The 567,081-nt window shown below is 50.7% G+C and overlaps 8 protein-coding genes, 4 long non-coding RNA genes, 2 other non-coding genes and 1 pseudogene across 53 annotated transcripts; 6 read left to right on the top strand and 9 right to left on the bottom strand.

Annotated features, from left to right (window-relative positions):
- Positions 1-1,847: 1,847 nt before the first annotated feature.
- LOC105491065 (phosphatidylethanolamine N-methyltransferase) lies at positions 1,848-88,620 on the top strand. Of its 5 annotated transcripts, XM_071082426.1 has the most exons (8): positions 1,848-2,038; positions 16,909-17,016; positions 71,409-71,524; positions 81,481-81,626; positions 84,561-84,672; positions 86,435-86,441; positions 87,016-87,039; positions 87,890-87,961. In XM_071082426.1, exons 1-8 carry the CDS (start codon positions 1,943-1,945, stop codon positions 87,959-87,961), a joined length of 681 nt encoding a protein of 226 aa, XP_070938527.1. In that variant the 5' UTR covers positions 1,848-1,942. The 5 variants fall into 5 exon arrangements, with proteins under 5 accessions (XP_070938527.1, XP_011755501.2, XP_011755503.2 ...); XM_011757199.3 differs by lacking the exons at positions 86,435-86,441; positions 87,016-87,039 and adding an exon at positions 88,336-88,620 and having other exon boundaries at positions 1,852-2,038; positions 87,890-87,964; XM_011757201.3 differs by lacking the exons at positions 86,435-86,441; positions 87,016-87,039 and adding an exon at positions 88,336-88,620 and having other exon boundaries at positions 1,883-2,038; positions 16,913-17,016; positions 87,890-87,964.
- Positions 15,190-15,296, bottom strand: LOC112428252 (U6 spliceosomal RNA). Its single transcript, XR_003020239.2, has one exon. It is a non-coding gene; the product is annotated as a U6 spliceosomal RNA (small nuclear RNA).
- An 8,858-nt stretch (positions 88,621-97,478) lies between the features above and the next one.
- LOC105491066 (ras related dexamethasone induced 1) lies at positions 97,479-99,427 on the top strand. Its single transcript, XM_011757204.2, has 2 exons — positions 97,479-97,980; positions 98,192-99,427. Exons 1-2 carry the CDS (start codon positions 97,695-97,697, stop codon positions 98,743-98,745), a joined length of 840 nt encoding a protein of 279 aa, XP_011755506.1. The 5' UTR covers positions 97,479-97,694; the 3' UTR covers positions 98,746-99,427.
- Positions 99,428-100,640: 1,213 nt separating this feature from the next.
- Positions 100,641-115,932, bottom strand: LOC105491067 (mediator complex subunit 9). The gene is made up of 2 exons (XM_011757205.2): positions 115,654-115,932; positions 100,641-102,602 (listed from the first exon to the last, which is right to left on the bottom strand). Exons 1-2 carry the CDS (start codon positions 115,875-115,877, stop codon positions 102,386-102,388), a joined length of 441 nt encoding a protein of 146 aa, XP_011755507.1. The 5' UTR covers positions 115,878-115,932; the 3' UTR covers positions 100,641-102,385.
- A 34,575-nt stretch (positions 115,933-150,507) lies between these two features.
- On the bottom strand, positions 150,508-151,995 carry LOC139359318 (uncharacterized). Its single transcript, XR_011615249.1, has 3 exons — positions 151,742-151,995; positions 151,104-151,206; positions 150,508-150,964 (listed from the first exon to the last, which is right to left on the bottom strand). It is a non-coding gene; the product is annotated as an uncharacterized lncRNA (long non-coding RNA).
- A 16,798-nt stretch (positions 151,996-168,793) lies between these two features.
- On the bottom strand, positions 168,794-170,066 carry LOC105491068 (E3 ubiquitin-protein ligase LNX pseudogene; annotated as a pseudogene).
- Positions 170,067-246,245: 76,179 nt separating this feature from the next.
- On the bottom strand, positions 246,246-309,747 carry LOC105491071 (5',3'-nucleotidase, mitochondrial). 19 transcript variants are annotated; one of them, XM_071082421.1, is made up of 10 exons: positions 309,610-309,747; positions 304,599-304,698; positions 299,771-299,921; positions 284,047-284,160; positions 281,879-281,979; positions 269,083-269,143; positions 259,401-259,493; positions 248,904-249,018; positions 248,546-248,586; positions 246,246-247,097 (listed from the first exon to the last, which is right to left on the bottom strand). In XM_071082421.1, exons 5-10 carry the CDS (start codon positions 281,893-281,895, stop codon positions 246,795-246,797), a joined length of 630 nt encoding a protein of 209 aa, XP_070938522.1. In that variant the 5' UTR covers positions 281,896-281,979; positions 284,047-284,160; positions 299,771-299,921; positions 304,599-304,698; positions 309,610-309,747; the 3' UTR covers positions 246,246-246,794. The 19 variants fall into 19 exon arrangements, 18 of the variants coding, with proteins under 18 accessions (XP_070938522.1, XP_070938521.1, XP_070938524.1 ...); XM_071082420.1 differs by lacking the exon at positions 304,599-304,698 and having other exon boundaries at positions 309,610-309,745; XM_071082423.1 differs by lacking the exons at positions 284,047-284,160; positions 304,599-304,698 and having other exon boundaries at positions 309,610-309,745.
- A 300-nt stretch (positions 309,748-310,047) lies between these two features.
- On the top strand, positions 310,048-348,165 carry LOC105491069 (COP9 signalosome subunit 3). 3 transcript variants are annotated; one of them, XM_071082411.1, is made up of 12 exons: positions 310,048-310,176; positions 315,687-315,816; positions 323,491-323,603; positions 323,692-323,741; positions 327,127-327,219; positions 330,555-330,734; positions 333,417-333,557; positions 335,321-335,494; positions 340,386-340,472; positions 345,977-346,090; positions 347,438-347,518; positions 347,849-348,165. In XM_071082411.1, exons 1-12 carry the CDS (start codon positions 310,122-310,124, stop codon positions 347,900-347,902), a joined length of 1,272 nt encoding a protein of 423 aa, XP_070938512.1. In that variant the 5' UTR covers positions 310,048-310,121; the 3' UTR covers positions 347,903-348,165. The 3 variants fall into 3 exon arrangements, with proteins under 3 accessions (XP_070938512.1, XP_070938514.1, XP_070938513.1); XM_071082412.1 differs by lacking the exon at positions 310,048-310,176 and adding an exon at positions 323,098-323,195 and having other exon boundaries at positions 315,703-315,816; XM_071082413.1 differs by lacking the exon at positions 310,048-310,176 and having other exon boundaries at positions 315,681-315,816; positions 327,059-327,219.
- A 137-nt stretch (positions 348,166-348,302) lies between these two features.
- Positions 348,303-357,758, bottom strand: LOC139359456 (uncharacterized). Its single transcript, XR_011615434.1, has 3 exons — positions 357,672-357,758; positions 355,346-355,435; positions 348,303-348,494 (listed from the first exon to the last, which is right to left on the bottom strand). It is a non-coding gene; the product is annotated as an uncharacterized lncRNA (long non-coding RNA).
- A 339-nt stretch (positions 357,759-358,097) lies between these two features.
- Positions 358,098-392,277, top strand: LOC105491074 (folliculin). 11 transcript variants are annotated; one of them, XR_011615431.1, is made up of 15 exons: positions 358,319-358,547; positions 362,290-362,403; positions 363,254-363,344; positions 366,865-367,137; positions 368,728-368,874; positions 371,205-371,426; positions 372,687-372,847; positions 373,729-373,820; positions 376,062-376,252; positions 379,078-379,191; positions 379,746-379,869; positions 380,954-381,085; positions 381,180-381,285; positions 382,441-382,753; positions 392,157-392,277. XR_011615431.1 is itself a non-coding variant. In XM_011757213.3 (15 exons), the coding sequence occupies exons 5-15, from the start codon at positions 366,889-366,891 to the stop codon at positions 382,640-382,642; spliced, it is 1,740 nt and encodes a 579-aa protein (XP_011755515.2). In that variant the 5' UTR covers positions 358,319-358,547; positions 358,813-359,014; positions 362,290-362,403; positions 363,254-363,344; positions 366,865-366,888; the 3' UTR covers positions 382,643-384,224. The 11 variants fall into 11 exon arrangements, 9 of the variants coding, with proteins under 9 accessions (XP_011755516.2, XP_011755521.2, XP_011755513.2 ...); XR_011615430.1 differs by lacking the exon at positions 392,157-392,277 and adding an exon at positions 388,394-388,559; XM_011757213.3 differs by lacking the exon at positions 392,157-392,277 and adding an exon at positions 358,813-359,014 and having other exon boundaries at positions 382,441-384,224.
- On the bottom strand, positions 386,194-388,169 carry LOC139359455 (uncharacterized). Its single transcript, XR_011615432.1, has 3 exons — positions 388,104-388,169; positions 387,780-387,890; positions 386,194-386,308 (listed from the first exon to the last, which is right to left on the bottom strand). It is a non-coding gene; the product is annotated as an uncharacterized lncRNA (long non-coding RNA).
- LOC105491073 (phospholipase D family member 6) lies at positions 388,983-392,699 on the top strand. The gene is made up of 2 exons (XM_011757210.3): positions 388,983-389,479; positions 392,157-392,699. The coding sequence occupies exons 1-2, from the start codon at positions 389,053-389,055 to the stop codon at positions 392,402-392,404; spliced, it is 675 nt and encodes a 224-aa protein (XP_011755512.1). The 5' UTR covers positions 388,983-389,052; the 3' UTR covers positions 392,405-392,699.
- A 7,037-nt stretch (positions 392,700-399,736) lies between these two features.
- Positions 399,737-551,852, bottom strand: MPRI (myosin phosphatase Rho interacting protein). 6 transcript variants are annotated; one of them, XM_011757223.3, is made up of 25 exons: positions 551,335-551,565; positions 518,000-518,077; positions 515,651-515,716; positions 465,931-466,082; positions 461,058-461,142; positions 456,428-456,671; positions 454,813-454,972; positions 450,164-450,302; positions 449,256-449,369; positions 446,867-446,923; positions 445,574-445,642; positions 442,477-442,566; positions 438,047-438,156; positions 433,826-434,396; positions 431,485-431,601; positions 424,927-428,733; positions 420,398-420,545; positions 419,452-419,569; positions 418,180-418,339; positions 416,825-416,944; positions 415,728-415,814; positions 414,827-414,989; positions 412,285-412,370; positions 411,706-411,768; positions 399,737-407,522 (listed from the first exon to the last, which is right to left on the bottom strand). In XM_011757223.3, the coding sequence occupies exons 1-24, from the start codon at positions 551,455-551,457 to the stop codon at positions 411,736-411,738; spliced, it is 6,897 nt and encodes a 2,298-aa protein (XP_011755525.2). In that variant the 5' UTR covers positions 551,458-551,565; the 3' UTR covers positions 399,737-407,522; positions 411,706-411,735. The 6 variants fall into 6 exon arrangements, with proteins under 6 accessions (XP_011755525.2, XP_070938509.1, XP_011755529.2 ...); XM_071082408.1 differs by lacking the exon at positions 411,706-411,768 and having other exon boundaries at positions 454,459-454,972; positions 551,335-551,852; XM_011757227.3 differs by lacking the exon at positions 424,927-428,733 and having other exon boundaries at positions 551,335-551,852.
- Positions 422,359-422,465, bottom strand: LOC112428248 (U6 spliceosomal RNA). Its single transcript, XR_003020235.1, has one exon. It is a non-coding gene; the product is annotated as a U6 spliceosomal RNA (small nuclear RNA).
- Positions 551,853-552,001: 149 nt separating the features above from the next.
- On the top strand, positions 552,002-558,859 carry LOC105491077 (uncharacterized). The gene is made up of 3 exons (XR_011615429.1): positions 552,002-552,024; positions 552,392-552,519; positions 555,296-558,859. It is a non-coding gene; the product is annotated as an uncharacterized lncRNA (long non-coding RNA).
- The last annotated feature ends 8,222 nt before the right edge of the window (positions 558,860-567,081 follow it).

Here is a 567,081-nt window from a genome sequence, read left to right as displayed (position 1 = left end):
AACAGGAGTGACCAGTTAGGTCAGAAGACTGGAGCATCAGTGAAGTGGATGTGTGGTAGGTGGAGGGAAAAGGCTTGCTAAGAAGCCCTGCCGCTGCCAGGGGCTTCTCAGAAATGGCTCTGCCTCTAGCAGCTCTGCCTGGACACTGAGCAGGGAAAGGCTTCTGACACTCATTAGTAATAGTGGTAAGTCAGAGAACCAGCTCCGAACCTGTATCCCCAGCCCTGCCGGGGGCCGGTGCTTACTGAGCACTTCCCACAGGCCAGTTCCTGGGTGATGAGTTTTACCAACATGTATTTCCCTTTTACTTTGAGGAAAATGAAGATGGGCTCAGTCACAGAGCTAGTGCATGCTCCAAAGCCAGTCTTTCCGTCTCCTTGGTTGGCCTGCCCCATCCTAGCGATGTTGTGAAGATTGGGACTACCTATAAAGCAGCACCCAGTGGCTGCTCAGTAAATGTTCAATACTGGTAGGTGCTGTGGGCCAAGATGGAGAGAAATGGGCCACCTGGAGCAGGAAGCAGCTGACTGCAGAAGTCCTGCCTGAGTCCCCAGCAGGCCGGGTGACTGAGCAAATCTTAGAACCTCTCAGTCTATTTCCCCATATTACATAACACCTGGCTACAAAAGGGTTTCTTTTTTCTTTTTCTTTTTTTTTTGAGACGGAGTCTCGCTCTGTCGCCCAGGCTGGCATGCAATGGCGCCATCTCCGCTCACTGCAACCTCCGCCTCCTGGGTTCAAGCGATTCTCCTGCCTCAGCCTCCTGAGTAGCTGGGATTACAGGTGCGCGCCACCACACCCGGCTAATTTTTGTATTTTTAGTAGAGACGGGGTTTCACCGTGTTAGTAAGGCTGTTCTCCAACTCCCGACCTCAGGTGATCCGCCCACCTCGGCCTCCCAAAGGGTTGGGATTACAGGCGTGAGCCACCACACCCAGCCTACAAAAGGGGTTCTTTTGGGACCCAATCATCTAAACTCTTCCCTTCAATTTGCCCCCCTCCATCACTACTCCACAGCTCACCGGTCTTTTCTCTGTTCTTTAGGTACCCGTCCTGTCTCCAGGCCTTTGTACATACCACTCGTCTTCCCTTGTTTGCCCTGCCCTCACACTTGGCACGTCTGGCACCTCCCCTGCACATTCTAAGCATCCTTCCCTACCATTTGATCCACCCCGTTTTTTCCATCACAGTAGTCATCCAAATTATAACTCTTTATTCACGTTTTGTCTTTTATCTCAGTCAGGAGGCAGCGAGGGTGGGGGGCTCTGTGTTGTTCCCTCCAGTACCCTCAGCGCACAGACTTGTTCAGAAAATACTCGAGGGTTAATGAGAGAATGAATGAAAGAAAAAATGAGTGGAAGAGGGGTCTTTGGCAGAGCTAAAGAGCCTGGGCGCCGTGGGGGCGGGAAGCTCCAGGCAGTGCTCGTTCCGCACCGCCCCCAGAGTAAAGTGAATTTCACAAGGGGGCGAGGGGCCCTGGGAGTGTGTTACCCAGGCCAAGTTCAACTCCGCAGGGGGCTGGGCGGGAAACTACTTATAGCTACGACCCGCGGCCCCCGGCCTCTAGCCCCATCGCCGCCAGCCAAGGGCAGGGACGCCAGGTCAGTTGGAGGGTCCGGTGCAGCAGCCGGCGACCAAAGGCACCGATCGGGAGGCCGGATGCAAGGGGATTCTGCCACTTGGCTGCCTCGGAACCGGCAGGTTCTGCCGCGAAAGACACTGGGACTTGTAGTTCTCATCTCCTCTAGACGCCGTCGCGAGCTCTCAGATAAAGCGGCGCTTCGCGGTGACGGGGAACTACATTTCCCAGAAGGCCGGGATATGTTGCGGTCACCAGGAAAGCGCCCCGGCTGGCGGCACTTACTCGGCGCTATAGGGCCGGTTCCGGGGGCGCGTGCCTGCACCGGGGGGCCTGCGTGGTTCCTCCTGAGGCGGCCCCCGGATGAAGAGATCTGGGGACCCGGGAGCCAAGCCTACGAGTAGCTCGGTGGCGGGCCCTGACTGCTGCGGAGGCCTCGGCAATATTGATTTTAGGCAGGTACTGACGGCACCGGACCGCCGCGGAAACGGGGAGAGGGATCTGGAAGGCCCGAGGGGCGTGAAAGCGTGCGGCGAGGGGGCGGGACCGCCAGTTCCCAGGCAATGGAGGCGTGGCGTGGCAGGGGCGGGGCGCTGCGTGCGGGGGCGCTGCGTGCGGGAGCGCTGGCTGTTGTCTCTGTGTGTGCGTGTGCGCGCGCGTGTAAACCTCAGATTGCGTGTGTCAGAGAGGGGGGCGTTCCTGAGCTCGTCTGGTTGTGTGCCCGTGTGTGGCCCTGAGATTGTGTGAGTCTCAGAGGTTGTGCGTGTTAGTCTTTGGACTTGTGTGTGTCACACTGAAATTATGTGGTGCTCTGAGAGTGTGCGGGAGAGTGAGTGTGAGTGTGTATGACCGAGGCTGTGTGTGACTGAGTGACTGAGCGTGGGCGAGGATGAAGGAGACCCATTATATGTTTGGGAGTGTGTGGTGTGGCCCCTGCTCCCGTCCATCCCCCAGGGTCAGGAGGCCAGCTTTTGCCCAGAGGCAGGAGAGTGGTGGGGATCCTGCATCTCTCCCCGCCGGCCCTGAGCAGGCTGCAGACCACCGTCCAACCCATTCGGGGCCAGGATGGGTGCGACCGGCCCCAAAAGCTGGGGACCTGGCCTGCCTGCTGAGGCTGCCCTCTACAGAGTCCTAGGCCGGAGAGCGCCTGTCCTGGCATCTCCCCAGGCTACCAATTCCAATGGATTCCAGTTTCCAACCTCTCCTGCACTCTCCCTTCAATCAAAGCCTCCTCTTAGATACTCCATTTTCCTTTTTCTTTTTTTTTTTTTTTTTTCTGAGACGGAGTCTTGCTCTGTCGCCCAGGCTGGGGTGCAGTGGCCGGATCTCAGCTCACTGCAAGCTCCGCCTCCCGGGTTTAGACCATTCTCCTGCCTCAGCCTCCCGAGTAGCTAGAACTACAGGCGCCCGCCACCTCGCCCGGCTAGTTTTTTGTATTTTTTAGTAGAGACGGGGTTTCACCGCGTTAGCCAGGATGGTCTCGATCTCCTGACCTCGTGATCCGCCCGTCTCGGCCTCCCAAAGTGCTGGGATTACAGGCTTGAGCCACCGCGCCCGGCCTCCATTTTCCTTTTTCATCACCCACTCTTCATGAAGCCTGTAAGGCACATCTCTTCTCCAAGCAGCTTCTAATCCAGTTCCTTCACTCCCTTCATTCCTTACTCACATGTGCATTTATTCACTCACTGATCCAGCCAGTATGATTCAGGGCCTGCTGAGGGCCTCCTGTCACTCAGAAGGTTAAGGGCACTTCTCTCACTGAGCTTTCATTCTAGGGAGGGAGACTGTAGGCCTGGAAAGCCAGAGAGTCCTCTGAAGGAGCTAACACCAGTTAGTGTTTTGAAGAGTGAATAGCTGATGGGGAGGTGGGATTGAAATCCCAAGAGAGCCTGTTGCCCTATCTGTGAGGGAGGGACCTGGGATCTGAGAGCCAAAGGGTCAGTCAGTGGGGCAAGATGCCCCAGTAGAGGGAGGCAGGTGCGAAGCCCTCAGGAGGCGCAGGAGCAGATGGGCGGCTGGCCCTGAGGGAGCGCAGGACCGTTGGCCAGATTGGTGCTCAGCAGAGGAGAGGAAGAAGACTATTACTTTAGTAAACTGTTCATTGAATTACAACATGCAGTCAGATGACTGATGGGTCCTACCCCTACAACTCCTGCATTTTCACCAGGTAAACCTATATCTGATAATCCTCAGATCAAGATGGGAGGTCATGATCACCTCCAGGGGCTGCCCTCAGAAGCCACCGAGTAGAAGGGTGGGTGAGGGAGCCGTGTAGAAGGGGGGCAGAATGCAAGAGGGCAGTGTCCTGTTGCAGACCCAGCTAGGGGCTGCCCCAGGGCCTGCCAGTGGGTAGGGGAGACTAACTGGGTGTGTGAGGGATGGGCTTTTCTGCTCTTTTCCTTTCTCCCTGGGGCTGTGTAGCTGGAGAGAGCTGGGGCTGGGGTTCGGGTCAGGGTGACCCTCGTTGACTAACATTCTGTTTTTCTTCTGCTGTCCTTGTTGGTGCAGTTAAGCTTCCTGTTGCCAAGGGATTTTTCTTAAAAAAAGAAGGAAAGAAAGAAACACACAACATACAACATTACGTATTTGCTTATGTGGTAGCTCTCCTCCCTCCTCAATCGAAATCTCTGGTTTTAAAATATGTCAGTCCCTGGCCTGAGAGAGTTGCAAGGTTTTTCTTCACCCCGTGGGTGTCTGAGCTGCAGGATCTCAGGTGCTAACCCTGTGCTGTCCAGTAGAAACATCATGTGCCACATGCATAATTTGAACCTTTCTAGTAGCCACGTTAAATTAGTAAGAAGAAATGGAAAATAGCAAAGAAATAGAAAAAATGATTTTAACAATATATTTTCTTGTTACCAAAATATATATCAAAATTATTTCATCCCGTGGTACTCCAAGCTTGTGGCACCGCCTGTGACCGGTGGCTGCCATGTCATAACAAACAGTGCTGCTCTGGGTACCATGCCCTCCACCAGCTCTTTTCTGGGCCTGCTTCAGCAGGTACAGAATCTTGCATTTGTTTTTAATTAAAAAAAAAAAAAAAATCAGCCGTTGGGGCCGGGCATGGTGGCTCACACCTATAATCCCAGCACTTTGGGAGGCCGAGGCGGGCGGATCACCTGAGGTCGGGAGTTTGAGACCAGCCTGACCAACATGGAGAAATCCCGTCTCTACTAAAAATACAAAAACTTAGCCGGGCATGGTGGCGCACACCTGTAATCCCAGCTCCTCAGGAGGCTGAGGCAGGAGAATCACTTGAACCCGGTAGGTGGAGGTTGCGGTGAGCCGAGATCACGCCATTGCGCTCCAGCCAGGCCAACAAGAGCAAAACTGTCTCAAAACAAAAACAAACAAACCAAAAAATCAGCCGTTGGACTGAGGAGTTAGGGTGAGGAGTGTGCCCGCTGCAGCCTCATTGACTGAGGCCCTTTTGCTCCTTGTTGCCCTCCCTGCCAGGGGAGTCTGGAGCCTTGCTCCTCAGCTGGGCAGCTGCCTGAAGGCAGTGGGGTGGCAGGTGGACGAGAGCACGGTCTGCGTCTTGCTGTCCACAGGCAGGGGCACCTCCAGGATTCAGAAGATGGCTCCAGTAGGGCCTAGGGGTGCGGGCATCGAGGCTGGCAGAGCACACTAAGGTCCTCAGAGCAAGGGCACATGCCCAGGTCTCAGGTCCCTTTTCCATAGAGAATCACCTGCTTACCAGAGCGGGTGAGTGATGATGTCTCCAGCTTGGTGTTGGTGTCAAGAAGAATGGGGACAGTAAGGGGGTTATGGTGAAGACCAGAATGAGATGAGGAGTGTAGAGAAGCCTTAGGAAGTGTCGAGTGCAGCCCACCTGAGGGTAGTCTTCAAGAAGGCGAAGCCCTTGTATTCAGAAGGCTCAGAGACCTGGGGCTGGGGACACAGGTCACTGTGTGTAGTATGGGCACCTGAGCAGGGCGCTGGAGGCAAAACCCTGATGCCTTTCAGAGAAAGATGTTTGCCTCTATACAAAATGGTTTCTAAAACTTTTTTGATTGTATTACTTTAGTTGAAATAAACATTAGGCCGTTATAGTAGATGAGTTAGTCTGTAGTGTTTTCAAGGCCATACATTTTGTCTTCAGTAATTTTGGCATCAGCCAAGACAGAGCAGGGTTGAGGCTTTCCATGGCAGCTCATCAAAACCTTGGGCAAATGACAGAAATGCTTGGAGCTTGTTTCCCCTGCCTCTGTTGAGATGATACTGTTTTTCCTCATTGAGCTGTAAATATTAATTACATTGATGTTTTGAATGTTGAACCAGCTCTGGATTCCTGGGGTGATCCCTGGCTGGTCCTGATGTATTATCATTATCCTTTGTATATATTGCTGGATTTGATTTGCTCTAATTTTTGGGGGGATTTTCTTTCTTTGTCTGGTTTTATTTGATTGATTTATTTTAAGACAGAGTCTCGCTCTGTCGCTCAGGCGTGTGTTCAGGAGTGCAGTGGCGTGATATCAGCTAACTGCAACCTCTGCCTCCCGAGTTCAAGCAATTCCCCAACCTCAGCCTCCGGAGTAGCTGGGTTTATAGGTGCACCCACCACCATGCTCGGTTTCTTTTTTTTTTTTTTTTTTGTATTTTTAGTAGCAACAGGGTTTCACCATGTTGGCCAGGCTGGTCTCGAACTCCTGACCTTAAGTGATCCACCCGCCTTGGCCTCTCAAAATGCTGGGATTACAGGCGGTGAGCCACCGCACCGGCCTGGTTTTAGTGTTAGGGTAATACAGTGAGTTGGGAAGTGTTGCCTCCCTCTTTCATATTCTGGAAGAGATTGTGTGGAATTGGAATTATTTTTTTCCTTAAATATTTGGTAGAATTCATCCAGGGAAACCATCTGGGCTCAAGGTTTTCTTTTTTTAGGTTTTTAAGCCATGAATTCAATTCCTTTAAAAGATAAAGGATTATTTCTTGAATGAATTTTGGCAGTTGTGTCTTGCAAGAATCAGTTCATTTCATCTAAGTTACTTAATTTGTGTTATTCATAGTATTCCCTTATTATCACTTTAATGTTTGTGAGGTCAGTAGAGAAGTCCCCTCTTTTATTTCTGATATTAATGTTTTGTGTCTTTTCTCTTTTTTTCTTGGTCAGCCTGGCTGGAGGTTTCTCAATTTTATCAGGAAAAAAATTTTCGCCAAAGAACCAACTTTGGGTGTGATTTTTGTTTTCTCTATTGTCTTCCTGTTTTCAATTTGATTGATTTTTGCTTATCTTTAATTTTTTTGTCCTGCCTCCTTTGGGTTTAACTTATTCCTCTTTCTCCAGTTTCCCTCCCTCCCTCCCTCCCTTCCTTCCTTCCTTGTCAGAGTCTCCCTCTGCTTCCCAGGCTGGAGTGCCGTGGTGCAATCTTGGCTCACTGTTCAACCTCCATCTCCTGGGTTCAAGCGATTCTCCTGTCTCAGCCTCCCGGGTAGCTGGGATTACAGGCACCCTCCACCATGCCTGGTTAATTTTTGTATATTTGGTAGAGACGGGGTTTCACCATGTTGGCCGGGCTGGTCTTGAACTCCTGACCTCAAGTAATCTGCCTGCTTCGGCCTCACAAAGTGCTGGGATTACAGGTGTGAGCCACCACGCCCAGCCACTCTTTCTCTAATTTCTTAAGGGCAAAGCTTATATTCCTGACCTGGGACTTTTCTTCCTTCCTAATAGAAGCCCTGCCTTAGCCGCATCCCACAGGGTCTCATGTGTTCTATTCTCATTTTCATTCAGTTCAAAATGTTTCTAGATTTCCCAAGACTTCCCATTTGGCCCTCGCGTGCATTGTTTCCACGATCGCTTTCTGTGACTGATTTCGAGTTTAATTCTGTGGTGGTTTGGGAGCGTACTGTGTATGCTTTCTATTCATTTAAATTTAAGGTTTGTTTGATGGCCCGGAGTGTGATCTGCCTTGGTGGCACCAAGGAGACTGCAGGCTTTTCCCAAGGCTGCCGTGTGCTGTGGTCAGGTCCAGCCACTGGATGGCGCTGCTCAGGTCAGCTGTGTCCTCACCGATGTCCACCTGCGTCTTTCTCTCTCTCTCTCTCTCTCTCTCTCTTTTCTCTTTCTCTCTCTCTCTGTCTCTTTCTTTCTTTCTTTTCCTCATTAGACTTTTTTAATGGGTCTCAAAATTCTGTGACAAATTTTTGGTCGTTTCCATTCAAAAGTACTGATTTTAAAAACTAAAAAGTTGGCTGGGCACGGTGACTCATGCCTGTAATCCCAGCACTTTGGGAGGCCGAGACGGGCGGATCACGAGGTCGGGAGATCCAGACCATCCTGGCTAACATGGTGAAACCCCATCTCTACTAAAAATACAAAACATTAGCCTGCCTGGTGGCCGGTGCCTGTAGTCCCAGCTACTCCGAAGGCTAAGGCAGGAGAATGGCGTGAACCCGGGAGGCGGAGCTTGCAGTGAGCCGAGATTGTGCCACTGCACTCCAGCCTGGGTGACAAAGCGAGAGACTCCAGACTCCGTCTCAAAAAACAAAACAAAACAAAAAAACTAGTAAGTTAAAACTGCCACAGGCAAAAAAGAAAACCAAAGTGGTCTACAAACGGTGAAACCCCGTCTCTACTAAAAAATACAAAAAACTAGCCGGGCGAGGTGGCGGGCGCCTGTGGTCCCAGCTACTCCGGAGGCTGAGGCAGGAGAATGGCGTAAACCCGGGAGGCGGAGCTTGCAGTGAGCTGAGATCCGGCCACTGCACTCCAGCCTGGGCGACAGAGCCAGACTCAGTCTCAAAAAAAAAAAAAAAAAAAAAAAAAAGTGGTCTACAAAACATTCTCCTTTCCTTCTGAAGGTTTTACGATGCATTGTTATCATTAACCAATCTTTTACTACTAAATTTAAATGGCCAATTGAAACAAACATTTCTGAGACCTTCTTCCACCACTGATTAAGACTGGGGTGCAAGTATTAGGGATAATATTCATTTAGCTTTCTGAGCTTTCTGGGCAGACTTGGTGACCTTGCCAGCTCCAGCAGCCTTCTTGTCCACTGCTTTGATTCTGTCAGTCACTGAGAGGACTGTGTAGGGCCCTAACAAGAACTGTGGATTTGTCTTTTCCACCCTTTAGTTCTGTCCGCTTTTGCTTCATACCTCACCTCACTTCTTTTTGTTGTTGTTTTTGTTTGTTTTTGAGATGGAGTCTCACCCTGTCGCCCAGGCTGGAGTGCAGTGGTGTGACCTCGGCTCACTGCACCCTCTGCCTCCCGGGTTCGTGTGAGTCTCCTGCCTCAGCCTCCAGAGTAGCTGGGATTACAGGTGCCCGCCACCACGTCTGGCTAATTTTTGTATGTTTGGTGGAGATGGGGTTTCACCATGTTGGCCAGGCTGGTCCTGAACTCCTGACCTCAGGTGATCCACCCACCTTGGCCTCCCAAAGTGCTGGGATTCCAGGCGTGAGCTGCCACACCCGGCCGCTCACCTCAGTTCTTAATCTGAAGAGTGGGCACGCCTCGCAGGGTTGTCACCAGCACTCAGTGACACAGTTGTCACAGCCAGCGTCTATCTAGCTGTGGCCCCCGCCAGGTGCTGCACTGAGTGCTGTCCTTGCACTTTCTCGTTTAATCCTCCTGGCGTCCCATGGCACCTCTACCATTCCCACCTCACAGGCTAGGAAGCAGCACTCAGTAAGGGGAGATGGCTGCCTGCCGTGGCATGGGTGTCCCTGTCTCATCAGCAGTCTGTTCTGCCTCCTGCATGTCCCTTGCCAGAGCTTGGCAGCTGGTTCACTTCGGAGTGAAGGTTGGCTGGCTTATGGTTACTATTGTCTTCAAAGTACAATGTGTATTAATACAGAGACACAGTAGCACCTAGGAGGTTCTGTCCTGGGCCGTGAAGGTGAAAGTAAAGAAAAGGGGGATGACCGGGCTTGGTGTCTCACACTTGTAGTTTCAGTACTTTGGGAGGAGGCCGAGGCAGGAGAATCACTTGCCCCAGGAGTTCCAGACCAAACTGGGCAATGTGGTAAGACTCCGTGTCTACAAAATTAAAAAAATTAGCCAGGTGTGGTGGCGTGCACCTGTAGTCCCAGCTACTCGGGAGGCTGAGGCAGTAGGATTGCTTGAGCCCAGGTGTTTGAGGCTGCAGTGAGCTATGATCAGGCCCCTGCACTTCAGCCTGGGAGACAGTGAGACCCTGTCTCCTAATAATATAATAATAATAATAATAATAATAATGAAAGAAAAAAGAAAATGGGGGTGAAGCCCACAACCAGCAGAGGAGTGAAAAGAGGCAGCCCAGCGTGGAGGAGAGCAGGGCCTTGAGAAGCACAGTCTTACCCGCGAGCCCCACGCCCACCTAGGCTGGAGCTTGTGAGCCGTCAGTGCCTTTTGAGTTTGGCGCCGGTCACACTTGTTAAATGAAGAATGAATGACATTTCACCCTCTTGAAAGGAGTTATGGATCTGGGGACCTGGAGCAGCTACCATCCATTTCCTTTTACTGTGGGATCTAGAGACCACAGTCGCACTGTGACGTTCTAACTTCCGCCCCTCCTGCCATGAGATGGTCTTTGCTGCCCAGGGCTTGCCTGACCTCAGATTCCAGCATCGGGGTCAGTGTTCCCTCTCTGGCTATTCCTTTAGGATTTGTGTCTTCCCAGGAGGGTCCCTTCAGAGAGTGAGAGGTGAGAGGGACCTGTATTAGTTGACTTTAAGCAGACAGAGTAGAGGGGCCACCAGCCTCGGCCCTGAGTGCGCCCTGTACTTTTACATCCGGTCTCGCTTCTGTACAGAAGGTAACCTCAGGTGGCCTGTCTCATCACCCGCATTCCACTCAAGAGAAACCTGGGCTTAGATTGGTCATGGAGGCTTGCCGTGGTCGCGGCGGGTGGTGAAGCTCCCAGCTCAGACAGTGGCTGCCAAAGGCCAGAGTCCTCTGAGCCAGGTGGCCTCCTATGTGGAAAAACAGGGTCAGGGGGCTGGCTTAAAGTGAAATGGCTTCCCCTTTCCTACCAGAGAATAAACTTTTCCTTTTTTTTTTTTTTTGAGATGAAGTTTCGCTCTTGTTGCCCAGGCTAGAGTGCAGTGGTGTGATCTCGGTTCACTGCAACCTCTGCTTCCTGGGTTCAAGCGATTCTCCTGCTTCAGCCTCCCTAGTAGCTGGGATTATAGGCGCCTGCCACCGTGTCTGGCTATTTTTGTATTTTTAGTAGAGACGGAGTTTCACCTTGTTGGCCAGGCTGGTCTCGAACTCCTGACCTTCAGGTGATCTGCCTGCTTCGGCCTCCCAAAGTGCTGGGATTATAGGCGTGAGCCACCAGGCACAGCCAGATAATAAACTTCTCTGTCTCTCTTTTTTTTTTTTTTTTTGAGATGCAGTCTCGCTCTGTTGTCCAGGCTGGAGTGCAGTGGCACTATCTTGGCTTACTGCAACCTCTGCCTCCTGGGTTCAAGTGATTTTTCTGCCTCAGCCTCCCCAGTAGCTGGAACTACAGTTGCGTGTGCTAATTTTTGTATTTTTAGTAGAAACGGGGTTTCACCATATTGACCAGGCTGGTCTTGGACTCCTGGCCTTGTGATCCACCTGCCTCGGCCTCCCAAAGTGCTGGGATTACAGGCGTGAGCCACTGGGCCCGGGCCAGAGAATAAACTTCTTAGAGGAAAAAGGCTCTGGCACACTCATCCTTATGTCTTTGTGCCAGGCACAGGGCTCTAACCCAAAGTTGCCCCAAATAAACATTACCTGAGTCAGCTTATGGTGCCAGGGCATGAGGGCAGCTCTGGGGGCAGTGGGGGCTGCAGCGCTGCAGGCAGATTCTGCAGGGGTGATGGATCCTAGAAGGACCCCATCCCCTCTCCTGCAGCCCCCACCTATTCCCCTGCCCTTTGTTGTGTGTGGTGTGTGGCCTGGGATCGATGTGACTTTGCCCGTCCGGGCCTGCTGTTTGCCCATGTGTCACAATGTGATATGTTGACCCAGTGCAGATCATTCCCTGACCACAGAGCGCTGCTCCTGAGAACCCTGCAGCCCTCAATGGAGTGAATTGCCGTAAGCCTCTTCCTCACCCACGCTTTGGGGTGTTAACAGCCGAGGCCATTCGTCGGTGACCCGTGGGACCCGAGCTATTCCTGCAGCTCAGCGAACCTCCTGGCCGTGGTGGGTAGCTCCTCTCCTTTAGTCAGATTCCAAGGCCTCTGCAACCTGGAGCCTTGGAGGGGGTTCCATTGGAATTACTGGGTAGCAGAAAGCCGGGACCTCCGCTGTATGAAGGAAGTTGAGGCTGGGAGTGGATGGGAGACCTTCCTTTGGTCACAGGTGTGCAGGGGAGGCCATCAAGGGAGTCTCTGACACCCACAGGCAGAGCCTGGATGTGGGACCCAGGACTCTCCTACTCTGCTCACGTCTGATGATCTGGATGTGGTTCTTTTTTGCCAACCCAGTTTCAGGAGGGAGGTCCACCCTCCTGAGGGGGGTTTTGGAAATGACAGCTATCAGAAAGGGGCCTTCATGTCTCTGAGTGGGGATCCGGGAGCTGGGAGGGGCTTCCCTCTGCTGCCTAGAATTCCACTCTGAACCATTAGTCATTCTTTCCAGCGAAGCAGGCGTTCCTCCGGGCAACACAAATCCTCCTCAAGGTGACTGAAGTGACCGGATGCACACCGCCACCCTCCTGAGACAGGCTGACCTGAGGCCACTGGGATCTGGCTACGGGAGGGAGAGGGGGGAGGGGGTGGACATGTTCCAGCTTTGACCAGTTCAGCCCTAATTGGGAGACTCAGGTGGATGTCAGCTGCTGCTGGGTTCCCTCAGTGTTAGTTGCTTAATCGTTCAGTGCCTCAGTTTCCCTCCTTCATCTTGGCTCCCACAAAAGGTGAAAAAAGCATATTTCTTGCTCACTTTCCCAGTCTCCTTGGGTTTCAAGACCCAGAAGCACTCACTTTTACCCCTGTCCTTTTTCATGGGGCTTTCTGTCCGGTAGGGCTGGCCTTGCTCAGGTTGGCTCTGCTCCTCACTGTCTGGGGTCTGGAGGCTTTGCTCTTTTATCTGCCGAGTAGGCTAACAACAGGGCTTTACTTTTAGGGTGGTTGAGAGGATGGCCAGAGACAGGTGTGCGCTCACTGCCAGGTCCTGTGTTTTCTTAGACCCCCTAGAGTGAGGACCTCCTTAGTGGAGCTCAGCATTTGGTGACTAACATTGAGTTGAATTCCTTATGAGAGGCAGCATTTCGCCCAGGGCCCAGTGGGGAAGCAGTAGGGAGATCATTTACACTCGGGAAGATGCACCTCTCTTAGGTGTAGAGTTGAAGAGGTGCCAGTGATATGGAAAGTGTTTTTCCTGGCCCTGGAAAATGCCCTGTGTCCCTTCCTGGCCCCAGGCTCAGTGTGCCTAGGCCTTTCCTGCTTTCCCCTTTCCCCTAGCTGAGCGAGGCTCTGCTCTGTGACTCACACTCTGCCCTTTCTCCTCTTTGGCTTGGCTAACAGCGTGCTGGTCCATAGGTAAGGGTCCATGGGGAGGGCTCTGGGGGAAGTCCAAAGCCAGGAGTCCACTGAGGTCCTTTGCTGTGCCCTGGGGAGCAACCGGCAAAGCCAGGGTTGGGGGAGGGCGTGTATTAGGTGGTTGTGTAAGAGGCGGAATAACAGATGGGCCACGGGAGCATTGGTAATGGGAATGAGACAAGGGAGGGGTGGGGCGAGGCCAGGTTTTGGCTGGGGGCTGAATGGGGAATGGGGAGCGGGTGGGATGGGTGAAAACTGGCCGCTGGCACACTCATAGGGTCTGCCGTGCACATGCAGGGAGATAACCCACCCTCGGTGCACTTCATAAGTGCCAGGCATGACCAAAGCCAGGACTCTGCCCTGAGCCAGCTTTCCACCCTCCCCCACCAGGCTGTCAAGGGACAGGGCCTTGGAATCGGATGTGTTTTTTTTTTTTCTTTTGAGACAGAGTCTTGTTCTGTCACCCAGGCTGGAGTGCAGTGGTATGATCTTGGCTCAACTGCAACATCTGCCTCCTGGGTTCAAGCCATTCTTCTGCCTCAGCCTCCTGAGTAGCTGGGACTACAGGCGTGCGCCACCATACCTGGCTAATTTTTGTATTTTTAGTAGAGATGGGGTTTCACCACATTGGCCAGGCTGGTCTCAAACTCCTGACCTTGTGATCTGCCTGCCTGGCCTCCCAAAGTGCTGGGATGGACTGGAGGTGCTTAATAGATGTTATCATCAAACTGAAGATAAGGCCAGGCCTCAGGTTAAGTCCCAGGTTCTAGAAGCTTTGGGACTGCACCAGAGACCTTCCCTCCCCTCCCTTTGCCTCCCTTCAGGGTAGGGCAGCCTGCTCTGAGCCTCGTCCAGTTGTCCTTCATGAGTGGCCAGTGCCTGCTCTGGGGAGTGTGGGGCTTGGCTCACAGCCCCAGGCGTTTGGAGGCACCTGCTGGAGTGCCAGGCCTTGTTGGCTGCAGGTGCTGGGCAGGCACTGCGTGGTGCCCAGAGGCTGTGGCCACAGCTAGGCAAGTGGTGCTTCCCTGGTTCCTTCTTCCCGCCATTTGTGGAGTGGCTTTTCTTAGTCATTCGCTTATTGATGCCCATGCCTGCTGCCGTGGCCACTCACCCACTCAACTGTTCTCTCCAGATTCCAGTAGCAGTGCACCTTTGGTCCCATGTTGGCTACATTCATCCCTCAAGAGGGGTCTGCATTGGAGCATTTTGTTTGTTTGTTTTGAGATGAAGAGTTGCTCTGTCACCAAGTGGAGTGCAGTGGCGCATCTTGGCTCACTGCAACCTCCAGCTCAGTGCAACCCCTACCTCCCGGGTTCAAGTGATTCTTCTGCCTCAGCCTCCCGAGTAGCTAGGATTACAGGTGTGCACCACCACGCCTGGCTAATTTTTTAATTTTTAGTAGAGAGGGGGTTTCACTATGTTGGCCAGGCTGGTCTTGAACTCCTGACCTCAGGTGATCCACCCACCTCGGCCTCTCCAAGTTCTGGGATTATAGGCGTGAGCCATTGCGCCTGGCTTAGAGCGTTTAATATCTGCTTAGCTCTGCCCTTGGCCCTGTAGTGAGATGAATGTTTGCACCTCAGGGATACAGGCTGATCAGGTGGAGAGGCCACACATGGGAAGGATGGCAGGCCATAGCAGAAGATGGCTTTGTACTGATAGACGTCTGAGGGACATCCCATGGTCACACCCTGCAAGTGGCCTGGTAGCAGGCAGAGTTATGTCAGGAGACTGTCGTTTGGTTAAGCAAGGATTGGAGTGGAGGCTGTGCTTGCCCCCCAGGGCTGGCTGACCCTGGGCAGAAGCACCATCTCCTCCTCCCCACCCCTTCCCCAAAATGTGGGAGATCAAAGTGTTCTTTGAAGGAATTTACTGTATTTCCAAATGCAATAGAACAAAACACACCATTATGGGAAAGATCACAGCTGTGATGGACTTTATACTTTTTAAAAAAATTTTTTGTTTTTAATTTTTTTAAAAGATTTTTATTATTATACTTTAAGTTCTGGGGTACATGTGCAGAAGGTGGAGGTTTGTTACATATGTATACACATGCCATGGTAGTTTGCTGCACCCATCAACCCATCATCTACATTAGGTATTTCTCCTAATGCTATCCCTCCCCTAGCCCCCCACCCTCGACAGGCCCTGGTGTGATGTTCCCCTCCTTGTGGAATGCTTCATGAATTTGTGTGTCATCCTTGTGCAGGGGCCATACTAATCTTCTCTGTATCGTTCCAATTTTAGTATGTGTGCTGCTGAAGCAAGCACAACTTTACACTTATTTTATAATTTAGTATTTAAAAAAATTTTGAGTTGCATGTGGAGAGACACCATAATATTTTTCAGTGCATTTTAGAAACAGTTTTTTATTTTAATTAATTAATTAATTTATTTATTTATTTTGAGACCAGGTCTTGCTCTGTCGCCCAGGCTGGAGTGCACTGGCACCATCTCAGCCCACTGCAAGCTCCACCTCGCGAGTTCACGCCATTCTCCTGCCTCAGCCTCCGGAGTAGCTGGGGCTGCAGGCGCCCGCCACCACGCCTGGGTAATTTTTTGTATTTTTAGTAGAGACGGGGTTTCACCGTGTTAACCAGGATGGTCTCGGTCTCCTGACCTCGTGATCCACCCGCCTTGGCCTCCCAAAGTGCAGGGATTACAGGCGTGAGCCACCACGCCCGGCCTATTTATTTTTTAATTAACTAATTATTTTTTTTTTGAGACAGCGTTGCCCAGGTTGGAGTGCAAGTGGCCCGATCACAGCTCACTGCAGCCTCAAACCCCTGGGCTCAAGTGATCCTCTTGTCTTGGCCTCCCAAGTAATTGGAACTACGCCCAGCTAGTTTTTACATTTTCGTAGAGGCAGGGTCTCACGATGTTGCCTAGACTGGTCTCAAACTCCTGGCCTCAAGTGTTCTCCCACCTTGGCCTCCCAAAGTGAGCCCAGGAGTTCAAGGTTGCAGTGAGCTATGAACGTGCCACTGCACTCCAGCCTGGGCGACAGAGGGAGACTCTGTCTCTAAAAAAAAAAAAAAAAAAAAAAAAAAAAAAAAAAAAAAAAAAAAATTAAAACTGAATATTTGGTAGTATATTTTGTGTTATTTTCTAGAAATTTCTGTCTAGGCACTGAATCGTGCAGCCTGCTCTACTACTTAACGGTGTGTTTGAGAACGTTTCACAGTGCTGTGTGTAGACCTAGTGCTTTTAACTGCTGTAGTTTAGCTGCTGTAGGAATGGGCCATGGGTTTTTTCATTTCTTTGGTCGCTGGACACCTCAGCTGTTTGTCATTGTTCCTGATATTTTCATGCAAGCTGATGGGGAGGGGGCAGTGTCCATGTGTATGCGAGTGGGGTGGCTGGGGTGTGGGTGCACACTTTTTCAGTTCACCTTGCGCCAAGATTTCGTGTGCACTCAAGATTGTCCCCTGTCAAGTGTGGGTGAGGAGAGGCGCACCCCTATTGTTTTAATTTGCTTTTACCTGATTCCTAGTGAGGTTGAGCATCTCTTCACATTTATTTCAGCTGCTTGGGTTTTCTCTGGGGCCTCTGAGAACCCTTATCCCGGAGGGTCTCCGTCCGTCACACCAGGGTTGGTGTCACCTCCCTTCAGGGCACCAGGCACCCCTCTTCAGAGGTGCTGATTTCCTCATCTGGTGTCCAGGCACACTTCTGTGGCCGCCCTCCCAGGGCATGACACAGCTCATTAGGTTTCAGATTTTTATCTTCCCTTTTATGAGACTACACTATAGTAACCTTTGCTGGACTTGGATGTTCCCAGGCCTCCCGGCGTGTTCCCAGAGGGTAACTTTGTCTCCGACTCCTGGGGGCTCACAGGCCCTGCTGTGTCTGAGCGGTGCTGATGCTGGCTCTGTCCCTGCAGGCAGACCTCTGCGTTATGACCTGGCTGCTGGGCTACGTGGACCCCCTGGATCCCAGCTTTGTGGCTGCCGTCCTCACCATCGCCTTCAATCCGCTCTACTGGAATGTGGTAAGTGATATGCCTGACACTGTCCAGACGGGAGTATCCCATTGCTGGCTGAGCCCCACATGCAGGGGATTGCGGCGGTTGCTGCTGGCTGGCCAGACAGACAGACAGACAGACAGCTCTGCTCTTCCCTCCCGTGTCTGTCACTGGGTGGTGTGGAGTACTAGGCGCTTCCTGCCCTCTCGCCTTGGGGGTCCAGCAGCCATTGGGCTGCCCAGGCTGGTGTCAGGATGGTCCAGGACTGCAGGGGTGGCCCTCCTAGCCTCACAAGAGCCTGCAGGAGAACGCTGCCCCACGGTGGGGCTGCCTTTGGTCACATGTGCCCGGCAATCTGGTGGCCTTCTCATGCATGAAGTGGGTTGTCCGGGAAGTAGGGGCTCTCTTCCCTGTCTGCCATGTCACACGGTAAAGCCACTTGCTTGTGAATCCCCCACCCCTCATGTGTTCCATAAACATGGTTATTTTTCCCACATGAGGCTTCCTGCAAAACGGCCTGCACATTCAGGACCCAGGCGAGCTGGGTAGCAGGAGCAAGCCGACATGAGTTGAAAACAAGCAGCCAGCGTGGCACCAGCTCCTGATGGGTGCCAGGGGATGTTTGGGTGCCTGGGCACCAGCACCGAGGGGTGGGTGGACTGCGTGGGAAGTGGGCTCTGGGCCCTTTCAGGAAAGTGTGGGAGGGGAGGGCCGTCAGCTCCTTCTTCAGCCTTTCTGAGATGACCCCCCCCACTCCCCCCAGACTGTGGGGTGAAGCTCTTGGCGTTCCTGGCCTGCTCTCCCAAGGCTGTCTCTGGGGGGTGCTTCTGGGCTGCTTCCCAGGGATCCTGCTGGGGGAGTGGGTGGTCCCGGGGCTCAGCGGGGGTTGGGCTTGCTGATGCAGAGCCCTGAGCACCCTGTGATCACCCCGGAGGCTAATCTGCAGAGTAAGGCCAAGATCAGCGTCAGCAGCACATTGTTCCAGACAGTTTTCATTTAAGGTGAGCCCTTGATCCCAGGGCAGAACAGGACATGTTTTTCATTTAGTTTATGACTTGAGATTTTTCTCCATCTGGTGAGAGAAGTGGGTGGGGGCCAGCCTGCTCATGTCAAAGACAGTACATTCCAAAGAATGCCCTGTCCCTGCTATCCTGAACATGCCGGACACGCTCCGAGGATGGATGCCCTGGCGGCCCACAGAGGAGGGGCTTCAAGGGGAGGTTCAGAGGTAGGACAGACTGGCGAGCTTGGTGCAGCCAAACACAGGCCTCCTGGACACCCCTTTCTTCTCAAAAGCCTTGGCTGGGCTGGGGAGCACCTGTACTCTGAGCCACACCGTCCCTAGCTGGCCCCAACCTCCTGACATGGGCCCCTGTAGCCAGGACTGCAGCTGCGGTGCCTGGCCGTCCTGGCATTCCCGCCCACTGCCTGGCCTGCATGCTTCCCCTCTCCTTTCACCTTTGCACGCACCCAGCATGCCAGAGATACGAGGTGGTGAAGAGTGAAGAGGGTGTTTGGAGGCTGAAAAATGGTCCTGCAAAGACATCCACATCCTGTGAAGGTCTCTTATATGGTGCACACACAAGGGTCTTTGCAGACGTGATGAAGTCAAGGAGCTTGAGCTGGGGAGATGGCCCTGAGTTACCCAGGTGGGCCCTAAGTGTCATTGTGTGTGTCCTTTTAACAATGGGGTGGCACAGGGACATTGACTCACAGGAGTGTCTTGTCACCATGAAGGCAGAGGCTGGAGTGACCAAGTCACTAGCCAAGGCAGGCCAGGCCCACCAGAAGCTGGAAGAAGCAAAAAACGGAGTCTGCCCCAGAGCCTCTGGTGGAAGCACAGCCCAGCCGACACCTTGATTTTGGCCCAGTGGTAACTGATTGGGGATTGCTGTTGTTTTCAGCTGTAAGTTGGTGGTCGTTTGTTACAGCAGCCACAGGAAGCGAGGCCGGGGTATTTAAAAAGCCAAAGACTCCTGCTGGAAGATGTCGTGGGCCTAAGCCTTGGGTTGTTGGGTGTGTCGTGCTCTTTCCTGTCTACATTGCTTCTCCACAGCTGGAGGAGGTCCCTGCCCTCCGGCTTCCTGCAGGCCTGACATTGACCCGCAGTCATTAAGGTACACGTGGGTCTCCCAGCACTGGGGGCTTGGCTGGCCAAATGCATAGCGGGTCCTGAGGACGCTTTTATTTATGCACAAGGCCCCTCAGGTCACTTCCTGCTGGCCCAGCCAACAGTGTGTTTTTGTGCAGTTCGTTGTGAAGGTTCGCAGTGGCTCATGAATGGCAGAGTGGTTAAGATACAGTAAGATTTGGCTGGGTGCGGTGGCTCACGCCTGTAATCCCAGCACTTTGGGAGGCTGAAGTGGGTGGATCACCTGAGGTCAGGAGTTTGAGACCAGCCTGGCCAACCTGGTGAAACCCCGTCTCTACTAAAAATACAAAAATGTAGCTGGATGTGGTGGGGCATGCCTGTATTCCCAGCTACTCGGGAGGCTGAGTGAGGCATGAGAATTGCTTGAACCCAGGAGGCGGAGGTTGCAGTGAGCCGAGATTGTGCCTCTACACTCCAACCTGGGTGACAAAGGGAGACTTTGTCTCAAAAAAAAAAAAAAAAAAAAAAAAAGATGCAGTAAGATTTGGAAGACAGCATGTGTCTGTGTGTTTGGCATACGGTTTTTTGTTTTTTCTTTTTTTGGTCATAAACTTTTGATTAGCCTCATTTTGAGAAAGTTTTTCACTGGAACAGTTTGTGGTCATTAGTGGGAGAGAGAGCGAGCTCTGCAAAGTGGTTTCTGAAGGAGAAAAGTTACAGAAACAAGTTACGGAAACATGTTGCGGTTCAGTGGGCTGCTGCCGGGGAGAATATCCGGACGGCATCTGGAGTGGGATGACGAGGCCCAGCTCCTGGATGCCAGAAGCCCGATGGGCAGATCAGTTGAGTCAAGGAGTTCGAGACCATCCTGAGGAACATGGCAAAACCCTGCCTTTACAAAAAATACAAAAATTAGCCGTGTGTGGTGGTGTGCACCTGTAGTCCCAGCTACTGGGTCGGCTGAGGTAGCAGAATCACTTTAACCTGGGAGGTTGAGGCTTCAGTGAGCTGTGATCACACTACTGCACTCCGGCCTGGGTGACAGAGTGAGACCCTGTCTTAAAAAACAAAAACAAAAACAGGCCAGCGGGCCACAACCAGGGAAGCACTTAAATAACTTAATAGTTATCAATGCAGTTGTCCCTGGGTATCCACAGGGGATTGGTTCCAGTTCCCCATGGATACCAAAATCGTCAGATGCTCAGGTCTCTGATGGAAAACAATGTTGTATTCGAGTGTAACCTCTGGCCACCCTCCCATATACTGTACATCATCTCTAGATTACTTATACCTAATACAGGGTACATGCTAGGTAGTTATACTGTATTTTTTTGTTATTAATTTTTGTTTTTATTTTTTTCTGAATCTTTCTTTCTCTTTCTTTTCTTTTCTTTTCTTTTCTTTTCTTTTCTTTTCTTTCTTTCTTTCTTTCTTTCTTTCTTTCCTTCCTTCCTCCCTCCCTCCCTCCCTCCCTCCCTCCCTCCCTCCCTTCCTTCCTTCTTTCTTTCTTTCTGTTTTTTCCTTTTTTTTTTTTGAGATGGCGTCTCACTCCGTCGCCCAGGCTGGAGTGCAGAGGTGTTATCTTGGCTTACTGCAACCTCTGCCTCTCGGGTTCAAGCGCCTCAGCCTCCCAAGTAGCTGGGATTACAGGCGCCCACCACCACGCCCAGCTAATTTTTTTGTATTTTTAGTAGAGATGGTGTTTCACCATCTTGGCCAGGCTGGTCTTAAACTCCTGACCTCGTGATCCACCTGACTTGGCCTCCCAAAGAACTGGGATTATAGGCGTGAGCCACTGCGCCCAGCATTTTTTTTTTATTTTATTTTATTTCTTTTTTTTTTTTTTGAGACAGAGTCTCGCTCTGTTGCCCAGGCTGGAGTGCAGTGGCATGATCTCAGCTTACTGCAACCTCGACCTCCCAGGTTCAAGTGATTCTCCTGCCTCAGCCTCCTGAGTAGCTGGGATTACAGGCACATACCACTGTGCCTGACTAATTTTTATATTTTTAGTACAGATAGGGTTTCACCATGTTGACTAGGCTGGTCTCGAACTCCTGACCTCAGGTGATCTGCCTGTGTTGGCCTCCCAAAGTGCTGGGATTACAGGTGTGCGCCACTGCGCCTGGCCCCTGAATATTTTTATCCTCAGTTGCTGCAGAGGGCTGGCTGGTGGTGGTAGGACTCATGCTCAGGTGTTATGCCCAGTGCATTTCATGCAGTATTTCAATGAATCTTCACAGCAAATGCTGTTAATATCCCCTTTGGAGACTGAAGCTTGAAGAGGTTCATTCATACATTCTTCAAATGTTTATTGAGCATCTACTATGTGCTGGGCGCCATCCCAGCCCCTGGCCCTCACGCAGCGGCTTCAGTGGTGAATGAATGTATAGCACTGCCAGTGACACAGCAGGCAAGGGGAGGGACAGATGGGGGTGGTGGTCAGGGAAGGCCTCTCTGATGGGTGTCCTTTGACCAGAAACCTGATTCTCATGCAGGAGGGCCCTCAGGTGTCTGGGGAAGAGCATTCTAGTCAGGAAAACACAAGTGCAAAAGTCCTGGGGCACTCTGAGTGTCCTCAGAGGTTTTAAGGAACAACTGCTGCTGGAGCCAGGCAGGAGGAGAATGGAGGAGCAGGACAGAGAGGTGACTGGGGACGGTAGTGCAGGCCTTGCGAGCCATGGGGAGACATTCCACGGACTCTGAGCTGGAAGCCATTGCAGAGGTGGCATGATCTGAGTCAGGGTTTCAAGGCCACTGCACCAAGGACAGACGAAAAGAGGTGAAAGTGGAGCTGAGAGGCCAGTAGGCCCAGATGGCAGCTTGACCATGCTGGGACTGGCGGACGTGGGAGGAGTGGTCAGGGAGAGCCGAGAGAGGTGGCTTGGCCAGCCCATGGTTGGTCCTGAGTGACCCGTGGGAAGCAAGGCCGTTGGGTGCCCTGGGGCAACCGTGGGAGGAGAGGCTTGTGGAGGAAGAGCTCGGTTTTGCCTGTGTCAGACACGGATGTCCTTGGGCTCCAGACTGTGTGTGAAGGCCAGGCATGGTGGCTCACGCCTGTAATCCCAGCACTTTGGGAGGTCAAGGCAGGTGGATCGCTTGAGCCCAGGAGTTCAAAACCAGCCCGGGCAACATGGTTAAATGTTATCTCTGTAAAAATACACAATTCAGCCAGGTGTGGTGGTGACCACCAGCTACTCAGAAGGCTGAGCTGGGAGGGCCACTTGAGCCCTGGGGTCGAGGCTGCCATGAGTTGTGCTCAAGCCACTGAACTCCAGTTTGGGTGGCAGAGTGAGACCCTGTCTCAAAACAAAACAAAACAAAACAAAACGAAACAGACTGTGTGTGAGTCTGGACTCCTGGGGAGCTGGGGGCACTGGAGAGGGGCCTTGGCCCCAGGCCCACTGTGTGCCTTTTTGGGCTGTGGCTCTAGGGAGTGTTTTCCCAGTGTTGGGCTGGGGTGCTGCCCGCTCCTGCTCATCAGCACCCACCCCGTCCCTCCCCTCTTCCCTTCCAGGCTTCCTAGGTGAGCCACCTGCTCCCACCCCTCCCTCCATGTGGCCAGCTGGCATCTCCTCCACTCTGTTGGAACATTTCTTCCCAAGGCCTCCTCCTCCTCTTCCTTGTTCAGACCAAGGGAGGCTTTCCTGGCCTTCTCTTTCTGGGGGAATTCACACTGCGGACCCTCACTCTTCCTGATACTGGCCTTCCTGTGTGCCACAATGCTTTTCTGGCTTTCTTCCTGCTGTTTTTTGTGAATTGGGCTTCCTCCGCCTGATGTTCATTTGTTCAGCGAATAGTCACTGAGAACCCGCCATGCACCAGGCACTGTGTGCGTCCTCAGAGAGTGAATGAGCTCTGTCCTTCCAGAGCACAGATACGTTTGTAATGAATGCTGTGATAAGGCCTCAGGAAACAAAGATCGAGATGCTGCAGAGGGACTGATAGTCTTTTCCCTCTGTCGTCTGGGTCTCAGTCTGTGGCCCGGACTCCTCAGGGCTCCAGGACCTTGGGTCCAGGCACTGTGGCCCTGCCTAGGAGTCTCCAGTCTCCAAAGGGAGCACTTGCCAGGACCTCCCCGATGTTCTGTTCTTTCTCTATCGCTCCAGATGCCAGGGCAGTGGTCCAAGGACCAGCATGGACTCCCTCTTCTCATCTGCCCCCGGGTCTGTACCCTTGCAGACTCCACCTGGCTTCACGCCCCCGCCCCTGCCAGATCACCAGCAGCAGCTGCTTGCAGCCAGTCTCCCCACTGCTTCTCTCTAGCCACCCCTGAGAGCCATGCTCAGAGGTCTCCAGGTCTTCCAGGACGTGGAACTTTTCCCCTGACCCGGGAGGCCATTCTGGCAGGCGTCCTCCCCCCTGCATCCTCAGTCATCCCAGGTCTTGGGCCTTCCTAGGTGATCTGGCCTCTCTTGTGCAAGGCTGCCCACAGACCTTTGCTACCACAGCCTGGAGTGGTCCTTGTCAGGTGTCCCTTTCCAGGTGACCTTGCCCTCTCTGACTCAGGGTTGCTGACATTTGGGGCCATCCCGGGCACTATAGGTGTCCAGCAATGTCCCCGGCCTCTGCCCACTAGATGTCAGTAGTACCCCAAGTCCAGGCTATCTGAACAGTTTCCAGACATTGCCTGATGTCCCTTGAGGGGCATGGCTGCCTGGGCGGTCTGAGTGCCCACCTCTCAGCACAGCCTGCCATACCCACTGTCACTGTTTGTCCCTCACTGTCCTCTTAGAGCATCCCAGGAGCGTTCTAAGAGAGTCGAAGTGGAGCCTGCTCTGCTCCTGCATCACCAGCCCTTGCATGTGCAGTGCTCTGGGTGGCAGCTGCTGCCTGACCTTCTGCATCAGGGAGGGCAGGGCACCTGTTGTAGTTCAGTGCCTGTGCCCAGCACCATGCCTGACAGAAATGGATGTGCAGGCAGTGTTTATTGGCTTCGTGAGCATGGACTGCCCATTGACTGGTTTTCTGCGGTGGCACCTGGTGGATAAGGCAAGGCTCCATTGTGCCAGGTTCTATGCACACCCCGACTTTGTGAAATAAAGCACCGCAGGGAGGTAAAGCGCAGCAGTCATTTGTAGCAGGCTCAGCGATTCCTGGCATCCCAGTGAAGATAAGATAGGCAGCCTGTGCCACTCCAGCTCCTGGAGTCCCCCTGCCTTGCCCTGCCCTGCCCTGCCATGCCCTGTGTCATCCCGAGGGAGCCAGCACGGGAGGCACAGCAGCCGCCTTGAGCACTGTTATTTACAAGAGCGAAGTGTGCACATGCTTTGGTATTGTAACTTTATTGAACACCAGTTGCATGTAACCAACATCAGAGCTGCTGGAGACACAGCAAGTTGGGACCCTACTTCCCACCTAAAAGGATTTCTAGGCAGAGTTGCCTGTGTCTGACTTCCCTTCGTCACTGGGACCCCGTGAACCTGAAGGGGAGCTGTAAGGAGTCCTTCCAGGACGGCAGATGCACACAGAGTCACGCCGGTTTCCTCCAGCCTTGGGAGGGTGCTTCCTGGTGCCTTTGTTTGTTCCCTTCCAAGCCCTGCGTGGCCACCCTGCTTTCTGCTCTCCCTGGGTGCCCGGCTCTCATGTGCAGGTCTTTGCTTGGGGACACCCAGCTCCGTCCTCAAGGTCAGTGTGCAGCCCCTCCCCTCCGAGGCCCCTCTCTCCACAGTGCACCGTGCCCAAGACCTCTCGCTCTGAGGGTGGGGTTTCCATCGGGCCAGGGGCAGCGTGTGCTCCAGGGAGGGAAGGCATTTGACAGGTCAGCTGCAGACAGGCGTTCCAACACTCACTGCCAACCAGACCAAAGCCCCGGCCCTTGGCCCTGCGGAGGATACCTATAGACGGGCAGCAGGCCTTATGTCTGTATCAGGAAGCTGACCTGTCCCTCTGGCCGGGAACTTTTCCTGCTTTTAGCCTGAGAGTCCCTTTCCCTGGAACCCAAGCCAGTCCTGGGCAGACCAGGACAGCTGGCCACTCTAGTCTGGAGAGTTAGTTTGGGAAGAGGCAGCTTTTCCTTTCTGGGAGGTGAGAGTCCGCTTGCTGCGCTGGGCCACTGGCTGGGCCTGGGGTTTCCAGGGCCTGGATGTGTAACCTGCTTGCTGGTACTGGCAGCAGCTGCACCCCACGGTGGCCAGACGGTAGGTGGCACTGTGGGCAAGGTGAGGTGTGCTTCTCCTGGCTCCTGTGAGGAGGAGGTGACAGCCAGGACGAGGAGGAAAAGGTATGGGTGCTCCTGCCTCACCTCAGTCACCTCCTCACCTGCAGCTCCCTCACCTGCCTACCAACCCTTAGTGTGCGTTTACTGCTGCTGCTGCCTCAGTTTCCATTTTCAGATCCCCAGCCAGCGGTCTGTGGCTCATTTCTGAGTGTCCCAAGGGATCCCTCCAGGTTCCGGGAAAGCCAGCCTTGTAGGTGCTGTGGGATCAGCCCAGGCCCCGTGTCCTTGTCACTCATATCCCCTCCCTGGGCATCAGTTTTCTTGGTCTATAAAGTGAGGACACTCAGCTGAGGCCCCATCCAGCTCTGAAATGCTGCAGTCCCCTCGCTTTACCAAGTCCTGGGTCTGGGGCAGCTCTGTGCCGGGACGGGACCCTGCCCTCCTGGGCTGGCGCTTGGTTAGCAAGGTTAGATTGGACATTAGATGTGATGTAGGAAAATCAGCATTTGGTTAATAAGGAAGCTCACAACTTATTAACCAAGGAGTTACAGGAGAGCATAACCGGGTAACGCGTGGGGAGACAGGGTCGTGGCAACTGGAGGAGGTGACAGTGGGCCATAGGCAGGGCAGTAGTTGGCCTACGTGGGCTTTTGGAGGAGTCACAGGGGCAAGGTGCGCAGGAGTCGAGGAGGCCAAGGAAAGGGATATGAGGGTAGACAGAAGGTGGACTACAGGTGGGCCTGGGGCTTGTGACGGAGGACGCCAAATGCTTACCTGCAATCTGGACTGTCTGCACAAGGATGGTGGTGTGTGTGTGTGTGTGTGTGTGTGTGTCGGAAGTTAGGATGGGGGCATGAGCCAAATTGTCTGAGACCCTTGCTTCCATCTGGCTCAGAAATCTGGCTCCCAGGGCATGGCCGCATATCCAATGGGCTCCAAGCCAGTGTTTCTGGACCAGAAAGCATCGTCGTCTGCCAGGGCCTCTTGCACTTGCGGGAAGGCTGAGCTGAGCTGGGCTTACTGGTGAAGCCTGTGGCACAAGAAGGGTTTTTCTTTGAGCAGAGCCAGCTGGCTCATCAGGCCTGACTGAGACCTTGGCTTTAGGAGCACAGGGCTCTTGTCTCTTCAGACCAGTGTCACCTAAGATACCATGGCCCTCCCAGCTCTCCCCCGCTCCTGTCTGGGCTGTGCTCACAGCTGGACTCCTGCAGAACAAGTGGCGGGTCTAGCTTCAGCTCCATGGCTGGGGACAGTCAGTTCCTTGTCCCCAGCACCCACGCTCACTCCCCTGCCCCCTTGATGTTTGGTCTCAAGTGCAAGCCGTTCCATGGCACATGAGTGTGGGATCTTTCAGAACTAGGCAGTGGACGTGGACTTTTAGCTGGAAACAGCCCTGCTGCCCCTGGGGCACCGCCTGCCTCTGAATGGCAGCTGAGCCGGGCAGCAGCATTGCTCTGTGGGCTGCTGGCACCGGCCTGGTGGGGAGCCTCTGCCATCAGGCTAGGGCTAACTTTAGAATTGTGGTGCCCGAGCAACGTGGTGACAAAGTGTACGACAAGGTGTCTCGAACTGGGTCAGTTCAGTCTGTGCCAGGATGACTGGGAGTGACATGGACAGGAACAAAAGGGAGGGGAGAGGGAGCGCACTCGCGCCTGGAGCCTGGCAGGCAGGATCCCCACTGAGCCGAGCTCTTCCACTGAGCCGGACCATCCCTCCCTGCAGGTTCCTCACACTCCTGAGATGGCTGGATGGGGCCCAAGCGTGCCTCCCCTGGATGATTTATTTTTGGTTCTGGCATTTACAGCATGATGAAGGCTATTGGACACCGCTAGTGTGAGCAGAATCACCCTAACCTAAAGGCAGCGTGCGGCCCTGGGTGGTGAGGTTTGGTGTAGGCATCTCTCGGGATCCTTCCCACAGTGGGGAGAGGAAGCAGGGGACCCAGGTGGCCTTAGTTACTTTCCCTTTTCTTAGGCATTCCCAGTAGGTTGGGCCTCCTACTCCCACCTTTCTGTAGACCCGGCCGTGGCCTTCAGGCTAAGCATGGCTGAAGAGGTTCATTCGCGACCTGCCCCCTGTGCCCAGTTGGGTGCCTCTCCTGAGACTTATCTCCCAGAGCTCGGGCCACCAGAGCCACCACTGTTCTGCAGACGCGTTCTTCTCCGTACTTTGGTGCCTTTGCACTTCCTTCCTCCTCCTCGCCGGCTTTCCCGCCTTCACCTGGTTGCCTTGGCTCCTCCAGTCTGGCTTCCCTGAGCCCTGGCTCTGTGCAGACATGGCTGGGCCCTCCTGCCTGTGCCTTCCCGAGCCCTGCGGCAGTGCTGAGCCCTAGCCCTGGGAACTGAGGTTGAAAGTGTGTTTTGCTTCCTGCCTAGACTGAGAACTCTTGGAAACTAGGGGTAGGGTCTGAGGCACCTGTGGGTGTCCCAGGCCTGGCCTGGCACTGTGAGGCATGGATGGTGAAGGGTGCCCTCTTTCCTGGAGGAGGAACCCTGAGGTGGCCCCAGGAAGCCATGCAACCAGGCACACTCATCCCCAACTCTGCTGGGATCACGTAGGACCCGCTTGGCTGTTCCCCACTTTCTCATGCCTTCTTTCTTTCCCTGTATAAAGGGTAGTAACTGCCTGCTAGACCCCATGCCTGCACTGTCAGGAACTGAGATGCAGCCCAGCGGGGCTGTGTTATTTGCTTTACCCATTCCTGGGTCTCCTTTGGAGGCTGAATGAAATTCCATGGACAATTTCCAAGGCATGAGTTTTTGTGTCATTTCACTGCTAACCTACTCGGTGACCCAAAACAAGACCCTTCCCTTGGGTCTGGAGGAGCAGCCTCTGCCCCACTTTGCTCAGAGGTGCAACAAGGCCTTCAGGGAGGGAATGGGTGTAAAAGGGTTTGGGCTCCAAGGAGAAGCAGCTGTGGGAGCTGCTTGGCTGCTCCGTCTCCAGAAGAGCTCTTGCATGAGTGGAAACACCCAGGCCTGCCTCTTCCAGCCACTGCTCCCGGCTTTAGGCCAAGCACTTTCACTTGGCCCCAGAAACTCCTGCCCAGACAATTCTCATGTCCTAGGGATACATCTTGGAGAGTACTTCTGTAGCTGGCGGCCCCTTTCTCTCCAGAAGTGTGGAGTCAGCCTGGGAGGGACAGCTTGAGACTCAGGAGCTGATGGATATGGTCATTCTTGGCCAATGCCAGAGGGCCACACAGCGGCAGCTGGTGTTGGGCTCTCCGGTGTCATGGATGCTGCTGCCTAGAGGCAGCCCTGTTCCTGCCACCTTGTGCCAACTCCCTGCCCTCCCCATTCCCTGCCAGGCGTGGCACAGTGAGATTCAGGTGGGCTCAGATGGGAGATGGTAAGTGCTAGGCTGCCCACTGGGCCTCCCGGTTCGGAAGATGCTGGGCTGAGAACACTGAGCTTCCGTTCTAGGGGTTTCCCTTGTTTGTGTTACTGCTGGACCTTGAGATGATTTCATCATTTTATTCGAAAAAGGGGACACTGGCCTGACGCAGAGGTATGGTCTCCTGCAGGTGCTGGTGGCTGGCCAGCCTGGGCTGGCTGTGGGCACCCTTTGCTTACAGGCAGGGTGTGCCCTGGGAAGTGGGCAGAGATCTCAAGAGAGGCTGAAATGGGAGCAGAGTAGCCTGACTCAAAGGTCCTGGGGGAAAGGAGATGGAGAATCTGGTTGCCTGATGAGAAGTGGCCAACTAGGAGGGTCCTGAGGATGGACACAGAGGGTGGGAGGTGGAGACTGCAAAGATCCCCCAGCCACAGTTTTTTTTTTTTGAGACGGAGTCTCGCTCTGTCGCCCAGGCTGGAGTGCAGTGGCGCGATCTTGGCTCACTGCAAGCTCTGCCTCCCGGGTTCACGCCATTCTCCTGCCTCAGCCTCCTGAGTAGCTGGGACTACAGGCGCCCGCCACCATGCCTGGCTAATTTTTTGTATTTTTAGTAGAGATGGGGTTTCACCGTGGTCTCGATCTCCCAGCCTCCCAAAGTGCTGGGATTACAGGCGTAAGCCACCGCACCCGGCCCAGCCACAGTTTTCAAAACCAGGTGCTGTTTCGCAAGGCACTGGCTGAGCTCTGGAGGCAGGCGCGGGGCTCTGCAGGTGTGTAGGAGGTTCCAGGCAGCCGCTGGGCTCACCCTCCTGGGAAGACATTTGTCCCACCATCCCATGCTGAAAATGACCTGAGGCAGGGACCCCACCCTGTGTGTGCAGTGCAGGAGTATGTTCCTGGAGGCCTTGCTCCCAAGGCCCTCCCTGCCCAGAGCACCCCTCCCAGGCTGAGTCCCACCTGTCCAGCTGACGTCACAGTCTCTTGCGAGAATTGGCATGGGCAGTGGGTGTGAGCCCCTTTGGTGAGGACAGCATTAGCAGCTGCTAGGCACTGTCCCCCTTGGGCAGCTGTGGGAGCAGAGGGAAGAGAGATTGGGGGTACCCGCCTTCCCAGGTAGAGTGGGCTGCCCATGGGACTTAGCTGGAGTTTCCCAGGAGACTGAGGTTTGGGGGTTGCTGTGAGCTGGCCGGATGTTGCTGAAGTGCCTCTGCCCTCACTGGCCTCTGTGCCCTTGTGTGTAATTCTGTTCTGTACCACCCGGCTGTGTGAACTTGGCAAGTTCTGGTCCCCTCTCCTGCTTGTAGTTTCCTGGGCTAAAATCAAAGGAGCTAAATTATTTTCCAAGGTCCTTTCCATTCTGGATCCTCTGTCATTCCAAGGGAGATGGGGAAGAGGGCTTGGAAACAGCCAGATTCAGGGATGAAGATTCCACTGGGGGCAGAGGGAAGGCAGCATGAACCCCCTGCCCAAGCCCCATACTCCATCCCTGTCCCTCACTCCCTGCCAGGAGCAGAATGTGGGCAGGTGAGAGTCCCGGAGCGGGAAGAGCCATGGGTGGGGAGTAACTGTAGGGCCAGTGCCACCACCGCTGCCCGAGGACCTGGTGTTTGATGCCGCATCCTCCTGGTGGCATCCATGGCTCTGCTCCTTCCCCCTGACCCACCCATGCCTCCGTCCTGGGGCCGGTGGGATTGCTCTCAAAACCACCTTAGCCAAGAGGGCTCCTTCCCAAGACTCAGGAGGTAGAACATAGGGGACAGCCAGGCCTCAAGGGGCTGGGCAGGGGCTCTAGAAGATTAAAGCTGCTGAGGTCACAGCCCCGCCCTGTGAGGGTCTCACAGGCCCTGTGCTGGAGAACCCCCTCTTCCAGCAGCCAGTGCCATCCTGGGGAGGCGGGCAGACAGTCCCTGCTCCTGGATGAGGTGGGTGGGGCTGTGCGGGGAGGGGGCCCGGACAGAACCCCGCCCAGGCCAGCCAGCCAACCTGCCCGCTGCCCCCTGGCTGGGATGCTGGAGCTGGGTACCCTCGTGGCCTCAAACCTGGTCGTGTGCATTCTTAGAAAGGTGTTTGGTCTCTCCTCTAAGATGAGCATAGCGTCCCTTCCTTGGGGTTGGCTGAAGAGCTTGGTGTGGGAGAGCCAGGCTCCAGGCACACAGCGGCCCCAGCACACCTGTCGCTTTGCCTGCCACCCCCCTACAGCAGCAGCATGGTTGTAATAAAGCAATAAAGCCAGCATGGATGGGCGATGTTGCCATTGCTATTAATGATTTTTGCTAATGAAGTTTTTAGTTGCCTTTCTGGCCTTCCCCCATCTCAGGCCCAAACTGTCCCTTCTTCCTAAGGGGCACCCTCTGCTTCCTGCTGCAGAATCCTGGGGCTTCCCCCTTCACATTTCCGTGTAGCTGAGAGATGGCACCTCCCTGTGAGGTGGGGTGGAGGGGAGCCCCTGCAGATGCGGTTCTTGGAGGGGCTGAGGGGTCAGAGGCCAGGTTTGGCCCCACCAACAGCTGGCACCAATAACAACACCCATGTAGACCAGGTGTCTGCCCAGAAGCCCCATGTGCCTGAGGTCAGGAAGCCTCCCTGGGAGGTGGAGGTGCTGTTAATGAGCAGCCAGTGGGAACCCCCAATGTGCTCCTCTCCGAGGGCCTCAGGGGCTCTGAGTCTGCTGGCTCCTCAGGCTGAGGCCTCCTGCCCCCTAGCGCCCACCCTCCAACTCTCCCCTGCAGCTTTCTGAGACAGATCTTGGAGCCTCGGCCAGGCTGTCCTAGTCACTAGTCTCCAAGGCAGGGGTCAAAGTCACCAGCAGCCACTTGAGGCCTCCTTCCCGTTCAATTGAGAGGCGTGGAAAAGGGCGCGTCTGCGAGGAAAGGGTGGCTGCATGCAGGTTCCTTGTCAGGTGGGTGGGGACCTGGGACACACCTGACATCAGAGAAGCCACATAGGGCAGGGGGAGGGGAAACGGCCTCCTCTGGGTGGGGGTCTGGTGGGACCTGGGGGCATTTCTCTCTCCTTTTTTTTTTTTTCTTGAGACAGAGTCTTGCTTTGTCACCCAGGCTGGAGTGCAGTGGTGCGATCTCCACTCACTACAACCTCCGCCTCCCAGGTTCAAGAAATTCTCCCACCTCAGCCTCCCAAGTAGCTGGGACTACAGGTGTGCACCACCACGCCCGGTTAATTTTTGTATTTTTAGTAGAGACAAGGTTTTGCCATGTTGGCCAGGCTGGTCTCAAACTCCTGACCTCAGGTGATCTGCCTGCCTTGCCCTCCCAAAGTGCTGGGATTACAGGTGTGAACCACCGCCCCCGGCCAGGGGCATTTGTCTGCTTGAAGGCACATGTTCTCCAATAGCCTTTGAGGGTGGGATCAAGGGATTGCAGCTGTCTTGAGGGTGGGGACAGCCCATGGTGAGGGACAGTACTCTCCACAGCGGGAGCTCAGTGCTGACTGTGCCTCTACTGTGACTGTCACGGTGGTCAGCCTCATTGTCATCAGCAGCAGTCCTGCCACTGTCGTGGCTGCCGCTGCAGTGAGCTCGGTGCCTGAGACACAATACATGGATTGAGCGGATCTGATCTGCCTTAAGTGGCAGCCCCTGGTGTTACAGAAGCAGCAGCTGAGGGCCCAAAAAGTCACTTGACTTGTCAGGGCCTCGGCCGTGTGTGCAGAGCTGGTCCCGCCCTGTGCTTCATGCCCCCTGTGCCCCTCACTGCCTGGTGCATGGATGCATCATGGCGGGAAAGTGGAAAAACAGCCCCAAGCCGCAGCACAGCCGGCTCCAATGGGCCGGAATGCCGGCCCCTCTGGCAGGAAGAGGCCCTCCGAGCACCTCTCATGGATCTGGCCTAGATCCGGCCCTGAGGCCCCTCCCGCTGGAGCCTGGGGTGCCCTCACGTGCTCTGCGCCAACTTCATGACAGCCCAGCTTCCCGGCTGCTGTGTGCCCTGCCTGTGTCAATATTATGACTGGACTTCCTGTGGGACAGGCCGCACGTGGGGCGTCCGCGTGAGGTAGCCACGTGGAAGTGGTACCCTCGTGTCCTTGAGCCCACTGGAGTCTGTCCCCCTTGCTGTCCTCGGGAGCCGGGCGTGGTTGTGCCCCCCTCATCTCTCTGGGCCTCTCAGCACACAGGTCTGTCCTGCCTTTGATAGCAAGACGGACCTGGGCAAGGTTCCTGGCTTCTCCGAGCCTTGGTGTTCTCGTCTGTGACCCGCGCACAGCTGCCTGGCTGACTGTTGCAAGGGCCGGGAGGATCAGGGCTGCGGTGGTGCCTGGAACCGGCTCAGCATCAGTGACCCTGGTCTGTTCCCTCTTCCCACCTCCAGCCTTACTGTCCACTTCCCCCTCAGGCAGCCACCCCAGGGCATTGGTTGTGGAACTGCTCTGTGAGTTTTGTCCTTGATACTTTTCCAGGCTTCTTCAGGGTGGGCGCAGGCAGGGACTCTGGAGGACTTAGCACCCAGCTTGCAGCCTCAGCACCTGGGTTCCAGGTGTGGCCGGCCATTCACTGTGCTAAGCTTTGTGCCTTGGCGTTCTTAACTGTGAAAGAGGGTTCCCCGTAGGTTCTACCTCCTGGGTCGTGTGAGGACGAGTGACACACTCTGTGTGCAGCACAGGGGGCCAGGCAGAGTTGAAGCCTGATAAGTGTGAGCTGGGAGTGGCTGTTGTCCTCCAGGCCCTGCCCCACGGCGCCCAGTAAATGTTTGATGACTGTGGTATGCGTGGGTCCTGCCCATCATGTGAGACTCCCTGGAACCTGGGGCAAATAGGATTTGAGTGTGGGGTCTGGAGGAAGGGAGGAGAGAGGGGACAGGAAGGCGCAGCCGGGGTCCTTGCTGTCTTCAGTCACACTGCACACACTGCTGACTCCTAGACGTGTATCAGGCCAGGCCCAGGGTTCAGGGCTCTCAGGGCCCAGCGGATGGTTGGTTAAAGACAGTCTTGGGAAGGACAAGCAGGCAGCTCTGGCAGTGTGTAGGTGAGGGTGGGGTGAGGTGGAGGTGGGGAGGAGTGTCGAGGGGAGGCTGGACACCCTGCCCCTGTGGCTAGGGCGGCAGGGAGTCTGTGTGGACATGCAGCTGGTGTGGACAGGAAGGGTGGCTTGGTTGGGGCCTGTCACCCAGTCACCATGCTGCTCCTTGGCTAGGCAGAGCTTTTCCTCAAGGGCCAGTTTGGTTAAAAGGTGATGATATCTGCACAGATGCAGCTCCAAATTCCACCATCCCCAGGGGCCCATGCCCCTGTTCCCAGTTCTCTAACCCCTCCCTGGGGCCGGTGTGGTGAAGAGAGCACAGCTTCGAGGCCCCAGGTAGCCCCTGTTGCTCCTTAGCTATGTGGCTTTGGGCAGGTTACCTGCCTGCCCTTACCTCCATGTCCTTTTCAGATAACCTCTGCTGTGGCATTTGGTGATGAAATGAGACCACGTGTGCCAAGAGCTGGTCCAGGACCTGGCCCCAGCTGGCGAGTGGTGAGGATGGGACGGCCCCTTGGTGTCTGCTCCTGCCTCCCAGGCAGGTAGCTCAGCCTGGCCCAGGGCACGTCTCTCCTGCACCCGGGCACGTTCCTGCCTCTGGTGTCCCCGAGGGCGGGACCCAGAGCCTTCCTGTCACACCTGGCACACTGGAGGGCTGCCTGTCTGCCTTCACCCGATGCCTGCCCTGACCATGTGATGGTCAAGGATGCAGAGCACACAGCACATGGGATGCTGTGCAAAGGACGTGCCTCAGCCAGGTCACCGGGGAACTTTCTGGCCAGGTCAGGCTGTAGCTTTGCTGTGACTGTCTTAGAGGCTGGGTCTTGGCAGACCTGGTGGAGGCCTCAGGTGGGGTAGAGTAGCCGGCGGGCCTCAGAGGCTTTGGCCACCTCTGACTCCCCAGCACTCAGGTGGGGCCCACTCAGGTCAGGAAGAGCACTGGGCCTCTCGCAGCTGTGCAGTGGGGCTCCAGCCCCAGTCACACCACTGATTGGCCTGGGGTGGCTGTTTCACTTCTCTGAGCCACAGGTTCCCCACTCAGAAACTGGGAGAGGGTGGGGATGCACAGTGGGCCTTTTCTGTCCCCACACTTCTGCTGCCATCCTGTTCTCGGGCTCCCCTCTGTGCCCAGGGTTTCCTGGGAATCCTGGCCAAGACTCACCAATAACCACAAATGCCCACCCAATCCAGAGGCCACAATTCCTCCATCCCCACTTGGATGCCCCTTACCAGCCAGAACTGGCCTTCATCTGGCCCCACCAGCCTTTGGCACCTCTGAGGACTCACAGGCTCATTTCAAGGAGCTCAGTGCTGGACTCTGCCCCTGACAGAGATGACTCCTGTCCCTCTCCACACGTGCCCAGGCTCTGGCTGGCCCCCTTCACAGCAGGCTCCCTTCCCCGGCAGGCCTCTGAGGGCAGGCACCCGCCTTAAACAGGCTGCCTGGCTTCCAGTCCTGTTGTGCCTGCCTCGAGCAGGTCAGCCTCTATAAGCCTCAGTTTCCTCTTCTGTGAAATGGGTACAGTGGTGTTGATCTCATTGGCAAGGCTTGCATGGAAAGTCCTAACATAGTGTTCCCTCAGACCCCACTGCCTCCAGACCTCCCCAGGGTCCCTTCTTCTGAAGTCCTATGCCTTGAAGCCAGGCGTGGAGAAAGGGCTGGGGCCAGCCTCACCGGCACACTTGCTAGCTGTGCAGCCCGGGTGGGTCATACTGGGCCTCTGGGACTCAGTTTCCCTGTCTGTAAAAATGGGGAGAGTAAGAAGCTGTGACGGTGTGAAGTGAGCAGATACAAGGTCTGATTTGGGTTTTATGAAGATTTCTGCAGCTATGGCAGGGATGCGGAGAGAAGAACAGGGTTGGGATGGGATGCATTTTGGAAATGGTGAAGGACTTGCTGATGGAAACCTTTCCTGTCAGACTTGCTAAGAATGGTTTCATGTTTCTCTTAGGGCCCTGGCTGGGTGGGCTGACCTTGGAGTGGTGCTTCCTGCTGGGTGTTGGGGGCAGGCTCTGGGAGGGGTGGTGGCTGGAAGGGACCCTGTTATAGTGCACATGGAGCATCTGAGGCCTAGGAGGGCTCAGAAATCACTACAAACCCATTGCCAAGCCAGGCTCCAGTCCACTCTGCTGCCCTTTCTTCTTCTTCTTTTTTATTTTTCCCTGAGACTGGGTCTCACTCTGCCTGGGCAGGAGTGCAGTAGCACCATCTCTGCTCACTGCAACCTCTGCCTCCTGGGCTCAGGCGATCCTCCCACCTCAGCCTGAGTAGCTGGGACTACAGCCACGCGTCACCATGCCTGGCTAATTTTTTTTTTTTTTTTTTTGAGATAGATTTTCACTCTTGTTGCCCAGGCTGGAGTGCAATGGCATGATCTCAACTCACTGCAACCTCCGCCTCCCAGGTTCAAGCAATTCTCCTGCCTCAGCCTCCCAAGTAGCTGGGATTACAGGCATGTGCCACCGCACCCGGCTAATTTTTTTTTATTTTTAGTAGAGACGGGGTTTCACTATGTTGGCCAGGCTGGTTTTGAACTCCTACCTCAGTTGTCCCACCTGCCTTGGCCTCCCAAAGTCCTGGGATTACAGGCATGAACCACCGCGCCCAGCCCTAATTTTTTAATGTGTGTCTGTGTGTGTGTGTGTGTCTGTGTGTGTGTGTGTGTGTGTGTGTGTGTGTGTGTGTGTATGGAGACGGGGGTCTCGCCATGTTGCCCAAGCTGTTCTCAAACTCCTGGACGCCAGCAATTCTGCCACCTCACCCTCCCAAAGTGCTGGGACTGTAGGCATGCACTCCCGTTCCCAGCCTCCAATGCCCTTTCTTTCCGTGCCTCCAGCTGGCTCCTCTGACTGTCCTGCAGCAGGAAGCCACTGCAGGTGCCAAGCTCTTGGGGTTCTGGTATCTAGCCCAGCCAGCCAAGCATGGTTCTGTCCCTAGCCAGTCCCTGGCCCTCCCTGGCCATTCACTTAGCGATGCCATTTCCTCCTAGTAAACCCTGGGGAGGGCAAGGCCGGCTTGAAGCTCAGCTTGGCATCCATGGGCCGGAGGAGGCAGTACTTTCCCTCGGGAACACCTGCCAGTCCCGGTCACCTGACTCTACACGGAATTGGGAGAGTGGCCTGTCATTGTCACCAGTCCCTGCAATGTCCCCCTCCACTCCTTGGTGCTGGCTTGGGCCCACCCCGTTTCAGTCCTGCTGAGCTTTGCCTCAGTTCTTTATTCATTGAGCAAACATCTCCTGGGCATTTGCCCCATGGAAAGTACTGTTCTGGGAGCGGTGGGCTTTTGGAGATGAGCAGGAAATTGACTCCAGAGGCTGCAGGGACCTGCTCAGGCACCCTTGTTACCGCCTGGGTCCCAGAGCGAGCCAGGAGCCTCCGAGGCAGCAGGGGCTTCTCAACCACGCCCCTGACTCTCCTTCTCCAAGACTTTCTGTGTGCACCAGCATCTTCCATTTTGTGCTTCCCATCTGCTTACCATGTGTAATTTTGTCAGCACATCACGTCCCTTTCACGATCAAGCAAGGGACAAAGAAACAAAGGCCAGTGGAGCCCAGTACAGGGTGGCCAGAGGTGTTGGCTCCATGTAGGTCTGCTGCTCTGGTGTGTCTCTGCGTGAGGGTCAGGCCGGGGAGGTGGCGGCGAGAATCAGCCAGGCGGGAAAGACGAACAGGCTGCGTAGAGGCCAGGAGCCGGTGCGTGGGTGGTGGTGGTTGGGGGTATTGCTGAGTGCAGAGGCTCTGGGGGAAAAGCCAGGGGTTAAGGGACACCAGGCAGGCACCCGATCTGGGACTGAATCCTCTGGCAGGAACCTAGAAGCAACTCAGCAAGGTGAGGGAGATTTGAGGCATCAGAAGCAAATTATGTCTCTCTCAGAGCCCCCGCGGATCTGCCAAGACTGAGGGCTTCTCTGTCTCTTTTCGGCATCCTGTGCTTGGCTGAAGATGAGAACCTTGCTTTCCTGCTGAGAGGCAGTGGGCCGCAGCACTGCGGGAGCCACGGCGTCTGCAGACGCATTTGATTCCCCCATTAATAGCAAAGCTCCCACTCCAAGGATCTTCAGCAGACAAACGGCGTTTTAACCTTCCTCTCAGTCCCAGTTGCTTGGAGTGGCTCATGTGGCCTCTCTGAAGGAGGGAGGAGGCTCCAGACAGCCCCATGCATGTTCAGAGGCAAGGGGAATTTGCAGGAAGGGCCAGGCGCAGTGACTGACACCTGTAATCCCAGCACTTTGGGAGGCCGGGGCAGGTGGATCAACTGAGGTCAGGAGTTTGAGACCAGCCTGGCCAACATGGAGAAACCCCATCTCTACTAAAAATACAAAAAACAGCTGAGTGTGGTGGCATGCACCTGTAATCCCAGCTGCTCGGGAGGCTGAGGCAGGGGAACCTCTTGAACCCAGGAAGGGGGGGGGTGCAGTGAGCCAAGATCACGCCATTGCACTCCAGCTTGGGTGACAGAGCGAGACTCCATCTCAAAAAAAAAAAAGAGAGAGAGAGAGAGATCAGGAAGGAAGGCTCTCACTCAGAAGGCTCTGGCCTTGGCTGAGTGTCCAGTTTGCTGGGCACCAGGGCCAGGCTCTTCTCTCTTGGGCAGTGAGACTCCCAATGACAGCTGCCTCGCAGGGCTTCTCTGAGAGTCAGAAGACCTGTTCCTGAGTTTTAGGGATGCTCAGTTGAGCAGGACCTGGCCCTGTTCTCTGGAGCTCATGGTCTGGGGGACGCCCCCTCACCTGCCTCTGGACTCTCTGGCATCCATCCAGCCGCTTCAGTGCGACGTGTGGCTGCTGTGAGTGTCCTTACTCAGGAGTGGCTGTGTTCCGCTCATCAGGGAGGCCTGGTGCCCAGCACAGTGCACAACACTTCAAGGCTTCAGAGCACGTTTCCTTAAAGCCACATCATCTATGAAAGGAGTGGAGCATTTAAGCCTGCTGGCTCTTCCCAGGCAGAGAGACACCTGGAGGAGAAGCCCGGGGACCCACGTGTTCCCCTCCTTCTATGGGAGCCACTCTGCCTGCCCCACCCAGATGCCCATATTCAGAGGACGGGAGGCAGAAAAACACAGGTGGCTTCCGCCAAAGAGGGTGAGCATTTGCTTCTGTGTGATCCGAAGGCAGAGCAGGGGCTGGCTGAGCCCTGGGATCATCATGACGGACTTTAGTGGTCTGGGTGGATGGGCCGTGGTCAGAGCCAATGTGACCAAATTGGCCTTCAGGGGAGCCCAGAGCACCTTCTGAGCAGAACCCAAGCCCCAGCATAGGTCCTGGAGGGACCCAAGGAAAGGGGAGGTTCAGACTCACTCAGGTGTGAAAGCTGTCACCGCCCCGGCAGGGACACGGCAACCCCACCCTCTTCTGTGATGCAGGCCTAGAGGTGGCAGTTCTGGAAAGCTCCCCCTCACTTGCAGGGGAAACTGTTGAGGTGGAGGGCACTTGCCCAGGGTAGCACACTGTGACAGGTGGGAGCCGAGGCTCGGGAGGTAGGCTGGGCTGAGCCGGGACAGGTGCTGGTGAGCATCTCCTCCGCTTCCGCGTGCTCTGGCTGTAGCAGAATGTGTCCCACTGCTGTCTCCAGCCAGCTCCGGCACTTCCCTAATTGGGCCTCATCCCTCCATGTCGCCCTTCTTCCTGGGGGTGGGTACAGTGCTCTGCAGAGTCCACTGCTTCCCAGCTGGGTGACGTGGACAAGCCACGTCCTCACTCTGGGCTCCAGTTTCCTCCTCTGCTAAATGGGCATAGTGGGAGTACCTGCTTGTAGGGTCGTTGTGAGAATCCAGTGGGTTGGTTCCTATGCAGGGTTTAGAGCTGTGCCCATTCGTGCTCATGCACGTGTGTGTGGTTACTCTGGTGCCCATCCCCATCCCCAGTGGAGGCCGTGCATGGCCTTGAATGAGTAGATATGTGCTCCCTTTCACTTCAGTGCTGTGGGAACTTTTAAACAGTCTGCTGGCCGGGTGCGATGGCTCGTGCCTGTAATCCCAGCACTTTGGGAGGCCGAGGTGGGTGGGTCACCTGAAGTCAGGAGTTTGAGATCAGCCTGACCAACATGGTCAGGGCGAGACACTCTGTCTCAAAAAATTAAAATAAAAATAACAAAAATTTTAAAAACCTGCTGAATTCACTCTGGCCATCACTGGTGAAACCTTGTGGGAAAAGGGCTCCATTGGCTCAGCCTGTGCAGCTCACAGCTCATGTTTGCTGGCTTAAAAGCAGCCAGAGCTGGGAGGCAAGCCGCCCATCCTGCTGGCCACGCACTCTGCCTTCCGGAACACGTTCCTGCACCGCTGGCCCGGCACGGAGGGCCATGTTCATGCCTCCGGGGCCACGACAGCTCTCTCTAGAGTAGGACATGGGAGGGGGGGCTGTGAACATCTAGGGTAGCATCTTCTCTTCATGGATTGTCAGGAACTGCACCCTTGTTTACTGAGGAACAGAGGCCAGCCTCCTGCTGGCTTGTGGCTGAGTGGGGGGCCGGGTCTCTAACTCTGTCTTTTTGTACTGAAAACCAAACACCTTCTCCGCACAAGGTATGTCTGTGAGAGAAACAGACCAGAGGACAGAACGGAGCGGGTGCTGAAAGGGTTGCTGTTGGCTGCAGGATCCTGGCTACCAGGTCCTGAGCCTGGCCTCTGCTGGCCTCCCCAGTCAGCCAGTTCCTGCTCACGGGCCAGGTCTCAGGTCCAGTGCCTCCTCCCGGAGAAGCCTCCGGACCCTCCAGCCCAGAGGAGCCCCCACCCCACCCCTGGCTGAGTGTGCTCTGGGCGGGAGGTTTGAGATTGCTGGGCAGTGGGGAGGGAGGGTGAGTGCCTCCCCCAAGTGCGGCTCCTCTCCTGTGGTGGCAGGGACATGGCAGCTTTCAGGACAGGCAGAGGACATAGTGGGGAACAGAGGAGAGATGTCCAGAGAAGTTTCTAGATTTGGCTCAGCTTTCCACATAGGGTACAGAGCTGGAAGGGACCGTCTGGCCACATCTGACTGCCAGGTGCTAGCGGGGAGAACCTGCTGAAGGTGCTGGATGTGGCTCTTCTGGGAGGAGGCCAGGCATGGGATCTGAGCTGAGCAGGGGGTGCTGGGTCAGCTTAGTGCCGGCCGTTGGGGGGACACAGGCCCATCATGGGCCTGGGAGCTGCCGTGGGCTTAAAATGTGTAGAATTGGGAGGATCCAGAGTGAGGGGCTGGAGCACAATTTCATGTGAGGGGTCATTCTGGGACAGTGGCACCACCAGCAGACCCGGGTGGCCGCTGGTAAGGGCCTGTGTGTGTGGTCGCCTGTGCTCTTTCCATCTCTTGTCGGATCCTCACAGCCTCCGCAGGAGACAGGGATAGTTACAGGGAGGACACAGAAAGTCCAAGGTGTGCAGGCGCCCTGCATCCCTGCGGCCAAGTTCCAGGCGGACACTGCCCTGAGCCAGGATGGCGATGTGGGGCGCCTTCCCCACCCAGCTGCCAGGTCACCCCTCCTGGAGGGTGGGGTGGGGCCCTGACACCTTGTTCTTTGTCCCTGCCCCAAACTTTGTGGCCTGGATAGAGGGAAGCAGTGACATTAACTTCTTCCTGGCCATGGGTACAGGTCCCTGAGGACACCGCGTGTGGGGACAGCAAAGCCTTCCTAATCCCCCAGCCAGCCAGGCACCTTCACACCTAAATGGAAACCTGTGTGCTGGTTTCCATGAAGAAAAGGTTGCGACTGGAGTTTCTGGGAGGCCAGTGAGGGACTGGGACTCCACAGAGGAGAGTGGACCCACGGGGAGCCGGGCCGCCCTCCAGCCAAGGCTTCTGGCCTGGGGGAAAGGGGGCAAGGGATGAGGGACGCAGGGAGCAGCGTGTTCAAAAAAGGTTGTTCCCTGAGTGCAGATTTGACACCTCTTCACTGTCAGCGCTGAGACACGCCCCTGCCCTGGGGAGCTCGGAAAGTCAGGTGCAAGATCCAGTGGCCTAATTTTAGATCTTGGGTCTCCATGTCAAAACGACAGCAGGGTAATTAAAAAAGAAAATGACAGCATGGCCTTGCCCCCTTGTTAATTATGGATCAAGCACATTTCCATGAGAGGGGCATCTCCCCGCAGGGCTGCCATGGCCGCCTTTCTGCAGCCTGCAGGTCGGTCTCCGTGGCACCCACATCCCTCAACCAGGAATGGCGGTGGACTTCCCACCACCCTGAGGGGGCTTGGGGTGCACCACGGGGGAGGAACAGTGTCTCACCCACAGAGGTGTCTCCTCACGGGGCTCAGCACAGGGTCAGGGAATGGGAGGGACGGAGGTGGCCGTTTTGGGCAAGGCCCTTATGAGACATGAGAATCCCAAATGGCAGATGAAATACCCATTTACCCAGGACCCTCTGGGAGGAACCCATTTTGCATGAGAGAATTCTTCAGTATTCAGTGAAGCTTTTTTTTTTTTTTTTTGAGACAGAGTCTCCCTCTGTCGCCCAGGCTGGAGTGCAGTGGTGAGATCTCGGCTCACTGCCACCTCTGCCTCCTGGGTTCAAGCAATTCTCCTGCCTCAGCCTCCCTAGTAGCTGGGATTACGGGTATGCGCTACCATGCCCAGCTAATTTTTGTATTTTTTGTAGAGACAACCTCCACCTCCCAGGTTCAAGTGATTCTCCTGCCTCAGCCTCCCAAGTAGCTGGGATTACAGGCACGCACCACCGTGCCTGATTAATTTTTGTATTTTTAGTAGAGACGGGATTTTGCCATGTTGGCCAGGCTGGTCTCGAACCCCTGACCTAGGTGATCTGCCCGCCTTGGCCTCCCAAAGTGCTAGGATTACAGGCGTGAGCCACCACGCTTGGCCTTCAGTGGAACTTTCAATGCCCGAAGTTTTTTTTGTTTCGTCTTTTTTAAAAGTTAACTGTCTCAGTCTCAGGTAGGTTCCCTGCCCTCCTCCATCCAACCATGTCATGGTGACGAGGGGTCGCCGGCCAGCAGCTCACCAGAGCTGGGACACACGGCCCTTGTGCGCTGCCCTGGTGGCCGAGGGTGCTACACTTTTTCAGGACTCTCCTTGTTCAGTGTTTCTGGCCCCTCCTTCCAGTGTCACATTGCTGCTCATGGTGCCTGGTGCCTGTCCCTTGCCCCTCCTGTTTTGCTGCTGCTTATCTGCTGTTTGGGACACCCTGTGACAGGCCAGTTGGAATCCTACATAGAGTGACAGCATCTCAGCCCCAGACAGGCCTGATCGCTCCCACACCAGCTTGTGTTCGCATCGGGACCTGGGCTGGGCTGCTGTGGAGGCCTGCAAGCCCGCACCAGCTTCTCCGCCCTGCTGGGCCTCAGAGGCACCCATCAGCTCCAGCTCACCACTGTGTGTGGCCCTCTGCCCCTTGCCTCCGGGACAGACTTAGTCTGCAGTTATTATGTTCAAAATGTTAAAACTTTAAGCAGTTAACACTGATGCGTGATGAAAATTCCAAAAGCACAAAAAGGCGGACAGTGACAATGTCCCCCCTTGAATCCCTTTCCCCTGCACCCCTTTCCGGTGTCTTGGGTCCCTTCCTGAGCAGTTCTCTGCAGCCGTCTGCATGGCGTTTAACATCGTTTCCTTCATCAACAGTCGAGGATTACAGTCCCATAATAACAACAGTAATTAACGTTTATTAGCATTTCCCAGGTGCTGACCTTTGCACCTGTTCTCCCACTGATGGCCATTTGGTTTATTTCCAACTTTTCCTACTACGCACAGTGCTAAATTAAACCACCTGATACCACCAGTCTGCACACGTGGGCAGGTACATGCAAGGTCTGCCTGGAATAGTGTTCTTTCGTTACAACGTTGATGATAAGAAGCTGATTCCCTGCTGCAGCCACTGTCTGTGTGGAGTTTGTGTGCTCTCACGACTCCGTGGGGTTTCTCTGTGTACTCTGCTTTCTTTCACATCTCAGCGATGTGCACATTCAGTGAACTGGCACATCTAAGTGGTCACAGTCCGAGCAGGTGTGGGTGCGAGCACGTCCTGTGATGAAACGGCGTCCCGTCCAGGCTTTGTGCCCTGGGAGAGGCTCCAGCCACCTGCGACCTTGAACTAGAGTAAGCGAGCTGGAAAATGAATGAATGAATACGAGTAATTGTCAACTAAAAATTCGTGACGTCTACAACAATCACACAGATGCACGACAATAAATGATGGAATCCGAATGCACTCTGAGCCCACCACTTCTGTTCTTGTTTGGTTTTGAACTGTGTGGTGGTAGGAGATGCTGTGGCGTGCCCTTGATAGCTGCAGGGAGTCGGGGGAAGGGGGGTCCTGAAGCAGACCGTTCAGGTGTGGCTTGTGCCCACGCCCCTTGACCCCCAAGTGCCACAGGGGACTCTAAGTTCCATCCCAGCTGTGCATCTGCAAAGCTCAAATGGACTCCTGTTTGAAATTCGACCTGATCGGTGTCACAGAAAAGCTGTGAAGATTGTCCCCAGAGAAACTGAGCGGCAGCAGCCCCTGGAACACGCAGAGATTGTGCTGTTCTGTCCTATCCCTCCCTTTGGGTGACAGAGAACCACGAACGTCCCTGTCCTCAGAGGGTCACAGGACGCATTCCGGAGGGGGTTGGTGGGGAGCACAGTTAGCACAGAATGTCGTATTTTGAATCCAGGCTGTACCGGCGAGGAGAGAGAGTCCCTGTGCCCAGCCCTGCTGATCCCCCCTCCCCGCTATCAGGGAGGAACTGTTTTCAGGGACAGTCGCACCACCCTGCGAAGGAGGATCCATTTCCGTCAGCGTCCTGCCTTTCGTGCTCCTCCGTGCTGTTGGGCACTGTGTGCTCCCTCCCTGCGCCCAAGCTGCCCACCCCCCATCAGCATGGCCTCTGGAAGCTGTGGACTCTTAGGGACTGAGTGTGTGTGCAGGTACAGCGTGGCCCAGACGAGGACGTGCCTCCCGTCTGCTGAGCTGGAAAGCTGTGGAAGCCCCAGACCCACCTGGGAAAGCACTGCTTTTGCCCAGGAGGATGGACAGATTGTCACAGCTATGGTTATCATAAGTGGCCTGTGGCTTCGTGAGGTACTAGCCTCAGGGAGCTGAGTGGAGACACGCAGACCTGCCCTGTGCTGTCTTTGCAACTTCCCTGAAAATCTAAAAGTGTTCTAAAATAAAAGGTAAAAAATGCCACGGTTGGCTGGGCGCAGTGGCTCATGCCTGTAATCCCAGCATTTTGTGAGGCTGAGTGAGGCAGGTGGATCGCTTGAGCCCAGGAGTTTGAGAGCAGCCTGGGCAGCATAGCAAGACCCCATCTCTATAAAAAAAAATAAAAGTCTTGCCTGTAATCCCAGCAGTTTGGGAGGCTGAGGTGGGTGGATCACGAGGTCAGGAGTTTGAGACCAGGTTGGCCAATATGGTGAAACCCCATCTCTACTAAAAATACAAAAATTAGTCTGGCGTGGTAGCACATGCCTGTAGTCCCAGCTACTCAGGAGGCTGAGGCAGAAGAATAGCTTGAACCTGGGAGGCGGAGGTTACAGTGAGCCAAGATTGTGCCACTGCACTCCAGCCTAGGCGACAGAGTGAGACTCCGTCTCAAAAATAAAAAAATAAATAAATACATATATATATATATATATATATATATATATATATTTTAAAAGGGCATGGTGGCACATGCCTGTAGTCCCAACTACTTGGAAACCTGAGGTGGGAGGATCACCTGAGCCCAGGGAGGTCAAGGCTGCAGTGAGCTGTGATTGTGCCACTGTACTCCAATCTGGGTGACCTTGTCTCAAAAAAAAAAAAAAAGAAAAGAAAAAATTCCATGGCTGCTTGTCGCTGCAGAGGGTTGGTCTCACAGCCTGGTCAGGGTCCTGCTGAGGAGATGTGACCTGGTCACTGTGCCTTCCGGACACACACCACATAGTGTGGACACACGCCACCCTCTACACACTGCCCAGATAGGCTCTACCTCCTGTGCTTCAAGACCTGTACTTGGCCAGGTGCTGTGACTCACACCTGTAATCCCAGCACTTTGGGAGGCCGAGGCGGGTGGGTCACCTGAGGTCAGGAGTTCGAGACCAGCCTTAACATGGAGAAACTCCGTCTCTACTAAAAATACAAAATTAGCCAGGTGTGGTGGCATGTGCCTGTAATCCCAGCTACTTGGGAGTCTGAGGCAGGAGAATTGGTTGAACCTGGGAGGCGGAGGTTGCCGTGAGCCGAGATCTCACCATTGCACTCCAGCCTGGGCAACAAGAGTGAAACTCCGTCTCAAAAAAAACCCAAAAAAACCTGTACTCACCATGAAGCCTTCTCAGACTCTGGTATGAATTTAGCCACAGACTTGATGTTCTGATGCCTCGAGGAGCTTCTGGGTCCCTCAAGGGCCCAGGGGACAGGATCTCCAGTGCAGCCTAGAGCTTTGGAATCCCTTTCCCTCCCTGAGACCTACCCCCCCTCCCCGCCTCCTGAAGACCCCTGGGAGCCCAGGGACCATTCTAGAATGGCATGTTGTATACACGCTGTCCGTCCCCACTGGATGGTCAGCCCTCAGGGGCAGCACAGCTTGGCCCAGCCTACCCAGCCCAGGGCATTCAAGCTTTGGCCTCATCTAGAGCCAGGCCGGACTCCAGCAGTGCTGTGTGCAGCTTGGCCAGCTTTGGAGCTCCTGTCTGTGGACTGCCACCATGACGATAACTACCTCAAAGTGTTCTTGAGGACCAAAGGAAGTCGTTCCCTCCCGTCGAGGGAGACTGGAGCCTAATGGGTATCCCGGGCGGTGGGGGGAGGTTCATCTACAGCATCCTGCTGCTGTGCGTGCAGCAGAGTGGCTGCCGTCAGATTTCTTTGGGGTGGCCTGCGCGCTGGCTCTGATTCGACGACGCTCTCTGTGTTTCCTGATTTTCTTCTTGCTCTTAGCTCCTTCCTTCTGGCTTCTCCATCTTCACATATCCCACAGAATTCAGTTGTGATTTAGATTTTCCCTGCCCCTCACTAGCGTGTTCTGGCTTCTGTCATGCAGACACCTTACCCTTAAATATCAAGTCCGAGATAAACCTGCTTTCAGTTCGCGGGCGCTTGGAGGTCCTGGGGGTTCTGTCCTTGAGCATGAGGAAGGAGATGCGCAGGGCAGGGCCCTGTGGCTGTGCCCCAGACAGGAGGAGGAGGACGAGGAGGAGGAGGAGGAGGGGAGGAGGAGAAACAGGAGGCAGGCAGAGGAGGAAGAGGAGGAAGAGGAGGGAGGCTTTCCAGACACACAGGCAGGGCTGGGGGAGCTATGCAGGAGACAAGCGAGGCTGAACTTGGAACTTTCGCATGCAATGCTTCTCTGCCTGGAAGGCCCTTCTTTCTGTGTTCTGTGTGGTGTCTCCTTTTCGTCCTGCATGCTGCAGTGTGAAGATCACCCGCCCTGACCGCCCTCACTGCAGGTTATTCTTTCTCCCAGCACCCTGTTCTCTGGCAAGCGCATCTCTGGCATCATCGCACAGAGTCCTTGCAGCACAGACAGGAGGCCCCCTTGGGCAGAGGCCTTGAACGCCTGGCCTGCTCGCCCTAGTGCCCCAGGGCCTGGCACTTGGAAGCCCTCCATAGCTACCTGAAGAACAGATCTGCGTGTGGAGAGGGGTCAGGAGCTCTGTACTTTGGGAGGACTGTGGCTGGCATTTGCTTGCAGTTGGGGTTGGGTCTGTTTGCAAATATTTCTCTCTGCCTCAGCAGGTGTGAAATAGCACCTTGGAGCTCCTTGCCTGTTCAATTACTTCCAATTGAATTAATTATCCTGCAGTAACAGCGGAGCTGCTAATAGGGAACATTGGGTGCCCCCCAGGATGAACATGTGGCTGGAGAGCACACTTGGAGCTGGAGAGCGGTGGGCAGCCCAGCTCTTCGGGGGCACAGGCCCCCTGGAGCTCTTTGGCAGATGGGCAGCTTCATCCTGCAGTCACCAGTGCGTGCAGAGGTTCAACCACGGCCACCTCTTTCTTTTCTGTCCTTTAAACGGAGAGGGTCAGCACGTAGCAAATGAACCAACTCCGCTTTGACTGCAGCTGTGAAGATAATGAGGCAGCCTTGGTTGTCATCTAAACTCAGCAATGGTCGGGAGCTAATTGGGATTTCGTGGCCTGCTTCCAAATTGCAAGCCCTGTTGGGCTACCAATGCCCCACCTTGTCCCAGCCTCTCTTTGGCCATAGGCTGGGCCAGCCCCAGGGTGGACAGGGAGGCTCCCCAGGGTTGGACAAAGGCAGGTGCTTGTGGGCAGAGGCCTGGGGGCTGGATCGGTAGCAGGTGGCCAGGCCACTCTTCCTAGCCCAGCTGATGCCATACCGTTATCTTGTAATTTTCTTCCCGGGGCCTTATCAGACTTATTAGCAAATGTCAGAAACAATAAGAGTCACTTAAACCTGATCATGCCCACTGCACCCCCTACCAGCCTGGCATCAATTTGAAGCCCGCTTCTGAAAATGTGGTGGAGAAAGCCCTGCTGCTCCTGGGAGGGGCCCAGGCCATTTGACTCTGCCTGGTGGGTTCAGGGCTGCCTGGCTAGCCACCAAGACACGGGAGAGCAAAGCCCGGCCAAACCTGGGGGCAGTGGCATCCAGCAGGCATCAGGCCACGCTGTGGCCCACACATGCCCTTCTCCACAGGTGCCATCATCTCCTTTCTTCTCCCGTTAGTGATGGCTTCATTGGCCTCAGGTGACACCGCCCTCTAGCCCAGGCCACTGGATCCAGCCAGAGCGTCTGTGTATAGCCTCAGGGAGGTGTGGGGAGGCTCGGCCCCACCTGGCAAGTTTATAGGCTGCTTGAGGACATAAGAAGAGGCTGCAGGGCTCAGCAGATGCTGTGCTGGGAGCGAGCCCAGGCGAGGTGGCCCAGGGACAGAAGATGGAAGGAGGTCGGTTGTGGCCTCCTTCCAGAAGAAAAGAGAGATTTTAGCAGGAAGAGATAGGCCAGGAAAGGAATTAGTTTTTCAGGCACAGGGGTACTTTTTTTAAATTGACAAATTTTAAGCATACAGAAAAGTAGAGAGGACAAACCTCTGAGCACCAGCACTTAGATTCCAGAACATCATGCCTTGGTAGCTGACGTCACGAACGCCGTGACCTGTCCCCCGCACTCCATCATAGCATCTCTAAAACGGAGGACATTTCCTACCTCAGCACAACTTCATTATCACAAAAGAGAACATTTTGAGCAAAAGTTTAGAAGCAAGCAAGAGAAGGGTTTGTTCTGGAATGGAATGAATGAATGAGTCATGGGCTGGACCCAGCCCCGCAGAAAGAGTGGAGGAGGCCGTCTCCGCTGGAGGAGTTGAAGCCAAGACTCAGCACGCAGGACAAGGAGCCCAGCCTGGCGGCATGGGCTGTGGCTTCTCTAGTAGGCCCGTGGGAATGGCCCTGGGGCTGGGACCTGTGGCGATGGCGGCCACGAGAGGAGGATCTTCAGCATGGCCTGACAGCACCTGTAATGTAGGCAGGCAGTGGGCTCCTCCAGGTGGCAGGAACAGTGTGAGGAGCATGGAATGTGCTGGAGACCATGGGGCATGTGCCCTCTGGGCGCATCCTGGACAGACCTGGGTGAGAGGTGGGCTGGGATGCCGGGATGGTGAGGGGCTTTAAGGTGTGTTTGTCCTTTATCCTTACACAGGTGACCTGCATGGGCGGGTGGGGTCCCTCAGAATGCTCTAGAACAATACAACTGAGGTCGCGGCTGTCCTGCTCAACAAGCCATGATTCCTAGACTGCCCTAAGAGGTCAGGTTTTAAATAGGGTGTGGCCTGGCAAGGACACTGAGGGACATGAAGCCAGACAGCTCCTTGGTGGCCAACTGCACAGGAGGCTGAATGGCCCTTTGAAACCAGAAGTGCCTTGTCCAAGTTAATGTGGGCCCGGGCCCACCTTGGACTCCCTGTGGAGAGAACGGCTCGCCTGTTCGCCTCCTTTCTCCTTCCTTCCAAAATAACATGTCCAGGTCCCTTGGTGAGAATGCTATAGCTGGGCTCAGTCTCAGGACTGGAGTTTGGTGGCCAAAATGCCCTCATTTCTGCCCCCTGTTTCACACGTGGATGATGGTCCTGGTTCAGCAGGGAAGATGCTCTTGGACCCGTGTCTGCTGGTGGGAAGTGGAGGAAGCCGCCCTGTTCTGCCTCCATTTTGAAATGTCTTTTCTGTTCGGAGGACTAAAGGAAGCCAGAGCTGGTTCAGATGTTCATGAGCACCTGTGCCAGCCTGTCACATTTGAGGACACCAAGGCTGTGGTCTGTGCAGTGAATCGGAGCGGGGGGGGACTTCATGGTTAGAAACACAAGCTGGAGGCCGGATGCAGTGGCTCATGCCTGTAATCCCTGCACTTTGGGATGCCTGATGTCAGGAGTTCAAGACCAGCCTGGCCAACATGGTGAAACCCCGTTGCTACTGAAAATACAAAAATTAGCTGGGTGTGGTAGTACACACCTGTAATCCCAGCTACTCAGGAGGCTGAGGCAGGAGAATCACTTGAACCTGGGAGGCGGAGGTTGCAGTGAGCCGAGATCGTGCCACTGCACCCCAGCTGGGACAACGAGCAAAATTCCATCTTAAAAAAAAAAAAAAAAGGCACAAGCTGGATTTTGCCCTTTGTCGTGAGAGCATTTCATGCCTTCATGAAAGTCACTGCTTTGCTTCAGGCAGAGGGCCCAGGGTCCAGGAGGCGTGTGCTGTCTTCCGTGGCCCCTTCAAAGGGCAGCCACCTTCCCAGTGCCGCAGGAGCTCCTGGCCTGGGGCCACACGCTTGGAAGGGCCACTGAATGTGGTGAAGGGCTGGGTCCTCGTACTGAGCCCGTTGAGACTTCTGCAGGATTCACTTCTGCGTGCATGAGGAAGGTGGACTAGGGAAAGGGGGCTCAGGAGAGCCCCCATGGTCGCATTTGGGAAGAACGCCCTGGCAGTGGACCGTCAGTGGTCACATGCACGTGTGAGGCCCTCAGGACTCTGTAGGACACGATGTGGCTTCTCCACAGTCCTGGGGATCGGGAGCAGATGCAGAATGTGGCCGAGTGGCCCGGGCAGGGCCTGAGAGTCTGCATGCTGACGTGCTTCCTGGTGGTGCTGCTGGTCTGGGAACCACACTGGGTTTAAGTAACTGATTTAGGGGATGCGAGGAGGCCAGGCTCTGGGGGAAGGCAGCTGGAGAGGAGAAGAATGATGCCCCCATGCCCCTTCCAGCCTCAGGGTACTCCAGATGCGGCAGTGTGCAGGAACGGCAGCTTCACTGCCCATCCCCTGGGGTGGTCCCTGCAGCCTTGGGTCCTGTTCCCCCAACGGTGGCCGAACGGTGCAAAGGAGGGGGCGGCCTGGTCCCTGTAGGCTGCCCTCAGCCTGGATTTGCTCATCTGTGAGATGGGATCACACGTATAATCCTGGCTACCTCACAGAGCCCAGGTGAGGATCTCATGGACTTGTGCATGTGGCAAAGCCCCGAAACAGAGATTCTAGAAACACCAGGATTGTGGTCACTGTCATTACTAGAGAGCGCAACCCACTCCCCTGTTTTTCCTCCATGAAAGACAATCCCACCAAAACACAAAGGCCCTGCCCTCAATCTGTTTGTGTCCTTGGCATGGTTGAGCCTGCTCTCCCCATGGCCTGAGAGGAAAGCGTTAGCCAGGAGGGTAGTTGGAGGTGGGAGGTAATCCTGGGAGACTGTGGTGAGCTGAGGGCATGGAGAAGGCTCATCTGGGGTGACCTGAGCAAGCACCTTCTATCCCAAGCCAGTCTCCAGAGGCCACCCAGGCCCCTGTTTCTTGATTAACTGAGCGGGAGCTCAATCAGGCAAAACAGGTTGCTTGGCACCGTGCTTGCCTTAAAGAAGAACAAGGTGGGCCTTGGAATCCCAGCACTTTGCGAGGCTGAGGTGGGTGGATCACATGAGGTCAGGAGTTTGAGACCAGCCTGGCCAACATGGTGAAACCCCGTCTCTACTAAAAATACAAAAATTAGCCAGGCGTGGTGGCAAGCACCTGTAATCCCAGCTACTCGGGAGGCTGAGGCAGGAGAATTGCTTGAAGCCGATAGGCGGAGGTTGCAGCGAGCAGAGATCACGCCACTGCACTCCAGCCTGAGTAACACAGCAAGACTCCATCTCAAAAAAAAAAAAAAAAAAAAAAGAAGAAGAAGAAAGAGGAAGGTGGGCTGTGCCCTTCTGGCTCAGCACTGATATTCAGGGGCCAGTGCCGGGCAGGTGGGCCCTGGGTGTTGGGCTCACGTGTCTGTGGCCTGTCATTTTAGCCTTGGGGCCGGGGGCAGCAGCCGTTTCTCTCTGGGCAACGGGCTCATGAGGAAGCCTTTCTGTCTTGGAAGCCCAGGCCACCGCTGTGCTGGCTGGAGACGCCCAGGGCAGGCCCCGGTCGCTGAGGAGCCTTCTTGGGCAGGTTGCTTCATCTCTGAAGCTCAGAATCCTTTCCTGGAGCACAGATATCAAAATATTTACCTCCCAGAAGCCTCGACAAACCTGTGCTCACCACTGCTTCAGGCCCTGCAGCAGCCCCAGGTCTGGGCAGATGTTTCAAGCTCAGTGAGTGGCCTCTGGCCCGCTGGAGCTGGGCCCAGGGAGGCGCCTTGGGATGAGGCCTGCCGTGTCCAAGCCTGCCCACGCCCCACTGCTGCTGCGGCCGGTGGTCCTGGGGCTGCCTGCCAGCCTTCTCTCCTGGGAGCTAAGTGGGGACAGGTGCTGTGGGCCATGCTCCACGATGCTCCCTGCTTCCTGTTTGGTATGCAGCCTGGGTTTTAAGAATGTGTGGAGCTGAAGGAGTTGAAAGATGTGGGGCTCGGGATCAGGTGGTTCGGCTGACTCGGGGACCTTTGAGGCGCCACCACACCTGTGCATGTGTGAGGGGGGAACATCTTCCTTGCAGGGCTCTGGGAGGACAGGGGTGCTTCTGTAATGCCTAGCCTTGGGCCTGGCGCCTACCTCATATGGGTGCTCTATACAGCAGCAGGCCAAGCACAACTCCGCTAACGTCAGCAACAATCCTGTCGGTTGGAATAAACATGCAGATGCATCTGTGACCCCAGAATCCCAGCGGTGGCTCTGTCCCCATCTCAGCCAAGCACTCAGCGGCCAGGGTGCCTGGACTCAGCACGGGGCTGGCACCGAAACTGGCAGTGACTGCTGTCCGTGCCCACAGAAAGCGAGAAGAGAATAGACAAATACCAGGCAGTGGAGACACTCCCTGCCCACTGCAGATTTATAATCAGTGAACATTTATTGAGTACCTGTTGTATGCATTGCGGTGCTCACAGGGGAGCACTAGGGACACCATTCATTTGCTAGTGATGAGTGGGCAGTATGCCTGGTGCCATCCAAGGCGGGGGAGCAAGGGGGTTGCTGCAGAAGAGGGTGAGAAGGAGGCTGCATGCTGTGCGACCCTGAGCCTGCCTGGAGGAGTGGGCTGCGCTGTGGGGACCCTGTTGGAGAGGGGCAGCGTGGGGAGGGGCAGAGCCCGCCTGGGGCCTCTCATCCTGCAGCTGCCTGGATGTTGGGCTCCTTCTGACAGTGTCCTCAAGTAGACGTGGGTTCTGGGGGTCTGGCTGGTGGAGGCCAACCGGTGCTCCTGATTCTCTGGCTCCTCTCCTTGCACAGTGGCTGCTGCCACCTGCCTAAGGAGTCTTCCTGGGGCTCAGTTCCCCTGACCCCCTGACACAATGCCAGAACCCATGCTGGCCGGCCACCCTCCCTTCTGTGTGCCGTGCTCAGTCCGAAGTTGGTGCCTTCGCCTCTGGACAGAGCAGGCGCAGAGGAGGCACTGGGATAGAGCGCGGAGTCCACCTGGAACAGCCCCTTTCTCGCCCCGGCCATTGCCCCATGTTGGGGGTCTTCTCTCGGGAGAGGGAGGTTGGGGCTGGGATTGGAAGGCCCCTCTGCAACTCTCCTTCCTTCGTCCATGAGCCCTCCAGGCCCTACCCTCCATCCTGCACGCCTGCCCCATCCCCACCCACGGCCAGGGCTGGCTGCTGTCCATTTTGGCCCCTTCCCTTGGGGCATTGCTTCCAGGCTCAACTCAGCTTCTGTCTTTTTTTTTTTTTTTTTTGAGACGGAGTCTTGCTCTGCCGCCCAGGCTGGAGTGCAATGGCCGGATCTCAGCTCACTGCAAGCTCCGCCTCCCAGGTTCACGCCATTCTCCTGCCTCAGCCTCCCAAGTAGCTGGGACTACAGGCGCCCGCCACCACGCCCGGCTAGTTTTTTGTATTTTTTAGTAGAGACGGGGTTTCACCGTGTTAGCCAGGATGGTCTCGATCTCCTGACCTCGTGATCCGCCCGTCTCGGCCTCCCAAAGTTCTGGGATTACAGGCTTGAGCCACCGCGCCCGGCCAGCTTCTGTCTTTTGCAGAAAGTGTCTCTGTCCTTCCAGGCCCCCAGCCTTTGTTCCTTGTCCCCCCCTGTCCCTGCACTCCTGTGGTGGGCCCTCCTGCTCCCGAGCCTCCTGCCTGGAGGCTATGAGCTCCCTGCCACCTGCCTGGTCGGTCTTTCTTGCACCAGCCTCCCAGGACTCCTCCTGCCCACACTCCTGAGAGATTCAGGCGACAGTGCATGGGTGGGGCACAGTGGCTGTGGCAGACAGAGGGTGGTGATACAGGGGTGGAGTCCCACAGGCCGGATGCCTCGACACTTCTCAGCTGTGGGGCTGTGCCCGGGGCTCTGTGCCCCTCAATGAGGGCAATGGTTCCCCTGCACAGTGACCTTGTGAGCTGATTCAGGCCCCATGATTGTGCTTAGCTGACAGCACAGTGGCCCTCAGATGAATGAAAATACACGGTTACACAAAACCTGTTTACAGTAGCAAAATCCCACGAGCAGTCCCTCAGCTGGGGCAGGGACACACGGACTGTGGCACGTCTACACCAAAGAATCCTGCACAACCACAAAAAAGAACAAGCTGGGGATACATGTGACACCCTGGGCGCATTGCAGAGGCATCACGCCGAGTGCAGGATGCCACAGCCCGCGCAATTCCATTTCTGTGACACTGGAAGAGGGAAACCGGATGGAACATAGGCCAGGAGTGTCTGGGGTGGGACAGGGAAGGGCCCAGCTCTGGGCTGGAGCCTGGAGCCGGCTGGAAGTGCTCTGTGTCCTGATGTGGTGGTGGTATGCATTTGTCAAGACTCATACATCTGGTTGGAGCACAGTGGCTCACAGCTGTAACCCCAGCATTTTGGGAGGCCGAGGCAGGAGGATTGCTTAAGGCCAAGAGTTCGAGACCAGCCTGGGCAACATAGCGAGACCCCATCTTTACTAAAATCAAACAACAACAACAAAACTCATAGACCTGTACGTTAAAAAGGGTACATTTTACTCTATGTGTTACCTTCACAAATCTGACCTAAAAATTATTTTTAAAGTCCCACCTTCTAAAATAAACTAATCTTTAAAAAACAAAAACAAAACAAATAGCTGGCTGACAGTGGGTGCTACTACTAGCACATGGGCGTTGATGGTGATAATGTCTCTCGCCCATAAAAGGCCAGCTTGGAAACCTGAGCCCCAGCTGCTTATCAGCCTGTGTAGCCAGACAACCATTCTGCCACTCACCAAATATTTTCAAATTTCCTTTCCGAGGCAGGCTGAAGTCCAGGTAAATATTGACCCAAGAAGGCGGACCACGCTTTGTGCTATATTTGGTTAATAGTTGGAGTCACTCCTAAGCTACTTTTTCAGTTGCTTTGTACAGGTGGGTTTGTTTTACGTAGAAAGAAAAGACACTTTAAAAAGCTGTGCATAAATCAGACATCATAAATGCAGTAGAAAGCCTCCCCGTTTAAATGACTCAGCGAATCTTCTGAGGAAACAACTGCCTCTTCCCCTTTAGTGTATTTATTCATTTTTTTTTTTTTCTTTTTTTGGAGACAGAGTCTTGTTCTGCCACCCAGGCTGGAGTGCGGTGGTGTAATCGAAGTCTCCCTGCAGACTCGCATTCCTGGGCTCAAGTGATCCTCCTGCCTCAGTCTCTCAAGTAGCTGGGATTCCAGGCATGTGCCACCATGCCCAGAGAATTTTTCAATTTTTTGTAGTGATAGGGTCTCACTTTGTTGCCCAGCCTGAGGTAAATTTTTAAATATATATTTTATTTAAGTGAGGGCTGTGACAGCAATGACACAGTACTGCCTCTGTCCTGGCCTGGGGCTCTCTGTGCCTCTGGTGGCCATCGTCTTTGGAGAAGCCACTCAGCGTGTATTGATGGGGTGACCTCTCTGCCTCCCTGTCCGGCTGGGCTCAGGTACCCAGCTCTTTAGCACCCTCCCTCTACCATTGTGGGGCCTGCGGGTCACTGAGGGCTGGGAGGGCTGGGACCCAGGCCCCTGACTGGCCCTGTATTGCAGCGTCAGGGAGACCACCTCAGACAGCAAGGATGGGCGTGCCATGGGTCCCGGCAGCAGCTGTCCCTTCCTGAGGAGGGCGTTTGCCAGCTGGCCACTCCCTGGTGCTTTCTGCCTTGATCTTCCCTGGAGGTGGCAGGTTGGATGTGAGGGCGAGGTCCCACCCAAGTCACAACTGTGTGACTGTCTTCCAAGTCAACAAACATTCTCCGAGCCTCCTGGAAAGCTGAGTGGCAGGAAGGGAAGACACCTGCCTTCTACGCCATGCTGGGCCCTGCAGCAGGCACTGTCCGTGTCTCAAATCCCCCTCCCCGGGAAATCCAGGCACAGGTCACACTACTGGAAGGCTTGTCTGCCTCTCCCAGCCTCGGGGCCAGAGCTTCCAGGAGCAAAGAGTGGTCTGGGGCTTTCCTTTTCTTCCTCCCACTCTGTCTTATCTCCTCTTGCTTTCTCCCAGAAGACAAGTATTAGGGATGGAAGAGGTGGCCATGTGGCAGAGCATGACTGATCAGCGGCTGAGTGGCACACACACAGAGGATTCCGTCTGAGGCCTGGGCCAGCGTGGGGAAGGCTCCTGCAGGCTGCTGGGCATGGGGCTGGCTCAGGGTCCTGGGCTGGGCTGGGCTGGGCTTGAGGGAGCACAGGTGTGTTGGGCTGGAGCTGGCCTCTGCTGTTGCTGAACCACAGTCACCCGTGGAGGGCGGGGCTTGGGGACCTGCAGGGACAGCATCTGCCCTCTAGTCGGTGGGGGGTTCTTAGCAGCAAGGCAAGGGGAAGATAAAAGGGGCTAGGCCCAGGAGCAGGTGGGGCGTCCTCACAGGAGCAAGGCAAGATCCGAGGAGCTCTGGGCTCCCACCTCTGAGCTGGACTCTGAGCATGCCGGCTCCCTCCTTCCTTCCAGGGCAACACCAGCCCAACATTCAGGACAGAGCCATCTGCGTAAGCAGGGCTCAGAGACCCTCAGACAGATCTGGAAAAGGAGCAAAATGTATTGTCATCGTCCAGCCTGAAATCTCCACTGGGACCTGTCAGCGGAGCACGTGGCAGACACCCTGTCCCTCCCATGCCCCCCTGGCCTGTAAGGACAGCTGAGGCCGTCTTACCTGCCGAGGGAGACCGCACGCTCCCTGACTTCCTGGGCTGGGTGCTGGCACTGGTGAAGGGTTTCGGGCTGTGGGCCTCTTGCCTTCCACTCAGACTGGTCCAGGCCCGACAGCACCATGAACAAGAGCCACCCTGAGTAGGGGCTGATACTGCCAGGCCAGCCTCGTCCCACTCCCGGCCATACCGGGTCCCACGGGGCCGATGGACCATTTCAGTGGCTACAGGGAGCAAGGAGCATGAGTTGCACCTGGTGGGCGGGCAGGTGTGGCAGGCCCTCATGAGAGGAACACCACTGACTTTCCCACTGGGTAAGGGAGGGACAGCTCCGTGCCATTTCCCTCTGCTCAAACCCACAGGAGCCAGCCAGGGCGTGGACACTCCCATGAGGTCACCTTTGCTGGTCTCTTCCTTGCCGGGCTGCTGAGTTCTTGACGGAGGTGACAAGCGTCCCTGGGGCTCCCTTGTCCAGGAGGAAGGTTGGGGGCTGCCTGGTTCTGCTTCGGACCCAGAGGCAGACAGAGGAGGCCTTTGAACTTGGCCTGAGCTTGTTGGATGAAGCCAAGGACAGAGGCTAGGGTGCGAGTGAGGGGAGACGGTCCTGTGAACTCAGATTGGCACAGATCCCCCCCGTCAGAGTTGGGAGGCCCTAGAATGTTCAGGAACAGCATGTGGCAGAGGTCATAACTGAAGCCAGACCTGAGTTACAATCCATTTACTCACTGTGTGTCCTTGGCAAGTCCTGTAAGGGAGGCACACTATCGGACGTCACCCATGGGGCTGGCATGCGGATTGAATAGGATACATGGCTGCACTCACCCCAGCGCCTGGCACACAGGAAGCCCTATGCCAGTGTCGGCTGACGTCACTGTGCCATGGGTGTCATCAGAGCCTGCATGCCACAGTTAGTTCAGTGGCACAGGGCCTGCATGCCACAGTTAAGGAGATTGCAGTCCCTTGGGGAGACAGTGGCAGAATTAGGGAGCCATTGCCAGACACTGGAACAAGTCCCCCATAGAACCCAAGGGAGGGCAGGACCATCCCCTGCTCACCGATGGGGACTGTCACCCTTAGGGAAGTTGGGGACCTGCCTGAGCTCACACAGCTGGGAAACAGTGAAGCCTGGATTTGCCTTCTAACTTTTTATTTTCAAATATATGCAACATACACTAAACTAGAACCGTTTAATGACCCCTGCACCACCGTACCTAATACCCAGCTTCAAGAATTCTCTCACAATATGTCATTCTTGTTCCATCTCCACCTCTTCCCCTTCACTCCTGTCTGCTTCCTTTCACTAGAGTGTTTTAAAGCAAATCCAGACGTCGGATTTCATCAGTACATATCTCACATACATATGAAATGCAGACTGTATCTCTAACAAGTAAGGACTTTTTTTTCTTTTTTTTTTGAGACGGAGTCTTGCTCTGCCGCCCAGGCTGGAGTGCAGTGGCCGGATCTCAGCTCACTGCAAGCTCCGCCTCCCGGGTTCACGCCATTCTCCTGCCTCAGCCTCCGGAGTAGCTGGGACTACAGGCGCCCGCCACCGCGCCCGGCTAGTTTTTTGTATTTTTTAGTAGAGACGGGGTTTCACCGTGTTAGCCAGGATGGTCTCGATCTCCTGACCTCGTGATCCGCCCATCTCGGCCTCCCACAGTGCTGGGATTACAGGCTTGAGCCACCGCGCCCGGCCAAAGGACTTTTTTTTCATGAGATGGACTCTCGCTCTGTCACCCAGGCTGGAGTGCAGTGGCACGATCTCAGCTCACTGCAACCTTTTCTCCTGGGTTCAAGTGATTCTCCTGCCTCAGCCTCCTGAGTAGCTGGGACTACAGGTGCACGCCACTATACCCGGCCAATTTTTTTTTAGTAGAAACGGGGTTTCACCATGTTGGCCAGGATGGTCTCGATCTCCCAACCTTGTGATCCATCTGCCTCGGCCTCCCAAAGTGCTGGAATTATAGGTATGAGCCACCATACCCGGCCACTAGTAAGAACTTTTAATAATATAATACATTAAACATTCAGCAAAATTAATAATTTCATTTTAAAATAGACTTACAGGCCAGGCGTGGTGGTTCAGCCTGTAATCCCAGCACTTTGGGAAGCCAAGACTAGTGAATCACCTGAGGTCAGGAGTTTGAGACCAGCCTGGTCAACATGGTGAAACCCTGTCTCTACTAAAAATACAAAAATTAGCTGGGCATAGTGGCGCACTCCTGTAATCCCAGCTACCCAGGAGGCTGAGACAGGAGAATCGCTTGAACCCGGGAGGCAGAGGTTGCAGTGAGCTGAGACTGCACCACACACTCCAGCCTGGATGACAGAGCGAGACTCCATCTCAAAATATAAAATAAAATAAAATAAAATAAAAATAAAATAAAATAGCCTCATAGAGGAATAACCAACTTACAACAAAGTGCACCTACATGAAGCATACAATTTGAGTTGTCTTTTTTTAGAGATGGGGTCTTGCTGTGTTGCGCAGGCTGGAGTGCATTCGTGCTGCAGCGTCGAACTCCAGGGCTCAAGCGATCTTCCCACCTCAGCTTCCAGAGTAGCTGGGACTACAGGCATGTGCCACTGCACTGGCTAATGTTTTTATTTTTGTAGAGATAGGGGTCTCACCATCTGGCCAAGTCTTGTCTCAAACTCCTGGGTTCAAGCAGTCCTCCTGCTTGGCCTCGCAAAGTCCCAACTGCTGGGATTACAGGCGAGAGCCGCTGTGCCCCGCCTACAATTTGAGTTTTGGCATGTTTCTCTAGCCAGGAGGCATGTGCTCGGGTAAGACTGTGAACAAATCTATTCCCACCTTTGAGATTCCCCCCGGCCCCTCTTGCGCCTTCTGACCCAGGCTGCTGCTGATCTGCTTTCTGTCACTGGACGTTAGTTTGCATTTTCAGGAATTTTATGAAAATGGAATCATACAGTATACCCTATGTTTGTCTGGCTTCTGTCACTCAGCATAGTTACTTTGTGGGTGATGGATGCTCTTTCAGGGACTGGTAGTCCTTTTTAGTGCTGAGTAGTGTTCCATTGTATCCATTCACCATGGTTTGTTTACTCATTCACTGGTTGATGGACATTTGGGTTGTCTCCAGGTTTTGATTATTACAAGTAAAGCTACTGTAAACATCCATGTTGAAGTCTGCCTGGATAGCTGATTTCATCTTTCTTAAGTAAATACTAGTAGTGGAATGGCTGGGTCATGTGGTGGTAGGTGTGTGCGTAATGCTTCAAGAGACTGCCAAACCGCACTGGCCACGGTGGCTCATGTCTGTAATCCCTTGGGAGGCCGAAGCAAGTGGATCACCTGAGGTCAGGAGTTCAAGACCAGCCTAGCCAACATGGTGAAACCCCCGTCTCTACTGAAAATACAAAAATTAGACGGGTGTGATGGCATGCGCCTATAATCCCAGCTACTTGGGAGGCTGAGGCAGGAGAATTGCTAGAACCTGGGAGGCTGTGAGCCGAGATCACACCACTGCACTCCAGCTTGGGCAACAGAGCAAGACTCTATCACGAAAAAAAAAAGAGAGACACTGCCAAACTGCCTTTGGAAGTGATTGTGTCATTCTCCATTCTGACCAGCAAGGAGTGAGCATTCCGGTTCTTCTGCTTCTCTCCAACCCTTTTTACTTTTAGCCATTTTGTAAGAATTCTTTATCTATTCTAGATACAATCCTTTATCAGATAAATAATTTACAAATATGTTCACCTATTCTGTGGGTTGTCTTTGTATTTTCATGATAGAATCCTTTGAAGTAGAAAAGTCTAAATATTTGATAAAGCCAATTTATGTTTCTTTTGTTGCTTGTGCTTTTGGTGTCGCGTCAGAGAAACCATTGCTAAATCCAAGATCATGAAGAGTTACACCTATGTTTTCTTCTAAGAGTTTTATACTTTTAGCTCTTACATTTAGGTCTTCGATCCATTGTGACTTAGTTTTTGTATATGATGAGAGGCTGAGAGTCCACCTTCATTCTTTTGCATGTGAATATCCTGTTGTCCTGGTGCTATTTGCTGAAAAGACTATTCTTTCCACATACATTTGTTTTGGCAGCCTTGTTGGAAATCACTTGCCATGTCTGTAGAAGTTTATTTCTGGGCTCTCTATGCTATTCCATTGGTCTATGTCTATCCCTATGTCAGTGCCACACTGTCTTGATTACTGTTGCATTGTGGTAAGTTTGAAATCAGGAAAAGTGAGTCCTCCAACTTTGTTTTGTTTTGTTTTGTTTTGTTTTTTGAGACAGAGCCTGGCTCTGCTGCCCGGGCTGGGGTATAGTGGCGTGATCTCGGCTCACTGCAACCTCCGCCTCTCAAGTTCAAGCAATTCTTCTGCCTCAGCCTTATGAGTAGCTGGGATTACAGGTGCCTGCCACCACACCCGGCTAAGTTTTGTATTTTCAGTAGAGATGGGTTTCGCCATGTTGACCAGGCTGGTTTTGAACTCCTGATCTCAGGTGATCTGCCTGCCTTGGCCTCCAAAGTGCTGGGATTATGGGAATGAGCCATGGAGCCTGGCGTTTTTTTTTTTTTTAAGATTGTTTTGGATATTTCGTGACCCTTGAATATCTATGTGGATGTTAGAATCAGCTTGTCAGTTTTACAAAGAAGCCAGCTGAGATTCTGACTGTGATTGCATTGAATCTCTAGATCAGTTTGGAGAGTATTACCATCTTAACCAGTACAATCCATGAACATGGGATGTCTGTCCATTTATTTAGATCTTTTGTTTCTTTGAACAATGTTTCATTTTCAGAGAGTAAGTTTTGTACTTTTGTTATATTTATTCTTAAGTATTTTACTCCTTTGAACGCTGTAGTAAATGGAATTGTTTTCTTGATTCCTACTTTCAGAATTTTTATTGCAAGTATATAGGAATACAATCATATCTTGTAGCCTTGCTAAACTCATTTATTAGCTTGAATTTTTTTTAGTGGATTCCTTAGGATTTTTCATGTATGAGATTATGTTATCTGTGGATAGAGTTGTTTTACTTATTTTTTTTCAATCTGCATGCCTTTATTTCATTTTCTTGCCCAATTGCCCTGGCTAAAACCTCTAGTACAAAGTTGAATTGCAGTGGTAAGAGTGAATGTCCTTTCACTGTCTTGTTGCTGAGTTTAGGGGGAAGACATCCAGTCTTTCACCATTAAGTATGACGTTAGCTCTGGATTTTTCTGCCCATTGAAAAAAATTGAACTTTTTGTTTTCTTATTATCAAGTTTAAAGAGTTCTGTATATATTTTTGATATAAGTCCCTCAAGAAGTACATGCTTTGCCAGTATTTTCTGCCAGTCTGTGGCTGATCCTTTCATTCTATCAAGAATGTCTTTTGAAGAGAAGTTTAAAAAGTTTGATGAATTTCAAGTTATCACGTTTTCTTTTATGAATCATGCTTTTCATATTTTGCCTAAGAAATCATCATATAATCCAAGATCATAAAGATTCTCTCTAGTCTATTTTCTTCTAAACATTTTAGAAGGCTTTATATATTTAGATTGATATATTTATATATAGATTTAGGTTTATATTTCTATTTATAGTCCATCTTGAATTCATTTTTATATTTTTTCTGAGTTATGGATTGAAGTTCACTTTTTTTTTTGGCATATGATAGCCAATTGTTCCAGTGGCATCTGTGGAAATGTCCTTTCTCCACTGAACTGCGTTAGCACTTTGTCAGACATCTCAAAATCTGGTTGTGTTAGTTCCACTTTGTCCTTTTATTTCAAAGTATTCTAAGTTTTTTGTATTTTCATATCCATCTATTTGTGGTTTCCATCTGATTTTTGACATAGACAATTATTGTTGTCTCTGAATAAAGACAATCCTAACGAGACGGACTGAGATCCTGTCTTATAAAAAAGATTAAAAAAACAATTTCACCCGTAATGCGTTAGTGTCCTAGCAACCTCAGCATGTCCGCCTTTAGCCAGCTGGGGAGCTTCAAGTGTTTCTTAGTGTTCTTCTGGCGTTTCCACCTTGTCTTTCATAGCTTTCAGTCTCAGGTTCAACATCTTCTGTTCCCAGAGTAGATTGGAATTGGCCTTTAAACAAGGAGCGCTGGTTATTTTTAGTGGAAAATGATATTTGGAGACCACAATTTGAATGCTAGGGTGCTCACTGTTCCAGGCCTCTCTAGGAAAAATGAATTTTGTTTTATTTTTTTTGAGATGGAGTCTCGGTCTGTCACCCAGGCTGGAGTATAGTGGCGCGATCTTGGCTCACTGCAAGCTCCGCCTCCCGGGTTCAAGCAATTCTCTTACCTCAGCCTCCCAAGTAGCTGGGACTACAGGTGCCCACCACCACGCCCGGCTAATTTTTTGTAATGGAAAAATGAATTTGCTAGAAATAGAAATAAATCATGAGTTCATACCAATATTTCCATTTCAGAAGTTTTTGTTCAACCTTTTATTTTTTTTATTTTTTTTTTGAGACTGAGTCTGGCTCTGTTGCCCAGGCTGGAGTACAGTGGCCGGATCTCAGCTCACTGCAAGCTCCACCTCCCGGGTTTACGCCATTCTCCTGCCTCAGCCTCCAGAGTAGCTGGGACCACAGGCGCTCGCCACTTCGCCCGGCTAGTTTTTTGTATTTTTTTAGTAGAGATGGGGTTTCACCGTGTTAGCCAGGATGGTCTCGATCTCCTGACCTCGTGATCCGCCCGTCTCGGCCTCCCAAAGTGCTGGGATTACAGGCTTGAGCCACCGTGCCCGGCCTGTTCAACCTTTTAATTTCATTTTTGTACCACTTTTCTCTTATAGGAAGCTTGGATCCTAAATACAGTAACATAATTAATGTGTATATAGCCAAAATAATAATATCTGTATTCTTAAATATTTTATGACCAACAATAGCTTTACTCGATGCAATCTAGAGTCTTTCTGGGTTCTTTTGTCCTCAGGTTGTGCAGCAGGAGGGAGGATTACTCAAAATACTATGTTTCAAAATCACTTGAAACTTCTTATCTGTGTTTTTACCAGGTTCATTGATTGAGTTTTTGGATTTCTAGTAGTTCCTTTGTTCTTACTCTTTTTATTTTTTTTGGAGATGGAGTCTCTCTGTCACCCAGGCTGGAGTGCAATGGTGCCATCTCAGCTCACTGCAACCTCTGCCTCCCAGGTTCAAGGGATTCTTCCACCTCAGCTTCCCAAGTAGCTGGGATTACAGGCACCTGCCATCATGTCCGGCTAATTTTTGTATGTTTGTAGAGACAGGGTTTCACCATGTTGGTCAAGCTGGTCTTGAACTCCTGACCTCAGGTGATCTGCCTGCCTTGGCTTCCCAAAGTGCTGGGATTACAGGTGTGAGCCACCGCGCCCACACTGTTCTTACTCTTAATTATGCAAAACATTTACATGGTTCCATAGTCAATAAAGGACATTTGTAAATGTCTGGCATGTCTCCTCCCTCACCTGTAGGTAATCATTTTGATCAGTTTTGGGTTTGTCCTTCCCGTTTCTTTTTGAAAATGTAAGCAAGTGCTGTGTGTGTATCTCCCCGCAGCCCCTCTTCATTTTCTTATACAACAGGTTGGGTGCACCTTCTTCTGCACCTGCTTTTTTACTTAATAAATATATCCTGGAGCTCACACCATAGCAATAGATAGAAATCTTCCTCCTTCCTTTCTCCAAGGAGCCCTTCTCCAGCGTGGGGCTGTAGCGCAGTTCATTCAGCCCCTCCCCCTGCCAGTGGACACTGGGGTGGGTTCCATCTTTATAGGATGCTATAGGTAGAGCTGGAGCTAGAATTTAAACTCAGAGCCCATGTTCCTATTGCTGTTTTTCCTGCGCTATGCGGACCGTCCTAATGGAGGAGCCGGGGAGCAAAGCGGAGTGAAGAGGTTGAACGTGAGCACTGAGGCTGGGGGAGGCGAGCGTCCCCCACGGTGCCATGGCCCCTCCAGTGTGAAACTGGATCATGCCGCTTTGCTGGGGCCTCAGGTGCAGGTTGTCTGGAAGTGGGCAGCTGGTGCTGGGACCTGCTCTCTGGCACTGCAGTGAAAAGTGCACCCACCGCAGGGCGAGAGCTTGGGTGTACCTTGGACAGGGATTGATTCACTGGACTAGCTGGTGGAGCGGGCAGGTCTGTTGACCCGTTGGGCTCGCCAACATTGTCCAACAGACAATGACTGTTGGAGACCTTGGGCAGGCGGTGTCACGTGGAAGGGCAGTTGAGCCACGTGCTGTGGGACGCTTTGGATGCTGCCCTGAGCTGCCGCTGGTCCTGTGTCCTGGAGAGGCCCTGGCCCAGGTTCAGTGGCACTGGCCAGATTGGGGCAGATCTGAAAGGAGCCAGGGCTGTGCACACCTGGCAGGGCAGGTGGAGCTGGGTGTTGGGAAGGGCAGGTGTGATCCAGGTCATGGGGCTGGCTGGGCCTAGCACGTGCAGAGCAGAGAGGGCTGACATGGTGCAACCTGGGAGAGCTGCCTGTTCATACACACACTTGCTCACTGGCCCAGGGCCTGCCTAGCTGGCAGCTCTTGGAAGCACCAGCTCCTCCCCAGCATCCATTACCAATGCGAAGCACTAGCCCTTTGCTTGGGGCATTCTAGATCCCCAGGTGCCCAGGCTGGGAGCCCTGGGCCAGCTGGTGGGGGTCGTGGCTGTGGAATCCAGATGTGACCTACCACTGCAGCTGGGTGTTAGGCGGATTTAGCCAGGGAAGGACGAGGTGGGAGAGAAGGAGCTTCTGAGAGTCAGTCAAGGGCTGGCCGCAGAGGGAGAGAGAGGCCTGGCAGCTGGCGAGCCCATGTGGCACAGTTCTGTCTGCCTGTCCTCTCCTTAGGGACACTGCTTCACAACAGACTTTCCTCATCAGCTTTGCTGGGGCCCATCAGGCCAATAGCTCGGTCTTATGCCTTTTGACTCTCACCCTTTTGCACACTCCAAAACAAAACAAACAGCAGCACGGCCATGCCCCCACACGCCGTGCTGTAGACATCGCTCCAGGCATTTCATGGGCAGGAATTCGCTTAATCCGCACAGCAACTCTGTGACGCAGTAGAGAGTATTATTAGCTCCATTTTACAGATCAGGAAACAGGCAGAGAGAGGGGAAATAACCTGCCAAAACTGCAAGTAGAGGAGCCGGTGTTTGAGCCCAGAACCCGGCACTGGGAACCGTCAGCTGCCCTGCTGGGCACTGGGGTGGACACTCGCCCATCAGTCCTTCAATGAGTGTGAAGGAGCCATGTCTCACTTCAAAGTGGGATTTAAAAAATCTACAGGCCAGGAGCTGTGGCTCACGCCTGTAATCCCAGCACTTTGGGAGGCAGAGGCAGGCGGCTCACGAAGTCAGGAGATCGAGACCATCCTGGCTAACATGGCGAAACCCCACCTGTACCAAAAATACAAACAAAAATTAGCCAGGCATGGTGGCGGGCGCCTGTAGTCCCAATTACTCAGGAGGCTGAGACAAGACACTGGCGTGAACCTAGGAGGCAAAGCTTGCAGTGAGCTGAGTTTGCGCTACTGCATTCTAGCCTGGGTGACAGAGCAAGACTCCATCTCAGAAACAAAAACAAAACCAGAAAAAACTCTACCCTCGCTGAGCATGGTGGCTCATGCCTGTAATCCCAGCACTTTGAGAGGCCGAGGCGGGCGGATCGCCTGAGGTCGGGAGTTTGAGACCAGCCTGACCAACATGGAGAAAACCCGTCTCTACTAAAGATACAAAATTAGCCGGGCATGGTGGCGCATGCCTGTAATCCCAGCTACTTGGGAGGCTGAGGCAGGAGAATCGCTTGAACCCGGTAGGTGGAGGTTGTAGTGAGCCGAGATCGCACTCCAGCCTGGGCAACGAGAACAAAACTCCATCTGAAAACAAAAACAAAAATAAAAAAACTCTGCTTTCTGCGGCCTCACTTCAAGGATGCGTAGGAAATTTGAGGCCAATGGGAAGTTTCTAGAAAAGGGTCTTGTCCCAGAAGGGGGTCCTGCTTCTTGGGCCCTCACTGCATAGCTGGACTGGTGCAGGCCCTGCAGGCTGGGAGGCTGTGCTCATTGCCAAGATTTGGGAAGCCTTGGCTTTTATGTGAAAAACGCTGAGTGTTTAATTGTTGATCCAAATATTTTAAACATGCTATGAGTTTCAGCAGGATACATCTAGTCTGCCAGTTACAACCTCTGAGTCCAAGGACACCAAGAATAGTGCCCTGGAAAGGGCAGGGAAGAAGCATGGTCCTGGCCTGGAGACGGAGGCCGGAGCTGCCACCTCAGGCCAGACAGGCACCACGGGCATGTGCATGGGCAGAGGTGGTTCCCATCTGAGTGGGACCCAGAAGGAAATCAGACCCAGTCCCTGCTCTGAGCCATGAATAGGGGGAGAGACGGGCACTCTCACATGCCCTGGGCCACATGCCAGGGCCGGGAGTCTTTCATCCCTCACCTGCTCTGCCCCTCCCACCACGCTGGCTCGGGGATCAGGGTGGGGGGTACTGTCCATCCCGTTTTTCGTACTTTGCAGGTAACTCAGTTGAGGTAGCGGACAGCTGAGTGATTTGCCTATGAAGTGCTGTCGGCTTTGGCGAACGTCAAGGCCAGGATGGTGTCCCTGGGTCTCGACCCCATCCCTGTTTTCCTCCCACTCCACTTGCCTTGGACCTGTCTCTTCTGCCCTAGGGTAGAGGCTGTGGGTGAGATTTGCAAAAAAAGAAAAGGAGCCGGCATTTAGGGAGGAGACCGGTGTGTTCCAGAGCTCAGCTGGGGACTCCTTGCCCGGGTGTGGGAGGGGCTGGGCTACTGAATGGAGCAAACACATACCCAGGGCCTGGTTGCATTAGGGTTCCAGGTCAACAGCACAGACTGTTTTAGGATTAAAAGCAGTCCCATGGGACAGCTTGCCCCAAAACATGGTTTGCTTGTTTGTTTGTTTGTTGTTTGATACGGAGTCTCGCTCTGTCGCCCAGGCTGGAATGCAGTGGCGCGATCTCGGTTCACTGCAATCTCCGCCTCCAGGGTTCAAGTGGTTCTTCTGCCTCAGCCTCCCGAGTAGCTGAGACTACAGGTGCCTGCCACTGCACCCAGCTAATTTTTGTATTTTTAGTAGAGACGGGGTTTCACCACGTTGGCCCGGCTGGTCTCAAACTCCTGACCTCATGATCCTCCCGCCTCGGCCTCCCAAAGTGCTGGGATTAACAGACGTGAGCCACTGCGCCCAGCCAGTTTATTGTTTATCTGAAGCTTACATTTACCTGGAGGGTCCTGGCAGCCCCGGGGAGAGGGAATTTGAGCCAGGGGCGTGAAGTGTTGGGCAAATGAATCCCCACTCTAGGATTCTGGAAACGTAGAAGACAGGCAAAAACCAGGAGCAGTGATAGCAGAGCGCCGGGCCACACTGCTGCCCACTAAGGGCTCACATGCATGGCCCTGGGAGGCGATTGCGTCCTGCACCCGCCTATTGTTGGATGAAATGAGCAGCTGGGCTCCCAGAGAGGGCACGGTGGTGCTGCCAGGCAGGGAAGGAAGTTCTGGGAGTCCTGCTGGCTGCTGGTTTATCAATCGCCTCGGAATAATAGCCCCATCGAATACCAGCCCGCCGGGAGGCAAGGCGTGGTTTCCTCTTTTTCTTTTCCACATGGGTTAGTCTTGCTTGATGCTTTTCTGTTGTCGTTAGATTGTTCTGAAAGCTCATTTAGCATTGGCCCTTTCCGAGGCTATGGGACAGGTGTGGCCTGGCTCTGTTGGGGGAGGGGTGCTGTATGGGAGGCCGAGGATGGCAGAGAGAGCCCTTGAAGGGAAGGTTTTTGTTGTTTGTGCTTTTGTTTTTTGTGATGGAGTCTTGCTCTGTTGCCAGGCTGGAGTGCAGCGGCGCCATCTCGGCTCACTGCAAGCTCCACCTCCCGGGTTCAAGCGATTCTTCTGCTTCAGCCACCCGAGTAGCTGGAACTATAGATGCATGCCACCATGCCCGGCTAATTTTTGTATTTTTAGTAGAGACGGGGTTTCACCGTATTAGCCAGGATGGTCTGGATCTCTTGACCTCGTGACCCACCTGCCTTGGCTTCCCAAAGTGCTGGGATTACAGGCGTGAGCACCACGCCCGGCCGGAAAGGTATTTCTTTATCGTTAGGGAAATGCAGACCAAAGCCACCTGATACCCACTCGGATGGCTACAAAAATTTTTTTTTTCTTTTCTTTTTTTTTTTGAGACAGGGTCTTGCTCTGTCTTCAGGCTGGGGTACAGTGGTGTGCCATCTTGGCTTACTGCAGCCTCGACTCAGGCAATCTTCCGGCTAATTTAATTTTTTTTTTTTTTTGGAGAGACAGGGTCTCACTATGTCTCCCAGGCTGGTCTTGAGCTCCTGAGCTCACGCAATCCTCCTACCTCAGCCTCCCAAAGTGCTGGGATTATAGGTGTGAGCCACCATGCTCAGTGTCCTCCCTGCCGCCGAAGGCTATAATTTTTAAAAACGGAAAATAACTGGTGTTGGGGAGGATGTGGAGAAACTAGAATCTTCATGCGTTGCTGGTGGGGCTGGAAAATGGGGCAGCCACTGTGGCAAACAGTTTCGTAGCTCTTCAATAAATAGATTTACCATGTGACCCAGCAATTCCACTCCTAGGTGTACACCTGAGAGCAAGAAAACACACATCCACAAAACACTTGGGCACGATTGTTCCTAGCAAGTGCCTGAATGTTGCTTGGCTTTAGCTTTGGTCACTGTGAACAATGCTGCTAACGCAAAACCCAAGTGTCCATCAGCTGCTGAACTGGTGGACAAAATCTTTATATACTGGAGTTGTATTCAACCGTAAGAGGGAATGAAGTACATTTATGCGCTGTGGCACGGACGAACCTTGAGAACATTACATAAAGTCAGAGCAGCCAGACACAAAAGACCGTGTAGCGTGTGATTCAGTTTATATGAAACGTCCAGAATAGGCGAATCCATAGAGACAGAAATCGGTGAGTGGTTGCCAGGGGCCGACAGAGGGGGGCTGAGGAGGGACTGCTGATGGGGTCGGGGTTTTTACTTGGGGTGATGAAATGTTCTGGACTTGAACCGTGGTGATGGTTGCACAGCTAAAAACCACTTTGAGTTTTATCTCAAAATTGAAACAAAACAAAACAAAGCAGGCTGTGGTCCTAGGCCCCGCAGCGCTCTCTGCAGGCTGCTTCTCTTCTGCCTCCACCCCCGACCCACACATTCCCAGCAAAGTCACCGCAGCCCCCTCCTCACCCCTGCAGCACGCATTCCTTCCTCCTTTTGAGCTTCCCACAGAGTCAGCAGCGGCCACCTGCTGAGACCTGGCCTAGGGCCTGCTTACCTTCTGGGAGAATTGGCTGCAGTGCCAACAGCTGGTTGAGGGGAAGGCCCCGGAGCTACCTCCTTCACCTCTCCTTCCTGTAAACTTTGGCGTGCCCCCCACCCCACCATCCGCTGCTCCCTGGCCTGCCACTGCCAAGGAGCTCTGAGGACAGGGGCCAGGGCTGGCCGGAGGACTCACTAGGAAGCCACCTCCTGGGAGTCAGCGGCCTTGACGAAATCATTGCTAATCACTCTCCCACTGCAACTGCGGGGAAAGGCAGGTCCACTTGGGAAGTGGAGCAGGCAGCAGTCATCGCTGGGGCTGGGGTGGAGATAGGTGGCTGGGAGCAGGCCCCTAAGGCTCTTTCTGTGCACACACAGGTGCCTGTTCTGGGCCCACAGGCAACTTGCTCACGTACCTAGAGCCCAGCGCCTGACTCCAGGCTGCAATGTTTGTCTTCTTGCATCCTCCTTGCCCCCTCCGCTTCTCTCCGTTCCTTCCTCAGAGTGCTGGGCCAGGCCCAGGGGATGACCAGCTCAGGACTGTGGAAACAGCAGAGAGGCAGGAAGAGCTCCCTTCTCTCCACTGTTGGTGGCTAGATGTTGAGATTCCAGATGTGATTGGTTTGAAAAAAATAAAGTAAAAGGATTCTGAGGCTACAAGTCACTGTTTGAAAGTCTGTGCCTTGGGAAGAGCACTTGGGCAGAGGGAGGAGGCTGAGGGCTTTGCTTCGCTTTGCTTTGCGCCTGTGATGGACGCTTGGTGAGGCCCGCAGCGGGAATGTGGGCCTGTGCTCTGAAGGCCGCGTGCTCCTGCAGCCCTGGGCTCCTCTGGTAGTTCCGCTGGGGCCCTTTTAGAGTCTGTGGGAGGCACTCAGCAGCTCCCAGCTAGGGCCTGAGGTCAGACCCCGTGTGTCTGCCCAGGGACAGTCTTCTCAGCCAGACGTCTCTTTCTGCCTCTTGGTGGGCTCATGGCTGTGTCTGGTTGAAGGGTTGTTTCCAGAAGGACCTTGTTGTCGGTCCAGATGAACGGAACAAGTATGAAAATCCCTGTGGAACTGGCTCTAGGGCAGATAATGGGTGGCTGGGCTGCATGTGGTTGTTGCTCCTGTGTAATTATTCTTCTTCAAAAATAGGGGCTTTGGAGACTGGGAAACAGAGAGAGGCATGTTCACCCCCACCCTGGAGTCTCCCCAGCAAACATCTCGCTCTTGTTCTCTGCCCATGGTTTAGGTTGCACGATGGGAACACAAGACCCGCAAGCTGAGCAGGGCCTTCGGGTCCCCCTACCTGGCCTGCTACTCCCTGAGCGTCACCATCCTGCTCTTGAACTTCCTGCGCTCACACTGGTAAGCACAGCCCCCTCACTGGGGAGCCACAACCCCTGGGCTAGCAGGAGGGCTGCTACTGGTGGTACTTCGTCCCTCACCATGCGGGAGCCTTGTGTCTGAGCACGCAGGGGTCAGCTCTCAGAGCCACCTGCCACAGTGAGCCACCCTACCCTTCCCAGTCGTTTAGACTCTGGCCAGCAGAGGAGCCCCAGTGACCTCAGGAATGGGGGTATGTGAATGGGGGACAGGGGACAATGCCTGGGTGGTCCCAAGGTCACATCCCAGCCTCTGCCATGCAGCCAATGCTGTTTTAGGAGGCTCCTCCAGGAAGCGCCCAGTCAGAAGGTAGATGCCAGGTTGGGAGCCCTCAGGGGTCAGGCCTGACCGTCTCATCAGTTTAGGCTTGAACCAGCATCAGAAAGCTGCTTTGAGGCCAGGTGCGATGGCTCACACCTGTAATCCTAGCACTTTGGGAGGCCAAGGTGGGTGGATCACCTGAGGTCAGGAGTTCAACACCACGCTGGCCAACATGGTGAAACTTGGTCTCTACTAAAAATACAAAAATTAGCCGGGCATGGTGGTGCACGCCTGTAGTCCCAGCTACTTGGGAGGCTGAGGCAGGAGAATTGCTTGAACCTGAGAGGCGGAGGTTGCAGTGAGCCGAGATTGCACCACTGCACTCCAGCCTGGACGACAGAGTGAGACTCTGTCTCAAATTTTTTTAAAAAAAGAAAGCTTCTTTGCCCATCTCTGGACTTGGGACAGGCCCCTTCCTGCTGTCAAATGAAAAGGTCAGAGAAGAGGAACTGGAACTAGGTGATGAGGCCCAGCCCAGCCCACTGCACTTGGAAGTGAATTTGTCTGCCCAGACACCAGGCTAGACAAGGCCCACCTGCGTGGACTGTGATGGCCGCAGGTGACCTGGGGATGCAGGCTGTGCAAGGCAAGCTGCCCCATCTCTGGGCCCTGGTCTCACCTCCCACAGTACCCTGAGAATCGTTGCACACGGCAGCTCATGGACTAAACATGGACCAAGTGGTGCTTCAAAAAATGAGAAACTGTCTGCACCAGAGAGAATCCCCATTTTTGACTTGTCGAGACAGACCAGAAGCTCTGTGTGTGCCTGGCCACACCCCACATGGAGCACTCACTGGGGCCGAGGCACAGCTGCCCCTTTGGATGGGGTGCGTGCGGCCTGGCTCTCCCCATGGCCCCATCTTCCTCGGACCAGCCTGGCCTGCAGGCACTGGGTGCGCACAGGAAGGGGCCTGCAGATGCTCCATGCCGGCACGTGCGGAGCCGGGGCAGGCCTGGCTGGTGGTCAGGCCCCTCGCACACTCACCGAGGGTGGCCCAGGCCTTCCCCCTCTGTGGCCAGGTGCCCTTGCTGCCTTCCCATCCTTGTTGTGGGCTTGGCCACAGGAATGTGGCTGAGCAGTGTGGTCAGGGTCCTACTGAGGTCAGCCTTCTGCGCTGAACCCCTGGCTCCTGGCCTTTGCTTCTTGGCCCTTTGGGCCGGGGCTGCCGGTCGTCTCTAGGCCTGGGTGGGTATCCCAGGGTCTTGGTCCTCAGAGGGGTGGGTCCCCTGGCACCTGCCCTGGGTTGAATGATGTGAAGAGGCTTTCCCAGAGAGGGCTTTTCACCCCTCAGAGGGCAAGGGGTTTGGTCCAAGGCACTGCCTCGGGGCCTCGGGGTCTGCCTGCGTGCTCACAAGCGCCTAGGCTATCCGGCCCCAGGAACATTTTCACATTCGTAGCCTCTGGGTAGAGAAGAGTCCCATTGTGCAGATGGAGGAAGTGAGGCTTGTTAAGAAGCAATGGTTTGCCTGAGGTTTTACAGCTCAGGGAGCGCTGACCAGCATCTGAGAACAGATCAGCAGTGACTTAGGGAGAAAAGATTCCATCCATGTAGGCCAGAGGAACCTGGCAGGCACTGGCACCACCCAGGCTGGGTTATGGGAGTGGGACATCAGGGTACGGGAGATGGGTCCCTTTCCTACCCCTGCTGCCTCTTGGGCCACCGGCAGAGTATCCCTCCTTACCCGGGGTGGGGCCCTGGCTTCATCGGCAGGACAGGCGGGGGTCTGTGCCTTCCAGCCCCCAGACACCCACACTCCCAGTGGCCAGGAGGGAGTGGGCTAGTGCTGGCCGACTGAACACTTGGAGCTCGGAGCCCCCTACAGGAGCGGCAAGGCTGAGGACGGGTAGAGGGCTGCAGAGGGTTGAGACTCAGCCCAGGGCTGGCAGGCTGAGCTGTTCCACCACCCCTGTTCCCCAGAGCATGCTGGGACCACCATCAGGGCTGGCACAAAGCAGGAGGAGTGGGCTGGAGCCCACAGCGCTCACAGCTCCAGGGGCAGCTAGGCCAGGCCAGGTGACTGCCCAGAAACACCAGCCAGTGCTACAAGGCAGCTGCCTCGATCGAGCCCCTCCTGCCGACCCTGCCCCTGGGAGCTGCTCTGAGTCTGCTGACTTCTGACTTCCTGCCCAATCCCATCTTGTGCTAGAAACCCCAGAGGCGGCCGGGTGCGGTGGCTCAAGCCTGTAATCCCAGCACTTTGGGAGGCCGAGACGGGCGGATCACGAGGTCAGGAGATCAAGACCATCCCGGCTAACACGGTGAAACCCCGTCTCTACTAAAAAAAAAATACAAAAAACTAGCCGGGTGAGGTGGCGGGTGCCTGTAGTCCCAGCCACTCCAGAGGCTGAGGCAAGAGAATGGCGTAAACCCGGGAGGCGGAGCTTGCAGTGAGCTGAGATCCGGCCACTGCACTCCAGCCTGGGTGACAGAGCAAGACTCCGTCTCAAAAAAAAAAAAAAAAAAAGAAACCCCAGAGGCTTCCTTGAGCGCTCCCCATCACCTCCCTGCTGGTGCAGCAGCACAGCCTGTGATCTACCTGACCCTGGAGGTCCGCCCCCGTCATCCACCCCTTTTCAAGGCAGAGAGTACAGGGCCCTGGCAGGGGTCAGCCTTCCTCCTCCAGGCCCCAGCCTAGTGCTGCATGTACCTAGGAGACCAGGGGGACAGGCCCACTCACAGCCCAACTCCAGGCGTATAGACGGCAGCAAAGCACTGTCTGGTTTGTTCTTGGATCCCAGGCCCTGGGAGTCCTCCTGGGGTAGCTGGAGGAAGTCAGCTTCTTACAGATGGTGGCTCCCAGCTTTCCCTCCTCTCCAGACCTCTCATATCAGTGTTGGCCTCGCCTGGCGTCTGCCTGGCCAACAGGGCCGTGACTTTCGGTTGGACTAGCCACTCCTGGATTTTGGGGAGGAGAGAAAGGATGTCCCAGGCTGCTGCAGGACTGCTTTTCTCCTCTCACCTTTTGGGTTGAAAGGCAGAGGCGTGCCATGGTCCTTACTCTCTCCCCCACTGTCCTTCCCCTCCAGGCCCCTGCCTACACCCTGTCCTGCCGTGCCCCTGCTGCACGCACTGCTGACCCATCCTTCCTGCCCACACCTGCCAGTGAGGCACGCAGGTGGTAGGTGCTGGGGCTGGACCGGGCTCTGGGGCCAGGCTCTGACAGGACCCTCAGGACCAGCTCCTGCACCCCCACACCCCCACACCCTTTCCCATGCATGCATCGCTTCAGTGGCTGCCTAGAGATGGGTATTCTTTTTTGTGCAGTAGAATAGACATAACATAAAATTAGCCGCTTGAACCATTTTAAGCTTTACAGTTCAGTGACATTTAGCAGCTTCCCGATGTCGTGCAGTCCTTCCTCCTGACTAGTTTTGGAGCTTTTTCTTTACCCTATACACCTGGAGCAGTCACCTCCCGCCCCCCAGCTCCTGGCAGCACTCATCTGCTTTCTGTCCTCATGGGTGTGCCTGTTCTGGGCCTTTGGGGTGTGGCATCCTTTCTCCATGGGAGATGGCAAGCTTCGTGGGTCCAGGCTGTGCTCGAAAGCCTCTGTACCCAGCAGAAGTCGGGTGGTGGGCGGAGAACACAGGCATGTGCTTGAGCCAAGCCTGGATCATGGCCGGTGGGTCTGAGAGGCCACCAGCAGCTGACCTGCCAGCAGGTCCCAGGGGAGAGCAGGCCACTGTGTTAGCAGGTCCGCACCAGCGGTGCATCCAGAGGTGGTCAGGGGAGGCCTGGGGCAGGATGAGCCACTGCGATCTGGAAGCAGATGTGCTCCATGCAGTCCCGAGGGGGCCATTAGCACAGACCTGTTTGCTCTGGTTGTGGACTGTGGATGGGGAGGAAGGCTGATGGACTCCAGGGCACTTGTTGAAGTTCCTTGCCTGAGCTGCCTGCTGCACAGCTGAACTTGGCCAGCCTTGGCTGGAGCGCTACCCTCTGATGAGCCACAGGGCTGGTCTCGAGAAAGCCCATGGGGGCGGGCGAGGAGTGGATGGCCAGGCAGGGCCCGACTGGGCTTCACAGGACTGGGCTGCAGCCCTTCCTCCCCCCTGGCGGTGGGAGGAGACAGCCAAGCTTGTTAGAGCATCAACGAGCTCCTGGTGTCGTTCACCAGTCACAGGACGGAACTGTATTCCAGTGTACATCAGAATTGCCTGGAGTCTCCCAGGGCTCCCTCTGGGTCTTCTGAGGGGAGAAGCTCCTGTGTGCTCTGGTGTGGCGGGCACAGCCGGGCTGGGAAGCTGCATCCTGGCCTCAGAGTGTGGCTGTCAATCAGGAATCTTCCTCGACCTGGAGGTGCTCCCAGGCTGGGCAAGGAGGCAACTGGAGGGGCAGGGTGATCTCTGGAAGGTGGTCTGGGTGGGTGGGGTGCAGGCAGAGCCCTGGCTGAAGAAGTGTGGTGACCAAGGCCTGGAGGAGTGAGCTGGCTCTTCAGATGGCTGGGTGGGGCCCGTGAGTCCCGGGAGAGGGCGGCCCCCACTCAGGCTGGGCAGCAGGGGCAGGGCAGGTGGGGACACACCTCAGCATTCTGTATACTAGAGGCCATGGGGCAGGCGCAACCCTGTGGGACACCAGAGTCACCCTAGAGCCCCTCTCCCCCAGGGAAGTCTATTTTCAAAAACTCCCTGATGATTCTGAGGCCAGGCCCTTGGGGACTATGGCCCTGGAGGAGGCTGGCACACGTGGCCCTCTGTCCCAGTGACCACATGTCCTGGTCACTGCTGCATGCATCCCAGTGCCTGGCTAGACCTGCTCCAGGATGTGGTCAGGACAGGCCAGGGGTCTAGTGGGTGCATGAAGGAGGGAGGGCATGGAGCCGACGGGACAGTTTGCTTCCGATGGAGTGATGGAGGGCTGGGCGTGTGCAGCGTTCCACGGCAGAAAAGAGCGACTCCTGCCATCTTGGCAGAACAGGCCAGAATTTTTAAAGAGTGTGCACTGGGAAGCCAAGTGTATTAGTTTCCTTTTGCTGTGTAGCAAATTCCCACAAACTTAGCGGCTTAAACCACACAAACATACTATGTGACAGTTTCTGTGGCCAGGAGGCTGGATGGGGGGCGGGGTCTTTGCTCGGGGATTCCCCAGGCTGGAATCAAGGTGCCTGCTGGGTGTGAGCTCACCCGAGGCGGGGTCCTCCACGCTTTCGGGTTGCTGGCAGGACTCGGGTCCTTGAGGCCCAGCTCCTGGTGGCCTCCCCGCAGCACAGAAGGCAGCTCTGCGGCTTTGGCTTTGGGTCTCTCTGGCTTCTAGACCCTTTCGGAAAGGCCTACCCAGGGTCACCTCCCTTTTGATTAACTCAAGGCCAACTGATCAGGACCTGAATTCTATTTGTGAAATCCCTTCACCAGAGTGATTCCCTCAGGGCAGGTGCCTGGAGTAGCCATTGGGCGGGATCCATGCAGGCAGCTGGAGAGTAAGGGGTGGGAGGGGCACTTAGGACAGGGAACCTGGGCACAAGGGGCCCCAGCTGCTGGGAAGGAAGGAGGGAAAGGGGCTGCAGTTCAGCAAGAGTGGGGCCCAGGCCCTGGTAGACCAGACCAGGCCAGCACCTGAGGGGCTGCAGCTGGGAAGGAGGGAAGAGGCACCCTCCCCATCCCCAAAGCACACGCCACCAGGAAGTCTGGAAGGAGAATGGGTGTCAGCCCAGGATTCCTGGGTGCTAGGGGTGCTGGGATACTGCTGTCTGTTGTCCTTGGCCTGCCCGTGAGGCTTGAGCCTGTCCCACTGTTTACAGGTCGTGAGGAGGCAGGAGAGCCGTCCTGCCCCTCCTGCTTTCTACCATCTGTTTCCGTGTTGGTAAAACAAGACAGACTCTCTCTCAGCTATTGATGGGTTTTGGAAACACTTTGGAAAGGTGACGTGTTATTCAAATGCTCAGAATTAGTGCAACGTCAAAGCCCGGAATTCAAGCCCCTTGATGGTTTCGGGGGTTGCATATTAGATGAACATTTTTTTTTTTTGTTTTAGTAGTTACATGCTTATTTTAATATGTCTTGGAAAAGAAATGAGCCCATCAGAGGACTCATTTCATGGCTAGCGTCGTGTAGCTGAGACGGAGTGGAAAGAGCGAGTCACTCCAAGCCTGGGTGAAGGATGTGGAATACACGGCACTCAGGCCACACGTGGATGTGGATGACGTTGCAGAGACACCCCAGGATGATCAAAGTCAGAGAAGTGTTTCTGGTCGGCTGCAGACAGAAACGGGACAGGCCTGTCCTGGGTGGGGCCATGTGCCTGTGGCCTGGTGTGTAGCCCAGGACTCCCAGCTAGGGGCAGGGTGGGGATACTGAGGGCAGCGATGCCCCCTCCCCACCTCCACCCCAGGGTTTCCGGGATTTTATGGGAGCAGAGTGCAGACAGCCTCAAATCACATTAATGACTGAAGGTTCCATCCAGGTCTTAAAAATAGAACCCAAGGCAAATGAATGCATCTCCGTTCCCCACCCCCAGTGCGGAAAACTTCCAAGGGAAATTGCGTCCTATTACCTCATTCTGTTAGGGAGCTTGTGGTCACAGAGCTACTCATCCATCCACTAATTTTCCCTGTGGAATGGACGGACTGTGCTTTCCTGGCTTAATGGAGGAGCTAGAACACTGTCGATTGCCTAATCGGGGCCGTGAGATTCCAGTAAACCTGGAATCTAGAATCAGAGTGTATTTGACTGGGTAAGGGGCCACTTGGTGAGAACGCCAGGGAGGAGCTCAGCCCAGTTCCTCTGCTGACTCTGAGCAAACGACCCACAGAGCACTGTGCCAGGAGCCAGCCCAGGCTGTCATCTCAGAGAAAGGAAAGGAAAGGCCCCAGGACTGGGGCCATAGGCGGGGGAGCAGCTGGAGGACTGGGGGTCAGGTCTGGGGCAGATCTGGGGCCTCTTCCACCCGCTCCCTGGTCCCAGATCTGCCTTCATCAGGAATCTGCTTCCAGACAGATCTGATTTTCCTACTGAGCCACGCCCCCAGGGAAGCTGGGCCCTGAACACGCTGGGCTTTGGGCTGGGCCGCACCAGAGGGAGGAAGTTCGCTTTCATCTGCTGCCTGCTTGTGTGATGCAGATGAATTCTGGCAGAGGAACCCTGAGCATGGGGTGTGGACCCAGGCCCTGGCTCGGGTCTCCGCAGGAAGGGGTAAGAGCGACAGGGTCTCCCTCCAGAGTGACCCTCCCGCGTCCTCAGGCCTGGCCTCCTCGCCCTCCCCCTATTGCAGCACGGGATGGGTCTCCCTGGTTCTGCATTTTCCACAGCAGGCAGAGTGCATTCCAAACCCTGCCGGGCCGAGGCCTGCACCTGGCGGGCTCCTTCAAGCCTTCCCTGCTCCATGCCCTGCCCCAGACTCTAAGGCACAGCTCCCTGCTGTTTCCGCTTTCTGGAATGCTCTCCTCTGTTCACCCCTCCCCACCCCCGTCTGTTTTCTAGTCCCCACTGCAGTGGCAGCCAAGGAGCCAGATGCTTGCAGGGGAGCCATGCTCCTGAGCAGGGCCGGCACCCTTCCTTTCCCTCCCACTCCACCATCTGCAGGCAGGAGAGTGGAGGGTGCCAGGCAGGGGAGAAGGTGTGCCTGGATCGTGGCACCACACTGGGTGTGCGTGTGGCCACCTTACTCCATGGCAGCCCGTGACCCTGAGCCAATCCCAGAGGCTCGGCCTGGAGCTGCAGAGTGACCCTGAGCCCCGGGCAGCAGCAGGATCAGGGCAGGGCACTGGTGGGTGGAGAGCTGAGGGTGTGGGCAGCATGACCGGCAGTGGGTTTGCCCTGACCCCCGAATGCCGCTGTTTGACAGGTCGATGTGCCCACCTCTGCCACCGGGTCCTGGTGGCTTTGTCCACAGGCCCTTTTCCCTTTTGCCCTGGCTCCTTCTCTGCTCTGGGGGATGGGAGGAGGAGGAAGGAGCAGCTGCTGCTTCTCTCCAGTCGATGAATAGGCACTAAATGTCCGTTCTGTGGCCCGGGCCAAGTGCCGGGGGGACATGCAGGGAAGGAGGAGCAGCTTCTGTTCCCCAGGAGCTTCCAGTCCAGCTGGAGGAAGGAGTTCCAGGGAGGCATAAAGATATGCCTGTATGTCCTCAGCTCAGCATAAGGAGGGTCACAGCAATCTGAATTCACCAATGAATGGAATGGGTGGATGAAGATGGGGGCTTCAATCTGCTTGAAAGAGCCTGGCAAAGACACCTCATGGTGGATGGATGGATGGTTGTGTGGGCAGACAGAGGCTACATTGATGGATGGAGGGATGGATAGATGGACAGATGGATGGATGTGTGGGTGCACAGAGGATAGATTGATGGAGGAAGGATGGGTGGGTGGGTGGGTGGATGGTGAGCTGGCCCTGCTGGGAGATGCCATCCAGACTGAGTGTAAAAGGCGCTGCCCTGCGTGAGGCAGCAGATCTCCATGTCTCTTCTGTGTTGTGATTATTGCGAGCATGGGAAGTGCATGTTTGGTCACACATATCTGTGCTCCCACACACAGCCTTTCCTGTGAGTGTGCCTCTCATCCAGCACCCAGGGCCCCCTTCCCACCAGCGCCCGCTCCCCTGTGGTGAGGCCCGGGTGCATCAGCACATACCTAGCCCCTGTGTCCTCCCTGCACCAGGCCCTCAGTCCTCTGGAGCCAACTGGAGAACCTGAGCCTCTAGACCCACTGCTATCATAGTCACCCCCTTTTGGTCATGCCACTTCCTTTTTTTTTTTCTCTCTCTTTTCTTTTGAGACTGAATCTCGCTCTATTGGCCAGGCTGGAGTGCAGTGGTATGCAAACTCTGCCTCCCAGATTCAAGCGATTCTTGTGCCCCAGCCTCCCGAGTAGCTGGGATTCCAGGTGCCTACCACCACGCCCAGCTAATTTTTGTATTTTTGGTAGAGACAGGGTTTCACCATATTGGCCAGGCTAGTCTTGAACTCCTGACCTCAGGTGATCCACAGGTCTCGGCCTCCCAAAGTGCTGGAATTACAGGCATGAGCCACCGCACCCAGCCCCCACTACCTTTTAACAAGGCCTTCAGTGGTTTGGCCCCAGAGGGAGCCTGGTGGGGGAATTCAGGTGTGGAGGAGGACATAAAGGGCCCCCAAAGTGCCTTTAAATGCAAGTCAAGCCACCCAGGATGTGGCCAGACCTGCAGGGACTGTGGAAGTGGAGTCCCCAGCACAGAGCATGCCCCAGGCCTCAGGGCACTGAGTCTGTTGGGGAATGGGACACCTGGGCCTGCCCTGCAACCTGGCACCTGCGTCTTTTCTGAGCCTCACTTTTCTCCATAGTATGAGTTGCTCATTGGACAGGATGAGAGTTTGCAAGCTGGTGGCCTTTGGGCTGAATCCAGCCTGCTCACCTGCAGCGTCTAAAGTGCTTTTCATGAATTGTCTATTTCTGGAAATTAGGACACTTCACATATGAGTCAGGACCTCTGGCTTCTCTTGAAAAAATTTAAATATCTGGCAGGCCTGGGCCCCTCCCTGTTGCTGTCACCCCCTCTCCCGGGTGGACCGGACCCCACCTGCTGCCTGCCTGACCTGGCAGCCCTGGGCTGGCTGCTCTCTGAGGTTCCCTGGGGAGAGGGCGAGAAGGTGAGGATGGCCTCCTTCTGGGCCATGACATCCTCCCTCTCCGTCCCCTGCCCGCAGCTTCACGCAGGCCATGCTGAGCCAGCCCAAGATGGAGAGCCTGGATACCCCCGCGGCCTACAGCCTGGGCCTTGCGCTCCTGGGACTGGGCGTCGTGCTCGTGCTCTCCAGCTTCTTTGCACTGGGGTTCACTGGAACCTTCCTAGGTAAGACCCTGAGGGCTGGGGTGACCCTGAGCAGGCCCACTGGAGCCCTAGGGAGCAGCAAGGCCAGGTGGCTGCGGTCCTGCCGTCTATGACATCAGTGGGAGTGCTGGGGCCCTGCTCCATCAGGGCGTCTTCCCTTCAGGCCTGGCTTGTCCATGGTAGAACAGGAGGCTGGGCTCCAACAGCAACTCTTACCCCAGGGTGCTGAGCAGCTGCCTTCGTGGGGAGTGAAGACAGCTCCCGGCTGCTTCTCTCCAGCTAACGAAGATGCGCTCAACACCCGTTCTGGGACTCCCTGAGTCCAGCGCCACACCAGCTCCCTCTTGCAGAAGGCTCTCAGGCCCTATTGCACAGAAGCCCGAGGTGGTGGTGAGTCAGCCACCTCCCCGGCAGCTCCCGGCATGCGTGGCTCTCAGGCCGGGCAGGCTTGTGGTTGGTGCTGTGTTTGGCCGCAGGCAGGGCTGGCGTCGGTCTGGGGAGAGATGAGGGGTGGAGGCACCTTATCCCTTCTCCATTCCCCTCTGCCTGTGGCTGAGGTGCTTTCAGGCTGTGAGCCCAGTGCTGGCCTGGCCAGACGCCCACCAATGACCCTCATGATGGCAGCAACTTCCAGCTCCTTGCAAGCTGGGAAAGAAAAGCAGCCATGGGAAAGGCAGTAGGGATGGGGGTGGGAGAGGAGATGGGGGCAGCGGTGGGGGACAAGAGGGGGCCTTCGAAACCTGGAAGGAGAGAAGAAGGCAGCCCCTGTCCAAGGGGAGCCCCTCCCAGTGAGCAGGGAGTTGGCCCAGCGGGGTGTTGCCCACTCTCCGTCATGGGTGGGAAGACCCACGTCTTCCTCCCCGCCAGCCATGGCCAGTGCAGGAGCTTGGCAGGTCACTCGGCTTCAGTGGCCTCAGTGGCCTCCTGGGACCAACAGTGTCCTGAGGAGCTCCCGGGCCCGCCTGCCACCCCCATCCTTAGATGCTGGCTGCAGCTTCTTGGGCCCAGCCCCCAGGGCACCGTGGGCTGTCACAGGGCACTCCAAGTTCTCAAGGAGCCTGTGCTCGGCCGCAGGGGACATCCGAGGGAGGAAGGGGCATCTGTGGGTGCAGCATTCTGGATCGCCCATGACCAGGCCTCTCTGGGACTGTCAGGGGCACCCACAGGTGGTTCACTGCTTCCTGCGCAGGCAGGAGCTGTAGGGAGTTTGGTCTAGGAAGGGGGGCAGCAGCCAGGAGCGTCTGCATGTGCCTGGTGGGGGCAGGTGTGGGCAGGTAGAAAGAGGAAAAGGCCTTGGTGCAAGGAGAGGGAGATTGAGGGCAGAGTGGTGGGCGGCTGGAGGCGGGGGAGCAGCTGGACTGGCCGCACAGGTGCTGTCGGTCGGGACAGGGCTGGAGGGTGAGCCGAGGCCTTGAAGGCCATGCAAGGGGTTGAAGCTCCATCCCCAGAGAGGTGGGAGCCACAGAGGGGGTCCCCGCAAGGAAGAGGTTGGACTGATGGAGCCAGGATCAGCTGTGGGGCTCAGGAGCTGTGGAGGGCCCTTCCAGGATGTGGGGGTGGTGAGAGCCACACGGGAGGGGCTCTGGGCTGTGCAGTCAGGTCCTGTGGGAGACCAGCGGCAGGGGCCCTCCAGCGGTTAGGGTGTGGGTGGATCTGGACAGGGAGGGCTGCAGGCAGCGTAGGGAGAGCCAGGATGGTGGGTGGAGCCCCTCGGCAGTGGAAGAACAAGCTGGGGGGCCCTGAACAGTCAGAGGGAGGGAAGGAGCCCACAAACACCAGTGGCCACAGACTCCTGGCGGCGCTGCCAGCAGACATGGCCTAGAAACGCCGAGGGCCAGCAGCGCGGGATGTAGACAAAGGTGGCCACTTCCCCCTGTGACTCAGCCCGAATTGGGTTTCTGTGCCATCTACCCACACCCTGCTGCCCCGCTTCCTGCTTCCTGGGAAGAAAGAACTTCCCAGTGGTCCTGGGCCCTGCCCCGTGTCCCCAGACGGTGACGCAGCTCCTGGACCCCTCCTGCCTATGCTGCCCATTGTCAGGCAGCTGCCCTACTTTCCACCTCGGATGAAGCTCCATTGTCCTCCTGGAGGAGACACAAATTAGGAGTTTCTGGGGACAGAAGGCTGGGAGGAACAAAGCCGCACCCTTTATGGAGCGGTTACTCTGTGTCCAGTGGGACCATCCTCTGTAGGCCTGGGACAGATCCTGTGACTATGACACCGGCCGCTGCTTATGGCTCAGAGCAGTCCTGCCGGGGGATGCCTTGTGGCCATGCGACTGACGGGTGCATGGCTGGCCTGTCTGGAACAGGCTGTCCAGTAGTCACCCTCTCTCCACTGGGTCTAGCTCCTCTGGGCAGCTGGGTGGGAAAACAATAATACCAGGGCTGACCTCCCAGAGCGACAGGAGGCGTGCCGTGGCCAGGCCCTGGTGCCAGGGCCATGCAGCCGGGGGCGTGGAGCAGAGCAGCCCTTAGCAACCAGCTGAGGCCCCCAGAGGGAGAGGAACTCACTAGAGTGAGGCAGAGCGGGAGGTAGGTCAGGAAGAGGAAGGGTCTGCATAAAGAGGCGCCATGAGCAGAGGGAGAAGGGCCTGAGGAGGAACTGAGCTCTCTGTACAGAGAGCAGGGAAAGGCATCGCAGGGGAGGGAACAGCGTGTGCGAGCCTGGAAGAAGAGGAAGGCCAGCGTGGCTGGGTCAGAGTGCACAAGAAAAGGAGCAGTGGGGCAGGGGCGGTGCTCAGCACCTCAGTCCTTGGGCCCCACGCCCTCTGCTGTCTGTGTGCCTGGTGGGTCCCTCTGACTCTGTCCATTGTTGAACCCCGTGGAGCCTCCTGGAGTGCAGGGCCCTGTCTCACCTGCAGGTCCCGCCACAGCCCGCTCTGGGGCCTTCCTCCGTGATGGTGTGGCCAGGGCTGATGAACAGCCGAGGGACCCTGCCTTGCCTCATCCACAGGTGATTACTTCGGGATCCTCAAGGAGGCGAGAGTGACCATGTTCCCCTTCAACATCCTGGACAACCCCATGTACTGGGGAAGCACAGCCAACTACCTGGGCTGGGCCATCATGTGAGTACCAGGCTTGCTGCCCCTCTGCCCCGCTGGCCACCTCCCGGGGAGGAGCTGGTGCAGCTCAGGACGCGGGGGCCAGGGCCCCTGGAGAAAGAGGAAGAATGTGTCATTTGCGGGGGCCTAGGGCGCCCTGGTTCTCCCTTTCTCAGAAGCATCTTATCTATAGTAACAGAAAGCACATCCCAGAACAGGGTGGCCAGCTTCTCCAAGAGGGCTGGAGTGTGGAGGTTCAAAGGCCGCAGGCAGGTCACAGCCGCTCAGCCCTGGTCCTGCCGCGCAAAACAGCTGCGGACGCAGGAAAACGGATGCGCGTGTTCGGCGCCAGCACAGCTCCACTTACAGACATTGAAGCCTAAATTTCAGATCATTTTCACGTGTCATGAAACATTCTTTTGATCCTTTTGCTTTTAACTATTTAAAAATTTAACAGGTGTTCTTGGCCCGTAGGCTGTAGTTTGCAGACCCCTGTGCCGGGACATCAGGGCTGGGACCACCCGAGCCATCTTCCCTGCAGGAGGGGGCAGCCAGAGCCACCAGGGCCCACCTCACCCGCAGCTGACAGAACTGCCTGTGCCCCCATAGCCTCTGCCCATGTGGCAGGCACCCCTTCCCACAGAGGGGACCCCGTGCCATGAGGGAAGCCTGGAAGTGCTGTCGGCCTCAGCCAGGTACAGGCACTGACAAGGTGTGGGGACGTGCTCCCGCAGGGGGGTCAGAGGGCCTGCAGTCAAGGATGGCACAGTGGGAGCTGCCCTGGGCTTCACACCCATCCCCCACCCTGGCAGTTCTAGTTTAGCCATTTTCTTGCATAGAAGGGTTTTTTTGGCAGACACTGTTCCACTGCTTTTGTTTAACGCTTGAAAACCACTGGCCTAGAATTTACAGGTTCTCCCCAGGACCTGAGGGGCCAAAGGATCCCAAAGGAGTGAATTGTAAATGGTGAATGTCAAGAGCAAGGTGTTGCCTCCTGGCTCCCCGCCCTCAGCGGCTGGGACGGTAGCAGCTGGGGTTGGAGAGAGCAGAAGCTAGAAGAGGGGCTGTGGGTCTGGCTGGGACCCACCCCGCGTCCAGGCCAGGCAGTCCCCAGGGTCACCTCCCACCTGCCTTCTAGCCTGGGCCCTCTGCCCGGACTCAGACAGTGTGATCCTGAGGCCCAGACTATGTGCCCCCAGGCTCACCCGCCCATGGAGCACCCCCACTGGGTCCACAGGGTGAGCCCAGACTCAATTGCCTCTACCCAGGTCGTCCCTGCAGGCTTAGGGTTCCCAACACACCTGGCCCCCTGTCTCCTCCGTGTGCACACACACATGCACGTATGCACACACATGCACGTATGCACACACCCATGCACGTATGCACACACATGCACGTATGCACACACACATGCACGTATGCACACACACATGCACGTATGCACACACATGCACGTATGCACTTACACGCTGTTCCCTCGCCTAGAACCCTCCCACTTATGCCCCTTGTCGGTCCTTCCAAACCCAACGTGAGGTGTCCCCTCCTGCAAGAATCCCTCCCTGACACCCCCACCTTCGGTGCCTCCCCAGTGGCTTAGTGTCCCCAGCAGTGCCTTGTGCCCTGGAGTGAGAGTCACCCTTGGGCTCGGGACACACAAGCCGCCTCCAGAGGACATCAGCCACGCGGTGTGCTGGGAGATGGCATCAATGGTCCAGGAGCTCATTAGAGATGAGCCATTACCTGGCCAGACGCTGACACAGCAGGGACCCCCGCAGGCCTCCCACAGCCCATCTGTCTCTCACCTGCCAGGGCCCCAGAGATGGGCCTTCCAGGTGTCTGAGCTCCCTGGCATGTAGGACCCCGGCAGGCCATGTGGCAGTGAGCCCGATGCCAGAGCACAGATGGCAGACGTGGTGGCCTGACTGTGAGGGACAGGTGGGCCTCCTGCTTCATGTTGTGCAAGCGGGGGCTCCTGTCCCCCTCAGGTGCCCACAATGGGGTCGCTGCTGGATGCCAGCCCTGGGGATGAAGCCTGGGCTTGGATCTTTGCTGTCCTTAAACTGCCCTGCCCCCTGCAGCTCCCAGACAGGCAGACCAGTGTGAGGTCCAGGGGTGGAAGGCAGTGGGCAGGGCAGAGGGTCCCCGCAGGGGCCACAGGTGCCCTCCAGCCCTCACCTTGATCCAGCCCTACCTGGGGTTCTTGTGATGGTTTGTCTGGGGAGGGGGCAACTTGGCACAGAGGCAGCCAAGGAGGGTGCAGCCCCTGGCCCAGGCCTGCCCATGCGCCCTCTGTGCCTGCCAGGCAACTCCTTTCCTCCCTCTTTCCCTCCCTCTCTCTCTCCCTCCCTCCCTCCTCCCCGGCAGCAGCCTGCGGGAGCTGTGGGATCAGAGGTAACTATAGAAATAGATTGGGGGACAGCTTGACGGCAGCTATTTCTGGAAACCTGAGGCAGCTGCGCCCAGGCTCCTCGGTGCCGTCACTGACGAGCTGCCGCTGCTCACTGGTGTGGCGGGGTCAGGAGCTGGTCACCAGCAGAGAGCTCCTGGCGATGCTCCATCCAGCCTTGGGCCTGCTGCACACTCTGCCTTGGGCCTCCCATCCTCTGGGCCGGGGCAAGCAGGGGGTTCCTGGGCATGGGGCTGCTGTCCCACCACCTGGGAGAGCCCAAGCTGGGCTCGATGTTGAGGGCTGGGTGGGGCAGCAGCTCCTAAGCCCCCTTCCCCACAGCCAGATCCTCCCAGGGCGTGGCTATGGGGCTGCACCTGTGGCTGGGGGCTGGGGGCTCAGGGTGGACCAAACTGGCTTTGGGGAACCCTGGACCCATTTCTAGAAAACAGCCTTTGTTCCTCAGAGCATGGTTTCTGGGGGACAGTGGAGCACTTTGCCCCGGAACCTCCTCCTATGCGGGACGAACAGCCCTAGCCACTGGGACTCTTCTGCCTGGGGCTGCGTCTCTAGCTCTGGGCTGGGGGCTAGAGACCCGGAAAGAGTGAGCAGGCCCCACCCGGAGGGAACCCAGCCAGGACAGACAGGCAGACGATGATGATAAATGGATCAGGACCGAGAACATGGGGACCCCACTCAGGAAGGGGCAGTGCTGCCTGGGCTTGGTCGGCCCAAGTGGCCCTAGCGTCAGCCGGAAGACGCGGGTCACAGCAGGAAGGGCCAGCCTGGGCAGGAGGGCAGTGGCCCTGAGAGACCCTGGCTCCAGCCAGGCCTAACCTGCCTCTCTCCCTGCAGGCACGCCAGCCCCACGGGCCTGCTCCTGACAGTGCTGGTGGCCCTCACCTACATGGTGGCCCTCCTGTATGAAGAGTGAGTAGCGGCTGCGGCGGGTGGGGGCGTGGCTGCCCGGCTGGCCCTGTCTCTCCTTCTAGAACCTTTCTTTGTGGCCAGGGCAGGCTCAGGACAGGCTGCCATCAGCCAGGCCCACTCCAGGGCTCCCAGGTCAGAGCGGCCACAGCAGCTTACAGTGCGGCCTGCAGGACCCAGCAGGCAGCCGGCCCCTCTCCCCTCCCCCCTGCTCTCTGAAGGCTCCAAGTCAGTGCCACCCCAGCGGCGCTGGCGGATGAAGGGGATCCTGGTCCCACTGGGACACCCTCAGGCTGGTGGAGGCGGGGCTCTGGTGTGGGCAGTGGGTCACCCCCAGGACCTGCTGACTGAAGCCTCTCCCCGCTGCCCGGCAGGCCCTTCACCGCTGAGATCTACCGGCAGAAAGCCTCCGGGCCCCACAAGAGGAGCTGATTGAGCTGCAACAGCTTTGCTGAAGGCCTGGCCGGCCTCCTGGCCTGCCCCAAGTGCCAGGCCCTGCGCAGGGTGAGAATGGTGCCTGCCGCTCAGGGCTCGCCCCCGGCGTGGGCTGCTCCAGTGCCTTGGAACCTGCTGCCTTGGGGACCCTGGACATGCCGACATGTGGCCATTGAGCTCCAACTCACACATTCCCATTCACCAATAAAGGCACCCTGACCCCAGCATCTACTCCAGCCTCTGTCTGTCTGCGTGGAGAAGGAGCAGGCCTCGGGCATGAGCATCAGGTCCAATAGCTCCCGGGCCAGGCTGGCCCCAGCCTTTCTCTCTCTGACATCTCAGAGCTGGGAGGCGGGCACCTCTCTCCAGGCCTCCAAAGGAGGTACTTAAGCGGCATCAGGGGCTCACCTGGCCATGGCCATGGTTTCACCCCCAGGAGACTTGGTGTCTTGTGTCACCTGCTCCCACGCTCCCCCCCAGCACACCCAAGACAGCCCCTCTCTGCCTCTTGCCTTGGAGGATCCAGCCCCATGTCCGTCGGCGTGAGGGTGGAGAGGTGTGGTCACGTTGTCCTTGGCCACCCCAGTCTAGCTGGGCAGATGACACTGTCATTCCTAAATGAATGGCCTTGCGCTGACCAGCATCTGGACGCACGCTGGGCGCCCTCTGTGTCTGTATGGGGCGGAGGTGGGCCCTGCAAGGGTAAGCCTCATCTGGGGGAAGCAGGACACAGCGACCAGGAGTGTAGGCTCAGGCATTGCCACTGGGGCTCCCGAGGTGGGCAGAGAGGACACCCTTCCCCCCTCGTCCTGGCACCCATGCCGCCACTTCCTGTTTTCATCCCAGTTCTGCTGCTGGTGGCAGGGTCACCCCTCAGTCCCCAGGACACCAGGCCCCCTGACTGGGGCAGGTCGGGGACTTCTAAGCTTGGTGGGCTTTGGGGTGATTCTCCTGGGGGTGCCAGAGGCCCTCAGTCCTTCGGCTTTGGTCAACATTATCCCTCAGGGTCTGTGAGCCCCGAAGGCCAGTCAGGGGCTCCCGGAGGCCGTGTGGGGATCAGGGTTCTGCAGGGAGAGGCCTCCACCTGTTCCAGCCCCTCTCCCCTTCCACCTGTGACCTCAGGCTGATCACTGCCCTCCTCCAGCTCCAGGGGTCCTCAGTCAAGCTCAGGGACAATGACCGAGGGCCAGCTTTCCCTTGACATTACTTTCACTCAGGGCTGCAAGGCCATGGCCTGAATGGACATTTACAAAGCGCCCTCAGTCCAGGATCTTCCTGCTCACACCGCCAAGATGGGCTCCCGGGCTGCATTCCTGAGCCCTCTAGGCAAGGCTGGCCTTCTCCTGGGAGGGCTGGAGGTGGGTGCAAGAAGACTCACCCCCCAGCACAGGAGTCCCCAGGCCAGAGCTGTCAGAAGCCACAGAGCTTGTGAGGAGTGAACCTGACCCTTTTATCACACAGCCTCTTGGCCCCCAGGGCACCACGGTGGAGGCAGGGCTGCCAGCCCTGAACTCCTCTTGCCCCAGCCCCAGCCCCCTCGCCCCTGGCCCTAGGCAGATTCCCCAACTTCCCACTCTGCATATGGAGGTACAGAGGATGATGGTGCCAGGGCTGCTGGGCAAGGCTGACCCTCACCTGTGTCTTCACAATCCCAGGTGTCCAGTTGACCAGGCCCCGCAGCCCAGGCAGGCGGCCCTCAGGGTCTGGGCCACAGAGCCCCTCCATCCCTCAACTGTGCCGGTTCCTTCTCTCTCTGGGCCTCCTTCCCTGTCTCCCCAGCCAGGATGCTCAGCCTGGGATCCGGGCCACGGACGGGAGGTGCCAGAAAGGCTCTGCTGAGCATTGTTCATGTTCCTGGGCAGTTCCCTGCTCCCCACCTCCACTCCCCGTCAGTCCCAGCCCCCGCTGGGGGCTTTATTTTTAGGTACCACTTACTCAGCACCCAGCTGTGTGTGCAGCCGGAGGAAGCCTGGTTCCCTGGCAACCGGCCTGGCTCAGCCCGGTGGGCCCCTCCCCTCAGGGATCCCACCTCCTGCCCACTCCCCACTCACCCCTGAGCTTCACCCTCACACCACCACCCCCCTGCCAAATGTAAATGTGGTCAGGACACCCCCTCAACCCCCGTTGCCCTCGGAAGTAAGTCTTGGCCCATTACCCCTGGGGCCCAGGACTTATTCTCTCCCTGTCCCACCGGGCCTGTCCCACCGTGGCCTCCTTCCCTCCGTCTGGGCTCCTGCGATGACTTCAGGTCTCAGATCACCTCCGCTTATCCCTGTGTCTACCCTCGCCATTCCCTCCACCTGGACACCCCTCCCCTTACACTCATCCATCCGTCCGTCCGTCCGTCCGTCCGTCCGTCCATCCAACAATATTGAGTTAGTCCTTCTATGACGCGGGCAGAGGACTCACTCGGCTATGAGCATGGTTTTCATGCCCTGCCCTCAGGGGCACGCCACGCCTTGGGACAAGCCACTGCAGGATGGGGACAGGGCGGGATGTTTTCATCTCATCGCTGCCGTAATCAGTCTGCGTCCTCAGGTTCCGCGGAATCCTTCTCGCTGGTGAGGTGAGTTTTGAAGTCAGATCTGGGCATGGGCAGGTGTCAGGAGGTGAGGCAGTGGGGTGGGCGAGGAGCCTTCCCACCCGAGGGAACAGCATATGCCGCGGCTGCGGTGGGCCGACCCAGGAGAGGGTCCAGGGCCCCCAAGTCTCCCTTGCAACAGGCAGGCCTGGTGAGGGGCTCAGTTTCCAAGGAACAAACGGAGTATTGCAGAAAAGTGACAGGTTCCCCCTGGCTGCAGGGTGGAAACAGGGTCTGCTACTGTGAGGAGGCCCCCAGGGTGGGAGGCGCGTACACTTGTTCTGGGCAGTGGTGATGGTGCTGGGCCCTGGACAGAGGTGTGAGGTGGGAAGAGGGGACGTGAGAGATGTGTAAGGGGGAGAATGTCCAGGATTTGGGGATGAATGAGGGAACAAAGGGGTGTAGCCCCCATGGTGGGCGGGTCCAGGCGAGCTGGGAGAGATCCTGAGTCCCTCTGCAACAGGCAGGTGGCTGCCGGGTGCCCGGAGAGGGTTGGGCTGGAACCAGTACCTGTTCATCAGGGGGCGAGATCCACAATTCTCAACCCGGCGTGCACAGTTCTGCCACCTGGCCAGCTTCATGGTTTCATTTCTATTATAATTTTAACATCTTTACTGAGATATAATTCACAAGCCATACATACAAGTCTGAGTTTTTGTTTATCCACAGACTTGTGCAGGCATCACCACAATCATTAAAACATTTTTGTCACTCCCCAGAGAGACCCCAGTACCCCTGAGCTGTCACCCCCAACTCCTCTCCAGCACTAATCACCACCAAGTCGCTCTCTGTCCCTATGGATTTGCCTCTCCCGGACACTTCCTATGAAGGAATCACGGTATTCGTCCATTGGTGTGCGGCTTCTCTCACTTGGCACTGTGTTTTTGAGGTTCAGCTGCGTAGTGCCATGTCTCAGCACTGTTCATTTTAACGGCTGAACAACGTTCCACTGTGTGGATGGACACACTGTGTTTATCTATCAGGCAACGGACACTTGGGTTGCCCCCACCTTCGGGCTGTTGTGAAGAATGTGGCTGTAAACACTTGTGGACAGTTTTTGTGTAGACACGCTTTCATTGCTTTTGGGCAAATGAAATTTGCCCAAATTTCATTGCTCTGGGCAAATTCCTCGGTGTGGAATTGTTAGGTCACATGGTAACTCGCATGTTGGACACATTGAGGAACTTCTACCCTGTTTTTCACAGCACCTGTATCTTCTTACATGCCCACCTTGATAACTTTTTATTTTTTTTATTTATTTATATTTGAGATGGCATTTCGCTCTTGTTGCCCAGGCTGGAGTGCAGGGGCGTAATCTCAGCTCACTGCAACCTCCACCTCCCAGGTTCAAGCGACTCTCTTGCCTCAGGCTCTTGAGTAGCTGGGATTAACAGGTGTATGCCACCACGCCCGGCTAATTTTTTGTATTTTTGGTAGAGATGGGATTTCACCATGCTGGTCAGGAACAGCTCTCGAACTCCTGACCTCAGGTGATCTGACCGCCTCGGCCTCCCAAAGTGATGGGATTACAGGCGTGAGCCACCGCAGGGGCTCAGCCAGGCAGGGGCTTAGCGAGGTGGGGGCACGAGGGAGCCTTTCAGAACTGGAGGTGCCCTGTGCTTGGATGCGGTGCTGTCACAGGTGTGCACATAGGGGAACCTTCAAGCTGTAACCTTTCCATCTGCACACGCTACTATAGCCAAGTCATATCAAGTTGGACCATATAAAGTTGCCAATACTGCATGTGACCATTTCTAACTTAGAAAAGCAGTATTATTCGGCCGGGCGCGGGGGCTCACGCATGTAATCCTGGCACTTTGGGAGACCGAGGCAGGCAGATCACGAGGTCAAGAGATGGAGACCATCCTGGTCAGCATGGGGAAACCCCATCTCTACTGAAAATACAAAAAACTAGCTGGGCGTGGTGGTGGGTGCCTGTAGTCCCAGCTACTCGGGAGGCTGAGGAAGGAGAATCACTTGAACCCGGGAGGCGGAGGTTGCAGTGAGCCGAGGTCACGCTACTGCACTCCAGCCTGGTGACAGAGTGAGATTCCATCTCAAAAAAAAAGAAAAAGAAAAAAGAAAAAAAAAAGGAATATTATTCTATGATTCAGACTAGTATCCTAAAAACTTAAGAGAAAATGGAGCAGTGTGAATAGTATGAACCAGAAAATGATCAGTGACAACCATCACATGGGAAATTTTGAAAGGGACACAGGCAGTGTGACCTGTGTTCACCATGGTGGTCAACTGGGCCTCGCTAAGGAGGTGGCATTTGAGCCAAGACCCAACTGCAAGAGGAAGCAGGAGGGAGGAAGAGCCTCCAGGCATCGGGAGTGGCAATGCAAAGTAAAAACAAGGTCCCAGTGCCCCCAAAGCAGCAGCTCTGAAGGACTGAGCTACCGAGGGTGCCAACCCTGGGCACCTGGTCCCTCGAGGGTCAGGCCAAGGGGTTGAGCCTCTGGGCACCCGTGTGTTCGCAGGAAGCTGGGCCTGGACTATCATGTTGTTCTGAACCCCAGGTCACCAGGGCCAGCAGGGTCAGCCACTCCTGGAGGCAGAGTCACTCTTGTGGGGTGATCCAAGGGTTGTCAGAAAGTGTGGGCATGCCTCTCTGCCACCTGGCCACACGCCTGACATTCTGCCTTATTTTTAAAAATGTTTTTAAATTTATTTTTTGAGACGGAGTCCACTGTGTCACCCAGGCTGGGGTGCAGTGGTGCGATCTTGGCTCACTGCAACCTCCGTCTCGTGGGTTCAAGTGATTCTCCTGCTTCAGCCTCCAGAGTAGCCAAGAGTGCTGGTGCACGCCACCACGCCTGGCTAATTTTTGTATTTTTAGTAGAGACAGGGTTTCACCAGGTTGGTTAGGCTGGTCTCGAACTCCTGACCTCATGTGATCTGCCCACCTTGTCCTCCCAATGTGCTGGGATTACAGGCATGAGCCACCATGCCCAGCCTGACGTTTCACCTTCTTTCGGCCTCTGAGGGGCTCCTGTAGGCTGGCAAGGGCCAGGCTGTGGGAACATGCTGTGCTGGGGTTGAGGGGCAGAGAGAGGGGTTCACTTCTTCAAATTCCACTCGCAATACTTGAGCCCACGGCGGGGGAGGAAAGGCACGGCCTGGGGACGCTGCACACACTGACCCTGCAGCCCTTTATGTGTAAAATGGCCATGATAGTCATGCCTGCCCTGTGTATAAAGCAGGTACTGAGGCAGTGCCTCCTTCCCTTGTCACCCGTGGAGCTCCTCAAGGTTTTCTCTTTGTTTTCTAGAATCCAGAATCCGTCTCAGGGCTTGAGGGGCATGAGAGCATCCGGTCTGACCACATCCAGTGCTTCGGTCCTGCTGCTGCTTGCACAGGTGCTCACTCCCTCCGCCAACACCTCTGCACACACAGTCTTTGAGGCTGATGGATGGCCTGAGCCAGGCAGCAAAGCTCCGTGCATCCTGATCCTTGGTTCCTGGGGCAGAGCCGGGAGCCTTGGGCTGAGCTGGCTTCTGCTGGAAGGGTCTGCTCTACCGGGAACAGAGCTCATCACTGATGAAGAATCTACCAAGGTTATGATCTCAGCTTGATGAGGGGAGCCTGTCAGAGGGAAGGCAAAGCCAGCTCTGTTTGCCCCTTTCTCCTCTTCAGGGGGTGGCGTGCACCAGAGTCACACAGGAGAGGAGCACGCCTCAGAGCCGCCTCTGCAAGGAGCTGGTAGAGATGGGCTCTGGCCGCACAGGCCAGCACAGCAGTGCCCGGGCCCGAGGGTGCTCTGGGTTCCTGACACCTGAAGTGCCCACTTCTGGCCTCCGTGTGTACTCTGTCTCAGGACACCACCACAGGCAAAGCTCTGATGGGGTGCCCAGCATTCTCCTCCGGCCCAGCTCTCAAGAACCTTCTAATTGCTCTTTGCCCTCAGACCAGGCTGTGTGGCTGGCATTTCCTGCCTGGGGCCGGTGCTGGGGGGGGGTACAGCTGCCCACCCCCAGACCAGCCCTGACATTTAGTCAAATATTTTAAACAGTTCCCCTCCCCTCTGAGCAGGAAACTCGCTGCACTGCAGGTAAATACTATTTACAGACAGGCTCATAGCCTCACACACGCCGTTTGTTGTCTCATTCTCCAGACACGCAGAAAACAGAAGCATTTATTGCCTACAGCATAGGACTGTGATGGACCTGGACATCAAATGCTGTGAGGGCTGGCAGGGCCTGGTGGCCAGAGTGCTGGGAAGCCCAGTACACATGTTCCCTCTATATGGGGCTCCGGGATCCAAGGGGCGGATGGTTCTGTGAGTTGCGAGTTGTTCCTGCTTGTCTTCCATCCCCCGGCCCTCCCCAGTCACTCTGATTAGCCAGCTCGGGCAGGGCCTTGTATAAAGTCACACAGGCAAACCCCAGAAGGAAAAAGGGCACCTGCGTGTACAAGGAGCTGGGTGGCAGAGGCTGTGCCAGGCTAAGGCTTCCTTCATGCAGTTGGGAGTCTGGCCATGTGGGGACATCAGGAGATGCCATCCCACAGAATTGGTGGCTAGGCTGTCCTGGGTGTGGCCAAGAGAGGCCCTGGTTCCAGCGCTCCTTTCATTCTGGTCCTTTCTGAAATGGTTTGGATTTTTAAAAAACCATGAGCATTTATTACTTTTGCAATAAAAAGAAAGAGATGCCCTTTTAAAAGAAAAGAGGAGGGTAGAAACAAGGAAGTCGGCTTGCTGCTTGAAAGAGTAAAGTCCTAGAGGCCACCTCCTCGACAGGAGGTGTAGGCGCGCTGGGGCATTCAGAATGCGAATGGCAGGTGGGCCTGGGTCTTCACAACTCAGCATCCGTAGGGCAGACAGCCATGCACAGATGGTACCAGGAGTCACTATTTCTGAGGACCCAGGCTGGGTCAGTGCCTGCCAGTGTCATGTTCCTGATTTAAGGGGCCAGCCTGGACACTGACCAGGGGAGAACTGGGTTGTGATCCTTGACCCCCTCCACTCATATCAAATGGACCCTCTTGGGACTAGAGCCCCAGAACGCAATGGCTGTGTGGGGTCCACCTTCACTATAGCCCTGGCCATCAGTCATCCCAAGTTAGAGCCTGGCTGCCCATGCAGTGCCACTGTGGAGGCACAGGAAGGCGGTGCTCAGTCTGAAGGTGGTTCAAGTCCGTACCTTGACTGAGTGCCCCCATGCAACCCCCACCCACCTGACAGCTGGGCCGGTGGTGCCAGCTAATGGCTCCCTAGGTTTCTCCTAAATCAGACATGGCCAAAGCAAAACACTGAGCACAGAGCTTGCCTGCTTGGAGCAGTGACTTCCTCAAGAGCTCAGGGCTGAGGAGCTGGCTCCAGACAGCTTGTTGCCAGTGTTCAACAACATGACCCCACTCCTGGTTACTGATCAACCCGGTGTGCTCTTGAGAGTACTCCCACCAGGCCTCTGGGTCAATACTACTGCTATTGTTGCTATTGTTATTGCCAGGCCCCGCCCTCCTAAAGCATTTGCATGTTTTCATCCTTAATCATAGAACCAGAATCACTATCTTCCAGAAGAGAAAACTGAGGCCCAGGAGAAGGCAAGAGGTTATGCTGTGCTCCCAGGGCCTTCCTGGGCTCGCTGCGGCTTTGAGCTCCAGCTCTCTCAGCTAGACAATGAGAACGGCGGCCCACGCGCCGCACAGTAAAGGCCCAAAATGCTATGATGGAGGGTGTGGGCCACCGGCTGCAGAGCCCTCCATGCCACAGAGCATGTCCGGCTGGGAGAAAGGAGCAGGCTGAGGCCTGCAGCAGAGCGCGGGGTTGGGGACCGCTTCTGCTGGGCCCCAGCCTGGCTACCTGAGGCCCCTGCCCCATTCCTGCCGCTCGCCACCTGCCTGCCCCTAGCCTCTGTTCCAGCTCTGCGCGCCGCGCCCGCAGCCTCCCCAGCCGTCGGCCGGGCTCTCTGCTGCCCTCTAGCGGCCCGAGCGCACGGTGCCGAGCTCCGCGCCTGAGGCCCCGAAACCCCGCGTCCGCCCGGCGGTCTCCTCACGGGAACAAAAGCCAGGCTGGGGACCGCAGCGGGAGGGGGCTGGGGCTGGGGCTGTGCTCTGAGGACTGCAATATACAGTCTGTGCAAGCACCCAGCAAACGCTGCTGCGCTTACTGGGTTACTTACTAGATGACTATTCTCTGGGGAAACGGAACCAAAGAAAGTAAGTGTACGCGCGCGGGAGATGCAGGAAGGGGGGTCCTTGCCCGAAGTCGCAGAGGGACAGGGGCACCGCCGGGACCAGAACCCCGACGCCCTGCGGCCGCCAAGCAAGCGGCAGTGGAGGAGTCCGAGTGCCTCCAGCCTCAGCCCGACCCTGGACTGTTTCCCCCAAGTCTCCGCGCCCAGAGGGCAGGAGCCGGGCAGCGGGCGACGAGGTCGCCGGGGCTGGGAGCGGGTGCGGGGGAGGCGGGCCCCGCGGGACGTGACGCACCGAGCTGGGAGGGCTGGGGCGGGGCGGCGACGCAGGCTGCGTATAAGGGCGGCGGGCGGGCGCCAAAGCCAGAGCAAGCTGCCTTTGCCCAGAGCTTGGGAGAGCCCGAGCCGAGCCGAGCTCAGCTTAGCCTAAGCCCAGCCCAAGTGGAAGCGGAGCCCCAAGCCCGAGCCGCGCCCAGCCCGAGCAGAGCCCTCCGGCCCCTCACCCACGCTCCACCCCAGCGACCCCCGGCGGCTCTCAGTCCTCTCTGCCCCGTGCCTGCCCTCGCGGCCCCTCTGCCCAATGAAACTGGCCGCGATGATCAAGAAGATGTGCCCGAGCGACTCGGAGCTGAGTATCCCCGCCAAGAACTGCTATCGCATGGTCATCCTCGGCTCGTCCAAGGTGGGCAAGACGGCCATCGTGTCGCGCTTCCTCACCGGCCGCTTCGAGGACGCCTACACACCAACTATCGAGGACTTCCACCGCAAGTTCTACTCCATCCGCGGTGAGGTGTACCAGCTCGACATCCTCGACACATCCGGCAACCACCCGTTCCCCGCCATGCGGCGCCTCTCCATCCTCACAGGTGAGCCGGGGGCCGGGCAGGCACGGGAGGGAAGGGCGGGCAACCCTCGGCCAGGGCACCCCGTGAGCGCCGGTCCCGCTGCCGCGCGCCAAGTAGTGCGCTTCGCGCTTAGAGAGGCTAGCGCGCCCCGCGCAGCCTCAAAGTCAGCCCGACTTGTCCCCCGGGCGGCCACCCTCACCTTCTCCTTTTCTGCCCTCTGTGCCCCCTCTAGGAGACGTTTTCATCCTGGTGTTCAGCCTGGACAACCGCGACTCCTTTGAGGAGGTGCAGCGGCTCAGGCAGCAGATCCTCGACACCAAGTCTTGCCTCAAGAACAAAACTAAGGAGAACGTGGACGTGCCCCTGGTCATCTGCGGCAACAAGGGTGACCGGGACTTCTACCGCGAGGTGGACCAGCGCGAGATCGAGCAGCTGGTGGGCGACGACCCCCAGCGCTGCGCCTACTTCGAGATCTCGGCCAAGAAGAACAGCAGCCTGGACCAGATGTTCCGCGCGCTCTTCGCCATGGCCAAGCTGCCGAGCGAGATGAGCCCGGACCTGCACCGCAAGGTCTCGGTGCAGTACTGCGACGTGCTGCACAAGAAGGCGCTACGGAACAAGAAGCTGCTGCGGGCCGGCAGCGGCGGCGGCGACCCGGGCGACGCCTTCGGCATCGTGGCACCCTTCGCGCGCCGGCCCAGCGTACACAGCGACCTCATGTACATCCGCGAGAAGGCCAGCGCCGGCAGCCAGGCCAAGGACAAGGAGCGCTGCGTCATCAGCTAGGAGCCCCGCCGCGCCAGCGACACAACCTAAGGAGGACCTTTTTGTTTAAAAGTCAAATCCAACGGCCCGGCACGCCCCGTGCGCCCCGGGCCGCGAGCGCGCGGACTGGCGTCTCCCCTCCCCGCGATTCGCCCCCAGCACTGGGGAGGCGCCACTGAATCAAGAAGGGACGGTCATCTGCTCCGGAAGGAAAGAGAACTGGCCAAGACTAGGACTATTCCCCCACCCCCGTTCCCCCATTGGCGCCAGCCACCCCCACAACTTGGGGGGCGAGGGCCCAGCTGAGGGTGGATTTGTCTTCTCAAAGACCTAAGAGTGAGCGCAGGGTGGGGGGGATGTGAAGTTATCCAGCCTCTGTTAGGCTTCAAGAAACCGTCCTGCCCGCTTGCGGGTCAGGACCCAGGGGCATTATCTTGTCTGTGAATCCGGGTTGCTGTGACAGCCGGCAGAGCCTCTGCCCTCCCGAAACTAAGGGGGGCGTGGGTCAAATCATAGCCAGTGACTCGTTTACATGTGAGTGAAACTGCACCAAGGAACACAAAACAAAACTTGCACTTTAACGGTAGTTCCGGTGTCAACAAGGACACGAACAAACCTTACCCAGGTGTTTATACTGTGTGTGTGTGAGGTCTTTATTGCTGTTGTTTTTTAAATATACAATAAAATAATTTAAAATGGAAAACCGGTTTTTCTTTGCTTTTAGAGATGGCTGGAGTGGGGAAGGGCGCGGAGAAGGAAGGGGCTGGGCTCTGACTTAGGTGGAACTAGAACTTCCCCAGAACTGGAAAATAACCCTGGCCTTCTGAAAGCAGCTTGGGCTGCCAGAAAAGCCCCCGATGCCTGGGGCATCTATGCAGGGGATGGTTCCCTAGAAAACCAGGAGGAATATAAAGGATTTCAGGGTTCCCCCTGGAGATGAACTCTTTCTAGCCATCCATCCGCTTAATTTTCTTTGGGTTCGATGACAAAAGGCCTCATTTTCTGAAAGAATGTTTTGAATTCTTCAGTGTAAACGCCACTGGAACTGTGCCTAGCCATTTTGTCACCAGACTCAGTGTGGGCCCAGGCAAACTTTCAGACTGTTGGAGGCATCACTCAGGCCCTGGGGAAAGAGCCTGAGACCCATCTGGAAGCAGGCCCATCCTGGTGCCCACCCCCACCCCCTCACTCCAGGGTGCCACCCTGTCTGGAGACAGGGAACTCCTTGGCCTCCGCTCCCCGCTAGCTCCAGGCAGTGCTCATGGCCAGGTGTGGAGCCCCATGCCCCGCTCAGCCTTGCTGTCTCCCTCTCATGGCTAAGGCACCCTGGAGCACCACTCTCTTTGCCACTAGTACTGTAAACCTGTGGTGGGCGACACCTGCCAAGCCTCAAATTCTTCACCCCAGGAAGAGCGAACACCCCTGGCATGGGCTCGCTATGGGGATTAAGTGCGATGTTTGAAAAGTACTTAGCACAAATGCTGGCCACCCAGTAATCCAAATAATTGGTGGCTTTGAGAGGGTGCTCAGCCCTGTGAGAGACACTCAAAATCGTCTGAGAAGGATTTCAACCCTGCTCCAGTGAGGGTGGCTCCTCCTCCAGTCACAAAAAGGCACCCCCCACCCCGCCACGCCCCACCAGAAAAAAAAAAAAAAAAAAAGGCAACCACGGATGGCCCAGGGGCCCGTGACAGGCACTGGCAGGGATGACACGCCAGGCAAACTGCCCTTGAGGCCAGGCAGGAGAGGAGTTCCTGTTCCACACTGGTTCAGCAGGTGTGTGTCCTGGGGCGGAGGGAGGTGATAAGCAGAGGTGTGGTTCTGTGTCTGAACAGACAGAAACATTTTTCTCTCAACTCCCTGAGAGCCATCCCACTATGAATTTCTCAGTCCAAAAAGCATGATGTCCTGAGACAGCAGAGCGTAAGTCCTTTTAATTATGCATTTGAAAAATGTTACAAGTCAAAAAAGGAACACAAGGCAAGCTCCGGCTCCCTCCGCCCCTACGAGGAGCCCTTGTCCATTTCAGCCTTGCACTCAGAAAGACCCTGGGGGTCTTGTATTTTCCACGTGCTTCATGTTTCATGGTATCTGTCAGAGCCTTAAAACTGGCCCACCCACTACTGTGAAATTTCAAGGAAATAACTGATTCAGTTAAATAACAGTCCCAAGGTAGAACTGGTCTCACAGGTGACCACTCGCTTAAATCCAGAGCCTGCTTTTCTGCCCAAAGCCACTGAAATCTGATCTCCTCCTTCACACAGCCCCAGGTCCCCAATATGCCACCCACCTTCTGACACGTGGCTACAGGTCTACACTAATGGAAGCTCTGCTAAAAACATCTCCACCCAATCCTCCTGCCAACGAGGTCAGTTGGCGGGCATCTGTTAAGCCCCTAAACCGGTCAGCGCAGGTTATGTGCCCATTCCTAGACCCAAACAATACTCCAGGACTTCACACCTCCTCCTCGAGAGGAAAGGGAGAGAACTGCTCTTACCTCAGTCTGACAGGCAAGGGAGAGCACACAAACAAAACGTCCCATCTGGAAGAAATCAGGGAAGCTGGGGAAATGAGGGCTGTTCACAAACTTTTAGGAACTCAGACTTGGCTGTGTAACTTTCAGACCTAGCTCATGGTCGGGACCACCTGAACTGGCCCCCAGGGCTGCCGCTCTCTGAACACAAGGTGCATAGTGAGCCCCTCTGCAGTGTAGTACACGTTGCTGCCACAAGTGCAAAGGCCAGAAGGAAAAGATCTTTTAACCAGAGCAATGGGAATCTGAAATGCCAGAAGGGGGAAGGTCTGTTCGCCTGAAGACCTCTTCGAGCCTGTGTGGAAAGGATGGCCCCTTGTCAACCCTGGGGAAGCACATCTGAAGCGTTCTGTCCACTCTTGGGCACTGACTGAGGGTGATGAGCGAGGAAGGGAGCAAGAGGTGACCGCGAGGAGAGCCTAGGAGGCAGGGAACCTGGAGGAGGCAGGGAACCTGGAGGAGGCAGGGAACCTGGAGCAAGGGGCTGCCTGGCAGGGCTCTGGGCTGACACCCCCACAGCTATAGTTCCATTCACTGGCTCAAACATAAAAGGAACCAAACTGTTTGGGAAAAAGGCCACCCTCTGGCCTTTCAAAACATTATCTCACAGTTCTACGCCATATGAGCGCAGGCTTAATTCATCCAGTGAATTCTATGCAAATGTTTCAAGAAGCTGCTTTAACGGGAACAATGTGTACCTGGTACACACTGATCCTATGGGGGTGGGAGGAGAGGGAGGGAAGGAAGCAAAGAGGAACTGCCTCCCTTCCTACTGTGCTCTTCAGATCTGTCAGTGGAGCCCGGCGCAGCAGATGGCCCCCTCCCCAGCGGCAGGGGAGAGCCCTCCACCCCCTCCGCTGCCTCCAGGAGCATTCTGACTTCCACCAGCAGGCACTCCAGTTATTATGCATCTAGACATATGGATCTACACGAAGAAACCCAGCGCAGCCAAGCTCGGTGCTGGCTCCCGCACAGGCGACGCACATGCAGCAGCACAGGAGCCCCGCCCCTGCACCTTGAGGTTCTGAGCTGGGGTCCACAGGAACCACGCCCCAAGGAGACTTTGGGGATGGTAGTGGGGAGACAGGCCATTGGCTTCCCCCTGTTTCTCAGGAAGTCGGCCTCACTCTACTCCTTGGGGATTTCGAACATGCAGAGGCTCTTGTACTTTTGCAGAAGCTCGTTCTTGGTCCTGACTTGCTCCCGGAGGCTCTGCAGCTGCTGCTGCTGCTGCTCAGGGCTCAGGTGGATGCCGGGCATGGTGCTGATGAGCTTGCGCATCTCCTGGAACTTGGTTTTGAGGGCGTTCAGGTCCTGGTGGACCTCCGGGCTGTCCTTGTCCATGCTGTGGGGGAAGAACAGCTGTTAGCATTCGCAGCTTGATACATGTCTTGGCTTTCCCGTCCTGCACCCCCCAGAGCTCGCTGTCATTCCTGCGATAGCTTTTAGAACACTTCATTTTATGTGTCTAGCCTCTGACTAGGCTGTCCACCCCCAGAGGAAGGGACGGGTTCTCTTTTAGGCAGCCAGCAAAGAGCTCCCAGGCCTAGAACACTTGCAGATCACACACAGACACTCTTGATCTTCTGTCAAGTCAACTGTCACTCTGTGAGGTCAAGGACCATGTCTGTCTGGTCACAGGTGTCTCCCTACCCTCGGCCCAGTGTGTGGCACACTGCAGGCACTCAAGAAATGTCTGTGGAAAGAATGAATGCTTGGCAAATAAGCTCATGAACATGTTGGCTCAATTAACAAACCAATACCAATATCAGGTGACAAATGCCAAACAAAACTTGCTAAAATATGACATTTTGTCTAATTGGAGCCATTTCTAGGCCAATCAGGAGGCTTCACCAGCTAGCAAGAGCTAATTTTAGCTGAGGTTTTGATGCTGGCTTGAACCTCTTAACATAAAGACTAATTTCCACAGAGCTGTTCATAAATTTTAAATTAGTTAAAATGGAACTGATTTAAATGTCTCAGCAGACACAGGCTCTCTTCTGCCATGGTGATGGACACTCCCTGCCTTTGATTCAAGTTCACTTTCAAGGCAGACCGTTCGTTCTATCTCACAGCTATTAGCTGCACAGAGATCCTACTTAATGAAAAACGAGGCAAGAACAATCTCCCTTAAGATAAAAAAAACAGCCTGGCAGTTGCTCTTATACATTTGTTTGTTTGTTTTTCGAGACAGAGTCTCACTCTGTTGCCCAGACTGGAGGGCAGTGGCGCGATCTCGGCTCACTGCAACCTCCACCTCCCGGGTCCCGGATCAAGCAATTCTCCTGCCTCAGCTTCCTGAGTAGCTGGGATTACAGGCACGTGCCAACACGCCCCGCTAATTTTTGTATTTTTAGTAGAGATGGGGTTTCACCATGTTGGCCAGGCTGGTCTCGAACTCCTGACCTCAGGTGATCCACCTGCCTTGGCCTCCCAAAGTGTTGGGATTATAGGCATGAGCCACCGCACCCAACTTCCTATACATTTTTTAAAAGTTAGTAAGTGGATGAGCTTTTGAAAACAAGTGGTTGAGACCAAAACTAAAAGGCAATTCAGTAAGCTGTTCTGAAAGTAAGCCATTGAGGCATAAGAGGGAAAAACTGTCAATGATCATTAATTTTTTAAATAAATGTTCATCTGTAGCGGGAAATTTCAACCCAGATGGTGCTAATTCATGTTTACTATTCATCATTTCTCTGCTTACGCAGGCAAAATATCCATCTTTCCTGGCGATCCATCAGTTACATCTCACACCTTGCAAATCAGATGGCCACCATGGCCAGCTCAGTATTTACCAACAGCTCTAAACTCAGAGGGAGGGTACGGAGAATCAATCACTTCTTCCAGGAAATGAGAGGCCAGCCAAACATCTCTTGTCATTTGATGCCCTCAACTGAGAGACACCATTAACAGTATACCTTATCTCAGATTCTAGAGAGGATGAACTGGTATTCATGAGAACTAAAAACCCTTTGGAAGGAAGCAAATAGGGAACTTCTTTTATTTTAATTCTTTGAAGTCTCAGCTCTGATCCACAAACGTGGACAGAAACCATCTGGACTTCTGAAATCCTTCTACTTGGATGGCATGTGTGTTAACATACTGTTACGAATTTAAGTCCCAAGGAAGTTTTAAAATTAAAATATAGTTTTTTAAAAAACCGACTCACATCACATGAGTCTGAAACAACATGGTAAAACAAACAAAAAAGTACTTAAAATAGAAATGTGGATGACAGGTAATTCCATTCTTGAAGCAAACATAACCTGACCCAGAAGAAAATTTAGTTCTGAAAGTTGAAAGTGGGTCACATTTAAGATGCTCATCTCTGAAAACCCCCAAATCGCAAGGGTTGCCTGTTCTTTCAGGAAAGGAGACAGTCTTCAGACAATAAAAAAGGAGCTGTAAAACAAGCCACCTGGAGCGCAGCTGAGCCAAAAGGGGCCGTGCAGCCCACAGGGGGGCACCTCTGCAAGCCCAACTGCCCTAGTTGGTGGAGGGAAATAGCACAGAACTCCTGGCGTGAATAAAACATGCTATACAGAAGTGGGCACCTGCTAAGCCAGGATGACTGTGAAATATTCAAGCCAAAAGAAAAGGGACAGGCCCAAATACTGAGTGAATAAAAGCAGAAAGCTCTAAGTGGGCCTGCCTTTGTGTTCAAGGATAGTCATCGACCAACTATAGAAGGAATGAAAAAAGCCAGTAGGTCAAGGAGGATGAACATCGTACAAACAAGGCAAGGTCAGAGCACTTTGGTCCCACCTACTGTGGTTTCTTCTTTTTTTGAGACAGAGTTTCACTCTTGTTGCCCAGGCTGGAGTGCAATGGTGCGATCTTGGCTCACTGCAACCTCCGCCTCCTGGGTTCAAGCGATTCTCCTGCCTCGGCCTCCTGAGTAGCTGGGACTACAGGTATGCACCACCACACCCCACTAATTTTGTATTTTTAGTAGAGACGGGGTTTCTCCATGTTGGTCAGGCTGGTCTCGAATTCCCGACCTCAGGTGATCCACCCACCTCGACCTCCCACAGTGCTGGGATTACAGGTGTGAGCCAATGCGCCCGCCCCCTACTACGGTTTTTTAAAAGAGTAGAGAAAAATACTACCGCTAGGGGTGATCCTCTGAGCACCCTTCCCACGGATAACAGACAGTTGTATCTGTGTCACCAGACTCACGGGCAACATCCTAGGGTTTAGGTGGGTGTGTCTGAGAATCATGCCCGGATTTTCTTTGTTGTTCTTCTTTTTAGTATGGATGCTTTAGTACAGATGCAAACTGGCCAATAACCGTGTTAGAACCACAGACACGGACTTCCTCCCAAACCTGACAGTCATTTCTTTTGACCTCTTGGTGGCATCTGACTCACGTTTCCCATTTCTTCTTCCTCACAACTTCCATGCACTGTGCCTCATGCTCCACTCTGTCCTAGCTGCCTTGCCCTCAGACTAGCCCTTACCAGTCCACTCCTCTGGCCACAGGCTCTCCTCACACCGTACTAACTCCTGTGGCTTTCATTTTTCTAAGATCATTTTTTAAAAAATGACAGTAATAGGTTACTTGAGGGAAAAAATTCAAAAATGACAGCCACCCAAGGCTTAGAAAAGGGAAATCTCATTAACCCCTTGTTCCAGAGATAACCTCTGTTAACACGTGGTGTCCACTGTTTCAGATGGCTTTGAAATCTACAATAGCATACAAAACACACAAACTTTTCTTATTTGACAGAAATGTGACCATCCATGGTTCTCATTCTTGCTTTTTCTAGTTAACAATGCACCTCAGATGTCCTTCCACGCTAACATGTATACAATCAGACAGCTAAATCACCCTGGCTATTCACGGGTGGTTGTACTGTTTGTAATGTACTAGAATGACAGTGAACATCTTGTACTTATACCCTTATGTACTTGTGCAACTATTTTGGTGAGATCATTTCCTATAAGTAGGGATTCTGGGTCAAAGGTTATATATATTTAAATTTTTGACAGACATTACCAAAATGTCCTCCAAAAAAAAAAAACTGTACTGATGCAGATTCTCTGTAGCCACAGAGGGCGCACTTCTCCCTCCCGCCCTGGATGATACTGTCTACTACTTACCTATCAACTGTGTTTCTCTGCTCCAGTTCTGCCAAGACCTATGAGGCCCTCCAGAGAGGAAGGCCTTGAACTTATACCCTTGCTTTCATCTGCTCACAGCATTACATGTAAAAAATATTCTTTTTAGCAAAGAGCAACAAAAAGTTCTGTTGCTAAACGGAGTATGAAAAATCACTGCTCTACAAAATGCCCACAACGTGTACATCCACTCCTGAGCCCTGGACACCGGGAGCACTCCCCAGCCAGCCCTCCTTCCTGCACTTCAGTTTCTTCCCCACAGTTACCAAGGCGTTCCTGCCTGGAGTCTGGGAGACGGCAAATGTCCAGCATAGACTTGCTGTCAGCAGGGGATGAGGGGAGGGCGCAGTCCCACCTACACACTCTACTGGCCGAGCTAGGAGCCTGGCCTCCCAGACCCCCAGACTTGCACCTGTGTGCCCCCTTCTCCCAGCCTCCAGCCTGCCAGCTCCATCTCCTCTAGACCAGCCACCTTCCATTGCCACTGCCTTCCTGTGGATCCAGGTCCTCTCCTCTTCTGAACCACTTCTGCCCCACCCACCTTTAGAAATCCAAGTCAGGCCGGGCGCGGGGGCTCAAGCCTATAATCCTAGCACTTTGGGAGGCCGAGACGGGCGGATCACGAGGTCAGGAGAACAAGACCATCCTGGCTAACAAGGTGAAACCCCGTCTCTACTAAAAAAAATACAAAAAACTAGCTGGGCGAGGTGGCGGGCGCCTGTAGTCCCGGCTGCTTAGGAGGCTGAGGTAGGAGAATGGCGTAAACCCAGGAGGCAGAACTTGCAGTGAGCCAAGATCTGGCCACTGCACTCCAGCCTGGGCGACAGAGCAAGACTCCGTCTCAAAAAAAAAAAAAAGAAAGAAATCCAAGTCTGAGCACGTCACTATGCTGCCTAAAAATCCCAGATGGCGGCCGGGTGTGGTGGCTCACGCCTGTAATCCTAGCACTTTGGGAGGCTTAAGTGAGTAGATCACTTGAGACCAGGAGTTCGAGACTAGCCTGGCCAACATGGCGAAACCCCATCTCTACTAAAAATACAAATAAAAATTTTTTTTGTATGTTTACAAAGGCATGGTAGCGTGTGCCTGTAGACAGAGACGGAACCCCGTCTCTACTAAAAATACAATTTTTTTTTACAAAGGCATGGTGGTGTGTGCCTGCAGTCCCAGCTACTTGGGAGTCTGAGGCACAAAAATCAAGTGATTCCAGTGAACCTGGGAGCCAGAGGTTGCAGTGAGCCACGACATGCCACTGCACTCCAGCCTGGGCGACAGAGTGAGACTCCATTTCAAAAACGATGGCCTCCTACCCACACACAACACCTTTCAGGCAAATTCAAACTGTGAAGGAGGCCCCCCAGTGCCACCACAATCGCCTCTAGCCTTCCCAGGCAAAGCTTCCCACTCTTCCCAGAACCCATGTAAATGCTTGCCTGGCATTTCTCACGCCCACTAAGGAAGTGCTCACTCGCAAAGGCCTGCCTTTGTGGGGCTTGCCTTCTGGTGGGGCCCACTTTCTGGTTATAATTCATACTGAGTGGATGGAAATGACATGGCAGAGGAGTGAAGAGGCTTTTAGGCAGACTGGAAACACCTCGCCCAAGCAGTCTATGAACACCCTCTATCTGTTGCCGCTCATCCTGCTCCCCGGGGTGTGGCTGAGGGAGAAGAAAGTGAACGGCAGAGGCCTTCAGTAACTGTGTGACTATCCCTGGGAAGCCAGTGTGGGCACTTAGTGGGGGCTGCTTCCTACACAACCCGGGAACAGGTCTCAGCTGGCATGGAAGGCCGGGCAGATTAAAACAGACACTTGAGTGGGCAGAAGACAGTCAATAACACCCTGTTCCCATGAAAGAGGTCTGGCTGGGGCTCTGAGGTCTTGCTGACCTGCTGAAGCGGCCAGGCCAAGCTAGAGGCGCCGGGACAGCGTGCTCATCACTGGAGCCCTGTCTGTGGTGGCAAGGACGGCTCCCCTCTACCTACCTAGCAGCCTCAGACCTTGTAAAGAATTTTAAAAAATTGAATTTAAAAAATGTTTTTAAAGTACCCACATCGACAGATTACTCTTACAAAGGGAGCCAAAACCATCATGCAAGGCAGCAACAACTGTAATTCAGAAGGCCTAGGCTGGGCTACTTCGTTCCAAACTCAGATTCGATTTATTAAGTTTGAAGGAAAAAATAATTTTCCCCAATCTAACAGAGCCCATTTCATTACTCCTTTATGATATATTTTTAAAATGTAGGATCCATATATATCAAGAAAGTCTCAAAGTTGGGATTTATAATATTTCTTATAGGCAAGAAAATGTGATTTCTTTTCCCTTCCCTCATTCTTTTTTTTTTTTTTGAGACAGAGTCTTGCTCTGTCGCCAGGCTGGAGTGCAATGGTACAATCATGGCTCACTGCAATCTCCGCTTCCTGGGTTCAAGCGATTCTCCTGACTCAGCCTCCCTAGTAGCTGGGACTACAGGCGCCCGCCACCACACCCAGCTAATTTTTGTATTTTTAGTAGAGACGGGCTTTCACCATGTTGGCCAGGATGGTCTCGATCTCCTGACCTCGTGATCCACCCGCCTCGGCCTCCCAAAGTGCTGGGATTACAGGAGTGAGCCACCACGGCCGGCCTCCCTTTCCTCATTCTTTAAAAATAACATAAATGTGTAGTTTAAGTTTTCATTCAACTGCGGGAAAGACACTAGAAGAGATGAAAGTGCTATGGGTTCCAACTCCAAGCAGGGCTGTCCCAGCCAGAGCACTCCCAGAACCAGGCGGGTCCCTGAGGTACAGGAGAGGCTCTGGTTCACAGGGCTCTGTGCAGCATTTCCATGGGCACTTCTAGTGGAGGGGCTGGAGGGTCTGCCAGCCTGGAGGACTCCACCCACCCAACAGCACCTGCAGCAAGAGGACCCTCTGTGGGCCTTGTGTTGGGTTATCCGGGCAGGCAACCTGAAGATGGTCTGCAGAGATCCCTGAGTGAAGGGCTAAGTTTGGGTTCAATTTGGGAAGAACGGAGAACAGAGAACAATTAACCAAATAATATTCACAGGATAAAATGAGCATAAAGGCAAAGATACTAATTAAATACTGATTACAATATCCAAAAGCAAGGCTGAACGACCTGGCCAATGAGTGGTATCAACAGGCTTGGAAGTAAAGAAGCAGATTAAAGACGAAATGTTCCAGTAACCAAAAGCATCATGATCTTAGGCAGGCTGCTAGAAAACTCCACGGGAAAGGAAGGGCCAGGGAAATACTGACAAGAAAGAGGAAGGGCAGAAAATTAACCTTAAAAGATAATTAAATGTACCATGAAGATTTAAGAACTAAAACAGTTTGGTGCTGGAGAAGGAGAGAATGTCCAGAAGTAGATCAGAAAACATATGGGAATTCAGTGCATGGTAAAGGTGGCACGGCAAGCAGGGAAAATAACAAATATTCAAAAACAGCAGTGGGAAGATGTGGCTAACTGGGGCCCCCTTACTCTTCCCACCAAAATAAATTCCAGGAGCCTCAAAGAATTAAAAGTAAAAAATGGAACCATGAAAGTTCTAGAAAAAAGGGATCAACACCTATAATTTTAGAGTAGGAAAGCCTTTCTAAGTAGGACCAAAACTCAGAAGCCATAAGGGAAAGGCTTAACAAATCTGACTACAAGAAATTCTATGCATCTGAATGAAAAACAAATACAAAAACCATGACTATGAACAAAGTAAAAAAATAAAAGCAACAACCCTGGGGGAAGTATTTACAGTACATTTAACAGACATTATTTCCTTTCTGTACATAAAAGAATCTGACAGAGAAATGAGCAGTTTATAGGGAAAAATACAAGCGACATATAAAATCGCCTATGAAGGGATGCTTTACCTAACATAATGAGAAATCAATATATCATTTCTGACCTATGAGATCTGCCAAAGTTAAAAGTTTAATGGTGATGGCAGGTGATGGGGAAAGACACAAACCCTGTCGGTGGAAGCATAGATCAGGGCATTCTTTCTGAATTTGCTCACAGTGACCCAAACGGTAAATTCACATATCCCATTGCTAGAAATTTACCCCCACAGAGACTACCAAGAGTTCACCAAGATAGCATGGGCAAAGATGCTTGCTGCAGTGCTGATTCCAAAAGCAAAATGCAGAAACGACAGTGTCCTTGAGCAAGAAACTGTTTACATAAACGACAGCACATTCAGAAAGTGGAATATTATGCAGCTTTGCAAGGGAGCTGGGAGGAGTGAAGGGAGAGGCCCTCTTTCCATTTCATATCCACGGGTACTCGCAGAATCCATCTACAACTTTAATTTTTGTTTAATGCTTTCTGGGTGGCAGACTTATAGGCCATTTTAGGTTAACTGAAGCAGTCTAGTCTACAAGGACTGAATTTTGGAAAATAGCTAAAAAGATGTAGTGCTCTAAATTTAGCATAACTATCACAATAAAAAATGTGCTCCAGCAATTCTACTGCTGGGATTTGTCTGATCATAACTTACTCCTACACAAAGATGCTAACCCTAGCACTGCTGGTCATAGCAAGAATAAGAAAACCACCTAGAAGCCCATCAACAGAAAACCAGTTACATCAGTCATGTTGCATCCACAAGACGCAATATTCTGCAGCTGCCTTAATGAGGTAGATCTTTATGTGCAGTATGGAAAGGTGGCCAAAATAGACTAATCAGTGAAAAAAGTCAAGTACATATACATGTTTGAAATTCCATTCATATGTAATTCCCAGAAGGAACTTAGGAAAGTATTAATAGCAGTTACTACAGGTGAGGGGACTTGGGGGAAGGAACCCTTTTTCCATTTTCCATTTCTCTGTACTTCTAAACTTGCAGTTGTTACTTTTATTAAATAACTTTTCAAAAATTCTGAATTACTTATGAGAACAAGAAAGGCTAAATTCACTACTTCAGGTTTTACCTCCTTACTCATCCCCTGTGCAAGAAGTAAAAAAATAACAAAAGGGCCGGGCGCGGTGGCTCAAGCCTGTAATCCCAGCACTTTGGGAGGCCGAGACGGGCGGATCACGAGGTCAGGAGATCGAGACCATCCTGGCGAACACAGTGAAACCCCGTCTCTACTAAAAAATACAAAAAAACTAGCCAGGCGAGGTGGCGGGCGCCTGTAGTCCCAGCTACTCGGGAGGCTGAGGCAGGAGAATGGCGTAGACCCGGGAGGCGGAGCTTGCAGTGAGCTGAGATCCGGCCACTGCACTCCAGCCTGGGCGACAGAGCCAGACTCCGTCTCCAAAAAAAATAAATAAATAAATAAATAAAAATAACAAAAGGATCACTGGGGAAGTTATAGGAAAGGAAGGGACCCAGGGCCAGAGAGCACCACCTGGGTGGACTGGACACGATCCTAGCCCTCATCTCCGCCCACCACGACTGTGTCTTGACTGGCTTCCAGCCTGACAGTTGCACTAGCTCCCCATCCCTCAGAAGACCCCTGCACTGTTTCCTGGCTCTTCCCTCCTCCCCAGTCCCCTCTTCCTGCCTTGGATGTATGCTCAGCACCACCAAGCTAGAAGCTGACTCCCATGAGTAGATGCTATTTCTTGGCTTTGTGTCCTTACATGTTTTTCCTATACCACCCTTCCTCCTGCCTCCCTTTCCTAATTGAAGACTCATGTTGGCATCAATCTCACCAAGCCTTCTGACTCCCCCAGGCTTCACGTGGTCTCCTCTCCCTTCCTCCTCTGCCCTTATTCCTCCCTCATTAGCCTATAAACTCAACACGCCTATACTGAAGGTTTTCAGGTTGGATCCTAGCCTCTTCTCATATTTACAGCTGCAGAACCACTCCATTCCTTTGCAGCTACTGTTCCCTCCAAGTGGCTTTTTCTGCTCTTCTGTCTTGTCTTTCTCTTTTTTCCTCTCTTTCTCTCTTTCTTTCTTCTTTGAGACAGAGTCTATGTCACCCAGGCTGAAATGTAGCAGTGTGATCATGGCTCACTGTAGCCTCAGCTCCCTGGGTTCAAGCTATCCTCCCATCTCAGCGTCCCCAAGTGCTGGGCTTGCAGACAAACATGAGGCACCGCACCTGACCCGTGTCTTTCTTACCAGGGGGTTTCTTCCTATGCTTAGTGGCCTTGGCCATCCACTCATATGTTTAAGAATAAAACATTAAAAGGCTTAGTGGAAGCTCTGCAAATGAGTGATGCTTGTTCATTTTCTCAGAATTAATTGACTAGGCTTTTTTTTTTTTTTTCCAATGTCTTTTCTCTTAATTGGTCACACACGATAGAGAGGGCACTTCCACTCTCTTTGGCTGCCAATCTAGAAGCCAGGTGGGGGAAGGCTCGGGTGGGGTCTCTCTTCAGACTGCGAACTTTCTCTTAATCCCTCTTTTCAGTTATGATTCCCCCTACCTACCCCTGCAGTGTGCCTGTTGTCCCCCAGTCCAGGTACTCTCTGGCTTATTTGTTCCTAAGAATAAATCTTGGGAGAGTAACCTTTTAACCACCCATCAATTTAGAAGAAGGGTAGTCACCTGGCCGCTTGGAGGGGATGGGAGGTGGGACGGGACTGCTTCTTAAACAGACTTCAAGTAATCATCCTGTTCTTAGACCCACCTTCACCCCTATTTCCAGGGGGTCCTTGCACTAGAGTTCCTGAGATCTGGGGGTAGGCCATGTTTAACAAGCCAGCTGCTTAGGAGTTGGTAGATGAATTAGCACTGGTCATTCACTTTGTAGCGATCATCTCCTGTCCTATTCTTTTCGGTTTTATGCTTTTTATTTTTGAGATAGGGTCTCGTTCTGTCACCCTTGCTAAAGTACAGTGGCATGATCTGGGTTCAAGTGATCCTCCCACTTCAGCCTTCCAAGTAGCCAGGACTGCAGGCACACACCACGCCTGGCTAATTTTTTTTTTTTTGTATTTTTTGTAGGGATGGGGTTTTGCCATGTTGCCCAGGCTGGTCTTGAACTCCCAGGCTCAAGCGACCAGCTCACCTCAGCCTCCTAAAGTGTTGGGATTACAGGCATGAGCCACTGCGTCTGAAGGTTTTATGTATTTTTTTTTTTAAGTCCCTTCTGTGTCCCTTTAGACGAAACAGAGACAAGCACATGTGATCAACCCACTAGGTTTCACAGGTACGCTCTTGAGTACATCTCCCAACAATCCTATGACATAAGCATTCCCATTTCATAAGAGAAAAACAGGCTCAGAGAAGCTAAGCTACTTGCCCAGGTCACCCAGTCAGCACATTATAGAGCTATTACATAATCTAAACCTCTCTTTTGAGGTCCACTATGGACATATTAGAGATAAGAAGATTATGGCCTAGAAAGGTCAGACATTTATATCAATATTAGAAGGCATGAAAATGTCAGTATACAGATTTGAACTCAGGACTGTCTAACTTCAAAGCCTCTTCTCTGTAGTGTAACTTACTACTACATCTTTAAGGCCAGCCCAATCCAGCTGCTTTACCAGGGCTCAAGAATATACTCTTGGGGGGTTCAAGAGCTGTCTTTGTGAATGTGTACATTTTGTGTTTTCCTTTTTCCACATTTTTCTTAAAACCAGTAAACTGGGGTTAATCTGGCTAAACCCTTTATAATCTGGCACTGCCCTGGGATTATAGGGGCTCCATATGTATTTCTGTCTGTGATCATTATCACAGGCTCACAAAAACTCAACAGGCTGTCTTATCCCAGAAACATTTTTTAAAATTTATTTATTTATTTATTTTTGAGACAGAGTCTTGCTCTTGTTGCCCAGGCTGGAGTGCAACGGCATGATCTCGGCTCAATACAACCTCCACCTCCCAGGTTCAAGTGATTCTCCTGCCTCAGCCTCCCGATTAGCTGGGATTACGGGCACCCACCACCACACATGGCTAATTTTTGTTTTTAGTAAGAGACAGGGTTTCACCATGTTGGCCAGGCTGGTCTCAAACTCCTGACCTCGTGATCCGCCTGCCTTGGCCTCCCAAAGTGCTTGGATTACAGGCATGAGACACCACGCCCGGCCCTTATAAACAGTAAACACCAAGTGAAGCCAAATGAAGCCAGGGTCTAATGTGAGAACAAAGCCTTTGTAGTTATTTGAAAAGTGGCAGAAGAGCATTAGGTCATCCCACAGCGAGTGAATCTAGTTTGCTTAAACTCAAAAGTGGGTGGGCCACTAACGGTCAAGACCTTCACGTTGTAACAATTCCGTTTCAGTAAAACAGTGAAGAGCACATTCATGTTCACCTGAATGTTACTGGATTCGTAATTTTCTTTTAATTTACTTTGTGGTCTTTAATGGCTGAATAAGAGTTATAAGCCTAAGGGTTTACACCTACTATCACGTGGATATAGAGTGAAGTAACATAATGAAAATAATTTACAGCCTAGGCAACACGACTAAATTCCATCTCTACAAAAAGTACAAAAATTCGCTGGGTGCTGAGGCTCATGCCTATGGTTCCGGTTACTTGGGAGGCTGAGGTGGGAGGATGGCTTGAGGCCTGGAGGTTGAGGCTGCAGTGAGACGAGATCACGCCACTGTACTCCAGTCCGGGTGACAGAGCGAGACCCTGTCTCAAAAAAAATAATAATTTAGGCAAACACGGGGATCAGTAAGACTTTCGTGCTTTTGTTTTTGGTTTTTCCTTTACAGAGTCACTTTGAAAACTCAGGCTACCCTAAAGGCTGGCCAAAAGGATGACAATTATTTCCTTTGGTATTGTTAGAACAAAGTCAGTACAGGTGGGTCTAATCATCTCAGGCAACTTCTGTGTTTTTGCTTAGTCTAATATTTCCCATTGCCACCGCTCCCCTCTCAATCTTTTTGAATTATGGGTTATTCCCAATCATGTCTTTTTTTCCTTCTATGCCCCTTTTACTGTGTCCATCCCATAGCACTTGGCAGTGTCCCACACAGGGAAGATGATGCTTATCTGTTGAGTCTGTTGAAATAAGGAACTAAAGTGAGTATTACTAACATTAAAGGTGAGAAAACTGAGGCTTAAAGAGATTTAATTTGCTCAAGATCGATGGGATGCACGTTTGAGCCGCTGGACAAGAGTCTGTATGTAGTCTCTAAGCTGGCTTCATTCTTAAGGATATCGCACCTCTCGGGGCTCAAATCGTTTGCTTAACTCATGGAATGTCTCTGTGGTCTTGGGAAAGGCCTCTTCCCGCTCTGGGTCTGAGTTTCCCCATCTGCGAAACGGGGGCGTGCCCTAGAGCGCCAAGGCCTCTTGAAGCTCTGAAACGGCTGAGACGAGAAGCTGGAGGGAGTATGGGGCCTGGTCCTCTCCTAGGTTCTTACCATTTGATGATGCTGTGAACCAAAGGTAAAAAGGAGTAGTTCTCTTCCTCCCTCGCGCGGGCAGGTGACTGAGGCCGTGGCGCCGGCGACTGCTGCGGCTGAGGCGCAGGGACAGGTGGCGGCTGAGGGGGCGGCAGCGGCTTGGTGTCAGGCAGCGGCTGGTCGGACGTTGGCGGCAATGCATCCTCCGCCTGTCGCCCGGCTGCCACCCCAGCAGAGGCCATGGCTCCGGGGTTAGGTTAACCCAGAGGTCGGGTCGCCGACAGCGTCGCGAACTCTATACGTCACCACCGCGCGCCCTGCAGGGGCGCAGTGTGGAGGAAGGCTCTGAGCATGCGCACTGGGCACTCGGCTGGCAACGGGGCGGAGGCGGGGTGGGGAGACTGTTGCTAGGCGACGGGCCGTGGGTGGGTCTGGGGTGCCTGGTTTTGGGTTGAGTCAAGACCCAAAATTATTTAAATATTATTAAATAGTGAGAAATAGGGGATTTATTTCAGAAATAACAATTTTTTTTTTTTTTGAGACGGAGTTTCGCTCTTGTTGCCCAGGCTGGAGTGCAGTGGCGTGATCTCGGCTCAACGCAACCTCCGCCTCCCGGGTTCAAGTGATTCTCCTCCCTCAGCCTCCCAAGTAGCTGGGATTACAGGCATACACCACCACGCCCGGCTAATTTTGTATTATTAGTAGAGACGGGGTTTCTTCATGTTGATCAAGCTGGTTTCGAACGCCCCACCTCAGGTGATCCGCCCTCCTCGGCCTCCCAAAGTGCTGAGATTACAGGCGCAAGCCACCGCACCTGGCCAGAAATAACAATCTTCTTATTCCTATTCACACGATGAAGAGGGCCCCAAAGCCACAAACACAGGAAGCCTTAAGGTCAGTAAGGCGCAGCCTGGCCCAGTGCACCCAAGTCTGGAGAGGAACCACTGGACCTGCAGGAGGCATAGACAGCACTTACCTGCTGGCTGAGGCACCAAACCCGGCCCGGCCCACAGTGCGAGACATCGAGACCTCGTGCTTAGCCCTAAGGACGCAGAGGCAAAGGGATTGCGGTCCCTTCAGTGCTGCATGGCTGCTGAGAGTCTGATAATTCAACTCAACACACTTTTAGTATGCACCTGCTGGATGGCCAGGTGTAATGTGTGGTTGCAGGGAGGCTGTCCTTGCTTTCAATACAAGGTAGAGGGGATTCGTGCCAGGAATAAATATCATATCCTGGAAGAACGACAAAGTCAGGTACTCTCCATACCTTCGGGCCAGTTCCTCAAACCCCTAGGTCCCAGTTTCCTCACCCCTAAAATCATATTTAGTTCAGAGTCATGGCAGAGCCTAAACTGCATTCTAACTTCACATTCGTGGCTGACCCCAAAAGGTCTTGTTGGCATGAGGACTCCCTAGGATCGTAGGCCAAAGATGGGTTTATGGTTATGCTTCTCAAAACAAGTTTGCTATGAGGGCTAAGTAGCAATTTTCTGCGCAATGGGGACACCCACCCTAAGCTTAGCTAGTTAGAAGACATGAGTGGGGAAAGCTGTCAACTGGCGAGCCCGTTCGGCTGTAATCCACCATCATGGGCAGTGCAGAGAGGCGAGGAGGTCCACATCCACATAGTACTATGAACAGGAGCCTTAAGAGCAAGGTGGCCAGGGAAAGGATCACTGCTGATATTTTCAGGCACATTGGGAGGGCTGTGTGGAGGCAGATCCTTGCCGAGTAGGACCGTAGACAGAAGTGCTGTTGGAGGGTCCGCTGTACAGGTAAAGGGCCTCAGCACAGCTCTCTGCAGCAAGATCTGCCCACGATGCCCCAGAGAGAGAGCAAAGGGAGGGAGTGGGTTGCAGGGTTTTCTTCCTTCTAACCATGAACCTCTCCAACTAAGGGAAAGTCCAGGAGTTCTGGTAGAGCATGGAGGAGAAAAAGGCCTGTTAGAATAGGGCCAGATGTGCTTGAAGAGACTGTATACCCTTAGAGTCATCTGGGGAAAGATAATATAGTAATAGTAATAATAATAATAATAGTAATTACCACAACTACCATGGAATAAAAGTAGATACAGGGAACAGAGTTACAGTCACTGTCTCAATCCACAAAAAGAGGTCTAGAAGATGGATGTCAGGATCCCCATTTTCTAGACAAGAAAACTAAGACTTACAATGGTTAAGATCCCAGCCTAAGGGTCCACGCTGCTTGCTGACTCCAAGCCTATGATCTTAACCAACGCTAAAGAGACTTCGGGTCCCTACCAGTTCTGTAACTTTATGATTCAAAATGTTAAAGTGGGTTTGAATTCAGAATTCAAAAACCAATCCAATATTCATCAATAATATCCCCCATGGCAATCACACGTCATCGTTGGCCTCCCAGCATGTTTTATAACTTAATTATGAGCCACAACTATATCATTGTCAGGAAAATGAGGATGACTCTTAAAAGAAAAACACTTGAGGTATAAATAGATATGGCTAAAGAAAATAAATTGAAAACCTAGGAAGCATGAACCAGTATGGTGCATTGACAGTTTGCCCTAAAAATAGTTAATATAATTAGTGGCAAAGAGTAAAGCTGACTTCATAATGTTGCAAGCGGATATCAGAAAAATACTGCCTGTGCTGGTTTCATTAAAGCTGAAATTGCTGCAACAAATGTGTGTCTGTTTATAACCTGCTCTGTTAAAAGTCAGGAAAGACAGACACTCCATTGATATGTAAGGAGAATGTATTGTAGTGAAGGAAACTTCGCCCCACCACAAGGTAAGCTCTAAGGTCATTGCTTTCTTAGGTGGATTTATGCCGTGTCTCACGGGGCCTTGTCCAGTTAGTGGTTACAAGGTCAGGCTTTGGAGCCAGCAGCCTGACTTCAGCCTCAACTCAGCCTCCTTGGAGCTTCATGACTGGACAATTGCTTAACCTCACTTCATGCAGCCATGCCATCTCACAAGACTGAATAGGTCATTACTTGTAAAGCACTTAGAGTAAGTATCTGTGCACAGTAAATAGTAATTCTTCTTACTATTCAGTTTTAGGGCTTCTTACTTCGCCAACTAACAAAACCCAGACAGACTGCAGCTAAGAGGAATGATCCACATCACTGTGCTTTGATAAAAATGTAAGCCAAACACGCAAGCCACAGAGGCTGTGTTCAGTTTTCTAGCAGCCATATTGAAAAATAAGACAACAGGTCAGGTGTGGTAGCTTATGTCTGTAATCTCAGCACTTTGGGATGCCAAGGCTGGTGAATCACTTGAGGTTAGCCTGGGCAACATAGTAAAACCCCATCTCTACTAAAAATACAAAAATTAGTTAGGCATGGTGGCACACACCTGCAGTCCCAGTTACTTGGGAGGCTGAGGCAGGAGAATTGCTTGAACCTGGGAGGCAGAGGTTGCAGTGAGCCGAGATCATGCCACTGCACTCCAGCCTGGGTGACAGAGCAAGGTTCCGTCTCAAAAAAAAAAAAAAGAAAAAAGAAAACATAGGTGAAGCTAATTTTAATAATATATTTTATTTAACCCAATACATCCAAAATATTATAATTTCAACAAGTAATCAATATTAAAATTATTAATAGGACATTTTACTGTTTTCCCTACTGTCTTTGAAACCGGGTATGTGTTTTACACGTATGGTACATCTCAATTCCAACTAGTCATATATCACTGCTCAGCAGCCAAATGTGGCCAGCAACTGCAGACCTGGATGGTGCAGAGAAATGGATTCATATCAATGTAGACGACACTCACATCATAATGGTGGAAATGGAGGAAAAAGCGAGTTGTACAATGGACGTAGAGTATATTACCACTTATGCAAATGTCAAAACATGAAAACTAACATTCTCTATTGTCTATAAATATGACATCTATGTAAATATATTTGAAAAAGGAACTGGAGGGTACACCCCATGTGGATGGGATAGGGGATGAAGCAGGGACTGGGAATATAACAGGCACAGCAACTTTCTACGTGGTGTTTTATCTCTTGTATATAAGATAACTTGAAGCAAATAGGATAAATATGAGCAATTGCCAAATAGAGGGGTGGGTGCAAGGGGGTTTGGCTCTACTCCTGTCTGGCTCTATGACGCTGGGAAAGTTATTTAATCTCCCTGAGCCTCGGTCTCCTCATCTGCAAAATGGAATCATACAGTATCTACCTAAATGGGCTGCTGAAACAGTTACAAGAGTGAATGCATGTCAAGAGCTTCAAACGGTGCCTGGCATATAGTAAGCATCTAAGCATTAGCTACTACTGCTACTTAATTTTTTTTTTCAAAAAAACCCTGGAGTAATTGTTCCTTATGCAATAAACTGCTACTACAAGAACACATACAAAAACCAGACTGCACCCAGAATTGAACTTTCAGATGCTCAAAGTGGACTCATATCGCAAATATCTACGAATATTCTTGTGATACAAGAATTCTGCTACGTGAAGTCCAAAAATAGTCTTGTCTCCGTCAGACAAACACCATGGGTCTTGTTAAACCAATCATGTCATCATATGATAGAGGGCTTTTTCATCAAAGCTATATTCTTACTTATGATTCATCCTTTTCTTTTCATAACCTGGAGCCTCAGGCAGGTGGAAAAAGCTACACAATACTTTGATTTTTGTGAGTTAAAAAAAAAAAACCAGCAATCATTGTTCTGGCCAAATGTAGTGCAATGTATACCAGGAATCAGCTCACTGAAGCCACGATTCATTGCATAAACCTCAGACAAAAACCCTTTGCTTGGGTCTACCCTGCGGATTGTCTTTCTTCTCTCTCTGAGCTCCGCTTGAACCTCTCCTTTTTATTCTTTTCAGCCGTTCAACCCTTATTCTGAGACACTCCATTGTGTTCATTTTCCCAACTCATTTCTGGTCGTGGTTTCATTTCTCAGAATCATTTGTTTTGGGGGCATTTCAGCATACAAATCCAACTGTATTTTTTTCAGACTCAGAGAATGTTCTCCTTGAGTCCCTTCTTTTAGTCCTTCTGTTTATGATCTTTCACCAGACCTTCACCAGCTGCCCTTAAATTACCAAACAGCTTTTGATATAATACAAATGAGAGGCAATCCATTCCAGGAACTAGCTTTTATCAAAAATGGTTCATTATTGTTCTGACGCCATATTCTTTCCAATCTCTTTACTAAGTAATTTTCATCCAAATTATTTGTTAGCCAAGTTCTTTTTCTGTTTACCATCTGCTCCCCAAAAGCCTCAACCTTAACCCCTTCTGTTAATCCTTTTTTTAAAAAAATACCCTTCTCATGGTCATCTTTTTGTTTTTCTCACTGTTACCCCCCACTTTGTTTTTCTTTCTTTCTTTTTTTTTTTTTTTTTTGAGACAGAGTTTCACTCTTGTTGCCCAGGCTGGAGTGCAATGGCGCAGTCTCGGCTCACTGCAACCTCCACCTCCTGGGTTCAAGCGATTCTCCTGCCTCAGCTCCCAAGTAGCTGGGATTACAGGCACCCACCACCATGCCCAGGTAATTTTTTTGTATTTTTAGTAGAGATGGGGTTTTGCCATGTTGGCCAAGTTGGTCTCGAACTCCTGACCTCAGGTGATCCACCCACCTCAACCTCCTAAAGTGGTGGGATTACAGGTATGAGTCACTGCGCCTGGCCCGACTCTTCCCTTTTTCTAGAAGTTGTTTTGGGTTTCACTTTACTAGATTGATTGTACATCTTTTGACTCTTAACTCCAGTTTCAAAATTGTAATTAAAAAATTAGCCGGGCAGGAGAGTCGCTTGAACCCAGGTGGCAGAGGCTGCAATGAGCTGAGATTGTGCCACTGCACTCCACCCTGGGTGATAGAGTGAGACTCCGTCTCAGAAAAAAAAAAAAAAAAAAAAAAAATGAGCCAGGCATGGTGTTGCTTGTAGTCCCCAGCTGCTTGAGGGACCAAGGCAGGAGGATTGCTTGAGCCCAGGAGTTGGAGGCTGCAGTGAGCTATGATGGCACCACTTCATTCCAGCCTGGGCAACAGAGCGACACCCTGACTGAAACAACAACAACAACAAGATTATGCAACTGGAATGCCAAAGAGGCTGGGATCTTTGCTGCCTCAGAGTGTGGTGTGGCTTGCGAGGTCCCAGCCTGATACTCACAGGGAGCACAGAGAGAATTACGGTTGTTTATTGACCAACCTTGTGCTGGGCATTTTGTGTAGATTTGCCTCCTTCTTATGAAACTCTGAAATATCTATTACCCTACCTGCCAGGGGGGGAAACTGACTCACGTTGAGCCTTTCTCTTGAAGGCTCACACCTCGGCTCTTTCTGAACCCTGAGCCGCCAAGTTCTTAGATACAGCTCACTCATCTTGTCAGCTACAGGGACCTGACTGCCCTCTTTCCTGCTGGCTCTCTCTGTGTGGACGGAGCACGCTGGAGGCTGGAGGGCTGAAGGGAGAGTGCAGCCAGCCAGGAAGGTTGGATGGTAGTTCTGTACCTCCCAGTGGTGTTGGCTCATGGAGGTGCTGGCCTGGAAGGGTGAGCCGTGGCATCGGTGTGCGGGCGATGCAGAGTGAACCGTCCCCAATCCCTCCTTTCCTTTCTTTAAGTGGGTCAGGTGGAGGACGCAGCGGTCGTAATCTATGACACTGCTGTCCTCAGTCACTTCTCCCTCCTACCCAACCAGCTTCCTCATCTGCAGATCAGGAATCCTCACTGCGGATTTTGCTGCTTTCATGGGGAGGCTGCAAGTGAGATGATGTAGACAAAGGGCTCTGTAAAGAAACCAGTTAGAATTTGGGGAGCTGGCATGGAAACCCCTGTGGTCACCTAACACCTAGTAGAATGAATCTAGGGGTCACATACTCACTTCTGGCTCCAACAAACGGTGTGGTCCCTCACCTAAGAGCTGCAAGAAAATAGCCCTGGCCATCCACACACCAGGTGTGGGCACCGGCTTCATGCCCAGGTCTTGCAGGATCAGAGACAGAGAGGAGGAAGGGGTGCTCCAGGCCAGCCCACACTAGAACAAATTGAGCTTCAGAAGGAAGGGGACCCTGTTGATGGTTTCATTCATTTTGCAGATGAGGACACAGAGGCCCAGGGAGGCCAAATGACTCACTCACAGTCACGCAGCTGGTGGTGGGAGAAGGGAGTATCGTTTGCTTATTTTTCCCCTCCAACTCTCATGTTGAAATGTGACCCTCCATGTTGAAGATGGGGCCTAGTGGGAAGTGTTTGGGTCGTGGGGTGGATCCCTCTTGAGTGGCTTGGTGCCCTCCTCACAGCAATGAGTGAGTTCTTGCTCAATTAGTTCACATGGGAGCTGGCCGTTAGAATCGGAGAACTCTCTCCTCTCTCTTGCTCCCTCTCTCGCTTGTGGTGCACCCACTCCCCCTTCACCATCTGCCACAAGCAGAAGCTTCGTTTTTTTTTTGTTTGTTTGTTTTGTTTTTTTGAGACAGAGTCTCGCCCTGTTGCCCAGGCTGGAGTGCAGTGGCACAATCTTGTCTTACTGCAAACTCCATCTCCTGGGTTCAAGTAATTCTTGTGCCTCAGCCTCCCAAGTAGTTGAGACTATAGGTGTGTGCCACCACGCTCAGCTAATTTTTGTATTTTTAGTAGAGGTGGGATTTCACTATGTTGGCTAGGCTGGTCTTGAACTCCTGACCTCAAGTGATCTGCCTGCTTCGCCCTCCCAAAGTGCTGGGATTACAGGCGTGAGCCACTGTGCCTGGCCAGAGTGGAAGCTTCTTGAGGCCTCACCAGAAGCAGATGCTGATGCCATACTTCCTGTACAGCCTGCAGAACGATAAGCCAAATAAAACTCTTTTCCTGTAAATGACCCAGCCTCAGGTGTTCCTTTACAGCAACACACAAAAAACACACAAATGGACTCATAACAAGGTGGGATGTGGAAACAGGAACAAGTACGGACCTTGACCTCAGGAAGAAATCAGGAACCAAAAAGGACAGATGGCTTTCAGGGTAATGTTTCTAGCCTTGTGTTCTACCTCCTCAGTGTCTTAATTGGTTTTAAATCTGCAGTTGGCCGGGCACAATGGCTCACGCCTGTAATCCCAACACTTTGGGAGGCCGAGGCGGGCGGATCACTTGGGGTCAGGAGTTCAAGACCAGCCTGGCCAACATGGCGAAACCCTGTCTCTACTAAAAATACAAAAATTAGCTGGGTGTGGGGCCGTGCGCCTGTAATCCCAGCTACTTGGGAGGCTGAGATAGGAGAATTGCTTGAACCTGGGAGGAGGAGGTTGCAGTGAGTCGAGAACATGCCACTTCACTCCAGCCTGGTGGACAGAATGAGACTCCATCTCAAAAAAAAAAAAAAGTAAAAAAGAAAGAAAAAAAAATCTGCAGCAAATGCATATCATTGTGGTTTTTCATGTTTTGGAAAAATCCAGGGCTGGCAGTCATGAGAGGGCTTAAACCCAGCTCCAAGCAGGCAGTAATGAGCATGCGGGGCTGTCCGGCCTCTGGTGAGCCATTGCTGGCTTACATATGTCTTGATTTTTCCGGTGGCCTTGGTGACAGCTGGCAAGAGACACTGCTTATGTAATGGCCTTGCCAGAGATTGCTGCAACTGCAGGGAGAGAAAAAGTATGGAAAGAGCCATCCCCAGGCTAGGAAACAGAGGAGCTTCCTGCAAGGAAAATTCAGGGGTATTTATTAAAAACTTCTGGGCAGACAAGCTTATGACCCTATAGTGACCACCAAGCCTCTAACTAGATGTCACCCCGGAAGCCAGGTGAGAGAAAGGCCAGCTGTGGGGCAAGTGCTCCAAGTTAGCCCCAGGCCTGAATGTTAGAGTCAAGCTAGTTGCTATGGTTTGAAAGTTTGGGTCCCCCAAAAGTTCATATGTTGAAATCCTAATCCCCAATGTGATGGTATTAGGAGGTGAGGCCTTTAGGAGGTGATTAGGTCACAAGGATGGAGCCCCCAAGAATGGGATTCGTGCCCTTATCAAAGAGACCCAAGGGAGCTCATTCCCCCTTCTGCCATGTGAGAACAGAGTGAGGGGACTTCACATGTGAATCGGGAGGCAGGCCCCCACCAGACACCACAAAATGTGTTGGTACCTTGAGCTTGGGCTTCCCAGCATCTAGAACAGTGAGCAATAAATTTCTGCTGTTTATAAGCCACCCAGTGTATGGTATTTTGTTATAGCAGCTGGAATGGACTAAGACACTAGTTTCCTAGGTGGAAGGTGGAAGTTGGCTTTTCTTGTAGTGTGAATCAATGGAGATGGACTAAATATGCAGTTACCCTGGGCAACTGAGAGGAGACCACAAGCCAGGCATGATAGTCAGCCACAGGGCAGCTTCTCATCATTCCATCTGGGGCTGCAGAGACCACTGGCCTGAATTGTGTCCCCTAAGGGACAGATCAGAGAACAGGCTCACATCTGCCAACAACCAGCTCCGTGACCTTGGATGAGTAATTCAACCACCTCATACTTGAGTATCTCAGCAATAAAACGGGGGTCACGCCCCTCCCATCTCAGTGCTGTCGGGGGGATGGGAGGGTACTTATGTGCAGTATCAGGCCAGGTCTGGTGCTCCTGAAACACTCAGGAAAGGAGACACTCAGAGTTAAGGGAGCGATTCCCGCTCACTCCCTCAAGCTGTTTTGTGTTCTTTCTTCTTAGGTTTGTTGTTCACACATCTTGAGAATTGTTCATGTGCATGGTTCCCAATTAGCCAGCAGTGCAGAAAAGAAAATCAGAGATACGTTAGGGTAAACAGAAGTCATGTTGTTGCATCTTTTTCTTTCCTGCACTTTTTGCATTTCAGCTCTCATTTTGGTGTCCTATGCAATCTGACTCACAAGCTCATCATCAGTGTTAACACTACCTTAGTGATGAAAGATTAGGATACTAATAAATATTTATGGAACCCCTGCTCCATGTGAGGTCATGTTATTAGGTGCTGTGAGGATACGAAGGGTATAAGAAACGGTGTTTGGCTCAGGAAGCTTTTAATCTTGTGGGTAAAATGAAATGCTGCATGAGTGACAAGGCTCACTGGCGTTAGCCAAGGATTAATTTCCCAGCTGAGACACCTGTTCACCCTCCATCCGTTCAGCCACAAGCAGATGCCACTGAGTCTGGTCTCAATGATGTGGGTCCTGTCAAGGAGCCCAGCCAGCTCAGCCTCCTGCAGAAGAGGCGTAAGAAAGAGCAAATGTGGAAGAAAAGCAGTTCTTAAAACAGCTCTTAGTCGGGGGATCGGAAAGGAGACAATTGCAGGATTATTGTCTGAGGAAAAGAGAGATCACACCATATGGCAGGATGCAGGGGGAACAGATCCCAGGATTGGCACAGCTCAATTTAAGGAGTTAAAACCACACGGATGACAAAACGAAATCCTCCAAAAGCTCAAGTTTAGATCCAAACTGGTTCAGCCCCGCATGACAAAACCTCTAAAAAGTTAATCAAATCCAGAGAGAATGCATATAAGTGAAGGAAATTGTTTCATAAGGATAAATAAATCTATGAGAAGGACTAATAAAACCAGAGAGAGGGGCGCATCCTTCAAGGTCCTATTTCCTGCCTCCTGAATGTCTTTTCTGGACACTCGGCTTACAAGGTCTCTCCCTTTCCAGAACCCTCCATGTGTCTGAAGCTGCATCTGAACCTTTAGTCTGCCAACAACGTGGCCATCCATCCTTCATCCTGATGGCCGGTGTTCAGCCATTATTTCCAAAGAATCAGCTGTGCGTGGTGCTGATAACTAGCTGCTGCTGCTGGAGATCTTGTAGTGGGGAGGGGGCAGCTGGAAGACAGGGATTTAAGTGATCCGTAGTGCAATGGGAACATTTCTGGCAAACAAACAAACAAACAAACAAAAAACCTTTGCAGTCAAATATCATCCATTCCCTACTCATGCCCTACCCAGCTTCCATTGCAGCCCTGGGAGATGAAATGTCACTGGGTGGAACTAGTCATGATCATCACGTTCTCCTTGGCCAGTCACTGGTCTAGAGGCGGCCATGGGACTCAATTTTGGCCATTAATATTTATTTATTTACTTTTAATCTTTTTTTTTTTTTTTGAGGCAGAGTCTCACTCCGTTGCCCAGGCTGGGGGGCAGTGGCGCAATCTTGGCTCACTGCAACCTCTGCCTCCTAGGTTCAAGTGATTCTCCTGCTTCAGCCTCCCAAGTAGCTAGGATTACAGGCATGCACCATCACACCTGGCAAATTTTTGTATTTTTAGTGGAGACGGGGTTTCACGATACTGGCCAGGCTGATCTGGAACTCCTGGCCTCAAGCAATCCACCCACCTCAGCCTCCGAAAGTGCTGAGATCACAGGCATGAGTCACTGTGCCTAGCCTATCTCCTCCTACATTTTAAATGTATATGTGTGTTTTGAAGATAAACTTGAGTTCATTTTGTTTTATAATCTGCTTTTTTTCTCCTAACAATTTGCTGTGAATGACTTCCCATGTAAGCTAATATTTATAACGTGATTATCAATAAAACAATGCATTAAAAACTAAGCCAAAGGAAAAAAAAACTAGCAAATTCCTTTAAATGGGCAATAATAGGTTAGGATTTGGCAGAATTTCAAGAATCATAGAGATGGCAGGTAGCTTTTGGGGACTATTTTTATTGAAATGAAGCATTTTTTACTTCCTCTAGGATTCATATTTGTTGAGCTGTCCTGGAATCTCAAGACATCCCTGGAATTTTTTAAAGGGGGAATTATTTATTATTAATAAATAATTACTTCATTAATACTTATTGATATCCTATTTTTTCTTCCTTCCTGCCAAAGGAAACTGTATTAGATCTTAAAAGTTAAATGTACCCACACATACGGCCATGCATACAAACATGCTCTCTATCAGCGCTGTTGCTGGGTGAGAACACCAAGGGTAGCAAACCAAGGAGCAGGCTCCACGCTGCTGGTGGGTGGGGAAGGCGCCTGCATAGAAGGAAGGCACCAGCCCTTGACAATCTTGCCTTCTGGCCACCCAGTCTGATGACTGACATTTTGAATGAGTATTGAACTGACCAATCTTTGCCTTCATACTCTTTTCTCTACCGTTGCTTCATCAAAGTCTAAACAACAACTGGTAGCCAAAGCAGTATTTACCTCAGGAAGGCACAGGGAGGGGATATAGCCCTCCTCCTTACATGTGTATATCCCTCTCCTCATTACATGTGTGTTTACTTTCCTGGATGGGCACCATTATGAAGCCCCTGTTGGCAAGCAGCAAAACCCAAGTCACCCATCATAGGCTCAGCGGGTCCCTGAAGACTTGAGAAGGACCTCGGTGGGTGTCTCGTCACACCCTCATCATCGTATAAAACAGAAATGTAAGTACAGTTCCCACCAGATGAGTTTACAGTCCAAACACATGACCACACATGAGAAAGGGAAGATTAGGAATTACACCCAAGGACAGAGTTGGGTTTTATTTTCTGGAATTAAAAAACAAGTCATTGGAATTCCCAAATTATCCTCCAAGAATGGTTACCAGATAAAACTCTAAGTTTTGAAGTGTGAAAATGAGGTCTAGCTGTCAAACCAAGGGTGGGAGGAAGAGAGAGGCAGAGAGACACAGAGAGAGATTTATTATGGGCAAGGGAGAACTGGTTTCCCTTTGTAGCCCTGACCACTCAGAAAGAAGCTTGGCAGGACGCTAACTTTTGGAGGCAGCGTCTATTCCCGTGCACTTGGGAATACCGTGGTAATTCATTTAGGGGTTAACTGAAAACCTACGAGTTTCAAGTGGAGCCCAGAGCGAGAACACAGCCTACAGCAAAACTAGACTGTGATGGAAGCAAGTGTTACCACTCAGGTTATAGAACCCTGATCTGAGAGTTTTAGAGAGAGTGTGGCAGACAAGGATGCTGTGTGGGTATCTGGAAAGTGCAGATAGGAGAGTTGCGACAGAGCCCCAAGACAGGAGGACCAGCATGTCTAGCAGATCACTACTTCTGATGTTTTACTGGGCCCTGGTAGAGACTAAGCACCTGGCCATGGTGCATTAAGTGACTCTGTGGCCAAAGATGACCTTCATGAGCTGGGTATTAAGTTCAGGTGAGGGTAGAACAGTTAATCAAACATTTGGGAAATTGCACATTTGGGTTGGGGACTGCCTCATGGTGGACAGACAGACCAATGTCTAAGCAACTCAGAGAGCTTCAGTAAATTCATAAATAGGTGACCTAGAATTTGATGTCATCCAGCTCTGTTGCACCAATACCTCTCCCCTCACACACATCTATGGCCTCATGGTAGGGACGGGGAGCTCTTTATAGTCAACTGACAAAACCTCCCCGGGCTAGTTCACAGCTGTGTACTCTGTTGGTGCTGGCTGAAAATGGGCTGCTACTCACTACTGCTCCATTCAGCAGTGGCCTGGAAGGACAGTGGTCAAGGGAAGTCCTTCTGGTGGGTACAGCTGGGAGCACTAAGCCTGGCTATCATCTCACTGTGGAGGGCGTGTCCTGAGATGTGGATGGCCATGGATTCCGGAGCAGTGGCTTCTGGCTTGCCTGGCTGATAGGGGCTTTGAGTGTGGGGGCCCCAGATTTAGCAAATAAAATTATAGGACACTCAGTTAAATTTTTCAATAAACAAATGATTTTTTTTAGTATAAATATGTCCCAAATAGTGGTATGAGACACACTTATACTTAAAAAAAATTATTGCTTATCTGAAATTCATATTTTACCAGTGTCCCAGGTTTTGTTTTTTTTTTTTGAGACGGAGTCTCGCTCTGTTGCCGGGCTGGAGTGCAGTGGCCAGATCTCAGCTCACTGCAAGCTCCGCCTCCCGGGTTTACACCATTCTCCTGCCTCAGCCTCCCAAGTAGCTGGGACTACAGGCGCCCGCCACCTCGCCCGGCTAGTTTTTTGTATTTTTTAGTAGAGATAGGGTTTCACCGTGTTAGCCAGGATGGTCTCGATCTCCTGACCTCGTGATCCGCCCGTCTCGGCCTCCCAAAGTGCTGGGATTACAGGCTTGAGCCACCACGCCCGGCCGTCCCAGGTTTTATCTGGTAAACCTACTTGAGGGAGTGACTGGCCGTCTAGTATTTTTCCTGCCGAACTTCTTTATGAACCTAATTGAGGGAGTAACCCTGGAAGGCCACAGACAAGGAACTCTGGGGAAGAGGCATGGAGCTGGATCTATGGAGTGGGCACACACGTGTGGATCTTCGTGTCTGACATAATGCCCCGCAGAATGTCCTCTGCAGGGAGGCACGGAGCAGCAGGCAGACAGGACAGCTTGTCCTGTGGATGCAGCCAGGCTCTCACCTCCACCTCCTCGGGATGACAGTGGCCCGTGATGAGAATGACCATCCTGATAGGTAGGGATGCTATGCTTGGGGTCATCCATCTCACCCGTGCCAGTTCAGCTGCAGCCACTGATGAACGCATATATGCCCAGTGGCAATCTATGGAATAGGAGAAATTTATGCTATGTGGTTGGTGTGTGTGTGTGTGAGTGTGTGTGTGTGTTTGTTTTCAGACAGAGCCTCACTCTGTCACCCAGGCTGGAGTGCAGTGGTGTGATCTCGGGTCACTGCAACCTCTGCCTCCTGGGTTCAAGCGATTCTCCTGCCTCAGCCTCCTGAGTAGCTGGGACTACAGGCGCCCGCCACCACGCCAGGCTAATTTTTGTATTTTTAGTAGAGACGGGGCTTCCCCCTGTTGGCCAGGATGGTCTCGAACTCCTGACCTCAGGTGATTTGCCCCTCTTGGCCTCCCAAAGTGCTGGGATTACAAGCATGGGCCACCGCACCCAATCGCTATGTGTTTTTTTAACCACAATCAAAAAAAAAAAAGTGATACAGCTTCTTCCATCGGGCTTTCTTGGAACCCGGCAGCCATCCTGTGAGGAGGCCCAGACTGTCACAGGAAACCACGTGGAGAGGCCCCAGTTGTAGGTTCCAGCCAACCACCCAGCTGAGGTCCCAGGCGCCACATGTGTGAGTCCAGGCCACAGCAAGTCACCCCTGGCTGCCGAGGCTCCCCAGCTGGGGCCCCAGCCATGGTGGGGCTGACGGACCAATCCCTTGTGCCTGTCTCCCTGCCAGACCCACAGAGCCCATGAACATCATAAAAGCGTCATTTGACACAGTTCAGTTTTGTGGTGGTTTGTTGCCAGCAATAATGGTTGCAGCAGGTGTCTTAGAAATCATTCCTCCCCAAGGGTTTTCCCTAATTCTGTACAGGGTTTCCCGAAAGGGAATCTTAAGGGCAGCAGGAACAGGTAACAGAAGACCCGCCTCATTCCCTCCTGTTCTTCACTGTCACACAGAGGTCGGCTTCTGAGCACAGGTCCTGAGGCACGTTCCTCTGTGTTGCTCCCCCACAGTGGAAGAGGCCATCTGGGGCTGAGGGTGTCCCTGGGGTGGTTGCTGATAGCCTTGTGCTTCCTTTTGACAACACGGACTTCACCTCAGGTCATTTAGATTTGCCTCGGTGGGAAGGACAGCGCCAGCACCCCTCTGCGGTTATTGTGGTCCTGAGTGGGTCCAGCTGGGCTCAGCATTTCTTCTCTGTCCACTTTCCAAGGGATGAGGAGGCTCTGGCAGCGTTCCTTATTTGGAGGGAGGTGGTGCAGGAGGAAGGGAGAGAGGCCAGGAAGCTGCTGAGGGACAACACAACAGACATCCAGATGCCAGAAAGCACAGGTGCCAAAGCCGGGTGTCACTCACTTGCTCATTCTTCAGCAGATGCTTCCCGTGCTCCTGCGGGTCCTGCCAGGCTGAGAAAGGCGAGCAGCTCAGCACTCAAGACAGACACATTAGCCAATAAGAACCAGAGAGTGTCCAGGTGTCTATGAGGGACACTTCATTACTTTACCACTTTTTCTCTGTACACTTTTTTTTTTTTTTTAGGAGTTGGAGTCTCACTTTGTGACCCAGGCTGGAGAGCAGTGGTGCAATCATAGCTCATGGCAGCCTCGAACTCCTGAGCTCCAGTTACCCTCCCACCCTAGCCTCTCAAGTAGCTGGGATTACAGGCACGTGTCACCACAACTGGCTCTATAGCCTTTTAAAATTGGTTATTTTCAGTAAGTATTTCTTTTTTCTTTTCTTTTCTTTCTTTTTGTTTTGTTTTGTTTTGTTTTGTTTTGTTTTGTTTTTTTGAGACGGAGTCTTGCTCTGTCACCCAGGCTGGAGTGCAGTGGCACGATCTCAGCTCACTGCAAGCTCCACCTCCAGGGTTCACGCCATTCTCCTGCCTCAGCCTCCTGAGTAGCTGGGACTACAGGTGCCCGCCACCACATCTGGCTAATTTTTTTTTTTTTTTTTTTGTATTTTTTAGTAGAGATGGGGTTTCACCGGGTTGGCCAGGATGGTCTCGATCTCCTGACCTCATGAACCGCCCTCCTCGGCCTCCCGAAGTACTGGGATTACAGGCGTGAGTCACCATGCCCAGCCTATTTTCAGTAAGTATTTCTAAAAATTTTTCTGAAGTCTGATTTTCTGATGCATTTTTAATTGATTCTTTTGAATTTTCTAGATCAGTCAATCACATCACCAACAATTAATTGATGGGCTTGTCTCTTGCTTTTTAATCTTAATAACACTTACTTCTTTTCTTTGTTCTATTTGATTGGTAGGACTTCCTGAATAAAAATGAGTGATAGCTTCATAGCTCTTGTCTTGTTCTGGACTCAGTGGGAATATGGTGAATGCTTTACTATTACATTTTATATTTGCTATTGGTTTTTGATAAAAAGTAGACGTTAAGGAAATTTCCATCTATTTTTAAGTGATTAACTTGTTCGTGATTTTCCTAATGAACTTAATTCACTGGTCAAAGTTTAATTTCTGTTCAATAGAACAGTCTTTAATAAATGACCAAAATTTCATCTGGATAAGGAATGGTTTGCCTGTGAATGGTTTGCCTGTGAAAATTCTCCATGAGACTGGACCGTGTCTGGTGAGTTTCAGGATCAGGTAGAGGCTCCTCAGGGAAACCCTGCTAGGGGCATCACCTCTGCTTGCTCCATGTAAAATCCTATCACATAACCCTTTGAATGTCAGTCTCTTCATTAGTCAAAGAAAGAAGCTGGGTTAGGTTTCTGGCTAAAAGACCCTATGGCTGTGTTTCTCCAAGGCTTTAAAAAGGACAGTAAATAAGAGAGTAATAAATGTTCAAATTCAAAAATAGTTATTCAGTGGCAGAATTATAAGTGCTATTTATTTATTTATTTTTTTATTTTTAGGCAAGTCGAGTGAAGCAGTGGAAGTGGAGAAGGAACAAAGAGATCTGTAACTGCTTGTGATCAATTAGTTGTAAACGCTACTGCACTCGGACCAGACTGTCTTTATTTATTTAAGACAGGGCCTAACTCTGTCACCCAGGCTGGAGTACAGTGGCATGATCATGGCTCGCCGCAGCCTCCAATTCCTGGGCTCAAGTGATCCTCTGCCTCAGCCTCCCAAGTAGCTAGGACTACAGGCATGCACCACTATGCCTGGCTAAGTTTTAATTTTTTAAAAATTTTGTAGAGACAGGATCTTGCTATGTTGCTCTGGCTGGTTTTGAACTGTTCTCAAATGATCTTCCTGCCCTGGCCTCCCAAAGTTCTGAGTGGACAGGCATGAGCCATCATGCCTAAACTGTCTTTATTTTTAAAAGCTCTTTAGGGAGGCTGAGGCAGGAGGATCACTTGAGCCTAGGAGTTGGAGGCTGCAGTGAGCTGTGATCACACCACTGTACTTCAGCCTGGGCGACAGGGCGAGGCTGTCTCTAAAAAAAAATTTTAAAAATTTAAAAGGTTTTTTAAAAAGGCTCTTTAATGTTGTTATTGTGGCCTTTTTCATAAAGGTGTGTGTGTGTGTGTGTGTGTGTGTGTGTGTATGTGTGTGCTCGTGCACGTGGCATCTTTTAACGGTGAAGGGTGCAATATGTCATTCTGTGTTCTGGCTGCACAAAAATTGAGAAAACTGGATTTCACAGTCTGAGTCTGGAGGATTACCAAGGGGTGAATATCCATGGCTGACCTTTTGTGGCCCAGCTGTGGGTTCTGCTTTTCCACGCTGTTTCTGAGGCTTAAGCAAACTGCCCTTTGACAGGGAGACAGAAGCTGTGCACATTCGGCTGCAACAGAACAGGACTCAACTGAAAAGTCCACTCCCTTCCATTTACCAAAGTCCTTCCCTCTGGTTCACAACAAGCAGACAGGAAATGGCACAGGCCCTGCCTCCCTGCACAGACTTCTCATAAACTGTGATGTACGGGACCAAGTACAGGGCAACAAAAAGACCACTCTGAAAACCGGGTCCAGGAGTATTTTTCCTAATCCTCTAGGTCCCTCTCATTGTGAGGTCCGACCAAATGCCCACAGATCCTGAAGCCAGACAAACTGGGTTCAAGTCTCAGCTGCATCACTTATTAGCTGTGTGACCTGGGGATATATATAACCTCCATTTCCTTGTGAGTAAACTTGGGATGATAATAACCACATTTACCCCAGAGGGCTACCACCATGAAGATTAACTGAATTAATCCATGAAAGGTGTTTAGCACTGTGTCTGGCAAACAGTAAATGCTCAATAAGTGTTAGCAATGGTGATGATGATCATGGTAATGATGGTGATGATGGTAATGGTGATGGTGATGGTGATAGTGATGATGGTGATGATGGTGATGGTGATGGTGGTGATGGGGATGGTGATAGTAATGATGTTGATGGTGGTGATGGTGGTGATGGTGATGGTGATGCTGGTGATGGTGATGATGGTGATGGTGGTGATGGTGATGGTGGTGATGGTGATGGTGATGATGGTGATGATGGTGGTGATGGTGATGGTGATGCTGGTGATGGTGATGATGGTGGTGATGGTGATGATGGTGATGGTGGTGATGGTGATGATGGTGATGGTGATGGTGGTGATGGTGATGATGGTGATGATGGTGGTGATGGTGGTGATGGTGATGATGGTGATGATGGTAATGGTGATGCTGGTGATGGTGATGATGGTGATGGTGATGGTGGTGATGGTGGTGATGGTGGTGATGGTGATGATGGTGATGGTGGTGATGGTGATGATGGTGATGGTGATGGTGATGCTGGTGATGGTGGTGATGGTGATGATGGTGATGGTGATGCTGGTGATGATGGTGATGGTGATGCTGGTGATGGTGATGATGGTGGTGATGGTGATGATGGTGATGATGGTGATGGTGATGCTGGTGATGGTGATGATGGTGGTGATGGTGATGATGGTAATGGTGATGCTGGTGATGGTGATGATGATGGTGGTGGTGGTGATGGTGATGATGGTGATGGTGGTGATGGTGATGATGGTGGTGATGGTGATGATGGTGATGGCGATGATGGTGATGATGGTGATAATGGTGATGGTGGTGATGGTGATGGTGGTGATGGTGGTGATGATGGTGATGGTGGTGATGGTGATGATGGTGATGGCAGTGATGGTGATGATGGTGATGGTGATGGTGGTGATGGTGATGATGGCGATGGTGGTGATGGTGATGGTGATGATGGTGATGGTGACAATGGTGATAGTGGAGATGGTGATGGTCACGATGGTGATGGTGATGATAGTGGTGATGGTGATGGTCATGATGGTGATGGTGGTGGCAACAATGATGATAGTCACACAACAGCCAACAGTACTGAGTGATGCCTTCTGCCTGGCACATTCCCACAGCCAGACATGAATTCACTGTTCAGTCCTCATTGTTCATTTCCAGCCTCAATGATAACTCCATAATCTATAGAAGAGGGAAGAAAGGCACAGCATGATTGAACCATGCACACAACTATGTAAATGGTGGTGCTGCCAAGGATAAAAGGCCGCCAAAGCTGGGCTGTGAATCCTGATACCACTTCTCCTCCTACTGAGAGACAGCCCCATGGAGAGGGGATAGGTGTGACTGCTGGAGCATCCCAGGCCTCCAGAGGGTGACGAAGGGTGAAGGAAGAAAGTCTGGGCAAAATGGCAGGTCAGCAAAACTCCCCTTCTTGGAGCAGAGTGCTCCCACACCTTAGGCACCGTTACTTCGTTCTTTCTTTTTAATTTTAAAACATTTTTTATTATAAAAGTAATACAAATAAAAACAAACATCGAGAAAAGACAAAGTCATCCATTTACTGCCTACCATCCCACTATAACCAGTTAGTAATTTGATTTACTTTGTCATCTTGTTATCAAATGTTTGATGTGTTATTTCAGCCATGATTACACCCACTCATACACTTTTGCATCTTGCAATTTTTACTTAATGTATACGTTCATGTTTTTAATAATATTCATTACTAATTTTATTATTATTATTTTTTTCTGAGACAGAGTCTTGTTCTGTCACCAGGCTGGAGTTCAGTGACGTGATCTCTGCTCACCGCAACCTCCGCCTCCCGGGTTCAAGTGATTCTCCTGCCTCAGCCTCCTGAGTAGCTGGGACTGCAGGTGCCCGCCACCATGCTTGGCTAATTTTTGTATTTTTAGCAGAGACGGGGTTTCTCCATGTTGGCCAGATGGTCTCAATCTTTTGACTTCGTGATCTGCCCACCTCAGCATCCCAAAGTGCTGGGATTACAGGCGTGAGCCACCGTGCCAGCCCTAATTTTTAATAAGTACATTATGTATCATTTGTATATATCTGTTTATCAACCATTTCCTAGACCCAGGGATGGCAAACTATGGCACCACATTTGTAAATGAAGTTTTACTGGAACAAAGTCGTGCCCATGTTGTTTATGTATTGTGTATGGCTACTTTTATGCTTCACACAGCAGTGTTGACAAGTTATGACAGCGACAGTAGGTTTCCAAACCTAAAATAGCTGGGCGAGGTGGCTCATGCCTGTAATCCCAGCATTTTGAGAGACCGAGGGAGGCAGATCCCAAGGTCAGAAGTTTGAGACCAGCCTGGCCAATATGGTGAAACCCTGTCTCTACAAATACAAATTAGTCTGGTGTGGTGGCAGGCACCTGTAGTCCCAGCTACTAGGGAGGCTGAGGCTTGAACCCAGGAGGTGGAGGTTGCAGTGAGCCAAGGTTGCGCCACTGCACTCTTTTGCCTGGGCAACAGAGCGAGACTCTGTCTCCAAAAAGAAAAAAGAAAACATCTAAAATGTTTACTTTCTGGCCCTTTATATAAAAAAGTTTGCCAATCTTTACCCCAAACTGTTAAGTGGTTTATAATTTGGGCTACTAAAGGTAATGTCACTCACAACATCTTTGTGCATATAATTTTTCATACTTTGTACAATTTGAGAGACATTAACAAAAGTGGAATAACTGGGTCTAATTAATGAAGACATTTTTAAAACTGATGCTATCCCACACTCTCTCTCTTGTGATATTCAAGCTATGATATAATAAGGATGGGGGTGATAAGAATGAAAAGGAAGGTCCAGAACTCTTGTGGGTAGCATGTCTCCTGTCCCTGCTACTCAAGACATGTAAGTTTATACTCTGGATGAACATATTTTGAATTTTGATTTAAAGTTAACCAAAAAAGAGAAATAACAGTCATTGCAACAGCAAGACCAATTGAAAGAAATCTTTTACTTTCTACTGGAGAGGAAAAAGCAGACAGAAGTAGATGACAAGGTATGTATAAAATGCCATTCCAAGATAGCTGCAGTGGCCAAAAGGCACTGGGAGAGTTGAGTAAGAGAAAGAGAGAGCAGTTTCAACAATGAGCTAGCAGTGGGAGCAATAAACAGAAGCAACTATGAGTGTGGGATGACAAAAGCAGCACACAGGTTCCACGTGTCTGAACACATCCTAGGCGTAAACCTGTATACAACTGTAATTAAACTGTCTCTAGATAAGAAAGTTTTTAAAGAAACCACCCTATATTTTTTAAGAAAAAAAAATCTTCTACCTGGGGAGGTTTTGTTTTTTTTTTTTTTTTCCGGCGTCTCTGTCACCCAGGCTGGAGTGCAGTGGTATGATCTTGGCTCACTGCACCCTCCACCTCTCGGGTTCAAGCAATTCTCCTGCCTCAGCCTCCTGAGTAGCTGGGATTACAGGTGTGCGCCACCACACCCAGCTAATTTTTTGGTATTTTTAATAGAGACGGGGTTTTACCGTGTTGGTCAGGCTGGTCTCGAACTCCTGACCTGGTGATCCGCCTGCCTCGGCCTCCCAAAGTGCTTGGATTACAGGCGTAAGCCATCGCCCCAGCCCTGGGGAAGTTTTATTCTTCAGAATGAAAACCTTATGGAATAGGGAAGTCAGCCCTCACTAAGTCAACCCTGACTATCTCTGAGATAAAAGATGAAGCAGTCTGATGAGTCTCAAATCCAATCTTGTATGAATAAAACAAGCATCAGGAAACATAGATGTCATCTTCTAAGAGAAATATTCTGAGGGTCTGGCAGCATAAGTCCATCAGTAAATTTATAAAAGACTATTGTAGAATCAGACTCCACTATGACCAAAGTAAAAGACATCTTTTACAAATCTGGATCACCTTGCAATTTTCAAGATGCCTTCAAGATCTCCCTTATCCTGCTATGGCTGAGGGAAGCAGTGATAGGGGTGGGCGCCACAGTCTGTAACCTTTCCTCTTCTATCTCATACTAACAAGGCAGATGAGCTGGAGTTCTGGTAATCTGACACAGTTTACTTCATGTCAGTTTTGCTTTCTATGAGGTCCAGGTAAATCAAGAATGCTATATAAACATGGGTGGCATCTTCTATGTCTAATTCCATCATTTCTCTCTCTCTCTCTTTTTTTTTTTTTTTTTTTTTTTTTGAGACAGAGTCTTGCTCTTGTCCCCCAGGCTGGAGTGCAGTGGTGTGATCTCGGCTCACTGCAACATCTGTGTCCTGGGTTCAAGCGATTCTCCTGCCTCAGCCGCCTGAGTAGCTGGGATTACAGGCACCTGCCACCACGCCCAGCTAATTTTTGTATTTTTAGTAGGGACGAGGTTTTACCATGTTGGTCAGGCTGGTTTCGAACTCCTGACCTCGTGATCCACCTGCCTCGGCCTCCCAAAGTGCTGGGATTACAGGCATGAGCCACCCCGCCTGGCCTAATTCCATCATTTCTAAATATTTAGGGTGGGTGCCCATCCAGGCGTCCTTGGGGACCCACAAGGGAGCTCTGCCGCCGTCGCCAAAGGGGCGAACGCCGCCTGGACCCAGGCTGCTGCAGCCAGGGGTCAGCTTGAAATCGCCACGCTTCTCCGTGCCAGCTGGTACGGCGTTCCTCCACGCCAGCTGGTATGGTGCTCCTCCATGCCAGCCAGTGCAGCGCTCCCGTGATGCACACTTCATTGTAAGACTATTCTTGCTGGTGCTGTTTAAGAAGTCCTGTTCTCTTCTCTGTTTCTCTCCACACTGTCTCTCCCACATGAGCCTCAGGAATGGAGGTGCTGGCGGGGAAGGCCTGAGGTGATGACAGGAGGGAGAGAGTCGATAATCCTTCTGCAGCAGCCCCCTGAGACATGAGAACAACGCTGCCCTGCTGGGGTGAGCGGCCTGTCTAAGCATCGAGATCATAGAACTGAGACAACGGACATCCCTCTCTGTGCAAGGAGCCTTCCTCAGTATCTAAATCCAATTTTTTTTTTTTTTTCTGATAAAGTAAGCTTAAAAAAATAAGCCTCAACCTAAATACATTTTAATGAGCTACTCGGTGGACTTGGCTTGGCAGAGTTTTTACATTTGTTGTTCAAAGCTTTCTTTGAACACAACAGTCAAGGTACCCTTGAAGACGGAATCCTCAGGGTTTTACTAGCCAGACTGACATCCTCAGAACTGGTTTCCTGGCTTCTCTCATAAGGGATATATAGATGAGAATGAGATAGAGAACATTCTTTTAAAAAATGTCAAGAGTAGCTGGGCGCAGTGGCTCACACCTGTAATCCCAGCACTTTGGGAGGCCGAGCTGGGCAGACAACCTGAGGTCGGGAGTTCGAGACCAGCCTGACCAACATAGAGAAATCCCATCTCTATTAAAAATACAAAATTAGCTGGGCATGGTGGTGCATGCCTGTAATCCCAGCTACTTGGGAGGCTAAGGCAGGAGAATCACTTGAACCCGGGAGGTAGAGATTGTGGTGAGCTGAGATTGTGTCATTGCACTCCAGCCTGGGCAACAAGAGTGAAACTCCATCACACACACAAAAAAAAGTCAAAGAGTATCTTAAACTAAAATGAAAGCACAGTACCAGTGCCAGCTCTGCATGGCCTCCTCTGGCCCATTGATGGTCTTGCAGGCTCTGGTCTTGCAGGACAGACCTCGCAGAGCACCTGGTGCTGTGTCCAGCCTGGACCCTGACCAGCTGTGGCCATGCAGTGTGTGACCGAGTGGAGGCAGCACCAGGGCCTCCACTGTGGAACAGCTGCTCAAAGGGAAGGCCCAGAGCCAACAGCGACAGGTAGCAGCTGTGGAAGGGCAGGTGCAAAATGCCAGAGGTGACAGAGGAGACTGCTGACCGAGGTGCAACTCCATGCCCTTCTCTAAGGAGAATAGCTCCAGTGTCCACAACTGTGTGTCTCCTGCAGCTCCGACTATATTTATAACCTTCTGCTCCTAACACCTGCCACCTCACACATTAGTGGCACTTATCTGAATACTGCAAATTACTATATTAATCTGTAAGCTTCTTGGGTATCAAAATCTCTCACATAACACCTGCTCCAGGTACTTAGGGATCCTGGGACTCCAGGTACCACTCCACACACCTGCTCCAGGTACATAGAGATTCCAGAGACTCCAGGTACCATGCCACACACCTGCTCCAGGTACCACTCCACACACCTGCCCCAGGTACCACTCCACACACCTGCCCCAGGTACCACTCCACACACCTGCCCCAGGTACTTAGAGATTCCAGGGACTCCCGGTACCACGCCACACACCTGCTCCAGGTACTTAGGGATTCCAGGGACTCCAGGTAACATGCCACACACCTGCTCCAGGTACCACTCCACACACCTGTTCCAGGTACTTAGGAATTCCAGGGAGTCTGGGTACTGCTCCACACACCTACTCCAGGTACTTAGGGATTCTGGGACTCCAGGTACCTCTCCACGCACCTGCTCCAGGTACTTAGAGATTCCAGGGACTCTGGGTACCACTCCACACACCTGCTCCAGGTACTCAGGGACCCCAGGGACTCCAGGTACTGCTTCAGGTTCTTAGATAATGCTAAATGCCCTAATTTCTTAACAGTTCACTTTCTCCTTTGCTCCCCAAGCCAAACTCCCAATCAACATATATCCACCTCTACTAGGTACAAGACACTGTTCTGGACACAGGAGAGGCAGGTGTGAACAAGACAGACAAGGTCTCTGGCCTCATAGACCTGGTGCTCCTATGGAGAAGAGAGATAAAAACAAGCCAACCAATGCATCAGATTATCTCATGGGACTAAGAACTCAGAAAGACACAGGGCAGGGCACCACGGCAAGTACTGATTGGACACCTTTTCCTCGACAAGGTGACATTTGAGCCACGGAGGAAATATTGAGAAGCCAAATTCAAGGAAAGAGGAAGATGGAGGTGAGGTACGCATGGGGAGCGGCCCACGGAGTGAGGGGAGAGGCCCCGGAGCTCACAGCTCAGAGGTCATTGTCAATGGGACGCAGCTGTAAGGTGCAGGGCGTTGAAGGCACAATATTACTGTAGCTGTTGGAGTGCTTTGCTCTTCATTAGGGACCTCCACAAACGTTACCTTCTTTGAAATTCATTTTGCTTCTCACAATAGCCCTGGGAGGTCGAACAAATGAGATTCAGGAATTGACGCAGTCCACATTATCAGTAAATAAAATGAACCCTTATAGCCCTCTCGAGCTGTAGTTTTTAAATGAGGACACTTCTTTCAAAAGATTTGCTTCACTCTAAAAAATCCTGTGAAATTAGTGTTTATCGGTAATTAGGGCAGTTGCAACTGAACAACACAGCATCAGCTGTTGTCTGTTTCCCAGCTCAACAAAACATTGTTCGGATTTGAATAAGGCCCACTTGCCTTGGTCCAAACGGCAAGATTTACGTTAAATTGGATTTCGGAGGCTGCATTCGTGTGTGACACTCGACAGGGAAAAGCGGCCAACGCAAACAGCCCTCCCGGCTCTATCCAGCCTGACCCAGTTAGGCAACACAGGGGCAACCGCAAACCTGAACACTGGCAACAAGGCGGGGGCGGCACGCAATGGTCCGTAAGTAAGGGCACCAAGTCCCTGGAACCCAGGAAGGCTGCACCTACAAAGGAAAAGCTCAAATGACAAACACTAGGATAGACATCCCATCACAGCAGCCTGAGCCCAGCTTTGTTCTCAAGGCCGACTTCCAGGCTTGTACAAGAAACGAGGAGATGACTTCTCTCCCAATGTATTTGCTTTCCTGAGCTGTGGCTTGCATTCTCCAGACCCAATCAAACAGCACTGATTTTGTTTTCTTTTTTCTTTTCTTTTCTTTTTTTTTTTTTTTTTTTTTTTTGAGACAGAGTCCTGCTCTGTTAACCAAGCTGGAGTACAGTGGCTCAAATTCGGCTCACTGCAACCTCCACCTCCCGGGTTCAAGTGATTCTTTTGCCTCAGCCTCCTAAGTAGCTAAGGACTACAGGCATGTGCTACCACACTTGGCTAATTTTTTTGTTTGTTTTTTGGTGGAGACAGGGTTTCACCATGTTGGCCAGGCTGGTCTTGAACTCCTGACCTCAAGTGATCCACCCACCTCAGCCTTCCAGAGTGCGGAGATTATGGGAGTGAGCCACTGTGCCCGGCCAGCACTGATTCTTCTTCAAGTCCAATGAAACGACCAGGATTTGTGTGCCAGTCTGTGCATGCAGGCAGGGGGTGGCAGTGGGATTGAGAGTCTAAGAGGTAAAACTTTCCAGGGGCCAGCTGGGCCTCGCTAGGAAGGACTGTGTTAAATACGTAGCAGCAACCACATGCTGAGTGCCTTCCATGTGCCAGACTCTGAACAAGCTTCTCTTACATTAGGTATTTAATTTAATTTTTAAAGTTCTATATTCAATAGCAAATAGCAGCAAAGGAGAAGGAGAAGTCTTCCAAGAAGGCTTGCTTTTGGTGGAACTTCTAAAAGAGGAAGATAAAGACAACACTTAAACAAAAACATAACTTCAGATGGTGAAATTAGAAGCCCTGGGTTGATTCTCAGATACACCCTTGCGGCAGAGGCTGCCTAGTTGTCCTCCAATATCGAGGCTCTTCTAGAGCAGCAGAACCCAAAGTTTTACCTGCGTGCATGGTCACTTAGGACGAGACTTTCTTCTCCCAGCCTCTCTTTCCGCTAGGTGAAGCAATTGACTAAATTGCGGCCAATGAGAGGTAAGATGAAGCCATATATACAATTTTAGGAAGTGTCCCCTACAGGGACAGGGTGAGACCTTCCTCCTTTTACTTGTTTTGTTTGTTTGTTTCTGTTTTTGTTTTGAGACAGAGTCTCACTCTGTTGACCAGTCTGGAGCTCAGTGGTACGATCTCAGCTCACTGCAACCTGCGTCTCCTGGGTTCCAGCGATTCTCCTGCCTCAGCCCCCTGAGTAGCTGGGATTACAGGTGCATGCCACTACGCCCAGCTAGTATGGTATTTTTTGTAGAGATGGGGTTTCACCATGTTGGCCAGGCTGATCTCGAACTCCTGACCTCCTGCCTCATCCTCCCAAAGTGTTGGGATTACAGGGGTGAGCTGCTGCACCCAGCCCTTTCCCTCCTTTTTACTGCCTAGAATGTGGACACAATGGCTGGAGCTTCAGCAGTTATTTTGGACCATGAAGGAAAAATAAACAATTTTTTAAAAGTTGTTTTGTTTTTGTTTAGTTCATGGTCTCTGGAGTTCGATTTCTGTTATTCACAGCTGCACCTAATTTTGTTAAGTCTTTCCTATTAATTGTGTAACTTGGGGTAAAACTGGCTCAGACCTTCTGTTTCCTCAGCTGTGAGACGGGATTGCATCTTCATGTTGCATTATGCTGGTGGCTTTCAAACTTGAGCATGCGTCAGAATCCCCTTGGCATATTAAAACAGAGTGCTGGCCCCCACCCGCAGAATTTCCGATTAAGTAGCAACCTGAAAACCGGTAAGTCTAACAAGTTCCTAGATGCTGCCGCAGCTGCTGCAGGTCAGAACCACACTGAGGCCTGCAGTCCCCACAGGGAATGACCTAGGAAGGTCTAAATTGCCATACTCAGCCAGCGTGTTTGGCTTCTCTCCCATTTAACAAGATTTATGCATCCTGTCAAACATGCTGCCAGTCACCTCTGGCCTCTTCTATGCCTGCTCCTTGGCTTCAGGGACCCTGATCCCCAGTTTCTGGAGCAGTGAATCGGATGCAAATGCTGTTTACAGAGGGATCCGGCGGTGGCCCATCCCCAGGAGGGACTCCCATGTGACAAGCCCGGCCTCTGACCCACTCCTCCACTGCAAGGAAATGATCCCCACTCCAATGCGTCACGGAGCAGCCCATCACATGGGTCATTCAGCGGAAGAACTACCTTCTGGACCCTTCCTTCTGCCACCATATGCCATTCTGCTATTTGCAGAGGTGAGTGGGTAGGGACAGCTCCTCACCAGAGGCTGCCAGACGGTCAGTCAGAAGCATCGTTTTCATACTTAGGATTCCCGTGGGAGACAGTGGGTGAATCTCAAGGCTGGGATCCCTGTCTCCACTGGCCGCTTCAGCAATGCCCAGACCACCGCTCTGCCCAGTCAAGGAGCCTGCCCTCTCCTCCAAAAGGAAGCTCCCCTGCCCTCAGGGAGGAGCCTCCCTCGGGAAGGGCTGATGCCAGGCACAATGGCAGCCCAGGAGGCTTCCCCCTCCCTCATAGCCCTCTTGGAAGGGACTGATCCTGCTCTCAGGGCTCCTGCGCACTGGCAACATCCCAAGCCCTGCCCAGGACAGCACCATCAGTGCAGCTCTCAGTCCCCCGCCCCAGCCATTTCCATCAAGGGGGTGGGTATTACCTGTTAAACCACTGTACGGCATGAGGCAGGTCTAAGGGGCGGAGATGCACTTGTGTGGTTTAACTACTGGTTAAGAGGGCAGCTCTGATCAAATCCCGGCTCTGCTACTCTTTAGTGACATGGCCTTATAACTAAGGCCTGGCCTGTGGCTGAACCTCTCTCTGAACCTCAGTTTCCTCCTCTGTGAAGTGGGAACAATAGTATTGCTTATAAATGGCATCAACCAAGGTGCTTGGCTGTAAGCAACAGAGACCAGCTCTGCTCAATTTAGCAAAAAAGGCATTTCTTAAGAGAGTATTGGGTACACACTGGTGCCAAAAGACAGGCACAAGAATAGAATATTCCTAGCAGCACCATTCGAACATCAAATGCCCATTCACAATAGAACAGGTAAGCCGGCTATGGCCCTTCACACCAGACAACACGGAGGATGGAGAAACCTCAGCTACGTACCGCAGCATGGATGACTCTCACCCACGCTGAGTCAAAGAAGCCAGACACGAAAAGAGTGTGCTTTCACTATATCATGCTGTTACTACAAAGCTCAAAAACAGGCAGAACCAGTCGAGAGACCCTGAGAGAGTCTCCAGGGTGCTGGCCCTGTTCTGTTTCTTGGTCTGGGTTCTGATTACAAATGAGTGGGTTTGCTTTGTCAAAATCCATTGAGCTCCACACTTAGGATCTGTCATCTTTTCTGATGTATCTGATACTTCAATGACAAAGTTAACTTTGAAAAAAATCAGGAGGCATGTTTGGTTGTTCATGGATGCGCTGGGAGAGTCAGAGAGCTAGGCCTGAGAGCCAGAGTCCAGAATACTGCCCCTAATTCTTTTTCTTTTCTTTTTTTTTTTTTTTTTTTTTTTTTTTTTTTTTTTTTTTTTTTTTTGAGACGGAGTTTCTCTCTTGTCACCGAGGCTAGAGCGCCGTGGCACCATCTCAGCTTACTGCACCTTCCACCTCCTGGGTTCAAGCGATTCTCCTGCCTCAGCTTCCTGGGTAGCTGGGATTACAGGCGCCTGTCACCACACCCAGCTAATTTTTGTATTTTTGGTAGAGACGGGGTTTCACCATGTTGGCCAGGCTGATCTCGAACTCCTGACCTCAGGTGATCCGCCCGCTTCTGGCTCCCAAAGTGCTGGGATTACAGGCATGAACCACCGCGCCCCACCAACACTGCCCCTAATTAAGGCACAGAGCTGGTTCAAGGGAGGAAAGGTGGCAGGCGTTGCAGCCAGAGGGGCTGGATTCAAATCCCAGCTCTGCCAGTCCTTAGTTATGGGACTTTGGACAACTCTCTGGGTCCCTCTGAGTTGTGTCCTCATCTGTACAATGGGGTGCCAGCCCACAGCTATCCCACCACTGTCCACACCAGCACTGCCTGGGAGCCCTGACCACACCTGGCAGAATGGATCCCGGATGGTGCCTGCCCCCTCACAGGTGAGCTCAGGGTGAGCACATCTGATTGGCCAGCCCTGGGCATGTGACCACACTACACCCTGCAGCATGTGGGAGTCAGTGTGGAGTTGTGTGCAGGGTCTGGCTGGGGGATTCCATGGAGCCCCAGGGTGGGCTCTACCCCACAAAATTCTGATTTCCCTGATCTGGGGAGAGTCTGGAATGTGGCTGTTCTTTTTAAGCTCCCCAAATTATTCTAGTGTGAGTCAAAGTTGAGAACCACTCCCCTGAATCTTTATCTTTGAATCCTAAAAACTTACTAAAAGGAAAATGACCCCAGAAACTTCGAGTTTCTGTCCATTTGAATCTGGTACTAGGATACCTCGTTTTAAATTAACCTCATCTAGCGCCATCTAAGCTCAGAAAATGAAGCCATTGTGGGATCATTTGCCAAAGGACTTGTTGACATCTGTTTTTATTCTTTTTTCTTTTGTTTCTTTTCTTTTCTTTTTCTTTTTTCTTTTGTTTCCTTCTTCTGTTTCTTGATCCAAGTGAACTCGTAAAGTCTGTTTTTAAGTGGTACTTAAGCAGTTAAAATATGACTCAGTTTCACTCCACTGAAACTGCTTTAAATAATTTCCAAACAAGGTGAAGTTAGGAGTAAATAAAATAGTCATGTTTGGGAGCATGAAGGAGCCGGCAGCTTTTGACGGTCTGGTGATCAGCCAGCCATGCAGGACCAGGTCTCAACTGTCTTTGGGTTTTACGGAGCATTAAAAAGGTGTAAGGAAATGGGGTGGAGGAGGTCAGCTAATTCTGGGAACAAAGCTAAGATTGCTGTGACTGGGGACTGGTGGGTTCATCAAATCTTTCTTGGGTAACTTTGGCCATGCTTTGTTTTCCTCTGCAGAGTCTGAAAAGGCTACCTGCTTTAGTTTCCTGTGGTTGCTGTAATCATTACCACGAACTTGCTGGCTTACAAAAACACAAATGTAATGTCTCACTGTTCTGGAAGCCAGAAGTCCAAAACCAAGGTTTCTGCAGGGGTATGCACTCTAAAAGCTTGAGGGGAGGATCTTTCCTGCCTCCTCCAGCTTCTGGTGGCTCCAGGTGTTTCTTGGCTTGTGGCCACATCACTCCAATCTCTGTCTCTGTCTTCACGTGACCTTCTTGCCTGTGTCTCTATGTCTTCTCCTCTTCTCTTACAAGGATACTTGTCATTGGATTTGGGACCCACTTGGATAAGTCAGGGTGATTTCACCTCAAGATTTTTCATTGTATCTGCAAAGACCCTGTTTCCAAATAGGGTCACATTCTGCGTTTCTGAGACATGGACATCTTTTGAGAGGGTCATAATTCAGCCCACTCCACCACTTTTGCTCAAAGGATGCTTCTGCATTCAACTTAGATTCAGCATCCTGATTCCACAAGTGTACTTTGGCCTAGCTCTGGATTTCAGATTTGGCAGGGCCGAGGTCCTCGAACCCCAGTGTCCAGGTCAGCGGGGATCATTTACCATGCACATTCTGATGGAGTAAGTCTGGGCAGAGCTCAAGATTCTGCACTTTCAACAAGCTCCCAGGTAATGCCAACAGAGCTGCTGGCCAGGAGCCTCCCTCTGACTGTGGGAAATATCCAGGTCCCACCCTGGTGATCCTGATCCAGAGGCCCATTCTCTCCAGGTAGCCTTCAGATCCCATTCTGAACCAGGGCCAGCAGCCCCTGCCCTGTGCTCAGGAGCAAGGCCTGCAGGCCAGGGATGAGCCAAGCTGGCCTGAGCCTCTAGCCTCCTCCTAAGAAGGGTGCGTCCCAATCCTGAAGTTTGGCTAGGAATTCCAGTAGAATCCATGACCTTTTAAGAAGCATGTATACTCTCCTAGCGCCCTCCCTCTTACATGTCACCCCTCAGTCCCCTCTCTCCCTTGTCGTCTGATAAGTTCCCTCTTGGGTCCTCAGACAAGCCACGGGGCCCTGCCAGCTGCCTCCTGGCTGGATGTAACCCAACCTCACCAGATGGTGGGGATGGCCCAGGTGAGGCACAGAAGGCCCACCTCCCTCTAGCCAGGCCCCAAGTCAGCAGGGCCACCAGCACAGGGACAGTGAGACCAGCTGGGGAACTGGTAATTTTAAGTGGCTGCCAACAAATCTTGTCATTTCCTCAGCTGTGAAGTCTGAGAGCCCTCGGCACTGTGGCAAATGCAAGCCACTGTTTCCAATGGTCGGCATGAGAGGAAGAAAGGGAGACCCCGTGGAGGAGAAGAGGCCTCCCCTGCCGGCGTGTGTGGGGCTGAGGAGTGGGGCAGGGACAGGGGTGATGCAACCACAGCTGAGTGACTCAGCCAGGGTCTGCTCTCTCACATATGGTGGCCAGGACCCAAGATCCCACCTGCGGCAGGAGTCCCTGAGGGCAGCTGACACCTCACAATAAAACTTCAGATTGCTCATGCAACCATGAAAAGGAAACAATTTATTACCATAAAAGAGCGATTTAATGTGACCCCAGCAGCCTCTGGCTGTCTGTCATCCTGATCTGACGTGAAATGGATTTGCTATTATCTGCAAACAACCACACATTCCTTTAGAAGAAAGTCAACTCCACCGAGGATACATGACTTGTTTGTTTGTGGTTGGCTGTGGCTTTGACTTTCCCCACCACGCTGTTTGCCTCGGTTAATGACCAGCCGGAAGTGCCCTGCCTCCTGTTTGGCTGATGAAAACACTGACCTTTCCAGGAATGACTCCAAACCAGGCATCTGTGGACAACTTACCTCATCCCTTTCATTGCTCGCCACCACGCTGCATTCCCCAAAAAGGAAGTAGCTATTTTAAGCAAGGGAAAATGAGATGGTGAGACTTTCCCCAAAAGTAGGCTTGTGCCTGATGCAGGGTGGAGGAGCTCCATGCCCTGTGGAAGGAAGACACAGCGTCATCCATAGACGTTACCCATGGGTCCAGTCCATCCATCGGTGACTTATGGGCAAAAGGGAAGGAAGGGAAGGAAGAAGATTGATGAACAGCGTTCTTTGCTATTAGGCAGAACTGGCCCAATGGGTGGCAGTCACAGAGGGGCGGAGACCAACTCCACAAAAAAAATTACTTCTGCAAGTAGTGAGCGTCCTGTCACAGAGGTTATGTGAGCAGAGACAGGATGAGGGGACTGTTTCTATTTACACTCTGCTAGGAGGAGTAGAAGTGGACCCTGACCTTGAGGACCCTAAAATTTTTCTGCAGAGGCAGGTGGCACCTGATGTGGCAAGTGAATATCAAGGCCTGCCTTGCCTCACAGGGCAGCTGGGGACCTACCCAAACAAATCCAGCATGCGGGGGAATCAGAGACCTGAGGATGGGCTGGAGCCTGTGTGGGGGACTTTCTATCACTTGCAGAGTCCTGGCTGGTACACTGAGGAGCACTGGTTTGTATGGCTTTCTTTCCGTGATTGGAGTTCAACGATGGGAGAGCAGGGAGATGTAGTTTGAGCTTCTGGGGAATGATAACATCTGGATCCTGGCAGGGGAAGAAAAGCACATGCCATAGGATCAGAAAGGTGCCCAGCACCAGGCTCTCTGTGGGAGGGGCCCAGGTGCTGGCACCTACGTGACTGAGGGCTTGTAGAAGAGGAGGGAAACTGCTTTGCAACAGCAGGGGACCCAGGTGGCGTATGTGTGGGATATGTCCCAGTCACCTCAGGGGAGGGGGGCATTGAAGGGTGTGCTCAGGAGCCACCTCTTCCCCGAGTCCTCGCTTGATGCAAACAGCCTAGAATCAGACTTCCTTGAATTCTAGCTCATCTCCCAGGGAGGCGCTACTACAGCCAGAAGACTGCCTGGAGGACTTGGTGGAGCTTCAGAACCCAGGGCACCCCTGCCACATGTTATCAATGACTTTGCAGTACTGTGATAGCATGTCATACCACGTCATACACAGTAACAAAGAGGGAGACTGGCAGAATTTTGAAGGCATCCTTCCTGTTAGAATTTCAACTACCTCCATACCCAGTACGAGAGAGGGAAGTAAATGCAGTGGAAACCTGATTTTTTTGTTTTTTCACTCTGTTGCCCAGGATGGAGTGCAGTAGCATGATCTCGGCTCACCGAAACCTCTGCCTCCCGGGTTCAAGTGATTCTCCTGCCTCAGCCTCCCGAGTAGCTGGGATTACAGGCATGCGCCACCATGTCTGGCTAATTTTGTATTTTTAGTAGAGATGAGGTTTCTCCATGTTGGTCAGGCTGGTCTCGAACTCCTGACCTCAGGTGGTCTGCCCGTCTTGGCCTCCCAAAGTGCTGGGATTACAGACGTGAGCCGCTGCACCCAGTCCCTGATTTTTGTTTTATCAGCAAACTCACTGTTGAGGGTGGGAGCAGCCTGTGATATCAGTAGGAGTCCATTTGTGAAACTGAAACTTTGTAACAAGAACTAAGAGAGTTATTGAGAAGTGCTTTGAAAATGATCCCAGGAAGCTTTCCAAAGTGACTCTGTCCCTGGGAAGGGAGGAAGGGACTACAGTATGCCTGTATCAGATTTCTACTGCTGTGTAACAAATGACCCCAAAACTTAGTGGCTTGAAATGACAATGAACATTTATTATTTCATAGTTTCTGTGGGTCAGGAATTCAGGAGTGGCTTAGCTGGGTGGTTCTAGCTCAGGGATTTCATGGGGTTGCAGTCAGGGTGTCAGCTGGGGCTGTGTCATTGGAGGTTCAACTTAGGCTGGAGGATTTACCTCTGAGGTGGTGCACCCACCTGCCTGGCAGGTTGGTGCTGGCTGTTGGTGGGAGGCCTCAGCTTCCCACCACATGGACTCCTCCACAGAGCTGCTTGAGTGTCCTTACAACATGGCAGCTGGCTGCTCCCGAGTAAGTGATTCAAGGAGAGCAAGGCAGGAACCATGTCTTTTATGGCCTAACCTTGGACATCATTTCTGCAGTCCTACTGGTTGCCAGATGGGTCCTATTCAGTGAAGAGGGGACTCTCCAGGATGTGACTACTGGCGATCACTGGGCGGCATCTCAGAGCTGCCACCATGCTTCTGCGTGGTTGGCCCATCTGGAACACTTAGTCTTCACTCACTGGGTTTGATTCAAGAACAAAGAGTTAGAAATTCTTTTGAATGCAAGAAAATAGGCTAACCCCTCAAAGTGTGCCAGACAAGCCATTTTAAGCACAGTTGGGTGAGATGCAAGGAGGAAATCTGCATTTGCTGCTTACCTGGAATGTTTGGCACCTACTCATGCTTTCTATCCACAGAGTCTCACTGATAGAGTTTGTCAGCCTTGCATCCCATCTGCTCCATGTGGGTCCTGTGGAGATGCTGGTCAACCCATTTCCTGGTTTTAGGGGCGTGTGACCCATGTCTGGCCGACTGTGGTGCCCCATTTCCCTGCCTACAGTTGTTGGTCCAAGAGGAGGCTCTCTCTTACTCTGAAATCATGAGCTGAGGGTTTACTGTGTATGCCTGAAGCTATCAGACAATGAAGAAAGAAGACAGAGAAAGAGAGAGATTTGAGTACCTGGGTCCAGCTATGACTGAAGCTAGCAAGATACCCATCTTTGTTCTCTGAAGTTATGTAAGAAAGTAAACTCCCTATTTGGAATTTTGCTTGTTTACTTGTGCTTAAGTTAACTTGAGCTGGAATTTCATCATCACAATTAAAAACATCCTAACAACGTATCCCTTGAAAATCATGTGCTTTGTAGCAGTAACAAACAAATGAAGAGCAGATTTCACTTGATTAAAACCTGACCAGACCAATGATCCATACCCTGCTGTCTGCAGCCTACAGAAACCGCCCTTCCTCCACCACCAAAGGAAAAAAGCTAACAAAAATTAGAAGAAACAAACAGACCTGAAGCAAGCCACAGCCGTCTCCTGGTTGCTGCCAAACGCGCCAGCACTGAACTGACCCTGCCCGGATTGTTTTCTTGTCACCCTGGTTGTCCTCAAGCTCTGTGAGCGTAAAGACTGTATTTTCTGTGTTTTCACAGCCAGCTTCATATGGGAGTTTACAAGCAGATATTCAAAAGTGACTCCTTAAATGGACTAAAACGCATAACGCTTGTTTTTAAACTAATAGCCAACGTTTAATGAGTCCTAACTATGTACCAGGCCTGGGGCTGAGTGCTGTACCTGCGACAGCTCACTCAATCACCATGAACGGAAGGTGGTTTCTATTATTATCCTCATTTTACAGATGAGAAGACCGAGGCCCCAGCAGTCGGTGACTTTCCTAACGTCACAGGCTCCTGGAGCTCATCTGAATGCTCACACATTTTACTTGTTTATTTCACCCTGAAATATCGACATTGCTGACACGCTATAGGACTTCAATTCCTTTATGATGGAAAAATGGAAATAGATGTCACCCACTACCATCACTAAACACACACACACACACACACACACACACACACACACACACACACCCCTCTCTCACCGTCCTGGCCAAAGGCCTGACACCAAAACACGGTGTTCTCTCTGTGTTATTAGCCATTACCACCCATAAGGAGCCCAAGCGATGTTTTTTCCGAGAAGTCCCAGGGTACAGGGGGTGGCATTCATGGAGAGCTCAAGTGCCCGGCGTGGCATTTCACAGGCCACTTGTGCATGTCTAATTGTGTTTTCTGTGTCAGAAGGGCGGGCTGTGTTTGTCAGAGGCTCATTAGGACCCTGGCCAAGGGGTTGTTTGTGATTTCAGGGCTGGGTGAGGAAAGTGCAGGGTGAGGGTTTCTGTTCCGAATGGACCTCCTGCCGAGCGCTGAGTCAAGGTTGCCAGCCAGCACCAGCCTCCCCTTCCCCCTTTTTTGGTTTGTTTTCCCCCAGCGTCTGTTTGTTTTACTCCTGCAAACAAAAGTCAAAGAGAATATATGGCTCCCAGTGGGTGAAGGAAGCAGATTTTTCTAGTCCTTCCAAAAGCCCTTTGCACAGGGAGATTGAGCTGAGTCAGAGCAAAGAATCCCTTCACCTCACATCACTGGGCCGGCGATGCCAGCCAAAAAGCCGGGAGATCCTTGTGCATTCCTGTCACAGCTTACCACAAGGCCACCAGCATCCCACTTGGGTCCATGGGTGGTATTGTAAGAAGTCCTGGTGCTTTGCCTGCAGTGAGGGCATCCAGCCAGTAGGTGGACTGCAGCAGTTTGCACAAGACCAAAATAGCAAGGCCCTTGAGCCCTATCTTAAGCCCGAGTAAATGTCAGCAAGATTGATCTTTTCCAGTCATACTTTGTATCGTGTTGAACAATCTACATAGAGCAGCACCAAAACAAGGTGACACTGAGAGATTACCAGGCTAAAATTAATTACAATTAATGTATGCTTTTAATTGTGGTGAAATATGTATAACACAATACTTACCATTTTAATCCCTTTTATGTGTACAGTTCAGTGCCATTAAGTGCATTAACATTGTTGTGGGACCATCACCACCATGCATCTCCAGCACATTTTTCATCTTCCCAAATGGAAACTGTACCCATTAAACAGTAACTCCCTTTCCCGTCCTCCCCCCAGCCCCTGACAGTTACTGTTTTACTCTCTGTCTCTTATCAATCTGACTACTTTAGGTACCTCATATAAGTGAAATGACACATTTACCATTTGTTCTTTTGTGACTGGCTTATTTCACTTAGCACAAAGTCCTTAAGGTTCAGCCATATTGTAGCACGTGTCAAAATTTTCTTCCTTTTTCTTTTTTCTTCCTTTAAAATTTTTTTCCTTTATAAAGTTGAATGATATTCCATTGTATGTGTAAACCCTAAGTATCTGAGACAAGTCTCAATCAGTTTAGAAGTCCATTTTGCCAGGGTTAAGGACATGCCCATGATTACAGCCTCAGGAGGCTTCCAGGTCATAGGTGGATTCAAAGATTTTCTGACTGGCAGTTGGTTGAAAGAGTTTAATCTAAAGATCTGGAATCCATAGAAGGGGAGTGCATGGGTTAAAATTAGGGGTTGTGGGTTGTGGAGACCAAGGATTTTATTATGCAGAGGAAGTCTCCACGTAGTAGGCTTCAGAAAGCATAAATTCTCTTAAGGTCTCTGTTTTAATGTTAATATTGGTCAGTTATGCCTGAATTTCAAAGTGGGGAGGGTAAAAGGAGGCATGCCTGACCCCTTATTCCCATCATGGCTGGACCGCCAAACAAAAATTTTGTTTTTGTTGTTGTTTTTTGAGACAGAGTCTCACTCTGTCGCCCAGGCTGGAGTGCAGTGGTGCAATCTCGGCTCACTGCAACCTCTGCCTCCCAGGTTCAAGCGATTCTCCTGCCTCAGCCTCTCAAGTAGCTGGGATTACAGGTGCCTGCCACCATGCCCAGCTAATGTTTGTATTTTTTAGTAGAGACGGGGTTTTACTGTGTTGGCCAGGCTGGTCTCGAACTCCTGACCTCAGGTGATCCACCCGCCTTGAATTCTCAAAGTGCTTGGATCACAGGCGTGAGCCACTGCGCCTGGCCTCAGATTAACTTTGGAATGCCCTTGGCCAAGAGGAGGTCCATTCAGTTGGTTAGGGGGCTTAGAATTTTATTCCTGGTTTATGTATGGGTATACTGCATCTTGTTTACATATTTATCTGTTAATGAACATTTGGTTTGTCCCATCTTTTTGCTATTTTGAATAATACAGCTATGAATATTGGTGTACAAATGTCTGTTCAAGTCCCTGCTTTCAATTCTTTTGGGCATATACCCAGAAGTGGAGTTGTTGGATCATGTTGCGATTCTATGTTTACTTTTTTAAGGAACTGCCATACTATACCTGACTAACAATTTTGATTGATAATCATATTATGGGGTCCACATGATATTTGGATACATGCATACAATGGGTAATGATTGTGTCAGGGTAACTGGGATTTCCATCACCTCAAACACGTATCATTCCTTTGTGTTGAGGACATTCCAAATTTTCTGTTCTAGGTAATTGTGAAACATACAATGCATTATTGATAACTGTAGTCACCGACTGTGCTGTCAAACACTAGAGCTTATTCCTTCTATCTAACTGTATGTTTGTATCCATGAACCAACCTCTCCATCCCTTCTCCCTCCTACCCTTCCCAGCCTCTGGTAGCCAGCACTCCATTCACTTCCTCTGTGAGATCCACCTTCTGAGCCCCCATATAGGAGTGAGAACATGCAGTATTTGTCTTTCTGGGCATTATACCTGGCTGAATTTAATGTCAATTCAACACATATGTATTACACATCGACCGTGTTGCCCAGTGAGACCCGGAGCCCCCACGGAGTCCACAATATAGACAGAGAAACCCTAGATGTGTGGGACTCTAAAGGCATGGGAAACCTAGCCCTCCTGCCACCTGTAGCTGGAACAACAGCAGGGCCCTATGAGCCCTGGGCCCTGGGCTTAGCTGGGAGTCTCCCACAAGGGTGGAGCCCAGACATCAGAAGAAGACTCAAAAAGGAGTTCTTGGCCAGGTATGGTGGCTCATGTCTGTAATCCCAGCACTTTGGGAGGCCAAGGTGGGTGGATCACCTGAGGTCAGCAGTTCGCGACCAGCCTGATCTTCATGGTGAAACCCCGTCTCTACTAAATAGAAAAAACTTAGCCAGGCTGAGGCAGGAGAATCACTTAAACCTGGGAGACAGAGGTTTCAGTGAGCCAAGATTGCACCACTGCACTCCAGCCTCGGCAACAAAAGCAAAACTCCGTTTCCAAAAAAAAAAAAAAAGAAAGCAGTTCCTTTCTTTCCCACTGGCCTGGGCTTGGGGCCTAAGAGAGACCCTTGAGGGAGCTCACGCCAAGCCCCAGGAGGACACTGCTGCGTGCCTAATAGTACCAGAACTTCCTCCGTGGGTGGGGTCGCAGGCAGCCCTGAATGACCCTGGGTTACAGAGCCCCATTGACAAGCCCCTGTCCCATCAGGTCTATAGAAACCACTCCACACACCTTAGCTTACCCGTGTGGCAGGCAGGTATCACTGGGCCACAGAGGGAAGGGTCAGCGCTGAAGGAGAGTGGCCAGCTGCCCTAAAGGGGGGTCCTCTACAGCCAGGTAAAGTGTTTTGCTGGACTTAGCCAAGGGCAGAGGGTCAAATGGTCCCATACACAAAGCAGTTCGTAAAATGAGTCAGACAGAAACCAGGACTCCAGTGCTCACTGTTCTTCTGGGACTCAAGCGAGACATGGTCGCACCAGCTGTACAGTGATGCTGAAGGAAAGAAGATCACTCCCCCTGCTTACTCCCTCCAGTAACTGGGCTAGGCGTGGTGGCTCACACCTCTAATCCCAGCACTTTGGGAGGCTAAGGTGAGTGGATCACCTGAGGTTAGGAGTTCGAGACCAGCCTGGTTAGCCTGGTGAAACCCCGTCTCTATTAAAAATACAAAAAACTTAGCTGGGCATGGTGGCGGGTGCCTGTAATCCCAGCTACTTGGGAGGCTGAGGCAGGAGTGTCACTTGAACCCAGGAGGCGGAAGTTGCAGTGAGCCAGGACTGCCTCATTGTACTCCAGCCTGGGCAACAAAGCAAGACTCTGTCTCAAAAAAAAAACAAAAAACAAAAAAAACCCTCCAGTTACTGGCACCCCACAAGCAGCCCTGGCTGCGTTGCATTTCATTTTAGTGTTTATTTATTTATTTATTTATTTATTTATTTATTTTTGAGGCGGAGTCTTACTCTGTTGCCCAGGCTGGAGTGCAATGGCGCAATCTTGGCTCGCTGCAATCTCCACTCCCTCTGGGTTCAAGTGATTCTCCTGCCTCAGCCTCCCAAGTAGCTGGGATTATAGGCGCCTGCCACCGTGCCAGGCTAATTTTTGTATTTTTAGTAGAGACAGCGTTTTACCATGTTGGCCAGGCTAGTCTGGAACTCGGACCAAGTGATTCACCCGCCTCAGCCTTCCAAAGTGCTGGGATTGCAGGCATGAGCCACCACACCCAGTGTGTTTATTGTATTTTATTATGCTTTGATATCCTGAGTGTTGGCCACTTGTAATGTGGCCACCAGCTATACTCCACTCCCCAAAATGAATCACCCACTGTTGCCCACTTCCTGATTCTTAAGAATGAAGGGGAGGGGGACCACAGCCAAATGGACCCTTTCACCCCTCCATCTGTATCTTCACTTCGTTCACTGTCCCCTGGCCAGCGTCATTTGCAACTGAGACATAGACACTGAGCCTGGCCACCCCACCAGCCACCTCATTTACCACGTTGAGGGGATGCAGCACTATTTGATGTGATAAAGGCTTCTTAAGCAGCTGGGAGTTTGGAGGTCAAGGTAGTAACTTCACCGCCAGCTCACATCCCAACAGCACTCTTGGGAGGTGGGGCAGACTCAGCTCCTGCAGCCGGGGAGCTGTCCATTGATCCAGCCTCTGAAAAGTGACTCACTCACATGCCGATTGGACTCTGGTGCCTCCCAGAAGCAATAAACAGCCTGGTCTCTCTCATCTGCAGGCAGCGTGCTCATGATACAATCAGAGCTTTGCAGGCAAAATTTCCTTTTCTCCAAGTATGTCTGACAGGTGACTCATCCTCCATGATCCAGTTAACCTAAACACACACAGGCATGGAGATAAAATCCTAGGGTTCCCTAGGAGGGTATAGGAGATAAGTACAAGAAAGAGGAATGGGAGAGAGAGTGAGGGAGGGGTTTGATTTTCACTGTCACAGCCACAATAAGACACTCAAAGCCCCTGGGGGTGGGAGTATAAGGTGCGCATCTTAGGGCCGTGTCACTGGCACACAGAGAACTCAGATTTCCCAGGGAGCTTCTTGAATCAGAATCCTTGTCTGCTAGAATCAGATGGTGTCTTTGAGATTGTCCATTCATCCCTAGAGTCACAAATGCTGGCTGAGCTCTTACTGTGTACAGATGCTGTGCTTGGCACTTGGGGGCATATGGACATACTTGGAAATGGATTCAAGCCCACAGTTTAGTAAAGGAAATAAAACTATAATAAAAGGTAGAAAACTATCATTGTCCAAAGAGAGGTACAGGAGCCTGAGTTTGAATGTCTGAATGTGGCAGACACCACGGTGACCTTCCCAGGCATTCTTCCCTTCCTGCTGACAGAACTCAGAATCCTGATCCTACTCAGGGAGGAAGTTGAGATCTCTAGATTTCAGAGAAGGAAGTCCCAGTCTTGGAGAGGGGAGCTTGAGATCCAGTTCTAGATGCTGGAAATGTCCCAGAGGGTTTTTGGGAAAGACATTACTGCAGCCATCCCTGCCTCCTGGCTTTGAAAGTTGTGTAATAATAGCTGGAGCCGCAGAAGCCACATTGTAATTAAAAGGTAACAGTTTTAAAGACCAATAAGCAACACTATGAGGACGATGGAGGAGAAGGCATTGGTCTTCAATGACTCCATGGGCAGTTGAATCAATGCCTGTAGCTGCCCATCTCCCAACTTCCTAATATATGAGGGAAATAACTCCAGACATTATGAAGCCACTGTTGGGCAGGTTTTCTGTTACTTGCAGCCAAAAAATTCCTGGCTGTTCCATTTGGATACTGCAGGGGTATGGAAAAAGGAGAAATTAATTTTCAGTTGAATGGATTAGGGAGAAATGGGTTGAGAAGCATGTAACTTAGGCCTTAACAATGATTTGTATTTTGAAGGCTGGAGAAGGCATTCAAAGGAAAAGGTCATCAGTACGATGATGATGATGATGATGATGATGATGATGATGATGATAGCATCATTTATTTGGCATCTACTATGGTCCCAGTGGTGTTCTAAGACTATACACATGTATTATCTCACATAATCCTCAAAGCAACCCAAAGAGAGAGATGTTATCATGTGCATTTTCCAGAGAGAAAATAGCTTCAGAGGAGTGAAGTAATTTTCCTTTTAAGTTGAAGAGACAAGGCTCAAGCTCCATCCTGACTCTGCAGTCTTTATTTATTTCAAGACAGGGTCTTGATTGTCACCCAGGCTGGAATGCAATGGTACAATGGAGTGCAATGGTACAAAGCCTGGATCTCCTGGGCTCAGGTGATCTTCCCACCTCAGCCTTCTGAGTAGCTGGGACTACAGGTGTGTGCCACCATGCCCGGCTAATTTTTGTACCATGCCCAGCTAATTTTTGTATTTTTTGTAGAGACTGGGGTCTACTGTGTTGCCCAGGTTGGTCTCAAACTCCTGGGCTCAAGCTATCTGCCCACCTTGGCCTCCCAAAGTGCTGAAATTATAGGTGTGAGCCACTGCGCCCAGCCTGGAGCTTTGTTCTTAACATCCACCTCTTTATCGCCAATCTGAGAATGTGTCCCAGATAAAGTGGTATCTAATTCAAGACCTGAAGGGTAAATAGGAATTGGAGGGGCAAAAGTTGGTGGGGGAGGGGCAGCAGGTGGGGGGAGTTAAAGAGAAAGCACCAGAAACGATGTGAGCACGTGGTTGTTCCTTACAGCACTGTTGGAAAGAAGGATTGGCCATGACCTAACTGCCCATCGACAGGAGAGGGGGTAAATGCAACACAGTGCAGCCACACGACACAATGTTGTGCAACTGCGTAAGAGGTCTGTATCAGTCTGTTCTCACACTGCTCTGACGAATACCTGACACTGGGTAATTTACAAAGAAAGCAGGTTTAATTGACTCACAGTTCTGCATGGCTGGGGAGGCCTCAGGAAACTTAAAATAATGAAGAAAGGCACTTCTTCACAGGGCAGCAGGAGAGAGAATGAGTGCCAGCAGGGGAAATGCCAGATGCTTATAAAAACCATCAGACCTCGTGAGAATCACTCACTATCACAAGAACAGCATGGGGGAGACCGCACCCATGATCTGATTACCTCCACCTGGTCCTGCCCTTGACACACAGGGATTACAATTCAAGATGAGATTTTGGGTGGGGACACAGCCAAACCATATCAAGGTCTCACAGAGACCTCTCTTAGGAGATCCCTACATAAGAGGTTTCATCTTCTCTGCATAAGAAGATGCTCACAGTGGACAAATCCGGAAAGCTCTCCAGAATGTAGTGAGAAAGTGAGGTGCAGAGTAGCATGTCATCAAGCTACTTTTTGTGTAAAACGGGAGGGGGAGACAGAGAATGAGGGTCTATTTCTGTTTGCTCGCATATGCGTAAAATCTCTAGAAGGAGAAACAAGAAACAAAGACAGTACATGTTGGGGACGAGGAGGAAGGGAGAGTCGTTACTGTGCAGTGCTGTGTTCTGAGCCATGTGAATGCTCGCCTATTGGAAAGATAACAATAAATAAAGGTTAAAGGGAGAAAGCACAAGGCAGTGGGGGGAGCTGCCCAGAAGCTCTCAGCAATCCTAGAGAGTAGGAAGTAGAGGTGCATGGAGGGAGCTGGCACAGCTGCAGGGAGAAAGTGACACACCCACATTACAAGCGTGGCCTTTATACAGAGTGCTGGGGAACCAGGATGCTCTTTTATTTATTTGTTTTACTTCTTATTGAGGAAAATTTCAAACATGCACAGAAGTAAAAATAATAGGATAATGAACCTCCACATGCCCATCATTGAGCTTCAGCAATTATCTACAAATGGTCAATATTATTTCATTTATTCCACTTGCCCTCCCCCTACAAAAAAGTGAATTTTTTAAAGCAAATTCCAGACACCACATAATTTCATCTATGAATTTTTGCGTATGTACCTCTGCAAGAGCTCTTTTTCAGATATAAGCTCAAAACCATAACCACATCTGAAAAAATTCCAGTAATTTATTAATATTGTGAGGTATCCAGTCAGTATTTGCATTTCCATGATTGCCTCCTAAGTGAGTGTTTCCTGGTTGGTTTGTTCATTTCAGGCCAGTTCAGGACCCAAACAGGCCCACGCCTTACAGTTGGTAGACATGGCCCTGAAGCCTCTTTGGGTCTGCAGGTTCCTCGCCCTCTTTGTTCTTTCCTCCAGGAAGAAGTCAGGTAATTTGGTTTCAGTCCCCTGCATTTCGTGTGTTCTCTTGTCCCACACGCTCTCCATAAACTGGGAGATCCAGAGGCATGGCCCCAGGTTCCCAGTTTTGTCTTTCTTCTTTTGCAAGACAACTTCATGGATGGCGCTGAGCATCTGGCACCAGGCACCTCCTCCTGGTTCCACCCTGAGTGCATGATGTCTGGCGCCTCTCTTTATGGTACTGAGATCCATCTGTGGTTTCCCATGTGGCTGGCCTCAGGGTTTTGGCAAAAGAGAGTGTGAGCAGATTTGGATTTGAGAAGGTCCCTTGCTGCTACCACTTGGAGAACTCAGATTCCACCTCATTCTCAGGACTTGGGGGCAGGGGCCACCCTTCTAGGCCTGGCCTGAGGAAGTGGCTGCAGGGGTCCCTTTTTTTTTTTCCCTGTTGTTTTGATTAATGACTACTTTTCTTTGTTCTTTTGAGATTTGACTGAGAACTTCCAATCATATCTATATGATGGAGCTAAGCAGAGACCAAAGAAGGGAAACACAGTCCAGCAGCCTCATTTATATTTAGTCATTTTTAAATAACAAAGGCTATCTCTTATAACTGGAAGGAGGAGTCCAGGAGCGTTCCACTGTGACTTCCTGCAGAGCAAGCATCTTCCTTTGTGTTCAGCCTGTAATTGGCTCTTTTCTTTCCAAAATCCACTACTGTTATGAGACTTGGGATGTCACTTTTCTGGCCGGAAACATCTGTGGCTTGTGGCATCTTTTGCCCGAGTTTTGCTCAAACCCACTGAGCTCTTTCTGCTCACTCTCTGCAGTCAGAAATCACTGGTTGGTTCATCCCCACAATTGTCAAAGACAACAAACAACTCAAAAGAAAAGCTTCCATGATTCTGAAAAACAAAACAAAGGATCAGCAGTGTTCCAAGCAAAAAGTCAAAAAAAGATTACTTCAGTCTTCCATAAGTTCGGTCCACCCAGTCAACTCTTGTGTACCATCTTCAAAGTTATCAGAAATCTGCACTTGAGGACTATAATCCATCTTTTGAAGAGGATCAGAACAAGACAGTCTGTGAATATCAAAGTGTCCTAGGGTAGTCACAATCAAAAACATGATTGATAAAGAAATTTGATCACCTCTGTGGTCTACAATAACCTAACACAATAACCCTAATTATGATTGAAAGCACATACTCAGACATCAGAATTTTAGAAATCCATACCATTTTGAAACACATATTAACATTATTCACTAAAAGATAACTTGAAGAAGATCAAAGACCACTTTATTTTGACAATTTCATGTTACTAAATATGTCAAATAATACTGTTTACCTTTCTTTGGATGCTCCAGGGGTCAGAAAAGATAATTTTGAAGCTAAAATTTGATTTTGGGGAGCCTATCAAATGTGTTAAAGGTTTACAACACTTGACATTATGAAATAGAATTCCAGATTACCATAAGTCACTTATTTAGCCAAAATGATGGCTCAAAAAAGAAGGCAAAAACCTTTACACATTAAGAGAGAAGACTTAGCTTTCCAAAGAATCTATCTCTTGTCTTTCCCTTCTTTTTTTGGTAGTTTATTTGCAAGGCAAACAAAAATCTTTCATCATCATTTAACATTACCTGAAAATCTTAATCAGTATGACCATGAGCTGAGATTCTCCTAATCCTTTTATAATCCCTTACCAGTCTGTTAAAGAGGAGGTCAGTGCCCCGAGAAACTTGTGCTTTTATTCCAATGTTCAATTTACAGAAAAACCAAATAATGCCCTTTTGAATTTAGTCAATATGTTCACACACAGAATTTCTTTTTCAAGATTAGTCTTTAAACACCTCCCCTAACTTGTTTAAACCTTTAGCTTTATCTTATCTAATTGAAAACAATCCTTTAACCCTCTAGACTAGGCAAAAATTTACATTCCCGTGCTGCCTTATGTTCGTTTACTAAAGACACATTTTACTTTCTTTACACTCTTTGCATGTAAATCTTCTTTTAAGCAGTCTCAAATTACATGTTATAATGGTAACTCTTGGCAATTTTTAATTTTGGTGTAAAGCCTTGTAAGTTATTTTAATTATTTCCTAGGTGCAGATAAGGTCTGACTCTTTCCAGTATGGACGTGGTTAACTCTGTACGTCCCTAGGCCCTACCAAACTGGAAAGCAGGAAAGTTAAATAATTTTCAAAAATGAAAGAAGCAGTTTATAACCTTTAAAGCATTTAGCAAACCTAATATCTGACCTGCATAATTTGGACCATATGGCTACATTTTGAAGATATTTTATCTTTCAAAGATCAAAGTCACTTGAACTAAAAGATATTACAGCTTTATCTTTCTTTCAAAATATTTGATCTAGGCACTTATGTTTCTTTAAGCCAATCAATTCGAGCTCTTTTTTTTTTTTAATGTGTCACACCTGACAAGAAAAATGCAGAGGCTCTAATAGCCACCTTGCAGGCTCACAAACCTCAGAGTCCCCAAGATGCATGACAGTGAGGGGCATCTCAGGTCTTTCCTCCACCATGTCAAGAGTCATGGTAAAGGCCGCGCGCGGTGGCTCGAGCCTGTAATCCCAGCACTTTGGGAGGCCAAGATGGGCAGATCACAAGGTTGGGAGATCAAGACCATCCTGGATAGCCTGGTGAAACCCCGTCTCTACTAAAAAAATACAAAAAAGTAGCCGGGTGAGGTGCCGGGCGCCTGTAGTCCCAGCTACTCAGGAGGCTGAGGCAGGAGAATGGCATAAACCCGGGAGGTGGAGCTTGCAGTGAGCTGAGATCCAGCCACTGCACTCCAGCCTGGGTGACAGAGCAAGACTCCGTCTCAAAAAAAAAAAAAAAAAAAAAAAAAAGAGTCATGGTAAAAATCATCATATTCTCTGCTCCTCCATGAGTTCAAAAGCTAGAAGTATTGAAGTATTGTCCATCAGACCTCGTGAGAATCATTTGGTGTGGCCAAGGTCAGGTAATAAGAGATTTAAAAGGACTTCTTAAAGAGGAGGGCTATGGTTAAAAGTTAACCTTTGGGAGTCACTTTCATCTTTGAAAAATAAAATATCTTCAAAATGTAGACATATGATCCAAATTATGCAGATCAGATATTAGGTTTTATATAACTACACAAACAGACAGAAGAAGATCCAGTAGTTGTAAAATTTTTCATTTGCCAGTCTCCTAGTTGGATTACTGGCCTTGGGGTGGAGTCCTTCAAGAACCAGGGCTAGGAAAACATGTGGTTTCTAAATCCTAATAAATAGGCCTAGCTGGAAGACAAAAACAAAGTTTGAAAGGGATGCATCTGCCTCTAATCCCTGGAGTTCTGTGAGGAAAACAGAGGTTTTTCCCAAAACAGGCTCCGTGGCACCTCGTCCATTTTCCCAAGGAGTCCCAGCCATCAGAAGTTCTCGTGGGGCCTCTCATGTGTGCATTAAGAGTGGCAAGACAAAAATGAAGAAAAATCATTCAGTCGACTGAGAAGAATAAAACCTTTTTCCAGAAAAACAAGATCCATGAAGAGAAAAGACATTAAGGTCTTTTAAATACACCTATAGCATGGATATCCATCTTTAATTAACCTGACCTATAGCTTGGAGCTTGGATACCCATCTTTAATTAAGTTGACTTTTTTTTTTTTTTTTTTTGAGATAGAGTCTTGCTCTGTCACCCAGGCTAGAATACAGTGGTGCCATCTCGGCTCACTGAAACCTCCGCCTCCTGGGTGGAAGTGATTCTCCTGCCTCAGCCTCCTGATTATCTGGGATTACAGGTGTGCACCACCACACCTGGCTAATTTTTTTTTGAGATGGAATCTCGCTCTGCAGCCCAGGCTGGAGTGCAGTGGTATGATCTCAGCTCACTGCACGTTCCACCTCCTGGGTTCACACGATTCTCCTGCCTCAGCCTCCCGAGTAGCTGGGACTACAGGCGCCCACCACCACGCCTGGCTAATTTTTTGTATTTTTAGTAGAGACGGGGTTTCACCATGTTAGCCAGGATGGTCTGTATCTCCTGACCTTGTGATCCGCCCGCCTCCGCCTCCCGAAGTGCTGAGATTACAGGCGTGAGCCACCGTGCCCGGCCTAAGTTTTGTATTTTTAGTAGAGACAGGGTTTCAGTATGTTGGCCAGAATGGTCTCGATCTCTTGACCTCGTGATCCACCCGCCTCAGCCTCCCAAAAGTTGACTTTTAACCATATCCCTCCTCTTTAAGAAGTCCTTTTAAATCTCTTATTACCTGACCTTGGCCACACCAAATGGACAATACTTTAATACTTCTAGCTTTTGAACTCATGGAGGAGCAGAGAATACGGTGATTTTCACCATGATTCTTGACGTGGTGGAGGAAAGACCTGAGACGCCCCTCACTGTCATGCATCTTGGGGACTCTGAGGTTTGTGAGCTTGCAAGGTGGCTATTAGAGCCTCTGCCTTTTTTTGGTATTTCCTTTCTCTTTTTTGGACTTTCTCCTGGTCCCTATTGTAAAAGACTGAGGTGGCCACTTTTAGGAGGTACTCTAAAGTACCATCTCGTCCTATAACCTGATTCTGTAGCTTCCTCCTGATATCAGGGGCCACCTGTGTGACAAACTTATCCTTTAGGATTAGCTGTCCCTCGACTGAATCAGGAGCTAGAGAGATGTGTTTTACCAAGGCCCGTCTTAGCCTTTTCAGGAAGGCAGTGGGATTCTCATCTAATACCTGGTCTATCATGGCGATCTTGGAGGAATTGAGAGGCTTAGTCCCGGTTTTTCATAAGCCCTCCAGTATGCACACCTGAACGTGTTTCCTCCTCCATTCTCCCATTTCATCATTAGGGCCCCATTCAGGGTCCTCCAGTAGTGCTGCTATTTTTCCAATCATATAAATCTCATTCTCTTGCCTGACCCTATATAAGATACAAAGTTCATCCCCCAAATTCTCTACCACTTGCAGGGTGGCCTGCTTTTCAGTGGTGGTCAGGGATTGATTCAAAAGTAACATGACATCCTTCCAGGACAGCTCAAATATTTTGATTAAGTTCTGGAAAGCCTCTATATCCCTGTCAGGGCTGCCTGAAAACTTGCCAAGATCCCCCTTAATTCGCCTTAAGTCTTGTAGAGAAAAGGGGACCTGTACCTCTAAGTCTTGTAGAGAAAAGGGGCCATATTCACCAGGCATCTGTTGTAGGGGCATTTGAGACTGGGACCTGCCTAAAATGAGGATTCCTAGGCTGCGGCAAGCTTCAGAGAGAACCTGGATAGGGAGGAGCAGAGGGGGTTGATTCTCCTGCTGGAGGTACTTCTGGGGCTTGCTTCCCTGGAATTGCCCCTTGCAGCTTCTCCTGAGATGGCCGGTAGGAGGGCTGAATCAATCCTACAACATCAGAAAAGTCTGGGTTACCCTGCAAGGCAAAGAAGGCCTGCACATATGGGAACATGGACCATTTTCTCCTGCATTTACAGAAAGGCTTCCTTCCTGAGGCCATGCTTCTTTTCTGTGCCTCAAGGTGCTTGGCACTAAGTTGTCACCCAAGGAAACAACAAGAACATTTTTACTACAAATTTATGTACAGATACCAAGGCACAGTTGGCTTCTGTGCTACTCTTAACCTTCTATTTTAGACTTTTTATGACTAAGCCAAATGCTCATTCAATCCAGTATTATCTCTGGTTTGCAACAACATCCTTAACATTTTTTTTTTTTTTTTTTTGAGACCGAGTCCTGCTCTGTCACTCGGGCTGGAATGCAGTGCTGCAATCTCAGCTCACTGCAACCTTTGCCTCCCGGGTTCAAGCGATTCTCTTGCTTCAGCCTTCTGAGTAGCTGGGATTACAGGCACCACCATGCTGGGCTAATTTTTTTGTATTTGTAGTAGAGATGGGGTTTTTGCCATGCTGGCCAGGCTGGTCTTGAACTCCTGACCTCAGGTGATCCACCCACCTCAGCCTCCCAAAGTGCTGGCACAGGTGTGAGCCACTGCACCTGGCAACATCCTTAACATTTAACATTGTACATAAAGAAGAAATAGGAACCTTGACATCCTGAAAGAAAGAACAATAGGAAAGACTGGAGGTCCTAGTGCTGACACTGTAACAGGTGGTCAGGGACTGGAGTTAATCCAGGGGCCTTTGAATTAGGCCAAGGGGTAGCCTTGGTCAGATACCCTCAGTTGCCTCAAGACCGTTCTGTTCCCACACAACGGCTAGATCTCTGTGAAAGAAAACCGGGTTGGAACAAAGCCAACATTCCCAACATCCAAGAATAATGGAGGACTGACAGTGTACTCTCCAGCAAGCCTGTCCTCTGTGTCCTAAGTCTGGCAGCCACACTAGTTGCTTTTAAGTGGCTGATAGAGGCCTGGTATTTCTCTTTCATTTTGACTATTGTGGAGTTTGGAGACTTTGAAAAAAGGACAGAAAGATTATATCTGCTTTTACTCACCCTTCTGCAGATCCTGGACAAGCCCTCCAAAATGTTATGGGATCCCTGAGGTGTTGCTTTTCTGGTCAGAAACCTCTGTGGCCAGTGGCACCTTTTGCCTGAGTTTTGCTTGGACCCTCTGGGCTCATTCTGCCCACTTGGCCTGGCAGGCTGTGCCAGCTCACGTTACTAGCCTGGATCCCATGCCTGGCAAGGGCTAGCCAGGCATGGAGCAGTGAGGGGTGTGTGAGTGAATGAGCATGGGATCTGGTCACTGCGTACAGTCAGGCATGCTGGCTGCTGCAGCAAGGTGGGCAGCTCCAGATGCCAGCATGGGTACAGGCTCTCTGTGAGGCTGCAGCTGGACCAGGTGCAATGCAAGCAGCTTCCATGGCTGCCACCGGGGGACATGGTGGTCCCTGGAAGCTTGGAGACTCCAGGAACTGCAGGGTCCCAAAGAGCGAGTCACAGCCTGGCTCAGGGAGCTCCCAGGTCTGGGATCGCTGAAGGATTACAGCTCTTCTCTCCTTTTCCTCACCTGCAATGTCTCAAACAAGGGGCAATGTTCAGCTCTGTTTGTGTTATAGCCCTTTCAGATCTGCCATTCAGCAGGTCCCAAGTTCTTGTCCCACATCCAGGAAGAATAAGGTATGTGGACAAGTGGAGGGTGAGCAAGGTGAAGAGGAGCTTTATTGAGTGATAGAATAGCTCAGAGGAGGCCCTGGAGTGAGTAGCTCCTTCTGCAGGCAAGTCATCCCATCGTTCTCTGAAGCTCTCAGCAGAGAGGAGACCCTGGAGTGGGTATCTCCTCTCTGCAGCTGGTTCTCCTGACATCTACTCAGCTCTGGCTGAGCCTGGGGTTTTTATGGGCCTCAGAGGGAGGAAGTGTGTGCCAATTGGTCCATGGGCAGCCATGGGTGGGTCTGGAAAAGGCACCACAAATTCCCACTCTGGTCCATGGAACTGGTAGCCTGGTCCCTAGCCTCCCGGCCCTCCCTGGCCTGAAGGTAGGGTGTCACCAGAGACTCACCCTCTTCCACCCAGGAACCTATTTGCCTCCTGCTGCCATTCATGGTGGCCAAGCTGTAGGTGCCGAGGGGGAACCTGCAGGCCAGTACTGAGTCACCCTTTGCACCCCATTGGCTTCTCTCCTATGCTTGTTGGTGCCCAACGTTTGGAGATGGCTGAGGCAGCAGGGGACTGGCATGTCAGCATTGCACTGAGTGTGTGCACACCTGGTCAGGCCTTGACAGTGCCCAGGCTTGGCCCCAACTTTGCTCCAAGATCAAAGTGGGCACCAACAGCAGGGAGAAGCCAGGTACTTCTGAGCCTGCTAGGGCAGGGGGAGCCTTCCTGGGCCCCCAAGAGTGCAGGGATACCTGGGTCCACAGCAGTGGTTTGGGTGGACTGCAACTGCACCTGGGTCGGGGGAGCCCTGCCTGCTCCATGGTCCAGGAGGCCCAGGTCTGCAGCCATGGTTTGGGCAGTTGTGGCTGCACCCAGGGAGCTCCTGCCCCACCAACTTAGAAGGGACGGGGCTTCCACTTGTCTCAGGCTCCCACCAGCTCCAGGGAGTGTGCAGTCCCAGCTGTGCCTCCCTGCTGTAGTGGGAGTGATGGCAGCAGCTGCTCCAGACAGCCCACTGCTGCCATCGCTATGACTGATAAAAACTGCTGGTACTATCAGGATGCAACATGGGCCAGCAACTTCCCAGAGCAGAGATGTGGGAGTCAAACATGCCACCATGTAAGGAGCAGCATTTTTCAGAGCTGGACACTGGGTCATAGTGAAGCTTTTTACCTTCTTGGCATTGCATGAGTCCACACAGTGGCGAAGAGGGCCAGCAATACCTGAACCAGATAAGCAGCACTTTCTGGGCTGCCATACTGAAGGTCACGTCCATTGATGGCTAACACACAAATCATTCTCCTCCAGCTGACCATGTCAATCAGCCACACCACCATCTAGCACGTTGAAGGTAAACACCCCAGGCTCATCCACCTTGCACACCAATTTCATTCCAAGCTGTTCCTTGGGGCTACTTTTGTTGCAAATCACATGACAGCTGTCATCCTGGGGTCTGTAGGCACCCAGCGTCTGTCCACTGTTCCTGCTGCAGAACTTCTGGTTGTGCAGCAGGGTCAGTCACAGCACCTGGTAGGGCTGCTGCAGGAGATGCAGGGCATAGTTGTGAGAGACATTGCTAATGTCCATCCTGTGGACGTTTAGGATGATGTCTCCTGGCAGTAGTTGGCCATCTCTGGCATTTACCCCATCATGATAAATGTGTTGGATGATACGGACCAGGGAGGTTTCACTGCCTCCCATCAGCAAAATGGAGAGGCTTTCATTGGGATCCACTTGACTGATCTTGATGCTGGTAATTTCACCATCTGGGATCAGGTGGTACAACCTTGGAAAGACGTGAGGGGTAGTGACGTTTTCAGAATTTTCCTTGCCCTGGTTAGCTCAGTTGGCAACTGCACTCCCAATCTTTGTCCTTTGAAGAACACTCAAAGCTCGATTATTTTTTAAAAAGATCTGTTTCTAATTGTCCTGTGACGACCGATGCTGCTGGACAGCTTTCCTATGTGGTTGTACCAGTTGCTGGATTGCTCAAAGGGCTGTGCCGTAGTTTGGTTACTCTGGCCAGAGTCCCCTGGGCTGATTGCTGGCTGACTGTGCTCTGCCAGGCACATAGGCAGGGCTGTCTAAGCCAAGCTTGTCTGTCATTAAGGTGGTGGTGGCAGCTGCAGAAACCTCTGGGGAGGGTGCCGTGGCTGTGAGGTTCACACAGCCGTCTGATCAGCCATCTTGTGAGCACCTCTTCCTGTCTTTTTTCAGGCCATAGTGGGAGGCCCTTTTATGGTGAGTAGAAGTTCCTGACGATGTACAGCGTTGGAGGACACAGAGAGAGGAGTGATAATTTTCAACAGGGAGTCAGAGTGGCTTCAGGGGTAGAGAGAAGAGGAAGTCTTTGTGAAATTAGAGACAAAGAACGGACATCATGTGGCCAGGGACCAGCTGAGCCACAGAGGGAGGACTGGCATGCCCAGCGTGGTGGCCCTCCAGCCCCCTCTAAGGTCACAAGGCAGGCATAGAGGAGGGTGAGGTTGAGAGGCATATGGCAGGTCCTGCTCCGGATGCAGGGAGTCTGAGAGCCCAGGGTGTGGCCAGGAGGGATGTCTAGTGGAAGCTGGGTGGCCAGGGCTGACCTTCAGAAAAGAGGGTCCCATGAAGGGGAGGCATTGATACAGCCATGACCAAAGCTTGGGGAGTGAGTAAGATCTCCTGTGTCTATGGGAAGTAAGAAGGGGAGGGCCCACACTGAGGAGCTGACAATGGATATGAGGCCTTGATGTGCCCTGGCAGAAATGCACCCAGGAGGGGTGAGGCCACAGGAGCAGAGAGGAGGGTCTCACTACCCAGAGAGGCCAATGTCATATGCTGCCCATCGGTCAGGGAAGTGGCCGACCACATGTGTGTGGGATCCACTTACTATGTGGCGGGTGGGGTCCTGGAGAGGCCCATGGTGATGGCAGAGAGCAGACACTGGGGTCCAGGGAACAGAGAACAGGATGGCTGCTCATCAGTTAAAACCCTTCCACATGGGCCGGGCACGGTGGCTCACGCCTGTAATCCCAGCACTTTGGGAGGCTGAGGTGGGTGGATCACAAGGTCAGATCGAGACTATCCTGGCTAACATGGAGAAACCCTGTCTCTACGAAAAATACAAAAAATTAGCTGGGCATGGTGGCGGGCGCCTGTAGTCCCAGCTACTCAGGAGGCTGAGGCAGGAGAATGGCATGAACCTGGGAGGCAGAGCTTGCAGTGAGCCGAGATCGTGCCACTGCACTGCAGCCTGGGCAACAGAGCAAGACTCCGTCTAAAAGAAAAAAAAAGAAAGAAAGAAAACAAACAAACAGACAAAAACCCTTCCACATGAACTGGTGCAACCATGTAGGAAAACTGTCTAGCAACATAGATCATCACAGAATGAACATCTACCGCAGGTCTCCGGTGTTCCAGGGCAGGCAGACACCCAACAGACATGCAAGAAGGGACAGGATGCAAGAAGGGCCAGAGCAGCTCCACTTATGAGAGCCCCATCCGGACAACAACCCAAATGAGTCCCTCTATTCATCCCATCATGGAGGAACAAATAGAGGGTCTGTGGTCCAGCAGACAGCGGCACACTGCTCAGTGACCCTCCACAGAGAGAATCCCAAAGAGAGACCCGAAGGGCACACACCAAAACAGCCCACCTCAGGCAAAACCACCATATGGGAGCAGATCAGAGTAGTGACCTTGAGAGGAGGCCCAAGGAGCCCTGGGGGCCTAGCTGTGATGATTCTTGACCCAGGTGCAGGAGGCACAGGTGTATCCAGTGTGAGCACATCCTGTGTTCCAAGATCTCCAGGAGAAAAAAGAAATAAAAGATTAAAGAAAAGCTTGAAAAAAGACTGTACTGTCCTCTGTATGCATGTTTCAGTTTAATAAAAACTTACTTTAAAAATATAGGGGGCCAAGTGCAGTGGGGGCCAAGTGCAGTGGTGCACACCTGTAATCCCAGCACTCTGGGCAGCTGAGGTGGGAAGATTGCTTGAGTCTGGGAGGTAGAGGCTGCAGTGAGCCATGATTGTGCCACTACACTTCAGCCTGGACAATGGAGTGAGACCCTGTCTCTTAAAGAAAGAAAAGCCAACTTCACAAGCGCCCAGTGGCCTCTAAGATAAGCTCCACAACCTGGGCAGCCTCTTCCTGCTCTGCCCCCACCTCCCACCCCAGCCCTCCTCTACACCTTCATTCCTTCTGCCTGGGATACCTCCCTCAGCCTAGGCTGTGTTGGCCTGACAGGCTCCTACACATCCCCCAGGGCCCTCCCAAGCCTAACCCGAGCAGAGGGAGGCCCAGGCCTCAGTGTCAGCTGACTCCAAGGAATCGTGAGGGCAAAGATAGATCCCTTCTGCTTCTCTACACACCCTGCCTCCTCTCCACCCTAGCCCCAAAAGGGGAGGCACCTGCGTCTGTGCTCACCCATGGAGGTTTGTCATGCTTTGGCCACACGTCAGGCTGAAAAATGTGGAAACAGCAGGGGCCTGGGAGTTTCTGAAGACGGCGATCTCTAGGGAGCAGGGCTGCGACTTGGCTCATGGCTCCAGGTCCTCCAGGTCTCAACGTCAATGTCACTTCCTCTGGGAGCCCCGATGGCCATCACCAGACCAGGCTGTTGACTCCACAGGAACCAACAGGGATTTGGAAACTGGGGTCAGGCCCTGCCTCTCCACTGTCTGCTCCCGTCAAGCCTCAGGAAGTTCTGTCACCTTTCTGAGCTATTTTCACATCCAATAAATGTGCCTTCCTATAGGGTTGTTGTGGGAATTAAAGAATTTCAATCACCGAAATCCCGTCTTCAACACAGATCCGGGATCTGAGCACCTCTGCCCTTCTCCTCTGATCCAAGCCACCTTCCCACTCCGTGGACCATCAGGGGTCTCCCTGCTTCCACCTTGCACACAGCAGCTGGAAGGATCAGATCATGTCCCTCCTCAGCTCAGAGCCCACCAGTGACTTCCTGTGTCCTCTGGAGCAAAGCCCAGGTCCTCAGCGTCTCCCAAAGGCCCTACCCAGATGGTGTCCTGTTGCCTCTCATCTCCTCCCACTATGCCTCTCTCCCTCCACAGTAGCCACACCCAGCCCCTTGCTATTCTTGGAATGTGCCTGGCACACCATTGCCTCAGGACTTTGCACATGCTCATCCCTCTGCCTGGAACTCTGTTCCCCCAGATGTCTGGGGGGCTCCACTCTCTCCACATCTTTGCTCAAATGTCACCTTCATGAGCTTTTCCATGACCACCTACTCAAAGTGCAGCCACCATTGCCCAGAACTTGTGGTTCCCCTTACCCGGTTTTGATTTCCTCTGTGACTCTTACTGCCATCTGCTGCCATGGATTTCATTTAATCAGTTGTTTATCATCTGCTCCTTTCCACTAGAACAACAGCTTCTCATGGTGAGGATTTGGACTTTTTTCCACTGGCACATCCCCAGCACACAGAACAGAGCTTGGCATACAGTAGGTGCTTGATGAGGGCCCTGGCTGGGTGTATTCCAATGGCTGAGGGCCTGTGCCATGCCAGTTACTAAGGATCTGAAAATCACTTCTAGTTGGGAACCTCTATTTGGACCGAGGCAGCCTTAGGTTTGCAGAGCTGAGAAGAGTCAGTGCATTTGGGGATCAGAGACGGAGAGGGGTCCCTTGCCTCTAAAACAGTGGTCCCCAACCTTTTTGGCATCAAAAACTGATTTCATGGAAGACAATTTTTCCACAGACAGGGGGTGGGAGGGGGATGGTTTTGGGATGAAATTCTCCCACCTCAGATCATCAAGCATTAGATTCTCATACAGAGTGTGCAACCCACAACAGGGTTCACGGTCCTAAGAGAATCTAGTGCCATGCTGACCTGACAGGAGGCGGAGCTCAGGCGGAAATGCTCACCTGCCAGCTGCTCACCTCCTGCTGTGCAGCCCGGTTCCCAACAGGTCATGGGGGTTGCCTGACCTAAAATACCTTCTTATGTAGTTGCCACATGGCTTCAAATCCCACTGCTCTCACTCTTTGGAGTTTAATTTATTCCTCATGGTTCTCTTTTCTTTTTTTTCTTTTTTTTTTGAGACCAAGTCTCACTGTCACCCAGGTTGGAGTGCAGTGGCCCGATCTCGGCTCACTGCGACCTCTGCCTCCTGGGTTCGAGTGGTTTTCCTGCCTCAGTCTTTCTAGTGGCTGGGATTACAGACACGTGCCACCACACCCAGCTAATTTTTTTTATTTTTATTTTTTTTTATTTTCAGTAGAGGCGGGATTTCACCATGTTTGGCAGGCTGGTCTCGAACTCCTGACCTCAGGTGATCCACCCACCTCAACCTCCCAAAGTGCTAGAGACATGAGCCACCGTGCCTGGCCACTTCTCTTTTCAAATGAAAATATTACGACACTGCTGGCATCCGGCAGCTTAACCGGGTGATTCTGCTGATCTGGCCTGGGCTTGGCTGGGCAGTTGTGGCCTCCAACAGGCTCACTCACATGTCTGCCATTGGCTGAGGTCAGTAGCCCCTGGCTCCTCTAGGAGCCTGGTCCTCCAGCAGGCTAGGTTAGGCATATCCTCATGCCAATCACAGGGGCCAGGGGTGCAGGAAGGGTGGGGAGAGACAGAGAGGGAAGCTGAAAAACCTCTTGAGGACTAGGCTTGGAATTAACAAACCATCACTTCTGGCACCTTCTATGGGCCATAGATAAGGCCTGAGTCAGATGGTAGGGAAATATACTGTACCTTTTGGTGGGAGGAATTGCAAAGTCACACTTACCATGAGTGATTCAAGGCCAGAGATAAGCAGGTCTCCCACACACATGTTTGTGTCTTCCCACAATGTCAGGCCTTTTTTTTTTTTTGATGCTACTTCGATCACAAAATCCACCAGCTCCATGGAGTTCCCAAGAAGGAGGAGACAATTTTTAGGACTCGGCATTCACACAGGCTCAAGCCACTCCACAGATCAGTCAGTATTGCAAACCATACATAGCCTACTTATCAATATATAAACATTATAGATTGAAAATTACACATCAAACGAAGTAACATGGCATGAGAAAAGGGATAAGAAAAAGAGTTAACAAGCCAGTACAGAGAGAGCGATGTGAACAAAAAGAGTATTCTGGCCTGGCTTGGGCAGCTCAGCAGCGTCACAGTTTTGCAAGGAAGAGTCTTTGATGTGGGCAGAGTCTTCAGTGGCAGATGCCAGGCGCTTATCAAGGCAGCTGTTATGAGTGGTAGAAGTCCGGCTCTTTTTATGACTACAGAGTCCTCTGGTGAGGACTGACAGTGGCAGGGTATGTTTGGTTATGTCCTTATCTGGCTGGTTGCAGTCTTTATTGATCAGGCAAAACATCTGTTCCCTGTTGGCAAACGGCCTTATGAAATGTAAAATTCGAACTTCTTCTAAGATGGAATTACTTAGGTCAAGGCTGCTCCATATGACATTCAAAGGAAATGGATACAGGTTGGGGGTGGAAAATTGGGACCATTTTGGGGTATGAATCTTTAACACTGCCTCCAGTGTTTCTTTTAAATTGAGGGTGAGTAAGACAGCAGTGGACTCAGAATCCATCTCTGGGTCCATTTCCCATGTTTTGGAGCTTTGAGCTGCCATGTCAGAAGTCCAGTTACTGGGCTGAGAAGGCCACGTGGAGAGGCCCAGAGGAGCCCAGTCTTCCAGCCACCACCCAAGCCACCCGGTACCCTCTAGACCCACGCCAGTGGCTAGGTAAGTACCCCTGAATGAGCCCCAACCACAGCCATGTGGAACCAAAAGATCTCCTGATGGAGGCCCACCTACCCAAATTCATGTCTAATCAAATGGTGCTGTTTCAAGCCACGGTATTTTGGGATACAATAAATAACTGGAGCTGTATATTGAGCCAGGCTTGTCTAACTCCAAGATCTGCCACCGTGAAAGCACCTGCCTCCTAGAAGATGAGAGGCTTGGTTTGACAACAAGGGAGATAGCCCAAAAAGAAGTTTCGCACAGCCTCATCTTTTGAAAATGAGAAAAGAAAGTCACTCCGTGAGCTCATGGCAATCCTGGAACCTCTATGGCCTGCCTGTCTTGGGCTGGCCCAGCGCTCCCTGACCCTCTGGGCATGCACACTTGAGCCTTCCTACATCTGGGGAGTAGGCACGATGCATCCGAGAGCGTCATGCCACCCCACTCAAGGCCCTCTTCCTTTCCCCCATGGGCTTTCTCAGCAACTTAGAGCAGCCTGCAGAACCCATTGCAGTAAAGGTCCATGGGTTTCCTGCCTATCAAAAAATACAGCTTTCTGGCCAAGGCTTATTATGCGATCTTCCCAGGAGACGTCATTAGTAGCGTGAATGGTTCTTGCCTTGCCGGAAGTGAAGGTGAGGCAGTGACAGGGTCATGTCCAGAGTGAGTAATTGTTGGCTTTTTGTCCTTGTTCCTTCACGTCCAAATTACATCTATAGTTTGTAATGCTTTTGGTTTACAGTAAAAGAAAATGCAAACGCAGAACACAATAGGAAGGGTGCCATGACTCAGATTGCCGTGCCCCTTCCTGTCTGCTCAGCAGCCTGGATGCTGTGGAGGCTTTGTGCAGAGCCCAGAGCTTTCGTCTGAGCCATGCGGGGGCAGAACCACACTGTGACTTCGTGTGGTTTGTGCTCCCTGTGTTTGCCAAGCACTTGTGTGTTCCCTCTCTCCACCACCTCACAGTGACTCAGCACTGTCCTTATTTTAACTATAGCTGTTTTCAAACCAGTGACACCTGCAAAGCCATAGTGGACAAGCTTTCCCACTCCTGTCTCCCCACAGAGCCACAGCCAATCCAGCAGGCCTACCTGCAATGAGTCCAAATTGCAGGTGTGTTCAGTCTGTTCTGCAAGGTATTTTTTAAAAGGGGGGGTCAAATTACCAATCAGAATTTCACCTAAAAACAGTGGCAGGCGCTGATGTTTACCAAGCCAGAGTCTGTTTTCCCTGCTTCTTTAATTGCAAATCCTGATTTTTAGACAGGGCAGCAATGTGCCCAACTAAAAGACTACATTCCCCAGCCTCCCTTGCAGCAAGGTGAGACCATGTGACTCAGTTTTGGCCAATGAGACGAAAGAAGAAGCTGGCACAAGGGTTGTGGGGGTGGCTTTCATTCTTCCCTCCTTTCTTCTTCCTGCTGCCTGGATAAAAACAAGTGGCCATTTTGAACTCTGAATTGGCCTTGACAATGGAAGCCCCTGGCTGAGAATCGCACAGGAGAAAGAGAGAAGAACCCTAAGTCCCTGTAGACTCTAGGAAACCCCAAAACCAACCCTGAACTACCTACCTCCTGACTTCTCCATAAGTAAAAATGCACTGCTTTCTTACTTAAGCCACTGTAATGGTGGAGTTACTGTTATACGTAGCTAACCTAATCCTGAAACACTACTTCTCTCGAAAACTCAAAATATCTAGTGATCTGAGCATATGCTCTTTTCTTCTTTATAACCGCTTTGTTGACATATAATTCACAGACCATACAATTCATTGATTTAAAGTGTGCCATTGGCCAGGTGCAGTGGCTCAAACCTGTAATCCCAGCACTTTGGGAGCTGAGGCACAAGGAACACTTGAGTCCAGGAGTTCAAGACCAGTCTGTACAACATAAAGAGACCCCATCTTTACAAATAACTTAAAAATTATCTGAGTGTAGTGGTGCGCACCTGTGATCCCAGCTGCTTGGGAGGCTGAAGTGGAAGGATCACCTGAGCCTAAGAGGTTGAGGCTGCAGTGAGCCATGATCATGCTACTGCACTCCAGCCTGGGTGACGGAGGGAGATCTGTCACAAAATAATAATAATAATAAATGAAACAAAAATAAGGTGTACCATTCAATGGTTTCTAGTATATTCACTCCTACCCCCACTATATATGGCACCACTGTCTACTTTCAGAATATTTTCCTCAACTCCAGAAAGAAACACTACACCCATGAACTGTCACTCACCAATCCCCCCTAACCACACTCTCACCAGCCCCTGGCAAGCACTAGTCTACTTTCTGTCTCTATGAATTTGTCTATTCTGGACATTTCATATAAATGGAATCACGCAACATGTGACCTTTTGTGCCGGGCTTCTTTCACTTAGCTTCATATTTTCAAGTTTCATCCATGTTGTGCCATGTTTCATGATCCAAGAAGTCTTAAGACTGGGAACCACCCCTACCACAGAATGCTTTAATGCTATCTCATTTTGATCCACAGAAGAAAACAGTGAAATGGAGAAAGTAGGTGCCATCTTCTCCACTTTACAAAGGAGAAACAGGCTCTGCTCAATTGAATAATTTGTCTAAAGTATCCAGTGCACCCTCCCTGCAACAGCCTCCCACCATTCTGCCTCTGGAATGTCCGTTGCACAAAATAATTGGAGATTCACATTTTGTCAAAATCCTCAAGGTCTAGAAAGTTCTAGATCAACAATAAAGTGGCAGATGGGGAGACTTAATCCTTTCCTACGGCCTATCCCCTCCACAGTCTGCAGGGCTTGGAGACAGAAGAGCGGGGTTGGGGGAAGCAGAGCCCAACACACAGATCCCGTGAGGATGCCTGGGCTCTGGTTCACACTGGGCTGTTTGGAGGCTGAGCCAAAATTCTGAGCCAAAATCTCTTGTCTTGCTTTGTAGTGCATGGGGGGGAAATGAAAATTTTGGTTCCATCTGAAGTTTGCAAATCAGCGTGCATTGTTTCAGGGCATTCAGTTTCATTGAAACCTCTGGAACACGGCAGCTGCCAATCCCACAGCCCCAGGGAGAGCTGTATCTCGAGGTGGAATCATCTTTCTCTGGCAGAGGTGCAGCCTTCTCTGAGTTTTTATAATTTCTGGCTTTTCGCAGGCAGATAAACACCGTACACTGAGTCAGAGCCAGGGAACGGTTGCCTGTTTCTAAGGCTATGGGTGAGCCTGGGAGGGTGGAGATGAGCAGGGACGAAAAGTTGAGGCGGTCCCGCTACTGGGGTGTTCCCAGGACAAGCCGATGGATGGGCATGTTCATCCTTCCCTACGACAGGCACAGAAAATGTGAGCAGAGTGCCTACCGGCTTTCCTCTGGAGGTGGCAGGGGTGAAAAGCCCTGCCCAGATTTCTCTGACAAGTCACTGTGGGGATGAGGGTGGGGGCAATGCTTTGGGTTATTGATTCACATTGACACTGTAATCCATAATTGTGCCCATCCTGTTGTCACAAGCATGGGGTAAACCCAAAGTAGGAGGGAGGGAAATAGAAACCATTTTGAGCCTATTCTGTGAGGAGTCACCTGATCAACCTGGCTGGGGTAGGAAGGAGAGACAGGAAACATAATTAGAACTTGGTCCTCAGGGATTTCGCAGTGCTGGTCCTTGGGAACCACGAGGAGTTGCCCCTTACAGGGAAATCAAAGGAGGCTTCCTGGAGGAGGTGCCATCAGGACCAGGTGTGGAAGCGTGGGCAGAAAATTTCCTTGGGGCATTTCCAGACAGAAGGAAGAGCTTAAACAAAGAAGAGTGGCTGACTTCTATGTGAGAAAGGACAGTGGGAGAGGAATCGGGAAGAAATAACTTCGCAGGAAATCTGAGTGGTGAGTGATAAATATACATATTAATCAGGAAAATGCAAATGAACACCAGGGTGAGCTATCTTCTTACACCCAGTAAATTGGCAAAAGGTAAGAAATCTGACATTATCGTGGTTTGGCGAAAACTCCAAACAGCTCACCCACAGTTGGTGGATGTGTCAATTGTTATAAGCACTTTGGGGAACAATGGAGTATTGTCTTGCCAAGTTGAATGTTGCATTCCATTTCATTCCCAGGTGTACACATGCTTTGGGCAATGCATACAAGAATGTTCTTAGCAATTCTCAGCAGCACCATCCGTAACTGGAAAGACCAGAAATCACCCAAATGTTTACCGGCAGGTGAAGGGGTACATAAAGCCAGACTTAGTCACACAGTGGAGTGCTATACAGCAGTGAAAAATGAACCAAGTACTGCTCTCCCCAGACAGTTGCTGGGTTGACTTGTGCTGGCACAGACTATGTTGTGGATTCAACCCTAAATCAGTCATGGCCAGCGGGATAGAATGTTCTAATTGCTTGAGCCAGACAGGGCTCTCTCTTGAGGCTCCACTGAAACCCAAAATGCTGGGCTGGGGTAAGGGAGGAGTGGATCCCCAAAGAGAATGGGGGTACAGTAGAGGACAATGTTGGTGTCTTTCCCAGACTTCCTCACATCGCTTTTTAACATGTCCTTGTGTCCAGCTACTATGCACTTTAATGCCTCGCTCCTGAGCCCCTGGTTGCCTCAGAGGAGACCCTCCCACAGAGCCTACGTTCCTGTTCTGTACCCCCTGGGGCCGCCTGTGTCAGCCTGAGCTGTGAGGAAGCGGCCCGTTCCACTTCCTTGCCTCCACGCAGGACAGCTGAGGTGCAATTCACACCTGAGAGCGGCCCTCAGGTTCAGGCCTGAGCTAGGACTTTCCCTAAAATCTCAACCAGGGCTTCTTCCCGCTACTGGTTCTGCTTCCTTCATTCCCTAACGAGGTTTCTCCTCTAGGAGAATTTGAACATTTGACTCTGTGTCTGTTTGCGGGGGAATCAAACCTAAGACAGGTACTATTTTACTAAAAGAGAAGTGAATGGAGACTGAGCCACCAACATGACAGATGGCAAGAGGAACAGTGGGGAGAACTGGAGTTTACAAACTTGGATAAATCTCCAAACCTCTCTGGACCTCAGCTTCCTCATTCAAAAACAAAAGATGTGATGAGGCGGTTCACAGAAGAGAAGACTATGAATGGCCATGAAACACTGGGACACGCAGACAACATCATGAATCATTGAAGAAATTTAAAACAGGCCAGGCGCGGTGGCTCATGCCTGTAATCCCAGCAGTTTGAGAGGCCAAGGCAGGAAGATCGCTTAAGTCCAGGAGTTCGAGACCAGCCTAGGCAACATGGTAAAACCCTGTCTCTACAAAAAAATACAAAAATTAGCTAGGCAGGGTGGTGTGCGCCTGTGGTCACAGCTACTGAGGAGGCTGAGGTGGGAGAATCACCTGAGCCCAGGAGGTTGAGGCTGCAGTAAGCCAAGCTGTGGTTGAGCCACTGTACTCCAACCTGGGTGATGGAGTGAAGCCCTGTCTCAGGAAAGAAAAAAAAAACAAAACATTTTTCTTCTGTCACAGGTCAGGGAGCAGAGAGAATGTCATCCCCAACATTGACTGGGTGTGGAGAGAGGACCCTCTCCTCCTTTATGGGATGGGAGTATAAATTGGTACAATCTCTTTGGGGAGCAGTTTGCCAGTACCTATAAAAATGTTAAATGGGAAAACCCTTTGACTCAGCAATTCCACTTGTATGAATTTATCCTGCAGCAAAACTCAAGAATTCAAAGAAGTATGTATGAATATGTTAATTACAGCACTGTTTGTGATAGCAACAACTTGGAAACAACCTAAATATGTTTCAGCTGGGAACTGGTTAAAAATGACAGAAAGGTCCTGTGGTGGAATGCTACACAGTCATGAAGAGGAGTGTAGTCAGGCTCTGGAACAGGTGAAGAAACGCTCATGAGATATTACTAAGTGATAAAAGCAAATTACAAAGCAGAATGGAGAGTGAAATATCCTTTTGCAAAAAGTGTTTCTGAACATATATATTACAAATTTGCAAATGTGTAGAAGAACAGTCTGGAAGAACATATACCAAACCAAACTGTTTTACCTGTAGTTACTCTTGGGAGTATGGTTGAAAATTTTTTTTCTTTTTTTTTTTTCTTGGAGACGGAGTCTCACTCTGTCACCCAGGCTGGAGTGCTGTGGCATGATCTCAGCTCACTGCAAGCTCTGCCTCCCAGGTTCGAGTGATTCTCCTGCCTCAGCCTCCTGAGTAGCTGGGACTACAGGCATGTGCCACCACTCCCGGCTAATTTTTTTTGTGTGTGTGTGTGTGTTTTTAGTAGGGATGGGCTTTCACCATGTTGGCCAGGCTGGTCTCGAACTCCCGACCTCAAGGTGATCCACCTGCCTCAGCCTCCCAAAGTGCTGGGATTATAGGCATGAGCCACCATGCCCGGCCAAAATTTTCTAAAATGGTTTTTGGATTCTCTTGTGTTTGAGTGTTCTTAAGAACAGGTATCACCTCTTTCTCTTTTTTTATTTAAAATTTGTAAATACTAGTGATTTAGTGCCTACTTATCAGGCCTTGGTAAGTGTCTGCTACAGGTTATGCTGTCCAGCCCTCACCAAAGCCCTGTTGAAGCAGTCATTGCTACGAGCCCGTTTTACAAATGAGGAAGCTGAGATCTGGATAGTTAAATACGTTGGAAGTTGCAGAGCCAAGATCCAGCTCAGGCAGCCTGATGCCAGGTCTGGACTCTTACCTGGATGCCACCTTACCTCACAAGAGTAAAATGAGGGGTTACCCAACTTTGTTTTTTAGCACCAGAATTCCTTTCTGCAAATAAAATCCCAAACAGAAGCCCTATTCGTGAAAAGGGGTTGCTCTGGTAGAAGGGAAGCTGAGGAGTGGTCACTTTCCCTTCACAGTGCTCCCCCTCCGCCCGCCCAAGGACCCGGGGGTTCCTAGGACCCTGGTTTGAAAACCGCTCAGCTAGATGTCCTTGAAGGCTCCTCCTGTATTTTTGACATGCCAGGTTTCTAAGCACTTCCATTCAAAGGGGCTGAAAGGGGAGAAAATGAAAATATGTCATGGGGCTGTTGAGACCCAAGTGAAGGAAGCATCGTCATGCTGAATAAAGCTGTTTTAAGTTGCAGCGCGCGCGTGCGCACACACACACACACACACACACACACACACACACACTTTATTTTGTCTCTCCCTATTAGAACTGGCAGCAATTTCTGCCTGTTTTGTTCATGGCTGTGCCTCCAATTAGAATAGTTCTTGGCCGAGCGCGGTGGCTCAAGCCTGTAATCCCAGCACTTTGGGAGGCTGAAACGGGTGGATCACGAGGTCAGGAGATGGAGACCATCCTGGCTAACACGGTGAAACCCCGTCTCTACTAAAAAAAGATACAGCTAGCCGGGTGAGGTGGCGGGCGCCTGTAGTCCCAGCTACTCTGAGGCTGAGGCAGGAGAATGGCGTAAACCCGGGAGGCGGAGCTTGCAGTGAGCTGAGATCCAGCCACTGCACTCCAGCCTGGGCCACAGAGTGAAACTCCGTCTCAAAAAAAAAAAAAGAGAATAGTTCTTGACACATAGTAAGTGCTTCAATACCTGTCGAATGAATGAATGGTGAATTAATGATTGAACAAACTAAAAGAAGTTTGACTAATGTCCTTCAGGCACAAGAAGTGGTCCTTAGCCACACTGGCATGGAGACCAGAGAGGAAGGGAGGAGTGAAGAGAGTTCCGAAGTCTCTTCAGTTTCCATGTGGCTGGGAGCTCCTGCCAGCAGGCTCACCTCTGAGCCCACACCACCAATGTCTGGCAACCTCCATCCATGGGCTGCAGCCCTGGCCGCCTCTCAGTTCCTACCTGTTAGTGATGCGCACTCATGAGTGATGTTGCTATGTGGTTTTCAGCCAGGCTTTCCTGGAGGTGACATCTCAGGCTAAGAGGACAGCAGCCTGTCCCCAATAGTTGAGGGGAAGCCCAGCAGTCAGCTCAGGGGCCTCAGAAGCATGCCTTGGAGATAGCCACAGACCCATGAGGTGGGTGACAGGTGCCATTGCACTGGGACCAGCCAGGCAAGCAGCTGGAGCTATGATGAGTCGGGAGGAAGAGCAGGCATGACCCGGGAGGAGGCTGTATGGAGGAGGTAGGTCTGCACATCGGAGGAGGGAGCAAAGAGGCAGTGGCCACTGGGAGGGAGGCAGAGTACCCTGGAGGAAGAAGGAGGAGTTGGCTGACCTGTAATCCCAGCATTTTAGGAGGCCAAGGCAGGCGGATCACGAGGTCAAGAGATTGAGATCATCCCAACACGGTGAAACCCCGTCTCTACTAAAAATTACAAAAAATTAGCTGGGGTGGTGGCGTGTGCCTGTGGTCCCAGCTACTCGGGAGGCTGAAGCAGGAGAATCACTTGAACCCGGGAGGCAGAGGTTGTAGTGAGCCGAGATCACGCCACTGCACTCCAGCCTGGCGATGGAGCCAGACTCCATCTCAAAAAAGAAAAAAAGGAGGAGGAGTCAGGGCAAGAGTGCCTGCACCTTCCTGAGAAGCATCCGAGCCCAGGGCTGGCGCAGGGAAGGTACCAGATGAGCCTGGAGCATCAAGTGGTGCCAGAAAGTCAGGACGTGCTCAAAAAAGAGGGGACCGTGGAGAGGATGTGGGAGCCAGCCGGAAGTAACTCCCAGGAATCAAAACTGGAACAGTCGAGCAACACATCCAGGTACATTACACTATTATCAAATAAAATATGTACATTATGCATCATCAAATAAAATAAATATCCATGAATCCATACCGATATAAATAAATGATTGCATAAGTAAATGGGGAAGAAGGGACCATTTTTCCTTGGAGAGGAGTTCCCCTTAATGAATGTGGAAGGAACCAGGGTAACAGCAAATCACCATCTGAACACCACAGAAACAATCGCTGCAGGCAAGACCCACCGATGGGTGCTCAGACTCGTAGGAGAAAGTTTAAGGAGAAACAAGAGTTGCACAGTTGCAAAGTATTTTCCCCAATATCTATCAGTTACAAAGGGAAAAATAGTAACTTTATAATGGAGAAAGCTGGCAAACACCAGTGTAACCAATAGATCAAGGTCAATGTTACCAGTAATAAGCCACACTGACATCATGTACTTCCTCATATGATGCACTGAGAATGACACATCGTCACTTCTGGGGTAGTTTTTCCAATAATGCATAACCTCAATCTAATTATGAGAAAATATCAGACCCAAATTGAGCAACATATTGCACAATACCTGACCAGGACTTTTCACAGATATCAAGGTCATGAAAGACAAAGACAGACCAAGGAACTGATGACTAAAGGCAATGTGATACCTGGAAATGAAAAAGAACATTGATCAGGGATCAGCAAATGACAGTCTATGGGCCAACTCTGGCCCTCTGCCAGCTCTTGTAAATAAAGTTTTATTGGAATGCAGCCATGCTCATTTGTCTGTATGTCCTTCCTTCCTTCCTCTTTTTCTTTCTTTCTTTCCTTCCTTCCTTCTTTCTTTCTCTCTTTTCTTTCTTTCTCTTTCTTTTCTTTCTTTCATCTTTCTCTTTTTTCTTTTCTCTTTCTTTCTTTCCTTCTTTCTTCTTTCTTTCTCGTTCTTTCTTTCTTTCTTCTTTCCTTCCTTCTTCCTCTCCTTCCTTCCTTCCTTCCCTCCCTCCCTCCCTCCTTTCTTTCTTTCCTTCCTTCCTTCCTTCCTACCTTCCTTCCTTCCTTCCTTCTTTTTTTTTTTTTTTTTTTTTTTTTTTTGAGACGGAGTCTCGCTCTGCTGCCCAGGCTGGAGTGCAGTGGCCGGATCTCAGCTCACTGCAAGCTCCGCCTCCCGGGTTCCCGCCATTCTCCTGCCTCAGCCTCCCGAGTAGCTGGGACTACAGGCGCCCGCCACCGCGCCCGGCTAGTTTTTTGTATTTTTTTAGTAGAGACGGGGTTTCACTGTGTTAGCCAGGTTGGTCTCGATCTCCTGACCTCGTGATCCGCCCGTCTCGGCCTCCCAAAGTGCTGGGATTACAGGCTTGAGCCACCGCGCCCGGCCTCCTTCCTTCCTTCTTTCTGACAGAGTCTCACTCTGTCACCCAGGCTGGAGTGCAGTGGTACAACCACAGCTCACTATAGCCTTGACCTCCCTGGCTCGTGATCCTACTGCCTCAGCATCCCAAGTAGGTAGGACCACAGGCACACAACTCGTGATCCTACTGCCTCAGCATCCCAAGTAGGTAGGACCACAGACACACACCACCACACCCGGCTGATTTTTTTAAATTTTGTTTTTAGTAGAGACAAGGTCGTACTATGTTATCCAGGCTGGTATTTACGTATTTTCAGTGGTTGCTTTTGTGTAGCCATATGGCTTGCAAAGCTGAAAATATTTACTATCTGGCCTTTACAGAAAGAGTTTTCTGACTCTTGTATTAGTGAAAAGCAGGTGGCAACCTAATAAAGTCTATAGTTTAGTGAATGGTATTTTAACAACTTTAACTTACTAGTTTTGAGGATTGTCCCATGGTTCTGTAAGATGTAAACACTAAGTAAACTGAGTGAAAGGTACATGGAAACTCTCTGTACTATCTTTGCAACTCTTTAGTAAATCCGAAATTATTTCAAAACACAAAACTTTCTTCAGTGAAACAAAAAAATGCCCAGGATGTTTGGGCAGGAGAGATGTGTGAGCAGAGGGGGCCAGGCTCAAAGTGGGCCAAGGGAGCCTGCTGGGTGCTGGAAGAGGGGGTCATCTGACTCAGGATGCTTGGATTACAAGAAACAGAAATCCACTCCAGACAACTCAGGGGCTCAAGGGGAAGTGCTTGGAAGCTGAGGGTGCAGGCGTAGTCGTACCTCACTGGAGCCTGGAGCCACAAACCTGAAACCAGGACGACAGTTGCTTTGTGCGTAAGCGTGTTTCTCCTGGTGTGTCTCTTTGCATTTCTTTGTGTCTGCCTCTGTGTCTCCCTATTTCTCTGTGTGTCTCTTTGCTCTCTCTCCTGTCTTTGTTGATCTTTGTGTGTGTCCCTGTCTTTGTGTCTCTCTGGTCTCTCCTTGTCTCTCTCTCTGGTCTCTTTCTATCTCTGTGTCTCTCTCTGATCTCTGGTGTGCCCCTATCTCTCTCCTTTTCTTTCCCAGTCTGTCTTCCACCATGTTTCACTGTGTGTCCGTCTCTCCCCGGCCCTCTCTATTCCTTTCCCTATCTCCGCATATGTCTTACGTCTCTTCTCCTCCCCATGTGGTCCCTCCCAGTCTGTTTCTTCCTGTGCACACCGTGGCCCACAGCACCATGGGTGACATTGTGGGTCACGTTAGCTCTTGGGGGCCTTGGTCATGAAGCACACACCCCCATTTACAGAAGAAGAAACTGATCCTCACTTAGCCCCTTGCTTGTGGTGCAACCTATGGGAGGAAGAAAGGAAATGTTCTGATTCCTCCGTGAGCCAGAGGCGGTGCTTGGAACCTAATAGATATTTGCAGGACCCCATGGACTGGATCACACAGGTCAAGTCTCAGTGAGCTAAAGTGACATTGCCCAAAATCATGCAAGAAGAAAGGGGTGGAGCTGATTCCCCACGTCCTTCATGATTTTTTCGACAATGTCCAGAGGACAATCTTCTTGTACTTTCTTCTACACACAAGACCCTCCCAATTGCTAGAAAAACAGAAGAGCTACCGTTAAACAGGTTATTTCCCTAAGTGCCCAGAGATCTGGGCAGGGGACAGGAGACAGGGGGGTACATCCCTCTCTCAACTTGGGGATTTTCCACAAGGACCTGTGGCCAAGCTATTTCCGGAAAGGCTTTCTTTATCGGGCACCAGAGAGGTGAACACGTCTCTGTTTATTTTGCTCCTTCTCTCTTCTTCTCCAAAATGTGTTTGGCAACAGCGTGTGAGCCGTGTAATCCTCCCTCCATCCCAGCCTCGGCACAGCGTGTCCCCGCGGATACCAAAGGTCACCAGACGCATGCAGGATGGGTTGAGCTCTGAGCCAGGCTGGACAGTAAACCTCCAGTGACAGCATCAGGGGTGACATGACAGGTAGGTACCCATCAGACAGCAGCAGGCTCGGAAGGGGCCCAGGAAATCCACCTTTGCTGGGGCTCAGCTGTACTCTGTGGGGTTACAGTTGGCCTGTGAAGGAGGCGAGGGCCCCACACGCCCCATCTTTGCTCCCACTTTCTCTTTATGCTGAGATTCCATGGGAGATTCTATTTGAAGAGACAGCTCTGGGGGAAAGGATGCAAGCAACTCAGTTTCCATCCAAGCGCTTCACTCGATGAGGAAGCAGCCCAGGGAGGGGATGGCTTGCCCAGAAGATGGGCCTGGAGATGGGATGCCTGGGCTGTACATGCTCTCCCACCTGTACGCTTGGACACACATGGGGGCGGCCCTCCATGCGCACCTCATTCCCGTTTGACTTGGCCCAGCTGACGTTGGTTCAGGGCAATTTGCCCTCTGCAGAGTGTCTCCCATGGAGACACCAAACTAGGTCAGGGGGCGGGTTAAATGGAACTGGCTCTGTCTGAGGGAGCCCAACAGTGACTCTTGGGGCCACTCTGAAGTAGACCAGCACCTCCTCCAGTGCCTCGTCTTGTCTTTCCAGAATCCAGATCTCCTGGGTCCTGATTTGCTTCCTCACATGCACATACAGGATAAGACAGTGCCCTATTGGGGCTTAATTTTCCACCACCTCTGAGTCAGTGACTTGGACAGAATCCCTACAATGCTTCCCATTCCCTGGATGCTGCTAACTGAGTCCCAAAGCCGCTTTGTGTCCAGAGTCTCATGGATCCTGAAAAAAAAAAGAGGCAGCGGAAGCAAGAGGTTGATCCCTTATTGAACCTACATCCCAGACACTCACCCTGCACCCATTGTCTCCATGTTATCCTTGCAACAGCCCCATGAGGGGCTCTGTCTGGACCATTTTCTAGCTGGGAAACTGAGGCTTAAAGAGCCTAGGCTGCTTGTGGATGCTCAGAACAGAGCCCTGTGATGCCAACACCATCTCACTACCGGGCTTAGTCCATTTTCTGTTGCTTGCAACAGAATACCTAAAACTGGGTAATTTATACAAAATGAAATTTACTTCTTACAACTCTGGAGACTGAGAAATTCCAGGTCAGGGGGTGCATCTGGTGAGCGCCTTCTTGCTGGTGGGGACTCTCTGCAGAGTCCCTAGGCTGCACAGGGCATCGCATGGTGAGGGGACTGAGCGTGCCCATCCCCCAGCTCAGGTCTCTCTTCCTCTCCTTATTAAGCTGCCAGCTCTTCCCCTGTGATAACCCATTAATTCATTAATTGTTGAATTGGATTGATGATGAATTGATGAATGGATTAATACATTCAAGAGGGCAGTCACCTCTTAAAAACTCCACCTTTCAGTACTGCTGCATTGGGGATGGCACACGAACTTTGGGGGGACATATTTAAACTATGGCACTGCCCAGGTCCCTGGACTCAGTTGGTGACTCTGCCTTCACTGCGTTTAACTCTGGACTTCCCCAGGGGCAGCTTGGGCAACAACCAGAAGGTGCTGGGATTAGGAGATTGAGATGCAGGCCCCAGCCTGGCTTTGAAGCTTCCCATCTTCCAGGCCCTGGACAAGTTCTGCAGCCTCTCAGACCTTCAGTTTCTTCATCTAGAAAACGGGAATGACAGTGCTCACTTCTCAGGTTGTTGGGAAAGTAAGCCCACATACATAAGGTACCAGACAGATCGGCCCTGGCCCCAGTGTCATTGTCTAGGTTAGTCATTGGTCACTGTCCTCAAAGACTGTGCGTGATGAGAGGCAGGCCCAGCGCTGCCCAGCCGAACCTGGCAGTAGGGCCGGAGGTAGCTGCTCTCCTTAGGCAGTTACCCACCCAGGCACTATTTGGAGTAGCATCCATTGTTGCGGCAGGAAGCAGCCTGCCTGCCACGGTAACCGCAGGGAGTTCAGTGAAGGATGCCTTGGTGTGCACCATCAAAGGAAACCAGCAAGACTCAGCCTGGCAGGGAGAGGGCTGGAGAAACACTCCCACCTCAGTGCATCCTGCCTTCCCTCCTCCCATCGGCAGCTAGAGGGCTGAGGGTCTGTTCAAGCCAGTCTTGGCACAGGGACTGGGACAGAGCCTGCATCTGGGGGTGCACCCAGTGAGGAGGGCACAGAGGCCCAGTGTGTGAGACAGCCTTCCTTCACCCCCTCCTGGCTCTGTAGTCCTCAACTTCCCTGCTACGCTGGAGCAGGTGGTGTGCCCAGCTGTCAACACGGTGGGCTCGTTTTTCTCCGCTGCCGCCCGCCTCCTTCCCCTAGGCCCCCATTTCCAGTCTGCAATGTTAATTGAAGGCGGCAGATGCCAAATTGCCCTCAGAGCAGAGCACAGAGGGAGAGGAGGAAGTGTGTCTGGGCCCCACGGCGGGTGGATCAGGCGCACATGCAGAGCGGTTGGGGGGGGGGTGCTTCCTGCCCACCACCACCCGCAGCAGCTGCAAACATCCTCCAGACCTCTCGCTGTTTCCCCGTGAATACACCTGAGGTCGAGTGTGAACATAAGGAAGTTGATTTTTCCCGGTTATATTTTTTAAACCTATGTTTGGATGGCCCGGCTTTCTATTCTGGGCACTTGGGCCTTATTTTCCAGCTGCTTCTGAAAAGTAATCAAAGGCAGGCCACCAGACCAGCCAGACACCTGCCCTCCACACCTGCCTGCAGACCCAGGCTCCTCCGTATATTTTCTCCCTCGCCCTCCTGCTGGGTGGGAATCAGTGGCTCCATTTCGCTGGTGAGGAGTTGGAGGTTTGGGAAACCGCAGGATCTGTCCATGCAGCCGGCAGATGGAAGAGCTGGGATTTCATCCTGGACCTGGCCGGACCCAAGTGCTTGCTCTTTGACCCTCAAAACCTGCCAACCCTCGGCCCTCCTCCCTCTGTCCAGACTTCCTTCAGGAGCCTGCGGCAGAGGGGGTGGGGGCATCTGCAGATATGTTCATACTTAAGGATTTATCGCCCGAGCCCCTAACCTGAGCCACATGGCCCTTCTTCCAGGACCCCAGGCCTCCCCATAACCCATCAGGGAGAGGTGGGCTCAGACTGTTCTCCATCGGGCCAGCTGGTGACTGTTCTAAACACCAGCCTTGTGTTCCCCAGTCTGCAAGAAGCTCTGCAAACTTTTGTGGCCATTGGTCATCTGCTTTCTTGATCTTTTCTTTTTTCTTTTCTTTTCTTTTCTTTTTCTTTTTTTTTTTTTTTTGAGACAGAGTCTCGCTCTGTCACCCAGGCTGGAGTGCAGTGGTGCAGTCTCAGCTCACTGCAAGCTCCACTTCCTGGGTTCACACCACTCTCCTGCCTCAGCTAAGACTACAAGCACCCGCCACTACGCCCGGCTAATTTTTTATATTTTTAGTAGAGACGGGGTTTCACCATGTTAGCCAAGATGGTCTCGATATCCGGACCTGGTGATCCACCTGCCTCGGCCTCTCAAAGTGCTGGGATTACAGGCATGAGCCACCGCGCCCGGCCTCTTTTCTTTTTTTAAGAGATGGGGGTCTTTCTCTGTTACCCAGGCTGGAGTGCAGTGGCACAGTCACAGCCCACTGCAGCCTCAGCCTCCCAGGCTCAAGTAATCCTTTTGTCTCAGCCTCAGCCTCCCAGTAGCTGGGACTACAGGTGCATGACAGCACACCCAGCTAATTTTTCAAAATTTTTTTTGGAGACGGAATCTTGCTGTGTTACCGAGGCTCATCTTGAACTCCTGGGCTCTAGCAATTCTCCCACCTCCGCCTCCCAAAGTGTTGGGATTTCAGGCATGAGATTTTTAAAAATTGAGGTAAAATCCACACAGTATAAAATTAACAGTTTTAGAGTGAACAATTTCATGGCATTCCGTACATTCGCAGTGCTGTGCAGTCATCACCTCTATCTAGCTCCCGAGCACTTCATCCCCCGACAGGAACTGCATTCCCATGAGCTGTCGCTCCCCACTCCTCCCTTCCTCTGGCCCCTGGCACCCAGCAGTCTGCTTCCTGTCTCTGTTGGTTTACCTATTCTGGATATTTCATATAAATGGAATCGTACGTGATTTCTTATGACTGCCATCCTCCCTCTGCATGGTGTTTTCAAGGTCCACTTCTCTTGTACCTTTTTGTGGCTGAATAATATCCCATCGTACTGGTATATTGTACATCCACGAGGACCTACAGGGCATCTGACACCTTATATATGTAGGCTTGGTTTTCCCAACCACCTGAGAAGTGGGCACTGTCACTTCTATTTTTTAGTTGAAGAAACTGAGGGTCCAAGAGGCTGCAGAACTTGTCCAGGGTCTGGAAGGTAAGAAGCTTCCGGCCGGGCACAGTGGCTCACACCTGTAATCCCAGCACTTTGGGAGGCCGAGGTTGGCGGATCACGAGGTCAGGAGATCGAGACGATCCTGGTTAACACAGTGAAACCCCGTCTCTACTAAAAAAGTACAAAAAATTAGCCAGGCGTGGTGGCGGGCACCTGTAGTCCCAGCTATTCTCCTGCTGAAGCAGGAGAATAGTGTGAACCTGGGAGGCACAGCTTGCAGTGAGCCGAGATCACGCCACTGCACTCCAGCCTGGGCGACAGAGCGAGACTGTCTCAAAAAAAAAAAAAAAAGAAGTTTCCAAGCTTGGATCCATATCTGCAGTTGTCATCACTCATGGATGCGCCATTGGGCTGCTTTCACCTTTTGGCTGTTATGAATGGTGCTGCTGTAAACACTTGTGTACAAGTTTTTGTTCGAATATTTGTTTTCAATTCTTTTGTGCAGATACCTCAGAGTGGAATTGCTGGACCGTGTGGTGGCTCTAGGTTTAACTTGTGAAGAACATTTTTTTTTTTTTTTTTTTTTTTTTCCTGAGACGGAGTCTCACGCTGTTGCCCAGGCTGGAGTGCAGTGGCGCGATCTCGGCTCACTGCAAGCTCCGCCTCCCGGGTTCCCGCCATTCTCCTGCCTCAGCCTCCTGAGTAGCTGGGACTACAGGCGCCCGCCACCGCGCCCGGCTAATTTTTTTTTTGTATTTTTAGTAGAGACGGGGTTTCACTGTGGTCTCGATCTCCTGACCTTGTGATCCGCCCGCCTCGGCCTCCCAAAGTGCTGGGATTACAGGCTTGAGCCACCGCGCCCGGCCTGAAGAACATTTTTTAAAGTGTTCCGTGTAGGTGAATATTTTCTCTTTAGTTGGAGGGCAGGGCTGTCTTGTTCTTTGGCCCTCTCTACCGTGGCCAGTCCTGGCTCAGCAAGCAGACAAGAGGCCCCCTGAGCTGTGGTGGCACCACAGGAGTGAGTGTGTGGACCCCACTCCACCCCAAGTGCTGGGATGTTGATTCATGGTCTTGCCAGGCACTCAGTGACTGCTGGTGGGGACCCAGCCTACATATCCTCTGGGCCTTTCTTGGATGCCTCTCCAACTCTTGCTACCCTTGGTTTCCCTGAATTCCCACATTCACACTGGAGCTGACCTCGGTCTGATGTGTCTCCACAAGTCCCACCTCCCCCACGGATGCCCTGTACAGCGGTACAGGCTGTGCACTGCCCAAGGGCATCCTGCCAAGGGCGCAGTGCTCAATGACATTCAGTCCATGCTCTGCTAGCCAAGCCCTGCACCCTTGGGACTGCAGCCACCGTTAGAGGGCGCTTTCTTCCTTCACACAACGCACCACGTGGACTAATGGCAGCCCCCAAGCCCTCAGTGGACCCGGCACTGACAGGATGTGCCCCTCGCTCACTCCCCTGAAAGGGGCAACTCTGCCCACTTTAGGTTCACTGATGACCTTCCTTCTCCCTGGGGATGTTCATACCTTCGACCTAGGCTCCAGATATTTTCCATGCCACCCGAGGGGGTAGGTCCACGCCACCAGTGGGGGTGCCCTGGTGGCCCACTGTGAAGGACTTTCTGCCCCTTACCCCAGGCTCGCTCCTGGGAGTTCCAGCCCCGGATGTTCAGGACATGCATGTGTACCCTCTCACTGGACAGAGGTTCTTGTGTAAACACTGCCATCAGGACCCCAGACACACGCTCCCTGTGCACAGACACGTGCTCACGTAGGTGTGTGGGTCAGACATAACACACAAGGATCTGGCCTTCCCTGGCATTGAAACCGAGTTGGCGGGTTGGGAGGGTATGTGGTTAAATCCGAGCAAGAGACACAGACCCCATGAGCATAACCACATGCCTAAACCAGGCCAGGAGACTGGGGCACACGAAGTGGGTTTGTCTGCCATGTGGGCACTGCACTCTGGGAAGCCCGAGCCCCTTGGAGCCCCCGCTGGTGGGACAGGCTGGAGCTAGGAGCTTAGCAACTCTGGTTCCTGGAGGGTAGAGAAACATAAGGGCAAGTCAGGAGACAAGGGGAGGCCAGGAAAACTGGAGGGCCAAGAGGCCCCTGGAAGCCCCTCTAAGCCCAATTTCACAGTGTTGACAAAGAAAACAAAATCAAGCTTTCAAAGAATTAAAGTTCATTTCATTCAGGAGTCTGAGGACTCCAGATCACGTCTGCTGTCTGGGAGCAGTTCTGTTGGAGTCCACCACTTACATACAGGTGGTGGAGGTTCAGCAATTGCAAGATCATATCGGACTTGCTCGGAAGTTATATTGAAGCAGCATCCCATCAAAGTGTGGGTGGAAGAGCACCTCTGGTTATAGATGGCAGAGGCATTGTCACTAAGCCTGTCAGAAAGGCAAGGACTAGAGCTCTTCTCTTTTAAGGAATCAAGTGACTCAGGCAAGAGACGTGCGGGGCTGTGAGCTCCATCCTGTTTCATCTTCAAAGCATCTTTCCAGAGAGCTGCACATTGTCACAGAGTCAGGGGTTCAAGCAGAAATGAGCCAGCGTGGCTTCTTATGCATGCTGCTTTGTCTTCCTGTGGGAAGGATAAAAATGTTTCATCCTCATCCCTGGGTGCTACAGCCTTTGCAGGCTCCTTGTCGGAGTGGGAATGGTGGTCAGGGGCCAGCATATCTGAGAGCGGGGCACGCCCTGACACAGGGCAGGATCAGAGCAGCATAAGGCCACATCTTGAGGCCCTGACTGGTGCCCCAGGCTGGCTGCTTTTCTTCCCACCCTAGAGTGTATTTCTGTACCCCTCCACCACAGGGCGCTCAAGGAAGTCTCACTGAGAAGGTTGCAGTGGAATAAAGTCTGAAGGAGATGAGGGAGCAAGTTCTGTTGGTGTCATGTGGAAAAGCATTGCAGGAGAGGGAACAGCCAATGCGAAGGCCCTGAGGCAGTACCATGAGTGGCCAGAATGAAATGAGCAGGAAGCAAGGGAAGCAGGCATGCCACCAGGCCAGAGCACTCACGGGGGCCAGTGGGAGGACTCCGGCCTCAGCCTGAGGGAGGTGGGAGCCCTGGAGGTTTTGTGGGGAGGAGGGAAGACAGCTTTAGACAGCATCCCTCTAACTGCTGGAAAGAAAACAAGCCATGTGTGGGTGGGGGCAGGGGTAGGAGCGGAAGACCAGTGAGCTGCCATTCAACTCCATGGTCCACGCATAGCTGGGCCGGGCCGGAGCCCACAGGCTCAGGACCCAGCATCAGGCTGGGTAATAGGCAGCCTGGAAGGGTTGAGAGTAGTGGGCAGGCTGGAAGGGGTGAGTCAGGGCTGCAGCAGGGAGCAGCAGTGAGGGACGTGGGCTCCAGCATTAGGCATCAAGTCTCACAGAATCCCAGACAGCCTTGGGACCTGTTTGTGCATCTTCCTGGGTCTCCATTTTCCCATCTAAAATAAATAAATAAATAAATAAAAGAATGAGAGATAAGATACGGTGTCAGCCCCTAGGAGCGGGTGGGCAGCTGTGTGCAGGTCTGCTTCTAATTTAAGGCAAATATGTAACAGTGACGGAAAGGACCAGACCTGGGTGGGGCCAGGCAGGGCCCAGGGCACAGCCTTTAACAGGGGGCCTCAGCGTGAGGCTGTGGTTTTTCTCTGCTCCATGTTGCAAGCCTTTGGCCTCTTGAGCCTTTCCTCCAGGTCCTCACCTCAAGTGCTCACCGCATTTTTGTTGTCTCTGGAAACCGTGGGGTGTACATTAAGAAGAGCTTCGCTAATCCCCACACATTCTGTTCCCAATTTGAGCCCTGCCTGCTTGTTTTTCTTTAATAACACTTAGTGAAACCTTCCTTCTTATCTTACCAACTTGAATTTATCTTGTGGTCCACTGCGATACTCGGATTTGGGGGTTTTGTGTTTCTACTTCTGATCGCACCACTGGATTTATAACTTTCTGTGTGCTTTTTGGAAAATGTGGCTTATGCTCCCATTTGGACCGGCTGCTTGCCACTGCAGGGAGGGTGGCGGTGAGCTGGCCTGGCACCCTCCCCAGGACCACACGGAGGGACAGAGGAGACGTTCTCTGAAGGAAGGGAGTCGTCGGTGGTGCTGATACCAGATCCTGGGCAGAGAGGACACCACCCTTTCACAGTGTCTGAGGGGGACTCATCCCCTCCCCAAAGGCCATCTGACACTCCTCTTGGCAGGGCAGGGGGTTCATTTACCCTCTCTCAATCCCTGTTCCTTCTGGAAAAGGAAAGAGCAGATTGCTGCCCCCGGCCTCTCTGAAGGGCTTTGTGCTGATGGGACCTGTCAAGTGTCCAAGCAGTTCGTGGAACAGCAGGACACTAAACACCAACCGGTGTCCTCACAATGATGATAATGATTGCCCCTAAAAGGGGGATAATCGCTGTGACCTACTTAGGGCACAATTGTCACTAATGGCCTTGGAGAGCTGTGAAAATACCAAGTGCCAAGGGGGGAAGCTGAGGTGAATCTGGGCAGAGCGATTGCTGCGTATCTGTGTTTGCATCTCTGCTCCCTTTTTCCTGTGTCTTGGTCAAAGGCCTAAGCAGCATTTCTTGGGAGGAACGACCCCAAGGCCCCGGGCCCGTCCTTGCTCTGTGCCTGGTGAGGGGGTTAGCAGCTGAAACCCATTCTCTCAGGCATAAGCAAACGGGACATTTTTACAATACATGGTATTTTGTGGTTCTGAACACAAGGGCAAGAATGAGGTCAGGCATCTCTCTGGTGGAAAAGTATCACAGGGGATGGAACAGCCAATGCAAAGTCACTGAGGCAGGACCATGAGTGATATCTTTTGGGAAGTGCTCTGGAAGGCCACAGAACCAGCGGCTGAAATGGAATCAGACCTCCAAGTTCCCTTTGTATGTTTCATCCCTCATTTTAAAAAATATTAAATGTGGCCGAATACAGTGGCTCACACCTGTAATACCAGTCCTTTGGGAGGCTTAGGCAGGTGGATCACGAGGTCAAGAGATCGAGACCATCCTGGTCAACATGGTGAAACCCCATCTCTAGTAAAAATACAAAAATTAGCTGGGTGTGGTGGCTCATGCCTGTAATCCCAAATATTTGAGTGGCTGAGGCAGGAGAATTGTTTGACCCTGGGAGGCGGAAGTTGCAGTGAGCCGAGATCGTGCCACTGCACTCCAGCCTGGCGACAGAGCAAGAATCCATCTAAAAAAAAAAAAAAAAAATTAAATGCAACAGTGGATATGCAGCCAGGCACAAAAAATTATATAACACACAGCTGTGCACTCACCAACAAGCTTCATCTTCAGATCTGCTTCAATTCTCCACCAAGGATTCCAATACATGGTGCTCCTGGGTCCCTTTCCCAGCCCATCTCTCCTCTCTTTCTATCCCCAGAAATGGCCACTACTCTGATTCTGGCATTTGCTTATCTCCCAAACACTTTTGTGCTTTTACCACTACATACATGTGTGCCCATAAGCGTTAGTGCAAATAATGGAACTGTGTGTTTGGAAACGTTTTATTGAGAGTTTCACTGTGGGTATCCTTCTTTTTCTTGCTTCTCATTTTTTTCATTTCATATTAGGTGCTAGGGACCTCCCCTAGCTGATTGAGGTAGTTCTTGGTCACTCATGTTCACTGCTGTTTGGGAGTCAGTGGAATGACAATACCACAGTTTATCAAGTGTCTTGTGAATGGACGTTACCTTGACCCTAAGTTTTCACTGTGACTGTGTTGGTTTGAATTCCCCTGAAAGCAGAGCTGAGACAAAGGCTTGGGTGCAGGCAGTTGGTCTGAAAGGTGCTCTCAGGAAGCAAGACTGAGAAAGCAGGAGAGTAAAAGTCTCACTATTATCTACTGCCATGCACCAAATTAGCCTACGACCTGATGGCTTAAAGCAACAATTATCTTTTATTTATCCCTTGTAGCTTCTGTGGGTCTTGGCTGGGTGGTCCTGGCTCAGCTCTCTTCGTGAGTTTACTGTCAGTCATTGGCCAGGGCTGCCATTATCTGAAGGCTCGCCTGGGGCTGGAAGTTCTGTCTCCAGGCTCATCTGCATGGCTATTAGTGGGGGGTCTCGGTTCCTCTCAACAGGGTGCTTGAATGTCCTCACAACATGTCAGCTGGCATTCTCCAGGGCAAGAATCCAAAAGATGCAGGAGGGCACTGCAATGCCTTTGGTGGCCTGGCCTCGGGAGTCACACACCATCACCTCCACCTTACTCCACTAGGTGAACAGACCACAGACGTCACAGGGCATGAAGACTGGAGGTGAGGCCCATCAGAGGTCATCTCAGAAGCTGGCCACAACAGGGGAAGAGTCCAGAAACAATGCAGGGTGCCCAGCAAAGGTGTTCACTGCTGTGGGCACCAGCAGCTTGACCCCATCAAGGGCCGTATGAAGAACTATGTAGAATGCATAGGACAGAGGTCAGGGACTCATCTACAGACTCATTCCCATCAGTTCAAGGTTGCCCCTGAGAATATCAGCTCCCTCACAAACCCAGCCTGTGCCTGCAGGGGCTGAGGAAGCCCAGAGGCAGAAGAGAAGAGGACAGGGCAGGCGGAGTGGAGGCAGTGCCGCAGCACAGCATTGCTGGGCCAGGAGGGTTGGAGGGATGCGCCGTGGTGCACAAAGCCTCTGCCTCGTGGCAGTGCTGTGATGAGTGTTCGCACATAGGGCCCTGCGTCCACGAGCCCACATTTCTGTAGGAGGCATGGGCTAGGGCCCCTCCTGGTACTCACACCCTTGTGCAGTCCTCTCACCTTGTGTGTAGGCCAAACCTAGGGACTTGATTCGAATGAATTGAATGCCACAAAAGCCATGGAATGTCTTTTCTTTTCTTTTCTTTTTTTTTTTTTTTTTTTTTTTTTTTTGAGGCAGGGTCTCACTCTGTTGCCTAGGCCAGGTGTACAGTGTGCAATCTCAGTTCACTGCAGCCTCAACCTCCCAGGATCAAGTGATCCTCTTGCCTCAACGTTCTGACTAGCTGAGACTATAGGGGTGTGCACCCATACCACCCTAATTTTTTTCTTTTTTTTTTTTAGAGATGGGGTCTGGCTATGTTGCCCAGGCTGATCTCAAACTCTTGGCCTTAAGAATCCTCCAGCCTCAACTTCCCAAAGGGCTGGAATTATATACTTAAGCCTACTGCCCTGGGCTGGGATGTCACTTCTGAGGTTAGTTCACAAAAGATTATGACTCCCCTCTCATTTGGACTCCCCCTACCCAACACCCCACCCTACTCACTCTGGCAAAGCCACTGCCGTGTTGTAAGCTGCCCTCTGGAGAGACCCACTTGGCAAAGGACTGAGGGAGGCCTCTGGTCCCCTGCCTGGGAGGAGCTGAGTCCTACCAACAACCGCCTGAGTGAGCTCAGGAGCAGCTGTCCTCAGCTAAGCCATCAGATGAGACGGGCCCAGATTCTTGATCCACAGGAACCGTTATTTTGCTAAACTGCTAAGATGCTAAATGTTGGGGTACTTTTTAAAGTAAATAACACAGGAAGGGTGGGAGTGGGAGAAGGTGCCCATGACGCAAGATTGCCTGTGGGTTGACAATTGTTGCAACTGGGTGACATGTTATACTATTCTTGCTACTTTGTGTTTGTTCAAATTTTCCATGATAAAAAGTAAAAATAAATTTTTAAAATACTGAAGTCTGATTTGCAAGTCAGTGAGGTTTGGTTTCTGTCAGGCTACATTTTCGTTAGTTCACTTTAGTTTAAACTACCTGGGTGCAGGTCCCAACTCACTCATCCATTAAACACATATTGGGCACCTACTATGTGCCAGGTGACGTTCTGGCCACCGGGGAAATGACAGTGAACAAATCATGCAAAAGTCTCTGCCCTTGCAGAGCCGATGTTTTGCTGGAAAGAGGCAGACATCCAATACATAAATATGTAAGATATATGGAGAATACGTCAGGGAGTCCCGGCCGCAGGAGGACAGTGGGTGGGAGGACTGCGATTTCCAACAGGAAGGCCGGGGAAGCCTGAGAGGAGAAGCTGCCTGTGGGGAGAAACCTGGGGGGCCACAGGGAGGCGGCTGCAGGTCACCTACTTCCATGGGAAGGCAACTCCAGGCAGATACAGGGATGGTGGCCCCAGTGTGGGAGGATCCAGGGCTATCTGAAGAAGCAGAAGAGGCGGTGTGGTGGGCGGTGGTCTTAGGGGGAGTTGGGTGAGGGCGGGGGACAGATTAAGCAGAGCCATGTGAGCTGCAGAAAGGAATTCAGCTTCTACCTGGAGTGAGGTGGCAGCCACGGGCAGAGTTTGAGCAGACAAGGGGCTCTGGCCCATGTTCCTTCTGGTAAGTGCTCCACCCCTGAAGCCCTGTGAAACTTCGGCAGGTGACTTTGCCATTCTGAGCCTCAGTTTCCTTGTCTGAAAGTGGGAATCACTTCCTCAAAGCGTTGTTATGGAGGTTTGCTAAATGAAACAAAGTTTTGCCCAAAGGTTCAGCACACTCAGCAACAGGCCTTACTTGGTGTGAGCTCTGATGATTTTTCTCTTTCCGTCACGCCTACTGCCTGCCCACAGGAGCTCCCACGCTGCTCACAAACTTCCCTCGGGACCCTGAGAGCCTTTTCTGATGGGGGCTGGGGCCCATCCCTGTGGCCTTCGCCCAGCGGGCACAAGGAGCTGTTTCTGTGTTATTAGCTGTGAAAAGCAGGATACCCCCTACCGAGTGTGGCCCTCTCAGGCCAGAAAGAGGAAGGACAGGAGGTCAGGGTTCTTTCCCTGACATCAGGTTGAGGGCTTAACAGGTAAGATCCGGGGGCTTTAGTTTTCACTTTGTGGGGGCTGGTGGGGAGGGAGAGTTGGATAGAGACATGAACTCAGAGAAGGAAATTAGAAAACGAAGACATTGAACTTCCGCTCCATGAGCTGCAGTCACACTGTTCATTCTATCACCCTGCTTACCTACCTCCCTATCACCTGCCTATCCAATCATCTATCTGTCTGGGCACCAGTGGTGTTATTCTGTTTGCTTGTCTTTTGTGTGTTTGTTTTTTGTTTAGAGACGGACTCTCGCTCTATTGCTAGACTGGAGTTCAATGGCGTAATCTTGGCTCACTGCAACCTCCGCCTGCTGGGTTCAAATGATTCGCCTGCCTCAGCCTTCTGGGTATGCGGGACTATAGGCGCATGTCACCACACCCAGCTAATTTTTGTGTTTTTAGTAGACAGGGTTTCACCATGTTGGCTGGCCTGGTCTCGATCTCTTGATCTTGTCATCTGCCTGCCTCGGCCTCCCAAAGCGCTGTGTTAACAAGCATGAGCCACCGCGCCCGGCTTTGCTTTTTTTTTTTTTTTTTTTTTTTTTGGAATGAGGCTACCGCCCTGACGGATTCTCCCACAAGTTGATCTTGGGATAGGACGCAAGTGCAAGCAGTTGATTCAAAACGTGGTCCAGGAAACACTGGTAGGGGAGCGAGACGGAGTGAGGCCGAGAGATGGGAGGCGCAACCAACCAACGGCAAGGTACTGACATAGTTACCGCTGGGGCAGCCAGAGCTCCATCCGCCTGGGGAAGGCCGGGCTCAAATCAGTCCCTCTGTCCCAGAACAAGGGAGCCGGGGCACTTTTTCCAACTCAGGTCAGGGAATGGCTGGCCCCACATAGGGGAGACCAAAGACAGGGCGCTGCCTACGCATGCCATGAAGGGATGAGTTGTCTGAAGATAATTTAGGCCCGGCTTGATGGCTCACACCTGTAATCTCAGCACTTTGGGAGGCCGAAGCGGGTGGATCCCCTGAGGCCAAAAGTTCGAGACCAGCCTGGTCAACATAGTGAAACCTTCTCTACTAAAAACACAAAAGTGAGCCATGCGCCTATAATCCCAGCTACTAGGGAACCCGGGGCAGGAGAATTGCTTGAACCTAGGAAGCAAAGGTTACAGTGAGCCAAGACCACGACACTGCACTCCACCCTGGGCGACAGAGTGAAACTGTGTCTCAAAAATATATATTGATTTTAAAAGTTGGGGGTCTCTCTTGTCTAGCATGGATGCAATGGCGTGATCATAGCTCTTTGCACCTTTGAACTCCCGGTCTCACACCATTTTCCTGCCCCAGCCTCCAAATCAGCTGGGACACAGGCACATATTACATCTGGATATTTTGATGTTTTGCAGAGACGTGGTTTCACTGTGTTGCCCAGACTGGACTCCAACTCTTGGCCTTAGGTAATCCTCCCCACTTCCTTTCCCAACGTGCTCTGAGATTACATGCCTGAGCTACCACACTCTGGAGACAATTCTAAAACAGTAATATTGTTTCCAGAATTCGTTCTTTCCAGTGGGTTATTGGTCTCACCGACTTCAAGAATGAAGCCGCAGACCCTCGTGGTGAGTGTGACAGCTCTTAAAGACAGCGTGTCCGGCGTTTGTTCCTTCAGATGTTCAGATGCGTCCGGAGCTACTTCCTTGGGGATTCGTGGTCTTGCTAACTTCAAGCCTGAAGCCGCAAACCTTCACAGTCTAGTGTTACAGCTCTTGAAAGTAGCGCGTCCAGAGCTACCCATTCCTCCTGGTGGGTTTTTGGTCTCGCAGAGTTCAAAACCAAAGCTGCAGACCTTCACAATGAGTATCACAGCTCTCACAAGTAGGTCAAATCCAAACACTAAGCAGCGGCAACAACCACAGCAACAAAATACGAGCAGACCAGAGTTACTACTGCCGGCTTCGGTGGCCAGCTTTTATTCCCTTATTTGGCCCCGCCCACATCCTGCTGATTGGTCCATTTTACAGAGCACTGATTGGTCCATTCTACAGAGTGCTGATTGGTCCGTTTTTACAGCGCGCTGATTAGTGTGTTCACAAACCTTTAGCTAGACACAGAGTGCTGATTGGTGCGTTTTTACAGAGTGCTGATTGGTGTGTTTACAAACCTTTAGCTAGACACAGAGCACTGATTCGTGCATTTACAATCCTTTAACTAGACAGAAAAGTTTTCCCAAGTCCCCTCTTCACCCAGAGGCCCAGCCAGCTTCACCTCTCAATATGACCAATTATAAATCCGTCTTTTTATTATTATCATGCACAGACAATTCTAAACATCATCAGAGGTGTTTTCCAGGTTCCCAGATCTTTTGTTCATTCAAGTTCCAGAATATTTCCGGGGTTAACTGTTGAGTTTTAATGATAATGAAGATCCAAGTTCACACTTTTTATTATTCATTCTTTAATAAACTTTATATTGTACATGTTGAAGTTAGTTCTGCAAACTCCCACCCAGTTCAGCCCTGACATGCATATTTAGCTACAAGCATCTGTTTCAACAGTGAATTCCTAATGGTCCAGCACCTCACCAGCTCATTCAGGTGCAGTTTCTGTCTCTAAACCTGTGGGTCTCATATCCTTAGGTCCCAGCAGGAGACTCAGAATAAGCAGCTATAGCCCAGAGGCTGTGAAGACGAAAAGACAGAGCTTGAGTTACTTTCATCAGCACTTAGAGTTTTCGTTTTCACTTGGAGTTTCCATTTTCACTCAATATTTCTCTACTGTGAAGGCAATCGAAAACTGCTAGAACTGATCCCAGAGAAACAAAGACCTGGACAATGTTGCCCATTCTGGAATGTACGGTTAAATGGGATTTTTAAAAATCTCTACAAGGCCGGGTGCAGTGGCTCACGCCTGTAATCCCAGCACTTTGGGAGGCCAAGGCTGGCAGATCACGAGGTCAAGAGTTCGAGACCAGCCTGAGCAACATGGAGAAACCCGTTTCTACTAAAAATACAAAATTAGCCAGGCGTGGTGGCACGTGCCTGTAATCCCAGTCACTCAGGAGGCTGAAGTGGGAGAATCGCTTGAACCCGGGAGGTGGAGGTTGCGGTGAGCCAAGATTGCACCATTGCACTCCAGCCTGGGCAACGAGAGCAAAACTCTATCTCAAAAAAAGAAAGAACTCTACCACAGTTATACTTATGTTGAAGACCTTTTCTAACATTTGTACCCATTGCTTCATCAAAAAGAAACTTTACAAAATTAAAGTTAATAAACAGTGTTCATCCATTCCCTAGGAGAGAATATGGGCTGACCATTCAGCCCACTGTGTTGAAGCCTGACTACTCAACACAAATCTGTGAGGAAGACCAATGTTGGCAAAATCACTGACACAACTGCAGGAAAAAAATTTGAAAATAGAAACCATAATGTCATTATCCGTTACCTTGACTGATCAACATGAAGGAAACTTTTTATCCCTTTTCTGATGCCATTTTTCCTCATCATGATTTCATGCAGAAAGGTCATTGCAAGCAAATTCTCATCTGCAGTTACTTTTTTTTTTTTTTTTTTTTTGAGACAGAGTTTTGCTCTTGTCACCCAGGCTGGAGTGCAGTGGCATGATCTCTGCTCACTGCAACCTCCGCCTCCTGGGTTCAAGCAATTCTCCTGCCTCAGCCTCCCAAGTAGCTGGGATTACAGGCACCCACCACCACACTCAGTGAATTTTTGTAATTTTAGTAGAGACGGGGTTTCACCATGTTGTCCAGACTGGTCTCAAACTCCTGACCTCAAGTGATCCACCCGCCTCGGCCTCCCAAAGTACTGGGATTACAGGCGTGAGCCACTGCACCCGGCCTTGCATTCCTTTTTTAACTGTTAATGTTATTCCTTTTGTTTCATGATTAGTATTGAATGCAATTTTGTCACGTAGAGAAGGGAAGTGTTAAAAAATGATCTGTCCCTGTGTGGAATACGCCAGGCATGTCACTGTTTCAGGAGACTATTCCACAGCCTTTCCTGGCTGTGGGTGCCAGTGGTCAGAGCAGGTCTGTGGGCCAAAAAGTGCAGATACAGTGGGAGCTGAGCTTGCACGCTCAGAAATGGGAAGAGTCACAGGTAGGGTTGCCAGAGATAAAGAGAGAAAATAAACACACACACGCACAGGCACACAGGGCCTTCAGTTAAATTTCAGTATTGAATAAACAATAAATAAAATTTTCAGATAAGTGTGTCCCATGCAATATTTAGTATGTATTTTATACTAAAAAAAAAAAAATCCAAATTTAGGCTGGGTGCAGTGGCTCACACCTGTAATCCCAGTGCTTTGGGAGATCAGTGAAAGAGGATCTCATGAGCCCAAGAGCACAAGGTTATAGTGACCTATGAAAGTAAATTAATAAATATTCCAAACCAGAGTTCACTGGCAACCTGCACAATCTGTATTTTTTAGCCTGGGTCTTGCTGTGTTGCCCAGGCTAGAGTGCAGTGGCGGGATCATGGCTCACTTGATCTGCATTTCATCTGGCAATCCTCGTGGCGGGGACAGGGGCAGGGCAGTGGCTGCCAATGCTGCACTACCTCCATTTAACATTCAGGAGCTTTCACAGGAGAAGTCCGAATCCCCATGGTCACCCAAGAGATAGAAATTTGTGGTATGGCAAGCCACATTCCTGCAGCACCTGGCTGGAGCTGAGACGAGGCTGCGGCCATCAGGAGGGCCTGAGCCTTTGCGGCCCATAGCTGCTTCCCCAGAGCCTGCCGTCAGGGGAGGACGGGGTGACCACAGCAACATCAGGAGGAGTGGAATTCACCTGACCACTTACCACGTGCCAAGCACCACGGGACATGCCTGGCACGGGAAGGCATCCTTAACCGCTCACATCTCTGTGGTTCAAAGGTGCTATTCTCATACCCATTCTACAGATGAAGAAACTGAGGTTTAAGAAGTTAAGTGGCTTCTCTGAGAGCACGCAGTGAGTGGTGGGGCTGGGAGTCAAGCCCGCAGTTGTCAGACCCTGCAGCAAGGCCACAGAAGGAAGGAGAGGGACGGGAGAGGCCTGGCAGCGGGTGGGCTGCAAGGCTCCAGGCCCCCCTTAGAATCCAGGAAGCACAGAAAGCCATTGTCTCCCCTAAGGCTGTGATTTCTTCCAGCCCCTCCACACTCCTGTGGGTCTCATGGCCCCCACTCCTTTGGCTATCTCCCCTAAATCCCCGAGGCCTTAGGGTCTTGATGTCAGTCCCCAGGGGGCTGGTGTGAAAGGCCTTGAGGTACAGTCAGGTCTCAGAGGATTTCAGAAGACCCCAAACCTTCCAGTCCAAAGGAGGTGCTCTGAAAGTGCAGGGGGGCAGCCAGGGCCAAGAGTGTGCATATCCCAAGGCCACACACACTCCTGAGTTCCCCTGGCAGCCTCTGCCCGGCCAGTCTGAGGTGTGGAGGACGTTTGGATAAGGCACCAAGGCCATTGGGCAGAAGTCACCATGCCAATCCCCGCAGACGTCAGCCAGCCACTAGGGGCCCACCCTTCAGGTGAACACCTACGGGTGCCAGGCCTGTGCACAGCCAGGAGGGAGCCCACAGGTGGGAAAAGGCAGTGCAGTCTCCTAGCAAGACAGGGAAGCTGTGGCGTCTGAATGACAGCTGCGAAGGAGGATGAGAGCCAGAGGCCTCAAGCCTGCTCCTGGAGCTGCTGTCTGCTCACACACAGCAGCTAAGGCCAAGCAGGAGCTCAAGAGGCCTCGTCCCTCTCCCACCAACTCCACCACAATCCCCCAGAGAGCAGGGCAGTCTGGCTTTCCAGTGGGGCTTAGGCAACCTCTTCCTCCCGTCTAGCTGGCTGCCGGAGTCTTCACTGTAGAAAGCCCCTTCAATCAAGAAATGCCAAGCACAGCTCTGTCATGTGACAATTAATGGCCAGCCCTCACAGAAGAAGAGACTTCACCCAAATGCAGTATTCCCCACATTTGGAAGACTGGAAGGGGTGGCAGCCCAGGGAACTCGCATTCCCGCACGGCAGTCCCTGCTGGAGCCCAGAGCCACCCGGTCATGCACAGTCCAGCTCTCCCTCAGCTGGCCCTTTAACCTTGAGACCCATGAACTCTGTTCGTCCTGCTGCACTGCCTTCCAGAGGTAGAATTCTGGGGTTCCAGCTTACCCACACGCTGTTCAACCCAGCCCCTGATGTCACAGACGAAGAACTGGAAACTCAGAGAGGTTAGGGGTTTCCCAAATCCAGACAGTGGACCAGGGTCCAGACTGGGCTTCCCGCCAACCAAGGAGCGCTTGGTTTATAGCAAAATGCTGGTGACACATAAGTCCTGGATGGAATTCCGACTCTCTGACAGGGGACTTCCTAGCAGTGCCACTCTCCTCTCCTCTCCATCTGGCCGACCCACCCATCGTGCTGAGCTCGGGACTTGGGGATGACTCATACTCCCTAGCTTGCAACACCTTTACCTAAAACATCCCCACTCCCACCTTGCCTTAGCTCCAGCCCAGCCGTAAAACACAAGAGGTTCCTTTCATGGGAGGGTCACGTGCCCTCTGTCTGTTGCAGACCAGGGAGCTCCCTGATCAATGTTTGCTGTATCCCCAGTGGCATCTTCTCATTCAGTATGCAGTAGGTGCATAATAGCATTGAGTGAATGAATGAAATAGGATCTAAAGTCACTTTCAGTGGGAGTGGTCAGAGAAGGCGCTGGGGAGGGTGTGGCCTTGGAACAAGGTGTGAATCAGACGTAGGATTTCAATAGCCCAGAGGAAAGAGGAGAGCATGTCAGGTGATGCACAGGTGAGCCAAGCCCCAGAGCGGGAAAGCAGAGGTATTGCCAGGGAAATGGCACCCAGGGGAGGGCTTACTCGATTAGATGATGTCTATCAGGCTTCTCCAGTGCAAAGGTACTATTTTCCCCTTTGTCATGAATAAGCATTTTTGAGATGATGCCATTATTCCATTGCTCACCACATTTTCAATTTATTCATTCATCTGCTTCTATCTGCAAGGACTTATGCTTTCCTATTCCTTCATTGGGTTACAGTCTGTTATTACGATTGTTTATGTTGATGCTCACAGCATCCCAGTTTGGCCAGTTCAGGGTGGCTCCTGGATATCTGTGACACGTCCCAACCCTTCTTTGAGGCCACCTGATTTCATGGTGCAACACAGGATTCCAGGCGCTTCCTCCAAGGAGCCTGGCGGATGACAGCATGAGAGGCCAAGATCTGGGCGGGCGCTGCGCTCATGGCTGCTGGGGGGGCGCTGCTCATGGCCCTCTCGGTGGGCAGAGCCACCCACCCACACATGTATTTTTGCATCCACCTATGTGTGTGAGTTCAACCCAGGCCTCCCACGCCAAGTCAGCACCTGGGGATTCATCTGGTTTATCCTTTTCTGTCTTTGTGACGCCACCCACATGAGCGCTGTCATTCCTGGCACCCTCGCTAATGCTTTACCTGTTATTGGGCCCTGAATGGCACCATCTTGGGCTCAGCTGCTGCCCCTCCCTGCACAGACCCCCAGGCCTGGCTGTCCTGCCGCGTCCCTGGGCCTGTCCACCCGAGGCGCTTGGCCGGGTCCCTGGGGGAGCAAGCCGTGTTCCTTTTCTGTAGCTGCCACAGAATGCTGGGAACAAAAAGTGCCCAGGGGAGTTCCACTTTGGGCGGTGAGTTTGGTCTTCTAGGCAGATCAACAGAGGACGGCGATGCTCCCATCCTCTGACCAAACAAGGGTATTAATTGCGGAGAAGTCTCTCTTATTAACTCCTGCCGTCCATGGGATTTGCAAGCTGTGCAGATGAATCTCTCTCTCTCTCTCTCTCTCTCTCTCCCTCTCTCTCTCTCTCTCTCTCTCTCTCCCTCCCCCACTCTCAAAAAGCAAACACCCCTCAGGAGCGGTAATTCTTTTTTTTTTTTTTTTTTTTGAGACGGAGTCTCACGCTGTTGCCCAGGCTGGAGTGCAGTGGCGCGATCTCGGCTCACTGCAAGCTCCGCCTCCCGGGTTCCCGCCATTCTCCTGCCTCAGCCTCCTGAGTAGCTGGGACTACAGGCGCCCGCCACCGCGCCCGGCTAATTTTTTGTATTTTTAGTAGAGACGGGGTTTCACTGTGGTCTCGATCTCCTGACCTTGTGATCCGCCCGCCTCGGCCTCCCAAAGTGCTGGGATTACAGGCTTGAGCCACCGCGCCCGGCCAGGAGCGGTAATTCTTTAAATGAGGAGAGGAAATGAAGGAGATGCCAGGCTCCTCCCTTGGCTGTGGGTGGAGAGTCAGCTGTACCCTGGGCCTTCCCCAGCAGGTGCTGAGGTGGAGACTGAAGGCTGGCTGCTGAAGGGGGCTGGAGCCCCCCAGACACTTCACCTACTTGCCCAGCTCTGCTACCGCCTCCTGGCGAGACCTTAGGCATTGCCACCATTTGGCGTCTCCGCATCTGAACATGCAGGTGTTGAGCCCCTCAGAGCTCCCCTGTGACTGCTCATATTATTTGGGACGCAAAGATGAGTCCGGCTCTTTCCCTGACACAGCCGGCTCGATTCTGCCAGGCCAGAGTCTTTGAGGTCCTTGAGGTCAGAGGGTTTGGGGGCTGCCACCTGCTGTGCGAATGGCTTCTCTGAGAGCAATTGTCGCCTCTGTGAGACATGCCAGCTGTTGGGCTGTCATGCGGATGAGCTGAGATAATGCGGATAGAAGCGCCCAGCATAAGCTGACACAGGGATTATCAGCATTCAACAAATGGAAGCCAGGATCATTTGAAACCCAGCCAGATGCTGTAGGAGTCCATTTGGATGCAACGTCCAGAATAGACAAATCCGTGGGGACAAAAAGCAGATTGATGGTTGCCAGGGGCTGCAATGGGGTGGGGGGGGGATGGTTAAAATGATACATTTCTTTTTTTTTTTTTTTTTTTTTTTTTTTTGAGACGGAGTCTCACGCTGTTGCCCAGGCTGGAGTGCAGTGGCGCGATCTCGGCTCACTGCAAGCTCCGCCTCCTGGGTTCACGCCATTCTCCTGCCTCAGCCTCCTGAGTAGCTAGGACTACAGGCGCCCGCCACCGCGCCCGGCTAATTTTTTGTATTTTTAGTAGAGATGGGGTTTCACTGTGGTCTCGATCTCCTGACCTTGTGATCCGCCCGCCTCGGCCTCCCAAAGTGCTGGGATTACAGGCTTGAGCCACCGCGCCCGGCCTAAAATGATACATTTCATGTGGCATGTATTTTACTTCAATTCAAAAAAGAAAAATCCAGCCAGAGACAGAACGGCGTGGTCCCCAGGAATCTATCTTTGTGGGCTGAGAGGATGCTGAGGTCAGAGTGTCAATTTGCAAAATGGTTTTCAGCTGTGTGTGAGGCAAACTGTTGGGGGCTCCTCCTGGCCCAGGGTGGGGACACACATCATCCTCTCTTCCTTACCTTGCTGGCAGGGCCGGGCCTTGCAGTGTCTTTCCAACACGCATCCACACCTGAGTTCATCTAGACCTCACTCCTGAACAGCCTGCACCCTCTCCAAAGCAGGGAGAGTGGGGAGGGGGTGCAGTGCAACACTCAGGCCCCAGTGCAGGTTGCGGGTGCTGGTCGCTGCCCTGCCTGAGCCCTGGGCAAGCTGAGAGCCCCTCTCTCGGCCCTGGTGTTTCCAGTGCTAACATGGGAAATGGACGGATGTTTTCCAAAGTCTCTTCTTGTGCCTGAGTTCACCCGGGGCCCATGGGTGGCTCAGGCCTAATGACCCACTCCCCATGTACAGGGCATTAGTGCTGTTCTAGAACGTCTGCTCCATGAAGGCAGAGACACCCAGGTTTATGGGCTGGGACCTGTGCGGGTATAAGAACCCCTGCTATCCCTACCTTCAAAATCTTTTACATTTTTGAAGAAGGGACTCTACACTGTCATTCTGCACCAGGCCCTGGAAATTATGTAGCTGGGCCTTGGGGACCTTCTCAATGAGGACAAGTACCGTGTCTCCAGCCTGTGAACAGTACCTTGCCCACAGCAAGGGTTGGGTGTGTGTGGACCGGATAATGAACTTTCAGGTTCACTGCGAGGGATGCCTCCCCACTGGTGCTCCCAGGCCTGGCTTTCCTGGTGACCCTATGGACCATGGGAGGGAGGTGAGGTGGGATATGGATGCTGCCCGGGCTCCTGATGCCCTTAGCATGGGAGGCAAGGCAGGGTCCCAGGAACTGGGCATCGAGTTGTTCCCCTGCCACTTGCAAAGCCCCCTAGCCTGGCTGCGTGTAGGATTCGGCCAGGAGGAGTGCTGGCACCCGATCCACAGAAGGGGCCCCTGCAAGGTCAACTTCAGAGGACTACCCTGCTGGAGGAAGGTGCCCCAGGAGCTCAGGGATGAAGGAGAGGGAAGCTGAGGAAAGAGCCCAGATAGCCCCAAGAAGATGACCAGGTGTTGGGGGGGAGGCTTGGCTTGGCAGGGGAGCGACTGTGAAAGTTTAGTGACGCTGGTTTTATCGTGTTCTTGTTTCTCTAAGACACCCACGGGTATTGCAAAACCATCTTCCACTCAATCATCCATGTCGTTAGCTACAACCCCAAGAGTGCTCGAAAACAACCCACAGCATGGCAGTTCCTCAAGAGGTTACATACAGCTTTCCATCCGGCCCAACAATCCTACTCCTGGGTACATGCCCAGAAGAATTAAAGACAGGTATTCAAATGAAAACTTGCACACAGATGTTCATAGCAGCATTAATCACAATCACCAAAAGGTGGAAATAACCCAATGCCCATCAAAGGATGAGGGATAAACACAATGGTGTGTATCTAGGCAACGGAACATTAGTTAATCATAAAAAGGAAGTTCTGATACATGCTACAACATAGGCGCCATGTGGATGGATCTGGGAAACATGCACGGTGAAAAAAGTCAGTAGGATTCCATTGATATAAAATGTCCAGAAAAAGAGGCCAAGCACGGTGGCTCACGCCTGTAATCCCAGCACTTTGGGAGACTGAGGAGGGTGGATCACTTGAGGTCAGGAGTTTGAGACCAGCCTGGTCAACATGGTGAAACCCCGTCTTTACTAAAAATACAAAAATTAGCCAGGCATGGTGATGTGCGCCTATAATCCCAGCTACTTGGGAGGCTGAGGCATGAGAATTGCTTGAACCTTGGAGGTGGATGCTGCAGTGAGCCACGATAGAGCTGCTACACTCCAGCCTGGGCAACAGAGCAAGACTCTGTCTCAAAAAAAAAAAAAAAGGCAAATCCACAGAGATCGGCCATACCAAGCTTCACCGCTTAACTTGCTGTGTGACTTTAGGGAAATCATTGAATCTCTCTGTGCCTACAAAATAGATACGATGATAATCAAGCTGTGTTGGGGGCTTGTTGGAAGAATTAAATGAACTAATACTTGCAGAGTACTCAGAGTCATGCCGGTTCGTGGAAAGTCTCCTGTAAGTGTTGGCACTTTTCATTTTTATCCAGATTTTCAGGAAAAGCTTCACTGAGATGACATCAGGCCTTGGACCTTGAAAGACAAATAGGTAGGGAGAGCGGCTCATGTTAGCCATGACCCACTGCGGGCCAAGTTCTGTCCAGGGCTTCTACAGCCCTTCTCTTGGGGAATTCCCCCTAACAACCGTAAACTGGCTGCTCTCATTGTCCTCAGTTTACAGAGGAAGAACTAAGGCTCAGAGAGCTTAGGAAACTTCCCTAGGGTCACACAGTTTACCAGTGGCAAAGCCAAGATTTGCACTAAGTCTGTCTCAATGCCAAGCCTTCCTCCATAGCCTGTCGAGGACTCCTGGGGTGGCAGTTTCTTTGGAGCGACGATGGTTATTGTTCAAAGTTTCTGCAATCCGGTTACCTATGCTTTTTGCTTTTCCTTTACTTTCTTCTTCTGTCTTTTCTTTCTGTCTCTCTTTCATTCTTTCTTTTTCTTTTTAATCCCATAAAAGGAGGAAGACCAGTAATTCTACTCCTAGGCATTTTTGCAAGAGAAATGCAAACACGTCCACACAAAGACTCACACACAAGTGTTCACAACAGTTTTATTCATAATAGCCTCGAACTGGGAACAACTCAAAGGGTCAACAGATCCACAGGTAAACGAGCAGGCTCTATTCATGCAGTGGCTTACTACTTTGCAATAAAAAGGAATGGACTACCAATACACAAGAAAGCATGGATGAATCTCAAAATGAACATGCTTAGCAAAAAAAACAGGCTCCCCCCACCCCCCCAAAAAAATATTGTTTGGCTCTGTTTACGTGAATGTCTAGAACAGGCAAAGCCAAACGATGGTGGAAAAAGAGAGACAGCTGTTGTTTCTAGTGACTGGAAGGAACAAGGGTAAACTTTCCAAGCAACGGTGACACCCTCTGTCTCGAAGAGCTTGAGCCGCTCATGTGTGTGCATTTGTCAAGAAGCATTGATTACTACCCTTAAAATTTGACCATTTTATTATGTATAAATTTCACCCTAAAAAAAATGGTTAACAAATACTGAACTCCAGTTAGCGATGTGCATGCTAACGTGTCTCGGGGTGTGGTGTCCATCTGCAACTTACTTTGTAATACATCAAAAATTTGATGGACAGATGAAGGGGCAGAGGGCAGGTGGTACAGTTGTAGGTGGTGGCTGCACACGTCTTCTCTGCACTATCCTTTCAGCTTTTCGCATGTTTGCAAATGTTCATAATATAGCACTGGGAATAGGGAAGGGAGGGGAAGAAAGAGGGGAAGGACAGGGTGTCCCATGCCTGGTCTCCTCCCTAGGGACCCGAAGCCTTTTCTCACATGCATAGGGGACCCCTGTGTGTGCTCCAGAGACTCAGACCCTTAGAGCTCCCGGAGGGACTAATGGCACCTTCTGTGGGCTTGGCAAAGGCCTGGAGGAAGGGTCCCCATAGGTTTTCCCCACATGAGAAAAACACTCCCGACAGATCCATCCCTGTCTTCATGCTATCTTACTCTCCATTTGTCTCTTTTCTCTTCTTTCTTTCTTTCCTTTCTCTCTGTCTCTCTCTCTTTCTTTCCTTCCTTCCTTCTTTCCTTCCTTCTCCTTCCTTCCTTTCTCTTTCTTTCTTTCCTTCCTTCCTTCTCCTTCCCTCCTTCCTTCCTTACTTCTCCTTCCTTCCTTCTTCCTTCCTTCTCCTTCTGTCCATCCTTCTCCTTCCTTCCTTCCTTCTCCTTCCTTCCTTCCTTTTTCTTTCTTTCTTCTTTCTCTCTCTTTCCTTCCTTCCTTCTTTCCTTCTTTCCTTCTCCTTCCTTCCTTCTCCTTCTTTCCTTCCTTCTCCTTCCTTCCTTTTCCTTTCTTTCTCTTTCTTTCTTTTTCTTCTTTCTTATCTTTCTTTCTTTTTCTTTCCTTCCTTCCTTCCTTCTCCTTCCCTCCTTATTTCCTTACTTCTCCTTCCTTCCTTACTTCTCCTTCCTTACTTCCTTTCTTCTTTCTTTCTCTCTCTCTCTCTTTCTTTTTTCTTTCTTTCCTTCTTTCTTTCTTTCTTTCTTTCTTTCTTCCTTCCTTTCTTCTTTCTTTCTCTCTCTCTTTCTCTCTCTCTCTCTTTCTTTCTTTCTTTCTCTCCTTCCTCTCAAGGTATCACTCTGTCACCCAGGCTGGAGTGCAGTGGCGTGAACACGACTCACTATAGCCCCAACCTCTTGAGCTCAAGGGATCTTCTCACCTCAACCTCCTGAGTAGCTGGGATTACAGGCATGTGCCACTGCATCCAGCTAATTATTTTATTTTATTTTTTTAGAGATGGGGTCTTGCTACATTGCCCAGGCTGATCTCAAACTCCTGGGCTCAAGTGATCCTCCTGCTTGGCCCCTCCCTAAGTGTTGGGATTACAGGCATGAGCCACTGTGCCTTGCCTGTCTCTCCCTTTTTAAAACGTGACCTTCATGGGCCTGACATCTGCTGGTGACTGGGAGCAGATGATTAGGCCATGGTGGCACTGCCACAGCAGCAGTGCTGGGAACACATCTGACACAGGTGCTCTGGGCAGAGCCGGGGCGTTCCCACTCCACCATAAGCCACAGCTCCTGGAATGGAACAGCCCCTCTGGGGAGGCTGAGCCGTGACTCCAGGTTCCTGCATGGGGCAACACTGAGCGCCAGTCGGCCTTTCTCGCTGCCACGCGCCTTCTCTCCTGTTTTCCTCTTATCACTTAGGGCAGAGCCCCGGCTGGGAGTCCAGGCCCTGCTTCCCTTCGTCTGTGAGCCTCCAGCAGCCTCAGGAGGCCGGTGGAGGCAGAGCAGTCCACTGTCAGGAAGCTTTCCTTCAACCCCTCTCCCCACTGCCTCCCCCTGCCCTGCCTGATGCCCAGAGTTTCCACCACACAACCCTCAGGACAGAGGCAGAGACCGTGAAGACTGGGAGCACACTCAGGGGTCTCCTCTTCTTACCCGACCTCCACATTTTGCACATGGGGAAACGGAGGCACAGGCTGGGGCCTCATCTGTCTTCACCTCGGTGTCCCCTCCTGACGAATGGGGTCCCAGAGCATCTCCCTCAGTATCGCTGGGAGGATGACCAGAGCCCACGGCGCTGAGGGCAGCTGATGGAGCACATGCTCTTGTTACTGCCCATTTTGCAGTTGGGTCTCAGAGCCTTGCCCGAGGGCACACACCAGACAGCAGAAGCGGGGTCTGAACCCTGAGAGGAGGTGAACAGGAGGGGGCTGATGGTGTAGGCTGAGCTGTGGGGAGTGCAGTACCCTACACTCGGGTCCTAGCCCAGAGGAGGCGGAAGGGCTGGGCCTGAGGACAGTGGGGCACTTGTGCCCCCATCCTGGGGCTCTTGACGAGCCGTCAGCGCTGACATTTATAACTGTGCCTAATGTGCCAGCTGAACCCGAGGGAGCCTCTCTCTCTCTAATCTGCTGGCATTACCCAGCCTTGAAATGATAGCAATTACCTCCAGGGCTGGGTAAATGACTGTGGGAGGAGGGGAAAGCTGCAGCCCTGCACTCATGGGAGGACGGGAGCCGGGTGGGGCAGACACTCAGGTTCGCTCTCCCTCCCTCTCTCTTTCTCTCCCCGCCTCCCTCCTCCTGATCACCTCTCTCAGGCCCCTCTGGCTTTCTTCATGCGCATTCTGTCTTCAATACACAGCCCTTAATAGACTCATCATTTGCCTACTGGGGAAACTGAGGCTCAGGCTTACGTGTGCTGCCCAAGGTCCCCCAGGAAGGAGTGGAGCCAAGATGCACATCTAGGAGCCCTGACTCTAAGTCCCAGAAAGAACCCTATGGAAACAAGTGCAGCGCCTGACCTGCTGCGGCCCTGGGCCTCTGAGATGGGCAACAGGAGGCAGAGGCGCATGGACAGGAGGCAGAGGCCCATGGGACTGTGAGGCAGACAGCCGACGGCAGTGTGCCCTGGTTAGGAATCTAGCCCAGGTGGCTGCCTCCGCCTCCGTCCTTTTCTGTAAACAGATGTTCACAGCAGCACTGTTCTCAATATCCAAAAAATGGAAACACCCCAAGTAGCCATCAACAGAGAAATGCAAAACAAAGTGTGGTCTCTCCAGACAATGGACTATTATTCAGCCATCAAAAGGAATGCGGTTCTGGCGGGTGCCACGGGGCGGACCTTGAGAACATGTTGCTGAGTGAAAGAAGCCAGACACGAAAGCCCACATGGTGTGTGATTCCATTTGTATGAAATGTCCAGAACAAGCAAACACAAAGACAGACAGCGGATGGCGGTTTCTTGGAGCTGAGGCGATGGGAAGTGGAGAGAGGGCTGGCTGAGGGGAGATGTTTCTTGTTGGGATGATGAAAATGCTAAAAGCGATCGTGGCGATGGTTGCAGAAGTCTGTGGATATACCAGAACCTATGGAATTGTATGCTTTATTTATTTATTTACTTTTTTTTTTTTTTTTTTTTTGAGACCCAGTCTCTGTCTGTCACCCAGGCTGGAGTGCAGTGGTGCAATCTTGGCTCACTGCAACTTCCACCTTCCGGGTTCAAGCAATTCTCTGGCCTCAGCCTCCTGAATAACCAGGATTATAGGTGTCCACCATCATGCCAAGCTAATTTTTGTATTTTTCATAGAGATGGGGTTTCACCATGTTAGCCAGGATGGTCTTGATCTCCTGACCTCGTGATCCGCCCACCTTGGCCTCCCAAAGTGCTGGGATTACAGGCGTGAGCCACCACGCCCAGCCCCAGAATCTACATTTTAATACAACGCCCAGATGAGTTGTGTCCCTGTTAAAGTTTGAAAAGCACTGAACTGCGGTGATAAATCTATCACTATTCTAGCGCAGTGATTCTCAAATTTGAGGGCTTGGTAAAACTTAGATGGCTGGACCCCACCTGGAGGATTCTGGGTCATAGGTCTGGGTCTGAGCCTGAGACTCTGCATTTCACCGATGCTGCCAGTGTGGGAACCTGCTTGAGGGCTCCTGCTCAAGGGTCTAAGCGGCTACCCAGGTGTCTCATTCAAGCATGGGGTCTATTAAGGTGCACCTGCCTTATTCCCTGCAGTACCTGGCTAACCAGCAGAGAGGGCATGAACAGGACAGGCCTTGGGGACTAGCGGGGCTCAGCCCTGGGTGCCCATGAGCCAGTGGGGGAGCTTTTACAGTCCCCACGCTGGGACCCCACTGCAGACTAACTGATCGGAATCTCAGGATCTTACCTGGGCATCAGCATTTGGAAAGCTCACCTGGTGTCTTCCTCAGGCAGCCAGGGGTGAGACCCTAAGGTGCTACCCAGAGGGGAGGTGATGTCAGACGTACTCTCGCCTCACCAGGGAGGGAAAGAGTGAAGGAGGGAAGGGAACTCAAGGCACTGGGCCAAGGCCAGTGTCACAGACACATGCAGGCCTCCAGCCTGAACACCTGCTTCCAGTCCCCAGAACGGACCAGATCTGACCACCCTGGGCAGAAGTGGAGATACAGGTTACACCACAGCAGAGGTGCCCTTCTGGGCTCCAAATATGGAAGAGATTTGGGAGTAGGCGGAAGCCCTGGAACAGAGCTAACCAGAACAGGTTGGACTGAAACGCAACTGCCTCTGCCTCCACCTGCCCCTGCAGAGCACCTCAATAGTGCTTGGCTGCCTCCAGCCCACTTACAAGCTCCCGCTAAGAACCGCTGTCTTCACCTGCGTCACCAGGCTGTTTTTCCCTGCTAAGGCCCTTTTTACATTATGGAGACTCTCAACAGAGCTCTTTAAGATAGGATTTGGTTAAAACGGTCCTGTGTCTAATGGGCTCCGGGCTGGGTGGGGGCACTCTGGTGCTAATTGCCTATTAGTCTATTTTGAGTCCACTTTGCAGCCAGGGACATTATTTTTGCGGCCGGACACAACTGGTTTCTCTGGACCTCACTGCTCACTCGCCTTTGTCTGCCCCTATTTATCTGGTAGATCAGTGGTTCCAATGTTCAGGCTGTCAGGGAACTTCTCAGAGATCCTGTCCCTGCTGGTTTCTAAAGGCCTCTCTCAAGCCAAGGCACCTACGTGGAAAGCTGCTGGCTTACTGGAAGGCAGAGCGCAACTCATAAAAAAGAGGTGCCCAGTGCCCCGGCAGGTAGAGCACAGGCAGGAGAACAGAGTCTCCTGTATAAATGAATAGAAACTGGGTTTAGGCATCACAAACTTTCTGTCGGGGAGTGGAGACCCAAGGAACCACTAGTTCATGCAGCCCCTTTGAATAAATTAGGAGACTGTTTCTTGGGAGCGCAGCTTGGTGGGAAGAACCCAGGTTAATCTCAGCTACCCTTGCTCCTCAAGGCAGGCAACTTTTGCAGTGCACGATCTAGACAACTGCACAGGGGGTGTTGTGGCCATTCCTGCCTCTTGTACTCCTGACATCACAACGGCACTGCAAACAGGCAGATAGGACCATTAACATTGCTTGTCGACCAAGCATGCTCTTGTCAACCAAGTACTCCTCAATAAGTACTGATAATATAGCAGAGAAAGGTCTCTGCATTGCGGATCTGGTCTGTTGGCAGAAACAGATGAGAAAATTATCACTTGTGAAGCAGACTGATGGGGGCAGTGCTGCAGGAAAAGCACTAAGCTAAAATGTGCTGCACCGGGCTCTGTGCTAGGGCGCCAGCAAAAGTGCTCTTACTGAATGCTCTTGACAGCCCTGGAATGTAACACAGAACTTCCCCAGATGGCTCAGAGAAGACGTATTTACAAAGTGACTACAGTCATCCTTCAGAGATATTGCAAGTTTGGTTCTAGATTGATGAAATAAAGCGAATACCACAATAAAGCAAGTCACACCAATTGTTGGTTTCCCAGTGCATAAAAGTTATATTTGCACTATACTGTAGTCTATTAGGTGTCCAATAGCATTGTGTCTAAAAAACAAAGTACATACCTTAATTTAGAAATATTTATTGCTGGCCAGGCGCAGTGGCTCACGCCTGTAATCCCAGCACTTTGGGAGGCCGAGGAGGGCGGATCACGAGGTCAGGAGATCAAGACCATCCTGGTTAACACGGTGAAACCCCATCTCTACTAAAAATACAAAACATTAGCTGGGCATGGTGGCGGGCGCCTGTAGCCCCAGCTACTCGGGAGGCTGAGGCAGGAGAATGGTGTGAACCCGGGAGGCGGAGCTTGCAGTGAGTCGAGATCACGCCACAGCACTCCAGCCTGGGCGACAGAGTGAGACCCCGTTTCAAAAAAAAAAAAAAAAAAGAAATATTTATTGCTAAAAATGCTCATGATCATCTGAGCCTTCAGCGAGTCATCATCTTTTTGCTGGCGGAGGGTCTTGCCTTGATGTTGAAGGCTGCTAACCGATTAGGGTGGTGGTTGCTGAAGGTTGGGGTGGCTGTGGTCACTTCTTACAATAAGACAACAATGAAGTTTGCTACATAGATCCACTCTTCCTTTTACGAAAGATTTCTGTGGCATGTGATGCTGTTTCGTAGCATTTGACCCAAAGAACTTCTTTCACAATTGGAGTCAATCCTCTCAAATCCTGCTGCTGCTAATTTTATGTCATATTCTAAATCCCTTGTTTTCATTTCAACAATGCCCATAGCATCTTTACAAGGAGTAGATTCCATCTCAAGGAATCACTTTCTTGGCTCATCCATAAGGAGCAACTTGGCTGGGCGCAGTGGCGAACACCTATAATCCCAGCACTTTGGGAGGCCAAGGCGGGCAGATTGCTTGAACTCAGGAGTTGAAAACCAGCCTGGGCAATAGGAGAAACCCTGTCTCTACAAAAAAAAAAAAAAAACACAAAACTTAGCCAGGCATGGAGGCAAGCACCTGTAGTCCCAGCTACTAGGGAGGCTGAGGTGGGAGAATTGCTTGAGCCTGGGAGGCAGAGATTGCAGTGAGCCAAGATCATACCACGGCACTCCAGCCTGTGCAGAGAGAGACCCTGTTTCAGAAAAAGGAAGCAACTCTTCATCTGTCCAAGTTTGATCATGACATTGCAGCAGTGCAGTCACATCTTCAGGCTCCACTTCTAATTCTTTTGCGATTTCCAACGACATAATACAGTGACTTTCTTCACTGAAATCTTGAGCCCCTCAAAGTCATCCATGAGCGTTGAAATCAGCTTCTTCCAAACTCCTGTTAATGTTGATATTTTTTACCTCCTCCTATGAATTACAAATGTCCTTAATGGCATCTAGAATGGCGAATCCTTTCCAAAGCTTTGCAGTGTACTTTGCCCAGACCAACCAAAAGAATTGCTGTATATGGCAGCTATACCCGTTATGAAATATATATGTTAAATAATAAGACTTGAAAGTCCAAATTACTTCCTGATCCTTGGGCTGCAGAATGGATATCGTGTTAGCAGGCATGAAAACAACATTCATTTCTTTGTACATCTCCATCAGTGCACTGTCAATGAGCAAGAATCTTTTCTTTCTGAGCAGGAGATCTCAATAGTAGGCTTACAATAGTTAGCAAGCCACGCTGGAAACAGATGTGCTGTCATCCAGCCTTTGGTTTTCCATTTCTAGAGCACAGGCAGAGAAGATCTAGCATGATTCTTGAGGGTCCTAGGATCTGGGGATGGTAAATGACAGTTGCATTAGCCCCTAACAAGAGTTAGACTGTCCTTTGAAGCTTTGAAGCCAGGCATTGACTTTCTATGTTCTAGCTATGAAAGTCCTAGATGGCATCTTCTTCCAATAGAAGGTTGTCTTTTTTTTTTTTTTTCCCCCAGGCTGGAGTGCAGTGGCATGATCTCGACTCACTGCAAGCTCCACCTCCCGCATTCATGCCATTCTCCTGCCTCAGCATCCTGAGTAGCTGGGACTACAGGCACTTGCCACCACGCCCGGCTAATTTTGTTTTTGTGTTTTTAGTAGAGACCATGTTTTCACCATGCTGGCCAGGATGGTTTCGATCTCCTGACTTGGTGATCCACCCGCCTTGGCCTCCCAAAGTGCTGGGACTACAAGCATGAGCCACCCCGCCCAGCCAGAAGGCTCTTTGATCTTCAATGAGAATCCGCTGTTTAGTGCAGCCACCTTCATCGGTGATCTTAGCTAGATCTTCTGGAGAACTTGCTATAGTTTCCTCCATTAGCACTTGCTGCTTCACCTTGCACTTTTATGTTATGGAGTGGGTTTCATTCTTTAAACCTCATGAACCAACCCGTGCTAGCTTCCAACTTTTCTACTGCAGCTTCCTCACCTCTCTCAGCCTTTATAGAATTAAAGAGACTTAGGGCCTTGCACTGGATTAGGCTTTGGCTTAAGAGATATTGTGGCTGGTTTGATCTCTCCAGACCGCTCACACTTTCTCCATACCAGGAATAAGGTTGATTCACTTTCTTATCATTCGTGTGTTCACTAGAGCAGCATTTTTAATTTCCTTGAAGATCTTTTCCTTCGCCTTCACAACTTGGTTAAGTGTTTGGCACAAGAGGCCTTGCTTTCAGCCTATCTGGGCTTTCAACAGGTCTTCCTCACTAAGCTTAATCATTCCTAGCTTTTGACTTAAAGTGACAGACATCGGGCATGGTGGCTCATGCCTGTAATCCCCACACTTTGGGAGAGTGAGGCAGGAGAATCACTTGAGCCCAGGAGTTCGAGGCTGCAGTGAGCTATGATCGCACCACTGCACTTCAGTCTGGGCAACAGACCGAGATCCTATCTCAAAAATAAATACACAAAGTGAGAGACCCAAGACTCTTCCTTTCAGTTGAACACTTAGAGACCATTGTAGACTTATTAGTTGGCCTAATTTCAATATTGCTGTCTCAGAGAATAGAGAGGCCTGAGGAGAGAAAGACAGAGAACAGCCAGTTGATGGAATAGTTGGAACACACACAACACTTCAGTTCACTTTCTTATTGGTTTATGGTGCAGCAAACAATTATAATAGTAAGATCCAAGAGGACTGACCACAGATCGCCGTAAGAGATACAATAATAATGACCAAGTTTGAAATTTTTTTTTGTGAGAATTACCGAAATGTGACACAGAGACACAAAGTGAGCCTGTGCTGCTGGAAAAATGGCACCGATAGACTTGCTGGATGCTGGGCCACCGCAAAGCTCCAATCTGTTCTTATATTTTAGGTTTTGGTTTTAGTTTTTGTTTTTTGTTTGGTTTTTGAGATGGAGTCTCACTCCGTCACCCATGCTGGAGTGCAGTGGCACAATCTCAGCGTGCTGCAACCTCTGCCTCCCGGACTCAAGCGATTCTCCCTGCCTCAGCCAGCCAAGTAGCTGGGATTACAGGTGCCAGCCACCCCACCCGGCTAATTTTTGTATTTTAGTAGAGATGGGTTTTCTTTTTTTTTTTTTTCGAGATGGAGTCTCACTCTGTCGCCCAGGCTAGAGTTCAGTGGCGCGATCTTGGCTCATGGCAGGCTCTGCCTCCCGGGTTCAAGCCATTCTCCTGCCTCAGCCTCCCGAGTAGCTGGGACTACAGGCACCCGCCACCATGCCCGGCTAATTTTTTTGTATTTTTAGTAGAGACAGGGTTTCACCATGTTAGCCAGGATGGTCACGATCTCCTGACCTCATGATCCGCCCACCTCAGCCTCCCAAAGTGCTGGTATTACAGGCATGAGCCACTGCTCCCGGCCAAGATGAGTTTTCATCATGTTGGCTAGGCTGGTCCCAAACTCCTGACCTCAGGTGATCTGCCTGCCTCAGCCTCCCAAAGTGGTGGGATTACAGGTGTGAGCCACCATGCCCAGCCAAACCTCCAATCTTGTAAAAACAATACAGTATCTGCAAACAGCAATGAAGTGAAGTGTAATAAGCAGGCCTGCCTGCATTTGCACTGCCCTATGCAGAGGTAAGGGAACAGCCAAGAGGCGTGGAGGCCCCCAAAGGGCAGCAGCAGTGGGCAGCTTCTACCACTCCCAGGGCTGCCCCATTGTGACCCTGTGAGAGGCTGATCCCAAGCAGATACATCCGCCTCCCTCCCATCCCCAGTCTGTGCTGGGAAGCCAGAGACAGGGAAATGCAGGCTGAAGGGGCAGCGTCCAGGGGTGCAGAGCAGGCTGGAGAAGGGTGGAGTCTGCACAAGTGGTGAACCTGTGAACCCAAAACTATCTGAGGCAGGTCTCAGTCAATTTGGAAAGTTTATTTTGCTAAGGTTAAGGAGCTAGGATGGCGCTATCCAATGCATCCATGACACAGCCTCAGGAGGTCTTGATGACAAGGTGGTCAGGGCACTGCTTGGTTTCATAAACTTCAGGGAGATAGAAGATATCAATCAGTATATGTGAGATGTACATTGGGCTGGGCACGGTGGCTCACGCCTGTAATCCCAGCACTTTGGAAGGCTGAGGCAGGTGGATCACGAGGTCAGGAGATCGAGACCATCCTGGCTAACACTGTGAAACCCCGTCTTTACTAAAAATACAACAAAAAAATTAGCCAGGCGTGGTGGCGGGAGCCTGTAGTCCCAGCTACTCGGGAGGCTGAGGCAGGAGAATCACTTGAACTGGAGGCGGAGGTTGCAGTGAGCCAAGATCATGCCTGGGCGACAGAGTGAGACTCTGTCAGGAAGGAAGGAAGGAAAGAAGGAAGGAAGGAAGGAAGGAAAAGAAAGAAAGAAGAGAGGGAGAAAAGGAAGGAAGGAGGGAAGGAAGGGAGGGAGGGAGGGAGGGAGGGAAGAAGGAAAAGAAAGAGAGAGAGAGAGAAAGAAAATGTGGCATGTAGGCTTTTTTTTTTTTTTTTTTTTTTTTGAGACAGAGTCTCGCTCTGTCGCCAAGGCTGGAGTGCAGTGGCCGGATCTCAGCTCACTGCAAGCTCCGCCTCCCGGGTTCCCACCATTCTCCTGCCTCAGCCTCCTGGGTAGCTGGGACTACAGGCGCCCGCCACCTCGCCCGGCTAGTTTTTTGTCTTTTTTGGTAGAGACAGGGTTTCACCATGTTAGCCAGGATGGTCTTGATCTCCTGACCTCGTGATCCACCCGTCTCGGCCTCCCAAAGTGCTGGGATTACAGGCTTGAGCCACCGCGCCCAGCCTGTAGCTATCTTATTTAGGAATAGAATGGAGGCAGGTTTGCCTGACACAGTTCCCAGCTTGACTTTTCCCTTTGGCTTAGTGATTTGGGGGCCCTGAGATTTATTCTCCTTTCACAAACCTTATTTTACAAATGAAGACACAAAGATGGCCCAGAGAGATTCAGTAACTTGCGCAGGGCCACAGAGCTCCTAAGTGTCAAAGACAGTGTCAAAGGCTGAGCAGGCAGCCACCATGCCAAACAGCCCCCAGAAACACAGAGGGCGGTGGAGAGATGACTACTCTGACGGGAGGGCTGGAAATGACTTTTCCCAGAAGCTGAGAGCCAAGGCCAAGTAGGGGTGGGAGGAGGGAGAGGGTAGAGTAAAACTCTGGGTAGAAGCATCAGCTTGTGCAGGAACCTGAAGGCAGACAGAATGATTGCCACGTGGGGAGCCAGGCGAGTGTGCAAGGCACTCAAGCATTGAACGACCAGAGGTCACTCTCGTCGCCATTTTGGTTTTGGTGGGTTTTGGCCGGCTCCTTTACTGCAACCTGTTTTATCAGCAAGGTCTTTATGACCTGTATTTCATGCTGACCTCCTATCTCATCCTGTGATGATGAGCAGGTGACTGTCCTCCCCACCAGCTCCCGTGTGCACGTCTAGGTGCAAGGGGCCCTGGCAAGCACATTTCTGGCCCAGCATGAGGCAGATTCCCCAGACATACAAAGGGTGTTCAAAAATGTCAGACAGCCAAAAATCATGACCGTGTTGACCAGACAGAAGAAGAGGCAAGTTCCATGTTGGCCCCATAGAGATGGAGGGGCCTGCAAGACCTCCGTGGAGCAATTCAGTATTTCTAGGTGCATGTACAGAAGTCTGAGCCGTACCATCTAAGCCATTTTTCCTGGGAGATTTTAAGCAAAACTTAAAATTATTTGATGTTCTAACCATCACTCAGGCCCTGGTTAAAAAGTATTGTGAGGCTCGGGTTTTGTGGATTTAGGAAACTGTGTATTCAGTTGTGGTCTGATTGATCTATTTTCTTTACTTTAAAAAAAAAAAAAAAAAAGTGGCCAGGTGCAGTGGCTCATGCCTGTAATCCCAGCACCTTGAGAGGCTGAGGCGGGGGATCACTAGAGGTCAGGTATTGGAGACCAGCCTGGCCAACATGGTGAAACTCCATTTCTACTAAAAATACAAAAATTAGCTGGGTGTGGTGGCACACACACCTGTCATCCCAGCTACTTGGGTGGCTGAGGTACAAAAATTGCTTGAACCCGGGAGGTGGAGGTTGCAGTGAGCCAACCACTGTACTCCAGCCTGGGCGACAGAGCGACACTCTGTCTGTAAAAAAAAAAAAAAAAAAAAAAAATTAGTCATGATTCACTGGTGTTTGGGTTTCAGTTGAGCTTGAGAAATTCAAATATTGATTCTTGGAGTCACAGAATTTCTCAGGCGGAAAGAATCTTAGAGGGCTCCATTCATAGCACAGACTCCACCACACCAAGGCCAGGGACTAGGGTAGAAGGGGGCTGGCACGGCGTGGCCCTCAGAGAGCCTGGGCTTGCAGACTTGGCTCTGCCTTTGAGCTTGTCTCCGCCTTTGAGCTTGTCTCCTTGTGTGTAAAATGGGGGTGAGAGTCCTCCTTCTGTGAGCTGGTCAGAATCTAATAAAACAATTAAAAAAAAAAGAGAGAGAGAGACAGGGTATTGCTCCGTTGTCCAGGCTGGAATGCAGTAGCACAATCATAGCTCACTGCAGCCTCTCACCCCTGGGCTCAGGCAATCCTCCCACCTCAACCTCCCAAAGAGCTGGGACTACAGGCACCTACCACCATACCCAGATATTTTTTTTCTAAACCTTTTGTAGAGATGAGGTCTCACTATGTTGACCAGGCTGGTCTCAAATTCCTGGGCTCAAGCGATCCTCCTGCCTCAGCCTCCCGAAGTGCTGGGATTACAGGTGTGAGTAGTTCTTTAAATGTCTGGCAGAATTCATCAGCGAAACCATCAACCCAGGACTTCCCTTTGTTGGGAGGTTTCTGATTACTGAGCCAATTTCCTTACTAGTCAGGGGTCTATTCGGATTTTTATTTCTTTGTGATTTAGTTTTGATAGTTTGTATATTTCTAAGAATTTCTCCATTTCATCTAGGTTATCCAATTTGTTGGCGTACAAGTGTTCATAGCATTTTCTTGTAATCCTTTTTATTCCTGTAAAATCAGTAGTAATGTCCCTACTTTCCTTTCTGATTTTGATAATTTAAGTTTTTTCTCTTTTTTTCTTAGTCATTCTAGTTAGTTTTGTCAATTTTTATTGGTCTTTTAAAAGAATCAACTTTTGTTTCATTGATTTTCTCTATTGTTTTGCTATTCTCTATATTATTTATCTCTGCTCTAATCTTAATTATTTCCTCTCTTCTGCTATTTGGGCTTAGTCTGTTTTGTTTTTGTTTTCTAGTTCCTTAAGTTGTAAAGTTAGGTTGTTGATTTGAGATTTTTTTTTTTTTTTTTTTGCCATAAGTTGTTTTTGTTTTTGTTTTTGTTTTTGTTTTCGAGACAGAATCTCCCTCTGTCACCCAGGCTGGAGTTTCGTGATGCGATCTCGGCTCACTGCAAGCTCCGCCTCCCGGGTTCATGCCATTCTCCTGCCTCAGCCTCCCAAGAAGCTGGGACTACAGGCGCCCACCACCGTGCCCAGCTAATTTTTTTGTATTTTTTTAGTAGAGATGAGGTTTCACCATGTTAGCCAGGATGGTCTCGATCTCCTGACCTCGTGATCCACCCACCTTGGCTTCCCAAAGTGCTGGGATTACAGGCTCGAGCCACCACGCCCTGTCTTACCATAAGCATTTAATAGGTCAAAAATTCCCTTTTAGCACTGCTTTTGCTGCATCCCCCAAGCTTCAGTGTGTTGTTTTTGTTTTTATTCATACCTCTTTATTTTTTAAAAGTCTTTTTATTTTATTTTATTTTGAGATGGGGTCTCACTCTGCTGCCCAGGCTGGAGTGCAGTGGCACAATCTCGGCTCACTACAGCCTCCACCTCCCAGGTTCAAGCAATTCTCCCACCTCAGCCTCCCAAGTAGCTAGGATTACAGGGGTACACCACCATGGCCAGCTAATTTTTAGTAGAGATGGGGTTTCATCATGCTGGCCAGGCTGGTCTCGAACTCCTGACCTCAGGTGATCCACCTGCCTCAGCCTCCCAGAGTGCTGGGATGACAGACGTGAGCCACCGTGCCCAGCTTAAAGTCATTTTAAATCCCATTTGAGCAGCCACTCACCCAGTCAGTGGTGTGGGATCTCCTCCCCTCTCAGACCCACAGAATGAACGAGAGCTTGGCCGTACCCCACGTGGGTGAGTCCTGACCCTCCAGAGAGGAAGTCCAGCTGACATCACCCCGATCAGCACCCTAGTGTCTCCTGGCATTTAGCAGCATCAATCCCACAGTCTCCAAGGCCCCCAGAGCCCTGCCTGGTTCAGTCTTGGAGACTCCAGACCCCTACTCCTGCCTTTGCCATCATCTCGGTCAGAGGCCTCTCTGGGACGTCTCCAAGTACCTTTTCTTTTCCATCCATAAAATCCAAAAACCTGATCGGGAGGGTGTAGACTCTCATCCCAGGGCAGGCAAAGTCCCTCCCTTGGGGGCTTCAAGCACACAGGAGCAACTTCTCGGCAGGACTCTGTGCTCCATCAATCAAAACGCATTTCTGGACCCTGAGTTTTTTGTTTCTATGCTTTTCACCCTAATTCAATTATATATCTCTTTGAAGCCTCGCTTGACTCCTCCTCCCACAGGGCCTTAGAAGGTACTAAATAAATGTGTCCAAAAGGTGGGTGATTAATGCATGGATGCCAGGAGGTCAATAGCAAACAGGGACCGGGGAGAGGAAACACCTCCAGGGACGGAGGACAGATGAGAGTGTACCCCAGACCCTGGCCTTTCCAGCCTCCCTTCCCTCGCTGAGCCTTGGCAGCTTTGCCTGTCAGTCATGCCACCTGCCCTACAGATTAGATTGCTGCGCTGATACCGGCTCTGTGCTCAGTGGCTCCAGTGACTTGCATTTTACCCAGTATGTCATCTGCCCTGTGCACAAATTCTGGAAAAAGTAAGGTCACATATTACAACCAGGGCCCAGAGAGGTCCCAGACTCACACAGCAAGGAAGAGAGCCCCACGTCAAACCCTCGGGCTGCTATCCAGCTGGCAGCCCATGAGGATCCCTGAGAGCCCGCCTGGGTCTCAGGTTGCTCCCCTGCGGGACATTTCCACAGATGCAGAGCTGCTGGTCACAGCAAAAGAGACGCAGTCCCTTCCCACCAAGAGCTGAGACTCAGAACAGGAGGTCCCGTCCTGGTGTTCTGTGCTTTTCCCACCAAGAGCCTAAGCAATCCAGAATGCAAGCCCGGAAGTCGGAAGGGCCGGGGGTCATGCTAAGGCTGTGGCACAGATGACTCCCAAGAGCTCCCTTCCTCATCTGTAAAGTAGGATGCCTCCCCCGCACTCCCAGAGCAGGCAAAGTCTGTTCTCACCAGCAACTCCTCCCTGCAAAGCCAGGGCCTCTGTGAGGACTTCCCCTGGCCAAAGAACACACTGCTGTGTGCCCAGGGCAAGCCCAAGGGCCTGCCTGGCAGCTGACACCCCAGGAGCAGCCCTCAACTAACAACTGATGGAGGCAGATGGGTAAATCCCTGGCTCCCGTACTTCTCGGTTGTGATCACCTGAAGCATGCTGTGCATAGTCTCCCAGAGGTCCCCAGAAGGACCAAACCCCAGTTACCCACAGCAGTAAGCTTCTCATTCCTGCACCCTGTAATCAAATTCCTTCTCCTTCACCATCTCACTTCTCTACCTCACCATCAGTGCTTCCAGGAATCAGCTTCCAAACAAACTTCTTGCATTCAACTCCACACCTCAGGGTCTCCATTTAGACAAAGGAATTGGAATTATAATAAGAGCTAATGCTTAACTGAATGTTCTCGCTATCCCAGGCTCTCAATAAAATGGGAACCATTTCACTCTTATTATTTGTTTGTATCATGTATCAGTCAGGAGAGGTCACTTTATGCTGCAGTAACAAACAACCCCCAAGTCTCAAGGGCTTAATACCACTAAGGTTTGTCTTGATGGGAGTGTTCTCTCTCTTTGCAGATCTTCAGGGGCCCACTCAGACTAACATGTTTCACCGTCTTAAGACACCCCCATCTCAAAGGGAGACTTTAAAGTTTGCCAAAGCAGGGAATAGAGTAGCACACAGGCTTTTCCACCAGGAGTGGCATCGGTCACTTCTGTGTTCATTTCATTGGCCAAGCTACTCCACTCCAAAGTCTCAACCCCAACTCTGGACCACAGCCAAGCATTCTGAGGGAAGACCTGTCCTTGGGTCCGCACCAACCATCTCTGAGTCAGTTACTACTTCTGTGTAACAAAGCACGCAAAACTTAACAGCAGAGACAACACTATTGTTTCTCATAATTTTTGTGCCTAAGGAATTCCAGGAGGGCTCAGTCAAACAATCTGTTGTGTGCCTGCAGTTCTGAGCCCCTGGCCGGGCATCTCTTCCTCTTGATGTTTATCTGTGTGGGCTTGTTGGGCTTCCTCACAGCATGGCAGCTCGGGCAGCTGGTCTGCTTATGTGGCATTTCAGCAAACGAAGCAGAAGCTGCATTGCTTCTCACATTCTATTGCTCCTCAGCAAGTTTGACATCCTCTGAGAATCAAGAGGAGAGACAGAGCCACGTGCAGAGGACGTATGGGCTAGACAGATTACTGCGGCCACCACACCCTGCCAAGGAGGAACCCTTTGGGGGTGAACCCTGTGCCACATCCTTGAGGTGCCCCCTTTGCCCCGTGATAGAGAACTGAGAGGCACCAGCGGCCTGCATGACTCAAACTACTGTTCCTTGCTGGGACTAGCTCAGAAATCATGTCGCCTAGGTAGTTGCCCCACCCTACGTGTCAATAATGGGGTTTTTTTTGGTACTGGTACGTGTTCAGTTAGTATCTGGATTAGAGTACTTGAAAATTGGTGGCACTGAAGGAGCTCCAAGTGTCATCAACCACATACATTTACCACGACATTGGATTCCTGCTACAGCTGTGTGAGGTGAGCCAGGAGGGCATTGCCACTCCCCTTTTTAAAAGATGTTAAAACTGAGACCCAAAAGCTTACATGCCTGGCACAGATGACCCTGAATGTGAGTTGCAGATTAAAGACGAGGGAGGGCTGCCAACTTCTGTTCCCAAGACCTCCCCAACCCCTTGCAAAGGGCTTGCAGAAGACCCTTCCTCCTAGCTGGAAAGTGGCGCTTTCCAGGGAGATTAGCCAGATGAAAGGAAAAGGAGTGGGCGGGGAACAGAGGAGGGAGCCTGCCCCCACCACATCCATTCCCTGCAGAAAAACGGCTCTTGAATCACCCAAAGTCTAATGAGGGAAATCGAACTTATCCCAACTTCTCTTTTCACATAGTGGAAACAGAGGCACAGGAGGAGAAGGACGTTGGCCAAGTTCACACAGAGGTAAGTGGCAAAGCTGGGGCCTGACCTGGGTTCCCTGAGACCCTGGCCTTGGTGCAAAACGATGCACCTTCCCGGGGCGGGGGTAAAACACATGTCATCCTGCTTTCCGAACAAAACAGCGGCACCAGGCTTTTACATGTTAAACATTTGGTTTCTTTTTAAACATTTTCGTCAGCTGTCCTCTGGGCTTTAAAAATAGAGCCAGTCAGACGCAGGCAAGAGCTAAGTCAGGGAGCCAGCCTGAATATTCAGCTCCAGGGTACAAGAGCACCAGGAAAGGGCAAAACCTGATGAATAACCCATGTCCCCAAGCAGACACAGAGCCGGCGCCTCGTTCCACTTCCTGTGGCTTCCTCCAGGCCTGGGAATCCGGGGAAGGGATGCCCTGCCCAAAGGGAAGCAGGGTACAGTGTCCAGGCCCAGCAGGACCTAGGCCGAGTCTCTGGGATTTGGAAGAAATGGGTCAGAAGCTCCCCAGTGAGGTGAGATGGACCAGCTACCTTGGGTTTGCCTCTTCCAGGAAGCCCTCCAAGTTTTCAAAGTGCTTCATCTCCCAGGAGAGCCATAGAGAACTACTTTCTCTTTCTTCCTGCTTGGCTCCTTTAAATACACCCTTTGCCCCACCCAAGTGGCTGCCCTACCCCTCCCTGGAGTTCAAGGCTACAAAAGGGCTGTGGGGTCCTTGACCTTGCCTAACCCTGGGTTTCCCCACGCTGTGAGATTGGCTGGTTGGTTCTCACAGCTGTTTATTTACCCATCCTGCAGGTGCTCGCTCTGTAGGGTGCAGATGAGGCTGAGAAGGGCGGGCTGTCACCTTGAGGGTGTTTATAATCACCCAGGAACAGGGGAACAGGGTGTGTGCATCACTGTGGCAGAAGGCTGATGACCCAAGATGCCATAACAAGATGAAGCCACAGGGGAGGGCCGTGCGGAGACAGGCGAGGCCAACAGAGCCCCTGCCACCTCGCCTGCTCTCACCCCTGCCCCGCCCCTGGCTGCGTGCATAGTCTCATGGGCCTGTTCAGTCCCTCCAAGGCCACCTCCCTCCTGCCCTGGGTCATCACGCCCGACCCCTCTTCCCCATCACCGCCACCTCCCCGGGCTAGCTGATTCCTACTGCTCCTTCACGTCCCGTTTAAACATCCCTCCCCAGCCAGGCGCGGTGGCTCACGCCTGTAATCCCAGCACTTTGGGAGGCCGAGACGGTCAGATCACGAGGTCAGGAGATCAAGACCATCCTGGCTAACACGGTGAAACCCCATCTCTACTAAAAATACAGAAAATTAGCCGGACGTGTTGGCGAGCACCTGTAGTCCCAGCTACTAGGGAGGCTGAGGCAGGAGAATGGCATGAACTCGGGAGGCGGAGCTTGCAGTGAGCCGAGATCATGCCACTGCACTCCAGCCTGGGCGACAGAATGAGACTCCGTCTCAAAAATAAATAAATAAATAAATAAATAAATAAATAAATAACAAATCTCCCTCCCTTCCTTAGGAATTGACAATGAATGAGTCAGCAAGGAAGGGCTCGGGGGAGGATGGTCCAAGTTTAAGCAGAAGATGCTCTTTGAGAGACCTGAGACTTATAGACGCCATGAGAGGGCTGAGCTTGCACCCAGGGTTGGGTGGAAGAGCATCTGGGAGAGGAAAGATCAGGTACAGGAGCTTGAGGGGGAGCACGGAGGCCCAAGAGGCAGTGCCAATGGACAAACAATGACACCACGGTGAGGACTTGGGCTTCTGCCCTAGTAAAGTGTGAGCCATGAGAGGGTTTTGAGCAGAGGAGGGAGAACAGTTGCCTTAGGCCAGGGGAGAACAGACCCTAGGGGGCAAGGGTGGGAGCAGGAGCCAGCTAGAAGCTGACCCAGGGCCACGGTAATGGCGGGTGGATCACTTGAGGTCAGGAGTTCAAGACCAGCCTGGCCAACATGGTGAAACTCCATCTCTACTAAAAATACAAAAAATTAGCTGGGCGTGGTGGCAGGTGCCTATAATCCCAGCCACTTGGGAGGCTGAGGCAGGAGAATTGCTTGAACCCAGTAGGCAGAGGTTGCAGTGAGCCGAGATTACACCACTGCACTCCAGCCTGGGCGACAGAGTGAGACTCCATCTCAAAAAAAAAGAAAAAAGAAAAGAAAGGAAATCTTATTCAGCCACTGAAAGGAAAGGCCAGGCACATACTACAAGGTGAATGAACCTGGACACCATGATCCTAAGTGGCAGAATCCAGCTGCACAAGCCTCCACAGCACCTGAATCTATTTATACACAACGTCCAGAACAGGCAAACCTATGAATTAAGAAGCGTGGCGCAGGGCCTGGGGGAGGCGACAGGGAGTGACCACTGGTGGGTCTGAGTGGTGAAGAAGTTCTGGAACAAGACAGTGGTGCTGCTCACACCACATTATGAATGACCGTAATGCTACTGAATTGCACACTTTAAAATGGTTCAAATAGTAAATATGCATTTTGCCACAATTAAAAAAAAAATCAGCCCAAGGCACACCACCTGGCCATAGGCTGCGTGAAGCCGTCGGGCCACGCTGGTGCTTTGCAGGCTTCCGGGTGGAAGGGTGCTGGCTCTTCCTTCCTGGGAGTCACCCTGTGGGGAGGAGAAAGGGGGTCTTCTCAGCCATAAGAGGCTGGGGGAGGGCCGGCTGGGCTGCCACAGCCAGGCAGCATGGGGTAGGACCATGGCAGGGGTTTCGGGCCTCTCCCTGGCCCAGCCTCTCAGTCACCCCCAGCTGCAGGACCCTGGGTGAGTGGCTCCCTCTCTGGGCTCCAGACACCTGTCTCAAAAACAGGGACCAGAGAGAGCAGCTCCGGGGATCTCTCTCTTCTTGTCTGAGAGTCTGGAACCAGATGTCCTCTGCTGACTCGTGGGAATGTTGGAACAGCCAGCACAGGCTATCCCAGGACCGTCCCCCGAGTCACAGCAGCCAGCATCCTCCCCACACCAGGCCCTCAGACCCCATGTTCCCAATGCTAGGATGTATCCCAGTGTATAAGGCAGTGCTTCTTAATATTTTCTGGATCACACATTTCTTTGAGAATTAGAAAAACCAATCACACTCTTCCCAGAAGAGCGCCCTGAGCAGAGTGAAGAGCCTGTTTATGACGTGGCGATGAAAAGCAGCTGTGCAGTGTCAGAGGGACCAAAGCCCAAATCCTGGCCATGCTGGGACTCACCATGCCTGCGCATCTCAGGCTCTTCCATCTGTGAAGTGGGTGTGTTAATAGCACCCACCTCACAGATTAGTTGAGATCATTCTTGCACATCACTTAGGAGATGCTTGGCACTCAATGAATGTTGGCAAGCCCACACACTGCAACCTTCCCAAAGACCGCCTCCTCCCAGCCTTCACCTCCCCCTCCCTGCCTCTCTCCTCCCCTCCCTGCCTGTCCTCCCCCTCCCTGCCTCTGTCCTCCCCTTCCCTGCCTCTGTCTTCCCCCTCCCTGCCTCTGTCTTCTCCCTCCCTGCCTCTGTCCTCCCCCTCCCTGCCTGTCCTCCCTCTCCCTGCCTCTTAACTCCCCCTCCCTGCCTCTTTCCTCCCCCTCCCGCCCTCTGTCCTCCCCCTCCCTGCCTGTCCTCCCTCTCCCTGTCTCTGTCCTCCCTCTCCCTGCCCTGTTGCCCTGCCTTCCAAATGCCATCTCTCATATCCATTCTCATCCCCATTTCCACTGCCAGGGAAGCAATGGTTTTTTCATCTTGGGCTTCTAATCCAACAAGCTTACCAAACTCTTCATTCGTTCTTTTTTTTTCTTTTCTAATGAGATAATCATACTGTCTACAAAACAACTAACTTTATTTTTCAGTGTTTCAATATTGTAACCAGTCCATGTATATCTGGAAATAACAATCTCTTTTTTGAACTGTTCAAGTCTATATACATATATATCTTGTTAGAGGGTGGATATAGATTCTGATTAATTCTAGATGTTGGTAGAATAAGGTTAAGTAGGTGTGTGAAAATATTGAGGGATGCCAGGCATGGTGGCTCACGCCTGTAATACCAGTACTTTGGGAGGCTGAGGCGGGCAAATCACTTGAGGTCAGGAGTTCGAGACCAGCCTGGCCAACATGGTGAAACCCCGTCTCTACTGAAAATACAAAAAGTTAGCTGGGCATTGTGGCACACACCTGTAGTTCCAGCTACTCAGCAGGCTGAGGCAGGAGAATCACTTGAACCTGGGAGGCAGAGGTTGCAGTGAGCTGAGGCCACGCCACTGTACTCCAGCCTGGGAGACAAGAGCAAAACTCCATCTCAAAAAAAAAAAAAAAAAAGGAAAAGAAAAGAAAAGAAAGAAAGAAAGAAAATGTTAAAGGAAATCTCCAGAAAAATGGAAATAGAATGTATAACTCATAAACTATTAGAGGAAAAACTGAAATGGGAAAAATGAAATCAACCCAACAAATATCAGGAAAGAGAAGAAAAACAAAACATGGGAAGTAGAAAACAAAAACTTATATAAAAGGAATAAGTTCAAACATTTCAATAATCACATGTGATAAATGTGAATGGGTTAAATTCACCATTCAGGAGTCTCCCTAGACAAAAAACCTATAGGACCTATATAGATTTGAACAGTTCAAAAAAGAAATTGTATTACATCTGTCAATTTCTGAGAAAAATATATTAAGGTCTCTCACTCTAACTGTAAAATTGCCCATTGCTCTTTATAGTTCTGTCAGTTTTTGTGTTAAATATTTTGAAACTATGTTAAGGGCATAAGATTTCATAATTTTTATTTTGATGGTAGATTGTCTGTTAGCAACATGAATTCAAATTTCCTTTTATAATACAGTTTTTGCCTTGAGCTCTGTTTTGTCTGATATTGACGTATGCTCACCAATAGCTTTTTGTTAGGATTTTATAAATTAGATCTTTTTCTACTCTCCTATTTAGAACCTTCCTGGGCCATTAGGATTTATATGTGTTTTTTGAAGGCAGGATTTCTTTTTTTTTTTTTTGGTCTAGCAAGACTCCTGAATAGGTGAATTTAACCCATTCACATTTATTGTATGTGATTATTGAAATGTTTGAACTTATTCCTTTTATATGTTTTTATTTTCTATCTCCCATGTTTTGTTTTGTGTCTCTTTCCTGATATTTGTTGGATTGTTTTTCCCATTTCAGTTTTTCCATCTAATACTTTATAAGCTATACATACTACTTCTATTTTTCTGGAGATTTCCCTTAACATTTTCACATACATACTTAACCTTATTTTAGGAATATCTACTGTTAATCAGAATCTATATCCACTCTCTATCAAGACAAGAGCTTTAGCACACATTTACTCTCTACTGCTCCACAAACTCCTCAATGCTTTAATTGATAATATCTAATATTTTAGTTGAAGATTGTTATTAACTTTCAAGCAATCAACATTTACTTAGATTTAATAAGTTTTATTGGTTTCTTTGCTCATCATTGTTTCTTGTATTCTACTTCTTTTTTAAGACAGGGTCTTCCTCTGTGACTCAGGCTGGAGTTCGGTGGAGCAATCACAGCTCACTGCAACCTCAAACTCCTAGGCTCAAGTGATGCTCCCGCCTAAACCTCCCAAGTTGCTGGGACCACAGGCAAGCACCACCATGCCCAGCTAATTTTGCTACTTTTTGTAGACATGGGGTTTCACTATGTTTCCCCAGCTAGTTTCAAACTCCTGGCCTCAAGCAATCCTCCTGCCTTGGCCTCCCAAAGTGCTGGGATTATAGGCATGAGCTACCGCACTCAGCCTCCGTTTCTTGGATTACTTTTTCTTCTTATTAGGCTAGGCACATCATTTAACAATTCTTTCAAAAATGAATTTTATCAATGCTAAACATCTTAGACATTGCATGTCTCAGTATGTGTTTTTATCCTTGTATTTGGCTGCATTTAGAATTCTTCAGTTTGACATTATTTTCCTTCAGGTTTTAAAGATAATTACTTCTTTTTTTTTTTCTGGCTTCCTGTATCCCATTATTTTTCAAGTCGTCTGCGTTCAGTCTGAAATATTTAGAATATTTTCTATCCCCAGTGTTCTGAAATTTCAACATGTCTGTCCGGTAGAGGCTCCCTCTTCATTCATCCTGACAGGCACTGGCAGAGTTCTGGGACATTGCCAATCTCAGCACTTGAAACTTTCTTCCCCTGCATTCTTTTGGTTGTGTCTTCTGGGACCAGAAAATGAAACTTTGACTCTGTCCTTCATGTCTCCTAACTTTTATTCTGTGCTTTCCATCTCTTTGTCCTTTCATGCTGCATTCTAGAAGTCCTCAGCTCAATCCTCTCACTCATTTATTTGCTCTTCAGCTGTATCCATTCTGCTATTCAGCCCATTTATGGAGTTTTTCAGTGACCACATTTTAACTTTCTAGATTCTCTAGTTGATCTTTTTGGGGATCCAATAGCCTATCCCATCTCTCCAAGGATACTGATTATACCTTTTGAAGTCCTCATCCTGGTACGTTAACTCCTTTTCCTTGGGTGTCAGTTCTCTCATTGAGGAGTTTGCTGCCTGTCATTCACAGGCTCATCTTTGTATCTGAGGCTCGTGGTTAGCCAATCTGCAAGCACCACAGCTCTCTCCCACAGCCTGCCCCCATTCGTGGGGTAGCAGAATGCACCACCAGCCGCTACCTAATGTTCTGTGCATGGGGGCCTCCATTCTCCCTAAACACACCAGCCTTCTAGGACAATGCCTGCCCCTTCAAGCCTTGCACTCACATTACTTCTGATGACCGCTCTCTCAAAACACAGACACCTGTGTTCTCTGCTTGGTCTGGGTATGTGTGGGGTGTGTGTGCGTGTGTGTGTGTGTATGGTGTGTGTGTGGTGGTGGTGGTGGTGGCGGTCAGGAAGAGGCCTGAATTCACCTGTGGTTTCTACTGAGCACCTTGAACAATCATCCCATCAGGGCCCAGGGGCCTACAGTGGCCCCAACTTTTTGCAGCAGCCAGTCCTCTCCCACCATTGGCCCCAGCCTCTCCTACCTTTAAGGCCTTCAGCATAGTGTCTGGTCAACCGAGTGCACCAGTCTTGTTTTCAATGTGGTTATGAATTTTAAAAACGTATTTTCTGTCCCTTAGAGGATTTGGGATGATGGGGGAGCCTTCAGTGTGAGTCACCTGCTACTCTATCCCTTTCTATTTCTTGCATGCCTCTGGGCATCTTAATCTCTGCAGCCTGAGGTGCTGGGCATCAGCCCTGGAGTCAAGCTGAGCCTGGGTTGCACCTTCTCAGCATGACTTTTCACAGAATTGAAAGAGTCTATGTAGGCCGGGCACTGTGGCTCACGCCTGTAATCCCAGCACTTTGGGAGGCCGAGTCCGGTGGATCACCTGGGGTCAGGAGTTCAAGAACAGCCTGGCCAACATGGTGAAACCCCATCTCTACTAAAAATACAAAAATTAGCCAGGTGTGGTGGCGGGCACCTGTAGTTCCAGCTACTCAGGAGGCTGGGGCAGGAGAATCACTTGAACTTGGGAGGGGCTGAGGTTGCGGTGAGCAGAGACAGTACCATCGCACTCTAGCCTGGACAACAGAGTGAGACTCCGTTTCAAAAAAAAAAAAAAAGGAAAAAGTCTATGTGAACCTTACTTCATCCTCACCAGGAGGATTCATGACGTGATGAAGTGTCCGGCATTTGCTCAATACACGTAGGATCCTCTCCCCGTTTCTCTCTTTCCACTGCCCTGGAAAGTCAACTCCTTCCCTGGTGTCTGTTTACAGTTAGTGGTCTAGGCAGTGAGGGCTGTAGGGGACAGAAGAGAGAGACTACCGGGGGACTGAAGTCTTCGGGGACCTTTTAGGAGAAGGAAGAGGCAGGTGAGGCCTTCAAGGAAGAACAGGCTTGAAATAAGTGGGGAGGGAAGGAAGAGATTCAGGCTGGAGGTGGGGGCAGGCAGGAAGGACAGACCAAGGTGAGGTGTGGGAATATCAGGGGAAACCATCGTCTGCTTTGTTTAGGCAGAGGTCAGTGTCTCAGATAGGCCATAGGGAGCCAGGAGGTGACAAACCTGTGACCAGGGCTGGGTCTGAGAGGGGCGGGGACTGAATCCTGGGGCAGGATATTTAGTCAGATTACTGCCCAACCAGCCTAGCCGTCTGTGCCCACCTCCTGAGGACTTGCGGTGGAGGATATAAAAGCACCCTGAAAAACTACGGTGAGCCACCAAAGCGCTTCTGAGGACTGCCAGCTTGCAACATCTGGCGTGTGTGGGCGCTCAGTGCTGGCACCATGGGAGGGGCCTGCAGCAAATGGAACCTACCATGAGAACAGGGACCCATGGATGTCTTTGAGCACCTGCCTCCCTCCTAGCCAGGCCCGTGCAAGACCCTAGCCACCCCTAGTCTGTCTCTGGAGTCTCAAATGCCCACAGCACTTCTGTCTTTTAGGTGAAGTCACAGCTCAGGTGATTCATCTTGCCCCTCGGCCAACCAAGTGGTTGAGGTCCCCAGGGCCTGCTCACAAGAGCTTCCAGAACATGCCTGGGGTCAGAAAGAGATGCTGATCATTAGGAACGTCCTTATGGGACCAGAACATGGGGCAAGTCTGGTTTGGGTGGTGACTGCAGGCCCCAAGGGAGGCCCCTCCAGGAAGGCAGTGAGGACTTAAGCATCCAGAGCCGGTCCTCTGGCATCATCCAGTGGCCATTTGTGTGAACTGCAGCCCCACGCCACTGCCTGATCATTCTCCAAAGAGCCAAAACTGCCAGGAGTCAGCAGAAAACCGGGCTGAGAACACAGGATTTCCGCCCACAGCCTGTTTGCAGCCCAGGCTGCATCTCTTCAGCCCTGCTTCTCTCTAAATTTTAAGGAGACTGATTATTGCTGGGTTTCTTCTTTAGGCCCTGACCTGTGGGTACAAGCCAGCCTTGCCAAATCTAATCAAGGATTTTTTTTTTTTTTTTTTTTTGTAATTTTACCCAAATTGCCAACAGGGCAGAGACGATCCACGCACAGGCAACTTGCTTACTATCTACATGTATTTCTACCCTTAAGAGTCATCTTGTTACAGCCCTGGCATACACTGGCTTAGGGCCTGTAAGAGCCCAGAAGAAAAGAGTCTTTTTTGGACTGTAGCTCGTGGACACCCAGCCTCTCCGTCTCCAAAGCCGCAGGGCACCCTCAATCTAGCCTCCCAGGCCTGGGCAGCCCTGGATAAAGGTACCACTGCAAAAGCTGCTGCTGACACAGCCCACACTGCCTCCCCACTGCAGGGAAGAAGAGCCAGGGCTTGTGCAGAAAGCACCGGAAGAGACAGGTGAGAGGCAGGTGCAAAGCCGCGGGTGAGGCAGGCGAGGAGCCCCAGGAGCCCGGAGCGCCAGGGAGATGGGGAGGGCCAGGTCCTGAAGGGTCTTCTTCTGGTGCTAAGCTAAGGAGATCCCACTTCATCCCTAACATGACAGGGAGCTGTGGGTGGGCTAGAGGTGCAGCCCAAGACCCAGCTGCAACCTGCACAAAGCCCTGGCTTGGAAGCAGAGCGACTTTCCTCTTCAGGCCTCCTTAAGGCCTTGGTGGTGGTGGGTGCCTAAAGTTTGTGACTGGAGACAAGAAGGTTTCTGCTGGCCAAGGGTGAGCCCCCTACCCTGGTAGGCTGCTCACGGGTCCTCAGTCTGGCTGGCGCCATGGGCCCATCAGACATTTGTCCACAGCAGCCTGGGGCGTAAGGAGAAGAGCTAGCCCAGGAGGGCAAGAAGAGCACGTGGGGAACGGGGCCCTTCCCCATTCTTTCCCCACAGCCGCCTGTACCCAGGCACCCCCCATCATAAGCACGCATGACCAGTCATTTGAAGGGGGCTGTGCTGCCACCTGGTGGCCACACCACGACAATGCCCCTGGAGGGACTCTCCAAGTTCCTGTGGAAGGCCTGTCCTCCCCACTTAGGACTCCCACCCCCAAGCCCACTGCCTTGCTTTACAGAGGAAGTCAGTTTCCTCAATCGAGCAGCAACATTCTGGAATAAATGTCCCTATTTCCTTCAACCCTTTCTCCTGGACGCGGACCCACTCTCATTTGTCAGCAGAGGAAGTGGGCTCAGAGAACTATCACACAGCAAGTCGGTGGCAGCGCCAGGCCCTGTCCTGCAGACGCCCTGTCCCTCCCTCCTCTGCAGCAAACTCTGGGGGCTGAGCTCCCACTCCAGCCTTGCTTGCTGTGTGGCTGGGGGGCTTGCCAATGAGCCTCTCTGAGCCCTGGTTTCCTGGGGGTGACACCACGACGCAGGATGTAGGAAGGGTTAAATGAGGCGCAGGTGTGACAGAATCAGGTGCACGTGTGAAAACTCAGATAACTGAAAAACAGCAAATAACTGTTCCCTATTAACTATAACTAATCACCACTTTTTTTAAATTGCCAATTAAAATGAACTCAGTCTTTCCATTCAAGTGATCTTTGGTTTAACTCAGGCTCTTTGGGAGAAGCATTGAGTCTGTTCAAAGTTTCCATGCCCTGGAGCGGCTGATGGTCCCTCTGGGCTTGACAGGGTCTCCTTCATTTCCTTCCCTGACACGGGGGCATCTGGATCCAGGAGCTGGTTTCTGCTTCGGGGCTTGTCCGTGCTGCCAGGTTTCAGGGGTGGGCCTCCGCCCTGCCTGCTCTGCTGTCAAGCTCCTGAAGCTCAGCGAGGGGCCTGCTCCCGAGGCCCAGCCAGTGAAGTCCTGCCTGGGCTCCGCGGGTGCTCTGAGCCCCTCAGGTCTGGCTGCAGCTCCCATCTGACCCCAGACTGCATGGTCCCCTGCAGCCCTCAGCCCCAGCTCACCTCGTCAAGTAGGCAGTTGCCCACCAAAGTTCTTGACCGTGGTTCCTCCACGAGCACACAGGATCCCCTGGATTTTTCCTTTCCAGGCTGAGGGAGAGCAGGGGGCCTTGTGGCCCTACCTGGCGGTCACCTGTTCAACCTCTCTCACGCCATGCAGAACCGGCCCCTCACGAGCTGGGGTTTCTGTGGGATTACTGTTCTCTTGCTCATACCCCCAACACATACGCCTACTATTGAACCAAGACGAATGGGGGTCACTTCCCGGGGCCCTGGCTCACCCTCCAACAGTGTGGCCCCTCTGAGACTCTCCTCCCACCCAGGACCAGAGGCAGATTTCAGGCTAGTGGGAACTTTCCCCAAGTCATCTCCTTCCTCCCTACCCATGGCCTTCCTGTCCTGGATGACACCTGCCCTGCCTTCCCATGGGGTGGTGGGGGTCATCACTTGGCCTGATTGGCAGGATTGCTGGGAAGAAAACTGGGGCAACGGGAGTTGTCTACAAAGTGCTGTCTCCATTGCATATGTAAGCACCAGTCAGTCACACGGTGGAAGATCGATTCGCTCCCATCCCCTTCTCCTCACCCTCCCCGGCCCCAAGACTGACAACTGAGGCCACCTCAGTGGCTGGGCCTGCCCCTCTGGCCTCTAAGAATTGGCCTGCTCTGGCCTGACCCTTTCTGCCTGTCCTGTAGTTTTGCTGCAGGCTAAGCACCTGGAACCCCCTTCAGACGGAAGCCCAGCTCCCGACCCCAGGCCCTGCTTCACCCAGGAACACCTGGGCCCCAAGAGAATGCCAGGCCAGAGGACAGTGCCAGGAGGCCACAAGCACAGCCCCAGCATGGCCACCGCCTAGGGCAGCCCCAGCAGGCCTGGCCACGCAGAGATGGCTCGCGCCATCCCTAACTGGGGACAGCTCCAGAGGGTGGTTCTGTGGCCGTGAAATGTGCTGATCACAGTGGCGGGACACAGTAAGTGCTAAGGAAACAGCTATTGTCAAAGTGATGCTGGATCGGGTCCCAGTGGGGAACCCTGACCCAGAAAATTAAAGACACCCCACAATCTTTCTGCCCTGAAGCCCGAGGCCAGCCTGGAGGACTCCAGTCTGCACCACTTGGGGTGTGTGTGTGTGCATGGTGCACACACGTGTGTCCCCTTCATCTCTGCCTCGTCATCCTCATCCCGGCTGCCATCCTTTGAGCCATATCTATATGCCGGGCACTCAGAGAGAGATGTCCTTCGAATGTCCATTTCACAATTAAAAAAACACCCCCACTGAGGCTCAGGCACAGATGCAGAGCACAGAGGTCTGTGGGGGGGTTGGGAAGGGAGTTGGGGGGGCAGCCACCCTTCCTCCACCCTGGGCCTCCCTCCCCAGCATTTGGGCCCCTTGTGAATGAGGACACATTTTACAGTCATGTGACCCCCCTGTGACCACCCAGAGGCCCAAGTAAGAAGACCACATGATGGAACCCGAGGGCTGGAAAGTGCCGCCAGTGCCACCCCAGGGTGCACAGGATGCAGAGCAGGCCCTGCCACAGTACTCGCCACACAGCAGCCTCTGTCGCCCATGGCAAGCAGGCCACATCCCCAGCCCATCTGTGCATTGGAGGGTTTACACCCAAATGCTGGAAGGAAACTTCACCTGGTGAGACTGCTCCCTCGCCTTCCCTCCAGGGCACTGGCCAGAGCCCCTCCAACATGAGTCATCGCCAGCCTGGGCCTGGCTGTTATTGACCCGGATGTCCTGGTGCAAAGCCTATTCTGCTTATGGTGACTTCAGACCAGGCCACCTGTCCCCTGAGCCTTGCTGTGAGGCATCACTGCACTCGTCACAGGCTCTGCTGCCAGGTTTGCCACCACCACCACCACCCCTCGCTATTTCTGAGCCGTTTCTGTGACATCATCTACCACCACTGTGGACCAGAGCTCAGCGGCTCGCTCGGAGCATGGGCATAGTGTGCCAGCTGCCCTGCCCTCCAGGGAGCGTCCACAGGCCAGGAAGCAGAGGTGGACAGTGCAATGAGAGAGCAGGAAGGACGAGAAAGCCTGGTCAGGCTGTGTGAGCCCCTGGGGGTGAGCGTGCCCTGGGCCTCTCAGGCCCACGAGCTTTGCACATGTGCGCATGGGTCCGTTTGAGCTGTGTTTCTGACACACGCAAGTGGAAGTCTGGAACCTGGAAGGGGGCTGAGGAGAGGTGGCAGGGGGGCGGGGCAGGCAGCGGGGACCCCACCCAAGCTGGGTAGGGGCTGCAGTGGGGAAGCAGCCGGGGGACAATGACAAAGCCCTCCTGCTGGAGGCCCCCCTGCTGAAGAGCAGGTGCGGGAGTCAGATGCCTCCACCCTCTGGCAGGACAGAGAAGCAGGGGCACATTCCCCATACACCTGAGCGTGCGGCCACGACTCCTACACGCTCCACAAACCTGCTTTCCCAGCGCCCTCTCCACCTGGGGGATGTCACCCCTTCCAGGGGCTCTGGTCCTAGAGCTCTGAATCTTTCCAGTACTTTCCAATGAATCACAACTTTCACCGAGAGCTGAGCCACTGAGAGGCCAGCCCGGTGGATAAGGTAGGGATAGAGCTGACGTGCCATGGGGCAGAACCAGGCCTAGCTTTCCTAGCGGGGGTGGATCTTCTTTTCTGGGGTTCAAAAACTGCTTCTGATGCAAAACACGCGCTTCCCAAGCTTCCGAGAAAGTGACCTTCATTTCAATCAGAATTTTTTTTTGTTGAGATGGAGTTTTCTCTGCCGCCCAGGCTGGAGTGCAGTGGCGCCATCTTGGCTCACTGCAACCTCCGCCTCCCGGGTTCAAGTGATTCTTCTGCCTCAGCCTCTCGAGTAGCTGGGATTACAGGCGCCCGCCACCTCGCCCAGCTAATTTTTGTATTTTTAGTAGAGACAGGGTTTCACCATGTTGGCCAGGCAGGTCTCAAACTCCTGGCCTCAACTGATTCATCTGCCTCAGTCTCCCAAAGTTTTGGGCTCACAGGCGTGAGCCACCACGCCCAGCCTCAATCAGGAGAATGTTGACACAATCATGAATTTGGGGTCCCGGTCGAAGTCAGTGCAATGGGGACGGCAGCAGCTGGCTGAGCATTCAGGTGCAGACGGCACCTCACTCGTCAACGCCTGCTTCCCGTTTCTACCTCAGCAAGCTCCCCCCAGCCCTGGGCCTCTGCAGGGCGCCTCGGCCAGGGGCTGGCCCCTTCTTCCATGTGGGAGACTGTGCTGGGACCTGAGGCCCTCGGGGCCTCCTCCTGCTGCTCCACAGTGCCTCTGCAGCCCCTCAGTCACCCCTCGAAGTGCTTGTCACCGTCACAGCAAGTTGCTTTGATACCATCTGTCAGGTGGGGTCATGTTCTGAAGCATTTTTGCCCCTGCAATTATTTTTTCTTCTTTAAATAAATTATGCAGCTGAAGCAGCTGCCCACCTCGGGGTGAGTGATGATAACTGAGCAGAGAACAAATGCGGCAATTTGGAGCATGGAGTTCCTAAACTGACCTTTAAAACTGATGGCAATTATCAGTCTAAAAGAAAAGGTTTCGGAACAGTCCGTCTACTGAAGGATTCAGAGCACGTTATTCTTGCGGACGCTTGGTTGGGAGCTGATGGAGACTGCCCAGCCCTGCCCTCCCCTATACTCAACGAAGATCTCCTGGCTGGGGCAAGAGGCAGGAGGGAATGTCCCCCAGTGGGGCCCCGCCAGGCCCTGCCCCACTCTTTGTGGACAAAAGGCCGCAGGGCCCCTCCACAGCTCCCTTGGGGTCAGTGAACACCGGTCTCAGTGACCCGGCCCAAACCCCTGCACCAAGTTGGCCCCCAGGCCCAGGGCTCTCCCTGGGCAGGAGGAGGGAGGGAAAAACCAGGATGCAGCTGAGAAAATCCAGACAGGATTGAGTGTCTGTCATCAGAAGGGCCCCCAGGATGGAAACAAGCCAAGTTGCTTTCTGCACCCCAAGTTATAGTCACAAATGTTTTCAGGGTGTGGCTGGCCCCAGGAGAGGACTTGTGACTAGAGTCTTCTGCTCCTTTCTGTGGGGCAGTCCCTCTCAGAACAGGGCGTGGAGCAGGTGGACAGGCCCTGCTGGGGACAAGAAAGAAGCTGCACATCACTCATTCTCCTGCTTCATTAGGAGGGACTTTCAGGACCCCACAGGTGAGACCTCAGACAGCAGGAAGAGGCAGAGGGACTCAGGAGCAGCTGGGCAGCCAGCATCCCAGGGTCAGACTTCCTTCCAGAGCCATGTGGCAAGACAGCTAGGACTCCTCCAACCACCACCCTGCCTGGACCAGATGGTTTCAGATCACATCATGCAACCCCAAATATATTCCTGGTCCTGCCTCTCCCCTTCAACCCAAAGAAAAATGTCAGTTCAGCGGGTGGGGGGGCGTGCAGTAGAGATCTGCCTTTGGCTAAGTCTAGAGTTCTTCCTCCTTAAGCTGGGGTGATGGGGCCTGGAGGGGTCCTCCCTCCCTAAGGTGGGTGATGGAGCCTAAGCTCCTGAGACTATAAGAACAGGAACATCAAAAAGCTCAGCCAACCTTGGGCCATGAATGCCTTCCCTTTGTCTTCCCTCCTACCTGACCCTGCCTCCAGGGCAGCCCAAAGCACCTCTGTCATATAGGGCAGAGAGGCCTGCCAGGAGGGCCCCAGAGCTGGGGTGGATTAGGGGTGTGGGCAACCCATGTTCCCTTCAAGGGCCATGATGGGAGAGTGGTCAGAGCAGTAAGGGGAAGGGCATAAGGACAAGAAAGTCGTCCCAAAACCTCTCCAAAGGGTAGTGGGGAGGTGGCTGGTTCAAGTTGTCACTTCCCAGTGGGTCAAAAGGAACAGAAGCTGAGGCTCTAACACCAGCCTTCCCCCACAGGGCTCCTGTGACCCTATAGAAACTTGGCCTTGGGAGAAGAGCAGAGGATGGGGGACCCTGCTCTGGGGCACTGGGGCAGGTGCGGGAAGGAGGCACTTGAGAAAGCAGCCGAGTGTCTGGAGCCCATCTCCTAAACCTCACCAACCAGAGCAGGTGGGTGGCCCAAGGAGACCACCACTAAGGCCCATCTCCTAAGCCTCACCAACCAGAACGGGGAGGTGCCCCGAGGAGACCACTGCTAGGGCCCACCCTTCGAGGCGCAGGCTGAAGTCATGCCATCCTCTGCCTGTCTTCAGTGCAGTGGAACTGCCCCCTTACAAGACCTGAAGCTGGGTCCCAGGGGGCAGACGCTAGAGGGTCTTGAGGCAGGCCACAACCTTGAGCTACACACGTGAACAGCATTTATTTTTCATGCACTCAACACACGTTCAAGCCTATGGACTCTCTGCTGGGCCCTGAGCAGGGCCCTGGGAACAGAGGTGTGAGAAACCTCTGAGCTGGTCGAGGCCAGGGCCGGTATCGTCCCCCAGCACAGAGCCTGGTGGCCGCTGTCACCTAGTGAGTGTTTGCTGAATACAGAGAAGGTCGTGTGGGGTGAGCAGGTTGGGCAGGGCAGCTGGAATAAGGGGTGCTGCGGCTGAGACCATGAGGGGGGCTCATCCCCACCTGGAAGCACCTCAGTCGCCGGGTTCCCGTCCTCCTTGCTGATGGCTGCAGACTCTGGGAACAGGGAACTCCCCTCTGCCTCAGAGAACTTGCCTAGGGAGTGGAGAGGGCCACCAGTCCCCTGAACAGTGGCCTCAACTCCTCCCTGTCCTGAGCCCCTGGGCTTCTGGTAGCTTGGAGCCTGCTGCCTGAGGTCAGGCTGAATGGCCTGGGACCACATGTCTATGTCCAAGCGCCCAGAGGGCCCAGCCCTGCCCTGTGATCAGGTTAAGGCCTGGCAGGGCTGGGGAAGGGAAGGGACATGCAGCAGGAGGTCATGGGGCCCAGGAGTCTCGGAGGGACCCCCAGAGCAGCGTACTGGCCCCACAGGCCCCGAGCTGGGAGCCCTGAGGTCAGAGCCCCAGAGGAGCCCGAAGCACAGTCCAGCTCAGCAGGGCCGCTTGCTGTCCAGAATGGCCTTCCAGTCGTCCGCCCATGAGTGTAGCCTGCGGCGAGGGGGCTGCAGCTGCAGGTGCTGGTTGTGGCAGGCGGTGAAGAGGACATGCTCCCAGCTGGGGGTTGGCTCGGCCCCTGTGGGTGGGAAAGCAGCACTCAGCTCAGCAGTGGAGACCTGGAACGCAGCCACCTAGGGTGGAAATGTGGGTAATCCAAGCAGGCATCTGGCCTCACCGAAACTAGTTTCCTCTGTAAAGTGGTGACTGCACGCACGCCTGCCTCGCAGCAGGTGTGAGGATGGCATGAGATGCAGCAAGGAGGCCCTCAGTACGCGCAGCTAGCACTCAGTCAACAGGGACTGACTGTGCAGGCCGCCGTCACCACCAGCGCTGCCAAGGGACATGTGCCCCGCCATCCTGATGGCTTACACCACACGGTGTTCCCCCGACTTCCCTCTCCGTGCACCGCCATCCTGCTGGCCCAGTGTGGGAAGGTCAGGTGGCACTAGCTCTGTAGCTCACCAGCCGCCGACCACAGACCCCCTGCAGCCTTTCCAGGCCTCAATTCCCTCGTGTCCACACTGGTGCTGCTGGTGAGACGCCACCCCTTTGGGTTATACACCCGCCCCCAGCTCCCTGTGGCTGGAGATGGAGGCCAAGTCAGCCTTTGGGCCCTGAAGGTCACGGCCCCCACAGGCCACTGTCTGCCCTGACTCTGGCAGGAATCCACGAGGCTGGGGAGGGTGGGGTGGGGTGGGATGGGTACAGCCATGGAATCCACCCTCTGGACACAGTGATGGAGGTGGGCATGTTTCCCAAGCCAGTGCTAAAACCATCAGGGGAAAAATAGAATGTATATTCCCACTGGGGTGTCCAAAAGACTAGACCTGAAACTACCGATGGCTACTAGGAGGATGTCGGGAAAGCAGGCCAGGGCAGAGCCAGGAGGCAAAGCAACAACACTCACGGGCAGTTTCAACGCCTAGACTTGGCTGGCCAAGGCCCTCCTCACCCCTCTTTTCAGTTAGGTAAACCCATACACTTCCCGTCTCCTGTGTTGTGTTGTGTTTTGTTTTGTTTTGTTTTCTTGAGACAGGGTCTTACTCTGTCACCCAGACTGGAATGCAGTGGTGCAATCACAGCTCTCTGCAGCCTCTACCTCCCCAGCTCAGGTGATTTTCCCACCTCAGCCTCCAGAGTCACAGGGACCATAGGCATGCGCCACCACCACTGGCTAATTTTTTGGGGGTTTTTTTTCGTAGAGACAGGTAGTCTCACCAAGTTGCCCAAGCTGGTCTCCAACTCCTGGGCTCAAACAGTCCTCTCACTTCAGCCCCTGGAGTAGCTGGGACTGCAGGCAGGCACTACCATGCCCAGATAACTTTTGTATTTTTTTGCAGAAACAGGGTCTCGCTATGTTGGCCAGGCTGGTTTCACACTCCTGGGCTCAAGCTATCCACCCGCATCAGCCTCCCAAATTACAGGCGTGAGTCGCCACGCCCGTCTCCCTCTCCTTCCTACGGCAGTTCAAAGTTGACTGGCTTGCATGTTTTTTGGGAGGGGGGGTCTTCTGTCCCAACCCACCTTCCCCGCAGGAGCTCTGTTGTGCCCTCTGGGTTTTGCTGCTAAAAACAAACATTTGGAGACCAGAGTTGAGTCCCCGTGTTACATGAGGAAAGCAAGGCTTTGATGCTGAAGGGACTTCCCCAAGGCCACCCCTCAAGTTAACCCTAGAGCTGGCACCCACTCCTCCCAGCTCCCAGGAGCACCAGGCCACAGCCCATACAGAAGGGCCTTGTCTTCCCGAAGGGGAGGGCTCAGTGCCTGGCAAACAGCTGAGGACTAAGTGGGGCAGGAAGCAGCTAAGTGCTCACTGCCCAGGAGAAGGCGGCCAAGGCTCGGGCCCTCCCCATATGCTCCTCACCTGCCGCAGGCCACTTGCCTGTGATGTCCGGCCGGTCGTCTATGAGAAGGTCAGCAGAGACCACGGTCTTGTCTCTGGTGAGCACAATCTGCTCCAGAAAGTCAGGGCCGAAGTGCTTCTCCACCCAGGCATACTGGACGCGAGCAGGCGGGGGCGGGTGGTGAGAAGAAAGTGACATCAGACCTGGGAGCCGACCCAGAGCCGAGGGTAGGGGTCAGCCTAGACCTCAGCTAACAGGCAGGGAGGGACGGAAGCCTGACGCCAAAGCCCAGCGCCAGGCAGTCAGTGCTGGGAGGGAGTCCAGCCCAGGACGCCGGCACTCAGGGAGCACGCATGGCTGGTCCACACCCCAGTAGCTAGAAAGCAGCAGAGTCATGACAAACGCAGCCCTGTACCCCCTTCACACCCAGCGAACACTGCACAGCACAACCCAAACAGAGGGGGCAGAGGATGGCCGTGTCTGCCACCCCCGCCACCTGCTGGGCCACTGCCACCTCCTGCCCCACATGCATGCGGGCAGTGCGTTCTGTTAGGCACTGAACAAAGAAAACCAAGACGAAAAGCAGCTCCTACCCTCAGGGAGCTTACAGCTGAGGAGACAGCGGTCAAGGCCCTCTTAAACAATGAGTTACATAACACCTGGGACAGGCCTACAAAGAAGCCACAGGCTGCCCAAGGAAGACTTTCTTCAGGACACGCAAGCTGACCACAGGGGCACTCCTAGCACACAGCGCATTCCAGGCGCTGACGGAAATGGGGTGGGGTGTGTCTGGGCCAACGGATAGCAAGCTGGGGTGCTGGTACTCCCCAGGGGCGGGGAGCAGACCGGGGCCTGGCAAGCCACCGGCACCCTGTCGCCACTGGTGGGCTCTCGGCATCTTTTCCCTTTTCCTCGATTCCCTGGGGAAATTGACTTTTTCCTATAGGTTAGCAGGTCCTGGCTGCTCTCACCACCCCAGTGCAGCCAGGGGTGGGCGCGGCCTAAGCATGGCACCTGCTCTGGCCCATGGGCCCCAGGCACCCTGACTGAGCCCTGCCCAGCTCCAGGCTGTCTCTACAGCCACCCAGATTCCAACACCCTTGTTGATTTCTGACACTGGCAACCAACACCTTAACTCACAGACCCTGTTACAACTACAGACGTTAACCAGCAGCAGATTTTAAGCAGAGGACGGGCAGGACTGGATGCACTTTTTCCCAAAGCTCCCCTGGTTCCTGCATAAACAAACAGAAACACTGAGTGGCCCAGGCTGTGCAGGGAGCTCAGTGCATCAGCTGCCAACCTGGGGCAGAGGTGGGCAGGTCCTTGCCCTCTCAGGGACTCCGTTTTTCCCTGTATATGACAAGGGGATGGGACATGGGTGCCTTGGGGTGGCTTTCTTCCAGTTGGAGGTTGCTTCAGGAGCCCCACTTCACGAAGGCAGACACTGCATGACCTTCTGCAACTGGCCAGCACACAGGACATTAGACAAGGGCTGGATGTGCAGAGCAGACCAGCCCTACAGCTGTCCCAGCGCCGCCTTTCCCTGTGGCCACCTCGCTTACCGCGCCCACCCACAGCGACCTCCTCTCAGTGCTTGACCGTATTATGCTTTTTCCTGCTCAGAGCCTCACATATGCCATTTCCTCTGACTGGAACATTCCTTCATGGACACGTGTGTGCACCCATGCACACACAAGAGAACACGTGCACACACACACATGCACACAGGGCCCTTCTCCTAGCCCAGTGAGCGCCTATCCTTCTAAAGCTGTCACCTCCTCAGCCTTCCCACTCTAATTGTCCTTCCTAGCAGTGTCACAGTTGGAGCTATACATCTCTATAACTTACTTCACATCTGCCCCACAGGACTGTAAGTTGCTTGTGAAGGCTGGATGCGGGGCAAGAGCCTGGGGCTAATGTATTTAGCAGAACTACTCCACAGACATGCAGCGTCCGTCATCGTATCTAAGCCTCACAGCAACCTTCCAGGTAGCCAAACTTTCCTTACTCGTGGAGTAATTTAGCCAATATTGCATAAGGTAGAGTTCCAGGAACCGGAGAGACGACGGTCAACAGGAGACCTATGGAATGCACATAGCAGGAGGAGGCACACAGGCCACAGACAACCCCAGCCGGGGGGCAAGGGCTCTGCAGTCAGCACAGAGTTCCAGCCTCACACAGAGGCCTCACTGTAACGGCGGCATCTGCTCTGGAGCCGACTGACAAGGCGGCTGGCTCTCCGTAGGTTGGCAGGAACATTTCAGGCAGAGGAACAACAAACACTGATGTTCCAAGGCAGGCTGGTGCTCAGGTGTTTGAGGAATGGGGAAACCCTGGAGTGAGGCTGGAACATGGAAAGTCTGGGAGTGTAGGAAGAGAAGGGTCAGGTTTTGTTTTTTTAATTTCCACTGCACTGTGACCAACGCTTTTGTAAGATATGAAATCAAATCATGTGCCTGAACACTGCATCACTGTCAAATTGCCATGAACGTTTCCAATCGCAAGCACCGAGTTTCTGTTTCATCTTGGACCGGCGCCAGTCTGCAGACAACATACAGAGCTGCTCTGCACAAAGAGTTTGTGTGGGAAAATGATGCACCATGACAGTGGTGACGAGATCCCGTACAGATGAAGAAACAGAGGCTCAGAGAGGGTCGGTGACTTCCCAGGGGTCACACAAGTGGCAAAACAAAGTGGGCTGTTTGTACTGAGTTGTGAGAGTAGTTTATGTATTCTAGAAAAGAGTCCTTTATCAGACAATGCATTTTGCAAATATTTTTTCATGATCTGTGATTTGTCTTTTCATTTTCTGAACAGTACCTTTTGAAGAGCAGAAGTTTTATACTTTTAACTTATACATGTATATATGTATTTATATGTATTTACCCCATTTGGGGCTTTTTTTTTTTTTTCATTTTTTGAGACAGAGTCTTGCTCTGTCCCCCAGGCTGGAGTGCAATGGCGTGATCTTGGCTCACTGCAACCTCCACCTGCCAGGTTCAAGTGATTGTCCTGCCTCAGCCTCCCAAGTAGCTGGGATCACAAGCATCCGCCACCACGCCCAGCTAAATTTTTGTATTTTTAGTAGAGACAGGGTTTCACCATGTTGGCCATGCTGGTCTCAAACTCCTGACCTTATGATCTGTCCACCTCGGCCTCCCAAAGTGCTGGGATTACAGGTGTGAACCACTGTACCCGGCCAGGGTTAAATTTTATATATGGTAAGAGGTAAAAATAGAAGAGGGCATGGGGTTCCCCCTGAGCCTCCTGGAGCCCAGCCATGAGCACTTATGTGGCCACTACTCATAGATACCACCAGCTTCTCATGTGAGTATCTCTATCCCTCAGCAGGTTGCCCAGTCCCTGTGTGGTGACACAGGGATGAGAACAGCATCTACCTCGTGGGGATTTAGTGGAAAATTGTGCATCAAAGTCTCAGTACTGCACCTGTCACACAGAAAGTCTTCAGAAAAAGGATTCTAGCTTTTTGTCTTACCCTCAAAATTAGGCCCTAAGTCTCCCCTCTTGCCCCTGTGGTTCTGATACATGTGAACTGGGGACCTTGGGCCAGCCAGTGACTTCCACTGTGAGATCAGTTTCCTCACAGTGTCGCTGGTATGATGAAATAAAACACTGTGAGGACACCTGGAGTAATGCCTGATACAGATGTTACTAAATAAATGTAATTATTATAACTAGACTTTCATAGCCCCAAATTGTCTACATAAAGCAAGTAGAACTATTAATTTGGCAAAGTAACAGGATAAGGTCAATATACAAAAATCACATGTATTTTTGGAATAAAACTAGAAATCAATAAGAGGAATTTTGGAAACTACACAAACACACAGACATTAAACAACATGCTCCTGAATGAAGTGGGTCAATGAAGAAATGAAGGAAACTGAAAAATTTATTGAAACACATGATAATGGAAGCACAACATACCAAAACCTATGGGATGCAGCAAAAGCAGTACTAAAAGGGAAGTTTATAGCTATAAGTGCCACATCAAAAGAGAAGAAAATGCTTTTGTGGGGGCCTGAATTCTAAAAAAATTAAAAAAGAAGAAGAAAAACTTCAAGTAAACAACCTAATGATGCATCCTAAAGAAACAGAAAAGCAAGAGCAGGCCAGGCGTGGTGGCTCACGCCTGTGATCCCAGCACTTTGAGAGGCAGGCAGATCACAAGGTCAGGAGATCGAGACCAGCCTGGCCAACATGGTGAAACCCCATCTCTACTAAAAATACAAAAATTAGCTGGGCGTGGTGGCGGGCACCTGTAGTCCCAGCTACTTGAGAGGCTTAGGCAGGAGAATGGCTTGAACCCAGGAGGCAGAGGTTGCAGTGAGCTGAGATTGTGCTACTGCACTCCAGCCTGGGTGACAGAGCAAGGCTCTGTCTCAAAAAAAAAAAAAAGAAAAAAAGAAAAGAAAAGAAATAACAAAAACCAGAGCAGAAATAAATGAATATGAAATATAAAAAAAACATGGTTTAAAAAAAATATGGTTTTGTGAAAAGAAACAAAAAGTTGGTTTTTTGGAAAGCTAAACAAAATGACAAACCTTTAGCCAAAGTAAGAAAAAAAGAGAGAAGACCCAAATAAATAAAATCAGAGATGACAAAGGAAACATTACAACTGATATTACAGAAATTTAAAGGATCATTGATGGCTACGATGAGCAACTACATGCCAATACATTAAAAATCTAGAAGAAATGCACAAATTCCTAGACACATGCAATCTACCAGGATTGAACCATGAGCAAATCCAAAACAAACAGACCAATAACAAGTAACAAAAATTGAAGCCATAAGAAAAGTCTCCCAGCAAAGAAAAGGCTGAGACCCAATGGCTTCACTGCTGAATTCTACCACTTACAAAACTAATACCAATCCTACTTAAACTACTCAGAAATATAGAGAAGGAAGGAATACTTCCAAACTCATTCTATGAGGCCAGTATCACCATGATACCAAAATCAGACACACACACATCCAAAAAAAAAAAAAAAGAGAGAGAAAACTGTAGGCCAGTATCACTGATAAATATTGATGCAAAAATCCTCAATAAAATATTAGCAAATCGAAGTCAACAACACATTAAAAAAAGATCATCCAGCATGACCAAGGGGAATTTATCCCAGGGATGCAAGGATAGTTCAGCAAATGCAAATCAATTAATGTGATATATCGTATCAACAGAACGAAGGACAAAAAACATATGATTATTTCAATTGGTGCTGAAAAAGTATTTGATAAAATTCAATATCCTTTCATGATAAAAACCCTCGGCTGGGCACGGTGGCTCACGCCTGTAATCCCAGAACTTTGGGAGGCTAAGGCAGACGGATCACAAGGTCAGGAGACTGAGACCATCCTGCCTAACACCGTGAAATCCCACCTCTACTAAAAATACAAAAAATTAGCCAGGTGTGGAAGCACGCGCCTGTAGTCCCAGCTACCGGGGAGGCTGAGGCAGGAGAATGGCTTAAACCCAGACGGCGGAGCTTGCAGTGAGCCGAGATGGTGCCGCTGCACTCCAGTCTGGGTGATAGAGCGTGACTCCCTCTCAAAAAAAAACCCCTCAAAAACCTGGGTATGGAAGGAACATACCTCAACATAATAAAAGCCATATATGACAGACCTATATATGGCTAGTATCATACTGAATGGGGAAAGACGGAAAGCGTTTCCTCTAAGACCAGGAACATGACAAGAATGCCTGCTTTCACCACTATGATTCAACACAGTTCTGGAAGTCAGCCAGAGCAATCAGACAAGAGAAAGAAATAAAGGGCATCCAAATTCGAAAGGAAGAACTCAAATTATCCTTGTTTGCAGATGACATGATCTTATACTTGGAAAAATCTAAAGACTCCACAAAAAACTACTAGAACGGATAAAGTCAGCAAAGTTGCAGGATACAAAATCTGAAAAAAACAACAATCTGAAAAAAAAAATTAAGAAAGGAATCCCATTTAAAATAGCTACAAAATAAAATAAAATACCTAAGAATTAACCCAAGTGAAAGAGCTCTACAATGTAAACTATGAAACATTATACAAGAAATTGAAGACACAAAAAGTGGAAATATATTCATTCCATGTCCATGGATTAGAAGAATAAATGCAGTTAAAATGTTCATACTACCCAAAGCAATTTACAGATTTAATGCAATCCCCATTAAAATACTATGACATTCTTCACAGAAATAGAAAAAACAACCCTAAAATTTGTGTAGAAGCACAAAAATTCCAGAATAGCCAGAGCTATCCTAAGCGAAAGGAACAAAACTGGAAAAATCCCATTATCTGACTTTAAATTATACTGCAAAGCTACAGTATCCCAAATGGCATATTACTGGCATAAAAATACACATAGATCAGTGGATAAGAATACAGAACCAGGCCAGGTGCGGTGGCTCATGCCTGCAATCCCAGCGCTTTGGGAGGCTAAGGCAGGCAGATAGCCTGAGTCGGTCAGGAGTTCAAGACCAGCCTGGCTAACATGGTGAAATCCTGTCTACTAAAAATACAAAAATTAGCTGGGCATGGTGGCATACACCTATAGTCCCAGCTACTCCAGAGGCTGAGGCAGGAGAATCGCTTGAACCCGGGAGGCAGAGGTTGCAGTGAGCTGAGATGGCGCCACTGCATTCTAGCCTGGGCGACAGAGTAAGACTGGGTATGGAAGGAACATACCTCAACATAAAAAAAAAAAAAAAAAAAAAAAGAATACAGAACCCACAGATAAATCCATATATCTACCATGAACTCATTTTTGACAAAGGTGCCAAGAACATACATTGGGGAAAGGACAGTCTCTTCAATAAATGGCACTGGAAAACTGGATATCCATATGCAAAAGAATGAAACTAGACCCCTATCTCTTTCCATATACAAAAACTACTAAAAGAAAACATTGGGGAAACTCTCCAGGACCTTGGTCTGGATGAAGATTTCTTGAGTAGTACCCCAAAAGCACAGGCGACCAAAGCAAACACGGACAAATGGGATCACATCCAGTTAAAAAGCTTCTGCACAGCAAAGGATACAGTCAGCAAAGTGAAGAGACAACCCACAGAATGGGAGAAAGTATTTGCAAACTATCCATCTGACAAGGGATTAATAACCAGAATATATAAGGAGCTCAAACAATTCTATAGGAAAAAAAATCTAATAATCTGATTTTAAAATGGGCAGAAAATCTGAATAGACATTTCTCAAAAGAGGACACATGGTGGCTGGCTGTGATGGTTCACACCTATAATCCCAGCACTTTGGGACGCTGAGGAGGGTGGATCAAGAGGTCAGAAGTTCAAAACCAGCCTAACCAACATGATGAAACCCCATCTCTACTAAAAATACAAAAATTAGCCAGGTGTGGTGGTGCACGTCTGTAGTCCCAGGTACTCAGGTGGCTGAGGCAGGAGAATCACTTGAACTCGGGAGGCGGAGGTTGCAGTGAGTAGAGATCATACCACTGCATTCAAGCCTGGGCGACAGAGTGAGACTCCGTCTCAAAAAAAAAAAAAAAAAAAATGAGAGCCTGTCATTGGCAACAACATGGATGGCACTGGAGGTCATTATGTTAAGTGAAATAAGCCAGGCACAGAAAGAGCTATATATGTTCTCACTTACCTATGGGAGCTAAAAATTAAAACAATTGAACTCATGGAGAGAGTAGGAGGATGGTTAGTAGAGGCTGGGAAGGGGAGTGGAGGAGTATTTAGAGGGGAAGTGGAAAGGGTTAATGGGTACCAAAAAACAGAAAGAATGAATAAGACCTAGTATTCGCTAGCACAACAGGGTGACTATAGTCAAAAAAAATTTAATTGTTTATGGCCAGGCGTGGTGGCTCACGCCTGTAATCCCAGCACCTTGGGAGGCCAAGGCAGGTGGATCACCTGAGGTCAGGAGCTCAAGACCAGCCCGGCCAACACAGCGAAATCTCATCTCTAATAAAAGTACAAAAATAAGCCAGGCGTAGTGGCACGTGCCTGTAGTTCCAGCTACTTGGGAGGCTGAGGCAGAACTGCTTCAACCGAGGAGGCAGAAGTTGCAGTGAGCAGAGATCACGCCACTGCACTCCAGCCTGAGTGACAGAGCTAGACTCCATCTCAAAAAAAAAAAAAAATTGTTCATTTTAAAACAACTAAGAATATAACTGGATTGTCTATAACACAAAGGACTGAATGTTTGAGGTGATGGATACCCCATCTGCCCTGATGTGTTTGTTACATGTTGCATGCCTGTATCCAAACATCTAATGTACCTCATAAATATACATACCTACTATGTACCACAAAAATTACAAATTAAAATTTAAAAATCACTTGTATTCCAAAAATTAGCCGGGCGTGGTGGTGGTGGGCACCTGTAGTCCCAGCTACTTGGGAGGCTGAGGCAGGAGAATGGCGTGAACCCGGGAGGGAGAGCTTGCAGTGAGCCGAGATCGTGCCACTGCACTCCAGCCTGGGCGACAGAGTGAGACTCCATCTCAAAAAAAAAAAAAAAAAAAAAATCACTTGTATTCTATACATTTGGACATTGCAATTAAACAAAGTTCATAATAGCATTAAAAATGAAATAAGCGGCCGGGCGCGGTGGCTCAAGCCTGTAATCCCAGCACTTTGGGAGGCCGAGATGGGCAGATCACTAGGTCAGGAGATCGAGACCATCCTGGCTAACACGGTGAAACCCCGTCTCTACTAAAAAATACAAAAAACTAGCCGGGCGAGGTGGCAGGCGCCTGTAGTCCCAGCTACTCAGGAGGCTGAGACAGGAGAATGGCCCGAACCCGGGAGGCGGAGCTTGCAGTGAGCTGAGATCCGGCCACTGCACTCCAGCCTGGGCAACAGAGCGAGACTCCATCTCAAAAAAAAAAAAAAAAAAATTAAATAAGCTTAACTGTACACTTGATAAATTTTATCATGTGTATTTACACTATAAAATATTAAAAATCATTTTTATAAAGATAGTCTCTACGCCAAAAAAAAACCACACCATGACATACAGACAAAGTTAACACAATATGTGCAAGACTGGTGCACTGAAAGCCACAAAACATTGCTGACAGAAGGTAAAGGTGGCCTACATAAACGAGGATGTGTGTGTGCCTGTGGATCAGAAGAGCCAATATTGTTAAGCTTTCTAGCTACAATGCACTTGGAATCAAATTCTCACCAGCTTCTTTGTAAAAACTGACAAGCTTGTTCTAAACATTCTATAGAAATGCAAAGGCCCCAGAATAGCCAAAACATTTTTTTTTTTTTTTTTTTTTTTTTTTTGAGACGGAGTCTGGCTCTGTCATCCAGGCTGGAGTGCAGTGGCCGGATCTCAGCTCACTGCAAGCTCCGCCTCCCGGGTTTACGCCATTCTCCTGCCTCAGCCTCCCGAGTAGCTGGGACTACAGGCGCCTGCCACCTCGCCCAGCTAGTTTTTTGTATTTTTTAGTAGAGACGGGGTTTCACCGTGTTAGCCAGGATGGTCTCGATCTCCTGACCTCGTGATCCGCCCGTCTCGGCCTCCCAAAGTGCTGGGATTACAGGCTTGAGCCACCGCGCCCGGCCCAACAATTTTTAAAATGAAGAATAATTTTGGAAAACTCACGCTGCTTTCAAAAGTTACTATAAAACTACAGTGGCCAGGCACAGTGGCTCAGGTCTATAATCCCAGCACTTTGGGAGGCCGAAGTGGGCAGATCGTGAGGTCAGGAGATCAAGACCATCCTGGCCAACATGGTGAAACCCCATCTCAACTAAAAATACAAAAACTAGCTGGGTGTGGTGGCGCGTACCTGTAATTCCAGCTACTTGGGAGGCTGGGGCATGAGAATCACTTGAACCCAGGAGGAAGAGGTTGCACTGAGCCGAGATCACACTACTGCACTCCAGCCTGATGACAGAGGAGACTCCATCTCAAAAAAAAAAAAAAAAAAAAAAAAAAAAAAAACTACAGTAACTGAGACAGTGTGGTATTTACATTAGGTGGGACACTTAGATCAGAGAAGCAGGATACATTCCAGAAATGGACCCCAGGCTACCACAACACTTCAGTGAGAAAAGGTGGCCTCTCCAACAGAGGCACAACTGGATCTATATGCAAAAAAAACCCCTCTATTTTCACCTCCTACCATATATGATAATTAACTCAAAAGGAGCCAGGTACGGTGGCTCACGCTTGTTGTAATCCCAATACCTTGGGAGGCCAAGGCAGGTGGATCACCTGAGGTCAGGAGTTCGACACCAGCCTGGCCAACATGGTGAAACCCAATCTCAACTAAAATTACAAAAAAATTAGCTGGGCATGGTGGTGGGTGCCTGTAATCCTAGCTACTTGGGAGGCTGAGGCAGGAGAATGGCTTGAACCCGGGAGGCGGAGCTTGCAGTGAGCCAAGATCACACTGTTGCACTCCAGCCTGGGCCACAGAGTGAAATTCCGTCCCAAAAAAAAAAAAAAAAAAAAAAGGATCATAACCTAAAAGTATAAAACTTATCCTCTTCTAAAGACTCTGTTGAGAAAACTCACCTGTAATCTCAGCACTTTGGGAGGCTGAGGCAGGAGGATTGCTTGAGTCCAGAGGCTCAAGACCAGCTTGGGCAACATAGCAAGACCCCATCTCTAAAAAAAAAAAAAAAATTGTTTTAAAAATTAGCTGGGCATGGTGGCACACACCTATAGTCCCAACTAGTGAGGAGGCTAAGGTGGGAGGATCACTTCAGCCCAGGGGGTCACAGCTGCAGTGAGGCGTGATCATGCCATTGTGAAGTGACAGAGCAAAACTCTGTCTCTCAAAAAAGAAAAACAAAAAGAAAATTAAAATACATATCACAGACTGGGATAAAATATTTGTAAAACACATTATCTGATAAAGAACTTGTTTCTAGCATATCTAAAGAACTCTCACAACTCACAACTCAATGAGAAAGTAGGCAAAAGGCTTGAACATTTCGTTACAGAAAATATATGAAGGGCTACTTGCTTAAAAAGATGTTCAATATCATTAATCAAGGAAATGCAAAGTAAAACAACAAGACACTGCTACATGCCTATGAGAATGGCCAAAATCCCGAGCCCCGACAATACCAAATGCTGACAAGGATACGGAGCAAGAGGGACTCTCATTCGCTGTGGATTTTTTTTAAGACCCTTTATTTTTTAGAGCAATTTTAGGTTTACAGCAAAATTGAGCAGAGGTACAGAGTTCCCATACACCCTCTGCTCCCACACAACGCACAGCCTCCCCAATCATCAACACCACAGAACGCAGGATACCGGGAGTGAACCGTGACATAAACTATGGGCTCTGAGTGACCATGGTGCATTGAGGTAGGCTCATCAGCTATAATCATGTGCACACTGACACTGGTGGGGGTGTTGTGCCTTCAGCTCAGATTTGCCTGACAAGGGTAGGCTTGGACAAGGAACTGTCTGTTAAGTTTATCAGCAGCTATTTGGAAAAAGGGCTGTTTATCACCTGATCACCATTTTGGTTCCTGAAAGCTCTGGGGAGAAAATAGTTCAGCCCAGATTAATGTAAAGGTATCCAAGCATAAAGCGGTGCTGTGGTTCTAAACCAGAATCAGGAAAAATGCCTGCCATGGAACCTAAAACTACATGTAGCTAAAGAATTACTGGCAGGACTCCCAGGGGAGGCCCTCTCTCCAAGACCTAGGAGTGCAGGCAGGAAGTCTATGAACCACCTGGAGAGCAGAGTTCAGTGATTACCAAGAAGACACAGGAGTAAAGGCGGATGCTGGCAGAGGACAGTGCTGGAAAAGATCAGAGGGGCAGATGGCTGGCAGCTCTCGACCCCACCTCCCTGCCTTTCCTGTGCCATGTGGCTCACAGGCCCACGACCAAATGCACACGTCAGAAATAGAGATCTATGAGCTAGACACGGTCCCTGGCAGGCAAAATGTTGGAAGGGACAGAGTCCTGCTCCACTCAGCTGAGCAGATCCAAGATAGGCCTTAAATCAAGGAGGGTGGGGTATGCAGGTATGGGAGGTGGGTGAATGACACTCTTAGAAAAATAATACCATAGGCCGGGCACGGTGGCTCACACCTGTAATCTCAGCACTTTGGGAGGCCAAGGTGGGCGGATCACGAGGTCAGGAGATAGAGACCATCCTGGCTAACATGCTGAAACCCCATCTCCACTAAAAATACAAAAAAATTAGCCCAGCGTGGTGGCAGGCGCCTGTAGTCCAAGCTACTCGGGAGGCTGAGGCAAGAGAATGGCATGAACCCAGGAGGGAGAGCTTGCAGTGAGCCGAGATTGCGCAACTGCACTCCAGCCTGGGCGACAGAGAGAGACTCCATCTCAAAAAAAAAAAAAGAAGAAGAAAAAGAAAAAGAATACCATAAAACTGGAGGTTTTCAGAATGAATGGCTTGATCTAGGACACTTGAAAGGTATTATGACCAGGCACGATGGCTCAGGAGTTAGAGGCTGCAGTGAGCTATGATCATTCTACTACAATCCAGTCTGGGCAATAGAGCGAGACCCTGTCTTTAAAAAAAAAAAAATTACATAAATAAATAAAGGGATCATGCACTTTTGTCTACAATCCCTATTACAATGATAAAATGGCCAGATCTAACTAGGAGTGAGTTAGTTTGGGAATTATTAGCCATCTGAACAGCCAATTTTATTTTTTTTTGGAAATGCAATTCACATACCATAAAATTCACCAATTTAAAGTGTACAATTCAATTGTCTTTCGTGTGTTGACAATGTTACGCAATCATTACCACTATCTAAATTCCAGAATGTTTCCATCACCCCTAAAAGAAACCCCATGCCAATTAGCATTTTTGGTAATTTTTGAATAGACTATTTTAAAAATAAACACTGGTATGGGACAGAAACACGCCAAGAAACACCATGAGCCCCACTGGGGTTCAGGAGCTCCAGGGAAAGCTCCTGAATGCTGGCAGTGTGGCCTCCATGCCACCCCCAAAAGAACCTAGGGTTTCTTTACGTGCCAAGAGAAAGTGCCAAGCCTTTTAGCATAAGTCCTACAGGGAGTAACTGGAAAATGTACTGGGAGCAACTGGAAATTCAATGTAAAATATGCAAAGGCCAGGCGCAGTGGCTCACGCCTATAATCCTAGCACTTTGGGAGGCTGAGGCAGGCGGATTGCCTGAGCTCAGGAGTTCGAGACTAACCTGGGCAACATGATGAAACCCCATCTCTACTAAAATACAAACAATTAGCCGGGTGTGGTAGCACGCACCTGCAGGCCCAGCTACTTGGGAGGCTGAGGTAGGAGAATTGCTAGAACCCGGGAGGCAGAGGCTGCAGTGAGCCGAGACTGTACCACTGCACTCCAGCCTGGATGACAAAGCGAGACCCTGTCTCCAAAAAAAAAAAAAAAAACAAATATAATTCATTATCTTAAGTTTAAAAATATATATATATATATATGGTCTATGTTGGCCAGGCATGGTGGCTCATAACTGTAATCCCAGCACTTTGAAGGGCTGAGGCGGATGGATCACCTGTGGTCAGGAGTTCGAGACCAGCCTGGCCAATGTGGCCAATGTGGTGAAACCTCGTCTCTACGAAAAACACAAAAATTAGCCAGGCATGGTGGCAGGTGCCTGTAATCCCAGCTAGTCAGGAGGTTGAAGCAGGGGAATCACTTGAACCCAGGAGGCCGAAGTTGCAGAGAGCTGAGATCATGCCATTGCATTCCAGCCTGGGCAAAAAGAGCAAAATTCTATCTTTTAAAAAAAAAAAAAGTCTACATTTTTACATTTTTATTTCAGGTTAGAGGAAGAGGCTCAATTAAGGAATGGGTTTTTGTTTTGTTTCTGTTTTTGTTTTTTGAGAAAGGGACTTACTCCCAGGCTCAAGCAATCCTCCCACCTCAGCTTCCTAAAATGCTGCAACTACAGGCACACATCAGCATGCCCGGCTAATTTTTTTTTTAGTAGAGATGGGGGTCTCACCATGTTGCCCAGGCTGGTCTCGAACTCCTGGGTTCAAGTGATCCTCCTGCCTCAGCCTCCCAAAGTGGTGGGATTACAAGTGTGAGCCACTGTACCCGGCCTGAAGGGGGAATTTTTGACATTTATTCTAAAAATCAGTGCTGAATCGGGCAGACATATCATCTGGAAACCAGACTTCGAATCAGAAGAGCACAAACCCCTTCGCACCCAAGCCCCTCCCTTAATTTGGCTTGTGATTACTCCCCTTGTTGAACTGGAAAATCTCAGAGTAAAATGTCATGCCTGTGCATGAGGAACCTGACATGGATTTTCAAATCTCTCTGCGGGGTGAAAAGGTACAGGTCATGCTGCTTAAGTTCTGAGTCAGGGAGTCCGAGAAGAGACAGCAAGGCTGAGGAGCAGAGCCCGGGCTCTGAAGTCCGACTCCCCACTTTCTGGCCACTGACCCTGTACTTCACCTCTCTGTGCCTCAGTCTGCCCATCTGTAGAACAGGGATGATAAAAACACATATTTTGTAGGGCTACTATGAAGGCTAAATGGATCACTACAGGGAAAGCCCTTGGAGATGTATACTACCAACTTGGCTACTGTTAACTATTACTGAGTGATTTGGGTTCAGAATGTTGGGAAACCTTCTTTCTAGCCAGAAAGAAGGTTCTGGCAACCTGAATGTAACCCAACTCAACTCCCTCTGTGTGGTGATAAAGCGAGACACCTCATAGCAGTCAGGTTTCCATCCTCTGACTGGGTCTTGAAAGAAAATCAACCAAGGAGAAAAGTTTCCACTTCCGGCAACAAAGGCTGATCCTACTTGTGGACAGGAGCTGGGGAAGGAACTGTGAGTGCTCTGGGGCCTGAGCCTAGACCAGGGCTACCGTGGAGGAGACCTCTGTCCTGTGCAGACATATCCTGAGACCCACCTCCAGCCCTTCCTTGCCTCCCCCAGGCATGGAGCAGAGGAACCATTAATACCTGCCCACCCTCAGCCAGGGAAGAAGTACCAGTCTGTAGGGGTGGGAGAGGCACGAACGGTGGGCGAGGGGGTGCTCGGGGCAACCTTCACCTTACTCACTTCTCACCCACACTTCTCCCTTGGTCTTAGTTCTAGGTTTAAAGGTGGTGGTGTGGCTAAACCATGAGGACAGCTGGGAGATTTGGATAAACTAATCCATTTCACCCGGCCCAACTCCACTCCCAACCAGCCCCTGTAGCTACCAGCCAACTAAATTCACCTCGAACTCCTCAGATCTGCTGCGCACTTTACTGTCTTCGTGTGTTTGTTCAACGGCCCGCTTCCTCTATTGACTGACCCTATGTGGCCCAGCCTAGACCCCGGCAGGAGGAAAGGACTCTGCCCACGGTGGGTACAGTGGAAATGAATACAAGTTTCTATGTGATACATACCCGAACCCTACCTTTCCTCACATGACCCAGGAATTGTATTTCTTGGAATTCACCCTAAGAACATGACCACACAGAGGCTTACTCACAAGACGTCTTCAGCTGTTAACAATATCATGTTTCTGGCCGGGCGTGGTGGCTCACATCTGTAATCCCCGCACTTTGGGAGACCGAGGCGGGCAGACTACTTTGAGACTAGGAGTTTGAGACCAGCCTGGCCGATATGGCGAAACCCCATCTCTATTAAAAATACAAAAAATTGTCCAGGCGTGGTGGCTCACGCCTGTAATCCCAACATTTGGGAGACCGAGGCGGGCGGATCACAAGGTCAGGAGTTTGAGACCAGACTGACCAACATGGCGAAACCCCGTCTCTACTAAAAATACAAAAGTTAGCTGGTCATGGTGGCAGGCACCTGTAATCCCAGCTACTCAGGAGGCTGGGGCAGGATAATCACTTGAACCCGGGAGGTGGAGGTTGAAGTGAGCTGAGATCACGTCACTGCACTCCAGCCTGGGCAACAGGGCGGGACTCTGTCTCAACAAAACAAAACAAAACAAAATACAAAAAATTAGCCAGGCATGGTGACACACACTTGTCATCCCAGCTGCCTGGGAGGCTGAGGCACAAGAATCATGTAAACCCAGGAGGCAGAGGTTGTAGTGAGCCAACTTCAGCACTGCACTTCAGCCTGGGCCACAGAGCTGGACCCTGTCTCAAAAAAAAAAAAAAAAAAATCATGTTTCTGAAGAATGTTTGATGACAGAAAAAGGCTAAAAATATATTAATAAGCAGAAAAGGATAACTATATTGGATGAAAGCTTTGTTAAAATCTGTGTATTATATTTAATACACATCAAAGAAAAACGAGGGCTGGGTGCGGTAGCTCACCTGTGATCCTAGCACTCTGGGAGGCCAAGGTGGGTGGATCACGAGGTCAGGAGCTTGAGACCAGCCTGGCCAACATGATGAAACCCTGTTTCTACTAAAAATACAAAAAAAAGTAGCCAGGTGTGGTGGCGCGTACCTGTAATCCCAACTACTCAGGAGGCTGAGGCAGGAGAATTGCTTGAACTTGGGAGGCAGATGTTGTAGTGAGTTGAGATCACGCCACTGCACTCCAGCCTGGGTGACAGAGTGAGACCCTGTCTCCCCAACTCGCCCCAAAAAAACTAGAAAGAAACAGATCAAAGTGCTAAGAGCATCTCTCTCCAGGTGTTGGGATTGTAGATGTGGATTCTTGTTGCCTTTGCTCTTTCGTTTAGTTTGATCAGGACATCCACCGTCAGTGTGCCCCTTCTTCTGGCAACAGCACCTCAACTCCTCTGGGAAGCCACGCCTCTGCCACCAGCTGCAGCCTTTTAGGACAGTCCATCAGGGCGCCCAGGGCTGGGTGTGGGACCCAAGCTCAGCTGATGGGCCTCCCTCTCCTGGGGACTAGGAATCTTGGGCAATGAAACCCAAGGATGGAGAAAGGGTGCTCCAGCATCTCGGGCTGTTTGCTGGAGAGACGGTCTGCGGGCTCTGCCCCCACGGCCTCAGGCCTGCTTCCTCAGGCTGCCCTTTGATTCCCTGGGCAAAGCAACATCCTTCTAATCAGTCCCGCCTTTGTTCAAGTGAGCCAGAGACTGTTGATGTTGCTGTGAGTGGGGTCCTGACATCCCCTTCCTCTTAAATGTGAGCTGTTTCCAAATCCTCTCCAGTGAATGCACGCTACCTCCAGGGGAAGACACTGGCAGTGGGCACAGGCTCTAGACAGGCAGACCCAGAGCAGGCCTCACTGGCTGGCCAAGCGTCAGGCCTGGTAAATGAGCTGCCTCATCCCTCTAAGCCTCAGTTTCTTCATCTGTCAAATCAGAAGAGTTTTCTTGTTTCACAGGCAGCTGTTGTAAACCTCAAAAGTGATAATAAAAGGACAGTGCCTAGCATATCAAAGGTGTCAAATGAATGGCAAGCACTGTTACTTGCAGGTGTTTAATAACTCTGCTGGACAAATGAATCTACTCATTTAACAACAAACACCGAGTCCTCCCAGCGTGCCACCCTATGCTGGGTGCTGGACTTGACAGTGGGCAGGAGGGTGAGAGCCCAGCCTGCACAGGTCCCAGCCCAGTCGGGAGATGGACCAAGAATAAGCCACAGATGAAAACACAAACCCATTTCAAGTGGTGGGAAGTGTTATCCAAAAAACAAGATGGAGAAAGAATATATTTCAAATATGACGGTCACAAAATGTGGGGAGACTTCTGGGCTGAAGCCTCGTGGACAAGAAGGCACCAGGCCTGGGGGTGGGAGGAGAACATTCCAAGCCAAAAGCTGCTTGAGAAGCACACAGAGAGGGGGGCACAGTGGGTGGAGAGGCAGGCAGGCCCTGCAGGTCATGCTCAGGAGGGTGTATGTGGTTTTTAAAGGGAAACCATTCAGAGGTCTCAAGTCAGGAGGTGCCATGATCTGCTGTGTGAGAAGCCTTGTCAGCCTGCGTGGGACCAAAAGGAGCAGACAATTTAGGAGGCCCCGTCAACTGTCCTGGGAGGAAATACCAAGGTGCTGGCAATGAGAAGAGAGATAAGCAGACAGGTGCCAGGCATGTTTTCGAAATCGGTCCCACAGGACATGGGACTCACCAACAGGCTGGAAGTGAGGGCTTAGAGGAAGACGTCATCAGGACAGCCCCTGATTTCTGACCTGAGGACGCCAGACAGCACTGCCATCCACTGGGAGGGAAGGAAGGACATGCACAAGGAAACCAGCACCCCAGGGACAGATACGTCGGGTCTGAGTGTCTGGAGCTCAGAGGGTAGTCCCGGGCCGAGACGACACAGGTGGGATGGCCGGCACAAAGATGGTATCTAAATCTCCAGGAACGGATGAATGAGGCCATGTTGTTCATCTCACTCCCACAACTGCTGGTCAACCACCATGGCCACCCAGTGAAACTCCAGCTAAAATAGTGACTCCAACCCCACAGTCCTCAAACTTGAGGGTGTATGAGAATCACCTGGCAGGCTCGTTAGGCCCACGTTGCTACTCCCAGAGTGTCTGATTCGGAAGGTCTGGGGTGGAGCTGCAAAATGTCCACTCTTAAGGAGTCTCCAAGGGATGCTGACTGTGGTCTGAGGACTCACTTTGGGATCACTGCTCGACCAGAAACGGTGGGCCTGGCCCTCACTCTGACTCCACATTGACTGGCTGCAGGTAAGACACTCCTGTCTCCTGAGTGTAACTGAACTCGTGCTCCTCGCGTGTTAAAAGGGGGTCAGCAAAAGCCAGCCATGGTGGTGCGTGGTGTGCGCCTGTGTTCCCAGCTACTCAGGAGGCTGAGGTGGGAGGATTACTTGAGCCCAGGAGTTCAAGGCTGCAGTGAGCTGGGATGGCACCTGTGAGTGGCCACTGCACTCCAGCCTGGGTGACAGAACAAAACCCACTCTCTAAAAACACGAGGGATGTCAGGGTAACTAGGGAATAAGGTGTCATGAGGACATGATGAAACAGTGGGCACCAAGCACCCACATAATGCCAGATCTACTGTTCAGCAAGTGTAATTCCCACTGAGCACACAGAGGGCACGCTATGTTGGCCGAATGTGTGAATTTCTTTTTTTTTTTATTAAATTTTTTTTGTGGGGGGAACAGTCTTGCTCTGTCACCCAGGCTGGAGTGCAGTGGCACAATCTCGGTTCACTGCAACCTCCACCTCCCAGGTTCAAGCAATTCTCATGCCTCAGCCTCCTGGGCAGCTGGGACTACAGGCATGCACCACCACACCCAGCTAATTTTCATATTTTTAATAGAGACAGGGTTTCACCATGATGGCCAGGCTGGTCTTGAACTCCCAGCCTCAGGTGATCTGCCTGCGTCGGTCTCCCAGAGTGCTGGGATTACAGGCGTGAGCCACCGCACCTGACCATGAATTTCATTTAAATATGGAATCCAGGCCAGGCACGGTGGCTCACGCCTGTAATACCAGCACTTTGGGAGGCCGAGGCAGGCAGATCACCTGAGCTTGAGTTCGAGACTAGCCTGGCCAACACGGCAAAATCCTGTCTCTACTAAAAATACAAAAAAAATTACCCGGATGTGGTGGCAGGCACTTGTAATCTCAGCTACTCAGGAGGCTGAGACAGGAGAATCACTTGAACCCAGGAGGCGGAAGTTGCAGTGAGCCGAGATCGCACCATTGCACTCCAGCCTGGGCGATGACAAGAGCGAAACTCTGTCTCAAAAAAAAAAACGGGAAAGGGTCATGTGAAGAACAAGAAAGAACTCATGCCTGAAGGTTTGATGCCCCCAAAGCAGGAGGGGCTCTGGGCTGAAGATCTTGCCTTCCTCGGCTTGGGAAGAGCTGTTCTGATGTCCCCAAGGAGGGCCGGCCCTGACCCCTCCGGCATGAGTGCCCTCCTCCAGGGCCACAGACCTTTCCTCTAGGTTTGGCAACTGCAAGTTCCCAATTTCCAGAAAGGTCTCAATGTCACGCAATTCTAATTCTTTTCAATAAAGACAATAAAGTGAGTACATAGAAAAATGAACTTTACCCACCTCACCTTTTTAAGACTTTTCATGTTAATGCATCCACGTGCCTCCCCAGGCATGATTCTCATCCTTTAAAGGCCTGCTCTGGGCCAGGCTAACCTGACACAGTGACAGACACCCTTCCCGGAGAACCTGTGTCATAATGAGGCTCCATCTAGAGCCTCGGGCTGGGGCTGGAGAGGGCCTTGGGGAGCAGAAGCCGCTGTCACAGAGGTGGGGGAGTGCTGTGAGGGTCCATCCCCTTTCCACAGGCAGGCTGAGCCTGTACCCCTCACTATGATGCATGGGGTAGGGCCCAGCGGAGCAGACACACGCCTTACCTTCTCATAGGGACAGTACTTGAACATCTTGATGGGGCTTGTGCAGATGAAGACGTCAGTGCTGTCAACAAGAGAAAGGGGGTTGAGCCTGCAGCACCACGACTTCACCACCCCGAGGCCTTCACCACCTGCCCTGCCTTCACAGGGTTGGGCCCTCTGAGTCTGAACCCCTCACCTGCTGTGGGAGACCCACTCCCCTGTACTACCTCCACACCAGAGGCGTCGGCCTCACGTGTCTGCCCTTTCCCATGGCCCTGGGCAGCCAATGACCCTACCCTGCCCATGGGCAGCCAGCTCTGGACTGGACATCTGACTGAAGGGCCTCCTGCAATGCAGAGTGGTAAGTCGAGAAATCTATGAGGAAGAAGGATTCTGGTGTGCAAGTCCCCTGGCCTGGGGAACACAGAGAAGGAGCCTACTCCTCGCCGGGCTGAGCCCCGCAGTGATCGAGTCCCTGAAAGACAGGATTGGCTTGGCTCCGTGTGCTGAGCACCACGTCCCGGCGTCGCAGTGCTGTGCTGGATCCATGGGGGAGCTGACCCAAACGGCCTCCCAAGTGCATGCAGCCTCATACCCACAGGGCCCCAGCCCTCACTAATGAGGCCACCTGGTCCCAAACACCCTCATGAGGCTGGCATTTGCCACTGGAGCCTGTGCCTCCTGTGCGTCTTGCTGAGCCTCTGGAAGACGGCACTTTGCTGACGCTTTCTCTCTGGCAAACGCGTCCCCCAAGAGGCAGAGGTGAGACTGCCGCATCCCTGGGCACAGGGTATGCCCTCTCGTTTCCTGATACTTGGCACTACTTCCACCAACCGCGCCATCCCCTCTCCTAAAGACTCAGCCTCTCCCCAGCATCCTCACTCCTGCCCCAACCAAAACTGGCCTCACACAAAGGACGCACCTCCCCAACTCGCCTCTGAGTGAGAGCTGCCTCTTCCTCACCGCCCCCAGACTTTAGAGATGGCAGGTGAGGATAGCGTCTGCCTTCTCCACTGCTCCTTCCAGCTCCCTGACGCCAATGCCCACACCCTACAGCACACCCCTGCAGCCCTTCCTGGCCACTGTCACCTACCGTTGCCAGTTACCGTCCCTCATGCACCTCACTCGCCGGCTGGCCATCCTCTCCACTCCTGCTCTATCACCACCCTCAGTGACCTGACACACATGTTCACATATGTGTGTGTGCATAGGTGCAGATCCGACACCTTGTCGCTCAGTTCCTAACCCTCTCCACCTCCAAACACCTTCCTCTCCACCTCCAAACACCCAACCTCCAATACCTCTCCTACTGTCATCCCCGGAGCTTGAAATCACTTCCCCCTGAATCCTCGTCTCAGGCTTTGACTCCCTGGCCACCACCCATGATGCTTCAGCAAATGCGTTCTCTCATCCTGCACTCAACTCTTCAGCCGCGTGGAGACACCCTCCTCGTCCCAGCTTGGCGGCCTGCCTTCATCCAGCTGAGGCCCAACCTTCGCTGCCATCCTCTGCTTGTGCTTCTCGTCCTCCACCCAGGCCTGTCTCGCCAGGCCCTGAAGGAGCCCAGCTATCCCACTGCTCCCACCTGCACCCAAGCAACTGAATGTTGCCAGAAAAGAAAACTCACATCATCAGTTGGACCCGTTTCACCTTCACTTCCTGACCCCAAGCCAGGGCCTGCAGCTACCTGGCAGCTCTCTCCAATGCCCTCTCTGGTGCTCTGGGCACAGCCAGGAACCACCCACCCCATTTCCTCAACCTTCTTGTGGGCGAGACTCCGAGCGCACCTCATCATGGATCAGGAGACTCACCTGCCACCGGGCTCACTTCCTCCTCCCTTCCTGCTGCACAGGAGGAAGCCATACTGCTCCCCTCTCCTGGGTTCCACCTGTGCCCTGGATCCTCCCCCTCTGCCCTTCACAGACACTATGCCCTGCAATACGCGCTTGCTATCCTCCTCCACAATCCTCATTCAAACGCATGCTGGCACCTCCCAAATACCTGCTTGCTATCCTCCTCCACGATCCTCATTCAGACGCATGCTGACACCTCCCGCCTTAGATATATACACACACAACCTTGACTCCCACCCTCCAGCTGCCCCCTTTGCAGCAGAACGTCCCCAACAAGCCGCCTCCACCTGCCAACCCCACTCCCTCACCTCCTGCTCCTGCTTCAACCCACTGTAGACTGGGCCCGCCCCTTCACTCCACAGAAATTGCTCCTTGTCACCAAGGACCCTTGTATCCCTCTGTCCAATGCCCACCTCGCCATCTTCACCCACAGGCACTCAGCCCAGCCGGCCACACCAGCTCTCCTGGGCTCCCCTATTCTGGGTCCTGGCCTGTGCTCCTGGCCTCCTTCTCCTTGCTTCCCAGCCCAGACTCCCCGTCTACTCCTCTCCTGACCACTCCAGGTTGGGTCTAGGCCCCCAGGGGCTCTCGGCCTGCGCTCCTGCTTTAAACACCATGTGCATGCTGATTGCATCGCAACCTCTCTCAGCACCAGGTTTCCACCCACCTGGATGCCTCACACACCTCGCACAGGACTTCCAACGTGGGACACATAATCCCCTACTCCTAGAGCGTGTCCCTCCCCGAGTCTTCCCTCAGTTCCTAGACTATTTTAGATAAGCAGAGACTATATAGACGGAGCTCTGCTCAAGCAAAACACCTAAAACTCACCTATGTTTCCTAGCTTTATTCCACCCCCAATATCAGATCCATCCCCAGGTCTTATGGGTCCCACCAAAGCACATGTCATCTACCAGGCTCTCTCCACAGACCTCACCCCAGTCAAACTGAGCCGTCTCCCACTGAGCAGCTGCAACCACCTCCACTGACTCCTCAACTTCCAGTTCTCGCCCCTCCGAGCCATTTCCACCCAGCATCCAGACTGACTCTTTTTAAACAGCTTTACAGAGGTATAAATAATCAACATGCAATAGACTGCACATATTAAAAGGGTACAATTCAATAAATTTGAACATAAAGACACACATGGGAGGCTGGGCATGGTGGCTCACACCTGTAATCCCAGCACTTTTGGCGGCCAAGGCAGACAGATCACCTGAGGTCAGGAGTTCAAGACCAGCCTGGCCAACACGGTGAAACCCTGTCTCTACTAAAAATAGAAAAATAGCTGGACATGGTGATGAGCACCTGTACACCCAGCTACTAAGGAGGCTGAGGCAGGAGAATCACTTGAACCCAGAAGGTGGAGGTTGCAGTGAGCCAAGATCACACCACTGCACTCCAGCCCACCGACAGAGCGAGACTCCATCTCAAAATAAAGAAATATGAAATAAGTAAAAGACACACATGGGAAACCCAGATCACCACAATCAAGAAATAAACACACTTGCCACCCCCAAAGGTTCCCGTTATCTCTCCCAGCTGCCCCTCGTGTCCCTCCCTGCCCCTGGGGCCCCAGGCAACCACCCATCTACTTTCCATCGGTATAGATTGGATAGTATTTTCTAGAATGTTACATAAAAGAAAGTATAGTCTATACTCTGTTTTGCCTGGCTTCTTTCATCCAGCAAAACTATTCTGATATTCATCATATTGTTAAATAAATGGATCAAGAGTGTGTCCTAATTGTTAAATAAATGTATCAATAGTTTGCCCTAAATTTTTAAATGTTTGAGTAAACACTTCTTAAAAGTTTTATTGAGATAGAATACATATATCCTAATATTCACCTATTTTAAGTGTATAATTAAATAAACGTTAGTATATTTACAGGGTTTTACAGCCATCACCACAATCAAATTTAAGGACGTTTCCATCACCCCAAAAAGAAGCCCCATTCCCATTAAGCACTCACTCCCATGGCCTCTCCCCACAGCCCGGGGAACCAGAGGCTGCCTAGCTGTAAGGATTTGCCTCTTGTTCAGAATTTTTTTTTTTTTTCTCTAGAACAAGTTCTCACTCTTGCCCAGGCTGGAGTGTAATAGCTCGATCTCAGCTCACTGCAACCTCCACCTCGTGGGTTCAAGAGATTCTCCTACCTCAGCCTCCCAAGCAGCTGGGATTACAGGCACCCACCACCATGCCCAGCTAATTTTTGTATTTTTAGTAGAGATGGGGTTTCACCATGTTGCCCAGGCTGGTCTCGAACTCCTGACCTCAGGTGATCCACCTGCCTCGGCCTCCCAAGGCGCTGGAATTACAAGTGTGAGCCACCGCGCCCACCCCAGAATATTTCATATAAATAGAATCCTACAATATGTGGCCTTCTGTGTCTGGCTTCTTTCACTCAGTATCACGTTTTCAAGGTTCATTTATGTTGCCACATGAATGGGTAGGTAGGTCACTCCTTTTTTTTTTTTTTTTTTTTTTGAGACAGAGGTCTGCTCTTGTTGCCCAGGCTAGGGTGCAATGGTGCGATCTCGGCTCACTGCAACCTCCTCCTCCCAGGTTCGAGGGATTCTCCTGCCTCAGCCTCCCAAGTAGCTGGGATTCAGGCATGTGCCACCACGTCTTGCTAATTTTGTATTTTTAGTAGAGACAGAGTTTCTCCATGTTGGTCAGGCCGGTCTCAAACTCCAGACTTCAGGTGATCCACCCGCCTCGGCCTCCGAAAGTTCTCGGATTACATGCTTCAGCCACCGCGCCCAGACTTTTTTCTTTTTTTTTTTTTGAGACAGAGTCTCACTTTGTTGCCCAGGCTGGAGTGCAATGGCACAATCTAGACTCACTGCAACCTCTCGTTTCCCTGGTTCAAGTGATTCTCCTGCCTTAGCCTCCCAAGTAGCTGGGATTACAGGTGCCTGCCGCCAAGCCTGGCTAATTCTTTTTGTATTTTTAGTAGAGACGGAATTTCGCCACATTGCCCTGGCTGGTTTCGAACTCCTGAGTTCAGGCAATCCGCCCGCCTCAGCCTCCCAAAGTGCAGGCATTACAGGCGTGAGCCACCATGCCTGGCAGTCATTCCTTTTTATAGCTGAAACATATTCCATTGTGTGGCTACCTCATATTTTAAATATCCATCCATCACTGAGTGGATTCTCGGGTTGTTTCTACTTTTCAGTTGCTGTGAACAGTGCTGCTGGAACATTCGGGTACTAGTATTGGTTTGAATACCTGTTTTCAATTCCTTTGGGTATATACTTATGAGTTGAACATACAGTAAGTAAGGCTCATACAGTAAGTCTATGTCTAACTGTCTTTTTTTTTTTTTTTTTGAGATGGAGTCTCAGTCTGTCACCCAGGCTGGAGTGCAGCAGCGTGATCTCAGCTCACTGCAGCATCCACCTCCCAGGTTCAAGCGATTCTCCTGCCTCAGCCTCCCGAGAGCTGGGATTACAGGTGCCCACCACCCATGCCCAGCTAATTTTTGTATTTTTAGTAGAGACAGGGTTTCACCATGTTCGCCAGGCTGGTCTCAAATTCCTGACCTCAGGTGTTCCACCCTCCTTGGCCTCCCAAAGTGCTGGGATTACAGGCCTGAGCCACCGTGCCCGGACTAACATTCCGAGGAAATGTTTTTCAAGGTGTTTTTCCATACTGGCTGCACTGTTTTATATTCACACCCACAATGTGAATTGTGGTCTTTTTAGAGACAGTCTCACTATGTTGCCTAGGCTGGCCTTCCGGCCTTCTGTTGCCCTCCTCAGCCTTCTGAGTAGCTGGGAGCACAGGTGAGCACCACTCACTCGGCTCCCTCCTTGTGGTTTTGACTTGCATTTCCCTAATGACTGATGATGTTTTCATGTACTTACTGGCCATCTATATATCTTCACTGGAAAAATGTCTATCCAAATTCATTGCCCCAAATCCACATTTTAAAAACCTAAGTTATGGCCGGGCACGGTGGCTCACACTTGTAATCCCAGCACTTTGGGAGGCCGAGGTGGGCGGATCACGAGACGAGATCAGGAGATCGAGACCATCCTGGCTAACACGGTGAAATGTCGTCTCTATTAAAAATACAAAAAATTAGCCAGGCGTGGTGGCACATGCCTGTAGTCCCAGCTACTTGGGAGGCTGAGGCAGGAGAATTGCTTGAACCCGGAAGGTGAGGTTGCAGTGAGCTGAGATGGCTCCACTGCATTCCAGCCTGGGTGACAGAGCGAGACTCCGTCTCAAAAAAGAAAAAAAAAAAAAAAAAAAAACCTAAGTTATGGCCGGGCACGGTGGTTCACACCTGTAATCCCAGCACTTTGGAAGGCCAAGGAGGGTGGATCACCCGAGGTTAGGAATTCAAGACCAGTCTGGCCAACATGGTGAAACCCCATCTCTAATAAAAATACAAAAATTAGCCAGGCGTGGTGGTGGCTGCCTGTAATCCCGGCTACTCGGGAGGCTGAGGCAGGAGAATCGCTTGAACCCGGGAGACGGAGGTTGCAGTGAGTCAAGATCACACCATTGCACTCCAGCCTGGGTGACAAGAGTGAAACTCCGTCCCAAATAAATAAATAAATAAAAACCTAAGTTACAGTTGGGCATGGTGGCTCATGCATGTAATCCCAGCACTTTGGCAGGCCAAGGTGTCAGGAAGTCAAGAGGTTAAGAGGTCAAGACCAGCCTGGCCAACATGGTGAAAACCCATCTCCACTAAAAATACAGAAATTAGCCAGGCATGGTGGCGCACACCTGTAGTTCCAGCTACTCCGGAGGCTGAAACAGGAGAATTGCTTTTACCCGGGAGATAGAGGCTGCAGTAGTGGGTTGAGATGGCACCACTACACTCCAGCCTGGGCAACAGAGTGAGACTCTGTCTCTTTTTTTTAAAAAAAAAACCCAAGTTAGATCACATCAATCTCTCTTCAACCTCACCCTCCGCCCCACCCCCTACCACTCCCGACATGCCCGACATGCTTCCTAAGTTCCAGTTCCAGCTGTCCAGTTCCTTTATGTTACTCAGACAAACAAAGGCCTGGCCTGGCTCAGGCATTGGCGCCTGCTCCTCTCCTGGCCTGCAAGGCCTGTCCTGACTCCTCACTGGCCTGTTCATTCTTCCTCTTCAGGTCTGAGGTCAATTCTCAGCTCCCTAGAGCCAGTTTCCCACCCCACCCAAAGCAGCCTCTTCCCTGTTTCCTCTGTAGCACAGCCCCCTGTTTAGTTCCTTCACTAAGCTTATCGCAATTGGAAATTATTTTAGTTTATATGTTGTCATCTTCCCTGCTGTGATATAAATTCCCTGAAGCCTGAGACCTTAGGTGTCTTATTTACAAATATATATCCAGTACTAGCATAGTACTGGGTGCATGTTAAGTCGTAAAATATATCTATTTAATCAACCCATGAATAAACTGCCTCTTACTCTAGGCTCCACAGCAGTGAGCACCATGTTAAAATCAGGTTTAAGTTCTTATCCTTCTAAATGAGTGGTTTCCTCCAAAATTGTTTTTAAAAAAATGTTTTTAAAAAATCAAAAATTACTATGGGATTATGCACATAAAGCTATTCATTTGGCAAATACTTTTGAGTGTGTGATGTGCCAGGCATCATTCTAGGAACTGAGTGAGAAGAGTCAGAACCAAGACAATCCCTGACCTCAGGGAGATGACATTGGAAAGAGGAAGGGACAGACACAGACGTGCAATTTCAGCTTAGAGGACACACTCAGGGTCATGGGACAGAACGACCAGGAGGGGAGGGCAGAGATCTCAGCTGCAGTGGTCAGGGAAGGCCTCTGTGAGGAGGCAACATGCAAGGTTCTCAGTTTGAAAGAGAAAAACAATCTGGCTGTGTAAAGAACTAGGGCAGAAACATTCTGGGAAGATGTAACAAGAACAAAGGTCCTAAGACCAGAAACACACGTGGCACATCTAAGGGGCAGGAAAGAAGCCAGTGTGACAGGAGCAGAGGAAGACAGAGGTTGGAAGGGAAGGCAGGGCCAAATGGCAGACAGCCTTCCCAGCCTGGCCGAGGGAGAGCAGGATTTTAGCACAGTATGAAGCCAGCAGAGGGCTTTAAGCAGTGGGGCTAACATCATCTGAATTTGGTTTTAAAAAATATCACTCTGACTGCTGGGTGGAACATATAGATTTGTAAAACTATATCTAAATATGTAGGGGGGTGCACTTCAAAAGGTTTGGAAGCATACACACCAAATTCTTAACTAGAGCAGAAAGAGTGGGCCAAGACGGGTGTATGCACAGAGATAGGGCAACTGACAACTTTCACACATGCTCACACTATTTGAGTCTTTTATAAGAATATATTCGGCCGGGTGCGGTGGCTCATGCCTGTAAGCCCAGCGCTTTGGGAGGCCAAGGCGGGTGGATCACCTGAGGTCAGGAGTTCGAGACCAGCCTGGCCAATGTGGTTAAATCCTGTCTCTAATAAAAATGCAAAAATTAGCCGGGTACAGTGGCAGGTGTGTGTAATTTCAGCTACTTGGGAGGCTGAGGTAGGAGAATTGCTTGAACCCAGGAGATGGAGGTTGCAGTGAGCCAAAATTGTGCCACTGCACTTCAGCCTAGGTGACAAGAGTGAGACTCCATGCCAAAAAAAAAAAAAAAGAAAGATAAAGAATATATTCATGGCTGGGCACAGTGGCTCACGCCTGTAATCCCAGCACTTTGGGGGGCCGAGGTGAGCAGATCACTTGAGGTCAGGAGTTTGAAACCAGCCTGGACAACATGGTGAAACCCCGTCTCCACTAAAAATACAAAAAAATTAGCCAGGCATGGTGGTGGGCACCTGTAATCCCAGCTACTCCAGAGGTTGAGGCAGGAGAATCGCTTGAACCTGGGAGGCGGAGGTGGAGGTTGTAGTGAGCCGAGATCGCGCCACTACACTCCAGCCTGGGCGACAGAGCAAGACTCCATCTCAAAAAAAAAAAAAAAAAAAAAAGAATATATTCATGTATTCCTGAACAATAAAAAGAATGGTCACCCTGAAGATATTCCAAACCAAGCTCCTCAGAACCTGAGGCTCTGCCCAGGGAAACCCTATCTCACACACAGAGCTGCCAGAACAGAGGCCGTCTCAGGAGAGTCCCCTGGGTGTCTGCTCAACTGTTCCCCTCCTACCTGGAGTCCCCTTGCCCTTCACTACCTGGCAGGTTCCTTTTCATTCCTCAAGATGGCAGCACAATGGTGCAGCCTCCCAGGGAGAAGCAGCTCCTGCCTGCCTGCCTGCACCCCAACGCCACGATTACTTTGAGAGCTATGTTCCAATGCCTGTTTACCAGGGAACTCTTTGAAGGTAAGAACTCTCTTATTTGCGTGTCTGCAGTCCCTGGGATGAGGCCGAGCATGCAGCAGGTGCTGGATAAACAGTCATGAGGGTGACTGATCAGCCTTGGTCTCTACTGCTGGGCCCACATCTCTTGTACTCAGAGTGCCCACTTCAGCACCAGATACACAGTTATCCACTCAGTTACTGACGAGTCCCTTCGCTTTGTCTCGATACTGGGCACAAACTGACCATAGGAATCTTCTAGCAAGTTAAGAGCCAAATGGAGATGAAGGACCACTGGGTATGGTCTAGATTTGCCTTCCCAAACTGGAATTTCTGCAAAGGTGTTAATCAAGAAGCTATGAAAAAATGATCCAGGCTAGAATACCTTTTTTTTTTTTTTTTGAGACAGGGTTTTGCTCTTGTTGCCCAGGCTGGAGTGCAATGGCGCAATCTCGGCTCACTGCAACCTCCGCCTCCAGGGGTTCAAGTGATTCTCCTGCCTCAGCCTCCCAAGCAGCTGGGATTACAAGCATGCGCCACCACGCCCGGCTAATTTGTTTGTATTTTTAGTAGAGACAGGGTTTCTCCATGTTAGTCAGGCTGGCCTCGAACTCCTGACCTCAGGTGATCTGCCCACCTTGGCCTCCCAAAGTGCTGCGATTACAGGTGTGAGCCATGGTGCCTAGTCGTTAGAATACTTTTGAAGAAAGCTGCATCCCTTACTACCCCAATGGAGTGTAACAAAGCACACAAGCAGTTAAAAGCTCTGAAAAGTTCTATGGTGAAGAAGCCAATCCATTGTTTCCCATACTGTGGTGAATTAAGGATGCATTTCTTGTGATATGCCTATTAAATGTAACAGAACAGCAATAGCAGCAGCTAGCATTTGCTGAGCACCTGCTATGTGCCAGGCACTATACTGAGGACTTTCTCATTATCTCCATTTTACTGAAACCCAGAAAGTTTAATAACTTGCCTGACATCTGGGAATGAGATTCTGGGGAAGTGAGGATGTGAGCCTGGGCAGCCAATGTCCAGAACCCCACTCCAAACCACCGTGCCCTGCAGCTCCCCAGGATACAGCCATGTGGCTGCAGGTCAGCACGTGCTGATCCAGGCCGTAAGCAGGGTTTTGAAAGCTTACGTGTAAATGCTGTACACATATTCTTTGCCTCTCAGACTCTTGCTACAGGAACACTATACATAAAGTTCATACCATAAGCCAGAACAAAATTCACTACTCTGCAGGACTTGGACTCACATCCAAAGATAAATTACTACCAAATAAGGTCTACGATTCAACTCAAACTCTGTATTTTATGTTTCTCTGACACCTACTTATCATATTAGAACTTTGAAAGTTGACAATTTTTTGAGGCATTTATATGACATAATGAAGGCCAAACCATACCTTACGTTTGATTTGTCATTCAGGTTGCTAAATTCAAGCAAAAATGTGGCCGATAAAAGTTATCCAAGTCTAGAAATAAATCCTTGTATTGATGGTCAATTAATTCTCAGCAAGAGTGTTAGTACAATACAGTGGGAAAAAAATGGTCTTTTTAATAGATGGAACTGGGACAACAGGATATCTATATGCAAAAGAATGAAGTTTGATCCCCTACCTCATACCATATACAAAAATTAACTCAAAATGGATCATAGGCTTAAATGGAAGAGCTAAAACTAAAACTCTTAAAGAAAACACAGGGGCAAATCTTTGTGACCTTGGGTCAGCAACGGCTTCTTCATATGACACAAAAATACAAGTGACAAAAGAAAAATACAGATAAATTGGACTACGCCAAAAGTAAAAACTTCTGTGTGTGTGTGTGTGGTTTTTTTTCTTTTGAGACGGAGTCTTACTCTGTTGCCCAGGCTGGAGTGCAATGGTGCAATCTCGGCTCACTGCAACCTCCGCCTCCCAGGTTCAAGAGATTCTCCTGCCTCAGCCTCCCGAGTAGCACGGATTACAGGCGCCTGCCCCCACGCCCAGCTAATTTTTGTATTTTTAGTAGAGATGGGGTTTCACCATGTTGGCCAGGCTAGTCTCAAACTCCTGACCTCAGGATCCGCCTGCCTCGGCCTCCCAAAGTGCTGGAATTATAGGCGTGAGCCACTGCACCTGGGCTGTATGTCATTATTATATGTCAATAAGGCTGTTTTAAAAAAGCTCTCAGGGAAGCACATCCTCTGTAATTGTCAACAGGTCACTGAGTGGGGGCTTCAGTCCATAGAACTACTCATTTCACCAGAACAAAACAGATATCTCAAGCAATACCACTTCTCTTTCCTTAAACGCTTTTTCTAAATGAGGTTTCCCACTGAACCTCTTTTCCTTCAGCTCTTTGGACAATCTGTGATTGTCTTCATTTTGTGATTCTTTTTTTGAGATGGAGTTTCACTCGTTGCCCAGGCTAGAGTGCAATGGCACGATCTCGGCTCACCGCAACCTCCACCTCCTGGGTTCAAGCGATTCTCCTGCTTCAGCCTCCTAAATAGCTGGGATTACAGGCGCCCGCCACCACACCCAGCTAATTGTTTGTATTTTTAGTAGAGACAGGGTTTCTTTTTTTTTTTTTTTTTTTGGAGATGGAATCTCGCTATGTTGCCCCGGCTGGAGGGTAGTGGTGCGATCTTGGCTCACTGTGCAACCTCTTCCTCCCTGGTTCAAACAATTATCCTGCCAGGTAGCTGGGACTACAGGTGCATGCTGCCACACCTGGCTAAGTTTTTGTATTTTAGTAGAGATGGAGTTTCACCTTGTTGCCCAGACTGGTCTTGAACTCCTGAGCTCAGGCAATCCACCCACCTCGGCCTCCCAAAGTGCTAGGATTACAGGCGTGAGCCACCGCGCCTGACTGAGACAGGGTTTCATCATGTTGGCCAGGCTGGTCTTGAACTCCTGACCTTAGGTGACCCACCCACCTTGGCCTCCCAAAGTGCTGGGATTACAGGCGTGAGCCACCAAGCCCAGCCACTTTCTTTTTTTTTTTTTTTTTTTTTTGAGACGGAGTCTCGCTCTGTCGCCCAGGCTGGAGTGCAGTGGCCGGATCTCAGCTCACTGCAAGCTCCGCCTCCCGGGTCTACGCCATTCTCCTGCTTCAGCCTCCCCAGTAGCTGGGACTACAGGCGCCCGCCACCTCGCCCGGCTAGTTTTTTGTATTTTTTTAGTAGAGACGGGGTTTCACCGTGTTAGCCAGGCTAGTCTTGATCTCCTGACCTCGTGATCCGCCCGTCTTGGCCTCCCAAAGTGCTGGGATTACAGGCTTTAGCCACCGCGCCCGGCCGCCACTTTGTAATTCTTTAATGTCTGCTCTGTCTGAACTGGAAGCTCCATGAGGGCAAGGACTATACTTTGCTCGTTGCTGAATCACTGGGGCCTGCACTATCTAGCAGAGTCAGTACTGAGATATTTGCTGAATAAATGAGCTTTGAACACCCAGGGAACCAGATCAAATTAAACTGGATATTTCCTCAAGTTCCTGGATCAAAACATCACAGCCCACAAACCGAGATCATTGTATTCGGTGGTTTTCCCCAAGCTCAGCAATGACGAGGCAAGTGCAACCTTGTGCAGGGCCAAGGGGAGAGAAAGGAGAAGGCAGAGAAGGGAAGAAGCAGGAAGGAGGTACAGGGCTCAGTGGCCCGGCTGGGCAGGGCTGGGAGGACAAACTTACTTTTGTAGGTTGGCCATCTCCTTCACAGCTTCCACAGCCCCTGGCAGGGGCTCAAGTTCAAAAAAGAAATTCTTTGACTCCCAAATGCTGATGGCCTTCTCCTGAGAAGTTGAGAAAAGCAAGTTACTTCTAGGGTCCTCAGCACCTTACTGCCCTCATCTTGGGGAGTATATCCAGGCTACAGGGGAAGTGGTTCTGCATTCCTCACTCCCCCAAACACACACCCAAGGACGTATTTCCTGGGGGAAGTGCAGAGAGTATGTGGGCTTCGAACACCTTTCCAGAAAGGACCTGACTTCGTCGGGATCCAGCAGAGACTAGCTAAGGTGTCAGGCCCATGGACTCCTACACCTGCCGGAGCTCTCTGGGACCTGAGGCCAATCGTCAGGAACTGTGTGCTTGCTAGGCTGGATTCGAGTGGCCAAAAGAACTGTGGAAACTGAGGCTGGACCAGCTCTTACCATGGCAGTAGAGTCCTTAAACTTGAGAACTGGAGGGACTCAGAGATCTTTAAGGGCACTGCTGTGTCATGAGGGATAAGCGGGAGGGGAAGACAGGGTAAAAGGACAATTCAGGGAGCTCTAGGATCCTCCCCACATTAACCAGAAGAGCTCTGCTTTTATCTGTTTTACATGTTGAGGTGCCAGTAAGTACATTAAAAAAAAAAAAAAAAAAAGGATTTTGCTGCTTTTAGAGTTGCAAAGCAAAAATGCAGATCCTCATTTTACATGTGAGAAAACTGAGGCTCAGAATGGGGAAGAGATCCACCTGATGTCACATAGCAAAACAGCAGCTGAGCCAGGAGGAGAACCCCCAACACCAACCCTCTCCTCCCCACTCCCCAATCCCCGCTGCCTTTCTCCTTCCCCTGTTCTGCTGCAGGGCCAGAATGCAGCACCTTTTCTAGGGTCAGGCAAGGGGAAAGTGACAACCAGAGGGGAGACACATTTCTGCCTAGGAGAAGTAGAAGCCTAAAGCCCATAAGTGCAGTGCAGGCAGTGGCGCTGCCAGCCGTTCGGCACGCTATAGAAACAGTCACCCTGTCACATGGATGGCCGGAGGACGCTCTGACAGCACACCAGCAACTCTCAGGAACCACAGGGACTAGGCAAATGCGTGCTTATTACTGAAACACATTTAATCCTCACATCCCACATGGGGTACTGTGAAGATCAAAGGGAATACAGATAGAGCAGAATTTTGAAAAGTAGAAATGCCTACATACACATAAGGAGCCACGTGTGGGGGAGGTTTGTTTTAACCACTTGGTTAAACAAGTGGTTTAACCAAGGGACCAGCTTGGCCAAGGGATGTCCGCAGCAGCAAGCCGTGCCTGGGGAAGGGAAGTAGGGGAAGCCAGCAGATCACTCCCAGGGCACCCTCCTTATTTTGCCTTGTGCTTGGAAACCAGTAACCCTGCACATACAGAGCCTACATATTTGCACAAAGAACTGGAAAAGCTGCTGCACTTTTCAGAATTGGGGGTGGGCTTGGTTTCCACGTTAATACACTCCTGGGCAGATATATGGTGTCCAGACTCCCGATGCCGAGCGCTGTCTATAAATGAACACTCGCGGCACACTGGAGCCTATTCCTGAGGCTGCAGAAAGTACTAGGGCATTTTCTCCGGTTTAAAGTTTATCATTAGGCATTGGCCCTGGAAGAGCTCAGCACACTGGGCTCTGTGAAAGTCACCTTCTGAAGTGCCTGGTGTTGATGGAGACAAATGGTACTTGGTTTCCTTTTGTTATTAACACGTGTCCCTCAACAAACCACATTACTGATGAAGTATCTTTCCGAAGTCAGAAGAAATGTCACTTGTTAGAGACAGCAGGTGAGAAAACAGGACTTTGGAGTGGGGAGCACTAACTGTGCTTGGGAGGCAGACAGACTTGGGTTTGAGTCCTGACTGAACCCCTGAGCAGCATGTGACTTGGGGCAAGTTTCCTCATCTGGAAAACAGAGATAATAATATCTACCTAACAAAAAAGAGGATGCAGTGAACTTGTGGCTAAAAAACGGGCTCTTGTAACTTCCTTCTCCTCTTTATCAAACCCTCCGGCAGCAACCCTAGGTGACCAATCAAGGGATGCCAGAAAACAGCCTCTTTAATTTTGTGCATACCAAAATCCCCTGTTCCTTTTGCAAAATACTTCAAATTTACCAACCAAGATCTGTGTGTAAACGTCCCTCCTTGGATCTTTCCCCTCTATCCATCCTGGACAGAACACCTCGGGAGTCGGATGGTAGGGGTTGAGCTCAGGTGTTCAGGAAGGCCAGCTCTGCAAGGGGATAAGACATGAGGTGGATCCCACCTCACCTGGACCAGACTCACTGTGTGACCCCCAGAAAGTCACACAACCTCTCTGGGCCTCAAATACACCTGGAAGCTATGCTTTGATGGACAACAGCAAAAAAGATGGGTAAAGACACCCATCAAAGCTCTGGGGACAAAGAAGTGGGAATGTGATTGCGGTCGGGGTGAAAGAGGACAACTTATAACGTTTATTTTTCTAAAAATTTAACAAACGACTTGAGGCCAAATATGCCACAAATTTTAAAGTCATCTTTAGATGGAGAGTTAGGTATATTAACACTTTGTACTCTCCCGCATTTTCAGAAGCTCTGGATGGCAGCCAATAGATCTTGAGCGCGGGGCCGCGTCTTCCCGGCTCGCTGTGGCCCCGGTACCCCCGCCCCAGACCCTATTCTACCAGAGGGCCACCCCGAGGCTGGGGCGCTGACCGTCCAAGGTCACCCGCGCAGGGGCGGGGTCTGAGGCTCGGGGAGAGAAGGGGGCCCGGCGCGGGGCGGGGCGGGGACGCTCACGCTCAGCCCTGGCCGCAGGCGGCCGTACTGCTCCGACACCCAGAAGCCGCGCCGGTCCTCCAGCGCGATGAACGGCTGGTCGGGGAAGCGCGCGCGGAACTTCCTGAGGAATCCGCCCTCGAAGTCGGCCAGCACGCCGTCCATGTCCACCAGCACCCGCAGGGCGCGGCCTCCCGCCAGGCCCTGCCCGCCCGCCGCCCCGCGCCGCCCCGCGGGAACCGCCGCGCTGCAGAGCCGCCGCGCACACCAGCCGCCCGGCTGGATCATGGCCCAGAACGCTGGCCCGCAGGGGGCGCGGGGACCTGGGTCGCGCCGTGCTGCCGGGGCCGGCCGGACATGCCAGACGCGGAGAAGACCCCAACGCTGGGCGCGCGCAGGGCGCGGGGCGGGGAGCGCGGGGCGCGGGCGCGCAGGTACCAGCCCCAGAGCGAGGCCGGGGCGCGCGCGGTCCTTAAAGGAATACGCGCCGGCGGAGGCGGAGCCCCGGGGCGGGGCTTCGAGGACGGACAGCGGTGGGCGCCGGGCGCCTCTACAAGGTCCGCGCTGTCGCGCTCTCCATTTGCGTCTTCTCAGTGGACCCTGGGCCCGGGCTGCCTCCTCCCACTGCACAGACTACCGTGGAGGAGCAGTGCAAACCGAGAAGCAGGCCTGTGTCGTTAGACATTTTTGAGCCCTTACTGTGTCGAGTGTGAACCAAATAGACAAAGTTCCTGCCGTCCTGGAACTTAGGTTTTAGAAGGGGAGCCAGACAACAGGATGGAGGAACCAAAACGGTGCACTCTGAAAGCCTCTCTGCTTTGTTTACAGCAAGTGTCCGCGGAGAGATTGATAGAACCAATATCGTGCTAACATATACAGCCTTAGTAAAACTGATGATACTCAAGTAAATACATGAATAAATATTATGTACCCCTGTATAGTCTTTTTTTTTTTTTTTTTTTTTTTTTGGAGACAAGGTGTTGCTCTGTTACCCAGGGTGGAGGCAGTGGCGTGATCTTGGTTCACTGCAGCCTTGAGTTTCTGGGCCCAAGGGATGCTCCTGCTTCCGCCTCCTGAGTAGCTGGGACCACAGGGGCCTGCCACCACACCCTGGTTTTTGTTTTTGTTTTTTGTTTTTTGTTTTTTTTGAGACAGAGTCTCGTTCTGTCTCCCAAGCTGGAGTGCAGTGGCACAATCTCGGCTCACTGCAAGCTCCACCTCCCGGGTTCACGCCGTTCTCCTGCCTCAGCCTCCGGAGTAGCTGGGACTACAGGCGCATGCTGCCACGCCCGCCTTTTTTTTTTTTTTTTTTTTTTTTTTTTGTATTTTTAGTAGAGACAGGGTTTCACCATGTTAGCCAGGATGGTCTCGAACTCCTGACCTCGTGATCCGCCCGCCTCGGCCTCCCAAAGTGCTGGAATTACAGACGTGAGCCACTGCGCCCGGCTTTTTTTTTGTTTTTAGACAGAAGTCTTCCTATGTTGGGTCAAACGATCTTCCCACCTCAGCCTCCCAAAGTGCTGGGAAAACAGAAGTGAGCTACCACGCCCAGCCCACTTTTTTTCTTTCCAAGAAAAAAACAAAACAAAACAAAAACCACATGGCGATGGGATGGTGGAGAGAGGTGGAGGGATTAGCAGGGGTGGGCAAGGAGGGCGTCTCCTAGGAAGTGATGATGGAACAGAGACATGAGGAGGAGAAAGAGCAGACAAGAACCAAAGAGACAAGAGGCCCCATCCACAAGGGCAGCAAACTCAAAGGCCTGAGGGCTCAGGAGGGAGAGAAGGCCAAAAAGAGCATAATTTTCAACTTTTATTTTAAGTACAGGATACACATGCAGATTTGTTATATAGATAAATTGACTGTCTTTGGGGTTTAGTGTACCGATTATTTCATTACCCAGGTAATAAGCATGGTTTCTGGTAGGTAGTTTTTCCATCCTCACCCTCCTCCCACTCTCCATCCTCAAGTAGGTCCCTGTGTCTGTTGTCCCTATCATTACGTCCATGTGTACTCAATGTTTAGTTCTCACTTTTAAGTGAGAACATGAGGTATTTAATTTTCTGTTCCTGTGTTTGCTTAGGATAATCGTCTCCAGCTCCATCCATGTGGTTGCAAAAGACATGATCTTATTCTTTTTTATGACTGTGTAGTAGTCTATGGTGTATATGTACCACATTCTCTTTTTTTTTTTTTTTTTTTTTTTCTTTCTTGATATGGAGTCTTGCTCTTATTGCCTAGGCTGGAGTGCAGTGGCAGGATCTCGGCTCACTACAAATTCCACCTCCCAGGTTCAAGCGATTCCCCTGCCTCAGGCTCTGAAGTAGCTGGGATTACAGGCGCCCACCACCACATGCAGCTAATTTTTTGCATTTTTAGTAGAGACAGGGTTGCACTATATTGGCCAGGCTGGTCTTGAACTCCTGACCTCATGATCTGCCTGCCTCGGCCACCCAAAGTGCCGGGGTTACACGTGTGAGCCACTGCACCCGGCCGATTTTGTATTTTTAGTAGAGACAGTTTTACCATGTTGGCCAGGCTGGCCTCGAACTCCTGACCTCAGGTATTCCGCCCCCCCCCCCCCTCGGCCTCCCAAAGAGCTGGGATTAAAGGCGTGAGCCACTGCACCCAGCCTGTGTTACAACTGTTTTAGCCCCACCATTTGGCAGGTCCCGAATTCTTGTCCTGCATCCAGGAAGAATAAGGTAGGCAGACAAGTGGAGATTGAGCAAGAGGAAGAGGAGCTTTATTAAGCAACAGAATTGTTCAGAAGAGACCTGCAGTGGGCAGCTCCTCTCCATAGCCAGGGTTTCCCCACAAGTGTTCAGCTTTCTGCAGAGAGGATAGCTCCTCTCTGGCAGGCAGGTCATCCCAACAAATGTCCAGCTCTCAGCAGAAGGGGTACTTCCTCTCTGCAGTTGGTTTTCTCCCCATCTCCCCTCCTCTCTTTAAGTCTGGCTGAGTCCAGGGTTTTTTATGGACCTCAGAGGGGAAGAAGTAAGTGCTGATTGGTCCATGGGCGGCCATTGGTGGCCATAAGCAGGCCTGGGGAAAAGCATCACAAGTTCCCCGCTCTGGTACGGGGACTGGTGGCCTGGCCCCCAGGCTTCAGGCCCTTCCAGGATTAAAGATGGGGCTTCACCAGCGACCCGCCCCCTTCCACCGAGGAGCTGTCTGCATCCTGCCGCTGTTCATGGTGCCCAGGCTGTTCATGCCAAGGGGTACCTGCAGGCCAGCACCAGGCTGTCCTCATACCCACCTCAGCCTCTCTCCGGTGCTTGTTGGCGCCCAAGTCCGGAGGGGACCAAGGAGTCAGGGGGCTGGCGTGTCGGTGGTGCCCCGAGCGTGTGCACACCCGACCAGGCTGTGACAGCGCCCAGGCTCAGCCCGACTTTGCTCCGAGATTGGAGCAGGCACCAACAGCAGGGAGAAGCCACGCAGCAGGAGCAGGCACTTCCGAGCCTGCGAGGGGCAGTGGAGCCTTCCCAGGTTCCCAAGAGCACAGAGATGCCGGCCAGAGCCGCAGCAGGGTGACTGCAGCTGCACCTGGGGAACTCCTGCCCCGCCAGCTCAGAAGGGGCGGGGCTCCTGCTGTGCCTTCTATATTGAGTTGCCTTTGCAGTTTTTTAAAAACTCCATCCATCAGACCGCGCACGGTGGCTCACCCCTGTAATCCCAGGATTTTGGGAGGCCGAGGCGGGCGGATCACCTGAGGTCGGGAGTTCGAGACCAGCCTGACCCACATGGAGAAACCCTGTCTCTACTAAAAATACAAAATTAGCCGAGCATGGTGGCGCATGCCTGTAATCCCAACTACTCCGGAGACTGAGGCAGGAGAATCGCTTGAACCCGGGAGGCGGAGGTTGCAGTGAGCCAAGATCACGCCATTGCACTCCAGCCTGGGAAACAAGAGCGAAACTCCGTCTCAAAACAAACAAACAAACAAACAAACAAAAAAAACAGAAAAAAAAAACTCCATCATGTTTCTGTGAATCTATTTCTAGACTCTCCTATTCTGTTCCATTGATCTATATATTTCTCCCTTTGCTATTAGCAAACTGTCTTGATTACTTTAGCTTCATAGTAAGTCTTTTTTTTTTTTTTTTTTTTTTTTTTTTTTTTTTTTGAGACGCAGTCTCATTCTGTCGCCCAGGCTGGAGTGCGGTGGCGCGATCTCTGCTCACTGCAAGCTCCGCCTCCCGGGTTCACGCCATTCTCCTGCCTCAGCCTCCCGAGTAGCTGGGACTACAGACGCCCGCCACCACGCCCGGATAATTTTTTGTATTTTTAGTAGAGACGGGGTTTCACTGTGGTCTCGATTTCCTGACCTCGTGATCCGCCCGCCTCGGCCTCCCAAAGTGCTGGGATTACAGGCGTAAGCCACCACGCCCGGCCATAGGAAGTCTTAATAGTAAGTATTGTAAGTCCCACAACTTTTTAGTAAGTCTTAATATTAAGTATTGTGAGTCCCACAACTTCTTTCTCAAAATTTTTTTTTTTTTTTTTTTTTTTGTTTGAGACGGAGTCTTGCTCTGTCGCCTAGGCTAGAGTGTAGTGGCGCGATCTCGGCTCACTGCAAGCTCCGTCTTCCGGGTTCACGCCATTCTCCTGCCTCAGCCTCCCGAGTAGCTAGGACTACAGGCGCCCGCCACCACGCCCAGCTAATTTTTTGTATTTTCAGTAGAGACGGGGTTTCACCGTGTTAGCCAGGATGGTCTCCATCTCCTGACGTCGTGATCCGCCCCCTCGGCCTCCCAAAGTGCTGGGATTACAGGTGTGAGCCACCGCGCCCAGCTCAAAATTGTTTTAACTATTCTAGCTTAATTGACTTTCCATATAAATTTTAGAATGAGCTTATCTATATCTACACACACACACACACACACACACACACACACAACTTCCTTGGTTTGGTTGGAAGTGCACTAAATCTGTAGATCAATTTGGAGTGACTTGACTTCTTAATTAGGTTGACTCTTCCAATCCATGAACACAGTATATCCCTCTTAAGTTTTCTTTGGCTTCTTACACCAATGTTTTGTAGTTTTCAGTATACAGATCCTGCATGTGTTTTGTTGATTTATACCTAAATATTTCACTTTTTGTTTTTTTGTTTTTTTGGTTTTTGAGACGGAGTTTTGCTCTCATTGCCCAGACTTGAGTGAGTGCAATGGCACAATCTCAACTGACTGCAACCTCCCCATCCCAGGTTAAAACAATTCTCCTGCCTTAGCCTCCTGAGTAGCTGGGATTACAGGCATGCACCACCACGCCCGGCTAATGTTATATTTTCTTTAGCAGAAACGGGGTTTCTCCATGTTGGTCAGGCTGGTCTCGAACTCCCAACTTCAGGTGATCTGCCGATCTTGGCCTCCCAAAGTGCTGGGATTATAGGCGTGAGCCACTGCACCCGGGCAGTATTTTTTAAATTTAAATTATTTTGGTTGGGAAAACTAAGACACATCATAATCAAATTGCTCAAAGCCAGAAATACACAGAATCTTAAAAGCATCCAGAAAAATCAAGAAACATTATACACAAAGGAACAAAAAAAGAAAAGGATGGGCCGGGCGGAGCTTGCAGTGAGCCAAGATCGCACCACTGCACTCCAGCCTGGGCGACAGAGCAAGACTCCATCTCAAAAAAAAAAGAAAGAAAGAAAAAAAGAAAAGAAAAGGATGACAGCAGACTTTTTGACAGAAACAATGCAAATTACATTAAAAATGAGCAACAAGGCTGGGCACAGTGGCTCACACCTGTAATCCCAGCACTTTGGGAGGCCAAGGCAGGTGGATCACCTGAGGTCAGGAATTCAAGACCAGCCTGGCCAAGATGGTGAAACCCCATTTCTACAAAAAAATACAAAAATTAGTCAGGCATGGTGTTACACACCTGTAATCCCAGCTACTTGGGAGGCTGAGGCAGGAGAATTGCCTGAACCCAGGCAGTGGATGTTGCAGTGAGCCAAGTTTGCACCACTGCACTCCAGCCTGGGCAACAGAGTGAGACTCCATCTCAAAAAAAAAAATGAGCAACAGATTTGGATAGGCATTTCTCCAAAGATATACAGATGGCCAATAAGCACACAGAGAGAAACTCAACATCACTATTAACTAGGGAAATGCAAATCAAAATCACAATGGGATACTACTGCGTACCTATTAGGATGTCTATTACAAAAAACTAAAATAAAACAGAAAATAACAAGCATTAATGAGGATGTGAAGAAATTAAAACCTTTATGCATTCTTAGTGGGAATGTGTATGGTACAGCAACTGGGAAAAACAGCATGATGGTTCCTCAAATAATTAAACATAGAATTACCGTTTGATCTACAAATTCCACTTTTGGGTATCTACTCAAAAGAATTGAAAGCAGTCTTGAAGAGACATTTCTATACTCATGTTCATACCAGCATTTTGCACCATAGCCAGGAAGTAGAAGCAACCCAGTGTCTAAGAATGGATAAATAGATAAACAAAATATGACATACATAATGGAATATTATTTAGACTTAAAATAGAAATGAAATTCTGACACATGGTACAACATGGATGAACCTCAAGGATGTTATGCTAAGTGAAATTAACTACTCACGAAATGACAAATACTATATGAGTGTTAGATGAGGTATTTAGAGTAGTCAAAGTTATAGAACTAGAAAGCAGAATTGGGCGGCCGGGCGCGTTGGCTCACGCCTGTAATCCCAGCACTTTGGGAGGCCAAGGTGGGTGGATCATGAGGTCAGAAGATCAAGACTGTCCTGGCTAACACGGTGAAACCCCCGTGTCTACTAAAGATACAAAAAAATTAGCCGGGTGTGGTAGCGGACGCCTGTAGTCCCAGCTACTCAGGAGGCTGAGGCAGGAGAATGGTGTGAATCCAGGAGGCGGAGCTTGCAGTGAGCCGAGATCGGGCCACTGAACTCCAGCCTGGGCGACAGAGCGAGACTCTGCCTCAAAAAAATAAAAAAGAAAGTAAAGAAAGTAGAATTGGGAGTCCCAGGAGATGAGGGGAGACGAAATGGAAAGTTATTTAATGGGTAGAGCTTCAGTTTTGCAAGATGAAAAAGTTCTAGAAATAGGCTGCATAACAATGTGAATATAATTACTACTACTGACCTGTATACTTAAAATAGTTAAGATGATTAATTTTTTTTTTTTTTTTTTTTAAGACAGAGCCTTGCTCTGTCACCCAGGCTGGAGTGTAGTGGCACTACCTTGGCTCACTGCAACCTCTGCCTCCTGGGTTCAAGCAATTCTTGTGCCTCAGCCTCCTGAGTAGCTAGGATTACAGGTGTGCGTCACCATGCCCAGCTAATTTTTTTTATTTTTAGTAGCGGTTTCGTCATATCGGCCAGGCCAGTCTCAAACTGCTGGCCTCAAGTGGCTTGCCCACCTTGGCCTCCTAAAGTGCTGGGATTGCAGGCGTGAGCACCTCGCCCTCCGAAAATGATAAATTTTAAGTTATGTCTGTCTTGCCACACTTAAAAATAAAAATTAAAGAATGAAATTCTGACATATGCTACAACATGGATGAACCCTGAAGACATTATGCTAACTGAAGTAAGCTAGTCACAAAAGAACAAACATTATATGACTCCACAATATAAGGTACTTAGAATAGTCATGTTTATAGAGACAAAAAGTAGAACAGTGAATTCCAGGGGATGAGGGCAGGGAGGCATGGGAAGTTATTGTTTAATAGGTACAGAGGTTCAGTGTGTGATGATGAAAAAGCTTTAGAGATGGAAGGTAGTGACAGTTGCACAATATGAATGTGCTTAATGGCACTGAACTATATACTTAAAAATAGTTAAAATAAGCCCTGCACAGTGGCTCATGTCTGTAATCCCAGCACTTTGGGAGGCCGAGGCAGGTGGATCACCTGAGGTCAGGAGTTCAAGATCAGTCAGGCCAACATGGTGAAACCCCGTCTCCACTAAAAACACAAAAATTAGCCAGACACGCATGCCTGTAATCCCAGCTACTCAGGAGGCTGAGGCTGGAGAATCACTTGAACCCGGGAGGCAGAGGTTGCAGTGAGCCAAGATCACACCACTGCACTCTGGGCAGCAGAGCAAGGTGTCTCAATAAATAAATAAATAAATAAAAGGCCGGGTGGGGTGGCTCATGCCTGTAATCCCAGCACTTTGGGAGGAAGACAGACAGATCACTTGAGGTCAGGAATTCAAGACCAGCCCAGCCAACATGGTGAAACCCCATGTCTACTAAAAATACAAAAATTAGGCCAGGCGTGGTGGCTCACGCCTGTAATCCCAGCACTTTGGGAGGCCAAAGTGAGTGGATCACCTGAGGTCGGGAGTTCAAGACTAGCTTGGCCAATATGGTGGAACTCCATCTCTACTAAAAATACAGAAAATTAGCTGAGCATGGTGGTACACGCCTGTAGTCCCAGCTACTGGAGAGGCTGAGGCAGGGGAATTGCTTGAACCTGGGAGGTGGAGATTACTGTGAGCCAAGATAATACCACTGTGCTCCAGGCTGGTGACAGAGTGAGACTCCATCTCAAAAATAAATAAATAAACAAACAAACAAATAAATAATTAGGCCAGGTGTGGTGGCTCACACCTGTAATCCCAGCACTTTGGGAGGCCAAGGCAGGTGGATCACCTGAGGTCAGGAGTTTGAGACTAGCTTGGCCAACATGGTGAAACCCTGTCTCTACTAAAACAATACAAGAATTAGCTGGGATGGTGGTGGGCACCTGTAATCCCAGCTACTCCAGAGGCTGAGGCAGGAGAATCACTTGAACCTGGGAGGTTGCAGTGAGCCAAGATTGCACCACTGCACTCCAGCAACCCGGGCAACACAACAAGACTGTCTCGGGGCCAGGTGCAGTGGCTCACGCCGGTAATCCCAGCACTTTGGGAGGCCGAGGCGGGTGGATCATGAGGTCAGGAGATCGAGACCATCCTGGCTAACACGGTGAAACTCCATTTCTACTAAAAAATATAAAAAATTAGCCGGGCGAGGTGGCAGGCGCCTGTAGTCCCAGCTACTCGGGAGGCTGAGGCAGGAGAATGGCGTGAACCCGGGAGGCGGAGCTTGCAGTGAGCTGAGATCCGGCCACTGCACTCCAGCCTGGGTGACAGAGCGAGACTCCGTCTCAAAAAAAAAAAAAAAAAAAAAAAAGAACAATACTCCACCGAACAACAGCAGAATACATGTTCTTCTCAAGCGCATATGGGACGTTTTCCAGGATAGGCCATATGCTAGTCATAAAACCAACCTCTATACATTTTAAAGAACTGAAGTCATGCAAAGTAAGTACTCCAAAACATTGCTTACACTGGAAAGCAATAACAGAGAAAACTTTGGGGAATTCACTAATATGTGGAATTTTAATTACATACTCCTAAATAATAATGGGTCAAAGAAGCAGCCACAAGAGAAATAAGAAAATAATTGGAAAAAAAAAGTAAATGAAAAAACATCATCCCCATATTTATGCAACATAGCCAAAGCAGCACTTAGGAGGAAACTTATAGCTGTAAATGCCTATATTAAATGAGGATCTCAAATTAATAACTTTTCACTTGAAAAATCTAGAAACAACCAAATCCAAAGCAAGCAAAAGGAAAGAATAACAAAGATTAGAGCAGAAATACAGGCAACAGAGACTAGAAAAATCAAGGAAACCAGAAGTTGGTTCTTTGAAAAGACCAACACAAATTGATAAACCTTTAGTTAGACTTACTAGGAAACAAAGAAGAGAGGACTCAAATTACTAAAATCAGGAATGAAAGAGGAACATCCTTACCCACCCTAGAGAAACAAAAAAATATATATGTGAAAATATTATGAGCAATTGTATGCCAAAAATTATATAACTCAGATGAAATGAACAAATTACTAGAAAGATACAAACTACCAAAACCCATGACTCATATTCATATTTTCTTTTTCTATTTCAAGGAGAAATAGAAAAAGAAAATATGAATATGCATATAACCACTAAAGAAGATTGAATGAGTAATTTAAAAAACTTTCCCAAAATAAATGTCTAAGACCAGATGGCTTAACTGCTGAATTGTACCAAATATTTTAGAAGAAATAGTAGCAATCCTTCGCAACTCTCCCAAAAAATCGAACAGAAGGGAACACGTCTCAACACATCCTGTGAGGCCAATTTACTCTGACACCAAACCAGAGAAAGATATCATAAGAAAAGGAAATCACATAGTAAGATCTCATTTCTAAAAAAAGATTTTTTGGCCAAACTTCATGGCTCATGCCTGTAATCCCAGCACTTTGGGAGGCGGAAACAGGCAGATCACCTGAGCTCATAAGTTCAAGAGCAGTCTGAGCAATATGGTGAAACCCTGTCTGTACTAAAAAAATACAAACATTAGCTGGGTATGGTGACGGACATCCGTAGTCCCCGCTACTCCGGGGACTGAGGCAGGAGAATCGCTTGAACCTGGGAGACGGAGGTTGCAGTGAGCTGAGATTGTGCCACTGCACTCCAGCCTGGGTGACAGAGGAGACTCTGTCTTTAAAAAAAAAAAAAAAAAAATGTCCGGGTGTGGTTGTTCATGCCTTTAATCCCAGCACTTTGGGAGGCCGAGGCAGACAGATCACAAGGTCAGGAGATCGAGACCATCCTGGCTAACACAGTGAAACCCCGTGTCTACTAAAAATACAAAAACAAAATTAGCCGGGCGTGGTGGTGGGCGCCTGTAGTCTCAGCTACTCAGGAGGCTGAGGCAGGAGAATGGCATGAACCTGCACTCCAGCCTGGGCGACAGTGAGACTCCGTCTAAAAAAAAAAAACAATTAATTAGCCAAGTGTGGTGGTGCACACCTGTAGTCTCAGCTACTTGGGAGGCTGAGGTGGGAGACTCACTTGAACCTAGCAATTAGAGGCTGCAGCCAGCTATGATTGCCCCACTGCACTCCAGCCTGGGTGACAGAGCAAGACTCCAGCCTAGGTGACAGAGCAAGACCCTGTCTCAAAAACAAACAAACAAACAAAAAGGTGCAAGCAACCCATTCTTGATAGATGAATGGATAAACACAAAGTGGTATGTACATACAATGGCCTGGAAAAGGAAGGAAACTCTGGCACATGCCACAACATGGGTGGACCTTGAAGATGTTTTGCTAAGTGAAAGAAGCCAGTTACAAAAGGCCACGTATTAAAAGATTCTGTTTATATGAAATGTACAGAATACAGGCAAATCTACAGAGGCAGAAAGTAGATTAGTAGTTGCCAGGTGTTGTGGGAAGGGTGAAATTGAAACTAACTGCTAAGAGCCTGGACAACATGGTGAAACCCCGTCTCTACAGAAATACAAAAATTAGCCAGGTGTGGTGGTGCACACCTGTGGTCCCAGCTACTTGAGAGGCCGAGGTGGTCAAGGCTGCCATGAGCCATGATTGTACTACTGCACTCCAGCCTGGGCAACAGAGTGAGACCCCACCTCAAAGAAAAAAAGAGAAGGGGAATGGGCGTGGTGGCTCACACCTGTAATCCCAGCACTTTGGGAGGCCGAGGCGGGTGGATCACGAGGTCAGGAGATTGAGACCATCCTGGCTAACACAGTGAAACCCCGTCTCTACTAAAAATACAAACAAAAAATTAACCAGGTGTGGCAGCGGGCGGCTGTAGTCCCAGCTACTCGGGAGGCTGAGGCAGGAGAATGGCATGAACCTGGGAGGCGGAGCTTGCAGTGAGCCGAGATTGCGCCACTGCACTCCACCCTGGGCGACTGAGCTAGACTGTCTCAACAGAAAAAAAAAAAAAAAAAAAAAAAAAAAAAAGGAAAAAGAGAAGGGGAGGGAAGGGGAGGGGAGAGGACAGCTAATAGGTATACTGTTTCTTTGGCAGGTGATATAAATGCTCTGGAATTAAATGGTGATGGTTGCACAACACAGCTTTAACATGGGTGAATTGTGTTATGTGAATTATATATTTAAATTTAAATAGTACTGTATTATATGGATGTATATAGTATATTCACACTTTAGCATGGTGAATTTTGTTATGTGAATAATATATTTAAAATGACTATAAAAGTGGAATAAAGGGAAACATCCTTTTATAATATATAAAACTGCAAAGGGAAATAGGCAAATTCACAATTACTGTCAAATATTTTAATATTCCGGCCGGGAGCGGTGGCTCACACCTGTTATCCCGGCAGGCATTTGGGAGGCCGAGGCGGGCAGGTCACTTGAGGTCAGGAGTTTGAGATCAATCTGGCCAACACGGCAAACCCCATCTCTACTAAAAATACAAAAACTAGCTGGGCATGGTGGTGCATACCTATAATCCCAGCTACTCAGGAGGCTGAGGCAGGAGAATCACTTGAGCCTGGGAAGCAGAGGTGGCTGTGAACCGAGATCATGCCACTGCACTGCAGCCTGGGAAACAAGGCAAGACTCTGTTTAAAAAAAAAAAAAAAAAAAATTAATATTCCTATCTTAATAACAGAACAAGTAGACAGAAAACAAGTAAGGATATAGAAGCCTCAAAGAACACTGTCAACCCACTTGACCTAATTGACACTTCTATAACATTCATACAACAGCAGAATAGACATTCTTTTCCCGCGCATATAAAACATTTAAAAAGATAGGCCATAATCTGGGCTGTAAAAAAATCCTCAACACATTTTAAAGGATTAGAAGTACACAAAGTATGTTCTTTGATCACAGTGGAATTAAATTAGGGATCAATAACAGAAAGGTCTCTGAAAAATTCCCAAATATTTGTAAACTAAAACGCACTTCTAAATAACCCACAGATCAAAGAAGAAATTAAAGGAAACATTAGAAGGTGATTTGACTTGAATTAAAATAGAAATACGGAAAAAAAAATACGGCAGGGTGTGGTGGCTCATGCCTGTAACCCAGCACTTTGGGAGGCCAAGGCGGGTGGATCACACGCCTGTAATCCTAGCACTTCTGGAGGCCGAGGTGGGCTGATCACGAGGTCAGGAGATTGAGACCATCTTGGCTAACACGGTGAAACCCCGTCTCTACTAAAAATAAAAAAAATTTAGCCGGGCGTAGTGGCGGGTGCCTGTAGTCCCAGCTACTCAGGAGGATGAGGCAGGAGAATGGCATGAACCCAGGAGGTAGAGCTTGCAGTGAGCCGAGATTGCACCACTGCACTCCAGCCTGGGTGACAGAGCAAGATTCCATCTCACAAAAAAAAAAAAAAAAAAAAAAAATTGAAACATATACCTACTGTATAAGCTGGCTATTCTACTCCTGGATGTGTACCCAAGAGGAAAGAAGATATGTTTATATAGAGACTTGTACACAAACGTCCTTAGAAGCTTCCTTTGTAAAGAGCTAAAAAAGGCCGGGCGCAGTGGCTCAAGCCTGTAATCCTAGCACTTTGGGAGGCCGAGACAGGTGGATCATGAGGTCAGGAGATCGAGACCATCCTGGCTAACATGGTGAAACACCGTCTCTACTAAAAAATACAAAAAACTAGCCAGGCGAGGTGGCGGGTGCCTGTAGTCCCAGTTACTTGGGAGGCTGAGGCAGGAGAATGGCATGAACCCGGGAGGCAGAGCTTGCAGTGAGCTGAGATCCGGCCACTGCACTCCAGCCTGGGCAACAGAGCGAGACTCCGTCTCAAAAAAAAAAAAAAAAAAAAAAAAGAGCTAAAAAGTAGAACAACCCAAGTGTCCATCAACATGTGATAGTTAAACAAATTGTGATACATCCATATAACACAATACTATTTAACAATAAAAAAGGAACAGGCAGCCAGGTGTGGTGGCTCGCGCTTGTAATCCTAGCACTTCGGGAGGCCAAGGTGGGTGGATCATTTGAGGTCAGGAGTTCGAGACCAGCCTGGCCAACATAGTGAAACCCCGCCATACTAAAAATACAAAAATCAGCCAGGCGTGGTGGCAGATGCCTGTAATCTCAGCTACTTGGGAGGCTGAGGCAGGAGAATTTGCTTGAACTCGGAAGGCGGAGGTTGCCGTGAACCCAGATTGTACCACTGCACTCCAGCCTGGGTGACAGAGCGAGACTGTCTCAACAAAAAAAAAAGGAATACCAGGCGCCGTGGCTCATGCCTGTAATCCTAGCACTTTGGGAGGCCAAGGCAGGCAAATCACAAGGTCAGGAGTTCAAGACCAGTCTGGCTAACATGGTGAAACTTCTTCTCTACTAAAAATACAAAAAATTAGCTGGGCATAGTGGCAGGTGTCCCTAATCCCAGCTACTTGGGAGGCTGAGGCGGGAGAATCACTTGAACCCGGGAGGCGGAGGTTGCAGTGAGCCAAGATCGTGCCACTACACTCTAGCCTGGGCGACTCCATCTAAAAAAAAAAGGAACAGGCACAGTGGCTCATACTTGTGATTCCAGCATAGCATTCTGGGAGGTTGAGGCAGGAGGATTGCTTGAGCCCAGGAGTTCAAGGCTGCAGTGAACAGTCTTAACTGTGCTTTCTGCCACTTGCAACTGAGAGTCCTGGGTAGTACAGTCCAGATCTCCGAGGGGTTGAGATGGAGGCTAGAATGGAAGTTGTGTGGGGGTGCAAGGAATCAGAGGCTTTACATATCTTAAAGGTAGAAGTGACTGGGCATAGTAGCTCACGCCTGTAATCCCAGCAATTTGGGAGGCGGAGGCAGGTGGATCACAAGGTCAGGAGTTCAAGAGCAGCCTAACCAATATGGAGAAACCGCGTCTCTACTAAAAATACAAAAATTAGCTGGGCATAGTGGCTCACCCCTATAATCCCAGCTATTCAGTAGGCCAAGGCAGGAGAATCGCTTGAGCTCAGGAGACAGAGGTTGCAGTCAGCCGAGATCGTGCCACCTGCACTCCAGCCTGGGGGACAGAGCGAGACTCTGTCTCAAAAAAAAAAAAAAAAAAAAAAAAAAAAAAAAGGTAGAAGTGGCAGGAAAGGATAGCAGATCCTCCAGACAATAGGGAAAAGGGCACTCGCTCGGCCTCCCAGCTGTGGGCAATGTGCTGCTCATATGGATGCACCAGTGTTGTTGGCCTATGAAGGATGTGGATACCTGCTTGGTTGCCACATGCTATCATGAAAAGAGGTTTGGATGGGGACGCTGGCAATGTAGTCCTACCTCTGCCACTGGTTGCTATGTGACCTTGGGTAAGTTGCAGTCTCTCTGGCCTTGAGGGACTCAATAGTCACAGGAAGGGGTTGACAAATGGCTTCACACACATTGTCGCTGGAATGTATCCATCCTCCCAAGAAGCAGATTCTGCATGTGGCTGTGGATGGAAACATGGACCGGCTAAGCTAGTAGAACAATTATGAATATATCTGGGAATGTGGCTATATTGCAGGAAATGATTACAAGATTGTGGGGTGTGTCCTTGTCTATCTCATCCTCTCATCCCACACAGTCAATGGGCCCTATCACGTCAAAATGTATCACATTTTATCAACAGCTACTATGAAATGTTGCTACTGTCCCATGGACTGAAATTGAATAATTTTCCTATCCTCACATTTCCCATACAGTGACTAAAAGCTCAGGACCTGGAGGCCAGGCACGGTGGCTCACGCCTATAATCCCAGCACTTTGGGAGGCTGAGGTGGGTGTACCACTTGAGGCCAGGAGTTCAAGATCAGTCTTCTTGTGAGCTGAGATCATGCCACAGCACTTCAGCCTGGGTGACAGAGTGAGACTATGTAAAAAAAAAAAAAAAAAAAACAACAACAACAACAACAACTCAGGGCCTGAGGTCAGACAGACATAGGTTTTTTTTTTGTTGTTGTTGTTTTTTGAGACGGAGTCTCGCTCTGTCGCCCAGGCTGGAGTGCAGTGGCGCAATCTCGGCTCACTGCAAGCTCCGACTCCCGGGTTCACGCCATTCTCTGGCCTCAGCCTCCCGAGTAGCTGGGACTACAGGCGCCCGCCACTGCGCCTGGCTAATTTTTTCTATTTTTAGTAGAGACGGGGTTTCACCATGGTCTCCATCTCCTGACCTTGTGATCTGCCCGCCTCGGCCTCCCAAAGTGCTGGGATTACAGGCGTGAGCCACCGCGCCCGGCCCAGACATAGGTTTTAATCCTAGTGCTGCCAGTACCTGCTATATATCTTTGGCCAAATCCCTTAATCTTGCTGAGCATCAGTTTCTGAACGATGGGAGGTAAACATTGTGTTAGACGACAGGCTAGGTTATGTGGCAATACCAATGCCAAAATCTCAGTGGCTTAACAATAGTTTATTTCCCACTCATTGTGGTAGGGGGCCTCTAAAATGGCTCCCAGAATCACTTGAACCTGGGAGGCAGAGGTTGCAGTGAGCCAAGATTGCGCCACTGCACTCCAACCTGGGTGATAGAGCAAGACTCAGTCTCAAAATAAAGAAATAGCTGAGTGCAGTGGCTCATGCCTGTAATCCTAGCACTTTGGGAGGCCAAGGCAGGCAGATCACCTAAGGTCAGGAGTTCGAGACCACCCTGACCAACACGGAGAAACCCTGTCTCTACTAAAAATACAAAACCAGCTGGGCGTGGAGGCACATGCCTCTAATCCCAGCTACTCGGGAGGCTGAGGCAGGAGAATCACTTGAACCCTGGAGGCGGAGGTTGTGGTGAGCCGAGATCGCTCCATTGTACTTTAGCCTGGGCAACAAGAGCAAAAACTCTGTCTCTAAATAAATAAATATGGTGGTGGCTCATGCCTGTAATCCCAGGACTTTGGGAGGCTGAGGTGGGCGGATTATGAGGTCAGGAGATCAAGACCATCCTAGCTAATACGGTGAAACCCCGTCTCTACAAAAAAAAAAAAAAAAAAAAAAAAAAAAGATTAGCCAGGCATGGTGGCACCTACCTGTAGTCCCAGCTACTCAGGAAACAGAGCCAGGAGAATCATTTGAACCAGGGAGGTGGAGGTTACAGTGAGCCGAGATCATGCCACTGCACTCCAGCCTGGGCAACAGAGTGAGACTCCATATCCAAAATAAAAAATAAAATAAAATGACTCCCAATAAGCCCTACCTCCTGTCATGCTTTTGGAACATCCTTGCTCTTGATTATCAGCTACACCTAGCAACTCACTTCTAATGGATACACTATGGCAAAAGGGATGGGACATCAATTCCAAGATTAGGTTACAAAAAACCTATGACTTTAGCATTACTTCTCTTCCCTTTCCCATCCCCTTCTCTATCCTCCTCTCCCTGCCCTCTTCCCCGCTCCTCCCCCTTCTGTTTTCTCTCTCTCTGAGAATCCATCTGTCATGTTCTGAGCTCCCTTATGGAGAAGTCCATGTGGCAAGCAACTGGGCAAGGTCCCTGGCCAATAGCCAGCAAGCAACTGAGGTCCTCAGTCAAACAGCCTATGAGTAGCTGAATCATTCCAGCAACCATGTAAATGAACTTGGAAACAGACTATTCCCAGTTGAGCTTTCTGATGAGACCACAGCCCTGGATAATATCCAACTGCTGCCTTGTGTGAGACCTTGGGGCACAGGCACCCAGCTAAGCCATGGAAGAATTCCTGAAACACAGAAATTGTGTCATAATAACTGTTTGTGAAATAAAAAATGTTAAGCCTCTATGTTTGAGGGTAATTTGTTATACACACACACACACACACACACACACACACACATATATTCCAGTGTGGGTTCAGAAGGGTGGCCCATCCTATCCTGGTGCCCTGACACTTAAAGCTCTCACCCAAAAGTGAAACATGCCCCTTCTACTTGTGTTTCAGTGGTCAAATAAAGTCACATAGTGATAACAACATTCTAAGGGGGTGAGAGGAAAATAAATGGAATATTTGTGAACAGCCTGGAGGATTCTACAATAGCACCTGCCTGGAAGGATTATTGTGGAGACAAGGCCTACAAACTGCTGTAGAGCCAGCTGTGGTAACTCACACCTGTAATCCCAGCACTTGGGGAGGCCAAGGCAGTCAGATCACTTGGGGCCAGGAGTTTGAGACCAGCCTGGCCAAAATGGCAAAACCCTGTCTCTACTAAAAATACAAAAATTGGCTGGGCATGGTGACTCATGCCTATAATCCCAGCACTTTGCGAGGCTGAGGTGGGTAGACTGCCTGAGGTCAGGAGTTTGAGACCAGTCTGGCCAACATGGTGAAACCCCGTCTCTACTAAAAATAAAAATAAAAAAAATTAGCCGGGCATGGTGGTGCATGCCTGCAATCCCAGCTACCTGGGTGGCTGAGGCACGAGATTTTCTTGAACCCAGGAGGTAGAGGTTGTAGTGAGTCAAGATCGTGCTACTGCACTCCAGCTGAGGCAACGAAGTGATACCCTGTCTCAAAAGAAAGAAAGGAGAGAGAGAGAGAGAGAGAGAGAGAGAGAGAGAGAGAGAGAGAGAGAGAGAGAGAGAGAAGGACGGAAGGAAGGAAGGAAGGGAGGGAGGGAGGGAGGGAAGGAAGGGAGAAAGAGAGAGAAATGGAGAATGTAGAAGGTGTTTACGACAGTGCCTGACACTGTTCCTGCCCCTCCCCAAGTGCTATCTACTATTCCTTTTTTACAAGTCATCACTTGAAAAAATTTGCAGACATTACTGAATCCGAAAATGCTTTGCATTTAAAAATCTGGACAGGCCGGGCGCGGTGGCTCAAGCCTGTAATCCCAGCACTTTGGGAGGCCGAGGCGGGCGGATCACAAGGTCAGGAGATCGAGACCACAGTGAAACCCCGTCTCTACTAAAAATACAAAAAATTAGCCGGGCGCGGTGGCGGGCGCCTGTAGTCGCAGCTACTCAGGAGGCTGAGGCAGGAGAATGGCGTGAACCCAGGAGGCGGAGCTTGCAGTGAGCCGAGATCGCGCCACTGCACTCCAGCCTGGGCAACAGCGTGAGACTCCGTCTCAAAAAAAAAAAAAAAAAAAAAAAAAAAAAAAAAAAATCTGGACAAATCTGGGATTGCTATAGACAAGCATTTCTCAAGTGAGACACACCAGGATCCTCCTCATTCACTATTTTCTAGCTGCACTGGCGTTTTTTTTCTTTTCCTGAAACACACCAAGCTTGTTTGGATTTTAAGACCTTCGCCCACCATGCATATCCGTCTGTCTCCAACTCTGGCCCCACATCTCTCTTAACTGGCTCTTTCTCATCCTTGAGGGCTCAGAGAAGATTTCCTGACCTTCCTATACGCCCATCACCATGCTTTATTTTCTTCATAACACATATTACTATCCAAATTATGTATTTGCTTGCTTATTATTTTACTCTCCAAACCAGAACTTCATGTGACCCGGGACTTTCTGTCTTGTTCACAGACACATTCCCAGCATCTGGCAAAGCCTTGACACATACTTGATACAAAGTAAATGTGTGTTCAAAGAATAAAAGAACAAAAGAGTAAATGTATCATCTCCACCCACCGCTGAGCCATCATTCCTTGTGAGGCGTTCTCAAGTAATTGCCAGATTTTACAAAAGTCTGGCTTTAAAAAAACTACAAGTTGGAGGGCTGGGCCTGGTGGCTTAGGCCTGTAATACCAGCACTTTGGGAGGCCGAGGCAGGTGGATCACGAGATCAGGATATCGAGACTATCCTGGCTAACATGGTGAAACCCCGTCTCTACTAAAAATACAAAAAAAAAAAAATTAGCCAGGTGTGGTGGCAGACTTCTGTAGTCCCAGCTACTCAGGAGGCTGAGGCAGGAGAATGGCATCAGCCCAGGAGGCGGAGCTTGCAGTAGGCCAAGACTGTGCCACTGCACTCCAGCCTGGGCAACAGAGTGAGACTCCGTCAAAAAATAAATAAATAAATACAAGTTAGAGGCCAGGCACAGTGGCTCATCCCTGTAATCCTAGCACTTTGGGAGGCCGAAGTGGGCGGATCACCTGAGCTCAGGAGTTTGAGACCAGCCTGGCCAACATGGTGAAACCCCATCTCTACTAAAAATACAAAAATTAGCCAGGCGTGGTGACACACGCCTGTAATCCCAGCTTACTTGGGAGGTTGAGGCAGGAGAATCACTTGAACCTGAGAGGTAGAGGTTGAGGTGAGCCAAGATCACACCACTGCACTCCAGCCTGGGTGACAGTGAGACTCTGTATAAAAAACAAAAAAACAAAAAAACAAGTTAGAGGCTGGGCACGGTGGCTCACATCTGTAATCCCAACACTTTGGAAGGCCGAGGCGGGTAGGTCACGAGGTCAGGAGATCGAGACCATCCTGATTAACACGGTGAAACCCCATCTCTACTTAAAAAAAAAAAAAAGAAATTAGCCGGGTGTGGTGGCAGTCGCCTTGTAGTTCCAGCTACTCGGGAGGCTGAGGCAGGAGAATGGCATGAACCCGGGAGGCAGAGCATGCAGTGAGCTGAGATCGCACCACTGCACTCCAGCCTGGGTGACAGAGCGAGGCTCCATCTCAAAAAAAACAAAAACAAACAAACAAAAAAAACCAAGTTAGAATATATTCAGGTTTATCCCTATAATCACATCTCTTTCAGTCATTTGTTTTTGAGAGGAAAGAGAAAGGTGGAATTACTTTTAGCTGTTTTGAAATGAGTGTTGTTTGTATGCTGGCTCATCTGGAGCCCACAGTCCAGATGCTCTCAGAATTTAGCATCATCAGAATTACCTGCAGGCTTGTTAAACTCAGATTGCTGGGAATCAGGGAATCATTTATTTATTTATTCATTTTTTTGAGACAGTATCTCACTCTCTTGCCCAGACTGGAGTGCAGTGGCACGAGCTCAGCTCACTGCAACTTCCACCTCCCTGGCTCAAGCGAGTCTCCTGCCTCAGATTCCCAAGTACCTGGGATGACAGGTGTGTGCCACCACCGCCCGGCTAATTTTTGTATCTTTAGTAGAGATGGGGTTTCGCCATGTTGGCTAGGCTGGTCTTGAACCCCTGACCTCAAACAATCCACCCGCCTCAGCCTCCCAAAGTGCTGGGTTTATAGGCATGAGCCTCCGTGCCCAGTTTCAGAGCTCTTGATATAGGAAGTCTACAGTGGGGTCCAAGAACGTGCATTTCCAAGGAAATCCCAAATGACACTGATGCTGCTGACTGGTGGAATCACACTTCGAGAGCAGCTGCCACAACCTAAATAGGCAATAATAAATAAATAAATAAATAATCAAAGTATCATTAGTAGCTGTGACTACTTTGAATCATTGTAGTTCTTTTTTTTTGAGACAGAGTCTCGCTCTGTCACCCAGGCTGGAGTGCAGTGGCCGGATCTCAGTTCACTGCAAGCTCCGCCTCCCGGGTTCACGCCATTCTCCTGCCTCAGCCTCCCGAGCAGCTGGGACTACAGGCGCCCGCCACCTCGCCCAGCTAGTTTTTTGTATTTTTTAGTAGAGATGGGGTTTCACCGTGTTAGCCAGGATGGTCTTGATCTCCTGACCTTGTGATCCGCCCGTCTCGGCCTCCCAAAGTGCTGGGATTACAGGCTTGAGCCACCGCGCCCGGCCGAATCATTGTAGTTCTTTATTTATCTTCAACATTTTTGGCTTTCACCAAAATCCACGTATATCCAATGGAAATTTGTCCCATAAGTCAAAATGTCTGTCTTGTGTGTTGCAAGTGATCAAAGATTAAGGACCAATTGCTTCCATAGAACATTCAGGAAAGGCCGGGCGCGGTGGCTCAAGCCTGTAATCCCAGCACTTTGGGAGGCCGAGACGGGCGGATCACGAGGTCAGGAGATCGAGACCATCCTGGCTAATATGGTGAAACCCCGTCTCTACTAAAAATACAAAAAACTAGCCGGGCGAGGTGGTGGGCGCCTGTAGTCCCAGCTACTCGGGAGGCTGAGGCAGGAGAATGGCGTAAACCCGGGAGGCAGAGCTTGCAGTGAGCTGAGATCCGGCCACTGCACTCCAGCCTGGGCGACAAAGCGAGACTCCGTCTCAAAAAAAAAAAAAAAGAACATTCAGGAACATTTCCATCTTAGAGTACAAGTGCTATAGTTATTCATCTAAACATGTCTCAAGTTCACCAATTTATCCTGGTGAATTTATCTACACTTTCAAGAGAACTATTATTATTATTATTTATTTTAAAGAAACAGGGTCTTACTCTGTCACCCAGGCTGGGGTGCAGTGGCAAGATCATAGCTCAGTGCAGCCTCAAATTCCTGGGCTCAACTGGTCCTCCCACTTCAGCCTCCAGAGTAGCTGAGACAACAGTTATGCACCACCACAACCAGCTAGTTTTTTTAAATTTTTTTTGTAAAGACAAAGTCACGCTCTGTTGTCTAGGCTGGTCTCAAACTCCTGGCAAGAGTATAATTATTAGCATTCAAGGTATAACTATTTAAGGTATAATTATTACTGTTATATTTCATGTTGACTACTGCAATAGCTTCCTGTCTCCCAGGTTATCCACATGAAGCCAGATGAATCTTTTTAAAATGCAGTTTTTGTTGTTGTGGTGGTTGTTTTGTTTTTTGAAGTTGAGTGTCTTTTTGTTGCCCAGTCTGGAGTGCAATGGCCTGATCTCAGCTCACTGCAACCTCCGCCTCCCAGGTTCAAGTGATTCTCCTGCCTCAGCCTCCCGAATAGCTGGGATTACAGGCACACGCCACCATGCCCGGCTAATTTTTGTATTTTTAGTAGAGACAGGGTTACATCTTACTGGCCAAGTTGCTCTCGAATTCCTAACCTCGTGATCCAACCACCTCAGTCTCTCAAAGTGCTGGGATTACAGGTGTGAGCCACCACATCTGGCCTTAAAATGCAAATTTGATCCTGCTACCTGCTTGCATAAAACTCTCCAGTCCTCCCAATCTTCTCAGGAAAAAGTCCAGTACCTTTAACACAGCTTACATAACCCGGCCCCTGTCCACCTTACAAACCACTCCCCTCCAACCACAAAGACATTCTTTCAGTTCTTCATTCTCAACTAGGATGCTCCTTTCACATGCAGGGTCTTAGCACCATACTGTCCTCTCACTCAGAAATATTTCTTGCCCCTTATCTTATTAACTCAGCTACTTGGGAGGCTGAGGCAGGAGAATGGCATGAACCCAGGAGGCGGAGCTTGCAGTGAGCCGAGATCACGCCACTGCACTACAGCCTAGGCGACAGAGAGAGACTCCGTCTCAAACAAACAAACAAAAAAACTCTTCCTCTTTCTTCGGAGCTCAGTTTATGCCATTTCCTCAAGAAAGCCTTCCCTGTTTCTCCCAGGCCAGGTCAATATCCTCTGTGACATGATTTTATAGAACCATGTTCCATTCCTTCGGAGCACTAACTCCTTTTCTCTAGGGTCTTCATGTGTTATCTGCAGGAGAGAAGGACCGAAACTGTTTTGTTTTGTTTGGTTTTGTTTTGTTTGAGACAGATTCTTGCTCTGCCGCCCAGGCTGGAGTGCAGAGGCACCATCTCGGCTCGCTGCAACCTCCACTTCCCAGGTTCAAGTGATTCTCCCATCTCAGCCTCCCAAGTAGTTGGGAATACAGGCTACCAAGCCCAGCTATTTTTTGTAGTATTTTTAGTAGAGATGGTGTTTCACCATGTTGGCCAGGCTGGTGTTCAACTCCTGACCTCAAGTTATCCACTTGCTTCAGTCTCCCAAAGTGCTGGATTACAAGCACGAGCCACCGCGCCAGGCCCCAAGACTGTTTTTACTACCAGTGTATTTCTAGTGCCTGGTACAACACTTTGTAAGTGTCAGTAAACAAATGTTGGATAAAATTTTTAAATGAATGTTTGTTTCCTCAGTCCCTACTATGCAGCAAATCTTACACTGGGCCCTAAAGGGGAATCAAGGTTAGTAAGAGAGATCCTTGACCTTAAGGAACTCCATGCCAGTTAGAAGCAATGGATCTGTAAATCAAAAGTACCTGAGACCAGTCTCAATCGAGAAAGTTTATATTGCCAAGGTGAAGGATGCGATGATGACACGGCCTCAGGAGCTCCTCAGGACATGTGCCCAAGGTGGTCAGGTACAGTTTGGTTTTATACATTTTAGGTAGACATGAGTCATCAATCAATACATGTAAGATGTACATTGGTTAGGTCCGGAAAGACGGGCCAACTCGGGGCAGTTGGGGGGCTTCCACCTTATAGGTAGACTTAAAGATTTTTTCTTTTTTTTTTTTTTTTTTTTTTTTTGAGACGGAGTCTCGCTCTGTCGCCCAGGCTGGAGTGCAGTGGCACGATCTCGGCTCACTGCAAGCTCCGCCCCCCGGGTTCACGCCATTCTCCTGCCTCAGCCTCCCAAGTAGCTGGGACTACAGGCGCCCACAACCGCGCCCGGCTAATTTTTTGTATTTTTAGTAGAGACGGGGTTTCACCGTGGTCTCGATCTCCTGACCTTGTGATCCGCCCGCCTCGGCCTCCCAAAGTGCTGGGATTACAGGCGTGAGCCACCGCGCCCGGCCTAAGATTTTTTCATTGGTAATTGGTTGAAAGAGTTATTATCTAAGGACCTGGAAGTAAATAGAAAGGAATAGCTGGTTACGATTATACGGGGTTGTGGAGACCAAGGTTTTATCATGCAGATGAGGCTTCCAGGTAGCAGGATTCAGATAGAATAGATTGTAAATATTTCTTATCGGTCTTGAGTCTATCAGTCTTAAGGTCTCTGTGTTGATGTTTGTGAGGCATGTCTGACTACCACTTCCCATCATGGCCTGAACTAGTTTTTCAGTATAAACTGGAATGTCCTTGGCTTAGGATAGGGTCCACCAGTCAGTTGGGGGCTTAGACTTTTATTTTTGGTTTACAGTTATGACATGGACTATAGAGACACATTTCTACAACACAGTAGAAGTGCAACATGAGAAGAACAAAGTGCTTTAGGGGACAAGTGGAGGAGGGAGACATCAATCCCAGATGGGGAAAATCAATTCACTTTCTTTTTGTGTGTGGTGTTACTTTTTTACTTCAACGTACATCTTGAACGAATAACTATAGTTCTCCCTATGTGCTATGCGCTGTCCTGAGTGTTTTATGTAGTTAAGGACATTGAGATTTTACAGATGGGGAAAACAATGCTCACCACGGTCAAGTGACTTGCTCAAAGTCACACAGCTACTAAGTGGTAGAAAAGGCAGTTAAACCTAAGCTGCTTGGCTCCAGAGTCTAATATCACGCGGAAAATCTCATGGGAGACGTAGCAACTAAGTCGTGCTTCATTGAAGTATCTGTCCAGGTGGAAAGCCGCAGGGCCTCTCTAGCAAAATCCAGAACCAGAAAATACTTGCTTAATTATGGGTTTCGTTCCTTCCTTTGCCCACTATCCCCATTTAACGTGCGGAGGGATTTCACAAGTGCACTGAAAGAAGACGCCGGAGACTATGGAACTCTAACTTCCGGCTACAGCGAGTAAGGCTGTTTCCATGGAAACAGTAACGGGTTGGCAGCTAGGTAGATTCTCGCGGTGCTTGAACCAGCGGAAGTGACGTCGCCGCTCGCGAGGCCCTCAGGTGGCTTGCCGCGGCCCCTCCTCCCAGAGCGGCAGCCTTTTCCCGCGCGTGGTGCCTTCGGCGCTCGGGCCGCCCGGGGGAAAACATGGCGTCTGCCCTGGAGCAGTTCGTGAACAGTGTCCGGCAGCTCTCCGCTCAAGGTGAGGCCCTAGGTCGCCGGGCTGGGCATGGGCGGGTACCGGGGACGGGCCTGCATCCCCAGGCGACGGGCCTGCATCCCCAGGCGCCAGCACGGATGGCTGGGACGGCCCTTTTAGTCCTGAGCCTATTCTCTGGGGCCGGGGTATGGGTTGCGGCGTTTAGATAAGGGCAGGATCGAGCGCGGCCAAGTGTAGGCAGCCCTCTCGTGCTCCGTTGTCCTCGCCGGCCGGCCTCCCCTCCCTCGGGCCGCCGGGAGCCCCCTCCCCCCGGCCTGGGCCCCTTCAACCGGGTGCTTTGCTTGACAGTTTGGGGGCGTGACTTCCGCCAGGCGACATCTCGGGCGACTATTGGTCCCTTCTGTCTCTCTTGCCTTCGGTGATTGGCGCACCGCCATGTCAGCTTCGCCGCCGCTCCGCCGCCTGCTGACTAGGCCGCCGGGAGCGGGCGGGAGGCGAGTCGGTTCTGGGTGCCTTGTCCCTGCGGCTCGCCTCGGCCAGCTCCGCTGCCAGGCGGCGCACGCTCGGGAACCCGTGCGCCTATTTTGGTCCTACAGAATGCTGCGGAAGCTCTCGCTCGTAGCTCTCCATTTCTTTTTCTTTCTTTCTTTCTTTTTTGAGACAGAGTCTCCCTCTGTCGCCGAGGCTGGAGTGCAGTGACGCGATCTCGGCTCACTGCAACCTCAGCCTCCCGGGTTCAAGCGATTCTCCTGTCTCAGTCTCCCAAGTAGTTGAGATTACAGGCGCCCACCAGCTCACACAGCTTTTTTTTTTTTTTTTTTTTTTTGAGACGGAGTCTCACTCTGTCTCCCAGGCTGGAGTGCAGTGGCACGATCTCGGCTCACCTCAACCTCCGCCTCCCGAGTTCGAGCGATTCTCCTGTCTCAGCCTCCCGAGTAGCTGAGATTACAGGCGCCTGCCAGCTCACACGGCTTTTTTTTTTTTTTTTTTTTTTTTTTTTAAGACGGAGTCTCACTGTCTCCCAGTCTCCCAGGCTGGAGCGCAGTGGTGCGATCTCAGCTCACCTCAATCTCCGCCTCCTGGGTTCAAGCGATTGTCCTGCCTCAGCCTCCCGAGTAGCTGGGATTACAGGCGCCTGCCACCACGCCCGGCTAATTTTTGTATTTTTAGTAGAGACAGGGTTTCACCATGTTGGCCTGGCTGGTCTCCAACTCCTGACCTCAGGTGATCCACTGGCCTCGGCCTTCCAAAGTGCTGGGATTACAGGCGTGAGCCACCGCGGCCAGCCCACGCGGCTTTTTTTTTTTTTTGTATTTTTTTGTAGAGATGGTTACCCCCAGCTCTCCCGCCCCGAGACGGAGTCTTGCTCTGTAGCCCGGGCTGGAGTGCAGTGGCGCGATCTCGGCTCACTGCAAGGTCTGCCTCCCGGGTTCACGCCATTCTCCTGCCTCAGCCTCCCGAGTAACTGGGACTACAGGTGCCCGACACCACGCCCGGCTAATTTTTTTTTTTTTTTTAAGTAAAGACGGGGTTTCACTGTGTTAGCCAGGATGGTCTTGATCTCCTGACCTCGTGATCCGCCCGCCTCGGCCTCCCAAAGTGCTGGGATTACAGGCTTGAGCCGCCGCGCCCAGCCGAGATGGGGTTTTTACCACGTTGGCCAGACTGGTTTCAAACTCCTTACCTCAAGCGATTCGCCCACTTCGGCCTCCCAAAGTGCTAGGATTACAGGTGTGAGCCACTGCGCCCAGCCAGGACTCCATTTTTAGGGGTAGAATTGTGATGATTTTGTTCTCACTTTCCACGTTGTTTGGTTCATTCATTGCATATGAATGTACCAAATTCTGAACCCGAAATTAGAATAATTAGATGCTGGCTGTGAAGGCCCCTTTAACTATCCGTGCTTCAGTTTCTTCGTCTGCAAAATAGGTCCCTAGTTTATATAGAGTTGTGAAGATTCAATGAGAGAAGCCATGTAAAAGCACTTGGAACAGTGACTGTCATAAGGGGTGCAATAAAAGCAGCTGCAAATTATTGTTACCGTCATTAATTGTAAAGTTCTAGGAGCTGCATGACCTTGGACAAGTCACGTTTAATCTCTGAGTCTTTTGTATCTCCATTGTAAAAATGGAGGGGTGCTTTTACCTCACTGGTGTAAGACAAATGATCTGATATGGAGCTGCACTTAATAAGAGTTCGTTCTCTTTTTCCTTTTTATTAATAGAAATTAGGTTCACAGGGAAGGCACAGGCTTGCTTTTTCCATGAATAAAGGAACCACTGGTTTAATTTATGCTACAAATACCTAGTGTTCTCCTTCCTGGGGTGTAGTGTAGTTAGAAACTTCAGGTTGAAATCCTGTCTCAGTCACTTCTTGTGTGAGCCACTTAATTTCCCTGGGCCAATTTTCTTAATTATAAAACAGAACTAGGGCTGTTGTGGGCATCAGGTTATAGGATGCTATAGGAACAGTTTGCTAGACAGAGATAAAGATGGTAACTTTCATTGCTGTTGGCTGCTGTGCCTCACACTCACTGCATAGGAAATCTTTGAGTTTCAGGCCAGGCGGGTGTGGTGGCTCACTTATGTAATTCCAGCACTTTGGGAGACCAAGCTCACTCATGTATTTCCAGCACTTTGGGAGACCAAGGCGGGCAGATCACCTGAGGTCAGGAGTTGGAGACCAGCCAGGCCAACATGGTGAAACCCCATCTCTACTAAAAATACAAAAAATTAGCCGGGCGTGGTGGCAGGAGCCTGTAGTCCCAGCTATTTGGCAGTCTGAGGCAGGAGAATGGTGTGAACCTGGGAGGCTGAGCTTGCAGTGAGCCAAGATTGTGCCACTACACTCCAGCCTGGGAGACAGAGCGAGACTCTGTCTCAAAATAAATAAATAAATAAAAGAATTTTATTGCCCACATCTCTGGTTGGACTGATTTCAGATGCACTCTGTGACACTTAAGCTTTTTTTTGACTCTGCCCTTGGCCCTGCACTAATTAATTATCTAATGATTCTATAGTGACCCAGCTTTTATTTCAGTCTCAACTTGGCACTGATTGTTAACTAGTAGAGAACTAATGGATTGCAATGCTTATTTCTGGGTGCTACAAATTATTGTTAATATATTTAGAGTAATAGGTTAAAAGGCAAATTATTCAACTACAAGAAGTTACTTCATACCTACCAGTGAGATCTGTAATACAATGAAGATGAGTTGGTATTTCCCAGTTAAATCTGTGTGATCTCAAGAGGTGATACCTAATAAGATCACAGCTGTTTTATTTTTGTTTTGTAATGCATGTGTGTAATATGTTTCCTTTGCTTTCAGTAAAACGTATCAAATTGAAAAGTGTTAAATTATCAAAAGTACCTAGCTATAGTCACTTGTATTTTAAACTTTATACTATGTTGTATTCTTTTAGTAAGGAAAAGATTATGCAGTTGCTCTGCAGAAATAGAGAAGTTGGAAACTTGAGGTTAATGCCCATGGTCTTAAATGTATCCCTGCTGTTACCAGAAAGACAGCTAGAGTGTGACCATCCTATCTTCATGAGAGTAATTGTCAAAATTGATGGGTCTACTTTGACGTACCAATTTAGGCCTAATTTTTTTTTCCCCCGAGACAGAGTCTTGCTTTGTTGCCCAGGCTGGAGTGCAGTGGTGCAATCTCAGCTTACTTCAGCCTCCGTCTCCCGGGTTCAAGGATTCTCCCACCTCAGTCTCCCTAGTAGCTGGGATTACAGGTGTGTGCCACCACACCCAGCTAATTTTTGTATTTTTAGTAGAGACGATTTCTCCATGTTGGCCAGCCTGGTCTTGAACTCCTGACCTCGAGATTTGTCCACCTTATCCTCCCAAAGTGCTAGGATTATAGGTGTGAGCCACAGCACCCGGCTGAGGCCTAATTATTAATAGATTCTGTACCTTAGTTGTTAAAGTGTAGCATTGCAGGCTGGGCATGGTGGCTCACGCCTCTAATCCCAGCACTTTGGGAGGCCAAGATGGGAGGATTACTTGGGCCCAGGAGTTAGAGACCAGCCTGGGCAACATAGCGAGACTCCTGTCTCTACAAAAAAACTTAAAAAATAAGATGGACATGGTGACGTACACCTGTAGTTCCAGCTACTCAGGAGGCTAAGGTGGGAGGATTGCTTGAACTCAGGACGTGGAGGCTGCTTTGAGCTGTGATCACACCACTGCACTGCAGCCTGGGCGACAGAACGAGACCCTGTCTCAAAAAACAAAACAAAACAAACATACTATTGCAGTATAGGGGAAAAATAGATCAATTAGGAGATTAATTCAACAAGTAGCTGCTTGATGAGCTGCTAAGCAAGTGTTGTATTCTAGAGCTGGAGAGAGGGACAGTCCCTCCACCTGAGTTTACTGAATTACCTAACCACCGCAGTCCCATGCGAGGCAGAGAGGGCAGATACCCAGCTTAGCCATGAGGAAGGGAGCTGAGATGAGGGTCCAGAGACGCCGCAAGTTGATTGTTGAATGCTGGATGAGGCTCAGTTCATAGCAGAGGATGTGGGGGAGAAGGACAGAAAACAGCCATGTGTAGAAGCATAAAGAGGAGAGAAGATAGAATGTTGATTTTCTGAGCTTGCTGTAATCAGAGAGTAGGTGTGTGAGGGGAAGTAGCAGGAGATAAGGCTGGAAAGATAGCAGGGACCAGTTACTGAAGGACCTTAGTCCAGGCTGAGACGTTTGCACTTCTTAAAGTCATGGAGTAACTTGATTGAATGCACAGTTTAGAACTGACAGTACTTATATGGAGTGTGGGTTGGAGGAGAGAAAGATCACAGTAGGCAGACCATTTAGAAGATTTACGATGTAGGCCGGGCGCGGTGGCTCACGCCTGTAATCCCAGCACTTTGGGAGGCCGAGGTAGGTGGATCACAAGGTCAGGAGTTCAAGACCAGCCTGGCCAAGAAGGTGAAACCCCGTCTCTAGTAAAACTACGAAAAATTAGCCAGGTGCGGTGGCAGGCGCCTATAATCCCAGCTACTCGGGAGGCTGAGGCAGGAGAATCGCTTGAATTCGGAGGCGGAGGTTGCAGTGAGCCGAGATTGCGCCACTACACTCCAGCTTGGGCGACAGAGTGAGACTCCGTCTCAAAAAAGAAAAAAAAATTTATGATGTAATCCAGAGAAAAAATGATGAGGATCTGAATTAGGGCAGAGAGGGGAGAGAGAAAGAAATGGAGCTGAGAGACCTAGGAAGAAAAACTAAATCATTTGGATGCAGAGAGCTGTTAATAATAACATTTGCATTTTGGCTTGGGAGACTGGAAAAGAGAATAGAGAAAAAGGTGAAACATTCAGAGTCAGAGAGAAGTGGGAGGTCCAGGTAATCTCTAACTCGTTTTGAGACCATGGATAGGTTGATTCACCCCTCCAGTCCTTCAGGATCCTCATCTGAAATGAAGGAGATGTAAGAATCCTTTTTGGGCACTTCAGGCTCTGAAGCACAAAGTTGTGGTTAGAGTTCCATTAGTTTAGTTAGTGCTGTAGCTAAAATGCAATAGTGTTGTTTCTGTTTTCCAGGGCAAATGACACAGCTTTGTGAACTGATCAACAAGAGTGGGGAACTCCTTGCGAAGAACTTATCTCATCTGGACACTGTGCTCGGGGCTCTGGATGTACAAGAACACTCCTTGGGCGTCCTTGCTGTTTTGTAAGGGGCATCTTCTTTTATAGTTTTGTGCTTGTTAAAACCGAACATTCTGCACTTTCTGGCTTTATTTTTATTTGTTTATTTATTCAAGACGGAGTCTCAGTCTTAGTGGCGCAATCTTGGCTCACTGCAAGCTCCACCTCCTGGGTTCTCACCATTCTCTTGCCTCAGCCTCCCGAATAGCTCGGATTACAGGCGCCCGCCACCACGCCCGGCTAATTTTTTGTATTTTTAGTAGAGACGGGATTTCACCATGTTAGCCAGGATGGTCTCCATCTCCTGACCTTGTGATCCGCCCGCCTCAGCCTCCCAAAGTGCTGGGATTACAGGTGTGAGCCACCGCACCTGGCCCTGGCTTTATTTTTACTTATTTATTTTTGGTATAGAAAGTAAACTATTGTAAACAACATTGAGCTTTTTTGCAAAACTGAAATTATAGCAGTTACAGTTTAATCATTCTAACTAATCATTGCTTGTTATATTTTGTTCAATTTTATCTTTTTTTTTTTTTTTTTTTTGAGACGGAGCCTTGCTCTGTCACCCAGGCTGGAGTGCATGTGTCCGGGCACAGTGGCTCATGCCTATGATCCCAGCACTTTGGGAGGCCGAGGCGGGTGGATCACCTGAGATCAGGAGTTTGAGACCAGCCTGACCAATAGAGTGAAACCCTGTCTCTACTAAAAATATAAAAATTAGCTGGGCATGGTGGTGGGTGCCTGTAATTCCAGCTACTCAGGAGGCTGAAACAGGAGAATTGCTTGAACCTGGGAGGTGGAGGTTGCAGTGCGCTGAGATCGTGCCACTGCACTCCAGCCTAGGTGACAGAGTGAGACTGTCTCAAAAAAAAAAAAAAAAAAAACCTTTATGTTTATACAAATTCTGAAAATTTGTTTTAAAAAATGGCCATCTGAATTGTGGGGACTATAGTTTGCATTTATCTGAGTACTTTTATTCATGTAATCCATAGGATTGTCCACATTTTCTAAATTAAAAAGAAATTCGGAAGAGTACTGCCACAGGGCACGGCAGAATACATTGAATGAAAATATCGGCTGGGCACAGTTGCTCATGCCTACAATCCCAACACTTTGGGAGGCCAAGATGGGAGGATCATTTGAGGCCAGGAGTTTCAGACCAGCCTAGGCAACATAACAAGGCCCTATCTCTGCAAAGAATAAAAAAGTTAGTTGGGTGTAGTGGTACATGCCTGTACCACTGGGTGTAGTGTACATGCCTAGCTTCTCAAGATGCTGAGGTGGGAGGATCGCTTGAGCCCAGAAGTTCAAGTCTTCAGTAAGCTACAGTTAAGCCATCGCACTCCAGCCTGCATGACAAAGTGAGACCTTGTCTCAAAAAAAGAAAAAGTATGAAAGGTCCAAAGCAACATTGCTTAGAATTCCCTTCAAACAAATTTAAGCTATTTAAGACCAAATTAAATAGACCTTATTTTAATTGGGGTTCTTTGTAACTGTGTACTTGACAGTAATTCTCTTGATGTTATAGTATTATAAATTGGGATATTGTGGTTGTCATGACATTTGAAATGATATAAATAAACTGAGAAGAAATTGACTTAAAGTGAGAGTCTGGCTTCACTTACACTGGGATTCCTGAGACAAAGGTATGTGTCTGGAGCAGAGTTTAGAGAAGAATCTTTGTCAGAATGGAAGGATCTAGAGTTATGCTCTGCAATATGGTGGTGGCCACTAGCCATATGCAGCTATTTAAATTAAAATTAAAGATTCGAGTGCACTTGCCATGTTTCAAGTACCCAGTAGCCACATGTGGTCACATGTCCTTGTCTTAGCACAGATCTATAACATTTCCACCACTGCAGATAGTTCTATTGGACAGTGCTGGTAAGGATTTCTACTGTCTGTATTTTCTTATTTATATAAAAGAGCAGATGCTGGGCACAGTGGCTCACACCTGTAGTCCTAGCACTTTGGGAGTCTCTGTTTGAGACCAGCCTGGGCAACATAGCAAGACCCCATCTCTATGGAAAAAAAGTGGCCAGGTATGGTGGCTTATGCCTGTAATCCCAGGACTTTGGGAGGCTGAGGTGGGCAGATTGCCTGAGCTCAGGAGTTCGAGACTAGCCTGGGAAACATGGCGAAACCCTGTCTTTACAAAAAGTACAAAAATTAGGCAGGCATGGTGGTGTACACCCGTGGTCCTGGCTACTCAGGAGGCTGAGGTGGGAGGATCACTTGAGTCCAGGAGATTGAAGCTGCAGTGAGCTGTGCTCGTGTCACTGCACTTCTGCCTGGGTGACAGAGCAAGACCTTGTCCCCCACCCCCGCCCCCCAAAAAAAAGCCGGGTGTGGTGGCGCATGCCTGTGGTCCCAGCTACCCAGGAGGCTGAAGTGGGAGGATTGCTTGAGGCTGGGAGGTCAAGGCTACAGTGAGCTATGCTTGCACTAGTGCATTTCAGCCTGAGTGACATCAAGACCCTATCTCAAAAAAGAACAGACAGCATGCTTTTTTTTTTTTTTTTTTTTTTTTGAGACGGAGTCTCGCTCTGTCACCCAGGCTGGAGTTTAGTGGCCGGATCTCAGCTCACTGCAAGCTCCGCCTCCTGGGTTTACGCCATTCTCCTGCCTCAGCCTCTCAAGTAGCTGGGACTACAGGCGCCCGCCACCTCGCCCGGCTAGTTTTTTTTTTTTGTATTTTTTAGTAGAGACGGGGTTTCACCGGGTTAGCCAGGATGGTCTCGATCTCCTGACCTCGTGATCCGCCCGTCTCGGCCTCCCAAAGTGCTGGGATTACAGGCTTGAGCCACCACGCCCGGCCAGCATGCGTGTTTTATACACACATAAACTCACATATATGTATGTATCAGGTGAGTAATGGACATGAAAGCATTTTGAAGCTGTAAGGTGCTTTACCATTGTATGTGTTAGGTAAGGTATGGAAAGAACCCTGAGATTCTGGCTGAGGACCCTGGTTTTGAATCTGTATATTCTTCCAATTTTGAGTTGTGGGGCCCAGAGCTTCATATTTTTTATTTTTATTTTTATTTTATTTTATTTTATTTTTTTTGAGATGGAGCTTAGCTCTGTTGCCCAGGCTGGAGTACAGTGGCGCGATCTCGGCTCACTGCAAGCTCCGCCTCCCGGGTTCACGCCATTTTCCTGCCTCAGCCTCTCGAGTAGCTGGGACTACAGGCTGAGTAGCTGGGGCTACAGGTGCCCGCTACTATGCCCGGCTAATTTTTTGTATTTTCAGTAGAGACGGGGTTTCACCGTGTTAGCCAGGATGGTCTTGACCTCCTGACCTCGTGATCTGCCTGCCTAGGCCTCCCAAAATGCTGGGATTACAGGTGTGAGCCACCGCTCCTGGCCCTGAGCTTCACGTTTTTATTTATAAACTGGCAGTTGCAATGCCTCACTGACCTATTGTGAACCCCAAGTGAAATTGTTTCTCATGTGTCTAATAATTACACAGTGTAAATACGGATGTATGGTGACATTGTTAAGTCAAATAATGCAGTAGAGTTGGAAGTAGACAAACCAAAAGATGTAGGAGAGGCTGGGCGCGGTAGCTCAAGCCTGTAATCCCAGCACTTTGGGAGGCCGAGACGGGCGGATCACGAGGTCAGGAGATCGAGACCATCCTGGCTAACACGGTGAAACCCCGTCTCTACTAAAAAATACAAAAAACTAGCCGGGCGAGGTGGCGGGCGCCTGTAGTCCCAGCTACTCGGGAGGCTGAGGCAGGAGAATGGTCTAAACCCGGGAGGCGGAGCTTGCAGTGAGCTGAGATCCGGCCACTGCACCCCAGCCTGGGCGACAGAGCAAGACTCTGTCTCAAAAAAAAAAAAAAAAAAGATGTAGGAGAAATTACGGTTAGGTAATATCCATTTAGTTTTTCTTTTCTTCTTTCTTTTTTTTTTTTTTTTTTTTTTTTTTTGAGACAGTCTCACTCTGTCATCCAGACTAGAGTGCAGTGGTGTGGTCTCAGCTCACTGCAACTTCCGCCTCCCAGGTTCAAGCGATTCTCCCACCTCAGCCTCCCAAGTAGCTGGGACTACAGGTGCATGCCACCACACCCAGCAAATTTTTGTATTTTTAGTAGGGAGGGGGTTTCACTGTGTTGACGAGGCTGGTCTTGAACTCCTGACCTCATGGTCCGCCCACCTTGGCCTCCCAAAGTGCTGGGATTACAGGCGTGAGCCACTGCACCCAGCTTGCTGTTTTTTTTTTTTTTTCCTTTGAGACACAGTTTCACTCTGTCCCCCAGGCTGCAGTGCAGTGGCGGGACCTCTGCTCACTGCAGCCTCTGCCTCCTGGGTTCAAGTGATTCTCCTGCCTTGGCCTCCCAAGTAGCTGGGACTATAGGCGCATGCCAGTATGCCCAGCTAACTTTCATATTATTAGTAGAGACCGGATTTTGCCATGTTGGCCAGGTTGGTCTTGAATTCTTGACCTCAAGTAATCTGCCTGCCTTGGCCTCCCAAAGTGCTGAGATTAGAAGTGTGAGCCACGGTGTCTGCCCTGATTTTTCTTGAAATTATGTTTCAACAGTACTTTTTTTTTCTAGAAAAGAACTTGAAATTTCTGGCCGGGCGCTGTGGCTCAAGCCTATAATCCTAGCACTTTGGGAGGCCAAGACGGGCGGATCATGAGGTCAGGAGATTGAGACCATCCTGGCTAACCTGGTGAAACCCTGTCTCTACTAAAAAATACAAAAAAACTAGCTGGGCGAGGTGGCGGGCGCCCGTAGTCCCACCTACTCAGGAGGCTGAGACAGGAGAATGGCCTAAACCCGGGAGTCGGAGCTTGCAATGAGCTGAGATCCGGCCACTGCACTCCAGCCTGGGCGACAGAGCGAGACTCCGTCTCAAAAAAAAAAAAAAGAAAAGAACTTGAAATTTACTTACAACCATTGCCTTAATAGTGCTAGTTTACATGATTTCTCTCCTAAAACCTATCACCAGCGCCGCCTTGGAGTGTTTCTTATGGCAGTTGATGGCACCATCTGCCGAGTTACTTGGGAAGGATCACCTGAGTCCTCCTCCTCACCACTCCACTCCTCCTGTCCTGCCCATCAGTTGTTCTGTCAGTGTTATTCCCAAGTAGACCACACAGCTGCTGATGGCAGCATCTTTAACCTAAGCCTCTGCCCACCTCCAGCCAGCCCATAGCTCTCACTCTTGTTCCCCCTTAGTATGTCCTCAAAACAGGAAAAGCAACAACAGTTTTTCGGTTTTTGTTTTGAGACGGAGTCTCCCTCTGTCGTCCAGGCTGGAGTGCAGTGGTGCAATCTCGGCTCACTGCAGCCTCTGCCTTCCAGGCTCAAGCAGTTCTCATGACTCAGCCTCCTGAGTAGCTGGGACTACAAGTGTGCGCCACCACACCTGACTAATTTTTATATTAGTAAAGACAGGGTTTCAGTGGATGGCCAGGCTGGTCTGGAGCTTCTGGCCTCAAGTGATCCACCTGCCTCTGCCTCCCAAAGTGTTGGGATTACAGGCAGGAGCCACTATGCCCACCTGCAACAACTGATTTTTTGTTTGTTTGTTTGTTTGTTTGTTGAGACGGAGTCTCGCTCTGTCGCCCAGGCTGGAGTGCACTGGCGCGATCTAGGCTCACCTTAAGCTCTGCCTCCCAGGTTCACGCCATTCTCTTGCCTCAGCCTCCCGAGTAGCTGGGACTAGAGGTGCCTGCCACCATGCCTGGCTAATTTTTTGTATTTTTAGCAGAGACGGGGTTTCACCGTGTTAGCCAGAATGGTCTCAATCTCCTGACCTTGTGATCCAATCACCTCGGCCTCCCAAAGCGTTGGGATTACAGGCGTGAGCCACCACGCCTGGCCTTTTTTTTTTTTTGAGACAGTCTTGCTCTGTCTCACAGGCTGGAGTACAGTGGCACGATCTCGGCTCACTGCAACCTCCGCCTCCTAGGTTCAAGCAATTCTCCTATCTCAGCCTCCTGAGTAGCTGGGACTACAGGCATGTGCCACCACGGCTGGCTAATTTTTGTGTTTTTAGTAGAGATGGGGTTTCACCACATTGGCTAGGCTGATCTCAAGCTCCTGACTTTGTGATCTGCCCACCTCGGTCTCCCAAAGTGCTAGGATTACAGGCTTGAGCCACCATGCCCAGCCTATTTGGCTTCATTTAGTGGAATTTTTCATCTTGAAAGTTGTTCCTTATTAAACATATATATATATATATATATATATTTTTTTTTTTTTTTTTTGAGATGGAGTTTTGCTCTTTTTGCACAGGCTGGAGTGCAATGGCACCATTTCAGCTAACTGCAACCTCCACCTCCCGCATTCAAGTGATTCTACCTCAGCCTCCCAAGTAGCTGTTATTACAGGCATGCATGCACCACCACGCCTGGCTAATTTTTTGTATTTTTAGTAGAGACGGGGTTTTTCCATGTTTGTCATGCTGGTCTCGAACTCCTGACCTCAGGTGATCCACCCGCCTTGGCCTCCCAAAGTGCTGGGATTACAAGTGTGAGCCACCATGCTGGGCATAAACATATTTTTCTTTTTTCTGGGGTTTTTTGTTTTTTTTTTTTTGAGATGGAGTCTCGCTCTGTTGCCTAGGCTGCAGAGTGCAGTGGCACAATCTCGGCTTACTGCAAGCTCAGCCTCCCAGGTTCATGGCATTCTCCTGCCTCAGCCTCCCAAGCAGCTGGGATTACAGGTGCCCACCACCACGCCTGGCTAATTTTTTGTATTTTTAGTAGAGACGGGGTTTTTCCATGTTTGTCATGCTGGTCTCGAACTCCTGACCTCAGGTGATCCACCCGCCTTGGCCTCCCAAAGTGCTGGGATTACAAGTGTGAGCCACCGTGCTGGGCATAAACATATTTTTCTTTTTTCTGGGTTTTTTTTTTTTTTTTTTTTTTGAGATGGAGTCTCGCTCTGTTGCCCAGGCTGCAGAGTGCAGTGGCACAATCTCGGCTTACTGCAAGCTCAGCCTCCCAGGTTCATGCCATTCTCCTGCCTCAGCCTCCCAAGCAGCTGGGATTACAGGTGCCCACCACCACGCCCGGCTAATTTTTTGTATTTTTAGTAGAGATGGGGTTTCACCGTGTTAGCCAGCTGGTCTCGATCTCCTGACCTCGTGATCCACCCGCCTCGGCCTCCCAAAGTGCTGGGATTACAGGCGTGAGCCACCGTGCCCAGCCACATATTTTTCTTAACCCTTATTTGTGTCTGTTCTGTATCTTGATTGTGCAAAATAATCAGGTCAGGAAAATCTCACAGATTCTAGTTCTTATTTATTTGCTTTTTAAAACTGGATCTTGCTCTGTCACTCAGGCTGGAGTGCAGTGGCATGATCATAGCTGACTGCAGCCTCAACCTTCTAGGCACAAGTGATCCTCCAGCCTCAGCCTCCCAAGTATCTGCAACTACAGGTATGCACCTCCACGCCTGGCTAATTCATTTTTTGTAGTAGAGACAGGGTCTTACCATGTTGCCCAGACTGGTCTCAAACTCCTGGCCTTTAGCAGTCCTCCTGCCTCTGACTCCGAAAGTGCTTGGATTACAGTCATGAGCCACTGTCCTGGCCTAGTTCTTAATTCTAAAAAATACTGTTGCTCATTTAATTTTACAGAGTATCAGAGGCAGGATGGATTTCTTGGATACGTTGCTTCTGTATTTTATCCCATGAACTATCAGGGTAATTTGATTATTTTCTCCTTATTCTAGGTTTGTGAAGTTTTCTATGCCCAGTGTTCCTGACTTTGAAACGCTATTCTCACAGGTTCAACTCTTCATCAGTACTTGTAATGGGGAGCACATTCGATATGCAACAGACACTTGTAAGCTAAATAACATTTTATTCTCCATTGAAAATATTTTGCCCTTGTGGTTATATTTATATTTTCAATATTTTGTTATTGTATCTAGTTGCTGGGCTTTGCCATCAGCTAACAAATGCACTTGTGGAAAGAAAACAGGTAAGAAATACTATTCAAGTATTCCTAGTTTTGTTAAAATATGTAACTAGCTTACACAGTGAACTACTTTATTAAGATTCCGGTTAGTACTGAGCATCCACCACCTAGATATCTGTGGTCACTTGAGAGCACTCACAGTCATTGCTGTAAGCACAGGAAGCCCCCACGTCCCCTGAATGAGGTGGGGGCATGGGGAGGTGTGGCGCCTCAGGGAGGCTGCTGCTGGAACCAGCAAGTAGTTGGAATTACCAAGCTAGTACCGTGTGTTTTTTTGTTGTTGTTTTTTTGTTTTTGAGACAGAGTCTCGCTCTGTCACCCAGGCTGGAGTGCAGTGGCACAATCTCGGCTCACTGTAAGCTCCGCCTCCTGGGTTCACGTCATTCTTCTGTCACAGCCTCCCGAGTAGCTGGGACTACAGGCGCCTGCCACCACACCTGGCTAATTTTTTGCATTTTTAGTAGAGATGGGGTTTCACCGTGGTCTCGATCTCCTGACCTCATGATCTGCCCGCCTCGGCTTCCCAGAGTGCTGGGATTACAGGCGTGAGCCACTGCAACCAGCTGCTAGTTCCCTTTATGTTGTAATATGCTGGGTTTTGTCTGTTACATTTTTTGTTTTAACTTTTAATTAGGACATTATTTTAGCCTTACAAAAAGCTTTAAGAATAACACCACAAATCCTCATACATTTCACCTAGATTCTCCAAATGTTAACATTTTATCACACTTATTCTTTTTTTCTCTTCCTCTCTCTTTTATTCTGAGCCATTGGAAAGTAAATTGCAGATATGCTATTGCTGTTCTTTATCCCTAAATACTTCAGTGGGTAAAGCCTAAAAATTAGGACATTCTCTTACATAGCACAGTGTAATGGTCAGCATCCAGAAATGAACTCTTACTTTTTTTATTTTATTTTTTTTTCGGAGACAGAGGCTCGCACTGATGCCTGGGCTGGAGTGCAATGGCACCATCTCTGCTCACTGCAACCTCTGCCTCCCAGGTTCAAGCAATTCTGCCTCAGCCTCCTGAGTAGCTGGGGACTACAGGTGCATGCTGCCACGCCCAGCTAATTTTTTGTATTTTAGTAGAGACTGGGTTTCACCATGTTGCCAGACTGGTCTTGAACTCCTGAGCTCAGGCAGTCCTCCCGCCTTGGCCTCCCAAAGTGCTAGGATTACAGGCGGGAGCCACCACGCCCGGCCCAGAAATAACGTTAATATAATTCATCAACAAATTGACGGACCCCATTTAGATTTTTGGCCAGTGAAAAGGACTGTCTTTTGCTATAAAAGGACATTAGCTGTTCAGACAGTGTACCATATAGCAAAAGAAAACCATGGACCATGGATTGCATTACATTGCTTTGTCTCTTTAGTGTCCCTTAATCTGGAACAGTGCTTCAGTCTTTATCTTTTATAATATTAACACAATTTATAATATGGGTTTTTTTTGTTTTTTTGTTTGTTTTGAGACAGAGTCTCGCTCTGTCGCCCAGGCTGGAGTGCAGTTGTGCAATCTCGGCTCACTGTAACCTCTGCCTCCTGGGTTCATGCCATTCTCCTGCCTCAGCCTCCCGAGTAGCTGGGACTACAGGCGCCCGCCACCACCCCCGGCTAATGTTTTGTATTTTTAGTAGAGACCATGTTAAACAGGATGGTCTTGATCTCCTGACGTCGTGATCCAACCGCCTCAGCCTCCCAAAGTGCTGGGATTACAGGTGTGAGCCACCACGCTCATCCTATAATGTGGGTTTTTAAAGTTTTTATTTAGTTATTTATTTTTTTGAATTGGAGTCTCATTCTGTTGCCTAGGCTGGAGTGCAGTGGTGTGATCTCAGCTCACTGCAACCTCCACCTCCCGGCTTCAGGCGATTCTCATGCCTCAGCCTCCTGAGTAACTGGGACTACAGGCACGTGCCACCTTTCCCAGCTGATTTTTGTTTTGTTTTTTGAGACAGAGTCTTGCTCTGTCACCCAGGCTGGAGTGCAATGGCACAATCTCGGCTCACTGCAACCTCTGCCTCCTGGGTTCAAGCAATTCTCCTGCCTCAGCCTCCCGAGTAGCTAGGATTACAGCTACCATGCCCGGCTAATTTTAGTAGAGACAGGGTTTCACCATGTTTGGCCAGGCTGGTCTCGAATTCCTGACCTCAGGTGATCCGCCTGTCTTGGCCTCCCAATGATTTTTGTATTTTTAATAGAGGTGAGGTTTTGCTGTGTTGGCCAGGCTAGTCTCTAGAACTCGTGACCTCAGATGATCCGCCTACTTCAGCCTCCCAAAGTGCTGAGATTACAGGTGTGAGCCGCTGCACCAGACAGTTGTTTCTTTTTAACTTGAAAGTGAATTTAAGATTAGTGGTTTGAAAGAGGCTGAAAATAGAACCAGTTGTTATTTTGTAGTACTAAGTAACTGTGTTTGAAAGAGATGGTTAAGAAAAATCATGAGTTTTTGAAAAAGCTGTAAGTTATTGAGCTATTTTTAGTCTCTTCATATATATATATATATATATATATATTTTTTTTTTTTTTTTTTTTTTTTTTTTTTGAGATGGAGTCTTGCTCTGTTGCCGAGGCTGGGGTGCAGTGGAACGATCTCAGCTCACAGCAACCTCTGCCTCCCTGGTTCAAGCGATTTTCTTGCCTCAGCCTCCTTAGTAGCTGTTACTACAGGCGCATGCCACCATGCCCAGCTAATTTTTGTATTTTTAGTAGAGACGGGGTTTTGCCACGTTGGCCAGGATGATCTCAATCTCCTGACCTCGTGATCCACCCACCTTGACCTCCCGAAATGCTGGGATTACAGGTGTGAGCCACCGTGCCCAGCAATTTTGGAAGAGACTATATTTTAGTCTTTCAAAAACAGATTATGCCTCATTTGACACTTGGTCTTGTTATTTATAATCAGGGCAGGAAACAGTCCTTTTGAAATCTATGGTATTAGTTTTGGTAGTAATTTACTACCAGTTAAGGGGTAGACTGCCCTATGGGAAAATGCCAACACCCTTATCCACAAGTAATTTTCCTAAACATAGGCTGTTGTCTCTTGTATAATAAGTGATTTGGAAAGTTTTCGTTTGTTTAGATGTTAATATAATGAACTGTTCAGAAAGTAATACTGTTTTTGATTATTGATCTTCATTGTAAAAATAAAAGCTTTTTATGATTTAAAAAATGGTGCTGAGTTATCTAAAAATTCCAAGAAACAGCTTAAGAAAACATTTTCTGACTTAAATGGTACAGAAATTTCCTGAAAGAGTATGGAAACCTCATATTGCTATTTAAAGGAACCTATCAATTAGTGTTATTTTTTATTTGTAAGTGACAACATAAGATCCAATGTGCTGCCATCTTTGAGAACTTATCTGAAAGAGATGTCATTTCTGACAGCCCCTGCGAGGAATTGGCATCCTTAAGCAAGCCATAGACAAGATGCAGATGAATACAAACCAGCTGACCTCAATACATGCTGATCTCTGCCAGGTAAGCAGCCAAAGTGTGTGATTCACACCAACTCAGAGGTGTAGGTTGTTGATGGGCTTGCTCAACATTGGGTTTGATAAACGAAGGCAAGTTGGCGGATATTGTGATGTGTTATAGAAGTCAGAATATGTAGGTACATCTGTTACATTCAGGCGGGTGCTGGATGCAAACTCTAGGATAGGGCTCAACTAGTAAGCTTGTTGAACAGATAGGATAATTAATTCTTGTAACTTTTTTTTTTAGACAGATTCTTGCTTTGTCATCCAGGCTGGAGTGCAGTGGAACGATCTCAGCTCACTGCAACCTCTGCCTCCCGGGTTCAAGCAATTCTCCTGCCTCAGCCTCTTGAGTAGCTGCGACTACAGGCACCCACCACCACACCTGGCTAATTTTTGTATTTTTAGTAGAACAGGGTTTCACCACGTTGGCCAGGCTGGCCTTGAACTCCTTCCTGACCTTGCGATCCACCCGCCTCAGCCTCCCAGAGTGCTGGGATTACAGGTGTGAGCCACCACGCCCAGCCCTAGTTGTAACTTTTTAAAAAATCCTGAATCATTCTTTTAAAATTGTGAACCTGCTGGGTGTGGTGGCTCACACCTGTGATCCCAACACTGGGAGGCTGAGGCTGGTGGATCACCTGAGGTCTGGAGTTCTAGACCAGCCTGACCAACATGGAGAAACCCCGTCTTTACTAAAAATACAAAATTAACTGGGCGTGGTGGCACATGCCTGTAATCTCAGCTACTTGGGAGGCTGAGGCAGGAGAATTGCGTGAACCCAGGAGGCAGAGGTTGTGGTGAGCCGAGATTGCACCATTGTATTCCAACCAGGGCCGTAAGAATCAAACTCTGTCTCAAGAAAAAAAAAAATTGTGGAACCTGAGACTGAACATATCTAACTTCTTACACCATAAAATGTTACTCGTTTATCTTTTTTTTTTTTTGAGACGGAGTCTGGCTCTGTCGCCCAGGCTGGAGTGCAGTGGCGCGATCTCGGCTCACTGCAAGCTCCGCCTCCCGGGTTCACGCCATTCTCCTGCCTCAGCCTCCCGAGTAGCTGGGACTACAGGCGCCCACAACCGCGCCCGGCTAATTTTTTGTATTTTTAGTAGAGACGGGGTTTCACCGTGGTCTCGATCTCCTGACCTTGTGATCCGCCCGCCTCAGCCTCCTGAAGTGCTGGGATTACAGGCGTGAGCCACCGCGCCCGCCCTTTTTTTTTTTTTTTTTTTTGAGACGGAGTCTCACGCTGTTGCCCAGGCTGGAGTGCAGTGGCACGATCTAGGCTCACTGTAACCTCCGCCTCCCAGGTTCAAGCAATTCTCCTGCCTCAGCCTCCTAAGTAGCTGGGATTATGGACGTGTACCACTACACCTGGCTAATTTTTGTATTTTTGGTAGAGATGGGGTTTTACCATGTTGGCCAGGCTGGTCTTGAACTCCGGACCTCAAGTGATCCGCCTGCCTCAGCCTCCCAAAGTGGTGGGATTACAGGCGTGAACCACCATGCCTGGCCTCATTTATTTATCTTATTTTGTGAGGAGGGCAGGTATATAATGAAGTCTCCTTTCCATTCTGTTTGCTAGCCATCTATTTCTTCTCTAAAAGGAAACTATGTTAGTAATTTTTTGTGTATCTTTCCAAAGACTTTTTATGGACATAAAAGCAAATATGAATATATATTTTCTCATTTTTTACACAAATTTTAATCTATGCAGACTCTTCTGTGGCTTGCTTTTTGTATTTAACGTATCTTGGAGATGATTCCGTAGTGGTACTCTACAGGTATGGAGTAGTCTATAATATGAGTATGCCATGGTTTCACAAGTCTGCATGGGTATTTACATTGTTTCCTTCAAGAATAACATGGTGTGTGGATTATTTCAAACACATGTTCTAGTTTCATATGAAGATGTGTCTTTTTTTAATGTTTTAAAAAATTGTGATTGAGGTACAACATACAGACAGTAAAATACTAAAGTGTATAGCTCAGTGAGTTCGTATGCATGTCTACACTGCGTCTCCATTAGCTAGATAACTGTTCTAAGGGCTTGGTTTGCTGAGTTGCACAATTCCCTACATTTACCTAAAGGATTAAAACACTGGAAAGGATTAATTAAAGGAAGCACTTCTACTTACACCATGCTGGTCTCTTTCCATTCCACTAGTTCAGTAAAGAGAAAGAGGACACACTCTTTTGCCCTCTAATCAGATGGGTAGGGATAGGTTAAGGGATAACTGAGTCTTGTCTGTAGAATTCTCTATTCTCAATCGTCTATAGCATGCTTGGCCTTATAGCTGTTTAGCTTTTTATAAAGAAATGCTCCACCAGGTGAGGTGGCTGACGCCTGTAATCCTAGCACATTCGGAGGCAAAGGTGGATGGATCACTTGAGGTCAGGAGTTTGAGACCAGCCTGGCCAATGTGGTGAAACCCCGTCTCTACTAAAAATACAAAAATTAGGCCGGGCGCGGTGGCTCAAGCCTGTAATCCCAGCACTTTGGGAGGCCGAGACGGGCGGATCACTAGGTCAGGAGATCGAGACCATCCTGGCGAACATGGTGAAACCCCGTCTCTACTAAAAAATACAAAAAACTAGCCGGGCGAGGCGGCGGGCGCCTGTAGTCCCAGCTACTCGGGAGGCTGAGGCAGGAGAATGGCGTAAACCCGGGGGGCGGAGCTTGCAGTGAGCTGAGATCCGGCCACTGCACTCCAGCCCGGGCGACAGAGCCAGACTCCGTCTCAAAAAAAAAAAAAAAAAAAAAATACAAAAATTAGCCGGGTGTGGTGGTACACGCATGTAATCCCAGCTACTCAGGAGGCTGAGGCAGGAGAATCACTTGAACCCGGGAGGCAGAGGTTGCAGTGAGCCGAGATGTGCCACTGCACTCCAGCCTGTGTGACAGAGTGAGACTCCGTCTCATTAAAAAAAAAAAAAGTAATGCTATTTTATTCTGAATGGCTAAGAAAATGGAGTACAGGTTGATTAGTCCTAATCTGAAAATTTGAAACCCAAAATGCTCCAAAATCTGAAATCTTTAGAGTGCCAACTTGGCACTCAAAGTGCTCATTGGAGCAATTGCATTTCAGGTTTTCAGATTAGGGATGCTTAACTGGTATGTATTCTGCAAATATTCCAAAATTTGAAACACTTCTGGTCCTAAGCATTTCAGATAGCAGATATATGAAATGTGTTGACATTTAGATCATTTTAGTCAATAAAATGTAAAACACAATTACATTATTTGGAAATTTCTGGAATCTATGAATTTTCTTCTTCTGCTAATACCTGCCTAAGTAAAATTAAAGTGATGATTTAATATCAATTTGTTCACAGCTTTGTTTGCTAGCAAAATGCTTTAAGCCTGCCCTTCCATATCTTGATGTGGATATGATGGATATCTGTAAAGAGAATGGAGCCTATGATGCAAAGCACTTTTTATGTTACTATTATTATGGAGGAATGATCTATACTGGGCTGAAGAACTTTGAAAGAGCTCTCTACTTTTATGAACAGGTAATCATTTCTCTAAAAATTAGCTGAGGTTGTTCTGAACTCATGTGATCAAAAAAGTGATCCCATAGGTTTGTGGCTAGAGTGGACTGATCCCGGGGCCTCCGTTTCAGGTGGTGGTCCTTTCAGAGACTGCTTCTCTGTCATCAGGTAAATGGTGGTAACCTGATCCCTAAGTTGAGGAGCAGTGCCAGTGCATAGAAGAGCACTTGTGGGTGGGTTCTAATCTAGGCTTGCACTTATATCTTATCTGATTTGGGATAAGTTATGACATCTCTTGACCTTTATAGCTTCCTTTGCATATAAGGAAGAGATTGAACTGAATGATCTTGGATGTGTCTTATTCTAAAACCATGTGTGGTATTTTGTTAAGTTTTATTTACTCAGTGAAACATTCTCTTGATTCAAAATTTAAAGGGTATAGAGGAGTACACAGTAATAGTCCCTCCCACCCTTTCTGTGTCTGTGTAATGAAACATAGTACACAATTTGGTAGACTATTCTGGAGCTTTACTCAGACTTTGAAAAAGAGATACACAATATTGATTAATAAACCCGTTGTCTTAAGGTAAATTAGCTAGATGTTCATACTTTCCTTTTTAGTTCATAGCATGTATTAATAAAGGATATTTAAAACCTTCAGGGAGCTCAGTTTAGTTGGAATTCTAATACATAATACACACACGTACACACATCCGTGGCTCTGAACCATACCATAATGAGTGGTTGATGTGCCCTGTTGAGGGGACCTGAGAAGGGCCACCATAAGGTGCCAGTAGGCGGAAATGGTGTCATTAAAGCATGTGTCTAGTCAGGTCAAATCTTCAAGGTGACTTCTCTTTAAGACTACACATTCAGAAAATTATAAAAATGTACTTCATAGCCACTCGATGCATTATCATTGCTGTAGCCAAATATAGTAATTCATGAGCAAACTGGTCTTGAAATATCAAGATGATGTGTGTTTTAAAAAGGTAAGAAGGGGAGGGTGCGGTGGCTCATGCCTGTAATCCCAGCACTTTGGGAGGCCAAGGCGGGCGGATCACCTGAGGTTGGGAGTTGGAGACCAGCCTGATCAACGTGGAGAAACCCCATCTCTACTAAAAATACAAAATTAGCCGGGCATGATGGTGCATGCCTGTAATCCTAGCTACTCAGGAGGCTGAGGCAGGAGAATTACTTGAACCCAGGAGGCGGAGGTTGCAGTGAGCCGAGGTCACACCATTGTACTCCAGCCTGGGCAACAAGAGCAAAACTCCATCTCAAAAGAAAAAAAAAAAAAAAAAAACAGAGCAAGAGGCTGGGCATGGTGGCTCACACCTGTAATCCCAGCACATTGGGAGGCCGAGGCAGGCAAATCTCCTGAGGTCAGGAATTCAAGATCAACCTGGCCAACGTGGTGAAAATGTCTATTAAAAATGCAAAAATTAGCTGGGCGTGGCAGCAGGCACCTGTAATCCCAGCTACTCGGGATGCTGAGGCAGGATAATCTCTTGGACCAGGAGATGGAGGTTGCAGTGAGCCAAGATCACACCACTGCACTCCAGCCTGGGTGACAGAGCAAGACTCCACCTCAAAAATAAAAAGACAAGAAAGTGGCCAGGCGTGGCGGCTCATGCCAGTAATCCCAGCACTTTGGGATGCTGAAGTGGGAGGACTGCTTGAACTCAGGAGTTCAAGACCAGCCTTAGCAGCATAGTGAGACCCCCATCTCTACAAAAAAATTTTTTTTTTTTTTTTGAGACGGGGTCTCGCTTTGTCACCCAGGCTGCAGTACAGTGGCGCGATCTCGGCTCACTGCAAGCTCCACCTCCCGGGTTGATGCCATTCTCCTGCCTCAGCCTTCCGAGTAGCTAGGACTACAGGTGCCCACCACCATGCCTAGCTAATTTTTTATATTTTTAGTAGAGATGGGGTTTCACCATGTTAAACAGGGTCGTCTTGATCTCCTGACCTCGTGATCTGCCTGCCTCGGCGTCCCAAAGTGCTGGGATTACAGGCATGAGCTACGGTGCCCGGCCAAAAATTTTATTTTATTTTATTTTTTATTTTATTTTATTTTTTTTTTGAGACGGAGTCTCGCTGTGTCACCCAGGCTGGAGTGCAGTGGCCCGATCTCAGCTCACTGCAAGCTCTGCCTCCTGGGTTTACGCCATTCTCCTGCCACAGCCTCCCGAGTAGCTGGGACTACAGGTGCCCGCCACCTCGCCTGGCTAGTTTTTTGTATTTTTTAGTAGAGACAGGGTTTCACCATGTTAGCCAGGATGATCTTGATCTCCTGACCTCGTGATCTGCCCATCTCGGCCTCCCAAAGTGCTGGGATTACAGGCTTGAGCCACTGCGCCCGGCCCAAAAATTTTAAAATTAGTCAAGCATGGTGGCCCATGCCTGTAGTCCCAGGTACTCAGGAAGCTGAAGCAGGAAGATCGCTTGAACCCAAGGAGTTTGAGGGTGCAGTGAGCCATAATTATATCACTGCACAACCTAGATGACAGAGCGAGACCCTGTCTCTAAAAAATAAATAAATAAAAATAAAATAAAATGAATTATATCTCAAGGCTGTTATAAAAATAATGGGACGCTTAAAAAGTATTACTGATTTATAATTAATGTGATACATGTGGTTGATTGCTGTTTGCTACTGTGGTATGTTCTCTTTACAGTAAGCATTTTTCTTTTGCCTAGGCTATAACTACTCCTGCCATGGCGGTCAGTCATATCATGTTAGAATCATATAAAAAGTATATTTTAGTGTCTTTGATATTACTTGGCAAAGTACAACAGCTACCAAAATACACATCTCAAATTGTGGGTAGATTCATTAAGGTAAGTTTTTTTTTTTTTTTTTTTTTTAACATAAAACTGATTTCTTACGTGAGCATGTTGAGTATATCAAGAAATTGCAATGATACAGTTCTGTAACTTGGTTTTATAGTGGTTTAGTTCTCCTAACAGCTTCAGATTAGCAGACATTCTCATTGCCTGATTGGGATGGAATATTTCTCAGGAACCCGTTTTCAAACTTGTGCTCTATGTACTTACAGCTATAGATGTTTAAGCTCCTGTAACAGTTGATTTTTTTTTCCCCCAGAGACAGAGTCTTGCTATGTTGGCCAGGTTGGTCTTGAACTCCTGGCCTCAAGCAGTCCTTCTGCCTCTGCCTCCCAGAGTGCTGGGATTTCAGGTGTGTGCCACTGAGCCTGGCCTTTATTTTGTTTTCTTTCTTTTTTTTTTTTGAGATGGGGTCTCACTCTGTCACCCAGGCTGGAGTGCAGTGGTGTGATCTCGGCTCACTGCAACCTCTGCCTCCCGGATTCAAGTGATTCTCCTGCCTCAGCCTCCTGAGTAGCTGGAACTACAGGCGTGTGCCACCATGCCCAGCTAATTTTTTGTATTTTTAGTGGAGACAGGGTTTCACCGTGTTAGCCAGGATGGCCTTGATCTCCTGACCTCGTGATCCACCCGCCTCAGCCTCCCAAAGTGCTGGGATTACAGGCATGAGCTATGGCACCTGGCCCCGTCTTCTTTCTTGCTAGCAGAAGTAGCAGATTGTCCCATTGCATCTGGTGAGGTGTGAGAAAGAGAGAGGGAGAGTTGGGAATGATGAATGTTTTGACGCCTTCCTTCTCTATATGATTTATCAGTAGAAAAACAGAACCACTGATAAAGATGTGTGCCTTCACTAAATTCAGTGGGTTTTCACCTACTGTGTTACTACTTGATCTGTACTACAAAATTTTGTTGAAAATAAATTACTCCAGGCCGGGCGCGGTGGCTCGAGCCTGTAATCCCAGCACTTTGGGAGGCCAAGGCGGGTGGATCACGAGGTCAGGAGATCGAGACTATCCTGGCTAACATGGTGAAACCCCGTCTCTACTAGAAATACAAAAAACTAGCCGGCGTGGTAGGGCATGGTAGCGGGCGCCTGTAGTCCCAGCTACTTGGGAGGCTGAGGCGGGAGAATGGCGTGAACCCGGGGGGCGGAGCTTGCAGTGAGCCGAGATCGCGCCACTGCACTCCAGCCTGGGAGACACAGTGAGACTCCGTCTCAAAAAAAAAAAAAAAAAGAAAAGAAATTACTCCATTTGGTCTTAAAAACCAGGCATTTGCTTTGGGTAAATTATAATTTGTAGGGTAACAGTGTGTTGTTACCTGACAACATGGATGTACTTGTTTAAAAAATAATATGTAAGTGTGTTTTTGCTTCCTATACACATTTGAGTCTTTGGAAATTTTTTTCTTTTTTTTTTTTTTTTTTTTGAGGCAGAGTTTTGCTTTTGTCTCTCAGGCTGGAGTGCAGTGGCATGATCTCGGCTCACCACAACCTCCACCTCCCATATTCAATCGATTCTCCTGCCTCAGCCTCCCAAGTAGCTGGGATTACAGGCATGTGCTACCATGCCTGGCTAATTTTGTACTTTTAATAGAGACGGGGTTTCTTCAGGTTGGTCAGGCTGGTCTTGAACTCCTGAACCTCAGGTGATCCGCCTGCCTCGGCCTCCCAAAGTGTTGAGACTACAGGCGTGAGCCACCACGCCTGGCCTCTTCTGAAGTTCTAATCTGATTTTTTCCCTCCTTTGCATCTTTAGCCTCTTAGCAATGCATACCACGAGTTAGCACAAGTGTATTCAACCAACAACCCCTCAGAACTCCGAAACCTGGTGAATAAGCACAGTGAAACTTTCACTCGTGATAACAACATGGGACTGGTGAAGCAATGCTTGTCATCTCTTTATAAGAAGAATATTCAGAGGCTAACAAAGGTGAGGAAAGCGCCACCTTCACAGGGCAGCTCCTGACACCCTGGGGGCCATGTTTCCCTTTCTCTCCGTTTTCTTTTTTTTTTTTTTTTTTTTTTGAGACGGAGTCTCGCTTTGTTGTCCAGGCTGGAGTGCAGTGGCCGGATCTCAGCTCACTGCAAGCTCCGCCTCCCGGGTTTACGCCATTCTCCTGCCTCAGCCTCCCGAGTAGCTGGGACTACAGGCACCCGCCACCTCGCCCAGCTAGTTTTTTGTATTTTTTAGTAGAGACGGGGTTTCACCATATTAGCCAGGATGGTCTCGATCTCCTGACCTCGTGATCCGCCCGTCTCGGCCTCCCAAAGTGCTGGGATTACAGGCTTGAGCCACGGCGCCCGGCCTCTCCGTTTTCAGAGCTAAGGAAGCAGGTACAGGGATAAAGCATGGCAGGATTTCTGTGCTGAGAGAGAACTCTCTTGTAATTGGCTTCTTAGAAAGAATTTGATTTATACCTTTGGTCTTTTCAGGGCTAGAGCAGGGTATTTGGAGCAGGTGAAGAGGAAGAAAGGTAGGAGACACGGCTACATTGGGAGACAGTGAAAGGCAGCCTCAGAGAGGTCAGCAGCTCCAGCAGGGCAGATGAGGGATGCTAGTGATGCAGACCTCAATGCATTGTGACCAGCCTTGCAACCTGTCTGGCTGTGCTGATCTCTATAAGAAATCTTTTTTTTTTTAATCCCCCGTGACACAGTGCCTTGCTCTGTTGCCCAGGCTGGAGTGCAGTGGCGTGATCTTGGCTTATTGCAACCTCTGCCTCCTGAGCTCAAGTGATCTGCCCGCCTCAGCCTCCCAAGCAGCTGGGACCACAGGTGTGAGCCACCACGTCCAGCTAATATTTTGTATTTTTTGTAGAGACAAGGTTTCACTATGTTGGCCAGGCTTGTCTCGAGCTCCTGTCCTCATGTGATCCACCTACCTCGGCCTCCGAAAGTGCTGGGATTACAGACATGAGCCACTGCGCCTGGCCAATGAGAACATCTTATGTGAACATAGTACTACTTGGACATTACAATTTAGGCCAGGGTTGTACAAACTTTGTGCAATTGACTTCTAGGATGTAAGCCAATTATATAATTTTTATTTTCAAGATGAAAATAACGTGCTGGGTTTTGACTATAGAAAATGTGCCTAATATCAAATGTTCAAACAGTACAGAAAAATAATGAAAAATGAAATATTTTGTGTTTTAGGAAGGTATAGGCTGCAAGTGACAGGAATCCTATAGCTCAACAAATAGAGGATTGCTTTTTTCTCTTGGGAAGTCTGACCAGAGATGCACAGTTCACAGCTGCTGAGAACACGGCACATCTGTTCCTGTGCACATCCTTTGCCTTGTGTCAGCCATGGTGATGGATGGTTGGGGAAAAGCCAGGGAACCAGAATAGGGGCTGTTTGTTGCTAGGCTACCCAGCAATGGAAAAGGCTGATGGATTTGGCTATGTGAGGACTTAGGGGAGAGGTGACTTCCCCTAGCCCAGTGGCTGTTGAGGTGGGCAGACCTTATACAAGGATAAAGGATCCTAAGGAGAAGAGGAAGGAAGGTGAGGAGAGGGTCAATGGCCAAGAAATAGAATCCTTCCAAATGCTCTAGAAAGACTAGCCATAGCTTCCTAACAGAAGGAAATCAGTAGTGAATTTGTAAAAAGTTAATTTATGAGAGAAAAATGAAGAACATGAAAGAGAAATCAACTCAAAGATCAAAACCAGTGTAATTTGTGAGCCAGAAAAACCAACTTGACCTACAGGTTTAAAAGACCAGGATCTAAGAGACTTAAATAACCAGCAGCCTAATTCTCTCTGTGAAATTTTCTTTTTGGCCCAAGTGCCAACAGAACCATTCTAAGTACATTTCTGTCTTTCCTTACCAAGAGGTAGCCATTAAAAAACAGCTGCACTCTGTTTGTGACTAGTAATTGAGGTTTAGATAAAAGAACCCAAATGCTAACAAACATAAAAGATAGTACATGTTACAAAAGATGTTAAATTGCAAAATAGCAAATGAAAATTAAATAACAGTTTCAAAAGTGTGGTGGCACGTACCTGTAATCCCAGCTGCTCGGAAGACTGAGGCAGGAGTATCATTTGAATTTAGGAGATAGGGGTTGCAGTGAGCCAAGATTGCACCACTGCACTCCAGTCCGGGCGATAGAGTGAGACTCCATCTCAAAAAAAAAAAAAAAAAATTTTTTTTTTTTTGATCAAACAGGAAGAGTCTCAACTTGAAATGGTCTTTCCAGGGCTGGGGCAGTGACTTACAAAGTCATCAAGGTCCTGGGTCCTTTGTGTGTTGACACGAAGTGGTGTATTGTGGTACACTGAGCTCACAAGCACTGCCTGCTGAAGGGACCTGGGAAGGGCTACCATAAGGTATGGTGGGCAGGAACCGTGTCTTTAAAGTACATAGCTAGTCAGAAGGTTATATCTGTGATAGTGGCTGCTCCATTTTTGGCATGATGTCCCAGTGCTAGAATGAAAAGAAGGGGGAAACATCAAAGGATTTTTCTAGCCAAGTTTTCTTACTAGAAAATCCAAAGAAGCCTCAACAGGTAGACTGTATCAGTAGGTGATGGCATGGCTGGGATGGAAGGCAACTAGGGGTGGGTTAAATCTGCCACTTCTGACATTGAAATATTACTTTGTGTTAACATTTTAGTAGATGTTTTTCTAGGTTCCTCTTCTCTGTTTCTTTTCTATGTGTATGCATAGAGTCTCCCAATTATATGTAACTGGGGTCATACTCTATGTTCTATTCTTGAACCTGCTTTTTTTTTTTTTTTTTTTCTGAGACTGAGTCTCGCTGTATTGCCCAGGCTGGAGTGCAGTGGTGCATTCTTGGCTCACCACAGCCTCCACCTCCTGGGTTCGAGCGATTCTCCTGCCTCAACCTCCTGAGTAGCTGGGACTACAGGTGCACACCACCACACCTGGCTAATTTTTGTATTTTTAGTAGAGACGGGGTTTCACCATGTTGGCCAGCATGGTCTGGAACTCCTGACTTTAAGTGATCTGCCCACTTCGGCCTCCCAAAGTGCTAAGATTACAGGCATGATGAGCCACTGCGTCTGGCCTACTTTTAGATTTTTTGTAGAGATGGGATCCCACTGTGTTGGCCAGGCTAAAATGTTGACTTTTGAGTCTTCATTTGCGTTAAACTACTTGTATACTTATTAAAGTTAGCAATAATTACAGTTTCTTGGGTACTGTTCTCTGAACTAAAGTATATGTAGGTTTTAAAATTATTGGCTCATCAAGAATTTATGGCCAGGCACAGTGGCTTACCCCTGTACTTCCAGCACTTTGGGGAGCTGAGGCAGGAGGATAGCTTGAAACCAGGAGCTCGAAACCAGTCTGAGCAACTAAGTAAGATCCCGTCTCTACAAAAAATAAAAAAATAAAATAAGCTGGGCACAGTGGTGCACACCTGTAGTCTCAGCTACTCAGGAGGCTGAAACGGGAGGTTCCCGTGAGCTGCTGTGAACTACGATTGCACCTCTGCACTCTAGCCTGGGCAACAGAGCAAGACTCCATCTCTTTAAAAAAAAAAAAAAAAAAAAAAGGAATTTTCAAGATGAGGGTTTTAATATGCCCATCTCTGAAAATGCCATTGTTGTAAATATTGCCAGCTGCCATTAAGAATAGAGCTCTTTTAATGTGTTTCTGAAAGGGGTCCTTTTCATGAGATCCTGAGAGAGCAGTGGTAAACACTGTTTTCCCTCACGTACCACAAGTGTGTAGCCTCTTTTATTTAATTCCCCCATTTGTTTAAAAATGTTTACTTTGAATTTTGAATGATGAGTGTTATTTTTTCAATTACATTTAATAGATGATACGTTTAATACAAAATTCAAAAGATGAAAATCTTCATAATGATGTACATACCTAGGATTCCTTTCCAGTTTACATATATATATAAAATTAATCCTTTTTCATTACTTCTCTAGGAAATTGATGACAAACCACTGGATTTATCAGTTTTTATTCTTATTTATTTTTTTTTGAGATGGAGTCTCACTCTGTCGCCCAGGCTGGAATGCAGTGGTGTGATCTCAGCTCACTGCAACCTCCACCTCCCAAGTTTAAGCGATTCTCCTGCCTCAGCCTCCTGAGTAGCTAGGATTACAGGTGCCTGCCACCACGCCCAGCTAATTTTTGCATTTTTAGTAGAGGTGGAGTCTCACTATGTTGGCCAGGCTGGTCTTGAACTCTTGATGTCAAGTGATCCACCCGCCTTGGCCTCCCAAAGTGCTGGGATTACAGGCGTGAGCCACCATGCCCGGCCCATCGGTTTTAAGTCATCTCCACAAATTTATTCTGTACATCAGTGGGAAGAGCTCTGTACACTTTTTTTTTTTTTTTTTTTTTTTTTTTTTTTGAGATAGAGTCTTGCTCTGTCGTCCAGGCTGGAGAGCAGTGGTGCAGTCTCGGCTCACTGCAACCTCCGTCTCCTGGGTTCAAGCAATTCTCTGATTCTCTTGCCTCAGCCTCCCGAGTAGCTGGGACTAGAGGCATGTGCCACCATACCGGCTAATTTTTTGTATCTTTAGTAGAGACGGGGTTTCACCTTGTTAGCCACGATGGTCATGATCTGCCCAGCTTGGCCTCCCAAAGTGCTTGGATTACAGACGTGAGCCACCACTCCTGGCCCCTCTTTTTTGTATTTTTAGTAGAGACGGGGTTTCACTGTGTTAGCCAGCATTGTCTCGATCTTCTGACCTCGTGATCTACCTGCCTTGGCCTCCCAAAATGCTGGGATTACAGGCGTGAGCCACCGCGCCTGGCCGCTCTGTACACATTTTAATAAAATGTCTTTCCTTCGTTGTTCCTACCTGTGACTAATTCTGCTTCTGACTTTCAGACCTTTTTAACTCTGTCATTACAAGATATGGCAAGTCGCGTGCAGTTATCTGGACCTCAGGAGGCAGAAAAATATGTTCTGCACATGGTAAGTGTATTTTCTTTTTCCTTTCTTTTTTTTTTTTGAGATGGAGTCTCGCTCTGTCGCCAGGCTGGAGTGTAGTTGCACAGTTTCGGCTCACTGCAACCTCCACGTCCCGAATTCAAGTGATTCTCTTGCCTCAGCCTCCCGAGAGCTGGGACTACAGGCATGCACCACCACGCCCAGCTAATTTTTTGTATTTTTAGTAGAGACGGGGTTTCACCATGTTGGTCAGGCTGGTCTCAAACTCCTGACCTCATGATCTGCCTGCCTCGGCCTCCCAAAGTGCTGGGATTACAGGCATGAGCCACTGTGCCTGGCCTGGATTTTCATTTCTTTAAAAATTAATTACTGGATTTTTGTTCCTGTAACAGATGTTCATTGTGGAAACTATTTTAAAAGGAGAAAAGCTGGGCAACCTCCAAAGTCAACCACTATTGACAATTTGGTCTATTTCCTTATAGTCTATATGGTTTCTAGTTTTGGTGTGCTCATATGATATACATACCAGGCTTGTGTCCTATTTGTGCTCCTTTTTTTTTTTTTTTTTTTTTTTTTTTTTTAGATAGCTTCATTTTGTTTCCCAGGCTTGAGTGCAGTGGCACAATCTTGGCTCACTGCAGCCTCAATTCCCTGGGTTTAAGTAATCCGCCCATCTCAGCCTCCCAAGTAGCTGGGACTACAGGCATGTGCCACCATACCTAATTTTTGTATTTTTTTTTTTTTTTTTTTTTAAGAAATGGGGTTTCTCCATGTTGCCCAGGCTGGGCCTGAACTCCTAGGCTCAGTCTGCCCTCCTGGGCCTCCCAAATTGTTGGATTACATGAGTCACTGCACTCAGCCCTGTACTCCTTATTATTTTCTATTTTATTTTATTTTGAGACAGACTCTCACTCTGTTGCCCAGGCTGGAGTGCAGTGGTGTGATCTCAGCTCACTGCAACCCCTGCCTCCAGGGTTCAAGCAATTCCCCCGTCTCAGCCTCCCGAGTAGCTGGTATTACAGGTGCCTATATTTACATATTTTCATTATCAGGATTTTTGTAAACCTTATAACACTCATGAAATATTTTGGGTATACAAAGAGGTATGACGTAGGGCTACTTTCTCTGCTTATCTGTGATGAGATCACAAGCTTTTGCCAGTATGTACATCAGCCAACTGCTGCAGCAAGAAATCTTGCTGAACAGTGTTTGCTGAACTACAGTGTGCTTAGTGACATCATTGACTAACATTCTGACTCAGCCTCTTCCCTCACTAAGGGTTTTGGTCCATGATGATTATTACACTGAACAGCACTGACATAAAGGAGGCCAGAGCACACACCCATGGACTTACCACCCAGCTTAGGAAATGAAATAGCACCAGCGCCCTGACATTCCCTCTTTATCACCTCCCAGTTGCATTTCCCCACTCTTAGCCCCACCCCAACCAGGCATCCACTCCTGATTTGGATAAGCATCATTTAAATGACTGTATGATAACCCGCCACAGTGATGTATTGTAATCTACCTACCTATTCAGTTACATAAGTATATAGTTCTGATCTGGTTTTAGTTCACTGAAAACCTGTGTCCTCAGCTCAGGACAGGCAAAGCTTCATATGACCCCCTGTATGATTTCAGAATTAGGAGTAATAAAACTAGTTTCCCTTGTGATAACAGAATACCATATTTTGATTGATTGATTTATTGAGACAAGGTCTTGCTGTGTTGCCCAGGCTGGAGTGCAGTGGCGTAATCATGGCTCACTGCAGCCTTGACTGCCTAGGCTTAAATGATCTTCTCACTTCAGCCTCCCAAGTAGCTGGGGCTACAGATGTGTGCCACCACACCCAGCTGATTTTTAAACTGTTTATAGAGACAGGGTCTTATTATGTTGGCCAGGCATAACTTGAGACTTCTGGCCTCAAGTGACCTTCCCACCTTGGCCCCCCAAAGTGCTGGGATTACAGCTGGATCCAGCCACTGCACCCAGCTGAGTATTTCATTTTGATAGTTCAATTTACAAGTGTTCTAAAGGGTTTTTTGCTTCAACCTACCACTCAAAACATGTACACACCAAACAAAATCATACCTCTATGACTTGTGTCTGCTAAGAGCATCTTAGTAATCCCACAGGGCTTGCACAGAATAAGTAAGCTATAGACTCTTTCCCCAAGAAATTCCCTCTTCAGTGTGAGTGAGAAGAAACACATGAGTGGTTATGACACCAGACAGGACATGCAAGCTAGCAATGCATTGAGGGGTCAAAGTGGTTGTGAGTTTTGAACCCTGCTTAACCAGCCCAGACACCCTGACAGGCTCTGGAGCAGTGGTTTTCCTCTGAGGGTGATTTTGTCTGCCAGGAGACATTAGGCAACATCTGGAAGCAGTTTTGGTTTTCATAGATGGGGGTGCTACTGGCATCGAATGGATGCAGGCCAGGGATGCTGCTAAACATCCTACAGTACCCAGGACAGCCCACACACCAAAGCATTATATGCTCCCAAATGTCAGAACTGCCAGGCTTTAGAAACCCTTCTCCTGGAATGAAAGGTCTGTGAGGGCAGGGTTTTTTTTTCTTTTTTTAAAGTAAACATTGGAAAAGTACACTTAACTGTACGACTAAACACATTTTCACAAAGATTCCAACACCTAGAAGGAACAGAATATGACCAGCACCTGGAAAATGATCCCTCATGCCTGCTTCCAGCTCTGTGCCTCTCTAGAAAGGTCGTTCCCATCCTGACTTCTAACATCCTATTTTAGTTGTGTTTGTTTCTGAGCTTAATGTAGAAGGAAACATACAGCACATACTTTCTGGGGATCTGGTTTTTTTGGCTCAGCATTGTGAGAGTCATGTGTGATGCTGTATGTAGCCGTAGTTCATTCATTTTCAAGGCTGCAATGTTCCAGTGTTTGATACGCCTTTCCATTTTAATTAGTTGGACAGGGTGGGCGTGGTGCCTGTAATCCCAGCACTTTGGGAGGCTGAGGCAGGCGGATCACCTGAGGTCAGGAGTTCAAGATCAGCCTGGCCAACATGGTGAAACCCTGTCTCTACTGAAAATACAAAAAAAAATTAGCTGGGCATGGTGGTGGGTGCCTGTAACCCCAGCTACTTGGGAGGCTGAGGCTGGAGAATTGCTCGAACCCAGGAGGCGGAGGTTGCAGTGACTGGAGATCATGCCATTGCACTCCAGCCTGGGTGACAAGAGCAAAACTCTGTCTCAAAAAAAAAAAAAAAAAGGCCGGGTGAGATGGTTCACACCTATAATTCCAGCACTTTGGGACGCTGAGGCGGGCAGATCACGAGGTCAGGAGATCAAGACCATCCTGGCTAACACAGTGAAACCTCATCTCTACTAAAAGTACAATTAGCTGGGCATGGTGGCAGGTGTCTATAGTCCCAGCTACTGGGAGGCTGAGGCAGGAGAATGGTGTGAACCTGGGAGGCGGAGCTTGCATTGAGCCAAGATCGTGCCACTGCACTCCAGCCTGGGCGACAGAGCGAGACTCATTCTCAAAAAATAAATAAATAAATAGTTGGACATTGGGGTTGTTTCCAATTCTGATTTCTTTATTATGAATAGTGCTGCTGTGGTGAAGGTAACTCCAAATTTTGCTTAGGTACATTCCATCTGCTTAAAGCAGCAGCTCTCTGTGATCATATAGAGAACTATGCATTTTATATAATATGTATTGGGCTGGTTGCTGTTTCACTAACTGGCATCTATCCCTTCCAAAGCTAGAGAGGAGTAGGCCAGCAGTTTCACTGCTAACAAATGGACAAGTGATTATCACCGTGTGGAACATCTTGTTAGAAATTAAATACCTGTTTGGCACTTTTATTGGTATCTCACTTTTTGACTTCATGGGCAAGATTTGGCTTTGAGGATCAGTCAAATAAATCCCCAGTAACTGATGCAAATAAATGATATATAGACCTTGAATCTATCTTGGAATCCCCAGTGGTAGTGAAGTTATCTTGAAGAATCAGAGGATAGTTTCCACTGGGATAAAATGAAAACCTGTCAGGCTTTACTTTTTTTTTTTTTTTTGAGACGGAGTCTGGCTCTGTCGCCCAGGCTGGAGTGCAGTAAAAGTACAGTGGCCCAGCCTGGCCAACATGGCAAAACTTCATCTTTACTAAAAGTACAAAAAATTAGCTGGGCATGGTGGCATGCACCTGTAGTCCCAGCTACTTAGGAGGCTGAGGCAGGAGAATCCCCTGAACCCAGCAGGTGGAGGTTGCAGTGAGCAGAGATCGAGCCACTGTACTCCAGCCTGGGCGACACAGCGAGACCCCATCTCAAAAACAAAAGGCAATGTAAATTATATCTCAATGCAGTTGATGTTGAAAAATGCAAGGGCACCTCAAACACATCATGCTAAGGGAAGCCAGACCACAAAAGATTACATAGTGTATGATTCCATTCATATATCCAGAAAAGGCAAATCCATAAGAGACAAGAACAGATTGGTGGTTTCCAGGGACTGGGAGGAAGAGGAGGGAATGGGGAGGGACTGCTGATGGGCCTAGGACCTCTTTCTGGGGTGATGAAAACGCTCCAGAACTAGAGATGGTGGTTGCACAACATTGTAGAATGCATTCAGTGCCAATTAATTGCTCACTTTAAAATGGTAGGCCAGGCGTGGTAGCCCATGCCTGTAATCCCAGCATTTTGGGAGGCCAGGGCGGGTGGATCACTTGAGGTTAAGAGTTCAAAACCAGCCTGGCCAACATGGTGAATCCCATGTCTATTAAAAATACAAAGAAATGGCCAGGCGCGGTGGCTCATGCCTGTAATCCCAGCACTTTGGGAGGCCGAGGTGGGTGGATCACCTGAGGTCGGGAGTTCAAGACCAGCCTGATCAACATGGAGAAACCCCATCTCTACTAAAAATACAAAATTAGCCAGGCGTGGTGGCGCATGCCTGTAACCCCAGCTACTCGGGAGGCTGAGGTAGGAGAATCGCTTGAACCCAGGAGGCGGAGGTTGCAGTGAGTGAAGATTACGCCATTGCACTCCAGCCTGGGCAACAAGAGCGAAACTCCATCTCAAAAAAAACCAGAAGACAAAAAAATTAGCCTGGCATGGTGACAGGCACCTATAATTCCAGTTACTTGGGAGGCTGAGGCAGGAGAATTGCTTGAACCCGGGAGGCAGAGGTTGCAGTGAGCTGAGAACGCACCACTGCACTCCAGCCTGGGGGACAGAGCGAGCCTCCATCTCAAATAAATAAATTAAATTAAATGGTTAATTATGTTGTGTGAACCTCACCTCAATAACAAAAATGCAGGGGCAGGGATTTTGTGTGTATCAGTTTTATACCTCTTAGCATCGATAATGCTGCCTAGCAAATAGTAGGTATTTAATAAATACTTGGATAAACATGGCACTTAAAAATATACAAGTTTATTTATATCCATGTTGCCTTCTATGCTTCTCTCTGATTATACTGGATGACTATTCATATAGCATTCAGATCTAAACTGCTTTCCTGTTTTGTTTTTTTTTTTTTTGTAGATAGAAGATGGTGAGATTTTTGCAAGTATTAACCAGAAGGATGGTATGGTCAGTTTCCATGATAACCCTGAAAAATATAATAACCCAGCCATGCTTCATAATATTGATCAGGAGGTAAACATGAATGCCTGGTTTTTATTTTTTTAATTGATGGTCGAGATGTATTCGAAATACTGCTTCTATGTTCCAGGATAATTTTAGTTTTAAGTACAGGTAGTTCCCAGTCTATGAACATCTTAGTTACTAGAAAGTTAATTTCAAAATTGGCTGCTTAAGGACAATCGCTTGAACCCTGGAGATGGGGATTACAGTGAGCCAAGATTGTGCCACCGCACTCCAGCTTGGGTGACAGAGCAAGACTCTGTCTCAAGAAAAGCAACAACAACAAAATAAACCCAGAATGGGCTGCTTAAAACTCTTCCAGGCTGGGTGTGGTGGCTCATGCCTATAATACCAACACTTTGGGAGGCTCAGGTGGGTGGATCACCTAGGTCAGGAGTTCAAGACCAGCCTGGCCAACATGGCAAAACCCTGTCTCTACTAAAAAAGAATAAAAAATTTAAAATGATCTGGGTGTTGTGGTTTGTGCCTGTAATCCCAGCTACTCTGGAGGCTGAGGCAGGAAAATCTCTTGGAACCTGGGAGGCAGATGTTGCAGTAAGCTGAGATCGTGCCACTGCACTCCAGCCTGGGCAACAGAGGGAGACTGTCTCAAAAATCAAAACTCTCCCAGATTGTATGGCTATAAATAAATGGTGGGTTAGATATCCCAGCTAGCTCATCAAAACCTCCCTTAACTCTGAAAACACTTAAAGGCCCTAGTATAACTTTTATCTATTCACAGCTGCCACTTACAACATAGAGCCTTGTGTTTTTGCTGAAATGTCTGGAGTTCCAGGTTGGGAGATCAGGAAACATCTCTGGAGCTATGTGAGAAGCAGAGCCGGGGTGGCTGGAGGAGAAGAGCAAAGCCCTCCCTGACAGTCCCCTTCAGGCAACACTGGGCTGCAGCCTGTCTCCTGAGGGCATGCTGTCCTGATTCTGGGGGCTGAAGGGGGCGTTTTGTGGGTGGTCTCTGTTTTTTACCTCTGAGCAGTGAAGTGAACTGAATATTAAATCTCAGAAAACTTTTTTTAAAACAATTTGATCGCAAAATGTCACCTGAAATGGTGTCTAGTCTTCATTGATCTGTGTGAATATACTCCAGTTTCCCTGCAAAAGATACTATGTGTTTGATTATGAGGTTTGCCTAGATCCTGCTGGGTGGGATGTTGGGTATTATATGGTACATGTATTAGCTTTCTGAGTCCAAAATACGCTGGCTCCAAAACCCATGTGGCCCCAGGGGTTTCATGTCAAGAGATTGTGAACCTACAGCGCCCTTGTGAACAGTCGAAGTTAAAAAGGATGCAGCTGACCTAAACCTGCTGCTGACCACCTTCTAATGTGCCTGTCATGCAGATGCTGAAGTGCATAGAGCTGGATGAGCGGCTGAAAGCCATGGACCAGGAGATCACAGTGAACCCTCAGTTTGTACAAAAGGTGATGAGGGTTCCCCTTGTTATAAGAAGTAGGCTGGGTGGAGAAGGAGGGGTGTTGTCACATCAGGCACAGGAATTAAGTTTCAGGTTACTAAATATTTCTTGAAACCCTTACCAGTACGGTCATGGAGAAATACTAGTTGAGAGCATTTTCAAACAATGGCCTGGAAGTACACTTAGGGATGCTTAGAGTGGTTCCTGGAATTGCCTGCCCTTGTTCACAGGGTGGCTTTGTTCTGGGAGGGACAGGGTAACTGGTGTGCTTATTGGGCTGCTGGGGAACCCTCGATAAAAGCAAACATAAATACATAACTTCACTTTCCCTTTACAGAGTATGGGCTCACAAGAAGATGATTCAGGAAACAAACCATCCAGTTATTCTTGAAACTAACATCCATCCTGAGCTAAACAAGAGAAACTACCATCTTGGCCAGTGGCAAGTGTTCGGAGGGCAGCAGAGAGGACCAAGCCTGTGTCACCTGGAGACTAAGAAATTAAGTTTTGTTTTGACATCTTCAGTCCTATGTGCTTTCAGAAAACCATTCTCTCTGCAAAGAAAGGAAACAGATTTGCAAACTTTAAAGTCTGTCGTGGATTTATTTATCCTCAGATTATTGTTATTGCATTAAATCTACCTTTTTGTTTTAAGTTGCTTGAACATTAATGTTTCTTCTGCATCACTTTTTTGTCCTCTGAAAAGTTTTTAATAAGTACATTCATTGTGAACAGAAATAGTTGGATTTTAGGAATTTTTGGAAGATTTGAATCTGAAAGTTGTTTTATTCATTGACAAATTTGTATCTTAAAAAAATATAAAAGTTGTCATCAGTGTCTTCAGAAAATAAAAAGAAAAAAAGTCCAGACAGACAGACATAGTGGCTCCCACCTGTAATATCCTAGCACTTTGGGAAGCCGAGGCAGGATTGCTTGAGGCCAGGAATTCAGACCACCTTGGTGAACATAGTGAGACCCTGTCTCTATTTACGAAAAAAAAAAGAAAACAAAGGATAGCGTCCCTGAGGCATAAGTTAATTTTTAAAATTAAAATTAACATGCATATTAGTAAGAATATGAGTTGTGGATTATGAGATGCCATTGCCATTGGTGCTTCACTTTTTTTTTTTTTTTTTTTTTTTGGAGACAGGGTCTCTGTCACTGAGGCTGCAGTGCAATGGTGCCGTCACGGCTTACCTCAACTTCCCAGGCTCAGGTGATTCTGCCACTTCAGCTTCCAAAGTAGCTGGACTACAGGCAAGCACCACCACAGCCAGCTAATTTTTTTTTTTGGTAGAGATGGGGTTTTGCCGTGTTGCCCAGGTGGTGTCAAAGGTGGTTTCCAACCTTTAGTGTGCACTACAATTTTGTAGTCTTGAAAATGGCTTTTTTCCCCCTCTTGACTTAGAGTTTTTAAGAGACAAATGGCAGGCTTTCCTACTTTTTCTTCTCAAAGCATTTCAGGTAAAATGATCGTTTCATTTTGATTATATTCAGGGCCTCTCCTATAACAGGAATTTGGACTAGGATTTACTGATTTAGCCCTGGAATCGTGTGGAGCAGAATAAAGTGTGGTCAGGTTAAAACACATCAAATTTGGTCCTTAAAAAACATTTCTCTCAGCTGGGCGCGGTGGCTCACACCTGTAATCCCAGCACTTTGGGAGGCCGAGGCAGGTGGAACACGAGGTCAGGAGATCAAGACCATCCTGGCTAACACGGTGAAACCCTGTCTCTACTAAAAAATACAAAAAATTAGCCGGGTGTGGTGGCGGGCGCCTGTAGTCCAGCTACTCTACTCTGGAGGCTGAGGCAGGAGAATGACGCAAACCCAGGAGGCGGAGCTTGCAGTGAGCTGAGATTGTGCGACTGCCCTCCAGCCTGGGCGACTCAGCAAGACTCCGTCTCAAAAAAAAAAAAAAAAAAAAAATTACTACAAACATTCAATTCTTAAATGTTTCAAGTTGTCTGGTAAGGCATATTTTCATTATTTAAAAAAGAAACCTCAGCTGGGTGTGGTGGAATGCCTGTAATCCCGGCACTTTGGGAGGCCGAGGCAGGTGATCACCTGAGGTTAGTAGTTTGAGACCAGCCTGGGCAACGTGGTGAAACCCCGTCTCTACTAAAACTACAAAAAAATTAGCCAGGCATGGTGGTGGGTGCCTGTAATTTCAGCTACTCTGGAGGCTGAGACAGGAGAATCGCTTGAACCCGGGAAGCGGAGGTTGCAGTGAGCCAAGATTGTGTCATTGCACTCCAGCCTGGGTGACAAGAACAAGACTCTGTATTTAAAAAAAAAAAAGAAACCTCATGAGTCACATAAAACGTTACCTTAGAAGAGTCCACACTTAGGCTTTGGAGGTCATATGGCCTATTGTAACTCCTGTGTTGCTGCAGGGAAGTGTAAAGCTGTACATGAGCGACTGTGGCTATGTTACTAGTAAAACTATAAAAAGTAGGCAGTGGCCGAGTACGGTGGCTCACGCTTGTAATCCCAGCACTTTGGGAGGCCAAGGTGGGCGGATCATCTGAGGTCAAGAGTTCGAGACCAGCCTGACCTACTAAAAATACAAAAATTAGCTGGGCATGGTGGCAGGCACCTGTAATCCCAGCTACTCAGGAGGCTGAGGCAGGAGAATTGCTTGAACCCGGGAGATGGAGGTTGCAGTGAGCCAAGATCACGCCATTGCACTCTAGCAAGGGCAATGAGCAAAACTCCCTCTCAAAAAAAAAAAAAGGAAACCAAAGTAGGCAGCATGCTAGGTCTGACCTGAAGCCTGTAGTTTTCTGACCCATCAACTAAACTGTCAAATTCTCTAGCACTTGAATTAGGACTATTTGTGGGTTGCATCACTTTCACTTGTTTACATATACCTGCACTTAGGAAACAAAATATTTAATGGCAAATGATCTTTTATCTGTGTAATGAATTACAGACCCTGTTTTTTAAAAAAACGAAATTAGCTTCTCATCTGAATCTGAAATCAAAATCACTTAAAATGTGTCTGCGAACTGCTAGTACTCATCAATCGTGACTATGTAAGTGAAAAGTAACTCTCTTGTGAGCTGCTAATGATGTGGACGCTATTATAATTTTTTTCCCAAGGTGGATTCATTAAAATACTGCATTTTTTTTTTTTTTTTTTTTTGGAAACTTTGAACTGAAAAGGGACATATTATTTAGAACCTCGTCCCAGTACCTGCAAACCCTGAGTCAGTGTTTGAGGGGAGTGCTGGTCACCATCGTCTCAGCTTTGAATCCCCTGTTCTGTGTTCTGCGTTGTGATTCTTGGGCTAGACCCTCTGCAAACCAGCAGGAAGGGGATTACAGCTTGGAGGAGAAAGCGACAGCCTCCCTGCATCTGCCTCTGTTGAGCAGTATTGTCCAGGCAAGTCTGCTTCCAGTGTGCAGTTTCCCCCATGCTCCTAGAATCAGCCTCAGCACAGCCCCTTAGAGATACAAGGGCCGGAGGCAGGCCTCCCCCATCTTCCCACTGTGCCCTCCTTCAGAATTCTAAATTCTATTCATCCCAATCTTTTCCCTTTGTTCCCCAACCCCTAAGGGATGGTATCTGCTCACTGTAGCTACTACCTCAGTGAGACTCCTGATTTTTTTTTTTTTTTGAGATGGGAGTCTTGCTCTGTTGCCCAGAGTGGAGTGAAGTGGTGTGATCTCGGCTCACTGCAACCTCCACCTCCTGGGTTCAAGCAATTCTCCCACCTCAGCCTCCCTAGTAGCTGGGATTACAGGCACCTGCCACCACACCTAGCTAACTTTTGCATTTTACTAGAGACAGGGTTTCACCATGTTGGCCAGGCTAGGCTGAAACTCCTGACTTCAAGCAATCCACCCACCTCGGCCTCCCAAAGTGCTGGGATTACAGGCGTGAGCCACCGTGCCCAGCCAATTTTTTTGTTTCTTTTATAGCAGTACTTTCATTTTTCCTTACACAATGACATGTTGCCGGGGCCTGATGTTCTTACATAACGGTAAAAAAACAAAATGTGTTGTCATCTCAAAGAATCGAGAATTGCATACAAGAAAACCTTACATAAATTAAAAGGATGAATACATTTACAGGTGGAAATGCAAACTGCTTCCAACTCAAGACAAGTAGCAGCTCATGGTGTTCTGGCAGGAAAACATCAGCTAAGAAAGGAAACTGGGTCCTACGGCTTGGACTTTTCTAACCCAGATAGACCGGCAAGATAGAAACAATTGGTTCAGGAGCCCTTACCAGGCTCTACAGAAATCCCAGAATACTCAGCTCTGACACATTAATACACTGCACAGATCGGAGACTGCTGGCCACACAGACTCACCAAGCCACCGACCTGTCTTCCACAAGCCAGTTCTTACCTTGGCCATGAAGTCACCAAGCCACATGTACTAAGGGTTGAAATCAAAGATATGTATAGGGTATTAAACAAATACCAAGGAGAACAGTTAACTTGAATACAAGGTCAAAATCAGCAATAAGTTTTACAATCCAGTGCTGATACTGAATACAAACCTTAAGGACAAATTTCTTTTCGAAGGCTTATTCCAGTTTCGTGAGGCTAGTATGAGGTGTGTGCATTTGCCAGGGACACGTTTTTGTTTTTGTTTTGAGATGGAGTTTCGTTCTGTTGCCCAGGCTGGAGGGCAGTGGCACGATCTTGGCTCACTGCAAGCTCCACCTCTTGGGCTCACACCATTCTTCTGCCTTAGCCTCCCAAGTAGCTGGGACTACAGGCGCCCACCACCACGCCCGGCTAATTTTTTTGTATTTTTAGTAGAGAGGCGGTTTCACCATGCTAGCCAGGATGGTCTTGATCTCCTGACCTTGTGATCCGCCCACCTCAGCCTCCCAAAGTGCAGGGATTACAGGCCTGAGCCACTGTGCCCGGCCTCAGGGGCAAATTTATACTTCAGAATTAACCTATGCAGCAAAAGCTACGCATCGGCTCACAGTCCGTTTAGAAGCATTTGTGGTAGACAATGGAGGGGCCCGACTCGTCTTACTCCTGCTTGCTGATCCACATCTGCTGGAAGGTAGACAGTGAGGCCAGGATGGAACTGCCGATCCAACCGAGTACTTGCGCTTGGGGCGGGGCACAATGATCTTGATCTTCATGGTGCTGGGTGCCAGGGCAGTGATCTTCTGCATCCTGTCAGGATGCCCTGGTATATGGTGGTGCTGCCAGACAGCACGTGTTGGCATACTGGTCTTTGCAGATGTCCACGTCACATTTCATGATGAGTTCAAGGTGGTCTTGTGGATGCTGCAAGATTCCATGCCCAGGAAGGAAGGCTGGAACAGTGCCTCCAGACACTGGAACTGCTCGTTGCCAATGGCGATGACCTGGCCATAGGGCACCTCCAGGGAGGTGGAGGGTGTGGTAGTTGCCATCTCCTGCTCAAAGGGCAACACAGCTTCTCCTTGTCACGCACGATCTCTTGCTCGCCCGTGGTGATGAAGCTGTAGCCGAGCTTGGTGAGGATCTTCGTGAGGTAGTCAGGTCCTGGCCAGCCAGGTCCAGACACAGGATGCCATGGGGGAGGGCATAGCCCTTGTAGATGGGCACCATGTGGGTGACCCCATGTCCAGAGTCCAGGACGTCAGTGGTATGCCCAGAGGTGCAGAGGGACAGCATGGCCTGGATGGCCACATACATGGCCCGGGTGTTAAAGGTCTCAAACATGATCTGAGTCATCTTCTCTCTGTTGGCCTGGGGGTTCAGGGGGGCCTTGGTCAGTAGCACTGGGTGCTCACCAAGTGAGGCCACATGCAGCTCACTGCAGAAGGTGTGGTGCCAGATCTTCTCCATGTCATCTGTATTAGTCTAGTCTTGTGCTGCTGATGAAGACACACCTGAGACTGGACAATTTACAAAAGAGGCTTAATGGACTTACAGTTCCAGGTGGTTGGGGAGGCCTCATAGTCATGGTGGGAGGCAAGTCACGTCTTACATGAATGGCAGCAGGCAAACAGAGAGCTTGTGCAGGGAAACTCCCATTTTAAAAACCATCAGATCGGCCAGGCACAGTGGCTCACGCCTGTAATCCCAGCACTTTGTTTGGGAGGCCAAGGTGGGCAGATCATGAGGTCAGGAGATGGAGACCATCCTGGCTAACATGGTAAAACCCCATCTCTACTAAAAATATGAAAAATTAGGCCGGGCGCGGTGGCTCAAGCCTGTAATCCCAGCACTTTGGGAGGCCGAGACGGGCGGATCACGAGGTCAGGAGATCGAGACCATCCTGGCGAACATGGTGAAACCCCGTCTGTACTAAAAAAATACAAAAAACTAGCCGGGCGAGGTGGTGGGCGCCTGTAGTCCCAGCTATTCGGGAGGCTGAGGCAGGAGAATGGCGGGAACCTGGGAGGCGGAGCTTGCAGTGAGCCGAGATCTGGCCACTGCACTCCAGCCTGGGCGACAGAGCGAGACTCCATCTCAAAAAAAAAAAAAAAAAAGAAAAATTAGCCGGGCGTGGTGGCATGTGCCTGTAGTCCCAGCTACTCGGGAGGCTGAGGCAGAAGAATCACTTGAATCCGGGAGGCAGAGGTTGCAGTGAGCTGAGATCGCACCACTGCACTCCAGCCTGGGCAACAGAGCAAGACTCCGTCTCAAAAAAAACAAAAATCACAAAACAAAAATGAAGTTTTGAGTTTGTAAGTCCTAAGTTTCTGGGTTCCAACCTGAATTAGTACCCACTTTGTGGAAGGTGATGTTATTTGCACCAAAGTCTGAGCAGCTGCAAAGGGGCCAGAGAAAATGACTAGGTAAATCAGGTATCTGTGAATAAGAAAATGTGATGGCTTTTTAAGTAAATTGAATTACTTAACGATAGTGAACAAAGACAAAATCCTATCTGTATCCTTTCCTGACATCAAAGGCTGAAATCAGAGAGCTTTAATTGCAAAAACATTTAATAAGTCTGAATCCATAGACTGGCTCTATAGTTGACTGTTAAACTTTCTACACTTGGTATTTAATAGGCACCTAGCAGTAGATTAAAACACAAAAGGCATAGCAGATGAATTCTAATTGGTGGAGAGAGGTTAATTTTTAAAAGCTTACAGAAATTGCTATGGTAAGAAATATTAAATTAATACTAATCGCCTTTATTGGACCACTAATAATTCATACCTCACAACTGACCGGACGCCTTATGTGCAGAGTTGATTGTCTAATTACCTAAAACCTGAATTTAGAAATTGTGCATGGGCTGGGTGCAGTGGCTCACGCCTGTTATCCTAGCACTTTGGGAGGGCAGATTACGAGGTCAGGAGTTCGAGACCAGTGTGACCAACATGGTGAAACCCCCATCTCTACTAAAAATACAAAAATTAGCTGAGCCTGGTGGCATGTGCCTGTAGTCCCAGCTACTTGGGAGGCTGAGGAAGGAGAACTGCTTGAACCCAGGAGGCAGAGGTTGCAGTGACTTGAGATCATGCCACTGCACTCCAGCCTGGCAACAGAGCAAGACTCCATCTCAAAAATATATATATATATAAAAGAAATTGTGGCCGGGCACGGTGGCTCACGCCTGTAATCCCAGCACTTTGGGAGCCCGAGGCGGGCGAATCATGAGGTCAGGAGATCCAGACCATCCTGGCTAACATAGTGAAACCCCGTCTCTACTAAAAATACAAAAAGAAATTAGCCGGGCGCAGTGGCGGGCACCTGTAGTCCCAGCTACTCGGGAGGCGGAGGCAGGAGAATGGCTTGAACCCGGGAGGTGGAGCTTGCAGTGAGTGGAGATGGCGCCACTGTACTCCAGCATAGGAGACAGAGCGAGACTCTTGTCGCAAAAAAAAAAAAAAAAAAAAATTGTGCATGAATCTCACCTTCTGTTACTCATTGCTTGCTTCCTTTCAGCAGCTGACCAGACTCCTAAACTGTTCAAAACATCTAAAAACGGAATGTTTTCTCAGTCGCTGGAAGAAACAAAAGCTTAGATCACAATTTTTGTAACAGGGAATCTATTATAGTCACTTTAAAATGATGAGATGTGATTAAAAATATTAAATTGAAATGCTTATAAATGAACTACACCCTTTCTTCCTGAAACTGGAAACTAAGAGTCATTGACATGTGGTTTGACTGAAAGATAAAGCCCAGGTCTATCCTACAGCTACATGAGAGCTCCTGTGGCTAAGGGTACATATAAAAAACTCTAAAAGAAATTTCTGAATGAGATGTGACTTTTTCCCACCACTTGGCTCTATGGTACTGGCAACTGATGGCTTACAAGTGATTGATCAGTTTGGATACTTAGCTGTAATGAAGCCTCTTGGTTTAGCAGTAGTAAGAAGACAGAAAAGCATCAAGAAATCTTAATTCCGACTGAGCCTACTTCAGTGGTGGAAAAAACACGTTCTGGATTGTATGTGTGCCAGGCAGTAACATATCCAGAGCTTCTGGAATCATTTCATACAATTTCCACTATGGGATAGAAGCTTTGAGATTAGCATTGCATTTCATTTGGTTGTGAATGGTTGAACATTATTGATATCTGTGCTTTCTGAACATTACTGCTGAGTTTCGATTCTTTCCCATGAGAATGGGTACATTTTCCTCCTTCTAAGATGTCCCTTTTGTTGCATGTCCTTGAAAGTTTATACCCCATGAGAGCCCAATTTAACTAACCTTTAGTACAATTCACTGAGGCAAAGATTTGGCAGTTGTTCATTTTGTTTTTAAGATTTATAGGTTTGTGAAAGTACCTCCAAAAGAGGTAGGTGGCTGAAGCCAGTGGTGTTGGGAAAGATGTTAATGGCCTAAATTGAGCCCAGCTGTGGTGAATGCACATTGCCTTTTACTGAAAATGCAGTGGTTTAATAACCTTACTCCAGTAGCCTATCACCATGGAAATAAGGATAATCTGAGCAAGGTGGTGACCTCCACTAACAAACTGAAAATAAAATAAAAATAAAATAAAATAAAGTAAAATACAATACAATACAATAAAGTAAAATAAAATAAAATAAAATCACCCTGTAGTAACTTACTACCTCCTCACAAATTAAGTTTGCGCTGTCCAACAGCGGGAGGAATTCACTTGGTAAGAATAATTAAACACATAAAGGCAATGCCTAACCTCGTAACGCCACCTCATATTCCTTAATCTTTACCCGGCTACTATAAGACGGCAGAAAACACAAGCTGCAATTTCGTTATTTTCTCGTGTCCCTTTTTCAACAGAACATGGAATTTTTTTTTTTTTTTTTGACGGAGGCTCGCTCTGTACCGGGCTGGAGAGCGGAGACGCGATCTCGGCTTACTGCAACCTCTGCCTCCCGGGTTCAAGCAATTCTCCTAACTCAGCCACCCGAGCAGCTGTGACTACAAGCGTGCGCCACCACGCCCAGGTAATTTTTTTTTGTATTCTTAGCAGAGACGGAGTTTCACCTGTTGGCCAGGACGGTCTCGATTTCTTGACCTCGTGTTGACCTCGTGACCCGCACACCTCGGCCTCCCAAAGTGTTGGGATTACAGGCGTGAGCCACCGCGCCCGGCCAAAACAAGGAAATTTAAAAGGAAAAAAAAAGTGACCTCTGTGATTTCAAAAACACAACCACCCATTTTTCTACTGTATTCCTGGTAAGCACACTCTGGAGACCTTGTGGCAACCACAGCCTCTGCCGCGGTGGAAGGCTCCCAGGCGGCCGCACCCCAGGGGACAGCGCGCGCAGGCGGGTCAGGCTCCGAGTCCCATCTCCCTCCGGTCTTCGCTGGAACGACCCACACTACATCACGAACTAATGTCTTTCCAATTAACTTCTAAGTAGATAAATTTAGTAATAGGCGCTCAAGTTTTAAAAAATATTATTCAGGCCGGGCGTGGTGGCTCAAGCCTGCAATCCCAGCACTTTGGGAGGCCGAGGCGGGTGGATCACCTGAGGTGAGGGGTTCAAGACCAGCCTGGCCAACAGGGTGAAACCTCGTCTCTGCAAAAAATACAAAAAAATTAGCCGGGCGTGGTGGCGGACGCCTGTAACGCCAGCTACTCGGGAGGCTGAAGCAGGAGAATCGCTTGAACCCGGGAGGCGGAGGTTGCAGTGAGGCGAGGTCGCCCCGCTGCACTCCAGCCTAGGCAACAAGAGCGAAACTCCGTCTCAAAAGAAGAATATTATTCAATAACTGATTTTCACATTTTTAAGAAAGACGTACTGAGGGAGGAAGACCGAATACCAAACATGCGCGCGCACACCGATCCCGAGTTCCGCAACCAACCTCCCCCGGGCGCCGCGCCTTCCCCGCATCACGTGACGGCTGTCGCCCGCACCTTCCATACTCTCAATATAGGGAGAGGCCGGGTTCCATCAGCAATGTAATAAAAACCATTGGTGAAGCAAAAAAAAAAAAAAAAAAGGCCTGACAACCCCTTATAACGTTTTTTCTTTATTTTTCTCTTTTAAGTGGACAGGGAGCCTTACGTTGATTATATTTACCCTCAAATCTCTTTTCGAAATGCTTTTTAAGTTTCAGCATACTCCCGCGCTTAATGAAATGGTTTCCCCCAGCATCCCCAGCCGGTGCGGTCTGAACCATTGGGAACTTCCCCGAGGGGGGCACCGGAATAGAGGCGGCGGAAAAGGGTAGTTGTCGGGCAGCGGCCCCTGCTTCCCCGTCAGACCTCGGAGTTGCGGTACTCGGACTGTGTTCCTGGGCTTGCGGGAGCTGGCGAGGCTCGGCTCTCCCCGCGGTGCAGGACGCGCTCGGACGGCGCCTGCACCCCCACCGCAGAGCTGGGTGGTGTTACGGCCCAGAGAGTCACGCGCCAGGGTCTCGGCGGGGATGTGGGGCCGCGAGTGAGTGTGGTAACTCTTGGTTCTGCCAGCTCCCCGAGAGCCCGAACCGGGGCTTGAGAGCCTCGCCACCCCGGCTGACGTTCCGGCCGTGGGCTCGGGGGCTCTGTGTGTGATCCCGCCTGTCTGGGACCCGCAGCGACCACCTACCCAGCGCAGTCAGGGGCGGGGCTGAGACCCGGAGCGGGACCCCGGCTGCCGAGTCCAGGTGTCCCGCGGGCCTCGATTCGGGGAGCAGGTCGGCGGGGGTCTGAGGGTTTGGCGGAGGGGCATGTCCGAGTTTGCGTTGGTCCCAGGTGGACCAGTAATGGGGGAGGGTTTAGGGCCAGAGTCCAGGGCGTCGCCGAGACCCTGAGATTTGAAGATAGGTTGGGGGCACGCCCATTAACCAAGTTTCTGGGGATGAGGACTGTGACCTGGGTTCAAACCCCGGGTTAGGGTCGTTGATTTAGTCTCATTTGATCTTGCCATGAAACGGGACTGTTTCCCTTTCCTTCTCCCAGGTTTTGTCTTCGTTCTGGAGGAGAGGGTGTGTGATTTCCTCTTCTCTGTTTGGCGTTCAGGAGGGTCCTCTGATGAGCTAATAGGGTAGCACCGTGTCCTCCAGGGAGGGTGGAAGACCGCGCTTCTCTCCAGTGGAGAGTACTGTCAGATGCGTCCTTGTCACCTGGAAAGAATGGATTGGCTTGTGGATTGACGTCCAAGGTGTGGTTAGCAGCAGTCTCTTCAAATGGGGACGCAGGGCAAGGAGGAACTTGCTGGAAGTAGGTTCTGGCTCTCCAGGCTTTGGCCACAACCAGTTTAGTGCCAGATTATCACCGTGGTCATCAAGTAATTGAGTAATAGTGGCAGGTGACACTGTGTTTGCCCTTCTAGTGTCCTATGTCAGGGAGCTCTGTGAATGGAAATCCAGGGAAACGGTGGAAATAGAGCCACAGTGAGAGTGGGTCTGAGCTGGCAGTCATCCCCTGCAGAACTTTTCACCCTGGGCTTGTTGGGATCCCAGCTGCTGACTTAATGAGGCTCCCCAGTGGGAGACTAGTTTTAGAAGCTGTGTGTCCACTGCTGGTTAAGATCCGTTATAGTGCCTTGTTTATCTACAGTGCCCTTACTTAGTGGCCTCTAATTCTCCGCGGTGCTATGAGAAGAGCATAGGAAGTAGGGGTGAAATGGGCCAGGGTCAGGGCGCACCACGGGTGGTGGTGAGGTCACTGTTCAGGTCTGGGACTCAGCTATTGTGGGAGGAGGACATGGACAGACACTCTACCACATCAGGGAATTTGAATACTGTCTTTGGGTGTGATGATGAAGAGACTGTCACCCAGGGGATTTCGGCTTCCCCTGTGGGTTCTGGAAAGCTTGCTGGAAACAGACTCGTGAGACATATTCAAATCAGTTTGTTTTCTTAAGCAAACACCTCCTAGAGATTGGGATTGACCAGTGAGTAAAGAATGACCTCACGCTGCCCAGAATTCTGATTCCATGTGTAATGCAAATCTTGAGAGGCGTCTGTTTCTCAGCTCTTGGGTGGTATTCAGAGAGGTCTAGTAACATTTGGTGTCACCTGGCTGGTGAGGGCAGGCCCCAGTGACCGCAAAGCTAAATGTTCTCTAGGGCATCTCCCTCTCTTTCAGGGGCTGCCTGGGTCTCTGGCGTGCGTGATCCATGGAGTCAGAGTCGGAGCTCTTGTCTGACAAGTGCTTTTTTCTTTTTCTTTTTTTTTTTTTGAGACAGAATCTCACTCTGTCACGCAGGCTGGAGTGCGGTGGTGCGATCTCGGCTCACTGCCACCTCTGCTTCCAAGTTCAAGCGATTCTCCTGCCTCAGCCTCCTGAGTAACTGGCACTATAGGCATGCGCCACAAGGCCTGGCTAATTTTTATATTTTGTATTTTGTATTTTTTGAAATGGAGTTTTGCTCTTGTTGCCCAGGCTGGAGTGCAGTGGTGCGATCTTGGCTCACTACAACCTCTGTCTCCCAGGTTCAAGCAGTTCTCCTACCTCAGCCTCCCAAGTAGCTGGGATTACAGGCACCCACCACCATGCCTGGCAAATTTCTGTATTTCTAGTAGAGATGGGGTTTCAGCATGTTGGCCAGGCTGGTCTCGAACTCCTGACCTCATGGTCTGCCTGCCTTGGCCTCCCAAAATGCTGGGTTTACAAGCATGAGCCACCGCACCCGGCAATTTTTGTATTTTTAGTAGATACAGGGTTTCACCATGTTGACCTGGCTGGTCACGAACTCCTGACCTCAGGTGATCCCCCCATTGGCCTCCCAAAGTGCTTGGATTACAGGCTTAAACCACCGAGCCTAGCGAGTGCTTTTCATTAAAAGGAAAAACGAGTAAGAGTAGCCTATGTTTTGACCTGACATCGTGGCTCACGCCTGTAATCCCAGCACTTTGGGAGGCTGAGGCGGGAGAATTACCTGAGGTCAGGAGTTCAAGACCAGCCTGGCCAACATGGCGAAACCCCATCTCTACTAAAAATACAAAAATCGGCTGGGCCTGGTGGCGCGTGGCTCTAATTCCAGCTACTCGGGAAGCTGAGGCAGGAGAATCGCTTGAACCTGGGAGACGTAGGTGGCAGTGATCCGAGATTACAGCACTGCACTGTAGCCTAGGCAACAGAATGAGACCCTGCCACAAAAATAAAAAATAAAAAAGAATAGCCCATGTTGGTGCTGAATGCTGGGAAGTGGCTTGTCAACATTGCCTCTGGTTTCCCTCTCCTGCTTGAGAAGGAAACTGCCAGGCCTATGGCCTGAAAGGTAAGTTGGTATGATATAGATGCTGCCAGAGCACACCCTTATAACCAAGAGTAAGAAAGATGGGGACTTGGCTGGGTGCAATGGCTCACGCCTATAATCCTAGCACTTAGGAAGGCCAAGGTGGGTGGATCACCTGAAGTCGGGAGTTTGAGACCAGCCTGGCCAACATGGTGAAACCCTGTCTCTACTAAAATACAAAATTAGCTAGGCATGGTGGCAGGCACCTGTAATCCCAGCTACTCGGGAGACTGAGACAGGAGAATCACTTAAACCCAGGAGGCAGAGGTTGCAATGAGCTGAGATTGCGCCATTGCACTCCAGCCTGGGCGACAAGAGTGAAACTTGGTCTTAAAAAAGGGAAAAAAAAGAAAGATGGGGACTTGCTCGGTCATCCAGGCTGGAGTGATAAAGTCACGGCTCACTGCAGCCTTGACCTCCCAGGCTCAAGTGACCCTCCCAACTTAGTCCCCCAAGTAGCTTGGACTAGAGGCATGCCCGGCTAATTTTTTTTTTTTGAGGTGGAGTCTCGCTCTGTCGCCCAGGCTGGAGTGCAGTGGCATGATCTTGGCTCACTGCAAGCTCTGCCTCCCGGATTCACGCCACTCTCCTGCCTCAACCTCCCGAGTGGCTGGGACTACAGGTGCCTGCCACCATGCCTGGATGATTTTGTTTTGTATTTTTAGTAGAGACGGGGTTTCACTGTGTTAGCCAGGATGGTCTTGATCTCCTGACCTCGTGATCCGCCTGCCTGGGCCTCTCAAAGTGCTGGGATTACAGGCGTGAGCCACCGCGCCCGGCCCGGCTAATTTTTAAAAAATTTTTTTTGCAGAGACAGGGTCTCACTTTGTTACCCAGGCTGATCTCGAACTCATGGGCTGAAGCAATCCTCCTGCCTTGGCCTCCCAAAGTATTGGGATTACAAGCATGAGCCACTGAGCTGGCCTCAAGACCCTATCTCTGAAAAAATAAATACAGAGATCCTTGATCAAATACTGGGTTAGAGTGCTTCAGAGGTGCAAGAGTCATCTAAAATATCAGCTCCTGCTCAGAAGATGAGAGGCCTGCTAAGCCATTCAGAACCCTGGGGAGTGTCTACATCCTCATGGGAGATATACTTACTTGAGACTGGCTGTAAACTACTCCCATTATTTTTCATGCTACGAAGGCCTCTAATCTTAGAATTAGCTCTTTTTTTTTTTTCTCTTACCTAGAAAACGCCAGGTCTTCAAGGATGTCTGCCGCCACCATGCCTGACCCATTTGGCTGCAGGCTCGTGTGTGCTGGTCTGGTGTGGACGGTGGAAGTGTGATTCTGCTGAATGTCAGGTTAGTGTGGGTGCTCTGCAGGTGGGCTGAGACTTGGCCCAGGCTTGCTGTTCTGTGCATGTCTTGCTAGAAGGAACCTTGTTTCTCTTCCCTGATGCCTCTCAGAGGAAGGCGTGGCCTCCTTTTTCGGGATTTAATGCCTTTACCTTTCCTTTGGGTCCTGCTACCCCTTATTCCATCAGTGGTTGCCCCATTTATTGAAACTCCGTCTGTTTGGTTCCTGTGCCACTAGACTCGGGCTCCGGCCTACCCCACAGCTGTGGCTCCTGAACCTCTGCCGCCTCTAGATTCTGTCCCTTTCTTGGCAACAGCTCTCATCTTTCCGAGGGCAACTTCTCAGTCCTCTCATTTAACACATGAATTTGGTGCCTCCTGTGTGTCAGGAAGGCACTTTGGAGGCGCAGTTCTGCGATGAGGAGCACTACGACTCAAAGCAGGGCCGGGGAGGATGGAGGGGTAGAGGGGAACTCTTCTGGTGGGCTGGCAGGGGGTCCTCTGAGCAGGGGACCTGCAAGTGGAGGCCGAGTGGTGAGGAGTGAGCCAGGTGAAGGTGTGTGGAGCATTCCTGACCTTTGTCCCCAGCCCTGCCCTCTCCTGTCCTGCAGCCTGCATCTTTGCTGAGTCCTCAGGGCGTTCCAGCTAGAAGTTCTGCTGTCTGTTAAATGCTGTACGTCTCCTCTCCCGCTGCCTGCCTGCCTCCCTCTCAGAGTGCACCTACAGAGCACCAGCCCTGCGTTCCCTGCCAGCCATACTCAGGGTCTCTATCTCTGACTCCCACACCTGCCTCACTGCCAGCCCAGCTAAGGTTCTCTTCAAATGTCTGTTTTCTGTCTGCCTCTGCCGTTCCCAGTGTGACCACTCGTGCTCAGCTGTATCTCAGGGAGGAGGACAGGTGCTGGAGCAGCTCGTGCCAGCTGAGCAGCCAACTGCAGAAACGTCAGGTGGGTGGCAGCATTCATGGGCACGCTGGAGAAACAGTTCCAGGCATGGGCCACTGGCAGGGAGGCTGATGGCGGCCCCCCCGCCCCCCACACTGTGCACATTCTGACTTCGCTTCTTCCTAGAGTTAGCAGTTTTGGCAGGCCATGTCTTGTTTGTGTCCACAGCCTGCCTGTCAGGAGTGAAGACAGAACATCTGACTTTTGGATCCGTAATGGGGGTGGGGGCTCCCCAGAAGAGAAGAGGCTTTGAGTCCTGGCCAGTGTCCACTACTCAGTCAAACATTCAGAAACTTACATGATTCTTCATCATCCCAAGCAAGTCTGACTGACCAATGGGGCTTTCTGTGAAGGCAGAAATATTCTGTGACCTGGGCTGTTCAGAGGGGTGACATGTGTTGCGTGTGCCTAGCAAACACTCAGGACATGGCCAGTGAGACAGAAGGGCTGAACTTTTGTCCTATTAATGTATTTATTTATTTTATTTTATTTATTTATTTTTTTTGAGATGGAGTCTCGCTGTTGTCCAGGCTGGAGTACAGTTGCACAGTCTTGTCTCACTGCAACCTTCACCCCCTGGGTTCAAGCAATTCACCTGCCTCAGCCTCTTGAGTAGCTGGGACTACAGGTGTGCGCCACCATGCCTGGCTAATTTTTTTGTACTTTTAGTAGAAATGGGGTTTTGCCATGTTGGCCAGGCTGGTCTCGAACTCCTGACCTCAAGTGATCTGCCCACCTCGGCCTCCCAAAGTGTGGGATTACAGGCATGAACAACCACACCCGGCTTTTTATTTAATTTTTTTGAGATGAAGTCTCATTCACTCTGTTGCCCAGACTGGAGTGTAGTAGTACAATCTCAGCTCACTGCAGCCTCCACTTCCCAGGTTCAAGCGATTCTCCTGCCTTGGCCTCCCGAGTAGTTGGGACTACAAGCGTGCGCCTCCACCCCAGGCTACATTTTTTTTTTTTTTTTGAGACGGAGTCTCGCTCTGTCATAAAGCCTGGAGTGCAGTGATGTGATCTTGGCTCACTGCAACCTCCACCTCCCAGGTTCAAGCAATTCTCCTCCCTCAGCCTCCCAAGTAGCTGGGTTTATAGGTGCCTGCCAACACGCCCAGCTAAGTTTTTTGTTTTAATTTGTTTTGTTTTTGTTGTTTTGGGGGTTTTTTTTGAGACCGAGTCTCAGTTTGTTGCCCAGGCTCCAGTTCAGTGATGCGATCTCAGCTCACTGCAACCTTGCCTCCTGGGTTCAAGTGACTCTCATGCCTCAGCCTCCTGAGTAGCTGGGACTACCAGTGCACACCACCACGCCTGGCTAATTTTTGTATTCTTAGTAGAGACAGGGTTTCACCGCTTCGGCCAGGCTGGTCTCAAACTCCTGACCTCAAGTGATCCACCCACCTTGGCCTCCCAAAGTGCTGGGATTACAGGCGTGAGCCACTGTGCCGGCCTCTCCTAGCTAATTTACATTTTAAATTTAAGTTGTCACACATGGCTGTGACCACCATATGGACAGTGTGGGTCTGGCTGCATGTGTCAGGCTGTGTCACATGTTGTGGCTGTCCCCACTGTGCACCTTTGCTTCTGCGGTCTCGTTTCCCAAACTTCTCTGCCTGTCAGAACCCCATGACACACCCCCATTGTAAAGCCTTCTCTGGCTTTCCTGCATCCGTTAGGAAGGTATATGGATGCCGCCGCGGCCAGCCCTCTGCAGTGTGTGCGTGGTGTCCCTCAGACTTTGTGCCTGTAGCTGCCCTTGGCCTTTGCATGGCTCCGCCAGCATCCCAGCCATACTGTGGCCAAGCTTGGGGCTTCCCTTGACTCCATGTCTGCACCAGGTGTCCCATTGCTGGCTCTGCCACAGAAACTCTCCAAAGGGCTCTTTCTACCCACTCCTGTGAGCTTTTTCTCCACGGAAACTGTGTTAAGGTCACCTTTGACCTCATCATTGTTCTGCAGGTTACCATTCCCCCTTTTTAAAAGATTGTGGTGAAATAATACATGACCTAAAATGCGCCATTTGAACCACCGTTGGGCGTGCAGTGCCGTGGCATGAAGTATGTTCACAGTGCTGTGCAGCCATCGCCACCTTCCATCTCTAGAACTGTGCCCTGCTCTTCCCTCTCCGCCCCTGGCAGCCGCCATTCCGCTCTCTGTCTCTGTGGCTTTGAGGGCTCTAGGTACCTCATATTTAAGTGGAATCCTACAGTGTTTATCTGTTTGTGACCAATGTAGATCACTTGGCGTAATGTCCTCCAGGTTCAGCCGTGCCATAGCTCTGGCAGGGTTTCCTTCCTTTTTAAGGCCATGTGACATTCCAGTTCCACCTTGCTAAAGTAGTTTGTTCACCTGGTCACTGGGGTGACCCTGGAGCTCCCTTCTGGCCTCACTGCCTGAGCTTGGTCACCTTGGCTAGCTGTCCTCCCTTCTCCACCTCTGAGCCTGCAAGGGCTGTACTCCACAGAGGTCCCATGTGCCATCCCTGACCGCAGCGCTTGGCTCTGCTGCAGTGGCCCGTCCCCGTGAAGGCTTCGCAGGCACTCACTGAGCCTCCTTTCCTCCCCTGCTCACTCCTCCTCTGCACTCTGCACCCCCACCCGCACTGTGCCGCTTCACCATCTGCCACCCTGGCCCGGGCCACTGTCCCTTCCTGTTCAGATCAGTCAGCAGGGTGCCTCAGCTTGTTCCCCACCTCCACCCTGGCCCCCGCCATCTTTTCTGCACATGGGCATGACTGAACATTTTCAAGTGAAATTCACATTCTCTCATGTCTCATCAGAACCCCCAAAGCCTCCCCAGTCTCTGATAACATATCCAGGGTCTTTTGGTGGCCTGGAGGAGCTGTAAGATCTGCTTCCTAAAGCCTCCACCCTGTCTGCTGCTCCTCTCCAAACACCGGACCCTACACGCCCCTCCGGCAGTACAGCACCCACCCTGCCCTTCATCTCTTGCTTGGCCCGTAAGCCAGTCCTTCCAGGCTCCTCTGGTCATTTCCCACGCGGGCCTCTCGCGGGAAGCAGTTTTCCTGTGTCCGCCCCCCACCCCCTGCAGGAGGTAAGCTGCGGAGGGAAGCATTGTGTCACCTAGTGCCTCGCCTCACACGGAGCAGGTGCCCAGCAGATATGTATTGGGTGGAGGACCCTCTCCCCGTGGCCTTTTATCTGTTTGTTCCCACGGGGTTTGCCATGTTTGGCTGCAGTTCATGTCACTCGAGGACATTCCTTCCCTGTGCCATTGGCTTTTCGACTCTGGCTCTGTCACAACTCCAGCTGTGCTATCACTGGTCCACATCGTCCCCTCCCGTTTCCTGTGACTCCGGTGGGAAGATCCTGTCTCTGTTCCTCTCCTCTCTCCTGCATCCAGTGCAGCACTGGGGCAAAGCAAGGGGATGGGGAACTGGCGGGTGGCCTCTCCTGGGCAGGCAACCATGGCACCCAGGTGCTCCCTGTGCTCCAGAGGGGCTGGGGAGGTTTCATGGGGTGAATAGGCATTGGTGAGCTGACATGTCCCTTGTCCTCCGCAGGCCTCTCGCAGTATCCAAGGCACCATGAATGCCATCGTGGCTCTCTGCCACTTCTGTGAGCTCCACGGCCCCCGCACTCTCTTCTGCACGGAGGTCCTGCACGCCCCACTTCCCCAAGGGGCTGGGAATGAGGACAGTCCTGGCCAGGGCGAGCAGGCGGAGGAAGAGGAAGGCGGCATTCAGATGAGCAGTCGGATGCGTGCACACAGCCCCGCAGAGGGGGCCAGCGTTGAGTCCAGCAGCCCAGGGCCCAAAAAGTCGGACATGTGCGAGGCAAGTGTCTTTGGGGTCTTTGTTTTGCGATCCCTGCAGTAGGTGTGGGATGGACGGGAGGACCTGAGAGCAGTGGATGGAGCCTCCCAGGGTGACACAGACTGCTTCTCAGGGGCCCTTCAGTTCCTTCTGCTTGTCCTGACTGTAGCTTTTGTTTGTTTGTTTGTTTTTGAGACAGAGTTTTGCTCTTGTTGCCCATGCTGGAGTGCCATGGTATGATCATGGCTCACTGCAACCTCCGCCTCCCAGGTTCAAGCGATTCTCCTGCCTCAACCTCCTGAGTCCTGGGATTACACGTGGCTGCCACCACGCCCGGCTAATTTTGTGTTTTTAGTAGAGATGGGGTTTCACCATATTGGGCAGGCTGGTCTTGAACTCCTGACCTCAGGTGATCCACTTGCCTTGGCCTCCCAAAGTGCTGGGATTACAGGCGTGAACCATCATGCCCCGCCTGTGTTAACTTCTTTAACCCACTCTGCCTCCCTGCCATGGCCTTCATGTTTGTATTCACAAACTCCAGCCTGTCCTGGAGGCAGGTCCCCAAAGACCCCTGTTCCCAGCGGAGTTTCCTGCTCCCAGCGGAGTTTCCTGCTCCCAGGACCCCCAGTGTTCTTGGCGGGTCACTCCATCAGCTCTCGATCTCTTGGGAATGAGTGTGAGTTTTCCCCCGTGGGCCACTTGTTTGTGTGGAGGACCTGGGTCAGGGCCCGAAATCAGGGCTGACTGTCGGACCTGTCACTGCAGTGCAAACAGGAACCCAAGCTTGTTCTTTTGGTTCCGCTGCAGAAGCAGAGGACGTGTGAGAGCTGCGTCCATTGCTGGAAACGCCTGTGAGGAATGGGGGGTGGGGAGCACCTCAGACCGGGGAAGGAGGGCACTGCCAGGCCGCTGGGGCGTCCTTGAGCTGGTGTTGGGGTTGCCCTTGGAGGAATCCTGTGACATTGTGGGGAGGGGCTTGCCTGATGCACTGCCACGCAGTCTTGGGGTCGGGGCAGCTCCAGGGCGTGCAGCCTCAGCACCGGAGTGACGGTGGCTGCAGCGGGGCAGCGAGGCAGTGGGGCTGCCGGGGTGAGCTGCCACACCAACATCCTGGAGCTTGGTGCCCGGCCTGTTCTTTATTAGGCCTCTCGCCTGTGCTGAGGCCCCTTCCAGGTGTTATTTCAGAGCCAATGACAGAGGCTGCGGGGCAGTGGGTAATGCTACCACCACAGAGCCCCTCACCCTCCGGCCAGCTGCTTCTCACCTCAGCCTCAGTTTTGTCTTCTGTAGAATGGGGCTTCTCACAGATGTTATCTCAGAGGGTGGCACTTGGGATTGAATGAGATGGAGCATGCAGGGCCCTTTTCATGTTGTCTGCTTCGTAAGCGCTCAGCAAGTATCTGTTGGGAACAGCCTCTGGCAATCTCTGTGATCTCTGGGTTCTGTTTTCCTCTTTAGGAAACATTTAAATCTTCAGATAAGTATAAATCTGGAAGCCAATTATTTTTATACAAAAATAGCTTGAGTTTTCCAAGCTCAGATTTGCATAAACCTAAGAGTTTGTTGCCCTGCTTTCCAACTAACAGATTTACTTTTCCTTTTCATGGACAGGGCTGCCGGTCACTTGCTGCAGGGCACCCGGGGTATATCAGCCACGATAAAGAGACCTCCATTAAATACGTCAGCCACCAGCACCCCAGCCACCCCCAGCTCTTCAGCATCGTCCGCCAGGCCTGTGTCCGGAGCCTGAGCTGTGAGGTGAGCCTCGCGATCACAGAACCTGTCTCTGTGGGAGCCCACATGCTTCCAGGTGCTCTGGATGGGCTCGGAGTCAGCACTGCACAGGGAGGCAGGCACTGGTCCTCTCTAAGGGCAGACCCGCAGATCAGCACAGCACAGGGTACAGGATGCCTCCGTTGTCCAAAATTGCAGAAGAAGTCATGTTGGACTTGCCGAGCGTTTTCTGAATGGGTGCTAGCTTTTGCACTTTAAGCACCAAACTTTTATTATTTGTCCTTTTATTATTAGTGTTTTCTTTTTTCCTTCTTTTGTGGCAGGGTCTCGCCCTGTCGTCCAGGCTGGAGTGCAGTGGCGCCGTCCTGGTTCACTGCAACCTCAAACTCCTGGGCTCAAGCGATCCTCCAGCCTCAGCCTCCCAGGTGGCTGGGACCACTGGTGTGTGCCACCATGCTCAGCTGGGGATTTTTTGTTGTTTCTGTTAAGACAGAGTCTCACTCTGTCGCCCAGGCTGGAGTGCAGTGGTGCAATCTCACTGCAACCTCCACTCCAGGTTCAAGTGCTTCTTCTGCCTCAGCCTCCTGAATAGCTGGGACTACAGGCGTGCGCCACCATGCCCGGCTAATTTTTTGTATTTTTAGTAGAGATGAGGTTTCACCGTATTGGCCAAGCTGGTCTCGAACTCCTGACCTTGTGATTCGCCTGCCTCGGCCTCCCAAAATGCTGGGATTACAGATGGGAGCCACTGTGCCCAGCCTTTTAAAAATTTTTTTGTAGAGATGAGGTCCCACTATGTTGCCCAGTTTGGTCTCAAACTCAAGCAATCCTCTGGCTCATCCTCCCAAAGCACTGGGATTACAGGTGTGAGCCGCCACGCCCAGCCCTGTGTGTCCATTCTTGATGGATGTATTCCTAAGATAGGAAGCATTTTTGGTTAGGTGGTTCATTGCATCAACATCACCTTTTTTTTATTATCTCAGTCCTCATTCCAAGTCTCGGTGATGGTCCCCTGCTGCTCTCAGCCTGCTGAGGTGTGGATGATTTGTTCCTAAATTACGTCGCTGCTGCTGTTGCTCTTGACCCTTAGCTCTTAGGTCTTTGTCTGTTACAAAGAATTCGTCGGCCGGGTGTGGTGGCTCACTCCTGTAACCTCAGCACTTTGGGAGGCCGAGGCGGGCAGATCACAAGGTCAGGAGATCAAGACCATCCTGGCTAACATGGTGAAACCCCGTCTCTACTAAAAATACAAAAAATCAGCTGGGCGTGGTGGCAGGCACCTGTAGTCCCAGCTACTCTGAAGACTGAGGCAGGAGAATGGTGTGAACCCAGGACGTGGAGCTTGCAGTGAGCCGAGATTGCGCCACTGCACTGCAGCCTGGGCAACAGAGCGAAATTCCATCTCAAAAAAAAAAAAGAATTTGTCGTTCAGTTACTAAACTTCCTTGTTATCGGTTTCCACCCAGTCAGACACACCGAGCTCCCTTGCTGTTCTCATTCAGTGTGGCTGTGTGCCTGCCCTCAGCTGTCTTCTCCTTTTAATTTGCTACCTCTGGTCTGCTAGCAGGCAGCTCAGCATGTCTTAGAATTGTGTGTTAAGGAAGAGTAAGTATGTTGTGAGGAGGGACCGAAGTCCTCTTAGAAGAAGAAAGTATGTGGGGCCGGGCGTGGTGGCCCACTCCTGTAATCCCAGTACTTTGGGAGGCTGAGGTGGGCAGATCACCTGAGGTCAGGAGTTCAAGACCAGCCTGGCCAACATGGTGAAACCCCCTGTCTCATAAAAATACAAAAAAATTAGCCAGGCGTGGTGGCACACACTTGGAATCTCAGCTACTCTTGAAGCTGAGGCAGGAGAATTACTTGAACCCAGGAGACGGAGGTTGCAATGGGCCGAGATCACGTCACTGCACTCCAGCCTGGGCGACAAGCGAGACTCCATACTGCCTCCCTCCCCGCCAAAAAAAAGAATAAAATGTGCAGATTTCAGTGCAGGGAGAGTGCAGTGGCTGCTTTGACCTGCTGGTTCTTCTGCATGCTCCGGGTGAGTAAGCTGGTACATTTGAGTCTGGGAGAGGTGTGACATATGCATGGGAGTTATTTATGGCTCAAGGTGGAAAAAAAGCAGTGAACCTTGTTGCTGGCCCTTGTAGTCCACGATGACAAGTGGTGTTGGCAGCCTGACCACAGGAGCAGAAGAGGACAGTCTTTAGCTCTCATGGTCCCCACCGTGCCACTCTCCCCTGTTATTAACGCTGGCTGATTTGTGCCAGCTGACTGAAAAGTCTGAAGAAGAGGCTTTGATTTGGTACAACTAAGTGAGGAAAGGGCTATCTGAGTCGCTGGTGTCCCTCCAGGTCTGCCCTGGCCGCGAAGGCCCCATCTTCTTCGGAGATGAGCAGCACGGCTTTGTGTTCAGCCACACCTTCTTCATCAAGGACAGCCTGGCCAGGGGCTTCCAGCGCTGGTACAGCATCATCACCATCATGATGGACCGGATCTACCTCATCAACTCCTGGCCCTTCCTGCTGGGGAAGGTCCGGGGAATCATCGATGAGCTCCAGGGCAAGGCGCTCAAGGTGAATGCAGAGGCGAGATGCCAGGGTGGCAGGGGCCCCTGCACTGCAGGAGTCGCTCTGTGCTGAGGTTAAAACCTGGAGCCCGGGTGGCGTCTTCCTCTCTGCACTGTGTGAATTGTAGTCTCTCGGCTTCAGGGCTGGAGGTCGTGGTGAGGAGCCTCCCAGGCCATCCTGCCTGCTTTACTGGTCTCTCCTGCCCCCGCTGTCCTGGTTCTAGCTGAGCTCTGGTTTCTTTGCTGCAGTCAGACCTCTGGTATCTTTGTTTCCTCTGGCCTTTGTCTCAGGGATGTCTATTAATCCCATTGAGTTGCACCACCGAACGTAGGCTCGGTGGAGCTGTGGAGCTGCGGCTCAGGCCAGGCCAGGTCATGCTCTGGTAACAAACAGCCTCCGGATCTCAGCACCTTCAAGCCACAGGGCCTGTTTCTTGCTCATGCTGTGTGCTTTCCAGGAGAGCGGGGCTCTGCTTCCTGTGATTGTCCTGACAGGCAGAGTGGTAGCTGTATGAAAATGTCGCCCCTAGGCTGGGTGCGGTGGCTTACGCCTGTAATCCCAGCACTTTGGGAGGCTGAGGTGGGCAGATCACCTGAGGTCGGGAGTTTGAGACCAGCTTGACCAACATGGAGAAACCCCTCTCTTCTAAAAATACAAAATTAGCCGGACATGGTGGCACATGGCTGTAATCCCAGCTACTTGGGAGGCTGAGGCAGGAGAAACGCTTGAACCCGAGAGGTGGAGGTTGCAGTGAGCTGAGATCGCACCACTGCACTCCAGCCTGGGTGACAGAGTGAGACTCCATCTCAAAAAAAAAAAAAGAAAGAAAAAGAAAAAATGTTGCTCCTTCTGCCCTCCAGAAGCATGGACGGTGCTAGGAGCCTTGTTTCTCTCAGCTTGTTGGCCAGAGCCAGTCACGTGTGCGTTAGCCAAATAGTGTACCCAGAAGGGGAGGCGGAGACAGGTGGGGAGCAGCGCAGATGGCCACTCACGAGAATCCCCCCGGGTGCCTTGGGTCGCTCATTAGGAAGGGGACAGGAGAAGCTCAACTGATTCCTGTGCTCAGGTGGCTCCTGATCTAGCCGGGGGCGGAGCTATGCTGTTGGGAACGATTGGACTGGTGGCACCGTGTATACTCTGCACGGAGAGAGTGCAGTGGGACTGAGCCTCCAGGAGTCAGGTCCTGGAGGTGGCTGTGAATGAATGGGGGTCCGGGCTGCCGGCAGCTTTGGCTAAAAGAGGCCGTCCCTTCCCTTTGCATTTCAGGTGTTTGAGGCAGAGCAGTTTGGATGCCCACAGCGTGCTCAGAGGATGAACACAGCCTTCACGCCATTCCTACACCAGAGGAACGGCAATGCCGCCCGCTCGCTGACATCGCTGACAAGTGATGACAACTTGTGGGCGTGCCTGCACACCTCCTTTGCCTGGTAACGGGCGCCTCCGCTTTTGGCATATCCGTTAGTGTAGAGCAGTCACGATACATTGGTTGGCTTGTATCTGTTCTGCCACAGATTTGGGAGAACAGTGCTTAGCCGAGTTTTCTTGCTGCCTCTGCGAGGAGCACTGGCCTGTGGGCACTTGTCAGTGAGCACAGATCTGGGCCGAGAGTCCTTGTTCTCTGGGCCTCTTCCCCTGAGTGTGCAGAAAAGTTACTGAGGTGGAACTCGCTTCTTCTTGGGTTCAAGTTATTCTCCTGCCTCAGCTCCCAAGTAGGTGGGACTACAGGCGACTGCCACCACATCCAGCCAATTTTTCTATTTTTGGTAGAGACGGGGTTTCACCATGTTGGCCAGGCTGGTTGCAAACTCCTGATCTCATGTGATCCACCCGCCTCAGCCTTCCAGAGTGCTGAGATTACAGGCGTGAGCCACCGCGCCCGGCCCATTTTTTTTTTTTTAAAGCAAATCTGAGTTGTATCGTTCCAGCCATAAATATGATCATAATACCGTGATCATGTCCAACAAAATGGACAGACTCCTGAGTGTTCTCCAGGCTGCAGGCCCTTGTGCAGTTTCCCTTTTGTCTCACAAGTGACTGCGCTGGCATCGGAGCAGTACCCCAAGTCTCTCTGGTTTAGAACAGCTCCCCCTTGCATCCCCTCCTGTCCAGGTTCCTCCCATCTGTCTTTTGAAGGACCTTAGTCATTGGCTTATGGAACTGCCTGCATGCGGGATCTGGCTGCTTGTGCCCTGGTGGTGTTCTTTTATACCCATGTTTTCCTTAAACTGGTAGGATCAGGAGCTGGGTGAGCGTCAGGTTTGCTTTGTCCTTTGGCGAGAAGGCTCATAGCTGGCGCTGTGTTCTTCAGGCTCCTGAAGGCGTGTGGCAGCCGGCTGACCGAGAAGCTCCTGGAAGGTGCTCCGACCGAGGACACCTTGGTCCAGATGGAGAAGCTCGCTGGTGAGGCGGGGTGCTGTTGCCGGGGCCTTGGCCCAGATGGCCGTGGGGCGGTACCAGCTCTCTGCTCTCCTGGCAGGAAGAGCTGAGGGAGGGAAATGCGGCTCTGAATCAGCCCAGGAGGAGCCTTCGGGGAGCTCACCCTCTGATCTCGGTGTGATGGTTGTGATTTCCTGTCTCATTTGCTTTGACCGCTGTGTGAAAGAATCTGTTCCTCAGCTAGGTGGGGAAAATTCACAGGTGGGCTGTCCCTAGAGAGAACTGACTGATTGAAGGCTTCTCGTCCCGATTTTGTGATAGCCAAGTGCTTGGCCTGGTTGGACCCAAGTTTTCCATCAAGGGCAGTGGTTCCCTGACCTCCCAGGTGCCTGGGCTTCCCCAGATTCCTGATCTGGGGCTCTGGGTCCTGTGTCTGGGGATCCTGGCACTGTGTCGCCAGCCCAGAAGCACTGGGCCAGTCTTGGCCAAGCTTTCCATGAGGGATGATTTGATCTTGGTGCAACAGATCTGTGGTTACGACCATTGTTGCACACCGTGAGTCATTAATAATGCTTCCCATGCTTCTGCTTGCAAATGACCGGCCTTCCAAACAGCTGGAGCTATTTCGAGGTGTTTCTGCAGGCAAGTGCAGGCGTGCCCTCAAATAAGCTTTGCCAGTGGACTCTTAGCAAGAGTGGAACCTGGTCAGGAAAGACAAAGCCTGGGAATCCACCCCCATGCCCTGTGGGTTGGCTGGCCCTGGAGCCATTTATTATAGTGCCAGTCATGTTTCTAGGCAGGTGCAGATGGCAAGGGCAGTGTCTTGGTGAGCTTTTTAGCACAAAGAGCTGGGTCTGTCGAAGCCTTTGTGAGAGCTGGAAACGCAGGTGTGCTGGGCATGCGAAGTGTGGGGTTTCGGGCTCAGGGCCTCAGACAGACCTGGGTTCGCATCCTGGCACTGCTTCTCACGTGCACCCTTCCCTTTGGGTCTCGTGATATGAAATGGAGATGTCGTCATTTGTGAGGGCTCCATGAAGATTCATTGAAATGGCAAATACTCATTTCTTCATCTGTGAAATGGAGATAATAGTGCTGACGTCAGAACAGCTGAGAGGACTAAATGAAATGATGTTGGATGCAGCCATAAAGAAGAGTGAAGTCGGGCACTGGTGCATGCCTGGAATCCCAGCACTTGGGAGACCGAGACAGGCGGATTGCTTGAGCTCAGGAGTTTGAGACCAGCCTGAGCAACATAGGGAGGTCCAGCCTCCACAAAAAATATGAAAAGTAGCTGGGCGTGGTGGCACATGCCTGTAGTCCCAGCTACTTGGAAGGCTTCATTGGGAGGATCACTTGATCCCAGAAGATTGAGGCTGCAGTGAGCCGCGATCGTGCCACTGCATTCCAGCCTGGGCAACAGAGCCAGACCGTGTCTCAAAGAAGATGGGAATAGTAGACACTGGGGACTCCAGAAGGAGGGAGGGAGGGAGGTAGGGAGGGGAGCAAGGGCTGAAATACTTTCTATCGGATACTATCTGGGCATATTACTTCCTGTGGTTCACTGTCTGGGTGACAGGATTCATAGAAGCCCAAACTTTAGCACCACGCAGCATACCCTTGTAACAGCCGCACACGTACGCCCTCAATCTAAAATAAAAGTGGATTGGGAGGCCGAGGCAGGCGGATCATGAGGTCAGGAGTTCGAGACCAGCCTGGCAGATATGGTGAAATCCTGTCTCTACTAAAAATGCAAAAATTAGCTAGGTGTGGTGGCAAGCGCCTATAGTCCCAGCTACTCAGGAGGCTGAGGCAGAAGAATCACTTGAACCCGGGAGGCAGAGGTCGCAGTGAGCCGAGATGGTGCCATTGCATTCCAGCCTGGGTGACAGAGCAAGATTCCGTCTCAAAAAAAAAAAGTGGAAAAAAAAGAAACAATGTGTAGATCCTCAAGAACTGTGGCCGACTGGGTGTGCTCCGTAGACACACTGTTGGCGTTTTTCTCACTGGTTTGAGTTTTCTCACCAGCAAAGAACAGCTGACGGTCTTTCCGTAGGTGCTTCTAAGAGAGATGTGTGGTGCCCTGGGCTAAGTAGACAGCAACTGAGCCCTCCCTCCCACCCCAGGGCTCCCAGAGCAGCAGGGAGCATGGGACCTGGCCGCAGCCAGGAATCTACACTGACTGGCTCAGCCCACCATGTGCCTTGGGCTGAAGTCAGGGGACAAGACTGTTTGTATTTGTAACTGTCCGTGTTGTCTGTCTTGCAGATTTAGAAGAGGAATCAGAAAGCTGGGACAACTCTGAGGCTGAAGAGGAAGAGAAAGCCCCTGTGTTGACGGAGGGTGTAGAAGGGCGGGAGCTGACCCAGGGCCCAGCAGAGTCCTCCTCTCTCTCAGGCTGTGGGAGCTGGCAGCCCCGGAAGCTGCCAGTCTTCAAGTCCCTCCGGCACATGAGGCAGGTAGGCAGCAGGGGCAAAGCACATCAGGAACTCGGGAGGAGAGCCCAGCCGTCCCTGCCCACACGCCTTGCCTCTGGACCCTGCATCTTCAAAACCCTGCAGGAAGTGACTGACAGCCTCCTCGGTGGGTGGCTGGGGGCACGGGGCGTCGGGGGTATTAGCCCTAGGATCAGTGCTCACCTTTCAATGATGACCTAAGTATCTTCAAAGAAAAGCCCACATAGTTGGCATCCCATGGTCCTCTAATCCTCTAAGAACCTCCTAAAGGCATTGAACAGCACCATAATTGGTTTGGATGCAGCCTGGACCCTGCCCATTGAAAGTCATGGTCATTCTTGGCTGGGTGCGGTGGCTCACACTTGTAATCCCAGCACTTTGTGAGGCCGAGGGGGGCGGATCACGAGGTCAGGAGATCGAGACCAGCCTGGCCAACATAGTGAAACCCCATCTCTACTAAAATATAAAAATTAGCTGGCCATGGTGGTGTGCACCTGTAGTCCCAGCTACTCGGGAGGCTGAGGCAGGAGAATCACTTGAACCTGGGAGGCAAAGGTTGCAGTGAGCCGAGATTGCGCCACTGTACTCCAGCCTGGGTGACAGAGTGAGATTCCATCTCAAAAAAAAAAAAAAAAGAGAGAACCTGCATACAAACCATAGTAGTAAACAGCAGCCAAACCATGGAATATGATTAATTAGAAGAAATAGGCAGTGTGTGTTTAGGGTGATGTATGTACATGTGTGCCTGCCAGACATGACAGAATCTAACAGCGTTGCCTCCGGGTATAGCGAGTCAGATGCCGGGAGAGAGGGGTGCGGGTTGCTGGATTACAAGGGCAGGCTGCCTTCTTACAAGATTCTCCTGTGTGTGTTTTTCCAATGAGCACTGATTCATCAGAAGAGAGTTACTTGTTTTGGAAAATGGAGTGAGACTGATTTCATGGCAGATGTCCTTGGGGCTTCTGGATGAAAACACTCATTCCATCAAAATCCTGCATTCGGCTGAAACCTTCCTTGTCCATTGCTTATGTCGATGAAGGTTGGAAGGGGTCTGGAATTCCTCTGGAGGTGGGACTGCGTTGAGGCTGTTGGGGTTTGGTGAAACGTGGTATTGTGATCTCTCTCTTACACTGTGTTTCAAAGCTGTGTTTGTCTTCTTAGAAGCCATGAGACAGCAGGCTGGACTTTCCTAAGGTGTCAGTGTCACGGAAGTTAATAATGGGGTGTGGGGAGAGGCTGTTCTAGGTTAAAGAGTAAGGACAGGCCGGGTGTGGTGGCTCACGCCTGTAATCCCAGCACTTTGTGAGGCTGAGGTGGGCGGATCATGAGGTCAGGAGGTCGAGACTATCCTGGCTAACATGTTGAAACCCCATCTATACTAAAAATACAAAAATTTAGCCGGACGTGGTGGCGGGCGCCTGTAGTCCCAGCTACTCTGAAGACTGAGGCAGAAGAGTGGCGTAAACCCGGGAGGTGGAGCTTGCAGTGAGCTGAGATCACACCACTGCACTCCAGCCTAGGTGACAGAGCAAGACTCCATCTCAAAAAAATAGAAAGAAAAAGGGGCTGGGCGCGGTGGCTCACTCCTGTAATCCCAGCACTTTGGGAGGCCGAGGCAGGCGGATCACAAGGTCAGGAGATGGAGACCATCCTGGCTAACAAGGTGAAACCCTGTCTCTACTAAAAATATGAAAACAAAATTAGCTGGGCGTGGTGGCGGGCGCCTGTAGTCCCAGCTACTCAGGAGGCTGAGGCCAGAGAATGACGTGAACCCAGGAGGCAGAACTTGCAGTGAGCCGAGATTGCACCACTGCACTCCAGCCTGGGCGACAGAGCGAGACTCCGTCTCAAAAAAAAGAAAGAAAAAGAAGGAAGGAAGGAAGGAGAGAGAAAGAGCAGGGAGGAAGGAAAGAAAGGAAAAGAAAAGGAAGGAAAGAGAAAGAAAGAAAAAGGACATGGCAACGAAAAGCAATCATGGTCCTGTAGTAGCTCCTGGATCCAAAGAACAGCAGCCGTCAAGCAGGCAGGTGCCCCGGGCTTGAGCACGCGGCTGGATATCAGGTGCATCCGTCCGGGCCCTCCTGGCTGCAGTCATGGTCTCAGCTGTGGAGATGCCCTTGTTCTCCTGGGTGCTGCCATGTCGAGGGCCCTATAGCTTGCTTTCAAATGGTTCAGCAGAAAGTGTCTGTAGAGAGAAGGTGAATATTGCAGAAGGTTAACATTTTTTTGCTGCAAATTTTTAAAAACAAAATTGGGAGAAAGATCTTGGAGCCAGAGCTTTGAAATCGAGTTTCAGTGCAAACCTGGAGCTTCTGTCTCTGCCCCTTTAACCCTGGGCTGGGCATCCTGGGCTGGGGATCCTGGCACTGTGTCACCAGCCTGGAAGCACTGGGCCAGTCTTGGCCAAGCTTTCCATCAGGGATGATTTGATCTTGGTGCTACAGGTCTGTGGTTATGACCATTGTTCCACACCGTGAGTCATTAATAATGCTTCCCATGCTTCTGCTTGCAAATGACCGGCCTTCCAAACAGCTGGAGCTGTTTCGAGGTGTTTCTGCAGGCAAGTGCAGGCGTGCCCTCAAATAAGCTTTGCCAGTGGACTCTTAGCAAGAGTGGAACCTGGTCAGGAAAGACAAAGCCTGGGAATCCACCCCCATGCCCTGTGGGTTGGCTGGGCACCTGCCTCCCTGAGAAGATGAGTGGCTTTTTCCTGAGCCCTGTCTTTGCTCTACAAAGTTTTATGAACACGCAAATAAATAACTTAATGGGAAGGGAGAGAAAAACCATTTCTGCTAGTCACGCCGAAAGCCCTGCACTCTCTTGTTTAGGTCCTGGGTGCCCCATCTTTCCGCATGCTGGCCTGGCACGTTCTCATGGGGAACCAGGTGATCTGGAAAAGCGGAGACGTGGACCTCGTCCAGTCAGCTTTTGAAGTGCTTCGGGTGAGAACGTCTTTTCCTTAGGTGTGCGGTGCAGGGCAGTACTGGCCTGGTGCCTGGTGTCGGGTGGGGATGCTAAGCTGCACCGACCGTCCAGTGCAGAACCGCGTGCACCACGCCGTCTCCACCTGGAGCACAGTGGGCGTGGAGACCCGGGTCTGGCCTGATGATGTTTAAATCATCAGAAGGATGAGTGTGCCTAGGCCTGAGAGGGAACAAAAATGCATATGACACAGTCTTGGAAAAAGCTTCTTTGTGGGATGTGGTAAGAGACAAACATCTGTGCAGGCAAAGATTAATATAAGAGTTAACACCACAGAGCCAGGGGCAGTGCAAGCTGGTGTGTGACTGGCGGTCCAGACAAGAGTTAGGGACCTGGTGGTGGAGGACCACCCCCCTCCGCCCTCTAGTGGGCTGAGAGTCTGGGGACTCCTCTGGCAGGAGGGAGGGCTTGGACTGGGCTGCAGGAGGCGTGTGGGGTTTGGGTAATGGAGCATGGACAGCTGGGGCTGAGGGCTTCCTCACATCCTTGGTCTGAGTCCTGTTGTCCTCCTCAGACTATGCTGCCCGTGGGCTGCGTCCGCATCATCCCGTACAGCAGCCAGTACGAGGAGGCCTATCGGTGCAACTTCCTGGGGCTCAGCCCACACGTGCAGATCCCCCCCCACGTGCTCTCCTCAGGTGCGTGCCACCATGGGCTGTGGGGCCATGCCCTGCGCTGAGGGTCCCCATGCCTCAGGCCCAGAGTGGAACCAGATCTCTGTCATGGGTTGTGGAGAGGAGGCCTCATTGCAGGGCCAGCTTCCCCCATGGCTCTGGGCCTCCGTGTTCTGTCTTCACACAGGCAGCAGTGGGTGAGTGGACCTGATGGGAAGGGTGGCTGGCAGGGACTGTCGTCAGTGGGCTGCAGGTCACCATCCTGGGGTGGGAGGATGTGTCCCTGGCTGGAGGATCCTGGTTGTCCTGGTGAGTGGGTGCCCATGAGACAGAGGCCTGCTGAACGCTGGGCGTGAGCCGCCTGCTTCTGTGGGCCCCACCGTCCTCTCCTTACTCTTCTACTGTTCCCCTGTCCAGCCTTCTGCTCTCTTCAGCCTTTTTCCTCCTCTATGTGCCCGAAGTCTTCCCGGCCTTCACTGGTGCGGTCAGGGCTCAGCAAACCCCTGGTCTTTTGGTTTGGGGATATCCAGGGGGCAGCCCCCAGGGGCTCGTCAGTGACTTCCTCCAGCACAGCTGTGCGCAGCAGCTGCTGACTCACGCGTGGTCTGAGTGGAGCTGCCCTGAGCCCCCGATCAGCACCCAGGCTGGGTCCTGACTCCCTGCAAGACAGTGTCTTTTTTCTGGGTAGCATTAGAAACACAGGCTCTGGTTTCAAACAGACTTGAAATTCTTACCACTACCAGCAGGTTATTTAACATCTCCAGGCCTGTTTCCCCATCTGTAGAATAGGGTCATGGTGAGACCACCCTCGTAGGGCTGCCTAGTAAGAGGTAAATTGATGTATATAAAGTACTTTGTGATTATTGTAATATAATAAATTATTAGTGTAACTGAGGCAAACGTTAACCCTTAACTATACACAAATAACCTGAAAGGTTTTTAATACCAAAGTGTTGATCTGGGCCAGCCTTTTCACCGGCAGCCTTTCCCACTGACCTGAGATGAGCCGAGTGGGGCCTGTGGTGGGCGAGCGCAGGGGAGGTGAGGAGCGCGGGGGAGGTGAGGAGCACGGGGGAGGTGAGGAGCCATGGACCTTGTGTTGTTACAGAGTTTGCCGTCATCGTGGAGGTCCATGCAGCCGCACGTTCCACCCTCCACCCTGTGGGGTGTGAGGATGACCAGTCTCTCAGCAAGTACGAGTTTGTGGTGACCAGCGGGAGCCCTGTAGCTGCAGACCGAGGTGGGTGCCCCCAGGCAGAGTGTCCTTTTTGTGAGAAGATGCTCCCGCCCCGCGCTGACGCCTGCCCTTGCTCTGCCCCTGCCCTTCTTCCCAGTCGGCCCCACCATCCTGAATAAGATTGAAGCGGCTCTGACCAACCAAAACCTGTCTGTGGATGTGGTGGACCAGTGCCTCGTGTGCCTCAAGGAGGAGTGGATGAAGTAAGCGACAGTGTGGGCGAGGCCCCTTTGCTTGTGACCCTGGAGAAAACCTGGAGCTGTTTCCAAAAGAGGAGCTGGGCCATGGCCACTGAGGGAGGAGCTGAGAGAAGAGGTTGGGGGCGGGGTTCCAACTCCAGGTCTGCCCGTCACTTCACGGTGGCCTCGGGAAGGTGGCCTCGGGAGGTGGTCGTCATCTCTGCCCCTGGCTCCTGCATGGGGAGGTGGGGGTGGCGCCTGCCTCAGAGAACGGTTGAGTCTTGGGCAAGGGCTCTGAGCTCACAGGAGGGTTCGTAATGGAAGCTGTCATCTGCTGTGCAATTAACTTCAAAACCTGAAAGCCCAGTAACCCATGCCCCGCTGGTTTTTTTTGTTTTTTTTTTTTTTGTTTTTTTGTTTGTTTGTTTTTGAGTCAGAGCTTTACTCTTATTGCCCAGGCTGGAGTGCACTGGCATGATCTTGGCTCACCACAATCTCTGCCTCCCGGGTTCAAGCGATCAAGTGATTCTCCTGCCTCAGCCTCCTGAGTAGCTGGGATTACAGGCATCCACCACCATGCCTGGCTAATTTTTGTATTTTTAGTAGAGACAGGGTTTCAGCATGTTGACCAGGCTGGTCTCGAACTCCTGACTTTGTGATCCGCCCACCTTGGCCTCCCAAAGTGCTGGGATTACAGGTGTGAGCCACTGCACCTGGCCCCACCGCTTCTTTTTTTTTTTTTTAAAGCAAATTTATTTCCTCCTGCCTCGATTCTTGGTAATTTTTTTGGTCAAATTTATTAATCAAACATTGTCTTGATTTAAAATCAGGCAGTGAAGCTTAGGAGCAACCAGTGTCTTCCGTGAGGTTAAGGAAGGTTTTTCTTTCTTTCTTGGCATCTTGACAACAGCTTGAGGGAGGGTGTGGGAAGCGCACAGGCCCCATACCCGACAGAGGGCCGAGGGCCGAGCCCAGCCCCGACAGCTTCCCTTCCTTGCTGGGACATAGCTCCTTTCAGCAGTTCAGGAGCCGAGCCCACTGCCCCGAGCATGTGGATTCCAGCTCTGCCTGCACAGCTCCTGCTGGTGCCAAAGCCGCGTCGCCCCCGGTGGGCCCCCGTGACCAGGGCTTGGGGGATTGGGCTGTGGCGTCTGAGTGTTTTGTTTTCGTTCTCTTCAGCAAAGTGAAGGTGCTTTTTAAGTTCACCAAGGTGGACAGTCGACCCAAAGAGGACACACAGAAGCTGCTGAGCATCCTGGGTGCGTCCGAGGAGGACAACGTCAAGCTGCTGAAGTTCTGGATGACTGGCCTGAGCAAGACCTACAAGTCACACCTCATGTCCACGGTCCGCAGCCCCACGGCTTCGGAGTCTCGGAACTGACCCGCCCCACACACCTGCCCGAAGACGGGGATGGCTGTCCACAGACTCCTCCAGCCCCGCGAGAGGAACTGTCCCTTGAGTTTCTGAACTGCTGGGAGGAGCTGTGTCCTGGTAAGGAAGGGAAACCGTCCGGGCTTGGCTCGGCTCTCTGTCAGGTTTGGGGCCTGTGTGCTTCCCACACCCTCCCTCAAGCCGTTGGAATCGCTGAAGATGGCAGTGAAAGGCGGAGGGATGGTGGACTCTGTGTTCAAACCCCTTGGAGAGACGCTTAGGAGGATAGCTTGTCTCTCAGGCCCCTTGTGGACTTAGATCTCAAAACCTGTTGGAGAAACAGGTCCAACTCGGCATGCAGTCGCAATAACATATCCTCTCCCGAGGTTAACATTCAAGCGTTTCTATTTTGAAATTCAGCAAGAGTTTCTGGGCCTCATGTTTGAGTGTACATTTTGCTGCGTTGTGAATATTCAACACATTGCCAGCTCTTGGTCACTGAGTGATTGAGTTAGGGCTCCGCGAGAGACTTTGGGGAGTGAAGTGGACCTGTTCCGCATCTTCCGGTCCTCTGAACTGTGTGTTCTGAAGCCATGGGCTCATCTTCTGGGGTGTTCCCCTGCAGGTACTGGTGAAGGTAACCTGGGGCCTAACAATGGAGCCCCTGATGGTTTATTTTGCTCAACATAGGTTGCTGAGGGGTCAGAGCAAGCATCTGACTTGTGCAGTCCCCTGGATATGGTGAGGCCCACCATGCTTTTATTCTGTATCGCTTTTGTCTTTATTGTGGCTTTCAACATTTACATTTGGCTACCAACAACTATTTTCAGAGGGTGGTGATTGAAAACAATTTCATCATCCCACTGTACTTTTTTGTTTTTGAGACGGAGTTTCACTCTTATTGCCCAGACTGGAGTGCAATGGCGCAATCTTGGCTCACTGCAACCTCTGCCTCCTGGGTTCAAGCGATTGTCCTGCCTCTGCCTACAGAGTAGCTGGGATTACAGGTACCCACCAACACGCCCAGCTAATTTTTATATTTTTAGTAGAGACAGGGTTTCACCATGTTGGCCGGGCTGGTCTCAAACTCCTGACCTCAAGTGATCCACCCACCTCAGCCTCCCAAAGTGCTGGGATTACAGGTGTGAGCCCCTGTGCCTGGCCCTTTTTTTTTTTTTTTTTTTTTAAGAGATGGTATCTTGCTGTATCATCCAGGCTGGTCTTGAACTCCTGAGTTCAAGCAGTCCTGCTTTAACCTACAGCTACAGGTACCCCAACTATACATTTTTAATGAGGATTCATGGCTCAGAGGGATTTTCTGGTGGTTTTGCTGATTTGTTTCTAGTTTTTTGTGTTTAATTTATATTTAACATGAAGACCAAGTTTATATAACTAGGTATCTGTATAACACAACAACATTGGAACACAATAAAGATGTATTTTTGTAAATTGTTGACTACATGGTTTATTGGTTTGATGCCTAATATTTATTTATTTATTTGTGCTCAGGCACAGGAAATACTATGGTTAAAAAATACCAGTGAGTGGACCGGGCACAATGGCTCACAACTGTAATCCCAGCACTTTGGGAGGCCGAGGCAGGCGGATCACAAGGTCAGGAAGTTTAGACCATTCTGGCTAATACGGTGAAACCCTGTCTCTACTAAAAATACAAAAAATTAGCTGGGCATGGTGGTGGGTGCCTGTTATCCCAGCTACTCAGGAAGCTGAGGCAGGAGAATCACTTGAACCCAGGAAGCAGAAGTTGCAGTGAGCCAAGATTGCACCACTGCACTCCAGCCTGGGCGACAGAGCAAGACTCCGTCTCAAAAAACAGAACAAAACAAAATACCAGTCAGTGGCCAATTCACATGTTTAAGCTGCTGTAATGATCATAGACAATCTTTTCCAAGTTAGTCGTTAGAGTTGGTGTTGGAGAGAAGCAAACACTCATTTATCCCAAGGACCTCTGTTGAGCATCCATGCCTATGCGCTTGGCATTTTGTTCAGCTTTAGGAAATGGCTCATCCCTTAATAATGATATTTAAAGATATGTCCATCTGAGAGGAAGATGGCTGGAATCACCCTGGGTGACCATGACAATCCCTAAGACTGCAGGGCTCCCTGTGGTTTAGTCATCTACCCGAGTGGGAGGGGACCCCCTGGCCTGTGTGGGTCAAGGGAAAACTAAGGGAGAGATGACCACCCACTGTCCTCCCCAACTTCGGGTACAGATTCCTCTTGTTTCTCATGTGCATGGCATTCCTGAGAACGCGGTTCTGTGCTCAGTCTTTGCCAGTTGTCTGCCGGTCTAGTGGCTGAATCCACTTGGCAAGTAGGAGCCCAGTGTAAGTTAGCTCTGCATTCATGTCAGGGGCATGTATGACCTGGATTCTCCATGTCTAATAAAGCTCGCTGGCGAGGGGGCAGGCAGGGCCCTACGCCGAATGGTATTTCTAGGCAGCTGTGGGCTTTTTCTCCCCACAAGCATGCAGTTCTTGAAGATTTTTCCTATTGGTCATGAGTGCAGAAGAGCAGGAGGCTGAGCGGAATCTATGCCAGCCCAAGACCAGGCCAGACTCTGCTGCCCTTGTGAAGGAATGGGGGTTCCCGACTTTGTAGCTTCTCACACCAAGTGGAAGAGACAAAACAAATTCCAGATCCTGAACCTTCCCCGTGTGTTTGAAGGCAGTCAAGGGTTTCCTGATTTTACATTCAAGATACTTAACACTCAGGGCTAGGCACTGTGGCTCACGCCTGTAATCCCAGCACTTTGGGAGGCTGAGGCAGGAGGATCACCTGAGGCCAGGAGTTTAATACCAGCCTGGCCAACATGCTGAAACCCCATCTCTACTAAAAATACAAAAAAATATTGGCCAGGCTGGTGGTGTACACCTGTAGTCCCAGCTACTCAGTAGGCTGAGGCAGGAGAATCACTTGAGCTCTTATATATTTTGGAAATTAACCCCTTATCTGATAATATACTTTGTATAACCTTTTAACCTTTTAAAAAATAAATTGTATTGTGTATATTTAAGGTACACAACATGATGTTATGAGTTACACACACATATATTAAAATGGTTATTATAGCGGGCACTGTGGCTCACATCTGTAATCCCAGCACTCTGAGAGGCCGAGGTGGGTGGCTCACCTGAGGTCAGGTGTTCGAGACCAGCCTGGCCAACATGGTGAAACCCCATCTCTACTAAAAGTACAAAAGTTAGCTGGGCGTGGTGGCAGTCACCTGTAATCCCAGCTGCTCGGGAGGCTGAGGCAGGAGAATCACTTAAACCAGGGAGGTGGAGGTTGCAGTGAGCTGAGATGGCACCACTGCACTCCTGTCTGGGCAGCAAAGCGAGACTCCGTCTCAAAAAATAAAAAATAAACACAAATGGCCAGGCACGGTGGCTCACACCTGTAATCCCAACACTCTGGGAGGCCGAGGTGGGTGGATCACTTGAGGCCAGGAGTTTGAGACCAGCCTGGCCAACATGGTGAAACCCCATCTCCACTAAACATACAAAAATTAGCCGGGCATGGTGGTGGGTGCCTGTAATCCCAGCTACTCTGGAGGCTGAGGCAGAAGAATCGCTTGAATCCGGGAGATGGAGGTTGCAGTGAGCCGAGATCATGCCACTGCACTCCAGCCTGGATGACAGAGCAAGACTACATCTGAAAAAAAAAAAAAAGTAAAAATAAAAAACTAGTAACTAAATGTTGCAACACAAAGAAAGGATAAATGCTTAAGGTGATGGATATCCCATTTACCCTTATGTGATTATTACAAATTCCATGTCTGTACCAAAATATCTCATGTACCCAATAAATACATATAACTTCTATATACCCACAAAGTTAAAAATAGAAACTGAAAGACAAAAAATAAATAAAAATCAAATAAAGCTTCTCATTTTGTTGTCTGCCTTTGGTAGATTTCCAGCCATGAAGTGGCTGTTTTTGACCATTTCCCCCAGTTTTATTTTTGCTTATCCCTCTTTGGAGGGATTTGAGTCCTTCTTTTTACTTCCATAACTACAAGTCCCTCCTCTCATTATCATTTTAGATGAGGAAAGTGAAGTTCAAAGAGATGAATCAACTTGCCCTAGACCATGCAACTAGGAAGCCTGGGAGCCAGCACTAAACTCAAGTGCTCGTTTTCTTTGTTAAGAATTTTATTGGCCGGGCGCGGTGGCTCACGCCTGTAATCCCAGCATTTTGGGAGGCCGTGGCGGGAGGATCACGAAGTCAGGAGATTGAGACCAGCCTGGCTAACACGATGAAACCCCGTCTCTACTAAAAATACAAAAAAAAATTTAACCGGGTGTGATAGTGTGCATTTGTAGTCCCAGCTACTCGGGAGGCTGAGGCAGGAGAATTGCTTGAACCCGGGAGGTGAAGGTTACAGTGAGCCGAGATTGTGCCACTGCACTCCAGCCTGGGCAACAGAGTGAGACTTCATCTCAAAAAAAAAAAAAAAAAAAATTTTATTGACGTAATCACTGACATACATTTTACTTATTTAAACCATACAATTTGACACGTGTATACCCGTGAAACCACCACAGTCAAGTTGATAAACACACATCCATCAGTCCACTTCCTTGTGGCTTTGTTGGCCCCTCCAGGCTACACTGGTCTGCTTTCCCTCTGTCTAGTTTGCGTTTTCTAGAATGTTATGTAAATGGAATAATACAGTATGTACTCTTTCTGTCTGGCTTTTCCCACTCAGTATTAATGAAATTCATCCACGTTGTAGCACATATGAGTACTTTTTTTTTTTTGAGGGGGGGACAGGGTCTTCCTGTGTCACCCAGGCTAGAGTGCAATAACGGCATGATCTTGGCTCACTGCAATCTTAGTCTCCAGAGCTCAAGCGATTCTCCCACCTCAGCCTCCTGAGCAGCTGGGATTACAGGCACATGCCCCCGCACCCAGCTAATTTTTGTATTTTTTGGTAGAGACAGTGTTTCACCATGTTGGCCAGGCTGGTTTCAAATTCCTGAACTCAAGCTATCCTCCCACCTCAGCCTCCCAGAGTTCTGGGATTACAGGCATGGGCCACTGTGCCAGGCCACTTCATTCTATTTTACTGCTAAATAGCATTCCCTTGTATAGATATACAAAAGCTTATTTACCTATTTACCTGTTGATGTGCGTTTGGGTTGTTCTAGGCACACAAGCCTGCCAGGAACACTGGTGAACATGTGCATGTGTTAATGGATCCCATCCTTTCTCCTAGGAGTGGGATAGATAGCTGGATCATATGAAAGGTGCAAGTTGAATATTTTAATAAACTTTTAATTTAGAATAACTTGATTTACAGAAAAGTTTCGTAGAACAGAGAGTTCCATTTACCCCCACCCAGCTTCCTTTGTTAGCCTTTGACATTCCTTTCATGTATTTGTCAAAGCTAAGAAACTGACATTGGTACAATGCGATTAAGCTCCAGACTTTATTTGGCTCTCACCAGTTTTTCCGTGAATGCCTTCTTTCTGTTCCAGGATCCAGCCCAGAACAATACATTGCCCATTTCCCTATGCCCCCGGGCCAGTGCCCTCAGCTGCCTTTGTCTCTTCCTCTGTTTATGCTTAAAGCAGGGCAGGCCTTCCAACAACGCCAGAGATCCCGTTGGGCTGGGAAAAAACCTTTAGGGGCCTAGCTCTGCGCTTGGGCATCCCCACTCTGCCACCGCCTCCAGTACGCTGGGTTCCAATGCTGCCTCCAGCCGTGCTGATTCCCTGATATCTGTGTTCCCAGGTCCTTCCTCAGCCTAGCCTAGCTGCTCGGGCGAAGACAGTGAAGGTGTGACCCCACATTTCCGGAGCAGCTCTGCTGTGCTCCAAGCGAGGAGAGCCGGGGTTGCTCAGGTTTATAGGGCGGAGGGCGGTCTCTGGCCTGGGCAGGTGACGGGTGCGCTAGGGCCCGTGGCCCGCAGGTGTGCAGGTGCTGCCTGGTGGCGCGGGCTTGGGGGCGCGGCTTGGCACGTGGTGGGAGGTGGGACCAGGGGGGCAGGGCCGGGCGCCAGGCTGGAAGGAAAATGGAGGGCGCGGCCTGGCCTTAGGGGGCCTGTGGCGGGGGGCGTGGCCTGGTGCGTGGAGGGAGGCGTGGTCACCCGTTGAGGGCTGGGGGTGGGCTAGTGGGAGGGGTGGGTTCAGCTTGGTGAGTGGCAGTTGTGAGGGCATGGCGCGGCCTAGCGCGTGGCCCTCGGGGGCTGGGGGCGTGACTTTGCACGTGGCCGTTGGCGGGGTGTGACGGGGGCGTGGCATGGCATGTGACCATGGGGGGCTGGGCGTGGCCTGGCACGTGGCCGTTGGCGGCGCGTGAGGGGGGCGTGGCCTGGCGCGTGGCGGTCTGGGGCTGGGGGCGCGCAGACTCGGGTGCGGCGGCGTGCCCCTGGGGCCCCGGTCAGCAGCGGCATGGGGCGGTTGCGGTGGCAGGTGGCGGCCGCGGCGGCTATGGGCCTGGCTCTGGCCCTGGAGGCGCTGCCCGGGGTGCTGCGCTGGCTGCGGTCCAGGCGGCGGCGGCCGCGGCGCGAGGTGCTGTTCTTCCCGTCGCAGGTGACCTGTACCGAGGCTCTGCTGCGGGCTCCGGGCGCGGCGCTGGCCGAGCTCCCCGAGGGCTGCCCGTGCGGCCTCCCCCACGGCGAGAGCGCGCTGAGCCGCCTGCTGCGTGCCCTGTTGGCCGCCCGCGCCAGCCTGGAGCTTTGCCTGTTCGCCTTCTCCAGTCCGCAGCTGGGCCGCGCTGTGCAGTTGCTGCACCAGCGCGGGGTGCGAGTGAGGGTCGTCACCGACTGCGACTACATGGCCCTCAACGGCTCGCAAATCGGCCTGCTGCGCAAGGCAGGTAGGCCCGGCGGGGTCCAGGCGGAGAAGGCCGGCCTGAGCCACGCGGGGTCCTAGGCAAAGGTGGACACTTAGGGGAGGGGGTTTGGGAACGGGCTAAGGCCTCATTTACTTTCCTCGTGGCGTTGTGGAGTAGGGGTGGTGTAACGCGGAGAAAGCAGAGCCCCCACGAAAGGTCTAGCAGGCTGCGCTGGCATAAGCGAGCCGGGCCCTCGGTGCCTCCGCGGTGGGGGCAGTTTTCTAAGTGACCTGTCCTGGCATGCTGGAAGCGGGTGGGCCTGCGTGTGCCGGGTTAGAGGCAGAGCAGGCTCCCCTAGCAACTCCCCGGGCGCCGCCAGCGAAAAACTTTTTCGGGACTGCTGCAGCCCGGGCTCGCCCTCCTGCAGGCTGCCGGAGACCCCCGGACGGCCTGTGGTGACCTGGATCCTGCTGGCCGGGGACCTGGACGCCAGGGTTGTGCTTGGACTTCCAGACTGAAGGGCTCTGGGGAGAGGCGGCCACCTGCTGCCGAGTGAACCTCAGGCCACCGGGCTCTGGGAGACCTAAACATATGTTCCAGAAAGCAGCGCCAGGACGTTCGTTTTCCCAGCTGCAAAAGGAGTGAAACACATATCTCGCTGGCGGGGGCACCTCTCTCATGGGGTGGGGACAGAAGGGACCAGGAAGTGTGAATATTTGGGATCCTTGTCCCGCCTGAGGATTCTCAGTCCATCCTGGCCCAGTTCCGCGGCCCAGCCGACTCTTGCCTTTTGTGCACCCACAGACTCTTGGGCCTCTCTCTGTCTCCATCACTCAGGCACCCAGAGAGTCACGCCTGCATGTGCTCCCGCTGGAGCTCATCATTCTGGTGGTCGCAGTGACTGAGACACGTGGAGCCTGGCAACTGTCCAAGCTGGGCAGTGGTCACTGCCGCCCGTTCCTTCTGCACAGCCATGGCCTCTCGTTGACTTGGGCCGCAGAGCAGCCTCTCCAGAGTCAGCCAGGGTCCCTCCCTGCCCTGGGTGGTGTGGGGCATGTTGCACCCCACGTGGAAGCAGAGTGGGGCACGAGCCTCAAGAGCTGTCGTCCAATGCGTTGGTGATTTTAACGGGAGGTTTGGGGACCTCCAGGCGTGCACAGTACAGTTCTGTTTGAGTTGCTTTTCGAGTCGTAGAAGCTGAGATTGGTGAAGACCCTTCAAGGGCCCCTAGACCAAGGTCCCATCGGATTCCCTGTGGGATGGCCTCCCAACATCCTCGCTGACTTCGAGGCTGTCCGGTGGCATTCATCTGTTCAAGGAATGTCCCCTGCGTGCCAGTATTTGTGAGGAGCTGGAACATCCTAGGGCACAAGGCCAGGTTCCCATGGAGATGCCAACTAAGTCACGAATATTTCATTTAGGGCACTAAGAAGGGCCAAGAAAATTTCATAAAGCAGGGTAAGGAGGCAGTGGTGTGGGAGGAAGTGGCGTGGGCCAGGTCAGCTGCCCAGGGGCAGTGACACTCAGGGCAGGGGCCTTGCGGACACGCGTGGGCTGTCCGGAGGGAGAGGCGTGCAGCTGGAAGGGGTAGCAGCACAGACGCCCTGGGTCACATACTGACTTCCTTGTGAAGAACGGCAGGGAGTCCTCTGTGGCCAGAGGTGGTGGGCTGCGGGGAGGGGACGGGGAGGTGGGCAGTGGATCCCAGCGGAGGCGGAGATGTCGGCAATGGTGGGGTTTTACATTGCCCACCATGTGGAGGAATGTGTTTGGAGGGCCGTGCCGACAGGACGTGCTGGCGGAGTGGCCAGAGTGTAAAAAGGATTGGATCCCCGAGGTAAGGAAGCCACCAAGTCCCCATCCTGCCAGGCCCAATTCGGGAGGCACAATTAAATGTGAGTTCCATGCACAGGGAGTGATTTTTAAGTTATGTTCCCAGTACTCCGTGGGACACGCTTCCCTTCAAAGATGACTCTCTATCTGAAATTCCATTTAACTTGGATGTCCTGTATTTTGATTTGGAAAATCTGGCAGCTGTGTTCCATGGCAGCCTGTTTAAAACTTCTTCTAACCCCCATTTCTGACGGCCTCATTCCTTGAGCAGGTCATGAGTGATTCCAGGGGAGACAGGCACAGGCCCTTCCCAGGAGGAGTTTGAAAGCTGGGAAGAGCAGAGGCGGGGATGCCTGGTTCTTTGGTGAAGGAAACGGGGGTGCAGAAGAGAATTCATTTGTGCGTTGTTAGGTAGGGCCCTTCCTGCCTTGGTGGCCGAGGTTGTGCCAGCAAATTGGGCTCTGCTGCCAGACACCGGGGCCTCTCTGAGCAGAGTGGGCACGGCTCTCAGCCTTAGCTGTGGAGGAGTCAGAACCTGAAGGCTCACACTCTGTCTTTGCCCTGGTCACCTCTGACCGGGTTAGTGACAGCTTCGACCGCAAGCAGTATACTGGCTGCCATAGACTCGGAGGTGTGGTCTCACCCAGACCACGGCCCGCCCAGTCCCCCACGGCCTGTGTGTGATGCTCTGGCCCCGTGTGTGATGTCCCCTCTGTGGTTCTCAAGTGTCCCTCCTGGGAGCTTAGCCGCCACCACTCTGTGAAAGCGTGGCGGGCTTTCCTGGCCCACCAAACTGGAAGCATAAAGCCAGTAGCCCCCAGGAACAGTCCACACTGGAGGCGGGACTCCTGCATGGAATGAAATCACCACCTTGTCCTTTCTACAGGGATCCAGGTCCGGCACGATCAGGACCTGGGCTACATGCATCACAAGTTTGCCATCGTGGACAAGCGGGTGCTCATCACTGGCTCGCTCAACTGGACCACGCAAGCCATCCAGAACAACAGGGAGAACGTTCTCATCATGGAGGACGACGAGTACGTGCGGCTTTTTCTGGAAGAATTTGAGCGCATCTGGGAAGAGTTTAACCCTACAAAGTACACCTTTTTCCCACAAAAAAAGAAAAGTCACTGAAGCTGTGCCCCGCCTGTCTCCAGAGCTGGAGGGAAATCGCTTTCATGGCACAGAACTTGCCGCACCTCCAGGCAAAACCAAACCTAACCAAGAATGGGGCTGAGCCCTCCCTGCGGGCTGCCGTGTCTTCTGAGGGAGGGAGGCCTCACGTTAAACCAAATTCTCATCTATTAGAATACTAAGTTGAACAAAAGAAGGTTAGGAAGGGGAAATTTCTGTTATTTCAGGTCAGTTATTTTGGGCCAGACCTTTTCTTCGGCCCTTTGCCAAAATAACTTCAGTCACGACCTGCCATGGGTGCTTTCAGGAGTGTGGTCCGTATCTCGGTTTGGAATCGAAGCTTCTGCCACAGCACAGAAAAGGCACAGTGCCTTTTCCGGGTGGGTCCCATTCCCTTCCCTGATTCTAAAAAAGCCCCTTCTGCTTTGGCTGACGTGGCCCCTTTCGGCATCTCCCTGAGAGTTCTTCCCTCTCTCTGTGTGGCACGACTGGGGTTGGTTGGGGCCAACAGTCTCCTTGTCCCTCACAGTCTGTCCCTGTCAGGGCTCGATCCTCAGAGTGGGGAGAGGAAATGGAAGTCAGGAGGAAGGGAAGATGTGAGTGTGCGGTGTGGGTGGCAGAAGCAGCCTTCGGGGCAACCCCGTGAGCGCCGTTGCCAGCAAAGGTTGGCTGTTCCCTTGCTTCCTTGCATAATTCCTCTTTAAAACCAGTGTGCCCGCCAGTGCCAAGCTCTGAAGCAGCCTGTCCGTGGGTAGTAAGTGCTGTGGTCCGTCAGGACTGATGGCCAGCAGCTGTTTCTTTTCTGTGAGATGGAGTCTCACTCTGTGGCCCAGGCTGGAGTGCAGTGGCGCAACCTCGGCTCACTGCAACCTCTGCCTCCTGGGTTCAAGCGATTCTCCTGCCTCAGCCTCCCGAGTAGCTGGGATTACAGGCGCCCGCGACAACATCTGGCTAATTTTTTTTTTTTTTTTTTTTTTTTTGGCATTTTTAGTAGAGACAGGATTTCACCATGTTGATCAGGCTGGTCTCGAACTCCTGACCTCAAGTGATCCACTCACCTCAGCCTCCCAAAGTGCTGGGATTACAGGTGTGAGCCACCACGCCTGGCTGGGGTTTTAACTTTTAACGTCCTAATGTTTAAGGTAATTGTGTTGTGTGTTTAGAAGTGACCTTACCTTTAACACCTGTGGAGTTAGTGCATGCACATTGCTGGCTCAGCGTAACCCATCACGGGACTGGAGGAGAGGAGAGGAGAGGAGGGGAGAGGAGAGGAGGGGAGAGGAGAGGAGGGGAGAGGAGAGGAGGGGAGAGGAGAGGAGGGAAGAGGAGAGCAGCTTCAGGCTGTGGTGTCTCCCACATCTGTGTTATTTTCAGCTCAGGGTTTGCATTCCCAGGTAGAACAGGTGTCATATGTTGTGAAGTGTTCCAGGTTATTTGTTTATAATGTGTGTGTCATATATAGATAGCTCCAATGACATCTGAAGTTGTGACTTCACTCTCTTGTCATATTTCTGTATGATGAGCCCCAGGGCCCGTCCTGCGGTCTGCTGGCCATGTGCTTGGTCTCACCTCCCCAGCCCACGCTGACATTACCACCCAGAGACCCTTCAGTGCTGTGTGTTTTTGCTTTTTAGGGTTACTTTTGACTCACAGTGTTAGGCAGGCCAGCTTGGAAGTTAAGTTTTAAAAAAATTCAATTGAAGCTGTAAAGCATAATGTACAGATGGGAAGTCACCAGAGATTTGTTTTAGTTTGTGAATTCCCACAGTGTATGTTCTGAAAAGAAAATGGGAGAGTGTGTAAAGCATCTCCTGCAGGCGAAGCTGCGTGACCCTGGACTTCTGGCTCATCTGAATAAATGTGTTCTTATTCTGAAATGTGAGCACTGTGTGTCTTCGCCTTAGCTTGCTGCTAAATCATTCAAATAGGGGCTGCTCCTTGTTAAATACAACTTGTTTGGGGGGCAGTATACAGCTATTTAGAAACTGTTGGTCAAAGAACAGGTGACTCAAAGTAAAACTTTAAGCTGTTACTTGGGTGAAGGAAATAAGGTATACAGTGGTTCATTTTTAAGACAAAGTGCCTTGAATTGGCTTAGGTCAGCAAACTACGGAAGAAACGGGATGTGCTAGGCCCTTCAGGCTAGCCGATGCCTTCTTGTCGGCTCCCCCTTCTGCCCCCTCCCCACTTTCTTAGTTGCCCTCACCCGAACCAAAAAAGTTGAGTCTAAAAGGAAAGTTTACTGGCCTGCAAAATAGCTTACTTTGTCTGTTCCTACCAGCCAGCCTAGCTACTTAGGTCATAAGTCAAATACTTGAAGAGCTCCTAAGTGGACTAAGATTGCAATGCACTGCAGGCTGTAACAAAATGCAGCCAGACAGTCCTAAAGAAAACGCCTAAAGCCCCCGGCTGACAACCAGTAAGCACCGTCTGGGAAGATTGTGACCCCATGGTACTCAGCCTGTAAGGAAGGAGGAGCGTGCACACTAGGGGATACGTTGCTTGTTGAAACAGTGCCGGGTGTGCCTGCTCATTAGACACGCGATCTTATTAAAAGCCTCTTTCACTGTTGTCCGGGTCTCTGAGTCCATTCTTTGGGTTTGGACGGGTGAGTTTGCTCCTCACATTGGGTGCCTCCTAGATTTCAAATATTTTCCAAATGTCCAGACTTTGGGGTGGTCTCTCTAGACCAAAAGTTGGAGCGAAGCTCAGTCCCCGCTGTTGTCCTGACTTGTGTGGCATGCACCCTGCCACCTGGGGACCTGCCCCACTCCCAGCACAGGTGGAAGGCATTCCAGTGCCATCCGTGGTTGGATGGATACAAAGTAACCTGGCCAAGCTACCTACAGGAATATTTTAAGAAATGTGAAATTATTTTATTTCATATATGTAATACTCTCTTATTTTTATCTTAGCAGCAGAGGGAGATTGAATCTCACAAGAAGTTTCAGATGCCAGTTAGCCTTTCTTTTTTCCTGAGACTGGGTCTCACTTTGTCGCCTAAGCTGGAGTGCAGATGCACGATCATGGCTCACTGCAGCCTCAACCTCCCGGGGTCAAGGGATTCTCCTGCTTCAGCCTCCTAAGCAGCTGAGACTACAGGTGCAAGCCACCACACCTGACTAATTTTAAAATTTTTTTGTAGAGACAGGGGTCTCATGCCCAGTCTGGTCTTGAATACCTGGGCTCAAGTGATCTTCCTGCCTCAGCCTCCCAAAGTGTCGGGATTACAGGCCAGTCACTGCACCCAGCCCAGTGGGCCTTTCTGAAAAGAACTGAAGTGAGATGTCCCTTGAGGGAACGGGGTCTGAGGACACGCAGTGCTAAAATCTCCCTCAAAAGTGGAGGCTGTTTTCTGCCCTGCTGCCCCAACCATGGGTGTAGAAGATCCTTGGGCCACACACAAAGATTGCTGTGCCAGTAACAGGCAGGCATGCCCAGGAGACCCTAGAACTGCAGGCCGGCCTCTGCTCCAACACCTGAGGCGAGTGATGCTGGAAGGCAGGGGTTCGCTGAAGGTGAGGGCTGGGCAGGGGGTTGTGTAATGTCTGTGTGTCACCTGAAGCCTCTTTTTGCCTGTAAGATTATCTTGGCTCCTCCCAGAGGGAAACTTCAAAAGAAGTAATACGTTCCCGAAGTAGGCTCAACAGTCACAAAAGAGGCTCTAGGAAGATTCCCCTCTAACTGCCTTATTCTCCTGGGATGGCCTCTCATGAGTTAGTGGTTTGGATTCAATGTTGTTAACTATGTGGGCAGTGATACAGCTTGAGAACAAAACATGATGTACATGTTAAATATTAGCACAATTAAATTTAAAATACTTTAAACTCTTGCAAGACTTGTGATTTTAAAAATTGTGATAGTAGCTGGCCAGGTGCAGCATCTCACGCCTGTAATCCCAGCACTTTGGGAGGTCGAGGTGGGTGTCAGGAGTTCAGGATCAGCCTGGGCAACATGGCAAAACTCCATCTCTACTAAAAATACAAAAAATAGCTGGGTGTGGTGGTGCATACCTGTAATCCCAGCTACTCGGGAGGCTGAGAAAGGAGAATTGCTTGAACCCTGGGAGGTGGAGGCTGCAGTGAGCCAAGCTCATGCCACTGCACTCCAGCCTGGGTGACAGAGCGAGACTCTGTCTCAAAACAAAAAATTGTGATAGTACCAAACGCCCTTAACAGTCTGCCCACACTGTTGAATATACTTAGGTTGTTGGAATGAACCAATGCAATGATGCCATATTTTAAAGCACTATGTTGGTTCTGTAGGGTTTTTGTTTGTTTTTGAGACGGAGTTTCGCTCTTGTCCCCCAGGCTGGAGTGCAATGGTACAATCTTGGCTCACTGCAACCTCCGCCTCCTGGGTTCAAGCGATTCTCCTGCCTCGGCCTCCTGCTTACAGGCATGTGCCAGCACCAAGCTCAGCTAATTTATTTTTTTTTATTTTTATTTTTAGTAGAGATGGGGTTTTGCCATGTTGGCCAGGCTCGTCTCGAACTCCTGACCTCAGGTGATCCACCCGCCTCGGTCTCCCAAAGTGCTGGGATTACAGGGGTAAGCCACCACACCCAGCCAGTTCTATAGGTTTTTAAAGCAACCCACAAATTTTTTTTTTTTTTTTTTTCTGAGACAGTTTCTCTGTCGCCCAGGCTGGAGTGCAGTGGCACAATCTCGGCTCATGGCAACCTCTGCCTCCTGGGTTCAAGTGATTATCCTGCCTCAGCCTCCTGAGTAGCCAGGATTACAGGCGCCTGCCACCACGCCTGGCTAATTTTTTGTATTTTTTTTTGTATTTTTTTTTTTTTTTTTTTGAGACGGAGTCTTGCTCTGTTGCCCAGGCTGGAGCGCAGTGGCCAGATCTCAGCTCGCTGCAAGCTCCGCCTCCCGGGTTCCCGCCATTCTCCTGCCTCAGCCTCCCGAGTAGCTGGGACTACAGGGGCCCGCCACCTCGCCCAGCTAGTTTTTTATATTTTTTAGTAGAGACGGGGTTTCACCGTGTTAGCCAGGATGGTCTCGATCTCCTGACATCGTGATCCGCCCGTCTTGGCCTCCCAAAGTGCTAGGATTACAGGCTTGAGCCACCGCGCCCGGCCTATACATTTTGTAAGCTGACTTTTTGTTTTGTTTTTCTGAGACAGAATCTCGCTCTATAGTCCAGACTAGAATGCAGTGGTGCAGTCTCAGTCACTGCAACCTCCGTCTCCCGTGCTCAAGTCATTCTCTCACCTCAGCCTCCCCAGTAGCTGGGATTACAGATGTGTGCTGCCACGCCCCACTAATTTTTGTATTTTTAGTAGAGATGGGGTTTCACCATGTTGGTCAGGCTGGTCTTGGACTCCTGACCTCAAGTGCTCCACCTGCCTCGGCCTCCCAAAGTGCTGGGATTACAGGCATGAGCCACCATGCCTGGCCTCTTAAATTGATCTATTGGTAGAATCAACTATTTTTCCATGTTATCTGGATAAAAGTTTAGATTCCCACAAATTTCACCCATTTCATTCTAAAGGTTGTGAATACATTGTTTCAAAAACCCAGTTTTTCTTTTTTGAGACAGGGTCTTGCTCTGTTGCCCAGGTTGGAGTGCAGTGGCATGATCTAGGCTCACAGCAACCTCCACCTCCCGGGTTCAAGTAATTCTCATGCCTCAGCCTCCTGAGTAGCTGGGATTATAGGCAGGTGCACGCCACCATGCCTGGCTAATTTTTGTATTTTCAGTAGAGACAGGGTTTCACCATGTTGGCCAGGCTGGTCTTGAACTCCCGACAAGTGATCCACCTGCCTCAGCCTCCCACAGTGCTGGGATTACAGGCATGAGCCACTGCACCCAACCTAAAAATCCCAGTTTGTTATTTTAAATTTATTTAGCAGATCACAATCAGAATTTTAAAAAGTGAACAAAATAAAGTGCATATAGTAAGGGTGCACTATTTTGTTAAATTTCAGGTTGTTGGTGTGTGTGTATATTGGGTCATGATGTAAAATGCATTTTCTTTTTTAAGCAAAAGGTAAAATTTTATTGTAAATAAATCTATTAATAAGAGGGACAGGGATGGGGAATTACAGGACCTTGATTAATAAAAGCATCACCACTATCAGCACTTCTCATCGTCCCTTTAGCCCCTGAAGGCTTCTTTAACTGAGGCAGTGTACCTTAATTAGATTCTGGATGTAAAGTATTTCTTACAATGGCTTGTGTGTGAACAGGTAAAATCCAAATTTTTATGTGAAATACCATAATTCTAAAATGCTGAAAACTGGCCAGGTGTGGTGGCTCACACCTGTAATCACAGCACTTTGGGAGGCCAAGGCAGGTGATTACCCGAGGTCAGGAGTTCAAGACCAGTGTGGGCAACATGGTGAAACCCTGTCTCTACTAAAAACACACACACACACACACAAACACACACACACACTAGCCAGGTGTGGTGGCACATGCCTGTAATCCCAGCTACTTAGGAGGCTGAGGCACAAGAATCGCTTGACTGGGGAGATGGAGGTTGCAGTGAGCTGAGATAGTGCTACTGCACTCCAGCCTGGGCAACAGAGCAAGACTCTGTCTCAAAAAACAAAACAAAACAAAAAAACCCCCCAAAATCCATTGTAATTCAAAAGGAGGTAATGAGGCCCCGGCACTGTGTTCAGGCCTGTAATCTCAGCAATTTGGGAGGCCAAGGTGGGAGGATTGCTTGAGCCCAGGAGTTCGACATCAGCCTTGCCCACACGAGGAAATCCCATCTCTACAAAAAAAGCAAAATTAATTGGGTGTGGTGGTGCATGCCTGTAGTCCCAGCTAGTTGGGAGGCTGAGGTGGGAGAATCACTTCAGCCGAGGAGGCAGAGGCTGCAGTGAACCAAGATTGTGCCATTGCACTCTAACCTGGCTGACAGAGTGAGACCTGCTCAAAACAACAACAACAAACGCTGGGGGTGGTGGCTTACGCCTGTAATCCCAGCACTGTGGGAGGCCGAGGTGGGTGGATCATGATGGAGACCATCCTGGCTAACACAGTGAAACCCCGTCTCTACTAAAAATACAAAAAATTAGCTGGGCGTGGTGGTGGGCCCCTGTAGTCCCAGCTACTCGGGAGGCTGAGGCAGGAGAATCGCTTGAACCCCGGAGGCGGAGGTTGCAGTGAGCCAAGATCGCGCCAGTGCACTCCAGCCTGGGCGACAGAGCGAGAGACTCTGTCTCAAAAAAAAAAAAAAAAGGACGTAATGAAACTGAAATCAACCCACTCTAGAACTGGAGGCTACTGCTCAGTTTGACTTTTGACCTGCATGCTTATTTGCAGATGTCTCTCAACTAAACAAAATCCCATTACACAGCATGCAAAGGGTGATGCAAAAATAGTTTATTATGATATAGTTTATGTAAAGTTAGGTAATATTTACAAAATAAAAATGATCAGCTACATCCAGGGAATCTAGCATGTCACACAAAGGAATAAATATTCTGACAAAGTAACACTTCAATTGTAGTGAATAGTTGATCACAAACTTTGTAAAAAAAAAAAAAAAAGCCTCAAAAGTCCCCCTCGCCCCCAAAAAAAGAGAGCAGCAGCTCAGCTAATCAGGCTTTCTTGAGACACTGGCCTGACAGTGGATGGCTCACCCGACTCCAGGCCTCTACTTCTCAGAGCCGAGCGCTGCGCTGGAACCTGGGGAGGCGGTACTCATTCAGCCCTTTCTTCTGCACATGGCTTTTAGTCTGTTAAGCGTTACCATTTAGCATTAGGACAGAAATGAAATGCCAGTTGGAATTACACAAGCTGCTTCTTTTTATCATGTGACAGAACGTTTATCAGAACTGCTGGAATCACAAGCTGCGGCAGAGGTGACTGAAGCATTTCCACTCCGTTCACATACAGTGCCCCAGCTTGGCACAGTATGTTTTGTCTTTGATAATAAATTGAGACATTGACCCTGACAGAAGGGCACAGTTTTGTGAGAAAAATCATTAAGAATTGTAATTACTGAGGAGCCACTTGGATGCTTTCTACCTTTTATAAATATCACCCTAGGAAAACCACATGAAGTAATTCTTACACTTAACTGGTTTTGAATCCTAACAGTATGTCAGTAGATAAGTTGTTAATACTAAAAGTAAATCCTAAAATCCTTTAAAATCCATTTTAATTGAAGCTTGTGATATAAACATAACACAGTAGTGAACTGAGTGTTCTTCACAATCTATTCCTAGCTGTCTATAAAACTAAGTATGTGACACCACTAACTTCTCAAGGGGGGTGGGGGGCGGGGAGTGACGGGCGTGACTGTGAGGCTGCAAGCGCTGTGTGTGTGTGTGGCTGCGCCTCTGAAACACCCTTTCCTCAGGTGACCAAGCTGTGCCTGGGGAAGGCCCCCACTGAGGCCATGCCCGAGGAACATGCCGTGTCCACCCCTTGGGACTTGGGCATCCTCCCAGGCCATCCTACAGTACTGGAGTCTCCAATTCTTAAGTACTCTGTGACTCAGTGTTTCCTTACCAATCTGACAAAAATACGTGTTGTAAAAAACAGCTGCATCGAAGTTCTGCAGCCTCCATGGAATTCTAGGATATGACCAAAGGGCTGGGGAATCCAAACAGCTCCGGTGCTCCACACAGAGCCCTGCCCAGTGAGTGGTCTTGAAGGTTCTCAGAAACTTCACATTTAGGCCCCGATCCCAGAACTGTGCCTTGAACCAAGTCTCCCTATGATAGCCTTAAATTACTGTGCAGAAGTCTGGTCAAGATGGCGCCATCATTTTCTTCATTTTCCTGATTTTCCTTGAGGACACTGGCTCTACCAAGAACAGGCAATATAGAATTATTTCAATGAAACAACGTATGGATACAGGGCTATTGTTATTTTAGATATTATATACTTTAAAACCATCTGTTAGATGACCAAATGTTTACAAAGATGCAGCAGTCATTAAAAACATTTCCTTATAATGCTGGGTGGGGTTCAACGGTGCAGTCAACCCTGTTCTCCCCATCTTAAAAAGGGGTGTCTAAGATTTTTTTAAAAACCCATACAAACTTTGTCACAAAAATCCCTGCAGTAACTTCTCAGTAATATTTACATTGCTTGCTCTGAATAATATACAGGTTATTTTGAAGAAAATAAACACAGTGCTTTTAAATACAGAGAAATTGCAAGCTACACCAAGCATGCAGTAGCTTCAGTATTCACAAAGTATTGCATCCAAACACCTAAGGACTCGGACCCAAGACGTGTTCAGACGGAAACTTGTCCCATCTCTAGGGACGTCTAGTGTTGAGCTACTGACTCCCCTACCCTGCCAAGAGTCTTTTCTTTTGTTGAAGGATTTCAGAGAAGGGAGATGTGTTCTCTTTACAGAGAAGCAAGAATACTTGAAGCTCACAGTTCTGAAAAGAGCAAGAGAATGAACGGGTCAACATTTGAGAGAACTGGTAATGTTCCTTTCCATACTGGGTTTATGCCAGGCTTTCCTTTTAAAGAGCCTACAGCACCGTGTTACTAGCCTTCAGCTCAGGGTGGTTCTTACTGCCATCGGTTGTGGACACACGCCCTTGCTGAAAAGTGTTCGGCCCAAGTGTGTAAACACAAGAACTGTACAAGGGTACAACGAACAGCCCCCTCTAAGGGGTGGCTGCAGAACAACCTGCCATAGCTGCTGTGCAAGGAAGAACGCCCATCTCAGAACGCTCTGTTGCTTGGCATTGAGAACAGTGGCGGCCTTCACCTTTCGATGTGAAGATGACCTTTTATGGGATGAGAAATCTACTGAGTTTACATCTTTAAAGCGGGTGGTGGCATGGAGAGGCCCGGGGAGGGAAGGAGTGTGCTTGTACATGGCCAACCTCCAAGCCTGAAGTGCGTGGAAAACCCACGTTCAGCTGCTGAGTACCCACTGAAGACGCTTGCGCTGAGTGGGCTAGGAACTTCTCTTCAGAAGAATGCTGGAGGGCAGGAAAGCCCAGGAAGGTGAAAGGTGGGAAAACAGTGTGTAGATGCCTTAATTCTAAGGAACTTTTTAATAAGCAAGTTACCAGCAGCTTTCTTCCCAAATCCTTTCAGAAATGGGGCTGTTTTGCCCGCACCGAGAACCTTCGCTCATTTCAGCTGAAAGGAGAAAACACAGGGCTGATGCCAGCTTGCAGGAAAGGGGAAACGAAACGTCTCTGGCCTGTGTCACCTCTTAGTGCTCCAACATGGACCTTCCGGCAAGTTACAACCTGTTTAGAACGCAAATTCCTTGTACATCAGACCTGTGACTCGCCTAGCCAGGATTTTCATCTCACACCCTAAAATGAATGATGCTCCCAGGAAAGTGAAGCTTTCTCACCAACATGACAAATTTTCTTTAAAATTTCAACATCAAATTCCTTCGAAGTATAATATCATACGTTTCCATTCTTTATAAAACTTTGACAATACTTAATTTCTTTCTCCCTTAGTGACAATGGGGTCACAGGTTTTTTAAAAAAAACTCTATCTTATACGCCAGGCACAGTGGTTCACACCTGCAATCCCAGCAGCACTTTGGGAGGCTGAGGCGGGCGGATCACGAGGTCAGGAGATCGAGCCCATCCTGGCCAACATGGTGAAACCCCATCTCTATTAAAAGTACAAAAAAAATTAGCCAGGTGTGGTGGCGGGCGCCTGTAGTCCCAGCTACTCGGGAGGCTGAGGCAGGAGAATGGCGTGAACCCAGGAGGCAGAGGTTGCAGTGAGCCGAGACTGCACCACCACACTCCAGCCTGGGCAACAGAGCAAGACTCTGTCTCAAAACTTTAAAAAACAAACCAACAAAAAAAAGCAACAAACAAACAACAACAACTCCCCAAAAAACACTGTATTTTATAAAGGAAGGTCTTACAAATTCCAAGCTTCTTTAGGACCATGTTGAGCAAACTCTTTTTTTTCAGGAACAGTAAATGTTGATGTGTCGCATTCTTTTCTAAGTGCGACTGTCTTAGAACTCAGGCAAGTCCGTGAATGAGTAGCTGGGAGAAAGGGGTATGTGGCCAGCCATTAAAGTCACCCAACATACAAAGGAGCAGGGGACAGCAGAGCTTCCCCTACACCCCAAATTAGGCTGTAGGTCATGTTCAAAGCCAAGTAGGCCGAACAGGATTGTTTGTGTGGGGACCTGGCTGCCGACAGGGACCCCACACAGAGTGGCCTTGGCCTCCAGGGCCCTGCAAACACCTAGCGGGCTCTGGTGTGTTCCAGCTCTGTGGCACCCAGCAGCCTCCCAGGAGACGGCCAGGCAGGAGTGATGATCAGGATTGTGTTTCTCAGCATGTTTCCATGTACCCAAAAGTTAAGAGTCCCATCTACCTCTGTAGTAAAACAAATGGTAGTAAACACATTCGATAAAAATGTTTTTCAAGCCATCAGTTTTGTTTCCAGCCTTATCTGTCAGTATTCCTTTCAGGCACATTCTGAGATTCACAACTGTGTTCTTTAAACAGCCAAAATTCCCTCTTCTCCCTGTATGGCTGCATGAGCTGGAGGGTCAGAGAGTGACAGGAGCTGGTGGCTGCTGCAGAAACAGGTTCTTGCTGGGCCTTCCACATCACTAAGCAGGCTGTGGGGCCTTGGTCTCCATGCTCTTCTGCCTTCATACTTGCTGAATCTGAAGGCAAGATCCTCTCTGATGTTACCTCTTGTTCAATAAACCCACAAGTTCGCGATGCTGCTATCTCTGGTCACCCTGGGATGTTCACCGCATCACCCACTTAGCACAGGCCCATTATGACTCCCTGAAGCACAGGCCTCCAGCTCACAGGGCAGTGCACTGTCCGCCTCCATCCCTGCCCCATGATCCACTCGGACCCGGGAGGCTGTGGACAGTGCGTCCTCTGAAACGCTGGTCTCCACACCTGCTTGGGGCTGAGGCACCATGTGTGGATAAACTGACCAGCAGAAAGTGACTATTCTGCACGTGCAGGTGTGCACACAAGGTAATTACGCACATGCCCGCAAAAACTCACACAAGCCTCACTTTCCCATTCATATGTGGGGCACAGCTTACCGGCTGGTGCTAGCATACTACACATAAATACATTTATAGGAAAATAATTAAAATGCTGAAGTCTTATCTATTTGAACATCTTCCTCATCGGTAAAGCTGGGAAAGCTCACTATTGTGTGGGTGGTGCCAAGGAGCAGCCTGAGACCCCGCCCGCAGCTGCCCCTAAGACTTTCCTCTCCCCACACAGAAACCAGTTCTACTTCTTCACTGTTCTTCTTTCTTCTCCCTGGAATTCAGGGGCTAAGACCTTTCCAGGGTATTTGGATGCCTGCAGGAAGGAAACTGGAGAGAGGGCCCAGCCCTGTGCAGCACAATGCTCCCTGCTCAGTGTGGCACCAGTTGGGCAGCCATCAACATCTGTGCCAGTGTTGCCATCTGGCCAAGTCTCTGTTCCTGGGGCATGTCTAGGTGGAACATGAAGAACATCGTCATCCTTTCTCGCCTGGTTCACTATCCATCGCAGGATGGAGCCCACCAGCAGGGAACCCAGACTTCCTTGACCCACATGGTGGCTGTCCCTTGTGAGGGCTCTTCAGAAACGCCAGGGCAGGCCCAGGGCATTTTCAGGAGCTCTTAGCAAAGCAGCCTCAGTCCATTTCCTGGCAATACCCTACACTAAATCAGCCCCGGGGGAGAGGCCTGTGGCAGGGAGGAATACAGATGCCCAGCTGGCCTGTCTCTGACCCCTTACATGCTGCACTCATATTAATTTTCTAGGATTCCTGAAGTCCAGCCTCAAGGGATACGTGATGGAAAAAAGTGAATCAAATGCTCTTTTGACCTATGGGCAAACTTGCTTTAATTTAAAGCACTGTGAGGGCTGAAGGCAGAGAGATCCTGTCTCCAAGCATGGACTCTGCCCAGAACCCCCTGGAGGGCAGAAGGCAGGAAGCTGTCTGCAGAAGGGCCAGTGGGTCTGTCCCCGGGGCAGAAGGAAACCACGCCAGGCAAGGCAGGTGGTGGACCTCAGAGAATGGCACGAAATCGTAGCACCCAGATAACAGGCAAAAACTCGTCTGGTCAGATCCTGATGCACACCAGGTCCCTGTCTGTCCTGGAGCATTCGTGTGTCCCAGCAGTGTGCTGGAGACAACAATGGGGCTGTGGGGGACAGTGGGGTCCCAAACGTTCCTTCTGTATATTCCCATTGACAGAGAAAGGTCATAGTGCACTTCTCAAAGCACTGCTAATCTAAATGGTCAGGGGGGTCTGATAAGTGTATCTGTATTTGATATGGGGCCTTGCTCTGTTGCCCAGGCTGGAGTGCAGTGACAGGATCATGGCTAACTGCAGCTTCAACCTTCTGGACTGAAGCGATCCTCCTACCTCAGCCTCCTGAGTAGCTGGGACTACAGCTGCGCAACTGTGCCACCTCAGAGAAGTAGATTTTAAAACAAACCCAATTTTCTCTTGCTGTTAACAACACTGAAGACTAGTAGCAGAGGAGTGAAAGTGTGGGTTAAGAGCCTTAAAAACTTGTGGAAAGGGCTCGATGCCAGTGGAGAGCACTTAGCTATTCCAGTGAGAAGAGAGCACCTAAACCTGGGTCTTAAAACACATGAAAACTCCAGGCCTTTCTCCCAGCCTTTCTGCACATTGGGGGTGGGGCCAGAGCTCCACAGATAACCATGCTCATGACTTCATCTAGAAACTGAGCAACAGGATTTCTAGATTTCTACTCCCAAAGCATCCACGCACCCACAGAGACCATCACACCAACTCAAGCATGAATACAAAGTGAAAGCATGTTCTTGGCATGAAAATCATCTGCTCACACCCCACCTTGCTCCTAAAGTAGCAGAACCTATTCCACCAGCCAGGGTTTATACTCCTTATCTTAATGGAATTAATGCTTTTCATGGGGCCATAATAGAGACTCCAATTTAGGAGATTTTCAAGAATTGTTGTAGAATGTTTTGTGGTAGTTAAAAAGGTCTTCCTCAAACTGTCAGAAAAAGCAAAACTGGTAGTATAGGTTTACTTTAAACAGGCTCTTTTAAAAGTAAATGTTGCAAGATAGGTTTCCAGAGCGCAGATTAATTAAATGAGAGTTAAGATCAGAGTCTGAATACACACTAATGTGCTGTTCTCATCAGATTCTGACATCCTCTGTACTTTCTTCTTGACTTAACAGGGGTCTCCTCTCAACCTTTTCCAAAGCAATGTGACGGTTTCTTCTCCAAAAGGTTAAAAAAACCCAACCCCCCCAAACCTTCCCCCGCTTTGAATGATTCCTGGAGGGAATTTACTTTTTGCAATCAGAGTCTGAAACCTGGGCTGCAGGTCAACAATCTTGAGTAGTTATGAAAAGACCAGGGTTACTGGAGACCAAGAAAGGAACGAGCAGAGGAAGGAAGGAAGGAAGGAGAGGGGCCGGGGGTTTTGTGCAAGATTTAATAAAAAACAAACAAAAATAGGAATGGTTGCTTTCAACATTTTCCAGGTTGTGAAAGGTTTGCCACGATTCTCAGGGGTGTGTGGTTCTAAGCTGCATCAGTGGAACAGATACAAAATGCTGTCTTCCTCCCAGGCCGGAAGGCAGCGCACCTTCTCCTCTTAACAGCCAGACTAGCGGGTGAGGAGTCAGTGCTGTGACCCAGGCCAAAAGCTGGAGTGTCCGCATGGCTTTTTCTCTGACCAGTGGGGATTCCATCTACCTTGAGGCGTGCTGGCTGGGCCCTGTTTCCACACCAGCGCGTGGTGAGACAGGGTAGCTTATCAACAGGCTGCTGGGCCTTAATACTGACAGTGAGTGCAGCGGGTCACAGCCAGGAAGGGACTAACACAGATGCCCTCCCAGCCCCCACTGCTGGCCTAATTTTAGAATACCACGGAAAAGAGCTTTGATGAAGACAACAGGAAGTCAACACAGCAGAGTGGTGTGGACAACCCAGAAGCCAGCCTCACACATTCCATGCCCACAGTTAACGATGACAACAACAGCAATAATAATAATAAAACAAAGGTACAGGTGAAAAGCAGCGCTCGGGGTGTGCTGCTGCAAGCTGGGGAAGGCGCGTGCTCAACTTGGATGGGACACAGCTAGTCTTTCTTCAAGTCCCTGGATTCAAAGAGCTTCAACCGTTCTTGCACCGTCAGGCCTTCCTTCAGACTCTGGGTAGAGACAAAGCAGGAGGAGAAAATAAACACAACGTTAGACCTCCTGCACTGGACCGGACCGGACCAGACCAGACCGCTGGTGGAGCCGGCATCAGTCAGAGAGCCGGGTGCAGGTGCGGTTAGTGGGCATGCCAGGAGGAGAGGCCCCGGGAAATGCTGTTATTGGTGGAGGATGTTTTCCCCTTCAGAAAATTACTTGGATGAAAAAAGAAAAAAAAATCAGAGAGACAAGACCATGTGTTTAAGCAGCTAAATTCTGAGCTGAGGGCTCTTTAGACAAGCAGTGATCAGACGAATCCAGCCAGGGAAAACAGTGCAATGAGCGAGGAGACTGCCCATCCCCGTGTCTTGTCTTGTGTGTGGATTTGTCCACATCCAGCTCCGGAGAGACTCTTCACCTGACAGCCTCCGCTGAGGAGGACCAGATGCTCCAGGGCATCCCCAGCAGGATGGGTGTCCCGGGACAGGGCCTCGCTCTCACAGCGCCTCTGCAGCGCCCGCTGCCCTCAGACCCATTTCTGGCATTCCCTGATCAGAGGCCTGTGTTATGGGGATTTGGGAACACGCCAACATGTATAGTAAGATTTTCAAAACGTAAAACCAATACTCTGTTCACGTGGGATCTTGCTAAAGCTTAAATCTGTATGTCCAGAGATGAATGAGATCTTACTAACTGGGGGACAGAATATTTTCCATCTCATTCTTAGACTTTCCTCAATGATTCAATTTCTGAGTAAGAAAAGGAAGAGCACTTTTCAGAGAATGACTGGAAATGAAGGGCATTCCAGTACTGACTGGAAAGTGCCGTGGCTCCTCACTCATCTCCCTCTTCACACGAAGTGTCGCCGTCAGACAGCCCTGCCGACTCCCCATGGCTTACTCTTGCCAGAGCTGGTGCAGGTACAGGCTTTACTGAGAAATCAGAAGCTGAAGGGATGGCCTCTAGCTCAGGGTCTGCATGATTCTACCACTTTCTTTTTTTTTTTTTTTTTTTTTTGAGACAGAGTCTTGCTCTGTCACCCAGGCTGAGGTGCAGTGGCCAGATCTCAGCTCACTGCAAGCTCCGCCTCCCGGGTTCACGCCATTCTCCTGCCTCAGCCTCCCAAGTAGCTGGGACTACAGGCGCCCGCCACCTAGCCTGGCTAGTTTTTTGTATTTTTTTAGTAGAGACGGGGTTTCACTGTGTTAGCCAGGATGGTCTCGATCGCCTGACCTCGTGATCCGCCCGTCTCGGCCTCCCAAAGTGCTGGGATTACAGGCTTGAGCCACCGCGCCCGGCCGATTCTACCAGTTTCAACCAAAAACCTGAGCAACGTGAAACTGCAGGCTATACCCCATCTACTGGGGAGTCTCTAGCTTAGGCTCAGGCACACTCTGACACCGTCCTGGAGGCCCTGGTGTGATGGACTGGGGACTGAGCATGGGCTGGCCAGCTTGAGGCTCCCTCCAAAGCTCAAGGGAAGGGGGAGCTCCAGGGTCCCCCACCCCACCCAGCTCTACCCAGAACAGACCTGCTTGTTTGTTATATTCTGGAGCTATGTGTCTGTGTAAATAAATAAACAATGTTATTTTTAAATAAATGGTTCTGCTGCTAAGCATTTTAAAACTCACTGGTCCAGGTGAGCCTCACCTCAAGCAATTGGTACAGCTTGATAATTGTGTGTCTGAGAGGGTTTCTTTGGAAGCTTGCCACAGAGAGTGGGTAGGGGAATGGGGAGAAAATCCATCTCCCATTCTGAGCCCAGATGTGCTTCAACACCCATGCCTGCTCCTAGGTGCCCTTGGGGTCCCTCCCCGCAGAGTGCAGGGTTCTCACAGCAGTCAGTCTTGCAGAGGACCTGTGTAGACATCTGGTCACCACTAAAGGGGCTGGGGCCAAGCCAGGCAGGCAGCCCGAAGCCTAAGTGCTACTCAGAGGCACGCCCCGGAGCATGGCTGGGGGATGTCACTGTCATATCCCGGTTCCTGCTTGCTGGGGACTTTCTGTCAGGACTGTAGTGAGTTTGGACACCCCTAAGGCCTTGGTTTGCTCCTTGCAGGCACTGCATGAGAAGCCCCAGAGTTCTGCTACAGCAGGCCCAGGGGAGGGGAGCGCCCTGACAGCCATAGCACCCAGCATGCTCGCTGCTGGCTCCTGCCCCAGTGACAAGGGCAGAGCTCAGGCTCGGGTGATGCTGGGCTTGCTACAATTCCAAGGGTGGGAAGTAAGCGAAACCCCCTACGCTATTTCCAAACTGGCTCCGGGAGGCTTTCTCTCTCTTTACGTCCTCTGGATTCTCTCCTGGTGGCTGCTCAGCCCAAGGACCCCTGCACAGGTTCGGCTGCCGTGCCTGGCCCTCGGGGCTCAGTCAGCTCCCTCTGGGGTTCATCTCCCCCAGGCTGGTCTCTCCACTGAGTGCCTCCTGCAGCCCCGCATACTGAGCTGAGCACTAACACAGGGGCCCCTTAAGAACCCCAAGGGAAGCATTCTCTGGTCTCAATCCCAGAAGAGGCTATGCTGCTCTTAAGCAACTTGCTGGCTTTGATTTTGTAGCAGCTGAAACTTGTGGTCCTTTTCAGTGAGACAGGACAGAACAACAGAATAGAACGAAAGACACAGATCAGTGCACATCAGATGCCATATCAAAAACACCAATGAGAAGTACGGTTTCTGGGCAACTTCATTCCTGTCTTCTTAAAGGGTTGGGTGGAGTTTTCAGATATAGTTGAGGAAAAGGATGATACCCACCCATGCCTGTGCCTCCTAATGTCTCCTGGGAGCGCCAACAAGGCCCCATCCTGCCCCGTTGCACCGCAGACATCTGTGAAGTCCTTGGACTGGCCCTGCACTCCAAGGACTTTGTTATTACAGAAACCCAGCCAAGCCAAACATCAACTTAAAAACACATCAGGAGCACCCCATCCTGGGGTTTCTCTCCATCCTTTTCAGTCCTCCCTGGGGCCCAGACAGTCTGCTCCCTCATCCCTGCTCTGGCTGGTTCCCAGCCACAGTGAGAGGCCCCCACCCACTTACTGCACAGAGTTACTGTCAGGGGCCCGTGGGTGTCGCACAGCCTCCCTGGAAGGGTCCTGTCAGTGACAGCTGGTCCCCTCCCCTGACTGTCACTTATAGGCATGGTCCAAAAGCCCAAATCACTAATAGTAAACTTCAAACTCCTTCAAGAAAAGCTCAAAGATACTAGCTAGAGTTTAGCCTCGAATTAGTAGTAGAATCTTCAGTAAGAAAACCATGAACCAAAAAACAAGTTTCCTTTTGCTAAACAAAATGTTCTTTATGTTTAAAGAAAAACGCCCAAGCTAAGTTTTCAATCAACCCTAAAACCATATTTGGGTATAGGTGACTTAGTACTGTAGAAAAATAAAACCAAACTGACCAGGCTTAAAACCCTCAACTCTTTAGCCAAGCCTCAGGCTGAAGTCCCTCGGCCGGCAGGGTGCTGTGGGTACGCTTGAGAAAGGACCAGCATAAGGAGGAAGACATGGTTCTTGCTTTCCTCCACGTTCTCATTCCGAATGTATGAGATCAAGCCACTGAGCCAGCAACTACTCATTCTCAGGGTATCTCCCACCATGGGCCTGCCCCCACCTCCTCTCTGGGATAGAGCCTTCAATGGCACCTAGTGAGAAGCTTTTGTTTTATTAAAAAAGAAAAAACAAAACAAAACTGGTAAATATTTTGCCCTTATTGCTTATAGTTATCATGCTCTTCTGAACCATCTTCACCAAGCTCTAGTCCTGGTTTATCCATTCCTAGAATGACCAGCCTGTTAGCCTTGACAGAGGCCACTAAGTGGGTCACTAGGTGGGCGAGCCCCCTGGTGATGGCAGACTTCTCTTGCCAGTGTGGACATCTGTAAACTACCTCGTGACAGAGGGCAAGACAGGTGTCCCCTGAGAGGGTGGAGTGAGTTCAGCCGTTGTGCACAGATTATCCAACATGCATATGCTGATGGGTGCCTGGCTCTCTGCCTGCCCACCAGGCTACAGGAGTGCCTCACTGCCAGGGTCATCTCTGTTAAGAGGTTAGAGTGCCAATTAACTCCCCAGAGCAGGTTAAAGAAACCTCACTTGGATTTGGTATGTTGGAGCAGGATGAATTGAAATAAAGTAACCATGACGCAGGCGTTTGCCATGGGGGTGTGAGCAGTGCATGCAGGCAGTGGGAGAGGTGGTTTACCTCCTGCATGGGCCGGGAAGCGGGTGCATTTCAGGTATCCCACGAGACCTGCTCAATTACGGACTGTCAGAGGAGAGAGCAGACATGAGACACACAACCAATCCCTCACACACGCGGTGCCGCTCCCACCTCTGCCCGCCCTCCTATGCATGACTGGCTCTGGACAGCACACTGAAGATATGCTGCTTCCTGGCTGGGGAAGGAGAGCAGGCAGCATCGTCTCCTGGAGGCGGAACCAGTGTCACAACAGTGACATGCAAGGAACACCACAGGCACAGCTGACAGCAAGGCCAACACGAGCGGGGCTGGGTGAAACCCGGCCTCGAGGCAGGAGCCGATCATGCCAAGCACTGCTCTTCACAGCCCTGGCCTCTCAATGTCACTGCCAGGAGGTGGCTCTAAGACAGACAGAGCTCAAAGCCACCAGAACCAGCCCAGCAGGGTGAGCTTGGCCTGGCTGAGTGCTGGGCCCTGGGCTTTCGCAGCTGCGGCCCACAGGAGCACCCTCACTTCAGTTTGGGCTCCTCTCCCCAGTGTCCCTCAAGCCCTTCCCACCAGGGGGCTGGACCCCAGTCTCACCTTGGACCTGATGTTTCTGAGTTGCCGGGTGACACAGGATCTGTCTTTCTTCAAGAAGTCAGGATTGCTTTTAGATTTCATTATATCTGAAGTATATAATGAAAACAAACAGACCTGTTATCTTTGCTTTCTAAAACCCTATGGAACCTGACTGAATCCTGAAACATTTCCCAAGCTTCCTACTGCAGCACACTTAGGACACTTCCTTAAACAACTCTAAGGGAATTAAAAGCCAATAACCATAAAACATGCTAGATCTTTTCAGACCACCACAAAACACCAGCACAATGGGAGAATGTGTATGTGGGGCCCTGCCAGGGCTTCCTGCACTGTGACTGTAGCCCAGAACAGCATTCCCTCCAAAGTGACTTGGTCCTCTCACTCCACTGTGGGATCTCAATGCTGAGCAGACCCCTACCCCCATTATCCATGATTCTCCACCTTCCTCCTGGTAGCGCAAAGACTGTCTAAAGCAAGATGGTAAGGCCAAGGCCTTCTCATCATCCACCCACCCAGACAGCAGTCCTTTAGGCTTCTTACAAATGTCTACTTAAATACCTGTAACACAAACATATATTGAGTCATAACACACATCCTGTGCATGTGTGAGGTTTTTTGTTTTGTTTTCTCTATTTTTTTTTTTTTGAGACGGAGTCTATCGCCAGGCTGCAGTGTAGTGGTGCGATTTCAGCTCACTGCAACCTCCACCTCTAGGTTCAAGCGATTCTCCTGCCTCAGCCTCCTGAGTAGCTGGGACTACAGGTACGTGCCACCACGGAGAGCTAATTTTTGTATTTTTGGTAGAGATAGGGTTTCACCATGTTGGCCAGGCTGGTCTCGAAATCCTGACCTCGCGATCTGCCCACCTCGACCCCCACAAAGAGCTGGGATTACAGGCATGAGCTACCGCGCCCGGCCCTCTTATTTCTTTTAAGAGACAGATTATTGCTGTGTTGCCCAGGCTAGAATGTAGTGCCTATTCACACGTGTGATTCCACTACAGCTCACCACAGGTTTTTTTTTTTTTTCTTTCTTTTTTTTGAGGCAGGGTCTCATTCTGTCACCCAGGCTGGAGTGCAGCAGTGCAATCATGGCTTACTGCCACTTCCACCTGCTGGGCTCAAGTGATCCTCCCACCTCAGCCTCCTAAGTAGTGCTGGGACTACAGGTGTATAAATGCCAGCAGTCTCAGCTAGTTTTTTTGTACTTTTTGTACAGACAGGGTTTTGTCATGTTGCCCAGGCTGGTCTTGAACTCTTGAGATCAAGTGATCTGCCCACCTCAGCTTTCCAAAGTGCTGGGATTACAGGTGTGAGCCACTGTGCCTGGCCAGCACAGGAGTTTTGACCTGTTTCATTTTGACCTGAGCCAGTTCACCCCTTCTTAGGCAACCTGGTGATCCCCTACTCCCAGGAGGTCACCATATTGATACCAAACTTAGTGTGGATACCTGATCGACTTAGCTTTGTGCGTGACCACCCAGAACTCCTGGGCTCAAGTGATCCTCCCACCTCAGCTTCCTGGGTAGCCAGGCCTACCACCAAGTCTGACTACTCAAGGTATTTATGGAAAAATGGAGTCTTCCTCCCAGCATCTGTCAGTACCACCATAATCACTATTCCTTGCCTGACAGAAAAAAAGTTGATTTTTTTTGGGGGGGGGTATTAGTGAGCTAGCACATCTTTTCCTGTTTGTGGGTCTTTATATAAAAATCAAGATGAAGGTGAAATGAAATTATGTATAATCTGGCTAGGTGCAGTGACTCACACCTGTAATCTCAGCACTTTGGGAGGTCAAGGTGGCTGGATCGCTTGAGCCCAGGAGTTTGAGATCAGTCTGGGCAACATGGTAAAATCCTGTCTCTACTAAAAATATAAAAATTAGCCAGGTGTTGTGGTACACGCCTGTAGTCCCAGCTACTGGGGAGGCTAAGATGGGAGAATCCTTGAGCCTGGGAGGCGGAGGCTGCAGTGAAATCACGCCATTGCATTCCAACCTGGGCAACAGAGCAAGACGCAGTCTCAAAAAAAAAATTACGTATGAGCTGAAAGTGCTTGATAAAATGTTAACTCTTTCATCCTCCCTGCCATCTATTTTTCACAGGGTACCTAAATGTTTTTAGCCAAGAAAAAAAAAGTCCCGCTGTTCATTTCAGAAAGCAGGGGGCTCCCTCCCATTCTCCACTCTATGGCCTTTTACAGATATTATAGTCAAATCCTAGGATCAAGCAGCTAGTGAGAGCTACTTTGGCCCAGTGGTTGAGTTCTTTAGAAAAATAAGACTTGTTATTACTTCGAAAATATTATGCTGATATTATGGGTTCTCCCTAGAGCAATCAGCACAGCATCCACTGCTGCGCTGGGGAGAGCAAGGCCTGTCTGGGGCAGCTATGTGAGGCTGGTGCTCCTGCTCCACTGGGATGCCTGGGTCTACAAGCATCACTGGGACTCTTCTGCCTCGAGTCAAGCACCGGGAAACCTCTATGACCAAACCCCCAGAAGCCCCCCAGCAATAGCCCAGAGGGCATGACCCAAGGACACACCGTATCCGGACACCGTGGCACTGTCAGGGGACTTTTCCCCCAGCGCTTCCGTTGCAGCCTTGAGTTGCTCCTTCAACCTGCTGATGTCACAGTCAGCCTTAGCCTTCGCGATGCTGAGCTCTGTGTAGATGTCTTTGTACTTGTCACTTGCGTACTTCTTGTCCTTGGGAGTGAAATGACAGAGAATGGTAGTTAAATCCAGGAAAGAGGAGCACACACAACGTGGCCTGTCTCCCTGGGGACTGAATACGGTGGGGAGGCTTGCTTTGGGCAGGAGAGGAGGCTTGTTCACCTCTGTCTTCTAGAGGCAGAAAGTGGACAGAGAGGAAAAACCATGGGGCCTGAAGACACAGGCACAGCCATCAGGACGTGGAAGGATAATCTCCAGGCCCCGTGAGTGCAGGAGGCAGTTCCGGGATTACCCGACCAGCCTGGTGTGGCCCTGAGTGCCCAGGCCCCTCCCTTGTGGGCTTTAGCCTGGAAAACCGTCTCTGTGTCTTGGATTCCCTAGGTGACTGAGTGACCACCAATGATTCTGTCGTCTCCCCTGATTCCAGGTGTCCCTGGAGGAGGCTGGTGAAAGCCAGGAGGTGGCTCAAATGGAAGTCAAGCCTTGCCTCACTTCACAGGCCTTTTCTCTGGAACATTCCTCCCAAAGGACACAAAAAGCACATACACACTGATGCTGGAGCCAGGCCAGGCAGGTTGCTCATGTCCACGTTCCCATAGCACCTGCCTGCAGGCTGGTCTTTCAAGAGAACTTGATTTTGGAAAGTGCCTTCCTCACAAGAGTAAAATCTGCTTCAGAAGAATCCACGCTGAGCCCCAGCCTGAGTTCAGGAGGCGCATGTCACCTAGAGCCTGTTCCTGTACCCGCCCTCCTGCGGTGCGGTGGCCTTACCCGCAGTGCCGTCTGCAGCTCATCCTTGAGGGAGCTAATTTCCTGTTTCAGGTACTGTATTTCCGATTCCTTTACCCGCAATAAGACCTAAAATGACAGAGAGATTGGGGACCAATATTCAGGAGTAAATGAACCAGGGTCTCCAGAGCAGGCTGAAGCGTGCAGAGGGCTCTCCAATCACCAGTGAGCAGGGCAGCCCCGCAGTGCCCAATGCGGGGAAGCATCGTTTAAACACCGCTCACAGCTTCAGCCTCACATACAGAAACAGGAAGAGGAAAGAAACGGCCGTGATTCCTCCCAGTGCCAAGGACTCCCTCCTCAGCCTGGGGTGCTGTGAGCTAGACCTGCTTGTCTCTGGGGACCAAGCCCACGAGAATCAGGAAATGCTACCACTGACACTTGTGTCAGACTCACTCAGCCTCTCCTGCCCGCCTTTTTGGTAAAGCACTCATTTGGTACAAGGCACAGGCACAGCAGACAGAGGCCCCACACCTGGACTTGTGGCAGGAGCTGATCACACCAAGCACTGCTCCCTCCCAGCCTTGGCCTCTCAGTGTCGCTGCCAGGAGGTGGCTCCACTACAGAGACGAAGCTCGAAGCCACCAGAACCGGCCCAGCCGGATGAGCTCTGGCTGGCTGAGTGCTGAAATTTTAGCACATTTTAGGGTGAAATTTTAATTGAACGTGGAGAAATCTAAGTGCCTTCCTAAAAGGACACCCTATACTCCAGCATCTATCATTCTGACATAAAGCGAGCCTCCCTGACCTGAGCTGCAGCAGCCACATGGCTACAGAACATGTCCTTTTGAGTGGTCAGTGTTTGCGGCATGGCAGAAATGGAGAGGAGTGGGTGGGGAGAGTGAGATGGGGTCAGGATCCCCACAGCCTCTCAAGGGCCCCGCTCGGCTAGTGGCTCTCACGCCACTTGGCAGCTCACTGCTCCTCGCCACCTCCAGGTGACTTGGATCGTCCTGGACCCTGCGACTCCTGCTGTCTCAGGTCTGTCCCTCCCACAACCCTGTAAGGGGCCATGCCGCACTCCCCTGGGGCTCCTGGGTGCAGAGCTGAGTCAGGCAGGGCCTGGCTCCTGATGGTACCTCTAGTTCATAGGCATCCTTGCCCTGTGCAAGGGGTGACCCAGTGGCCTCCCCACCGCCGTCCCCAGTCAGCAGCGTCCGTAACCGTGTGATCTCTGCAGCCAGGCGGTTGTTCAGCTCCTGGGGGACAGCAACACAACAGTGACACTCCAGAGCTGCCTGGGGCCAAGTCGCATGACACGACCCGGGAAGGCCATTTCCCTGGGTTCTTTGTGTCTCTGTGGAACTGTGTAGGTGTGATCCAATTGATAATCCTTAATTCCTTTCTGTCACAATAACTAGTGTCAATCTGTTCCATGGCTGGTCCCATCTGAGCTCCTGTGGGGTCATCTTTAAGCCACAGCAGTAATGAGTGGACCCAGTCCTGCCTGAGTAGCCTCATACACAGCCCTGTGCAGCAGCCATACCCCTTGGGAAGGCCTCAGGTGAGGATGAGACTATGTGCCCAGTCCCAGCGGGTGTTTGTGCAGGGCGGGGTCATAGAAGGCTGTTTAGTTTGGTGCCCACATAAAAGCCAATATTGAACGAATCCTGACTCGAACCTTTCAATTAGCCAGGATTTAAATGCACCCCAATTAACTAAGGAACAAGCAAATTTTTATTTTTATTATTTTTTTTGAGACTCCTAGGCTGGAGTGCAGTGGCATGATCTCAGCTCACTGCAAGCACCGCCTCCCGAGTTCACACCATTCTCCTGCCTCAGCCTCCTGAGTAGCTGGGACTACAGGTGCCCGCCACCACGCCCGGCTAATTTTTTGTATTTTTAGTAGAGACGGGGTTTCACCGTATTAGCCAGGATGGTCTTGATCTCCTGACCTCGTGATCTGCCTGCCTTGGCCTCCCAAAATGCTGGGATTACAGGCGTGAGCCACCACACCCAGCCAGAGCAAGCAAATCTTAAGAAAAAAATCTGACAAAAATAAATGTGAGCAGTAAGCCTGACCCTGAACAGTGTCAGCTCAGTCCCTGAGGGACAGGATCCTGGAGGACTGGGATGACCCTGCCAGGCCCTGCCCAGAAACAGTGAGCCAGAGGTTCAGAGGAGCAGAGAGAAGACACCAAGACACCCGAGAGTCTCGGAAAGGGTCAAAGCTAGAGTGACGTCATGTGTATGCAGGTGGTGCACGTGGCAGTACAGCCTTGCTCTAGCTATCCGCGGTGACGATTCTGACAACACAGATGGCCACGCTAGATGGCAGGGAGAAGCCTTGGGGCAGGTGACCACTCTGTGGCTCAGGGACCTTCATGCCACTTTGAAGGTGAGGCCTGGCTCTAGCACTGGCTCACCTGACTATGGGTCTACCTGACCTTGAGTGCCCCTGACTAACCCTGGGCTAACCTGGCTGCAGGCTCACCTGGTTGTGGGCATTGAGCTCTTGGTTCTCACGCTGGCACTGCCGCAGGGCCTGCCGCTCGGCTTCCAGCGCCTGGGCCAGGTGGGCATTCTCCAGGCACTTCTGCGAGTACTGCTCCGAGAGGACCTCCAGTTCCCGCTGTACCGACTGCAGCTCCTCCCTGGGGAGAGGGCAGCACTCACTCCTCTGCCTGCTTCAGGAACAGGCCTCTCAGAGGCCGGTGTCCCTCCTTGACATCAGACACAGCCAAGCACAGGTCAAGCCTGCACAGCCTGTTGTCTTAATCAGCCTGGGTCATATAGAGCAAGGGATCCCTTACAGAGATGACCTCACCCTCACATCCCTCCCTGGTCCTTTCTCACAGTCTGACAGTCCTACAGCTAGCACTTCTCTGGAATGCCAGTCAGGACAGAATCCAGTCTGCGGCCACACAGACCTCCCATTTCTAGACTCTCTTCTGACTCAGAATTTGTTTTCAGTAAACCCACTTTCGAAGCCATCTGTGTCTGACAGCCAGGACCAGGCTCTACATAAGACTCAAAAAACCAAGCTTCCTGAGGTTGTTCTGCCACCCTGGATCCAGGAGGGCCATCTCTCATGCAGGTGAACCAGGGATGAGGGGCTTCCAGGTGAGCCACCCTGCTCTGACCGAGGTCAGCATGAGCCTCTACAGGGTGCCACTGACCGCTGCCAGCTCCTGAGGCAGGACCCCTAGCTTCAGCTATACTATAAAGGCTCCTGGTAGAGCCTGAGTGCCGTGACGTTCATGGTGGCCAATCTGTGGGCTCTTGGCTGTGTCAATTCTACCAAGTGAAAAAAGTTTACAGCAGTTACTCTAGTATTGTTCTATCCTTCTGCCTGTGCAGAGGGAATCAGCACATGTGTGATTTTAAACCTCAGTGCTAGTTCTCACTTCTGCCCGGTACGACTAAGTCCAGCTGCCTAGCTCCTGGTGGGCTAGCGGGGCAGCTGTTGAGGAACATATCTGGGTGGTCGCTGGGATCAGCCCTGGACAAGAGGGGAATTTAAGATTTCGTTTGTTGCATCTCGTTCTTGGCATTTCAAGAAACAGTCTCTCTGAATAGAGAAGGCCCCACTTGGGCCACATCCTGCACTGGACAGGAGGGCATCTGAGTTGCTCCCAGCACCCATGGGCCCCAGGCCCCAACTTTTGGAGGCCTCTGCAAAGACACAGGAAGGGCCCAGCTGTGGCCTGGCCAGCCACCTTCCAGAGGCCCTCCCAAAAGCAAATGGGCAGGCCCAGCCACTTACAGGTACTGGCGCCGCAGGGCCTCAACGTCCGAGTTGACGCTGCTGATCTGGGACCGCTGGCTCTTCTCCAGCTCCCGCTCCATCTCCTCCCGGTGGGCATTCTTCATGGCTTCGATGGCTGCAGGCAAGGACACGGCCTCAGCACCAAGGGGTCATGCCCTTCCTGCTGGCAGGGGTGGGGGTGGGGAGCTCCATACAATGGAGTGGCACTTGCCACTGCTGATGCTTGCTTACTCAATCAGCAGTCGGATTTTGCATGACAGGCTGGCCCCTCATGAACCAATTCTCTGAGGTGGGCGCGGGCTGGGAGAATTCTCCATGAACTCCCCCTGGAAGGAATGCACGTCTGGCTTTTTTTTTTTTGGTGTTAGAAGAAAACCAAACTGATTAAATAAATGTCAATGTTAAATGCCAACATGAGTTTATAAAACAAGCAAGCTTTTGTGCTGGTGTATTTTATTCCTTGGAACTAAATTAACAAACCACTGAGGTGGCGATTACATAAAGAGAAGGCAGCGCAAGGCACAGGGGACATGCTTGTTTAGGGCCACCTGCCGGTGAGGCTACATATCCTCATGCTGAGGGCAGGGGCACTCTGGCCAGAAGTGGTCCCACATTGACAGGAGTCTGTCAGGGGGTAAGTCACTGGCTGGACTGACACTAGTCAGTCTACTTGTTGGGACGGGAAAGTCACAGGTTGGGACAGCTCCTTGTGTGCAGCTGGCCACGACGGGGCTGTCGGGTTGAAGTGTGCGCTCTCAGCTCACAAACTCTCAAAAGGGACCTGAAATTGGCCTTCGCCTCAGAGTGAATAGTCAAAGAACCCTTCAACAATGAAGCTTACATCTCAGCCAAAAGGCAATTCAAAAGCGGCCATTCCTCTGAGTTGTGAGTCTGGCTCAAGAAAAGCTGGTCACCCTGCCCTCAGAGTTACCCCACCCCCCACCTGAGATGGTGGCCGCTGTCTCCTCAGCCAGGAGGCGGTCTTTCTCCTCCCGAAGTTTCTCTAGCTCCCGCTGGTGCTGCCTCTGCAGATCTTCAATCTTCTTCTGGTGCGTTTCTTCCATTGCTGCAAACCCTCGCTCGCACGTGGCCTGCAAAATGCAAAAGGGGCTTCATCGACTTCTTTACCTCTAAGTTGGGGCCCTTTTTAGTAAATGAGCCAGAAATCCCACCCCGTCCAGGCCCAGCTGTGACTGGGCACTCACTGAGCGTGCTTCACCATGGGCCTCCTGAGCAGGATCCCTGGGGCTGTCTGGGGATTCTCAGTGATGCCATCAGAGCCTTCAAAAAAGGGTGTTTCTAGTCAACTCTACATCTTATTTCTGTGATTGTGCTGTGCCCCATTTCTTCCTGGAAGAAGTTGGTATGGTGGGTTGGGAGAGGCTGCTATGAAATGGAAATCAGCCAATCCCGGACCTTCCTGCGTTGCTGCCAGGTGGGTCCCATAGGAAGGAGGGAGGAGAGAGCACGTGCGCAGGGGCTGGCTGCGTCTGGTATGGAGGGACACAGTGAAAGGCCTGTAAAACAGGGATGAGGGACTTGTCTGCTGGAGGGAACCAAGGCCATTCCACGTATAGGGAGTGGCCTGGCGGGCACCAGGCTGGGAACCTCTCAACCCACAGTGGGTTGGGGGCACACACAGTCCACTTCTGGGAGCTGGGGGTTGGGCTCTGCCACTAGCCAGCTGACAACCTCCAGCTGGTCACTTAATGCTCAGGTGTTGACTGAGGGAATAAGATGAGGCTACAGGATCTCCTTCCTTCTAGCCTGTGTCTCCTTTCTTACTTTTTTTTTTTTTTTGAGACGGAGTCTTGCTCTATCGCCCAGGCTGGAGTGCAGTGGCGCGATCTCGGCTCACTGCAAACTCCGCCTCCCAGGTTCACACCATTCTCCTGCCTCAGCCTCCAGAGTAGCTGGGACCAGGCGTCTGCTAAAAAACCACGTCTGGCTAATTTTTTGTATTTTTAGTACAGACAGGGTTTCAACGTGTTCGACAACATGGTCTCGATCGGCCTCGTGATCTGCCCACCTTGGCCTCCCAAAGTGCTGGGATTACAGGCATGAGCCACCGCACCCGGCCCTTTCTTACTCTTTTCTTAAAGGAGAAGGGCACCAATGACTTAGTACCTCTGCTAACTCCAACAAGACAGGAGACCTGCTTTCCAAGCTCTCCTGTACCTCACTAGAGCGACACATGCATGCCCCAGGATGGGAGCAAGTCACACCAGGAAGCCCAGGCCTGGTTATCAGAGCTGCACTCACTAACAAAGCAGGTGAGCGTGCTGCACAGCTGCTGGGAGGGGTGCGTGTGCAGCTATTTTGAGCATGGAGGCACACACTTTCTGTCTAAATCCTTCACATGGTCTGCTTCAGAGAAGGGACTGGGCCTCTCGCTGAGTTTTAAAAACTGGAAGAACGTGGCCACATTCCATTCGAAATTCAAGTGTGGGGGCTTCCCCACTCTGGGCTCACAGCCTGCATCACTTGGTTAATCTTCTTGCATGTGGATTCAAGAAAGGATACCAAGAGATCCTATCAGCATGCCTGGGCATCTTTCTCTGGGCCCACTTTTAGCGATGGCCATCTCTGAGAGCCTCAGGCAGTATTTCCAAACTCGTGGTCAGTCTGGACTTGACTGTAACCTATGTGCTGCTCTGGGCGAACAGCTCAGCTACTGCCACTATAACTGGGCATCCCACCCCCTCTCCCAGTGGCTCCACCTGGAAGCAGCTGTCTCTTCCTGCCACCCTCACACCTCAGGATGGCTGCAGGAGCTCGGAGCTCTGGAGCTCCTGGTCTTCAGACCCCACGTTTGAGCTCTTCTTTCTCCCTCCCACTTGCTTTGGTTCGTATGTGGCTTCTCGTTAACACATTTAACTAATAGGTCTTTTTTAATTAAAAAAAAAATATATGGAATACTTCACGAATGTGTGTGTCATCCTTGTGCAGCGGCCATGCTAATCTTCTGTGTATCATTCCAATTTTAGTAGAGGTGCTGCTAAAGCGAGCACAACTAGTATTAATAGATCTTTTAGATCTTTTTTTTTTTTTTTGAGTCTGCTTGCTGGGAAAAGCCTTATTTTGATCTGAGTGCTTTGGAATATTAAGCAGGTAAGAGTCAAAAATCTAACAGAAGCACTGGGACATCTTTAAAGACCCAGTTGCTTCTTTGGAGAGAAACTATATGCTAAAAAATAACTGATCTTGCAAACAAATGTTAATTTAAGCCAGTCATTCCTGGGACCAAAAGAAGTTCATCGATGACTACAATTGTGGTGTGGTGGAAGCCTGTGGACATTAGAGGACGGCTGTTAGGCCAAGACCCTGTCCCCAACGACCCAAGTGGAAATCTGCATAAAGTGATGAAATCTCAAGGTGCTGTCTATTTACAAGTTCTGTATGTCTGCAGGGGTGGGTGAGAACCCCACACCTGGGCTAGAAGCTCCCAGGCACAGGAGGGGACACTATGCAATGGCAGCTAAGGCAGCAGGGAGTGGACAGTGTCCAAGCCCTTGGGAGGGGCCTCATCCTGACCTGCATCATCTGTTTCTCCCTGCTGGTGACACTGGCCCAGCACAATCTCTGGTCAGTTCTCAACATGAGGCAGTCCTCTCCCTTGTGATTTCTTGCTCACTGGTGGTATAATGGCACCTCCATGGGGCCTCGCCTGCACCTGGTTGGCAAACCTAAAGCAGCCTCGGTGTGGAGGGGGCTCTTACAGATGCAGACAGGAAGCAGGGCATCGCTGTGCCCAGGCCCTGCCCCTGTGGACCCTGCTGATTGTCTGGGATGCTGCAGGGAAGGACACTAGCAAGCATGTTTGGGGTCAAAGCAAAGGTTTGTGCAATTAACTTTTCAAGATGCACCTGGCCCCATCTGGGTGCTGCTTTTGGTGAACTGACCACAGTGTCATCACATACACACACTTTCAAAAGATAGCTGTTGAAACCTTCTCACAACTCATAATGGTTTTTAAAAAGTTTTGACTGATTTGGGGAAAGAATGGTGAAAAAGAGCTTCTCTGGCTAATGCCTGTAATCCCTGTACTTTGGGAGACCGAGGCAGGTGGATCACCTGAGGTCAGGAGTTCGAGACCAGTCTGATTAACACGATGAAACCCCGTCTCTAGTAAAAATACAAAAAAAATTAGCCGGGTGTAGCGGTGAGTGCCTGTAATCCCAGCTACTTGGGAGGCTGAGGCAGAAGAATCGCTTGAACCTGGGAGGTGGAGGTTGCTATGAGTTGAGATCATGCCATTGCACTCCGATTTGGGCAAGAGAGCGAGACACTGTCTCAAAAAAAAAAAAAAAAAAAAAAAAAAAGCTTCTCAGCTCTCCAGAGGTGCTCGCTGACAACCTGTGTGTCTTGGTGGGGCCGAGTCCATCACACAGACGTGACGTGTGAGCTGCTGATTCCATTCAGAGCTACAGGAGTAAGGGGCTGGGAAAAACAGGTGTCCTGCCGGACAGTGGCCGTGGGGATGTGCGGACAGGAGCAGTGGCAGCCGCAGGGGAGTCAGAAGCTCGCTGCACAATGGTGCTGGCTGTGCGTGCACCCGGCTCTGCCACATGAGCGTGGGAGGTGCCACCTGAACATGGCTTTTGAGGGGCCTAGTCATCCTAGCCATTTACTGGGGCAGCTTCCTGAGTGGGAGGAACATAAGGGCACAGGTATCATGGTAAACTTTTGAGTCTAAGGGATGACGCTTGGCAGCCACACATGGTGGGTGTGGTCTGTAGCTACAAAGAGTGGGGCCAGAGAGTTGGACCTCCACTCAGCCCACCCCCACCCCCAGGCCCTGGCATGTCGCCTTTGTGCTCCAGGACCTCAGGGGTGGGGGTGCAGGGCAGTTCTGGGGAAAAGCTACTTGTAAAGGTCCTGGGGAAGGGGACAGGAATGGCTGGAGGCTGTGCTCAGTGGGAAAGCTCTTCTCACCAGAGCACACATCAAATGCCAGTTCCAGAGAGGGACCCTCTGCCCAACCGTGCTCTCCTAGGGCAATCAGGGGGAGATTGCCCTCCAACCGGGCCCTGGCTCTCCGGGGTGTTGCTGTGACTGCAAGGCTGTCCTCAGGCAGCTGCCTCAGATTTGGGCTGGGACTGGGCCAGGTGAGGTTCTGGGGGCGGGGTCAGGAAGGAGGAAAGGCTGGCAAAGGGATTGGGGACTACTCTCAGGAATACGGAGAGGCCACATTAGGAAGGCAGAGAAATGCTGGAAAGACTACATGCTCCTCTCCCACCAGGGACCTTGGCGGCCCTCCTGCTAGTTCTCCTGGTGGAGGACGCCGGGGGATGCCGAACAAGAGGCTAAGCCCACGGCCCAGGCCCTGCTGAGACCACACCATGGTCAGCAAGCAGAGGGACAGCAGCACATCCCCTCAATTCTGCTTGCACAGTAGCTGAGCCAGACATCCCCACACCCACCCCGTTATCAAGGAGGATCTGCTTTGCAAACTGAATGGGGCGTTAAGACCTTAAGGCTCTCCAAGTCCCTCTGGTACTTCTCGCGCAGTGTGGCCACGTCGCCCTCCAGGTCCTTGTGTCCCAGCTCCTCCCGCATGATGTCCATCTGGGCCTCCAGCTCCTGGATGCGCTCTCTCAGTCCAGTCATGGAGTCAGCCTCTCCCTGGGTGGCCTGCCAGTCGGGGGCAGGGGCCGGCAGGGCCTTGGGGTGCGGCCCCTGGTGGAGGCAGAGGGTGTCCTGAAGGCACCTCAGGCTCTGCGAGTAGTGCTCCTGCAGGGTCCTCAGCTCCTCCTCATGGATTGTCTGCAGCTCCCGGACCTTGAGCTGGAACCTGTCCTCCAGGGTCTGTATCTGCTCGCCATGATGCCTCTCCATGTCCTGCCTATCTCTGACCGAGGCATCCAGCTGGCTCAGGACCCGGCTGCGCTCAGCCTGCAGTGTGCTCTCAGTCCTGGTCAGCTGCTCCACCACGCACCGGATCTCCTCCTCATACCTGCCCCGCAGGGTGAACATGCTCATGCTGTGTTTGCTCTCCACATCCTCCAGACACTGCTGCTGATGGTCTAGCTGGGCAGCCTTGGCCTTGAGCTCTGCATTCTCCCTTTCAACGATGGCGATCACATCCAGGTACTCACTCTTCTGCTTGCGGAGAAGCTCCTCGTACTCCTCCCTCAGGGCCTGGGCTGCCTGTGCCTGCTCTGAGCAGGAGGACTCCCGGGTCTGCCAGGACTCCTTGCAGAGCTGGAGCTCCTTCTCATATTCTAGCCGGATTCTGCAGGCCGCATAGCACACCTGGGCCTGGATAATGGCATCCTGAACCAACAATGAAGAATATTGACCGAGGCCTCCAAAACAAGTGCTATATGAGAGACTCTGTGATGCCTGGAGAAGCTTCTGGCAATCTCTCAGCGATTCCACAGGTGGCAGAGATGGTAAGGCAGCAGCTATCTCCCCTAAGAGGCTGGCCTTTTCCTTCAGCTGCTGGGCAAGCTCCTCCTGAATAGCAACAAAGGCCCCAGGGCTCTGGTCAGACACATGGAAGGGCTCCTGAGAGCCGTCTGAGTCTCGGCCCAGGACTTCTCCTAAGGGTCTCAGGTCCCAGGACAGCTGCACACCATCTTCATGGCCCGCTGGAAGCCTGAGGGCTTCCAAGACCTGCTGCATCACTCTCTCAAAGTCTGGGGTTTGGTAGGCTCCCAAGATTTCCCCCAGCAGGCACTTGTGCTGCCGCAGGGCTGTCTGGGTGCCCCGCAGGGTCTCCTGGATGCTCTGCAGCCTGCGGTGGAATGACTCCCTCACTGACTGTGTGGCAAAGCTGAGCTCTGCCCTGACCCACGTGGCATTGGCCAGGATGGGGGCCAGGCCCTGTGGGATGCTCTGCTGCCCGTCTCCTGAGGCACCGACTGCCTCTCCTCCCAGCGTCCCCAAGTGCTTCCTCAGAGACTCAACCTGGCTCCAGAACTCACCGTCCACCAGCACCTTCTGGGCCCAGGTGTCTACGGGGGCCCCAGCAGATTCCATCAGTGGCTGTCCTGACCAAGAAATCTCATGGAGCATTCTGGAGACATCTGATGTTGTGTTCTTCAGGGAGTCTGCTATCTGGCTGATCAGCGAGGCCTCCAGAGCAATCTGGTCAGAAAGAAGCCTCACCCGCTCCTGCTCTGTCAGCTCAGGCTGGGGGCACTGCTGCAGGGAGGCAGGCTTCCCGTTCTCCTCGGTGCCACCTGTCTCCAGTTGTGCATGGGCCCCGCCAACGGCTGGGGCTGGCCAGTGCCGTAGGGCTTGGATGGCGCTGACTAGCGCACTCTCCACACTGGCCAGGGAGGCTGCACGTGCGTCCTGCTCATCCTCCTGGCTGGCCCTAGGCAAAGATCTCAGTTGTTCTCGGCAATTTTCCAGGCACATCAGGGCCTGACTGTTCTTGACCTGGAAGTCCCCAAGCTCTCCAACATGCCCTTCAACCCTCCTGGCCCTCTCCTGCCTCTCCTGCTCCAGCTGGGAGGCCAGCACACCAACCTGGAGCAGGCTGGCACGGAGCTGCTCACGCAGCTGGGCCTCGGTGCCTGCCCACTGATGGTGCAGTGCGAGCAGTGCCTCACGGCTCTGACCCTGCTGGCTCTCCAGCCTCACGGTCACATCTTTGAGCTTTTCCTCTGTGACGTAGAGCTTGGTCTCCAGGGAGTGGATGATAGAGAGGTACGTGTCAGAGTCGCCAGGTGCAGGCAGTACACTGGGTGCAGGCTCTGAGGACATGCTTTCTTCTGAGGGTGACCGGTCCTGGCTGGTGTCGGAAGATGTGCTGCTGGTCCAGGTCTTCTCGGACCCTTCGGGGTGAATGTATCTTTGGCACTGGATTGTGGAGAACCGGATTCTTTGCCTTTTAACACCAGGTGCCCCCTGGTCGAGTTTGGCTGTGCCCTGCTGATGGCCCTCCCTGTCAAGAACTTCCACTGACTTTGGGGGCACCATGCTCTCTTCCCTACTGGGGCTGCCGTCACCGTATTCCTCCCCCAGAGGAGCCCCCAGGTCCTCGTCCTCATCCTCGAGCCTTGTGTGTGGGAGGCCCAGAGGGGCCCTAGTGACTTGGACTGGTTGGCCTGGGAGCAAAGTGCCATCCCTTTCTGTCTCTTCAGGGGTACTCTGTGGCTCTTCCATGTCCTTTGGAGATTCACTTGCAAATTTCCTTAAAATCTCTTCTTTTGCCTGGAGCTTAATTTCTGTTTCCTCTAAGCTGCTCCCCAAGGCAACCATTTTAACCAAAGCCTCATTGAGGTCCTGCTCCTTCTTCTCCAGAACCTTCTCATGTGCTTCCTTAATGCGCTCCAGCTCTTCCTCCTTCTCTCTCAGCAGAGTGTGCATGCTCTGCAGCTGGCTGGAGACCCTCTGGTAGGAGTGCTCCAGGCTCTGGTTGTCGGCCTCTCTTCTCCTCAGCTTTTCCCGGAGCTCAGCCACATCCCCATCGGATGTGGCCACGCGCTCTGTCAGCTCCTGGAACCGCTGCCTGAGGAGGTCCCGCTCATCGCAGAGGCTCTGCACGTGCTCTGCGAGCCTGCGCACACTGGCCTCTCGCGCCTCCAGCTGCTCCTCCAGCTGGTGCACCTGCTCACTGCCCTCGAAAGTGGCACTCAGCTTCTCCTTCTGCAGGGTCTCCACCTGCTGTGCCTGGCCCTGCAGCTGGTCTTCATAGGCGCTGGCCTTGTCTTCCACCTCCTTCAGGTTCTGCAGCAATGCCTGCTTCTCCTTCTCACAGCTCTCCAGCAACAGCTCGTAGTTTCTCTGCAGCTTCTCCTCCATCAGCCGCTGGGCCTGCTCACTGGCACCCAGTTGCTGGCTGAGGTCAGCAATGCGCTCTTGCAGCCTCTGGACCTCCTTTTGCCGGTCCCGCTGCAGCGCCTGCTGTGTCTCCAGGCCCCGTAGCTCCTGCGTCTTCTCCAGGAGCAGGGCCTCAGCACTCTTAAGCTTCTGCTCGCTAGCCCTCAGCTGGCTGCTCAGCGCTGCCTCGCTGTGTTGCCGCTCCTCCAGCTGCTCGCGGACCCGGCCCTGCTCCCGCTTCAGGTCGCCCTTGAGCTTGGCCAGCGCCTGCTCCTTGATGGCTAGTTCGGCGGCCGCATTGCTGAGCCGTGCCTGGAGGCTCCGGATCTCAGCCTCGTGGTGTCGGATCGTGTCCTTGGCCTCCCCATAGCTACGCTTCAGGGTCTGAATCTGGTGTGTAATCAGCTCCTGGCGCTGGCACTGGGCTTCAAGCTCACTTTGAAGGTCTTGGTTGACTCTATGGAGCCTCTGCCAGGCACCCGATGGGGAGGCGGCCACTTCAGTCTTAAAAAAACCGATTAAATACTGGTTAGTAACACTCGGGCCTCCCAGTTCTGAGTGTCACACCTCTGGCCAGGAACAACCACAGAAAGCTCCTTGATGGCTTTGGCTTTTATCCTTTGCACAACTTTATCTTTTTTCCCATTAAAAAAATCCAACAAATTATCTTTTTTCTTTCTTTTTTTTTTTTTTTTTTTTTTTTAGTAAGTAGCTGCTTCCAGGTAAACAGAAAACATGGACAATAACATCAGAAAACAGCTTTAACCAAATAGCTTCTAGGAGAAATAAACCAAACAAAACTGAATAATGGAACACACTGAGAAGCAAAACAAAGACTAAAGGACAAGAGAGCGCCAGGAAGAGGGACAGGCGGGAGGAGCAGAGCACCTGCAGCTGTTGTTTCACAAAACAAAAAGTATGCAGTCTTGACAACAAATCCGAAACAAGCGCAGGACGTAAGGTGTAGGTAAATGATGCCACTTCCTTCTAAGACAGGAGGAGAAGGAAGGAAGGTAACGCTCGGGAGATGTCAGCAAGGTGACATCCAAACATTTTCCTGTGTAAAGTGTAGTCAGTCCTCTAGAGTAACAGGAAGAACTAATCTCTACCTGTAAGAAGACAAAACGAGGGGGGAACGGAAACCATGGAGTAAAATACAATAATCAACAAAACAAACAAACCTTTGTGGAGTTCAAAATGAGAAAAAGTGAAGCATGCAAAAACAAAACACAACGTAAATGAAACAAAACTCCCCACACTGAAAGGCATGCAGAGACAGAACTCATTAATGTAGGGAAAAACAACACAAACAAGAGTGAGTTGAGCCCAGCCTAAGAATCTGGCCTGCCTGTGGCTCCCTCTCGGTCTGCTGGCCGGGGAAGCCACAGATGTGACACTCAGTTATGTTAAGTTCAAGTTACACTTCACGCTCAATGTCCAAACCATGCAAGCTCCTCCCAGCAGTTAGTGTAGCACCCACCCCAGCAGCTGGCTCCTGACCCTTAACCCCACAGACCCCCTGTGCATTCTGAGTCGTGATTAAAAGCATTTCCAAAGCATAAAGGGTGGTGAAAAGTCACAGGTTATTAGACTTAGGGAAAAGGTATTAAAGACCAGCTTTGCCCAGTGCTGACCAACAGGGGCTTCAGTGTAGGCTCATGCAATTATCCAAGTTAGACAAAGAGGCAGGTTCCTAGGTTAGCAATGTGCAACGTCCACTGCTAGTACAAGCTGAGTATCCCTTATCCAAAATACTTGGGACAAGAACTATTTCGGATTTTAAAATATTTACATTCTACTTACTGGTTGAACATCCCCAATCCAAAAATCCAAAACCTGAAATGCTCCAGTAAACGCTTCCTTTGAGCATATGTCAGCGTTAAGTTTTGGATTTTGGAGCATTTCAGATTTTTGAATTTGGCATGCTGAACTTGTATCTTTACCACCATTCTTACAGGCTGAGGCCCAATCAAGAATTAAAAAGATGCTCCTCAAACCTGGAGGGCAAGTGCAAATGACCTTGGCGGGGAGGCCCACCGTCACCAGGTCTGAACTGGGCATGGCAATGACTATGGCGGAAGAGGCTGGAGAGGAGAGTCTAGGGAACGTGGGGCAGAGAGGAACAGAAGGCCCAAGGAGCACGCATGAGAAGAAACTACAGAGAGTCTGCAAAGAGGCAGACTATGGTCAGAGGCCAGCTGAGTGCCCGTTTCACCTGCTGCCTGGGACGACTCAGACCAAGGTCAGCGCACTACGGTCTGGAAATGTAGACACTCAATACATGACAGAGACTCGGGGTCTAAGAGCTGGAAGGGCCCTCAGGGATCCCTGGGTCTAAGTCTACACAGGCAGTAGGCTGCCGCTGTAGAGGAGGGGACACATGCACTTGCTTTGGGGGTCAGTAGCAGGGCCAAGTCTTGAACCGAGGACACTGATTCTAATGTTATACCCTCAGCCATTGCTGAGAACTCAGGCTCCCTGTTCTGGTACCCCATTTCACTTCTCCTGCAGTATTTATGTATCAATCTTCCTATCACAATCTCCCCTACCGCTCAATGGGGACAGGAGTATATCTGTTTCATGCCCGATACTTGGCACAGGGCCTGGCACACTGCAAGAAAGTCAGCAGACACAGGCCTGCCCTCGGACCAGGTTAGCTCCAGCCTTGTGACACCCCTATACCAGGGCTCTGTGGTACAGGATCTCAGAGGAGGTATCCCGGGGTTGGACTAGTAGTGGTAAGAGCCCCAAGTCTGCCTGCAGATGTGGTATAAACACAGATGGGAATGGGGTCCAGTGCTAGCTTTGTCACTGACTTGCTGTTGGTTGTAAGCAGGCACCGGACTTGCTGTGTGATTCAATGTCTTCAATCTGTACAACAGGCCCAATATTACTATAGTGAAAACTATGAGAAATCACATGCAAATGTATGGTATTCATAATAAATGTACATTGGCTACTTTCAGAGTCAAAGGGAAAGGGCACCACAATGATTTTATTACCAAAAAAAGTCCTTAGATATAGAGGTTTCAGGGAGATTCCCCAAAATGTCATACCAGGAGGGAAAAACACCACCCCCCCGGGCCCCAGCACATTGAGAGTCCAGTCCTGTGGCAGAAGAGCCCAGGGGTGTGAGCTCCCAGGAGGCGGCCCCTGCTGAGCCAAGTTTTGCACACTCCTAGCCTGCCTGAGCATGAACCCTTCACACTGAAGCTCCTGAGCGCACCATGGGCCACAGCAGCCCCTCCACCCTACCTGCAGCACGTAGCCCTCACGGGCGCTCTGCTCCCGGCCCAGGGCCACCCTCAGCTGGTCCTGCAGGAGCCGGTTCTGCTCCAGAAGGTCTGAGGCCTCCTTCTGGCTCTGCTCCAGCTGTTGGCAAAAAGACATACACTTTTATGCAAAATGACAACGATAAACAAAGCAGCTGCCCAGCACAGACTCTTTCACTGGTCTTCCATGCGGCCCAAGAGTTTTGGAGTCTCCACATTTCAGCAAATGTGCTGATATGGCCTTTACCAGCAGCATTTGGAAGTGAAGGTTCCAATGCAAGCCATCAGTAACAATGACAGACTCCGTACCCTCTGGGGACCAAGGAACTACCTTATCCTTCTTACTCCAGGCAGCCCTGGGTGTCCACATAATTCCCACACCTGCTCAAGGTTCCAACGTGCACGCCCTATACAGGCACCAAGGCCCATAGGGGGTGTTCATTTCTGAGAAGGGGGCTGTGTCCACTGGGGAACAAGGGTTTTGCATCTGTATCTAGAGGAAGACCACCCCATGGGGTCCTTGTGAGTGTCCTCAGCTGGTCACACAGGCCAGGTTAGGCTCTACATGGACCACTGCGAGTGGTGGCCTCAAGCAGGCCTCACTCCAGGGCCCACAATGGTCTCAACGGAAACCACTCCATTTGACCAGTTTTACATGATGGATTCCACAAAGTTCTGTTTGCAAAAACGGTTCCCGCAGTTCTCTCAAACAAGGTGTGGACACTCATGAGTAAGCTATTTTATACTCTTCTTGCTTTCAACAGCTTCAGCTACTCATTCATCCGTCCACCTCTTCCCCACACACCTCCCAGGTGCCTCCTGATGCCTGGCTGTGTGCAGGGCTACCCATCCTGCTTCCAGAGCTCGTGCTGAGTGGAGCTACGTGTGTAGTGGGCAGTCACGCCAGTGCCGCCCAGGTTGTTGCCAGGCTGTGCTGTGAGAGGCGGGGAGACCTCCTTTATTTTTTTGAGACGGACTCTCGCTCTGTCGCCAGGCTGGAGTGCAATGGCACAATCTCAGGTCACTGCAACCTCTGCCTCCTGGGTTCAAGTGATTCTCCTGCCTCAGCCTTCCAAGTAGCTGGGACTACAGGCACATGCCACCACGCCCAGCTAATTTTTGTATTTTTAGTAGAGACAGGGTTTCACCATGTTGGCCAGGATGGTCTTGATCTCCTGACCTCGTAATTCACCCACCTCAGCCTCCCAAAGTACCAGGACTACAGGCATGAGCCACCACGCCCAGCTGACCCCTGACTTTCAAACAGTGAAGACTGACCCCCTCAGATTGTTGAACCAGTGTGTCACCTGCTGGCTGGTCCATTTTGGTAGCTTGAAGTAATGTGAGTTTCAACTGTTATTTTATTTCATCTTGCCTTTGTTATTTGTTAATGGATGAGGAAAATGAAAAAGTACAAGTATTAGTGCTGGTGATAACTCAGCCTCATACAGTTAATACAAAAAAGATCAGAAGCATAAGGCATACCCAAGTGGCAAATCTTTAACAAACTACTTACGTAAGAGAACATATTTGAAACACAGTGTTGAAAACTGTCCCTAAATTGAGAGTGAAACAGGGAGTTCCACAAAAACCGTAATGCTATACGTCCCTGGTTACGAGACTCCCTGTCCAGACATGTAAATCCACCGCTGTAGTTCTGCAGACTGCATTTCTGGATACACTTCAATGAAATAACATCTTATTTTATAGTTTGGGGGCCGGCTTGTTCATCTCTGTACCCAGGTGCACTGAGGGCCTCATGGAGGAGTGACAGTCACAGGGCAGCCTTCATCCACGGCCTACCCCACCTCACCACTGCCTTCTGCTTCACATCCTCATGACCTGGGACCCAGCTGTCATCTCCTGCTGGATGCCCCTGGCTTTAGATCTGATCAGCCATCCCCAAGCCACTGTAAGAGCACCTGGGGTTGATCTCTGCCTCCAGCTTTGACCTGTCCAAGCCAGGGCTGCCTAACGCAAAAGCCTCACCTTGCTCACGCCCCTCCTGCCATCGGGAGTCAGAGCGAGGAAACCACTGGGGACCTGCAACGCCGCCTGCCTCTCAATGGCAGTGGCCCGCACCATGGGATGAATTCCTCTGTGCCTGGAAGGCCCCCTTCCCTGTCCTGCACGCACTGGCACGCTCCCACAGCTCTCAGGTCTGCCTCAACTATGAGGACTCATCTGTGCGTCTGTCTCCCCTAGGGGTCTGCAAGTCCCTCGAGGTTAGGACTGTGTAGATGAACCCCTAAGGCCACAGCTTATAGCTGATGCTCTGGAAAGGCTGCTGGGAGCAGGGGGAGGATCTGGCCCCAGGCTATTACCTCCTTCTCCAGCAGAGAGGTCAGCTCGTGTGTGGAGAGCCGGTCACCCCCATCTTCAGAAGACAGGTGGACGGGAGCGATGGGCACCTGCTTCTCTTCCCGGAGAGGCGTGGTCTCCACCTGATGCCACCGCTGCTCGATCTCCACATGGACGTTATGCGTCTTGAGGTCACTCACAGGCAGCCCTGGGCTCCGGTCCACCTCCATGCGCAGGGCTACATCCTCAGTGCCTGGCCCGTCTGTGGCGTCGAGCATCCCAAAGCGCTTGCGGCGCTCCTCCCGCCTCCGTGCACGCTCCCGCTCCAGCTCCCCAGGCTCCACCTCAGGGCGCAGGGGCTCATGGGTGTCAGTGGGCCCTGCGCCACCCACCCGCTCCTGAGCCAGGGCCTGCTGGATGGGACGGAACTCAGCCCAGTCAAAGGTCTTGGAGCGGCCCTCTCGCCTCCGCTCCCGTGCGCGGCTCCTCTTCTGCTCAGGGTCCGGCTCCCCCGGCTCTGCCTCTTGCTTCTCAGTAGGCCTCGGGCATGTCTCAAAAGAGGAGCTGCTCTTGTTTTTTTCCTCTGGCAACGAGCTGTGGAGCAGGAGGATGGACATAAGACTGTCAGGGGTGACTCTGGTGTGGCCTGCCAGGCAGAAGCTGGCAATGCTGAGCCACGACCCAGCCCCTGTGGGCACCACATCCTTTTCTATCCTAATCCCTGAAGAGGTGCTGTGAGGGGCTCACTGGGGTGGCCCCTTTGCCAGGGTATGGAACCAGGGGAGTCCCAGGACTCCCACAGCCTCACAGGCAGGACGGGCCAGCCCTGCCTTGCTCAGGGCCAAGAACTGCATCAGGCTACACCTGGGCACAGCCACTGTACTCGCCTGGTGAGGCCTTGCCTCTGTGCATCCCTGGACTAGACAGTGGTAACAAAATGAGGGAAAACTAGCACTTCTCTAGAAGGGCTTACCTTTTAATAAGCAGGTAACATGATCAGTTTTTTTTTTTTTTTTTTTTTTTTGAGATGGAGTTTCACTCTTGTTGCCCAGGCTGGAGTGCAATGGACGATCTAGGCTCACCACAACCTCTGCCTCCTGGGTTCAAGTGATTCTCCTGCCTCAGCCTCCCAAGTAGCTGGGATTTCAGGCATGTGCCACCATGCCTGGCTAATTTTATATTTTTAGTAGAAACGGAGTTTCTCCATGCTGGCCAGGCTGGTCTCAAACTCCCGACCTCAGGTGATCCGCCCGCCTTGGCTTCCCAAAGTGTTGGGATTACAGGCATGAGCCACTGTGCCCGTCCTAAATCTATGTTTTAAAAGCCCAATCCAGCTGCTGGTTACCCGCCACCTTGAGGAGGCAAGCAGCAGCCAGCAACGGGACATAAGCTGCGCAGGTCGTGCTCATGGCAAAGCCAGGTCTGCCAAAGGAATCCACCATGCCTAGTCCCCATCTGCTAGAAGCAGAGATTCCTGGGGAGGCCTCGTCTGCAGCAGCGGAGGAACAGGGACATTGCTGATGGCAATTTGTCAAGGAGGCTTGGAGTGTCTGAGACAGAGGTTTGTAGACTCTAGGGATAGGCCCTAGAGACTGCCAGCTGGTACGAGGCTGACTGAGTGGCCCTTAATCTCACCCAGGCCCTCAGAAGGCAGTTGCAAGCCCACCTGGGAACAGTGAGGGCCCAAGGAGGAGCTCCAGGGAGCACATGTGTTTCAGTCAGGTCCAAAAGGAAAGGAGTCTTTAAAGAGAGAACCAACGAAAAGAGGAAATGGCTGCCATCACCACCTGGAGCAAGGGTCACCCGTCCAGGCAGCAATCGGGTGACAGGCAAAGTGCTTCAGAGTAGGGGGATCTGCAGGTGTCCACTGTAAGAGTACGCTAACATCTGGAGGAAAATGACACAGGGCAGATCTCTGGCCATGGAGAGTGTCAGGATGACACACAGGGCAGGTTGTGCACGGAGGCCCCCAGCTGGGCCCTGACAGCCGCCAAAGTCACAGCCACACCAGAACCTGCCGCACTCCCCAGGAGAAACCTCCCCACAAGGCTCCTCCAGCACTAAAGGCAGGAAGCGCCCTGCAACTTCCCCACTCCCACATTTCAAGAAGGCGACGAGAGCAGGATGAGGACAGCAGCTTCTGAAACTGCAGTTTCTGTTTTCATGCCTCCTTGTGATTTTGCCTGGCAGCACTAAAAAACTCACATTTTTCCTCAAATAATAAAAGCCTACACAGAGGAAGAAGAAACACTGAAAACAAACTGGTAGAGGGTGAGCACTCTACCAGACTACACAGATACGCTAGATTATGAAGTAGTTATTAGGAGGCCAACTGCCAGGTCAGCTTTCATAGGAGAGCAAAACCCTTGTCTCCTCATTCATTTCCCTGGGCCCAAGGCCCCTGCATACAGGCAAGCAGGCACTCAAGTGTGGAGGCACCTCTCCTGAGCCGTGTGCAGGCACAGGCATGTGCACAGGTGCATTCCTGACACCTGCCCTGGGACATCCCAAAGCTGACTTCTTCCAGCCAGGATGGCCCATCTACAGCACCGAGCCCAGGCCTGGCGGGGAAGAGGGGCAGCAGAGGACCTCAGGCCAGCCACCCACATGCACGCCCACCACTCCCCGTCCTGGACCCCTGTGATAAGCTCTGTTTGCTGCCAACAGCCTGGGCAAAGAAGCTGGGGCCTTTCTCACTTTGCTCTGGGGGCTTCCTAAAGGTGCTTGGAAAAGAGTTCTTAGCTTGCCAAGCTTGGGTGTCTGCTCCTGATGGGAGAACCATGGAGGCAGTAGCTGAGGCCACCACAGGATGTGGCCACTGGAGGGTGGGGGAAAGCCTCGGCAGCCCTGGGTGCCTCCTACTGGCTGTGCATGCAGAGGACTTGTCCCTAACCAACAAGCCAGCTCTCTGAACAGGATCCTGAGAGAGAGAGGGCAACCTGTCCTGGCCACGGCCTCTTGACCTTACTAGACAGTGTTTGTTTAATAAATGAAGTCATGAACAAATGACAGACACAGAAAAGAGGACTAAAAAGAAAATAATCAATTAGGCAAAGAGGTATGGAGTCGGCAGGAAGAAGGCAAAGGTTTGGATACAGAACGTGTCTTTAGGCCAGCCACGGTGGCTCATGCCTGTAATTCCAGCACTTTGGGAGGCCAAGGCAAGTGGATCACCCGAGGTCACAAGTTCAAGACCAGCCTGGCCAACATGATGAAATTCCGTCTCTACTAAAAACACAAAACTTAGCCGGGCATGGTGGTGGGCGCCCGTAATTCCAGCTACTTGGGAGGCTGAGGCAGGAGAATTGCTTGAACCCAGGAGGTGGAGGTTGCAGTGAGCCAAGATCACGTTACTGCACTCCAGACTGGGTGACAGAACAAGACTCCGTCTCAAAAAAAAAGAACATGCCTTTAGGTCAAAGCTTCCAAGGACAGCCCCTGCTGTGACACTGCCATACCCAAGCAGCCTAACCCACAGCACAAGAAATACATTTGAGATGTAATCTACGTCACATGACCTGAGAAATGGCACCAGAGGTGCTCAGATGCATGGAGGCTCTGAAGCCTTGAGGTGGGAACAGCAGAGTTCTGGCCCTCAAAGGACCAGCCCCCACTCTGCAATCTTCCCTGCTTTTTTTTTTTTGGGAGACGTCTGAGTCTTCTGATTCTCCACTTTCTTTTAAAATGAGAGCTAGGTCTTTAACCTTCAGGGCAGGAGGAAGAAAGCCCAAAGCAAAATCTGAGGCGCATGAACCACAGAATGCTAACACAGGAGAGTTTTTCAACTTGGCTGCACAGAAATCAAATAGACGTAGGAGTGAGGTGAGAAGGTGGCCAAGGCAAAGAAGTGCTGGGTGGCCTATGGATGCTGCACACAGGGCCATCCTCATGCCAGCAGAGCTCAAGGCCTGAGAGCACCGACTGTGGGGCTCAGGCTGGTCTGGCCAGGTGCCTGCTGACACAGATGGAAGATTCTCCACCGAAGCCCAGTTCTAATGACCAGCATACACACTACCCGCAAGATGAAAACGCCTGAGCTTAAAAGAGGAAAAGAACCGGAAATGTTTGTTCTGATGTGCTTGGGACAGGAACTTGAGCAACAGAAGGACACAGGAAGGAAGGAGCAGCAGACTGGGATGCACTGAGCTCAGGTCTCAGACTTCAGACCTGAGTCTGATACTGCCCTGGAGAGAGTGGCACCCACAGGATGCACAAGGGGCTCCCTGGCATCTTCACCATCCTACCTCGTCACATCCGGGGCAGTGGTCGGGTGCACGTGTTTCATGATGGTCTGGATCCAGTTCCGCCGAATCCCGGACGTCATGGCCGATAGGGTAAACTCGCCCTCCTTTGTCTACAGAGAAAAGATGAGGCACCATCAGTGACTGTCCCCTAGGGTACCTGCTGCCCTCTTGCCCTCCATCTCCAAAGAAGCTTCTTGCACTGGGTACAAAATCCCAAAGGGAGAAAGCCTGTGACTGGGTGACCCTTCTAGGAGCGCCACATGTGCACACTACTGGGACAAGAGGGAGCTGGAGAGCAGGAGACGGCAAAGCCGTGGGAGGGACGTGCATCTGTGGCAATGGTAAATCCAGTATCTTCTCTCAGTAAGGTCAGCTCACAGTTACCGAGCACCCACTACGCACCAGCAGCCTGCCCATTCAGATAGAGGAGGATGCTGCACCCCTCTCTCTCCTCTTTTTTTTTTTGGAGACAGAGTCTTGCTCTGTCGCCCAGGCTAGAGTGTAGTGGCGCAATCTCAGCTCACTGCAAGCTCCGCCTCCTGGGTTCACGTCATTCTCCTGCCTCAGCCTCCCAAGTACTGGGACTACAGGTGCCCACCACCACGCTCAGCTAATTTTTTGTAATTTTTAGTGGAGCCACGATGGTCTCGATCTCCTGACCTGGTGATCCACCCGCCTCGGCCTCCCAAAGTGCTGGGATTACAGGCGTGAGCCACCGTGCCCAGCCACTGCACCCCTCCTTAAGGAGTTCCCAGCCTTGGGGGAAGGGCAGAATCAGCAAGTGCTGAGCAGCAGTGGAGGTGGGGAATGGGGAAGGGCGTGCTTCTTGGGTGTGGGGAGTGGCACCTGCAGTCTGAATCCACACAGGCACATGGCATGATGGGGCTGGGGAGTGGTTAAGAACAAGGGGTATCAGGGTCTTGTTAGTGACACTGAGAAAAGGCAGGGATACCTGCTGGGTGGTTACTGCAGCTGTCCAAGTGATGAGAATTAAGGTGATGGCAGGGGATAGGGCAGCTCAGAAGTAACAAAAGGGGTATGGACGGTGTCTGGTTGGCTGGGTTGGGGAGCACCTAGGACAAGCCCTAGACTCCTGCTTGGATGAGGTGGAGTCTAGGGCTTGTCCTAGGTGCTTGTCCAAGGCAGCAGAGGAGGAGCCTGTTTTGGGTGGGGAACGGGGCAGCAGGTAGGACAAAGAAGCAAAGAGCACATGGCTCTGGGACATGACTGCTGCGCCCCTGAGCAGACCTGCCTGGGTACCTTCAGAAAGGGGAGGGCCAGTGGCCTGCATGGAGCTGGAGGCCTGCTTCTGCACTTACAGGCACCTGCCCAATAGAAGCGAGGACTGCAGTCCTGAACTGAGAGCTGCTCACAAGCAGACTCAGCAGCCAGGTCAGTAGTGAAGCTGACGGCAGGATGCAATCATGAGGATGGTTTTCAGATGGGCACTAGTGGCCTGGCCAGAAGTCAAAACAGGAGATCACGCGCCAGCCTGATGTGTCACAAAGCACACCTGGGAGGGACCTGACCTGCCCCTCCACATGCCCGATCGAGACACCGCCACTGCTCAGCTCGGTCCTCCTTCATCAGTTCTCACGTACACATGAGCTGAGTTGGGGGCCCCACCTTCTGCACCCCCAGGTGAGGGCGTTGCTGGAGTTTGGCCTCAGTGCTCCACATAGAGCCGTTTTCTCCAGCTGAATTTTCTTACCCAGCGGCTACCTAATGTTCTCTGAGAGCCCCAAATGGATCACAGCCGGAATTCCAGGGGATCCCCCTGCTTTTGTGACGTCAGCTCTTCTGCTGGCTTCTAAGCGGGCGGGGCCTTGCCATGCTCTGGGTCCTGGCCCTGCCCTCAACTCTTACTCCCGGGTGCTGCTCTTACCTTTCTTGCCCAGCCTTACTGTGCCAGCCTGTTTGGCTCCTTTCTAATGGACCTGCATATCCTGCCAGACATGTATCATGAACGCACAACTGTCTGGCATCTTCTAACACCCTTCAGTGCTCTCCACAAAAACTGGACCAGTGCCAACCTGACCCTCCACCCAGCACTCTAGCCGCAGACTGGCTCTGTGCTCTCTGTGCCACCAGGTCTGGAGTCCAGTCTGGGACATGTTTTCACACTCAGCCCTCCTGCTGAGCCTCGAGGGATTCTCCTCCAGGAAGCCTCCCCCAGGAAGCCTTCTCCACACTGGAAGGAACTCCTCATTCCTTAGAACTCTCAGTAGTTGGGGTTCACAGAAAGTCATCAGGATAAGCCCTACCAGGGTGAAGTGAGGAGGGGTTGATCAGTGGGTGAGATTGGTTGGTGCCCTCATTTGTCACTAGGAGAGTGGGGTGAGTTCTCAGACTTCAGGTGTGCCCTGCCTGGAGGAAGCTGCTCATGAAGATGTGAGGTGGATGGCAGGAGAGGAGGCTCACCAGGCACTATGCCTGACTACCCCTCCCACAGGGGCTGAGGACAGAGGAGCCTCGAAACTTGGGCAGTGCAGGCCACTAAGAGCAGGCAACTCACACCTAGCCCTGGTGCCAGGCTGTCAGTGCAGCCTCCAACTGTGACTCAGCTCCTTTCGCAGATGCCGGCATGCAGGAAGCCACAGCCAGCAGCCCAGTGGGCTGGCAGCCAGGATTTTCTTAGTAAATGAACACACTGGCCTTTGGGTCTATACTTCAGTCTCCCCTAAATTGGGTCAATCTGAGTCAGCCCCAAATACTGGATCAACTCTCAAAACAGCAATACAATTGAGTTTCTGGGCCCCAAAATGTGAAGGTATGACCCTGCTACAGGTGAGCCCACCAGAGTCTAGCCTTCTGTGAGAAACCAAGTCCCAGGGCCAGGGTCCAGCCCCACGGGGGCAGCTCTCTACTCATCACACTCTCCACCCATCTTAAAGCTCTTGCAAGTGACGAACTAACTTTACCCAAAGAGAGGCCTGGCTTCTGTCCTGGCTCCTGGGAGGGAACTTCCAAACCTTGGAATTTCCTAGATGACTAGAGTCTTCATTACCATGGTGGTCCCCTGGGACCCCACCTAACACTTCATGCTGACAAGACAACTCAGGGTGGAGGCTGGCCTGGCCAGAAGCAGGAAATCAGAGGAAACCCATTAAATCAGAGGGTTGGGGTTTGGGCCATGTGAAAGTAGCCGACCATGGCGGGAAGGGCTTTAGGTGGAGTTCAACCATGAGGACAATAACTCCATCAACCACAGCAGCTACAGAGCCTCCTAAAGCTCAACACCAGGGCTCAGGTGGGCTTCCTGGCAATGCTCTGCATGCTGCCCCACATCAGGGCTAAGAGGACACCGTGTCCCCCAAGGATGCAGAAACTTTTGGCATCTGCGACTCCCCTAGTCCCAGATTCTACTCCACATGGCTCTCCTTTGGCTGGTTCTGACTTGTATACTTTTTCTACAATAAAACTCATTGTAAAGATACTATTTTCCTGAATTCTGTGAGTCATTCTAGTGAATTTTCGAAACTGAAGGTGGTTCTGAAAACCTCCAGACTCACGACTGGTGTCAGAAGTGGGGGCAGGACTGGGCATAGTGATTCATGCCTATAATCCCAGTACTTTGAGAAGCCAACGCAAGTGGATCGCTGGAGCCCAGTGGTTCAAAACCAGCCTGGGCAACATGGTGAAACCCTGTCTCTCCAAAAAACAAATAATAATAATAAAAATTAGCTGGGCATGGTGGCATGCGCCTGTAGTCCCAGTTACTCTGGAGGCTGAGGTAGGAGGATCGTTTGAGTCTAGGATTTTGAGGCTGCAGTGAGCCATGAGTGTGCCACTACACTCCAGCCTGGACAGCAGAGTGAGACCCTGTCTTGGGGGAAAAAAAAAGAAATGGGGGCAGATGTGGCAGTCCGGAGGATTGTGCCCTTAACCTGGAGTCTGGCTGACTGCAGGCAGCCCTTAATCCACATAGTTTTGAAGAAACAGTCAATGAGAATCATTTTGTGTCTTGAGAACAGGGCAATGCCTTGTTCATCTGAGTACCTCACAAGATTTTGGGAAAAAATAGCCTTGTAAGTAAATGAATGAACAACCACATGAATAAGTGAGTAAAAAACCGATGTAAATAATTGACTGACACTTTCATTCTTATTCCCCATACCCTACATCCTTCCAACTGCCCCAACTCTAGCATTACAAAAAACAAAAGGAAAAAAGAACCTTCAGAAACAAAAAATCTTTAAGCAGTCTTCAGAAAAAAGATACTAACATCTAATGTACTGTTCAGATCACGAATTGGGGAAGAGGGTCAGGTGCCACAGGACAGAGGTGTCAAGGGTAGTAGGAAACACTAAGTGCTGACCACACACACTACATCAGGCCTGTCCAGAAATGCCCCCAGCCCAGATATCAGGCACTCTGACACGTGTCCCTGCCTGTCAAGCCTGTGGCCCCACTTCCATCCCTGGGCTCACATGGATCTGGAAGCCATAGTTTCTCTGAACTGGATACTCCGTGACATCGTAACATGTAGACAAGTCAATTTCCCCATCCAAGTCGGCTGCCTGCAGAGAGAAATGAGAATGTCTTGTGATTTTTAGGAAGCAGAATCAACGCCTAGGTGAGCAAATTTCCGTAAGTGATTTCCTACACTGACTTTATTTTTAATAGTATACACATTGACAAGTGAGGATACTGTCTATCCTACTACTGTATGACCCAGGCCCCTCCCTGGGTGCAACCACACCACCATTTGTCCCTGTATCCAGCCAAAGATAGTCCACACCAGTGGTCCTCAAACATGCTGCTGTTGAAATCCTTTCACACTCTTAAAAACTGGGGACCCTAGAAGAGTTTCTGTTACGTGGATTTCATCTACTGATGGTATTTACCATGTTAGAAATTAAAATGTAAATATTTTACTATTCTTAAATTAAAAATATTTAAATATATTTTAATGTATTTAAATATATAAAATGCATATTTTATATATTTAATGTATATTTTTTATATCCTCTGGACTGCCACATCTGCCCCCATTTCTTTTTGTTTTCCCCCAAGACAGGGTCTCACTCTGCTGTCCAGGCTGGAGTGTAGTGGCACACTCATGGCTCACGGCAGCCTCGAAATCCTAGACTCAAATGTATATATTTAATGTATTTAAATATATAAAATATGTATTTAAATACATATGAAAAAATATACTAATAGAAATAAAAAATTCAAATATATTTGTTCATTTGAGAATAAAATAAACTCATTTTAAAGTAAAAATTTGATAAATCAGTGATAAGAGTCACACGGCTTTGAACTTTTGCAAATCTCTCTAACATCTGTCTTCAGAAAGGACAGCTGGATTCTTATTTCTTAATTCCATCTGTTCAATACAGGAAGGTTTTTTCTTTTTTGAGATGGGGTCTTGCTCTGTCACTCAGGCTGAAGTGCAGTGACATGATTTCGGCTCACTGCAACCTCTGCCTCCTGGGTTCAAGTGATTCTCTTGCCTCAGTCTCCCAAGTAGCTGGGACTACAGATGACCACCACCACGCCTGGCTAATTTTTGTATTTTTAGTAGAGACAGGGTTTCACCATGTTGGCTAGGCTGGTCTCAAACACCTGACCTCAGGTGATCCGCCTGCCTCGGCCTCCAAAGTGCTGGGATTACAGGCGTGAGCCACTGTAAGAAGGTGAAGGAGCAGCAGAAGTTACTAATTTTATGAAGCCTCAATCTTTAAATGCCCTCCACAGACAATAAAGGAAGTATTTTAATAGCTTTTTCAAGTAGTTGTGGCTGTTCTTTGACTAGTAGGCTCTTAAAGGTTAACTGCAATGTGGTATCTGAGTTCATGCCAATGAACTCTCTGTTCTGTGTTACATTAAAACCCATGCATGCTTTTGTAACATGTGGTATTGGTCACATGGAAAATATTAAGTTATGCATAGCTTCCAATTGTCTACACATTTCATTATGCAAGATCAAAATATCGCCTTTGCTAATACCACCACCTATTTCATCAGGAGAGTGTAAGTAAACGGAAGTTCACGATGGTGAATACAAACTTTCCCAAGTTCTAATTTTTGGTTAGAAGCTCAAATTATATCACCAGCAACAAACTCTGTCAGTTGTTTTCCTTAGAGGAATGAGCTAACTTGGTTCATTTTCATGAAAATATATGCCAAACACACAAAATGAATGACTACAGTTTTGCCTACTAGTTGTTTTTCAAGTAAACATGGTGCTCCACAAAGCTGCTGCTAGTTCAGCTGGCAACTCAAACAATCACGAGTCCTTTCCACGAGAAAGCCTGCATACTCTGGTATGCAGCCAGGTGATGCTTAGTTTCCATTTCAAATCACAGAATATTAAAAAGATGGGCATTTAAAGATTGTGGCTTCATAAAATTAGTAACTTCTGCTGCTCCTTCAAGGACCTTTATTTATTTTAAAACCATTATTTATTTAAAATGTATGGCAGTGAAGAATCCAGTGACCACTGGTCCAGCCTGTTGTTGCAGCTGGGGCTGTGCCAAGTACTAGTGGCTTTACCTCCCGTTGCTTTTGCACCATCAGTGCAGATGGCCACATGCAAAAAAAAAGTCAATGATATCTTAATATTATAAATTATTTTAACCATCACTGCTCTCCTGAAAGGGCCTCAGGGACCCCCAGAGGTCTACAGATCACACTCGGAAGTGCTCTTCTATGCACACACAACCAAACACTTACACAGGCTCCTTACTTCCCCAACACTGGACACCACCAGAGGCCCACCGCCCACACTCTCCTACCCCTACTTCTTATCACTACCGCCTTTTCCCCTTCAGTCTGTAAAGATTGGCTCAGAGTATTTAATACATACTCTAGCCCTTAATGATGGGTATTTAGGCTCTTTCCAATCATCTGGCTATTACAAACGTGTGGGAATGACTAACCTGAAACACAGACGTTTTTCCGCATGTGTGAGTATATCTGAGGGATTCCTGGAGTGGAACTACTGGGGAAAAGGCGAAAGAGACTTGCCAAACTGTTTAGAAGAGGTTATTTTTATTTGTAGGTGAAGCCTCTTCTAGTTGGTCTTTGACCACAGAATCAGGACTGTCAAGGGGCCCAACAAAGCTCATCTATCATATCCTGTCTTTGTCTAGAAGGCAGGGCACAAGACGTAGTTCAATTCTTCCAACTCCATTTACCATGAAATCTCTTCGTGGAAAAAACAAAAGTTTTCATCCTGAGTTTTCAAATTTCAGTGTTTTTCAAAGAACAGAGAAAACAAAAGCTGCCTGAATCCACTCACTGGGCGCTTAATTCAGGGCCTTGACGAAGCCCGGCATCACAGCCAGAAAAATGATCACAAGGACAAAGGCTGGTCTTGTGCTCACCTTCCCACCAGGTCAGGACTGGGAAACCCAAGAGGGCAACATGGATACACCTATGGCAAGGGAACACCACCGAAGGGCGTCGTCCTTAGAAGTGGGGACGTTAGCCCGAGGGGAAGCAGATCTACTAGCCCCAGATGCCGCCTGGACCCCCCTCCAGCTGTCTCCACAGCAGAGGCAAAGCCCAGACACTCACCTCCTCAGCCACCGAATCCCTGTAGTATCTCAGGCTTTGATCGGCCAGGACAAACCAGTGTTTCTTCCACTAAGGGGGAAGAAAAGAAAAATGACTCAATTACCAACTCCTATAACAGCACACTTGCCACTCCATGGCGATGCGCAGCCAGAGCCTGTGGGACCCACCCAGAGCACAGGGAAAGCAGGGGACAGGCTGGCGCCTCCTTGACAGCACATAGAGGACTCCGCTGGGACTGCAGGCAGCCATGCGCTCACTCCCTCAGGACGCTCACTAAGCTGCGACCCTCCAGTGAAGAGGCAGCACAGATAGCTGAGCAGGCCTTGGCTGTGGGCTCTACGACCAGTAGTGTGGCTGGTGGCCAGGCCGTGAGGTCCTCCGTAACTACAGAGGCTGCAGACAACAGGCTGGGCCCATCAGAACAGAAAGGTGGCTGTGAAATGGCATCTCCACCTGCAGGTGGCAACCCACAAGCCAAGGCCATGTGGCCCCCTAACCTGCAGGGGTAACTAACCAGCTAGAGACCAAGTCTTCACTGTGAGCAGTAAGGAGGGGAACTTGAGTCTTCATGCCAGGCCAAGGGCATTTGATATGGAGGAGAAAGAAAGAGAATGTCTTGGGATAGCAGCTCAGGAAGCAGGAAGGGAGTGCGGATGGGCTGGGCATCAGGGCCTCTTAGGTAAGGACCCAGCAGACTTCATGCCTCCTTGGGAGGCCTGGCCTTCCAGCTCATGGCACAGGGTCAAGGTGGGCTGGCAGGTCCAGCCTCAGATGGCTCTTCCTGCTTGAGTCTGATGGCAAGAAATGTACCATGTTTGCTCCTTCCAGAGCTAACACTGCCACTGCAGCTGAGGGGTCTCGGGCATGAGAGTCCTGCAGTGCTAGGCTACTGTCTACTTGGCTGGCTTGCATGGAAACACAAGCCAATCTCACAGCCAGAGACTTTCTTTGCCCCTGGGGAAGCCAGGCCTTAGAAGAACTTTTAGGAAAGATTACCAGGTAGGGGCCAGTGTTACAAGGCATCCCTAGGGCCTGAGGCCAAGATTCCCTTGCCATCAGCAGACAGGCCTACCGAGCGCCCCTCCAGAGCACCTCTGACTGCAGAAATGAAGGCTGCGTGCTTGCACTTCTAGGAGCAGATGGGAGTCTCAGCCACAGCCCTGGTCCGTGAGACAAGGGGCATGGAGGAGGAAGGCATGGAGCCAGCACTCGCGGACTGGCTGGGGACAAGGCCAGCTCACCCTCACCCTGCCCCCAGACCCCTCAGGGGCCATGGCAACCCTGTACACTCACCTGGCCGTCCTCATACTGCTTAGTCAGCCAGCCTTTCTTGAAATTCAGCAGGTCGGGCTGAGAAAGGGAGAAAAAAGAACAGCTCAGAGGAAACTCCTCTAGTGTCATGAGTGTCTGATGGGGCCAGTATTTCTGTCCAGATGAGGCGGGTACCAGGAAAGGGGTTTCTCCACCTGCCAGACAAGCCTGTGCAGCCCCCTCACCCTGGTGGGTGCTGCCTGTAACCCGCCTTCTGTAGGTGCGCGCAACCTTGAGGAAGGAGATGCTGGGCTTGGCAGGCTGGCAGGAGAGAAGGTATGGTCTCATTGCCCTGTGAGCGGTGTGGGCTCCGGTCTATACAGGGCCCACTGCACAGGGCCTATCTGGGGGGCAGAAAACAAGCCCAGATGAAGAGTTACAGAACATTTTATTTGAAGGGAAACATCTGCAGGGAAGGCTGAAAGGAGAATTGATTCAAAAGTTCTTGCAGAAGCCACAGGAAGCCTGGGAAACAGAGACGTGCGGTGTTGAGGAAGCAGCAGCTGCAGCCCCGCTGAGACCCTCAGGCCATTTCTCCACCAGGAACAGGCTTGACCTGTATTCCCCACAACAAGCAGGATGGCAGACAGGGGGACAGCGCCCAGGCAAAGGGCTCTGTCCTTCCTCCACCTGTGCCACCCAGACACACCTGGGCCCTGAAGAACAGACTGAGAGAGCACTGCCACCTACAGCCCACCTGGCTGGCCCCACAGAGACATGGGTCACTCCACCTCTGGTCCCAGGTGCTGTCTTTTCTACAGCCATCTGAGCAGAAACCAGCTTTGGTGTCTTTTTGTATTATTCCAAGGAGTGACAGTGAGAATAGGCAAGAATTGTCACAACAGCTACCAGGACAAAGCATTCTGGGAGCCTCTGCTCAGAACCCTGTCTCTGCGGAGCGAGGGAGGAACCACAGTTGGCTGCTGCCTAGGTCTGGCTAAGGCTGACCCAGATAGATAAGAAGTCCCTCTACAGAGCCCTGTTTCAACCCCAACATACTGCCAAGCTGTGCAACTGTCCTTGCCGCCAGAGTCAGTTGAGGCACCCAATCAAAAGCAACACTATGAAATTAGGACACCCTACCCCAAGTGACCCTTAAATAGGGAGGTCCTCTCCTGCATGTTTGTAGTTGCCACTGTGGCACAAGACCTGAGACGTGGGACTGCCACTTGCCCCTCTCTGACAGCCTGCTTAACTTGAAGATCTTTCTTTTTTTTTGAGATGGAGCCTGGCTCTGTTGCCAGGCTGGAGTGCAGTGGCGTGATCTCGGCTCACTGCAACCTCCGCCTCCCAGGTTCAAGCGATTCTCCTGCCTCAGCCTCTCGAATAGCTGGGACTACAGGCGCACGACACCATGCCCAGCTAATTTTTGTATTTTTAGTAGAGACAGGGTTACACCACGTTGGCCAGGATGGTCTCGATCTCCTGACCTTGTGATCTGACCGCCCTGGCCTCCCAAAGTACTGGGATTACAGGCGTGAGCCACCGCACTTGGCCTAGCTTGCGGATCTTTAACAAAAACTTGTAACTTCCATATCATGGTTGTGCCATTGAAGTCAAGCCTGCAATCTGACCCCGATGGCAAGGCCTATGCAGGTGGGTTCCCTGGTGGTGCTTTCTGCTGGGTACAGGAACTCCCAGATAAGTTAACAGAGAAATAACGGGTTTTGTTTGAGACACCTGAAGCAAAACCCAGACTGAAGGAGAAACCCAAACCCTACTCCTCTTCACACTCCATATTACACATCAATCTGTGGTTGGGAGCCCCCAAGCCCTGGGGCAGGCAGCAAGGAGACAAGAGGCAGTGAGCAGGCCCCAGGCTCCCCTGGAGGCTGAAGACCGAACGGGGAAGAGCTGGGTCAGCATGCTGAGCTGGCTTTGCTCCTGTACCCTGACCACTCCTTCCACACCTCTGCTGTCACAGCTCTGAGGCCCATGGAGGACCCGGTGCAAGGTCTGCTCTTCCACTTGAGGCATGACGCAGAGAATGAGACAAGCTCCAGCAAGATGTAGCCTCTGCCTCCCAAGTGCCACAGAAAGCAATGCCCAACGCCAGAGGAGCAGAGGGTCCCCACTGCAGCCCTGCCTCCTAGAGTCGGGAGTCTGCCTGGCCAAGGTGGCCTCCTCCGCAGGGCCTCCTCCCAGAGCTCAGGATGCCATGGAGCTCTTGGTTCTGCTGGGACCAGAAAAGGGAAGAAACACAGAATTTGCGTTCGACGGCCTGTGGGTTGGTGGGTGGGGGTGCTCACGGACACGAGGGCCTGTGCACAGAGGGACAGCTGGCGTGGATGCATAGACAGAAACAGACAGTGCCTCAGAGTGACAGAAGCAGAGGAGCACGGCCTCCGGAGGACACGGCGCCTGGGCTCACCGTCACGGAGGGCTCCGTGGACCTCCTGTCCAGTGACTTGGCTCTTCGGTGTGGAGACAGGGGGGAAGCCGAGGCGTCTGGGAGAGGAGCTGGGGGGGCTTCATTGGTGAAGTCCTGTGGCAGAGAGCAGCCGCCAGTCAGCGCAGCCCAGGGCAACACGGGCAGGTGAGGGACGAGCTGGTGCCGTCCACCCCTCCAAGAGCCACCAGGGCCTTGCTCCTGGCGAGGGACAGTGATCTGCCTAGCCCCCACGGCAAGTCTGCGGCAGGACCAGGACAGGACCCGGGTCCTGAGATGTCCTCGTTGATTGAGCAGCCTTTTCTTTTGGATTCCCAGTCACTGTCACTTTCCTGGCCCCACCCCATCCCCTAGCTTCTCTGAGCCACAAAAGGAAGAGCCCTGGGCTCTGTGGCAGCAGGTGGCAAGCCATGGGCCAGGCAGTGGGCACTAGGCACCTTGTGAACAAGAGAGAAGCCAGGAGAAGATGAGCTTGGACTTGGCCGGCTACAAAAGCAGCAGGCGGGTACCCAGGAGGATTTCAGAAGCCGAGTCTACCTTGGGCTGAGTGGAGAAACGAAGGGTGCAGCTGTACTGAAAGAAAGAGTTAGGAAGGTATGACATTCAGCCTTGTTGCTGGGCTGCCTCAGAGAGGAAGAGAGTGATCCTAATTAAATCTGGGATCTAAAATGTGTGAGAATATCCTTCAGCAGAGACGGAGAAGGCTCTGATATGAAGCTGCAGGAGACAGGCCTGCCCTCGAGAAGGTCACTATGCAGAGGAGGCAGTCGGAGAGCAGAAGCCTGGCAGGAGCACAACCCAGGCCTGTGTGGAGGGGACTCGGCGCATGGGGTGCATGCTGACCCGCCCCCGAGCCACCCCTGAGGTGCTGCCTGGCCCCAGGAACTCACCCGCTTCCTAGGGAACGCCCTCTTCTCGCTGCGGCCCTGGCGTGTGTCGCTGGATGGCGAGGGTCCCACTGCATTGGTCTCCATGTGCTCTGCCTTCTCAATGTCCAAGGCCTCAAACTTTTCAATCACCTGAGACCTCCTGCAAGAGAAGACACGAGGCCCTGAGGTGGCAGTGAGGTGAGTTGTGAGGTGGCAGTGAGCCGACTCCTCCCATGCCCAGCCTGCCTGGGCCTGATTTCGCTCAGGCTTGCACAGCACCGAGGTTGTCTAGACACGTGCTCAGCCAACCCGAGCTCCGCCCGCGCCCCTCCACGGCCCTCCCTCCCACCAGGCCTGCGCTTGCCCCTGCCCTCTGCCCCGCGCTGGAGGCCCCGCAGGCTCTGTGGTGTTGACCCACTCGGCATTCACACAGCTTGGCACCCAGCAGCCTCTCCTGAGCCACAGACATGATCAAAAGGCAACCACCACCTCAGAGGGCGGCCTCCATTCTCATTGCATCCCTCATGATCACAGTGAAGCCCCCACCCCAAAATTTAGCAAGAAAGAGGCCCAGGAATTAACATTGTTTCTGCCAACAGTAAAAGGAATCAAAGACCAAATTAAAACAAAAACAAAGCAGGCTGATTTCATGTGAGAGGGCTGGCGGCCTGCTCAGGCTGTCTACGGCTGGAGACGGAGCTGAGATGGGGGCGAAGCGGGTGGAGGAGGCGCAGCGCCACCCAGCGTCACAGCAGGAGAGCGCAGAGGCAAGACCTGAAAGAAAACAAGGCTGGGAAATGAATACACGGAAAAGCACTGCTTTTTCAAATCAAATAATGGTGAACCAAAATTATTCAAAGAATTAAAGAAGCAAAAACCCAACATAATCACTGAAGAGGGAGAGAGACCATGATTGTCCTCCAGCTGCAAGAAGTCACCCTGGTGGGGTCAGAGGTGGGGGACATGCCCGCTGAGGCTCAGCTCACGGTGCCGGGCCTGTTCTCCTAGGGACACCTAAGTTACCTGGCGGGGAGGGTGTCACTAGTGCTCTGGACAAGGATAAGAACCCAGAGGAAGTGGGTGAAGGGCTTCCAAGCCTGGAAGCCTAATTATCTCCACAAGGAAAAGAGGAAACTAGATCAATTCCTGAGACCCCACCTCCCCCAAGAGGCCAGGTGCTTCTCAGGGAGGGCGAGGGAAAACCAGCCGCCTAAGATGTCTTCACCTCAGAGAGGAGGGCCCAGGGCTGGACTCTGAGGGCCCCGGGCTCTGCTTCCTCCCTGTGCTTAGACACAAAGTGTCCTCCTCAGGAAAGAAGCCTGTGCCGTGCCAGCCTGCCAGAACCGGCAGCAGAGGCAGGCGCTGGGGTAGGGGAGCAGGAGAGGCCACGGCATTGTGAGAGCAGGAAGCTAAGGAAGCTGCTGGAGTTCCCGGGCACCCAGGGAAAGCTTGGTAAGTGCAGGCCAGGCGTCCACCACACTTGAGCCATTGTGGTGGGATCTTGGTGAGATTCAAGGCTCACCAACAGGCTTCAGTGCCGCCACTTCCCGGAGGAGGGCTCCTCTGCCCAACACTGGGGCCTAGAAAGCCCCAGGAAAGCAGTGAGGAGCTGCTGGGCTTGAACCCCATGCAAATCACATGCCGTGGTATTGTGGGGATCCAGACAGAGGAGTCATGGTGGAGAAGAGGAAAGGCACTTGCTACAGTTGCACTGCATGGGGGCCTGGGGAGATCCTGTAAGACCACAGGCTCAGGCACCGGCTGCCTTGATCTACTGGGCGAGGCGGAAAGTTATTACTTGGTGCCCTGGAAGCACTGGAGGTGGGACAGCAAGCACCTTACTGGTCAGCAGAGAAAACGGGGCCTGCACCCTGCAGCTCCAGGGTTCCCAGGACACTATGTGCTGTGCTGAGGGTAGAGGGGTTAGGGCTGCATGGGGAGCTGGCCTTGCTGCCAGTCACCAGCAGGCCAACCAGGACCACAGCTTCCCCCACTCAACAGCCAGAGGTGACTATCCAAGAAACACTCTGGACGTCAGAGGAATAGACACATTGAAGCCCAGAGCCAGTCAGGTTCAGATAGGCCTGCCTAGATGACTGTGGCTTGTCAAAAAACCAACCCCATAGTCCCAGCAGTCTGGCTCCTGGGAACACCTGTTGTGGCTGCCATTCCAGGAAGGTGTGGCCAATCTCTTGCCAATTTGGAGATTCTGCTCTAATCAACTAGGGGACAGGAATCCAACCAAGCACAGGGTGGGCTACTAGGGATCTAGTGAGCAGGCCTCGGAAAGCGACAGCAGCCAATCAGATGTCACCAGGGTCAGGAGAAAGGGATGCTGCAGTATTAGTATGCAGAACTGGCGGAGGGTGGTGCCAGCACCAGGTGAAAACCCATCCGTGTGGCAGTGCATGCAGAGTACAAAGCCCCCGAGACTGCACCTGTCCCAGGCGACAGGAGACAAGAACGAGTTCAAAAGGAGTCTCTCTGAGAAGAAGCCAAGCCAAGCAGGTGTGCTGAATGCTAATTCTGTGGTCTGGCGCTAAACCAGGACGTGGCCGATCCTGCTCTGGAGCCACCACGACACACAGTCTGCTTGCCAGCCAGCATGAAGCCTCCCCTGCCCACCCACCGGCCTCCTCCTCTCTCTAGCAAAACCCTTTACTTATATATTTTCTTAATTGCTTAAAAGAGCACCCTTGGCATCAGTCCTGGGTCACAGGATGGGAACAGGGACTTCCCAGCTGAGGCCCCACTGGGATCTGCACCAGCTATCCACTGTGAGAAGACACTTACTCCCGAGCCTCAGTGTTCACGTCTATAACCGGGGTGGTAGTAACAGGTCCTCATCAGGCTACTATGAAATGTTAAGGCAGCCAAGTGCTTAGCAGAGCACCCCAGGGCACTGGGCAGGGGCTGGGAACCACTTGGCTGCCCTTCCTTTCCCTAGGAAGTCAACATGTCATTTTCCTCTCAAGAGCAGCATCTCTGGGAGACACTTCCTTATCCTGGAGACTAACCTGCAGGCTCACAGGTCCTTTTCATCTGGGATGTTTGGAAGAGTGGGTGGGCTGTCAGCAATGGTGGGTGTTCGGAAGCAAAGGGGGCAGAAGGTAAAAAACACTTCCCTCCACCTGCCCTTCAAGGCACGGGAGCTCATGGCTGCCTTCACCTGTCCCTTCCAGTAGTGTCTCTAACTGAGCTCGAGGTTGTGGTTGGGGAAGGGAGGACACTCTGAGAAGACTTCCAGAACTATGGTTTGTACCTCTTTTCTGGACAGTGAACCTTGGGAACCTAATGAAAACTACGGGTTTTCTTCCCAGAAGAGTGCCTAACCTTAATCCTCTTCTGGGAAGAATACTGTGAAAATGTTTTATTGAGGGGGCAGGTCATCATGGACCTCCAGAAGTCTATCCATAAACCAGGCTGAGGAACCCTGGTGTCAAGGCAAAGCCTGAGTTTATAGACGCAGCGGTGCAAGCCTGATTGAAGGTGTGCTTGGGCACTTGGGTCTGGATCTGGGCTTCGAGGCCTCAGATGGCATCCAGTTCTTTCTCTAGTTCTCCAGGAAACTCTGGAGAAGGGCAGGGCAGGGCATGGGCCCGCCTCTTCTTAGGCAGCAGTCAAGTTCTGCACCTGTGCCCCTTGGTCCCTGCCCTAGGTCCAGATGTCCAAACTCTGTCTCTCTCCAGCCAATCAAAGTCTTACAGGGCAAAAAGCAATGCTCCCCTGGAGGGCAAAAGCAATGCTGTTGGGTGCTCGGCTGCTTCACAGGTTGCCTCAGGCTTCCTGGGTGAGCAGGAAGCTCCCCAGGGAGCATGTCCTTGAGAGATGAACCAGTGCTGCCCCCATCTTCCTGGGCACAACTGTCTGCCTCTGAACCTCTCTCAATACCCTTTGCCCACCCTGGGACTGACAGGGTGAGGAGCGCCTCTGTCACCACATGTAGCTTTAGGTCTCCCTGCCTCCATGCCACTTCAGAGAACAGAAATGGCCCAGGAGGATAAGATCCAGCCCTACAAGAACCAGGCAGCTGAGAACCCACCAGGGAACCTTAAGGCCCCAGTCCTAGGAGGCACTGATGTGAAAACTGCTATTCTTGGCCTCGACCTCTGATGGTCAGAAATTCTGCATTTGGCTACAAGAGCTGAGTTCTGGGCCCAAAGGGAAAATCCCCCTATGCTCTGAACAGAAAGCACGCTCCCCTCACAAGGGAGGCTTGGGGATTGTATGTGAGAGAAACAGTGTGAGTGTATATGCATGGGTGGAAGTGCATGGTGTGTGGGCCTGGGTGTTCAGCCCTCTAACCTGCTTCTTACCTCCGCTCGTTGCCAAACAGACGGGCCACCTCCTCCCTGCCAGGGCTCCGGGCCCGAGTTCTACGCTCCAGCCGCCTTCTCTCCACCTGGAAGGCTTCTCGGTGGCTGATCCTGATGGCCTTAGGGACGTCGGCCAGGGTGGCATACTGCCTGCTGGCTTTAAAGGCAAAGGTGCTCCCCAGTCTCTCTGTCCCCCGCCCCCTAGTGCTGCCAGAGTCCACGTAGGCAGGTGGCTGGCTGGCCACATCCAGGGAGCCGAGGGAGATGCTGCAGACCATTCGGTGGGGGAGTCGAGGACCTGGGGAAGGAAGAGGACCACCGAGCTCCCGGGAGGGCGACTCGGGGCAACTGTACCTGTGGTTGGGGGTGCTGGGGCTGGGAGGGGAGAGCGGCGGGGGCAGCTGTTGCTCCTCGGCCTTCAAGTCCTGTTTGGTCTTCTCCAGGGAGAAGTAGCCGCTCTCCACCCGGACTTTGCGGCCACAGTCCATGCGGTCACTACTCATGGCGCTCTCCTCTGGAAGACAGTGGGAGGGACGGGACGCACTCAGCCTGCTGGCAGCTTTGCTTTGAGGACTTTTTTTAAAAGTCCATGTAGGATCCAAGCAGGGGCCTTCTCTTACTTTCCATCTCTAACGTCCAGCACAGCCCACTCAAGGGCACAGTCAGATGGAAAGAACCATGGATGGGAATGCAATATTCCGTGAATGCTTTTTTCTCTCATCCATCTCTCCCCTGCAGCTGGCTGCCTCTCAGCCAGACTGGCAGGCAGGCCCTGCACTTCTGGTCTGGGGGCTTGGTTGGAAGAGCAAAACTGTACCTCAGGACACAAGACAACCACCACCAACTGCTTCTCACCAACATCAAGGGGGAAGCTGACAGTCAACAAGCCCTTTAGTCTTTTTTTTTTTTTTGAGACGGAATCTCGCTCTGTCGCCAGACTGGAGTGCAGTGGTGCGATCTCAGCTCACTGTAACCTCTGCCTCCTGGGCTCAAGTGATTCTCCTGCCTTAGCCTCCCAAGTAGCTAAGACTACAAGCATGCACCACCACGCCTGGCTAATTTTTGTATTTTTAGCAGAGATGGGATTTCAAATATGTTGGCCAGGCTGGTCTCAAACTCCTGACCTCAGGTGGTCCACCTGCCTCAGCCTCCCAAAGTGCTGGGATTACCGGCTGAGCCACCATGCCCAGCCCCTTCAGTCTTTTAGTGTATTCTGGGGGTGGGAAGGGGCAGGGGACTTCTACAGAAGGGAGACAGAGTGAACAGATTTTTGACATGGATAGGCCTGAGAGGAAGACTGAGACACCTTCTACCCAGAGTGCATGTAAAACATGCAGCCAGAGTAAGCTGGGCTGGCCCCAGCTGCTCACTTACTTTTAACAATCTAGACAAAATACAGATGGGAAAACCCAGCCTGTGTCTTACAAAGCCCTCTAGAGCCTGGGAACAAGAGAGGCAAAGATGGAAGCCCTACTCCTGCTCAGGCAATTCCAAAGTGCTAAAAGATAGGGCACGAGGATGCCAACTGCTGCCTCCCCAGCACCCCTTCCCCTCCTTCTGCCAGGGGCCCAGGCAGAATGCGGATGGTGAGGGATGAAACTGACTGCTGCTTCCTGGGGCAGGATGCACACAGAAACACGATGGTGCAGTGACAGAGGCCTTCCCATCCACAGACCCTGCTGCAAAACATTTTTGATTCTCCTGACAAGCAACTGGGGCTGAGAGAACAGGAGCTGTCTTCCTCCTTTAAAGATGGAATTTAAGAGCTAGAAGGGGCAAGGCCAAGACTGGAGCCCAGGAATCTCAGTCCATACCAGGCTAGATGCTCCCCACAGGGCTGATGGACAAAGGGAATGGAGGTCCAGGGCTTGTGACTGGGCGCTACAGGCCTTGGCTGAATCCCCAGGGCCAGCTCTGATGGGAGGAAGGGCCGTTCCAGTGCATACAGGCCAGCCTGGCCCCTGCTCACCTTCTTTGCTCTCCAGCCCAGGTTCCCGCAGGGAGCTGGCAGCAGTAGGCTGGCTCTGGCTGGGACTCTGAGCTGGACTCAGGCTGCTGCCATCTGGCTGGTCCTTAGCCCTCATTTCTTCCTGCCAGAGTGTGGACTTGGTGGTGGGGACTTTCTCAGCACTGGGGATGCTGCTGCTGCTGCTGCTGTTGCTGCTGCTGCTGCTGCTGCTGCTGGTGACAGCCACCTTGGCAGGCCCAGGCTCCTGGAGAAGGAGAAAGTGGTGTCTGTGCAGGTGCAGGAGCACACAGCTCAGGATGGGTCACATGTCCTGGCTGCCCAGCTATAGGGAACACCAGGACCAACTAACTATACAATGTCAGGGGCCTGGAATCTTCAGATAGTGCCCCGTAACAGTGGGTCAGGCATTAACAGTGAGACCACAGTAGTAGATGTGGAGTCTGTCATTCCTAGACATTCAAGACTCGAATAAGGCGAGACAGAACAGAGTGTGGAAAGAGAGCACGCCCTCGAGACAGGTCCAGCATCATCTGTAGCTCCTTACGGTGAACGCAAGAACAAGTTCACAGCACCCAAGTCTGGGCCAGCCCTGAGGCCTTACCCACCATCTGCTTTTTGCTCCTAAGAGGCTAAAATGGAGTGTCCAGACGCTATGTGAAGGAAAGAGTTTTCAGATGCAAACTAAATGCTATGGTTTCAATATATGTGTCTCCCCACAACTCATGTGTTGAAATCCTAACCCCTGAGGTGATGGTATCAGGAGGTGGGGCCTTTAGGAGGTGATTAGGTCATGAGAGTGGAGCCCTCATGTACAGGTTCAGTGCCTTCATAGAAGAGGCCTCAGAGAGCTGCCTTGCCCCTTCTAACATGTGAGGACCAGCAAGGGGGCCCTCACCAGACACCCAAAGTACTAGCACTTTAATCTTGGACTAACCAGCCTGCTGTGAGAAAAATTTCTATTATTTATAAGCTGACCAGTCTGTGGTATTTTATTATAGCAGACAGAACACACAAAGACACCAAACACCCCAATTGAATCTGCATACAGGCACACACTCACAAATGCATATACACATTCATGTGCACATGCTCGCTCTCTCACACTCACAAGCTCACACATGCACAAGCCAGTAGCCCAGATGGAAAAGGTGTCAAACCCCAATCTCTCCAGGTTGTGAAAGTGGTATTGCTCCGAGGGAGAAGTGTCTGTGGGGCAGGCATTTAGGCAGATGCAGAGTCCAGTCCCTGGGCAGAGAACCTTAACTCGACTCTGCAAACACAGAATCCAGACAATAGCAGGGCTGTGATCCCCAGCTGCTCTGCAGTGCCAGGTTACATCCTGAGCCCCAACAACCCTGCCCAGAGGGCAGCCAACAGGATGGCTTTGGCCCCTCTCCAAAAGTGAAGCACATCTCAGCTCTCTTGCAAAAGAGCATGATATACAAGTGCCCACCTCCCACTCCCATCCTGATGGCCAAGCCTCATTTTTAGAAACCCACCTTAGTCCCTCTCTGGCTTAGGCCCTTGGAGAGGGTTGCAGATGACACAGGTTCTTTATTGCATGTGTGCACACTTGCAGATGCAGCATCACCACCAGACTATTTATTAATAGCCTGGCTGGGCTCCAAACATCCAGTCTCACCCAGTGGTGGGGCACTGTCTTGGGTGGGGCTCTGGGTCCAAAGCTGTTGGTACTTTTGCAAGGATTCCAGGCCTCACAGACAGGATAAAGGCAGGGAGGCTGTTCCCACAGACCCAGGATGCACACCTGACCACCTACTCAGCTTAGGGCTGCCAGCAGACAGACTCCCAGGCTGAAGGCTCCCCTCAGAAGAAGCCAGCTTCTCGGAAGCAAATAGTGAAGGTTTCTCCTGAGAAGTTTCCCAATGGCTCCAATGACCCAAGGGTATGCCACCCCAGGACCGCCTGTCCCTGTAGCAAGCACCGCGCCCTGGGCTGCTTACCCATGGGAAACCAGCAGCTGTACTGGATGCAGAACCACCCTAACTGCCCACCATGGCAGTAGCGCTTCCCCAAAACAAAGTTGCTCTACAGTCTTGCTTGCCAAGCAGGGCCTCTCTCTGCAGGGGTTTCAGAAGGCTCCCCACTTCCCTAGCAGGAACACGGAGCACGGCAACCAACACGAAGGAAGAATTCTAACTTGGAGTGGTGGTGGTGGCAGTAGACACCCCAGTAAAAAACAGGATTCTTAAAGAAGGAGACACACATGTGGGCCCGGTGGTGCTGGCTGGGCTCACACTGAACTCAGAAGAAAGCCGGAGAAAAGCAGAACCTTGTGGGCTGGGAGATGGAGCAGCGGGCCTCCTTCAGCTCCACCAGAGGAGTGGAGACCCGGGGCCTGCAGACCTGGCTGGAAACATAGCTCTGGGCTTCCCATCCATCTCCATCCTTCCTGCCCTTCACACTTACATGGGTCATCACTTCCTTCTGCTCCAGGCTTTCTCCTTTATTGCCTGGAGCCCATGCCTCTCAGGCTGCAGGCTTTGGAAACACTGGTCGGGGCCAAGCCCTTCTCCTCTCCCAGCCCTAGACTCTGTTGAGACTCCCGCCCTCAGCTGAAAGGCTGTCTGCTGCTCCCGCAGTGTGATCCTTGGCCCCAACTTCTGGAAGCAGAACCTTCCAGAAGGTCCCACCTGAGTTCCTCAAGGGCAGAAGCTGATTCTTATTGGGCACAACGGACAGCCACCACTTCAAACCCTCCACTGGTTCAATGTGAAACTCTCCTGGACCTACACTGGGCCATGGAGAAAGAAGTATAGAGTCTCGGGCTTTCGCCTCTCCAGGTGCTCTGCAGGTGTGAGGTTTACCCCCAGCCCCACCCTAGGCCATGAGAATGCCTTTAGCATCAGGCTGCATGCAGAGGGGAGGCCTGCCCAAAGACCCCATCTCAACCATGGTCCCTGCTGCTCCGCTGCAGGGTCCCCACGTCACCCCACAAGACTGACTTGACAAAGAGATGGCCCCTGATTAAAGTTCAAAGCTTCTGGAAACAAGCAGCCTCAAATGGGATGCTCTAGGGACCAAGGGGTACAAAGGAGAGACCCCACAAGGTTGTCTCAGGAGGGGGCTGAGTGCAGGCTAGGAACCCTGTGCTCCAGACTCTAAGAGACCCTCAGGGAACCTACCTGAGGGTAATCTACCCACCCTGGGATCATGTGGCTCCTTCTACCAACAAAAAAGTTGACGCTTGGTCATGGGTAGCTGTTTTGGGGAGCTGGGTGTCATGGGGGAGGGAGAGCAAGCAAGTTCCCTGGCCTGGGCTGACAGTGGCCTCTGCACTTGGAGTTACCTTATTGAAGGCAGGAACTCTGCTTCTGTACTGTTTCCAAGGCATTACCATGGAAACGTAGCGTAACCCTAAACGCTGTTATTCTGCCTGTGATTTTTTTGTTTCTCTCAAACCGTGTAGCTTTGGGGGATTTACGTATCAACTGCTGTTCCCCAGCAGGAAGCTCCATTTTCAGTCCCAGGAACCACTCTGTATTTTTTGCCAGCTTCTTGCTAGCGACATCTCCTTTCCACTGGATGTTGGCTTGGGTGTCCCCCACCCTCAACCCCAGAATGGAGGGTGGATGACCATAGGCTGAGAGTGGCCCAGGCTGACTCCATCAGCAGGAGGGCCAATACAGCAGCCCAGGGCAGGTACATCCAAGGGCAGCCCAAGGGGCTGAGAGGAGAAAGGGACCCAGGCTAGTGCATGCCCCCTGACCTCTGCAGCCTGTGGGCTGGTTCTCTTAACTTCTGTGGGCCTCTGGCCTTGTAATGCCCAAGGGACTCCCATCCCCACCCTGCTCTCTCTCAGGGTGACTAGGAGGCTCAGGACAAGGCAAAGCACTTGGGAACAGTAGCATATGGTACAGAGGCAAAGGAATTACATTTACTGAGAACCCATAATAGGTCCAAAACTTCCTTTCATGCTCACAACAATCTTGGCGATTAGGCAGCAACAGGCCCGCTTTGCAAGTTGATTAACTGAGGCTCAAAAAGGTTATCTCATTTCCCCATGGACCCAGGAATGTGGGGAGTGTGGTAAGGCAATGTAGGACCCTTCTATGCCCTGAGCCTTGCACACTGGCCAGGGAGAAAAGGAGGATCATGGCCTGTGGGGAAGGACAGAAGGACTGGGCCTTGAGGGACCACCCCAGCCAGCCACGCCCTGCTCAGGTCACATGGGAACTGGAGCAAGGGCCCCTGTGAGCTCCTCAGGGGCCATGCCACTCCAGGACTCTCCTCCCCATCCGGCTGCCTGCAGAGCCATCTGTGGGTGCAGAGTCCTTTTGCCTGTGGCTGCAGGCTGCCTGTGCTGCCCCTCCCCAGCTGCCAGCAGGATAGCGAGGGGAAGTGTCACAGCTGTGTACCGCAGGCTGACTGGAAACTTCCCTTGGGCAGCCCCAGAGCACACTAGCAGGCCATCCTGTCCCTGTTGTGGTTCCCCTGTGGCTCAGTGAGGATCTTGCAGACCGCAGCCCACAGCAAGGATGTGCAGAGGTGGTGACCGCCTCAGCCCTGGCCTGACTGCGTCCTCACCCTCTAACCTCCAGAGAGCCCTCACTTCTTCCCAAGCCCTGGCTCCACTGAGGGGATGTCACCTGGCAAACCCACTGCCTACCTGTGGTGTGGGGGGCTCCACTTTCCGTTTCTTCTTCTGGTTCTGCTTGTTGGTCCGGGGATAGACCATGAGCATCTCCAGCCACCTGGGAAGGGAAAAGGAGACAAGTACCAGGTAAGATCCTGGCACTCGGGGACTAGGAGCCCCGGCCCTTGCTAGGGTAGTCCAGGTCTCTGGGCACCAAGGAGAGCAGGGCATCGTCCCCAGCGACAGACTGCTATGCTGGGGCTAGAAGCGCCCACAGAGCAAGTCTGGACGATGACCCTGCCACAACCACAGCAGGCTCAGGACACGACACAGACTCCATGCTGGCAGAGAGGCCAGGCCTAGCCATGGCCTCAGAGCACAGGACATGTAACTTCCATTACTGACCCTGTCTCCAGGGCCTGGACTTGCCCTAACACTGCTCTCCCAGAGGGGGCTTGGCGAGAACACAGATGAGCTGTGACTGGGAGCCATTTAGGGCAACAGAGGCAGGTGCTGGCCCTGAGGCGAGAATCTAGGAGCTATGCTGGCCAAGTTCCCACAACGGGTCCTCTTGAGGGACTAGAGTCGGGGGAGAGCTGAACTCCCACAGTCCCTGCAGAGGGAGGGTGCTGGGCACCCTGGCTTTGAGGAAGGCTGGGCAGAGCTGCCCAGGGACCCCGTCAGGGCTTGTATGTGGGAAGTTCACTCTGGATAGACACCAGGGGTACAGCAAGAGCAGGCACTGCCAGCAGGAGGACTCTGGATCTGGCTCTGCCTCCATCCCACCACAATCTTGGGTAGCTCCTGGCCCCTTAGGAGCTTTAATCTTCTCATGTCTGAAATCAGAAGCTAGATCGGATCATGGCACGACGACTACTTCCACCATATAGAATTTTACAACAGACAAAGGAACTAACAGCAGTCGCCTTGCCAGAGCTGCCTGCGAGTCCTGTAGGGGCTGGAGGACGGGGGTGGGAGGAGCGGAGGGCAGTGTAGGTCCTGCTTCTGAAGCCCCGGCTCCAGCCCTGGGCCTGGTTGTGCAAGGACAGCCCTAGTGTCCTCTCCAGAGTGGAAGGAGCCTCAGAAGACACTGCTCCAGGTCTTCCAGCACCAGGGTCCATGCTGGTCCTGATGGCAGCCTGGGCCCAGGATTGGGGATGGGGGCGGTCTGTACTGCTGCACCCTGCTAGAGATCACACGGGCGCAGCACCCAGCAGCACACTGAGCCTGGGGCAGGAGAAGGGCTCGAGTCTTCTGTGCCCAGAGGTGTTTCTTTAATTTGAGGTGGAGGGGAAAGGAGGGGAAGGAAAAAAGGGATAGAGGAGGGAAGAGAGGAAGAGGATGGGGAGGAAGAGGATGGGGAGGAGGAGGGAGGGGAGGAGGGAGGAAGCAGGAAAGGAAGAGAGGGAAGGAGAAAATGAAGAAAGGAGGGAAGGACAGACGAACAGACAAAAGGAGGGTCAGTCAGAGTCACTGGCTTCTGAGACAGTCTCAGGATGGGTGTGCGGTTGACATCTGGTGGCAGCAGAGGCCAGGCTTAACGCAAGGAACCACAGCAACAGAGCTGAAGGGCCACCCTCAGCCCAGCTCAGCCCACAGCCAGTGATGCTCGATTTGCTAAGAGAATGAATAAACAACTGCATTGCCAGAGACCCAAGCCACAGGTCCTGTGGGTCATTCCTCCACGGCCCCAAAACAAGAAAGGAGGCTGTGACTATCTGCAAAGCCAGCAGACAGGCAGGCCTTCTGAGGGTCCTGAGCCCCTCTCCTCCCTGGTCACACTTCTCATTAAGGCTGGCTGGGAGCAGAGGTCCCAGGAGAGGGCCTCGCTCATACAACCTGGGGTGTTCACAGGCATATGGGGTTAAACATGTTTGCCCTTCTAGTCTGCCATGGCAGCGGCCACTTCTCCTGACCACTCTGAGGGACCGTGCCTGCAGAAGGTTGCACTTAAAACTTCCCTGAGGTGTGGAGCATGCTGGAGCTGCAGAACCCTGCCAGGTACCCCAAGCCCCTGCAGACTGGCCCAGGTTCCATCAGTCAGCAATGACTAATGGCCTTGCAGGATGCAACCTGGAGGGGAGGGGAGAAGGCTGCACCGCAGGTGCTCTGCTGACTACGTGGAGCTGCTGAGCTCTCCTGGGCTGGCTCCAACAAGCCCGGGACTCGGGAGGAGCCAGGACAGCAGGTGTCCCATGTGGCCTCAGTCCCATTACACACCTTAATCTCTGTTCAGACTGGAGTCTGTGGCTGGAGTCACAGAGATGCAGGGTCCAGGAACAGATGATAGACTGTGTCCTCTGCACTTGGATTTCTCAAGGAAGTCCAATAGGAAGCATCTAACATCACCCAGATGTGTTATAAATGTTAACAAAACAAACCCCAAGAAGAGAGGAGTGGGGTGAGTGTGAATATGGGACTGATAGGTGCTGGGGCTCTCCAGATGGGGACAGCAGAGCCCAGATGAGTGGGTAAGGTTAAAAGGCAGGGCAGGGAGAAGGGAAGCCCAGACTTCACCCAGCTGAGCTTCCTTGCCAACTCCTACCCAAATCCCACCTCGTCTAAAAGAGCTGTGTAAAGTGTGGTCCAGCATCCTGGAAGTGGGAATTGGAAAGAGCTGCCAACTTCCTCTACCCAGGCCCAGGAGAGACCTGGCAGCCCACGCAGCTGTCAGGGCTATGCAGAGAAGACCTGGGAAGAAGGCTGGGTAGGACTGTCCCCAATCCACCCTGCTCCCAGCTGCCTGGCAGAAGTGTCTGCACCTCCTTAGGGACCAGCTTTGATGTGATCAGAGAGCTCAGACGCAGAGTGGCGCTCCAGAGCCTAGGGATGGGGTTACTGGGAAGAGGAGTTATAATGGGCAACAGAGGGAGCAGAGGAAAGGGGCTGTCAGCGAGGGCAGGACACAGAGCAACGGGAGAAGGAGGCAAAAGTACTTGTCCCCAGGGTGCACAGGCCACGCCTGACTCCCTCACATAGCTCAGCATCCCAGCTTATGGGAAGGTGAGGAAGTGGCTGCCCACTTTCATGAGAGGGGTTGCAGAGGCCCAGGATAGGCTGCCACGTGAGAACCTGCCTGTTGGACACAAACTAACATGGCTCACAACCAGGGCGAGGGGAAGCGGAAGAGCCTCAGGTAGCTTATCCTGGCTTTGGATATGCCACTGAGACACCACATGTGGGGCCCCAATGGCGTATGCACCTGGTACCTTGGTCCATTAATGATCTTGTCTATCCAAGCTGCATGGGTATGGCAAGCCTGAACATGCAACAGAAGAGAGCAGAAATAGGAGAGGGACTTGGGATGGAGTGAGGACCTCTGGCAGGACTTAGGCTGCCTGCTGGAGGCAGTCCAAACGCAAAACATCACCCTCTCCTAATACCACATGGTACAACACGTACCTCTCTGGGCTGGTCCTAGAACCAACCCTGCTCCAGACACTCCCAGCCTGCTCTGGAGACCCAGAACTCCCATCCATCCCACCTGTTTCCCACACCCTCCCTGGGACCCAGCTCCTCTGGAAAGGGTGAGGGTTTCCTAGGGAAGCCACCTGGGCAGAGGGAGCCTCGGCTGTGTCCCGCCCAGCCAATAGCAGCAACAGGTGTTAGCCAGGAAGTGCAGAAGGTGCCCTTGGCCAGGCTCCCGTCTCCAGGCCCTGGGTCTCCTCGACTGTGCCATAAGGGTTCTTCAGAAGCCCTTGACATTCTTGATCATATGGTTCTGGATTAAGATCGGGGGAGACACAAGTTCTCCTCCAGCTCAGCTCCAGGTGCTCAGAAATGCAAACCTGTCTCTCTCCAGAGGAGGACTCTAGGCGAGAGCACACATCTGCAGAGAGTTCCCCCCGGGGCCCAGCACTGGCTCCCGGATGCCTTGCCACGTGACCCTGGACTTATGGCCGTGCTCACTCACCAGGCTTGGCCAGGCTGCAGCTGAGAGGCTAAAGCAAGGCTGGTGCTCCAAGTCATCTGTGTGTTCAAACCCAAGGGCTTCATATTCCTGATTCCCTCTACTCTGTACTGCTACAGTCAGCCTGGCCCAGCAAGCCTCAGGTTTACTTTCTCCCAGAGTTTCTTAGACTCATGTGCCTCCTTCTCAGCCTTAAGCAAGACAGGGATTCTTGGAGATCCAGTTTGTGAGTTCCTGTCAGGCCCAATGAGCCTGTCACCTGCACGGACCACATACAGCTTTTCACCACGGCCCAGGCCATGCGGGTAGCAAAGAATCCCCTGCTAGATTGGGAGCTCTGGGAAGGCAGATGCTGCCCTGGGCTCAGGAGCACTGTGCTCAGGCCCCTGGACTGTGGGATCTCTCAACCTGAGCCAGTCCGCCACTTTTGGGGGACCTGGGTGAGCGAAAGACTTATCCATTCTCTCCACTCACAGAAACCAATCCATGCAGTGACAGCAGAGTGGCACGGGTGTGAGGTGCTGGGGATGTGACTGAGACACCTCCCACCCCCACCATCACTGAGGGAGAAACACGTGGACACAGCAGTAACCTGGTGCTTTCATAGGTGGTGGAGCCCACACCCTCTCTGGAAGGAGGAGCAGCCACCCCAGACTCAGGGAAGGCGTGCCCAGGTCATGCGCTTCAGGGACTGATCCCCTTCCGGGTGGAGGGGCAGGTGAGTTGGGGGTGTGGTGAGTGCAAAGGTGGGGAGGCCCGAGGAGGGTAAGGTGGCCAGAGCAAAGAGGGGTCCCCAGAGGCTGCAGGTGGAATGGCGGATGTCCTGATTTCTGCTTTGCTCAGCACATGGCAGTGCGGAGAACAGAGACAGAGCCCAAGAATAGAGACACGTGGGGAAGTAGACAACGTCGACATCACCACAGGGGCAGGCGGCCCATTTGGTGTTGGCCCCGCAGCAGGTGGTGGCGCCTTGTTCCACAGCACCAGCATACTCACCCACTGACGATCTCCTTGGTCTCTGCCCGGATGAAATGCTCCTTCTCAGGCGTCAGAATACACAGGGAGAACTTCTGGCCCGTGCGGCCCTCCCCATCCACCACGTCTGTGCACTGGTTCATGTTGATGGTGCCCTGAGGCAGAGTCGTGGGCTGCAAGAAGGCGGCAGAGAGTCACCCAGAGGCCAGCCAACGGGGCCATAGACGCCCCACAGCTCTAGGCCATTCCTGACCCTTACAGCCTGTGGGGCCTCCAGGCATGCTCTCCCTCGCCCCAGCCCCAGATCCTCTTCCTTTGCGCCCATCCCAGGGAGGACGGGGACAGGCCTGGCCTTCTCCAGCGGACACCGAGCTAAATACCCCTCCTACTTGGAAAGCAACATCCCACTTGCACTGGAGGGGATGTGCAGGGGAGGACAGGATGGGGACAGCTGGGGTGACAGGGGCAGCCGAGATCCTGGTCTCGGAAGGGCTGCTGATCCCACAGAGAAGCAAGAAAAAGCTCCAGAGGAGGCAGTTTCAAAATAGCAGGGTTATTTTTAGAGGTAACGAGGGGGCCAGAGAGAAGCCACATCCTTGAGAGCAGGCTGTGGGGTGGATGCACTGTGTGTTCTTTAGAGGTGGCCAAGGAGCACACCCAGCAGCCTGGCCCACGGCACCTTCCCAGGGCCAGTGCAGAGCCCAGCAAAGGCTGCCACGCCAGTTCTGGCATGGCAAACGGTAACTGTTTTTCTTACAGCAAAAGCTGTTAGACACTGAAATTAGGGACAGAAAACCAAAAGCAGGAAAGGAAGCCTTTAAGAAGTCCCTACTGAGGCGAAGGGCTAGGCAAGAGGACCTTTATGGAGATAACTTGTTTAGCCCTGTGCCCTCTGGCCTTTTTCTTACTCTCCCAAGGTAAGGATGCTTTGGGAGAGCAGATAGGTCGCCATGGCTACCACTACACCAGGGGTGCCCCTGTCCTTAACATGCTCCACACTGACTCCACCCCACTAATGGGCAGCTGCTGGCCTTTCCACCGAGCACCCCCAACAGCCCACCATTTCCTTGTTCTCATTCTTGAAGAAGCAGGAGATGCTTCTGATCCATCTGAGGGGTGGCCTGCAGTTGGGCTGCCTTCCACCCAGAGGTCGAGAAGGTTCCTCCCACTATCCAGCCTCAAGCTCCTCGCTGACAGTCAATGGGGGCTTGGTCTGAAGAGCAGGATGCTGGGTCTGGTGCCCATGCTGAGTTCAGACCAACCACTCTCCACACCCCCGACCTTCTTTCTTTCAGATACGAGTTAGATGCAACCTCCTCGTCCCTCCAGCTCAAGCTCCTGTGATCTTCCTGTGACCTACTTGCCACCTCTTTCTACACCCCTTGATGCCTGCCTGCAGGAGTCAGACCCTAGGACTGCTGGCTTTGCAAAGCCCTTGCCTACATGGCTGCTGGCTCTTTTCTCCATGGTTAAATGCCCAGGTCCAAGAAGCCTTTCCTTGTGGGGTCTCTGGACTCAGCCATCCCCTGTGGGTCCAGCTCAGAATGGAGGTGGCACAGCAGGTGGAATGGAGGCTGGGCTCACAGGGAAGCCTCTTTCAGTGGTTTTACCCTTTCAGCACACACCGTTGGTATCCTGCCTCAGCAATGACCCTGGGGGGACACAAGGAGGAGCCACATTCAAGCCCAGCTCAGTGCTCTCCAACAGTGGAGTGGGTGTTAAGTCTTGAGGAGGAGAGGGTAGAGGAGGCAGCCTCAGACCCCATCTTTTTTTTTTTTTTTTTTTTTTTTTTTTTTTTTTTTTTTTTTTTTGAGACGGAGTCTCGCTCTGTCGCCCAGGCTGGAGTGTAGTGGCCGGATCTCAGCTCACTGCAAGCTCCGCCTCCCGGGTTCACGCCATTCTCCTGTCTCAGCCTCCTGAGTAGCTGGGACTACAGGCGCCCGCCACCTCGCCCGGCTAGTTTTTTTGTATTTTTTAGTAGAGACGGGGTTTCACCGTGTTAGCCAGGATGGTCTCGATCTCCTGACCTAGTGATCCACCCGTCTCGGCCTCCCAAAGTGCTGGGATTACAGGCTTGAGCCACCGCGCCCGGCCCTCAGACCCCATCTTTAAGTTAGTCCAGGAGGGCTGGATCCAAGCCCCTGCCACCTTCTGGTTGGGGAGGCCCACACTGAGTGCTATGGCCACAGCCACAGGACAGGTGGGCCTTCCTGCCCAAGGCAGGGATCCTGGCTTTCCCAATCCCCTCTCTCCAGCTCCAGCCCCTTTACTCTATTTGACAGAAGTTCTCATCCTGGGCATCCTGGCATGGTGGAGGTGCCTGTCTGAACCCTCTGGACAAATGAAGGGTTGCTCTGACTTCCCTCTTGAGCCCAACACCCCCATGTAAAAGCATACCCCACCCCCACCTCCTTAGACAAGGCATCTTGTCTCTCTGAGGTGGACTCTCTTGTTTGCTAACTGAGGAAACTCCATGGACCACAGTGAGGACTGGATGACATGAAATGGTAAAGTGGCCAGTGCACTCGTTACCAGAGTGAGCCAGAAGCCATCGTAGAGGAACAACCGTGGAGGCAGAGGGGCTTTCCTAAGGCGGCCCTTCCTCTCTGGTCTTTGACTCCCACCCTGGTCCTTGGGACCGTGGTCTCAAAATGCTGACAGTGCAGGCCCTGAATGAGCTGCCAGTCTACTATGAGGGTGCATGCGTGTGCACACACACACATAGAGATACACGTTAGATGGAACATAATGAAATTCCAAAGTTTTCTTCTCAAGGGATCATCCACTGGCCTCCTGGAGGCACAGGTCCCACTCTGAGGCCACGGTTCCAGGGTTCAGTGTCACCAAATTGCTCACTGTCCCTGAAGCCCACTCCTCCCTCTTACACAGTAACTGTTTGGGCACTTGGCCCCTAGCCCAACGAAACCCCTGCTCTGTCGCTGAACGTGGTTGTGTCTCAGCTTCACCAACTCAGTATGAAGCAATGCCTACCACCTCTCCACCTCTCTGGGCCTCAGTTTCCTCATGTGCAAAGTGAGGGTTCTACCTCCTTCCAAAAAGGATTTCAGAAGCATTAATAAAAGGCAAAAACATACCAAGCTGGGCCAGAACTGAAGGAAATTAGCATATATTAACTACCTGTGTATCAGAATCTCACAGTTACACTCTCTTTTATGCCCTTTAAATATTACTTACTGTGAGGCGGGCATCACTGAACCCTATCACGCACAGAGAAAGGAGAGCAAATGGGGGTAAATAACAGTTATCAAAGAGGGGAAAATTTTAACTCCGGAGTCCAATCTATTTCCCCGGAGGAGGGAAAAAAAACTTCCTGCTCTTAATCAGATGATCTCATTTTTATTTAATCCTGGTATTAATTTTTCGTTTTTTTTTTTTTTTTTTTGGAGAACGTCTTGCTCTGTTGCCCTGGTTGGAGTGCAGTGGTGTGATCTCGGCTCACTGCAACCTCCACCCCCTGGGGTGATTCTCCTGGGGGTGGTTCTCCTGCCTCAGCCTCCCGAGTAGCTGGGACTACAGGTGGCTGCCACCAAGCCCAGCTAATTTTTGTATTTTTAGTATTGTATTTTATAGTAATTTTTGTATTTTTAGTAGAGATGGGGTTTCACCAAGTTGGCCAGGCTGGTCTCGAACTCCTGACATCAACTGATCCGCCTGCTTCAGCCTCCCACAGTGCTGGCATTACAGGCGTGAAGCCACCACCCCTGGCCTAGCTTTTCTTTTTAACAACAGCTTTATTGAGATATAATTTACATACAATTTACCTGACGTGTACAGTTCAATGGCTTTTAGCATCATGTTCACAGAGCTGTACAGCAGTTAAGTGCAGAACATTTCCATCTCCCCTTGAAAAGCCTTGGAGCATTCGTAGTCACTTCCCTTTGACACCTGCCCCCACCTCAACAACTGCTAACCTGCTTCCTGCCTCTGTGGATGTATCTCTTCTGGATACCTTGCATACATGGAAAAATCTGGTTTCCATTTAGCATATTTTCAAGGATTTAGTGTATTTTCAAGGTTCCTCTGCATTGCAGCATGTGTCAGTCTTTCAATCCTTTTTACAGCTGAAAAACGTTCCATTGTGTGGCTATATTGCATTTTGTTTATCCATTCATCTGTTGATGGACGTTTGGACTGTTTCCATTTTTTGGCTACTGTGTATAGTGCTGCTATGCACATTCCTGTACAGTGTTCGTGTGCTCTCATTTCTCTTGGGTGTGTACCCAGGAGCAGAAGTGCTGCGTCAGACTATTTCCCAAAGTGGCTGTACCATTTCACATTCCCACCACCACTGTGTGAAGGTCTGGGACTAACTTTTCAAATTGTATTTATGTACTGCTTCTAACCAGCACTCTTGGAAGACAGGTCCAGGTCCGAGGACCTGCTATGAAAATAGCTCCCTTCGATTGTGGAGAGAAAGGAACGCTTATGCATTGCTGTGGGAGTAAAAATTAGTTCAGCCACTATGGAAGATTGTGTGGCAATTCCTCAAAGACCTAAAAACAGAAATACCATTTGACCCAGCAATCTCATTACTGGGTATATACCCAAAGGAATATAAGTCATTCTATTATAAAGACACATTCCTATGTATGCTCATTGTAGCACTATTCACAATAGCAAAGACATGGAATCATCTTAAATGCCCATCAATGATACAGACCAGGGAAAGAAAATGTGATATATACATACACACCATGGAATACTACGTAGCCATAAAAAAGAAGATAATATCCTTTGCAGGGACATGGATGGAGCTGGAGGCCTCTATCTTTAGCAAACGAACACAGGAACAGAAAACATAGCACATGCTGTCACTTATAAGTGGGAGCTAAATGATGAGAACACATAGACACATGGAGGGAAACAACACACACTGGGGACTTTCAGAGGATTGAGGGTGGGAAGAGGGAGAAGATCAGGAAAAGTAACTAATGGGTATTAGGCTTAATATCTGGGTGACAAAATAATCTGCACAACAAACTTCCATGACACAAGTTTACCTATGTAACAAACCTGCACTTGTACCCCTGAACTTAAAAAAAAAAAGGAAAAAGAAAACAGCTCCCTCCAAGTCTCAGTAGCGCAGCGTTTCCCCTCTCCCTGCTGCCGATGGGGGAAGCAGCAACGACAGCACCAGCACAGGCGCAGTGCGCAATGCTGCTCACGTTTGCGCCCATGCCCTTGAATACCAGGCACTGCTGCAAACTCTTCCCCTGCGTCCTCTCACTGAACATTCCGAACACACTATGAGGCAGGCAATACTGTCACCCCACATTCAACAGACAAGGAAGCACACTGCTAAGAAGCTAAGTGCAGTCATGCACTGCACAACGGTGTTAGTCAACAGGGCCCTCTGTGTTTTGCTAGGTTTGGATACATAAATACTTGCCACTGTGTTATAACTGCCTGCGATATTACAGTACATACGTACAGGTTTATGGCTTCGAAGCAATAGGCTCTACCACAAAGCCTAGTTGTGCAGTAAGCTATACTGTCTAACTTTGTGTTAGCGCACTCTAGAATATTTACACAAGGACCAAACTGCCTAAGGATGCATTTCTCAGGATGTGTGCCTGTCATTAAACAATGCAGGGCTGTAATTTAGATCTAAGGCCACAATGCTACGAAGTAGCCATGCTGGGATTCAAACCCAGGCACTCTGGTTCCAGAGCTGGTCCCCTTGCTGCTCTACACTCAGCAGCATTTCCAGGGCTTACAAGACTGGAGCAGACTCAACCAATGGCTCCTGGGAGCCCCTCAGCCAGCACCTCTCCCCTCCCCTGCCTCTGCCTAGGGGGCAGGACACAACCATCTATGTCTGGGTAGGCCTGAACCTTGTGCTGTGAGAGTAAGGGCAAATATCTAGGCTGTAACCCAAATCCAGCCAGAAGGAATGCCTCAGCTCTAACGCTGTCAGCAAAAGCAGCTCTGATGAGCTCCCTGCCCTAATTCTATAACTCCAGAGGTCAGGAATCCAGGTTTCCTAGGAGGCCGAGCTTCACCTAGTTTTGCTTGATTTATTTTCCGAAAAAGAGATGGCCCTCTGTAGGTCATTGACTCTGCTATGTCACCAAGTTATGGGTTCAGCCCCCACATAGCCCTCCAGCTATCAGGAGCCTCTGGTCCTCTTCTAGGCTCCATCCTACCCCAGCTAAGAGGGCAGAGGTGCTACAGGTTGCAGATTGTTTAGGCAGGAGGACACAGGACAATGGCTTCTCTCCAAAGAGATGAGCACACCGTGCTCCTCCTGCCTGTCCTCTGTCCACAGGCCCACAGGAGACTGGAAGCTCTGTGCACTGCAGCCAGGGCGTCTGTCAGAGGCCAGAGCAACCTTCCTGGGTTAGGATAATACTGCTACAGCAGCCTCTCCAACCGGGGACCCTCCACCACATCCCTGGCCCAAACAGGTGCACTTTTGGGAAAACCGGTCTTTGCTTCTTGTTGACCCCATGAGTGTGGGAAGGCAAGCTTCCAAGTCAGAGGGAAACAAGAGGAAAGTAAGTAGAAATATGGTGAGGGGCCGTTTGGCGTTACCGTCAGGAGGCCCTTCCTTCCAGGCAGCTGCTGTTACAGAACCAGTTACACGTGAGACCTGGGTGGGAGTCTTCCCTTTATCCCTTAATCCCTCATTCAGACTGGAAAACAGAGACTCAAGAAACAAAGGCTCTCCACCAGGGCAAAGAATTACTCCCAAAATCTCAAGGTCAGAAAGGGGATTTCAAGGTGAAACCGGACTCCCCCCACACCTGAGGTCCTGAGACAGCATGTTTCACAAACTCATCCAACCAAGGCCCACAAGGAATACCGTATTCATACCATGATGAGCACACACACACAAGTGCACACACGCACATGACATGGACAACGGTGAGTCAGTATTTCTACCACGTGCACGTATTTATTATTTTTTCATATGCACTGTGACCCATTTAAGGAGTATGAAAAGCTTTGCCTGCAAACTTTGGTGCTGAGTGGTCAACTCGCTCATCTGCACTCTGGCAGGGACAGGTGGCTTAGCACATTCCAGGGAGGACACGGGGAATTGCCTTGCAGCAGAAGTCGGAAGTGCATCCACCATTTCCTGGGTGCTCACTGTGGCCGGGCCCTGAGTAGCTACAGGTACTGATGACAGCTTCAGGAGGCAGGGATATCACTGTTCTGACTTTCAGATGTACAAGCTGGGGCTCCAAGTGGTTACAGGACGTGGCGCTCCATGGTGCCACCCAGAACAAGTCTGGTCCTTGCACCTCTCTCCTTGGCATCTTTCCTCCCTGGACTTTGCAATTGTTTGCACAAGGTCATGCCTAAGTTTATTGGAGAAACTGTAGGCAGGGCCACCCAGCCTGGACCACGTGGAGACTTGCCCAGCCCGGCCCCTGCCTTCAGCCTGGCCCTTCACTGAGCTATGGCCTGATAAGGCAGCGCGCAGGCAGGAACACCAACTCCCTCTTCCCTTGGGCTGGTGGGCTGTGCTGCATACTTGGTCTGGCTGCTCGAGCCAGGTCTAAGGAGAAGTCCCTGGTTTCTTTGGAATCAGGAGGTTGGCTCCATAGTTTTCTCAGGAAGGAACACAGCCCTTGGGGAGCACCAGCTGAGTCCCTAGGCGCCCCCGGAACCCACATCCTGGGAGGCACAACACAGGAGCGGGGCTCATGGGGGCTGCGTGGCTGGTCCAGGTCAAAGGTGGTCTCTCAGCTCTTCTTGCTGCAGCCAAACTGCTTCTAGGAGCCTGATCTAACAAATCACAAGCCCCTCTTTTTTGAGAAGGTACTGGTGACCACCCCAAAGGCCATCGGGTGTAGAAAGGGCACTTAACTCTTGACCCAAAGTCCCTCCGGGGCTGCAGACCTCTCCAGTGCGCAGCACTCTCCACAGAGAGATATCCCCAAAGCCCAAGTCCTCTGAGGAAACTGGACAGAGCCGCAGAAAGGGGGTCATGATCCCACGCAGACTCGGAGTAAGCAAAGCCTCTGCCTGGCCTCTGTGCCACACTCGGAAAAGCGTTACGCCAACCATGCCTAGGGACTGACAAAAGGACGTAGCAGGTACCTGCTGGGCAGAACTCCCTTCCCCCTTCCCAGTCATCACTGCCAGTCCTGGTGTATTCCACAGTCCTCATGGTTCAAAGGGCAGTTCCACAATCATCCTCCACATTGTAGCCTCCTGGGGCTGCATGGAACAGCCCCTAGGCTGGGCTGAGCCCTCATCCCAACATCCCAATGTCCTCAGGTGTCAGGTCTGATTCCCGGTCATATCATCTCCTTGGGAAGGCAGCCATGATTCTGCACCCTTCCCCACCCTTCAGGTGTCTCACATGAAACCTGCATGCTACAACCTGGCGAACCCCAGAGAGGGTCCTGCAGCCTCAGAGGGACTCTGGGCCAAGAGTTGGATGCCCATTCTACACCTGTGGCCTTTGGGGTGGTCACCAGCACCTCCTCAAAAGACAGGCTTGTGATTTGTTAGATCAGGCCCCTAGAAGCAGTTTGGCTACAGCAAGAAGGGCAGGGAGACAACTCCATGACCTGGGCCAGCCACACAGCCCCCGTGAGACTCCCAGGACCCTAGGCAGCTTTGGCCAGCCAGGGCTACCTAGGTTGGACCTACGGCACAGGCAAGGGAGACCAGCTCATGGGGCTTCCATCAGTCCAGGACAGGAGGGAGAGCTGGAGCCACAAACCACTGCTCTCCCAGCTGTTTCCCTCCGTAGAAGTTCTGAGATCTAAGGTAGACTCTGAGCTCTTTGTTTTCAGAGTTCTCTAGCCAAGAAGAGCCTACCCTCGGAGTCAAGTCCTAGCTCCACACTCACTAGGCTCTGTAATTCTGGGCAAGTCACAAACTGTGAGCCTCAGTTTCCCTAACGTAAAATGGTGGTAAATATAGGTCTCATTTTGATTGTAAAATGGTGTAGCTATTGTGGAAAACTTCAGTAGTTCCTCAAAAATTTACAAAGCGTTTCCATATGACCCAACAAGTTGATTACTGGATATACACTCAAAAGAACAGAAGACAGGTACTCGAATGTGTACACAAATCATATTGTAGCAGCATAATTCGCGATAGCCAAAAGGTGGAAACAGCCCAAATGTCCATCAGTGGACGAATGGACAGACAACATGCAATATTCATACAATGGAATATTATTTTATTCAGCCATAAAAAGAATGAAATCCTGACACATGCTCCAACATGAGCAAACCCTGGAAACATCACACTAAGTGAATGAATCCAGTCACAAAAGTACACATACTGTGTGATTCCATCTTGGTGAAATGTTCAGAAAAGGCCAACCCATAGAGAAAAAGCAGAGGAGTGGTTGCCAGGGACTAGGGGAGGGGAATGAGGAGTGGCCTAATGTTTTCGCCTAGAGATTTCCCTTTGGGGTGATAATCTACCCACTTCTGTCACAAGACTACAAACAATACTGCACAGCTGAAGCGGGACTCGGACTCGGGCTCAGGCTCAGGCTCAGGCTGGCATACCCGTGCTGTCCCCCGTTGCTTCTCAGTGCACATCATCACTCTCCTACCAGGCAAAGGTGGTGGTCAGAAGACGATGTATTCAACAACTTTCCCTGAATGCTTGGGAAGGAGGGAGAACAGTGTCAGGCATGTTCCGTCTCCTACCCTGGGGCAAGAGAGGCAGGGCTCAGTGGACTGAGGAGCTCTGGGCATCATGGGCCACCATCTCCTGCAAGGGGAGGGGGCACGTCCTCTACTCAAAGACCACGGCCAGCTACTTGTGCTAAGATGGATGATGAGGGCTCTTGAAAACAATGGACCAAGCCGAGGGGTCAATCCAAAGGCAGTTGAGTACCTCACAGATTCTCCCTGTGCCTCTCTGGCTCTTGCCTTGGAGCCCTGGGGAGCACCAGATGCCGGTTTCCCAGGCCACAATCCAGGGGAGAGCAGGGTCTGCCCCTCTGCTGAGCCCCAGGCCGACAGCACCTGGCCCCTGACGCCACCTGCAAAACATTTCTGACCCCTCTCCCCAGCTGCAGATGCACGCAGGGCAGGCCCTTTCCCACTGCCCACCAATACAGACTGGGGACTGGCAGGAGGGAGGCCTCAGACCTGTGATTCTGGGAGTTCCATGGGAGGCTTGGCCAGATGCAGCCAGCTGGGAACATCTAGTACACAGTGAAGAGGCCCACGGATTCTACCCTCCTAGGCATAGCAGCACTCGGAGCCTCAGAATAGTTCAATAGGAACAGCCCCAGAACCATTCTTCATGAACCCAGATCTGGCCAGGCCATCCCCAGACTTGACTGCTCCAACAGCTCCCAGCCCAAGCTCTGCTCCCTGCACCAATTGCCCCACCTTGCCTACTGGACCTGCTTGCTGACCTGGGAGACCCACGGTTACCCACTGCACAGGACAGCCTCCTTTATCACTGCCCTGCCGGAGAGGCCTGCCTGACACATCTCCCCTCCTGGATCGTTGTTCTGTGCTCCCTGAAGGGAGCCCCTGTGCAGAGGCCATGGCCCATTCACAGGTCTGCCCAACTGCTCTGTACACTAAGCTGTAAGGTGCTTGATAAAACTCCTTGTATTTATTTACTCTATACACCTAGGTCAGCACCTTCCAATATGTGCTTCAGTAAACATTTCTGAACAATGAAACAAGCCAACCCTGCTAGATTTATATTATAGATTTACTTATACATGTAACAGATATGTTTTATTTATAAAACAGAAACCATTGCTGGGTGCGGTGGCTCACACCTGTAATCCCAGCACTTTGGGAGGCTGAGGTGGGCGGATCATGAGGTCAGGAGATCGAGACTATCCTGGTTAACACCGTGAAACCCCGTCTCTACTAAAAAAATACAAAAAAAATTAGCCTGGCTTGGTGGCGGGTGCCTGTAGTCCCAGCTACTCAGGAGGCTGAGGCAGGAGAATGGCGTGAACCCAGGAGGTGGAGCTTGCAGTGAGCCGAGATTGCGCCACTGCACTCCAGCCTGGGCGACAGAGCGAGACTCTATCTCACTAAACTAAACTAAACTAAACTAAACTAAACTAAACTAAACTAAACTAAACTAAACCAAACTACACTACACTACACTACTCAACTAAACTAAACTAAAAATAAAATAAAATAAAATAGAAACCATCAACTTTACCAAAATCCCATATTCATTAAGGGTTAACAGGATGATATGTATGCAAAGACCAGACAGTGACAGGCTCTGCAGGGCATGAGGTGGACAAGCTGTCTGGAAAGAGATGCAGGCCCCTGAGGAATGGCCTTCCCATGAACAACACCTAGGCCACCAAGGCCATGGTGTTGGTCTGAAGCCACCACTCCAGCCTTGGGCCAAGGACTCTGCTGCAATCAGCAGATGGTAAAGTTGTGGAGATGATGCTGCATGACTCCATTTACACGAAACGTCCACGACAGGCCAATCGATAAAGATGGGAAGCAAGAGGGGAGGAGTGGAGGAGGCAGCTAAGGGATGCAGGGTTTCTTTGGGGGTTGATGAAAAATGCTCTGAAATCAGATTGTGTTGGTGGTTGTATAACCATGTGAATATTCTAAAAGACAATGACTTGTACACTTCAAACAAAACAAAACAGAACACTGCACAGATAACAGGGAGAAACCATGGGCTCAGCACCAAGCAGGCCAGGCCTTTCAATAGGCCTTCAAGGCTCCATGAGGAGAGAGAGCTCGCCTCCCTACCAACACAGGCCTGGAAGGTTCTCTACACCCCTTCTCTCCCCTAATGTCTGGACATGGAAACTGAGGCCCAGGTTTCCTAACTCCTAGCCCACCACAACATGCCGCCTCCACCACAGAGGAAGCAGGAACCATGCAGCCAGGGCCAAAACCCCGAGGCCCTACCTTTCTTTCCCTCTACTGGGATGTGACAGTGGGTGTCACCGCAGAGGCAGAGCTACTGCTCCCATCCCAAGTAGGCCCTCTTTTAAGATTCAGCTCTGGCCCTAGAGACAGTGTGGGCTTTCTGAGGCATTCATGGATTAGCAGGAGGGGGCCTCCAAGATGCGCAGCATCTCCTAATGCCAGCAGCAACAGTGCAGTGTGGGCCTCGCCCCAGCCTTGATGCTGCAGTGCATGGGCTGGGCCTTCTGCTAGAAGGGACTTTGTGGGATGCTGAGGAAATGACCTGTTCAGGGCTTTCCCAGGGGCGTAGTTAGAACCACTAAACTACTTTTTTTTTAAGGCAGAAAATAAGAAAACAAGGACCCTTTTCACTTGCTGCCAAGACCAGGAAGTTCCTCCTCACACCTGCTGTGCCAGGCTGGCCTGCTGGCTCCGGCCGCTGCCTGGGCAGCAAGATACCAGGGCCCTCGCCAAGTGGTCAAGGGCCCTCTGCCAAAGGAGCTTCCCTTGGGAGCCCTCACCCAGCGAAGGCCCACCTTCCTCCTAAAACTGGTGTGGGGGTAGATGGGAAGAGGGTGGGAGAGGCTTGGGAACTGGGGAAGAACAGCTTTTCAACTCCCTCACTCACCACAATGGTCAGCTAGCAGGATCCACCAACCAAGGGTGACGCTACACCATATGCAACAATGAACCTGAAATGGAGCAGATACCTCAATGCAAGAACAAAAGCTATAAAAGGCATAGAAGACCAAGGAAAAAAAGCCCAGTAACACTGCATTTAGCAACCATTTCTTGGATATTATGCCAAAAGCATAAGCAACAAAAGAAGAAAAAAAAAAAGATAAACTAGACTTCATCAAAATTAAAAACCTTTGTACATCTAAGGACACTACCAAAAGAGTGAAAAGGCAACCTAGGGAAGGAAAGGGAATACTTGCAAATCATGTATCTGATAAAGTATTAGTATCTAGAATAAAGAGCTCCTAAAACTCAACAACAAAAGACAATTAAAAATAGACAAAGGATGTGAATATACAGTTCTCCAAAGAAGATATACAAATGGCCAAGACACACATAAAAAGGTGCCTGACATCGTTAGTCTTTAGAAAATGAAAGTCAGGCCGAGCGCGGTGGCTCAAGCCTGTAATCCCAGCACTTTGGGAGGCCGAGACGGGCGGATCACGAGGTCAGGAGATCGAGACCATCCTGGCTAACACAATGAAACCCCGTCTCCACTAAAAATACAAAAAAATTAGCCGGGCGTGGTGGCGGCGCCTGTAGTCCCAGCTACTCGGGAGGCTGAGGCAGGAGAATGGCGGGAACCCTGGAGGCGGAGCTTGCAGTGAGCCGAGATCGCGCCACTGCACTCCAGCCTGGGTGACAGAGCGAGACTCCGCCTCAAAAAAAAAAAAAAAAAAAAAGAAAATGAAAGTCACCTAGCACTTCAGAAGGCCAAAGCAGGAGGATTGCTTGGGGCCAGAAGTTCGAGCCCAACCTGGCCAAGATAGTGAGACCTCATCTCTAAAAATAAAAATTAAAAAATAGCCAGGTGTGGTGGTATACTCCTGCAGTCCCAGCTACTCAGGAGCAGGGAGGATCCCTTGAGCCCAGGAGTTCAAGGCTGCAGTGAGCTGTGATGGCACCACTGCACTCCAGCCTGGGCAACAGAGTGAGACCCTGTCTCTTAAGAAAAAAAGAAAACAAAAGAAAATGCAAACCAAATCAGCCACAATAAGATGCTAGTTCACACTCACTAGGGTAGAGATAAGTTAAAAAACAGAAAACTGTCAGAGTTGGTGAGGTCATGGAGTAACTGGAACTGTGGCGCAGCCACTCTGGAAAGCAGTATGGAGCTTCTTCAAAAAATTAAACTGGACTTTATAGATCTGCTGTTTCATCCAGCAATTCCACTTGTAGGTATATACCCAGAGGAACTGAACACAGGGAATCGAACAGATATTTGTACACTCGCGTTTCATAGTAGCATTATTCACAATAGCCAAGAGGTGGAAGCAACTCCAGTGTCCACTAATAGATAGATGAATAAACAAAATGTAGTATGTACATAAACTGCCATTTAAATCAGTCATAAAAAGGAATGAAATTCTGGTATGTGCTATACTACGGATGAATCTCAAAAACATGCTAAGTGCAACAAGCCAGTCACAAAAGGACAGATACTGTATGATTCCACTCATGTGAGGCACCCAAAGTAGTCAAATTCGTACAGAGTAGAATGGTGGTTGCCAGGATGAGAATAGGTACTGGCAAATTTCTTTTAAAAAATTCTGTACCTGGCCGGGCACGGTGGCTCAAGCCTGTAATCCCAGCACTTTGGGAGGCCGAGACGGGCGGATCACGAGGCCAGGAGATCGAGAGACGATCCCGGCTAACACGGTGAAACCCCGTCTCTACTAAAAAATACAAAAAAAAAAAAAAACTAGCCGGGCGAGGTGGCAGGCGCCTGTAGTCCCAGCTACTCGGGAGGCTGAGGCAGGAGAACGGCGTAAACCCGGGAGGCAGGGCTTGCAGTGAGCTGAGATCCGGCCACTGCACTCCAGCCTGGGTGACAGAGCAAGACTCCGTCTCAAAAAAAAAAAAAAAAAAAAAAAAAATTCTGTACCTGACCTATACCCCAGCTACCTTTCTCTGGCACTTCTGTCCCTGTCTTCATAGAAAACAAACTCTTTAGGGCTATACCGCTAGTGATGGACTCAGATGGGGAGAGCAGGCAGGGATACCAATCAGTGGAAGAGACTGCAGGACAGGGCCAGGAGCCGTCTGCAAGGGCAGCCCCAAGTTGCCACCCCCCAGGGCATGAAACAGTTCCAGCCCCAACCCTGGGGAGTCCCCAAGTGGACAGCTCCCAAAGCTCATGGGAGCTAGTGAGACCCCAAGTTCCATCCCAGGTATCTGAGCTGGGAGGGCTGCTGGGAGACAGCCCAGGGCTGAGGACGTCTCACTGGCCTCCTGTGGCCAGGAAGAAAGGACAGCGTGAGTTGGCTGTGTCACCAGCAGAAATGCCTAGCCTCTCCCGAGGCCCGTGTGCCTCTTAGTGGGGAATGCAGTACATGCACAGCCTAAGGGCTGCCTCATCTTCCCTCCCTCCCCCTCAATGCCACCGGCTGCCCTGAAACACCTTTATCCAGTGGCACCAACCCACAGCCCAGTCGCAGCCCTGTCCTCAGGAGGCCGTCCTCCTCCCGCTGAGCTGGGCTCCCCTTAAAGGGGCAGAGGGGAGGAGGCTGGGAATAAGTGGAACTCAGTTCATGGGAGCGATGAACTATGCAGATGAGGGTCCTGAGTGAGCCCTGCAGGAGCAGATGGCAGGAGCCAGGGCTGTTTCACGTACAGAGGACGGGGGCAGCTGGGGAGGGGCTGGGGCTACAGGGCAGGGCCACCGTCCCCTAAATCCTTTAACTCCATGGCATCTACTGGACATCAGGCTTGGGGTCACAGTGATGAGGTAGACATGGTGCCTGCCTCAGACTTCATGATCCCAGGGGAAGAGAGGGCATACATAGCCGCTTTGAGATGAACACCTGTGGGATGCAGAGGCAAGGAGGCCAGGTTCGGAGGATTCAGATGTCTTAAAGGCGGCTCCAGGCACAAGGCTCAAGACTTGACCTGGGAGATCCCGACAGAAAGAGGTAGGCCCAAGGAGCGGGAGGGCAGAGACAGAGTTCAGCTGGAGATAAGAAAGGGCAGTTACCCAGGCCTTTCACACAGGCATGTTCTGTCCCGCCAAGCGTGAGGTACATCACTGCCATCGCCTACACAGGGATACCAGTTGGAAAAGCGCAGCAGCTTGCCCAAGGTGGATCACACTGCCCGCAGAACCCGCACACCTCGTAACTATTAACATTTACCCAGCACCTGCTCTGTGCGGTGCCGATGACCGTCATGTGACAATGAACAGAACTGATGAACCCTGGCCTGGACGACTGCCCTTCCAGAGGAATCAGGCAAGCTAAACAAATACCGGGGTGGGTGTAGCATGCCACAGTGTAGCGAAGGACCTTGGTAAGAAGCCAGTAGATACGGTGGGAAAGGCCTCCTGGGGACAGAGAGTGAGCGCGCAGTGCTGGGGAAGGTGGCCCGCTCGAGGGAGCCTGCGCACAGGTCTGACCAGACATCACACTTAGAAAGGTCACACTTAGAAAAGTAGGAGACTGCCTGCTGTTGGCACCGCTCATGACGGCCGAGTCAGTCCGCAGTTACCACTTGGTCCTGTTGCCTCAGTTTAACAGGCAGAAGAGTCTGAATAAGTCCTACAACAACGGAACGTGTGGTCCCAAGAGGGACGCTAGTTTCAGCCTCCACAGCTGTTTCCCAGCACGGTCTCTCAGGGACCACCCATTGCCAGGTCTCCCTCCTCAGCAGAAGCTGAAAACAGAGACCCCCTGGACACACAGGCCAGTAGGCAGGTGCCCAGGCTGCAGGGGAGATGGGAGAAAGCCCCTGGTGAGGCTCCCATCATGACCTGAGCCCCACTTTCCAGCTTTCCTCTCATGACCTGGGGCCCCAGTCCTGCCTCAGGACACCTGCTGGGATCTTCATGGCCGGGCTGCTGGTCTTCCCTGTCCTTCAAGGGCAAGGCCACTGGCACCCCCTTTCCAGGTTCTTCCTAGCAGCTTGACCTAGAGTGGCAGTGGCTTCCTCTCTCTTTGAGTCTCTATGGTACTTTTTTTTTTTTTTTGGTACTACTCTGTGTGGAACAGGGCTCCCCCACAGACACTGTGCCTAGAGGGGTTTTTTTTTTTAACTTTTTAAATAACGTTTTAATTTCATAACAGATTTAGATTTACAGAAGAGTTGACAGAGCGTGTGAAGAGTTCTCCTACACCTCTCACCCAGTTTACCCTGTTATTAATACCTTACACATCAGTGCAGTGCATTTGCTACAATGAATAAACCAATACTGACCTGTTATTAACTAAAGCTCACACCTCATTCAGCACAACTTGATTCAGGTGGCCTCAGCTTGCATCTACTGTCCCCTCCTCCTGCTCCAGGATCCCACCCAAGACCCCACATCACATTAAGTGTCCTGTCCCCTGAGGCTCCTTTTGGCTGCAACAGTTTATCAGACCTTCTGTGAAACCTGACCTGACCAGTTTCTCAGACCTGACAAGGTGTGCTGTAGACTGCACCTCAATTTGGGTTTGTCTGATGTTGTTCTCATGACTAGACTGTGCTTATGTGTTCAAGGGAAGACAACCATAGAGGTGATGTCTCCTTCTCCTCCCACCCTTTCAAGGCTTCACGACTGATCACTGTTGATGATGACCTCGAGTGGCTGGTGTCGTGCCTGTCAGTTTCTCTGCTGCAGAGCTGCTCCCTACCCGTGTTCTCCGGAAAGAAGTCACCACTCAACACGGAATGGGGAGCTATGGCCGTCTCCTTAAGTAGCTGCATAAATTACCTGAAATTCTGCACAGGACATTTTGTTTCTTCTCTCTCATTTATTTCTTTCTTTACTAAATCATTTCCTTATGCCAATATGGACTTGTGGATTTTATACTTTGGATTATAATTTGTCTTAGTCTGTTTTGTTCTGCTATAAGGGAATACTTGAAGCTGGGTCATCTATAAAGAAAAAGACGGTTATTTGGCTCACAATTCTGGATAGCTGGAAAGTTCAAGGGTGGACATCTCATCTGGGGAGGGCCTTGTGCTGCTTTACTCAGGGTGGAAGGCAAATGGGCGCTGGTGTGTGCAGCGATCACATGGTAAGAGAGGAGGGGGGGAGTGAGAAGGAAGTTGCCTGGCACTCTTTAACAACCAGGTCTCCAGGAAACTAACAGAGCAAGAACCCACTTGCCGCCCCCATCTAGGGCAGGGCATTGATCCACTCATGAGAGATCTGCCCTCATGACCCAAACACCTCCCAATTAGGCCCCACTTCCAACACTGGGGAACAAATTTCAACATGAGGTTTGGAGGGGACAAACATCCATACTACACCATAATCCAACACTGCAGTATTTATTTTGTTGCTCAAAGTATTCCAGCTTTGGCCCCTGGGAGCTTTTCAGCCGGCTCCCATGTCCCCCTGACACACTCACATTCACACGTGCACCTGTGCAGCCTCAAAGCACTTCCTGGCACTGCAAGGTGCTTCATGTACCTTTGGGGTATATTTCCCGCCCCAGCCCTAGTATCGATCACTTCCTTCAGAAGCCCTGCTTCACTTTTATTGGAAAGTGCCATTAAAAATCAAGATCTGGGTGGCAGGTGTGCTCATTGCTCTGCGGGTCTCACAGATTCTAGGCCCTCTCGCTAAAGGAACAAGGAAACAGAGGTGTATATAACCTGGGCATACCACATATCTATAAACACTTCTCTCTGTATCCTTATGTATCTTTATTAAAGTCTCTATCAACTAAATACACTAATACCTCCGTGGATCACTCTAGCCTCCTTCCCTTGTCTGCCTGTTCCTTGTCACTGTGTGCAATAGTGGCTCCTGCCACCTTGCACACAGAGCCTATGCATGGCTCCTCTGGCCTCTAGGCTTGCAGACTCTATTCCACTGCAAAAGTGCACATTCCTTTTTACACCACTGTCTGGAAGTCCCTCTGGTGAATTCTCAGAGAAGAACCTGCAACAGTGCCCTATATACCCACGAGCTCAGCAGTGGGCAGAACAGATATCGATTGAATATTTTATACCTTTGGCATGAGTTTTTGAGACCTTTCCAAGGCATGTCTGGATAAGAAGGGAGGGGAACAAAGTGGCAAGGGTAAGGAGACAACACAGAAGGAAAGGGAGAGAAGGGGGCTCCTTAGCCTGTCTGATGGCTTTCAGAAATCTGCGCACCAGGGCCAGCGGGAGAAGTTGCGCTGGAGAAGAGGCAGCGCTGGCACACAGGCAGGTGGAGTGCTGCCGCTGGTGGCCTCGGATGGAGCTTCCTGTGTCCCAGCTCGCCTGGTCTCCAAGTCTGCCTGAACCTGAGAGGGAGAGGGCACTGCCATGCCACATGGTATAACTGCCTTTTCTGCCCAAAGGCCTGCCACGCAGATCTAAAGAAAGCAAACTGCTGTTTGCTGCAGTGAGACTGAAAGCAACGCAGCTGTGAGGTCCACAACATTAACCCAGCCCCATCCCCAGCACCCTCCCAGTTACCCCTAAGGGAACTAAAGCAGGGAGAAGCAGCTTCAGGGAGCCCAGACCTCTCTAGAGGCTAGAGAAGAAGGCCAGCTGGCTTAAAATGGAAGGTTTTAGAGCCTAAAGCAATGGTTCCAAACTTTTGCTGAATAATGGAATCACCTGGGAAGATTTCAAAATAGACGTTCTATGCCCAGAGACTAGGATTTAAATTCTCAGACGTAAGGCTGGGGCATAAGAATTCTTAAAAGCTTCTCTAGTGATTTTAATGTTCAGCCAAAGCTGGGAACCACTGCCTCAAAGTGAGACCTTGATCTGTATTTGATGCCAGAGGCTTGGCTCCAATGGCTGTCTGTCTGTCCCAGGCTGGTCACCCAGCTGTATTAAGTCACTTACAGCTTTTTGCTGGGCCAAAGAGAGCCCGATGAAGGCAAAGACAGACAGAGGAGTGTGGAGACAAAACGCAGCTGTAAAGAGCCTGCTGGCAGTGGGGGTGAATGGACGCAATGGAGCTGTGATTATGATTCATAAAGTGCTTGGGGGCAGTACCCTGAAAGGCCATGCCAGTCACAAGGCAAGAAAACGAAAACCTCAGGCAGCCTGAGGGACAAGGCGGGAGGGAGGGCCATCCTTCTCCAGCAGGCCTGGGAAAAAGGGAGAGGTGGTGGCTGTGCCAAGCAACTGCTCTGTCTACAGGGAAATGGCCCTTGCAGGTATGTGAGGCGGGAGATGTGGCCAGGGCTCTGGGCAGGCCCTTGAGTAGCGAGCAACCTCTGTAGCCCTGGCCCTAAGCTGGCACACCATGGATTCTCACACATGCACCTTCCTGCCAACCACTTACAGACCCAGAAGGCAGCAGGCAGGCACAGAGGAACCCGTGCAAGCTGGAAGCCCAAAGGACTTCAAATCACCTGCTTGGGAGAAACTCAAGATTCCAAACCAGCTAGAGAGATGGGAACTCAAGAATGAGCTCCAGACACAACAGGAATTTCTGGGTTTCCCCGCCATCAATCAGGGTCTCAGACATGAAGAGGACAAAGGAGGGTAGGGATTTCCCTCTAGCAGGGGATGTGCAGGACCAGCCTGGGCCTGCGTGCCAAATCCACCTGAATACAGGCCAGGTCACAGCCCTCCCTGCTGCCTCCCTAGACACTGAACTCCAGAGGAAGCTGCTGTGTGTGATGACGCAGGTGTCTCCCTGCACCAACAGTGTCAGGCTCACAAGGCATCTGCCAGCCCCAAACCTTCTAAGGACAGGTCTTTTGCCCAAATGCCAGATGCCAGAGCAACCTGAATAGCACCCAGCCTCTGTCTGGCTCCTGCTCCCCACATCTACCCAAACCTGGCAGCAGCCTCGAAGACCCCGCCCTGCCCAGGCTCTGAGGCTCCTTCCTGAAGACTCTTGGGGTTTGTCATTGGGAGGAATTGGGCCTCCTGACTGTAAGTCCAGAACCCTGAAAGAAGCACCCTGGTGTTCTCAGAAGTGATTCACAGAGAAAACCCACAAACACCAACCCACCTCCTCACTCTAAAGGGAGGGGCAGGGGGCTAGAGCCCATTAAATCCCGACACCCTCTAGGCTATCTTTCCAAAGGACAGGAGCAGAAACTAAGAATCAACCAAATATGTTGTAGATAAAACTTTCCTTGAGAAGGGGGTATGACATTAAGTTCCTCTTTGGTTTATTTTCTGCTTCCAAAGACTTCCCCACCCAATAAAATAATTATTAAGAACTGAGATCCTCTGCCAGCATTCCAGGAAGGCCAGCATCTGGGAAAGAAGTCCTTATCTTGGATGCTCTCATCTGCCTCTCTCCCACTGGGAATTCCCAGTCTGCTTCTCAGAAATCCAACTTGTTATGGGAGCTCTGCATCAACAGTGATGTTTGAAGACCCATCCTTCTAGCCTGCCACTCCCATCTTGTCCTTCCAAGGTTGGGAAAATGTACAGTTGGTCAGTTATGATGGCATAGTGGTGATTTCCTTCCATGTGTGGCGTCTTTTTTCCTTGTGTTCAGCCCTGACCCACCCATCCTCTGGGACTGATCTGCCTCCCAGACTAAATAGTTCTCCATTCTGGATCTCTCCAGTGGGCCTGGCCAGCCTTCACCAGTCAAAGCCACTGAGGGACTCAGGAAGATCCAGTTCTGGAAGGAGGAGAGGAAACACTCTGTGGATTCTGTCTGGTGGGCACCGTTCAGGTCTCAAAGCACCAAGCTCTGCGGAGGGCAGGCTCCGGAGCGCTCTTGCCACCCTCTCTCAGAAGTGGTGGAGGTTCAACTCTTTCAACATCACGGGTTCTGCCCACGCCAGGCATGGCGTGTTCCTGCTGCTGCCTGCCCAGGATCAAGTCCTCTGGGCAGAGGGGCTTCTACAAGTCGACCACAAAGGGTGAAGAAGCAGAAACACCAAGACACGGCCACAGACTCCCTGGAAAAGACCAAGAGTACAGGAATCCAGTTTCCCTTCACCCGTTCCGTCACTCAGTGGACAATGGGGTACTGAGCACCCCTGCTGTGTTGGACACAGGCAGGGCTGAGAGAGACATGGTGGTGAGGACACACCATGCCTCACTAAAACACTCTGCAGACGCTTCACCCTGGACAAGCTCCCACGCCCACCTGGAGATGCCGTGCTTTGAGATCCCTCAAAGCCACTGAGGGACTCAGGAAGATCCTGATCATGGTACTGGCTAACAGGTGTGCTCAGTACCATGTGAAAGTTCATCAAGCTGAACCTGTGATGCACATGTTTTTCTGTCTTATGGCTTACTGCAATAAAAGGTTTCTTTAACATGCCTCCCTTTGAGTAGCAGATGTCCTATACGGGGTGGGAACAACTATTTTAAAGATCAAAACCTTAACCTTACCCTAACCCTAAATAAAGATCAAAACTAGTATAAAGATCAAATCCTTGAAAGGAAGACCCTGCCTAGGCCACCGGGCTGGTAATGGCTGAGCTGGAAGTAGGACCCAAATCAGACCCCCTTCACATAGTCCTGGAGTCACACTGTTTCCAGGGAACAGCCCTCACTGAAAAGCATCTCATTACAGGATAATCAGAGATAGCACCTCTCACAACACCACCAGTGAGTGACTGCCTGCCCTCCTCTGCCTCAGTGGCTGACTCAGTGGCCAAGGGACCCATCCATCTCTGAGGTGAGAGCTTTCCTACCCCCTTCTTAGGGGGCGAGAGCAGTCCTGCCCCAGTCAAGAGGAGCATGGGGGAATGGAAGGGTCCCTACCCGGTTTCAAGACCGACTCCGCCTCCCTAGGAGCGTGGATGTAAAAATATGTGTGACCCCACAATAGCAATGGGCAACCCTGGACTCTCAGGAGACTGTTGGCCAGAGAGCAGCAATAGGGGCTGCCTGGGGGTGCTGGCCAAGGCCTGCAGTGAAAAAGCCCAACAGCAGCCCTGTTGGGCCCTCGACCTGCCCTACCACGAGGGTGGGTGAGACATGCTGTGGGATAGCAGGCAGTGCTCCCTGCCCTGGGAGGAAGCGATGCCCATCCGAGGTTCCATCGAATGGAATTAGTGTCTACTGGAGGATGAACAACAAAAGTCTATTTGTAGGCTTCTGTGTGCAGTTTATATAACCCTAAAGTGGACAGGAGAAAGCAGCAAACACGCCCAGCGGATACCTGGGACCACTCTACCAAAGCACCTGGAAGCAACAAGGCCCCTCTCAACTCTACCACATGCCAACCACCCTTCCTAAACCAAGAAGAACACCAACAGAGAAACTTGAACAAGTGCCCACACTGGGCCCCAGAGTGGGCTAAGGGAAATAATGAAGAGGGGGCTTAAGGACAAAGCTGGTGGCCCCTACCACTGAGCCACAGGCCCATGCTTTTGTGAAAGAGGGAAGGGAGACTGGAAGGGTGGGTGCTCCGAAGGGAGGCAGCGGCTCCCTCCAGCAAGCTAGCTGGCACGGCACTGAGACCTCGTGGGTGGCTGAGGGGGAGGCAAAGAGCAGACGCAGCGGAAAGAAAACAATCGGGGCTCTGTCTGTCTGTGACGCAGGACAGGTACTCTGCTAGCAGCCAGGGGAAGGTGACAGGGACAAAAGGAGGATGGAGAAATGGTTCTGCCTTCATGGCTCCCCACCGGGCTTGAACGCTGCTGCCGTGGACTGGTCAGGAGGAAGGAAGGATGAAAGACACCGCCACCCAGCCAGCAGAAACAATCCTTGCCCACCCTTCACGCCACATCTCCTCTACTGGCAGGACACAGAAGCAATTCTCTACCAGGAAGGGGACAATGAATTCTGTTAGTTCACCAATAACTCACTCACGGCCAAAGGCTCTACGCGGCAGCACCCCATGGTCATGTGGCCTGGCACACTGCTGTATGCACATCCAGAAAACAGTTGCTCACATCCATGCGCCAGGAGCGCTGGCACCATGTTAGATGGTGCAGGAACATGGTCACATAGCAGTGGGATGACTCAGACTCTCTAGGCCTCAGTTTTCCTCATCTGTATAATGGAGGTAAGCATAAGGCCTATTCCATAAAGGCTGTCACGAGGATTAATTGAGAATGTTTACGAGCACTTAGTGTCTGTGTCATGTGAATATCTGACACAAATAAGACAGACATTATTCATTATCATCTTAGTTTTACTTCTGAGGAAATGGGCTCACACGCCATTCCCAGAGCCACCAGGGACACACAGAGTTCCTTTCCTTTGGGAAAAAGCTAAATGATGACTGTTCCGAGAAAACACTTGGTCTCCCATCCTAGGAGATATCTCATTGCTAAAAAGGAACAAAGAGGCTTTACTCGAAGGTTTGGTTCTTTCAGCTTAAAATAAAGTGAGGGCATCAAAAGTGAGAGAAATCATGTGCGAAGGGCCATCATCTGAGGCAGGATGTAGGACAGCATTTTTTAAACCAATCTGTTTTCCTGCAGAGAGTTATGCTTCCATCTTTTTCAATACTCTTTCAGCCCCCACCCCTGATGTCCTGATATAGCAGATAAGAGAGGGAGATCTTATCAGGAAGGAACCAACATCAATGCTGACAACCCACTGGAAATTACTTAAGAGACAGAGCAGGGGCCCGGGAGGGGCAGTTTTTTTAATAGCAAAAGCGTCTGTCTCTTGCAAAAACAAATCTGCTTTGGTCAGTGCATGAACTTCAACTCTTTCCATGTAAAAAGAGAAGGCCAAACAGAAGGATCAAAGCACAAGGTGAGCTGGTTAAGCTCCACCAGGGCCTCCAATTAGGCAGCTTACTAAAAATAGCAGCTGCTGCTCCCAAAGCGCCACTGCAAGATATCCTCACGGCCGCTGGCCCTGGGGTCTGAGCTGCTTTCCAGCAGTGCTGATGGGGACACAGGGCTCGGGACAGGGCCAGCTCCTAGTGACAAGCCTGATCTCCGTAGCTCCACACATCACCAATGCTTTTTTTCCATAGTTTCACCAAAGTGCATCTGACACAACCTCCTCATCCTACTAAGACCCCATGGGCAGACAGTGGAAGTGATTTAATCTGTGGCTGCCTGAACTGCCTGGGCCTTCTGACTTGGTCCAGTACTCACTCCACCACTCACCACTCTGCCTCAAGGGAGACAATGCCTTGGCATGGAGGAAACAGGCCAGCTGTACCTGGAGGCTGGCACAGGAGTCTTTCAACCCGAGCACACTCACACTTGTGTCAAAGTACATGAGGTCTGCATGCAGCATCAACTCTTGGAGCCCATGCCAGACAGAAGTGGTTACAAACGGGATAAACAGAGGTCCACCCCCAGACGGGTGCACGTTTGGCTGGGTAAGGGCAGGAAGAAGAATTACATGGAGCTGCCTGTCCACAGTGTCGACATCAATGTTGTCAAGCAGGCCCCTAACCTTTGAGATGTTTCCTTCAGAGACCTCTGTGGACAGGTGTCTACTAGCTGGGCTGGAAGTGCAGAAGACAGGGAGGGTAGGTGTGCTGCCAGTACATGCCACCTGGGCCACAGAGTGAGGGGTACCTGTGTCAGGCCAAGCCTGGCCTCTCTTGGGGGTGTGCATACCAAGCACATGGGACATGAGACATGGCCATCTCACTGACTTCTTAATGACCCTGAGGAGGGGGCTGTCACCACTGCACAGCTGAGAAAGTGGCTTAGTCAAGGCTGCTCCACTAGTGACGGGTGGACCTGCTCGCATACTCCACATATGTCCTGACCATCACCTGCTCCATCACAAGGACCTGGCAGAGAGGAAAGCCTGACAGCTCCTCACTGCACCAGCCCTCAGTCTCAGCACTGAAGGGGCAGCAGAGGGACTGGCTTTCTTGGCATCTCCCACAATGCCTGGCACAACATAGAGCACAAATCAGGTGCTCATGTAGGTCAAAAGAGAGGCAAGGGCCTTGTACACTTGGGGAGCTGATGGCACAGCCCCCTTCCTGGCCCAAGGCCTGGCCTTGACTATGGGCAATGGAGACAGGAGTGGCCCATAAAGACAGGAAGGGAGGCCGGGTGTGGAGGCTCATGCCTGTAATCCCAGTGCTTTGGGAGGCCGAGGCGGGAGGATTGCTTGAGTCCAGGAGTTTGGGACCAGCCTGGGCAACACAGAGAGATCCTGTTTCTATTTTTAAAAATAAAAACAATAAAAAAAAATATATATATATAGGAAAGGAAAGCCTAGAAGCCAGAGGACTACACCCACCTGGACATTTCCTCTTCCTCAGCCTCCAGCTCCCTGCAGGTGACATTTGAGCCAAGGGTAAGCCAGCCCTCCTTTAGGCGAAGCCTGACCTCCTGGACATCAGGATGGGGAGCCAAGGCAGGCAGGCTTTCTGAGCATGGCTTCAAGGGAGACCATGGCCTGGAAAGGGCATTTGAACTGCAGCTGTCCGAGCAGTCTGCAAACCTGCCACAGGAGCCACAGCAGTACCTACAGCTATTGGCCTTTTCCGTTCTATTTCTAGAACTCCATCCTCAGGAAACAATTCCCCAGGAAGGAAAATATATACACAACTGAAGTCCTCACTGCTGTCTACACTACTGTTTAATGTTGCTGAAGGTTTTTCTTTGAAGTAACTATATATATATATGTTTTTTCTTTCTTTAAAAAAATTTTTTTTTAGAGATGGAGTTTCACTCCTGTTGCCCAGGCTGGAATGCAGTAGTGTGATCTCGGCTCACTGCAACCTCTGCCTCCCGAGTTCAAGTGATTCTCCTGCCTCAGCCTCAGCCCGAGTGGCTGGGATTACAGGCGCCCACCACCATGTCCGGCTAATTTTTGTATTTTTTAGTAGGGATGGGGTTTCACCCTGTTGGCCAGGCTGGTCTCGAACTCCTGACCTCAGGTGATCCACCTGCCTTGGCCTCCCAAAGTGCTGGGATTAAAGGCGTAGGCCACCGCGCCCGGCCTTTTCTTTCTTAATATCCGGATATAATATTACTGAAATGTTAAACTCCGCTTCTTAACCAGTTGGCAGGTGTCACTGGGCCTGAGACCAGGAAGATACTTTCTTGAGGGTGAAGCGAAGCTGTCCCTTGCTTAGAGGGTCACACAAGCACAGGAGGACTTGGCAAAAGGTTCCCCTACCTTCTCCCCAACTCTTAAGATAAATTGAGTGAAGAAGAAGGGTGGCAGAGAAGATAGAATATAGCGCTCCACTGAGTTCTGGTTTAAATCCATAGTCATCCTAAAAAACTGTTCTTATTCTCCCCATCCTACAGATGACGAAATTTAGGTTTAGTGAGATTGCAACACTGCTCAAGGTTAGCTAATACAGTGGTCCCCAAACTTTTTGGCACCAAAGACCACTTTTGTGGAAGGCAGTTTTTCCAGGGCCGGAGGGAATGGATGGATGGTTTCAGGATGATTCAAGCGCATGACATTTACTGTGCACTTTATTTCTATTATTATTGCATACTCACCATAATGTAGAATCAATCAGTGGGAGCCCTGAGCTTGTTTTCCTGCAACTAGATGGTGCTATCTGGGGGTGATGGGAGAGAGTAACAGATCACTAGGCATTAGATTCTCGTAAGGAGCACACGACCTAGATCCCTCGCATGCGAAGTTCAGAGTAGGCTTCACGCTCCTATGAGAATCCAATGCTGAAAGAGGTGGAGTTCAGGCAGTAATGCTCGCTCGCCTGCCGCTCACCTCCTGCTGTGCAGCCTGGTTACTAATAAGCCATGTACCCGCCTGGGCACTGGGGACCCCTGAGCCAACAGATGGCAGAACTGAAATACACACACACACACCAATTTACGTATTTTCTGACAAACTGCTTGAAGACAGACTAATCCAATTTCGTTTGACTGGTTCGACAAGGGGGAAAAAGCCCAGCTTGAAAAGAGCTGTGAGTATGGCCTCTGCATCCTGGACTCACTGGGTCAGCCGTGCCACGTTCTCCAAGCCAGACTGAACGTGGTGATTCAGGAGGGGCATTTAGGCACTCTGGAAACCTTGGATCTCAAGTCAGAATCTCTTTGGGATGGTGAAGGTAGAATTCCAAATTAATGTGTTTCCAAGTCAACTCTAAACCTGTACCCTTCTATTCAACCCTCCATCCAGGACAGCTATAGTACAGGGGTGGAGCCTGGTCAGAGCCACTGAAGGACCTCCAAAAGGTGGGCCTCCCCACCCAGCACCATCCCAGGAGAAGACCACCACACAAGGGTAAGTGTCCCCTCGCCTGCCGCGAGTGACATCAGGTGGAGATGTCCCACCTGGAAGGATTCTTCCTGGAGAACATCTTTTCATCTTTGTGCTTACCTATTTTCACAAAATTTGTACAAGACATACGTTAGTTTTATAATTGGGAAAAACACTTGGGAGAGCAGACCATTTTCATGGCATTTGCTCTCTTGCATATAACCACTCCTCTTGACTTGAGATCAAATCCAATCTTTATATATTTTTTATTATCTGCTTTTTTTAGAAAAGAGACAGGGTCGGCCGGGCACGGTGGCTCAAGCCTGTAATCCCAGCACTTTGGGAGGCTGAGACGGGTGGATCACGAGGTCAGGAGATCGAGACCATCCTGGCTAACACGGTGAAACCCCGTCTCTACTGAAAAATAAAAAAAAACCTAGCCGGGCGAGGTGGCGCGCGCCTGTAGTCCCAGCTACTCGGGAGGCTGAGGCAGGAGAATGGCGTGGACCCGGGAGGCAGAGCTTGCAGTGAGCTGAGATCCGGCCACTGCACTCCAGCCTGGGCTACAGAGCGAGACTTCGTCTCAAAAAAAAAAAAAAAAAAGAGACAGGGTCTCCCTCTCTGTCTCCCAGTCTAGACTGCAGTGGTGCAATCAAGGCTCACTGCAGCCTCCAACTCCCAGGCTCAAGCAATCCTCTGGCCTCAGCCTCCCGAGTACCTGGGACAGGTATGCACCACCACATCCAGCTAATTTTTAAAATTTTTGTAGAGACAGCAGTCTTGCTATGTTGCCCAGGCTGGTCTTGAACTCCTGGCCTCAACTGACTCTCCCACTCTGGCCTCCCGAGTCACTGTGCCTGGCTCTTGTCTTCATTTTGGCTACAGGTTTGCTTTACTTTAAAGACTCTTAGTAGGAAAATTCAAACTTGCAAGAAAAGTAAACCAAAGGAGGACTTTTCACATTTCCTCATGGGTTTTCACAAAAAGATGTGACCGCCGGTTAAGTGAATTTAGATGCAACTCAGTTACCCTATAGGGAGGTGCTGGACCCTACAAGGCTGCAGGACTTGTTGACCCAGCAAGAGCATGGAAAGAAGGGGACTGCAGAGGAAGGGGAGTGTGTCCAGGGAGGAGGGAGGGAAAAGCAAATGGCTTTCAGCTGGCTCTTCTCGGCCGTTATTTGCAATATATGTGCCTTTGACATGGCTATTTTTGGGTTTCTGAGTGGGGGAAAACGAAAGAAAAGAAGACTTTTGCACAGCCACCCTTCGCCCTAACCCCCCCACCCCCCTGCCGCCTCCTCCAAAGCCCCTCTAGGGGATGGTGGAAGCAGATCCTTGCGTATTCTTCATCCCCCACCCTACCCCCCTGCTTTTGGAATATCTGTAGGCCTCACCCACGTGCTTGTCTCTTTATACAGAGCTGGGAAAATGTGGAGATAAATAAAGCCTCTATTAGGCAGGCATCCAATGCTGGGGGGTGGGGCAGGGAGGGGTCTGAGGCTCTGTCCCAATCTAGGAATGCCTGAGAAAGCTCCAGGGGCCTCAGGCAGCCTGGAGGTTGGAGGCTTCCCACAGACTCCTTTCGCCTGTGCTGACCAGGCGTGGCTGGGGCTTGGGAGCCCTGGGAGCCAGCTTCTTTCCCACCGGGGACCCACAGCAGGGCCTGGCTTCTCTTGGCCATCCATATGCAGAGGGGAGAAAGGGGTTCTTGCTCTTTTCCCCTTCCTTTTTTCTCCTGGATTCCCTCCTCCGAGTGTGGGCCCGTACTGATGCCACACCAGTCCTCCAGACCCAACAAAGGCAGCCCTACCCTTTCAACTCTGGAAACTCAGCCTTTCTTATTTATTCCATTCTAAGCCTGTGAAGAGGGGGGATCTTATTTCCTCCCCCAGCCGAGGGTCGGGGGAGAGAAGTGGGCTCTGTGGGGACAGGCCTGGGTGGGAAGAGGCTTGCAGATATTTTTAGAGACATGGGAATTAGGCAGGCAGGGGCCTTCTGGAGCCAGAAACAATTCCAGTCCCAATTCCAAAAGGCCAAATGGGTGCTGGAGAGTGAGGGGCTTTGGAGGTGGAGGGGGCAGGCACAGGTTCTGGGGAAAGAGGTTGAGGCTGAGTGCTAAGCTCCCTGCAGCTGCTTTACCCTTTCTTCCTGCTGCCTAGTGGTTTCCTTGCTTATCAAAAGCTGGGTGAATGCCACTACTTGGCAATGGGACTCTGGTGCCTGGCCCCAGCAGAACACCCCCAGTGGCCCACTCTTGGCAGAAGCAGCACAGGGAGGTAACATGGCAGGTGGATGAAGGCCCATCACCCCCGGCTTCCTTTGCTGCTGGCTCTGGTTTGATAGTGGAAGAACGAAACAGGATCTAAAATAAGATTTTTCAATTATCTGCAGGCTTCCAATGGGTCAGGCTACCTCAGTTCTCAAAGACCACAAACCTAGTCTTAAACATCTGTGTGCTGCCTCAACTCAAAAAGCCTCTCTCAATAGCCTCTGGAAAAGTCAGACAAATCTGGGGGTAGGATGTGGAGAAAGGAAAATGGAAAGGAAAGTGAGAGACCCCGGGTGCCTCCTGCTGCTGTTGGGAGTGGGTCAGTTCTAGAGAGAGGTAACTATCAGCTGTCTCAAACATGCTTGCATCTCTGCACTGGCAACTTTACTTCCAGGAATGTTCTCTGAAGCACTATATTAAAAAAGTAAAAATTTGAAAACAACTTGGATGTCCAAAAGTACATAATAAAGGAATCAAATACAGCCACCCAATGGAATGCGGTGTAGCTATTAAAGATCATGCATAGAAGGATAGGAAAGGAACTGTGAGACAGAATTTGTTCTGTTTTTTTTTTTAACAGACAGGGTCTCCCTCCGTCACTCAGGCTGGAGTGCAGTAGTGCGATCCTAGCTCACTGCAGCCTGGAACCCCTGGCTTCAAGCGATCCGCCCACCTTGACCTACTACAGTGTTGGGATGACAGGCAGGAACCACCATGCCTGGCCAGAATATTCTTATTAAAAATAACTGGTTTACTTAAAAATTCTTGTTTTTAGTTCTTACATAAGCACATAAATATACATCATAAGAAAATAGATACATAACCACAATATGAACTGATTTTTACCTCCGGGTGGGGTTTAATGGGCAATTTTGCTGCATGATTTTGTTTCCCCAAATTTTCACCATGAACCTATTTTACTTCTGACATTAGAGGGGGAATCACTGCTTCTCCAGCCCCATTACTTTGCCTGATCCTGCCTTTTGCATGGGGCACTCCCTCCCTACTCCACACCCCAGAATGTTCCTAGATTGTTCTTCCCCAGGGAGTTGCAAGGCTGCCAGCCTGGCTACGACAGCCGGGCAGGCACATGTGCCTGTCTCAGCGCTTATGCTCCCTGAGATGGCTGGCCCCTTGGTCTTCCCAGCCATCCAACGAGATTCTAGAAGACGAGGACGCTTTTTCGTATTTATTTTCCACCTTCAAGCCTCTCTGAGGCACACAGCAAGGCAGCAATGGGTGAATGAATCCAAGCTCCCTTGTGGTTTCCCTAGGCCCCAAGGAGAGTCACTGAGAAGACATCTGGAGTGAGGAAAAGGAAAACATATTAGTGCTCTGTGGCCCTGGGTAAGGACAGGGCTGAGCCCCAGATATGCCTGATATTATTGCTCAAGGCAGCCAGAGTACCAGCTGTGGAACCTGCCCAGTCAACAACAAGGGCCTTATTGTTAGTCCCAGGTAGGTGACTGGGCCCCATCAGTAAATGGCCTTATTCACCAGAGGGAAATGAGATAAACTGTCTCCTCTCCCTCCAACCTTTCTGGAACAACAGTCATCATTAACCCTTGGGATTCCAACCAGAAGAATCTGGCATTTCAACTATTTATGAAAGTACCTTTTCCTCATAAAATTTGCTCCAAGGTACTGGAGCAAATTATAGATGGTACATTTAATGCAGGATGCCAACACACACAGGTCCCCGGCAGGTCCCTGGCATTGACATTGACACTGACACACACACACACACACACACACACACACACACACACACCGCCAAGCACATAAAAAGAGCTATACAGGCCCAGACCAACAATATGACCCACACAGGGGACAGTGTGGGAAAGGACAGGAAACAGTGGCACGGAAACGGGTGGATGTGAGGCAGGCATGATGTGCCCATGGTGGACACCAACATGTGTCGACAGGCTGCGGGCCAGTTCCTGACACACAGAGGGGCCTCCAGTTAAACACAGCTGACTTAACACACCAGAATGTTCAATTTCCTGCTAAAACCCTAATTAATATGACCATAAAGTGTGTGTGAATGTGCAGGGGAGGTATAAACTCTCAAGGGTAAAAAGCTGGAGAGGAGACAAGAGCAGATATGAGATATCAAGTAAACTTTGAGTGGGAAGTGGCTGGATAACATGGAAAGAGGCCTGGTGGCACAGATGAAGCTTCCTGAGGACAGCCAGGAGGAGGCAGGCTGGCACTGCTGCAGACACCAGAAAGCTCAGGGCCTGGGGGCAGAGGAGACTCAAACAGCAGGTGCAGGGCTGAGAGCAGGACTGATCAGCACCTGTACAAGGGCAGACAGATCCCAGGACTTGGCTCTGGCCAGAGAATCCTACCTACTGACCAGCACCGAGGGTTGCCCTAAGAGGGCCCTAGAATCAGGGGCAGCAGGCACAGCTGAGGGGGCAGGGGAGGCAGGGGTGAAAGACTAACAGCAGGAAAAGTCCAAGTAAATCTGCATCCTAAAAGTTGAGTCCCTCATCCCAAGTCCTTCTGCTGCCCATAGGTCTCCCTAGACTGGAGATGAGAGAACTATCAGGGGAAACCAACTAGCCCAAGAGAAAGACCTCCTAAAACTGTCATTCTCCATGTAATGGAGATGAGAGGGCTTGCACCTGGGGACATTCTAGGGTCTCTCCCAAAACAAACCAGTACCCTGCCTGCCTGTACTTCTAAGGCAAGGCCTACCAGTCGATATTCCTACACGAACCCCATATACACACACAGCCTCCTTCTGAAGGTCACCACTCATGTGAGAAAGCTCAAGACCAAAACAAACAGAAAGGGAACTAGGAGAATGAAAGACCAGAGACAGAATACAACTTCAAAATAACTGTAATAATTACAGAAAGTACTGCACCCATGAAACACAAACAGGATGCTACAAAAGAGGACACATGGAAACAAAAAACAAGCTCTAAGAAATTAAGAATTCAATAGCTGGAATCAGATCCCAACAGAAGGGTAAGAAGGCAAGGTTAATGCGCTCTCAGGCACAACAAAGCCACACAAAAAGACAATAAACTTCGAGAATCGAGTCAGAAGGACTAATAGCCAAATAACAGGAGTTTCAGAAGTAAAGACCAGGAAAAATAAAAAGAAATTACCAGGATGGGCACAGTGGCTCAGGCCTGTAATCACAGCACTTTGGGAGGCCAAGGGGGGGCAGACTGCTTGAGTCCAGGAGTTTGAGGCCAGCCTGGGAAACATGGTGATACCCCCATCTCTACCAAAAATACCAAAATTAACCAGGCGTGGTGGCACATACCTGTAGTCCCAGCTACATGGGAGGCTGAGAAGGGAGGATTACTTGAGCCCAGGAGGTTGAGGCTACAGAGCAGTGATAGCGCCACTGCACTCCAGCCTGGTGGACAGAGCAAGACCCTGTCTCAAAAAAACTGGCTGGTGCAGTGGCTCAGGCCTGCAATCCCAGCACTTTGGGAGGCTGAGGTGGGCGGATCTCCTGAGGTCAGGAGTTCCAGACCAACCTGGCCAACATGGCAAAACCCTGTCTCTACTAAAAATACAAAAAATTAGCCAGGCGTGGTGGCAGGCACCTGTAATCCCAGTTACTCGGGAGGCTGAGGCAGGAGAATCATTTGAACCCGGGAGGCGGAGGTTGCAATGAGCCAACATTGCACTACTGTACCTGGGTGACAAAGCGAGACTCCATCTTAAAAAAAAAAAAAAGACTAGAGAAGAGAGAGATGATGAGTTTAAAAAAAGAAAAGAAAAGAAATAAATTACCAGAGAAAGAAAATACAAGACACATTCTGGACTAGAAGGTCAGAACTTCCCACATTGAAATATACACAAGCCTCTAGCTTAATAAAATAAAACAGATCCACACCAAGGCATATCTTCGTGAAATTTTAGAACTCAAGGGATAAACGGATAAAGAGAAGCTCCTAAAAGTTTTTGGAAAGAAGATTCGGTTTATTTGCAAAGGATCAGGAATCAGACCCTTGCACATGAACTTCTCAATAGCAATGATAAAGTTAAAAATGAACACCACCTTCAAAATTCCAAGGGAAAATTAGGTCCCATCTAACATCCTACAGCCAGTCCAGTTGCTGGTCAAGAGTGTGTGCAGGACAGGCATCCTGAGACAGGCAAGGCCACAAAACCTTTCCTCCCTGTGCATTTCTCAAGAAGTTTCACCAAATGAAGTAAACCAAAAAACAAAAAACAACACAAAAACAAACAAACAAACAAAATGGGTGGGGGAGAAGCGGGGGGAGAAAGAGGCTTCCCAGGATGATGGGGAAGGTCAAGCCCAGATGGAGTGCTATGCAGCAGGTCCAGAGGACAGCCAGAGCCAGTCTGGAACACGAGGACAGCCAGCTCTGTGAGCAACATTACCAGGAAAAACAAGGGTAGTGGGGTAGGAGCAAGGAGCCAGGCCGATGAAAAAGCTATGGTGTATAAAACCAATAGATAATATCTTCTAAAACTCAAGAAGTATCAGTAAAAACCAGTTATTTACAAACACAGAGGTAGGCACTGGAGTATTCTGGCTAGAAGAGCCGAAATGGCTTCCTCTGGGAACAGGACTCAGGAGTAAGAAGAAATGGAGCAGTAAACTCTTTTAGTATAAGTTTTGTGGTTACATATCTGACTTTATGAACTACTGCACATATACTATTTTGAAAAAAAAAAATTAAAGCCCCTCAATGCCTTTAAAATTCCCATCTGGCCCATTTTCAGCCTTCACATATATCAGGGAGGACAGTAAGATCCAAGGGTAACTACTGAATGATAGGGAGATAAATGGGTACATCTTATGTAATCCCCCTGCCCCGGAAAAAATAACAACAAACTACCGACCCACTATCACACCAATAAGAATACAGAATAAGTTTTAAAGGTCCAAGAGACTGCTCGTAAGGTCCTCAGGTCAAGCAGTTTGCACTTCTCTTTCAGTGTGTTCATACATTAAATTCTTCACTGGAAATACAGATTGTTTCCCTAAGTCCTAAGTCAAACTCCTCAGAGAGGGCATCCACTCAGGAGAGTTCATGCAGGAACTATATGGAGATCCTTTCCAAGCCTCCAAAGTTGTTACAATTCAAACACTTGACTTTGGGGGAAATATGATGTTTCAACCAAATGACCGATGTGTTCTAAAATTAGGCAAATGCTTTTCCCCCAGCCAGGAAAAGGCTAACAATATATGAAGGAAACCAGCATGGACAAAATGGCCACCTGTTTATTCAAAATTCAGATGTGTTACTCTAAGGCTAAACTTCTATACAACAGCCCTCTTACCCCTCCCCACCCTTGAAACTACTGCACAGGCCACCTCACAGCACCCAGGACTTCTCAAATGGCTGGTGAGTGACAGAACAAACAGTAAATGCACACTTGCATGTCTATTCCTTTCCATCGACAACTGACCCCTGGTGGGACTGGGGCGCTCTCCTCACCCAGTGGGGGCCACGGCAGAAGGGCGAGGCTGTGGTCCTAGAACACAAGCTGGATGTCCTTTGACATTACCTACACCTGTCTTTCCCTGCAGAGTCTCTGTAGGAGACAGAGAGAGAACAAAGGTGAAATGACCCTAGGAGGAAAACTTTACTCCCCTTTCCTGCTCTGGAAAGGACAGGGCTTGCATTTACTTCAACAACAGACACACAGTGAAGGAGCTCAGCGCAAGGTCTGATCCCGTGGGCTGAGGGAGACAGAAACGTGAACAGAAGCAAGCTACGAGAAAGAAAAGGGTGAGGGAAGCCTTTGGGAATTCCCACCAGCTGTGCTCTAGCCTCTCCGTCCCCCACTCCCATTCTGCTAAGAAGGGAGGGACTAAAGATTAGAAGTGTCCACCTTCCTAAGCCGACCCTCAAGGATGCAGCTGTCACACTGACATATCCTGCACAGCACAGTGCCTAGCACAAGTCAAGCAGATGACCAACCAGTGTGCACCTGACATATATTCACAGCCACTCTCCTTCCCTAAGATTCTAGCGCTGGGCATTTAACATGACTATAACACGCTTCAGACCATGAGAAAGAGGAAGCTGAAGTCTGGCCACATGGATGATGTGAATGACTCTGACACCTGTGGCTCTAGCCATCTGCCCCACTTTGTAGCGCTTATGCCACCCATCTTTGTGGGGGGAGAGGATGTCATGGGGAATATGATGGAAGAAGCAACAAGACGCTACAGACAGTCAAACAAAGCAAGCCAGGCAGGGCTCAGGGAGGTAAGGGGTTTTTCCCACAGAGGGCCCTGGCCTGACGCTGGGCTCCACCTCCCCTAGTATGGGTCACCATAGCACCACCTGAAAACAGCACAACTCCGTTTGCAACAATATTCAACTGGACCTCTCTCCCAGATGTCGATGTTTATATAGAATGCTGCCAGGTCCACTGGAGTGGGGCTGTTTTCCTAACCTTTTCTTGTGGAGCACAAATAGTATTCTCTTCTCCATCTTGGAATGGAGGCCTCAAGAAACAAGAAATCCAAGGTTTTCTTGCAACACACATCCCACCTCTCCCACTGCAAGTCCATGTCTCTCATCACAGCCTCTCGCCCTCCCCCTTCTTTGCATCCTCGGCTTTTCCTGGGGGCGAGTTGCACCAACCCTGCCTCTTTAAACAGGGCTGGGAGGACCACAAGGGATATGGTGTAGTGAAAAGGGCTCTGGACGAGGGTTGGCTGTCCAGCCATAGTTCTGGGACAACGAGCCGCATGACCCTGGACAACACATTCCATTCAGCCCGCAGTCACCCAGCACCTGCTACAAGCGCGAGCATCTGCTGGGCTGGGCCTTGAGGAGTGTCTTAGTTGCTCACTGCTCGCTGACAACTGCCCTGTTCTTCCCAACCCAGACAGGGAGCGCTGCTGCACAGAGGCAAGCGGCATCTGTCCCTGAAAACCTACTGGGAGTGACAGTGGGGACCCTGCCTGCCCTCTGGGTCTCAGTTTCCTCATCTGTCAAAGGTGAGGGCTGGACTAGATGATGTCCCCAAAGACCCTCCTTCCCAGACCACCCCACACCTACTGTTCTCATGGCCCCTTCAGATACCGCTAGAACGGCCTCTGGGTCCGCTGCTGGGACTAGAATATAAGGTCGTCCTGGGTGGGTCTCTTGCTGAAAACCCACTGGAAGTCAGGGCCAGGCAAGCATGCCCTCCATATCCAGGTGCAAGTCAAACCCTCTGCCACCACTGCCCCCGAGATCGTCAAACCTCAGCTGTCTTGGGGGATGAAGTCAAGAGGACTCCTGGCCCTGTGCTCCCCCATGGCCAGCATGCTCCACAAGTGTTGGCCACCTGACAGCATTAGTGCCCATCACCTGGCAGAGGTGTAAAAACCTGCTCCAGTTTATCCTGGCATAGCTGAGATCTTCAAACATTAATCAGGTAAGGCTCCAAAACCTTAGGCCAGGGGGTGTCTGGGCCCCAGCTCACAGAATGGGAATGGAGCCAGAGCAGCTCCACTCACCAGGTCTCCAACCTGTGGCTCAACACAAGACCCCCCGCTCTCCCAGAAAAACCCTGACTTTGGGCAAGTTACTGCTCTCCTCATGCCACCACTTTAAGGATTAAATGCAACCACAGTGAGGACGCTAGCACTGTGGTTTGTGTGTGATTACTTTTTACCTCCACACTGATCAGAGGCTTGCTGGTTCCAAAAACTGTACTCAGTATCTGGAGGAAGTGAGCCTCGGACTTTTGCCCCGTGATAGCCACCGCGCCCTGCAGATGGCCAACACCACTGATGAACCCCAGCACCACTGCTTCTCAGCTGGGGCCTGGGTATCACAAAGCATTCCTCCGTCACCAGGTGCAACCATGGTGGGCTCAGAGGAAGACAATGACTCACTGCTTATTAGACTTTGTGGAGCAGCCTGTCTACCACCCTTCCATCAAGGCAGAGCAACAGACAGAAGCCCAAAAGCAAGCATTAGCTACCTGAGGAGGGACTGAGAGTGGGGGACGGGTTGGGGCCATAAGACCCTTCTGCCCCCGCAGGACAAGCCTGCCTTAGTGTAGCTGGTTGGAGGTGGGTCACAGCTGGGACAGCACAGTCCTTTAGAGCCTGTTGCTCCAGGGAGTCTCTCTCCTCCTCCACCTGTTCTGTCCCTGTTCCTTCACCTTCGTGTCCCACGGTCTTGGTCTGCAACACCATGCCTGTCTGCACCTCACAAGTGAGAAATAAACACAAAACCAGTCTCACCACAAGACGACACTGCTCAAGGACAAGGAGTGTTTTCTGTCTCCCCACCTCCCCCTTGGGCTGAATCAGTGAAGAGGAGGCCAGGCGTGGTGTCTACTGCACTCTACACATTGAGGGGCTCAGCTTCCACGCTGACTTGAGTCAGGGAAGCCTTCAAAGCTCCGCAGTGCCAGGTTCCATGCTGCCCCAACCAGGGCAAAAGCCACTTCTCCATCGCCCCCAACTGTGGACAGGGCTGGCTCTTCTAGGTCCTTTCCTACAATGACATTCCCTGATCCTGCTTCACACTGAAAACACAAATGCTCTGGAAGGGGGGTGATGCTGATACCCAGGTGGGGACTATGCCGTCCATCAGGGCAGTTTCTGGTGGCCCCATCTTCCTTTCCCTGTTTCTCGTGCCTATACCTCACACCTAGCAGCAGACCCCACAAGTCCTGCTGAACTCCCCAGAGCCTAACACTGGAGCATTGGTAATCCCAGTTACTCGAAAGACTCAGGTAGGAAGATCACTTGGGCCCAGGAGTTCAAGGCTGCAGTGAGCTATGACTGTGCCACTGCACTCCAGGATAGGTGACAAAACAAAACCCAATCTTTAAAAAATAAAAAATGAAAGAAAAAGGCATCCAGATTCTGATCTAAGAGGGAGGCAGAGGAAAAATGTGACAAAGAGGATAAGGAAATGTGATGGCAGGAGAAAGAGACTGTAGTTGTGACAGGAAGAGGCCACGAGCCAAGGAAGGCAGGTGACCACTGGAGTCTGCAAGCAGTGGAGAGAGGATTCTCCCCTGGGACCTCAGGAGGACGCTGCCCCGCCCACACCTGGACCTTAGCCAAGTGATACTCTTTTTGGACTCTCAACCTCTAGAGCCATCAGAGAACAAAGATGTGTTGTTTTAAGCCACTAAGTTTGTGGCAACTTGTTACAGTGGCCACAGGAAACAAACACACCTGCCATGTTGTGTGCTGTGACCGGCACCTCCAACGAAGGAAGTCACCCTGGAGTTCGAGTCTGACACACTGCTGGCAGATGTTTGCCGTACCTGTGTGTGGCTGGACCAGCCCTCAGGCTAGTACATGGCACAAGGTGAAGGACACCTCCTTCCTAAGGTCCCTGTGCTGCTGACCTGCATCTCTGAGATCCCACCAGTGCAACCGCTCCGGATTCAGAGTGTTTTCCACACCATAAAGGACATTTCCTTCCTGGCCAAAGAAAAGATTTTTCTGAAAAACAGTCTTGCAGAGGCCAGGAGAGGTTAAGACACTGACATATTACATTGCCTGCCACAAGTGGTGCCCTACGTGGATCAGCTCATCAGACTGTTTTCAGACATGACATATTTCCCAGAAATGCCCCAGGCAAAAGACATGGCCAGGCAGGTGGGGATCTGAGTAGGAGGCAGAGCAAGGGGACACCTAAAAGGTGAGAGTGGAGGGGATATGCCCCTGGGGGACTTTACAGTCTGGCACCACACTGCCAGCCCTGTTTGTGCAAGTGTGTGAGCGCTGTGCAAACACGTGAACACACTAGCACCAGCCACGTGGCTTTGCTTTTTCAACTCTAAATGTTTTCTGTTGCAACTCCCATGAAATGACTTTTTTTTGACAGTTCTTTCCCCACCGCTGCTTAATTAGTTTCCTAACCAACTATTCCAAGCTTTTCACTTTCTTAATACCTAAAGTCATTTCTCTCTGTGTGGGAGGGAGACGCCCAGTGCATTATCACGAGCCTTCACGCTGCAGGGCACCGTCACAGCTGCTGCAGAGAAGTCCACCCACAGCTCTGAAGATAGCCCAGCAACAGTGCCAATCACAGCCCATCTTCCCGGCTGCCTCCCCAGTGCGGGGTGTGGGCCACAGAAACCCCTTCACCCTCACAACAGCTCTCGCCACTCCCATCACCTCCTCCCACCACTGAAAGAGCTGTGCATATGGCAAAAGTCTGGACAGAGAGCACCTAAGTGGACAACTAGGTAGAACCCCTCTTCAGCCCCTTGATAATTAATTGTGGGTGGCCAGCAGTCGCTCTACTCAGGCAACACAGGGAAGGCAGAGAGAGAATGTGGGTATCTCATTATAGCCCTGAACACAGGCGGGCAGCTAATTCCTATTTTGCTGTCCCTGACTCACCACTTATGTAACAGGAAGGTAAGCGCACGGGGCAGTCCTGATGAGACAGAAAGGCACTCACTGGGCACCTGAGGTCACTAAATCGTCTCAGTGCGGCCTGAGATTCAAAGAAGGGGGGTTTTGGGAGTGGCCTATCTGAAATCTTTACATTAAAAACTCAAGCAGGAAAGAGTTGGGGAGGACAGCTGCCCAATTCGCCAGCCAGCCAACATGCGCCCTGTCTAGGTAGGCAGACACCAGTGCTGCCCAGAGGCGCTCACCGTCCTGTAGAGGGAGATCCTCGTGGAAGTAAGTGCACGGTGTTCCCCATGCTCTGACAGGTGTCCTGGGGTTGGGAACACAGGGAGGACTCGCGTCTGGCCAGGGCCAACCTGTGTCTTCTCATGGCTCTCCAGAAAGACCCAGGGTGACCTGCAGAGAGGTCCCTTCCTCTGATTCTCTTTGCCTGCTCACTCTGGCACGTTCTTCTCCAACTTATTCCCTCTACAGGGCTCAGCCATCCATGTACGACTCTAATACTGGAGGTGCAGAACATCCAATACTGGAGACACAGAACATCCAAATTGCCCCACACAGGGCCAGTCCCTTCCCTCTCACTCTTCCCCGAAGGGCAACTCCCAGGCTCTAAGTCGGGACAGGAGATTCAGGGACCCGGCTGCTTGTCCACATCTGTGGTTCAGTCACTCACGACCCCTCCCCGTGGCTGAGCTTCCTCACCACAAAATGGAAGGTCTGGATCAGGTCACAGCGGGAACTCCTGACTGTCACCCTCAGGAGTTGGCTGTTTTTGGTCCACACAGCCCCATGATTAACCATTGCTGGCTTCCATTCCCTGATTCTTTCAGTGTGGGAAATGCCACTTTGGGCAGAGATGCAAACAACAAGAAAGCTCCCGAAGGCAGAACCTGCCGCTGCCTAACAGATCTGGGTCCAAGAGTCTTACAAGACTGGGTCCCAAGCCCTTCCCGGACCTGTCATTAGCTCTCCTCCCCCAACCTCCCAACTATGATAAAAGGAAGGGAGGGGGCTTAAAGTTCAGCCGCCAGTTTCCTGAGAACAACATCCATCTCGAAGGTCCCACAGAGGTACAGAGAATGCTCTGACCTCTACGTGCTCCATTCTAACGGGTGAATTTTCATGAGTCACCGTAAATTACACTTTAGGGGAAAAAAGTGAGGGTCACTTGTCAGCAAATGGCTCTGAGCTTCCCTTATGACCCCTACCCTCCACTTTCACAGCACTTAGGAAGTGTTTCCATCCCACCTGGGTTCACCTGCACCCAGACCTGGCTCACTCACCTTTAGTGTTTCAAAATAAAATCTGGCCACAGATGCTCTAAGGCAAAGTGGCCTACAGGAAGCTCAGTCCAGCAGGGCCCTCCCTGTCCCACTTATTATACCACCAACTCCCTGCTGCTGAAAGAGCATCACACAGATTCCACTGGACTGGTTCAGACCTCACCTTCCAGTCAAGAATCTATCTTTCTTCATTTAGGAATTCATTGTTACAAATAGGCAACATCCCAATTGTCATGACCAAATCAAGACGGGATGGGGACTCATCTAAGGCTCTGTGCCCAGAAAAGTCAAGTGGGGCGGGATGCAGGGGTTAAAAAAAAACCTCAACACCCTGGAAGAACCTTCTCAACACCCTGGCTTGGCCTCAATTTCTGGCATCTCGTGGCTATGCCAGCCCTGAAAGCCAGTGGACTGTGCCCCAGGCTCGGACACTTCTTGTGAACACAAGCCCCTGTGTGCCTGAGAGTTCACCTATAAACATGGGCGTTGCTCACTCACCAGTCACCAATGGCAAAGAGCTTGAAGACATTGACTGCTGTGGGAAATCTTTAAAAAATAAATGTATTCATTTGGAAAAATAATCAAATGACTGCATAAGAAGAGGTGCCTTTCCTGAACGAGCCTGTGATCTGGGCCTCTGGGCACCTGGATAATTCTGCAGAGAAGGAGGTTGGTCCGGTCTGGTCAGTGTGTGTGTGTTTTTTTTTTTTTTTTTTTGATATGGAGTCTTGCTCTGTCACCCAGGCTGGAGTGCAGTGGCTCGATCTCGGCTCACTGCAAGCTCCGCCTCCTGGGTTCATGCCATTCTCCTGCCTCAGCCTCCTGGGTAGCTGGGACTACAGGCGCCTGCCACCCCACCCGGCTAATTTTTTTGTATTTTTAGTAGAGACGGGGTTTCACTGTGTTAGCCAGATGGCCTCGATCTCCTGACCACGTCGTGATCTGTCTGCCTCAGCCTCCCAAAGAGCTGGAGTTACAGGCGTGAACCACTGCGCCCGGCCGTCAGTATGTATTCTTTTCTGCAGCTGCCAGAGGCAGGGGTTGTTGATAAGGGAGAGGTCAGAAATATTCCAAAACTTCAAATAAAGCAACATATCTAACTGTATACATTTTAAAACTTGTATTAAGACTCCGTTCAGAATTCCACTTAAAGACCGAAGTCTCTCAACCAAAAGTCTGAAAGCACCTAGGGACCCCGGGGGAATGTGATGCATGAGGAGGGGCTGGAGGGCTGCCTCCCCCATTAACAGCCCCTCATACTTTGCTCATGGGGCTCATGTAAAGATGAAAACACACCTGAGTCCAAAGTTGTTTTTTAAAATGGTCTGATTCTGAAAACACACAGCACAGAACTGAGTGAGGAGCAGAGCAGAGGAGGGAAGAACACAGGGCTTCCTGTGGTCCGAATAGCCTAGGAGGTGCCTACACAGGGAGAGAGGGCCTGGGTGACCCCACAGTCACTGACCCCACCCCAACAAGCCCTCCCTAAGGTACTCAGGCTCCATACACCACACAGCAGGACCTGCCTCCTTCCCCTTGCGACCAGGACCTCATGGGAAAGCACAAAGGCCAGGGCAAGGCTGAAACATGACAGATTTAAAGTTAAATCTGAAAGTACAAGACTGACCCATAAAACACATTCCTTGGTTCCCTGTTTTGCCCCTTCCTGTCCTTTAAACATGAAGGGTCTCCAGGCCTGAGGAAGCTTCTCTGCCTCTCAGACAGTTACAGGCTCTACGTTCTTATTGTTCTGATTTCTATAAATCTCTCTGAATATATATTCATATGCCCATGTTGTAAAAAAGGCAGGTGGACCCTACAACGTTGCAGGCCTGCCGCTAGCTTGGTTCAATCGCATTAATAAAGACACAGGTCAACTACTGTAGTTGGGTCAGTCTGCAGCAACAGACAAGCCAGAGGGTTAGGAAGGATGCTGAGAGCCCTGCCTGGCCTCCAGCAAGCCCTATTTCCCGCCCGCATGAGGCAACAGGTGCTGGTGGAGCGGCCTCTCTGAATGTCAAGGACAAGATCACTTGGGGAAGGAAAGACACCATCCCTCTCAGCAGGAGTCTGCCTTGCCTACACATCAAGGTCTGTCACTCACTAGTTCAGACACCTCACAATCTCTGTGGGCTGAGCTCAGTCTTTTCAATTGTGAAATGGACATAGTATCTACCATTGTGAGGAGCAGGACAGAAATGGGCAGAAAGTGCCAGCAAGGAGCCCCGGCTGGGCACATGGCTCCTCCCGAATCTCTGTGATGAGTGGGAAGGCAGACAAGTGCCACCTTTCTCCTCCCAGAAGACTTCTCTGCCTCCCCAACCACCCACTGCCTTTAAGAGCCTACACATCATGGTTCTGCTAGGGATTTAGTCTGCATGTGCTTATATGGGTACTGAAAGGTATGAACTTCACCACAGAAGGGGCCTTCTATGGCCTAGTGTCCTCTCAACTGCTCTGTTATGGACACAGCAGCCACTATGGTTCCCAAAGAATCAGATACCCGGGAGATGCCTCAGCACCAAGGAGGAGCAGATGGTTCCTCTCGCCTGCCTGGGAAAGCTCTGAACTAGAGGACACAAAGTCAGAGCTTGAAGCAGCGGTTATCAAATGGAGTGGTTAGAAATCACATGGACTTTGGGAGGCCGAGGCGGGCGGATCACCAGGTCAGGAGATTGAGACCATCCTGGCTAACACAATGAAATCCTGTCTCTACTAAAAATACAAAAAATTAGCCGGGCGTAGTGGCATGCACCTACAGTTTCAGCTACTTGGGAGTCTGAGGCAGGAGAATCACTTGAACCTGGGAGACGGAGGTTGCAGTGAGCCAAGATCACGCCCCTGTCTCTCTGGTGACAGAGTGAGAGTCCGTCTCAAAAACAAAAACAAAAAACAAAAACAAACAAAAAAACACGTAGAGTGGTTATTTAAACTGGTTTCCCAGCCTCGCCCCGCAGATTCTGATGCAGGGCAACATCTGCAAAAAAAAATGGCTTGGGGAGCAACGGGAACTGGGCGATTAGCTGCAGAAAAGGGAGAAACCTCAAATGACAGATCCTAAAGACAGCAGGGCTCAGTGGTAATGCCCCTCCTCCTAGGCTCTCACAGGCCCAAGCAACTTTGGGCTGCTCATGGCTTTAACACTACCAAAAGTAGCAGAAATTTGTCAAGAGCGAGGTGAGCAGAGGTCCCAAGAACAAGGCAACCTCCTGGACCTCTCCTATAGGAAGCAAACTCAAAAGAAGCCAGAATCCTAACCTGTCTGCACTTGGAATGCTCTGAAGATCCTTTGGACCAAGCCTATTTACTTTATACACAAGTACACAGGCACCCCAAATTAATTTATCAGGCTGGATCTTCACATCTTATGGAACTGACAAACTCCCAGGTTGCCCCTGAAAAAGGCACATATCCAAGAGCTAAAAGTGTTTTCTCTACTATGTCTGAGGATATGAGCTGAGCTGAGTCCTTAGCATGGCCCCTACAGTCAGGCAGCTCTCATCTCTCACGACGCTCAAGGACTCTCCAGGCTAGGACGGAGCAGAGCTCCACACCATGCAGGCCGGCCCTCAGCACCATGCCTGCCACAGAAGGTGGCCTCAGTCTCTCTATGGCTTCCATGTGTGAGAGGCTCGGGGTCAGCAGACACGGTCCAAAAGCATTAGACCTACCATAATCGGGAGGAAGGAAATTCTGACACCAACCCAGATGATCTTTCAGGACCTTACGCTGAGTGAAATACACCAGTCACAAAGGACAAACACGGCACGATCCCATTTATGTGAGGTGCTGGAGGAGTCAAATTCATAGAGCCAGAGAGTAGCATGGGGGTTTCCAGGGGCTGGGGAAGGGAGTTATAGTTCAATGGGTGCACAGTTCAGTTAGCAAGTCAAAAAGGGTCCTGGAGAGGGACGGTGGTGGTGGTTGTGCAACAATGTGAATGTACTTAATGCCACTGAACTGCACACTTAAAAACGATTAAGATGGTGAACTTCCTGTGTACTTACCACAGTTAAAAACATTCTAACAAAGCATTTGATGAGCTTTTTGCCTTGGAGAGCAGGCCTGTGAGAATCCCAAAGCCTCATGGCCTGGCCTGCTCCACCCCAAGCTCCCGGAGCTCCCATTCTCCTTCTAGACCTGGAGCTCTTCCCAAGAGCCTTCTAGTGACATCTGGTAACATCCGCACCTCAGCTTGACATCAGTCCCCAAAAACTCAGTGGCAGAATTAGGTAAAATCCTGGGCAGCATTTTATAGGCAGAGAAACAAAGGCAGAGGACAGAGGCAGCAATCCAGGTTTCTAGATTGTTGCTTCATCCACTCCTGAAAAAACAGGGGCCCAGCCAAACCTCTCAGGCTCTTACTTGTCTGTGAGGCAGCCTGGACCCCATCTCACCTCAGCCTGCATTTGAAAAATTTCTTTTCCTTTTTCGGGAAATTTGCCTCTCTTCCACACCCACCAGTTACAGGGTACGTGGGTGTATCGAGAAAGAAATTTCCCAAAAAAGGAAAAGCGATTCCCCAAAGTAAGTCCCATCTCTGGGCTGCCTGGAGAGGCAATGGTCAGCCTCCGGAACTGGATGAGGTCCAGCAGCCCCAGCCCCTGCAGAAGTCCCCGAGCAGAAAGGGCTTCCTGAAGCCACTGTCCCCAGATCCAGGGACTGCTGCCTTCCTCCTCTTCCTGCACGCTGTGACCTCCTGATGTCCATCTTCCTCTCCAGGTCCCAACACAGTGGGGTTGAGGTAACTGAATTTTCCCCATCCCGGTTCTCTGGAGCTCTTGGGAGGTTTTCTCCCTTCTGCTGAGTAATCCCTAAGGGTCACTACATCCGTATATCTCCCTCCGAGGAACACCCCTTATCCTATCTTCTCTCTTTTCCTACCTACCCTCTGTCTTAAGGTTTTCAAGCTGGGAGCAGAAATTATGCAGCAAGGCATTTACAAAGTTGGTAGTTCAACTCCACAAACATTTACTGCCTGGCTAGATTTGTGCCGCCCAAACCCCATGCTAGACAATGGGGAGAAACACCAAGAATTATCAGGGGCCCATCCACAACAACAACAACAACAAGTCAGTCTAGTTGGCAAGGTAACACTCAAATGAAATCAAACGGTAACACTGTATAAATGTCAGCAACAATTCGAAACAGACGGTGACTGAGTGTGGAGGGCACAGACCAGCCATTAAATGCTACAGTTTATTATGTGAGCCTGGGAGGGTCAGAGGTGGCCAGGGGCTGCTCAGAGCTGCTGCTTTTGAAGACAAATGCTGAGGTAGGGCTTGCTTTGCAACATCGTGGTCTGAGGGCACCATGCAGGGAGTGCCACCTATGTGTTCCCTGGTATACACACACACACACACACACACACACACACACACACACACACACACGCAGTTCTGCAGGCCCTGTGGTTTGCCTGGTGTGCAGGAGCACCCCACAGGCCTCTCCAGATCAGAAACAGGCCCACCCCATTCCACGACTGGCACTGTACCATCAGCAAGCTGACTCTGCGCCATCATCCCCCTCACTCCCAGGAAATCTGACAGGTGAGCCCTGCGCTGTTTAAGAGCAGAGCTAATAGCAAATCACATTTACATTTTCATTTTTAAAAATAAATAAGATTTTAAATAAACCCTTGTCAAAATTGCTCAGTTTCTTGGCCTTGACACTGTGGACATTTTGGGCTGGAGCCTTCTTTGTTCTGGGGGCTGTTCAGTGGAGGAGATTCAGCAGCATCCCTGGCCTCCACCCACTAGATGCCAGCAGCAGCCCTGCCCCAGTTGTGACAATCAAGGATGACTCCAGACATGGCCAGTGGCCCTGGGAGGCACGACGCTGAGGACCACTGGTCTATTTCCAGGCACTCACAAAGGAAGCTTCCAGCTTGGCTTGAGTTCACCCACACATGAGCCTGCCTGAAATGGAGTTTTCCTGCTCCAGGTCTCAGGATCCTGCCAGCCTGTTTTGGGTGGGACTCTCAGCTCAGGGTGGCTGACCGTTAAACTGGAGCTCCTGGGCCACGGGCTGTCTGCTCACCTTGGGGAGTGGCTCTGAGGAACAAACCCTGATGCAGAGCACTGGGTGCTGGAGAAATCCTTCCAGCCTCTGCCTCCTCCCACCTGGCTTCTACCCAACTGCCTCCTTGCAACCTTCTCCTGTGACCTTCCAGATACAACAGGGAAACCCCTCCATGGCCTCGACTAGGCAGAGCAGTATTTACTAATGGGCTCACTGGGTCAGTCTCTCCAGCTCCCAGGTCATCTGCCAGAAAGCAGCCCATGGCCCAAAACTCCCAGCTCTGGGCCTGCCCCCATGCCCTCGCTCAGTCCAAGTTTTCCCTGGGGCTTCTTTCTTTCCCCACATCCCTGGCACAGTCCCACCTCTCCCTGAGCACTCCATGAAATAATACGCAACTCATATCCAGGTTGCTGGGAAACCAGTGTCAGTGCTCCTGGCTAGGCGGCCTCAATTATCCAGAAGCCACGCCTGGGAGGCAGCATGTGCTCTGCACTTGTGCCAGCACCAAGGCGTCCCCAGGAGCTACTCTCTTTGTGCTTGTGCAACTGAGCCAGAGGGAATAACGGATTTTGCTTGACTTTAGTTGACCTAAAGAAAGATTTCCTGACTGAAATGATCAGTCCCCAAGGAAACAGTGCAGGGAGCTCTGTTTTTTTGGGATGGTTCATGACCCAGCCCAGGCTGAATGTAATCCAGTGACCTCTTGAGGCTCCTCTGATACTGTTGAGTCAACTGCAGGACTTAGCCAGTCAGCCAGCCACAGGGAGGCAAGGTAAACCTCACAGCCGCAGGAGCCCAGCTGACTCCAGGGCTACTCCCTGTGTAAGGGCTAAGCCAGGAGAACAAGAAGTGTGAAGTCTATCCTCCAGGTCTGCTTTCTTGCCTCAAAGGAATGGAGTGTCCAAATGCATTGTCTCCCTGCTCCTACTTCCAGCCAAGTCCACCATCGGTGCTCACCTCTAATCCACTACCCTGGAGCACAGATGTTCCCACAGCAAAAACCCCCTATGCTCTAATCATGATGTACAAATATGCTCACCAGAAAGAATGAAAAGGAAGACAACTCTTTTTAAGAAGGAACCAGTGAGGTGACAGTTGATACAGGATTACAGTATCATCCTCTTAATTCACCCCAGAAACAAAAGTAGAAAAAGTATCACATCACAAAGGTTAGGACTGGAGTACAAACACGCCCACTTCTGGTCTTTGCACATGTGAGCTATAATGACTACCCAAAAATCCCAGGCGCCCCCGCCACCCCCCTCTCGCAGTCTGGAAGGTCCCTAGAGGGCACAGTTATCTCCACTCATACTTCCAGAGTCTGTCTCGCCCCTGCAGCAAAGAAACGAACTCTGGGTAGGATAGGCAGGGGCTGCCTATTTCATAGTGAGACCAGACTTTCCAGGACAGTCCCAATTTTACAATGCTGCACATATGTGCATACAAACATTCACCCACCAAGTGGAACTGGAAAAGGCAATCAAATCTCCCATCTTCAACCCTTTACAAAGTTTGGAATGCAGTCCTGCTTTAGATTAATTAGGAGAGACTAATCTCCTTTACAGAAAAAGTCAGGAGATAAAATGGGTAGAAAAAGAAAAGCCAGAAATTCCACCTAGTTGATTTTCAGGTTTGGCCTCTGGGGCAACAGCAGCAAACACTCATCCAGCCCAGTTAGTAGCTGGAAAACCAGGGAGGTGGGGAGCAGGAAGGAGCCTGTCTGCCTGGTTTAGTGACCAGAAGAACGCTGACCCTGTGACCAGGAGGTCTCTGAAGTCAGCTCAGAAAACTATGCCAAGCTCAAATGAGACAAGCAAAACCAATTACAGTCTCAGAACTGACAGGCAGCCCCAGGACTAGGCACGTGAGGACATGGGCCAGCCCCCGCCCCACACCCACAGGTCCACAGCCTGCAAACGTCCTCACTGTGACCCAGGACTTTGCCCCCACTTTCCCCTAACCAGGAGTGCTCCAGCCAAGTCCACACTATTAGCCTTGAACAGAAATGACTTCCTCCCTCACTTCTTCCTCTCACTCAAGACCACAGAAGATGATGCTTCAAACCAAAGGTCTGGGTTTTTAAAGCTGTCTCCAGCAGGTGCCACAAATTCTTCAAAACATTCCACACTCCCAAACAGACACAAGTGAGAGCACATAGCTGCTGTGCTCTCACACAACAACGCAAGGGCACTGTAATGGAGGGACTTGGTGAAGGCTGGGGACAGGGAGTAGGCAAAGATAACACTTACCATCTCATCCAGGGCGTAGCGCAAGAGGCCGTGCTCGTAAAGGATGAAGAACCGTCGCTGCCATTTCTGCAACGGAGCACAAGGAGGGTGGTTAGGAGGATCTGGGTCCTGGCCCCAGAGCTTGGCTTCTGGAGTTCCCGTGTCTGACAAGCCCGTATCTAAGGAAGGTGGCTCCACAGATTCCACTTCTGGGGCAGGTGGCAGGAAAAGAGGGACCCGAGGTATAAGAATGTTGATTCATCAGCCAGGACTGGGCTGGGAGAAAGGCCCAAATCACATGAGTGATTGAGGCTTAACAAGAAGCTTTTTTTTTTTTTTTTAAACATTTGGAAGCTCCTCAGGAGCAGAAACAATGTGTGGTTACCTTTTTGTATTCCTGATGGTGCCCAGCACAGAATGCATCACATGATATGTGTCAATATTTGATGAATGATCTGACATGACATGGAATAATCCAGGAATGCCAAGGCACGGATTCACCACTTCTGAAAAAAATCTGGGAAACTGCTACAAAAGGGGTTGTTCTGATGATCCACTGGCAAAGAGGACGCACAAAAACAGCCAGGCTCCAGAATTCACTGAGGTGAAATGAGCTAATGAAAATCAAAACACAGGAGCAGCAAGACCAGTGGAAATAACTCCAATATCCAAGGAGTGATCAAATGGCACAGAGCGTCCCCCGCTCTACTCTCCCTCCAAAAGCCAGACCACTGGGAAATGCCCACAGTGGTCAGATGCCACCAGGAGCTGAAATGAAAAGGACTATGAGGTGTATGTCTTCCTCTGTGTGGGGAGAAGGGCTTTGTCCATAATGCGAGTCTGCTGGCCCAGGTCATGAATGACAGGCACAGCTCCCAGCCCCAAATCATCACAAGGGTCCATGACCTATTTTCAACATTTCAACAAGCCCAATCCAGCCTGGGCAGCATGCTGAAAGCCTGTCTCCACAAAAAAACACAAAAATTAGCTAGGCATGGTGATGCATGCCTGTAGTCCCAGCTACTCAGGAGGCTGAGGTACGAGGATCACACAAACCTGGGAGGTCGAGACTGCACTGAATCAAGATCACGCCACTGCACTCCAGCCTGGGTGACAGAGCAAGACTCTGTCTCCAAAAAAGGAAAGGGAAAGGGAAAGGGAAGGAAAGGAGCGGTAGCACTGTAAGAAAGTTTGTGAGGAAGGAGAGTTTTGTAACAGGAGGAGAGGGGAGGGTCCAACAATACTCAAAGTTTAACTGGCAGTAAGGCCACAAGAACTGACTATAAAAGCACACCTCTCTGCTTTGGGTCAGGGTTCTCATTTATAATAATGACTCCTGTCAGAGGCTGGAAATGGCAATTGTGTACAACCTCAATATAAAATAGGAAAGGGAACTACTCCCTGGAAACTGCAGTCCAGCTGGACCAGTTATTCCTGAGTCCTCCTGTGTGGGTGGCATGAACAGGGACTCAAAGGGCCTTGCAAAGAGGCCCTGTAGAGGGCTGGTCTATGCTGGGTGTGTAGAGGAGGCCACCTGAACATGTTTCCTAGGAACATTTCCAAGGGCCTTATGTGCTGCCTTTGAAATCAAAACCCATTATAGAAGAAATCCCAAAGACCAGAGACACAATGCAAGGCCTGTGGGACCAGAATACACAGCCCAAGGTCCCTACTCCAAAGTGTAATATTCAGGGTGGGGAAGGGGTGGGCAGCAGAAACTAAGAAGAGGAAAAGGACCTCCCAGGGACGGAGGGGGCTGAGTAGAAGCAATTTATAGGGTGCGAGCGGCAGCACTTTAGTTTGTGAGGAAGGAGAGTTTTGTAACTGGAGTCAAATACAGAGGGGCTTCCTGGCAGAGAAACAAACCACAGGTCAGGCCAATGGTGGTACCAGCTCTAGCGGGGCCCTGCCCTGGGCAATGTACATTTTAGTAAGAGGTAAGCCAAGGCCTCTGGGCCCCCAACCCTTCACTAGTGCTAGTGTGCTGAACCCCTGGCTCACGGGGAAGAGAGGTACTACAGGGACGGGCCTTGGCATGGAAGGAACTGGGAACTGCTCAGCATAACGCAAACTTTTAACCACTCTTTTGCCTCTTCCATTTGACTGTTCCTACAGTCAAGCTGACCCATAAAACAGGCAACATCCACATGAGAGCTCCTCATTCTGAAGGGAGCACTACACATAACTATGTATAACTGAGACCTTTTCTGTACAACATACAAGTGCGCCAAATGGGGAAGCCCTGCTGATCCTGCCATCCCAGGATCCACTGTTCAACTCTCCATCTCCCTCTTCCACTCTCCAGTTCACCCTTAGATGGGTCCCTTCTCTGGTTCGTCCCACCCTGAGAGTTGGCTCTGATGCACTTACCCGAGACCGGTGCACCGGGTTGTCAAAGTCAGTCCCATCTGGAGCCAGGAGCAGCCAACCGCCATAAATGGGCTTTGCCTAGAGGAGAAAAAAGAGGGCAGGTCACCAGCGGCCTTCAACCCAGAAGAGAGAACAGGTCAAGTTAACAGCAAGCACTCGCTGGAAACAGACGTTGCCTCTGCTCTGCAGAGGTCATAACGCTATTCCCACCGCAGTGCATCTGTGGCTGCTTGAGAGTCAGAGGCTGGTGGGGATTCTGCAGCATCCAGGGTGGAGAGCACACAGGCCCTGGCAGGAGTGTGAGAACCTGGAGAGTACAGGATCCCTTAAGACATGCTGTCTCCTGCAAGCTACTGATCAAGCCACCAAGATCAGGAAAAAATGACATTTTATTCAACAAATATGTAAGCATCAATGTGTGCCAGGAGCCAGGAAATAGGACATGAACAACACAGTCAAAAAGCCTCATGCTGAAGACACAAAACAGGGCCTGAGAAGAGACTGCTTTTGTGATCAAAGCCACCTCTGGCCAAAGAATGATCAACTGACTGGCTGTGTGGCTGCGTGCAGAAACCCTTTCAGTTCAAACTCTCCGATTTGAAAAGTGAGAGTGATGACAAATCTACCTAAACCTCGTGACTCTGATGTGAGGACTGATGAGATAATGCAATCAGTAAAACCCAGCACAGGGATGTAAAACTGTGCTGCCACCTTGGAAAAGTCTGGCAGTTCCTCGGAAAGTTGAAGGCAGAGTTACCAGGGCCCAGCAATTTCACCCCTATGCATACACACCCAAGAAAATGGAAAACAGGGGCTCAAAAACTTGCACATGAATGTTCATAGCAGTATTATTCACACTTGCCAAAAGGTGGTTAACAGCCCAAATATCCACGGACAGACGAATGGATGAACAAAGTTTGATGGATCCACATAAGGGAACATTATTCAGCCAGAAAAAGGGATGAAGCACTAACATACAACACCGAGGAACCCCGAAAACATGATGCTAAGTCAAAGAAGCCAGACACAAAAGCCCACATATTACAGAATTCCACTTACACAAATGGTCTAGAATAGGCAAATCCATAGCACAGAAAGCAGATTAGCGGTTGCTAGGGACTGGAGGAAAGGAAATAAGGAGAGACAGCTAGCAGGTATGGGGTTTCTTTCGTGGGTGACTAAAATGTTCTAGAATCAGACAGTGGAGATGGTTGCACAACACTGTAAATATGCTAAAACTCACCAAACTGTATACTTTAAGAGAGTGAGTCCTAAGATAGGTGAATTATATCTCAATTTCAAAAGCTGCATGAGCACAAAGAACACTGAGCAGTGTCTGGCCTGTGAGGTCTCAACAAATGTGAGGCATTGCTTTATTTTACCATCCACAGAGTCCCCACTCCCCAAACCACGGGTAGGAGCTCAACACGGGGATCTAGACAGACACTCTGGCTCCATCTCCTTCCTCAGCCACACCCAGCTGGCGAGAACGCACTGGAAAAGGTACAACCAGGCCCATTTATCCAGTCCCTTTCGGAGGGAGGTAACACAAATTAAAACACAAGTTCTCTGACTGCTGCTTACACACGCAGGACCCCTCATGGGCCCTGCTGATGTGCTTTTTATTCAGTGCTCTCCAAACTAGGAGGCCCCACCACACTACCTCATTTGGTAGCTGCAGACTGTGAGTCAGAGAGGGCAGGCCACATGCCAGAGGCCACACAGCCTCCAGGCTGAACCAAGAACCCCTGTTTTCTTGGCTTCTTCTGCAGGGTCCTCAAGGTCCCCAGGAGCACTGGCTTTCCTCATGAATGGTGCAAGTGGAGCTGTGTGCCTGGGGTCGGGGGAAAGCTGCAAGGACAGGAGAGGCTTGCTTTGATACAACAGGGGATGGGTGTTGGCTGCAGACATAGTGCAGGAGGGCTAAAAGGTGTGTGGTGGAGATCCCACCTGGGAAGGCAGAAGCAAAGGCAAGGAGAGATCTGTGCTCTCTACAAACTCCGGCTGTGCCCAGCAAGCCTCCAGGTGGGCACACACGCTTGGCGTCTCCACACCCCATCCAGAAGCACACATCCTAAGCAGACCCCACCCAGAGGCGTTGCACGGGAAAGCCAGAGTTGGACAACTCCCTGTGTGTATCCGGACTCTGTGACTCCCAGCTGGGCCTCTTGCCGGCCACAAGTGCCCACCTGTGAGGTCAGAGGCCAGCCTGCCAAGCCATTCCTCCATCTCCATCTTGACTGTGCACCACCACCCTCACCTCTGGAGGCAGGGTTTGGGGTGTTGTCACATAATCAGCTACATTTACCCGACCTTTCTCTAGGAGGAACTGTGGGGAGCCGAGGGATCAGCATCTGTTCTATCAGAACCCAAGCCCTGGTCTCAACCCAGACATCCTCAGCAAACCTCTGCTCAGGACCCCCGTGTGCATGGCCCTGGGTGCTGCACACCAGGGAGCCTGCAGCAGCCACCTTGCTGGGCTGTGACTTCCTGATACGGATCACCACAGAGGGGACTGATCCAGGTGGGCAGGTGGGGCGGACACAGAGCAGAGGGCGAGGTGCAAGGTCTCCGGGTGGAGGAGCAGGCTGAGACACAGGTGACACCTCATCCAGCATTCATCAAAGCAATTCCAGAGTGATGGAGAGCAGAGGAGTGGCTGCCTGGGACTGGGGGGGGGGGCGGGCGGAAGGATGGGGGTGACAGCCAAGGGGTGCAGGGTTTCTTTTGGGGATGATGAAATGTTCTGAAAGTGACTGTGATGATGGCTGCACATTTGTGGGAATATCCTAAAAATCATAGAACTGTATCATTTAAATGGGTTAAATGCATGATGTGTGAATTTCATCTTAACAAAACTGTTTAAAAAAGCCCTGAAGAAGGTAAGGACTCCATAGATACACGGGGAGATCTGGGGTGGAGAGGACTCTCCGGGCAGGGGCGCAGCTGACACACAGGTGCAGAGGCAGGAATGAGGGAGCCATGGGGTCACAAGTAGCCATCTGTAATTACTGAGAACTCACTCCTCAAGCCCAGGGAGCCAGGGACAGGACCTGGCCAGCTATACCACCGCCACTCTTCCCTCTCACAGCCAGCCACATGGGCTGCGCAGCCTCTCCCAGCCTCCTCAGCTTCCCAAAACCTGGCCTTCTCTACCATCCCTCAGGGCTTCCTTGAAATGTCCTTTCCTCAAGGGGACAGTCCTGACCCTCCCCCTCAGTCTCTAATGACTCACTTCTGCCATTACCGTCATTGCATATCACAGAACAAATTTCTACCTACCATTTCATTATGTATGTAATTACATTGCTATGACATGACTTGCCCCCCACCCCTACCCCAGAACCTTCACTCCAGGAAGGCAGGAATGGGGTCTGCCTGGCCCTGGCTGTGTCCTTGATCCTGAGGTAGGTGTGCAGAGGGAGTGGAGGTGAGTGCCCGCTGGCCTAAGCCAGCAGTGGGTGCGTGGTGCCCTCTCTGAGCTTCCTTCTCCTTACATAACCTAGGTCCTGACTCAGACAACCTGTTCTCATCCCCCAGGCGTGGGAAAGGCCTCCCAGGAAGAGCTGCTGCTCCTCTATGTCTCAGACTATCTAAAAATGCTGCATCCTCCCCCACACAGCAGACCACAGTGTCTGCAAGTGCAGAAGTGCCCACGGGCAGAGGCTCCCACGCACGCCCACCTGCTCCTGGGGCAGCGCCTCTAAAAGGCCCTAAGGTATTCTCTTCCAGAGAGCCCTGTAATAATCTGAAACTGGGACACTAAAACAAAACAAACAGCCCAAAAGGCAGCGGGCAGGAGGGAGTGTGCTCTGGAAACACTGAGTGGGTAGGCTTAGCTTTGCTGCTTTCTGGTTGAGCTGGTGGGCCCTTTGGAGGGAGGCAGGAGAAGCAGGTATCTGTTGTTGACATGGGGGATCTGAGCTGGGCTGTAAGGACCCAAAGGATGGGGTCCGAGTCCTGTTTCAAGCAGCTCTGCACACAGGGCCCCTTTCTATGCAGGTCTTCCCAGAGGATGCATGTGGCTCTGGATCCCATATAAAAGTGACCACATGAGAGACTCCCCTGAGCTACCTCCTCTCCAATTAAACTCGGCCTTCACTCATGACCCACACAAGTTGGAGGCTCCACTTCTGGTTGGCCTCTAGGAAGAGACTGCTGGTGGTCTGGGTGTGCCTTCAACCTGAAGCTCTTTCAAAAACAGTGCCTTGAAACTTCTGTTTCCTGGACGATGGGGCAGATGTAGATTTCCCTATTCCTCCTGCTAAGTACAACCAAAAACCTGGGGCCATTATGTACAAGACAAACACAAGAAGACTCTGAAAGGTAGAGAAAAAAAGACAGGTGGGCCAAGGACCCAGGACCCAAGGAGGGACACTGTGGCGACTCTCCCAGACTTTCTTTTTGTCTCACTATCCCGGAGTGGGTAGAGGAGAACTGGCAACCTGAAAATGCCAATGGGCACACAACCAAAAGAATCAACAAAAAGCTACTTTCCATAGCTGAAGAAACCAGAAAGGAGCAGCCCAGCAAGACAGAAAACTCTTAGCCAAGAATTGCCCTACTCTGGCCAAAAGCTATGGGAAAGCCAGCATGCCACCCCAAGTGAGCAAAGGTTGGACTTCCACCTTTACGAGGTGCCCCACATCCCAGCCAGGGTGGCGCGAGAAGACACAAGGGCCTTACATCCCACCAACAGCAATGAGGACCCTTCCTGCTCCGTGCTAGTGTGTGTCAGAGAGTGCCCAGTGGAGGGTCAGGGTTTTTTACCACTGCCCAGTAGGAAGGCAACCCATGACGAGGAGCCTCCCAGTTCAGGCATCAGTGGAGGCCGAGGGGTGGACTTCTGTCTCCATCTGAGTAACTAGGTGGTCATGGTGACTCCCTTCCCCCACGGAAGCACTGTCAGAAAAACCCACTGAAATAGAAAGTTCAAATGAGACCCAGAGTCACCCAACAGAATACAAAAACACTTCATTTCCACCAAAAATTATCATCATACCAAGAACCAGGAAGGTCACAAACTGAATTAACAAAGACAACCAAGAAATGCCAACACCAAGATGACAGCCATGCTAGAATTATCCCATATTTAAAGATTTTAAAGCACCCATGATAAAATGCTTCAACAAGAAATTATGAGCACACTAGAATTAAAGGGAAAGACAGCAAAGAAATACAAGCTGTAAGAACCAAACAAAAATCCTGAACTTGAAAAATAGGGTAACTGAAATAAAAGCTCCTGGGTGGGCTCGAGAGCAGAAGGATTGGGGGCAAGGAAAGAATCAGTGAACTGGAACACAGAACAACAGAAATCATCCCATCTAACAACAGAGGAAAAACAGGAAAAAATGAATAAATAAAAGGGAACTGTGGAACTGTAACAAGAAGTCTAACATTCATGTCATCAGAGTCCGCAGGATAGAACGGAGGGTAAAGCAGAAAAAGGGCTCAAAGAACGGCTAGAAACCTCCCAAATTTGGCAAAAGTGGCAACCTACACCTTCAAGAAGTTTAGTGAACATCAAAGGATAAACCCAAAGAAATCCAGACCAAGACATATAATAATTAAACTAAAGAAAAACCTAAAAGACAAAGAAAGACAAAGACAAAGAAAAAAATCTCAAAAGCAGCCAGAAAAAATAAGACCTTATAGTTTTGAGAAAACTAAGCAGAATGACAACAGATTTCTTATCAGGAACCATGGAGACCAGAAGGAAGTGGCACACTACTTTTCTGATGCTGAAAGAAAACAACTGTCAACCTAGAATCCTATAACCAGTAAAAATATCCTTCAGGAATGAAAGGGAAATCCAGACCTTCTCAGATGAAGGAAAACTAAGAGAATTTCTTTGCTGACTTACCCCTAGCAAAATGGCCAAAGGAAGCTCTCTAAACAAAAAAGGAATCATAGAAGAAGGAATCCTGGAACATCTGAAAGGAAGCAAGAACACAATAAAAAAGCGGGGAGGGGGTAAGTAATTAGGCTTTCCTTCTCTTGAGTTCTCTAATTGTTTCATGACTAAAGCAAAAACTGTCTAATGTGGTTCTAAAGGTATCTAAGGGAAACACTTAAGACAATCATACAAGGAAAAGGTAAAGCAGTGGACAGATAGGTACTCTCTCAAACTGGTAAAATGACACCACCAAGAGATTGTGACAAGTTATGTATATATAAAGTCATATCTTATTATAACCACTAAAAAATATATACAAAGAGATACACTTAAAAACTATTTATATTTTGATATATAAATCAAAATACAATTCTAAAGAAAATGTTCAAGTAACCCAAAGGAAGCAGGAAAAAACAAAACAGAAATAATAACCAGAGACACATTAACTATGCTCTAAGTTATCCGTAAATATTTTAAATGTATATGATCTAAATACTCCAATTAAAAGATTGATAGAGTAGATTTTTTAAATAATTCAACTGTACACTGTCTACAAAAAACTCACTGCAAATATAATGATGTCAGGCAGGTTGAAAAGAAAAAACTAAAAATGATACATCCTGAAAATATTAATCTAAGGAGAGCAAAGTTGTTATATGATCAGATAAATTACATTTCCGCACAAAGAAAATGACTAGAAACCAAGAATATTACATAATGATAAAAGGGTCAATTCACTGAGACATAGTGAGCCTAAATGTTCATGCACCTTTAAACATCAGAGTGCAAAATAACGTGAAGCTAAAACTAATAGAACTAAAAGGAAAAATAAATCCACAAATATTGTTGGAGACTTCAACATTCCTCTTAATAACACAACTAAAGCAGTCCTAGAAGGGAACTAATGTAACCATGATGCTCACATTAGGAAAGAGGAAAGGTCTCAAATCAATAATCTAAGCTTCTATCTCAAGAACCTAGAAAAATAAGTACAAAATATACCAAAACCAAGAAAAAGAAGGAAATAATAAAGATAAAAGTAGAAATCGGGCTGGGTGCGGTGGCTCACGCCTGTAATCCCAGCACTATGGGAGGCCGAGGCGGGCGGATCACGAGGTCAGGAGTTCAAGACCAGCCTGACCAACACAGTGAAACGCCATCTCTACTAAAAATACAAAAATTAGCTGGGTGTGGTGGCGTGCACCTGTAGTCCCAGCTACTCGGGAGGCTGAGACAGGAGAATTGCTTGAACCTGGGAGGTGAAGGTTGCAGTGAGCTGGGATTGCAACACTGCACTCCAGCTTGGACAACAGAGCGAGACATCTCAAAAAAAAAAAAAAAAAAAAAAAAGAGATAAAAGTAGAAATCAATGAAATTGAAACAAAAAAATCAGTGAAACAAAGAGCTGGTTCTTTGAACAGACTGATAAAATTGATCAACTTCAGCCAAGCATAGTGGCTCCCACCTGTAATTCCAGCACTTTGGGAGGCTGAGGGGCGGATTACCTGAAGTCGGGAGTTCGAGACCAGCCTGACCAACATGGAGAAACCCTATCTCTACTAAAAATACAAAATTAGCTGGGCGTGGTGGCGCATGCCTGTAATCCCAGCTACTCGGGAGGCTGAGGCAGCCAGAATCGCTTGAACCTGGGAGGCAGAGGTTGCAGTGAGCCGAGATCGCTCCATTGCACTCCAGCCTGGGCAACAACAGCGAAACTCTGTCTCAAAAAAACAAAACAAAACAAAACAAAACAAATTCCAAGACCAAAAAAGAAAAAAAAACACATAAACACATAATGGCACAAATTATTATCAGAAATAAAACAGGGATAGCATTACAGATTCTGCAGACATCAAAAGGATAATGAAGAATACTAACACAATTCTACAAACATTAATTTGACAACATATAGGAAATGGACCCATTTCTCTAAAAAACACATAATTTAAATGATCGTGTAACTATTAAGGAAACTGAATATGTAATTCCATAACTCACAAAAAAGAAATCTTCGAGCCCAGATTATTTTACTGGAGATTTCTACCAAGTGTTTAAGGAACTAACAGTAATTCTATATAATCTTTAAAAAAAAAAAACAACAACAGAAGAAACACTTTCCAATTCATTTTATGAAGCTAGTGTTACCCTGACACCAAAACCAAACAAAACTACATGACAAAACCCCAACATTTTTTAAAAATGAAAGAACGAACTATGGACTAATATCCCTCATTAATATATAGTAGTTCACCCCTACTCCATCCACAGTTCCACGGTTTCCCTTACCCACGGTCAACCGCAGCCTGAAAACATTAAATGGAAAATTCCTGAAATAATTTGCAGGTTTTAAACTGCATGCTATTCTGAGTAGTGTGATGAAATCTTGCATCGTCCTGCTCCATCCTCCTGGGATGTGGATCCTCCCCTTTGTCCAGCGCATCCATGCTGTATACTCTACCTGCCCCTTAGTCACCTAGTAGCCGTCAGTTATCAGATGGACTGTGGTGGTGTTGCAGTGCTTGTGCATCCAGCTAGCATTATACCTAATGCCCCCAAAGCACAAGAGTAGTGATGACAGCAATTTGGATATCCCAAAGAGAAGCCATAAAGTGCTTCCCTTAAGTGAAATGGTAAAAGTTTTCAATTTAAGAAAAAAAAAAAAAATCATATGCTGAGGTTATTAAGATGCACAGTAAGAATAAATCTTCCATCGCTGAAATTGAGAAGGAAAAGGAAATTCATGCTAGTTTTTCTATCACACCTTGAACTGCAAATGTTACAGCCCTTGTGTGTGATAAAGTACCTAGTTAAGATAGAAAAAGTATTTATGGCTGGGTGTGGTGGCTTACACCTGTAATTCCAGCATTTGGGAGGCTGAAGCAGGAGGATGGTATGAAGCCAGGAGTTTGAGGCCAGCCTGGGAATTGCAAGACCCTGTTTCTACGAGAAAAAAAAAAAAAAATTTTATATATATATATAATTTTATATATATAAAAAAATTATATATATATATATAAATAGCTAGGCGTGGTGGTAAGTGCTGGCAGAGGCCCAGCTACTTGGGAGGCTGAGGCATGAGGATCACTTGAGCCCAGGAATTCGAGGCTGCAGTGAGCTATGCTTGCACCACTACACTCTGGCCTGGGCAACAGGGCAAGACCCTGTTTCAAAAAAAAAAAGATGAAAAAAGTACTGGTGGGTTTGATACGAAGGGGTATCTAGGTTGTTTCCAATCAGAAATGTGTTCCGACTGAGAGCAATCAGGTTCAGTACCATCTGTGGTTTGAGGAATCCACTGGGGCTGTTGGAATGTATCTCTTGCAGATAAAGGGGGACTGCTATAGATGCAGAAATCAACAAAATATTAGCAAACAGAATTCAGCAATATATTTAAAGAATTATACACCATGACCAAGGGGATTTATTCTAGTGAAGCTGGTTTAATATTCAAATACCAACCAATGTAATCCAATCCACCAAATTAATGCTCTACAGAAGAAAAGCCACATGGTCCTATCAACTGATGCAGAAAAAGCAATTGACAAAATCCAACATCCATTCATAATTATTTTTAAAACCTCTCAGAAAGTAGGAATAGAGGGGAACTTGCTCAACTTCATAAAAGCATCTCTAAAAAAACCTCCAGCTAGCATTATACATAATGGGGAAATGCTCATTGCTTTCCCTCTAATATCAGGAACTAGGCAATGATGGCCATCTCAGAATTCTTATTCAACACAGTGCGAGAATTTCTAGCTAGTGCAATAAGGCAGGAAAAGGAAATAAAAGGCATACAGATTAAAATTGAAGGAATAAAATCTTCACAGATGACATAGCTGTCTGTATAGAAAATCTCAGATTCTACAAAAAACTCCTAGAACTAGTGAGTTCAACAAAGTTGCAGGATACAAGATCAGCATACAAAAATCAACTGTATCTCTATATGCTAGCAATGTACACACGGACACCGAAATTAAAATACAATACCACGTAAAATTGCTGTAGAAAAGAAAGAAATACTTAGGTGTATATACAACACAATATGTACAGGAACTGCTGAACACTATACAACACTGATGAGAGAAATCAAAGAAGATCTAAATAAGAGAGACATAATGTATTCATGGACTGGAAGATTCTAAGATATCAATTCTCATCCAATTGATATTCAGTTTAACACAATTCCCATCAAAATCCCAGCAAGATTTTTTGTAGATATGGACAAGATTATTCTAAAATTTACATGTAAATGCAAATGAACTAGAGTATTTTTAATTAAAACAAATAAAGAGGGTATAATCTATTTACCCAATTACAAGACTTACTATATATCCACAGCAATGAAGACTGTGTGGTATTAGTGGAAAGTCAGACACATGGATCAATGGAACAGAAGCTAGCAATAAACCAACACAAATATGCCCAATTTTGACAAACGTGCAGAAAGAATTCAATGGAGGAAAGACAGTCTTTCAACAAATGGTGCTAGAGTGACCGTTCATCCACAGGCAAAAAAAAAAAAAAAAAAGAAAAGAAAAGAAAAGAAAAAAAAATTACCTCAAGCTAATACAGAAAGTAATGTTATACAAAAAAAAAAAGACAAAATGAAACAAATTTAAATGGATAAACTGGACTTCATTAAAATTAAAAACTTTTGCTCTGCACAAAGTCCTGCTAAGGAAGATGAAAAGATAAGCCATAAAGTAGGATAAAATATTTTGCAAGCATCCTTTTGCAAAGGACTAGTATCTAGACTGTACACTAGTATTTAGACTACATAAAGACCCTCAAACTCAATAGTGAAAACACAAAACAATCCAATTAGAGTAAGAGCAAAAGACACGAGAAGACTTTCTACAGAAGATAAATAGCATGAAGAGGTAGGTGTTCAATACCAAAAGCTACAGGGGAAATGCAAATTAAAACCACATGAGATGTTACCATACTCCTATCAGAATGGCTAGAAAAACAAATGGTGACAACATCAAATGCTGGCAAGGTCACAAAGTAAGTATATCTATCACTCATATACTGCTGGTGTGAATCAGTTTGGCAGTTTTTTAAAAAACTAAACATGCAACTACCATACAACCTAGGAACTGCACTCCTGGATATTCATTCCAGAGAATGAAAACATACACTTACACACAAACTACATGTGAATGGTTACAGCAGCTTTGTTTGTAACAGCCCAAAACTGGAAACAACCTAGGTGTCCCCTCATACCACGGAATGTAAGTCAGCAATGAAAAGCAAACTACTGATCCAAACAACAACCTGGATGAATCACCAGAGAATTCTGAGTGAAAAAAGCCAATCTCAAAGGTTAGGGTTAGGGTTGTATGATTCTCTTCACATAACATTCTTGAAATGGCAGATTTATGGAAATGGAGGATTCCTGGGTGGCTGGGCTTGGGTTGATGGGAGGAGAAGGCGATGGAGACACTGGGTACTTTCTGCATTGTAGTCAGTATCCCAGCTGCGATGCCGTACCACAGTGTTGCAGGTCACCATCGGAGGACCTGGGCAAAGGGGTACATGGGATCTCTGTTATTTCTTACAACCACAGGAGAAACACGATTATCTCAACATAAGTAGTTTAATAAAAAAGGAAAAATAGTGGCACGCACCTGTAGTCCCAGCTACTTGGGAGGCTGAGGCAGGAGAATCGCTTCAACCCAGGAGGCAGAGGTTGCAGTGAGCTGAGATCGTGCCACTGCACTCCAGCCTGGGCAACAGAGCTAGACTCCGTTTCAAAAAAAAAGAAAAAGAAAAACAAAACTCAGCCACTGTGGCCTCTGTAGTCAGTCCTCAGGGGTCTATGGTGGATGGCCACAGGCCTCCTCCAGTGACGTCTGTCTGCCATGGCCCTGAGCTGCACCGCGTATGCTCTGCTGGCCTCTCCAGCTACTTCCCTGGAGGTCACGCACATCCCCTCTCTCAGGGGTTCTTCTGTCCCTTCCCCTCACAACCCTCCCCAGGCAAATCTGGGATGCATGCCAGGATGAACCCAACTGTCTCAACTCTGGGTTGCCCAACTGCCCCAAGCAGGCAGCCAGGAGCAAGGGATGGAAAAACATCTCAGCCTGCTATACCTGGTGTTGTCAAGCTGCCAACACTGACGCTTCCCAGACGTGCACAGGTCTCTGGACACAGCCACCCCATCACAACTAGCCCACACAACATTCTTGGCTCTCACTCCACGTGGCCTGTGGCTCCAAGAGGAGGAAGGAACAGTCGGTGACAAGATCTCTAACAGTGGTTAGCCCAGGTTTCCTGTCCCCTTGGACTCACCTGCCCTTAGACTGCAGTGGGCGAGGAGAAAGGTAGTCAGACACGTTGAACAATCTGGCACCAAAGAGGGCAGGCCTCAAACAGTCGATGCAGACAGGTGAGTCTCACCCTTCTCACCCCATCACGTCCTGCCACCTCTCACCTCCCATACACAAACATCTTCTACTCCACGGAATAAGGATACACTGCCCCATACACAGACCCCTCAAAATCCCACACCTCCTTCAAGAACACTAACCGGCCCCAAGGCCACATGTATTCCTTCTCTCTCACACCACCACATCTCCTCGCTGGGGACAAGAATCCTGCCTCATCCAGTGAAGCACCCAGTACAAAGTTGGGCTCCAATGACCAAATAAATAAAACACGTGAACAAGTCTACAGGTATACTTATTAGTCCTGGGCGAGCCAGGCTGCAGCTCTGCCTCCCACATCCCAGCTCCCAGGTCACTAGGACAACGCTGGTCAGCACCCAGCAGTGATGGACCATCAGCACTGAGACACAAGTAGACACGAGCCACGGCCTGCCCCCCAACACGGCTAAATCCAACTTGTACTTCTCCTTTCTTGAGTCCAAGTCTCCAGTTGTGCCACTGTGTGCACTATGCCACCAAGGATAAGAGACAGGGTGTGGACAAAGCTGGCACTCAGACAGCAGCACACGGCCCCATGCAAGAGCCATGGTGCTTCCACACTCCTGATACAGTGAGCCCACGTCCAGAGCCTGGGCCTGAAGAACTCACACAAGAGAGAAGCAAACAGTCTCATTCCTGATGTGGGAAGAGCTCAACACCCAACAGAGAAACAGTTTCGAGAGTGACAATACATCCACTCCCTAACACACTACCTGGCCATTAATTACCAGCGAGGACGAGGATTCAAGATGCTCTCCAGGGCACCACCCACACTATCGAACGCAGCCAGCCTGTCCTGCACAGGCCTTCATGGCTCTGCTGCTCTGTCCGCTGGTGAATGGCACCCCCTGGAAGTGTGCAACAGAATTTCTCCAGCAGCTGCCCTGAAGCTGGCACCACTCAAGGCTCTGCAAACAAAAACATGAAGCACACACGCCTCCCAAGGGGCTCATGGTTGGTTCTGTTTATAACACATGTAAGGATGGACAAAGATTGAGAGTTGATGAGAAAACAGCTATTGTGCAGACTGCTGGGATCAGCAGCAGGTTTGGGGGCTTCTGCTTGATTTTACCATTTTTGTAATGTAAACGCCACTACACAGCACTTATCAATTATTATTTAGGGGAGGGGAAGATGTCTGCCTGACTGAGCATGCAGGACTTCTGATATAACCCTGGCAGAGTGGCTTCAATAGGGCAGGTCTTGGTCATTCCTGGCAGAACAAGAAGTAGGTGCAGTTAGGGAACCCCTACACTCTGGGCTCCACCAACAGGGCCAGGTATTTAATGTACACTGGCCTGGGAACGAGAAGGCCAATTCAAGTCTTGGCTCCACGACCTACTTGATGTGTGGCCCAGGGCAAGGCAGTATCTCTGTGATTCTCAGTTTCATCATCTATAATAGAAAAATACACATATTCCTTCCATACCATTTTTTATTAACAAAAAAAAAATTACAGGCCGGGCGCGGTGGCTCACGCCTGTAATCCCAGCACTTTGGGAGGCCGAGATGGGCGGATCACGAGGTCAGGAGATCGAGACCATCCTGGCTAACACGGTGAAACCCCGTCTCTACTAAAAAATACAAAAAACTAGCCGGGCGAGGTGGCGGGCGCCTGTAGTCCCAGCTACTCGGGAGGCTGAGGCAGGAGAATGGCGGGAACCCGGGAGGCGGAGCTTGCAGTGAGCTGAGATCCGGCCACCGCACTCCAGCCTGGGTGACAGAGCGAGACTCCGTCTCAAAAAAAAAAAAAAAAAAAAAAAAAAAAAAAAAATTACATCAGACACAAGTATACCCTGGGTAACTGCACAATCAAGAATGCCTCAAGGTCAGAAAGATACACCCAGCACTTACATTGGTACTCAAACCAAAGCAGTGTTCACGGGAGTGCTCCACAGTGGAAGCAGCCAGTGGGAGCCCCAGAACAGCACTGGTTAGTCCAAAGGCAGCCGGGCTCCTGCTTCTGAGGGTGGGGCAGGCACCCAAACCCCACACGGGCTCCCTCATACCTCACACCAGGCTCCACCCTAGACTCCAAGCAGAGCGGTCATCCCCAGGAAAGCTCTTCAAGAGGAAAAATTCCACACAGTCCTGAAGAAGGACCCACACCTGTGGGGGCTGATGCCCCAACTCTGGGCAGATTCTTGGGGCAAAAACTTATCTGGACCAAAGGTGGGGGTGGGGGCTGCACCCAGGCACTGGGTGGGACAGATGGCCCCTCACTGGAGTCACTGAAAGATCCATAAGCAGGATGTGTGCAAACTGTGGCTAATATATCCTCTGTAGTTTTCAGGTTGATTCTTGCCCTTTTCTTTTTACCAAAAGGGTGTCTGTGGAAACACTTCCATACTCATAGCAAATAGGCTGTTTAATAATGTTTTCTGCATTTCAATTCCAAAGAGAAAGGATACCTGGGTAGCAGCCGTCTGGCCCTCTTTCTAAGCTTGTAAATCATGGGAGACTCCAAGGTTGCCTGTCTTTTCTGGAACATTCTGATGTAAGTCAGTAAAAGTCAGGGGTGAGCACACATCAAAGTCCCGTCTCAAGCCTCACCCCTGACAAGACTTTGTGTGTCCTGTGGCCACCCAGATGGACTGTGAGAGGATCAGTGGCTCTGAATCCAAGCACCTGGGGAGGGAAGCTTCTTGGCAGAGCTGTGCCCACCTGCCTCACCCACAGTGAGGTTAGCACACACCTCTGACCATGCTCAGAATGGGGGCTTCTCTTTCAGAACAAGCCTGCCAGGGCCGATGAACACTGGTCACCACTGCAGACCCCTCAAGAGGCCACAGGCTTGTCCCGGGTTAACCAAACTATGCTAGAACTACTAAAAGTTGTCCATGGGGCCTTGAGCCCTGGAGAATACTGTTCTGTTGCTCTACAGCCACAGCTGTGGACCCGAACTACCGTCCTCAATACAGGCTTCAGCACAGGCTTCCACGAACAGCCAGCCACCGTGCAGGTATTGAAGATGGAGTTACAGCCCCTGCAAGTGTTTCAACATCATCAGGATCCAGAGCCGTGCCTGGGGAGGAAGCCCAGCCTCCGAGGGAGAACGCCTGCTCACCAGCTGGCAGGAAAGCATTCTGCGGGGAGGACACACATCCCAGCTATGGGAGCCCGAGGGCAGGTCTGCACTCCTCCCTGCTGGCACTGGAGCTAACCCCAGGACTTAAGGCATGTGAGCTCTCATGACCTCCATTTTATACCCCAGGAAACTGTGGCACACGGAGACTCAGTGGTCTGTCCAAGGCCACAGAGCCAGGAAGTAGTAGAAGCAAAACAGGTGCCAAGGCTACCTAGCTCCACACTGGCCCTGGCCCATGGGACACTCCTTCCCAGTTTAGCAGGCCACTCCAGAAGGTAAAGGGTGGCACAGGTGACGGGCATGTTCCCCAGTGAGACGTGCTCCCAGGGGTAGGGGTCTGGTCCTCACCAGCACAGCACTCAGTTCTGCCCCACATCCATGCAGCTGGGGCCACGGCCCTGGGAGGCTGCAAGTGGGGGCTTAGGGACCCAGTGGGGCCCCAAAGCACATTGCCCATGAGGCACACATGGAAGGAAGAGCCCTACAGCCTTTACTTCTGGATGAGCCAGCCACAGACCACCCTTCCGCAGCACACAGCCTGGTCAGCCGCGCAGGAGTTCAGGAAGCTGGCAGAGATTGGGGGCTGTCCTCCAGAAGGACTCTTTCCTACCTGTGCAAAGACATCAAACCTGGGTGCAGGCTACCACCTCCACCCACCCCAGGAAAAGCTGGGCCAATAAGCCACCTACTTCAGAACCTCATCAGTAAGGTGCTCAGTGTAATTTATTGTCTTAATTGGGGTAGTTGGGGAAGGAAAACGGATTCTGCTAATTATGCCAGGACTGCTGGTCCCAGGACTCAGAACAGCCGTGCCCACCCCAGCCCCTGCAGACTGCAATTGGCTCACCTCCCAACTGGGCCACTCCCGCCCCCGCATTCTGCTGCTCTCTATGGAGGCAGGTCAGGGATGCCCCTGATGTCTACCAGCCTCCGCAAGGCCACTGATGCAAAGATCGCAAAGCCTCTGGGAACACCAACAAGGAGACAAAGGCACGAAAGGTGGTGCAAAGGGAAAGGAACTCAGCATCATGCTGGGGAGCAAAGGGGAGGAGTTTGGGAGACTTCCCTGGGAGTGGGCAAATGACAGACTTCAGAAATGGAAGTCAGGGGACACCACCTATGGGAAGCTGACACAGCCACAGCCAAGCAGGCCCCCAGGCAGCAGCGCAGCCTGGAACAATGAACTGCACTGCCCCTCCTATCGAGGCCAGCAAGCTCCTCAGGCCCATGGCCCAACTTAACCAGTGTTCTGCAAAGGTGGGAGTCCCAGAGGCCCTTTTTGAGGTCCCTGAGTCAAAACCATTTTAATAAAAATACTATGACATCTTTGGACTCCTCTCTCACTCTTTCATGAGTGTACAGTAGAGCTGCCCAAAGGCGACACAGGACATGCTATGGCCACAGACTGCAGAAGTTCTGAGAACCCAGCCGTTTTTCACTATGACAGACAGTAAAGAGCTCTGCAAAGAGTCAAAAATGTGGGGCTTTTCAGCAAATTTTTTGTTTTAGAAAAGTTATTTTTCAGAATATATGTTACTTATGTGACTACATAATAGGCTTATTGTTACTTTTAAGTGAATTCATGAATAGTTTAAACTTTTTCAGTTTTAACTTCTAATACAAGAAATACCAACGGACATAATCCAGGTAAACTAAAGCATTCTGAGGGCCTCAATAATCAAGAGCATAAAAGGGTCTGGAACCCAGAAAGTTTGAGAACTGTTGGCCTAGCCACCCACTCCCCTAGCACATCCCCACCCCTTCTGCACCTTTGTTGGGGAGCAGCCCTGCTGATCCCACTTCTCAGTTGCCATGCGCCCAAACACAAACATGTGTTTAAGTCTATCTCCTGGTTTCTACTCAAGAGTCCTTTCTATCCAACAGCACTGCATTAAAAGGCGACATCTAACCCTAGACTTGCTCCTGGTGGCTGTGTTACATACGGTCCATCTGGAAATGAAACAGACTCCAAGGCACAGGCAGACAGGAAAACCTCTCTCTCAACAATGCGGACCTCTGCCTTGGTGACGAGGACAGGAGGAGGGGCTGCGACAGAGGCAACACCTGTTTTCCAGTGGACCTGGAGCCCTCCCTGGGTCCCCACTCCCCACAGCCACTGAAGCTCTCCTCCCTGGGTCCCCACTCTCCACGGCCCCTGGGGCTGTCTTCCCCAGGTCCCCACTCCCCACAGCACTGGAGCTCCACTCCCCGGGTCCCCATTCTCCACAGCCCTGGAGCTCTCCTCCCCGGGTCCCCACTCCCCACAGCTCAGGAGCTCTCCTCCCTGTGTCCCCACTCCTCACAGCTCTGGAGCTCCCCTCTCGGGGTCCCTACTCCTAATATTCCTGGGTCCCCATTCCCCATGTGCTTAGATCTCCTCCCTGGGTCCCTGCTCCCCATGGCCCCTGGAGTCCTCTCCCTGGGTCCCTGCTTGCAAAGAGAGGCTTAAAGGACCACAAACATAAACACCTTTACTGTGCCATAAGAATAATATCCCTGAGCCTGTGGAGGAGTCAGAAAAGCAGGGGACTCCACTGCAATGTGCTTCTGTCCGTGTTCCCTAGAAGAGCTCAACCAGCACTGTCGTGAAGGGCAATGCCTGAGCTACCCAACTGGGCCTCGGCTCCCACCCCTAAATCATCCCAGGTCACCTCTGTGAAAGGGATACCACTGGGGAGGGGCGTGAAGGATGCTTTGACTGGATGTCAGTGTTCTCTTTCTTAAGTCAGGTGGCAGGTTCATGAGCATTCATTTTTATTATTCAGATGTATACTGTAAATGTATGCTGCTTGTATCCTTTTGTGTACATCCAATATTGCATTCTATTAAAAAATATTACTGCAAGTATTAGAGTACATCAGTGGTTCTTCAAACTGTGAAGATCCCCGGAGGTCATGCTTCAGGGGCCACCTCAGGTGTAGGATGGGGCAGTGCGTGGGGGTCAAGTTGGTCTCACAGCTGGTGCCATTTCTCTTCCTGGGCTTCAACATGAGAACATTCACGCATCATATACGTGAGCTCCATGTTTCATTTCAAGGGGGTGGGTGTTCTGCTGCCAAAGAAATAAAGCTTGAAAACTGGTAACAGTGATGAACAGCGCAGCAAAGGCCTTTTCCCTCTAGCTGGGCCCAAGGTCCTCTGGGGACCACTGTGGGTCTCTGTGTGCCCTCTGCCAGCAGCTCCCAGCACCTAGCACTGGGAAGGCACCACATCTCCCTGGGGTCGCCAGCCTTCAACTCCCATGCCCCACAGCCCCTCTTCCAACAATGTTTAAGGATTAACTTGCCTCTTTCTTGGCAGCTCAGCTGATCTTCAGGTCAGACAAAAAGGGAAGAAAGAAGGCGTGAACCTCCGAGTAGCTGAGCCACCCCTGCACCTGCATGGCCCCCTGTGCCACTGCCTCATAGTGGCACTCGTGTGTGCCACTCTTGAGGGATGTTCCAGGAACCCAGTTTCCATCCCAGACTCCTCTGTGAAGAGCACCAGGCTCTGGGCGGGCACTATTTGGGACCCACCCATAGCCCTCCCACCCAGTAGTCTGCAGGGCTGACATCTGGCTCCAGGTGCTGATGCCAAATAGCTCACTGACAGAACGGTCACAGGCCAGCAAGTCCTCTCCTGGGGTCCACTCAAAAGAGCTGAAAAGAGGTGTTCAGACAAATGCCCGCACACCTGTGTTCACAGCAGCACTATCCACAACAGCCAAAAGGGTGAAGCAATCCCAGTGTCCACCATCCATACAAGGAATGAATTCTGACCTGTGCTACAAGGTGGATGAACCTTGAAAGCATTAGGCCAAATGCAAGACACCACAGACAAAAGGGCACATATGGTATGGTATGATTCTGTTTTGATGAAATTTCCAGAATAAGTAACTCCATAGAGGCACAAAGCAGATTTGTAGTTGCTGGGGACTAAAGGTGGGGGAACTGCTTAATAGTTAAGGTGGGGGGGGGGTTCTTTTGGAGCAACGGAAATGTTTCCAACTGAAGAGGGGTGGAAGTTGTACAATACTGTGAATGTGCTAAATGCAATGGAATTGTACATGTTAAAATGGTTAATTTTATGTTGCGTGAATTTCACCTCAAAAAAAAAAAAAAGACCCTCAAAACCAAGAAACCACACACACAGTTCACCCCATTATAGCACGGGGACAGCAGGGCCCACAGCTGCTGGCCGGCTATAAACTCTCCCTTGACTCCCACTGGGCTCCTGGGCCCCCTCTGCCCACACGCATGTCCTGAAAGCCCAGCCCCAGCTCCCCACTGTACTCCAGCTGGAGGGGGAAAGTGACATTTTAAAAGCCTCTTCCCTGTTCGGTCTTGACAAACAGCTCATGGCCACAGGATTTTTGGAACATGACGCCATTCATGGCAAAGGGAAGAGAGCTGGAGAATGCGTGGGGACAAATTTCTGGGGCAACATCTTTGCGGGGGAAGAGTCACACCCTGTTCCTCAAAAAGCCGTCCTTCCCATTCAGAAACAGGTAGGACAGAAGCATGGTGGAAGGAGGAGCAAAAACGAGACAGGAAAGCTAAACGAGGTCAGCCCCACCCTTCCCTGCACGTACCAAGGTGGTCAGCCCCGCTCCTGGACACTAGGGGTCAAGGGGGCCACACACAGCCAGAGAGTGATGGTCTCAAGGCCGAGCTCAGTCCTCTCGGGTCATGTGGAGACCGGGAAGGCCTGGAGTCCCACAGCTGGGTTTCCTCCTGGCTTTGCCAACAGAGGAGCTGCTCTAGGCATATGATACTACCTCTCTCTACCCTTCTCTTATCTCCGCCTTCTGACGCTGCTGGAAACATAAATGAGCTAATAGTGGCCTGGCACAGGGCAATTCCTGTCAGCTATGAATACCACCAACAGCGCAACAACACAATGCCAGGGCAGGCCACCCTTTAGCAATTTCCGTATAGGAAAACCTCCACACCATAGAAGGCCAGGTGCTAGCTGGCTGGGCCCCCAGGAAGAGGACTCCTAAGCTCCCAGGCTCACGGGGTTTCCAGGTGGGAAGGGAGATGTGGAATTGAGAAGTAGTGGGCTGTCTGCCGAGGTGACATCTGTCTGTTAGAAGAGCTCGTTCTCAGGTTCAAAAGAAGAGACTCCTCTTGTTTAGATCTCACAGAAGGGTCCCCTCAGCAGAGGCTCCCTTTCCTGCAAGGGTGAATGACTTGTAAAGGCTGGGGGTGGGGTGGACAGAGAGGCTGGAAGGACCTGCCTGCCAACTGAGGGGACCCACTCAACACTGGTGACCAGGAGGCCATGAAACATCCTGGCCAGATCTCCCAGCCACCCAGTGATTTGGGACTAGACCCGGCTCCCCAGCTCTGGGCTCCTCTCTACCTTCCTTGGGCATTTCAACCAGGCCCAGCACAAGGATTTTCCTTCCCAGACAACTGCAAGGCAGTTGCTCCACGGATATGAGTGGGATGTGCATGGCTTCTCTTAATCTTCTCCCACACTGCCCATGGCAACTTATATTCCCTTCAAAGAAATTCCTAAAATTAGGATCTGCTCTGCCCTTCATGGGACCTGCATGACTTCTCTGGGCTTGACAGGGGCACAGAAGTGGCCTCTAATGTTAAATCCTAAGCTGATGACGCCTGGCCCCTTCACTTCCTACCCTCTAAAAAAATTTTTGTTTTTTTTTGATACAGGGTCTCGTTCTGTCACCCGGGTTGGAGTGCAGTGGCGTGATCTCAGCTTACTGCAACCTCCACCTCCTGCCTCAGGCGATCCTTCTACCTCAGCCTTCCAAGTAGCTGGGACCACAGGCATGTGCCACCATGCTTGGCTATGTTTTTTACTTTTTTGTAGAGACAGGGTTTCCTGTCTTGCCCAGGCTGATCTCGAACTCCTGGGCTCAAGCAATCTGCCCACCTTGGCCTCTCAAAGTTTTGGGATAACAGGTGTGAGCCGCAGTACCTGACCTAAAAATTCTTAAAATCAGTTCAGTTCTTACACAGCAGGTCCTCAAATAATGTCATTTCATTCAACATTGATTTGTTATAACAATGTTAAGAAAAAAAAAAAAAGAATTCCTGCACCCACTGTCTGTGTGGAGTTTGTGTGCTCTCACAACTCTGTAGGTTTTCTCTGTGTATTCTGCTTTCTTTCACATCTCAGAGATGTGCACATTCAGTAAACTGGACATCTAAGTGGTCCCAGCCGAGCAGGTGTGGGTACCAGTGTGTCCTGTGATGGAACAGCATCCTGTCCAGGCTTTATGCCCTGGGAGAGGCTCCAGCCACCGATGACATTGAACTGGAAAAAGCGAACTGGAAAATGAATGAATGAATATAGGTAACTGCCAACTAAAAAGTCATCAAGTCTACGATGATCACACAAATACATGACAATAAACTATGCAGTAAGAAGCACTCAGCGAGCCCGCCACTTTTGTTCTTGTTTTTGAACTTCCTGGTGGTAGGAGGTGTGCCTTACAACTTTCACTTTGCAGACATTTATTCCTTGATTTAACCACCACCATGACTGTCGTCACTCACTGATTCACCAAAACTTGGATAATGATCTTATTTTTATTCATCTTCCTGAAATGTATGTAATAGCTCACATATATTTCCATGTTTAATATTAGAAATATTTTGGATCTTTATTTAGAAGTTTGGTTATTTTTTTGTAACCTGAAATATGCCATAGAAACTTAAATCTTGTTTATATCAATTAGCTTATGATAAAATTGGTTTGGTTGTGTGTTGTTTTGCTTACAGTAGCAGTTTCCAAAAGCCTACCAACAATGGTGAGGACTTACTGTACTTATTCATTCTGAAAAATCAAACACACAGAAGGCAAACTGACTACTTCCTTCCAGTCTTCAAGGGGCTGACATGAGGAAGCTGCTAGGGTGGTGCAGAGCAGCTCAGTGGGAGAGGAGACAGCCTGAGTGTCTGTTTAATGGGCATGGGCCTGAGTTTCTGTTTAATGGGCATGGGACACACAGAAACAGGTTTGAGGGCTCGCTCGCCCACAAAATCACAGTGGAAGGTCCCCTTCCTGGGCTGTTTTCTCAGCAGGAACCTAAGAGGGATGGGGACCTGGCGCTCCCTGCACTGCCCCTGTCCCATCTCGTCCATGGCCTGGCCCATGGTGGACATTCAAGAGCGGAAGGGCCAGCATGCTAAGTGAGAGCTTCCCAAGGGCAAGATCCGTGTCCCACACAAGGCTCCATACTGCATGGTTTATTGCTGATAAAATGGACCCCATTTACTAAGCACCCACCATATAACCCAGTATTTCCAAACTCTGCCCTTGCCACAGATCCTGCGGTTGCTGAGGACTTTGCAAGCATCTTCCAGCATCCTTATCACGACTCAAAGCCATGGGCACTATTATTATAATCCCCCAGTTTTCAGATGAGGGGTACAGATGCCTCAGTTCTAAGTAACTTGCTCCATCAGCATGGAAAATGGAGCTAGAATGGAAACTCAAATCTAGGCTCGCCACCATTCCAATTCCCTTGCCTGGGCACACTGAAATGAAAAGTGGGACTGTGTCAGATTTCTAGGTCAGAGCAGGTCCCCAAGCAGAAGCCATACAAATGCCCTGAACCACCCCTCCTGGGGCCCTGAGGCTCCTGAGCCCCAAGTGGCTCACCCAGTCCTGATAGTGAGGCTCTGGGTATGGCATCAGGAGACCCAGGAGACATGGCCCCTTTCTCTGGCTCAGCTGGGGCTCCCTGCAGCTGCTCCCCCTTCCCTTGGCCCCTTTATGGGCAGGACCATGAGGAGGTCAGAAATCTTGTGTGGAAAGTGCACCATGGTTGCTTATGGGTCTGTTAAAACCAGTGCCTCAGAAACTACAGAGATCAAGGACAAAGCTATTTCCTGATTCTGAATTCCTCTTTCAGGGGAAAAAATTGTGCTTCCTGTTCAGAGCTTTGCCAAAGGTGTGGTTGCTGCCTAGGCCAGTAGCCCATGTTGGGGAAGTGGGGCACCCCGAGGCGGAGGAGAGGAGAAGACCTAGGCGATGCCCTGCACAACAGCCTGCGCCATTCACACACACACCCCACCACACACTCAATAACTAAGGAGTCCAAGTTGGGGCAAGGCCCTGTTCCTGATAGCAAAGGTTAACACTTATCAGAGACAAGGTGGCCAAACAGGACTTTGGAAAAAACCATGCTGGCCTTCCTGTGACCTAGGCAGGTGGCTGAACCTCTTCTGCTGAACCTCTCCAGGTCTTGGAGGCTCCATCTGCTAACTGAAGACAATTCCTCACCTGCATAATGTGGGGCAAAGGCGGGGAGGGCAGGCACAGACAGCCCCAGCAGGTCCCTCTTTCCAGGGCTAGGAATTAGAGAAGTCCAGGAAACAGCTGTGATTTACTCTGCAGTATTGCAATATACCAATCTCCCTACCACCCATCTGCCCCGAGCCAAACAAAAACACTAAGGAGTTTACAAAGCAAAGTGGCCTTCCCAAGGACAGGGAGGATGAGTCTGGAGCCAGGGTGGACTCTGGCATGGGAGCCTCATGGAACTGAGCTCTGTATCACGGCCCCATCACTGAGCAGCTCAGTGACCTTGAGCAGGTCACTCGAGCTCTCTGAAAACTCAGCATCCCCTCCTCCGAGGGAGGCCTTGCTGCCACCAGCCCTGCTGGCAATGCTTGCCTCCTGAGGTATGTGTGAAATCACGGGCTATGATACGATATAGTAGGTAGAGATTCAAAGGATCCAGCAAGCCCATCCACTCAGAGTCTTGCTGCAAGGCAGCTCTGACACCAGGGCCACCTCTGGCACAGCATGCAACCACCAAGCTGCGCCCAAGGGGAAGCAGCCAGATGGGTTACAGGCTCCAGGCAAAAACCAGGCTGTGGTTTCATGTGAACTAGGATGACCCTGACTGAGAAAACCAGTGAGTGGTTTGGAAGATTCCAGTTCCAGCTTCCAGAGACAAAATGTCAGTGAATCAACCCCCCAGGTTCTCCTGCCCCCAATGGAAGTGACAATGCCTCGAGAGTGGTGGGTAGGGCATGGGGTTTCCAACCCAGAGCAGCTATGAGACTGCCTCAATTGCTAAAACTGGAAAAAGGAAAAAGCACAAAATCTAGGGCAGAGTTTTTGAACCTGCCCCAAGTGGCCCCAGAGATGACCAGAGGCCCTCCCCCTCCCCGCCCACCTGCCCCCCCAGGATGGGAGGCCAAGCTCCAGGCTTTGGCTGCATTGCCCAGAGCCGCGCTGCTTTTGGTGAAAGCTTGAAAACCATCCACCTCGTCCAACTGTGTCATTCAGCTGGGAAAGAGTGGCTGGGGGAATGAGTTTCCCAGGATAAAAGAAGAGCCCCTTTTCTTAGGTCAGATGCTTCCAAATTAGCACCCAATGATCATCCATGTCCAGTAGTAGCATGTCTTTCCCTGCGCCTCGCTGCCACGCTCTCTCCCACTTTCAAGACTAAGTGGCAGCTTGGAACAATTTAAACATTCCGAGTTGAATTTCTTTATTTCTGCTGAAGAGCATGAGATTGCCCAAAGAAAGGCTACTTCCCCCAGAGGCGGCAGCCAACGTGCTTCCTGGAACATCCCTCACCACATGGCGGGTTCAGGAACTCTTCCATTCCATCAGCACACTACTCCTCCCCTGCAAAGAGAAGTCAGGCACCCGCTTTACAGGTGGGAGACATAAGTCACCTTCCAGGGTCACCCTGCACATTTGTGTCAGGAAGAGAACACAGGCCTTGGACTAAGTCCTTCTGCGTGGCAAGGGAAACAGAACTCAGAGGAAAAGGTCAGGTAACAGGCTAGAACCCAGGGAAAAAAGCTAGGGTGCAACTACATAATACTGGAACATCGCATGTCCAGTCTAGAGGGGGATACGGCAGCTTGCCCCCCAAGGTCCTCACCTGCTCCCCCACAGGACAGACGTGAGGCCCTGGCCAGGACCCTCCTCCCTTCTCCCCATAAACTCTGCCTGTGGGCAGGGAGTGGGGATCACAGCCCAGAACAGAACTTCTAACACACCAAAAGATGCCATCAAAGACATGACAGTCAAAGAAAGAAACTTCAAAAGTTGGCAACAGACACCAAGGGCCAAGGAGGAGTGGGGACACAAAAAGGAGTAAGAAGTCCCAGAGAAGCAGCACTCCAGAAACCTTCCAACCCAGGGCCCAAGGGAGGGAGGAGGAAACTCACCACCAGCTGTGGCACCCAGGGCTGCCGCCAGGACCGTAGGCAGCAGCCACACCACTGGGTTACTAAGCAGTGGGAAAGTGGCTGGTCTGAGCTGAAATGTGCTGTAAGGTAAAATGCGCACATCATAACTTTTTTACATGGTGAAATGACAGTATTTTGGATATGTCTGGTTAAATAAAATAAAATTAAAATTAATTTCACCTCTTACTTTTTTTTTTTTTGAGACGGAGTCTCACTCTGTCACCCAGGCTGGAGTGCAGTGGCAGGATCTTGGCTCACTGCAAGCTCCACCTCCCAGGTTCACACCATTCTCCTGCCTAAGCCTCCCTAGTAGCTGCGACTACAGATGCCCGACACCACGCCCAGCTAATATTTTTGTTTTTTTTTTTTTTAGTAGAGACGGGATTTCACTGTGTTAGCCAGGATGGTCTTGATTTCCTGACCTCATGATCCACCCATCCCGGCCTCCCAAAGTGCTGAGATTACAGGCATGAGCCACTGCACCTGGCCCCTCTTTTCTAGCGGGTGCCTGCCGCTAGAAAATTTAAAATTTCCTATGTGGCTTCCATTAGAGCTCTAAATGACAGGGCTGGTCTGAGGGGTGGCACACTGTGCCCCTGTGCCAAATCGGCCCATCACCTGCTTTTCTAAGACCCCAAAACCAAGACTGGCTTCTACGTTTTTAAATGGCTATATCCTACACAACCTCCTCGATTTTTGCCTACTGGCCCGCTAAACCTAAAATATACAAGATTCCTTTGAGTAAAAGGCTCTGGGATTTGATGAAAGCTTGAAAACCACTGACCTGGTCCAACTGTGTCATTCAGGTGGCAAAGAGTGGCTTGGGGAAGGAGTTCCCCAGGATAAAAGAAGAGTCCTTTAAAAAAAAAAAAATTGCTGGCCGGGCGCAGTGGCTCAAGCCTGTAATCCCAGCACTTTGGGAGGCCGAGACGGGCGGATCACGAGGTCAGGAGATTGAGACCATCCTGGCTAACACGGTGAAACCACGTCTCTACTAAAAAACACAAAAAACTAGCCAGGCGAGGTGGCGGGCGCCTGTAGTCCCAGCTACTCGGGAGGCTGAGGCAGGAAAATTGCGTAAACCCGGGAGGCGGAGCTTGCAGTAAGCTGAGATCTGGCCACTGCACTCCAGCCCAGGCGACAGAGCGAGACTCCGTCTTAAAAAAAAAAAAAAAAAAAAAAAAAAAAAAATTGCCAAGCCCTGGTCTAGACTCTAGAAACAATCAGATATTCACTCCGGGTGACACAAGGAGCAGAAGACAGGTGTGTGTGTGTGAGAGCGACTCTTGTACAGACAGTCCCTGACTTACAATTTTGACTTTGTGATAGGTCTGATGGGTTTACCTGGATGTATCCCCACCATAAGTCCCATCATAAGTCAAGGAGCACTTGGAAGTGAACAATTCAGTGGCATTTAATACATTTCACAATGTTGTGCAACCAGCACTTTTATCTAATTCCAAAACATTTCATCACCCCAAAATAGAACCCCAATCTCATCAGAAGTCATTCCACATCGCCCACCCAACCCTCAGGCTCTGGCAACAACCAATCTGCTTTCTGTTGCTACAGATTTACTTGTTTTGGACATTTTACACAAATGGAATCATACAGTATGTGACACATGACCTTTCATGTCTGCTTCTTAGCACAATGTTTTCTAGGTTCGTCCATGCTGTAGCACGTCTCAGTACTTCGCTCCTTCTTAGAACTGAATGATATTCCATGGTATGGATACACTATGATTTGCTTATCTACTTATTAGTGAATGGACTCTTGGATTGTTGCCACCTTTTGGCTATCGTGAGTAGTGCTGTTATGAACACACCTGTCCTCAATTCTCCTGGGCACATACCTAGGAGTGGGAATGTTGGCTCATGTGGTAGGTTCTATGCTGAACTTTTTGAGAAACCCCCAAACTGTTTCCACAGCAGCTACACCATTTCACTCCCACCAGCAACGCGTAAAGGTTATAACTTCTTCACGTCCTCGCCAACATGTTATATCCTTTTTTTTTTTTTTTTGAGACGGAGTCTCGCGCTGTTGCCCAGGCTGGAGTGCAGTGGCCGGATCTCAGCTCACTGCAAGCTCCGCCTCCCGGGTTTACGCCATTCTCCTGCCTCAGCCTCCCGAGTAACTGGGATTACAGGCGCCCGCCAACTCACCCGGCTAGTTTTTTGTATTTTTTTAGTAGAGACAGGGTTTCACCGTGTTCGCCAGGATGGTCTCGATCTCCTGACCTCGTGATCCACCCGCCTCGGCCTCCCAAAGTGCTGGGATTACAGGCTTGAGCCACCGCGCCCGGCCTTTTTTTTTTTTTTTTTTAATTCTAGCCATCCTGACAGATATAAAGTGATATCTCACTGTGGTTTCCATTTGGGTTTCACTGATGACAACGCTGAGCATTTCTCATGGTGCTTGGCCGTTTGAAATGGGACTTTGTGTGTCTGAGATTTCTGACACACTCCCTGCCAAGCAACACACCGACTCCTGTTACAGATCTTCTACAAGGGGGGATGCGAAATCTCCCCATTGTTTCTGAGATACACATTAAGCCAAATCAGTAAGTCCTATGCCTTAGAACTTCTATGAATGTTTACAGGAACAAAGGGAACCTGATGAAATGCTTCCCTAAGACCTCGTCCTGGCCCACACCCTCTGTCTGAAATTCCCACCCGAGGCCCCCGCAGCCTTGGCAGTGTGGGGTATGGGCACAGCGAAGGCAGAATCATACCAGGAAGACTAAGAACTCTGGGAGAGATCAAAAACAAGCTCATTCCCAGGTGGGAAAACAGAGGCCTGAGCAATGAAATGACCCAGCCAAGGTCCCACAAAAAAACAGGGCTAGACAAAGAACTAGAAAGAAGCTTGCAGGCTCCTTCCACAGAGGCAATGCCTGAAGTTACACAGTCAGCAGGAGAATGAGACGTCACCCCCAGATCAACACCTGCTGGGAGCCCACATGGATGTAGAAGCTGAGTACCCTGGGTTCCAGACCTGCTTCTCCCACTAACACCCACCCCTCTGATTCACCTCCTGGCCTCTGCACCTGCTCCCCTTCTGCCTGCCCACTACATGGGGGCTCCCTAGGTTGGTTCCTCTCCTTTCACTCTATGCAGCCTCCTGAGTGCTCACACTCACTCCCATGATTTCAGCAACCAGCTCCACATCCAAGACTTAAGAATTCCAACCCAGCCTCCCTCTGGTCAAACTTACCACATTATTTTTTACCCCTCCCCATCCCCCCATTTACTCCAAATCTGTTCTTCTCAATCTCTGTTAAAGGTACTTCTAAGTACCTATAAAGGTACCCCAGGTTCCTCAACACCCACCTCTGATCAACCAACAACATCCTGTCCCTAGAGTCTGATTTCTTCCATCCTCATCAGCACTGATCTGGAGAGAAGGCATTGATTGTAATTTACCTACTTTAATAGCCTCCAGTAGATCTTCTGCCTTTAGCCAGAATTATTTTCCTAAAAAACAAGTCTGATAGATTAAAAAGCTAAGCATAAAAATAGCTATAAAAGAATATGAGAAATTATTTTACGAATCTTGGAAAGTAGGCCTTAAACATGACATTAAAACTACAAACTATAAAAAAAAACAAAAAACAAAAAACAAAAAACAGACAACTGCATTCATATTATGAAAAAGAAAAACGACCACACATAAAAGACAAGTGACATTCTGGGAAAAAATACCTGCAATACATGGCAAGCATCGGACTAGTATCTAGTGCAGGGTCAGCAAACCATGGCTCGCAGGCCACACATCACGCCAGCTGCCTGTTTTTGTAAATAAAGTTTTTAAAATTTTTTATTATTATTACTTTTTTGAGAAGGAGTCTCACTTTGTTGCCCAGGCTGTAGTGCACTGGCGCGATCTCAGCTCACTGCAACCTCTGCCTTCTGGGTTCAAGCAATTCTCATGCCTCAGCCTCCCAAGGAGTAGCTGGGATTACAGGCATGTGCCACTGTCACACCCAGCTAATTTTTGTACTTTTAGTAGAGACAGGGTTTTACCATGTTGGCCAGGCTGCTCTTGAACTCCTGACCTCAGGTCATCCGCCCACCTCAGCCTCCCTAAGTGCTGGGATTACAGGCGTGAGCCACTGCACCCTGCCGGTAAATAAAGTTTTACTGGAACACAGTAACTCATTCGAACTCATAACTCATAAGAAACTCATTCGTCAATGTGTTGTCTACAGCTGCCTTTGTGATGAGACGGCAAAGTCTGCACAGTTGTCACAGAGACCATATACTCCACAGAGACTAAATTATATTTGCTATTTGGCCTTTTACCAAAAAAGTTTGCAGACCCCTGACCTAAAGCACTTATAGAAAGCCCCTACAAATCAACTGGGGGAAAAACTAACCTGACAGAAAACTGGGCAAGCAATACGAACAGGCAATCCACAAAAGAAACAAAAATACTCAGTAAATAGTATTAAAAAAGGCTCAACCTCGCCAGTAATCAGGAAAATTATTAGAGAATTAAATCATTTGATAATATCCAGTCCTGGAAACGTTATGACACAGCCTTTTTTGGAAGGCAACTTCGTGGTATCTGAAAAAAAATTAATGCGCTTGATGTCAACCCAGCCATTCTATTTATAGGTATCTGCCCCCAGAGAAATACTTGTATTCATGCGTGCACGCACACACACCCAAAAGTATTTATAAGGCTGTTTGCCGAAACATTCACTGTATATAACAGCAAAACCCGTAAGCAACCTTGATGTCCATCAATAAGGAAACAGGTTAAATTATAGTACACTCCTAAAGGCCCAAAATGCAAAATGGTTCTGACATCTTTATATGCAACACCATGAAAAGAACGCTAAGACGTGCTGTTAAGCAGAAAACAAAAAGCATGTCGCAGAGCAAATACATGCACACAGTTCAGGATAAAAAGGTTTAACTGTATATCTGAGTCCATATTTCGCTGAGAAATGCACAGGAGAACTGGAGGATAAATGACACTCTGTGAACAGGGGCCTGGAACAAGTAATAAAGGATGGTCACTTATCACTTATCCCAGACTACTCCGAATTCCCGTGAGGAGAAAAAGGCAAAGAACTCCTCTGCTCCAAGCCAGCATTCTCAAGGCACCTCCTGCAACATAACCATCCCTGACATTATTGTCCTCATCACGTGCTCATGGCGTGGCCACTGTAGATGTAGACCCTGAACAGGAGTAGGGAAACTAACATTGGCTTCAGAATCCTGGCTCCATCCCTGAACTGGGCAAGTAGCTTCCCTTCTCTGGGTTTCAATCTTCTCACCGGTAAGAGGAAGTGGTTACATTAGTTGATCTCCAAGTCCCTTCCAGGTCTGATGCCATAATACAGTCCCTGCAAGAGGTTTCTGTGCCTCTCTAGGGGAAAAACAAACAAAACCTACAGCTGAGGAAATAAACCTCAAACCAAAAGGCTCAGACAAATGTCTGCTCCTGCGAAGATGACATCTCAAAAGCAAAAGCCGGCCAAGGCTGCCCAACACCTCTCTGGGCCCAGTATCTTCTCCTCTTAAAGAGGAGGTGCCCTCGATGGTGGCTGATGTATCTTCCAGCTTTGACGGTCTAAAATAAGCTCGAGGCTGGGAGGGGCAGCAGGAAGCAGGGGCTTGGGGGAGACTGATGGGAAACGATTGGTTGAGGTTTTCTAATGGAGCCATAAGGATGAGAGTGAGAGGCTGGGGGAGGGCCGGATGCAGAGAGCAGCAGAGAAGGCTGTTGGCAACAGCCCTGAGTCTCCCTCCTCTCTTTTCAAGAGCAGTTTCTTCCTGAAAGATCCCAGGAGGTAGAAGGCTGGGCTAATCTCTCCCAGCACAAATAACCCCACTCATTATTTCAGAAACTACCATTCCAGTTGTGCCCTGAAGGTCTCAGGCCTGTTTCAAAACCCACAATTCAACTTTGAATACAGTGAGAGTACAGTATTTTAAGTTTGCCTCTCCCCGTGAATCCAATTAATAATCAACAGATTTTTAAAAATCTTAGCAGACTGGACTCGAACATGCAGATTCCATCCTAGTTTATCCAAGCTTAAGAATTCGCAAATAGCCCCTATGAGGTGTAAATTTACCAATTTTGGCAGTTGCTTAGAATAACCAGGAAACTTACAATCCTCTCTCAGAACAACCCTTGCCCAGAAACTTCTTAAAGTGACAGGTTTTTTTGGTTTGTTAAATTGTAAAAGAAAAAAGTTTCATAAAATATCGTTTCTTGCTTTTCACAAATGCTCAGTGAAGGAGGTAAGCTGGGGACTAGGATTGCTAATTTACAGATAAGGAAATTAAGATACAGAGGTAAAGGGATTTGTTCAAGGTCACACAGCTGGAAGTGACAACCAAGACTTGAAGCAAAGTCTCCTAACAACTCCTCATCGCATAAACTGTTCCCCCCAAAAAAGCATCCAGATGAGAAGGAGGAATCAAGTTCTCCTTTATACTCCAGAACACCCTCCGAGGTAAACGAGTTCAACCCATCCCAAGCTGACCGTCCTTAAAGCTCTTGGTATCTTAACCATCTACGACTTTGCAGCCTTGAGTGTTTGGTTAAGCTTTTGAGGTTTAGATGAAAAGAATCTTTTCCTGGCAGTTGGAAACCTGACCTCAGAGAAAGGCCCCAGGCCATAACCCATGCCCCACCACCCTACTCCAGTCGGCCATGTAAACTAGTCAAACCCTGGGTGCACTGAAGTGGCATTAAAAACAACCAGGCCCGTTCACTCGTTTTCAGTCTAAGGGGTTCCTCTGCGACAGCAGTGGCTACAACTAGGTCACACTGGACTGGAATGTGAAGGGACTTCCCCTGGCTTCATTCAGGAGGCTGAGAGAAAGCTCTGAAGAGGACAGAGATGATGGCTGTGGGGAGGGTACCCAGGCACATCCAAAGGAGGTGTACGCAAGGCTCGGAATCCTGGAACACTAGGAGTTCAAAGAGCAATCACTGCAGGGGTTCCCAAGGGCCACGGTGACCGCAGCCAAGCCTCTTGGAGCCTTTCATCAATACGAATTCCCCATCTCCCAAATTACTCCAGAGCGGGGGCCCCAGAACTCTGTGTTGGGCTGTGACTCTAATGCACGTTTGGGAGCCGCAAGTAGTTCAAAGCCCTGTTTGACAGATAAGGCTGGGAGTCAGAAATCAACTTTCCCCAGGACCCACAGGTCTCCTCACCCCTCGGCCAATGACCAGGGAACTGGTCCCAGCTCCCCACTCAACTACGGCCTGCCAGCCTAAGTTCAAGAACAAGACCCTCCTCGCCAGACTTGGACACCCTTCACCTCTCTCCAGTCCTTGACAGTGACTTTGATTCAGAATCCGGGCAGGCTGCGTCCCACTAGACGGAAGCCCACAGTCCTTCCCAACAATCCGACCCCTGGGCCACTCTGGCTTGACAAGTCCAAGACCAGTCCCAAGCCGGACTCTGAAGGGGGTCCCGTCAAGCGGCATGCAATCACTAAGCGCTTTGTTCCTACTAAGCGAAACCAGGCACTTTTGAGTCACCCAAAAAGCATGAATCACACAGCCGGGCAATGGGAACGGGAAAGGATGTTATTTTTCGGCATACTCGAGGATTTTCCCTTTGTCCCAGCTCTGTCAATGCACTTCCCGTCTCCGTCCCCATGCCCCAGGACTCGCGCATTTCCCTGCTCCATTTTTATTTTCCCTGCAGCCCTTGGCGGCGCCCCTGCCCCCGGTCCGCGGTTCCCAGAACAGAGGTGTCCCGGCCGGCCCCGGTCGCTCACCTGCGTCAGGTCCTCGTCGTTGAGCAGATGCGACTCGCGGGGCTTGAAGCAGTTTTGACACTTGCTCTTGTTGAAGATGTTGGCCTGGAATTTTCTGCACGGGTTCTCCTTGGCTGCCGACATGGTCGGCGCGGCGGCGGCGGCGGCGGCGGCGGAGGCGCAGGCCCGGCCGGCCTGGCGCTCCCGGCGGGCTCGGGGCTCAGCGTGGCCGCCGCCGCATCCCTCGCTGGCCCCGCCGCAGGCCCGTCCCGGCCTCCTCCCCGGCCGGCGGCTCGCTGCACGCGCCGAGGCTCCTGCGCCGCCCGGGCCTCACAGCGCGCGCGACGCCCCGCTCCCGCCCGCACCGCCGCCGCCCGGCCGCCGCGGGCCCATGGACGCGGCCTCGGGCCCGCTGCTTCCCGCTGCGGCCCGCCTCTCAGGCGCCGGTCGCCCGCCGGCCCGGCTAGTCCGCGCCGCCGCCGCTGCCCTCGGCGCCCCGCGGCCGCTGCAAATGGGAGCGGAGCGCCTCACGCACTACGGGCGGGGCGGGCGGGCGGCCGGGCGCGGGGAGGTGCCGGGGCGTACGGGGCGGGGCCGCGCCCGACGCGATCGGCAGCCCCACTGGCCAATGGCGGTGGCGCGCTCTCGCTAACAAAGGAATCTCTGGGCCAATAGCAGTTGGGGGCGGGACCGAGGGCCGCCGAGCGCAAGGTAAGTTGTGCAGGCCGGGAAGGTGGGGGCGCCGGCATGGGACGTTCAGGTTTGGTGGACTGGCGCCGAGGCCGGCCCGGCTGACAGCTGCAGGGTCCGGGAGGGGGCTGTAGGGGAAGGCGGAGCCGACCTCAGGCTGCCTCTCGGCAACCCCCTTGCTCCCAGGCTCGCCTTCCCGCGCCCATGCTGTACACCCAACGGAGGCATCTTCCCCAAGCCCAGCTCGGAGAGGATTAGTTTAGCACCTACTGTGTACCAGGCCCACTCGTAGGAGTCATAGTTAGCGTCGGGAAGGGCTGGATACTGCTCCAAGGGCTCGCTCATTAAAGTTTCACAACCTCTCCATTCTCATCCCCATTTTACACAGGAGGAGACTGAGGAGCAGATAAGTAACAGCGGGTAATGTTTCAAGGGATGACTAAGAGAAGATGTCAGCGGACTTGAAGAGCTGTCAGCTCCATTAGGGGAGATGAGCGAAGGCTGACTCTCTGCCAGGTACTGAACTAGGCATTCTTTCCCCTATGATGTGCTTGAGGAAAAGAAGGTTCAGACACCTGGAATAATTTGTGTAGGATCACTCTGTTAGGAAGGGGCCAAGCTGTCACTCCCATCCTCCGTTGTCCAGCCTCCTGGCCAAAAGACAACCTGGAAAAGGCTGTCAAAGGCTCAGGCAGAAGGTTGCAGGAGCCCAGAGAGGGGAGAAATGCGCTCTTTAGAAAAATTCGGGTGGCCTCAAGGAGGAGGGGGAGGTTTAAGTGGACAGTGAGAGGGTCGAGTGTGGCTGTAGGTGGAGATAGGGGAAGGAGCAAGAGGGATTGGGAGAGGGCTCTATCACCCAGGCCTTGTATTCCAAGCCCAGGAGTGCACATGTCATCCCACTGGCAGCTGGGAGTCATGGTGAGTCTTTAAACAGGGGAGTGAGCTAACCCAGCCTTCACAGAGGAGGTGACATTGGAGCATGTGGTAGTGGCAGCCACAGCAGCTGTTGCTCAGGGAATGGGGAGGTTTTAGGAAGAGAAGTAGCAGATGCTTCCAGAGCTGTGTATTTTTCCACGGATCATCTGGTAAATATCCCAGGGAGGTGGATTTCAACTTAGTGTAAGAAAATGCTTTTCCTCCAAAGGGAGCTGTGGGAAAGCAGATCAAAGTCTTTGGCAGCCTAAGGGGGAAAGCCCAGCTCCACCCGGCAGGACCTCTGTGGCCTTTGGCAAGTCCCTTAACCTGCCTGGTGCCTCACTGACCTCATCTACAAAATTGGCATTAATTAATTAATGTGAACATTAAATGATACAATGCTTGTTAAGTAACATAATGTTAATTGGTGAATCTAGGCAAAAGGTGTTTATTATATTATTCTTACAACTTTTCCGTTGCTTTAAATTTTTGCAGAATTAAAAGGGGGCGGAGGACTGATAATTCTACCCTGCAGAGAATACTCAGAAACTGATAGGAGAGGTGGCCACTGGGGAGGAGAGCTGGGTGTTTGAGAGGTGACCTACTTTTAATTTTCATTGCAATCCCTTTTGTTTCTGCTGAATTTAGTATCGTGTGCATGTACAACTTGTTTATATATATATATATAATTTTTTGATGTCCTACCCATGCCTCAAGGCCACCTCCCTTAAAGTGCTCAGCATGTTCTTCTCCGGTCAGTAGGCACATCCAGCACCTGAACTGGACTGGAGGGGTCCACAGTAGGGGTGCAAAGAAGAGTTTCATTCAGCGACTCAGAGGCTGCCTGCCCAGCAGAAGCCCACACTCCAGCAAGTGGAGATAAACAGAAACAGGAGACAGACAAGTTCAATCCAGGGTGTTGTGGGGGCCCACACAGGGCACCCAGCCCTGTAGGCAGCTTCAGGGAAGGCTCCTGGAGGAGACAATGTCTAGGCTGAGTCTGGAGCTGAGTAAAACCCAGCCAGAGACAGTGAAAGCAAAGACACCTCAAACTGGGGCACCAATTACAGAGTCTCAGGCCTTGAAACCAAAGGGTGTGTTCATGAACAGAAGCAGCTTTCTATCACTGGATAGTTCAGAGAGGCGGGAGTGACCAGCACTGAGAGGCACTGGGAGGAGTAGCGGATGGTGCAAGCCTAGCCTCTTCAGGGAGACAGATGTGGTTTTTGTTGTTAAACAACAAGGCTCAGGACATATCAGGAACTTGCCTGTGGTCACAATTATAGATCTACAGGTGAAGATTTGAGCCCACACAGGCCAGCACCGGAGCTGCCTGGGCCAGGGGCAGTCATCAATTTTCAATTTTTTCGGCTGAGCACTTAAGTAGGGGCTGCTGATCTGGAGAATGAATCAGAGGTGAGGACTAAGAGAGCTGCAGAGGAGAGAGGGTAGCAGCCTGACCAGGATAGGGTCCGTGGGAGGCAAGGGAATGAATTTGGAAAATGTTCAGGAGGTAGAATCAATTAGTTGTCCTCCTCTCCAAAACCCTCAGGGTAGGGTGGGGTCTTGGTTGCTACTCCATTTCCCCTGTCTAGTTCAGTGCCTGGCATAGAGCAGGGGCTCAAAAACACTCCATGGGGGCCAGGCGCGGTGGCTCACGCCTGTAGTCCCAGCACTTTGGGAGGCCAAGGAGGGCAGATCACGAGATCAGGAGATTGAGACCATCCTGGCTAACACAGTGAAGCCCCATCTCTACTAAATATACAAAAATTAGCCGGACATGGTGGCGGGCGCCTGTAGTCCCAGCTACTCCGGAGGCTGAGGTGGGAGAATGATGTGAACGCGGGAGGTGGAGCTTGCAGTGAGCCAAGATCACGCCCCTGCACTCCAGTCTGGGCGACAGAGACTCCATCTCAAAAAAAAAAAAAAAAAAAAAAGAGCAAACTGAAAACACTCCATGGGCGAATGGTTGAAAAGCCATCATTCCACCTTGTATTGTAATATCTCCTCCAGCAGATTATGGAATCCATACCGACAGGGTCTGTGTCTTATAACCTTGAGTTCACTTTCCAGGGGCCTAGAATAGCCCCTGGAACTTCACTTCTCGTGAAGTTCAATACTCAGTGTAAACATGTAAAGATTCACTGGGCTGTACGCTTTTTTCACTGCATTGTGTACACCTCGATGTATAGTGGTTATCTCAAATAAACAAACAAGCAAGCAAGAAAAGGCCGCTCAGGTGAGCCCCAAATGCAGCTAAGTCTTGGTTTGTGGCTCTGACTGCCATCCTGGGACGTTTTCCCTGTGTCCTGTTAGGGAGCAGAATTTACACACACATAACCTGAGGTAACCACTATTTTGATCTCCATCACCATAGATGAGTGGAATCCGCTGCGAGCTGTGCCTGACTCCTCTCATTCAACAGTATGTCTGTGAAATTCATCAATCCACACGGCTACTGTATGTATCAGTACTTCATTCTTTTTCATTGCTGCCTGGTAGTCCCTTGTGTGGAAATACTACAATTTATCTGTCCATGCTCCCGTGGGTAGGCATTCAGGATGTTTCCAGTTTGGGGCCATTATGAATAATGCTGCAAATATCTTTGTGCTTGTCTTTGGTGTACATAAGCACTTATTTCTTTCTTTCTTTTTTTTTCTTTGATGGAGTCTCGCTCTGTCACCCAGGCTGGAGTGCAGTGACAGGATCTTGGCTCACTGCAAGCTCTGCCTTCTGAGTTCAAGCCATTCTTCTGCCTCAGCCTCCTGAGTAACTGGAACTACAGGTGCCCACCACCACACCTGGCTAATTTTTTTTGTATTTTTTTTTTAGTAGAGATGGGGTTTCACCGTGTTAGCTGGGGTGGTCTCGATCTCCTGGTCTCGTGATCCGCCTGCCTCTGCCTCCCAAAGTGCTGGGATTACAGGCGTGAGCCACTGCACCTGGCCAAGCATTTATTTCTATTGGGAATACCCAAAAGTGGGGATGGCCAGGTTTTGGGAAGTGAATGTTTAACCTGATGGGAAACTGCTGAACAGTTCTCCACATCTGAGAGCTGGGCTCTCATCTCACCCTTTTTCTGCTAATCATTGATAATACACTTCATCTGGAGGAATGTGTGACTGCTACAGGTTTCTAGAGCCTCCCATGGAATTGTGTGTCTGTTGGAGTGCACGAATCTATTTTGTCGTTGTTGTTGAGACAGGGTCTTACTTTGTCGCCCAAGAGTGCAGTGGTGTGATCTGGGCTCACTGCAGCTTCGACCTCCCAGGCCCAAGTGATCCTCCCACCTCAGCCTCCCAAGTAGCTGGGACTACAGGAGTGTGCCACCTTGCTTGTTAATTTTCCCGTAGAGACAGGGTCTCACTATGTTGCCCAGGCTGGTCTCAAACTCTTGGGCTCAAGAGATCCTCCTGCTTCAGCCTCCCGAAGTGCTGGGATTACAGATATGAGTCACTGTGCCCAGCCGAAGAATCTGTTTTTAAAATATTTCTGCTAAGCAAGTTTTGGAAATAGTGGGTGGAGCTGTGGTTCTCAAATCATGGGGGATTAAAAAAATTGCTACTCTGGAGGTCAGGCGCAGTGGCTCATGCCTGTAATCCCAGCACTTTGGGAGGCCGAGGCAGGTGGATCACTTGAGGCCAGGAGTTCGAGACCAGCTTGGCCAACATGTCAAAACTCATCTCTACTAAAAATACAAAAATGAGCTGGGCATCATGGTGCAGGCCTGTAATCCCAGCTACGTGGGTGGCTTGAACCTGGGAGGCAGAGGTTGCAGTGAGCTGAGATTGTGCCACAGTACTATTATCTCTGGGTGACAGAGATAGACCCTGTCTCAAAAAAAAAAAAAAAAAAAAAGATTCCTATTCTGGTCCATTCCCAGATGTTCTGATTTAACTGGTGGTGATAAAGCCTCCTCGGGGGATTCTCATAGCCACACAGGAGTTTGAACCACTGGATAAAGGGTGGAAAGGTGATGGCTCTGGTGTGGTGTGTCTCAGCCAGCTATTGCTGCAGAAAACCACCCCACTCCACGAAGCAGAGTGGCCTGAGCACCGTTTTCTTATCTCTCTGGTTCAGAGAGTTAACTGGGCTCTGCCCAGCAGTCCTGCTGGTCTTGCTTGCTGTAAGTGTGGCTGCATGGTAGCTGGGTGAGGTCACTGGAGGCTGGACTGAGACAGGGCTGGCTGAACCTTCGTCCTTTCCTTGCAGCCTTAGAGCCTCTCCTTTTCCCATGGCCTCCCCTTCTGCTCTGCATGCAGCACCTCAGTGTTCCCCAGAGCAAGGAAGCAGAAGTGCCCGTCCTAAACGCCAGGCCTGGCACTCGACCGCATGCCATTAGTCAGCACGCGGCACAGGATGTCCCAGACTCAAGGTGGGGGGCCCACAGGGGCATGAGCCTCAGGAGACGTGGCTCACTGGGGCCTCCGTTGAGACTAGCTACCATAAATAGTAGCCATGTCATAGGAGTATTGTGAGGACTAAAGAAATTAATATATGTGATGTGCTTAGAACAGTCCCTGAAATACAGGGTGAGCTCAAGAACTGTCAGCATGTATTAGTGTGCCTATAACCCCTATGCCAGGGGTTGGCAGATTTTTTCTGTAAAGGGCCAGATAGTAAATATTCTAGCCTTTTCAGGCCGTATGGTCTCTGTCGAAACTACTAAGCTTTGATATTGTCACGTGCAAGCATCCATAGACAATACATAATGAAGGGGCGCAGCTGTGTTGCGATCAAACTTGATTTACAGTAGTAAGTGGCAGGCCAGACTAGGCTGTTTCTTGGGTCCCCCCTTTTCCTGTTGCTCAGGCCTCCCTCTCCTGGACAGTCTCTCTGAAATGTTGGTCTCCCTGTCCCAGCCAGCACCTGTCAGCACTAAAGAAGTCATGACGATCGAGCACTGACGGTGTGCCAGGCTCTGTGCCATGTGCTGGGCATTCGTCACGTCTCACTAAGTCCAGCTGTCCTCATTTGAAATTAGCTCTGGCAGCGCTGGTGGTGCCTGATGGGAGTCCTTAATGCCCACCCCCCATCTTCCATCAATCCCCTGAAAGCCACCCCAAATAAATATATACTTAGTAAATGTAGCTTCAAGAAAAATCTCCTAGCCCCTTTCCAGTTGCTACCCCAGAATTAGTATTATCCCCAACTCACAGATAAGGAGACTGAGGCACGGACAGGGCAAGTATTCAAGGTCATACAACAGTAAATGGTAAGACTGGGATTCAGACATGGGCAGTATCTTCGTGAGCACTGCTCTGCACAACCTCCAGCCCAGGGAGCTGCACGCAGCCCTGACTGCGTTGGGGGCTGGGCCCCAGCCTTCCCTGGAGGCAAGACCACAAGATCTCCCAGGCCCTTTCCAGCTGTGACTCCATGAGGCTTTTCTACAGCAGTCATCAAATGACCATAGTCTTCAGATGTGCACTAGGAAAGAATGTAGTGCACTGGACACAGAAAGTCCACCGGAAGGGCAAGTGGGACATGTTATTTAAATTTTAAGTGTGTGACCACTTTGACATAGTGATTCCACTTCTAGAAAGATAGGTTGTAAAATCGCTTACACGGGTACACAGATGTTATGCACAAGGACGTTCATTCCATCATTGTTCTTAATAGCAAACATTGGAGATACTCCAATTGTCTATCATTAGAGAATCGGATGAATAAATTATGGTTCTTTGACGTAAGGGAGTACCATGGAGCTAGCTGTTAAAGACTGAGATAGTGTTGATGTGGCCAACCATCTCAAAACATGGTGAAGTGAAAAGCTATTGGAGAAATGGTATGCATTGTAGTAGCTCATCCTTGTTTTAAGAGCATGTGTGTTAGCAATATTCACAGTTAGTGTTTGCGTGGGTAAGGTCAGGGGCACATACACCTAACTGTTTATTGCAGTTAACCCTGGGAGGTGAAAGAATGGGGACTCACATCTAAGCTAGAGATTTATATCATGTTTAAATTTTTTTTTTTTTTTTTTTTTTTTGAGACGGAGTCTCACTCTGTAGCCCAGGCTGGAGTGCTGTGGCCGGATCTCAGCTCACTGCAAGCTCCGCCTCCCGGGTTCACGCCATTCTCCTGCCTCAGCCTCCCGAGTAGCTGGGACTACAGGCGCCCGCCGCCTCGCCCGGCTAGTTTTTTGTTTTTTGTTTTTTTTGAGACGGAGTCTCGCTCTGTCGCCCGGGCTGGAGTGCAGTGGCCGGATCTCAGCTCACTGCAAGCTCCGCCTCCCGGGTTTACGCCATTCTCCTGCCTCAGCCTCCCGAATAGCTGGGACTACAGGCGCCCGCCACCTCGCCCGGCTAGTTTTTTGTATTTTTTTTTTTAGTAGAGACGGGGTTTCACCGTGTTAGCCAGGATGGTCTCGATCTCCTGACCTCGTGATCCGCCCACCTCGGCCTCCCAGAGTGCTGGGATTACAGGCTTGAGCCACCGCGCCCGGCCAGTTTTTTGTATTTTTTAGTAGAGACGGGGTTTCACTGTGTTAGCCAGGATGGTCTCGATCTCCTGACCTCGTGATCCGCCCGTCTCGGCCTCCCAAAGTGCTGGGATTACAGACTTGAGCCACCGCGCCTGGCCATGTTTAAAATTTTTAATACAAGCTTTTGTTTTCTTACTAAGATAGGGAAAATCATATAATGAAGGTGGATGTATCCATTACCCTCTTCCATATCAATTCAGGACAAGTCTTATTTCAACCACACTCCTTTATCCACTCTGTGTGTCTGTAAAAGATAAGAACTATTTTCAAAGAGTAGCCACAATACCATTATCACACCTAAAAAACAATAATTCTTTAATATCATTAAATGCCCAGTAAGTGATTTCCAGTTATCTCCTAAAAACAGAAATTATTTTTGTAATAAGAAAAAAAGGCTGAAAAAGATAAAATTGTCAATCCAGAGAGTAGATTAGTACAAATTTCCTGGAGCTTTGTTTAGTGATACTTATCAAGAGCCTTAACAATGTGCTTACCTTTTGCCCTAGTCATCCCAACCTGTGAGTTTATTCTAAGAAAAAAAAAAAATTGAAGAGGTATACAAACATTGTTCACTAGAGTGTGCAGTGTCTGTTACAGAGAAGTTGTTTGAAAACTATTTGTTGAGGCCAGATGAGGTGGCTTACATCTGTAATACTAGTACTTTGGGAGGCCGAGGCAGGAGGATTGCTTGAGGCCAGAAGTTCCAGACCAGCAATACCCTATCTCTACAAAAACATTTTTTAAAAATTAGCCAGGCATGGTGGCTCATGCCCATAATTCTTTTTTTTTTTTTTTTTTTTTAGACGGAGTCTCGCTCTGTCACCCAGGCTAGAGTGCAGTCGCATGACTTCGGCTCACTGCAAGCTCCGTCTCCTGGTTTCATGCCGTTCTCCTGCCTCAGCCTCCCGAGTTGCTGGGACTTCAGGCGCCCGCCACCATGCCCAGCTAATTTTTTTGTATTTTTAGTAGAGACAGGGTTTCACTGTGTTTGCCAGGATGGCCTTGATCTCCTGACTTCGTGATCCGCCCGCCTCGGCCTCCCAAAGTGCTGGAATTACAGGTGTGAGCCACTGTGCCTGGCTGGCTCATGCCCATAATTCTAACTACTTGGCCAAGTAGTTAGAGGCCAAGACAGGAGGATTGCTTGAACCCAGGATTTCGAGGCTATAGTGAGCTGTGATCGTATCGCTAAAACTCAAGCCTGGGTGACAGAGCAAGACCCTATCTCAAAAGAAAAAAAAACAAAAACACAATTTTTGTTGAATTTGAAGTTGAGCTCCTGCTGTGGTTTGCAGCTTTGTTTGTAAAAGAAAAGCTGAAAGTCATGGAAGTGTGTGACATGAGGGTACTGGCTGAATAAATGAGGTCAGATCCACAAAATGAAACATTGTTCGGTCATATAAAATCAGATTATAATAATACACATAGATAACCATCCCTTCCAAGAGGCGGAGCTTCATCCTCATCCTCTAATGGACTATGGAAAGAAGAAAAACAGTCCTTTTATAGTGAAGAAACTCAGCAGACGTTCCCTCAATATCGCTGGTGGTGAATCTTGTGGCTATTGAGTACCCCCTAACACAATGATAGGGGCGCCTCATCTCTGTGGTCTTTTACCCCAAAACTAGTAACCTCAGTCTCATGAGAAAAATATCAGACAAACCCAAATGAGGGGCATTCTAAAAAATACCTTAGCAGCACTCTTCGAAAGTGTCAAGGTCGTGAAATATAAGAAAACAGTCAGAACTGTTAGGAACCAGAGGAGCCTCAGGAGATGACGGAGGCTGAATGCCACGTGAGATGCCCAATGAGATCTTGGAACAGAAAAAGGGCATTAGTGGGAAACTGGCGAAATCCTGATAAACTCTGTCATCCAGCTAATAATGTTTTACTAATGTTAGCTTTTTAATTTTGACAAATGTAGCATGGTTATGTAAGATATTCACATTAGGGGAAGGTGGGGGAAGAGTATGGGAACTTTGTGGAACTTTGCTGTAAATCTAAAATCACTAAACAAAAATTATTCAAAAAATCAGGGTGTAGATATTTATTAGCCTAAAAATGTATTCACAGCATATTAAGGGGAAAGTATTTATAGCCTCACATAGTTTTTGCTGAATGAGGCCGTATTTGTAAAAACACTAATAACAAGGTGTATGTCTACATGAATGTGTATATATGTACATGTAGGCTGGGCACGGTGGCTCATGCCGGTAATCCCAGCACTTTGGGAGGCCAGGGTGGACGGATCACCTGAGGTCAGGAGTTCGAGACCAGTCTGGCCAACATGGTGAAGCCCGGTCTCTACTAAAGATACAAAAAAATTAGCCAGGCATGATGGTGCGTGCCTATAATCCCAGCTACTCGGGAGGCTGAGGTAGGACAATCTCTTGAACCCAGGAAGTAGAGGTTTCTGTGAGCCATATATATATATATGTGTATATGTATATGTATGTGTGTATATGCACATGTACATACACGCAGGGACACAAGGCTGCATATGTATGTGTATGTGCATATCTAACCATTCATGAACAATGTTTGTGTACTTCTTTTTTTAATTTTTTTTTTTTTGAGACGGAGTCTCCTGCTGTCGCCCAGGCTGGAGTGCAGTGGCCAGATCTCAGCTCACTGCAAGCTCCGCCTCCCAGGTTCACGCCATTCTCCTGTCTCGGCCTCCCAAGTATCTGGGACTACAGGCGCCCGACACCTCGCCCGGCTAGTTTTTTGTATTTTTTAGTAGAGACGGGGTTTCACTGTGTTAGCCAGGATAGTCTCGATCTCCTGACCTTGTGATTCGCCTGTCTCGGCCTCCCAAAGTGCTGGGATTACAGGCGTGAGCCACCGTGCCTGGCCGTTTGTGTACTTCTTTAATTTTTTTTTTCTTAGAATAAATTCATGGGTTGGGATTGCTAGGGCAAAAGATAAACACATTGTTAAGGCTCTCGGTAAGTATCACTAAACAAAGCGCCAGGAAAGTTGTAGTAACCTACTCTCTGGATTGACATGTTTTTCTTTTTCAAGACATGCAGGGAAGTATGTAGTTCCAGGGTTGCACACTCAGAGGCCTCCAGGGCCAGGCAGGTGACGGCAGTGGCCTCAGTGAGCTGGGGTGTCCGTGCCCCTACAACAGCTCCATGGCCTCGGTCGTAGCCATCTGTCCTACAGGATTTGGGCCTAGTCGTGACGGATCTTTTAATTTTCCAAAATAAACCGGAAATCAAGGTTGTTACACAAATTTTCAGTGCCCACTCAGCTGTGGGGAGGGAGCCTTCAGGGTCACACAGCCAAGAAGAAGAGGCCTGGGATCCAAGAGGCAGACAACACAGGCCCCAGGCTGGGCTGTCCCGGCCCTGGCCCCACCATCTGCACCAAGCCTGGAGGACGGCCAGCTGGCCGGGGCAGGGGGAGGCGGCAGCCCTTCCGGCCTGCGTGCGTGTGTGCGGCCAGGCTGGGGAGTGGAGGTTTGCTCAGAGTCCACAGGAATGGGGGCTGACACTTCTAGTTCACCAGATCACTTCAGGGGCTGTGACTCGTGTGTGTGAGTGTGTGTGTGTGTGTGTGTGTGTAAGAGTCATGGATATATCATCTCCTTATGTGTCTGTGTCTGTGCGTGTCTGGGGGGTGGTCTGGCTATCTCTGAGGGTGTCTCTAAAAATGACCATGTTTTATATCTACATGCATGTTGGCTTGTTTATCTGGGAGTCTGTGCCTGCATCTCTGACTTATGAATATGCATGTGAATTATACAGATGAATCCATCTTTGCATATCTGTTATATGATCTGTGAGATGACGGTACCTATTTATGTGTGTTTGTGGGCAACTGGGCTATCTGGCTGTACCCATTGCATATATATCTGGGCTTCTATGTGATTGTCTGAGTGTCATTGTGTGTGTGTATCTGTTCTGTCTGATTGAGCTCTGTATGTTTGCATGTCTGTTGTATATATGCGGGTCTATGTGTCCATATCTATATGTGTGTGCATGATTGGGCTTGGCAAGTTGCTCATACCTATAATCTCAACACTTTGGGAGGCTGAGGCAGGAGGATTGCTTGAGGCCAGGAGTTTGAGACCAGCCCGGACAGCATGGTGAGACCTCATCTCTACAAAAAAAATTAAAAATTAGAGGCCAGGCGCGGTGGCTTATGCCTGTAATCCCAGCACTTTGGGAGGCCGAGGTGGGCGGATCACAAGCTCAGGAGATCGAGACCATCCTGGCTAACACGGTGAAACCCCGTCTCTACTAAAAATACAAAAAATTAGCCGGGCGTGGTGGCGGGCGCCTGTAGTCCCAGCTACTCGGGAGGCCGAGGCAGGAGAATGGCGTGAACCAGGGAGGCGGAGCTTGCAGTGAGCCGAGATTGTGCCACTGCACTCCAGCCTGGGCAACAAAGCGAGACTCCGTCTCAAAAAAAAAAAAAAAAAAATTAGCTGGGCATCGTGGCACACACCTGTAGTCCCGGCTACTTGAGAGGCTGAGGTGGGAGGATCGCTTGAGCCCGAGAGATTGAGGGTGCAGTGAGCTAGGATGGCGTGACTGCACTTGAGGCTGGGCGACAGAGTAAGAACTTGTCTCTAAAAATAAAAGTAATAAAAATAATAAATAAAATAAGATAAGTGCATGTCTGTGCCCATGCCTCTGCACGAGTGTGTGTCAGTGTGGATAACTGTGTGTTGTGTCTGTCTAAGTAGGCACATGTGCATACGTGTGAGCATTGGATGCTGGGGTAGTCAGGGTTCGAGTCACTCACAGTCAGCACCTGCTCCTCACTTCCTCATTCCTGGTTCCTACAGGTCCCCACAAGAAGCATGTCGGGCCCAAGCACCCCCTGCTCCCTCTGAACCCCAAGCACAGGCACGAGAGGGTGAGGGTGGCTGACTGCAGGACCCAGGCTTGGAGGACCCTGAACCAACTCCTGTTGCACGTGCCACAACCATAAGCCTGCCCTGGCCTGGCTCTTGGGAAACACTTGCCCTTGGCCAGCTGGAGAGCTGTTGATTTGGAACACAGCCCCACAGCGGCCACCACTTTATCCCGCCCCCAAATACTTCCGAAGGCCATTTGTTGCTAGGAGACAGGTACAGGAGCCTGCTTTGATGGCTCTCTAGACACAGACTCCGGGGACAGGAAGCCCGTCTGGCCCCCTTCCTATGAGATGGCTGGGGAGGCTGGGGGTGGGCATCGGGGATGAAGAATAGATGGGGGCAGCTTGGGCAGAGTAAGCAGCAGGAAGTCTCAGAGCCTTAGGACCAGAGGGGCCCTGGTACCCCTTGGTCAGGATGCTGAGCCCAGAGAGGGCAAGATCCTGCCTTGAGGTCACACAGCAGCAATCCCTGGCAGCTCTAACATTCCTTTTTGAGAAATTCAGAGTTCATGGCCCTAGGAGTCATTCATTTACCCATTCATTCATTCATTCATTCATTCATTTAGCAATTACATATTGAGCATCTACTGTATGCCAGGCCCACTTCTAAGCCCGAGCATACAGCAGTGGACAAGACAGAGGTGATCCTCACCTCACAGAGCTGATGCTTTGGTTAGAGAGACAGAAAACAAGTGAAGTAAGATCATGTCACTTTGTGTTAAGGGCTAGTAAATAAAATTACAACACGTGGAACATTGGAGTCGTTCTGTCCAAATGGTGGCCACTAGCCCCATGTGGCTGTTTGAGTTTCAAGTAATTGGAGTAATTGAAAATTAAGAGTCTAGTTCCTCCATTGCAATAGCCACATTTTAGGGGCTCGTTAGCCACATGGGGCTGGTAATTTCTGACAGAGGCTGGTGACAGTGGACAAAGAACACTTCCATGGCAGAAGGAGCTGCAGACAGGGCTGGTGTGGGGAATGGACAGAAGGCTGGGGGCTGGGCAGCCGAGGACAGCGACATCTGGGCTGTCCCACTGAGAAGGGGTGGCCACATGGCGATGCACCGGAAGGAGGGACAGCAGGTGCAATGTTGGCCAGGTGGGGATGTGCTTGGTGTGTTCAAGGGACAGAAAGGACAGAGGCATCGAGGAGAGAGGAGAGAAGGTGGGGTTGGGGAGGTTAGCGGGGGCCTCTGGGGCCTAGGTAAGGAGTTTCTGCTTTATGTGGAGGGCATCAAGAAGCATGGGGAGTGGGGTTAAGCAGTGGAGTGGCATGGTTTTAACAATATATGGAGAATGGATTTGTGGCAAGTGGAAGGAGGGAGCCCTAGGGAGGAGGCTATGAGGCTATTATGTCACAGAGAGGAAGGTGACTGAGACCTGGGTGATATGGGGGCAGGAGATGGGCAGCAGCCATCATAGCCCAAGCCTCAGAGTTGTGGATCCAGCTGTGCCTGAAGCTACGGCTTTCTTGATCCCCCACTCCCTTCTTCCTCCTCTTGGTTGCTAGGCACTGACTTGAACACCCCTCATGACTACCACCCACCTATCCCCTCCCTTACAAAACCCCCGACTGTGTCTCCTCCTGTCCCTGTGCAGAGCGCTCAGATGGGACCTAGGCTTCCCTCAGTGCCCTGGGTCCAGTTTCTTTTGCAGGGCTTTGCCCCTTTCATTGCATCCCAGGGTTGATAAGATAGCCCCATCTAGTCACCTTGGGGTCCTGGGAAGATACCTTAGGCCACCTGGTGTTTCACTGACTTTCTGCACCAGGATACTTTCCCGGAGCTGTGAGCAGGAGGCAGGAGGAACCAGCTGTCTCTGGGTCTGGGGGGTGGGAGCAACCAAAAGAGAAGGCTCAGCTTCAGTTGCAAAGTCCCCCGGAGGGACTTTGGTTCGTTTGTGGGAAGAACTTCAGCTCTGTAGAAGGGCCGATGTCATCTTCATGCATTCCTGCCTTCACAGTGGAGGGGATCCCCTAGGGCCCTAAGAATGAGGTAGAAAATCTGCTCCCTAGGGTGGGCACTGAGAGGCGAGCTCTGCTTCTCAAACACTGGGCGCTCATTCCTCCTCACGACCTTTGCAGCTGCAGTTCCCTCTGCCTGGAATGCTGTTCCCCCAAGACCCCAGGTGGCTCCTTCTCCATCTTGCTCCAAAGTCTTCTCCTGAGCGGTGAGGCAGATTTCCTGATGAGCATGGCTCCCTTCTCGGAAGCACTTTGTCTGTCTCCTGTACTAGAATGCCAGCTCCACAAGGGCAAGGCGGTTGTTGATCTTATTTCTCTCTGTCCCCTCCTATCTGACACTGTGCCTGGCACATGGTGGATGTTCCCAGGAAGTTTCTGGAATGAGCAGATGTCTGGGGTGAGTGTGGGCAGGTAGATGCCATGCATACGGAGCCTGCCAGGCACCAGTGGGCTCAGACTCACCCTCTCACTGCACCCTCCCAATGGGGATCCGGACTTTGAGGCTTGGAGAGGTGAGGTCACTCACCGAGGTTGCACAGGCAGTATGTGGTGGGCCTGGTCTGGAGAGGCCTGGAGGGGGCTCTGGAGGGGTGGAGGCTGGGCCAGGACCTGGGGACAGACTGCCTTTCCACATGACAGCTCTCCATCCATCCACAGGCCCTGCTTCCCTTGCCAAGTCCCACCTGGGGCATCCCTGACCACCTAGGGTCCTCAGGTACAGTCACCAATGCAGGGGACTAGCCTGTGGCGCACAGCAGGAGACCCTGTAGCCCAGATTCACACAGCAAGCGAATGAGGCATAGCTGAAAAACGTGCGCATGGTGGCCTCAGTCCACACTGGGTGGAC

Source organism: Macaca nemestrina, chromosome 17 (assembly GCF_043159975.1).
Source record: "Macaca nemestrina isolate mMacNem1 chromosome 17, mMacNem.hap1, whole genome shotgun sequence".
NCBI lineage: Eukaryota > Metazoa > Chordata > Mammalia > Primates > Cercopithecidae > Macaca > Macaca nemestrina.
This window is presented reverse-complemented; position numbering and strand designations above follow the sequence as displayed.

Coding starts and splice junctions, on each gene's coding strand:
- LOC105491065 (XM_011757199.3), top strand. CDS start 1,943: ATGAAGAGATCTGGGGACCCGGGAGCCAAGCCTACGAGTAGCTCGGTG. Junction 81,627..84,560: donor GTTCACTGGAACCTTCCTAG/GTAAGACCCTGA, acceptor CCTCATCCACAG/GTGATTACTTCGGGATCCTC. Junction 87,965..88,335: donor GTGGCCCTCCTGTATGAAGA/GTGAGTAGCGGC, acceptor GCTGCCCGGCAG/GCCCTTCACCGCTGAGATCT.
- LOC105491066 (XM_011757204.2), top strand. CDS start 97,695: ATGAAACTGGCCGCGATGATCAAGAAGATGTGCCCGAGCGACTCGGAG. Junction 97,981..98,191: donor GCGCCTCTCCATCCTCACAG/GTGAGCCGGGGG, acceptor TGCCCCCTCTAG/GAGACGTTTTCATCCTGGTG.
- LOC105491067 (XM_011757205.2), bottom strand. CDS start 115,877: ATGGCCTCTGCTGGGGTGGCAGCCGGGCGACAGGCGGAGGATGCATTG. Junction 102,603..115,653: donor GTTCACAGCATCATCAAATG/GTAAGAACCTAG, acceptor CTTCCCCCACAG/CATGGACAAGGACAGCCCGG.
- LOC105491071 (XM_071082414.1), bottom strand. CDS start 284,974: ATGATCCAGCCGGGCGGCTGGTGTGCGCGGCGGCTCTGCAGCGCGGCG. Junction 249,019..259,400: donor CCAAAGTGCTGAGATTACAG/GTGAGTTTTCTC, acceptor GCTCGCGTCCAG/TATGCCTGGGTGGAGAAGCA. Junction 248,587..248,903: donor CGACCGGCCGGACATCACAG/GCAAGTGGCCTG, acceptor GTTTGTTTTTAG/CAGCAAAACCCAGAGGGCAC.
- LOC105491069 (XM_071082411.1), top strand. CDS start 310,122: ATGGCGTCTGCCCTGGAGCAGTTCGTGAACAGTGTCCGGCAGCTCTCC. Junction 330,735..333,416: donor CTCTCTACTTTTATGAACAG/GTAATCATTTCT, acceptor TCTTTTGCCTAG/GCTATAACTACTCCTGCCAT. Junction 333,558..335,320: donor TTGTGGGTAGATTCATTAAG/GTAAGTTTTTTT, acceptor TTGCATCTTTAG/CCTCTTAGCAATGCATACCA.
- LOC105491074 (XM_011757214.3), top strand. CDS start 366,889: ATGAATGCCATCGTGGCTCTCTGCCACTTCTGTGAGCTCCACGGCCCC. Junction 367,138..368,727: donor AAAAGTCGGACATGTGCGAG/GCAAGTGTCTTT, acceptor TTTCATGGACAG/GGCTGCCGGTCACTTGCTGC. Junction 373,821..376,061: donor CCAGATGGAGAAGCTCGCTG/GTGAGGCGGGGT, acceptor TCTGTCTTGCAG/ATTTAGAAGAGGAATCAGAA.
- LOC105491073 (XM_011757210.3), top strand. CDS start 389,053: ATGGGGCGGTTGCGGTGGCAGGTGGCGGCCGCGGCGGCTATGGGCCTG. Junction 389,480..392,156: donor CGGCCTGCTGCGCAAGGCAG/GTAGGCCCGGCG, acceptor TCCTTTCTACAG/GGATCCAGGTCCGGCACGAT.
- MPRI (XM_071082408.1), bottom strand. CDS start 551,457: ATGTCGGCAGCCAAGGAGAACCCGTGCAGAAAATTCCAGGCCAACATC. Junction 466,083..515,650: donor GCTACGCCCTGGATGAGATG/GTAAGTGTTATC, acceptor GCCTTCTTGCAG/CCCACGACTCTGCCTCAGGG. Junction 438,157..442,476: donor ACTATGGCTTCCAGATCCAT/GTGAGCCCAGGG, acceptor TTTTCTCTGTAG/ACAAAGGAGGGCGAGTTTAC.